This window comes from Heterocephalus glaber, unplaced genomic scaffold (genome assembly GCF_053883595.1).
Source record: "Heterocephalus glaber isolate CG9 unplaced genomic scaffold, H.glaber_assembly_v1.0 deba00001538, whole genome shotgun sequence".
Lineage (NCBI taxonomy): Eukaryota > Metazoa > Chordata > Mammalia > Rodentia > Bathyergidae > Heterocephalus > Heterocephalus glaber.
Window position 1 is genome coordinate 24,973,915 of NW_028258333.1, and position 503,822 is coordinate 25,477,736.

At 37.6% G+C, this 503,822-nt stretch overlaps 3 protein-coding genes, 2 long non-coding RNA genes and 1 pseudogene across 17 annotated transcripts; 3 read left to right on the forward strand and 3 right to left on the reverse strand.

Moving 5' to 3' along the window:
- Positions 1-82,680: 82,680 nt before the first annotated feature.
- On the reverse strand, positions 82,681-264,260 carry LOC110350103 (uncharacterized). Its single transcript, XR_015442248.1, has 3 exons — positions 262,687-264,260; positions 94,385-94,520; positions 82,681-87,445 (listed from the first exon to the last, which is right to left on the reverse strand). It is a non-coding gene; the product is annotated as an uncharacterized LOC110350103 (long non-coding RNA).
- LOC147824518 (uncharacterized) lies at positions 142,337-262,090 on the reverse strand. The gene is made up of 2 exons (XR_015442247.1): positions 242,648-262,090; positions 142,337-206,232 (listed from the first exon to the last, which is right to left on the reverse strand). It is a non-coding gene; the product is annotated as an uncharacterized LOC147824518 (long non-coding RNA).
- LOC110350101 (oncostatin-M-specific receptor subunit beta-like) lies at positions 262,231-310,792 on the forward strand. The gene is given in 8 exon segments (XM_087189324.1): positions 262,231-262,396; positions 279,681-279,766; positions 287,092-287,261; positions 292,257-292,428; positions 295,481-295,747; positions 297,023-297,158; positions 297,695-297,859; positions 297,861-310,792. Coding segments are annotated over 8 exon segments (1,044 nt in total). The 5' UTR covers positions 262,231-262,370; the 3' UTR covers positions 297,883-310,792.
- On the forward strand, positions 279,775-284,705 carry LOC147824519 (lysine-rich coiled-coil protein 1-like; annotated as a pseudogene).
- A 7,463-nt stretch (positions 310,793-318,255) lies between the features above and the next one.
- On the forward strand, positions 318,256-332,175 carry LOC101696496 (oncostatin-M-specific receptor subunit beta). The gene is made up of 12 exons (XM_087189218.1): positions 318,256-318,339; positions 318,868-319,021; positions 323,115-323,191; positions 323,852-323,992; positions 324,577-324,799; positions 325,832-326,011; positions 327,010-327,114; positions 328,273-328,482; positions 329,659-329,826; positions 330,151-330,232; positions 331,113-331,185; positions 331,603-332,175. Exons 1-12 carry the CDS (start codon positions 318,256-318,258, stop codon positions 332,173-332,175), a joined length of 2,070 nt encoding a protein of 689 aa, XP_087045344.1.
- A 9,357-nt stretch (positions 332,176-341,532) lies between these two features.
- On the reverse strand, positions 341,533-474,322 carry Rictor (RPTOR independent companion of MTOR complex 2). 13 transcript variants are annotated; one of them, XM_087189313.1, is made up of 40 exons: positions 474,215-474,322; positions 473,995-474,042; positions 467,184-467,303; positions 432,071-432,168; positions 420,848-420,912; positions 418,507-418,638; positions 413,034-413,097; positions 407,961-408,087; positions 404,580-404,749; positions 401,304-401,371; positions 398,283-398,350; positions 394,735-394,817; positions 393,533-393,620; positions 389,383-389,473; positions 389,202-389,268; positions 388,999-389,079; positions 387,006-387,106; positions 384,919-385,084; positions 384,507-384,608; positions 384,342-384,388; positions 382,980-383,115; positions 382,420-382,619; positions 381,822-381,948; positions 381,269-381,433; positions 381,031-381,107; positions 379,590-379,668; positions 373,683-373,792; positions 373,044-373,131; positions 371,660-371,752; positions 371,188-371,294; positions 370,504-370,733; positions 367,604-368,609; positions 367,250-367,321; positions 365,020-365,197; positions 364,227-364,311; positions 363,005-363,124; positions 354,002-354,157; positions 353,486-353,609; positions 346,048-346,186; positions 341,533-345,965 (listed from the first exon to the last, which is right to left on the reverse strand). In XM_087189313.1, the coding sequence occupies exons 1-40, from the start codon at positions 474,261-474,263 to the stop codon at positions 345,891-345,893; spliced, it is 5,202 nt and encodes a 1,733-aa protein (XP_087045439.1). In that variant the 5' UTR covers positions 474,264-474,322; the 3' UTR covers positions 341,533-345,890. The 13 variants fall into 13 exon arrangements, 12 of the variants coding, with proteins under 12 accessions (XP_087045439.1, XP_087045437.1, XP_087045444.1 ...); XM_087189311.1 differs by having other exon boundaries at positions 363,005-363,238; XM_087189318.1 differs by lacking the exon at positions 467,184-467,303 and adding an exon at positions 433,921-434,041 and having other exon boundaries at positions 363,005-363,238; positions 474,215-474,289.
- Positions 474,323-503,822: the final 29,500 nt, after the last annotated feature.

A 503,822-nucleotide genomic window follows, 5' to 3' on the forward strand; every position in this document is an offset into this window, starting at 1 on the left:
TCTACCTGCCATGGTTATTCCAGAAATGTTCTATGTAGTTTGCTTCTTAGAACCTCAAGGTTAATTGATCAGGTAATTGATTCAACACCTGATAATAAATCAATTTGGAAAAAAGTTTGAGGGGATAAATTTATGTCTTTAGTGTGTAGAATCCTATAACCCACATTATTTCCTCTTCTGTAAACTGAAAATTAAATGAAATAGTGTGTGAGAAGTACTTTATAAAATGTTTGACAATAACAAGTATTCAATAAGGACTGTAGTTATTTTTAATAATAACACATGCTTTCAGATTATAAGAATTAATTTCCTAAATTAAAAGAACTTCAGTTACATGACTATGTGCTATGGTCTAAACATAACTCCAAAAGTTCACACATTGGATGCCTAATGCCCAATGCAATTGCAAATGGAAGGTGGGATTGAATGAGAAGTGATGAGGCCTTGAGGGCTCTACCCTCTTGAATGGCTTCATCTCATAATTATAGGAATGGAGTAGTTATCCACAGAGTGGGTTTGTTAGATAATTGCCTCTCACTTGCTTTGATGGGCTCTTGAGCATGCTCTCTTCCTCTTCTGTCTTTATCTTGGGACACAGCAGCAGGACGTCTGTTGACAGACTCTGATCAAGTGCCAACTAAATGCCTTTCAATTTCCCAGCCACTGGAACAGTGAGAAATACATTTCTTTTCTTTAAAACTCACCCAGTCTCAAGTATTTGGTTATGGGAGCAGAAAACAGAATAAGACAACATGTATAAATTTATAAAATGATAATAACTCCCATATATATGCAAATGAGCCATTCTTCTGGTCTAAGAAAATTGATGAAACAATAATTTGTACTTCAAAAGAGATATTTTGTTCATTTCTTCAGCCGGTTTTCTTCCTTATGTTTGCAATATGAGACATTCTTTTTTTTTTTTTGGTTTTCAAACCTTTGAAGAAAGAAAAGACCACAAAGATTTAAGTATTCAGTCTGAGATTGAATGCTGAGGTGGTCCTGGCCTTGTATTGCACAACCTGGACCTTGCTAAGGTCACTGAAAGATTTGTATAAAAATGGTTTTCAAAGTCGTTTAGGGTGGTTCTGGGAAGACAGTAGTGTGGTGGACAACAGAGAAACTTCCTCTCTGATATTTGGTGTTCAGATGCTGGAATATAGTAATGTGAAAAAGAGAAGAAGGAGAGAAGTGGTCCCTGGGACCTAGTAAGGATCTGAAGTGAGAACTGAAGCCCACAGGGATAGTGAAGAGAGTTTTCAATGGAGAAGGTGGCAAGACACACTTTCTCCCTGAGCCTTAACTCACTGCATGGGAAGGGTGGATCAAACCTGCAGATGTATGGTGAATATTGGAGACCCCAGAGGACTACGTAGAGAAATGCATCTGTGGAACAGAGCAGTGGATGCAGTGGATTGCAGTGGGTGGTGAATTATTCAGGTTCAGATGTCCTCCAGGAAAGGGTGATTGGCTGGTAGCCATCTTGGAAAGGGACTAACTGACCTCAGAAATCAGAGTAACTGCTGGCTTCATCCAGCAGCTCCCAGTGTTAGGGTGAGATAGAACTGAGTTCAAGTCATCAGGAGAGCAAGGAGCCAGGTTCAAGCCAGCAGGAAACACATAGAGTGTTGCAGGTGGAACAAATGAGGTTCACCTTCACAGCCATAAACCAGCCTGAACTTCAGTGAAACTGAAGACACAGGTTTGCTGAGATTATCTACTACCCTGCTGTAAACATATGGCTGGCTTGCTGGGATTAATCACTATGGATCTGGGTGCTGTGTGCTCAATTTGTCTACCAGTGACAGCAGATGGGAGGAGGAAAATGCCTATGATTCTAGTGGCTTTCAATTGTATTTATTTCTTACTTTCTTCTCTTGTTTGTTCTTGTTTTTATATGATCATGAACACCGTTTCTAGTTTTTTGGTTGTTGTTCTGTTCTTGTTTTTATTTCTTCTTTCTCTCTTTCCCTCCTGTCTTCTTAGCCAGTTTCCCAAAGGTTGTGTAATCTTCCTTTGTCCTCCAGCCTTGCTTCTAATTGCTTCCTCTTTTTCTGTTTCTCTATTTTTTCCCCTAACTGCTTTTAAATTTTCTCCTTTGAGAGTAAAATCACCATATTGAGGGCATATTTACTGTATACAATTTTCTGGTTTGTTTTACATTTCGTTATATAACCACAAATATAGTTCATATGGTTAAAGGTGGCAAATCAATAGTTACCAAAGTTTGTCATTTTTTAGGCTATGTTTGATGCTATTGTTATTGTTGATTGTACTACTTTAATCAACATGACATAATTGTTCTAATCAGTTGTTCTTCCTGGTATGCCAAGACTGAGGTTACTTAAGGGTCATAAACAATAGTATAGGACAGTGCCAAATAACCAGAGGCTAGGCCAAATAGGCAGCCACTTCTCATCACCAATAAATTGAAGAGGCAGGATCTTGCAACAGACTCAAAACTCAAAAGCTAGCTATACCTGGAAGATATCTCTGAGAAGTAGCCATTTCCTAAGGGTTCTTACTACTAGCAATAAAGCTATTTGCCATAAGCAATTTACAAGCATCAACCCAGGAATTGAATTGAAAAAAATAGAAAATGAGAAGACACTTACACAAGATGCAACCCTGGACTTCCAGCTCACCAAGGCAAATGCAGAGGCCAGTGAGGTAGAAAAATTTGAAAACACCCACCTGGACATTCTGAAGTAGAAAGAGTGGAAGTAATAAAGCACCTGAATGAGACTCTAGAAAAAAGTCAAATCAGAAATAATTTCTCAGATAATTACAGAGATGGTGACCATAATGAAAGACTTGGTTAATGACTCTAGAGCAGATACAAATTAAAAAAAAATAGTAGATCTTAGGAAAATGACAGAAACCAAGAATGCCCAACATAAGAAAGAAATAGAATCCATGAAACAGATTCAAACAGATATCCAGGAGATTAAAAATTCCACTGAAAGTATATGCAGCAGAATGAGCCAATGTGAGGACAGAATATTAGATAGAGAATTCAGGTGTTTGGTTAGCAATCATGAAAAGGAAAATTTATTAAAAATAGCAAGGAACCACAAAAACAATCCAACATCTGCTAGATGATGTAAAGAACAATAACATAAGATTGATCATAGTCAATAAAAAAGCAGGAAACAGCACAAATGACATTAAAAGCCTGGTCACAGAAGTAATGGCAGAAAACTTCCCAAGCATGGAAAAAAGAATTTGACATACAGATAATTTAACTCCAATTAGCTATGATAAAAATTCTTCACCAAGGCATAGAATAGTCAAGATTTGAGAAATTCAATACAAGAATAGAATATTAAAAGCTGTTGGAGAAAAGAAACTAATCACCTATAAAGCAAAGCCCATCAGAATCACAGCAGATATCTCAACACAAACCCTAAAGTCAAGGAGAGCTTCAAGTGAAGTATTTCAAACCCTAAAAGAAACAACCTCCAACCCAGATTAATGTGTCCCACAAAACTATCTTTCAAAATTGTTAGAGAAATAAGATATTTCTGTGACAAAGAACACCTGAAGAAATTCATGACCAACAAACCAGCACTCCAAAATGCTCTGAAAGACAGTCTAGAAAGAGATAGTGAGGACTACAACTCCATGAATCCCAATAGAATGAATCCACCAAGCAAAGCAAGCAATTAAACAGAGGGAGAAAAAGGGAACCAACAAAAAGAAAATAACATGACAAGGATAAGTCAATATATATTAGTGATGACCATCAATGTAAATGGTCTCAATTCACAAATCAAAAGAAATAAACAGGAAGACTGAATCAAGAAGCAATGTCCAACAATAGGCTGCATACAAGAAACACATTTAATTCAAAAAGAAATTCATAGACTGAAAGTCAAAGATGAAAAACAATATTCCATGAAATAGGAACCCAGAAAAAAATAGGCATACCTATTCTATTTGAACACAAAGTGGATTTCAAGCCAAGACTGATTAAGAGAGACAAAGGTGACTACATCCTTGTTAAGGGAACAAGTCAAGAGGAAGAGATAACAATCATAAATATATATGCACTAAATATAGCATACCCAATTATATAATACAAATACCAAAGGATATGAAAAATCAAATAAACACAAACACAATTGTAATGTGGGACCTCAAAACCCCACTGTCACAAGTTGATCTGTCTAGATCAACTAGACAAAAAATTAACAAAGAAATGTCAGAACTGAACCACACTTTTGAATGAATGCACTTAGTAGATATCTACAGAATGGTCAACCCCACAACATCAGAATGCACATTCTTTTCAGCTGCACATGGATGATCTCCAAAAGAGACCACATCCTATCTCTTATGACATGCTTAAGTAAATGTAAAGGAATTGAAATTATCCCATGCATATAATCTGAGCATAGTGTGATGAAATTGGAAATCAATGGCAAAGGAAATCACAGAAACTTCATAAACACATGGAAACTAAATAACACCCTCCTGAACAACCAATGGGTCACAGATAAAATTACAGAAGAAATTAAATAATTTCTACAATTAAACAATAATGGCAATACAACATACCAGAACTTGTGGGTTACAATGAAAGCAGTCCTATGAGAACAATTTATAACAGTGAATTCTTATATCAGAAAAAGTGAGCTCAATTAAACAACCTAATGTTGAACCTCAAGTTACAAGAAAAAGATGAGCAAGACAAGCCCAAATCTCATATGCAGGATGAAATTATAAAGATCAGAATAGAAATTAGTGCAATGGAGACTAAAAAAACAATAAAAGAATCAATAAATTGAAGCATTGGTTGTTTGAAAGACTCAATAAAATTGACAAACCATTAGGCAACCTTATCAAAAAAAAGGAAAGAAAAGACTCCAGTCCATCCAATTAGGAAATCACAACAGATCCTACAGAAATCCAGAAGATCATTAATACCTACTCCGAGAACCTGTATTCTAATAAGATAGAAAGCACACAAGAAATGGAAAGATTCCTACATACATATAAATTACCAAAGGTGAATCAAGATGATATAAAAATTCTAACTAAACCAATATCAGTTAATAAAATTGAAGGTGTAATGAAAAACCTGCCAACAAACAAACAAACAAACAAACGCCCAGGCCCTGATGGATTCACTGCTGAATTCTACTACAAGAAATGTAGAGACCTGATACTGCAGCTTCTCAAAGTCTTTAATGAAATTGAAAGGGAAGAAATGCTCCCAAATTTATTCCTGGAAGCAAGAATTACCCTAATACAAAACCAGAGAAGTATCCAACCAACAAAGAGAACTACAGGCCCATCTCTCCAATGAACATAGATACAAACATCCTTAATTAGATTCTGGCAAACAGAATGCAATAAATCATCAAGAAGGTTATGCACCACGACCAAGTAGGATTCATCCCAGGGATGCAGGGATGGTTCAACATGTGCGAATCAATGTGTGTAATACAGCATATTAACAGAGCTAAGCACAAGACCCATATGATCATCTCAATAGATGCAGAGAAGCATTTAACAAAGTCCAACACATATTCATGTTACAGAAAATTGGCACAGATGGCCATTATCTCAATCTGATAAAAGCTATCCATGACAAACCAGCGTACTAAATAGACAAAAATGGAAAGCTTTCACTCTAAAATCAAAAACAAGACAAGGATGTCCACTATCACCACTCTTATTCAATATAGTTCTGAAAACATTACCCAGAGCAGAAGAGGAAAAAATAAAAGAAATAAGGATAAGAAAGGAAGAAGTTAAATTATCATTATTTGAAAATGACATGATATTCTATGTAGAAGACATCAAAAAGGCCACCAAAAGACTTCTAGATTTAATAACAAAATTCAGTAGTGTATGTGGATACAAAGTTAACATCAAAATTAATATTTTTCCTGTATACAAATGACAAACTCACTGAGAGAGAAATTAAGGAAACAACACCTTTCACTATAGCATTTAAAAAATGAAACACCTAGAAATCAATCTAGCAAAGGACATAACACATAAAGAAACATGCCATCTTTTTACATAGAAAACTACAGCACTCTGAAAAAAGGAGATCAAAGAGGATATCAGAAAATGGAAAGACATCCCTTCTTCTTGGGTAGGACAAAAAATATAGTGAAAATGGCCATACTTCCAAAATTGTTATACAGATTTAATGCAATCTTGATCATAATACCAATAGTGTATCTGACAGAATTAGAGAAAACAATCCTAAATTGAATTTGCAACCTGAAAAGACCTAGAATAGCAAAAGTAATTCTGGGCAACAAAGGTAAGGTAGGGCGCGTCAGAATCCCTGAGTTGAAATTATACTGCAAAATTACTGTGACAATAACAGCATGATTCTGACCAAAAAAATGACTCAAGGATCAATGGAACATATTAAAAGATGCAAAAACAATTCAGGTACCTTGTCTTTAACAAAAGGACAAATACCTTCACTAGAAGAAAGCCTCTTTAATAAATGGTACTGAAAAAACTGGCTTTCTACATGCAAAAGATTAAAACTAGACCCATATCTTTCACCATGCATTAAACTAAAATCAAAATGGATCATTTATCTAAATATTAAAACAGAAACACAAAATCTGCTGGAAGATAGAATTCTTGAAGACATTGATGTAGGTTTTATAAACAAAACCCAGTGGCACAGAAACTATCACAAAGAATCAATAACTTGGATCTAATCTTACTAAAAAGCTTTTGCACAGCAAGAGAAATCACCAAGAGAGTGAAGAAACAAGCTACAGTGTAGGAAAAACATTTTGCTAGCTGTTCCTCAGACAAAGGACCATTATCTGGAATATATAAAGAACTCCAACTGCCAAATTTAAAGACTCAATCTGAAAATGGGTATCTGAAATGAAGAGACACTTCTCAGATTAAGTAGAAATGACAAATAAATGTATGAAAACATGTTCGACATCACTGATCACATAAGAGATGCAAATTAAAACAATGCTGAGATACCATCTTATTCTCAGAATTGCTATTATCAAGAAATAAACCAATAACAAATGCTAGTGGGGCCGGTGGCGGGGGAGGAACCTTTCTCCATTCCACTGTTGATGGCAGTGTACACTAGTACAACAAGCAGTGGAAATCAGTGTGGAGATTCCTCAAAAAACTAGAACTAGAGGTTCCATTTGACCCAGCTATTCCCCTTCTTGGTATCTTCCTGAAAGAATAACAGCATTGTACCACAGAGATAAACCCATGTTTAAAGCAGCACAGTTTGCAATAGCTAAATCTTGGAAATAGACTAAATGCCCATTAACCGATGAATGAATAAAGAAGATGAATTTTTTCTACCATGGAGTACTACTCTACCATAAAAAGGATAAGCTTGAGACATTTCTAGCTAAATAGATGCACTTTGAGATCATAATATTAAGTGAAATAAATTGGACAAACATGTTTAAGTACTGCATTATTTCTCTGGTGTGAGAAACTGAAAGTATAAATAAGGATGAAAATGTACAATAGATATTGGGAAATGGGAAGAAAATGTTCATATGAGAAGGGGAACAAGGGAGGGGGAAGGGGGAAAGGAAAGAAGGAACAAGAAAAAAAAACGACAGAAGGAAAAAATGGAAACAAAGTTTTTTAAACAAGGACGGGAAGAAAGGTTGAAGGGAGGGGAGGGGGATTGGAAAAAAGAAAAAGCAAGATATATCATGTACAGGTACAAATTCCCTATGATGAATGTCATTATTATGTATATCTTAAATGTAACAATAAAATCAAAGACATTGAGAAGGGTTTCACCAGGACTAAGGACTGATAACCCCCAGCATGTAGTTCAGTTGTTTCATTACTTTTGAAGAGTATATTTAGAAACATATTATTCCTTAATTTATATAAGAAATACCTATTCTGTGTGTCTCATGTATATGTACATCCACTGGATATGGAGGTTTGTGAGTCCTAGAGAACAGTGGATGGAAGGTCTTGCTACTGTTGAAGCCTGTTGTTTTACCAGATATTCAAAACTACACATATCCAGTGCATGTACATATATGTGAGTCACACACAATATGTATTATATAAATTAAGGAACAATATGTTTCTAAATATACTCTTTGAAAGTAATGAAAATTCTGCTTTCTGTGTGAAGCAGAAAAAAAAGCCAGCAGAGTCCTGGTTAGCACAAATTCTCAAACAGGAGGCCAAGTTGGCTATTTGAGGACAGGAAATTTCCTACAGTAGTTAAAACAGTTAATGAAATGGCTCTGGATGGGGCGGGGAGTAGGTAGGGTCTTAGAAAAGCAGCTTTCCTGTTGGTTCCTTTGGGCCCTGATGCTCACCTTAGTGGGCCTCCTCTAGGGAAGGGTTCAGAGAAGAGTATGAAGACAGACAGGGTGAGGAGCTGGAAAAAGTGAGGAGCCAGGCTGAGGGGAGATATCTGGCTCCAGTGGATACCTGAGGAGGACCTTCACCCCACAATTATTTACACCAACCTACTAATCTGCAAGTCAGGCATTGCAAGTTCACTATGAGAATAGAAGTCATTCTTGCTCACCTGGGAACGCATTTGAGTTGGGGAGATAGGCCTTAATAAACAATCTGCCTAGGTATCAAATGACAGGTTATGGCAGGTGATCTGAAGGGGGAGTCCAAGGGTGCCACAAAGAGATATCAAGGAGAGATTTGGTCTAGTCTAGGAATTCAGGGGTCCTCTGAGGAAAAGCCTGCTAGTTGTGAGCTAAAATGTCAGTCTTCATCTTGCATAGCAGAAAGAATGAGTGCTGCAGGCAAATAAAGTGCAGGCATGCAGTGTCACTTTGCAGGGAGAGAGACCAACAGGAGCATGGCCCAACAGGAGACCGAAGATACAGAGACAGCCAGACTAGTGTCTAGTGGGCCATTGTAGGCTTTTTATTTTTCTTCCAGGAGCAACAGGAAGCAGTTGAAGGCCTTCAATGAAGAAAAATGAAATGATGAGGTTTGTCTCATGAAAAGAAATCTTTCTAGCTGCAGAGGGGAGCTGACCAGATACAGGATGCACGTGAAAGCAGGTAGAATAGCTAGGGCAAAAGAGGATGATGATATTGACTAAGGTAAGAGTAGAGGCAATGGAAGGAAGTAGATGAAGTCAAGAAATAGTTGGGAGAAAAATTAAAATGATTTGGCAGTGACTTAGATGTGGGCTAAGATAGGTCTGACTCCTAGTTTTCTGGCATATAATTGTACATCTGGCTGAGTGGAAATCCACATACTGACCTGAAGAATGCTGCAGAAAGACTAGGCTTGGGACTCGGGTAGGAAATGTCCCTTTGGACAGCCAAAAAATATTCAGTTGGTAGCACCCCACTGACCCTAGTTTTTGACACCCAGGGTGAAAAGGTAGCCTTTGGTGCACTCCAATCTTCAAGATGCATTTATGGGACAGAACAGATAGCCTGGAGAAGAGTCCAGGGGCCTGGCCATGAGGGTTTTTTGCAACTCCCGGCCCCTTTCCAAGGTGGTTGGGGCAGCTTTCTCTCCTGGGCACTTCAGTTAGGCTGCTCAAGAATTACTGACACTGAGTAGAGTCCTTGAAAGAAAGCTAACAAAAGATGAGAGGGGGCCTATGGGATTGCTCATGAGTCCTTGACCAAAGGAAGTTCTGAGGCCCAATATTTGTCCTTCATACCAAAGTTTGAGGTACATGCAGTAGATCAAAGCTATTGACCTTCACTGAGATGTGGTTTCCTGGGAACCTCGAAAAGCATTGTGTCCCTGTATATGAACACCATGATGTCCTTGGCTTGTTCTGAGGCTCTCCTGTATGCAGCACAGTCCAGATGGTACTCTTGACAGCTAGGGGACAGAATCAGAAAAAGAAGCTGGTTCTCCTACAAGTCTTCCCTGCAGTGCTGGTGCATGAAGGATCCACAGGGAGGAAAACAAGGCACTGGTTTCCCTAAGATATATAAATTAGCAACAACAAGTCCGACAAGGACTCCAGGAAGTCAAGACTGGGCACAGGTCCAATCAGAAGGGAATAATGGATGCATGTGCCATGGGTCTGTCTGATATCCTTAAATATTGCTAGCAGGTAACCTACTCTTTCACTTGGAGATGAGGACAGGCTTAACTCCTGGTGAGATAAGGCTTTGAAGATGAAGGATCAGCTCTTGTGTCTCTTCTTTGGACATCTATCCACTTGCCAGAAGCATGTATTTTCATTTGGTTAAAAGTTTAATAGCAAAGAACCTGACCCTATGGTCAAGACCTGTAGTTTGCCTGCTTTGCCTTTGTCCAAGTCAGTAAGTTTTATTATCCAGGACAGTTTTAAGAAATTGATTTGCCCTTCCTGCTAAGCCCTGCTTTCTAATATTAACTGTATCAATATGAAGCTGATACAATACATACATTTTTATCTCCATTAACCCAACTTGTGTCTATGTTGAACAGGAACAGAAATGTCATTAGGCTCCTTAAAACACCAACATAAAAAACATAAATTCTTGATAGTTTTTCTATGGCTTGAAAGTGTGAAATAACCTCCCAAGTTAAGAAAATTCATCTGCTTCTGAGAACTGAGCTTAACCTTTTAATTATATTTCTAATCTCATTCAGTGTAAGAATGTAGTAATATTTTTTCCATAAGTGAGAGTGAATTAGTCATACATCAATTACAACACAGGACAGAGGCAAAATAAACAAACAAAGAAAACCTAAATTGTTTTAGTGACCTTCTCTCAACTGATAGAGTGACCTTGCAGGGTAAATTTTCCATTTGTCTGACCAAAAGCATTTCTGCCTTTTTTTATGCTCTTCCCAGAACCCCCAAAAGGTAGTCTGCATTGACTGCTCTGGTGAGCTTCTGTTGGGTTCAGCCATTGAGAGACTGGTAAGAAACTGGAGGAGAGAGGGAACGAGGGAGGGAGAGAGGGAGGGAGGGAGAGAGAGATAGAGAGAGAGAGAGAGAGAGAGAGAGAGAGAGAGAGAGAGAGAGAGAGAGAGGAGAAAGAGAAAGAGAAGAAAGAGAAAGAGAAAGAAAAAGAGAGAAAGAGAAACTGTCAGGTTATTTTGGCCCCTTTCTCCCACTAGGCTGAAATGGCCCTGTTCCTCCATTATGTTCAAACTAGCAGAGGGCTTCTCTCACATGATAACTCTTAATGGTTTCCAATTACTCCAGTTTCTCTTCTTGCCCTTCAAGCCTAGGAGTGATAATAGCTATTCATTGTCATCAGTTCCTTGGTGATTTCATGATCTCTTCTCATTCCATACGTGAGCCCACATCTCTACAAATAATTCCTTTTTAGATAACCTTTTGTTACTATCTTGAATGCACTCTGTTTTTTGTTGAGATCTGAGTCAGAAATATTCAGCATCACTGGTATTTATAACTGAAAAAATCTGAATTTTAGTTCAGTATCTTTGTGTGTTCATACATTTCCTGTACTTGTACTTTGTATACAACAACTAGTTAACACCTAGAAAAATATCTCTTTGAGATGCTCTACTTTTCCAATGCATAACTCCAAAATAGACACAGTTCACTGGCTTGTTCCTATCAAACTATAGATAGGAAGAATATTTCACAATTTTGTGTGTCTGTATTTTAGAAATACCTGCAATTCCACATCCTAAAGAACCTTTGGTATTCTAGAAAGCTTCAATGCTCATTAAGTTTAGAGATGTTAGAAAGGGATTAATGTGATTCTAAACTTATAATGTCTCTTGAATTTTACTCAATAGCAATTGAAAAAAATATTAATTTGTAATGTACTTGAAAAACTAAGAGATTTTTTCTTACCCTATCTCTTTATACAAGAAAAATAATTGAGGAAGAATGACATGGAGTATGCTGAACAATTTTTAGGAAGAATAAGGAAAAAATGTAATGTTTTTGAGGCTTCCTAAACTTGACACTATATTCTTTAGTGCAAATTTAAGATTTAATTGGAAAGTCTTTACTTTTGAGTGTGTGCAAAAAAAAAAAAAAAAGAATTCTTTGGATCAGGCATGATATTCTTTAGTCTTAGTCGATGGGCACCTGATTTGCTTTCATGGTGTTTGTTGAGTACCTTAGAGTTAGGCAAGAATGAGAACTAAGGAATGAATGTCTTTATTGGACATTTTCTTGTTGGTTCCCAAATTGAAAGAGTTTAGCTTTGCAGTCTCTGGAAAATAAAGAATAAGGCACTTATCTACTGTTTATTGAGCACATCTGATGAGGTAAATGTTGTTTTAGGGATTTTATCTATATAACCTCCCAATATTCCACAACAGTAGAAAAGATACTATTGCTCTCATTTAGCAAGTGAAGAAACTGAAGCTCAGAGAGGTAACATCACTTTTCAAAGAACAGAGAGCTTGTAAATATCGGCCAGGATTTAAACTTGGGTTAATAACCCCTAAACCTATAAAATACCTCTTGTTGTCTGCCATTTTGGTCCCTTTTCCTGTGCAAAAATATGATTTGAACTGTGTCACAAACTAGGTATACAAGTTTGGAAAATTTACCTCTCTGAGTTTCATTTTCCTCATTTGTAAAATGAAGAAGCAGGGCTAAAAGAAATTTAAGCTTCAAGATTATTGCATATTAGTGTTTATATAGATAAAACTATTTCTCTGTGTTAGATTGTATCAGTCAGGTTTCAGAAGGCAGTCAAGATATTTAAAGAGAAATAACTCTAATACATGGATGTAGGAGTTTATAGAGGTTGATAGAAAGGCTTTAGGAGAAGGTATGGGGTTAGCCTGCCAGGAATGAGTCCCAAAACAAAAATGTTGGTTAGCAGCCTGGAGTGGGGAACTTCACACAGCAGGAGTGTGTTAAGCAGAATCATGAAAAACTTGAGGTCAAATATACCTGAGTAGCCACTCCAACCTTCTCAATTGGGGAGTCAGGCAACATGTGTGATCTCTCTGATCCTTAATTTATTCAGTTATAAAATCAAATAACAAAAGTAAAAATACCTAAGATGGCATTGAACACATAGAGGTAGTCAATTAAGTTGTTTTCTTCCCACCTCTAGAGATAGATGTATGCTTATTCAAGTATAGATTAAAAAACATATGTAGGCTGGAAGAATCAGAAATAAGGATACAAAAGTAAGGTAGGACAAAAGAATAGAGTTTTCCTTAAAAAAAGAAGCAGGTAAATGAAGTTAAACTTTACAGGCAAATAAGCATCACTAGCAGATAGGGATTTTTGGATAAGAGAATGATGTGAGAGATTTGGTGCTTTGGAAAATAAATGTTGCAGTCGTATTCAAGAAGCAAGTTGTTCTCACAATGGTTAATCAGGGAAGATGACTTTGCCAATCTCTTTAAAAGAATGGTTTTTTTTCTTCCAGTTTTATGGAAAATGCCCTTTGGGAAGCTATTGGAGTAGATTGTAGTCCTCATTTAGAGTAAAATATTTCATTGAAACAATGCCTTTCACAGTTAAGCTTGGAAGTAGATTGTATTCTCTGCATGGATAGAGAATGGCAGGACTGAGACCCACTCCCCTGGAGTCACAGGCAGAAGGACTGGGAAATAGATCTATAAGTTACCGTCAGGCAGAGCTGACCTAACTCCATCGTGATTGTGTCTCCAAAAGGTGCATGCCAGGGATGACAGCCAGAGAACAGGAAAACACATCAACCAAGAAGTCTAGAGTACCTCCAAGCCCTCAACATACAGTTCTCTGAGCACAAAACCAGCACAATTCCTCCAATCTGTTCTGGAATTAGTTTAGCACTGAGAAATCACAAAACCTCTGAGTAACATGGCGACTATAAAATCACTAAGGATAGAAAGTGATTACAATTCATTTGACCTCAGATACAGAAAATAAATTTGTAATATTTTCCTATGTCAAGAAAATGTAGAACTAAGACATAGCTTGGAAGTGCATAATAGTTGATTAAAGTAGGTGCTCAATAAGTCGAATGAATGAATTATCTACAGCAAAGCCCTCATTTTTTCAGTAGATAACTAAAGCCCAGAGGCTTAAGCAATTAGCCCAAGGTTATCAAATAGATAGTGGCAGAGCTAGGTCCAGAACTCAAGTCTCCTTTCAATTTAGTGTTTTATTTCATATTCTATGTTGCTTTTGGCCTCTGTCCTTGAAGGAAGTGGATGTACACACATCGCAATGTTGTATATTGAGAAATATTTGGAGAGTGTATGTTTATAGGATCAAAACACATCATTATAGTTATCTTCCTGTGTTCTCTGAGGTTCTTTTGACCCAGAGATCTCTATAATAACATTTCAGAAGGAAAGCATTACCTCTACAATGCACCTAACAGATCCATACCAAGAACATGCACAGCCAAGCCAAAGGCCAAGCTCCAGGGCAGGATTGCCTCAGTGTGCATGGATTTATTCTGAACCCCAAGGGCTTCTGCAAATATTAGCTATATATTCTATCTTCTTTTGGTTTCAAAACATGACTACCAGAGAGATTAAGTGAGGTCATGAAATTCTATTGCTTTTTTTTGTTTTGTTTTTGGAGACAGGGTTTCACTATGTAGTTTAGGCTCTTCTTGAAATCACTATGTAGCTAAGGCTGGCCTCAAACTCACAATAATCCCATGCCTCAGCCTCCCAAGTGCTGGGGTTACAGGCACGCAGCACTACACCTGACTGTGAAATTCTATTGATAAATCTATAATCATTGAATTTTATTTTAAATCTTTAGATGTAATTTCCTTTAAAGTTATGAATAAGACAAGAATGCCTTGGTGTCATTGCCAGTCTTCAACAAAATATAGGAAGTACTGGCCAATTCATTAAGACCAGGAAGCAAGGGGACCAAATTATTAAGATTTGATGTTACAATCCCAGGATCAAATGCATAGGAAACGGAATCAGTAAATGACTGTGATAGTTAATTGTGGTATCAACTTGAATTAGAAACACCTAACAGATTAATTTAGCACAGTTCTGTGTATGTCTGAATGACTGACTCACTGAAGAGGGAGGCCCCGCCCTTGGTGGGATGGCACAAACCAATAGCCTTGCAATCTGAATGGGAAAAAAAGGAAAGAGGGGAATCGCTCCTTTTGCTTCTTCGGAGGTGCTCCAGTCCTCATTGCCTTTGGGTGTCCTTCTCCAGGCTTTCAGCACAGACTCTTTGGTTTCAGCACCAGACCTTTCAGTTTCTCAGTATGGACTAATGGGATTCTGCAGTGAGCTTCAGGCATTATACTTTTTTTTTTTTCATTGGGAATTGTACCTTTATATAATGCATCTTGGTTCTTATTTTTTCCCCATTCCTAGCCCTCCCTTCATGCCCTCCACCCTTCCCTATTTACAAAGACTTTATTTCCATTTTTTCCATTTCTCATCATTTTTTCCTTTCCCTTCTTTCCTTTCCCCTGCCCCTCCCACTATCCCTACCCCTTTGGACCTTTTCTTCCTATTTTACATTATCGATTATTCATTCTAATCATTGGTACATTTTAGATATACAATATAATGACATTCATCATTGGAAATTTGCACCTTTACATAGTCTCTCTTGGTTCTTATTTTTCACCCTTGCCCAGCCCTCCCTTCAACCCCTCCATTCCTCCCTATGTACAAAGATTTTGTTCCTATTTTTCCATTTTCTCATATTAATCCCATTCCCTTCTATCCTTTCCCCTAGCCCTCCCACTTCCTTCCCCTTTGCCCCTTTTCTTCCTATTTCACATTACCTATTATACATTTAGTCCTTATTTACACTTTCAGTTTCTCATACCAGAGAAACTATTCAGTATTTACACATGTGTGTCCTATTTATTTCACTTAAGAGTATAGGCATTATACTTTTAACTGGACCCTCCAGCTCTCCATTGTGCATTCTTCTACCCCTAACTCTGCAGGTGGCCCTTGTAAGCCTACCTTATAAGTCCTTCATATACCCTGTATTTTTTATATTAAATAGCTTCCTCTAGTGTACCCTAAGTGGGACAATAAATGAAGTTAATAAAAGAGTACAGCAAGTTTGATTTAAAAAGCACATACAAAACTCAAAAGAATATACAAAAGTCAATAGAGTTCCTAAAGCAAGCAACAGCCTAATAGAAAATATGATTCAAAATACAATAACAAAAAGTTATAATGGTATACAAACAGTAAAGAAAACACAATTTTTTTTTTTTGGTACTGGAGATCAAACTCAGGTCCTTTTGCTTGCAAGGCAGGCGGTGAAACCACTGAGCTAAATACCTGGCCCAACACAATATTTTTATAAAGAAAAAATTTAAAATCATTACAGGACATGCCAGAAAAACTAAAGAAATTAAATATTAAATGTGCTGAAAACATGTTTTAATTTCATAGTGTTAATTTTTCCTTGATTAATCCCTAAATTCAATTCAATTATAATCAAAGTCAGCAGGATTTTTAACAAGAAAAAAGGATTCTAAAATTTTTATGAAAAAGTTAATAATCTCAAAGAGTTAAAGTAAAACCCTGAAAGAAGATATATCTGATATTAGGACATATTAGAAATAAAGGAGATTTTTATTGATAAAACTTAATAGAAATGGAACTGGAAGAAGATACAGAGAACAACTAAAAGACACAAGTAATTAGGTTTCAAAATATATAAAGGAAATTTTGTAATTCCGTTAAGCCAATATATATATATATATTATTTTTTAGTACCGGGGATCAAACTCGGGTCCTTGTGCTTGTGAGGAGGGCAGTGGAACCACTGAGCTAAATCCCCGGCCCAATTAAATCAATATTGAAAATGAAGTTCAAAGCAGGAAATGGGGGCGGGGGGATAGTTCCCCATATGAAATAATAAGTTGAATTAGAAAGCTGTAATTATAAAAAACAGGAAACAGAAAAAAATGGGCAAAAGTATGAACAGAAAAATCACAGGAGGAAACCCCAAATGAATTGTCAAAGAATGCTCTCCCTCATCAATCAAACAAATATAAATTGAAGCAAAAATGATAAACCACTTAATACAGTGAAATTGATACAAATTAGGAAGTAAAAAATAAGTACTGTGAGGGTATGGGGAGTCATAATCCTCAAACATCACTGGGAAAGTTTAGGTATGTGCAAGGTTTCTTGAAAACAACCTGGCCATATTTAGTGATGTTAAGAATGTATACACGCAATAGCCTATGGTCATATATATTTATAGATATATAACTTAAAGAAACTCAGAATCAGTAGGTACAAATATATATGAGAGGATTCTTATCCCAGCTTGTTTGTTCTGGCAAAGATTTGGAGGCAATCTAAATGTCTGCTGATAAGGAAACTCAAGAAAGGAAAAATGTAAGACAAATAGAGGAAGTCCTATGTGACTTCTACCACACACAGTGACCAAGATTTCACACAGAAACATGAATGGCTCACAAAATGTAGTGTTGAGTAAAGAAGAAGGGGAAGGAGAAGAAGGAGAAGGAGGAAGAGCAGGAGAAAGAGATTCAAAGCTTGATAGCATTTATGTAAATAAAAAATACTGACACAGAAAGGATGTTGTCAAGGATACAGATGGTCCCTGACTTAGGACTTTAAAACTTTATAGTGTCCAAAATAATACACATTCAGTGGAAACCATGCTTTAAATTTTGCTCTTTTCAGAGGCTAATGATGTGTGGCATGATCTTCTTTTGAGATGGAGGGCAGTGGAAGCGACCGTAGCTCCTGGTCAGTCCATGAGGGAAAACAACCAACGTACTATGACATTCTCTGTGGCTAGGCTGCAAAGTTCAGTAGGATAAGTGTATTAAACACAGTTTCAAATTATATTTTCAACTCAATAATGGATTTATCTGTACATATCCTCATCATAGGTCAAGTGGAACCTCTTTATATAAACAGGAAAGGTGGATTACAAAGACAGATTAAGGAGATTACTGATTGCAAACATGAGAAGGGTATTGATGCAGGAATGAAGGAAAAATACAAAAATAATAAGGGGGGCCTGCCATAGACCAACATTGATAAGGAGTCCTAAAGAGTTTTAATAACACAATTCTACTCACCAGAGGAATAAGAAAGCTAAAGAAAAATATATAGCAGGTGTGTTGAAAGGCTTCTCTAGCTGATTTCTGTCCCTTAGTACAGTATGCTAAAATATGTTTCACTTCTTTAGAAATGAGTCACCCTATTAATTAGAACACAATTAAAGAAAAGATGTCTTCTCTAGACAGTTGTTTAAATAGATGAGTATCACTTTTTTTTTAACCTGTGAATGTTAGTCATCACGTTCCAGGTTGGATGAGACAATTAAAAGAGCTGACACATATTTATCCCAGCACAGTGTCTGGTTCAAAGCAGGTGCTCAGCATTCAGCAGCCACTATTATTTGGAAATGCAACATATTCACACACGACAAAATCCAAGAGGTGAGTGACAAGAGGTTTTATGTGACTTGCCCACAGTATACAGACAAGGAGAAGTGAAGTGAGACCATAACTAAACTCCTTCTTGGCTCAGCTTTGTTCACTACCATTCATTGCCTTTTGGGGCTCAAGAAGACATATACAAACTCATTTTTCTGAGAGTAAAAGGAATTTTGAGTTGTGGCACATTTAAATCCATGTGGCTGTCAACGTTTCTGTCCAATGGAACACTGAAAAAAATTTAAACATAGAAAAGGCTATTTATCCATATCAGCTTTTTTAAAAAAGGCTATAATATTTCCTCCAAATCATGTAAATGTTTTCCCATATTATCAGAAAACGTACTTGCTGATTTAGGAGAGGAAATCGCAAAGCAGATATATCTGAATATATGCGATGGTTAGTTTTATGTGCCAACTTGAATGGACCATAGATCCCCAGATAAGTGGTAAAAGATTTTTATGTTTTTTCAGAAGAGACTCTGCCAAAAGACTTCTAGACTTAATTGACAGATTCAGCCAAGTAGCTGGATGCAAGTTCAACTCTAAAAAATCGATAGCTTTCTTGTATACAAATAACAGACTAACTGAGAGAGAAATTAGGGAAACAATCCCTTTGACAATAGCATCCAAAAAAATGAAATATCTAAGAATCAGTCTAATGAAGGAAGCAAAAGACCTCTACTTGGAGAACTACAACACTCTGAAAAAAGAGATCAAAGAGGATATAAGAAAATAGAGAGACATCCCTTGATCCTGGGTAGGAAGAACCAATATAGTGAAAATGGCCATACTTCCAAAGCTGCTATACAGATTCAATGCAATCCTGATTGAAATCCCAACAGCATATTTCACAGAATTAGAAAAAATAATCCAAAAATTCATTTGGAACAAGAAGAGAACTAGAATAGCAAAAGCAGTTGTAGGCAACAGAGACATGACAAGGGGTATCACAATCCCCAACTTGAAACTATACCACAAAGCCACTGTGATAAAAACAGCATGGTACTGGCAAAGAAACAGACCTGAGGATCCATAGAATAGATTAGACGATGCAGAAACAACTTCAGACATACTCAGCTACCCCATTTTTGACAAAGGAGCCAACCACCCTCATTGGAGGAAAGATAGCCTATTTAATAAATGGTGTTGGAAAAACTGGATTTCAACCTACCAAAGATTAAAACTAGACCTATACCTATCACCATGCACTAAATGAAGATTGAAGTGGATTAAAGATCTAAATATTAAAACAGAAACACTAGACTTGCTGGAAGATAAGTTAGGTAGAACTCTCAAAGACATTGCCATAAGAAAAAACTTTATGAAGAAATCCTCAATAGCATGGGAACTAGCATGAAGAATCAATAACTGGGATCTCATCTTATTAAAAAGCTTCTCCACTGCAAGAGAAACCACCAAACAGAGCTAAGAGACAATCTACAATGTGGGAAAAAAATTTTAGCAGCTGTTCCTCAGACAAAGGACTGCTATCTAGAATATACAAAGAACTAAAAAAAAGTCAGTCCTCCCAAATATAAAGACCCAATTCAAATATGAGCATCTGAAATGAACAGACATTTCTCAAACAAAGAAGTAAAAGCAGCACATAAATATATGAAGAAATGTTCAACATCACTGGTCATTTGAGAGATGCAAATGAAAACAATGCTGAGATTCCACCTCACCCCAGAAAGAATGGCTGCTATCAATAAATCAACCAATAACAAATGCTGGTGGGGTTGTTCGGAGAAAGGAACCCTTCTTTATTGTTGGTGGGAGTGCAGATTGGTGCAACCACTGTGAAAATCAATATGGAGATACCTCAAACAACTAGGATCAGAACCCATTTGACCCAGCTATTCCTCTGCTGGGTATCTTCCCAAAAGAATTAAAAGAATAATACCAAAGTAATATATGTGTACCCATGTTCATAGAAGCACAGTTTGTAATAGCTAATACTTGAAACAGCCCAATTGTCCATCAACTGGAGACTGGATAAAGATGTGTTGTTTTATTTTTTTATATATATAATGGAGTACTACTCAATAATAAAGAACAAGAAACTAGAGACATTTAGAGCTAAGTGGATGCACATTGAGGTGATACTCTTAAGTGAAATAAATAGGACACATGTGTAAACAAAATAGTTTCTCTGGTGTGAAAAACTAAAAGTGTAAATAAGAATCAAAATGTATAATTAATATTGAGATATAGGAAGAAAAGGTCTAAAGGAGTAGGGGAGGTGGGAGGGGTAGGGAAAAGTAAAGAAGGGAAAAGAAAAAAAATGAGAAAAGGAAAAAACTGGTAACAAAGTCTTTGTGAATAGGGAAGGGTGGAGGGGGTGAATGGAGGGCAGGAGAATGGGGAAAAAATAAGAACCAAGATACATCACGTAAATGTACAAGATCCCAATGATGAATGTAACAGTACTGTGTACCTAAAATGTACCAATAAACTTAATGGAAAAAATATATAATAAAAAAGCATTGCCTTGGGGTAAGAACATGGTATTCTGGTTAGGTCTAGGGAAAAGTCATCCAAACAATGAAGAGGTAACAATCCCTCTGGCAGCAGTTTATCAGAAAATCCAGTGTCACCAGGAAAATCATTTAGAACATTCACAGCATGTCTTATCCCAGGGAACCCATCCCCCCCATGTTTGTCTACTTTTTAAATTTATTTTATTTTTTTATTAAATTCTTTTATTGGTACATTGTAGGTATACAACACAATTACATTTCTCATTGGAAATTGTACCTTTACATAACGCATCTTGGTTCTTATTTTTTCCCCATTCCTAGCCCTCCCTTCATGCCCTCCACCCTTCCCTATTTACAAAGACTTTATTTCCATTTTTGCATTTCTCATCATTTTTCCTTTCCCTTCTTTCTTTTTCCCTGCCCCTCCCACTACCCCTACCCCTTTGGACCTTTTCTTCCTATTTTACATTTTCGATTACTCATTCTAATCATTGGTACATTTTAGGTATACAATATAATGACATACATCATTGGAAATTTGCACCTTTACATAGTCTCTCTTGGTTCTTATTTTTCACCCTTGCCCAGTCCTCCCTTCAACCCCTCCATTCCTCCCTATTTACAAAGATTTTGTTCCTATTTTTCCATTTTCTCATATTAATCCCATTCCCTTCTATCCTTTCCCCTAGCCCTCCCACTTCCTTCCCCTTTGCCCCTTTTCTTCCTATTTCACATTACCTATTATACATTTAGTCCTTATTTACACTTTCAGTTTCTCACACCAGAGAAACTATTTGGAATTTATTCATGTGTGTCCTATTGATTTCACTTAAGAGTATGGCCTCAATGTGCACCCACTTAGCTATAAATTTCTCTAATTTCTCATTTTTTATGGCTGAGTAGTACTCCCTTTTATTAAAAAACCATGCACATTTTCTGTATCCAGTTTCCAGTTGATGGGCATTTGGGCTGTTTCCAAGTTTTAGCTATTACAAACTGTGCTGCTATGAACATGGGTGCACATATATCACTGTGGTATGATTCTTTTAATTCTTTGGGGAAGATCCCCAGAAGTGGAAAAGCGGGGTCAAATGGGACTTCCAGTCCTAGTTCTTTGAGGTATCTGAATACTGATTTCCACAGTGCTTGCACCAGTCTACACTCCCACCAGCAGTGGAGCAGGGTTCCTCTTTCCCCACAGCCCCGCCAGCATTTGTTATTGGTTGATTTCATGATAGCAGCTATTCTTTCTGGAGTGAGGTGGAATCTCAGCGTTGTTTTCATTTGCATCTCTCGAATGACCAGTGATGTGGAACATTTTTTCATGTATTTGTTTGCTATTTCTACTTCTTTGTGTGAGAAATGTCTGTTCATTTCAGATGCCCATTTTCCGATTGGGTCTTTAAATTTGGGAGGTCTGATCTTTTTAAGTTCTTTATAGATTTGAGATAGTAGACCTTTGTCTGAGGAAGAGCAGGTGAAGATTTTTTCCCACATTGTGGGTTGTCTCTTCACACTGCTGGTGGTTTCTCTTGCTGTGCAGAAGCTTTTTAATAAGAAGAGATCCCACTTGTTGATTGTTTGTGCTAGTTCACAGGCAACTGAGGTTTTGTTCATAAAATCTTTTCCTACACCGATGTCTTCAAGAGTTCTACCTAACCTCTGTTCCAACTGGTTCAGAGTTTCTATTTTAATATTTAGATCTTTAATCCATTTTGATTTTAGATTAGTGCATGGAGAGAGATATAGGTCTAGTTTTAATCTTTGGCAAGTTGAAACCCAATTTTTCCAGTACCATTTATTAAATAGGCTATCTTTCCTCCAGTGAGGGTGTTTGGCTCCTTTATCGAAGATGAGATGGGTGAGTGTGTCTGGAGTTGTTTCTGCATCTTCTAATCTGTTCCACTGGTCCTTGGGTCTGTTTCTTTGCCAGTACCATGCTGTTTTTATCACAGTAGCTTTGTAGTGTAGTTGTAGGTTGGGGATTGTGATACCCCTGCCATGTCTCTGTTACCTAGAATTGCTTTTGCTATTCTGGGTCTCTTCTTGTTCCAAATGAATTTTTGGATTGTTTTCTCAAGGTCCATGAAATATGCTGCTGGGATCTCAATTGGAATTGCATTAAATCTATATAGCAGTTTTGGAAATATAGCCATTTTCACTACATTAATCCTTCCTACCCAGGAGCAAGGGATGTCTGTCCATTTTCTGATATCATCTTCAATCTCTCTTTTCAGAGTGCCATAGTTTTCAGAGAAGTGGAGTTTGATTTCTTTCTTTAGGGTGATTCCTAGGTATTTCAGTTTTTTGGATGCTATTGTGAAAGGAATAATTTGCCCTATTTCTCTCTCAGTGAGTCTGTCATTTGTGTAGAGGAAAGCTATTGATTTTTGTGTGTTAACCTTGTAACCAGCTACTTGACTGAATTTGGTTATTAAGTCTAGAAGACTTTTGGTGGAGTTCTTGGGGTCTTCTATATAGAGTATCATGTATTACCTATCTTTATTCCTTTCATTTCTTTCTCTTGTCTAATTGCCATGGCTAATATTTCCAGAACTATATTGAACAAGAGTGGTGATAGTGGACATCCTTGTCTTGTTCCTGATTTTAGTGTAAAGAGTTTCAGTTTTTGACCATTTAGTATGATATTGGCTGTTGGTTTTTCATAGATGGCTTCTATCAGTTTGAGGTAGAGACCATCTATTCCAATTTTTTCTAGGGTTTTTATCATAAATGCATGTTGGATTTTGTCAAATGCTTTTTCTGTGTCTATGGAGATAATCATATGGTTTTTGTCCTTGGCTCTACTGATATAGTGTATTACATTGATTGATTTGCATATATTGAACCATCCCTACATCCCTGGTATGAATCCCACTTGATCAGGGTGTATGATCTTCTTGATGATCTTCTGCATTCTGTTTGCCAGTATCTTATTAAGGATTTTTGCATCTATGTTCATTAGTGAGATTGGCCTATAGTTCTCTTTTTCAGTTGGGTCTTTCTCTGCTTTGGGGATCAAGGTGATGCTTGCTTCCGGGAATGAATTTGGGAGTATTGCTTCCCTTTCAATTTCATTGAAGAGTTTAAACAGTAGAGGCAGCAGTTCCTCTCTAAATGTCTTGTAGAATTCAGCAGTGAAGCCATCAGGGCCCAGGCTTTTCTTAGTTAATAAGTTTTTAATTACATTTTCAATTTCATTGGTTGATATTGGGTTGTTCAGAATTTTTAGGTCTTCTTCGTTCAACTTTGGTAATTCATATGTATCTAGGAATCTGTCCATTTCTTCTGTGTTGTCCATCTTATTGGCGTATAGGTTCTGGAAGTAGGTATTGATGATCCTCTGGATTTCTGCTGGGTCTGTTGTCATTTCACCCTTTTCATTGCTAATTGCATGGATTTGGGCCTTTTCTTTCCTTTTTCTGACAAGATTGGCTAAAGGTTTGTCAATTATGTTGATTCTTTCGAAGAACCAACTCTTGGCTTCATTGATTTTTTGTATTGTTCTCTTGGTCTCCATTGCATTGATTTCTCCTCTGATCTTTATAATTTCCTCCCTTGTATGAGCTTTGGGGTTGTCCTGCTCTTCTTTTTCTAGAAGCTGGAGGTTCAGCATCAGATTGTTTAATTGGGCTCATTCTGTTTTCCTAATATGCATATTCACTGCTATGAATTTCCCTCATAAGGCTGCTTTCATTGTGTCCCATAGATTCCGATATGTTGTATTGTCATTGTCATTTAATTGAAGGAACTGTCTGACTTCTTCTTTAATTTCCTCTGTGACCCATTGGTTATTCAGAAGTGTGTTATTCAATTTCCACGTGTTTATGAAATTTTTTGAGTTTCTTTTCCTATGGATCTCCAATTTCATCACACTATGGTCTGATAATATACAGGGGATAACTTCAATTCCTTTGCACTTACTTAAACATGTTCTATGTGTGAGTATGTGGTCTATTTTGGAGAATGACCCATGTGCAGCTGAGAAGAATGTGTATTCTGATTTTGTGGGGTGGAAGACTCTGTAAACATCTGTTAAGTTCATTTGTTCAAGAGTTCGAGTGAGTTCTAGTATTTCATTACTTATTTTTAGTCTAGTTGACCTATCTATTTGTGATAGTGGGGTGTTGAGGTTGCCCACTACAATTGTATTCATGCATATATGACTTTTCATGTCCGTTAGTATTTGTTTTATATAGTTGGGTGCACTAGTGTTTGGTGCATAGATATTTATGATTGTCATCTCTTCCTCTTGGATTCTTCCCTTTACAAGGATGTAGTGTCCTTCTTCGTCTCTCTTAATCAGTGTTGGTTTGAAATCTACTTGACCTGCAAAGAGGATAGCTACTCCTGCTTTTTTTCGGGTTCCTGTTGCATGGAGTATTGTTTTCCACCCTTTAACTTTCAGTCTATGAGTTTCCTTTTGAATTAAGTGTGTTTCTTGTATGCAGCATATTGTTGGATTTTGCTTCTTGACCCATTCTGCCAGTCTATTTCTTTTGATTGGTGAATTGAGACCATTAACATTGATGGTTCTAACTGAAACGTATTGACTTGTCATTGCCATGACTTTTTCTTTTTGTTGGGTTCTCCCCCTTTCCATTTAATTTCTTGTCATGCCAGATGGGTTCATTCTGCTTTGCTTCCTGGGGTTGTGATCCTCAATGTCTGTTCCTAGGATATTGTGTAAAATTCTTTGGAGGGCTGGTTTGGTATTCACAAAGTTCCTAAGGTGCTCTTTGTTATGAAAGTATCTTATTTCTCCATCAATTTTGAAAGATAGTTTTGCAGGGTACATCAATCTGGGTTGGAGGCTGTTTTCTTTTAGGGCTTGGAATATGTCACTCCAAGCTCTTCTTGCCTTGATGGTTTGTATTGAGAAGTCTGCTGTGATTCTGATGGGCTTTCCTTTGTATGTGATTTGTTTCTTTTCTCTGACTGCTTGGAGAAATTTGTTCTTCTGTTGAGTTTCTGGAATCTTAACAATTATATGCCTATGTGTAGATTTTTTTTGATCAAGGCTATTTGGAGTCCTTTATGCCTCACTTATCTGTATGTCAAGCTCTTTTCCCTTGTTTGGGAAGTTTTCTGCCATTATTTCTGTGAAGAGATTTTTTATGTCATCTCCACTCTCTCCTGATTCTTCATTGAGCCCAATCAGTCTTATGTTATTCTTCTTTGCATCATCTAGCAGCTGCTGGATTGATTTCTCTTGTTCCCTTATAATTTTGAAGCAATTTTTCTTTTCCTGGTCACTACTTGCAATCTTATATTCTATATCTGAAATTCTGTCCTCACACTGGCTCATTCTGCTGTGTAGACTTTCAGTGGAGTTTTTCATGTCCTGGAAATCTATTTGCATCTGTTTTATGGATTCCATTTGTTTTTTATGTTGGGATTCTATCATGTTCCTGAGCTCCTCTCTAGATTTATTAATCATGTCTTGCACTAGGGGCACAATTTCTCCTGTTATCTGAGAAATTATTTCTGATTTCATTTTTTCCAGATCCCCTTTTGTTGCCAGTTCAGTGGGTCCAGGTGGTTGAGTATCAGAGTGTTCCATCTCATTTCCCTTTGGGGTTGCTGTAGGTGATCTGGAAGTCTGGTTTTGAGACTTATTCACATGTTTTCTCATTTTGACTTTGGCGGGGGGCTGTTAGTGCCTGCACGGATTACCTCCTCTGAGCTGGGAGAAGTGGAACAGGGGCCAGGAGTAGCAGTAGGGATGGTGACCCAAAAGCCCTTTCCTGTGGGCTGGGAGCAGCGGGAGGGATGGTGGCAGGGAAGCCCCTTCCTCTGGACCAGGAGCCGTGGGATGGCAGCTCAAAAGCCCCTACCTCTGGGCCGGGAGCAGCAGGACTCAGTATCTTGGTCTGGTGGTCTGGTGTCCTCTGCGTCTTTGTAGTGTGGAACCAGGTGGCTGCCTGTCTGCAGCGGGGTTATTTGGCATCTTCTGCAGGACTTGGGACCTCGGTAGGGCGTGGGCAGACCTGCCTGTTTGCAATGGGGTGATTCGGCATCTTCCGTGCGACCCAGGAATGTTACTGATATATGAGTATTTACCTTGAATCTAGCTACACTACCTAATTTGGTTATTAAATCTAGAAGTCTTTTTGTGGCCTTTTTGATGTTCTCTATATAGAGTATTACAACATCTGCAAATAGTGATACTTTTAATTTCTTCCTTTTCTATCCTTATTCTTTTATTTCTTCCTTTTGTCTAGTTGCTCTGGCTAATGTTTCCAGAGCTATACTGAATAAGAGTGGTGATAGTGGTAATCCTTGTCTTGTTCCTGATTTTAGAGTGAAAGATTTCAGTTTTTGTCCATTTAGTATGATGTTGGCTGTTGGTTTGTCATAGATAGCCTTTATCAGATTGAGATAAAGCCCATATTTTTTTTTCTTTGGTGCTAGGAGTCGAACTTGGGACCTTGCAATTTCAAGGCATGTGGTGGAACCACTGAGCTAAATTCCCAGCAGATAAAGGCCATATATTCCAGTTTTCTGTAAGATATTTTTATCATGAATGGGTCGTGGATTTTGTCAAATGCTTTTTCTGCATCTATTGAGTTGATCATGTTTTTTGTGCTGGATCATGTTTTTTTGTACACTGTTAATACAGTGTATTACATTTTTAAAAAATTCATTAGGTTTATTGGTACATTTCAGGTATACAGTATAATGACATTCATTATTGGGACCTCTAATCCTAGCCTTTGGAGGTATCTCCATACTGATTTCTACAGTGGTTGTACCAGTCTACACTCCCACCAACTTTCATTGATTTGTGTCTGTTGAACCATCCTGCACACCTGGAATGGATCCTACTTGGTCATGGTGTATTACCTTCTTGATGATTTGTTTCATTCTGTTTGCCAGTATCTTATTGAGGATTTTTGTGTCTGTGTTCATTAAGGACATGAGCCTGTGGTTCTCTTTTTGGTTGGATCTTTCTCAGGGTAATACTTGCTTCCAGGAATGAATTTGGGAGTATTACTTCCATTTCAATTTCATTAAAGAAGTAGTGGCATTAGTTCTTCTTTAAATTTCTTATAGAACTCAGTAGTGAATCTGTCAGGGCCTGGAATTTTCTTTGTTGGTAGGTTTTTAGTTACATCTTCATTTTTACTGGCTAATATTGGTTTATGTAGAATTTTTATATATTCTTGATTCAGTTTTGGTAATTCATATGTATCTAGGAATCTGTCTATTTCTTGTGTGCTTTCCATTTTATTAAAATACAGGTTCTTGAAGTAGGTATTGATGATCTTTTGGATTGCTGCAGGATCTGTTGTGATTTCACCCATTTCGTTCATAATTGGATGAAGTCTTTTCTGTGTGTGTGTGTGTGTGTGTGTGTGTGCGTGCGTGTGTGATCAGGGATCAAACTCAGGACCTTGCACTTGCCAGGCAGGTGGTGGAACCACTGAATTAAATCCCTAGCCCTAACAGGCATCTTTCAAATTCTCCAGACTGTGATCCATGTAAGAAAATTTACATCAAGACCAGAAACAAAAGTTTTAAAAGAGAGTCCTGACCTTTACTACTCAGAATGTATTTTGTGATATATTTTATTTAAAAAGAGAAGCTGGTTTTAACATTGAATTGACTTTTCATCCCACTAGTTGGTTCATGGCTCCCAATTTGAAAAATATGCACTTAATTAGATAAGGTACATGTGTAGCAGACCTGCGTTAATTCAGCCTATTTCAAGGCTATACATTTACAGCTGTAATTGTAAGTACAGTTTGAGGAATAGCTGAAAACCTTGCAGAGTCTGGTCCTTGACATCAGCCTGTCTCCTGCCCCTGGCCCTTGGCCAGCATCTGGGAGAAGTGCACCTTCACCTAGGCCCCAGCCCTGGGATGAGCAGGGTGTGGAAGGCTAGAGATAAAGCCAAACCAAATGGCAGCTGCATTTAATTGTGGCTTAACAGTTGTATGCTTTCCCCCCCTTTTCCTCATGTGTCCCATTTCCATAGTTTCTTTTCCACTGCTTCCTTGGAAGATGCCTACCCACATTCACCTTACTGCTACAGGCATCCCTGGGGGGTTCCCAAATGTAACCATCAGCAGAGCTGTGAGATCCAGGTTCCAAGAGCACCTTGAGTGAGAGGCTGAAGTTCTTTTCTTTCTGTTTTTGATAAGGTTGGCTAAGGGTTTGTCAATTTTATTTAATATTTCAATCAACCAACTCTTCAATTCATTGATTCTTTATATTGTTTTCTTAGTCGCTATTGCATTAATTTCTATTCTGATCTTTATAATTTCCTCCTGCATATGAGATTTGGGTTGAGATACTCTTCTTTTTCTAGAAGCTTGAGGTTCAACATGAGGTTGTTTAATTGAACTCACTCTGTTTTTCTGATAGAAGAATTCACCATTATAAATTTCCCTCATAGGACTGCTTTCATTGTGTCCCATAAGTTACAGTATGTTGTATTGACATTATTGTTTAATTGAGGAAACTGTCTAATTTGTTCTTTAATTTCACCTGTGATCCATTGGTTGTTCAGTAGGGTGGTAATTTCCATGAAGTTTATGAAGTTCTTGTGGTTTCTTTTGCCACTGATTTCCAATCTCATTGCATTATGGTCACATAGTATGCATGGGATACTTTCTATTCCTTGTGCAGCAATGATTTTAAAGCTTTCCACCAGATCTAATGTCTTTCAATGACCAGTAAATAAGATTCTTCATCAAAAGGGAAAAACTACAATTAATACTCAGATATGTCAATATAGACATCCTGATCTATTCTGATTCCTAAAACTCACAAGATGAGCAATAACCACCAATTCAGAAGGAATAGTTTCAAGTATAGGAGAACATATTTGGCTGGCATCTACCATGGGACAACTCAGCCAGCTAGTAGCCCTTTTTCTTTTCTTTTCTTTTCTTTTTTTTCAGTAGAAAAATTTATTGGGGAATAGGAATGGAGAACAAGAATAGACCCTAGAAGACATGAGAGGTCCTGAATGTGTTGCCAGTGAACCCATTTCTCAAGGAAGTTTTCCACAGCAAAGTCAGGAGGGGTGTGTACAATGTGAGTAAAAACCATAATCAACAAATAAGATTACAAGTATAGTTGCTTAGGTATTATTGACCCAATGGTAACAAGGGTATATGGATGACATCATAGACCTTGGTCAATAATCTGTAGTCTTAGTCTTAAATCTTCTTAGTTTTAGTAGTCTTAGTCTTAGTGGCTAGAGGAGGATGGCCCACCCCCAATGAGATAATGCTCTATCTATACAGGGAAAGCCCAAAAGAGTGGTACTAATAATCTCAAGCTACTGTTCATCCCTTAGGGAAGTATGCAAATCTGGCCATTGTGACTTTAGTCTTCTTCAGACGTGCTTCTAGCTACAGCTTCAATGTGTTCTCATCCTCTGGATTGACTTTGAAGGCCCAGCCCTGTCTGACTTCCTATAATATTTCTACCTAATGTAGCTGTCTATATCATTACCACCTCTGAAGAGGTATCCCTAACTGTGGTTAGGGAAGAAAGGGCATAGTTTCTATTTAACTGCTTTGAGCAGAGAAGGGCCAATGTAGGGAGAACTCAGACAGGACCTCTCTTCAGAGAGCTAATCTAATGGGCCTCCGATTGAAGTCATGTTGTAGGTTAGAAGTTATGAACTTTCTTTACAAAGTTGATTTGGTGGATCCCAGCAAAAGGAGTCTAGCACATTTCTCATTGGTTCTATCATTTGCATAATCACTTAGAGTTTGGCATCTTCTAGGAAAGAATAAGCATTTTCCAAGAAATTAGAGCATATACAATCAAAGCATGAGCACTAGAATGAAAAGGCAGGTTGGGGAAAGAGCTATGTTTAGAAACTGTTCATAAGGGACTAGAATAAAGATTGTAACCCACTGCCTCGTAGACCCCTCTACTGATAGATGTTGTCAGTAAATCTGATATTTTGCCATAAGCCTCTCTAGTTCTATTGGTAAGAAGGTAGAGAGGTTGGTGGTTTTAAAGGACAATTTTAGCTAAGAAATTTTAAAACTATAGGTGAACTTTTATATATTTTACTGTAGTTTTTCCTAATAATCTATAAGAGTGATCAGCTACCAGTGTAGCTGGAAACTAGCAGCTCTTTCTTAGAGATAGCAATACTTATGATAAATGGAGTAATGCCACCTAAAAAAATGTGATGGATTCCTATACAAAGCTTTAATCACACTACTGTGTTAATAGATCCTGACTTGTTTACTATTCACTGGAAGCCAAGAGCTGTAATAAAATGACCAGCCTCAAATGGTACTCATTGTCTCTGTGGCACAATCCTATGGCCATCGTTACTTCCAGGGGGGATAGAAAGATGTACATTGGGATATCCATGGGTCAAAGGCATTAGGATAAAACTATAGATCCACAAGCTAATCTCCCAGTCTTATGGCATTGATAGACCAGATTAGTTTTTCACTGGCATGATCATTTGGCCTCTGTCTTTATTCCCCAAGTAGCACTTGAAGATATGATGTGGTACATTGAATCTCTTAGTAACTATACACAAAGGGCTCTACATGACACTTCAGAGTGTATTTCATTACTAAATTTAGAAATAAAAATGATGAGAAAAGCTATTCTACAGAACGAAATGGCCTTAGATACTCTAACAGTAGGATAAGATGGCACCTGTGCTATTATCAAAACAGAATATTGTGTGTACATTCCTGACAACTCAGCAAATGTGTCTTAACCATTACAAGGTCTATGTTTACAAATCAGTGCAAAGTCAGATTCTGCCTTAAGCTTCAATAACTGGGTGGCATCCTAGTTTTCTGGAACAATGTGGTGGAAAAAAGCTCTTATTTTTCTGTGCGTATGAATTATTTTATGCTTCCTGATCCATTGTTGCTGTGGGCTAATGTTTTTTATGGCCTTGCCCTCTTTTTCAAACTATTGAAAGATGATGTCTCTTCAAAAATTGAACCCAGTATTTCTATGTCTTCTTTAGATCAGTCAGGATGAGATTTTTCAGACCCTGGCTAGGCAAGGTCAATACCCCTTCTCAGCCTACAGCAGTTACATGAAGATGGATCACTGGGTTTTCTATATCCCTTAAGTTAAGAGATCAAAGTCAGGGTGGAAGTAAGGTAGTATAGAAGAAATTTAAAACTACAGGCAGAAGGGAGACAAGAATAATTTTAAAATGAAAGCTGTAGCTTCAGGACACAAGCCCAGTTTAATATTTTTTCTCTTCTCCCAGAACACAATAAGCTTGGACAATTCCCTTTCATTTGCGAAAGGACCCAGCTATTCCCTTTTTCCTTAAAAATGTAACAGACCACCTTTTGTAAATTAAGCTTTTTCCTATGAATCAACCATTATCTTACTATGTGTGAGCTACCCCCCCCACCCACAAAACCAAGTCCATAGATTTCCACAGCCAAAAACACAGAAAGATTCCAAGTTCCAAAGTGTAGTATGTTTCATTTCTCTGAGTGCTTGTGCTCCACTCTTGAGTGCATACTAAAATAATCTCCCTAATAAACTTCCTATGCCTCTTACTGATGCATTCTGAAAATTCTTTTTCTGTGATGACAGTCAACAAACCTCTAAGGATTCTATGCTTAGGATGGGTTAAGTTCTTCATTTCAGCTTTGGGAACCTCTTCAGACCCAGCCCAGTTACACTATGATAGGGTGTTTTTTTCACTATTTTATGTTAAATAGCAAAGCCCCTTTCATGGAAGACACATTATCCTGAAGTACCCTCAATCAATATTAGATTCTGCTGTTTACAAGTAGAATTATGAACGTTAATAAATATTTAATTATTCTTACACTTGAGTGAACACATTACACTTCCAAGGATGGCTGCTAATGTGAGTAAGCTTTTTAATATTATTTTTTAAAGTATTACAGTAAGTGATTGTATTGTGGATGCTGACACCATGAAACTGCAGGAAGAATGAGAAAAAACAACTTCCTTAATGTTATTCTGAGATATGGAATAAAACTGATTATAGAAAAAAGTATGTCTATAGTTGTTACCATATAATAGGTCCTGGGAGAATTCTTTCCAGGTTCTTGGTGTCCTAGATAAAGAATTGGACAAGACACACAGGAAAGGAAGTGGTGATATAGGGTGTATGATATGTGGACCTCCAAATAATATAGAGGCAATATTATAACTCCCAACCTACTATGTTTCCCACATGCTGCGTTCATGTTCTCCAAAATTAAAGAAAGAATTCAGGAACAACAGAGGTTAAGAGTAGGAAGAATTTATTGAAAGATTGCTTCTATCTAAGAGAGACAGAAGGGGGCCCAGAAAGTGGGTACCCACCAACTCCACCTCTCAAGAGTATTTTATTGAGCAAAGCCATGAGGTGAGGCAGGTTCAAGGTAGGACAAAACTATAGTTGACTAATAAGATTAAAAGTATAGTCACTTAGGTAATATTGATCCAATGGGAAATCACAAGGTGGGTATGAGATGGGACAAAACTATGGTCAACCAGTAAGATTACAAGTATAGTTGCTTAGGTAATATTGATTAAATGAGGATCAAATGGGGAAGCAAGTCACGTAGCAAGCATACATGGAGTGAACAAGGATTTCCAGGAAGGGATGGGTCAGGGACCCAGGTGATTCATGACTATTTAGAATATCAGTCACTGCTATTCATCCCTGGCGGAAGTATGTGGATGTAGTCTGTCCTCTTTTTCCTGAAGCCTGGCCTTAAGTGAATGAGCCACAGGCCATAATTGTCTTCTGGGCTGCCTTTCTCTACAGGGTCCATCCCTGCCTAACTGCCTATAATGTATGTAACTGACTTGGCTGACTAAAATATTCCAGCTTCTGAAGAAGTATCCCTAACTTCTGATTAGGGGAGAAGGGGTATAGTTTCCATCTAACTGTTTTGAGCTGAGAAGCCCCAGTTTAGGGAAGACTGCAGTCAGGAGCCCTCTCCAGAGAGCCAATCTAATGGAACTCAGAAATCATGTTGTAGTTTAGCAGTTATGAACTTCCTTTTTTTAAAAATTAATTTTTGGTATATTTTAAGTATACAATATAATGACATTCATCATTGGAAATTTGCACCTTTACATAATCTCTCTTGGTTCTTATTTTTTCCCCATTCCCCTGCTCTCCCTTCAACCCCTCCACCCCACCCTATTTACAGAGACTTTGTTTCTCTTTTTTCATTTTCTCACATAAATTCCATTCCCTTCTTTCCTTTCCCTAATCCCTCCCACTTCCCCTTCCATTTTTGACCTTTTTTTCCTATTTCACAATATCTATTATGCCTTTTGATCCTTACTTACTTTCAGTTTCTCACACCAGAGAAACTATTCAATGTTTACACATGTGTGTCCTATATATTTCACTTAAGAGTATCACCTCAATGTGCATCCATTTAGCTATAAATATCTCTAATTTCTCATTCTTTATGGCTGAGTAATACTCCATTTCATAAAAAATAACACATTTTCTTTATCCAGTCTCCAGTTGATGGGCAATTGGGCTGTTATGAACTTTCTTTACAAGCTCAATCTGGTGGATCCCAGTAAAAAGAGTCTAGCACATCTGTTGTTGGTTCCATCTGCATGATCTCTTGGAGTTTGGCAGCCTCTAGGCAAGAATAAACAAATTTTCCAAGAAATTAGAGCATGTATAATCAAAGCATGAACACTAGAATGGAGAGGCAAATGGAGGAAAGAGCTACATTTAGAAACTGTTTTTAAGGGAAAGGAATAGTGATTTTAACCAGTTGGCCCTTAGACCCCTCTACTGACAGAGGTTATTTTGTCATAAGTCTCTGTAGTTTTAGCTGTAAGAAGGTACAGTTTGGTGGTTTTGAAGGATAATTTTAGTGAAGAAATTTAAAGACTGGTTGGGCTTTCATAGATTCTACTGTAGTTTTTCATAATGACCCATAACAGTAGTCAGCTACTGGTGTAGCTAAAAAAGGCCAGAAGGGGTCAGCAATTAGAGTCCCCTTTCTATTTCTAGCTTTATTACTATGGTCTTGACTTTATATATCTTTTTAAACTAATTTTATTAGTACATTTTAGGCATGCAATATAATGACATTCATCATTGGAAATTTGCACCTTTACATAATCTCTCTTGGTTCTTATTTTTCTCCCTTTCCCTGCCCTCTCTTCAACCCCTCCATCCCTCCCTATTTAAAAAGACTTTGTTTCCATTTTTTTCACTTTCTTATATTAATTCCATTCCTTCTTTCCTTTCCCCCTTTGACACTTTCACACTTCCCCTTCCCCTTTGCCCCTTTTCTTCCTATTTCTCATTATCTATTATACATTAGTCCTTATTAACACTTTGTTTCTCACACTAGAGAAACTATTAGGTATTTACACATGTGTATCTTATTTATTTTGCTTAAGAGTATCACCTCAATGTTCATCCATTTAGCTATAAATATCTCTAATTTCTCATTTCTTATTGCTGAGTAGTAGTCCATTTTATTAAAAAAACCCCACATTTTCTTTATCCAGTCTGAGGTTGATTGTCAATTGTGCTGCTTCCAAGTTTTAGCTATTACAAATTGTGCTGCTATGAACATGACTGAACATATATCGCTGTGGTTTGATACTTATAATTCTTTGGGGAAGATGATACCCAGTAGGGGAATAGCAGGGTCAAATGTGACTTCCAGTCCTAGTTCTTTCAGGTATCTCCACACTGATTTCCAGAGTGGTTGCACCAGTCAACTCTCCCACCAGCAGTGGAGCAGTATTCCTCTTTCCACACAGCCCCGCCAACATTGGTTATTGGTTGATTTCATGATAGCAGCCATTATTTCTGGGGTGAGGTGGAATCTCAGCATTATTTTTATTTGCATCTCTTGAATGACAAGTGATGTTGAACGTTTTTTCATAATTTATTTACTATTTCTACTTCTTTGTCTGAGAAATGTCTGTTCACATCAGATGTCCATTTTTGAACTGGGTCTTTAAATTTGGGAGGTCTGATTTTTTTTTTAAGTTTATTGGTACATTTTAGGTATAAAATACAGTTACATTCATCATTGAGATCTTGTACCATTACATGAGTATCTTGGTTCTTATTTTTTTCCCCATTCCCCTGCCCTCTCTTCACCCCCTCCACCCTTCCCTATTTGTAAAGACTTTGTTTCCATTTTCTTCCTTTTCTCATATTTTTCCTTCTCCCTTTTTTCCTTTCCCCTACCCCTCCCACTTCCCCTGCTCCTTTAGACCTTTTCTTCCTGTTACACAATATCAATTATACATTTTTAAAAATTACAATATCAAGATCTAGGAGACATTACCACAGATTTTACAGAATATAAAAGGATATAGAAAGCATATTACAAAAATCTGTTTTGAAATAAATTTAACAACTTCTAAGAAGTACCTTGGAAGACAAATTAATAAAACTAATTCTGGAGGAAATATAAAATTTGAATAGCACCTATTAAAGAAAGTATATTCCTAGCTTGAAAACCTACCTATATGACAGCAGCAGGCTCATATACATTTTAAATGATAAATTATATCAAACAATTAAAGCAGATAAAAGGAACATTTCTCCCCTCATTTTAGGAACTCAACATTGTGCTAATCCTAAAATGGGATAAAGATAATAGAAGAAAAAAGTATGAACATAGGTAGAAATTTGTTTAACAAAATAAACTATTAGAAGTCAGATCTGGCAGTATGTAGAAGGTGGTTTTGTTATAGGGATGGAAGCGTTGGTTCAGCATTGGAAGATCCACCCCCAAGAGTCATCATTTTAACAGAGGAAAGGAAAAAGCCATATGATCCTGTCACTAGTTGGAGAAAAAGTGTTGGACTAAATTCTACAGCTGTTCATGGTAAAAGCTATCAGGAGACTAGAAGTAGAGCAGAACCTTCTCAACAGATTAAAGACGTGTACTCCATACTTCCAGCGAGAACGCCTTATATGAATGGAGAAGATATAATGCTTTCTTCTTAAGGTGCGGAAGAAGGGTAGATATGCTTACTCTTTACCTGTCCATTAAACTTTGAAACCTAGGCCCCACCAATATAGTCTGGCAATAAAATGACACAATTAGGATAGGATTGACAAGGTAGAAAGCAAAATCTTTATATGTAGATGAAATGATCATCTACAGAGAAAATACTAAGAAATCTCTAGGAGCCCTGAGAACTTGTATTTGAATTTAGCAGGATTAGAAAACACAAGGTATATATAAAAATTCAGGTTTATGTATACTTGCTATAAATGAAGAATTGGATATTGAAATTTAAAAGTTATGTAGGAGTACAAAGGACCTAGAAAGTTAAAAAAAAAACACCAAAAAAACCCCCCAAAAAACAAAAACAGTGTTGGAAGACGTTTAGTGCCTAATTTTAAGAATTCTTCTAAAGATACAGTTATCAAGGCCGTGTTGGTGTAAGGAAAGACATATAGATCATTGGAATAAAACAGAGAATCTAGAAATAGAACCACACATATATGGTCCACTGAGTTTTGAAAGATTATTTAACATTAGCATTTCATAGAATATAAACTCAATTCAAGAGCTGAGGAAGAGATAGTGTTTTCAGCAAACAGCACTAGAACACCTGGTATCCATATATAAAAAATTAACCTCAACCCTTTATTTGCACACATGAAAATAATTTGAAGGGATCTATGAACCTAAATATGAAAATCTATAATTATAAAACTTTAAGAAGAAATTATAAGGGAAAATGTTTATCAATTCAGGGTAGGCAAGAACTACCTAGGCTACAAAAGACATGATGTGTAAAAGAAACAAATTGATAAATGAGATTCCATCAAAATTTAGAACTTTAAATGACATCATTAAAATGAAAAGTAGTCCTTAAACAGACCATATTTACAATGCATATAACCTATGAGCAGAATATATAAAGAATTCTTAGAGCTCATTAATAGACAATCCAATTAAAAAGTAGACATAAGAAGATGATAAATAGCCAGTATAGCACAAGGAAAGGTGTGCAACTCTAGAATTAGAAAAATACTAATCAGTACAATAACAAGACTGAATTATACACTCATTAGGGAGATGAAGTTAGAAGTTTTAAAATCCTTGTCATGACTTTTTTTTTTTTTTTTTGGATTCTCCCACATTGCTTTTAATTTGTCACACCCAATGGATTCATTCTGCTAGGCTGCCTGGGGTGGTGATCCTCATTGTCTTTTCCTAGGGTATTGTCTAAAATTTTTTGGAGTGCTGGTTTGGTATTCATGAAGTTCCTGAGGTGCTCTTTATCATGAAAGTATCTTACTTCTCCGTCAATTTTGAAAGATAGTTTTGTAGGGTACATCAATCTCGGTTGGAGGCTGTTTTCCTTTAGGGCTTGAAATACATCACTCCAAGCTCTTCTTGCTTTGAGGGTTTGCATTGAGAAGTCTGCTGTGATTCTGATGGGCTTTCCTTTGTATGTAATTTGTTTCTTTTCTCTCACTGCTTGTAGAATTTTGTTCTTCTGTTGGATTTCTGGAATCCTAACTATTATATGCCTATGTGTAGATTTTTTTTGATCAAGCCTAGCTGGAGTCCTATATGTCTCACTTATCTGTATGTCAAGTTCTTTTCCCCTCCTTGGGAAGTTTTCTGCCATCACTTCTGTGAAGAGATTTTTTTTATGTCATTTGCACTCTCTCCTCTTTCTTCATTGATTCCAATCAGTCTTATGTTATTCTTCTTTGCATCGTCTAGCAGCTGCTGGATTTATTTCTCGTGTTCCTTTACAATTTTAAAGCAATTTTTCTTTTCCTGGTTACTAATTGCAATCTTATCTTCTATATCTGAAATTCTATCCTCACATTGATTCATTCTGCTGCACAGACTTTCGATGGCGTTTTTAATCTCCTAGAAATCTGTTTGTATCTGTTTTATGGATTCCATTTTTTTCCTATGTTGGGATTCCTTCATGTTCCTCAGATCCTCTCTTTTTTTTATCTGTGTCCTCTCTAGATTTATTAATCATGTCTTGCACCATGAGCACAATCTTTGCTGTTATCTGCATAATTATTTCTGATTTCATATTTCCCAGATCCTCTTTTGTTGCCAGTTCAGAGAGTCCAGGTGGTTGAGTATCAGATTGTTCCATCTCGTTTCCCTTTGGAGTTGCTGTAGGTGATCCAGAAGTCTGTTTTTGAGGCTTGTTTACATGTCTTCTCATTTCCACAGTGTGTGTGTGGGGGGTGCTTCTGGCACCCATGCAGTTCACCTTCTCTGCCCTAGGAACTTGGGATGGTGGCAGGGGAGCTTCCTTCTGGGTTCTGGGACCGGCTCAGCTTCTCTGCCCTACGAGCTTGGGATGGCAGCAGGGGAGCTTCCTACTGGGTGCTGGGACCGGCTCACCTTCTCTGCCCTAGGAGTGTGGGATGGTGGCAGGGGAGCTTCCTTCCTGGTGCTGAGACCGGCTCAGCTTCTCTGCCCTAGGAGCTTGGGATAGTGGTGGGAGAGCTTCATTCCGGGTGCTCGGGAGGTCTGATTTTTTAAGTTCTTTATAGATTCTAGATAGTAGACTGTTGTCTGAGGAACAGCAGGTGAAATTTTTTTCCCATATTGTAGGTTGGCTCTTCACACTGTTGGTGGTTTCTTTTGCTGGGCAGAAGCTTTTCAATATGAAGAGATCCCACTTGTTGATTGTTTGTGCTAGGTCACAGACAACTGAGATTTTGTTCATAAAATTTTTCCCTACATCAATGTCTTCAAGAGTTCTACCTAACCTCTGTTCCAGCTGGTTCATCATTTCTGTTTTAATATTTATATCTTTAATCCATTTGGATGTTAGTTTAGTGCATGGTGAGAGATATAGATCTAGTTTTAATCTTTGACAAGTTGAAGCCCAATTCATTGAAGAGGCTATCTTTTCTCTAGTGAGGGTTTTTGGCTCCTTTGTTAAAGGTGAGGTGGCTGAGTGTGTCTGAAGTTGTTTCTGCATCTTCTAATCTGTTTCACTGGTCCTCAGGTCTGTTTCTTTGCCAGTACCATACTGTTTTTAATCACAGGAGCTTTGTAGTATAGTTTCAAGTTGGGGGTTGTGATACCCCCTGCCATCTCTCTGTTGCCTAGAATTGCTTTTTCTATTCTAGTTTTGGAAGTATGGACATTTTTGCTATGTTGATTCTTCATACCCAAGAGCAAGGGATGTCTTTCCATTTTCTGATAATGTATTCAATCTGTCTTTGCAGAGTGCTATAGTTTTCAGAGAAGAGGTCTTTGCTTTCTTTTGTTAGGTTGATTCCTAGATATTTCAGCTTTTTGGATGCTATTGTGAAGGGAATTGTTTAGCCTATTTCTCTCTCAGAGAGTCTGTTTTTTGTGTAGAGGAAAGCTATGAATTTTTGTGTTGACCTTGTATCCAGCTACTTTCCTGAATTTGGTTATTAAGTCTGGAAGACTTTTGGTGGTATTCTTGGGGTCTTCTATATAGACTATCATGTCATCTGCAAATAATGATAATTAGACTTCTTCATTTCCTATCTGTATTACATTTATTATTTTCTCTTGTCTAATTGCTGTGGCTAGTGTTTCTAAAACTATATTGAACAAGAGTGGTGATAGTGGACATCTTTGTCTTGTACCTGATTTTAGTGTGAAGGATTTAAGTTTTTGACCATTCAGTACAACTTTGGCTGTTGGTTTTTCATAGATGGCTTTTATCAGATTGAGGTAGAGACTGTCTATTCCAATTTTTTGTAGGGTTTTTATCATAAATGCATGTTTGATTTTGTCAAATGTTTTTTCTCCATCTATTGAGATGATCATATAATTTTTGTCCTTGGCTCTATTGATATAGTGTATTACCTTTATTGATTTGCATCCATCCCTTCATCCCTGGGATGAATCCCACTTGGTCAGGGTGTATGATCTTCTTGATGATCTTCTGCATTCTGTTTGCCAGTATCTTATTAAGGATTTTTGCATCTATGTTCATTAGTGAGATTGGCCTATAGTTCTCTTTTTCGGTTGGGTCTTTCTCTGCTTTGGAGATCAAGGTGATGCTTGCTTCCAGGAATGAATTTGGGAGTATTGCTTCCCTTTCAATTTCATTGAAGAGTTTAAACAGTAGTGGCAGTACTTCCTCACTAAATGTCTTATAGAATTCTGCAGTGAAGCCATCAGGACCTGGGCTTTTCTTAGTTGGTAAGTTCTTAATTATATTTTCAATTTCATTGATTGATACTGGGTCATTTAGAATTTTTAGGTCTTCCTTCAACTTTGGTAATTCATACTTATTTAGGAATCTGTCCATTTCTTCTGAGTTTTCCATATTATTGGTGTATAGGTTCTCGAAGTAGGTATTGATGATCCTCTGGATTTCTGCTTTGTCCATTGTAATTTCATCATTTTCATTCCTAATTGCATGGATTTGGTCTTTTCTTTCCTTTTTCTGATAAGGTTGACTAAGGATTTGTCAATTTTGTTTATTCTTTTGAAGAACCAACTCTTAGCTTCATTGAATTTTTGTATCATTCTCCTAGTCTCCATTGCATTGATTTCTGCCCTGATTTTATGATTTCCTCCCTTGTATGAGCTTCGGGTTTTTCTTGTTCTTCTTTTTCTAGAAGCTTGAGTTTCAGCATGAGGTTGTTTAATTGGGATCACTCTGTTTCCTAATATGAGTATTGACTGATATGAATTTACCTTGTAAGACTGCTTTCATTGTGTCCCATAGGTTCCAATATGTTATATTGTCACTGTCATTTAATCATAGGAATTGTCTGATTTCTTCTTTAATTTCCTCTGTGACCCACTGGTTATTCAGAAATGTGTTGTACAATTTCCATGTATTTAAGAAATTCTTGTGGTTTCTTTTGCTATTGATTTCCAATTTCATCACACTATGGTCTGATAATATACAGAGGCTAACTTCCATTCCTTTGCACATACTTCAAGACGTTCTTGAGCGAGTATGTGTTTTATTTTGGAGAACAACCCATGTGCAGCTGAAAAGAATATGTATTCTTATTTTGTGGGGTGGAACAGTCTGTAAATATATTTTAAGTTCATTTGCTCAAGTGTGTGATTGAGTTTTAGTATTTTGTTGTTTATTTTTTGTCTAAGTAATCTATCTATTTCTAACAGTGGGGTATTGAGTTCCCCTGCTACTATCATATTAGTGCTTATTTGATTTTTCATGTCCATTAGTATTTGTTTTATCTAGTTGGGCACACTAGTGTTTGGTGCAATTATATTTATGATTGTCATCTCTTCCTCTTGGATTATTCCCTTTACAAGGATGTAGTGTCCTTCTTTGTATCTCTTAATCAATGTTGGTTTGAAATCCACTTGATCTGCAAAGAGGATTGCTACTGCTGCTTTTTTCCGGTTCCCTTGCAAGGAGTATTGTTTTCCACTCCTTAACTTTCAGTTTATGAGTTTCTTTTTGAATTAAGTGTGTTTCTTATATGTTGTGTATTGTTGGATCTTGCTTCTTGGCCCATTATGTCAGTCTATTTCTTTTGATTGGTGAATTGAGACCATTTACATTGATGGCTATAACTGATACATATTGACTTAGCATTGTCATGACTTTTTTTTTTTGATTCTTCCTCTTTGCATTTAGTTTCTTGTTGTGCCCAATGGATTCATTCTGCTGGGCTTCCTGGGGTTGTGAATCCATTGTCTTTTCTTAGGATATTGTCTAAAATTTTTTTGAATGTTGGTTTGGTATTCATGAAGTTCCTAAGGAGCTCTTATCATGAAATTATCTTATTTCTCCATCAATTTTGAAAGATAGTTTTGCAGGGTACATAAATCTGGGTTGGAGGCTGTTTTCTTTCAGGGCTTGAAATATGTCACTCCAAGCTCTTCTTGCCTTGAGGGTTTGCATTGAGAAGTCTGCTGTGATTCTGATGGGCTTTCCTTTGTATGTGATTTGTTTCTTTTCTCTCACTGCTTGTAGAATTTTGTTCTTCTGTTGGGTTTTTGGAATTTTAACTATTATATGCCTATGTGTAGATTTTTTTTTTTGATCAAGGCTGTTTGGAGTCCTATGTGCCTCACTTATCTGTATGTCAAATTCTTTTCCCCTCCTTGGGAAGTTTTCTGCCATCACTTCTGTGAGCTGTTTATGTCCTCTGCACTCTCTCCTGTTTTTTCATTGACTCCAATCAGTCTTATGTTATTCTTCTTTGCATCAACTAGCAGTTGCTGGATTGATGTCTTGTGGTCCCTTACTGTTTTAAAGAAGTTTTTATTTTCCTGGTCTCTAATTGCAATCTTATTATCTATATCTGAAATTCTGTCCTCACATTGGGTCATTCTGGTGCATAAACTTTCAATGGAGTTTTTAATCTCCTAGAAATCTGTTTGTATCTGTTTTATGGATTCCATTTTTTCCTATGTTGGGATTCCATCATGTTCCTCAGCTCTTCTATTTTTTATCTGTGTCCTCTCTAGATTTCTTAATCATGTCTTGCACTATTGGCACAATCTCTGCTGTTATCTGAGAAATTATTTCTAATTTTATTTTTTTCCAGATTGTCTTTCATTACCAGTTCAGGGAGTTCAGGTGGTTGAGTACCAGATTGCTCCATCTCATTTGCCTCTGGGGTTGCTTTAGATCATCTAGAAGTCTGTTTTTGAGACTTGTTTACATGTCTTCTCATTTCAACAGGGGGTGGGGTGAGCTGTGTGCTGCTGGTGCCTCACCTCCTCAGTGCTGGTGGCAGCTCTCCTCCTCAGCACTTATATGCCTTTAAGTTATTCTTTTCTACTGAGTGTTTAAGACAAAGTTAAAGTGAGACCAGTGTCAATCAAAATTAACTTCTTGCTGTCTATCTAGGTCAGTTAAATCTTCTCTGGCATTATTTTTGGAGCCATGTGTAGAGCCTCTCAGCTCCTTTGTCAGTGTCAGCCATTAGGATGCATCATGGCCTTGTTTAAACATGTTGCTTTCTGTGAAAGCATGGGAGACTTTCTCTCTTTGATGACCCTCCTTAGTCACACTGTACATTTGATGATTCTTGCCCTCTGGGGTCCAGCAATCTCCCTGCTTGGGAGGTTGGGTGACTCACCAAAGTTGTAGAATCCTGTCAAAAATGTTCTCTTTTGTCCTGGATCCTTATTGACCTTGAAAGGAAAGGGCCAAAATATTGGCTGTCTTCTTAGCCCAGTTACCTTTCTGTTTCTGGTCACCCAACTTGAGTTGTTTAATGCCCACAAGAGAAGATCAGTGACATTAGCAGGGGCAGTGAGCTTAATTATTAGTTTCATCTGGATATACTTTGAAATTTAAAATACAGATTGTGACTTATTTCTTATTAACCATGGTTTAGTACTCAAATCCCTGAAGAATGTTAACAGACAACAGTTATTTAGTTTTATAGAGAAAATTTGAGATCAAGAACTACACTTAGTATTTTAGCATGACAATCATGATTACATTACATTTGTAACATACTTAAATGTCCACCTTGGCATAGAATAGTCTTTTTAGTCAAACGTCTCCATCTCATCATGTTATTTAATGACACAAATAAAACTCTCACCTGAGTTGTTATCCTTTAATAGGATGCCATTTAAGGAGAATGTACCAGATTAATTTACCTTGAAAATTTATAATGTGTAATCTCTAGTTTTATTGTGTGACACTGTTTGGACTGTTTGGTGCCTAAGATCCTTAAGTGTAGTGACATGTATAACATATGCATCACATAAGTTTTTTAAGAAAAACTATTATTTGACTGATGTTCTCATGCTAGCTTGACATGTACCTCTTATCACAGGTACCTAGAGCACAAGAGAAAGGCAGATATCTGAGTCTAAAAAAGGTTATCACCATAAATAATCCTAGTTTATATCTTAGAAGACCTGTACACATGGAAAGCATGAATACATTTTACACCATGAAATTAGCAATAATGAGTATCAGAGCTATATGAAAACTTTGTCCCTAATTTTAGTTTTTGTATCAAGAGCATCTTTTAATAAAACATTGTCTTTCCCACAGAAAAGTTAACCTTTTGATGACCAATGTAAATACATTACAATAATATGTTTAGCAATGTTTATTGGGGTGTGTCTCCCATAAAACTATGGAAATAATTGGGGTCTTATTAGTGCACAAAGACTGGAAAAATATTTCTAGGCAGTTGCTCCTTTATTTACCAAGGGGAGTCCTGTCCAGCAGTTACCTTAAGCCTAAGGAGCCCCCATTTAGTCATCTTAAATCTTTTAGATGACCTATAAGAACCAGTTCATAACAATTAACATATTATTTTGACCAAAGAAAAAACTCCTGAGTTGGGCTGGGGATTCAGCTCAGTAGTGCCACCTCCCTCACAAGTACAAGTTCCTGAGTTCGATCCCCAGTTAAAACAAAACAAAACAATACAAAACTCCTGAGTTGTTGTACACAGACAGCAATGTCTATTTTGCTTGTAAAACCAGTCTTGACATCATTTTGATCAGCTGGCAACCTGAGTGTAAGCATGTCTTTAACTCTAATGATATTTATCTATAAGCCAAATTAAGTTACAGGCATATATTTTAAAAATATAAAAAAGCAAAAAGAAAAAAAAAAGGAAAAAAATTGTTGAGCTCAAACAAAACAGTTACAAAATAGATTGGACAGAAAGATGGACAAACACACATAAGAACAATTTCTTTATAAAACCAGAGTGCCCTCAGATGTATTTGGCTAAGTTAAATTATTATAATAACCCTTTTATAGTTTTTAGGTTTGGAACTATAAATAAGACTAGCCAGGACTTTTTAGTCAATTAACAGAGATATGTACTAAGAATCAGAAGGAATAAAAATCTTTTACACTTGTGAAAGCAAAGACAGTTTTTAAGGTGGGCTCTTGGGTGATGGTTTATATTTGATTGGAATATCTAGCTATATTGGCTTCTCATTGTTGCTTTGATAGCCATAGTTGTATAATTTAAATCCTCTTACTTCCCTCCCCCTCAAGTGTGATGCTGACTGGTTTACTGAATGATTTTTTTATAAGATAGATAAATTCATTGATAGAATGAAGCATTTCTAGGGAAGTTTAGCTTTTGTATTTTCTAATAAATGACTCTGAATCAAAGGTTTCTTAAATCCCATCCTGTAAAAGAGATCTATCTCCTCCAGGGACAGGTAACAGTCCAGAAGAAATCTCAACCCTAGGACAAAGAGGTCTTCAGGATATTTTGGATTCTCTATCTAGCTACCTAGGTAATTTTCTCCTGTAGTAGTGCTGACTAAGCTTTATTTAAACTCACTCTGAAAATATATATCCCTGAGTATCTAATATACTTCCTCTGGTACCAGGAGAACTACTATAGCCATAGCTCTAGACACACAAGCTATCCCTTTGCTATAATACCTAATTTATGACTCAAATATCCTACAGGCTGTTGAGCTGGTCTGATCTTGCATAGGTACTCCAAAGACATGTCCCACCTTTTATCAACGTACAACTGAAACAGTGTCCTGTTGGTAGGATCAATGCTTGGGCATATAGAAGTGATAGTTTAAGTTTCTGGAATGTATTTTTGGGAATAAGGTTCCCAGGTTAAAATATGGGCATCTGTCTTTTGGGCTTCTTTTATAAGCTGATAGAGGGGTTCCACAGTCTCACCACACCCTGTTATCCAAAAGTGACAGAAGCCTGTAATTCCTAGGAATCCCCTTACCTATTTTAGAGTCTTGGGCTACGGGAAGGAAAGAAGTGGCTTAATTCTTTCTCCTCCCAGGTCTTTGAGTTCACTTAAATATGATAAGGCTCAAGTATTTTACCTCAAGGCTGCAAAGTTGTGCCTTAGATCTAAAAACTTTATAACCACTGTCAGCTAGAAAATTCAGCAGAGCACAAGTGTCTTGGCTAGAGAGTTCTTCTGAGGGGGCACCTAACAGTGTATTCTCTACATATCGCAAGACCATGACTTGGGAAAAACTATAGTATTTAAACAAGATAAAATATCTCTCCCCAGGGGGGAACTGGACTTATAGGCATAATTAAAAGGAGAGTGTAAAAGGAAACCTGTCCGGGTTATAGCCCAAAGGTTGTGAGAAATAATGAGTTACCTCCTTTCCAGTGACTCCTTTCACTGAGCTGGGGGTCAGTCTTTCATGACAGCTGGGGGTCCTCCATGGAGATGGCAGAGGGAGAAGGCAGAGAGTGTCATGAGTCATTCTACATAATTTTTGGAGAAAAATCATTTCATAATTAAATTATCATTAGGGCTGTCTAAGGCCTTGTCTTCTTGCCTGTGAGCTGGCTATGGCATGCAGAAACATAACTCCATTTTTCCTCTAGTCACAAGTTGAAGCCTCAATGGTCTCATGATACTGTGATGATCCAGGGCAAGATTATATCAGCTGAAGATCCTAGTTCTTTGAGAACTGAGTAGTAATAAAAAAAGAGAAAGGTTTCACCTGGGGAGAGGACAAATTACTTATTAGCCTTAAGACCTTCATCAACCTAATATCCTCATCAACATAGGATTACCACCAACCTCTAAGTCATTCAATACTTCCTCCAATTATTGTGTGCACCCAATAAATAGTGGCTAGCTCAGAGTGTCTTTGTCTTTGCCTACTCTGAGGCACTGACCTCCCAGCCCCCCATATATTATCAAATTTTGTCTTTATTGTCTTTCTTTTTTAGCCCTTGGCACTCCATCTCTCTAGGCAGATTGTAGGATTGATTGGCTTCAGATAAGAGAGTGCCTTTAGTGTTGTTGGACCAGCTGGAAAGATAGGTCTGAGCTCTGAGGCCCCTGCCTCAGAGGACAGTATGACTTCCAGTGGCCATCTTTGCACTCAGGGCATGGCTTAGGGGTCCTCTTATGATTGTCCTTCTTAAGGTGGCCTGGGTTTTGCAGTGGTAGCAGGTGAGGTTAGTAGTCATTAAGCTCTTCTTGAGGGTCCAAGAATCAGACTTAGAATCTGTTCCTTCTAAGGCTGAGATTAAAGCAACCACTTCCTTTTAGTCCCTGTTTTCTCCCTTTAGCCTCCTCCAGCTCTCAATTATCAAATAGCAAGGAGGCAATTTTTACTAAAGTATCAAGTGAGATACTGGAGAAAAGCCATTTTTTATAACTTTTTCCTAGTAGCTGTGACTGACTGGATAATAAATCTGTCTTTAAGAATAGTCTGTCCTTCCATCAAATCAGGAGCTAGGGATGTATACTTCATTAAAGCCTCTTGTAAGTGATCTAAGAAGGCAGAGTGGTTCTCATCTTTCTCCTGATAAATAGATGACACTTTAAAATAACTGATGGGCTTAGTTCTCATTTTCTTAGACCTTGAAGAATATATACCTAAAAGTATCTCTTATTTCAACCTCCTGTCTGGTTGGCAGGCCAGTGGAGATCTTGTATAGGTGTTGCTTGGTCTCCAGTGGGAACTGGATGTTTCCCTGGCTGGCTGTCTTCTGTCCTTCTAAAATTAAGGTAATATTCTTCTTAAAAAGTAGCTGTAGCTTGTAATACTGCTTATCTGTTACTAGAATAGAAGTCAATGTTTGATTTAAGAGTAACATTACATCTTTCCACTCTAGTTCATAGGTCTGAGTAAGTCCTCTAAAGCCCTCAATGCACTTATTGGGGTTGTCTGAAACCTTTTCTAGGTCTCATTTGATCTGCCTTAGGTCTCATAGGACAAGACATATAAACATGAGTAGTTTCATATTTACTACTTACTTCATGTAAGGGATATTGTCTTTGAGATGGTTGAAAAACTTAGCTAAGGATGGATATCACCCTATAAAGGCTTCAATTATGCACCTGAGGGGGTAGAGGGAAAGCCTCAGGCTCAGTAATAGTGGGTGAGGCTTTGATTAAAGTTGCCTTGGAGACCTTATCAATAATTCAGGTTCTAAAGGGCAAGGAAGAATAGCCTCAGGCTCAGTGGTAGTGGATGCCTTAAGGGCCAGGTGTCTGATTCTCTTGTGGCTTACATTTACATTTTGAACACAAGTAAGGATTATTTCTTAATGCAAAGAAAGTCTGAACATAAGATAATTTTGACCATTTTTCCTCTTTCTTACAGTGTGATTCTAGTTGTAAAATAGTATCATAATACTTTCCTCTGCATCTTATTTTGGCTCTAGGTGGTAGACAGGCTATGGACAGGTACAGAAAAATATTGAAACATTCTCCAGTTCTGAAGAATATCTTCCAAATGAGTAAAAAGTATCCCATTTGAAACAAGAGAAAGAAATTGGTATCCCTTTTAATTCCTACTTGCTTTCTATATCCTCAAGGCATCCCTGTGGTGACTCAGATCCAGAGCTGGTGGCTGCCATCTGGAAACCAACCAGAAGATAGGTTGGGATGGAGTAGCCACCAGTTTTTACTGGCACAAAACCCTGTCTTCCTCAGAAACTCATGCTTTTACTCTAATAAGGGTTTCTAAAAGCACTAGTGATGATTTGTAAATCCAAAGAAGGAAGCATTGCTAGCAAAGCCAATAACCAAGAGATCTAAATCACTGCTTTCTAATTCTCTCAAAAAGAGTGAGGAAAATAAATCAACAGGTAAATTAGAGCACTTTTCAGCCTGTAAAAGAGATCACCTCTCAAGACAAATATATGACTCAGAGAGATTCTGCCCTGGGGCCCTAGGGCAGAGAAGCCTCTAAAACATTTCTGTTATCTACCTAGTCACCTAGGCAAACTTTCTTAGGTATTAAGACAAGGCTACACTTTATTCAAGGTCTAATCTAAAATTTCTGTCTCTGGCTCACAGGTTAAACTTATACTCATCTCCTAGCAACCACAATTCACATGCTAGTAAAGGCATATCTATCAGTTTTCTATGTGCCTATGAAGGAAGAGAAAGGCTGAATAAAATCCTTTTTTTAAATTATTATTTTTTTGTACCAGGGATCAAACTCGGGACCTTTCGCTTGCAAGGCAGGTGGGAGAACCACTGAGCAAAATCCTTGGCCCTCTTTTCACTCTTAATAATGCACAAGTATAAGTCTCTAGCTGATTACTAGTCTTCACTATGAAGGACTAACAGTTGTGGCAAGTTGCCCCAGTCTGACTTCCTTGAGGGAGGGGCAATCTGACTACAAGGAGAGTCTAAAGTTAACTCCCTCTGAGTTGAAGAAAAGCTTAGAGGAAGTTCTTAACTTACTAACAGAGAGAAAAAAAAGTCCATATAAAAGCCTAAACCATCTGAAAATCATCACGTGGAATTTTACAGGTTTACAGTAAAAGGTTCAAAGTCTACAACTTATTTGCAAAAGTATTTTTCTACTCCACATACATAAATGATGCAAACCAGACCTAGGAGGGGAGAGAGAAAGAAGGTTGGAATCCTCCCTTAAACTAAATATGTTCCTTATTTAAGATTACTTCCCTGTCTTTGGCATTAACAAACACTCATTTTCTATGGACTCAACTCAAAGGTCCTTGGTTGGAAAGAGTTGAGGCAGCTTTAGAGATCCTTTCTTTCTCTAATTTTACATTCCTTTTTAAATAAAGAAAAACATAAAATGGCAGGGAAAGATCAGAAAGGAGATTCACAAAAGAAAGTCTTCTCATGCTCACAGTGAGTTACAAGACAACTTGCTGAGTCACCACTCTCAGCCTGGAAAGGCAAGAATGGGGAATCTCAAAAGCTAAAATTACATCCCCGCCAGTAGAAGGTTAGACTGGAAAGGAAACTGATATAGAACAGGCTCAACATTTTCTCTAGAATATAGAGAAGGATTGAGCCAGAATGTCCCAGTGAAATCTGTCCTCTATGTCTTAAGAATGGTCACCAACCTATTGTCTTTTAACTGGTGGATGGGGTCCCATGATTCATTAATAGGCATATATATTTCTTAAATATAAACTAGATTTCATTTTTTTAAAACCCATTTTACAAAATTATATATATAAGTCCACTAGGGGACGTTCTAATGCTATTTTCCTAACACCGTTGTCTGAGATAACAAACTGCAGCAATCAAGCCAGTGAAATGGCTCAAACAAGGAAGACCAATAATTTTAGCAACTAGTCCAAATGTAACATAAATTTACCATTATTTTAACAAAAGAGTGCATCATAAGAGAAACAAGCAATTGACAAAAATTTAAGATATAAAGCATAAAATTTAAGACAATTTTGATTACCTGAGCGAGTACTATAAGCCCAAATTTCTGAATTTATGAAGCAAAAACAAATTCTTACCTCTGTCCAATAGTCTTGGTGGGACCTCCAAATTATATAGGGCATATGATATGTGGACCTCCAAATAATATAAAGTGAATATTATAACTTGTAATCTGCTAGGTGTCCCACATGCCAAGTTTGTGTCCTCTAATGCTGAAGAATGAATTCTAGGAACAACAGAGGTTAAGGGTAGAAAAATCTTATTGAGAGAAAGATACCTTCTATCTAAGAGAGACAGAAGGGGACCCAGAAAGTGGGTTACCTGCCAACCCCACTTCTCAAGGGTATTTTATTGAGCAAAGCCTTGAGGTGAGACAAGTTCAAGGTGGGACAAAACTATAGTCAACTAATAAGATTAAGATTAAAAGTATAGTCAGGTAATATTGATCCAATGGGAAATCACAAGTTGGGCATGAGGTGGGACAAAACTATGATCAACCAATAAGATTAAAACAAATATAGTTGCTTATGTAATATTGATTAAATAGGGATCAAATGGGGAATCAAGTCACATAGAAAGCATATATGGACCAAACAAGGATTTCTGTGAACCAATGGGTCAGGGACCTTCCTGGAAGAGATGGGTTAAGATCTTGATCCCTCAACCAGGTGATTGATAGCTATCTAGAATACCAATCACTGCTGTTCATCCCAAGGGGAAGTATGTGGTGTAGTCTGTCCTCTTTTTCTTGAAGCCTGGCCTTCAGTGAATGAGCCTCAGGCCACAGTTGTCTTCTGTGCTGACTTTCTCTCCTGGGCCTGTCCCTGCCTAACTCCTATAATGTGTCTAACTGACTTGGCTATCTATAAAAGTGGGATGTATATTTATTGAAGGTGAGAAAGAAGTGTGCTCTGCAGAATGAGAGCACGTTGGTGAACAGATTCTTAATGGTCATGAGGATAAGGCAAGGGGATCTTTTGTATCTGGAGTTCCTGGTTTGGCTACTCCCTCATTCCAAGAAGGCATTGGGACAGTGGTCCTATCAAAAACTCACTTGACCTGGTGCCAGATTTAAGCTGTCATATTGAAAACTCATTTGATTTTGCACCAGATATAAATGAATATTGAAAATAGTACATTTCTGCTTGGTTCCACTCACAGTGCTTAGGAACTGCAAGTCATCCTGGATTCTGTGTTCTGTGCAAGTTCTCTGGGTCTGCATAACTTTGACAGATTTCATTCAGTTGTTTGACTGGTGTTGCATCAACCCAAATCTCCTACTTCATAGTGATAATCTTTATATGAACTGTAAAATAATATTCCTTTAAAGATTAATGTTCATATATCATTTCATATATATAATTGTTTAAATATGTGTAACTAAATTAATAAATAAAATATTTATAAGTAGATGATTGATGGTTTTAGCTATTTCCATAAACTTTTTGGTGAGAGAAATGGAAAATGGCTTTGGAAAATGGCTTTCTCATAATTGACATTGCCTTGTACTAGTGCATATATGGTAGCTGCATAGACATTAGTTGAATCCTAGCCAAGTTTTCAGGGAGAAAGAACAAGGAACACATTCACAGCAAAGTTCTTCTCTTTTCTCGGTGATAAGCAAGATAGTCTTTGCCTAACAGTCTTTATCTTGATTCCAGATCCTTGGTAAATGATTGTTCTTCTCTATTATGACCATGCTAGTTTGTGATATGAGAAAATGATTTTCTGAAGTGCTATATCAAAAGTAGTCCCTTTGGAAGATTCCATACATTTATTTAAAGAATGTCAGTCCTGGGCCAAAGGTGCTTAGTAAAGCTCTTGGAAGGCTGCCTTCAAGGAATCACCACAGGAGAAACAACAAAGCCAGGCTCCACACTTTGTAAACACCCCCCCCCCACTCTCCTCAGTGGTTATTATACTCACACTATTTACCAGACTGGCCTTTGGATGACTTTTGGCTCTTTCCAGAAATCATTAAATTCAGTCCCTTCTACTGGCTCTCACCCCCGACCCCACCCCAAAGGATCAAGACTTGGCACAGAGCAAGACTCTCAGACAAAATTCTCTACAGGCTCTGATGATCATTCTGCAAAAGAAGTTCCAAATGTTTAGCAAGAAAACAGCAAAATTAGGGTAAGTGTATGGCCTCCCAATGAGAATATGCTGGAAAAAAAAGAGCATTCTGAAGTTCTGGGCAATTTGTTTTAAAACATTGTTTTATATTCCCATGTAATGTTTGAAATTTACAAAACTTGCATTTCATATCAGGTAGGATTTTAGCAAATACTTTCATGAGTTTTCTGTTTTAATTAAAATAGAAAACATTAAGCCCCCCCCACTTCTTTCTTTTTTTTTTTTTTTTGCTCCAAGTCTATATAATAGAAGTAAAATATAAATACAAACCTGCTATGGATATTGGTAAGAATCAATGAAGTAAATTGAATATCCCAACTTGTATATTTTAGCAAAACAGTAATACCATCATCCTAAGTAACAGTGTTCATGTCAGAACAGAGACAAGCACAGATACCTAGGAGCAATGGATAATCATATTCTGTTACTTAGTTGCAGAGCATCTGGACACTACAGCTACAGGGGCTTGCCTTGATTGTAGGCCTGGTCAACACATCTTTCCTCTTAAACTTTCATTCCACTACATTCCATTCTCTTTATATATCATATTCTGATTTTATTCTTTGATTAACAGTTATTTTGTTATGAATTTATGCTTACAAAGTGTTCCAGAACACAGACTATTTGGAAATCAAGCTAGTTTAGAAACTTACTTTAACTCTTTCAACCCACAAGGTGTTTTATTTAGTAAATTCACTGAACCAGTAATTTTCCAAGTAGAAGTAGTTCACTCTTTTAATCATTGTCAAGTAGCCAACTTGTGAGTTGATAGGAAGAGTCTAATAAATGTAGGCATAATGCAACCAAAACTAGTTAAGAAATAAGCTACTTTGGGGATTTAAAAAGAGAAAATGAGTCCAGGGAAATTTGCTAATTTTTTGGATAGACTTTGAAAATTAGGGAATGAAGGCGAACAAATTAGACTTTACATGTTTGGATTTCAGAATAGTATCTGATTTCAAAAACAATTTTCTGGCTAGATTAACTCAAGCTGGGTTGAATATTTGGAGGCTATAATGCCTAATTCTAATATGATACTTGTTAGATTCACATTTGCTGTTATCTCTGGAGAATTGTTCCAAATGCAGATACATACGCAGAATAAATTCTTTCACTGTGCAAAAGTTTAGGAAACTTACTCCAGGAATTTATCTCAGAGGAAAATGCAGCAGAAACAAAACAATTTACATTTGCCCACACTCATGGTTTTCTTTGTATACTGTAAAACATTTTTTATATAGTCTGAAATCAATTTCTCATTCCTGTCTCTGGCATGTCACTGCAACAGTACCAGACATTGATAAAGTGTTTACAATTTTCAAAAGCTTTCTTTGTATATTGTTGGGTCAGATCTGCAGGAGCATTTTGTGGCTTTAAATGTGTTTCCCCACCTGGGTGTAAACTCTCAGAAAGAGGGACTTTATCTAGTGCACTTTGCATCCTTAGAACACAGAGAAGTGAAAAATATTAGCAACCATTTGTTGAATTCTATAGATAAGGAAACCCAGGGACCCAAAGAGGAGTAATACTGATACTTTTGATAACACTCCCCTAGTCTTCAGATAGGACACTACTTTCCTTTTCTATCATAATTACCCATTACACACACACACACACACACACACACACAGTTGTTATTGATTCTTGATTTTATACTTAAGCCTCTTTTTGAGCAATTGTATCTATGAGATGATGAGTTTGGTATGCTAGTTATATTATAATCTTTAATACACATAAAAATAAATGAAATGTTTTAAATATGATTTTAAAAATAGATTAATGTCTTTGGCCAGATACCACCCCAAATCATCTCACACAATTCAGGTTACTATGCTTATTACATTTGGGCTCCAGTACTGTTATATTGGAATCCTGTAATAACGCCATGGGAAAGGCTCCATGAGCTAGGCAGAGTAGGTTAATATCTCCAGTCTACTAGGGAGTAAACTGAGATGAGTAGACACAAAGTCACACAACTAATAAATGGATAAGTTTAGAACTCTGACTCCCAAGTCTCCTCCCTCCTAGTTCAATGTCCTCCACTGTCTTCTTCTCTCCCCTGGCATCCCTAGAGAAATCACAGGTAAGTGGACATCTTCTGGCTCTTAAAGTGGCTGTCTAAACAGAAGTTCTAGCTTAAAGCTGTTTGGGAACAATCTTGCAAGGATGACGTACGGACAGAGAGGTCACCTTAGGTAAGCCTTAAATTTTAATTGTATTCAAGGGAGGAAGCATTTGCTAGAAAAAGGGTTAGTGAAGACTGTGTCTAATTGCTAATAAAGCGCAAAGGGTGGGAAAGGGTAGAAAGTTGAATGGTGAAGGGAAAAAATAGATATTAGCCTAGAAAATCATGTTCCCTGGAAGCTAATTTGTAAGTTAAATGAGACCATGTAAGTCTTGTTTTGCATAATGGTTTTAACAGTAAAGCAGATGAGCATATCTATTATGGACCAGGTGCATGACTGGAATAATCACATCTATTCCTCAAGACAGATAGGTTTCTTGCTCAGAATCATGATATACCTGAGAGGGGGTACAACCAGACTTTGAGCAGGGTTTCTCTTTCTCCTGTATTGCATATTTCCCCCTTCTCTTTCCATTGTTCTGCAGATGTTAGCTTAATAGTGATGAAAGTCTCCCATTAACTTTCAATATATTCCTATGTTTTGATCAGATGACAAATCCAAGTGATGCTGTAAAGCAGTAGGTAAAAACCTATACATGGCCTATGGGCCAGTTAAAATGGAAGCTCTGAAATGTGCTCATGGCCTTGAGGTCCATATTCTTCTAAGATTAAACTTTGAGTGACTGTGAGATAACCACAGGATATGTGATTTCATCATCCTACCTCGATTGAACCTAGGGGGTCCATAAGGAACTGTACTATAAAGTCCTGAAGTTATCTATAGGACCAATGACATCTTTAGGACTTGTCTGGATGAATAAGGTGATCCAAGGTCAGATGGCTAAAGTCCAAAATAGAGCTTTCCAAAACTGCTATAATCTTGATCCACAATTTTTAAAGTGACATGGAATGATCTTGCCTTTGGGTCAAGAAAGGATGACAAGAAGTGCAAAAAGCTGTCCTCCTAGTTATTATTCTACTGGCTGGCAGTGCCCTGTAATTTATATAGCTCTAAGCTCTCCTATCCCATTTGCATTGTGTTCTGACAGAGTGCAGATGTCAGAATATAGCTGGCCTAAAGAATAAAAGTGTTACTTTTTACTATTTCATCTTTCATTTTAACCTTTCAGTAGGCGATGTATTGGAAGATGAAGTAGATATATATTTTTAAAAACAATATATTAAATCAAACAGAACTAAACCTCTAGTTCACATATCTTAGGGTCAGGAAGTCTTGACAAACAAAACTCCTTCGATAGTAGTAGTCTATTGCTGTATTATTAATAAAAAGTAAATATAAAGCTCTCACAATGTGGAATAATCTCACATTTTGAAGTGTCTGAGAAGTTCCACTTGACTACTTGTGGAAAAAATGAAGGAAAGTTAGGGGCTCCAGGATGCACAATAGGCTGGCTTTGTATGGCAAGGAAGAGCGTGACACAACATTTTCATGAACACAGCTAGAGATAAATGAATTTTATATGGAGTCAAGGATGGGGCTGGACCCTTGACCAAAAGTAACACAGTTTTAGAAAGGAAGTCTTGTTGTCTTTATGTGCTGTCATAGTAAAATAGATGGAACTGAGTAATTTGTGATGAACAGAAATTTATTTCTCACAGTTCTGGAGATTGTGAAGTCTAAGATTAAGGAACCAATATGATGAAGGCCTAGTCCCTGCTTCCATAATGGCACTTGGAACATTATGTCCTGACATGGTGGAAGGAATTAAAGGGCAAAAAGTAGCCTAGCTATTTCCCTTAAGCCCTCTCATAAGGTCACTGATTGTACTGATGTTGTTTTCTTGCCATTCAAATCCACCAGCCTCTGTTTGTTCTGGATGCTCTAACCTTCTTTGATTTCTTCTGCAAGAAATCATGGAACTTCTTTGATACTTTAAAATATGTTGTTGTTCCCCATTACAAAAACTTTCTCTTTCATTTGTATAGGTGACAGAGCAGTGGACGGGAATTGCAGAAGAGATTTTGTTTACACTTTTAGGCCTACTCACCTCATAAAGGCCCCGCCTCTTAACAATGATTCATTAGGGTAAATATCAACATGAATTTGGGAGGGACACAAACATTCAAGAAGATAGACTTACATTACAATAAAGAACACCCCAAGAGGAGAGGAAAGGTCCCCTTACATAGCACAATAGGTTTGTTACCAACAGTTCAGAATAGAGAGTCATCAGTGGCAAGAAATCCTATGTCTCTCTGAGGGAGGACTATGAAAGGTTCTGGAATGGTTGGTAGCCATTCTTGCAAGAGTCTGATAGTCATGACAGTATGCTGTGCATGCTTCACTTTTTTTCACCCTGTATGTAAATTATGTAGGTTGGTGGCTTTTACTCTTGATTATGTTTTTCTATTATAGATTAAGTGTCCTAGGTTCAAGTGAGGAACTAATACACATACCTGTTGTAGAATCTTTCATGGCCCATAACAGACTTCTGAATGTCCCATTTGCCTGAGGATGTCATGGATCCCTGGGAAGAACAGTTATGGAGAATTGGAAACTTGAAGGTGAGTAAGAAGGGCTGGATAACTGGACTTGTAGCCTGACATAAGGCAGCAGGTACACAATGGCATACTGATCTCTTAGATAGCACTCAAAGAAAGGCAGTAATTCATCCTGTACTAGAAGAGAGGAAAGGCACCAAGGCACCAAACTGATTGTGGGAGGAGAGCCTCGGAATTTGACCTTTTGTAGAAACTCTCAAATATCAAAGGGAATTTTTTCCAAGAATGCCCCAAAAGGATAGTGGGTTACAAAAAGAATGGAAGATCTAGTTGTCCATTTTGGATACCATAAGAAACTAGAAGGGTTAAACTACAATTTGAAAGTGTAACAAGAGTTGGAACACTGACAGGTAAAAACTGGATGCCTCTTCTATCTTTCCTTCTTTCATTTCCTTCTCCTTTCTCCATATTACCATTCCTTTCAGGAATCCATAAGACCCTCAGGCAAGTAAGACATTCAAAAGTCTATTATGGGCCACAACAGATTTCAAAATAGGTATGTGGATTAATTCCTCACTTCAATCCAGAACCTTTAATCTATAATAGAAAAATATAATCAAGAGTAAAAGCCCCCATTATGCATGTATTACATATACAGTGAAAAGCAATGAAGCATTCCCAGCCTGGCTTTGTCTCAGCCTCTAACTGGTGATTCCAATCTACCTACACAGAAATTGCTTTCTATCCTCAGAAGCCCCCTGATTCTGAATTTATCTTTGTGCGCGTGGTCTGTCATAGCCCTGGTAAACTATTTTGAAGCAAATCCCAGCTGTTTTACAAAATTTCATTCGTAAATAGTTCAGTATATATCTCTAAAGGATAAGATTTCTTTAAAAATTATATTTTAAACATTTAACATTCTTTAATATCGTGAAATACCCAACTAATGTTCAGTTCCCTAGATTGTTTCCTGAAATTGTTTCTATAGTCACTTTGATGAAATCAGGATGCAAAAATTTTACCCCTTGCATTTTGTTGATGTGTCTGGTAACCCACAGCATCCTCCCTCTTTTCTTTTGTCTTTGTAATTGTGGGAAGCACCATGTTATTTTCCTGCAGATTTTCCCACAGTCTGGATTTTGTTAGTTTCATTTCCATGCTGTTAAGTTTTTTCTGCCTCCTTTTTTCTTAGTAGCTTAAAATAAAACAATCATTTTCTTATCATCCCTTTTGGTTTTGGAGGCTGTGCTGTATGGTCTTGCTCAGAGTGTCTCATGTGCTACAGTCAGATGGTGGCTGAGGCTGGCGGTTGTATAAGGTTTCCTTATTGCAAGGGCTTAGAGGAGCTGTTGACCAGAGTGTCTACTTGCCGCTTCTCCAGGTGGCCTAAACTCTCTCATAGCATCATGATCTGGACCCCAGTAGAAAGTGTGCTGAGACAATCAGGTCAAAGTGGATGAACTCTTTATAGAAGTTACATAAAATCACTTCTGAGTCCAATCACTTCATTGATCATGGTAATCACAAAAACCCACTCAGATCCACAGAAGGGCACAGACTCCCAGGTGTCAGAGGAAGAAGTTACAACGTCACATTGCAAAAAGGATGAGCTATATTATGACAGCCATCATACCAAATTTGCTATGGAACTTAGAAGGAAGAGCATACTTGAGTTATGTTTTGAATATATTGCATTTTAAATACCTATAGGACACCAAAATGACAAGATAAATGGGAAATAATAAATCTGTATCTGGTAATCCACAGCTCCCTCTCTTTTCTTTTGTCTTTGTAATTGTGGGAATTTTGGAGTTCAGGAGATTTGAGAGTTTTCAGGGTATCTGTGGTAAAGGAAGTATGGAAGTCATGGAAATTGATAGTATAGATATCAGGGAAGAGAGAGAGGGAGAGAGAGGGAGAGAGAGAAAAAAAAGAGAAATCAAGGGGAAGTGAGGATAAAGCAATGATGGTGAACCTTTTAGAGACTGAGTGCTCAAAGTGCTGGTGATGTCATCATGTGGTGCTGCTGTTCCTTTCTGAGCATGCACTTGGCTCCTATGGGCACTGTTATCAGATGCTCAACGGCTGGGGTGAAGCCGGGTGGTACTGGGATGACTTGGCTCACAGAGTGAGCTGGGGTCACTTGGCCAACAGAGAGGGCTCTGTGTGCCTGCTGTGGCACCCATGCCATAGGATCACCACCATTAGGACAAGGGCCGGGGGTGGGGGTGGGGGGGTGGAGGAAGAAGAAAGGAGGAAAGAAGAGGAGATAGGCGCGGGGTTAAGAGGTGTTAGCTTTCTAGAGCTGCCAAAACAAAGTGCCTCAGAGCAAGGCCCAAGCACTGGAAATGTTCTGTCTCGTGATTCTACAGGCTGGAAGTCTGGAATCAAGACATTGGTAAGGCAATGGTCTCTACCAACTATCTCCTGTCAACGAAAGGTTAGATCTTGAAGTATGATCTAATTCGGTTTCCATTTTTTGTTGAAAATTCTTCATATATGATGTTGTGTGCTTTCTTCAGAAGGTACACCATTGTTGTCTCTCTTTTTGTGATGTTCCTTTATTCTTAAAAACTTAAAAACTATATATGCCTCGAGCCAGGCATGGTGGCACACGCCTGTAATCCCAGCACTCAGGGGATTAAGGCAGGAGGATTGCCATGAGTTCGAGGCCAGCCTGGGTTATATAGTGAATTCAGGGCTAGCCTCAAAAAAACAAAAAAACAAAAACAAAAAAACAAACAAAAAAACCCACTATACCTCAATTTTTCAGATGGCATGACACATTCTAAAATATTCATTAAGGGCACTTCCAAGTTTCATTGTGGTCTTAGCCCAGTTCTATTTCCATTATTTTATAACATTCTCTCTTTAAAGTATCTGATTTGAATATTTCCATCACTTATGCTGTGTAATTTTTGCACAATTGGATGTTACTCTTTTCTTTTTTGGTACTGGGATCGAACTCAGTAACCTTGCTCTTGCAAGGCAGGTGGTGGCACCACTGAGCTAAATCCCCGGCCCTTAGATGTTACTCTTGCCCCCATTTTCCTTGCTCCACCTCCTACCATTCCTCACTTCCCCAGTGAAGGGAATATGAATATCTTGACCGTACACTTGATGTTTTATTGTCTTGTTTTTATGACTATTCCTCTACCTGCCCCAAAGTACCCTATTTCCTCTTCTATTAAACTTGCCTCCCTTTTCTTTCTCATTTTTATATTTGCCTGCACACAATATTTGCAATATATGAATACGTTTTACTTCCTAGCCACTTTCCCATGACTTGGAGATCCTGTCTCCGCTTTCTCTTGTCTGTCTCTGACTTCTTGTGTAATTCATGCAATGTCAACAGCTCCCTCCTCATTGACACTCTCTTCCTCCCCCAGGTACCTACTGGCTTATCTCCTATCTCTCAAATTGCTACATCCTGCTCTTCACAGCTACCTCCTCATCTTCTACCATCAAGACAAGATAATGATGCACAATTCCAGACCTTTAGCCAAGGTTGCTAATACAGGATATCCAACTTTTTATTAGGAATTACTCTCAGAAAATTCTTCCTCAACAGGTATGAACAGAGTCTGTCATTCCTTTTGCTTTTTGCTTAATTTTTTCTATTGTTACATTTTAGGTATACAATACATTTACATTTATCATTGGGTGCTTGTACCTGTACATGATGAATCTTGGTTCTTATTTTTTCCCCATTACCTGTGCACCCTCTACCCCCTCCACCCTTCCCTATTTACACAGACTTTGTTTCCATTGTTTCCTTTTCTCATAATTTTTCCTTTCCCTTCTTTCCTTTCCGCTTCCCCTCCCACTTCCCCTAACACTTTGGAAGTTTTCTTCCTATTTCAAATTATTAATTATTCATTTTAATTATTTTAATACTTATTTATACTTTTGGTTTCTCATACTAGAGAAACTATTCAGTATTTACATATGTGTATCCTATTTATTTCACTTAAGAGTATGGCCTCAATATGCATCCATTTAGCTATAAATATCTCTAGTTTCTCATTTTTTATGGCTGAGTAGTACTCCATTTTATTAAAAAAACACATTTTCTTTATCTAGTCTCTAGTTGATGGGCATTTGGGCTGTTTCCAAGTTTTAGCTATTACAAACTGTGCCACTATAAACATGAATGCACACATATCACTGTGGTATGATTCTTTTAATTCTTTGGGGAAGATACCCAGCAGGGGAATAGCTGGGTCACAAGAACTAGGGCTAGACATCATTCCTTATTTCTAGCCTGTTTCCCCCACCCCAGCACCTCATTCCCTTGTTCTATAAATTATACCATTGCCAACCAATCATCAATCAGAATCTAGGTTTTGCTAGATTCTTTTATCTTCCATCAGGTCTGATCAATCATTTCTCATCCTTACTGCTTCCTATTCAGGCTTTTGTCCCTTTTGCTATTTTTTTTTCTTTTGCTTTTGTTGTTGTTGTTATTGTTTGAGATGGGCTCAGGCTGTTCTCGAACTCCTGAGTTTAAGCAATCCCCCTCCCTCAGCCTCTGGCCCTTTGCCATTCCAGTATCTCATTATTTCCTAGGCATTACTGCATCCAAATCATGCTCTTTCTGGCCATCCTTCACATTGCTGCCAGAATTATATTTCTGAAACAAAACCTTCATTACATCATTTTCCCATAGAAAGTCCACAATCCTCAATTTGAGACTTCGCTCAACTTATGGCTAGGTTTCATACTGGTTTTCCTGACTTCAGTAATTTCTTCCTAGCTCTGATTCTTCACTCACCTCTCTAGCCTGCACTATGCCACACCATATGTTATTAATAATGTTGTGCCTCATTCATGAGATGGCAACTGTGTTCAGTTTCTGACCTCAACATTTGCTCTTTCTTTCATTTTGTAAACCATTTCATGCTGCTGTCTTTGCACATGCTTTGCCATCTGTTTTTGGTCCCTTCTTCTCTGCTTTTGTTGTTGCTGGTTTTTTTTCCCTTGACAGTGCATACCTCTGTATGTGTGTGTGGCCCTGGTAATTGAACCCAGGGCCTTGTGCATGCTAGGCAAGCAAACACACTACCAACAAACTATTCCTTTTATTTTGAGACAATGCTTCACTAAATTGTCCAGGCTAGCCTCAAATTTAAGAGCCTTATGCCTCAGCCTCCCGAGTAGCTGTGATTACAAGTGTGTCCCATCATGCAAGGTACTTACAGTTCCTTCATTACCTCTGTTATGCTCCTATTTTTAGTATTGTTTTACTTCCAGTTTATTTTCATAGACTGGAAATAATGGGTAGGAGGCTTTGGAGTTTAATTTTTGTAGCTCCAGTAACAGGAATGGTGTCTGGCCCATTGTAGGTTTCAATAAAGGGAAAAATTAATGAAGCCCAGTCATTTCTACCTATACACATTCATAGTGAGTTCAGGCCTTCATCTTCTCTACTCAGGCTACCATAGTTACTTCCATGCTGATTTTCCTGATTCAGTCTCTTCCTGTGAACTTATCTTCCAGATCTGATCCTACCTTTTTTCTCATTAAAGGCTCACCATTCCCCAATCCTGCAGTAGATGGCAACTGAAACCTGGGATTGTGGAATTGTGCAGGTCACTGATGTGAGAGCAGAAAATTGGTTGAGAAATACTAGCCTGAGAAATAAAATCCAGATTCCTCAGCCTCTCCCTCCCTCCCTCCCTCCCTCTCTTTCTCTCCCCCTCTCCCTCTCTGTCTCTCCTCTCTCTCTCCTCTCTCTCTCCCTCCCTCCCCCTCCCTCCCTCTCTCTCTCTCCTCTTTCTTTCACACAGGTATTCTCACCTCTCCAGATCCATCTAAAATTCCTCCTCCTCTATGCAAACTTCATTGACTTCTCTTCTGTTGCTCAGCATACTGCCACTTCTGTCACTCCTCCACTCAAAGTCCAAACTTGTATTTTTGTGACTACATTTTATGGTTACTCAACTGTGCATAAAAGAATGAGAGACTCATTAGATCATTAGAGTATAAACTTTTCTCTGCTATGAACAAATATTCCACTCTAATCCCTTATGGAACGATCATCACCGTAGTATGCACAAGACTTCTTTCATCTCATCCCCCTATAGGTTTCAGATCTTCCATCTGTTTCCCTTAAGAGACCAATCAGACCCTGCACACTCAGCCTTTATAGTTTGAGCAGTTAATGCCTCTCTGTTTCTGTCTCCCACCTCTACCCAAACACCTTCATCATCTTTTTTAGACCTTAACTCTAAACATTCTTATCCTCCACCAATTCCCGTGCTATTTTCCCAACACAAGTATGGAAAACAGATTCCTCTTCTCTGATTAAAAAATCTTTGCTTCAGAGAAAGCCTTGGCTCCAGCATTCTTGCCTCCTTCACCGAGACATAAGTGTCATCACTGCCTTTAATCACATTAGTTTTACTGCATCCATAAAGCAATAAAATGTCTCAATCTACACACTATGCAAACAGTTGGCTGTAGCCAGCTATAACTTATAAAGATAAAAGCTGATTCCAGAGCTATTTGATGAGGTGGGGTTCGACCAGAGACATCTATCCAGTGGCTTCCCTTTCCTCCCTCCTTCCTGAAGGTCCCTCTCTTACCTTGACCTTTTTCAATTTGCTTTTGCATTTAGATTCTAATTGAGCCTTCTATCCTCTTTGATTCTCTTTAACTTGGCTTCTGCATGCATCTCTCAGTGTGCACAGGAAAGGTGGTCTCTTCGGTATGTGCTCCCTATACATTTGACGTCCTCTGTGGATTGCTTTGTGTCTGCAGAGGGAGTACAACCAGGAGGGCGAGTCCTGACATGGGCATCTGCCTGCATTTGGATGCTCTGCCCTTTTCCAGTTGTGTGATCCTCCAGGCCAGTGCTTGATGGAACTGCGGTGACCTCAGCCACACTCTCATCCCCCAAAGCTGGCCAAGCCCAGGTGGAGAGCCAAATCTTTTACTTATTTAAATATTACTTATATGCAATATGCAGCACACTGTTCCATGACTGTATATATCAATGTATTTAACTGTCACCACTATACGAGTTGAGAATTTTTATTGTCTCTAGTTTGAAGATGAGATAGTAAGGCACAGAAAGGTTCAATAGCTGGCCCACGTCACACAGCCAGTGAATAGCCCAACTAGGAATCTGTTAATCCTAGCCTAATCTGTCCTTGGTCATCTCCAGTTACATAGAGATAGCAAAGCGTAATTGCTTGCATGCAGCACTGGTTCAGGACCTACAATTCTTCCCAACCTTGCAACTTCTGATTACTAAGGGTCCAGCACAGAGATAGTGATTCTCTCAAGAGGTCAGCAGGCCTGGGTTTACAAGTGGATTTTCCTATGGTCAAAATTCCTGGGGCACATCTTGTCTCTCCCTTTTCGTAGTTCTGTGGCTTCTAATACCTACCACCTACCTACAGAAGCTCATTTTGTAACAAGGCTATTGCCACTTGCTCAGCAACAGACTGAAAATCAAAAGACATGTAAATGAAGCACCTTGAAAATCATAAAGTGAAATGCAAATTAAAGGATGGTAGTCCAGCTAGTTCACCAATAGAGAAAACTCAAAACAGTTATTCCCCAAAGCTCATCTGCCTGAGCACACTCTGCTCTAAACAGGCCTGTTCCTCCTGAGAAGCTCAGAAGCCTGACCCTCTGGAGCCCACATGTGCATCGTGTGGAGCCAGGTCATAATTTGGTCCAATCTGCAGGCCTAAGCTCTGGGGACAGCTGGGGAGGACATCCTGCTGCATGCAGTGAGGAGAGAGGTTTGTGTCTGTGCCTGCTGAGCCTGGTGACAAAACCAAAATTGGTGCCAGTCAGACCCAAGTCTAGTGCCATCTAAGTAACAGATGTTAATAGCTACCTTTCATCCCTGAGAATGCAAACGAATAAGTGTTCTCTAATTTTACCATAAGCAGAGGGCAGGGTGACTCAGCTTATCCTACTGGGTACCAGGCAAGCTCTAGAATGAAACCCAGTGTGAGGGAGCACAGGCCCCTCAGTCAATCCCTGCTTAATTCTACTGACTTCAAAGAATCAGTAAGCCTCTGAATTGGGAACAGTATCCCCATTTCAATGAAAAAAAAATTTAAGAAATAAACAGGTCCCGCTGGCTTAGAGGAATCCCTGTAAGTTTCCAGGAACTAACATTCCCCAGCTCCAGTTCATTTGCAAGCAGGAAGGCTGGCCTGTGTGAAAGAGAGGGAACTTGTTTGAACACCCTCTGGCTTGGGTCCAGTTAGCAGGAGTGGGCCCATTGGGTCACTGAGGGCTACGGACAAACTGTCTGTGGTCAGTGAGGTTCTAGATGCCACCACACATATATTCAAGGAAGAGAAAGTGTGGTTTTCAGAGAAATGCTGAGTCAGCACCATTGAATCCCCAAATATTTTTTATGAGGGGGCGGTGGTGAAAGAGGAAGATGAAGAATTACCCAAACTCCCCACAGGCCCAAACAAAGCCACAGTGTGTTCCCATTTACTGCCAGCCTGATAATCACACCCTTCACCTCTTTTACAGTTAGGCTGTGAGCTCAGTGAGTGGAAGAAGCTTCCTATAAACAAAGGCCAGCGGAGATCCTGTTACCTTCCTCCTCCTCCCCTTCCCCCCTCTGCAAAACCAAGAGGTCAAACAATGGCTTAACCTTCTGTGTTCATTAACATTTTGGCTCCCTTTTGTAGAGTAAGAGCCAGAGATAAGCAATAAATAAATTGGTAATTGGAAGTCATGAAGAGAAGCTTCCAAGCAGGCCTCCTGTGCTGCTCTGTGTCACACTCGCCCACCTCCCAAGCGGAATTTATAAACAGAGGAGGCTGCAGATACTTCACTTTATCTTCTTACCAAGGTCCATGAACACAGCTGCTTAACAGAATGTCTCGCTAACAGCCAATAAGATATGCCTTTGTTATAAAAGTTGAGAATCTTCTCTAAAAAAATGTTAGCTGCTCACGTTCTCTCCCTCTCAAGGCCACTTTTGGATTCTACTGCATCCATGGCTTTCCCTGCTGACAAGCAACCATCTCTCATTTTCCTGTCCACCTCATATCTATTCTGTCTCATCAGTTCCAGCAAGTGTCAGGGGGCTAATGGGGCTTTTCTCTACCTCACCAGCAAATCTATATGAGCTCATCATCTGGTCATTGCTTTACTATTTCTGGCTCCATAAGGTACAGGACTTTGTTGTGATAGCTGTTTTCTGTGTATGGATATAAATATTGTTTCCTTTAGAAGAATGTATGGCAGGGGTTGTCAAACTACAGCATGCACAAAAGATCATTTGGGCATGCATTAGAACATAGATTCCCATCACTACCCACAGAAATATTTAGCAATCAGTGGCTTGGAGTCAGGCTTAGGAACCTGGATTCTCAAGCTACTCTGTGGAGACAGGCTTCAAATCACTTCATAAGACAAAGCTTCTCTAAAAGGATGGCTGCTCCACAAAGACTCATCAGTGATGATTAAATGAGGTAGGGTTCCCATCCACATCAGTCTTTCCTCCACTGCAGAGTTAAAACTCTCACCTGAGTCCCCACGTACAAAAGGACTTCCACAAAATTCATCATCAGGAAAATCCCTCAAATTCCAGACTAATTGATAGAGATTCCAGGGATAGTTAGTAAATACTTCTCTTTTCTCTATTGAGAAACAAGAACAATAGTTTGGCTCCCAGCCCACTTAGCAAATAGCGCTCCACTAGGTTTCTCTGCAACTTTCCAGCCTCCCACTACCATATCTATGAGAATAGAGCTTTTCTAGAATAAAAATTCAAAGACTAGAAAAAGTTTTATGATACTCAGAGGCAGACCATTTACATGTTTTGAGTTAATTTGGTGCAACCAAAAGAATTTTCACACTTGCAAAAATATCAGCATTCGGTTTTGCCTTCCAAAGAGCTGAAATATGGCTCTTTTCAAACTCTAATGAATATGGTATGGACACCATTTCTCATAATCATTTTTTTAAGAATAGGAAATTTAATGAGGGAGAGACAGCTCCTGAGAGGCAGGAGGGTTCTCATAATCATTGTGATGTTTGGGCAACAAAACAAAATGAAGTATAAACTAATGTAAGAACATATTTCAGATGCCAAGCATGATGGTGCATACCTGTGATCCCAGCACTTGGGAGGCTGAGCAGGAGAATCACCTCGAGTTTGAAGCCAGCCTGGGCTACATAGTGAGTTTAAGGCCAGCCTGAATTACAGAGTGAGACCCTGTCTCAAAAAACAAAACAAAACATATTTTAGAATCGCAGAATGCTGGAGTTAAAACAATGTTAGACATTACCTAGTCCAGTTTCAACTTTTAAAAAAGTTGAAGAAGCTTAGTCTTTGTCCTATGATACTAACAAAATAACAATAAAAACCGCAGTTCCTGAAGGCTACTACATTTCAGTCACAAGATTTAGGCAAAATACAAATGAGCAGATATAGAACAACATAACTTTAAGTAATTTTAGTGAGACCAGATGTTCTGTGAGTGCGAGATGTCAAATGGAGTATGAGGAGGCAGAAAGATTCCACCTTAGCTGCGAAGGAACCTCAACATTTTGGGCATGTCATGGTTCTGAGTTTCAGTGTCTTCAACTGCAGAATAGAGATGATACACAGGTTGCTTTAAGAACAAAGAGAATTTTTGTATGTGAAAGTACATTATAAAGTCTCTAATTCCATTGTCTCAGTGATAATAGTGTCATGCATGGAGATTGCATAAAATAGATGGTCTGCCTAAATAGAATGAAATCTTCAAGTCCACTTGTTTCTGCCTAACCACCAAAGTCTAAATCCATTTCTTTTTTTTGTTTGTTTGTTTTGGAGGCATAACCTTCACATTTTATTACACAGTAAATCTCTCTTGATCTTGCTTCTTTATAGTCTTTTTGTCTTATCTGGTCCTACCCTGCTCCAGTGGGCACTCCCTGGTCATGGGACACTCATTTCCAGTCTGGATTCAGGAACAAAATTATGATCCTACTTCTTTCCAGTCAGTCGCTCAACAACTACACAGTTTCCTGATCCATAACAGACCATTTTATCAAATTGTATTTATCACACTGTATTGAAGGGACTAGAACAGAAAGGAAAGGAATCAAAATGAATTTCATAGAGGTGAATTCAGTACTTCTCCTTTTCTACTCTGTTCTTGGTTAAAAGGAAGCTCAACTAGGAGGGTCTCATGTGATGAGATGCAGACAAGAAAGGTGAGATCTACCTATTGCCAGAGGAAAGTGAAATAAGTTTTTGTTTTTGTTTTCGTCTGTTTGGTTTTTTTAGTTAAGCTCTTCCCAAGTCTACTTTCTACTTTGCCCAGTATGAAATGGTCCTTTCTTTTCCAGAAGGAAGTATATAGATCTTCCATGGGGGTGATTGGTACTGATTACCACAAGATTTTTCTTTTTGCAAACTCTTATTATGGGAAACATTATTATTATTTCTCTTTGATATATCTAAAGTTTTTCTAAGAACCATGATAATGAGACTTCTAGAAAAAGAAGACAGTAACTCAGAGGAATTGTTTCTTTGTTTGCTTTTGTTGTCTAGTCTAGAAAGTGTGGCTCTTGCCAGGGTCCTATCTGTAGGTCCAGGTTAACTCTTCCCAAAAAGTGGTTCTCACTTAGGCATCACTATGATAGAAACAGCTCAGCAAAAACCACTCAACATACCTGAGTCAAAGATGCTAAAATAAATATATATATTTGTCATTTATAAAGGTTTATCAGCTTCTCAGGCTTTACTGTGTTAATGACAGCCAGGGCCAAGCGTCAGGATGTGGTCTCTCCTTTGAGGTCTCAAATCTTGACCTCTGTGGCAAACTCCCTCAACATTTTGGAGTGTGTGGAATGTTCTGTATTATGTATGGTGGGATGCCCCGAGTGCTCTCAGCCTTCCTGGTCTCCTTGAGATGAAGTTCCTCCTTTGTTCCTTAGAAGTACCCCTGACACTTTCACCTCTGAGGTAAGAAGGAAGGGAAAAGTGAGTCACCATCTGAAAACACATTAGCACACATTTTTATTTTACTCCAGAGTCAGTTGGGAGCCAGTAGAAAAGAGAATGACATCTGAAGAAGACAGTTTTGGCTACTCTGTGTCACAACCAGAGCCACAAATGTCTTCATAATGGATATTTGCACAGAAATTTAGTTTACAAAAGATTTTTACAAAATACTTTTCACAGGCAGTGTCGTGTTTGAATGTCACACGTGATGATGTAAAGAGATTGTTGTTCTCGTTTTAGAAATGAGAAAATGGAGGCAGGGAGAGGTGCAGTCAGACCCAGTGCTCTTCACCACCACCCCAATCCTCTAGCAATTACAATAGAGCACTAGAGCACTAGCTACCAGGGCAGGAAGTGGATAATGTGGCCAGATGTGGTTATTGCCCAACAACACACCAAAGGATACAGACCCAAAGCACCTTGGTGTTGGGAAAAAGCAAGATAGTTCTTGAACATTTTCAATCCAAATTTGCCCACTCAGTCTTCCAGGGTGCAAACCCAAGCTCCCACACTTATTAGCAGTGTGACCTTTCATGTAAGGCTCAGTTTGTTCCTGAATTTCCACCCAAGTTAAATGAGGATAATTATATATTCTACTTTTAGTGTTATGAGTTTTAAACCCTGTGTTAAATTCACTGTATATTACCTATCATTATCATTGATGTTTCCCCTTATTCTTTCTATGCAGAAAGAATGTTTGCAAAGATTGAGTAGGGATGTAGCTGAGATGGAAACCTATAGTTAATTCCATATATATACATTTTTTGTTTGTTTGTTTGTTTGTTTGTTTTTTGTTGTCCTTTTACTTCCTTACTCTCCTTTTTCTTCCTTACTGTCCTTTTTCTTCCCCCTGGACCTTTCCTCCTTGGCAGGTGGTCCATTGCCCTTCACGGTATTTCTGATACTAGAATGGTTGCATTAAAATTATCTGAGACCTAACCCATATGCACCAAATCAGAATTTCTGGAGCTGAGGCCAAGGAATCTGCATTTTTCATAAGCCACTCAGGTGATTTTTTTTACGTGTTGACCTAGTGCCTTTACCTTCCCATTCACCTAAGAAGTCCCCCAAATCTGTCTTCCTGAATAGCCTCCCTGCCCAGCACCTCCCCCTGACTGCTATTTCATGATAAGAAATACAAGGCAGAGGCCAACTCAAAGCATGGGAATCATCATTCCAAGTCTCTCTCAATGATGGTTTATAGAATTGCTGGCTTATTTTTCTCCATTAGACCAGCTCAAGTCAGAGTAAGGGAGGGGCAAAGAGGGGAAGAGACAGAGGATTGGGAGATATCCATTCTGGGCACAAGTCCCACCATACAAAAAGATGCAAAACTACCCATCTAGAACATCTCAAACTGTACTAGGATCAAGTCTGAAAAACAAACAAGAGTAGAGCAGTCAATGCAAAAGAACAAAAGCCAATCAGATTTGTACTAGAGTTTTGTCTTTAATGTACATGCACAACAGGTTCCTTCTAGAGAGGAAGCTGGTGATATTTTCCATTTGCTTTCACTTAATCCATCTTTGCAAACATTAGTCAACCATCCCCACCTTGATTTAATGAGCCCACCGAAATCTTTTAACAGGTACTGTTTGAGGCCTCTGAGACCAAACTTTAGTATATAAGCTCAAGGCAAGCAACATTTCTGCTTTTCTTATCATGACTTTTTTTTTGGCCCACATTTCTCCTTCAATTGGACTTTATCTCTGGTTATGTAATCAACTGAAGATATCTTAATTCCTGGGAGGGTATTGAAGATTTGGTTTGAGTGGGAAAAGGAGCTGTGGGGGTTGGGAAGAATGAAAGGGAAATAAACATTAATTATTAAACACTCCGAAGATTTTAAAAATCACTACCATTTGGCAATTTTCCTCTCCACAGTGCTCTATTTCCATTAAAGGTAAGGAAAGCCAGCCCCACCTGCCATGGCAAATTTGCTTAATTATGTTTTTGTCTTTCCAGCAGGAAGAGTTTAAAAACAAGCTTGCAATAGGTGGCTACTTTTACTCTGAATGGAAATGCAGTTGCCCCATCTAGGACACTGATTTGATGTGATCTCTTAGTTTACAAAGGGAATTAGGTATCATTTATTAAAAGGCAATATGCAAATGCATGTGAATACTAAGCAAATCAGTTATACAATCCAGAATCCTTAGAATATATTTTTTTCTCCGAATATTTTTATAATAGGACAGAAATACTATTCTCAAATTTGTTTCACTTGCTAGAGCTTGAAGCAAGGCAGAAGTTCCAGGATTGGATGTCAAAGGAGAGAGAGGATAATATAAATAAAGTTTTCATGTGCCTCTCCCTGTGTTTGAATCCTATTTGTGTTGTTGCAACGTAATACCAGAGGCTGGGTAATTTATAAAGAAAAGTTTATTTAGCTCACAGTTGGAAGTTGTAAACCCAAGATCACGTAGGCACATCTGGTGGCCTCTGGTGAGAGGCATGTGGAAGTATGACAACGTGGTGAGTGGTGTCATGGCAGGAGCATGTGTAAGAGGAAGGAGATCATATGGAAGGATAAACAGTGTGTACAGAAGATGGCAAAGGAAGAAGCAAGAGACCAGAGAAATGTCAGGATTGTTCTTTTATAGCAATCCACTCTCTTGGGAACTAACCTAATCATGCGAGAATGAAATTAATCCCTTCCAAAGATAGTGCACTCATGATCTAGGCATCTCTTAAAAGCTCCATTATCTCATATCATCACATAGGGGACCAATGTTTTATCACATGAACATCTGGGGAGCCTGGCCAAACCAAATCAAGTCACAAGGAGTAGAACGAGGGAGTCGAACTTGATATCAACCTATTTTCCCTATCATTGAATTTCTGGAGCAGGTTTGATGTTACTATTACAACATGTTGTTATCCAATGATTCAGATAGGGGGTCTCTGATTTGGGGCCTTGAAATCCAGTCACACAATGGTAGGCGCTGTCCTCAATGCATTCAGATCCCATATGGGGACGGCCCAGGGGAGTCATATCGCACAGCCCCTCCAAGATGCTGGGTAGCCACTCGACATCATAGGCCAAATCATCCTCAGATACCATGTAGTCCAACTTCCTCATTTTACAGATGAAAAAACTGAGGCCCAATAGTCCTGTGTCAGGATGAAATAATGAGTCAGTCACTCAACAGAAATAGGAATTTGAGTCCTGTGACCCTCAGTCCAGGAACTAGCATTTTGCTCTTTAAGAGTTTACAACAAATAAAGAAGACATGAAATACGTTTTCTGAAGTCTTCATAATTTAAAAAAAGATACCAAAAAGATAAAGGTAAATAAGGAAACTATAGTGAATATGGGGGGGAGCAATGATAGGTCTGAGCTCAAGCTCTGGAATGAGATCAGCCACTTTGTTGTTGGATCGATGTGGGAATATACATAACCTCACTAAGCTACAACCCTCACTTTTATAACAGAGATGGTCATAATGCCTACTTCACAGGTTGTATAAGGATTGGGGATAATGCACAGATTCTGGCATAGACAAGGTACTTAATGAATGTTGGCTGTTATTGTAATTCTAGTGCAGACTGCCAGGGATAGATGAGTGAAAGACTGCCAAGAAATCGGTCCTGAGGGGCTTGTCCTTAAGCCAACTTCCTCCCTGCCAGCTGTTCTCTTCTGGTCGGTGCTCCTGTGCTGTCCCAAACCTCCCAACCTCCCCTCCCAAATAGAAAATGATGACAATGTCAGTATCCAACTCCATCCATAGATCTTTCAGCAGAGTAGCTGGGTACTGACTTCCAATGGAATTCCAAAAGGACATAGAGAAAGGGTATTTGTAAGGAAAGGAGAATGAGAAGGGAAAGAGAGCTATGAATGGATTCTTTTCATCTGTTGTCATATGTTGGATCATGCAGCAAAGCCTTTGTAAGTATAGAGAACGTAAAATAAAATCACCAGCACAAATTCTTCCATGAAAGTCCACTGGTAAAAAAATGAATGTCAGTCACTTTTCTCTTACTTGCATAGGTCATTAGACCCCATAGGGTACTACACAAGTTCCCCCTGCAAGACTATTAAAATCCAGCCCCATAAAAGCTGATACCAACTACTTCTCATCACTGACTGCTCTGGTACTGTACAGAAATAATTAATACTTATAAAGATGATTCTGACAAAAAAGAAAGACAAAATATTATTCAATATCATGTTCATGAAAAACATACTGGATCATGTTCTAAGTCTCTGGAAGCTGGCCATATAGCTTTAGTACATAATTAATCAGAACACCCTATTTTCTGGCTATGTTAGAAAACAGAATTCATTCTCTTTTAACTCCAAAGCTGCAATTTTCCTTTAAGGTCTCCATTTATCTCCTTGTGAAATATGTGCCCAAAAGGACAACAGAATACAATTTTCTCAAGACAATATTTGTTTTGCAGAATATAACCCTGATACTGGACACCGCCCAGCAGCTGGAGCCCCGGATGTCAGCTGTCTGAGGTCCTGACATTGCATTTCAAACCCCAAAGCACAGCAGATCTTGAATTTGGTTACAGAGAAGTCATTATTTTTATTTTCTCCCCCCTCTGGACCCTGTGGCTGACCCTCTAAAGCTGACAACAAGCAGAACTTGCTCTGTCTTTCCCAAGACTGCTGGATCAGCATGTATTTTCCACTTAAAGCTTTTAAGTATTTCACTTGCACATTTATGAACACCCCCGGTGGACTGTTAAGGTTTGATTTAATCCCCAAGAAAACTGGCATTAAAATAGACCCTTTCCCAGCAATAATAATCTCATTTACGATAAATTATTCTATTCTCAGTACCTTTGAGACACATGAGAGCTTTTATGTAATAAAGAAGCCATTTGTTTCTGAATATTTTAATGCATGTTTCCATATTTTTCTCATTTTTAATGCAAGGGGCACTGACAGTAACGTAGGAGAATGTCTTTTAAAAGCAAATTTACAGCAAATGTTGCAGGGAAATGGATAGCAGCTGCGTCACTGCAGAGCTCTAGTGCTGCGGGAGCGGAGCGGAGATGCTCTAATACTCATTTATGTGCATAAAAGAGTGACCTCCACAGAAAAAGGCAATGTTATTGGGCAAATTGATAAGATATGGGAGACCTAGATTCACAGTGGGCTCCATTCTTTGATTTGCTATAATTACTTAAGTTATTTCTGTAGCTCATGTGCCACATCTGAAATATGGAATTGGAGGGATAAATGGTGGAGAAATCAAAATGACTATTGGAGGAAAGAAAGTAAATCAGGGCCCTTTGTGTTAACTGAAAAGGGAGGTTGCTTTGAAAGGGCAGAGTAATAAGGAGGAGATAGATTGGCTTTTGTCAGAAGTGTGACTATTTTAATTTTTCTAAACTTCCATTTTCAGAGCTGCTCAGTTAGATGGATGCTTTCTAGGTGAAAAGGCAACAGGACAGTGGTTCCTCACGAGGAAGGGTCTAGAAAGGGGATGGTGTCAGAACCAAAATCCACATGGTCGGTTCTGCAATTTAAAGGTGCTTGACTTTGAGGGCAGAAAACCATATTGGGAAGTCTTTTAGATAGGTAATTCTGATGTGCTTCCTGACTAACAGCTGCTGCATTAATATGAGGCTTTAACCTCAAGTCTATGCACTTCAAAGGGATAAGAAAACGTGAAATTGACAGGAACTCAACAGCACTTTGGGAATAAGATGCCAATGCCTTATGGATATCTGACTAATGCTCTTTTGATACCACTCTCTGTACATTTTGTGGATATTAACTTCTCCATCTGTGAAAGAAAACTCCCTTCTCAGGGAGTCTGGCTGGCTCATATCACCTTCTGGACGGATCATGAAAGGGCTGACTGCAGAAACTGTGATGAGGATCTGCTTTTAGTTCTGGACAGATGAGGTTTTTTGGCCTTGGGGATGGTGTTGAGCCTACTCTACATATGGCATCTAGTTCTGTCAGCTCCCTTCCAAACTTCTGAAAAGGGATAATAAAGATAAGATAAGAGGGGAAAGAGACCTGGTATGAGGGTGAGTTAATGGAAACAAATGTAGAAGGAGACTAGCATGGGCATTGCTATAGCAAATTCTTGTGATAATGGAGACCTCTAAGGGGGAATGAACTAGAAATAAGGGAGTGGATAAAATCAAAAGGGAACCCATGTGCAATTTCTAAACTGTATACAGTGGTTTTACAACCAGTAAAACTAACGTTCACTGCACCCTTACTGAGTGCTTCTTATTTCATCCTGTTTTATATTGATCAGCTTATTTAATCATACTTTAAAAACTCTATTAGATAGGCCTCATTATGATACTGTGGTTGAGATTGAAAATCAAGCCTTAAAAGTTTAAATACCTTGCTGAATTTCCGCATCTGCTAAGCAATGGAGGTAGGGCTCGAAGCTAGTAAGTCTGTGTCTACCTGTGTATTGTGCTTCAAACTACTCAGCAGATCAAAACTCCCCAAGGGCTCTTATCTCAGAGTTTCTGGAGGCCTTGGGAGAAGATAAAGGATTAGGTTGGGTTCAAACCAAATTTCTCAGCCATTTTCAAGATGGACTAGGAGCTAGGCCCACAAAGGAGGCAGATTAAGTCAGGTAGCTGGGTGACTAAGCAAGAAATCCTGATATCATAAAGCTTCTGAGAGTGTGGCCACTGGAAGCCAAATATCTGGGCTCAGATCCCAGCTTGACCATGTCCTAATCGTGAATTCAAGGGCACAGTTTAGCATTAGGATCAGTAGCTGCATTAAAAAGTTGAAAGAATTAAATGACAAATATACAGAAAGTGCTTAATAAGTCTATACAGTGAGCCCAGCAATAAACACTGGCTGTTCATACAGCAGGCCAATTTTAAGACAAAGCTCTGAAGACTGGCTCCCCACTACACTCAAGTAGAGGGAGTTGGTGTGTTTAGAGTCCAAGAATGTATGGGTTGACACGTTCAGAGCCTATGAAATATAGAAGTACTCATGGTACTCATGAGTAATCCATTTTTTGCCCTAAGGGAGAGAGAAGTGTAAAAGAAAAATATTGGACTTGGGCTTTCTTCCTCAAGAGATGAAAGTTGAGATATCTGAAAACATCTTCTGGATGCTCATCAGTGCAAATGTTGGGGTCAGTTTTGCCTTCTTGTTCTCAGAGTAAAGAAAGAGCATCTTTCTAGAGAGGAAGACTCTGCCCAGGATACTGCACTGTGGAAATTGTACCAAAGACCTAGGATAGCTGGGTGGACCAACAATGAACCCAAGAACTGCCTGTCTCCACTGTCAGATGGACTGAACAGCACATAGGGTAGAGGCAGAATCAGAGTTTATGCTCCTAGCAGCCAAGGAGTGACATTAGCACTGCCAGCTACAAAAGGAAAGGGATGTGGGAGCTTTTGGGGCTCCTTAAGTAGAAACTGTTTTATTTACAATTCATCCAGTCTCACTCACCCGGCCTTGGAAAGGATGTTTGGAAGCCAGAGCCACTTGAGGGTGGTTTTTCTAGATGCATCTGCTAAGAAGCTTTCCTCTGTAGGTCAGGACACTAAGACAACCAGTAAGCACATTTTATCATGGGCAGGGGGAGCCAAGGAGCTCTTCAGAATGAGAACATTGGACTATTACATGACATTATAGAAGAGTCAGTTGGGGGTTTTTCTTGTACTGGAACTAAGGAGAAAGGGACTTGGGGCCAGACCCTGAAAAGTGGTGACCCTTTTCTTCCTGTCTCTCAGTCACAGATCATATGTTTCAGATAGCCTGGACTTTGAGACTCCTTGTGGAGGAAAGCAGGCCCCTGGATATTACTATAGCAGGAATTATAATATCCCATAGAGGAAAAGATTTTGTAGCAAAACTGGGAGTCTCAAATTAGTCCAAGGCTTGGAATGCTTTCCTGATAAATGACTTGTAATCAATTATGATGACCTCTCATTGTCTTTTTCCTTTCTCTTTGTTTACTTTGGACTGTGGCTCGGGTCAAGTGTGAAGGTGTTGATCTCATCCCACAGCCCAACATACATGAGCACAGTTGTGGCAAGCAATCAAATGACCAGATGTACAATATGGAGCTAAGTGAACCCAACAGCTAAAGAGACACATCTGGCAACAATCTTTTGCCATTAGAAAGTGATTTTTTACATGAAATTATTTGTTTTTAATTTGGTTGTGCACATTTGGTGATTATTAAAAAAGTGTCATTTAAAAAATACAACATTGCCTATTGAAGCAACTACAACCATCCTATGAGGCTAGTTGGAGAGGTGGTTAACAACACCTCCATATTTTGGCTTTTCTTCTCTTGCCATTTCACTCTCTGCTCTGTAATGCTGCTGCCTAGGAAATCATTCTTAAACTGTCAGCAGGTAAACCTTTGTTTCAGGATTTCCTTTTGGAGGAAACACTAGCTAAGATAGCTCAATTTAGAAACAACCCAATGGTAGAATGAGTGGTGGTAGAATAAATTGTGGAATATGTGTAGAAATAAATGTAGAATTCAACTGTTCAAAATGTGGGTTACTCTCACCCCTACTGTCAAATTAAAGTAGTTAGAAGTTAAAGAATGTATACTCTACATTCCATTTAGATAAAGCTCAAAAGCAAGCAAAGCATAGTCAGAAGAGTGGTTACTTTGGGGAAGAGAAAGGGGATAGTGATTGGAAGAGTTTATGAAGGGGGCTTCTGAATCCACTGTCAATATTTATTTCTTGATCTGTATATTGATAAATCATATTGTCTGTTTAATAATTCCTTGAGTTGAACTTTTCAGTTTTGCACAACCCTGTTAGAGGTAACAGATGTTTTGAATGAATTTAAAAATCAGGAGACTATGACGACTTACTCTTGCCCTTGCTCAACAACAATGTGCACATTTGCTTAAGTGAGACCACCATTTATGAACCCCCATAGTCCATTGTAGGAGATGTCAACTCCAGCTCCTTCCCCAGCCAAGCAGGTAATGTAAATTAATAAATATGGTCCCAGGGATTGTACTTCTCTAAACATAAGTTCTCAGTTCCAGGTGGAGTTATGCTAGTAAACTGGCACTCTAAAAGATAAAAAACAAGTAAGGAGTTGAAAGAGGAAGGTAGGGAAGGAACAAAGGAAAGGTGGAGGGAAGAAGGAAGGAATAAGAAGGAAAGAAGGTGGAGAAATAGGCAGAGAGGTCGAGAAAGAGAATCAAAGAGAAGGGAAAGGAGGGGAAAAGAAAGAGAAACAAAGACTCTGACTTGTAGTGTTTGACAACACCAGTAGTGTAAATAAATCCACTCTGGTCAATTTTATGCTTTCAACAGCTTAATAAGTGGCTCACACCATTTCTGAACATTTTATCACCGGATCTTGTGGGCCAGGGTGTGGCCCAGCACATCACCTGGTCTAGCCAGTAATTGCCATGTGTGAAAATGATTCCGGTATGTTCCACTCTTAGAATTTTTAAAGAGAAGCCCGAAGTCTTGATTTACATGTGAAAATTCTGATTTTTAAATTATATCAACTAGTTCAAATTTTCAAATATCTGAAAAACCAAGGAGGGGGAAATCTGAAAACCAGATTAGGCCAGTAAAATGCCTGTTTTTCACTTCTGCTCTGTGGACTAAATCTTTTAAGAAGGGTCTCTCAGCCTTGCTGATGAAAGTAGCTTTTTGTTTATGGAGAGGGCAGTACTGAAGCTGCATGGCTATAAAATGCAGTGGACTGAATCTTAGCTGGGGTTGGATAAATCAAGCTCTAGTCTTAGTTTATGATAAAAATTACCTTACTAAGCTGGGCCTCCATTTTTCTATTTGTATCAGGGCACCTACTGGAGAAGTTCTCATATCACAACTTCAAGGACTACAGAATGAACATAAAGTAGTGGGGCTAGTCTTGGGGAATGGACAAACTTCAGAGGATAGCAGGGAGAATTCACTGGCTCTGAATCATTGCACAGAGACTCCTTGTCTGAAGTTCATGGCCTTCTGTCCTTCCCTTCTCCACTTACTAAAGAGAATTCCCCAAGTCATAGTTCTAACAATGCCACTGGCCCACTGGGGAAGCCCCATTCTGATGCCTCATGGGCTTCAAACTTGGTGATTTCTGAGGTGAATAGGTTCGCTCTTTTGAAAGGAAGCATGGTATAGCAGGAAGACTTTAGCCCAAACCTGGGCTTGCACTGTGTGGCTCTGCCATTGTTAACTCCTCCCATGTAAGGTCCAACTCACAGGATTGTGACAAGAAGTACTGACAGCCTCTGGCACACAGTGTCAAATGGATGCTAATTATCACTATCCTCACTGTGACTCACCAAGGTATCTAGAGGGGCTGGACAGACATCACCCAGATATTTGTTAAAATTTGATCTTATGTCTCCTTGTATTTAATTTGGCCCCCTTTCTTCTGTTATTTTAGAGATTCAGGCAGAGTTAATATTTCTACAAAATCCAGACAGGTTTGGACATGGAGATTCTGATCTAATCCAAATTGTGGGCTCAGGAATGCTCCCAGAGAGATGCTTCTGTACTCTGCTGGAGAATATTCACATACCAGGGAGAAAAGAGTCAAACTTTGAATATCTGAGCAGGCAATTAGTAGCTTAATCTGTGCTCTTAATTTATTTTAAAATAACATGCATAAGTTCCTCAAAGACAGGACAGATAACTAGATAGCAATCTCAGGCGAAGGGGAAAATCGTAATCCTGATCTTGCTTTTATTTAAAATTTTGCTATTTTGTTCACCATGCAGTTTTGCATTCAACTCGTATTTATCGTGGTAACTGCATTTTTTCAGCAGCCTCTAACTTTTTCCCTGGAGGCCAGCATACCTCACTTACCCCCACCTTGACCTGGCATGTCCAGTCCTATGACTCTAGAGAGCAGCCACTTAATGCATTTCTTGATATTTTTGATAATTTCTAGATGAATTCAACCAAGGTTATGAATCTCAGCACACATCAATATGTTTTTGTGGGTAGAAAAAAACTCTAAACTAGGAGCCTGAAAATCTAGTGTTAGTTTTGATTTGGGTGTATTAAATAGCTTGGTACATTACCACACTTTTCAGAGATTCTGTTTTTATTATTTTAAAATAAGGACAAGCACATTTACTTTTTTTTTTTTTTTTTTTTTGGTAAGGGCTAGATACATATGTTCATTGCTTTTTAAAATGTGACTATAAAATCTTCAATTCAGTTACTGAGTTCTTGGTTGCAAACAACAGTGAGGCCAATTGTATTCCATGAACTATATTGTTTATTTTGCAGAATACATGGTGGAAGCTGTCAGGTAGGCCTGGTAGCCTGATTGTTGACCCAGGAGAGACTCTGCTGTCACCATCCAGCAGAACAGCCACTGGGCCACCACAGCCTCTGGCTCTGCAGAACACATATCTCTGTGACCCTCTCCAGAACTCGGTATTCTGCAGGCTCTTCTCCAAATCAAAGTTGTACACAGTATATCTGAAGAGGCTTGGCTGATGCCTGTGTCCACCTGCAGAGGAATTTTGAAAAGTGAGTTTTGGACTCCTTTCTGGGGTAGTGGGGTTCATAAACTTGGAAATTTAAACTTAGGGAGATGACTGGGAAAGTGGCAGGCAGATGGTGTGACAAATATCCTCTGCAATGTGCTGGCATTGGCAGGCCCAGACAGCATTCACGAGCATGTGAACAAAGACAGACAAAGGACTAGATGTACACTCGGAGAATCACTTCCCTCTTCCCTGAAATCTCACTCATACTTGTAGCCTCCTGTTTCCCCTGCACCTCATGGGAGGGAGGTTGGAAGCAAAAGTGTTTGTGAGAATTCAGGCTGAGATACTCGTTCCTGGTGTCCCCATCACTCACTTAAACCCTTAGTTTTCTCCCATTTCCTTACTGTAATCTGGCAATAACATGACTGCTCTGGCCCATGGGATGTTCTCTGGACTCATTAGGTCTGAAAATGTTTGGGAAATGCATCTGTGAAGGTCTGCAGCTAACTGTCATTATCTTCAGCTTACAGATACTCTCTCAGGTGGCAGCATATTTTCAAGGTCTCAAGTCTTGGCCCTAGCCCATCCTTCATTTCCAGTTTACCTAGCTTGACTAGGGTCTCAGTGGAAGACACAGAAACTCAACATCATTGTTTTGTTTATCTCTTTTTCATAGATTACTAAGGGCCCAGCGATCCAGCACAAGGCAATGTGCTGTGAAATGAGCAGTGAATTCCCTCAGAGCATTTCCTCCTCTGAACTGACCTAGCTTTAACCCACTGAAGCTTTTCTCCTACAGCTTCTGAGAAGGGTGTGCTGGACTGAGATGGCAAAGCTATTTACACTAAATAACATGGACTTCCTGTGCTTTGCTTAGGTTTGCAATTCCTCTCTCGCTCTCTCTCTCTCTCTCTCTCTCTCTCGTATATGCATATGTACAACTTCTCTGTTCCTTCTTTTATAATTATGAATTGATTGACATAGGAGACCAGGATCTATATCTGTCTTCCTCTCAAAAAAAAAGGCGTAGAAGGAGTTAATGAATATTTTTAAAAATAACTTCTATTTTTACGCATTAGGCTTCCTTTGTTCTTTCTTTCCTTCCTTCCTCTCCCCTCCCTTCCCTCTCTCTCATTTATCTCCTCTTTGTTTCCCTTTGTCTCATTCAAACTATTTTCTGTCTCTCCCACCTCTAGAGTTGTGTGACTTTTTTCTTTGAGCTTTTCTCCTTACTGCTTCTGTTTCTATGAGTTGAATCTGAGTCACTAGGATAAGTGTAACACCATTTTCTCTGTAGATTGCACAAGTTTACTGTTCTATAAATGGGAGCATTTTGTAGAAAAACATATGAATCCAATTTTACAGGTAAATTAGTGTAGTCCCCTATACAGTTGTATACAGTGAACATAAGCCCCTGTCAAATGAGCGAGTGGGGACAGAAATCCAGCCCATGCTTCTTTTTTCAAGACATGTCTCCTAGGCCATGGTTGCATCCACTGAAGCAAAAGGCATGTATTATAATTGGTGACTAATCATAGCTTGGTCCTAGCAACCAATCAAGCACATACAAATAGGCACTGCATAATTTGTTACCACAGCATATTACCAGAGGTCATTTAAATATACATTTAAATGCACCTCCAATAGTGCACCTTCCAAAATTCCTATCACAAGCAAGTTGGTGACCTGTAACCATGGTTCTATGAATTCACCCTATCACATTTCTTCATATGGTAGTTGGGGCTTCTACAGAAACAATGTAATAAGAGATGATTATATCCTAAGAGTGATATCATAATAATTATTCAATCAAACTGTTGAAATTTGTTTATTATAAAAGGAAGATATGAAAACCTTTTTTTCTGTACTTAAACAAACATAAAATCAATAATCCCAAGTAAGAGGTTATTTTGGAAGGGTTATGTAACTTGAAGGAGCCTGGTGCTCAAGAATAGCAAGCTGAATTAGAGGAGGAGGAAGCAATGGAATCTTCTCTGGGGATGCTTAGAGGTCTGAAGTCCTGGTAAACTTCAGAAGATGCCCACAATGGTACTTCGCTTAATCTAATTTCATTCTAAACCTCTGGGTAACTAATCCTCTAGAACTATTCGTATGTTTATTAGACTTAATCCAGTTTGGCTCTTGGCTTATAAATGAGACCAAGAGAGGAGAAGGGAGAACAGTTTTCTAATGAGGTAATGGGCAAGTGTTGGAAGAAACCAGCAAGAAGATTAACGTACATGCCTCATCACGTGAGAAGGAAAGTGGCTGGTGTGGAACCAGCTGAGGCAGAAGCAGTGAGTGTGTGCGCCGCTCATCAAGTTCTTAGGTGGGAGATCAGGTAAGGCCTGTAGAACGTGCTAGAATAGGAAAAGGATGGGGAGCAACATCCTGGAGCTTCTATTCTTGAAAGGATCATTCTCTAGATGTTGTCTTTGTCAGAGATCAAGAATAGACTATGACAATGGTCCAAAGTGGTAGCAAATGAAGTGATGAGAAGTGGTCATATTCTGGACTTTTTTTATAGGCAGAATGGTCCAAATTACTGGCACTTTCAGCCTGATGGATTGATTGACCATAGAAGCATCAAAGTTTAAGAGGAAGCTCCTTGGCCTGGGTATATGTATGGGCAATGTAGGGTGCGTCTTTAACTTTGGGGTCTGTTGCTCTCTCAATTCTAGTGAAATAACTGCAGCAGGCCAGACAAAGGAGACAGAGGAGACAACTGGCCTCTGGATCTGGGTAGCCATTGATATGATGGCTGTCGTTAAACAAATACTTGTTATCAAGGCACAATGCTGAGTCTTGAGAAGAACATTTCCCAGCTCATAAAGGTTACAATCTACCAGATCGCTTTCTTGAGATGAGTAGAATTTTCCAACATGGAAAACTTATCTCACTTCCATTCAATTTTTTATAATGTCACCCTCTTGTCAAAAGTTTCCCTTCCTTGAGGACTGTTTGTTTGTTCTATTAGGGAACACAACTAGCCTGTTTAATGCACTTCCATATACGGTACCTGTCTCTTTAATGGTCTGTGTTTCTCTAATCCACTTTCACTTGGGTCCCCAGGCTGTCTTCTTCATGAGGGCTCCTTGGTTTTCCACCTTGGATTTCTAGGCCCTTTACTAAGACAGCTTTTCTGTAATAGCATGGTGCTAGAATATGCTTTCTATATGCCTCACACACCTCACTTACTACACTGCAGATTCCTTGAGTTCGAACCTCACCTGCCCATCTTTACTTTGTCCATGGCACCTAGCACATCATTGATAATCAGGAAGTGACAAAAGGAAGAAAGGATACACTTACCCAAGGGAAAGAAAGCAAAAATACAAGTGCAAGGACCAGGCAGTTCAATAGGTATAGAAAGTAAGAGAATTCAGAGAAAAGATAGAGCAGGAGTAGTGCTGGCATGGAGAGATCAGGCAGAGAAAGAACACGTGTTCATGCAGAGATTGGCAGAGATGCCTGGACAGTGACTCTGCAAGGACAGGGCACCAGCAGCAGAATAGGGCTTTGTGTTAGGAGCCAAGGGCAGTTTGCAGCCCAATTAGCTGCTGTTTCTCTTGGGTGAATTAGTTATCCAAGCCATCACTACTTCTCAGGGCCTCGGGGCAGGGAACAGAAATGGCTCCAGGTTTTACACACTGGCAAGGCTAAAGGAGCAGGCAACAGAGTGCAGCTTTCAAGCCAGACTCTGTCAGTGGCATCCAGAGAGCAGCCTGCTGCTGCTATTGCAATCACCCCCTGTGCTGTCCCTGCTGCTTTGCCTTGCAGGGCAGGAGCTGTGGCCTGTTCTCCCCATAATCACATCTCCTGGCCTTGCTCGGCCAGAAGACAGCTTCTGCTTCTCCTCTGCCCTCCAAATCTCAGGCAAGGGGAGCCCCTCGACCCCCTAAAATTATTATTTTTTTCAATCCTGAAGCAGAGCTCCAGCAGTGATGAGGCCTGCTAGAGCCACTTCCAGCTTTCCAACCTCTCCATGTAGAAAGAGAGAGACAGGGCTGAGCCATGGCATCTCAGTGGCTGCTGAAGGGTGACAGCCCCTCCTGTGTTCCTCCCTACTGGGTAGAGCTGGGTGCACCTGGAGCTGCCACTAAGAATGAACTCCTCCAGGAAGCCTTTCCTGTCTCCCTCCTCAGAAATCTCAGAGCCTATCCCTGCTCCTTTGCAATTCCCTAGCTCTGTTCTTAACTATGCTAGTTGTTACATTATCTTGTGTTTTATGAGAGAATTGAGAATGCATTGCTGTGATTCTCTCTCAGATTGCACATTCCTCAAAACATAAAAAGGGTTGGAATAGGTTGTAGTCACAGAAAGTACTCTATTATTTTTGTTTCAGTTTATCTCTTTGCTAAATCCTAGTGATACTGTGGGTGCTCAATCTCTGCTTAATGAATAGATTCATTTATTTATCTCAATGTTCTGTTTTATTAGGCAGTAACTCCTTCTAGGGTCCACTCCCCAACTGTTCTAGTCTGTTCAAACATCTATAACAAAACATCGTAAACTGGAAGGCTTAAAAACAACAGAAATGTATTTCTCACAGTTCTGGAGGCCCAGGATTAGGGCACTGGCATGATTGGAATCTGGTGCAGGCCCTTTTATGGGTTGCAGACTGCCATTTCCTTGATGCACCCGCATGGAATGAAAAGGGGGTGAAAGAGCTCTCCCGGATCCCTTTTTAAAGTCATTAATCCACCTCACGAGTGCTCCATCTTCAAGTCCTAATCACTGCCCAAAGCCTACCTCTTAATCACATTGGGAGTTAGATTTCAGCATGGAAATTTGAGATGGATACAATGTTTGGCTCATAGCACCAATACATGCACAAACACACACACACACTCTCACATATGTGCACACACATTCACAGACTCCCATGGCATCATTCCTCCTGCCCTCAATTACATGTTTTTGGGGAAATAGGGCAATCTCTATCAACAAAAAAAGTGGAGACATCTGTTTTGGTGAAATTTGATGTTTAATTATCACTAGGTAACCAAAAAGTTATCAGACCACACTATTCCAAGGAATGACTATGTCTAAGACGCCGGGGTTTGGTTCACTGATTAGAATCTACACTCAGCACTGTGCCGTACTCTGTGTTTTGGGGAGTGTTGCTGAGGATTAATGAGGATTGACTGAGCTCAACACCCATTCCTTTGTCTCACAGCAAAACCTGGATTTGGCTGCTATGATTTCTGATTAGTTGCCATTCCACACTTTTATATAACTGCTTTCTTTATCCTTAAATAGGTATGAATACCGTAAGTGGTATGAATAAGGCACGCTCTGAAGGTTCACTTATCTTGGCACAGGCTTTCTTCTCATTATTTTGGGGTGTGGCTTCCTAGGACAGTCTTCAAGTCATCCTCACAGGGTGAGGAAAGCAAAGAGAGGCTGGGAGGAGCAGGATTGCCTTTCTGTTGGGCAAGTCTGTGATCATGGGCTTGTGTGTCAGGACCTTTGCACAGCTGCTTGTCCAGAGGAAGCGGCGTGGGCTCCGTTTGCTTACAAGTATTTTCTCAGTGTGATAAGATGCAATAAAATATCCTGGACACCTGGATTTGGAGGCCAAGCCCAGTCAACTGGATCGTTATCTCTCTGGCCAAGGAATCTGACTTGTCGGTGTGTTAGTTCCAGCTGGAGGCAGGCATCAGCTGTGTTCATGGTCTCCTGATACTGACTCTTTCTGATAATCAACAAGTCTAGAGCAAGATGAGCCTATGGGGAAGGGCTGCTTTGTGGACAAGGCTTGCCTTTGGAAGAGCCTGTGTCCGAGTGGGGAAGGTGGCAGCAGTGAGGTCCAGACAAGTCTCCGGCGTTCCCCAGCAAGCCAAACGCTTTTCCTACCTCTCCTCTTCTCCTCGGTGATACCCTCTCATTTGGCCTCTCATCACAATGCAAATGTCTGGGCAGGGGGGCTTTGGCATCTTCATTCTCTCTTGTTCCCTTCAAGTTTTGAAGTTTCTCCAGGGCCTTTCTGGAGTGAGCATTTACTTCCTTGGCTGAAAAAGAACACAGCTTCCTAGGAGCCAAGTGAGACCCGTGTTAGGGATACTAAGGAGGGCACAAGATGGAGAGAGGGCCTTTCCTTTGAGAACTCAGTCCCATGGCAACCTAGCAGGATGTCTCTGCTCTGAGCTGCCCTTCTCTGGCAGAGCTTCTGTACTTTTTGCTTTGAATTATTCATCAGTTCTTGCAGAGAAGCAAAAGACAGAGTCATTTCAGCTCTTCCAGAACTGACTGTCCTACTCTTTGACCTCAAGAGATCTTAAAATTCACCAGGAGCTCTTTGGAAGGGGGCGGTAAAGGGCTCTATCATCCTTCTTCCCCTTTGAAAATGGCCCAGTCTTGCTGAGTAGGGATCTTTGAGGAATAGACAGTGTCCCAGATGTACCACTGAACAGCCTTTAGAACTTGACAAGTACCAGAGATCAGGTCATAATTCTTGTCATGACCTGGTCCACCTTCAGTATCCAAACTTTCCTTCCTGACAATCTCCACTCTCCTGGTTCTTGGCAGCCCAACTTCACCTAAGAAAAGAAAAATGGAGAAGAAGCAACAAGAATTTTCTCCCCTCACCACTGAACTTAAGCCGCTACTAATCCCACACCACTTTCTTTCAACCCAAGGCCTTGAATCCTACTGTGCCAGGGAAATATAATCCAACAGTGGGAGGCTGTTTTAATCTCACACCCTTGCCTTGCTCTATCTCCCTTCCAGACTCAAGAAATCTTTCCTCTTAAAACATTGCTGTCTCTAAATATGCTTGGATCTTCTCCCTCTGCCTGAAAATGCTGCCCCTTCACTAATATCTCACTGGCTTGTATGCAGTCCTCTTAAAGAGAGACAGTGTGGTGTGGTGGATAAGGAGGAGCAGCCTGGGAATTAATGCAGCTGGTGCCACCCACCATCTGGGTGGCCTGGGCAGTAGTAAAGGGCTGCCCAAGGAGTAGGAGGCATTAGTAACCTCTAGCAATCTGAGATCGAACAGTGCCCAGAAACCTCACTAATAGGTGCACATTACCAAGATAGTGAAACATAAACCAAATTCTGCCAAAAATACAAATATCTATTGGTAAGCAAACACAAGCTATCACTCAGAATCTGTTTTTATAAGCTTGATTTCCCTCCTCTCTGTCATCAAGCATTCCAGAACACACCTTTCATGTAAGAGCCACTTCAAGAAAGATAGAACGATGTAATGGAGTCAGAACCAGTCCAGCCAGACTGGGGAAAAGTGATGGGGTGGCTCCTGTAGGTTGTGGATTCCTGATTGGTAGACTTCAAATGTTAATTACCCACTCCAAGGGCTAAAGTTAAACTATATATATGAAGGTGATGATACTGAGGTTTAAGCCAAAATATCTTAAAGTAAATTAGCATGCAGAATAACAGTAAATGAATTCGCTTCCTTGTGCTTCAGTTTCTTTATTCTAAAAAATTGCAATAATACTGGTCTCTATTTTATAGGGCTGTTGGAAGGATTAAATGAGCTAGTTAATATATAGAAAGCATTTTAAATAGTGGTAGGCACATCATAAACACTTCATAAATTTATTCTTTTTGTTCTCTGAACTTACTCACACCACTCATCTATAGAACTCTTCCTTAGACCTTTCTTAACTTTCCATTGATGTATACCTTCTTTGCTGATAAACTTCAAAGACTACACTTTATGTCTCCACATAAACAACTTGAGTCCAATGTTCTACTTACTACTACATTTTCATCTTAATTTTTCAAACATTTATTAAGTTCTTATAAGAAGTGCTAGCCTCTTGAACTAGGTGCTGGAGAGTCTTTCAGGAAATACATAGATGTCCTCTGATTTCTGATTAAGTTGGTCTCTGATTTCCAAGAGTTTTCTAACTTTACAATGATGTAAAAGCTGATTTGGTAGAAGATGTACTTCAAATTTCTATCTTTGATCTTCCCCAGGCCTGGTGATAGGATATGTGGTCCTAAACATGTATCCTTATTTTTTAAAAATATAGCAAAACAGGCCAGGGATTTAGCTCAGTGTTTCTGCCACCTGTCTCACAAGCGCAAGGAGCTGAGTTCGATCCCCAGTATCAAAAAATAAAAGTTAAAAAAATTTAAAAAATAAAAATATAGCAAAAGATTTATTGGTAAATTTTAGGCATACATAATGGTAACATTCATCATAGGGAATTTTCACTTGTACATGTATCTTTAATAAATTGAATTTTAAACAAACATGGGTTAAAACAGTAAAAAGTAACCCATTGAAAGATTTTGTTTTAATATGAAACTTGCCTTGAATTAGAGCAAACAATGGCTTTATACTCTCACTTTGGAATACCAAGTTCTGCCCTCTGAATCCTTATAATACTGTCTTGGGCATAAATCTTGTTTCTCTAACAAGACTATAGCTCATGTGTGGTATGGAGTGTGTCATTCATTTCTGCTATGTCCCTCAGGGATAGGTGCACAGTAGATAGATCTTTTATCAACTGGGTGTGAGACTTTGGACAGCTCACAGTATCCTTCTTCCTCTGCCATCTGAAAAGGAGTGCTCAAGCCATCTTGGCAGAGAGAAGGACACATATCCATCTTGTCACTGCTACTTTCCCAGGGCCATGTAGCTAGTGTCCTACAAACACCACTGAGGAATAGGCACATGCACTATGTAATCTTAAGGCCCCCATCCTAGATGTGCTGTCACATCCCTCAATGTTTGGAGGGTATTTTTAGTCACAGAAGATTGGGGTCACAATTGCAACCCAGGAGATGAGAGCACTTATTCCTGAATGTTCCTGGTTGGTCACTTTCAGTCTCAATGGAGTCTGCAGCTGGTGCCTCTGCCCCACTCAGCTGTTCCAGCCTCACTTGCTCCTGTCCCTGAGTGACCTGCTCCCAGTTCCAGCCAAGGAACCTGACACTTTCCAGTGTGGAGTACAATATAATTAAAAACCCCTAGGACACACATGCCACAGTAGGCTATTTGTATCATTGAAAGCTCTAAAGATTTGCCATCCCTGCCCTACTGTCTTCCTGTCTTCTCGGCCTCAAAGACTATCCCTGTGCGGGGTGATAGAGAGCCGGGAAGCTGGTGAACAACAGTCCATGCTCTGTCCCGTGTACTTGGGGGGAAGTGATGCATCATGTATTTTCATGGCCATGTCAATAGTCAGTGAGCAAAGGGACCTGGGCAGTGTGGTGCAGCACAGTCTTCCTCCGGCTCTGCCAGCTTTAAATAAGTTTTATTACACTATAGTTCTAATAGTTCTAATTTGAGTATTCTTGCTAATCTCTTACTATGCTTAATTTAAAAATGAAAGTTTACCAGAACTATATATGTATAGGAAAAATCATAATATACAGGGTTTGGTACTACTCAAGGTTTCAGATATCCACTAGAGGGGATCCACTGGATGGATATTTACTGTAGTAGAAATTAAAAGTGAAAAATCTTCAAGGCATGAGAGCATACACGCACACACGTGCACACACACACACACACACTAGCCCTATTTGTCATGTGCTATAGTTTGGGTCTAGACTGTCTCCCCAAGGCACTTGTGTTAAAGGGTTGTCCTCAGTTCAGCACTATTAAAAGGTGATGGAAACCCTTTAGGAAGTGAGGCCTGAAGGGAAGTCTTAGGTCATGGAGGTATGGAGGTGTGCCCTCAAAGGGAATTGTCGGAGACCCTCTCCCTCTCTCTCTCTCTCTCTCTCTCTCTCTCTCTCTCTCTCTCTCTCTCCCTTCCCTAGATGCCACAAGGTGGGCAGCCTTGCTCCACTAAGTGTTCCTGCTATGATGCGCTGTGTTGCCACAGGCCCACTCACCTTTCCTCTAGGCTATCTCAAGCATCTTGTTATAGTAGCACAAAGCTAGCTAACACATGATCCGAGCAAAGACACCATCATATGTCGTAGGATCTCTGCAAAATTCCACAGTGTGCTCACAAGATAATGGCCAATATGGAAAGATAATGGATAATACGTCTTCAAATCATGGAAATACCCTTGACCTGGCTGACCTTAGGCCTTTCCTTGAGGACTGCTGATCTAATGACCTGAAATATACTGTTATTCTTCTGTCAATCAAATGGCTTCAGATTTCATTAAAGAAAAAGCAGACGGAGATGACATTACTGTAATCTCAAGAGGCCTCATCATACTCTCAACTTTCTTTTTGACCTTCAGAACCATGGGGACTCCATGGCTATGGCTGCCTATTTGTTCCCATGTGCCCTGTTTGTTGTTGCCAACAGGGCCTTCCAGACGGCCTCAGACCATCCTCTCACCTGCCCCCTTCCAGCCAGGCCAGCTCTGGAGTCAACATTCAAGGTACACACAGTCCTTGTGAGAGCTAAGCATGACTGAGAAAACAACTTCTGGAGCACCTGGGAAGCTGATGTCCCATGGATGCCTTTCTTCTGACCCAGAGAACTCAAGAGTACTTTTTTGCCCAGCAGAATCTACTGGTCAAGCATCCTAAGCAAGGGGCCAGGAGTTGGGGAGAGGAAAACAAAATGGACCAACCAGGCAGCATTAGCAAGCAGAGGGCTGAGTGGTCTCCACACATGGGGCTTTCAAGATCCAGCATGCCTGGGAGTCTAGGGCATAGAGAATCAGATTCTATGCTCAGTATCTCCTAGCACCCGAGACAATGAAGGACCAGAGGATGACCTGTGTACCCTACATGTTCCAAAATGCTTTGCATAACACTACCTTTTAAACTAAATAGCAGCTTTTCCAAGATTTTAGCATTCCAAAAGTTCTGATTACCCCACCACCATATCCCTGCTCCATCGCCCACTTGTAGGATAAACCACAATGATGTATCATTGCCATCCAATGTAACACTGGTTTGTGCAAATACTGTGCAGAACGAAGGGTTTATACTCAGGGTCCACTTGCTTCATAGTCTCTTAGAATGCCAGGCAAGATGCCCTAACGGCAAGGCAGAGATAGCTCAGAGATAGCAGAACCCCACTAAGACGAGACTGCAGAGAGAGCTGGCACCTCTCTCCCAACACTTTCTTTCTAAACTTCATCTCCCACTTCCTAGTGCTACAAAATGGTTTGTTCTGGGACCTTCTAACATTTTTGGAAAAATAATGCATCCTCACACATTTTTAGATTAACATATATAATTTCTATTGAAATTTTAAATAATTAAAAAGGATATAAATTCTGGCACACTGACATACTCAATTAAATGTATTGAAAACTCCCCCTCATCTATTCGAAAAGCACACAAACAGGCTCTTTTTAACAGCCAAAAAATTTCCATCATTTTTTCTTCTTGAACTCATATTTCCATGCTATATTACCCATAGAATTTTATCTTAATATAAATACTTTTAAGATTGATAATCTTTTGCTGATCATTACATCACAATTCTCAGCAACAAAGTATATACTTCAATTAAAATTTTACATATTTTAATTTTACTAGATTCAATATTTATTATTATTATTAATATAAAATTGAAGAAGTTAAGATTTCCTGTCATAAAAACCTACATGTTAATAAATATTCTGGATGATTTATCATTAAAATTATTATAAGTGTATAACTGGATGAATTAAAATTATAATATAAAAATTTAAATAATCATTAAACATATAAAAGGAAATCAGCCTTCTTCAAAAGATTAGTTGATGTATCATGAATGAATATTGCTCACCCCTGGAATAAAACAACTTTGGGGAGGAGGTTACTGGGGATTGGATCCAGAGCCTTGAGCATGTTAGGCAAATACTCTAACACTGGACCACATCTCCAGGTCTTTTTCTTTTATTTGGAGACAAAGTCTCGCTAGGTTATCCTGACTGGTCTCAAACTTGTGATCCTCTCGCCTTAGCCTCCTGCATATCTGGGATTATAGGCAAGCACCACTGTGCCTGGTTTAGTGTGGTTTTTTGTTTGTTTGTTTGTTCGTTTTTTGAAACGGGGTCTCACTATATAGTTCAGGCTGGCTTTAAACTCACTATGTAGCTCAGACTGGTCTTGAACTTGCAGTGATCCTCCTGCCTTAGGCTCTCAAGTGCTGGCACTATAGGCATGCACCACCATGGCCTGCTCAGGTTTAGGATAAGACAATATTTTGTGAAAATTATCAGCAGAGCTCAGAGAAGCTATTGGGCCACTAAATCTGCAGAATCATTGAAGCAAACAGACTATACCTAAATTTAAAACAACATGTAATAATCACTTGGCAAAAGTTCAAAGAAATATTTTCCCTGTAGTTTGATTAAATGCTTACAAAAGCACTCCCAATTTGAAACTAGTCTTAATCTTTAACCTCTTCCTACTTGAAATCAGTGTCAAATACTTGAGACCTGGGCATTAGTATTTCCAATTAACCATTTATTTGTTTGAGAATCTGAAGAGTTTTTCTCTGGTAGACTTTCTTTTTGAAATCTTTCAGGCCTATTGCAAAATGAAAGATGGAGAATGAAAAGGAACATGATACCCAAGATGTGTCCACAGGGTGACTGGTTTTAGGGAAGGGCACATATGGAAACTAAGATCTGGAATTTGATTATTTTCAAATTAACTACTCTAATATCCATTTCCTTCAAGCTCAAGATGTAAAGCCCAAATCTTAACAAGACAAGTAGAATGGTCTTCTTCCAAGTCCTCATTTATTCTCCTTCCTTTCTCTCCATGCTCGGTCTTCCAGGCACAATGCTCCTTCTCTGGGAGCTCATTCCTGAGTTTCAGATTGCTGCATAATAAGATGTCCATGCTAAAATTCTAAGTCTCGATAAGTCATTTACGAATGAGAAGAAGGCAACTTCTAAAGGCCTTGCCTCTTGCTTGTGGAGTAGGTGAGGATACTCCTATTCACTTACCTCCAGCATCCTTCCTATTTTTTTTTCTCATCTCAAATCTTTTCAATATCTCAAGGTTGCTACGCATAATCAGGTGTAAATGCTTAAATTGCCAACTAGAAAAGTCTCCCAATACAACTTCATTTTTCTAGGCAAAGTAAACCTGGGTCCATAGATCAGAAGACTCTCCAATGCCCAGTTTCTAGAGGGAAAGATAAAGGAACAAAAACGGGGTTTCTTAGGAGTGGTCATGATGATGCTACAGGCCTCAATAGGTGAGCAGTTTAGGTATTTAGGGTTAAGAAATCCTTCTGGTGTTGACCTGCACCCCTTACATTCACTTCTCAATTGTTTCTTCTACTTAAGCATTGTCAGAGCAGAGCAGAAGTAGTAGATTTTAAAAGGGAAAAGGAGGAAGGTAAAATGATTCCTGTCTTCCATTCTATTTCCCATGACAAAGGAACCACCCTACACAATATCTCTAAGCAAGATACTATTTCCCTGACATTTTCATAGCTTTTTGTTCAAACTTCTCCTATCCCATTTCCCCACACTGCTTCTTTCCTCCCTCCCAGTGCAGGAATTTTTAGGTTAAGGGACCTCTTCCATGGGCAAGCTGAGAAGAGAAACACACAACTACCTGGATCCCCTGAGGTTACCTTGACTCAGGAATCCAGGGGTTCCTCCTTCTTCAGGTCTTAGCCTGACAATTCAAGAAGTGTCAAGACCTTTCTGGAAGTGGAGCCAATTGACCCATTTGATCTGGGATGAGTGATCTGTTGAATAATTCCACAGCTGTGAAAGAATGCATTCATTTATAATTGTATCAAGTTGTAGTTTATAGCACACTTAATAAGGTAATTAACTATATTATAGCATATTATTGCTTAACAGAATCTTTAATGACTTCTGTGGACTAACAAGACATGTACTGAGTGTGATGTCAGTATTACTGTCTTCATTTTACACATGAAAAATGCGAAATTTGCCCAAATTAACAGCCTACTAATTGAAAAGTATTATGGTTTAGATCAAAAATGACCCCCAAACTCACGCAATCAGAGGTAGAGCTTTTGGAAAGTGATTGTATTGTGGAGGCACTGTAGCTAACCTGTTGTTAGGAGGTGGGCCTGGTTAGAGGTGGATCCTTGAGGATGTGACTTGGAAGTGTTTATCTTCCTTTTCTCTGTTTCCTGGCAGCCATTGCATGAGCAGCTTTTCATCTACCATGCCCTTCTGCCATGCTATTTTTGCATTGGAACTAGCTGATTATGGCCTGAAACCTCTAAAAACCATGAGCCCAAATAAACCTCTCCTCCTTTAAGCTACAGGTACTGTGTTAGATACTGTATCTTAGCAACAAGGAAAGTGACTAAAACAAAACGTGGCCCTAGGGCAAAGCCCAAGTGTCCTTTGACCCATTCAGGTTGAGTGTGCTTGATCAATCCAGGGCAAGACTTCCTTTTGCTGGAGTTTCTTCTACTTTTCTAACAATTGAAGGAACATTGAAATGATACATACTAACATTTATATTTGAATTTTCTACCTACAAGACTGAAAACTCCTTAGGAGCAGAATCCTGCTCCAATCTGATTCATCTTTAGATCCACCATAATTTCTTTGTGCTGCATAAGTAGCATGAACTTAGTATATATTACACATTTGTGAATAATGTACAATTATCCCCTTTTTAAATAAAAGGCATATGACACCTTGATTGCTGGGCATTATTCCCCAATATTTGACATATTTAATGTGTTCTGACATACAATTTCAAGCTACATGTAACAGCTTTCAGGAATATTCTCTGATTACTCTGGGCTAACTATAAAGCAAATCTATGGATATCAAAAGAAAAGAACAAAGCAAAAATCATGTCATATTACTACATCTCTAGTGCTCATACCTTAGAGTCATACCATTTGTTTATCAAGTAGGAAAACAAAAACTAATAGTGTAAATAAACACTTGATTTTTTTTGAATAAATTACATTCACTGAATAAAATTTTGGATTCCTGACAAACAGGATATCTGAGAGAATCAGAGATTACTAAATTAAGAAAATGTGGAAAGCTACATTGGTAAGGAATGTGGGCCATTGAAAAAATGTAGGGTACAATGACTGCTTTTCTTTCTTTTTTTTTTTTTTCCATTCCTCACAGCACATTTATTTCAGTAATTCCATTATGTCGGTTCTTAGCATGAGCATAGTGTTACACAATTTTCTTACATATAATCACATCCAAAACAAGTTCTAAAATTTAAATTGTAAACATTCTCATCATATGTAGAAATATTTTAATTGGTGTATTAAGTTTTGCTAACTGATAAATGTGGAATATAATATAAATGAGAAAGCCTATTCTAAATTGTGCAGTATCTTTTATTAATTACATTTCTACAATATTAAATAAAGTAAGAGGCAAACCTGTCCTGTAAGGATGTCAAATTTTAGGTAAAACATTAAAAAGAAACAAATCTGTTAACAAAAGGATGTCTTGCAATAAAGAACATTAGATTTTTAAAATCTATTATGATACAAAAATGTAAAGGGTAAATAGCATCTTTGTTGACAAAGTAGGAGGTAGCATGGATGCACTGCTTTATTGCCTGAGAAATGCAATTGGAGTAAAGAATATTTCCTTACCACAAATAATTTCCAGGACTATGTACATATTTCTTTTAGAAATACTTGTTTAAACAAATCCCCCTCCACTTTTTAGTATAAAAAAAACCGTTCCATGTGATTTTAGAAAAACACTTACACATCTAGATAGAATATTACTCTGCCCTATTTGAGTGAACAGTCTCAAACTATGAAGTACATGATATTTAATGCCCTAAGTTGAGTAATTTAGTTAGCAATTCCTGGTATTATACAAAACACTAAATACATACAAACAAAATATATAATATTTTATTTTTCTATGCAAGTCTTATGGGGAATAAACAGAGCCTTGATTCTGGTACAATGCCTGCTTTTCATAAATTTGAAATCTTTTTTGGTCAACTAAAAATGCACAATGATAATTAACAAGACCCATTTTGGTGTCTCAAATCAAATAAGTGTTCCACTAGGTCCTGGTAAGAAAGGATTGCAGATGGTATTGAGATGTGTACTGAGCTTTGAAAAAAATGTTTAGAATTTAGGGAAGGGGAAAAAAGCATATTAAAGAGGGCTTAAATTTAAGTATCTGGGAAGGAATCTAGGAAGAGGGAGAACCTGACTTCACACAGATGCCATTTTCCCACTGCCACACACCCATCCCTTTGCCCCTGTGTGAGTCTTGGCTCTCCTCTCACCTTTACTCGTTATGCTAAATTTTACCATTTTTCTTCCTGTTGCTATTCTTTCTCAGCCTAATGGGAGACAGAAATTAGCTGTCCATGGCAGAGACTTCTGGTCAACATGCTCTTTTTTGTTCTTTCTTAGAAATAAAACTAAATGCTGATCATTAGGGTATAAACAGAAGTGGTGTGCATTTTCTGTAAAATGTCTATAAGGGGAAGTGGCTTATTTCATCCCCACCAAAATCTCCTTTCTGCTAACTAGAATGCATAGCATAAGGTCAAAGGTAGTTGCTGCTGAGAATAATAGAGCTCTTAGATTTACAAAGCAGTAATCTGACAACAGGAGTGCCTGAGAAGGCCTGGACTATCTTCAGACTTCTTTTATGTGAAATAGAGAAAAGCTACTGTTAATTTTTTTCTTTTACAGCTGGATTTAATGATAATTTTACACTCTAGTTCTGGAACCAAATTCACAAAAGGAAAATTAGTTTTGGTAAATTTACAGTAGATTATTGAGGTCCCCTATTATAATTGTGTTAGTGCTTATTTGATTATTGATGTTTGTTAATAGTTGTTTTATATAGTTCAGTGTGCCAATATTTGGTGCATATACATTTATGATTGTTATCTCTTCCTCATAGAATTTTCTCTTAACAATTATGTAGTGACCTTCTTTGTCCCTCTTGATCAATCTCAGCTTGAAGTTCATTTTGTCTGCAAATAGAATAGCTATCCCTGCTTTTATCTGGATTCCTGTTGCATGAAGTATTGTTTTCCATCCTTTGACTTTCAGTCTATGAATTTCTTTTTGAGTTAAATGTGTTTCTTATATGCAGCATATTGTTGGATCTTGTTTCTTGATTCATTCTGCCAATCTGTTTCTTTTGCTTGGTGAATTGAATTTACATTGATGGTTATAACTGATATGTATTGGCTTATCCTTGTCCAATTATTTTCCTGTTGGTTCCCTGTCTTTCTCCTCTATTTAATTGCTTGCCTTGCCTTGTCTTTCTATTCATGCTCTTGGAATTGTTAGTCTTTGTTATCTTTTTCTAAAATATCCTTCAGAATATTTTGGAGAGCTGGTTTGTTGGTCATGAATTTCTTCAGTTGTTTTTTGTCATGGAAGTAACTTATTACAAAAGGAAAAATGATTATGCTACTTAGAAATTTTAAAAATGCAAATAAAAACCACTGCAAATAAAAACTATTTTATGTGCTAAATTCCAAAAGGAAATAAAAATCTGATAAAACTCAATGACAATAAAGCTGAAAAACTGGATGGATGGTAATGTTATAAATTCATGTATTAGTTGATGTAAGTCTTGTATAAAACACTGGCCATTTACTTCAATTGCCTCAAATACATTTCTGCTGATACCAGAAATCTAATTCACAGATTATGAAATATATCATAATTGATAAACTCAAATATAAAAATTTATAAAGATGTAATAGTAAGGTTATTCTAACGGCAGAAAACCAAAACTACTTAAATGTGGCACTATAGGGGAATGATAAATGGTGACCTATTAAACTGATGGGAAATTATGAACTGATTTAAATAATACATGAAAAATACTGTGAAATAACTTGCAAAGATATTCATAAAATAATGTTAAATGTAAAAGCATTTCAGAAAGCTGAATCCAGATTGGGATCATAGCTGTCAAATTCTGACAGTTTTCCCAACCCCCTAATCTCATTTTATCCATCCACACATCAGTGACAATTGATTGTCCTAGGTTAGTTCATTCCTAGTCCATTAATATGTTATTGCTCTTGCAGAAACATTCTCTTGGTATTTCTTTGCTTTTTCTTTTCCTTTCTTTCTTTTCTTTTGAACCTTACTGGTTCTTAAATTTGAAGTTCTGAGTTTCAGAAGGTGGTTCCTATTAGAACATCTCAGGTAGCCCAAAGGGTGTCTAAAAATCTTAAGGTCTTTCAAGATCACACATGCCCAAAAAACAGAGAAATCAGTGTCAGAAAGAATTACACATGTGACTTGGAAGCATGTGGTGGCTTGAGTGAAAATAATAGAAGATCCACATTTTAAAGAGAGTCTTATTGAAAAAAATACCTAGGCAGCATGGTATTAAAAGATCTGAGGTTTCACAATGAAAAATAGCCTTTGGGGTCCTGATTTTGATGATGATGATGATGATGATGATGATGATGATGATGATGATTTTGAGAAGTAGACTCAGAGATCTATTCAGCTACTAACATGAGCTATTTCTTATAGAAGAGGAAACCTGTCTCAGGCAACCTCTTTAGATGGCAAAGCCAAAAGTGGAGTGAGAGAGCTCATAGTGATAGAAAACAGTGGACTGAGGAGCCACCCCAGTGAACAGAGCTATACCTGAGTAGGGAACCTGGCAGCATGTGCCCAGCAGGACTACAGAATTCTTATGAATGCCTAACTGCTGACTGTGCCTTCCTTTAATTGCCTCTTAAAGTAGAAGTATTTATTAATATTCTCCTGTCCCTGACTCACATTGTTGAGCATGTGCAAAGCATACAACTTGTATCTTCAGGGTCTTTGAATCCTGATGAGGTGCAGCCAAAGAATGAGGGCCTCATCTTCTTTGGGACTAGATAGAAATCACAGGGTCCTGAACTTTGAGCCTAATGCTATAATTGAATTTAATGTGTGTGAGTCCTAGAGCTAGTGCATATATTTTTTATATAAAGGTGCCATGAATAATTGGAATTAGAGGGAAGACTGGTCTAATTTTGTAGGGATGGTTGTCACTTACATAAATAAATAAATAAATAATAAATAAAATTGGGAATATATTCAGGCTAAACATTTCTGTACAACAAAAGTATATTCTAGATATTAATCCTCTGTCTGAGGAGAAGCTGGTAAAATTTTTCCCCATTCTGTAGGTTGTCTTTTCACTCCACTTATTGATTCTTCTGTTTTGCAGAAATTTTTAGCCTGATATAATCCCATTTGTTGGTTCTTGTTGCAATTTCTCATGCGATCGAGGTTTTAAGAAAACTTTTCCTACACCTATATCTTCAGGTGTTTTTTTCTATCTTACCTTCCAGAAGGTTTATTGTTTCTGTTTTATGGTTTAGATCTTTGATCCATTTTGATTTTAATTTAGTATATAGTGAGAGATAAAGGTCCAGTTTAGTTCTTTTGCAAAGAGATAACCAGTTTTCCCAATACCATCTATTGAATAGGCTGTCTTTCCTCCAACATATGCTTTTGGCCTCTTTGTCAAAGATCAAATAGTTGAATACATCTGGAGAGGCTTCCAAATTCTCTGTTCTGTTCCACTGATCCATATGTCTGTTTTGGTTCCAATACCATGCCAATTTATTATTTTTTTTGGTACCAGAGACCGAACTCAGGTCCTTGAGCCTGCACAGCAGGCGGCGAAACCACTGAGCTAAATCCCTGCCCTACCATGACATTTTTATCACTGTTGCTTTGTAGTATAGCTTGAGGTCAGGTTTTGCTATGCTACCTGCTTTGCTCTTATTGCCCGAAATTACTTTTACTATTCTGGGTCTCCTCTGGCTCCATATGAATTTTAGGATTGTTTTCTCTGGATCTATAAAGTATGTTGGTATTTTTATTGGGACTCATTGAATTTATGTAACAGTTTTGGAAGTATAGCAATTTTGGCAATATTGGTTCTGCCTATCCAGAAGCAGGGGACATCTTTCCATTTTCTGATGTCCTCTTCGATCTTCTTCTTCAGAATACTGCAGTTTTCTTTGTTGAGATCTTCACCTCCTTGATATTTCATTTTTCTTGGAGATCCTGTGAATGTTGCTATTTTCAGAATTTACTTCTCATTGCGTTCATTCTTGGTATACACAAATGCTAATGATTTTTGTGTGTTGATCATGTATCCTGCTAGTTTGCTGAAGTTGCTTATTAGTTTTCAGAGTTTTTTGGTGGAGTTCTTTGAGTCTTCTATGTAGTGTATCATGTCATCTGCAAAAATATGATAATTTGAATTCTTCCTTTCCTATATGTATCCCTTTTATTTCTTTCTCTTGCAGAATTACTCTGACCAATATTTCAAGTTGTATGTTGAATAGAAGAGGTGATAGTGGACATCCTATCCACAAAGGACATCTTGTTCCTGAATTTAGGGGGAGTGCTTTCAGTTTTTCCCCATTTAGTATATTGCTGACTATTGGTTTGTCATAAATAGCCTTTATCATGTTCAGGCATGGTCCTTCAATAACTATTTTCCTCAGTGTTTTTATCATGAAGAAGTGCTGCATTTTGCCAAAAGCCTTTTCTGTATCTATTAATATGATTGTGTGGCTTTTGACTTTGCTCTTGTTTATATGATGTGTTACATTTATTGACATGTATGTGGAACCATCCTTGCATCTCTGAGATGAAACCTTCTTGATTATGATGTACCATTTTTTGGATAATGTGCTCCAGTCTATTTGCTAATATCTTGTTGAGGATTTTTTCATCTATGCGCATTAGAGAGATTGGTTTATAGTTCTCTTTTTTGGTTGGGTTTTTATCCAGTTTGAGGATGAGGGTGATACTGGTTTTCATAGATAAATTTAGGAGCACTTCTTCCCTTTCAGTTTCTTTGAAGAGCTTGGGTATTGGTGATTGGCAATATGTTGGTATATATGTTTATTAATGTTATTTCTTCTTGTAGTTTTCCCTTATCTAATATGTAGTGACCTTCTTTGTCTCTACTAATCAGTTTTAACTTGAAGTTTAACATTTAGAATTGCTACTTTTGCTTGCTTTCAGTGTCCTGGTTCATTGAAAGTTGTTTTCCACCCTTTAATTTTTAGTCTATGAATATCTTTATGGATTAAACGAGTTTCTTGAATACAACAGATTGTTGGATTCTCTTTTTAAAATCCAGTCTTTTTTGTTTCCCTTAAAAAAAAATAGTAACACCTTGTTATGCAGTTTAGGCTGGGCTTGAACTCACTATGTACCCAGGTTGGCCTTGAACTTGCATTGAACCTCTTGCCTCAGGTTCATAAGTGCTCGAATTATAGGTGTGTGCCAACATGCTCAGCTTTCCATCTATTTTGAAAGACAGCTTTGTTGGCTAAATAGTCTAGGTTGGAAGTTATTTGCTTTTAGGCTTGAAATACTTCATTGCAAGCTCTTCTGGCCTTCAGGTTTTGTGTTGAGAAGTGTGCCATGATATTAATTGGTTGACCTTTATATGTGACTTTTTTGTTTTTTCTCTGGCTGCTTTTCACATTCTGGGTTTTTTGCTGGATATTTTTAAATTTAATAAGGATATGTCTGGTGAACTTCACTTTTCATCATAATTATTTAGTGCTCTACAAGCATCACTTACTTGTATTTTAAATGCTTTTCTTACATTTGAGATATTTTCGTCTGTAATTTCTGTAAGCATGTTAGTGAATCCATCTGTGGTATCTTCTAGTTTTTCTATAACTCTAATTAACCTAAAATTGGTCTTCTTGTTGTCATCTAGTAGCTGCTGAATAGTCTTCTCTTGTTCTTTTATTTTCTTTTTGGCTTCTTTGAGCTTTTATCATAATTCATTATTTTGTCTTCAATATCAGACAATCTGTCTTCACATTTGTCATTTCTGCAGTGTATGAATTCTATACTATTTTTTATTTCAAGCATTCCTGTATGACATCTTTTCAAGGATTCCATATCCTTGATGATTCTGTTATTCAAATTTTTTTTTTTTGGTACCAAGGATCAAACTCAGGTCCTTGTGCTTGTGAGGCAGGCAGTGGAACCACTGAGCTATATCCCAGGCCCTGTTGTTCAAATTTTAAACTGTTTTGATTACCTTGTCCAGTTTTTACCTTATTTCTCTGAAATTCACCATGAGCATGTTGAGTAAAATTACTGTGAACTTTTGGCTCATTTCATCTTTAAATTTAACTATTTTTTTCATCACTTCTGAGAAGTTTTCATAGATTTCTGCTAGTTGGTATTTGTTTTCTTCTCCCTTTCGACTCTTTGCTCTGCCTTGGGAGAGTGGGAGGGTGGTTTAGATACCTTTTATTTCCTGTCTCCCCAGTCTCATACATATATTATTTAAATTATATATGGCCCCTCTTTGTCTCTTTCCTTTTTTGGGGGGGTTGGGGGGAGGGGGTTATTGAAGGTTGAGGACTAGAGAAGTGAGGAGAGTTTGTGGCTTATGTGGAGATCTTTAGTAGGATACTTCTTCCCTATGAAAAATTTTCAGCCTTGTATGTCAGTGCTAGTATATACTCCTTCTGTTATTTGAGTGATTTTGACTCTGTCACTGTTTTGCCAAAGAGTTGCTTCTATTTATAATAACATCCACAGATTCAGTCTTACACCACTTCTATATGATAGTCCTTGCAGTTACTCTTCCCTCCTTTGTCTTTTCTCTTTGCACATTATGACAGTTTATTGTTTGTGTTTGCTTTGCAGTAAGGTAGATGATGTGGGGGTGGGGAGAAGAGGTGGTTGGATGAATAGTGTTAGTCACTAAGGGGGAGGTTTTATGGGAAAAATAATGGTATATGAGAAGAAAAATTGATATGGGTTCTGATTTTATTGGAGTACCTTTAGTTGAGTGAAAGGTTTGGTGTTGAGGGTCTTCAAAGAATATTTTGTGGAGGTAAGAGCGAGATATAGGAGAAAGGGAGTTCACTTTGTGGTCAAGGAAAGTTATGTGATTATCAGAACTTGCTTATAGGGAGGACAATAAGATAGGTGAGATATGGGAAAGCCAAAGGCTTAGGATGGGGAGGGGTGAGGAATTATACTAGTGAAGATAGGAGTGACTGTGAGGGAATTAAGTATGGTGAATTTAAGAACTTAGGAGGAGGAGTTTATATATATATAGAAAAAGAATAAAGAAATATGTTAATAATATTATCTTGGGGGTTTGAGGTGAGGAAGCTAGATAAAACTAGATTAAAAACCTGAGATGAGAACCTAGACACCTATTAAATCAGACTCAATGGACAAAAAAATATACAAGAGCAACAACCTAATAAACACATGAAATCATAAAAGAACATAATATAACCACACATTACAAAATAAATCAAGAGACATACAGAAACTTAGATCAATAAGATGTCTGATGAGAACACAGATTAGACATTTCAATGAGACATTGCAGATGTGATTCCCAAGTAGCTTCTTTGCCAGAGAGTCTAAGGGCTCACGCCCCAATTATTCCTCTGATCCCTCCACTGCAGTACTGAAGTTAACTCAGACTCACGACCTCTTTCTGTCAGGTTGCAGGCATCCTTGCAGAGGATTTGATCGAGTCCAAATTCTTGGGTTAGGAACTCTTGCTGTCCCTCTCCATGTGGAATGGTGGATTCAGTGGACAAGTTCACTGGCAGTCAATTGTCTGCTGATCACGATTATTCCTATGGAATCACTTCAACTACAGCAGTAATAGGCTAATCTGATGCAGTGGAATATATCAGGGCTAGTTAAGAAATAATATAGCATAAGATCCTGTTTTGGGTCTTCTTTAGCTTACAGAAGAAATCCACGTCTATAGTGTAAGCTTTATAACAAAGCAAGTATTGAACCACAGTTAATGTGCACTAAATGCAATGGCTGTGTCTCCTCTACTGGTGAAAAACAGCTTTCAACAGTAGTTTTATAGAATCAGCTATGTAAAGCCCACGGGGACCAGGTAATGCCAGAGGGGATAAGAGAAGAGAAAAGGAAAAAAGATTTTAAATCCTCTTCTCTGTGGTATGGGAAGGAGGAAGTAGGAGAGGGGCCAAAGGTCCTATTGATTTTAAGGGTGTGTTGTTATATATTTAGAAAGCGGAAACAGGGAAAGCTGTGCACAAAATTTGTAGTGGGAAATGGAGATGGGAAAAGATTCTGTGATTGATATAAGTATTACAGAAAAAGTTTAAGGGAGACAACTGAAAAGGTGGAGAGGAGAGAAAAGTAAAATTAAGAATGAATAAAACATAGGAGAATGAAGTCAGGCAAAGAGATATGGGTCAAAGTAGGAGGGAATGTAAGTGAACAGGGTCAAATTCCCTTCTCTCTACAAACTATATTGGGAGAAAAACAGGGCAAGAGTAGACAAAGCTCACATATTCAGACATGCTCATAAAAGAAAAAAGTGTAAAATAATGGGATAAAAGTGTGTGTGTGGGATGTACAGGAGGACTAAAACAGCAAAAAGTAAAATAAAAAACATTAAGTGAAATAAAAATTAAAAATGAAAAAATAATACAATGAAATAAAGAATAGTAAAAGAAAATTTTCTAATGTTTTGGACATGTGGCTCCTTTCCTTAGGCTCATGTTAAGGAGCAGAGCTAAGGGCAAGATATACCTTTGTTCATACTGGAAGTCTAAGGTAACATTCTGCTCCCAGAATGGTGCTGGGTATAGAGATCTGCTTACAGTAGGAACAAGGCACCAGTGTGACCTTCCAGTCCTGTGTAGCTCAGGCTGAAACTGGCTTCTGATGGTGGGAGTTGAGTCTGTGATCACCAGCTCCTGCCTTTCAGGAGGAATCCCCCCAGTCGGCTGTCCAACTGCCAACAGTCTCCCATGACTGTTCTTCCCTCAACCACTCTAGGAACTTGGGCAGTGTGAAGCAGCTGAGGGATTGCTCTGGGACCCAGGCTCAAGTATCCAGGCCTCTCCTACAGTAGCATCCCTGCCAGCTTCTGCTCTATATAGCTGTGTCCTCAGGAACTTGTATTGCAGTCACTCACCAACTGTTGACTCTGGAGGGCCACTTGGGAAGCAGTGTCTCACATTCTTACTGTTGTCTGCAACTGCATAAGATTCTCCTGGCCTCAGCACAAGTCTCCATTTCTCTGTGAGCAGAAAATCTCTCCACTGGCAGCTACCTAGTCTCTGGCTGGGGCACTGGAAGGTCTTCCCTCGGCAGCAGTGGTCTATTTCTTCTGTATCACTTAATCCCATTTTCTTCTCCTCTGTCAGTTTCCTAATGGTTCCTATGTACTCTTCACTCACTTTGGTTCCTATCCAAGCTATTGTTTTCCAGATTCTAAACATTTTGTCTTGGAGAAGCTGAGTTGCTGGCATTCACTGCTCAGCCATTTTCTCTCTGTCTCCATTATTTTATACCTTGATGATAGCCATTCTTTGTGGTATAAAATGAGATCTCAGTATTGTTCTCATTTACATTTTTCTAATAGCCAGAGATGCTGAACATTTTTTTCATGTGTTTATTGGCCATTTGTACTTCTTCTGAAAAGAGTCTATTCATCTCAGTGGGTCTTTTATTTTGGGAGAATCTAATTTTTTCAGTTCTTTATATATTCTTGACATTAGTCCTCTATCTAAGGAATAGCTGCCAAAATTTTATCCCATTCTGTATGTTATCTCTTTAATCAAAGGATTTTTCCTTTGTTGTACAGAAGCTTAATAATGTGGTTTGATCCCACTTTTTAATCTTTATGTTATTCTTCGTGCAGTTGGGGTACTGTTCAGAAAGTACTTGCCTACACTCAAGAGTTTTACCTACTTTATCTTCCAGAAGAATAAGTGTTTCTGTTTTAACATTTAGATCTTTCATCCACTTTGATTTTAGTTTAGTACATGGTTAGAGATACAAGTCTAGATCAGATCTTCTGCATATGAATAGTCAGTTTCCCCAGCATGATTTATTAAAGAGGTTATCTTTCTTCTAGCATATATTTCTGGCCCCTTTGTCAAATAACAGATAGCCAAATGTGCCTGGGATTGTTTCTCCATCCACTGTTCTGTTCCATTGACCCATATGTCTGTTTTGTACCAGTACTATGCTGCTTTATTCACTGAAGCTTTGTAGTATAATTTGAAGTCCAGGATTTTGATGTCTCTTGCTTTGCTCTTATTTCCCAGGATTGCTTTTGCTATTCTGGGTTGAATTTGGTTCCATATGAATTTCAGGATTGTATTCTCTAGTACTGTGAGGAGTCTCTTGGTATGTTTTTAAATTTTATTTTATCAGTACATTATAGGTATACAATATAATGACATTTATCATTGGATTTGCACCTTTACATAATCTCTGTTGGTTCTTATTTTTCCCCCTTCCCCTGCCCTCCCTTCAATCCCTCCATCTCTCCCTATTTACAAAGACTTTGTTTCTATTTTTTCATTTTCTCATATTAATTCCATTCCTTTCTTTCCCTTCCCCCACCCCACGCACTTCCCCTTCCCCTTTGTCACTTTTCTTCCTATTTCATATTATCTATTATACCTTTTAGTCCTTATTTACACTTTCAGTTTCTCACACAAGAGAAACTATTAGGTATTTACACGTGTGTCCTATTTATTTCACTTAAGAATATCACCTCAATGTGCATCCACTTAGCTATAAATGTCTCTAGTTTCTTGTTCTTGATGGCTGAGTAGTACTCCATTTTATAAAAAAACAAAAACCACATCTTTATCCAGTCTCCAGTTGATGGACAGTTGGACTGTTTCCTATTACTAGCTACTACAAACTGTGCTGCTATGAAGGTGGGTGCACATATATCACTGTGGTATGATTCTTTTAATTCTTTGGAGAAGATACCCAGCAGGGGAATAGCTAGGTCAAATGGGACTTCCAGTCCTAGTTCTTTGAGGTATCTCCATACTGATTTCCATAGTGGTTGCACCCGTCTACACTCCCACCAGCAGTAGAGCAGGGTTCCTCTTTCCCCACAGCCCCACCAGCATTTGTTATTGGTTGATTTCATGATAGCAGCCATTCTTTCTGGAGTGAGGTTTAATCCCAGTGTTGTTTTCATTGGCATCTCTCGAATGATCAGTGATTTTGAACATTTTTTCATATGTTTATTTGCGATTTCTACTTCTTTGTGTGAGAAATGTCTGTTCATTTCAGATGCCCATTTTTGGATTGGGTCTTTAAATTTGGGAGGTCTGTTTTTTTATGTTCTTTATAGATTCTAGATAGTACACCTTGGTCTGAGGAACAGCAGGTGAAGATTTTTTCCCACATTGTGGGTTGACTCTTCACCCTGCTGGTGGTTTCTTTTGCTGTGCAGAAGCTTTTTAATAAGAAGAGATCCCACTTGTTGATTGTTTCTGCTGGTTCATGGGAAACTGAGGTTTTGTTCATAAAATCTTTTCCTACACCAATGTCTTCAAGAGTTCTACCTAACCTCTGTTCCAGCCGGTTCAGAGTATTTATTTTAATATTTAGATCTTTAATCCATTTCAATTTTAGTTTAGTGCATGGTGAGAGACATAGGTCTAGTTTTAATCTTTGGCAAGTTGAAACCCAATTTTTCCAGCACCATTTATTACAGAGGCTATCTTTCTTCCAGTGAGGGTGTGTGGCTCCGTTATCAAAGATGAGACGGCTGAATGCGTCTGCAGTTGTTTTGCCATCTTCTGTCTGTTCCACTGGTCCTCAGGTATATTTCTTTGCCAGTACCATGCTCTTTTTATCACAGTAGCTTTGTAGTATAGTTTCAACTTTGGGGTTGTGATACCCCCGTCATGTCTCTGTTATCTAGAATTGCTTTTGCTATTCTGGGTCTCTTATTGTTCCAAATGAATTTTTCGATTATTTTCTCAAGGTCTATGAAGTATGCTGCTGGGATTTCAATTGGGATTGCATTGAATCTATATAGCAGTTTTGGAAGTATGGCCATTTTTGCTATGTTGATTCTTCCTACCCAGGAGCAAGGGATGTCTTTCCATTTTCTGGTTATCATCTTCAATCAATCTTTTCAGAGTGCTATGGTTTTCAGAGAAGGGGTCTTTAATTTCTTTTGTTAGGTTGATTCCTAGGTATTTCAGTTTTTTGGATGCTATTGTGAAGGGAATTGTTTGCCTTATTTCTCTCTCAGTGAGTGTGTTGTCCATGTAGAGGAAAGCTATTGATTTTTGTGTGTTGACCTTATATCCACCTACTCTACTAAAATTGGTTATTAAGTCTAGAAGACTTTTGGTGGAGTTCCTGGGGTCTTCTATATAGAGTACCATGTCATCTTCAAATAATGACAGTTTGACTTCTTCATTTCCTATCTTTATTCCTTTTATTTCTTTCTCTTGTCTAATTGCCATGGCTAGTGTTTACAAAGCTATATTGAATAGGAGTGGTGATAGTGGACATCCTTGCCTTGTTCCTGATTTTAGTATGAAGGACTTCAGTTTTTGACTAATTAGTATGATATTGGCTATTGGTTTTTCATAGATAGCTTTGATCAGATTGAGGTAAAGACCATCTATTCCAATTTTTTGTAGGGTTTTTCCACAAATGCATGTTGGATTTTGTCAAAGGCTTTTTCTTCATATATTGAGATGATCATATGGTTTTTGTCCTTGGCTCTATTTATATAGTGTATTGCATTGATTAATTTGTGTGTGTTGAACCATCCCTGCATCCCTGGGATGAATCCCACTTGGTCAGGGTATATGATCTTCTTGATGATCTTCTGCATTCTGTTTGCCAGTATCTTATTGAGGATTTTTGCATCTATGTTCATTAGTGAGATTAGCCTATAGTTCTCTTTTTCAGTTAGGTCTTTCTCTGCTTTGGGGATCAAGGTGATGCTTGCTTCCAGGAATGAATTCAGGAGTATTGCTTCCCTTTCATTTTAATTGAACAGTTTAAACAGTAGTGGCAGTAGTTCCTCTCTAAATGTCTTATAGAATTCAGTAGTGAAGCCATCAGGACCTGGGCTTTTCTTAGTTGGCAAGTTTTTAATTATGTTTTCAATTTCATTGATTGATATTGGGTCATTTAGAATTTTTATGTCTTCTTTGTTCAACTGTGGTAATTCATACGTATCTAGGAATCTGTCCATTTCTTCTGTGTTTTCCATCTTATTGGTGTATAGGTTCTCGAAGTAGGTATTGATGATTCTGTGGATTTCTGCTGGTTATGTTGTAATTTCACCCTTTTCATTCCTAATTGCATGGATTTGGGCCTTTTCTTTCCTTCTTCTGATAAGGTTGGCTAAGGGTTTGTCCATTTTGTTTATTCTTTCGAAGAACCAACTCTTGGCTTCATTGATTTTTTTGTATCATTCTCTTAGTCTCCATTGCATTGCTTTCTGCTGTGATCATTATAATTTCCTCCCTTGTATGAGCTTTGGGTTTGTCCTGCTCCTCTTTTTCTAGAAACTCAAGGTTCAGCACCAGGTTGTTTAATTGGGCTTGCTCTGTTTTCTGAAAATGAGTATTCACTGCTATGAATTTCCCTCATAAGACAGCTTTCATTGTGTCCCATAGATTCCGATATGTTGTCTTGTCATTGTCATTTAATTGAAGGACCTGTCTAATTTCTTCTTTAATTTCCCCTGTTACCCATTGGTTATTCAGAATTGTGTTGTTCAATTTCCATGTGTTTGTGAAATTTTTGTTGTTCCTTTTGCTATTGATCTCCAGTTTCATCGCACTATGATCTGATAATATACAGGAGATAATTTCAATTCCTTTGCACTTACTTAAACATATTCTATGAGTGAGTATGTGGTCTATTTTGGAGAACAACCTGTGTGCAGCTGAAAAGAATGTTTATTCTGATTTTGTGGGGTGGAACACTCTGTAAACATCTGTTAAGTTCATTTCTTCAAGAGTTTGCTTGAGTTTTAGTGTTTTGTCTAGTTGACTTATCTGTTTTTGACAGTGGGGTATTGAGGCCCCCAACTACTATTGTATTAGTGCTTATTTGATTTTTCATGTCCATTATTATTTCTTTTATATAGTTGGGCACACTAGTGTTTGGTGCATATATGTTTATGATTGTCTTCTCTTCTTTTTGGATTTTCCCTTTACAAGGATATAGTGTCCTGTGGGGGGCCTTGCCCCCCCGCTAGAACTCTTGAGTGCCTTTTACGGACATATCCGGGCCTGCTGCAAATCTACCCGGCAACAAGGAAGTAGCCCCAGTACCCTCCTCTTGCTCCTCCCCTCTAGCCCTACGGTATATATGTTGTAACAGCTTCTGCAATAAACGAGACTTGATCAGAAACCTGTCTTGTCTCCATCTCTCGTGTCCCCTGTCCCCTCTCATCCTCGCTCCCCCTCTAGGGTCTCCGTTGACTTACCCGCGGGCCGGGACAAGTGGCGCCCAACGTGCGGCCAGAGAACGGGGGATCCAGTGAAGGACGCTGCTCAGGGGCCCTAAGATTAAGATTGAGGAACAAAGAGCACACTCGACACGGGAGAGGCTTGCAATTGACGTGGACCTGCCGTCTTTTTGCACCTCGGTAAGTTGAGCAGCGATTATGGGACAGGGCATTAGTCAGCACGAATTGTTTGTGCAAGGTCTCAAGAAGACATTACAGGCACGAGGGGTAAAGGTTACAGTCAAACAGTTGTTAAGATTTTTTGATTATATTAAAGATCTCTGTCCCTGGTTCCCTGCTGAGGGAACCATTGACGAACAGAGATGGAAAAAGGTGGGGGAAGCTCTCCAGGATTATTATGCCACTTGCGGACCCGGGAAGGTCCCTATTGCGGCGTTCTCATATTGGAATTTGATTAATGATATTATTTCTCATAAAGCGAGGGATCCACTGGTGGCGCAGGCTATACAGGCTGGGGAGGTAGCTCTCCGAGATGGTAAGGGGCTGACACCCGCCAGTGATTCTGACGCAGTCTCCCGGGCCAATATGGCGCCGGGGCCCAGGCCCGTTGAGACCACGACTTCTTTGTCAGACAAAGAAGAGGACTTGATGTCCTTTGACAGTGACGACGATCCCGCCCCCGACGGACATGACGTCCCTTCGGACCAACCCCAAACGGCCACGAACCCTGCCAAGCCCTGTAGGGCAGGGCCTCGCCGAACCCCTGCTTCCTTGCTTTCCGCCACCGCCTCTAGGACAGCCCCACCCTCGCGGAAGGTTCCGCCCCTATATCCCTCCCTTCAAGCCTATCGTGGCCCGCCTCCGCCCCCAGATCCGCCCCAAGAGGGCTCCGGGTCGGAGGAGCCCGCGGGGGGAGCATTGTGGGGCGACTCCGGATATCCCCCTCCTTATATCTCTTCAGGCCCCGACACTCCCACTCTGGCATGTCCTGTTGTTGATCCCCAAAAGGAACTCCGGGACAAAATAGAATTTCTAAAAGAACAGATAAGGTTAGAAAAGGAACACCAAGAACTTATTACCCAGCTTGAAGGCTTAAGAACAGGCAAAGCCCATAAAAATGTCCGTAGAGAAGACAAACTTAAGCCACGACCCCCCGTTAGAGGGGCGGCCCCTAGGGTGCCATCCGGGTCGGGAGTATCCCTGAAACTTAAAAATGCGGAAGCCTTTCCCGTAACTAAAACTACTGACGCACAGAGACAGGCGTGAAGACACCACAGTGCTTTTGATTTTAAGGTCATTAAAAAATTTAAAACGGCTGCAGCTCAATATGGGGCCACTGCACCTTACACCATGGCTATTTTAGAATCGGTGGCAGAAAATTGGCTCACCCCAATTGATTGGCAGACTCTGGCCCGCGCCACCCTTACAGGAGGTGATTATTTATTATGGAAATCTAAATATGTTAAAAATTGCCGAGAAACTGCTAGGCGCAATGCTCAGGCGGGGAATGGATGGGTGCTTGACATGCTCCTTGGGGAGGGGGCCTACGCCGCCAACGACCAACAAATACAATTTGATGCGGGGTTATATGCCCAGATTCAGACCGCCGCCACTAGGGCCTGGAAAAAGCTCCCCTCCAAAGGAGACGTGAGTGCCTCCCTCACTAACATTCGGCAGGGCCCAGACGAGCCATTTGCGGACTTTGTCCACCGCCTTCTCACGGCGGCAGGCCGGATTTTTGGGAGCGCGGAGACAGGGACAGATTTTGTTAAACAGCTTGCTTTTGAGAACGCCAATGCCGCCTGTCAGGCCGCTATCCGCCCCTATAAAAAGAAAACTGACCTTTCCGGCTACATTCGCCTTTGTTCTGAGATTGGGGCCGCCTACCAACAGGGCCTTGCCATGGCGGCCGCCATGCAAGGCTTCACAGTCAAACAATTTTTGCAACGCCACGTCGGCAATAAGTGTTTCCGGTGTGGGGCCACCGGCCATTTTGCTAGAGAATGCCCGACCACTAAAATGCAGGGCCCCAATGCTCCGCCCCCCAGGCCCTGCCCCCGATGTAATCGGGGGAGGCATTGGGCGAGTGAGTGCCGATCCAAAACTGATGCCCAGGGCCGACCCCTTCCCCCTCTTAAGGATTCGAATTCGGGAAACGGGAAAGGGGGCCAGCCCCAGGCCCCCAACTCCAAACAAATTTACGGGGCGCTCAATTTTGCTCCAATAAACAGCAATCCATTTCAGACCTCATCAGAGCCACAAAAGGAAGTGCCGGATTGGACCTCAGTGCCACCACCCACACAGTATTGACCCCAGAAATGGGAGTCCAGGCCCTCGCCACAGGAGTCTTTGGACCCTTACCTAGAGAGACTTTTGGCCTCATAATAGGCCGAAGCAGTAGTACCATAAATGGGCTGTTGGTTTACCCAGGAGTGATAGATAATGACTACTCTGGGGAAATTAAAGTTATGGTTTCTTCTCCCAAAGTTATTAATACCATTCAATCAGGCCAAAGATTTGCTCAATTGCTACTCCTTCCCCTTCTCTCTACCTCTAATAAGGCTCTAAACAATGCCCGAGGCAGCCAGGGATTCGGCTCATCTGATGTTTACTGGTCAGAGATACTTTCAGCACAAAAGCCTCTCGTGACCTTGTGGTTAGATGGGAGACAATTTTCTGGGCTGGTTGACACTGGTGCCGATGTAACTATCATAAAGGGAGAGGATTGGCCTCAGGCATGGCCATTAAAAGACACCCTCACCCATCTCGGGGGTATAGGTCAGAGTGAAAATCCTAAACAAAGTGCCAAAGATCTGACCTGGAGAGACCAAGATGGTAATCAGGGCACCATTCAACCTTATATCATTTCAGGGTTACCTATTAATCTATGGGGAAGAGACTTACTATCACAAATGGGGATAATTATTTCCAGCCCCAATGAAATTGTCACTATGCAGATGTTTAAAAATGGGTACATTCCAGGAACGGGACTGGGGAAACACCCTACAAACCTTACTCACCCCATTGAGCCTGTCCCTCGGCCCCCTCGGGCAGGGCTAGGCCATTTTCCATAGGGGCCATTGACACTCCTGCGGCCCATGCTGAAAAGATTACCTGGCTCTCAGATGATCCAGTGTGGGTCGATCAGTGGCCCCTCTCTAAGGAGAAATTGTCAGCAGCTCAACAGTTGGTGCAGGAACAGCTTCATGCTGGCCATATTATTCCTAGCCACTCCCCTTGGAATACTCCCATTTTTGTCATTAAAAAACGGTCGGAAAAATGGAGACTCTTACAAGATCTTAGAGCAGTTAATAAAACCATGGTACTCATGGGAGCTTTACAACCTGGTCTCCCTTCGCCGGTAGCCATTCCCCTTGGGTATTACAAGATTATTATTGATTTAAAGGATTGCTTTTTCACCATTCCCTTACATCCTGCTGATCAAAAACGCTTCGCATTTAGCCTTCCAGCGACCAATTTCTGTACCCCAATGCAGCGCTTTCAGTGGCTGGTTCTGCCCCAAGGCATGGCCAATAGTCCCACCCTGTGCCAGTCATTTGTAGCCGCGGCACTCCAATCCACCCGAGACAATTGGCCTCAAATGTATATTATCCATTACATGGATGATATCCTTGTAGCGGGGCAATTAGGAAGTGAGGTTTTAGCTTGTTATGCTGACCTTCGACGGGCACTTGAATCTCATGGCCTCCAGATTGCCCCTGATAAGGTTCAACTAAAAGACCCTTATAACTACCTTGGATTTCAGATGAAGGGACGTCACATTTCCTCCCAAAAGCTTACCTTGCGGCTGGACGGTCTTAAGACTTTAAATGACTTCCAAAAATTGCTAGGAGACATTAATTGGCTTATGCCCTATTTAAAGCTCACTAAACATGACCTGAAGCCTCTCTATGATACCCTACAAGGTGATAACCACCCTACTTCACCTCGACAGCTCACTGCCGAGGGGCACAAAGCCATCAGTACAGTGGAACAAGCCATTCAAAATCAAACAATTACTTTTATGGATTATAACTCTCCTTTACAGTATATCATCTGCAAAACCTCCCTCTCTCCCACTGCTGTCTTTTGGCAAACCGCTCCCCTTTTGTGGGTTCATCTCCCAGTTTCCCCTAAGCGGGTCTTTTACCCCTATTATGTTGCAGTTGCAGACCTAGTTATCTTGGGCAGAGACCATGGAAAGATGTACTTTGGAAAAGAACCTGATGTCATTATCCAACCCTACCCTAAGGACCAGGTCGATTGGCTTATACAAACCACCGATTCCTGCCCAATTGCTCTTGCTTCTTATTCAGGGTTATTGGACAACCACTATCCTCCCAGCAAACTTATTGACTTTGCCAACAGACATGACTTCATTTTCCCGAAGATCACTTCTTGCTTTCCTCTGCCAGAGGCTCTACCCGTTTTTACAGACGGTTCTTCCACTGGAATGGCTGCCTATGTGTGGGATGATAACATTGTCCAGTTCCAAACCGCCCACTCTTCGGCCCAGTTAACCGAGCTCCAGGCAGTCATAGCGGTCTTTACCGCATTTCCTGCCCGAGCTTTTAATCTCTTTACTGACAGTGCTTACATTGCCCAATCTGTTCCCTTATTAGAAACATGTGGACTGATCAAACTTGCCTCTCAGACTGGTGGTCTTTTCCTCCAATTACAAGATCTAATCAGAAAACGATCCAAATCCTTTTTCATTGGGCACCTTCGCGCCCACTCTAACCTACCCGGCCCACTTGCAGAGGGCAACCGCTTAGCAGACCTAGCCACAAGACCTCAGGCTTTTGCCTATTCAATAAATACTGATGCCCCCAGTCCGATTGACCAAGCACAGAAGGCACACCAATTCCATCATCTTAATGCTCACACGCTTCGCCTTATGTATAAGCTTACTAGAGAACAAGCTAGACAAATTGTTAAGGCCTGCCCTACGTGCACTCTGCACCTTCCTACACCTCATCTGGGAGTTAATCCTCGTGGCTTGATTCCAAATGCCCTATGGCAAATGGACATCACACATTACCCTAAATTTGGAAATCTTAAATATATACATGTCAACATTAATACATATAGTGGATTCATATTTGCCACCCTGCAATCTGGGGAAGCTACTAAACACGTCATTGCTCATCTCCTCACTGCCTTCTCAGTGCTTGGCTGCCCACAACAAATTAAAACAGATAATGGTCCTGGCTATATCAGCTCTGGCTTCTCCAAATTTTACAAACAATTTACAATAACACATATAACGGGAATCCCATATAATCCACAGGGACAAGGCATTATAGAAAGGGCTAATCTCACACTTAAAATTACTTTAGACAAAATAAAAAAGGGGGAATGGTATCCTACTAAGGGGTCTCCTAGAAATCTGATATCACATGCACTATTTATTCTTAACTTCTTAAATTTGGATGCCAAAGGTTTATCTGCAGCCAATCGTTTCTGGCAACCAGAGACGCAACGACAATTTGCCTCGGTGATGTGGAAAGACCCCCTGGACCACTCATGGCACGGGCCGGATCCTGTACTTATCTGGGGCTGAGGATCGGTGTGTATTTACTCCAAGGAAATGAAGTCAGCCAGGTGGCTCCCAGAACGCCTAGTAAAACAAGTTGATAGGTGTGCTGATGATGCCGATGACCTGACGTTGTCCAATCTTAACCAGTTAACAATGGCACCTACAATTACAATCTAATAATCATCAAGAGTATAGTATAATTCAATTTGGCTAGTTATATTTGGGTGCACCCTAATTTTACACACTGTCTTATATGTTTGTCTATTGTCTGTTGTTTGTGTTTGTACAGTTGAGCTCAATATGTTCCTTCCTCTTCAAAGGATATTCGCCTATTGTTAAATTGACTTATAGATAATATTATTAAACTAAAGACATGCTTTTCTTCCCAGGTTGTTAATTGATCAAAGTACCACTGAAATTTATTTTATGAAAGTGACGTGCATTGTTACCCACACGCAACAATCAAATTACAATTAACAGTTATAAAATAAAAAGATATATATTCTTAATTGTTTGTCAAAACGATTATAGATGGGAACTCCCTTTGATGAATATAGAAGTGGCCACCCAGAAAATGATTATTCTGGTCTTAATTCATTAAAGGGACCCCCTAGTAAATTTTATATTATATAATCTTATGGGAGACATATCACAATGAATATTATCTAAATATGTTATAAATTGATTGTATTGGTTGTCCTTGATATTTAAGCACTAAATATGTTGTTACAAAACGTTCATATTGGTTAAGTTCTGAATATGTTATTGTAGCATGTCCACATTGGTTATCTTCAAAAGCTTAATCAGGGTAGCTTAACTCTCTTATTCACAGTCTAGCCTTAAATGAACATTGCTGTTTTTATGCCAACAAATCTGGGATTGTCAGGGGAAAAATTCGCGAACTTCAGGAAGATTTAAACAGATGACGACAAAAATTCACTCAAAATCCCCTCTGGACTGGCCTCAATGGTTTCCTCCCTTATCTCCTCCCTTTGCTGGGACCCTTATTGGGTCTACTCTTGCTCATTTCTTTAGGGCCCGTACTTTATAACAAAATCATGGCCTTTCTTAGAGCCCAGATAGAGGCAATAAAAACAGCGCCCATACAGGTCTACTATAATAGATTGGCAATGGCTGACCAGGACGAATGTCGGACCATCGATTAGGTCCTTGCCGTGGCGAAGTGTTCTCGCCCCACCTGGTGAGTGGGCTGGCAAGCCAATGACGGGCAACTGAGCAAGCGTGCCATGCAATGAGAGAGCCCTCGTGTGCCGCCTAAGACAGGTGCCAGAGCCTTGATTCTCTGGTTAACCGATGACGGGTAAGGTGCACGGTGCAGACACGTGTGTTGCTCTGACCCAAGACAGGCTCAGCCCCCGCAGGCTTGGCTCTCCTGACGCCTTTCTAAAATTATAATTTTAAAGGGAGGACCTGTGGGGGGCCTTGCCCCCCCGCTAGAACTCTTGAGTGCCTTTTACGGACATATCCGGGCCTGCTGCAAATCTACCCGGCAACAAGGAAGTAGCCCCAGTACCCTCCTCTTGCTCCTCCCCTCTAGCCCTACGGTATATATGTTGTAACAGCTTCTGCAATAAACGAGACTTGATCAGAAACCTGTCTTGTCTCCATCTCTCGTGTCCCCTGTCCCCTCTCATCCTCGCTCCCCCTCTAGGGTCTCCGTTGACTTACCCGCGGGCCGGGACAGTGTCCTTTGTCTCTCTTATTCAGTGTTGGTTTGTAATCCACTTGATCTCCAAAGAGGATAGCTTTCCTGCTTTTTTCAGATTTCTGTCTCATGGAATACTGTTTTCCACCCTTTAACTTTCAGGGTGTTTCTTGTATGCAGCATATTGTTGCATCTTGCTTCTTGACCCATTCTGCCAGTCTCTTTCTTTTGATTAGTGAATTGAGACCATTAACATTGATGGTTATAACTGGTACAAATTGATTTATCATTGTCATGATTTTTTCTTTTTGTTGGATTCTCCCCCTTTACACTTAATTTCTTGTTGCTCTCAATGGGTTCATTCTGGTGTGCTTCCTGGGGTTGTGATCCTCATTGTGTTTTCCTAAGATATTGTCTAAAATTTTTTGGAGTGCTGATTTGGTATTCATGAAGTTCCTAAGGTGCTCTTTGTCATGAAAGTATCTTATTTCTCCAACAATTTTGAAAGATAGTTTTGCAGGATGCATCCATCTGGGTTGGAGGATGTTTTCCTTTAGGGTTTGGAATACAGCACTCCAAGCTCTTCTTGCCTTGAGGTTTTGCATTGAGAAATCTGCTGTGATTCTGATGGTCTTTCCTTTGTATCTGATTTATTTCTTTTCTCTAATTGCTTGTAGAACTTTGTTCTTCTGTTGGGTTTCTGGAATCTTAAGAAGTATATGCCTATGTGTACATTTTTTTTTGATCAAGGCTAGTTGGAGTCCTGTATGCCTCACTTATCTGTATGTCAAGTTCTTTCCCCCTCCTTGGGAAGTTTTCTGCCATTACTTCTGTGAACAGCTTTTTTATGTCATCTGCACTCTCTCCTGTTTCTTCATTGACTCTGATCAGTTTTATGTTATTCTTCTTTGCATCATCTAGCAGCTGCTGGATTGATTTCTCATGGTCCCTTACAATTTTGAAGCAATTTTTATTTTCCTGATCACTAATTACAATGTTATCTTCTATATCTGAAATTCTGTCCTCACATTGGCTCATTCTGCTCTGTAGACTTCCAATGGAATTTTTAATCTCCTGGAAATCTGTTGTATCTGTTTTATGGATTCCATTTGTTTCCTATGTTGGGATTCCATCATGTTCCTCAGCTCCTCCCTAGATTTATTAATCATGTCTTGAACTATGGGTACAATCTCTGCTGTTATCTGAGAAGTTATTTCTGATTTCATTTTTTCCAGATCCTCTTTTGTTGCCAGTTCAGGGGGTCCAGGTGGTTGAGTATCAGATTGTTCCATCTCATTTCCTTTTTGGGTTGCTGTAAGTGATCTGGAAGTCTAGGTTTGAGACTTGTTTACATGTCTTCTCATTTTGATGGGGATGGGGGGTTGCTGTTGTGCCCATGCAACTCACCTCCTCTGCACTGGGAGTTGTGGTATAGTGGCCCAGAAGCCCCTTCCTCTGTGCTCGAATCTCTTGGTATTTTGATTGGAACTGTGTTAAATCTGTATTTCAGTTTTGGAAGTGTGGCCATTTTGGCTCTATTGGATTTGCTTATCTAGAATAGAGGATACCTTTCCATTTTCTAATGTCCTTTTCAAGCTCCTTTTTTAGAGTACTGTAGTTTTGATTTGTAGAAGTCTTTCATTTCCTTTGTGCATTGATTTGGTATCCTACTACAGTACTGAATTTTATTATTAATCCTAGGAATCTTTTGGAAAATATTTTGGGTTTTCTATATAGAGAATCATGTTTGCTGTGAATAATGATTTGACTTCTTCCCTATATATATCCCTTTCACTTCTTTCTGTTGCCTGATTGCTCTGGCTAAGTTTTTGAGTACTATATTCAACAGGAATGATGATAATGGGCATCTTGATCTTTTTTTGAAACAATACAAAGAATATGCTTTATCAATCTATTTAAAAGTAAGCTGCCAATCCTATGCTCTATTGCTCCCAAATATGTATTTCTATAAAAACAATGTCCTCCTAAATAATCCAGTATACCTATGAGAATCAGAAAATTAACATGGACAGATTACTACCCTGTAATCCTTAGGTGCTATTTACCTTTTGTTAACTGCCCTAACCATTTTTGTAGACAAAGGATCCTATTTAAAATCATAGATTGCATTTAGTTGACTTCAACACCCAGTCTTTCCTTGACTTTAAAGACTTACTGAAAGGTACGTAGTATTGTATTATTAGACATCCTTCTGTTCCTAATTTTAGAGGGAAAACATTCAGAGTTCTTCCACACTTAATATGATGCTGGCAGTAGATTTGTCACAAATGGATTTTCAGATTGAAAGAAGGTCCTTCTATACCTATTTTCTTCAGGGTTTCATCATGAATGGATGTTGGATTTTATCAAAGGCTTTTTTTGGCATCCATTTGGATGATCATGTGATTTTTATTCTTGTGTTTATATGAAAAATTACATTTTTTGATTTATGTATATTGAAATATCCTTGCACTCAAGGGATGAAGCCTGCTTGGTTATGATATATGATCTTTGATGATTCGTTGTTTTCTGTTTGCCAGCACCTTGTTTAGGATTTTTGCATCTATGTTCATTAACGAGATTGACCTGTACTTTATTTTGTTGTTATTGAATCCCTGTCTCACTTTGGAACTGAGTTAATGCTACCTTCTAGGAATGAATTTCAGAGTATTCCTTCCCTTTTAAATTATTTTAAGAGTTTGAGGAGTATTAACATTAGATCTTTCCTGAAGTTGTAGAATTCAGCAGTGAATCCATCTTGTCCTAGGTTTTTCTTAGTTGCTAGGTTTTTTGTTTTTACTGATTCAATTTCATGCCCCATTATCAGATTATTCAGGGTTTTTGTATCTTCTTGGTTCAATGTATCTAGGAATCTGTCCATTTCTTCTGGATTCTCCAATTTATCAGAGTACAGGGTTTTGGAGTAGTTACTAATGATCTGGATTACATCAGTGTCCATTATGATTGTACTCTTCTCATTTCTAATTGTATTGATTTGAGTCTTTTCTTTCCTTTCTTTGATAAGATTGTTTAGTGGTTTTTCTCCTTTGTTTATTCTTTCAAAGAAGAAAATCTTTGATTCATTGATTCATTTTATTGTTTTTTTAGGCTCCATTTCATTAATTTCTGCTCTGGTCTTTATAATTTCTTCCTCCTACTAGCTTTGGTTTTTCATTGTTCTTGTTTTTCTGGAACTTTATTATATTATTAGATACATTATTAAGTTATTTATTTGGACTCTCTTTTTCTTATGTAGGCATTCATAGCTGTAAGCTTTCCTTTTAGGACTTCTTTCATTCTGTCCCATAAGTTCTGGTTTGTTGTACTGTTACTGTGTTTTATTCTACGAACTGTCTGATTCCTTCTACTTATGACTCATTGATTATTCAACAGTGCATTGTTTAACTTCCATATGTTTGCATAATTTCTGGTTTATTTTGCCACTGATTTCCATTTTCATTGTGCTCTGATCTGATCTGGTAATATGCATGGGATAATTCTTATTCTTTTGAATTTACTTAGGTTTGTACTATGGGCTAATATGTGGTCTATTTTGGAAAAAGTTCTATGTGCTGCTGAGAATAATGTGTATTCTATTGTTGTTGGGTGGAACACTCTATAGACAGGTATTAAATCTATTTGTTCAAAGATACAGTTCAACTCTGATATTTCTTTGTAGATTTTTTTTGTCTAGTTGTGACAGTAGGATATTGAGACCCTCTATTATAATTTTATTGGTGTTTATTTGATCTTTGATGTCTAGTAGTGGTTATGAGGTTAGGTGCACCAGTGTTTTGTGCTTCTCTTCCTATTGAATTGCTCCCTTAACTAATAGGTAGTGTCTATCTTTCCCTCTTCTGAGCAGTTTTGTCTTGAAGTTCACTTTATCTGAAAATAGAATAGCTACTCTTGCTTTGTTTGGGGTTCCTGTTGCATGGAATAATATTGTTTTTCATCCTTTGGCTCTTAATGTATGAATTTCTTTTTGGAATAAATGTATACATTTATATATACATTTTTTTCTCTCTTTCTCTCTCTCTGTCTCTATTGTATACACCATATCATATATATAATATATTGTATATATGCTATATACAATATATTTATATATATATAGTATACAGCATATTATTGAGCTATTTGGTTTATTTTCTTTTCTTTTTTTGATCCATTCTGCCAGTCTATGTCTTTTGGTTGGAGAATTAAGATCATTCTCATTAAGAGTAATTACTGAAAGTTGTTGACTTATTTCTGTCATTGTATTATTCTTCTGGTACTGATTTCCTTTGTTCTCTTGTTAACTGCTCACCCTGACTGGTGAATTCATCCATTCCATTAGACATTTTTACATTGTTGTCTTTATTATCTTTCTAGAACATCTTTGAGAATGTTTTGGAGTGCTGGCTTGGTGGTCATGGATTCCTTAAGGAGCCCTTTTCATGGAACTACCTTATTTCTCCATCAGTTTTGAAAGATAGTTTTGCAAGATATATCAGTCTGTGTTGGAAGCTATTTTTTGGAGGGGGGGCTTGAAACACTTTGCTCCAAGTTTTCTTTAAGGTTTGTATTGAGAAATCTGTTGTAATTCTAGTGAGTTCCTCTTCATAAGTGATTTGTTGTTTTCTCTAACTGATTTTAAGATTCTATCTTTGTGTTGGACTTCTGAGATTTTGACTATATCATGGAGTTTATTTTTGATATTGGCTATTTGGGGTCCTATATGTATCACTTATCAATATGTTAAATTCTTTCCCTACATTTGGAAAGTTTTCTATTATTTGTGTAAACAATTTTATCCCATTTGCACTGTTTTGTGAATTCCAATTAATCTTATATTTGTCTTCTTTGCATCATCTCTCAGGTATTGGATCTATTTTTATGTTTTCATGTTGTTATGAAGGTATCCCTGAGTATGTGATCATTGACATCATCCCTATCTTCTAGTTCCAATGTTCTGTCTTCACATTGGTCACTTCTGCTGCCAATACTTTCAATAGAATTTTTAATCTCCTGGATTTTGGTTTCATTCCTTTTTTATGGACTCTAGTTGTTCATGTTCATGTTTTGCTAGTTGTTCATGTTTTATATCATTTTATTTAGCTTAGCTAGCTTTTTAATATTTTCTGTAAACTTGTTGATTGTGTTGTTCACTAAAATCGATTGCTGTGTATAACTTCTTGAGCTCACCAAGCACCTTATTGATCTGGTTCTTTTATCTTCTCTCATAGGACTTCAAATGGCCACTATCAAAAAAGAACTTCTCTACAACACATGATAGTCAAAATCTCAAAAGTCCAACACAAGGAAAGAACCTTAAAAGCTGTTACAGAAAGGCAAAAAAATCACTTATAAAGGTAAACCCATTAGAATTATAGCAGATTTCTCAATAGAGTGGTGCCTCAACCCATGAACTTAATTCATTTCACAATTCTGGGGAAGATGGCTGGCAGCATTTATGTTCATATGTTGAAGGTGGCTGAAGTCGTGTTCATCATCTGATGCAAAGTTCATGAATGGAAGCAAAATTTGCCAAACGCTTCTGTTTGTGAAATGAATTGTTTGCAAACAAAAGCAGTTGTGAACTGAGGTATTAATGCACAAACCATAAATGCCAAGAAATGTTTCAAGCCTTAAAAGCATACAACTTCTAACCTAGACTGAATTTTGAATAATTAAGCTATGTAGATTTTCATTTCCTTCCCCTTGTTGTTCCATTGATTAGCTCTGGGAGAATTAGGAGTTTTTAGAGGTATTTTGTTGCCCTGTCTTCTCATCTTCTCATGTTTCTATTGGTTGCATATATGTGTGTGCAAGTGTGTGTGTGTGTGTGGGGGGTTGCATGCTGAAGTTTATGAGTCAGTTATGGAAAAGATTTTATTGTGAGTATGGAGATCTCTTCAGTTAGTGTCTCCTTTTCAGTGATGCCCTCTGGGTGTGGCTAACTATAAGCCTTTGCCTCTGTCCTAAGATCTAACCACCATCGTTAATTTGCAAGGGGAGGATAGTGTAATTGACCAAGCACCCAGTTATTCAAGAATGCACTACCATATTTCTAATGAATAAAGTCAATCTAGACATGGACATACAGAGAAAATAAATTAAAAGCAACAACTATGCCACCCTGGCAATAGCAACAAAATCAGTAACAATAGCATCAAAGACAAACTAGATATTGTCATATCATGAGAAACAATAATGTATCACCCTTAACCATACAAAAGGGATAATTGTAGTACGAACACTAAGACAAACCAAATATTGACATACAGTAAATATCTACTAAATGTAACAACTATGTCTCTACTAATACTAGAAAATAATTCAACAGTAATAGTTTAGAGTTAATTATCCAAAGAATAAAAATGCTTTCCTGTTATAGCAGTAAACATAGAGAAGGTAAGGAACAGGAGAATGAAAGAAGTGAAATTTGAAAAACTAATGGAAAATTAGGAGAGTAAAGTGAGATGGAATATTCTATTAAGGAGTGAACAAATTGATAGGATTAGATAAAGGTAACAAAAAGAATAAAAAAGAAAAAGAGGGCAATAAAAAATTAAAAGGAATAAAAAAGAAAAACAGAGAAACCCCAAACCCCAAAACCCAATGAATGGGGAAAAAGAGAAATGAGAAAAAAAATTGTCTTTGTATTTTTGAATGACTGATTTCTTATCAGGGTCTACACTTTTAGAATCCAGTAAGTCACAGTTTTCCTGGCCTAAGCTTATCACTTGTGGATTTTTGAGCTGCTCCCCCTGCTCCAGAGGCCCTTCTGTCTGTACAATCCAGACTGCTACAGCCATCTAAGCCAAGGCATGTCTTTGCTTACAATATAGATGGAGAAAACAATCAGACCACTTGTCTCTCTGCTAGATGTAGCAGACTTCTGGACTTAATGGCAGCACTTTCAGACTCACTGACCTCTGAAAACCACACATACTGGGCCTGGCTGCTCACCATGGAGAGTGGGCCCCTGAGTCCTTCCTGGTCTTAGCTCAAATCTCACAGGAGGTCTATGTCCAGCTCACACATTCTCCATGATTATCACTATGGCCACCTCCCATCCAGTCACTGTGGAAGGGTAGCACTGGAAATCCTGAAGTAAAGTTGCTCTATAGTTGTTCGGTGGCATCTTAATTAACCTCTTCTCAAAATGGGTCATGATTAAACCCTCTCAAATATGGCAGGTGCTGTACTGGGCTTCTCCAACTTTAGCCTGTCCTGTGGAAGGAACCAATTTTGGAGTACAACCCCATGCTGCTTTTGCAGTTTGCAATAATGATGGACTTTTCTTGGGGCTAAAACTGCTGGCTTCATCTGTGTTTTTTCATGGAGTTGCTGACCTTCTGGGATTACCTTATGTCTGTTGACAGGTTCCTCCCCCTGGGAGCTGGGATGAGCTTTTCAGACGGCTTTGTTCCTTTCTTTGCATTGAGCTCTGGTCCCCCAGCTTCTCCATAGTTTCTAGTTTTCCTATAAACTTACTCCCATCCCAGAGATCTACTTCTTTTTTCTCTTCACCAAGGGGTGTTTTTCAGGTGACTCAATTCCAGGTCCAAAAGAGGCTATATTTTGCTGCTGATTGCTATTCTACCATTTTTTTCTCATAAAATAATGTTTTGAATAAGAGAAAGCTGTATTCTCCTTTTTTAAGTGAAGTAGCTAACAGGTAATTAGTGTTTGTGTAGTAGAAATACTGAGTCAAAATTTATGAGGATTTATTTATTTATTTATTTATTTATTTTGTTACTAGGGATTGAACTCAGGACCTGGCACTTGTGAGGCAGGCAGCAGTAGCACTAAGCTAAATCCCCAGCCCAATGAGGATGTGTTCTTAAAGCCTGTGTAATTAACAAGCTCCCTTAAAAATTTTAATGTGTACTTTTTTTAGAGTGACCAACCCTATACATCAAAGTATACTGGGAGGGATAAACTTTCTCAAGTCAGTGAAGTTCCTATATACCCTTTCCCCTAAAGCAATAGATGCTCAATCACCTCCAACATAAAAGAAAGATCAGTGATTTTTCAAACCTAAGTGCACAATAAAATCATCTGGGAAGCCTTTTTAAAAATGCCTTTACCCTACTCTACAGACCCTACACAGAGGGTCTAGGTATTTTAAAAGCTCTCTGGGTGATTAGATTATAGAATGGGACAAGATTCTGGAAGAGATGATACAGTCCCTAAACCAACAGCCAGCCCATCAAGTTTCCATGAAATGAGAAATAAATATAGAAAGACTCTTAATGCCTTCATTTTTATATATTTAGTGATGTCCAATTTTTTTTTTTGGTAAAAGAAGGCAGGCAGTGGAACCACTGGGCTAAATCCCTGGCCCTATATATTTAGTGATTGATATAAACTCCTATCAACCTCAAAGATTATCTTAGGGCTTGGTGACTAATGGCTATTTCTGAGTCAAAAATGAAATAGCACTTATTTTCATGATGTAATAAAAGTTGACTCATGCCCCATGAATCAGCAAATATGATCATCTGAACAGAGCCTAAAGTCAAGTAATCTACGAAAATATATTTTGCCTAAGTTGTCACACAAGATTTGTTAGATATGTTTAAACTTTTTAAAAAGAAAGAAAGAAAAATGTAACTGTTAAATGAGTAATGCCAGCCTGAAATTTGAGCCAATAAAGAATAGTGAGGAGCTAAGAAAATTACATTTATTGGGAGAGGAAAACCTTTGTACCAGGCAAACATTTTAAAACTTGAAGCCTAACTTATTCCATATATTTCCAGTTTTAAAACCTCTGAGTCATATTATAAACCATTATATTAAGAAATAAAAATAAGTACAAAATTACAGTAGATAAAGTGCAAGAAGAGTTTTAAAGAAGATGTGACCATGGATACGTTTCAAAGGCTGAAGATTTTTTGGACATCTTTTAATTTAATTTTGAAAAAATTTTTCATCTTGAAATGAATTCAGAAATATAATACAAAAATAGTGTGGCCGTTCCATGCTCCTAGGGCAGAGGAGCTGAGCCAGTCCCAGCACCCAGAAGGAAGCTCCCCTGCCACCATTCCACTCTCCTAGGGCAGGGAAGGTGAGCTGTGTGGGTGCCAGAAGCACCCCCCCACCCCCGGGGAAATGAGAAGACACATAAACAAGCCTCAAAAACAGACTTCCGGATCACCTACAGCAACCCCAAAGGGAAACAAGATGGAACAATCTGATACTCAACCACCTGGACTCTCTGAACTGGCAACAAAAGAGGATCTGGGAAAAATGAAATCAGAAATAATTACTCAGATAACAGCAAAGATTGTGCCCATAGTGCAAGACATGATTAATAAATCTAGAGAGGACACAGATAAAAAAATAGAGGATCTGAAGAACATGATGGAAGCCCAACATAGGAAACAAATGGATTCTATAAAACAGATGCAAATAGATTTCCAGGAGATAAAAAAACTCCATCAAAAGTCTGCGCAGCAGAATGAACCAATGTAAGGACAGAATTTCAGATATAGAAGATAAGATTGCAATTAGTGACCAGGAAAAGAAAAATTGCTTTAAAATTATAAGGGAACATGAGAAATCAATCCAGCAGCTGCTAGATGATGCAAAGAAGAATAACATAAGACTGATTGGAGTCAATGAAGAAACGGGAGACAGTGCAGATGACAAAAAAACTGTTCACAGAAGTGATGGCAGAAAACTTCCCAAGGAGGGGAAAAGAACTTAACATACAGATAAATGAGGCATATAGGACTCCAGCTAGCCTTGATCAAAAAAAAATATCTACACATAGGCACATAATAGGATTCCAGAAATCCAACAGAAGAAAAAATTCTACAAGCAGTCAGAGAAATGAAACAAATCACATACAAAGGAAAGCCCATCAGAATCACAGCAGACTTCTCAACCCAAACCCTCAAGGCAAGAGCTTGGAGTGATAATAAAAGAATTTAATACAAAAAAAAAAAAAAAAGAGCTTGGAGTGATGTATTTCAAGCCCTGAAGGCAAACAGTCTCCAACCTAGACTGATGTACCCTGCAAAACTATCTTTCAAAATTGATGGAGAAATAAGATACTTTCATGATAAAGAGCACCTCAGGAACTTCGTGAATACCAAATCAGCATTTCAAAAAATTTTAGACAATACCCTAGGAAAAGACAATGAGGATCACAACCCCAGGCAGCCTAACAGAATGAATCCATTGGGCGTGACAAATTAAATGCAAAGGGGGAGAATCCAACAAAAAGAAAGTCATGACAAGGCTCTTAAAACTTTTAACTTCATCTCCCTAATGAGTGTATAATTCAGTCTTGTTATTGTACTGATTAGTATTTTTCTGATTCTAGAGTTGCACACCATTCCTTGTGCTATACTGGCTATTTATCATCTTCTTATGTCTACTTTTTAATTGGGTTGTCTATTAATGAGCTCTAAGAATTCTTTATATATTCTGCTCATAGGTTATATGCATTGTAAATATGGTCTGTTTAAGGACTACTTTTCATTTTAATGATGTCATTTAAAGTTCTAAATTTTGATGGAATCTCATTTATCAATTTTTTTCTTTTATACATCATGTTTTTGTATCCTAAGTAGATCTTGCCTACCCTAAATTCATAAACATTTTCCCTTATAATTTCTTCTTAAAGTTTTATACCTTTTAGGCTTTCATATTTAGGTTCATTGATCCCTTCAAGTTATTTTTATGTATGGAAAGAAAGGGTTGAGGTTAATTTTTTATATACAGATACCAGGTGTTCTAGTGGCATTTGCTGAAAACACTATCTCTTCCTCGGCTCTTGAATTGAGTTTATATTCTATAAAATGCTAATGTTAAATAATCTTTCAAAACTCAGTGGACCATATATGTGTGGTTCTATTTCTAGATTCTCTCTTTTATTCAAATGATCTATATGTCTTTCCTTATACTAACACTGCCTTGATTACTGTACCTTTAGAAGAAGTCTTAAAATTAGGTACTAAACGTCTTCCAACACTGTTGTTTTTTTTTTTTTTTTAACTTTTCTGGGTCCTTTGTACTCTTACATAACTTTTAAATTTCAATATCCAGTTCTTCATTTATAGCAAGTATACATAGACCTGAATTTTTATATATACCTTGTGTTTTCTTATCCTGCTAAATTCAAATACAAGTTCTAGGGGCTCCTAGAGATTTCTTAGTATTTTCTCCATAGATGATCATTTCATCTACCTATAAAGATTTTGCTTCTACCTTGCCAATCCTATCCTAATTGTGTCATTTTATTGCCAGACCATTTTGTTGGGGCCTAGGTTTCAAAGTTTAATGGACAGATAAAGAGTAAGCATATCTGCCCTTGTTCCCCACCTTAGGGAGAAAGCATTGTGTCTTCTCCATTCATATAAGGCGTTCTCACTGGAAGTATGGAGTACATGTCTTTAATCTGTTGAGAAGGTTCTGCTCTACTTCTAGTCTCCTGATAGCTTTTACCATGAACAGCTGTAGAATTTAGTCCAATACTTTTTCTCCAACTAGTGACAGGATCATATGGCTTTTGCCTTTTCTCTGTTAAAATGATGACTTTTGGGGGAGGATCTTCCAAAGCTGAACCACCAGTGCCATCCCTATAACAAAACCACTTTCTACATACTGCCAGATCTGACTTCTAAGAGTTTGTTTTGTTAAACAAATTTCTATCTATGTTCATAAATTTTTCTTCTGTTATCTTTATCCAGTTTTAGGATTGGCACAGTGTTGATTTTTTAAAATGAGGGGAGAAGTGTTCCTTTTTTTTCTGCTTTAAATGTTTGATATAATTTATCAGTTAAAATGTATATGAGCCTATTTTTGTCATGTAGGTAGGTTTTCAAGCTAGGAATATACTTTCTTTAATATGTGCTATTTAAATTTTATATTTCCTCCAGACTTAGTTTCATTAATTTGTCTTCCAAGGTACTTCTTAGAAGTTGTCAAATTTATTTCAAAACAGATTTTTGAAATGTGCTTTCTATATCCTTTTAAATTCTGTAAAATCTGTGGTCATGTCTCCTAGGTCTTGATATTTTAATTTTAGAAATGTGTAATTGGTATTGTGTGATAGGAAGTAAACGTCTAGGGGGGCAGGGGAAGTGAGAAGGGAGGAAGGGAAAGTGGAAAAAAGTGAGAAAGGGAAAAAAAATGGAAATGGGATCTTTGCAAGTGGGGAGGGGTGGAGGGGGTGAGGGGAGGGCAGGGGAAGGGGGAAAAAATAAGAACCAAGATACTCACGTAATGGTACAAGATCCCAATGATGTATGTAAATGTATTTTATACCTTAAATGTACCAATAAACTTAATGGTGGAAAAAAATAGTGTGAATACTTTCTGTATACTCTACTAAAATTCTTCAAATGTTTTATCTAACATGACCTCCAAACAATGATTAAAATCAATACATTTTCTCTGACACAATACATCATCTAATTTATAGGCTTTTATTCAAATATCATCATTTATCCTTTTACTTCAATTCAGGACCTACTCCAGATCACACTTTGCATATGGCTATGTCCCATTAATTTTCTTTAATCTAGAATGGTTTTTGTCATTCATGACTCAAATTTTCAAAGAATGGTGGTCAATTATTTTGTAGAATGGCCTTCAACATGGGTTTGCCTGATGTCTGTTCATGATTTAATCTTGTTACGTGTTTTTGGAGCAAATACCACAAAGTGATGTTGTATGCATCTTAGTACATCATTAACAAAGAGTATGATAATGATTTGGACCATTGTAATTATAATAACTTTAATCACTAAATTAGGGTGGTGCCTGCCATGTTTCTCTATTGCAAGGTTGCTAGTTTTCCTTTGTAATTAACGTGAAATATGTGGATAGAGATTTTAAGATTATGTAGATATCATGTGTCTTAGTTACTTTTCTCATTGCTGATACAAATATCTGACATTCAAAAATAACAGAGTCAAGGTTTATTGTAGTACACAGTTGTAAAGGTTTCAGAGTTGTAGCGTGAAAGTTTCAGTCCATAGTTGGGTGGCTCCAAGGCAGGGTGGCATGCCAGAGGGGCATGTTCAGAGGTGGGAATTTTGGAAGCTTGGATTATGGGAACATTATATTCATCTGTGATGAGTTCATAGATAGATGTGCTACTGGGAGGTAGGACCTTATCAGAGAAAGCTGGTCACTGGGGGCATGACCTGGAAGAGCATATTCTTGTTCCTGGCTCCTCTGTTCTCTTTCTGCTTCCTGGCCACCATGGATTGAGCAACTTTTCTCTCCCATGTCCTTCTACTATGCCACTTCTACCTTGGAGCCAGTTAACCATGGACTGAAACTTTCATGAGCCAAAATAAACCTCTCCTCTTTTAAATTGTGGGTGTGGGGTATTTTGTCCAAGCAATGGGAAATGAATATGATGTCATTGCTTCTAGGCTTTCTCTACAGATGAATCTAGGAAATATAAGTGTGAAGACATATACATATATCTATATCTATATCTATTTCTGTATTTATCTGCATATTAAAAACCACCAGTTCATGTTTATAACTCCAATTTTAATCCAACGTCACAAAATTCATTCTACCTTTACTCCTTTTCTTATTTTTAACTCTTTTCTCTGATCATGAGAAACCTAGTTTTCATTCCCTATAATATGTTAACTTAGTTTTCCAATCTCACACATAAAGTAGAAAATGTACCTTCCTGACTGTTCAACACTGATATATAATTCTCTTCCCCAAAAGTTCATAATTGCATAATTGTACTCACTCTCCCTAAATAACCAAAATATCATCCAATTTCTTCATTTTTATCCCACTAAGGATGTAGCTCTTCATGACTGAGCAAACTGTGACTAAAGCAAATTTATTAATCACGAGGACTTATTAATCACTTAGTATACAACAGAAGAAAAAGAACAGGGATGATAGGAGTAAAGAGAATTTAAATTATAAAGATCAGAAAATTGGAAACACACACACACACACACACACATTGCATGTTAGTATAATCAAAACACAATTGTCCTAGAATGGGTATGTGAATTGAGAATGAGAGTATATTTAAACAGTCCAGTCAGGGTGAAATTGGAGATGCTGACTTGGAAAAACTGACACTGAGGATTCTCTTTCCTTCTGCATCACAGTATGATAAAGCCGACAGGGGAGGGATATATTTGTCAATTAATCTGGCAGCTTCAGGTTTTCTTCTCTGGGAGGCAACTCTGTTCATTGACCTCCATAATCAAATCTGGAAAAGTTATTTCCCTTTCCATGAGCTGTGAGTATGCTTTCAAAGGGCCTGAGATTGCTTTCAATTTAAGCAGTCATGGACCATGGTTATCCAGGACTGAGATTTCTTTAGCAATATAGTTCCTTTTCAAGCTTAGTTATCATCAAGATATTTGACTAGTCACTCATATTTGTTATGAAAGCCTGTCTCCTGAGTTTAAGAATTTCTACTGTTTAACAACAGGACTGCATTGTATTATCATCCCTGAAGGCCTTAGTGTAGTGGTTGGTACTTTTATCTTGGCTTCTGTTTCTGGAAAGTTTCTGACAATAGCTTGGAGCATAATGACTTTCTCCGTCTTCATGCTCCAACACAGCTGCTCTAGTTTGCTTTGTCAGGCAGGACTATTTAGTAGAAACCATTTGGGAGTGTCTGAGGGGTTAGGCTTGTCTTTTGCCCCAGTCATACCTCTTGTTTTTTCTTATATAAATCTAATCTTGGAATAAGGCTTTTGGTGTTTGCAGACTTCTAGAGTCTAGCCATTTCAGGTTACAATCCATACCCAGAAGGACTCTTCCTGAGTAAGGCCATATTTCTTACTTTTCTGCTTTCATACAGGCCATTCCATTTTAACATTGTCCCTATATGGTAAGATCTTCTTGTAAATCTGTAGTACTTGATTTTTTCCTACCATTTTCTCTGATATATCTTGTAGTTATATGGCCTAATGCCTAACAGGTCATTTTTCATCTAGTTATTTCTATTCAGACAAGTCTACATTTTGAAGTTTGTATTTTAGTGCATCCCACTCCTGGAACCAAATTCTGTATCTGTTAGAGAATTCTTTGGTGGCAATAAACAGAAGACCTTATTCAAATTGTCTTAACCAATAAAGAAATGTATTTATTTTTATAACTCAAAGTCAGAAATAAGGAAACTTCAGAGTCACTACTGTGTGTGATTCATCCTTCTCTTTACACCAACTTCATCCTTTAGCTTGCTCTGTCCCACTGTCAAAATGCCTCCAATGGTTTCTGCCTTTACAACATCACTCTCTAACTGTGAGAGGAAGAACAAGAAAAAAAAATTTACTTTTTTTAAAAAATTTTTTTGATACCAACATTACATGCCAGAGTCCTGATGGGACTGTTTATGTTACTTGGCAACTCTAAACTAATGAGAAATAGAGTATCTGTGACTTAGACCAACCAGTAGCCATTCCATGGGTGGTTATTTGGGAATAGTAGACATCAAACTGAGAAGAAAGTACTATTAAAAACAAGAAAGTATATTCTGTTTGGCAACTGGTAATATTCATTACCAATAATTATCAGGCTTTTAAAAATAGCTTCATATCTTCTTTCTAGTAAAATGGTGTTAATTTGTATGTGAAATTATCTTACTTATATGCTTCTCTTTGAAAAATTTGAAACTCCATGAGAACAGGAACCTTATGTACACTATTCATTTCACTTGTAGTAATATGCTTGGCATTCCATAAATATTTGTTTAATGAACCATCAAGAACATAAAAAACAATGAATGTTAGTGAGTATGCAAGGGAACAGGAACTTTCCTCCATGGTGCAAAAATACACATTATGAAAATCAGTATGGAGATTCCTCAAAAGACTAAAAACAGAAATACCATTTGAACCAGCTGTATCTCCCTGGGTATATTCCTAAAGGAATTTAAAACATTATTCTATAATGATATATGCATATCCATGTTTATGGCAGTACAATTCACAATAGCTAAGCTGTGTCAACAGATGGATTGATAAAGAATATTATTCAGCAAAAAAAAAAAAAAAAGAAGAAATTCGGGATCAAGACACAGATAGTGGATATTTTCAGAATCTCCCCAAAAGATTCTAATGGGCATCAAAGGTTGAGGACCACTGCTCAAGCTTTTACAATCTGAACTTTCCATCAATAACAGCAATTATCAGAATGAGACCATGCTGCTAAAGGGGGTGGGGGACATTCCAGGACTTTTCTTCACTAGATCTCCATAGTCACCACTGTGTCCTTTACGAAAAAGGCCAGAGAAGGTAGTGCTACCTTTACTGAACTCCATTTCTATGGAGTTACCAGACACACAAGAATATTCACAAAAGATACCCAGCACTGCTGGAGTGCTTGTGAAGGAGAGTGGTGGGAATCTGGTCTCCCCCGTCCATGTTGGGTTGACAAACCAACAGCATTCTTTACACAAGGAGGAAGGAACATCTTGGGAAATGTCCCAAACAAATGCAGCTGTTTTTTGTTTCAGGAGAGGATGCCAATAACATTTTGTTCCTTGGGGCTCTCAAGAATGAAAATGCGTGCATAGCTATAAAAACAACAAACTCATAAGGATAATTACCGTTATTAATCAATATGTCATATTAGCACTTATTTAAGATCATTAAGTTATAGCATATATTTTGGTCTGCACTCTATCCCAAACTTTATGTTGAGATATTTAACAAAGGGAAGAAGAATTATCACCAGCTGCTGGATGCCTTGTAGCATATTTCAATCACTCAAGGGTCAAGCTTCTGTGACACCTTAAATAGGGATTATTTCAGAAACTCATCCCAAAGACCAATTCACAAAATCTACAGACCCACTCTGTCAGGTGTCACTGTCCTCATTCTACAGAGTTGGAAACTGAGGCTTAAGAAGGTTAAGTAATTTGCTCAAGGACTAAAAAGGCATAACCTACACTCAAGTATATATCTCTGAAACTTAAATTCTTAATTTTTTTGAGTCAGGAAGAAATTATGCTACTCAAGAATATCATAGACTAGAAACCAACCACACCAATGAAATGAAAGCAAACATTCCAATTAAGATATGCGTATTTGGTTCTGATGATTTGTTCCTCATATATTACGGCCTTAGCTGCTTTACTTCCTCTCTGGGATCCAAGAAAAATATACATAAGGCTGGCAGGCAGAATCCTCCACTCAAACTGGATCAGCAGTTCCTCATGATTTGTAGCTCCCAGCCAGGCTCACACAGCAGGCTATGCTGAGCCTTCATGCACCCAGCCTCTGGGACAGGCATTGAGCCCCAATGATGTTTGCTTAGAAAGTGAATAACAAAATGGCCACTTATGAAAGACAGTTGGTGCAGAACCATTTTAGATGGGAAAAGGTTTGTGAATTTTCTGGACCAACACTTTCCATAGTAATATAATGCAAGCTGCCTGTATAATTTTAAATATTTTGGGGCTGGGGATTTAGCTCAGTGATTCTGCCACCTACCTTGCAAGCTCAAGGACCCGAGTTTGATCCCTGGTGCCCCCAAAAAAAGATTTTTAAATATTTTAATGATATATGTTTAACTAGACAAAATATAAAAATTAGTAAAAAGATAATTCCCATTCTTCTTGGTTTTCTTTTTTTTTTGGTTCTATATCTTCAAAATCTGGTGTGCACTTTATACTTAGAGCATATCATAATTGGGACTGTCACACATCAAGTGTTCATTAGCTACATGTTCTTAATACCTTATTGGACACCACAGGTCTAGATCATCTGAACATACATATTAGATGTACTTACTATATACATAAATATATAACATATAAAAATTTCTGATACTTTATCATTATTTGAGCTTCAATTTTCAGTAAGCCAGTCTCTAACTTATCATGAAGAATGTTTCAGTTGGTAAGATAAGAGTTTTTATTGGGTACTATAATTGTGAGATACTGTACTGTGCTTGAATCTAGGACCACAGGGTGATCAAAAATGGAACATGGAGCCTTGAAATCCTCTGATGGAGATATTTAAGAAAAAAGATAATGTTCATCCATTTGAAATCCTGGAAGTACAATTCCAATTCTAAGTTAATGGGGATGTAGGGAGAAATATTAAGTAAATGGAGATCTAGAGTTGAAAATTAATTATTTGAGATCCTCTTATGAATTCCACACTCCTATGTGTTGTAGGCAAAATAAGTTTATAGAATTTTAAAAAATCTATCAGACTTACATATAAAGAAACTGTCTTGGGTTTGGTTCCCTCAAAGTTCCCCACAAGGATTTGAGTTTGAGCCATCTGTTGTATTTGGGAAACAATCTTACGAAACCTAAGAGGATGAAGAAGTGAGAGAGTGAGGGCAAGTAAGAGAAGACAGGAAGCATAAATGGACATGCTTCTGCTGTGAGTGAGTGGAACTTGGCCCCTGTATGGCCACTCGCCTACATGTCTCTATCTGCTGTGTTGTCTGGTTCCCACATACAGGCAAAACCTGAGAGAGGTAGGTACTGTCAGAGCACCCAGAGCCTGGCTTTCCTGCGGGGATCCTCCCTGACCCATGGAGAATCCTCACCCTTACCCATTTCAGGTGGAAATTCCATTTGTTTTCTCTTCAGCTCTCTCTTTTAGCCTTACTGGGTACAGAGGGTTAGGGTGAGGGATAACTCCCTTAGCCTGCCCCCTTGGGAGTTTTGCAAGCCCTGTCCCTTCTCAGCTCTGGAGAACATTTATTGAACTCTTTAATCCCAAAGCAGCCTTGAGTTTCTGCAGTTAAGCACACAACTAGTTGTAGGGTCGGTGAACAAGATGTACATTTATTCCTCCTTCTTGGCTAACACTTCTACAGTCTTTTCCTTCTCCTCTCCCATCATACGCTTGATTTCAGTAGGAAAAGGGGAAGAAGCAGTTTATGTTCAAAGAAATCCCCTTCACCGACTTTCCATAAGCATTGCCACAGCCTTTTATTTATTTATTTTTTTTTTCTTAAATTCTTTTATTGGTACATTTTAGGTAAATAACACATTTACATTTCTCATTGGGAACTTGTACCTTTACATGATGCATCTTGGTTCTTATTTTTTTCCCATTCTTAGCCCTCCCTTCACCCCCTCCACCCTTCCCTATTTACAAAGACTTTGTTTCCATTTTTTCCATTTCTCATCATTTTTCCTTTCCCTTCTTTCCTTTCCCCTGCCCTTCCCACTTCCCCTACCCCTTTGGACCTTTTCTTCCTATTTTGCATTATCAATTATTCATTCTAATCATTGGTACATTTTAGGTATATAATATAATGACATTCATCATTGGAAATTTGCACCTTTACATAGTCTCTCTTGGTTCTTATTTTTCACCCTTGCCTAGCCCTCCCTTCAACCCCTCCATTCCTCCCTATTTACAAAGACTTTGTTTCCATTTTTTCATTTTCTCATATTAATTCCATTCCCTTCTTTCCTTTCCCCTACCCCTCCCACTTCCTTCCCCTTTGCCCCTTTTCTTCCTATTTCACATTACCTATTATACATTTTAGTCCTTATTTACCCTTTCAGTTTCCCACACCAGAGAAACTATTCGGTATTTATACATGTGTGTCCTATTTATTCCACTTAAGAGCATCATCTCAATGTGCATCCACTTAACTATAAATGTCTCTAATTTCTCATTTTTTATGGTTGAGTAGTACTCCATTTTATTTTTTAAAAACCCCACATTTTCTTTATCCAGTCTCCAGTTGATGGGCATTTGGGCTGTGTCTAAGTTTTAGCTATCATGAACTGTGCTGCTATGAACATGGGTGCACATATATCACTGTGGTATGATTCTTTTAATTCTTTGGGGAAGATACCCAGCAGTGGAATAGTGGGGTCGAATGGGACTTTCAGTCCTAGTTCTTTGAGGTATCTCCATACTGATTTCCACAGTGGTTGTACCAGTCTACACTCCCACCAGCAGCAGAGCTGGGTTCCTCTTTCCCCACAGCCCTGCCAGCATTTGTTATTGGTTGATTTCATGATAGCAGCTATTCTTTCTGGAGTGAGGTGGAATCTCAGCATTGTTTTCATTTGCATCTCTCAAATGACCAGTGATGTTGAACATTTTTTCATGTATTTATTTGCTATTTCTACTTCCTTGTCTGAGAAATGTCTGTTCATTTCAGATGCCCATTTTCCGATTGGGTCTTTAAATTTGGGAGGTCTGATCTTTTTAAGTTCTTTATAGATTCGAGATAGTAGATCTTTGTCTGAGGAAAAGCAGGTGAAGATTTTTTCCCACATTGTGGGTTGTCTCTTCACACTGCTGGTGGTTTCTCTTGCTTGCCACAGCCTTCTTGCATGCAGGTGAAGGTGGGTGGTCGCCCATCCCTTACAAAAGTAGTTCTGTCATTTTAGCAAAGCTCTGCTGCTGATCTTACATTTGTTGCCCTTGACTTTGGAGCTTGAATCAAGACCAGCACCAATCCTGTGTGATGTATTGTGATGGAAGTCAGTGGGACAGCCACCTTACAAGGCTGGCAAACACAGCCCTGCCAAGACACACTTGAGAGTCACCACATTTCCTCATGACATCTTCCAACATTTGTTTTCAACTTTCAAAAGCAAACTCTGCTTATTTCCCTCAACCACAGGACAATTCCTAAGTACTTAAAAAGTGGGAAACATACTTTTCTTTCTTTTAGGGTTATGAAATAAAATAACCCAACTGGAACATAGAAAAGACATTCAGTGCCCTTTGCTCCACAATTACACCAGTTATTTAATAATGAGTTTTAACAAGAGTGTGATCAGAACATGAGAACTGGAGAATTGCCTTCTCCTCCTCCTAATAGTGCTTAGCCACAAGAAACTTGAAATGAATTAAATTGAATTACCACACTAAATGATTTCTCTGTCCACCTCTGAGGAGGTGAAGATGCCTCTGAGATGGTAAAGGAGGAAAGTGGCATAAGATTATACTTTTAAATTCCTAGTGAAACTTCAATTCCAAAACAGTATAAATCACTCCTTCTACCTCTCAGATATATAGCAGAGAGATCTATAAGCCACTTTTTCTGTGCCATTTTTTTTCCTTACAGAGAATTTGTATGAATCACAATAGCCATAAAACTATATGACTGAACACTGATAATTACACTACTTTTAACTGAAAGAGAACAATGGCTTTAGTTTCCTGATGGAACTGTCTTACTCAGCCATAGATTTTCTGTCAACATGGGGCCAAGAGGGTCTGTTTCTCTGTCTTTGTGGAAAGTCAGGTCTGGTTGCCAATAATACCCAGAGGGGCAGCTGGCTACAGCTTTCCCAGAATCCCTGCTCAAATCGGGCTGCTGCCTGGGTGAGAAGGTCAGTCCTCTCAGGAGAGGGTACTGCCCAAGCTCGCTCATCCCCAGAGGCTCTGAGCCTTCACAGAGCTGAATCCTTTTGAGCCAGCATAGTGGCAGGACGCCCAGCCATCTAAGGACAAACCTTCTCCCCTTCTGCTCTTACATGACATCAGTAGGCACAACAAGTGCCAAAGTACAAGAGATTGTCTTAATAACTGTGATTTAGTCTTTCCCTTCAACATAAAAGTAATGCGCCTTCAAATTACAGTATGTTCCTTCAAGAGCAGAATATTTATGGAACAGCAAACAGTCCCAGTGGTGGAACCCAGATCAGCATCTTCCTTTCAAATGCTTTTGCATGCACTCAGTGAGCCCCTTGGCAGACATTGAGGGGTACATTGCACTAATATTACCCCCATCAAGGCCATGGAAGTGGAAGCTGCATTGAGTCACATAGCCAGTCACTTTCAGGGTCAGGACCGAATGAAAGTCAGGTTTCCCCATTCTTAGAGAGTTCTGCTGCTTTAAGTGAGGAAAGGAATGCCATGGTGTCATTTTTTAAAGAACTTTTATGATTGCAGAAGTAATTTGTGCTCAACATAGAAAATTGGAAAAATACAGAAAGCATGGGTAAGACCAGAAAAATCACCCATATTCTCAGACTGTCATGACTTGGTGACCTTTGGATTTATAATCTCATATGTACTTGTTGGGTTTTTTTTAATGATGTTTTTCCATCTTCTCAATTATAAAAGTAATACATACTTATTATCATAAAAATCAGGAAACACAATCATGAAGGATATCAAAAGCATCGTATGATCCCACCCACCAAGAAGTAGCAATTAGAAAGCAATTTCATTGAATTTGACATTTAGAAAGTCTCTGAAGTTGCAACATGCCTCTAAGTCAAGGACAAGAAACCAGTGCTCTGCCATTATCCTCATTTAGGATCTGGGCTGATTTGTCTAGAATTTCTCTTTGTTTTGCTTCCCTATTCATAAATACAGGCAAGAGTTTCTAATTAACTTCACAAAATATTTTTGGGATCAATAATATGACATTGGTTGGGAATTTTAAATGTTTTGAAAGAAATCTGTAATCTCCAGGCCATGAACTACATTCATTCAGTTTGGGCTCCTTCCTGCCAGGCCAGACCACAAGGAATTGGGGCCACATGAAAATAGTAGAAGGCGGTTTGGCCAGAGATGCACAATCCAGCTTTATCTAGGCCAGAGCATGAAAAGAGCTGACAAAGCAGAGGGGAGTATGGAAGCTCATCATTCCTCTGTACTGTCAAAATCATCCACGTCATATTTAAGTGCAGGTGCTAAAGGCTTTGGGAAGAGAGAGAGAGCTTTCTTCCAGGGAATTTATACTAGCTATCTTTGGAAATATTTTTTAAAAAATTTTTGCTGTGGCTCTAAAATGCCTTAAAATAGATGAGGGAATGGTCCACCATCTAACTTGGTACCTGTCTTAATGGCATGATTGCACCTGAATCAGTAGAGCAGACACTATGGCTCCATCAGCCAATGAGCAGTAGCATTTTGGAAGATGAAGGTATTTGGATACTATAGAATGTGAGGTTTCAATGGGAACTTAAAAGGAAGGTGGGGTTTTCATCATAGATTCAGTGGTGGCTAGAAGTAAGCATTCAGGTATGGACTACCTAGCTAAATATGAAAACCAATCAAACAGACAGAAATATTAGTGCACTCCTGATGTGACCCAGTCCACTGCTATCTCAGGTTACTCTGTGTGCCATGTGCTTCACAAAGCCTGCCTCTCCTGCACATCCCATGTACACATAGCAAATGACACCTCCATCCACCCAACTACCCCTAAGTCAAATTCTCAGCCTTGTTCTGGACTCTGCCTTCTTTCTCACAACCCATATCTAATCAACTACCAAGTCTTGCTGATTCTACTTCCCAAGTATTTCTCAAATCCTCTACTTTTTTTCCATCCCATTTAACCACCACAGTCCAACCCATAGTCCTCTCTCAGTCAGTCCACTGTTAGATTGCTCATTGCTTTTCTCATTGTTTCTTCTGTTCATTCCCCAGACAGGCTGATCCTTTGAAAATCTGCCTGACAGTGTTAGTCCCCACTAAAACTTCTCCAATCATTTCCCTTAATTCTTTTAATTAAAGAGCAATATCTGTGCAGTATGAACAATTGTTGAATTTAAGCTTATTAATATTTTCACAAACCTACAGTCAGGTAACCACACCACAACATGAAAAATATAAAACAGTGCTTTTGTATGGTTAAAAATAAAACTATTATAAATATTCACATAAAATTTTTTGTGTAAGTGTAAGTTTTCATTTCACTTGAGTAAATACATAAGAGAAATATTTCTGGGTTGTAAGGCAAGTGCAGATTTCACTTTATAAGAAACTGCCTAGTGATTGTCAAAGTAGCTGCACACTTGTAAAAGTTGAGAGGATAAAGTCCTACCTCCTCCTTAATTCTTCTAGTGCCCTCTGCATTTATCTCCCACCTGTGCCTCCATTCATACCCCTCTTCATCAATGGACCTTTCCACACTTTTTGTCAGTTCACCACACTCAACTTCATTCATTCTTGTGAACAAGTTCTTCCTAATTTTCAAGACTTACCACATCCCATGTCTTTTGCCAAAAATACTTTGGTACTCCTCTCCTTTGCCTGAACAAATTTTTCACCTGAGCAACTCACTGGCTTAAACATCTCTGCCAAGAAGGCCACCCTGAATCTCAGTTAGGTACCCCCTGGTATTCCCCACATTCATTCATTCATTCAACAAATGTTTGATGAATAACAACCAGAATATAGGCTCTGTTTCAGGCCCTTGAAATATGGGATTGAACAAAACAGACAAATGTCCAGGGAATTATGAAACTTGCATTTTAATGGAAGAGAAAGACAATCAACAATAGCAAAAAGAAAACAAATATATAATAGAATATCACAAAAAATCATACCACAGTGATATGTGTGCATCCATGTTCACAGCAGCACAATTTGTAATAGCTAAAACTTGGAAACAGCTCAAATGCCCATCAACTGGAGACTGGATAAAGAAAATGTGTTTTTTTTTTTCTAAAATGGAGTACTACTCAGACATAAAAAATGAGAAATTAAAGACATGTATTGCTAAATGGATGCACATTGAGGCGATACTCTTAAGTGAAATAAATAGGACACGCATGTATAAATACCAACTAGTTTCTCTAGTGTGAGAAACTGAAAGTGTAAATAAGGACTAAAAGGTATGATAGATAATGTGAAATAGGAAGAAAAAGGGCAAAGGGGAAGGGCAAGTGGGAGGGGCAGGGGAAAGGAAAGAAAGGAATGAAATTAATATGACAAAATGAAAAGATGGGAACAAAATCTTTGTAAATAGGGAGGAATGGAGGGGTTGAAGGGAGGGCTAGGCAAGGGTGAAAAATAAGAACCAAGAGATTACATAAAGGTGCAAATTTCCAATGATGAATGTCATTATATTATATGCCTAAAATGTACCAATGATTAGAATGAATAATTGATAATGCAAAATAGGAAGAAAAGGTCCAAAGGGGTAGGGGAAGTGGGAAGGGCAGGGGAAAGGAAAGAAAGGAAAGGAAAAATGATGAGAAATGGAAAAAATGGAAATAAAGTCTTTGTAAATAGGGAAGGGTGGAGGGGGTGAAGGGAGGGCTAGGAATGGGGAAAAAATAAGAACCAAGATGCATCATGTAAAGGTACAAGTTCCCAATGAGAAATGTAAATGTGTTGTATACTTAAAATGTGCCAATAAAAGAATTTAAGAAAAAAAAAGAATACCACATGGCAGCAAGTGCTATTTTAAAAAATAAAATAAAGCATAGCAAGATTAGAGTCATGACTAAGACTAGAGAAGGATTTGAGGTTGCTCGTTTACATAGAGGTCACTATAGGAGCAGCCCTGTGAATATCTGAGGAAAGATGATTCCAGGCACAGTGAACAGCAAAGGCAGAGATACTAAAGACAGAAAAGAGGTTGGCATGTGCAGACATAGACTGGAGGTCAGTGTGGCAGGACCTCAGCCAGGGGAGAGATGAGGAAGATATCAGCTAAAGGTAAGAGACCAGATCACAACTGGTTTCTATAGTACTTGCCTCCCTCTTTATAGTTTTTATCGTGCTGCATTGGTATCATCTTCTTCATTGTTTTTCTTTTCTTTTGGAACTGTGTGCTCTTTGAGGCACAGGTCTGTGTTTATTCTGCTCATCACTGATTTCAAGCACTTGGCATGATGTCTGCTACATAATAGATTCTTAATAAATATTTGAATGAATGAGTGAATGAGTGCCTAGAGCAAGTCAACAACACTCTCTTGTTTGAATGACAAAGCCCTGAGAGGATGGTGTGAGCCCATGCATTACCAAGGAGAAAAGGAGGTTCAGATTGCTTAAGTAACTTTCCCGAAGGGAGAAATAAATAATCTGGCTGTTATTCAGCTGCTTCATGATCAAAGCTCTCTCTCACAATACCAGCACTGTCTTTTTTCAACCATGCAAAAGGTAAGGAAATAGACTCAAATGTTGAAACATCTTTCAGCCAATTCTTCCTCTCTATCCCTCTCTTGACCTTGAATTTGAAATAATGTCTGTTCTAGACAGAATAATTATGTTTTCCCAAAATTTATATGTTGAAACCTTATCCCCCAAATGTGATGCTACTAGGACTAGTGCCTTGGGGATGTAATTAAGACTAAATGAGCTCAGGAGGGTGGAGCATTCATGAATGGGGTATCCTCATGGGTCCTGAGATCCTGCTGCTTCCCTTCTGCCATGTGAGGACACAAAGTGAAGTTGTCAGTCTGCAACCAGAAGAGGGCCCTTTTGAGATACCAACCACATTGGCACCCTAATCTCAGACCACCAGCCCCAGAACTGTGAGAAATAAATTGCAGTAGTTTTATCAGCCACCTAGTCTTTGTTATAGCAGCCAGAATGAACTAAGACAATGTCTCTGGGCCATCTTGGGGTCAGTAGTTGGGACAAAAACATTTTTTAAAGCAACCCAGAAGCCCGAAAGATGTTTTTGTTTGTTTGTTTGACTTACAGAATGATTTCGAAAACTAGGAGACATCATCTTTAAACAGTCAAATTGATAGCTTATCTGAAATAACTGAAGATGTGGTAATGTTGGCTCCACAGTGTCTCATGAAAAACCCCCTGAGTTGAAGAGTTACTGTCCCTTTATAGACAGGGACCCTCTCCAATTGCCACATCCCTAAGTACTCTTTGGTGCTTTTCCCAGATCTGCTTTACCAGTTTAGGTCTTGTCTCTGTAGGGTGATAAAGTGTGGCTGCATGTCTGATAACACATGTGCCCAGTGTCCTCAATTTAGGGAATTTCAAGACTGAGATCAGTCCCCTTGGGTGTTTCATTACTCTTTCAAGCACACATAAGAGGTAGAAGTCAGAAGGGAATGATTATCCAGAGTAGCCTTGCAATCAGGAAGTCAGGAAACAGAGGTGATGTCTCAAACACTATGTTCTGCAATGGAGGTTGGAAGAGGAGAGCAGGTAGGACAATAGTGAGGGGTGCACTCCTCCGCTCTGCTCAGGGTTGTCCTGTGTATAAGCCCCACATGGTTCTCAGGCCAGCCAGCTGCGCCTTGCTTCTCCCTTGATGACTAACTCAGAGCCTGGCCCTTACACACACAGATTCCTGTTCTATTCAAGAGTTTGTTTGACATTTGTTTTGTTTTAGTAGTTAGTTTTTTGGTGTTGGAGATGAACCCAAGGCTTTGTGCATGCTAAGCAAGCATTCTGCCACTGAGCTACATCCTTAACCCCTCAAATTGTTTATTGAAGACATCTATACATATCCAGCAATACCGATTGAAGAGAAATCTGGCTTGAGAAATCTCTGAGAGAAAGCTAGAAGAAATTTGCCATGGCAGATTATGTAATCCAAGGTCTACCACAAATCCTGGCACACAGTTGCTCAATAAATACTTCTTGAAAATGAATGAACTTTGAGCAAGTTACTTCTCCTTCATCTATAAACTTAGAGATTTTCATTTAGCTGATCTTTAAGACTCTATAGAGCTCCAAAATTCTGTGGATCTATGGTTTGCTAGGTAGTTACATGCATCGTAGAGGTCAGTGATAAGTACCAGAGGCCCAGCCATTTCCTGGCGAGTGATAAAAGCAGCACAATAAAACAGACCTTAATGATGATAGAAAACAATCAGGAAGGCTCCAGTTTTTCACCACTGAACTGAGATAATGCCATTAGTCATGGCTGTGCTTCTCAGTGTTGATGTTAGAGAGATAGATTGAGAGTCTACATTTTGCACATGAGTGGAGTTTATCTGCCAAAAATGAATTCATCAAAAATTTGCGTACAGGACTCAAAGAACGTGGCTTTTACTGGCATGAAATGCAGGGGAATCACAGCCTGCCACAGAGGGCCAGCCCCACGGACTGCCTGGATGGTGTGATTGAAAGATCATTCACAGACCCCCAGTCATTCTCTTCTGTTAGCCTGTCCTAGTGCTGAAAATTCCTGCCACCAGTCACACCTTTGAGGGAAGGCCCTGAAGGACAGTCTCCACATGCTCTAGTCAGACAAGAAGTATTTTAAGTGAAGGCCATTGCATCATTGCCGTGTTCAGAGAATAACTTTCTCAAACAATAATGATATTTGCAACCATTATTGAGCAGTAACTCTGTGCCAAACACTTTCCATGATGTTGCATGTTTTACTAAATTCATTTAATCCACACAAACATTTCCTCAGCAAGTACTCTATTTCTATTTACAGAGGTCAATACAACCCCAAGTGGATTCAAATTGAGATATGGTGCTTGTTTTACCCATTTTTCTTTTCTTACACATATTTAAAGGAATAATTTATACACATAATGTGAACAATCTTAAATGTACAGCTTGATGAATGTTTGCATATTCCTACCTTCAAACAACCATCACACTGATCAAGGATCAAGAGGTGGATCTTTCCCATCACCACTGGAGACTTCTGCATGTCTCCTCCCAGATGATTCTGCTGCATCCCTTCTCCATAAAAGGAACAACCCCCAATGCTTAACTGTTTGGCTATGCAGAGGAAGACATAGGTCAGGAAAGCTGAGGAGAAAAGAAAATGGTCCAAGACAAAGAATATGGGGAGTGGGCAGCCTGAGGAGGTACAAGGAGGCAGGTTCATCTTAGATGCCACAAAGACCTGTCCTCAGGTGCCACCAGCCTCTGCAACATGCACAAGTAGATGGGACAGTTCTCCAAGCCATTGCATCAATGTGAAGATACGAGACTGCAGAGACCCAGAAGTCAGGTCCTGCATATCAAATAGTGCTGGTCTCTCCCACTGCCGGGAATTCCAGTCTCTAACAAGAAACAGAATGCTGACAAATGGAAAGGAGATGTGTTTGCTGGCACAGAGTCCAGAGTAGGAAGACAGGCCAAGACTGGGATCCCACAGGAAGTTTCAGGCCTACTTTCTGAGTATTAGTTTAGCCATCGTCAACTCTTCCCAGATCCAATGTCCTGCTTTTACTTTGCCGAGTTTAAATAGAGCTTCTTCTATTGTCTTTCCTCCTCTCTTGCTGTTCAGGCTGCTTGTTCAGGATTTTCTAAGCTCCTTCTATACTGCTTTGCACTAATTGGATGTACAACTCCCCTGCAAGCTGGCAAGTGGTGATGGTGGTAGCTTGTGTTTGATTATTTTTATCAGTTCTTCTATCTCCAGATCTGAGGTTCTAAATATTTAGGAGGCACATCTCATTGAATCCCTGAAAGTTAAGTTGCAGGACAACTGCAGGCAAAGATCAAAAGCTGTGGATGTAGATTTCTGCTGATGGGTGAAGAGGGGTGAGCATGATGCAAAGGGAAGGAAGGATAAAAAGAGGGAAGAAAGGGAAAGGGGGATAAGGAGTGGAAGGGATAGAAAGAAGGGAAAGGGAAAGAAATGATAGAAAGAAGTGAAGGAAGAGAAGAGGGAGGAGGATGGGAGGGAAAACAGACAAAGGATGTAATAATGAAAAGTGAGGTGAGAAAGGAAGAAAAATGGAATAAGTCATTCAAAGAAAAAGTGAGGAGATCTCTTGATAGAGAAATCTACAACATGAGAAAAATGGACTTTTGAAAATTTAATTGTCTATATCAATTGTTAAAATAACCAAATAAATGCCAACAAACGTTTGTATCAATAGATGACTATAGAAAACTAGACACCAGTTATTACAGCTATTAAATATTCTGTCCTAGGATGTCAGTGAATACACTTATATGTAGTAGATAATGGATCCTGACTTGATTTTGATTTGTAGTAACTGTGCATATAGGTCCAGAAGTACTTTTGGACTTGCCAGCCATATCCCATTTTGCAGTTGAGGAAACAGAAAGAGGAAAGTTGCAAAATTTACCAAAGGTCGTACAACTAGGATTCACACTCCAGCAACAGGTCAGAGTTCACATTCTTGTCTGCTGTACTAAAATGCCTAGAATATATCAATGAATAAATTAAGAGTTAATAACGAATGAATTTAAGTATTTTACATGTTTTGGGCTCTAGAATCATTAATTGAAATATGAGGATTTTGGACTAGAATTAGTGCTCCTAAAGTTTTCCATACACAGTTTAATACTGTTTAATGTTGTTTAATACTGTTTTAATCATTTTAACCAAATAACCAAATTATCAGCAGGTGCTATTTGTTAGTTAAGAATGTTAGATCTACTAAATAGTTGAGGCTAGTGGTTCATATGCTCTCTACGATGTATTTCTATTTCTTCCAGTTGTGTCATGTTATTCTTTGCTGTGGTTTTTGTTGCTGTTATTTCACAGAAGGTCTTAATACGTAGTCCAGGTTGGCCTGGAATTTGTGAACCTCCTGTCTAAGCCTCTCAGTGCTATGACTACAGGCATGGGCCACCATATCTGGCTTATATTATGTTGTTCTTAAACCTGTGACTGCCTTTTGTATCTATTATAATGATGTGACTTCATTAAACATTTACATATACAGACTATAAATGCAAAGAGAAGTAGAACTATTTCTCTACTGAGAAGGTGGTAGATATCCAAAGGTAGGTTCTTGTCTGTATGTTTATTTTAAAATAGATGGTGGATGTTGAGAAACTAAATTAAGTGCTGTAGAAATGTTTGATTAATGTAAGTCATTAAAATTGCTTCCAATAATAAATGTGAATGAGACAACCAAAAAGGAATTGTAGATCTTTTTTCACACTGATGGCTTTTCTAGTGGCTTTAGTTTTTCACATAAACAATGCACTTAGTGGTATGAACAAGAAAGACAACTTCTCAGAAATCTCACTGGACTGGCATCAAAAGAGAAGAAAGAAATATACATACAGTTGCATACTTTATGATAAAATAAACCTTTCAGGCAAGAATGCATCATTTTATATGATGTCTATTTAACATTTTGGTGTTTGCATGTGAATTGAAAGATACCTCTTTGAAGCCTCATGTTTCATGTTAAATTGATGGACTTTGTAGCCTACTCTATGAAAGAAATTAATACTGTTCACCAAATACTTCCATTTATTCTGAGCACATAGTAATGACATAGGAGATTAGGGTGTGGCAAAACTGGCTGAGGAAGTGAGCATGATCTGTTAATTGCATGATCCCCGAACACATGTGCAGATTAGTTCCCAAAGCTCTGTACGTGAACTTCTCCCGAGAACTCAAGCAGATTTTCAATAGGATGGCCTAGATCTGACATCAGCCTGATGTGTGGGATCCCAGCACTGCCTCTCAGGACCCATATATAGACGTTCTCCAAGGTTTCCTCCATATTTGGATAGTACAAAGGACACAGTCACCAAAAAGAGCTTGCTATCATGGCTTTCTTCACAAAACCCTGCCTGCTTTCTCCAAGGTGTTCTTTTATCCACTTTTTCCTCTTTTACTCAGCCCAAGTTTGCTCTGCAGAGCCAGTTTCTCCCTCATTCTTCACTTTTACTTTTTCAAATAAACTTTAACACTGCTCTTTTCCTTCAATTCTTTGTTCAACACCAGAAGGAGAGGTGAGCAACCCAGTACCCAGTAACGTTTATTTGATGACCCACGTTTAGAAGGAGCTACCTGATAACAGTAGGATTGCCCCTCCTTGGGCCTCTTTGAAGACAGGTGAGGTCTCTACAACAAGCTTTGGCTAATAAAGTATGTGTGGAAATGGAAGTGGTCAATTCTAGGTGGCTGTATTGAGTTCTAGCTCATGGTTTACTACAGCTGTCTTTTCTTCCCCTGAGGCAATAGGCAATGTCCTAGATAAGGATTTCTCCATCAATCTGAACCCTAGAAGGAGGACAGTTTGAAAGCTAGGACCCAGCTGACCCCCATGGATATGCGACATAAAGGAGAAATAACCTATTAAGTCACTAACATTGGGATTTTCTGGTTACCAGAGCATTCATAATCCATATATTTGTACTTGTTTGCATATATAAATGTATCCTTTCTTCCCCTCTCCAAATTTTAGTATATGTGCTGCTGAAGCAAGCACCCTGTCTCCAAATTTAAGATACGTTTAGCAGAAAGCCCTGCCACAATTTTTCTGAGACTTTGCATACAGTCCACGCCTCCTTCCCAATGTGAGAAGCGCAGAACCAGATGTTCTCTAGGACCCCTTCAAATGCTAGGTCATGCTGTGGATGAGATGATGGCATCATGAAAGCTGTACCTATATCACTTATCTAAACCAAATAAAATTAAATTAATTTGATTGAAAAGCTGTTATATCTGATTATAGACCAATTGATTAGATTGCTATAGGGTCAATCTGATTTGGTTATTGTTTCAGTTGTCTTAATGAGGCAGTCGGATTGCACAGTGACCCAACTAGTTGTTTGGATCACTGGCCTACCAGTTGTCAGACATTTGGCCAGAACCACAGTTTGACCTTAGGACAGGATGTGAAATTAATTTGCTTGAATGCTAAATTATTTTTTTCCTATAAGCAATTGGTTATGTATCAAGTACTGTCATATAATAAATAATAGTTATCAGCTGTAAATATTTAAAATTTAGACTCTTCCCTGTAAACATGCCACACCAAGAGGTCTAAATAATGTATGATGCAATAAACTTTGGATCAAGTTTAAATTTTAAGAGTTGTGGGAGACCTCTACTTCCTTAAAGAGCTTCATTCCAACAGTCCTTGAAGTAAAAAATGGATCATTCCGCAGCAGTGATGACAATTGATTCTAATTTCACTATTCAAAATGAAAGTATTTATGCCACAAGGAAGAACAAATTCCAAGCTCCAGGAGAACAGTAATTGGTGTGATCTGCTCATTGTTGTATGAGCTCAGACTCTACCAGGGTTTGTGATAGGTTCTGGGTACCTGTAATACCTGTAGATATTGATGAATAAATAAATGAACAACTAGCTAATGATTGAGGATACCAATATTTCTTTATTTCATCTATTCTCTAGAAGTGAAGGACATACTCTTCTGAACATATAAAGCACTATCAAGTCATGATTGGGTGCTTTTGCTTTGAAGTTATTTGGGTCGGAATTTGATTTCTGACTTTGCTGTTGTTGCAGATTACATTTTCCAATGATGTTCACAGTGCTATTTTCCATTCCATGTTCATACTCTTTCACAATTTCCAGTTACCACTCCCACATATGCATTAGTCAATATTGAATCTGGGTGAATCTTGTGGCCAGTTTGAGAAATATAGTTCAGCAGAAGTGATGATACAGTAGAGATATAGCTTTTAATTGACCTTACAATTTCTGCTTCCTGCCTCTTGGAAGCCAGCCATAGCCAAGCAAAGATCAGATCAATATTTTTGCTACCAAACATCAAGGTTATGGTTAGATTTTACTGGATGGATAATGAAAATGCATATGTTTTGATGCAATATAGAATGGATTCATTATAGAATGTGTTGAATTTGTTTTCCCTTTGGAACATAATTTTAGTAGGGAGTTGGCTATACACATTTGAAACTGAGAAAAACAATATGTGTTGGAGATGTAGATTTGGGAGTCAACAACAAATGGGTGGTAACTGGAGACAAAAACATTATCTAGAGAAAAACACATAGGATGAGAAAGTGGAGCTGGGGATTAAATACAAGGAAAACCATAATACAAGGAAAAAGCAAAAGAGGAAAAATCACAGAAGAAATTAACAAGAAAGGGCCCATGATGGCAGGGGAAACCCAGGAGAGTTCTGTGCCACAAAAGTCAAGGGCGGCCTTCAACAAAGAGGGTGTGGTCAGTGGTGTCAAATGTTGCTGGGAAAGCAAGGAAGTTGGGGATAGGCACAGTAGCCAGATGCAGCCTCGCTTCCAAGAAATGAAACGGGGCTGAGAAAACCCCAGACTCGGCAGACAGTGGTTGCTGCTGGAAGGTAAAAGTCTACCCTTACATTCATGGTATATAAATTACTTCGGACTATTTTTGAGCTTTTCTGCTGTTATAATCAGTGATAACATTAGAAAGAAATCTAGACTTTTCAGTCTTTCTCACTTAATATTTCCACAGCTTTCTTCTGGGAGAGGTAGAAACAGAATAACAATCTTCATTTTTTTTCTTGAATTAAATTTTGGCTAGGTGAAGTTAAAGAATTTCCTAAAGTAATAAGCAGAAGCAATCTTAAGACTGACACAAATTGAGCCAAGCGTGGTGATGCATCCATGTAATCCGAGCTACACGAGAGGCTGAAGTGGGAGGATTGCAAGTTCAAGGCCAGTCTGGGCAACTTAGCTATAACTTGAGAGAAAAGAAAATTTTAAAAAAAGAATAGAGAAGAGAAGAAAAAGCAAAGAAAAGAAAAGTTGGAATGTAGCACAGTGGTAGAGTGCCTGCTTAGCATAAGCAAAGACTTGGGTTCAATTCTCAGCACCACAAAAATAAATGATAAACAGATTGCTAAATAATCCTAAAGATATCTTCCAAATATAGTCACACATTACTTTCTGAGAAGTCTGTTGCTAGTTAGTTTGTCATTGTACAAACATCATAGTGTATGTTACACAAGGCTAAATGGTATAAGCCAATCCGTGTGGCTTTTTGATGTAAATGAGAGACATGGTAAACACAAAGGTGTGTGAGGCTGCTACCCGAGTATCAACATATTGTTTTATAGTTAACTTTTTAATAAGTACAAGCACACTGTAACAATAAGAAGCACACTATAATAAATACATAAACTGGCAACATTGTCATTTATTATAATTATCTGGTATTACACACTATATGATTGTATCTTTAATCTTTTATACCACTGGAGAAGAGTATGTTTACACAAACAAACACCTGAGTAATGTGTTGCTAGAATGTTAGGACCTTAGGGCATCACTAGCAGAAATTTTTCAGCTCCATTATAATCTTACTGGCCCACCCACCATTGTTGATTAAAGTATCAGGATGACTGTGGTGCACCACACAGTTCTGCTTCCTTTCATTCTTGCCATGCTCCATAAGGAAGGCAAGGTAAGCATTCCCTTCTATATCCATGTGCCAGATGAGGAAACTGAGATGCGGGAGTTTGGCCTAACCTGTTCATCTTCTCTCTCCAAGCTTGTTGGTAGATTTTGGAGGTTGAGATTAAGGGGAATAAAGATGGGGCTTGGGTAGTTGTTGAACAATTCATAATTCATAGAAACATGAGAAATCACTAAGAAACACATTCTGGGATAGCCTGAGCTTCAGAGAGAAGAGAAACAGTACCTTTTAAAATCTAACTGTGGAAATAACAGCTAATTCAATGTACTACAAGACACAATATGCATACACTGTACTGTAATTAATGGTTCAATATTGATTATTACCAAATGCTAATTCAAACGACCTAAATTTCTGTGTAACCCAAATTTCCCCGGTCTGGTGGGAGATTGGCTAGGGGGCTGATCACAAGTGTTTAAAAAAGAAAATGGCCACTGCTCTTGTCTATATGTGCACACACACACACACACGGCAACATGGCTATGAAGTGAAGTGTGTGCAGTCATTTTTCATTGCTGTTCCTCTGCCTCTACCAGAGACCAGAGTTTTGGCATCTTTATTGTGTCGTTAATATCCATTATATTCTAAACACAGAGTGAGGAGGTCTTCAAGGCTATGGGTGACTGACAGTGTTTGGACAAGTCCAATTAAATTTCTCATGTTTGGAGAATCTTGGGTAGATAAATAAATCACTGGGACTTTCATTATAAAAACCGCCATTTGGCAGTGGTGACGCTTCTCCTGGGAAAGCGATGAAGATTTATATCAGGAGGGAGGGTAGGGCTCGTTGATCAAACCCTGCCAGGAGGGGTGTTGGAGTCACGAAATGAGCTGGATGAAGGTCCAGCTCAGTGCTCTCTGCACATGTCACTGCTCTTCTTGTTCCCATCATCTTTCACAATCCCCCCTCCTGGGATTAGAATGTGAACTGAAGATGTTTCCTTTCTGTGGGAGTGCAGTGAGAAGGCAGCCAGTTCATGAACATCAGCTGTGTGGTACCCAGGGCCCCTCACCACCCCTGCACTGCCATTGCTGCACCAGGCTCCTCTCAGCATGCCTTCCTTCCCAGGGGCAGCCTGATACAAATGAAAACTCTGGAGATTTTCTGGTTCTTTTGGAAGTCTCACAGAAGTCTATGACCACCCTCCTGTGGCCCTGGTCCCTCTTCCTTCCCTACATCTGAAGAGCATCTGTGAAGGATGTTTATGTCATTAGAGAGACAGAGGAAATTTGTGATCACACTAATTATTAAATAACATTAAGGAGCTGTTGTTAATTTTGTTTGGTCTGTAATGCCATGATAGTTAAATTTCTTTAAAATTCATACAGGCTGAAGGCATACCCTGAGGCATTTAGAGTTGAGAAGTCATAATATGTGAATGGCCTCTTAGAATTCTTCAGAAAAAAAAAAAGGAGAGGAGGAGTAGATCATTTGGTCCTATTAGGAGGCAGTGCTGGTAGGGTTGCAAGATAAAATACCAGACACCCAGTTAAATTGGAATATCAGATAAACAACAAATAATTTGCTAGAACAAGTATGTCTCATGCAGTATTGGGGGCACACTTATAATAGAGGTGCATATTTGAACTGGGGATGTAGCTCAGTGGTGGGGCACTTCCCTAGCCTACGTGAGATCCCAAGTTTGATTCCCAGCACCATCAAAACAAAAACTGAATATTTGTTTATCTGAAATTCTAATTTGACTGGATGTCATGCACTTTTGTTTGCTGAGTCAGACAACCGTACATGTTAATTATTGAGTATGAAAAGGTTGATCTGAGAGTAAGATGGTAATTAACTTGTAGTTTAGTGAGGATGCACAGGCAAATAGGCAATAGCAATGCAATGTAATGAATGCCATGGTAGGATGGGTACAAATGCACTGGTTGCCCAGAAGGACAACTAATTTGTACCTGGGAAGAAAAGACACCTAACTGGGTCCTAGAAATTTAATAACAGTTATCCAGGTAAAAATAGGTTGAGGAGAATGTTGATTCAGGCAAAAGAAACAGATGTGGGAAGACATCAGAGTAAAGAATGTACCTGCAGAGGTCCAAGTCAGTGAGATGCAGACAAGAAAAAGAGTAAAGAGTGTATCAGTCAGTGATACAGTGTTGCTGGACTATATAGTGCCAGATTAGGAGGGCTTAATATGCCATGCTAGGAAACTGAGAATCTCCTGAGGACAAAAGATCCCCCTCATAGAGGGATAATTTGAACAGCCTAATGTTTTAGAAAGAGACCCTTTATAGGACTGTGAAGAATGGATTAAAAAGAAACAAGACTGGGGACAAGGAGAAAAGTCAAGATTCTGAACAATAATCCAACAAAAATGATGGTAATCTGAATTAAAATAAGGCGCTTAGGACCCAGAGAATTGAAGGGCCCCAAAAGATATGAAAGAGGTAGAATTAATAGAATTTTAACATGGATTAGAAATGGAGCAGGGAGAAAAGAAAGTAAGAATGACTCCCACATTCCTTGTTTATGTAGTCAAGTTACTGGCTGATGTCCTCACTCACCAAGAAGGAAAAGTGAAGGAAGATGGTGTTAAATTGGTTTAAGGATATATGAGCTTGAGGATTCTGAGGCCCATCCAAGTGAAGGAATGTAATAAGCAGTTGAGTATATGGTCCTTGAGCTCAGATTTTGAAGGCTCTGGAATGAAAACATAGATTGAGTGATCCTGTAGTCTTCATAATTGTATTTATTTTCAATTGCACAAAGACATATAAGTAAATTAGAGTTGTAACAAGTTTAAGCAGTACATATAAATTAATGTATCTCTTGAATACATTCTCTCATCCTATTCTCTTCCTAAAGATAACTGATATTATCATTTTCATCCATACTCTTCCAGAGCCTTTTCTATACCTTACATACATACATGTACTCTCAGATCTATGTTCTGTTTGTGAATTGTTTGCTTGTTTATGGGTGTTGTGCTTACTTTGATAAGATTATCCAGGAGACAGGACTCTCAGATGTAGATTTATGTGCAGGAGATATAATGAGGAGAATGGATTACTAAAACAACACCTGGAAGGGAGCAAGGGAATCAGAACTAAGCAGAACAAGTTGAACCTTAATAACCTAGAGCTAATGTCTTAGCTACTATCATAGGCACTAGAACTAGGAGAGGCCTTCAGAGCTGACTTGAAGCACAAAAGCTGTATCCTCACATTAACCAGCCAGCGAATGGGAGCTACTTCTGAGGAAGAGGCATGGTTTAGAAAATATGGTTCCCTTCTGCTAAGAGAAGTTCCTATAGAAGGGCTCTGCTGTGTCCTGCAGTTCCTGACAGCTGGAGAGATGAATACGTTGGTTGCTGAAGCAAGAGCCTGGCAGAAACACACAGCATCTGATACAGACTGCACATTGGTGCAGAAGATCCTAAGAATGCATTCTGGAGAACTACCTCTTTTAGTAAAGTGACTGTATTCTGTCCAATGGCGACATAGTACTCCAGAGGATGATGTGCTGCAGCCTTTTTAAATCCCTGTTTTATTTATTACTGCATGTTAGTAATACATAGGAACAGGATTCATTTTGGTATACTGTAACTAACTTCCATATAACATTTGATTACTTGCATTCCCATTATTCCCCTCTCCATTTTATCCTCCTTTCCCTGATCCTTTTCCCCATCTCTAAAAGTCTGCCTTCTTATTTCCTGTTATCACTCCTTTATTTCTTCATTCATTCATTTATTTTAGAATGTGCATATAAGAGAAAACATAAGATATTTAAATGAGTCTGGCTTATCTTGCTTAACATGATGGCCTCCAGGTCCATTCTTTTCCTGCAAATGATTTCATCCTTCTTTAAGGCTGAATAATATTCATATATATATATATATATATATATATACACACACACACACATACACACACACACATATACATACATATATATCATGGTTTTTGTGATATATATATATCATGATACATACATATATATCAAGTTTCTGTGATATATATCACTATATATATATGTACATAAGAAAAACGTGAGATATTCATTCATTTTTTGAAAGGCATCCACTTCCACAGTTTGGCTGTTGTGAATTCCACCACTACAAACACGAGTAGGCATGTATCGCTATAACATGCTGTCTTTAGTTCTTTTGGGAATATACAAAGGACTGCTATAGCTGGGTCAAGTGGAATTTCTATTTTTAGTTACTTGAGGAATGAATATCCAAAATGATTTCCATAGTGGTTGTACTATTTTAAATTCCTATCAACAGTGTGGGACTGTTCTTCCTGCTCATCCTTGCCAGTATTCATTACTTTTTAATTTCTTCATTGTAGTTATCTTGAATGGAGTGAAATGGAATCTCAACATAGTTTTGATTTATATTTCTCTGAAGGCAAAAGACATTGGACTTTTTATATATTATTGGGCATTTGTACTTCCTTTAATATGTGTCTATTGATTTGCCCTTTTATTGCTTGGGTTGTCAGGGGATTAATTTTTTGAGATCTTTATATATTCTATATATTAATTCCCTTTCTCTCATTCTGTAGGTTGTTTCTTTGCTCTGCTGATTGTTTCCTTTGCTGGATCACTTGCTTCTTAATGTACATTCAAGTTGTTTCCAACATTTTACTGTTACAAACAATACTACATGTCAAATGGACTTCTGGCTTTTGGTAATGATGGAGTAAGTCCCTACTAGAGGATCCCCCTCCCTACCAAAACAATGATAAAAACTGGGTATGATACAAAAAACAACTACTTGAAGTTATTGGAGCATAAACAGAAGCAGAGACACCTGTGGGCAGAGAATGTTTGAATAGAGAAGCACTGTGATGTAAGGTCCCCATTTTTGTGACATTCAAGCAGGGATTTATGTGGTCCATTTGTTACTTAGCAATGCCCTCAAGAGTGAGGGCATTAATGGAAAAATCCAGTATTTTTGGTCAGCAACATCAGAAAAGTGAGGCTGAGAAACTGTTACTGAAGAAAGCAGGAGTATGGTGGAAGGGGAGGGAAAAGAAAATAGATGGAGAAGAGGCCCGTAAAACCTGTCCATTCATATCTCAGAGGAAAGCCACTCAGCTAAGAAAATTATTTGGCTCTAGACCAGAACTGCTGCCCAAAGAAACAAAGTTTGCACTTCAAGTCCAGCCAAAAAAACTGCTTGCTAATGCTAAGGAAATAACACCTATTCAAAAAAAAAAGTTAAATCAGAATCTTCATAACCTCATATTCATAATATACAGACTATAACCCAAAACAATTTGACATATGAAGAATAAAGAGAATGGAGCATACACTCCAGAGAAAAGAAAGTCAACCCCATGTGACCCTGAGATAAAGCATATGTTAAAGATGGCACACAAGCATTTTAAGCAGTTATTTTAACTGTCTTCAATAAAGAAAAGGAAAGTGGGATATCCATGAATAAAAATGTAAGAAAACTCAACAGAGATATTCAAACAATAATGAGAAGCAAATGGAAATTCTAGGCCACCATACCACCACACCAAGTGCCATGGAGCAGAGCCACCCCCAGCACAGAGGAGGTGAACTTTCCAGGCTGCCATACCACCAGCTCCAGCACCAAGGTGAGCCACAAAGGGGCCAGCAGCACCCTTCCACACGTTGAAATGATGACATGTAAACAAGTCTCAAAAACAGACAACCAGATCACCTAAAGCAACCCCCAAGGGAAAAGAAATGGAACAATCTGATATCAACCACCTGGACTCCCTGAACGAGGATGAAAGAGGATCTGGAAAAAATGAAATCAGAAATAATTTCTCGGATAACAACAGAGATAGTGGCCATAGTGCAAGACATAATTAATAATTCTAGAGAGGACACAGATAAAAAAATAGAAGAGCTGAGGAGCACGATGGAATCCCAACATAGGAAACAAATGGAAACAGATGCAAACAGATTTCCAGGAGATTAAAAACTCCATTGAAAGTTTATGCAGCTGAATGAGCCAATGTGAGGACAGAATTTCAGATATAGAAGGCAGGATTACAATTAGTGACTAGGAAAAGAAAAATTTCTTAAAAATAGTAAGGGACCACAAGAAATCAATCCAGCAGCTGCTAGATGATGCAAAGAAGAATGACATAAGATTGATCAGAGTTAAGGAAGAAACAGGAGCGAGTGCAGAAGACATAAAAAAGTTCACAGAAGTGTTGGCAGAATACTTCCCAAGCTGGGGAAAAGAAATTGATATACACATAAGTGAGGCATGAAGGATTCCAACTAGCCATGATAAAAAAAAAATCTACACATAGGCATATAATTGTTCAGATTCCAGAAACTCAACAGAAGCACAAAACTGTAAAAGCACTTACAGAAAAGAAACAAATCACATACAAAGGAAAGCCCATCAGAATCATACCAGATTTCTCAATGCAAACCCTTAAGGCAAGAAGAGCTTGGAGTGACCTATCCCAAGCCCTAAAGGAAAACAACCTCCAACCCAGATTGATGTGCCCTGCAAAACTATCTTTCAAAATTGATGGAGAAATAAGATACTTTCATGACAAAGAGCACTTTAGGAACTTCATGAATACCAAATCAGCACTCCAAAAAATTTTAGACAATATCCTAGGAAAAGACAACTAGGATCACAAATCCAGGAAGCCCAGCAGAATGAATCCATCAGGCATGACAAGGAATTAAATGCAAAGGGGGAGAATCCAACAAAAAGAAAAAGTCATGACAATGATAAGCCAATACTTATTAGTTATAACCATCAAGGTTAATGGTATCAATTCATCAATCAAAAGAAACAGACTTGCAGGATGGGTCAAGAAGCAAGATCCAACAATATGATGTATACAAGAAAAACACTTAATTCAAAAAGAAACTCATAGACTGAAAGTTAAATGGTGGAATACAATACTCCTTTCAAGGGAATTGGAAAAAAACAGAAGTAGCTATCCTCTTTGCAGATCAAGGGGATTTCAAAGCAACACTGATTAAGAGAGACAAAGAAGGACACTACATCCTTGTAAAGGGAACAATCCAACAGGAAGAGATGACAATCATAAATATATGCACCAAAAACTAGTTAACCCAACTATATAAAACAAGTACTAAGGGACATGGAAAATCCAATAAGCACTAATATGACAGTTGTGGGGGACCTCAATACCCCACTGTCACAAATAGATAGATCAATTAGACAAAAAACAAGCAATGAAATACTAGATCTCAGTCAAACTCTTGAACAAATGAACTTAACAGATGTTTACGCAGTATTCCACCCCACAAAATCAGAATACACAATCTTTTCAGCTGCACATGGGTTGTTCTCTGAAATAGACCACATACTCACTCATAGAACATGTTTAAGTAAGTGCAAAGGAATTGAAGTCATCCCCTGTATATTGAAGCTATCCCCTGTATATTATCAGACCATAGTGCAATGAAATGATAGCAAAAGAAACTTCAAGAATTTCATAAACACATGGAAATTGAACAACACACTTTGGAATAACCAATGGGTCACAGAGGAAATTAAAGAAGAAATCAGACAGGTCCTACAATTAAATGACAATGACAATACAACATATCGGAATCTATGGGACACAATGAAAGCAGTCTTATGAGAGAAATTCATGTCAGTGAATACTCATATTAGGAAAACAGAGCAAGCCCAATTAAACAAGCCGATGCTGAAACTCAAGCTTCTAGAAAAAGAACAGCAGGACAACCCCAAAGCTCCTACAATTATAAAGGAGGAAATTATAAAGACCACAGCAGAAAACAATTCAATGGAGACTAAGAAAATGATACAAAAAATCAATGAAACCAAGAGTTGGTTCTTCAAAAGAATAAACAAAATTGATAAACCCTTAGCCAACCTTATCAGAAAGAGGAAAGAAAAGGCCCAAATCCATTCAATTAGGAATGAAAAGGATGAAATTAAAATAGACCCAGCAGAAATCCAGAGGACCATCAATACCTACTTCGAGAATTTATATGCCAATAAGATGGAAAACACAGAAGAAATGGACAGATTCTTAGATAAGTATGAATTATCAAAGTTGAACGAAAAAGACCTAAAAATTCTAAACAACCCAATATCAATCAATAAAATTGAAAAAGTAATTAAAAACTTACCAACTAAGAAAAGCCTGGGTCCTGATGGCTTCACTGCTAAATTCTATAATACATTTAGAGAGGAAATACTGCCACTACTGTTTAAACTCTTCAATGAAATTGAAAGAGAAGCAATATTCCTGAATTCATTCCTGGAAGCAAGCATCACCTTGATCCCCAAAGCAGAGAAAGACCCAATCGGAAAAGAGAACTATAGGCCAATCTCACTAATGAAGATGGATGCAAAAATCCTTAATAAGATACTGGCAAATAGAATGCAGAAGATCATCAAGAAGATCTTACTCCCTGACCAAGTGAGATTCATCCCAGGGATGCAGGGATGTGTCAACATATGCAAATCAATCAATGTACTACACTATATCAATAGAGCCAAGGACAAAAATCATATGTTCATCTCAATAGATGCAGATAAAGCATTTGACAAAATCCAACATGCATTTATGATAAAAACCCTACAAAAAATTGGAATAGATGGTCTCTACCTCAAACTGATAGAAGCCATCTATGAAAAACCAACAGCCAATATCATACTAAATGGTCAAAAACTGAAATCCTTCACACTAAAATCAGGAACAAGACAAGGATGTCCACTTCACCACTCCTGTTCAATGTAGTTTTGGAAACATTAGCCTCAGCAATTAGACAAGAGAAAGAAATAAAAGGAATCAAGATAGGAAATGAAGAAGTCAAATTGTCGTTATTTGCAGATGACATGATACTCTATATAGAAGACCCCAGGAACTCCACCAAAAGTCTTCTAGACTTAATAACCAATTTTAGTAGAGTAGGTGGATATAAGGTCAATACACAAAAATCAATAGCTTTCCTCTACACAGACAACACACTCACTGAGAGAGAAATAAGGCAAACAATTCCCTTCACAATAGCATCCAAAAAACTGAAATACCTAGGAATCAACCTAACAAAATAAATCAAAGACCTCTTCTCTGAAAACTATAGCACTCTTCAAAGAGAGATTGAAGATGATATCAGAAAATGGAAAGACATCCCTTGCTCTTGGGTAGGAAGAATCAACATAGCAAAAATGGCCATACTTCCAAAACTGCTATATAGATTCAATGCAATCCCAATTGAAATCCCAGCAGCATACTTCATAGACCTTGAGAAAACAATCCAAAAATTGATTTGGTACAATAAGATACCTAGAATAGCAAAAGCAATTCTAGATAACAGAGACATGGCAAGGGGTATCACAACCCCCAACTTGAAACTATACTACAAAGCTACTGTGATAAAAAGAGCATGGTACTGGCAAAGAAATATACCTGAGGACCAGCGGAACAGACTAGAAGGTGGCAAAACAACTGCAGACACATTCAGCCATCTCATCTTCAATAACAGAGCCAAACACCCTCACTGGAGGAAAGATAGCCTTTTTAATAAATGGTGCTGGAAAAATTGGGTTTCAACTTGCCAAAGATTCAAACTAGACCTATATCTCTCACCATGCATTAAACTAAAATTGAAATGGATTAAATATCTAAATATTAAAACAAAAATGCTGAACAGGCTGGAACAGAGGCTAGGTAGAACTCTTTTTTAAATTTATATATTAATTGGTACACATTTATCATTGGGTGTTTGTCCCTGAACATGATGTATCTTAGTTCTTATTTTTTCCCCATTACCTATGTGCCCTTCACCCCCACCACCCTTGCCTATTTACATAGACTTTGTTTCCATTTTTTTTCCTTTCTCATAATTTTTCCTTTCCTTTCTTCCCTTTCCTCTTCCCTTCCCACCACCCCTCCACCTTTGGACCTTTTCCTATTTCAAATTATCAATTATTCATTTTAATTATTTTCATCCTTATTTACACTTCCAGTTTCTCACACTAGAGGTACTATTCGGTATTTACAAGTGTATGTCCTATTTATTTCACTTCAGAGTATGGCCTCAATATGCATCCATTTAGCTATAAATGACTCTAGTTTCTCGTTCTTTATGGCTGAGGAGTACTCCATTTTATAAAAAAACCCCACATCTTCTTTATCCAGTTTCCAGTTGATGGGCACTTGGGCTGTTTCCAAACCTTAGCTATTATAAATTGTGCTGCTATAAACATAGGTGCACATATATTGCTGTGGTGTGATTCTTTTAATTCTTTGGGGAAGATACCCAGTAGAGGAATAGCTGGGTCAAATGGGACCTCTAGTCCTAGTTCTTTGAGGTATCTCCATGCTGATTTCCACAGTGGTTGCACCAGTCTGCACTCCCACTAACAATGGAGAAGGGTTCCTTTCTCTTCACACCCCCACCAGCATTTGTTATTGGTTGATTTCATGATAGCAGCCATTCTTTGTGGGGTGAGGTGGAATCTCAATGTTGTTTTCAACTGCATTTCTTGAATGACCAGTGATGTTGAACATTTTTTCATATGTTTATTTGCTGTTTTTACTTCTTTGTCTGAGAAATGTCTGTTCATTTCAGATGCCCATTTTTGAACTGGGTCTTTGAATTTGGGGGGTCTGATTTTTTTCAATTCTTTATATATTCTAGATAGTAGACCTTTGTCTGAGGTATAGCTGCTAAAATTTTTTTCCCATATTGTAGGTTGTCTGTTAGCTCTGTTGATAGTTTCTCTTGCAGTGCAGAAGCTTTTTAATAAGATGAAGTCTCAGTTGTTGATTCTTTGTGCTAGTTCCCGTGCTACTGAAGTTTTGTTCATAAAGTCTTTTCCTATGCCAATGTCATCAAGAGTTCTACCTAACTTATCTTCCAGCAAGTTTACTGTTTCTGTCTTGATATTTAGCTTTTAATCCACTTCAATCTTAGTTTAGTCCATGGTGATAGGTATGGGTCTAGTTTTAAGCTTTGTCAGGTTGAAATCCAGTTTTCCAACACCATTTATTGAACAGGTTATCTTTTCTCCAATGAGGGCAATTGGCTCCTTTGTCAAAGATGAGGTGGCTCAGTATGTCTGGAGTTGTTTCTGCATCTTCTAATCTATTCCACTGATCCTCGGGTCTGTTTCTTTGCCAGTACCATGCTGCTTTTATCACAGTAGATTTGTAATATAGTTTTAAGTTGGGGTTTGTGATACTCCCAGCCATGTCTCTGTTGCCCAGAATTGCTTTTGCTATTCTAGGTTTCTTCTGCTTCCAAATGAACTTTTGGATTATTTTCTCTAGTTCTGTGAAGTATGTTGTTGGAATTTCAATTGGTATTCCATTAAATCTACATAGTAGTTTTGGAAGTATGACCATTTCACTATATTGATTCTTCCTAACCAGGAACAAGGGATATCTTTCCATTTTCTTATATCCTCTTCAATCTCCTTCTTCAGAGTGCTATAGTTTTTAGTGTAGAGGTCTTTTGCTTCCTTTGTTAGGTTGATTCCTAGATATTTCATTTTTTTAGATGCTATTGTAAAGGGAATTATTTCCCGAATTTCTCTCTCAGTGGGTCTGCTATTTGCATATAAGAAGGCTATTGTCTTCTGCGTGTTGACCTTATATCCAGCTACTCTACTGAATCTGTCAATTATGTCTAGAAGGCTTTTGACCGAGTTTTTTGGGTCTTCTATGTAAAGTATCATATCATCAGCAAATAATGACAGTTTCACTTCTTCCTTTCCTATCTTTATTCCTTTTATTTCTTTCCCTTGTCTAATTGCTATGGCTAATGTTTCCAGAACAATATTGAACAGGAGTGGTGATAGTGGGCATCCTTGTTTTGTTCCTGATTTTAGCATGAAAGTTTTCAGTTTTTGACCATTTCGTATGATGTTGGTTGTTGGTTTTTCATAAATAGCCTTAATCAGGTTGAGGTAAAGACCTTCTATTCCAATTTTCTGTAGCATTTTTATCATGAATGGGTGCTGCATTTTGTCAAATGCCTTTTCTGCATCTATTGAGATGATCATATGGTTTTTGTCCTTGACTCTGTTAATATAGTGTATTACATTTATTGATTTAAGAATGTTGTACCATCCTTGCATCCCTGGGATAAATCTGACTTAGTCAGGGTGTGCGATCTTCTTGATGACCCTCTATATTCTGTTTGCCAGTATCTTGTTGAGAATTTTTGCATTTTGTTCATTAGGGAGATTGGTCTGTAGTTCTCTTTTAGGGTTGGGTCTTTCCCTGGTTTTGGAATCAAAGCAATACTTGCTTCCAGGAAAGAATTTGGCAGCCTTGCTTCCCTTTCAATTTCCTTGATGAGTTTAAAGAGTAACGGCAATAGTTCTTCTTTAAACACTTTGTAGAATTCAGCAGTGAACCCATCAGGACCTGGGCTTTTCTTTGTTGGTCAATTTTTTGTTACATTTTCAATTTCACTCATTGTTATTGGGATGTTTAGAATTTCTATATCTTCTTCATTTAACTTTGGCAATTTGTATGTATCTAGGAATCTGTCCATTTCTTCTGTGTTTTCCATTTTATTAGAGTACAGGTTCTCAAAGTAGGTATTGATGATCCTCTGAATTTCTACTGGATCTGTTGTGGCTTCAACTTTTTCATTCTTAATTGCATGGATTTGAGCCTTTTCTTTCCCTTTTTTGATAAAGTTGGCTAAAGGTTTTTTTATTTTATTTATTCTTTAAAAAAACCAGCTCTTGGATTCATTGATTTTTTGTATCATTCTCTTAGTCTCCATTGCATTGATTTCTGCTTGGATCTTTATAATTTCCTTTCTTGTATGAGCTTTGGGTTTGTTATGCTCTTCTTTTTCTAGGAGCTTGAGGTTCTGCATTAGGTTATTTAACTGAGTTCCCTCTGTTGTCCTAATATGGGCATTCACTGCTATGAATTTCCCACGTACAACTGCTTTCATTGTGAGCCACAGATTCCTGTATGTTGTACTGGCATTATCATTTACTTGTAGAAACTGTCTAATTTCTTCTTTAATTTCCTCTGTGACCCACTGGTTGTTCAGGAGAGTGTTATTCTAGGTAGAACTCTTCAAGACATTGGTGTAGGAAAAGATTTTATGAACAAAACCTCAGTTTCTCATGAACCAGCACAAACCATCAACAAGTGGGATCTCTTCTTATTAAAAAGCTTCTGCACAGCAAGAATAACCACCAACAGTGTGAAGAGACAACCCACAATGTGGGAAAAGATTTTCACCTGCTGTTCCTCAGACAAAGGTCTACTATCTAGAATCTATAAAGAACATAAAAAATCAGACCTCCCAAATTTAAAGACCTAGTCCAAATATGGGCATCTGAAATGAACAGACATTTCTCAGATAAAGAAGTAGAAATAGCAAATAAACAGATGAAAAAATGTTCAACATCACTGGTCATTCGAGAGATGCAAATGAAAACAATGCTGAGATTCAACCTCACTCCAGAAAGAATGGCTGCTATCATGAAATCAACCAATAACAAATGCTCCCGGGGTTGTGGGGAAAGAGGAACACTGCTCCACTGCTGGTGGGAGTGTCCAATGGTTCAATCACTATGGAAATCAGTATGGAGATACCTTAAAGAACTAGGACTGGAAGTCCCATTTGACCCAGCTATTCCCCTGCTGGGTATCTTCCCCAAAGAATCAAAAGATCATACCACAGCAATATATGTGCACCCATGTTTATAGCAGCACAATTTGTAGTAACTAAAACTTTGAAGCAGCCCAATTGCCTATCAACTGGAGACTGGATAAGGAAAATGTGTTCTTTTTCTAAAATGGAGTACTACTCAGCTATAAAAAATCAGAAATTAGAGACATTGCTAAATGGATGTACATTAAGTTGATACTTTTAAGTGAAATAGGACACACATGCATAAATACTGAATAGTTTCTCTAGTGTGAGAAACTGAAAGTGTAAATAAGGACCAAAAGGCATAATAGATAATGTGAAATAAGAAGAAAAAGGGAAAAGGGGAAGGGGAAGTGGGAGGGGTAGAGGAAAGGAAAGAACAGAATGGAATTAATATGAGAAAATGAAAAAATGGAAACAAAGCCTCTGTAAATAGGGAGGGATGGAGTGGTTAAAGGGAGGGCAAGGGAGAGGGGGAAAAATAAAAAGCAGGAGAGATTATGTAAAGGTGCAAATTTCCAATGATGACTGTCATTATATTGTATACCTAAAATGTACCAATAAAATTAATTTTAAAAAATGGAAATTCTAGAACTAAAAAACGCAATACCTAAAAATTTTAAATTATTGGATGAACTTAGTTATTAAATGGATATATCTGAAAAGAGCGAGAGAATAAACACAATTGAAAATAAATCAGTGAAATTATCTATGGAAATGAACAGAGAGCAAAGTGACTGAGGGACCTCTCATATAATATCAAGTCATTCAATATACAGGTGTCCCAGCAGGAGAAGAGGACAGAAAAGATAATGGCCATACCTTTCCCAAATTTGTTGAAAGAGAAATTTACAGGTTCAAGATGTTTTGTCAATACCAATTAGAATAAATAAACATGAAGGTATTGGGATTATAACACATTTAAATTCAGCTCTTGAGCCAAAAATAAAGAAAAACCCTTGAAAGTAGTGAAAGAATAAAATTAAAATTAGAGCTGGGTGTGTAGTTCAGTGGTAGAGCACTTGCCTAGCATGTGGGAAACCCTGGGTTTGATCCCCAGCACCACAAAACCAGTAAAACAAAACAAAACAACCATCACTAACTGGGGAACAGAATCTGATTAAGAACTAAGTTCTCATCAGAAATCATGAAGGCCAGAAAAATATGAGATAAAAAAGAAAATTGTCAACACAGAATGCTCAAATCCAGGAAAAACAGTCCTTCCAAAATAAAGACAAAATGAAAACAATTCCTGATAAAAGAGAACTAAGAGATTTCATTGCTAGCAGATTTGCACAGTAAAAAAAGGTTAATGAGGAGAGTTCCTCAGGCAGAAGGGAAAAGATTCTTGATGGAAATTTGGATTCTCAGGAAAGAAAGAAGAACTGAAATGGTAAAACTTGCTGAGGAAATGTAAAAGAATTTTTTTCTTTTCCCTCTTAATTTTAAAAATAAATCGTGTAAAGTAAAATTATGACATTGTCATGTGGGATTTTATAATATCAGCATAATACATATAATAGCTATGACACAATGGGGGCCAGTGGTAGGTGTGGTGCTATATGTTTGTGAGTTTTCCACATTTTACTCAAAATGTTAACAATTTCTTCATGGGGAGAAAAGACCCACGGGTTCCTTGGTTTCAGACTTCTATACCGCAGCACTGAAAAAGAATTCATTTTTGTTGGTTTAAACTACTCACTCTGTAATTTTTAATGGTAGCCCTAAGGGACTAATACACAAGGCAAACAAAGATTATCATAGATAAAGAGGGACACGTTCTTATAGTAAAGGGTTCAATTAACTGAAGACATAACAGTCATAATGTGCATGTGACTAATAATAAAAGAGCTTCAAAATGCATGAGGGAAAACAGATGTAACTAAAGGGAGAAATTGACATTTCCACACAACTACAGATTTTAGCAATCTTCTCTCAGCAATTAATACAGTAACTAGACAAAAAATATAGCAGCAAAGACATAGAAGTGTTGGAAAAAAAACACTACCATCCACACAAATACATAAAGGAAAGAACAGTTGTTACTCTTGGAACATTCCTTTCTGCTTTCTGCAATTTTCCTGATGTCCTCAATTATAGTCTTAGTTTTTCTTTTGCTATACAACATATTTGCCCTATTTCCCTCTCAATTTGTGGCTGCAAATGTTTTTAATTTACTTTAAAATATCTCTCATCTTATGTAATTTATGCAATTATCTTTTATTTATTTTTTTACTCTTCTTCATGGCAATCATTTCAAAGTCTTCTTTTCTTACCAATGTATATCTTCCATACATTTCTTCCTTCTTTTCTTTTCTAAATTCATACTTTTATAGAATTTTGGTTTTCTTAAAATAGTAAACATTTCTAAATGCTTTAGATATATTCATTCTTTTATCCATTCACCATATTCCAATGAAGTCTTTGCATTATTCCTGTATGAAAGATGAAGTCACTGAGGCACAGAAAAAACAAGTAATTTGGCCACATTACACAGCCAGTAAATGGCAAAGGCAGATTCTAACAAGGGAACTGGGTTCCAGTGTTTGGGCTCTTTACTATTGGGATACATGCTCTACCTTCTTATATAGTCAAATAAAATATTCTGTTCCTTTTTAAATTTACTTTTTATTTTCTCTTTATCAAATTCCTCATTTTCAAAAGTTTTGATCATTCTATCAGTTATATATTATTTCTCATCAAATTGCTTCTTGCTAACTTTTTTGTCATTATGAATTTTTTCTTTTAAGCCTCCTATGGTAGACTAAAAAATGGCCCCCAAAAGATATATCCTAATTCTTGATACATGAAAATGAGATTTGCTATTGCAAGATTTTGTGTTATCAGGTAGTTAGTTCCTTTTAGAAATGGCTCGGCAATTAAGCATATTCCAGGTGCTTCTTACCTTGAACAAAGAACTAAACAAGACAAGCCAAAAATGGTGGCAAAATTGAAGTGTTGAAATAGCAGAGTCTCATGGGTTGTGGAAACCCATAAGAAGTTCTACATATGGGCTCCAGAACAGCAGTACTGTGTAGATCCTGGGATCTTGCCCTCTCACGCCTCTCTTCCCAACCAGTTTAAGCCACACTTATCTCACTTGCTGATGTGATTGAGTATCTGGAGATGGGAAGATTAGCCTAAATTACCTGAGTGTGCCCTAAATACATCATGCATATCCTTAAGAGAGAGGCAGAGGGTGATCTAATACACACACACACACACACACACACACACACACACACACGCACAAACGGGGAAAGCAATGTGAAGACAGAGCAGAGAGAGATTTGGAGAAGCTGACCTTGAAATTTGGAGTGAATCACCCACAAATTAAGGGAAGCTACCAGAAGAAAGGAACAGATCTTCGCCTAGAGCCTTCTGCTAAAACTGCCTGGTGTTAATTTGTCCAGCAACTCTGATTTGCACTCTTAATGTCCAGAACTATGAGAATATAACCTTCTGATTTTTTTGTTTTTGTTTTTTGATACAGGGTCTTGCTTTGTATTACAAGCTGTCCTTGAACTCACTATGTAGCCCAGGCTGCCCAGGAACTTGCAGTAATCCTCCTGCCTCAGTCTCCAGAGTGCTGGAATTACAGGTGTGCACCACCATGCCTCACTTAGCTTTCTGATCTTTAAAGTCACTGAGTTGGTGACTTTAAAGCCACATAAAAGTAATGCATCCTATCTTTCAGCTACATCTTTTTCTTACCACCTTCTTTACATGTAGAAAAGAGATCATTTTAATCTTTCATTTAAAAATATTGATTATAAACCTACTGTGTTCAAGCCTTGGGGATAAATGGACAATATCTTTACTCTGATACAACTTGAGTGATTAAGGCAGAGCTAAGCAGGGCAATTTCACACAAAATACAATAAAGTACATGTTACAAGACTGAGAAAGGCCATAGGATCATACAGGAGAGTGTGACCTTGAAAGAACCAAGGGTGGCTTCCACAAGAAGGTGACATTTAAGCTGAGACTTGCTCAGAAAGTAAGAGTGAACCAAGCAAAGGAAAATATATGTTAATAGTCTTGTTTTTTCCCCTGCCTTTTCCAAGAGAGAGACAGAGAGAGAGCTCCATGATTGGGTCCAAGTTGTGCACAATTCTTAGCTAATAGGTTCCTTTATTAGACGCTGATCTAATATTTAAAGGTGTTTGTACACTATCTTCATCAAGATCACTGTAATGATGTGATTTGTGTTATATTTAAAAGACCAGCATAAAAATTTTGAGATTGTGTCTTGTGTTTGCTTTGAACTTGCCAAACAACTTTGAAGATCAGAAGAACAGTTTGATGACAAAAAAATCAAGTCAGAATATATTTTTAAATTTTGTTCCCCACTTGAAGGCAGTAGGGAAGGGATACAGAGGCTCAGGAAATGGCTAGCTGTGTAGGCAAGACAGTGTGTTGTTTCAGAGTAGAGCTGAATATATAGAGCAAATCCCATTTCCCTCCCTCATTTAGCAAGCATTTGGTTGGCTGAGTTACACAGCTTCCAGCTCTGCTTCAGAAGATTTGTTTATCTTCACAAGGACAATTAAGTGGCAGGAATGTGTAATATAGTGAAGTACTGCCAAAACAAACAGCTCTCTTAAGACATTATGGAGAAGTGGCTATTGTTGCTGGTCCTTCTACAAGAGTCAGAAACCACTTGCTAATAGGTTAATTCCATTTCTCTGCAGACAGGCTGATCTTATTGCAGAAGATGGACCATGTGGTCTCTTGGTTACAGAGACATCCTGGAAGCCAGAATGGACCCACATTTTACAGCATAGCCGAGCAACTGACTCACTCTATAACCTAGGGTTATATTGCTTAACCTCATGGGGTTGTTGTCCATCCAGCTGGAAAATGTAGTAAAATGTGAAGTTGGACTGAGAACTATTTTTGGTGCCACTGAGTTGCTTTCCACAGGATGCAAAAGGAGACTGACAGTCCTAGTTAAAAAAAAAAAAAAAGGCCCATGAACAGTGCTTGCTAAAGGTAAGCCTTGAAAGATGCTAGAAGTGTTTGTTCATCATAGCAAGAATATTCTGTAAAGGACAGGGTCTCCTCTCTGCTGAACTGAGAGCTAAATACCTATGTCCCCATTTGGTTTCAGTCAATAATCATAGTTCTTTGTAAAATGGATCTTGCTTGGATGAAGATCCCCAACTTACTGTCACATGGTGACTCTTGCCAAGCAGGTCAAGAAATCTGCAGTACCTGATGCCTTTCTTGCTTTAGAACTTAGGGTTAGGCCAGCTCTACTAAGTTGAGGGAAATGAAAAGCAAGTGGCTTCTGTGCCTTAAGGAATAAATGGTTCTCATAGAACATATGCTCCTGAATAGGATAGTCAATGGAACAATTGTAACTTAAAAAAAAAACATTTTGGGCCGGGGATTTAGCTCAGTGGTTTTGCCACCTGCTTCGCAAGCGCAAGGACCCGAGTTCAATCCCCAGTACCAAACAAACAAACAAACAAACAAAAACATTTTGGGCTGGGGATTTAGCTCAGTGGTTCCACTGCCTGCCTCGCAAGTGCAAGGTCCCAAGTTCAATCTCTGGTACCAAATAAATAAATAAATAAATAAAATGTCCAGATTCTGGTTTTGAAAAAAAAAGAAAACATTTTGAGCAAAGAAAGGTTTATCATCACTGGAAATTTACAGCTGTTACTGCCTTTGGGATTTTGAAGACCTAAAATATACTCTAGGATCCAGATCCAGGATCTGGAATTGTTAATATTTCAGTGGTGCAGATTGGCCTTTAAAGGTGAGACTTCTGATAAAACCTACAAATATTCATATAGTCATTTAAACCATGCAATGCATTTCCAAAGATCATGAGAAACTGATAATTGTGATTGAATGAACTATTTTAGTCACAAGGTCTGTAATGTTTGCTTTGTGTTTTAAATATCTTTTTTTCTAGCTCAATGAAAAATAGATCGAAGGAGAATTGTTTGGGGAAAATAAACTATGAGACAGAAAACAGAAATAACAAGTGAACATCTATTGTTCATAGATCTACGGATACCAGCTGATACAGTTGAGCATATTTATCTCTTCACATATCACGGATGACAGCTGTCATAACTGTAAAAGTGGCTAAGAAGACTCTCCATAGCCACACGAAGCCTGTCCTCTGCTTAGTGATTCTGGACAGGTGTTTAGGATCTGGCTCAAGTTGGAAGCCCTTGAGTATTTGGTTTTACCATTACTTCCAAAGAATCAATAGAAAAACATTGTTGGCCTCCTAGGGTGAATGAGATTAATGGTATAATACGAATTAAGAGGAAAAATAAGAGTATAAATTCAGAGTAAGTCTAAGAATAAAACTTTAGTAGTAGTATATTGACCTAACTTCTCTGAATGAAGAGATTGGGATAGTACTAGAGGACTTCCTAAGAACACTGAATTCACAGATTAGTAACCACCTGTCATTCACACATTCATTTAGAAAGCATTCACGTATTGCTATCCACTTGCATGGTACTGCCGTAGGCACTGCACAGGATCTGAAGATGAGGTTCGATGTGGCAAACTGAATTATATAGCACTTGAGCATGTACACAAAATATCTATGATGCATGTTAGTATATACATAGAAGTTAATCATTTAGAGCAATATGCTGTGGCCATTTTGAGTTGTAAAAGAGCATGGGAGGGTCATTTACTTAAATGAAATTTAGTAGAGCAGGATAGAAAGACAATGTATTCATGACAAAAAGAATAGCATTAGAGAGCAGAGGGCTGAGGATGAAGGGTATATTGTATAGAGTGTGGGTTCTATAATATGAGTGGGTCCACTTAGGGGAAAGTAGAATATAGATAGATGTGGAAGAAGCCATAAGTGGCCCTGTAGCATTGAACATATCCAGTGCCCAGATCTTGGTTTTTGACTACTACAATTCTCCACTAAAAAAACAAGATCACTTGGAGTATAGCTGATTTCATGGCCAAGGCAGGAAAAGTACAAGATGAGTCTGGAACATCTTCCTGTGCAATAAATTAAGAAAATTCTTAGAGAATAAGGACACAATGGAAGATTTAAGGATGTTCTACTTTCAAATTTGGTATAATTTGACATCAAAATAAATAGTATTTGTAGATTATCTATTAAATAAAATTGTAATCTGTAAAATTGTAATCTGACATGAATGAATGTTCCCATTATAGAATTACATGAAATGTAGAAGGAATAGAAGTTTTAAAATTTATTTTACAAATATTATAATAAGTGATTCAGCAAGAATCTTCAATAGGTACTAAAACTGATAGGCAAGAGTTGATAAGAGACAGTATACACATCTACATAATCTCAAAATATCTTCTAACAAAAATTTTTTGGGGTTGTTTGTGATACTAGAGATTGAACCCAGGGCCTTAACATCAAGCTACATCTCCAGCCCTTTTTTTATTTGTTATTCTGAGACCGGGTCTCACTAAGTCATTTAGATGCCCAGGCTGACAAAATACATATTAATAACAAAGAGAAATGGTATATTTAAAGAGGAAAATCTGGCAGACACCCCATCATTCGTGTAATGCAATTTAACTTTACCAGTGATGAGACAAATTGATACCATGTGCTTGCAGATGAGCTTTACTATGAGGGACCCATCATGACATCTGTGATGCTCCTGAGAAAGTGCTTCAGCCTATTCTCATCATAGGCAAACATTACAGATCCCTAAGACAGATCATCCCTTGGCACTTCAGTATTTTTCTGTGGACATTTCTAGTACTGTATTTACCATATGAACTATAAATACACATTAATTGGGTCTGCTTCCTCCTGGATTGTGCTTCTCAGAGAAAGGAGAGAATATCTTTTTACACTTCTATGTATATGCCTTCACATGCGTGACTCTATAGTCACTTTTATTACACTGTATTTCAGATACTTATTTGCATGGCTTTATCTCTTGCTTTCATAGAAAAACAAACAGTGGCTTCAACAAGAGAGGCATTGATTACCCTACAGAAAAGTCTCGACATAGACAGCTGCAAAGTTGGATCAGCAGCTCAGTGATGTTGGCACTGGTGATCCTCTCAATAACAGGCCTGTCTCGCAATCTCCAGAAGGCTGCCACTGCTCCACATATCATCGTGGTTTCATACAACAAGGCTCCAAGAAGTAAGATGGTATGTCATCTGTTCCTGCCATTTATCATAAGGAAAATTCATTTCCAAATCCCCAGTATGACTTCCAGTCGAGTGTTATTCACATGCTCACTCCAGACACATTAGAGATCACCCCCTCTGGCTGGACACAGTACTGTCTGAACAAAGCAGAGATTCTGTTAACAAGAAAAATGAGGTGGATCTCTGAACAGGCAGCATGTGTGCCTGCCACACTCCTCTACTAGACTGTAAAGTCTCTATTGGCAAAAACTGACTCTTACTCATTTAGCTTTTTCACATCCAGAGTCTAGCGTAACATTCAGCAATAGGTGCTCGATAAATATTTGTCAGATGAATGAAAATGACAAAACAGGGAATATTTTTAAAATAACAAACACAAGAATGTCATGAAGTTCTAGAATTACCTGGATTCTTACCATTGTAGCCTGGCTGCTGATTCTCAATTCCCTTCACTCAATACAATTGGAAGTGTGAAGTCATTAAGGGTTTTTGTGTTTGGGGTGGCTGATCTAGCATGAGTAAGATGGAAAGTGGGATTCTTATAGGCAAAGACATTGGTGGTTCTATAAGAGAACTTTGTACTTTTGTATTTTGAAATATCAACAATCAAACCTGAACACAGAAAGAATTGCACAGGAGGGAGGGCTCTGGGTGCTACACATGAGGAACGGTCCCTGGAGACTCTGCTGTCACATCCAGAGGAGGCAGAGAAACCAGCTCTTCTGGTTTCTAGAAGCAAGAAAACCATTCCCCCAGGCCCACGGTAAATGTCTCCTCACACTGCCTAGGGCAGTTTTGGGTCACATGCCCTTTCCTAATCAGTGACTGGACAGGAAAGCAAGATCCGTATACCAGTTCAGAGTAACCGGGGTGGATGGATGCTGGGAAGAAAATCTGTCTGGCTATTGGTCCAAGAGTTTTTGCCACATAGTAGGTTAAACGGTTTCAAGGCCCAAACTAATTTTACTGATAATGGCAAAAATAGTTATGAAAATATGACATAAGGGCTATTTTGAAGAAAGAACAATCATTAATTAAATATGGGGGGTCAGGTGAGAGAAAGAAATCAGACAGGGTTTTGAGGTTGAATTTCATTTCCAATCTGATCTATAGCAAGAACAGAAAGATGGGGAGCCTCTCACGGACTGACAAAGCTATTCCCAGACTTAAGGTTCAGTTGTGAGTGATAATGAACAAACAAACACAACTCAAAGTAGCCAGCAGAATGCAGGACTCGGAGCATTTTATGATGTGGTAAGGAAGGGATAAGGGGATAAAGTCAGCTAAGAACAACATATGCAATAAATTCCTCATGGGGCTTACAATCACTTCAGCTTCCAGAAGTCTGAAAAAGTGATAAGGACAACAGTTATTCTGCCCTGGAATTTTAATCAATAGGAATAAACTAGTTAGTTAAGAAAACAGCAACTAGAAAAAAAGTGGCCACTAAAGTTTTTGAGAAAAAGAGGAAAAGCTTCAGCTAAGTTGGACACGGTCTTTCAACACATGGAGCAAGATTTTCAAAGTTCAGGAAAAAAAAGAAGGTTGGGAAACCCCCATGAAGACTGACAATTCTACCTGATGCTGTTGACCCAACACTAGGAGGGAGTGGTGGCCATAAGAAGTTAGGTGGTTGTTTAAGATGTGCTGATGACTCCAAATTTTAATAGGGTGTCCATTAAGAGATGGGAGGAATTATCATGACAGCAAACCAAATCTTGGCTATGGAGTCACAGAAAACTGGTAGCAAATCTATGATTGTTAATAGCTGGGTGGCTTTAGACAAGTTGTGTAACTGCAACTAAACTAAAGTCCCCCTCCACCTTGGTTAAGGAGCAACGATAATATATGGAGAGCATGGTAGCATGATGCCTGGCACAAACTAAGTTCTCCATTTGTTTCTGGGATAGAAACAACAAAAAAGTAGTTAGCATAGCTATTTAAAATATTCTTTAATAAAAGAAGAAATAGGAAAAGCCAGTAGCATTTTTCATAATCCCATTGTCCAGATAATCTCCTTGGCATGCTTACAAAATTCAACCAGGAGAGAAAAATCCCAAAGGAAAATCTGAAATCTGTCCCCAATAAGCCTGCTCCAGCTCCTCTCCCCAAACATGATTGGTCATAAAAGTTTCTTAGGATTATTTCCAGAAAAACATTTTTAAAGTTCTATTTTTTTTAAATGCTAAATGATATGCACCAAAAAAAATTAGAGGTCTATCAAATAGAGTGTTGCTGCAATACAGATTTGATGACAGAATCAAAGGCACACACATTTGATTCTCTTCCCTCTCCTTCTCTCATCCCTCTATCCCCTCCCTCTTCCTCCCTCTTGTCTTTTCTCCCTTTCCCCCCATTTTCTCCTTTGTTTTTCTTTTTTTCCTGCCAAATTGGAAGACAGAAGCTCATTGTCTGGTAAAACTGAAAACCCAGTCCGGAGAGGCCTATATCCCTGGAAAAGCTACAAGACAGTGAGCCTGGGCCATGCTAAATTTTATCTCAGGGAAGTGGGAGGAGAAAGGGATGAATTACCAGAAACACTGTTTCATATTGTGTTTAAGGACTTTAGCAATAGGAGATAAAGGATTCCAATTTTCAAAATGTGGCACAATATGGATACCCAACACAATAGTCACTATATTATGAAGTTGAGCAACGTTTTAGAATGGTTATTAAAGATGTGAGTGACTGGCAGGGAGATTTAGAGAGCCAAGTTGAACCAGGATAACCTCATTCTCTTTTCAGACGGGCATTCTAGAACAGAACTAATTATAATATTGTCAACATCATAGATCTGGACTTCACAAGATAGTTGACCATATTCCTTATGATGTTCCTTTCCCACATAGCCTTTGCAACAAAGTGGGCTATGTCTCTGTGCTTTGAATCTGATGTAGTCTCTTTACAAGCAAACCTTTGCCTCATTCACATAAAATGTGATCAAAATATATAATGAATGTTAAAGTTTTTAAAATGCATTATAGTAGAAGACACATTGCCATTAATCTCACTTCAGGTGCTCTTACCCCATCATTCTTGCCACTTTCTGAAGCAGCTCTGGAAATTCTCTCTGGAATTTTGTGTTCCTTGTATTTCTCAGGAAGCCCCATACCCCAGCCAAAGTGGACAGATGAAGGGTGGGCATCTGACAGCAGACTGAAGTTCAAAGATGGCAATGTGGGTATTGTGAGGGGTCTGGCTTCTGGATGCCTGGAGAGATCCATAGGAAGCTGCTCCTCAGAGAAGTACAGTAATGAATGCTGTTGATTGACAGCTGTGTGCTGGACACAGCTCTGGGTATGCACAAGCCCGCAGGAAACAAAGCTGACAAAATGCCTTTGTTATGAAACCCATATTAAGTAAGGGCTAAGAAACAAAGACAAGCAGAAGAGCATGCACCCTGAGGCTGCCTCTGGGATGTCTTAGAAACCTATGGCTCTCTGTTGCCCTCCCTGCCTTGCTAATGCCCCTGTAGTCAGTTTCTGCTACTTAGAATGCCAACAGTCTTAATTACAACCCTACAAGAAACAGACCGACTTGGTTTCCATTCTCACAGCCCCTTGAAAGTAAGGAACCATGGGGCCTTCTTAAGATCAACAGGTGAAATGCTAGTAGAACAGAGGTGAGAAAATCTTTCTCATCATCATTCCCTATATCACTTCTCTAATTTAGGGTCTCTGGGTTTTTAGTTCCCATAATAAGGAAAACCAAGAGAAGCTGTTTCCCCAGATATTCCAGATGGCAGAGCAAAGGTTACATGATAGGCAGCGTTTTATGTTCTCTACTGCATCCAGGTATTATTATTATTATTGAATATTTCTACATTACTGCCTGATAAGCAAGGAAGTAGAGTACATTCTCCACCCTTACTTAGAATAATAAACAAAATCATTCCAAAACAGGGAGAAAAAAAATAATCTTCTTTCCCCCCAGAGCTCAGAGGAGAGAAGCAAGTGAAACAATACAAGACAGAGATGTGACCTGAGATGAGTCCAGGAAGTTTTCAACAGACCGTGTCACAGAGTGGTCAGGTTTCCAGGGGCTTTCAGCAAAGCGAAGGGAGAGCTTCCAGGATGGGGATGGGGATGGGGTATAGGTCCTTGGGAGAGTGTGTGGCCTGTCCCGAAAGGAACCTCTGTTCCTTTGGCTGGCCGTTGCTTTTGGAATGTGCAACTTATTGAGTAGGGGATAGGAAAGAGCTTTTTTAAAAAAAAAAAAAAAAAAAAAACCCTAACCACTTTGCCAAATTTGCTTTTATTTTAATGACTCCTACTGCTAGATGCAGATCTTCCTTCAATTTTCTACTTGCTGATTAATTTCCTGTTGACCCTGAAGGTAATTGAAAACCTTTTGGAAGAAACAGAAACAGTTTTAATGCAAGTGATTCTTGGTAATGGGATGGAGTCACTTAGGATCAGCTTTTGGGGGCCTTCTCTGAGTTCTGGATGATTGGGGGGGGGGTTGACACTTATTAATTTAAAACATGTTTATTTGTGAATGTTTTTACCTTAAAGTCATTCTTTTCCCTCTCCCTGTGTGTCCTGGGAGGACCTGCCTTGTGTTCTCCTGTGTGTATAACAAACTTTGTGGAATTATTTAGTGCTAATAAAGGATTAGTGAACAACTGGGTCATCCATTTAAGACTGAAGATCAGACATGACCATCTTAAAATTTAGTAACCACAGAAAATTCCAGTCATATAACATTATTTTTTTTTTACTTTTTGGGACACATCCATTCAAGGATCTGTTTCAGCCTGTCTCGAGCTGTTAGGTTCTATTCCCCCAAATTCCTAACCATTATGCTATGTAGGGAAATTCAGTTTTCCACATCCAAGGTTCAACTAGCCTTTGGCTGACTTTACACAACCCTCTGCTCATTTGCTTGCATAAATAGAAAGCCAAGAGCACAGAAAGGGGCATGACAGTTAAGGTTACACTATTCCTTTGTCCTGGTCTCTTTTGCAAGGAAGATGACCTTGCTGGGCCAGGGCTTCCACATGTCTGCTTTGTCTGGTGCTTCTATTCTAGTCTGAAATTAGTTCCTTGATTTAACAACAAATCCATGGCCTAGCAGCACCAGCCCACTTACATGTGATATTTCTTCTAGGTGCTGGTGGGCAGCAGAACTGTATAACATCAGAGCTAGGAGGGGGCCAAGGAAAATTTTCTGCTTGGTGATGAATAAAATCCAGATCAGCCTCATGTCAGCCTGGGGGGTGGGTAGCTCAGGTCTCCTAGGTTCTCATTCCTAACCACAGTGCTATGACCTTGGACAAATTACTTAACTTCTCTATGTTATTATTACTTCTGAGGCTAATCGTAGAACCTGTCTCATCAGGCTGATGGAATAAGTGAACTAATGCATGCAAAGTACTTGGAACAGTACATAGTACGTGCTCAATCTTATTATGAGTCTCACAGCCAGTTATGTTAAAAAGCAGATGGAGAACCCAAGACTTTTGGCTTTTTGTTCCCCGTGCCTCTTACTCTGCCAAATACAAAGGATAATACCCAGGTAAACCCATGAGGAGCTGTGATCTGCTTAGGCAAACAAAACAAATATATGAGAAACAATCTGGAGCAAGCATTAAGGAGCAGGTGAAGGGACAAAGCAGTGTTTCTCAAGCTTGGCTATACATTAGCAGAAGCTGGAGAATTTCTCAGACTCTGATGCCTAGGTCACACCCTAGACTAATTACATGCAAATCACTAGGGGTGGAGCTCAAATGCCAGTACATGCTCAGTCTCCCCAGATCATTCCAGTATCAGCCAAGGAGAAAAATCACTGGCTGGTACAGTCTTAATGGGTAATTTCAGTTCAAAAAGGTACAGCAGTCTGCACCTGACAGTTATAGGCACTTAAGAAAACCAAAGCTTAAATGATTAAAATGAATAATTAGTAATTTGAAATAGGAAGAAAAGGTCCAAAGGGGTAGGGAAAGTGGGAGGGGAAGGGGAAAGGAAAGAAGGGAAAGGAAAAATTATGAGAAAAGGAAAAAATGGAAACAAAGTTTATGTAAATAGGGAAGGATGGAGGGAGTGAAGGGAGGGCAGGGGAACGGGACAAAAATAAGAGCCAAGATACATCATGTACAGGTACAAGCACCCAATGATAAATGTAAATGAAATGTATACCTAAAATTACCAATAAAAGAATTTAAGCAAAAAAACCCCAAAACAAACAAAGCTTGACCAAATCCCATGACTCATCTAATCTATATTTTTTAAAGTTATCATTGATTAAGTGTTCATTATATGTCATGCTCAACACTTCTTATGCATTACCTCATTGATCCAACATAATACTCATATTAATCAATACTATGAGTCCCATTTTATAGGTGCAAAAACTAACTCTGGAGAAATGAAGTCATTGGGCCAAGGTAAAGGTAACCCAGTCAACATGTGTTAGATCTGGAACTCAATACAGGCCTTCTAACCCTGCGCCCAAGGAACCAGATTTGGCACCATCTCACTGCTCTGCTCCCCGAGTATCCTTTCTCTGAAATATGCTTTTCTCCACCCACAATTCAAGGGCAAAAAATTCCTGGGTAAGAGTGACTTAAACAAGAAAGATTATTTCTCTCTCCTGTTCAAGAGGTCTGGGAATAGCCCAGGCAAATCACAGGGGGCAGGGAGCTTCTAGATCTTTATTCTGCTCTGCCATATACAATCTCTATTTCCTGTGAAACTTTATCATTCAAATGGCTGCTGGAGCTGCAGTCATTACGTTTGCCTTCTACTCCATAGGAAGGAAAAAGGAGATAAGAAAACACCTATTTCTCCACTTAAGAACATACTATGGAAGTTTCACACACACACACACACACACACACACACACACACACTCTTCTGCTAACATCCTATACCCCAGAAGCAATCATATAGCCACAACTAGGGCAAGAGGGGCTGGGAAGTATAGTTTTTATTTATAGCTAAATAAAAATCAAGATAAAAATTGAGGCACAGGTGTGGTGGATGTGAAGATGCACCATCTAGCTTCCACCAGAAAGAAGGACTCTTTGCTCCCAATGTCGGGGTGTAGACAGCCTTCAGAGCTGCAGAAAACTACTTGCCCCAGGAATTGTCCTTCTGGTTACTGACAGAGGAGGGGTACTCAGGACCTAAGCTCCAGAACTCCTCTTGGGGTTGGCTGGGTTTGCTACAGGATAACTCCAAAGTTCTACTTCTCCTTTGTCCCAGTTCTGTGTTGGCTCTCTCCTTTCACAGATGTTGACCCCAAGGACACTACCTGTTTGACATCTGTGCCCTAAACTCTGCTTCTCAGGAAGTCCCTGAGAATAACAAGAAGGCTGAGGACTTAGTGACAACTGTAGGGAGTGAAGAGGGAAGAGAATGAATTAGGAAATAAGGGAGTGCTTAAGGAACACCATATTAGTCAGGACTCTCTGGAGAAGCAGTGTGTTGCAGTGAGAAGCAGTGTTATTTATGGTGTGTTGTGGCTGGAGGAAGGCACTCAAATTTTCAGTATGGGCTGCAGGTCCAAGACACAGCTCATGGTATAGATGAAGTCTGAAGGAAGTCTGCTGAGGAATCTCCTGTTGCTTGTGGAGCCCTGTCATTTTGTTCCAGTCTTTTTGTTCCATTTTAGCCCTCAACTTCCATTGTCTGCAGCCTATCCTCATTATAGAGGACAATTTTCTTGCTTTTCATCACTTTTAATGTTAATCTCATCTGGAAGTACCTTCCAAGTTGACAAACAGAATAACGACCACAGGTACCCTCCTAAGATCCAAGCAGTGCCATGTGCAACCTCTGCAAATCACATGTCCAGAAACACACATAACATATGCTCAAACACACATGTGTATGCACACAGGTCCAGGCGGTGGGTGTTTGCACCTAAGGTGGTATAAGAACACAGGAAATGACTTCATTTCATCATCCCCTCTCATGTCTTGTGAAGCTGGCACAGAATCCTTGGGCAAGAAGCCCTTTCAAGGACTACATATGAAATTCAGGAGGGCTGAGAGAGTTTGGGATCCAAAACAAAATAAGAAAGTGTTTACTTTCATCAGGACAGGACATGGCAGCAGCTGTTCATTGGATTCCTGGGCCATCAAGTATATATGTGCAAATAATAACCCTAATGGAAAATATCATTCTTCCCTCCTTTCCATGTTCAGTGAAAGAAACCACCAGCCAGGCTTCATGGCAGAGGCATCTGCCCACCAAACACATCCTCCCAGCTAGGGGCCTGGGCTAGCTCCTATCAACTTTCTTTACCAACATCTTCCATTCTCCAACTATCCTTACAGTACTTGTCCTCTTAAAACTCTTTCTTAGACAGATCTAAATTAGATGCATATTCCAGTTATTTTTGCCTTTTCTGTTAGATTACTGGCAACTTAACTTCAAGGATGATATGTCTACTCTTTAATATGTACTTATCAAGGCCAATGGCTCTGTGTCCACATGGATCCCCAAAGGTCAAAGCCAAGACTGTATCATTAAAAAATTCAGATTATACCAGAAAGCATGTGGGTAATGTCCTTGCCCCCCCAAATACATGTATGCATTTTGTTTCATATCTTTCTTTTTAGTGCATATTGGTTATACAAATTAATGAGTTTCACTTTGGCAGATTCATATATCCAGAAAACATATTTTGATCATTTGCATGCCCCATAGCCTCCACCAACTTATCCTTTCCTTAGTTTTACATTTTGGGGTGCAGGTTCAATGCATATAATGTGTTTTGATCATATTCATCCCCCATTACCCACCCTTACATAATATATATGTGTGTGTGTGTGTATATATATATATGTATGTATATGTATATATATATATATATGTCTGTGTGTGTGTGTGTGTGTGTGTGTGTGTGTGTATATGTATATGCTACAAATGACAGTAAGAGATTTGGGGGGAAAATCAATTATTTGTCTTTCATTTCCTTGTGAGAATATATTTAAACTGTAATAAAAGAAAATGAGAAGACTTGGAAAGTAGTTGAGAGCTGAGTGAGCTTTCAGTGATAAAAAGGCTTAGTCCTCCTGGGAAGCAAAGACTCAGAAAAATAACCTGACTTGTCCATTCCCTGGCAGCTAGTTAGTTGCGGAGCTGGGTTTGAACACAAGTCTTGACTCCTATGACACATTGTAAACATGACTCAACTTTTCTTGGCGTATTACATCCACTCAGTAAAGCCATCATTTTCGTAAAAACAATATCACATGCATATGGGACTTTCCAGTATTTGCTGATAGATTGGCAGAGGGTACTCAGATTATCACCGAAACCTAGTTCTTCTTCTTATCACATCACATGCACAATGGAGTCATCTGTGCCCTTGCCAGGCACACAGCAGGGAAGAGGATTCTGCTGATGCTTCCAGGTTCCTCAGGGCCAGTCAAAATTGCCCCAACCTTTAGGGATTTGCAATTCTGGAAGTTGTATTGAATTACACAACAGTCATTCCTTCCCCTCCTCTGTCCCCCATGAAAATGAAATAAAGCACATCAAAATGACTTTGAAAAGAATTTCAGTATACTTTCTTGAGACAAATAGAGCTATGCTTCTGGTATTACCAACCAACAAAGGGCTTCACCGCCCCTCCTTCCAAGAACATGAATGATACATGAGAATTTTCAGGAATTGCTAGAAGTAGGACACTCATTCTTCCCAGATTTCCTGGAAGAATACTGACTTCTCTCTGACAAATAAGTTCATTAAACATGTAATGAAAATTGGATTTGATTTTTAAACCTCTGAAAATGTTTCTTACTCATCAAATCACTCATGTCAAAAAATAATCCTGTGTTGGATCTTGTGTCTGGCTGGTGTGGGTGGCCCTGCTGGGACTGTCACCTGGTGTAAAGCATGACCCGGGAAAGGAAAAGGCAGCCTGATGATCCCACACTGGCCAGCCTTGGGGTCCCTCAGCCTAGCCCACTCCCCTGGTCACAGATGGCAGGTGTCTACAAATCTACACTCAACTCCAGCAGAAGCAGGGAAGAGGGCAGGCTTTCTCCTCACAAAGCACATTTTATCGCACCTTTGCTGAAGATGAATGTGACTCATTTTCCCCTCCAGGCCTTCTGAGATGCTCTACTATAGGCTGCAGATTCAATTGAGTCATGAACTGAGTCAGTTATACTCACTCAACCTATTTAATAGCCATGACGCATCACAAAAGCAGCTGGACTTCAGACTGCAGCAGCAGCAGAACAGGCTTCACCGCCCTTCCCTGGCCCTTCTCCTCTCACTCCCAGCCCTCCAGCCAGCATCTCCTTCATTCATCCCTTCTTTCCACCTTTCCATCTCCCTGAATTTCCAATCTGGTCAAATATGAGTTTAAATGTACAGCATTATTGACTATCTTTGTGGTTAGTTCACTACTCCAAATATCCGTAGCCAGATCACTCTGCGCTCCCTTTCTTCTGTCACATTCCACTTTATTTCCTGTAAGCTGTGACCCTTTCTTGGGTACATTAATTAATATAATGTGTTTTTATCAGAACTGTAAGAACGTGATATGGGTATGACTCGAGCTTCTGCTGTTTAAACAGTATTCAGTATATTCAAATGAGGCAGATGAGTTTTCCTGGATGCTTACTGTATGAATTTACGATTTTCTCTAACCATTCTGGGAAAGAGAGAGGAAAAAAAGCCCCACACATTAGCACTACTTATTCTTAATGGAGTTTTGTCATATCACTAAAACTCTTGCAGTGAAGACATATGGAATGCAATATGTCTAGATGTTTCCATAACTGTCTTCAGTTAGGAATAAAGCAGATTTCCTTCATGATGCTGTTTTAAGATTAAAGTTAGCATTGCCCTTAGAAATTATTTCCTACCATTCTGCTTGATAGAAGAATGGTTTTACAATATGTACTATATCTATACAAGTGATTTTACGATCTGTACCAGCATGAGCTGTGTTAAGTAAACTATGTAAATTTATGTGGACCAGGGCCTAAATTAATTTGAGTTGAAATAAATCAAACTCCAGCTAGACCATGATTTAATTAAAATTGAAAATATGACTCATGGTACTTAAGTTTACTGATGTTTACTGCAAAGAACGCATCATTGCTGTGACAGAGATAAATGTATGAAGGGCCGGTAAATTCCTCAAGGCTGAAATAGATCATTGAGATGGACATAACCTCACAGAAATTCCTACAATTGCTCGAACAAATGTCTTTGTTTGCAAAGAAGTAAACACATTGTAGACACAAAAATGCACAGATGTATATTTTTATTCTCCCTGTACTTTGGGGGTTTTGTGCTTCTCCTTGTCTTCTTGTGAGTATCTACCTCTGTGTGTGTGTGTGTGTGTGTGTGTGTTTGGCAATTTTTTTTCAAACTTTATCCTCCTTCCCATTTTGATATATATATATTATATATCATATATTATATATTATATATCAAATATATATTTCTTTTGTAAAGTATTTTCTTCTTGGAGTGTGCTCTCTGCCCTGAGATGTTAGTGGCATTCTCTTCTGTCTCTGGCCCTGTGCTCATTTGGATGTTGAGAAGTCTCCATCCTGGAACATATGTAGGTGACCTTTCTTCTGCCTGAGGCTCCCTTTTAGTCCTATGTCCTCAACAAAGACAAAAGTCCACCATCAGGGCTGTCTTCAGACATGAAGTAGATTTCAGGGGAAGGTGGGAAGAGGGAAGAATGTGTCTGAACCCAAACCAGGACACGTAAGCAGACAAACACGTGAGTGCTTACAGATGCACCAGATAACATTTGAATCCAGGATTATCCTGGACACACAGACTTGGCACTCACAGGCTGGCATCTGACTCCAAGGTTCCAAAGAGAAGAGGAAGCCGGTATCCTGCCCAAACACCAAGCAAGGGAAGCAGTTCTCTCTTTCCTACCTGCCTCTTCCTTATCCAGCCATCCAGCCCTGCCAGGACAGGCTCTTTCCTGGAGCTCTCCGAACAGTGCTATTTTGCAATGGGTTTATCCTCCAACTTTTCCAATTAAACCTTTCCCATTACATCTACATTTTAAGGAGAGTCTTTAAAGCTTTAACACAAGTCACTAATTTGGGAACTCTAGGCCTCTGGAAGGGTGGGAAGGGGATTCTTTTAAATCAGTAAGTCCCCGGGCTACTCACTCAGGACCCCCTCCTGCTCTTCAAGAGCTTTCCTATCAATAAATATCTTTTTACTTTTTTAAAAAGAATCAGTAAGTTCCCTGGTGTTCTCCAAGCCACATGGATGCCTGGACCCTGTGCCACTCATTGCTCCAAGCAGACCTTCTGTTCCTCCACACCACTGGCTTGGAATTGCAGGGAGGATGAAGGGTGTCTCATTGGGAGACTTCAAGGGAGGTGGTACAAACCTTCAAATTCCTTTCCTTCTTGGGCTTTCCTCCCCAAATTCTGAACATATCCTGGAAAGACTCAGACAAAGCAAAATACAAGATTTAGGATCAACTTTAAGATCCCCAGAATTTTTCTCAAGAATAACCAAAGCACAGGGCCAAGAACCCCCTTCACTCCCAGCAGTGATCAAAGGACAGACACCAAAAGCAAATGGATCTCACCTCCTGCCCACTGATCTTGTGATTTCCACTCTGGAAGGGAACAGCAAGAGCTGAAGTCTTCTTCCTTCTCATTCCTATCCTCCCACAGACTGCGGCCACCAGGGGAGCAGATGGACCTGTGCATTTGCCTGTGGCGCCACCTAGCAAACCCAGAGTGTACTTAGGAAAAATAGAGGGCAGGTTTGAAGGGTTTGTTTTGCTACCACACCAGAAAAGGGAGTTTCCATTTCATCCACAGGGTTCTGGGAAATGGAATTTGTATAAAACCTTTCTTGCTCATGATGGAAAACATTTATTTGAAACTAATGAGAGAATTTGGCCCAAAGGCAATAATAATGAAAACTTACAAGGAAGAGCATTTAGTTCTCTAAACTTACTTTTCCCCCCAGTAACAGCTGTGACTGTGTAGTTTTTGCTTCAAAAAGAACTTGGTTCTACCTTAAGTTAGTTTGAAACTGACAAAGAGCAGCCATCTCTCTCTCTCTCTCTCTCTCTCTCTCTCTCTCATCTTTTCCTTTATTTTTTTCTTCTGTCTCAGGTCAGATTTATCTCTGGATGATGTCTTACATCCCAAAAGGAACAGAGAATTACTAAGTATAAAAGTCTAGTGACACACTTAGATGGTTGAGTCAGGGACATTCTGATGATTGTATGATATTGCTACATTGCCCATTTTGAGATATGACTTCTCCAGCTCCACAAATCCAGCCTGGAGATGCTCAGCATGCTGACTGCCCCTACAGCACATCCTACACATACTTGGAGGCCCTGCCTAGAGAGCTAGAGACCCTGTCTGTATGGAGTATAGAGATTTCCAGAGACAGCAGACCCAAGTCTACTGTAATCTTCCAGGCAAAAGCTGTTCTGATGGCCACATGGAGAAGAGGCAGTCTTTGCCTTTGAAGAGCTTTGGAGAATTTCAAGGCTGTGGACAGGGGCTCTAAAGCCCGATGTCTAGTGTAAGGCTTGCTTCCCTGTTATTCAAGCACTTGGGAATACAATGAGGAGAATTCTAATACTTACCTTATAATGTTTTTGAGAACATTAAATGAAATTAAACATACAAAGTGTTTAGAATAAGGTCTGGCACATGGCAGGCACACAATAAATGTTCACTGTATTTTCATCATCCTTGAATTTAAAAGGACAAACCCAAATTCCTTTTTTCCTAATAAGTCATTGGTTTTGGTCCCACCTGAAGCACTCTTAGTTAATTAGTGTAGCAAATTGTGTCTGTGTGGTACCCCCTCAATGGCAGTTGATTTTGCTATGTCCATATTGGCAGTAAAAATGGAAGCAGGTATACAGCTTTTAAAAATTATTTTTGGAGAGAGCATACAAAACAGTTTGAAGACCACTGCTCTGGATGCCCATTTAATGAAACTTACTGATTGGCAATCAAGTCTAGCTGACTGAGGTTACTTCTTTTCACTCACCATTACAATCATTCTCAAAACCCTAACACCAGCTCTGGTTGATTCAGTAAACTTTCCTGACTGATCTTATGGCAATAAGCCTTTGTCAATTTTTCATTTATTAGATTTTAAATTTCTTGAGTGAAAGATCCTACCTGTTACTCAATTTCCCCCAAGCAACTAGAAACACTTATGCAATTCTGAATTAACACTGAGTATGAAAAGTGATGCTTTTTGTGAATCATACTAATACAATCAAGAGTCAGCTAGTAATTAGTCAATTGAATTGAAACTATAGTCAAATGAAAAGCCGTCACCATATTTGGAGTATCTATTAAGAGTCAGACTTTGGGACAAGTCAGTGTGGACCAGAGCAGGGGGCTGCAGGCAGGTCCAGCCAGGGACCATGCCACCCCTGGCCACTTGGGCCCACAGGCCCCAGCCAAAGACCCACCTGGAAAACAGCTGCACAAGCAATAGGCAGAGGCCCAAGAAAATACCATTGGTAAGTACATGCAGGCCCTAGCCAAAAGCTGCCCAGACACCAGTGACTGGGATGCAAACTTGGGCCCCAGTCATAACCCCACCCAGATATCAGGACAGTGCAGGGATCCAGAATGCCACCACCATGAACCCAGGAATTGATGCAGTGGTGAGCAGCAGAGAAAAGACAACTTGGTGGCTTGCTGAGAGTTGAAGATCACTGGATGAGCAAAAAGTTGCCTCAAAAAAAGTGTAAGGCTGCATCTGTTGAATTGAGAAGACATGTAAAAACTTTCAAAACCAGACTTCCAGATCACCTAAGGCAACCCTAAAGGCCAAATAGATGGAACAATATGATACTCAACCACCTGGACTCCCTGAACTGGCAATGAAAGAAGATCTCAAAAAAATGAAATCAGAAATAATTTCTCAGAAATTGTGTTCATAGTGCAAGACATGATTAATAAATCTAGAGCAGACACAGATAAAAGAAAATAGAGGAGCTGAGGAACTTGATGGAATCCCAACATAGGAAACAAATGGAATCCATAAAACAGATGTAAGCACATTTCCAGATTAAAAACTCCATTGAAAGTTTATGCAACAGAATGAGCCAATGTGAGGACAGAATTTCAGATATAGAAGACAGGATTGCAATTAGTGACCAGGAAAAGGAAAATTTCTTAAAAATAGTAAGAGACCATGAGAAATCAATCCAGCAGCTGCTAGACAATGCAAAGAAGAATAACATAAGACTGATTTGCAGTCAATGAAGAAACAGGGGAAGAGTGTAAATGACATTAAAAACATGTTCACAAAAGTAATGGCAGAAAACTTCTCAAGCAGGGGAAAAGAACTTAACATACAGATAAGTGAGGCAAAAAGGACTCCAACTAGCCAAGATAAAAAAAAAAAATTCTACACCTAGGCATATAATAATTAAAATTCCAGAAACTGAACAGAAGAACAAAATTCTGCAAGCAGTTAGAGAAAAGAAACAAATCACATACAAAGGAAAGCCCATCAGAATCACAGTAGACTTCTCAATGCAAATTCTCAAGGCAAGAAGAGCTTGGAGTGATGTATTCCAAGCCCTAAAGAAAAATAGCCTCCAACCCAGATTGATGTACCCTGCAAAACTATCTTTCAAAAATGATGGAGAAATAAGATACTTTCATGACAAAGAGCACCTTAGGAACTTCATGAATACCAAACCAGCACTCCATATGATTCTAAACAATATCCTAGGAAAAGACAATGAGGATCACAACCCTAGGAAGCCCAGCAGAATGAATCCATCTGGCATGACAAGAAATTAAATGCAGAGGGGGAGAATCCAACAAAAAGAACAAGTCATGAAAAGATAAGTCAATACATATCAGTTATAACCATCAATGTTAACAACCTTAATTCAACAGTAAAAAAATAGACTGATAGAATGGGTCAAGAAGCAAGATCCAACAACATGCTGCATATAAGAAACACATGTAATTCAAACAGAAACCAATAGTCTGAAAGTTAAAGGGTGAAAAACAATATTCCATGCAACAGAAAACCAAAAAAAGGGCAGGAGTAGCCATTCTCTTTGCAGACCAAGTGGATTTCAAACCAACGCTGATTAAGAAGGGCAAAGAAAGACACTACATCCTTGTAAAGGGAACAATTCAAGAGGAAGAGATGACAATCATAAATACATATGCACCAAGTACTAGTTAACCCAACTATATAAAACAAATACTAATGGACATGAAAAATCAAATAAGCACTAACACAATAGTAGTGGAGGACCTCAATAACCTACTCTCACAAATAGATTAACTAGACAGAAAATAAACAATGAAATACTAGAACTCAAATTCTTGAACAAATGAATGTAACAGATATTTACACAGTGTTCCACCCACAAAAGCAGAATACACATCCATTTTGGCTGCACATGGGTCTTTCTCCAAAGGAGACCACATACTTGATTATAGAAAATGTTTAAGTTAGTGCAAAGGAATTGAAGTTATCCCCTGTATATTATCATGAAATTGGAGATCAATAGAAAAAGAAACCACAAGAATTTAATAAACACATGGAAACTGAACAGCACACTTATGAATAACCAATGGGGCACAGAGCAAATTAAAGAAGAAATCAGACAGTTTCTACAATTAAATGACAATGTCAATACAACATATCAGAATCTACGGGACACAATGAAAGCAGTCTTAAAAGGGAAATTCATAGCAGTAAATTCTCATATTAGGAAAACAGAGTGAGCTCAAATAAACAACTTGATGCAGAATATCAGACTTCTAGAAAAAGAAGAGCAGAACAAAGGTCACACAAAGGAGGAAATTATAAAGATCAGAGCAAAACTCAATGCAACGGTGACTAAGAGAATGATACAAAAAAATTATAAAGCTAAGAGTTTGTTCTTTGAAAGAATAAACAAAATGGACAAACTCTTAGGCAACCTTATCAAAAAAAGGAAAGAAAAGACTCAAATCCATGCAATTAGGAATGAAAAGGGTGGAATTAAAACTGACCCAACAGGGATTTAGCTCAGTGGTTCTGTTGCCAGCCTCGCAAGCACAAGGATCTGAGTTCGATCCCCAGTACCTAAAAACAAAACAAAACAAAACTTGAGCTGCTCATGTAATGGTTCAAGATCCCAATGATGTATGTAAATGTATTTTATACCTAAAATGTACCAATAAACTTAATGGGGAAAAAAACCAAAACCGACCCAGTAGAAATCCAGAGGATCATCAATACTGACTTTGAGAACCTATACGCCAATAAGATGTAAAACACAGAAGAAATAGACAAATTCCTAGATATGTATGAACTACCAAAGTCGAACAAAAAAGACCTAAAAATTCTAAACTACCCAATATCAATCAATGAAATTGAAAATGTAATTAAAAACTTACAAACCAATAAAAGCCCAGGCCCAGATGGCTTCTCTGCTGAATTCTACAAGACATTTAGAGAAGAACTATTCCCACTACTGTTTAAAATTTTCAATGAAATTAAAAGAGAAGCAATATTCTCAAATTCATTCCTGGAAGCAAGCATCACCTTGATCTCCAAAGCAGAGAAAGGCCCAAAGAAAAAAGACAACTATAGGCCAATCTCACTAATGAACATAGATGTAAAAATCCTTAACAAGATACTGGCAAATAGAATGCAGATCATCAAGAAGATCATACACCCTGACCAACTGGGGCTCATCCCAGGGATGCAGGGATGATTCTACATACACAAATCAATAAATGTAATACACTATATTAATAGAGCCAAGGACAAAAACCATATGATCATTTCAATAGATGCAGAGAAAACATTTGACAAAATCCAACATGCATTTATGATAAAAAAAAAACCTACAAAAAAATTGGAATAGATAGTCTCTACCTCAACCTGATAAAAGCCATCTATGAAAAACCAACAGCCAATATCATGCTAAATGGTCAAAACCTGAAATCCTCCACACTAAACTCAGGAGCAAAACAAGGTTGTCCACTATCACTATTCCTGTTCAAAATAGTTTTGGAAACATTAGCCACAGCAATAAGAGAAAGAAATAAAAGGAATAAAGATCGGAAATGAAGAAATCACATTGTCATTATTTGCAGATGACATGATGATACTCTATATAGATGTCAAAAACTCCACCAAAAGTATTCTAGACTTAATAACCAAATTGACTTGAGTAGTTGGCCACAAGGTCAACACATAATTATCAATAGCATTCCTGTAAACAAACAACAGACTCAATGAAAAAGGAACTGACGAAATAACTCCCTTCACAATACCAATTTTTTAAAAAAAGAAATACATAGGAATCAACCTAACAAAAGAAATCAAAGACCTCTACTCTGAAAACTATAGCACTAGAAAGAGATCAAAGAGAATATCAGAAAATGGAAAGACATCCCTCACTCCTGGGTAGGAAGAATCAACATAGTGAAAATGGCCATGCTTCCAAAACTGCTATATAGATTCGATGCAATCCCAGTTGAAATCCCAGCAGCATACTTCACAGACCTTGAGAAAACAATCCAAAAATTCATTTGGAACAAGAAGAGACCTAGAAGAGCAAAAGCAATTCTAAGCAACAAGGCAGGGTAGGGGGTATCACAATCCCTGACTTGAAACTATACTACAAAGCTACTTTAATAAAAATAGCTTGTACTGGCAAAGAAACAGATCCAAACATCAGTAAAACTGATTAGAAGATACAGAAACAACTCCGGACACACTCAGCCACCTTGTCTTCAACAAAGGAGCCAAACACTCTCACTGGAGGAAAGATAGCCTCTTTAATATATGGTGGTGGAAAACTTGGGTTTCAACTTACAAAAGATTAAAACTAGAGCTATATCTCTCATCATGCACTAAACTAAAATTGAAATGGGTTAAAGGTCTAAATATTAAATCAGAAACAGTAAACAGGCTGCAAGAAAGGTTAGGTAGAACTCTTGAAGACATTGGCGAAAAGATTCCATAAACCAAACCTCAGTTGCATGTGAACTAGCACAAAGAATCAATAAGTGGAATCTCTTCTTATTAAAAAGCTTCTGCATAGAAAGAGAAACCAAAAAACGGTATGAAGAGACAACCCACAATGTGGAAAAAATTTTTTACCACCTCTTCCTCAGACAAAGGTCTAATATCTAGAATCTATAAAGAACTTAAAAAAATCAGACCTCCCAAATTTAAAGACCCAATCCAAAAGTGGGCATCTGAAATGAACAGACATTTCTCAGGCAAAGAAGTAGAAATAGCAAATAAACATGTGGGAAGATGTTCAGCATCACTGGTAATTCAAGAAATGCAAATGAAAACAACACTGACCTCACCTCAGAAAGAATGGCTGCTATCATGAAATCAACCAATAACAAATGCTGGTGGGGCTGTGGGGAAAGAGGAATCCTTCTCCACTGTTGGTGGGAGTGTAGACTGGTGCAACTACTGTGGAAATCAGTATGGAGATACCTCAAAAAACTAGGACTGGAAGTCCCATTTGACCCCGCTATTCCACTGCTGGGGATCTTCCCCAAAGAATTAAAAGAATCATACCACAGTGATATATGTGTACCCACCTTCATAGCAGCACAGTTTGTAATACCTAAAACTTGGAAATAGTCCAGTTGCCCACCAACTGAAGACTAGATAATGAAAATATGTTTTTTTTTAATAAAATGGAGTACTACTCAGCCATAAAGAATGAGAAATTAGAGACATTTGTAGCTAAATGGATGCACATTGAGGTCATACTCTTATGTGAAATAAATAGGACACAAGTGTAAATACTGAATAGTTCCTCTTGTGTGAGAAACTGAAAGTGTAAATAAGGACCAAAATGTATAATTGATAAAGTGAAACAGGGAAGAAAATGTGCAAAGGGGAAGGGGAAGTAGTAGGAATAGGGGAAAGGAAAGAAAGAAATGGAATTAACATGAGAAAATGAAAAAATGGAAACAAAATCTTTGTAAATAGAGAGCGTGAAGGGGTTGAAGGGAGGGCAAGGGAATGGGGAAAAAAATAAGAATCAAGATATATTATGTAGCCAGGGATTTAGCTCAGTGCCATGGCACCTGCCTTGCAAGCATAAGATCCTGAGTTCAATCCCTGCTACAAAAAAAAAAAAAAAAAGATGTATTATGTAAAGGTACAATGATGAATGTCTTTATATTATATACCTAAAATGTACCAGTAACATTAGTTTTTTTTAAAAAAAGAGTCAGCCTCTGATCATTGTCCTTGATTCTGATCCATTATTATCTTTGATCAGTGGATAATTACAACAAAACATTAGGAATACCCCTTTTCTTAAAAAGTGTCAAACTGATTGATGCCTTTTCCCACAAGGCAAATGCCTGAAGAATTTACCAGAAAGCCTTTGACATAGTGAATAATGCCAGCAGAGCTGCACTTTATCCTGCAAAGACATATGACACATATCAGTGTGCAAGACTCTTGACATCAGAGCCAAAGTGCAAGAGTTTCTGGAGCTTCCTTGACCAAGACAAATGACACTGTGCTCACACAATGGCCGCGGAAAAATGGCCTGACAAGCTTCATACGTCTAGTGTCTGCAGGCTTCATGTGACATTTTTATTTAGATCTAACTAAACTGTAAAACACTATGAATATTTTTTCCTTAAATTCTTTTACTGGTACATTTTAGGCATACAATATGTTTACATTTATCATTGGGTGCTTGTACCGGTACATGATGTATCTTGGTTTTTATCTTTTTCCCCATTACCTGTGCACCCTTCACCCCCTCCATCCTTCCCTACTTACGAAGACTTTGTTTCCATTTTTTTCCTCATAATTTTTCCTTTCCCTTCTTTCCTTTCCCCTTCCCCTACCATCACCCCTACTCCTTTGGACCTTTTCCTATTTCAAAGTATCAATTATTCGTTATTAATCCCTTTAATCCTTATTTACACTTTCAGTTTCTCACACTAGAGAAGCTATTCAGCATTTACACATGTGTGTCCTATTTATTTCACTTAAGAGTATGGCTTCAATATGCATCCATTTGGCTATAAATGACTAGTTTTTCATTCTTTATGGCTAAGGCATATTCTATTTTATATATATAAAAAAACCCCACATCTTCTTTATCCCATTACCAGTTGATGGGCACTTGGGCTGTTTCCAAGCTTTAGCTATTAAAAACTGTGCCGCTATAAACATGGGTGCACGTATATCGGTGTGGTATGATTCTTTTAATTCTTTTGAGAAGATACCCAGCTGGGGAATAGTTGGGTGAAATGGGACCTCTAGCCCTAATTCTTTGAGGTATCTCCATGCTGACTTCCACAGTGGTTGCACCAGTCTGCACTCTCACCAACAATGGAGAAGGGTTCCTCTCTCCCCACACCCCCACCAGCATTTGTTATTGGTTGATTTCTTGATAGCAGCCATTCTTTGTGGGGTGGGGTGGAATCTCAGTGTTGTTTTCATCTGCATCTCTCAAATGACCAGTGTTGTTGAACATGTTTTCATATATTTATTTGCTGCTTTTACTTGTTTGTCTGAGAAATATCTATTCATTTCAGATGCCCATTTTTGAATTGGGTCTTTGAATTTGAGTGGGTCTGATTTTTTTCAGTTGTTTATATATTCTAGAGAGTAGTCCTTTGTCTAAGCTACAGCTGCTAAAAAAATTTCTCCACATTGTAGGTTGTCTCTTAGCTCTGGTGGTGGTTTCTCTTGCAGTGCAGATTTTTAATAAGATGAGATCCCAGTTGTTGATTCTCTGTGCTACTTCCTGTGCTACTGAGGTTTTGTTCATAAAGTCTTTTCCTATGCCAATGTCTTTAAGAGTTCTACTCAACTTATCTTCCAGGAAGTTTAGTGTTTCTGTCTTAATATTTATATCTTTAATCCACTTTGATCTTAATTTAGTGCATGGTGATACATATGGGTCTAGTTTTAATCTTTGGCAGGTTGAGATCCAGTTTTTCCAACACCATTTATTAAATAGGCTATCTCTCCTCCAATGAGGGTGGTTGCCTCCTTTGTCAAAGATAAAGTGGCTGCGTTTGTCTGGAGTTATTTCTACATCTTCTAATCTATTCCACTGATCCTTGGGTCTGTTTCTTTGCCAGTACCATGCTGTATTTATCACAGTAGCTTTGTAGTATAGTTTCAAGTTGGGGATTGTGATGCCCCCAGCCATGTCTCTGTTGCCTAGGATTGCTTTTGCTATTCTAGGTCTCTTCTGATTCCAAATGAATGTTTGGATAAAACACTATGAATATTAATTTGATCTAAGAGCAATCTACACAATTTTAAATTTTTATTCTCATCCTGTACCAATATCTGTATAATCATACATTCTCATCTGAGGTAGATCAAGAATCCTGGTTCTGAAAAAATTCTTACAAATTCAGGAAGACAAGAATAGATATTCTGAGAATAAAAGGCTTTTATTTAACAGTTATATAATATTCTTGCAGGTCTAGTTACAAGGATTTCTGCTAGACATACACAGAAGCACAATCTTCATGTGTTTATGAATTAATGCATTAATGTATTCATGTAACAGAAATAGCAATCTCTGCAATCTTTTGACTTAAGGAAAAACACTTTGTAAGTGAAAATTCTGTTCATGGCAATTTGAGCACAGAATCTCCTTTGATATCATTGTCAGGTGATGATATACTGAGCCTGGAAAGGACCATTGGCTTCCTGTCCCTCCATAACCAACTTCCTTCCTCTCATATGCAGAATGACCTACTGAAGTGTAGTGCTGAACAAATGATCTGTTTGTCTGCAAAAGGTGATCAAGTATACAAGGGAAAACAAAGATATATGACTTCATGTACTCAGTATAATTTCAATCACAATTCCCGTGGATTTTTAGGGAAACTGGGGAAGTTAATTTAAAATGTGCATGAGAGAAAAAGAGACCAGGAATAAACACTCAAAAAGAAGAATCATATGGCAGAACCTGTCTTCCAGATATTAAAATTGTTCTAGGGCTACAGCAAATAAGATAGGGTAGTGTTGCTGGGAAAATTCACAGATTGATCACCAGAAACAGACCTACAAGTATATAGAAATTTGACTTTTTTCCTAGAGCTGGCATTGCAGATGCTTGGAAGAAAATATGAATGTTTCAACACCCAAATACAAGGAAAAATTTTAACTAAATGTTTAAAAAATTAAATTGGACTTCTCACACCATGTATAAAAGCCAAATTTTGGTAGACATTAAATATTTAAGTGTAAAGTATAGTTATGAAGCTTATGAAAGTTTAATATAGTATAATAAGGACTTCTTTGAAAAATATGCCATAAGTGAAATTATTCTAAAAGGATATCAACCTTTTCAAATTAAATTTATGTTCTTAAATGATACCCTAATGAAAGTAAAAATTGTAAGTTAAATAATGGGAAAAGTAGGGCTGGGGATTTAGCTCAGTGGTTCCAGCACCTGCCTCAAAAGTGCAAGGACCCAAGTTTGAACCCCAGTACCAAAAATAATAATAATAATGACAATAATAATGGGAAAAGATATTTGCAACATAAGGGATCAATCTCCAGTTGAAACAAGGAATGCCATCAATCAATAATGAAGAAAAAGAAAAAAATCCAGCTGAATAATGGGCAAAAATGTCAAATGTATATTTCACAGAAATAGAGAAAACAATGGCTAAAAATACATGGAAATGCTCTACCTTATTAAAATTTAGGTGAAAAACATATTAGAACTGTAATGGTATAGCAAAATACCATTTTATACTCACCATACACACAGAAGTAAGAGTCCTTACAATACCTAATATTGCTGAGAAGCCACTGTAACAGTTATACCACTTCAGAAAATAATTTTGTATGAACTAGTAAATTCAAAATGTTGCTGGGCTCTGTGATCCAGGAATACTAATCTTAGGTAGTGTAGTCCCTGGAGGATCCCTTGCACTGTGCCCTGGGGGGCATCTAGAGGAATATTTATAGTAGCACTGCTTATGATTAAAAAGAATTGACATTGAAAACAAAGCAAATGTTGATGAACAGTAGAACAGATAGGTAAACTATGGTGTATAATAATGAATACATCAATCAATAAATCAAACTCTATACATAATAAGTATGGAATTCAGAAAGGAAGTGTTGAGTGAAAAGGAAAGTTGTAGAAGACTCCATGCAACATGGCTCCAGTTACATAACACTCAAGGTCATGCAAAGCCAAGCCATACATTCCCTGAGGTTGTCAGTGTATGTGGTAAAACTGTATAGAAAAGCAAAAAGATGGTGACTATAAGAATCCAGGTAGCCATTTCCTCTGATGGGAAATGGAGAGGGAAGGGATTGCAAAGGAGTGCTTTGATGATTTCCAGAATAAAGGTAATGCTCTCTCTACAAGAGCAGGTGTTAGAAATGAATGTCTATTGTGTCCTTATTATTTAAATTCCTCACATGTTTTTTAAGCTCTTTCTTTTGAAATAATTTTATATTAACAAACATTTCTCAAAAGAAGCTCAGTGAGTTCCAATGTACCCTCCATCTGGTTTTCCCCAATGATTTCATTTTCTATAAGGAAAATTTTATCATCAAAACCAGGCAATTGACATTGAACTACACTGCAGACCTTATTCAGATATCATTGGTTTGTATCTGTACTATTTGCACATATGTAGTCTATGGCATGTTATCACATGAATAGATTCATGAAACTGTCACCACAATCAGAATTCAGAATGAGTCACTCATCACACAGAAACTTGTCCCTACCCTCTGTGAGTCACACTGTCCCCCAGCCCTAACCCCTGGCAACCATTTATCAGTTATTTTATCACCATCATTTTTTACCCTAGATATATTTCTGAATGTTCCTTAGCATCTATTTAATATAGTTTTATAACAGCTAAGTTTCAGAAGGGAAAAATGCTTACTAAATGCAAAGATGATACTTACATCCACTTTTAGCCCTGCATTGAAGTTTCCCTGGGGTCACTAAACTACAGGGCACATTGTGTTCACCCAGATTATCTCCTGAGCTTCCTCCTAAGGGATGGAGGGTAAAAATGCGTACAATTTTCTCCTCTCTACAAGATCATCTTATAATCATAAGACTATCCTGTCTTCCCTAAACTTTTCCACCCACCCACTTTACCCCTCAGCCTGTGCAATAGAGTAGTAACAACATATAATCTGTATTTCAGAAAGTGAACAAAACTCAGTCTGAGGAATTCCTACCAAACAAATTAGACCCAGGTTTAAAAAAAGAGAGAGACAGGGCAGTGGAGGTGATCCAATCCCAGTGCCCAGGAGGAGGCTCCCCACTGCCATTCCACTACTCCTAGGGCAGAGGAGGTAAGCCAATCTGAGAGCCCAGGAGGAGGCTCCCCACTGCCATTCCACCACTCCAAGGGCAGAGGAGGTGAGCCAATCCCAGCACCCAGGAGGAGGCTCCCCACTGCCATTCCACTACTCCTAAGGCAGAGAAGGTGAACCAATCCCAGAACCCAAGAGGAGGTACCCCACCGCCATTTCACAACTCCAAGGGCAGAGGAGGTGAGCCAATTCTAGTGTCCAGGAGGATCCCAGCCACCTTCCACAACTCCTAAGGCAGAGGAGGTGAGTCACATGGGCTACAGCAGCAGCACCCCGACCACATGGAAATGAGAAGACATGTAAACAAGCCTCGAAAGCAGACTTCCAGATCACCTACAGCAACCCCAAAGGGAAATGAGATGGAACAATCTGATACTCAACCATCTGGACTACCTGAACTGGCAACAAAAGAGGATCTGGAAAAAATAAAATCAGAAATAATTTCTCAGATAACAGCAAAGATTGTGCCCATAGTGCAAGACATGATTAATAAATCTAGAGAGGACACAGATAAAAAAAATAGAGGAGCTGAAGAACATGAAGGAATCCCAACATAGAAAACAAATGGAATCCATAAAACAGATACAAACAGACTTCCAGGAGATTAAAAACTCCACTGAAAGTTTACACAGCACAAGGAGCCAATGTGAGGAGAGAATTTCAAATACAGAACATAAGATTGCAATTAGTGACCAAGAAAAGAAAAATTTCTTTAAAATTGTAAGGGACCACAAGAAATCAGTCCAGCAGCTACAGGATGATGCAAAGAGGAATAACATAAGACTGATTGGAGTCAATGAAGAAACAGGAGAGAATGCAGATGACATAAAAAAACTCTTCACAGAAGTGATGGCAGAAAACTTCCCAAGGAGGGAAAAAGAACTTGACATACAGATAAGTGAGGCATATAGGACTCCAGCTAGCCTTGATCAAAAAAAAAAATCTACACATAGGCACATAATAGGATTCCAGAAATCCAACAGAAGAAAAAAATTCTACAAGCAGTCAGAGAAATGAAACAAATCACATACAAAGGAAAGCCCATTAGAATCACAGCAGACTTCTCAATGCAAACCCTCAAGGCAAGAAGAGCTTGGAGTGATGTATTTCAAGCCCTAAAGGAAAACAGCCTCCAACCCAGACTGATGTACCCTGAAAAACTATCTTTCAATATTGATGGAGAAATAAGATACTTTCATGATAAAGAGCACCTCAGGAACTTCATGAATATCAAACCAGCACTCCCAAAAATTTTAGACAATACCCTAGGAAAAGACAACGAGGATCACAACCCCAGGAAACCCAGCAAAATGAATCCATTGGGCGTGACAAATTAAACACAAAGGGGGAGAATCCAACAAAAAGAAAAAGTCATGACAAGGCTCTTAAAACTTTTAACTTCATCACCCTAATGAGTGTATAATTCAGTCTTGTTACTGTACTGATTAGTATTTTTCTGATTCTAGAGTTGCATATCTTTCCTTGTGCTGAACTGGCTATTTATCATCTTCTTATGTCTACTTTTTAATTGGATTGTCTATTAATGAGCTCTAAGAATTCTTTATATATTTTGATCATAGGTTATATGCATTGTAAATATGGTCTGTTTTAGGACTACTTTTCATTTTAATGATGTCATTTAAAGTTCTAAATTTTGATGGAATCTCATTTATCAAATTTTTTCTTTTATACATCATGTTTTTTGTATCCTAAGTAGTTCTTGCCTACCCTGAATTCATAAACATTTTCCCTTATAATTTCTTCTTCAAGTTTTACAGTTTTAGTCTTTCATATTTAGGTTCATAGATCCCTTCAAGGTATTTTCATGTATGGAAATAAAGGGTTGAGGTTAACTTTTTATATATGGATACCAGGTGTTCTAGTGCCATTTGCTGAAAACACTATCTCTTCCTCAGCTCTTGAATTGAGTTTATATTCTATAAAATGCCAATGTTAAATAATCTTTCAAATCTCAATGGACCATATATGTGTGGTTCTATTTCTAGATTCTCTGTTTTATTCAAATGATCTATATGTCTTTCCTTACACCAATACTGCCTTGATTACTGTAACTTTAGAAGAAGTCTTAAAATTAGGTACTAAACCTCTTCCAACACTGTTTTTGTTTTTTTGGTTTTTTTAACTTTTCTAGGTCCTTTGTACTCCTACATAACTTTTAAATTTCAATATCCAGTTCTTCATTTATAGCAAGTATACACAGACCTGAATTTTTATATATACTTTGTGTTTTCTAATCCTGCTAAATAAAAATCCAAATTCTAGGGGCTCCTAGAGATTTCTTAGTGTTTTCTCTGTAGATGACCATTTCATCTACATATAAAAATTTTGCTTCTACCTTGCCAATCCTATCCTAATTGTGTCATTTTATTGCCAGACTATTTTGGTGGGGCCTAGGTTTCAAAGTTTAATGGACAGATAAAGAGTAACCATATCTGCCCTTGTTCCCCACCTTAAGGAGAAAGCATTGTATCTTCTCCATTCATATAAGGCATTCTTGCTGGAAGTATGGAGTACATGTCTTTAATCTGTTGAGAAGGTTCTGTTCTACTTTTAGTCTCCTGATAGCTTTTACCATGAACAGCTGTAGAATTTAGTCCAATATTTTTTCTCCAACTAGTGACAGGATCATATGGCTTTTTCCTTTCCTCTGTTAAAATGATGACTTTTGGGGGTGGATCTTCCAATGTTGAACCAACACTGCCATTCCTATAACAAAACCACTTTCTACATACTGCCAGATCTGACTTCTAATACTTTGTTTTGTTAAACAAATTTCTACCTATGTTCATACTTTTTTCTTCTATTACCTTTATCCAGTTTTAGGATTAACACAATGTTGAGTTCCTAAAATGAGGGGAGAAGTGTTCCTTCTTATTTCTGCTTTAATTGTTTGATATAATTTATCAGTTAAAATGTTTATGAGCCTGCTATTGTCATATAGGTAAGTTTTCAAGCTAGGAATATACTTTCTTTAATAGGTGCTGTTCAAATTTTATATTTCCTCCAGAGTTAGTTTCATTAATTTGTCTTCCAAGGTGCTTCTTAGAAGTTGTCAAATTTATTTCAAAACAGATTTTTGTAATATGCTTTCTATATCCTTTTGAATTCTGTAAAATCTGTGGTAATGTCTCCTAGGTCTTGATATTGTAATTTTAAAAATGTATAATTGATATTGTGTAATAGGAAGAAAAGGTCTATAGGAGCAGGGAAAGTGGGAGGGGTAGGGAAAAGGAAAAAAAAAGAAAAGAAAAAATATGAGAAAAGAAAAAAAATGGAAACAAAGTCTTTACAAATAGGGAAGGGTGGAAGGGGTGAAGGGAGGGCAAGGGAAGGGGAAAAAATAAGAAGCAAGATACTCGTGCAATGGCACAGAGATCCCAGTGATGCATGTAACTGTATTTTATACCTAAAATGTACCAATAAACTTAATGGGAAAAATAACTATATAAAAAATGAATTTATTAAAGGGTATTGCTCAGGATAGAACCATGTGATCTGAGAAAGGTTTTCTGGACAAATATACGTGAGTGAAAACAGATTTAATAAAGTCAATCTCTCAACTCTGCTGCTGCAAAAAGGCTCACATCATTTTTGTGTAGCCCATACACCTCTTTTTTGTGGGGTGAGAAGAGTTTCTATAGGCAGCATCCAGAGTGCAGGACAGCCACTGAGTCACGGCATGTATATGATAATAGCATACCATTTGTTTACATAGCAAAGTCAAAAGAGCCTAAGGCCCTGTTTTCCAATCCCAACAACAAAACAGGAAGGGAATCTAGGTGCTTACATGCTTCCATTTTCTCTCAGATCCATGCCCCTTCTCACCCTGCCACTTCCCCAGCGGACTCAAGGCAAGGATGAATTTCCTTCCACACTCTTCTCAAGCACTGATTCTAATAAGCCCCTGGTATCCTCCGCAGTGTTGCTTTCCAGAGAACTCAGTGGCAGTAGTCAGATACTCATAGATCTTAGAATTAGCAGCCTCCCCTTCCTTCTCATTTCCAGTGTTCCAGAGGTAATTAGTTTCAACTCCTTTGACATATTCTTCCCAAATTTCTGGATAAAATATTTAATTGCTACCTTTCGATTATTCTGTTTTAGGCAGTCACCATTGACTTTCTTCTGTGGAGACTGAGGAGCACACTTCTCACCCACTCATTATCACGCCTACACACCAATTCTAAAATTCAGCATTGTAATCTGATTGCTTGCTTCCCCTCACATTTTCTTTCCCAGAAATTAATATCTGTCTTGGTTTTCCATATGCTTAGTTTTCTACGTATTTATCACTAATTAATTTCCAAACTATTTCTGTAAATATTTTCTTGATTTTTTCAAACAAATTAAGTTCATCAATCTCACCCGCTTGAAGATGACTCTTCTAGAGGCTTCTGAACTCCAATTATTTGGATAGATTGATTTCTAAGACTGCCTTGTTTGGAATATCTCTTTTCAATAACAGATTTCCTTTAGATTTTTCTTGTATGGATCTGTTTTCCTCTTTCATAGTTTACTTTCCTGTTCTGATGGAGTATATCCTTCAGTAATTTCCTTAGAAAGCATTTAGAGGAGGCAAATTTTTTGAGATGTTGCTTGTCTAAAAAATAAGTTATCTGACTTTTGTACTTAATTCGTTTAGGATGGTCTTTGCCCCTCCCCCAAGCAGATGACTTTGGTGAAACTTCTTTTTATTGTTTTTCTACCTCGTTATAACTCCATAGTAGAAAAATTCTTGCACAGAGACTTCAATTCACAGGGTAAACACATCCTCAGCATTAGAAATGTAGTCACATACCATGGCCAACCACTATTTCAATGTATATAATATGGAGAACTAGATATTTTTAAAGGCCAAGTTCACTTTTATGTCATGTTTTAAGTTCAGATGTATATATTCAACAGTTCTAGTCCTCAGAAAACAATATACTTCATTATATAGATATTATAGAAAGTCTTATAAAAAGTCTTCCCTATTGAAATACAGAGATCTTGGCAATCTTATTTAAAATAGAAAAAAAAGAAAGGCTAAAGAAATGCCAAAATTAAAATTTTCATATTAGAATAAATACACAGAAAAATAGTTGTATCAGCTATTACTACATTTTATTTACATACATACATATATTTGTACATTTGTACATATATAATATATACACACATATAGCTAATGCATCTATATTACTTAAAAATCACAGTTTTAAAAGTATACAGGAAGTTTCTCTTGCCCAGTTTCCTAGCCTATAGAAAATAATTTTTGTGCTTTCTTTTAGAGATATTTAATGCACATATAGCCAATTACCAGAAAATACATTGGATGTGAAATAGGAAGAAAAGGTCCAAAGGGGAAAGGGAAGTAGGAGGGGTAGGGGAAAAGAAAGAAAAGAAAGGAATAAATATGAGAAAAGGAAAAAATTTGGAAACAAAGTCTTTGTAAATAAGGAGGGATGGAGGGGTTGAAGGGAGACCAGGGGAATGGGGAAAAAATAAGAACCAAGATATATTATGTAAAGGTACAAATTCCCAATAATAAATGTCAGCATATTGTAGGCCTAAAATGTACCAATAAAATTAATGAAAAAAAGAAAATACATTCTTAATTTGGAGAGTTTAATAAATAAATTTTTCAAAACAGAAATGAAGTGAACTGGGAAAGCTTCTTGAAGCCAAATGAAGCTGAACATTATTACTTGGCCTAAGCAGGAAAGGTTTTGGAGAGAAATTTCTAGAACCTAGGGAGAGGTTGGTGAGGGTCATCCAACATGAGAAATGGCCCTTGGGAGAGCATTGGAACACAGGCCCAGGAGGAACACTCTTAGGGGATTATCCACCCCAATCCAATCTCCAAGGACGATCACTCATTGGTGGAACCCAAGTGGAAACTAGAGAACAAGAAACTCCTTAGGGAAATGTATTAAGATTAAGCAGAGTTCTCCAAAGAAACTGAATCAATAAAATTGCATGTGATTATGTAAATGTTGGAGGAGAGAGAGGGAGAGAGGGAGAGAGAGAGAGAGAGAGCATTTTAAAAGAATTGACTCATGATTGCATTATTGTGGATAACTACATGAAACTTGTCAGGCAAGTTAGCAGACTGACGATGTGGGTAAGAGTTGATATGATAGTCTTGAGTTCAAAAGGGTGAATACTCAGGTAGAATTTCTCTGTTGCACACTGGATGCAGAATTCTTTCTTTGGAATTTAAAAGCCTTCAACAGATTGAATGATCCTCACTCACCTAGTGGAAGGAAAACTGTTTTACTACAAGTCTACTATTTTAAATGTTAATTGCATCTAAAAATACCTTAGCAGCACCATGTAGGCTGGTGTTTGACTTAGATCAGTTGACATATAAAATTGCCACTACACATAGTACACAAAATTTATCTGCTGAACATATGGTCAGTAGAAAATGGTGAGGAAGGAATCCAGAGAAGTAAATAGAGAATAACCAGCTCTATTTACATTACTTTTCACCTTTTATACATTAATAGTAACATGCACCACATGTTACATTTTATACTTTGCTTTATTCAAGTTTTATATCTTGTTCCTCATTCTTTATTCCATATTGTGGTTGCATGATTTATTTAACTGACCCACTAAATATAAACATCTAAATTTCCTCCCAGTCTTTTGCAATTACAAATTACAATGTAGTGAATACCACTGAACATACATAATTTGTATCAGTGCAAGGATGATAAACTACTCAAAACATACTTCTATAGAAATAAAGGTGAGCATATTGTCAAAATGTTCACCCTATTATCTTCCCAGTTTACAATCCTAATCAAAATACACAAAATGTAGCCCAGAAGAAGGGGATTCTGGGTCAGCATTCCAACACTCAGAGCCCAGAGGAAGGGGCTTCCAGGCTGATGTTCCACCACTCCCAGCTCAGAGGAGGTGAGCCGCACAGGCCCCAACAGCACCAGCACCAGCACCACCACCCCACACCCCCCCGTTGAAATGAGAAGACACATAAACAAGTCTCAAAACCAAACTTCTGGATCACCTACAGCAACTCCAAAGGGAAATGAGATAGAACACTCTGATACTCAACCACCTGGACTCCCTGAACTGGCAAGAAAAGAGGATCTGGAAAAAATGAAATCAGAAATAATTTCTCAGATAACAGCAGAGATTGTGCCCATAGTGCAAGACATGATTAATAAATCTAAAGAGGAGCTGAGGAACATGATGGAATCCCAACATAGGAAACAAATGGAATCCACAAAACAGATGCAAACAGATTTCCAGGAGATAAAAACAACTCCACTGAAAGTCTACACAGCAGAAGGAGAAAATGTGAGGACAGAATTTCAGATATAGAAGATAACATTGCAATTAGTGACTAGGAAAAGAAAAATTGCTTCAAAATAGTTAGGGACCATGAGAAATCAATCCAGCAGCTGCTAGATGATGCAAAGAAGAATAACATAAGACTGACTGGAGTCAATGAAGAAACAAGAGAGAGTTCAGATGACTTAAAAAAACTGTTCATAAAGAAGTGATGACAGAAAACTTCCCAAGCAGGAGAAGAGAACTTGACATACAGATAAGTGAGGCATACAGGACTCCAAATAGCTTTGATCAAAAAAAAATCTACACATAGGTATATAATTGTTAAGATTCCAGAAACCCCACAGAAGAACAAAGTTCTACAAGCAGTTAGAGAAAAGAAACAAATCATATACAAAGGAAAGACCATCAGAATCACAGCAGACTTCTCAACCCAAACCCTCAAGGCAAGAAGAACTTGGAGTGATGTATTCCAAGGCCTAAAGGAAAACAATCTCCAACGCAGATTGATGTACCCTGAAAAACTATCTTTCAAAATTGATGGAGAAATGAGACACTTTCATAACAAAGAGCACCTTAAGAACTTCATGAATACCAAACCAGCACTCCAAAATATTTTAGACAATATCCTAGGAAAGGACGATGAGGATCAAAACCCCAGGAAGCAAAGCAGAATGAATCCATCAGGGGTGACAAGAAATTAAATGTAAAGGGGGAGAATTCAACAAAAAGAAAAAGTCATGGCAATGATAAGTCAATATGTATCACTTATAACCATCAATGTTAATGGTCTCAATTCACCAATCAAAAGAAATAGACTGGCAGAATGGGTCAAGAAGCAAAATCCAACAATATGTTGCATACAAGAAACACACTTAATTCAAAAGGAAACTCATAGACTGAAAGGTAAAGGGTGGAAAACAATACTCCATGTGACAGGAACACACAAAAAAGCAGGAGTAGCTATCCTTTTGGCAGATCAAGTAGATTTCGAACCAAAACTGATTAAGAGATACAAAGAAGGACACTACATCCTTGTAAAGGGAACAATCCAACAGGAAGAGATGGCAATCATAAATATCTATACACCAAACACTAGTGCACCCAACTATATAAAACAAATACTAACAGCCATGGAAAGTCATATATGCACTAAGACAATATTAGTGGAGGACCTCAATACCCCACTGTCACAAATAGATAGATCAACTAGACAAAAAATAAGCAATGAAATACTAAATCTCAATCAAACTCTTGAACAAATGAACTTAACAGATGTTTACAGAAGGTTCCACACCACAGAATCAGAATACACATTCTTTTCAGCTGCAAATGGGTCATTCTCCAAAATAGACCACATACTCACACATACAACATGTTTAAGTAAGTGCAAAGGAATTGAAGTTATCCCTTGTATATTATCAGATCACAGTGTGATGAAATTGGAGACTCATACCAAAAGAAACTCCAATAATTTTGTAAACACATGGAAATTGAACAACACACTTCTGAATAACCAATGGGTCACAGAGGAAATTAAAGAAGAAATCAGACAGGTCCTTCAATTAAATGGCAATGACAACACAACATATTGGAATCTATGGGACAAAATGGAAACAGTCTTGCAAGGAAAATTCATAGCAGTAAATACTCATATTAGGAAATCAGAGCGAGCCCAATTAAACAACCTGATGTTTGTAGGGGGCCCTGCCCCCCCCGCTGGAACTCTTGAGTGCCTTCTACGGACATGCCCGGGCTTGTTGCAGATCTACCCGGCAACAAGGAAGTAGCCCCAGTACACTCCTCTTGCTCCTCCCCTCTCGCCCTACGGTATATATGTTATAGCAGCTTCCGCAATAAACGAGACTTGATCAGAAACCTGTCTTGTCTCCATCTCTCGTGTCCCCTGTCCCCTCTCACCCTCGCTCCCCCTCTAGGGTCTCCGTTGACTTACCCGCGGGCCGGGACAAGTGGCGCCCAACGTGGGGCCAGAGAACGGGGGATCCAGTGAAGGACGCTGCTCAGGGGCCCTAAGATTAAGATTGAGGAACAAAGAGCATACTCGACACAGAAGAGGCTTGCGATTGACGTGGACCTGCCGTCTTTTTGCACCTCGGTAAGTTGAGCAGCGATTATGGGACAGGGCATTAGTCAGCATGAATTGTTTGTGCAAGGTCTCAAGAAGACATTACAGGCACGAGGGGTAAAGGTTACAGTCAAACAATTGCTGAAATTTTTTGATTATATTAAAGATCTCTGTCCCTGGTTCCCTGCTGAGGGAACCATTGACGAAAAGAGATGGAAAAAGGTGGGGGAGGCTCTTCAGGATTATTATGCCACTTGCGGGCCCGGAAAGGTCCCGATCACGGCGTTCTCATATTGGAATTTGATTAATGATATTATTTCCCAAAAAGCGAGGGATCCACTGGTAGCTCAGGCTATACAGGTTGGGGAGGTAGCCCTCCGTAGTGGTGAGGAGCTGACACCCGCTGGTGACTCCGACGCAGTTCCCCGGGACGCCAATATGGCGCCGGGACCCAGGCCAGTTAAGGCCACGCCTTCCTCGCCAGACGAGGAAGAGGACTTGATGTCCTTTGACAGTGATGATGATCCCGCCCCCGACGGACATAACGTTCCCTCGGACCAATCCCAAACGGCCGCGATCCCTGCCAAGTCCTATAAGGTAAAGCCTCGCCGGACCCCCGCTTCCTCTTCCTCCGTCACTGCCTCTAAGGCAGCCCCACCCTCGCAGGAGGTTCCGCCCCTATATCCCTCCCTTCAAGCCTATCGCTGCCTGCCTCCGCCCCCAGATCCACCCCAAAAGGACTCCGGGACTGACTAGTCTGCGGGGGAAGCATTGCGGGGCAGCTCTGGGTGCCCCCCTCCTTATATCCATCCAGGCCCCAGCACTCCCGCTTTGGCCTATCCTGTTGTTGATCCCCAAAAGGAACTCCGGGACAAAATAGACTTTCTAAAAGAACAGATAAGGTTAGCAAAGGAACATCAAGAACTTATTACCCAGCTTGAGGGCTTAAGAACAGGCAAGGCTCATGAAAATGTCCCTAGAGAGGACACCCATAAGCCACGACCCCCCATTAGAGGGGCGACCCCCAGGGTGCCATCCGGATCAAGGGTACCCCTAGAACTTGAACCTGTGGAAGCCTTCCCTGTCACTGAGACTGTTGACGCACAGGGTCAGGCATGGAGACACCATAGCGGCTTTGATTTCAAGGTTATTAAAGAGCTGAAAATGGCTGCGGCTCAATACGGGGCCACTGCACCTTACACCATGGCTATTTTAGAATCGGTGGCAGAAAATTGGCTCACCCCAATTGATTGGCAGACCCTGGCCCGTGCCACCCTCACAGGAGGTGACTACTTATTATGGAAATCTGAGTATGTTGAGAATTGTCGAGAGACCGCTAGACGCAATGCTCAGGCGGGGAATGGTTGGGTGCTTGACATGGGCCTATGCCGCTAACGACCAACAAATGCAATTTGACGCGGGGTTGTATGCCCAGATTCAGACCGCAGCCACTAGGGCCTGGAGAAAATTCCCTTCCAAAGGAGACGTAAGTGCCTCCCTCACTAATATCCGGCAGGGGCCGGACGAGCCGTTTGCGGACTTTGTCCACCGCCTTCTCACGGCGGCAGGCCGGATTTTTGGGAGCGCGGAGACAGGGACGGATTTCGTTAAACAGCTTGCTTTTGAGAACGCCAATGCCGCCTGTCAGGCCGCTATCCGCCCCTATAAAAAGAAAACTGACCTTTCCGGCTACATTCGCCTTTGCTCTGAGATTGGGGCCGCCTACCAACAGGGCCTTGCCATGGCAGCTGCCATGCAAGGCTTCACAGTCAAATAATTCCTACAACGCCACGTCGGCAATAAATGCTTCCGGTGTGGGGCCACCGGCCATTTTGCTAGAGAATGCCCGACCACTAAAATGCAGGGCCCCAACGCTCCGCCCCCAGGGCCCTGCCCCCGATGCAATCGGGGGAGGCATTGGGCGAGTGAGTGCCGATCCAAAACTGATGCCCAGGGCCGACCCCTCCCCCCTCTCCAGGGTTCGAATTCGGGAAACGGGAAAGGGGGCCAGCCCCGGGCCCCCAATTCCAAACAAATTTACGGGGCGCTCAATTTTGCTCCAATAAACAGCAATCCATTTCAGACCTCGTCAGAGCCACAAAAGGAAGTGCCAGATTGGACCTCAGTGCCACCACCCACACAGTATTGACCCCAGAAATGGGAGTTCAGGCCCTTGCTACAGGAGTCTTTGGACCCTTACCTAAGGAGACCTTTGGCCTCGTAATAGGCCGAAGCAGCAGTACCATGAATGGGCTGCTGGTTTACCCAGGAGTGATTGATAGTGACTACTCTGGGGAAATTAAAGTTATGGTTTCTTCCCCCAAAGTTATTAATACCATTCAATCAGGCCAAAGATTTGCTCAATTGTTACTCCTTCCCCTTCTCCCTACTTCTCATAAGGCTCTTAACGACACCCGAGGTAGTCAGGGTTTCGGCTCATCTGATGTCTACTGGTCGGAGGTACTTTCAGCACGAAAGCCTCTCATGACCTTGTGGTTAGATGGGAGACAGTTTTCTGGGTTGGTCGACACTGGTGCCGATGTAACTATCATAAAGGGAGAGGATTGGCCTCAGGCGTGGCCATTGAAGGACACCCTCACCGATCTCAAGGGTATAGGGCAGAGTCAAAATCCTAAACAAAGTGCCAAAGATCTGACCTGGAGGGACCAAGATGGTAATCAGGGCACCATTCAACCTTATATCATCTCAGGGTTACCCATTAATTTATGGGGGAGAGACCTATTATCACAAATGGGGATAATTATTTCCAGCCCCAATGAAATTGTCACTATGCAGATGTTTAAAAATGGGTACATTCCAGGAACAGGGCTGGGAAAACACCCTACTAGCCTTACTCACCCCATTGAGCCTGTCCCTCGGCCCCCTCGAGCAGGGTTGGGCCATTTTCCATAGGGGTCGCTGACACTCCTGCGGTCCATGCTGAAAAGATCACCTGGCTCTCGGATGATCCAGTGTGGGTCGATCAGTGGCCCCTCTCCAAGGAGAAGTTATTAGCAGCTCAACAGCTGGTGCAGGAGCAGCTTCATGCTGGCCATATCATTCCTAGCCATTCCCCTTGGAATACTCCCATTTTTGTCATTAAAAAACGGTCGGGAAAATGGAGGCTCTTGCAAGATCTCAGAGCAGTTAATAAAACCATGGTACTCATGGGAGCTTTACAACCCGGTCTTCCCTCACTGGTAGCCATCCCCCTTGGATATTATAAGGTTATTATTGATTTAAAGGATTGCTTTTTCACCATTCCCTTACATCCTGCTGATCAAAAACGCTTCGCATTTAGCCTCCCGGCCACCAATTTCTGCGCCCCAATGCAGCGCTTTCAATGGCTAGTGCTACCCCAAGGCATGGCCAATAGTTCCACCCTGTGCCAGTCATTTGTAGCCGCAGCACTCCAATCCACCCGAGACAATTGGCCTCAAATGTATATTATCCATTACATGGATGATATCCTCGTGGCGGGACAATTGGGAAGTGAGGTTTTGGCTTGTTATGCTGACCTTCGGCGGGCCCTTGAATCTCGTGGCCTCCAGATTGCCCCTGATAAGGTTCAACTAAAAGACCCTTACAGTTACCTCGGATTTCAGATGAAGGGATGTCATATTTCCTCCCAAAAGCTTACCTTACGGCTGGACGGTCTTGAAACTCTGAATGACTTCCAAAAACTGCTCGGAGACATTAATTGGCTTATGCCCTATTTAAAGCTCACTAAACATGACCTGAAGCCTCTCTATGATACCCTACAAGGTGATAGCCACCCCACTTCACCTCGGGAGCTCACTGCCGAGAGGCGCAAAGCCATTAGCACGGTAGAACAAGCCATCCAAAATCAAACAATTACTTTTACAGATTATAACTCTCCTTTACAGTATATCATCTGCAAAACCTCCCTTTCTCCCACTGCTGTCTTTTGGCAAACCGCCCCCCTTTTGTGGGTTCATCTCCCAGTTTCCCCTAAGCGGGTCTTTTATCCCTATTATGCTGCAGTTGCAGACCTGGTTATTTTAGGCAGAGACCATGGAAAGATGTACTTTGGAAAGGAACCTGATGTCATTATCCAACCCTACCCTAAAGATCAGATCGATTGGCTTATGCAGACTACCGATTCCTGGCCGATTGCTCTCGCTTCTTATTCAGGGTTATTGGACAATCACTATCCTCCCAACAAACTCATTGACTTTGCTAACAGACATGACTTCATTTTCCCAAAGGTCACTTCTCGTTCTCCTCTGCTAGAAGCCCTATCCATTTTTACAGATGGTTCTTCCACCGGGATGGCTGCCTATGTGTGGGACGATAACATTGTCCAATTCCATACTGCTCATTCATCAGCCCAATTGACAGAACTACAGGCAGTCATAGCGGTCTTTTCTGCATTCCCTGCCCGAGCTTTTAATCTTTTTACTGATAGTGCTTATATTGCTCAATCTGTCCCCTTATTAGAAACATGTGGACTGATCAAACTTGCTTCTCAGACTGGTGGTCTCTTCCTCCAATTACAAGATCTAATCAGAAAAAGATCCAAATCCTTTTTCATTGGACACCTTCATGCCCACTCTAACCTACCTGGCCCACTCACAGAGGGCAACCGCTTAGCAGACCTAGCCACAAGACCTCCGGCTTTTGCCTACTCAATAAATACTGATGCCCCCATTCCGACTGACCAGGCACGGAAGGCACACCAATTCCATCATCTTAATGCTCACACGCTTCGCCTTATGTATAAACTTACCAGAGAACAAGCTAGACAAATTGTTAAAGCCTGCCCTACGTGTACTCTGCACCTTCCTACACCTCATCTGGGAGTTAATCCTCGTGGCTTAATTCCAAATGCCCTCTGGCAAATGGATGTCATGCATTACCCTGAATTTGGAAATCTTAAATATATACATGTCAACATTGATACCTATAGTGGATTCATATTTGCCACCCTGCAGTCTGGGGAAGCTACTAAACACGTCATTGCTCATCTCCTCACTGCCTTCTCAGTGCTTGGCTGTCCACAACAAATTAAAACAGACAATGGTCCCAGCTATATCAGCTCTGGCTTCTCCAAATTTTGCAAGCAATTTGAAATAACACGCATAACGGGAATCCCATATAATCCTCAGGGACAAGGCATTATAGAAAGGGCTAATCTCACACTCAAAATTACTTTAGACAAAATAAAAAAGGGGGAATGGTATCCTACCAAGGGGTCTCCTAGAAACCTGATATCACATGCATTATTCATTCTTAACTTCTTAAATTTGGATGCCAAAGGTTTATCTGCAGCCAATCGTTTCTGGCAACCAGAGACACAACGACAATTTGCCTCAGTGATGTGGAAAGACCCCCTGGACCACTCATGGCACGGGCCCGATCCTGTACTTATCTGGGGCCGAGGATCGGTGTGTATTTATTCCAAGGAAATGAAGTCAGCCAGATGGCTCCCAGAACGCCTAGTAAAACAAGTTGATAGGCGTGCTGATGATGCCGATGACCTGACGTTGTCCAATCCTGATCAGTTAACAATGGCGCCCGCAATTTCAATTTAAAATGAGCAAGGATATAATTCAGCTTATCTAGTTATGTTTGGGTGCACCCTGATGTTCTACACCGTCTTACATGTTTGTCTATTATTTGTTGTTTGTGTTCGTGTAATTGAGCTCAAAATGTTCTTTTCTCTTTAAGGGATATTCACCCATTGTTACATTGATGATGTTATTTTATTAAAGATATGCTTTTCTCTTGGATCAAGGTATCACTGGAATTTACTAGATTAAAGTGATCTTTAGATGGGAACTCCCTTTGATGAATATAGAAGTGGCCACCCAGAAAATATTGTTCTGGTCTTAATTCCTCAAAGGGACTCCTTAGTGAAATTTATATCATGTGATCTTAGGGAACATCGTCATCATTTAAAGTTTGGACCTCCGGCGCACAATGACAAGGGAACTCATGAAGGACATCTGGCTGAATGAACGATCCGAAAACAAGAATAGGATGAGCTGGAAATGCCTAGTTCCCCTGATGTTGCTGACCAGGGTATGGGTGGTGTCGCCTTCAGAAGGGTTAGACCACATGAAAAATATATGGATTCAGTTGGCAGGCTCGCTCAACTTATCTGAATTTTGTCTAAGTGCTGATGTAAACTTTCATTATGTGTTGGGAAGTTGCCTCGTTCCTGTATGTACCCCATTGGAATCATTGCGGCCTTATACTCTGTTTAAAGATATTCCAGGAAAAAATCTCACATATGCAGATAGTTACAATTGGGGATCTGCTACTTGTCGCAGGCCCAAGAATGCTGTCAAATTATATTCACCTAAGGTAATTATGTCTAATAAGACCGAATGTGCTGTATACAGAAATTGTACAACTAAATGTCTGCAAGTTAAACGATTGGAAAGCATGTCCTGCCGTGTTGAACAAGAAATTATGTATAGTAATTGCCATGTCTCTTTGCCAATTTGGTTTTACACTTGTGAAAGGGAAACTTTTAATTTCATTCCGGCCAACCTGAGTGACACTCGTTGTTGCTTGAGTCGGTTAGCTGTGATATTACCAAACAGAACTGATTTGGTTGTACCTAATCGAATCAAACGGTGGTCGCCGTATACCGCACCAGGATGTGATGATAATGTGGGTCTATTGACAGATGCAGAAGTGTTAATCATGATAGGGTCTTTCGTTGCCATGCCGTCCATCGGGGTGCATGCGGAAGCGGCAGTACGAAAATTGGCCTGTAAAGTGGTAAAAGGATTAAATGCCACCTCCACCGCCCTGGCTTTGATTAATCAAGAGTTACAGGAACAAAGACAAGCTATTTTGGATAATCGAGCAGCAATAGATTACTTGTTGCTCTTCCATCACCAGGGCTGTGAAAAAATAAAAAATATGTGTTGTTTTAATTTGACTGACAATGGGGAAAAAATCGATGATACAATAAAACAGTTAAAAGACCTGGCTAATAAGGTACACAACGAGGATGGCGGAGACCTGTTTAAATGGTTGACCTCATGGCTACCCAACCTACAATGGGTAAAACAACTGTTTCTTGCCATTGCAATTGTATGTGTTTGTCTGTTACTGTCATGCTGCTGCATACAATGGATACCAATGCTTATACGTAGAAATCGCTTTGATTTTTAGATAAAAGGTTCAGGCCGATATGATTTAAAAGCCTTGTATTCCCCTTTGTATTTTAACCTATGTTAATCTTAGTAACTAAAATGTCTTCGGATAGTTCTGATTTTGTAAGGTTGTGATTTCCCCTGGAGCTATAGTGGAGACCAAGATGTACGTCAAAATCAGCGATAAATTACTGTCAGGATGTTGGCTGGACATACACTACATGGGCTGATTCCATCTCTGCCACGGCGTAAAATTCTCGCCCCGCCTGGTGAGTGGGCTGGCAAGCCAATGACGGGCAACTGGGCAAGCGTGCCATGCAATGAGAGAGCCCTCGTGTGCCGCCTAAGACAGGTGCCAGAGCCTTGATTCTCTGGTTAACCGATGACGGGTAAGGTGCACGGTGCAGACACGTATGTTGCTCTGACCCAAGACAGGCTCAGCCCCCGCAGGCTTGACTCTCCTGACGCTTTTCTAAAAAATAATTTTAAAAGGGAGGACCTGTAGGGGGCCCTGCCCCCCCCCTCTGGAACTCTTGAGTGCCTTCTACAGACATGCCCGGGCTTGTTGCAGATCTACCCGGCAACAAGGAAGTAGCCCCAGTACACTCCTCTTGCTCCTCCCCTCTCGCCCTACGGTATATATGTTGTAGCAGCTTCCGCAATAAACGAGACTTGATCAGAAACCTGTCTTGTCTCCATCTCTCGTGTCCCCTGTCCCCTCTCATCCTCGCTCCCCCTCTAGGGTCTCCGTTGACTTACCCGCGGGCCGGGACAGATGTTGAAGCTCAAGCTTCTAGAAAAAGAAGAACAGGACAACCCCAAAGCTCATACAAGAGAGGAAATTATAAAGATCAGAGGAGAAATCAATTCAATGGAGACTAAGAGAATGATACAAAAAATTAATGAAGCCAAGAGTTGGTTCTTTGAAAGATTAAACAAAATTGACAAAACCTTAGCTAACATTATCAGATAAAGGGAAGAAAAGGCCCAAATCCATGCAATTAGGAATGAAAAGGGTGAAATTACAACAGACCCAGCAGAAATCCAGAGGATCATCAATACTTACTTTGAGAACCTATTCGCCAATAAGATGGAAAACACAGAAGCAATGGACAGATTCCTAGATACATATGACTTATCAAAGTTGGACAAAGAAGACCTAAACATTCTAAACAACCCAATATCAACCAATAAAATTGAAAGCATAATTAAAAACTTATCAACTAAGAAAAGCCCAGGTCCTGATGGCTTCACGGCTGAATTCTGTAAGACATTTAGAGAGGAACTACTGCCACTACTGTTTAAACTCTTCAATGAAATTGAAAGGGAAGCAATACTCCTGAATTCATTCCTGGAAGCAAGCAACACCTTGATTCCCAAAGCAGAGAAAGACCCAAAGAAAAAAGAGAACTATAGGCCAATCTCACTAATGAACATGGATGCAAAAATCCTTAGTAAGATAATGGCAAATGGAATGCAGAAGATCACCAAGAAGATCATACACCCTGACCAAGTGGGATTCATCCCAGGGATGCAGGGATGGTTCAACATACACAAATCAATCAATGTAATACACAATATCAATAGAGCCAAGGACAAAAACCATATGATTATCTCCATAGATGCAGAAAAAGCATTTGACAAAATCCAACATGCATTTATGATAAAAATCCTACAAAAAATTGGAATAGATGGTCTCTACCTCAAACTGATAAAAGCCATCTATGGAAATCCAACAGTCAGTATCATACTGAATGGTCAAAAACTGTAATCCTTCACACTAAAATCAGGAACAATACAAGGATGTCCATTATAACCACTCTTGTTCAACATAGTTTTGGAAACATTAGCCATGGCAATTAGAAAAGAGAAAGCAATAAAAAGAATAAAGATAGGAAATGAAGAAGTCAAATTGTCATTATTTGCAGATGACATGATACTCTATATAGAAGACCCCAAGAATGCCACCAAAAGTCTCCTAGACTTAATAAGAAAATTCAGTACAGTAGCTGGAAACAAGGTCAACACACAAAAATCAATAGCTTTCTTCTACATGAACAACAGACTCACTGAGACAGAAATAGGGCAAACAATTCCTTTCACAAGAGCATCCAAAAAAACTGAAATACCTAGGAATCAACCTAACAAAAGAAATCAAACACCACTTCTCTGAAAACTATAGCACTCTGAAAAAAGGGGATTGAAGACAATATCGGAAAGTGGAAAGACATCACTTGCTCCTGGGTAGGAAGAATCAACATAGCGAAAATGGCCATACTTCCAAAACTGCTGTATAGATTCAATGCAATCCCAATTGAAATCCCAGCAGCATACTTCATGGACCTTGAGAAAACAATCCAAAAATCATTTGGAACAAGAAGAGACCCAGAATAGCAAAAGCAATTCTAGGTAACACAGACATGGCAGGGAGTATCATAATCCCCAACTTGAAGCTATACTACAAAGCTACTGTGATAAAAACAGCATGGTACTGGCAAAGAAATAGACCTGAGGACCAGTGGAACAGATTAGAAGATGCAGAAACAATGCCAGACACACTCAGCCATCTCATCTTTGATAAAGGAGCCAAACACACTCACTGGAGGAAAGATAGCCTCTTTAATAAATGGTACTGGAAAAATTGGGTTTCAACTTGCCAAAGATTCAAATTAGACCTATATCTCTTGTCATGCCCTAAACTAAAATTGAAATGGATTAAAGATCTAAATATTTAAATAGAAATGCTGAACCAGCTGGAACAGTGGTTGCGTAGAACTCTTGAAGACATTGGAGTAGGAAAAGATTTTGTGAACAAAATCTCAGTTTCCCATGAACCAGCAGAAACAATAAAAAAATGGGATCTCTTCTTATTAAACAGCTTCTGCACAGCAAGAGAAACCACCAGCAGGGTGAAGAGACAACCCACAATGGGGGAAAAAATCTTCACCTGCTGTTCCTCAGACAAAGGTCTACTATCTAGAATCTATAAAGAACTTTAAAACATCAGAGCTCCTAAATTTAAAGACACAATCCAGAAATAGGCATCTGAAATGAACAGTCATTTCTCACACAAAGACATAGAAATGGCAAATAAACATATGAAAAACATGTTCAAAATCACTGTTCATTCGAGAGATGCAAATCAAAACAACACTGGGATTAAACCTCACTCCAGAAAAAATGGCTGCTATCATGAAATCAACCAATAACAAATGCTGGTGGGGCTGTGGGGAAAGAGGAACCCTGCTCTACTGCTGGTGGGATTGTAGACTGGTGCAACCACTATGGAAATCAGTATGGAGGTACCTCAAAGAACTAGGACTGGAAGTCCCATTTGACCTAGCTATTCCCCTGCTGGGGATCTTCCCCAAAGAATTAAAAGAATCATACCACAGTGATATACACACACCCATGTTCATAGCAGCGCAGTTTGTAATAGCTAAAACTTGGAAACAGCCCAAATGCCCATCAACTGGAGACTGGATAAAGAAAATGTGAGGTTTTTTTTTAACAAAATGGAGTACTACTTGGCCATAAAAAATGAGAAATTAGAGACATTTATAGCTAAATGGATGCACATTGAGGCAATACTCTTAAGTGAAATAAATAAGACACATGTGTAAATACCGAATAGTTTGTCTAGTGTTAGAAACTGAAAGTGTAAATAAGGACTAAAAGGTATAATGGATAATGTGAAATAAGAAGAAAAGGGGCAAAAGGGAAGGGAAAGTGGCAGGGGTAGGGGAAAGGAAAGAAGGGAATGGAATTAATATGAGAAAATGAAAAAATGGAAACAAAGTCTTTGTAAAGAAGGAGGGATGGAGGCATTGAAGGGAGGGCAGGGGAAGGGGGAAAAATAAGAACCAAGGGAGATTATGTAAAGGTGCAAATTTCTAATGATTAATGCCTTTCTATTGTATACCTAAAATGTACCAATGATTAAAATGAATAATTGATAATGCAGAATAGGAAGAAAAGGTCCAAAGGGGTAAGAGAAGTGGGAGGGGTAGGGGAAAGGAAAGAAGGGATAGGAAAAATGATGAGAAATGGAAAAATGGAAACAAAGTCTTTGTAAATAGGGAAGGGTGGAGGGGGTGAAAGGAGGGCTAGGAATGGGGAAAAAATAAGAACCAAGATGCATCATGTAAAGGTACGAGTTCCCAATGAGAAATGTAAAAGTATTGTATACCTAAAATGTACCAATAAAAGAATTTAAGGGGAAAAAAATACACAAAATGGCCTGCATCTCCACTTCTTTACCAATATAAAATATACAGCATTGAATGATTGGGTCCTTGCAAATCAGATAGGTAAAATGTGTTATTTCATGGTATTGGTGCATTTTTAAGTAATATAAACATAAACTTATTCTGTCAAGAATCTTACAGCAAAAGATTTTGCAATACTTATCTGTGAAATGGGAAGGCAATAGGTTCAAATCTTAGGGCATTTAGAGGGAATTTTTTAACATGAAAAGTGCTTAGCATAATATCTGACACATTGGCAAGCTGTCAATAATTGTTACCTATATGAGTATTTGATACCCCTCAAAATGAAAACAATGATGAATTTGTTCTCAAAAAAGAAACAAAACAAAAATATCAGGTAAAAAAATATGTGGGGTTATCAAGAGTACTACAGGAAATGTTTCTAGAGTATTCACATAAAACATATAAAGAATATTGCTTTGCATTATCTTTTGTGTAAAATAACATACAGTAAAAATGTAACCAGACCCCATCTGTGTGTCAACCCTTATTTGGGTCCTAGCTCTCTCTTTTAGAGGTTCAAAATGTTGCCAGGATTCAGTTGTGGGCAGACTGCCCATTCCCTTCAGAACAAAGAAGCCAAATCACTGGCTCCACCCCATCCTTTGTGTGGCCTGTCTGGGAGGTGTGGGAACCTCTCTCAAGACTTCCTGTCTGGGGGTGGAGGTGAGAAGAGGGAACACAAGAGTGCTGTGGGTAGCAGGGTCCTGGTTACCCCTGGGAAGCAGTGCCTCTCACCTGACCCTCATCTGCCCACATCCCAGGTATCAAGGGGAGGGACCCCTCTCCTTCGTGTCTATTTACATTCTTTAAAGGATATGGGCCAAGTTTCCTCTTTCCATGAGTCATTTCAAATGGCTTTCCATAGAAAGATTTGGCCCACTTGTAACATTTCCATTATATAGGAACTTTTCCCACTTACAGCAGCACTTGCCTAAGAGAATCAAAACTGGGAGTTGTGTTTGAACATGACCAGCTCTAACCAGGTGAAGCTGAGATGGCACCATCAGTTTAACTGGATGGACCTAACTGAAGACATTAATGAACAGCAGGACTTGCTTCAACCAACTTTGCACAAACTGATGGATTCCTTCTGTCTGAAACTCTGTGCTGGCTTCCAGTATTTAATTAGCATTACCAGTGTAAGACTCCTTCCTTCCCTCCATCTGACTCTTAAGGGCAGACTTTTGTCCCAAAGAACTACTCAGAGAATTTCTTCATTGGCAGTTGTGTCCTTCTCTGGTAGGTCAACAAACACAGCTTTGAGATTCTTTAGCTCTGGTGGTCTTTGTTATTCCTTGACACCAAGGTCTCCTGCTCAGCTGATGCCTTGATCACTTCTTCCTCTTCCATAATTTTTCTCTAAAATAGAAATAGCAACTTTCTCTTGTCACGTATACTGGTGTTCCTCATAAAATTTAGTTGCAAAAATGGCTCATCTCATAAACAAAACAAAGCAATCAAACAAACAACAAATCCCAACAATTTGAAAATGATCTACTTTTTAGGTGGAGAAGCTAAGGGTTGGAAACATTGAGACAACCTTAGCAGCAAAGCTGGTTTTCAACAGGGCACAGTTTCTACTACAGGGGCACAGAAATTAAAGGCAGAATAATTTATATGGTTGCAGGATAATATAAAGTAGCATGAAGAATGCAGAGTGGACAGTTGCCAAACATGAAAGTCCTGATAGCACTCTCTGGTCAGCTCATTATTGACAGTCACGTGCTGCCAGGCTTCATGGAGCAGCTGAGAATGCAGGATGAACTCATGACCTTCCTGGGAAATGTAGGAATTGATCTCTTTGGGAAAGCACTTCAATGATGCCAAATGATTCAGGCATGATCAGACATACACTTCACAGGCAACTGCACCTGTTACTCTGTACTACACCCCTTCCCTGCCACCAATACACATTCCTCTCTGCATCTTTCTGGCAAGAAGAGGGGCTTGCTTTGTACATTAGGCATGAGGCAAGTCTGATCCTACCCAGAAAGCTCATTTTGCCTTTTTGGTTGGCCCTTTCAAGTGTGCCCTGCCCTGCTCTCTCTTCTCCCAAGAGAATTGTAAAGCTATAAAAATCTTACTCATCTTTGTACTGTCATCTTTAGAAGGCCTTCTGGGAAAGCTGGAGGATATTCTAAACCTTATTTCTGTCCCAAGACACCCAAGAGACAAGACATACTCCCAAGAATGACACTGGCTTACCAAACTGGGTGCGTTGGGGAATCAGAGTCCTAGAGAGAAATCACATGAGTAGTTAAAAGTCTCCCATAATACTGTGATTGTGATTCCTACTCTTCTCCTTCTCCTCCTCGTTCTCCTCCTTGTCCTCTTCCTCCTCCTCCTTCCTCTCTCTCCCTCCCCAGATCCCCCCATAAACCATAAAACAGGGGAAATGAACACAAGCGGGGAAGAGATGAATTGTAAGATCCAGGGTTCATAACAATATGATTTCAAGATGAGACAGTAATTAATGTTCTTAACTTTTAACCCTTTTGAAATAGCCACAAACTGAAACATTTCAAGTATGGAAGGAAGAATCAAGAATCAATCTCTCTCTCTCTCTCTCTCTCTCCTGTCTTTTTTTTTTCTGGTTGAGTAAATTTCCAATCTGAAGTGTCATCACAACTTAATACTGTAGTATGCTTCCTATAAGCAAGTGCATCCTCCTACACAATCAAATATGACCTCTAAATGGGGTACATCGACAATAGCACATTAATAGCATCTAACCCTCATACCCTATTCAGGTTTCACCAATGGTCCCAGTAATGATCTTCATAATGAAAGGGTCAGTCCAGAAGCAAGTGTGACATTTCCCATGTCACTAGTCTCCTTTATATGTCAAATAATTCATCCATCTTTCCTTAGTTTTCACAACCTTTTTTAAGATTACAAACCAATTATTTTGTAGAATATCCCTCAGTTTTGGTTTATTTGATATTTCCTAACTAGTAGGTTCAGAGTTCATGCCTTTGCCAGGGCTTTCATAGAAGTGACTCTTTACTCTTCTCATTGAATCCTACTGAAGAGCTAGAAAACCATGACTGATATCTGCCAGGTTCCTCCTCTGTGAAGTTACACTTTTATAATTTGCAATTAGTAAGCATTTATTTAAACTATGTGAATACATAATTTCTTATCAAACTTAATATATTCACTTATTTATTTGTATCCATAATTTTCTATTTTATTCTATGAATTATAATCATTATTCATTGTTTTTCAAATGATCTCTGCTTTGGCCAGTAGAAGCCTATTTAGATCTATGTCCCAATTATTGTTTGCTTTATAACTTTTAGGCACAGCAAGATGCTTCAGTTTATCTTCTACCCTCCCTCACCAACCATGGAATTAGTGATTTCTTCCAAGAGTCCTGGTTCCACCTAATGGAAAATGGTATTTAGAAGCCTAGGTGGAGGCACTGGACATGCTCATCGCTATTGGCATTTTATCATTCTTAGACTCAGTGTCCATTCAATCTTGGCCTTTAACCTCCAGGGCCTTGAACCATGACAAAACTCTCTTTACTTAGCCTGTCTCAGGTATTTAATTATAGTGACAGACATCTGACTAATATAGCCAAAAAAGAAGCCTCAAAAAATGTAAGAGCATCAGGCTACCCACTCAGGACCCCTCCTGCCCCTCAGGAGCTTTCCTATCAATAAATATCTTCCTACTTTTAACCTTCATCATTCCTAGGACTCATTCTTTTATTTTGAACTAGAACTCGGCATATCATATAGTTAACAGGTTGGAAGATATAACATTTCATATTTCATATTTCCCATGACATTATTGGAGGTCCCACGAGATAATAATTAATGAGGTAAGAATTTACTGTTATTGATTGCTAAATTATATTAAGTAACCAAAATTGTCCTTCTTGTTTGTCACTGTTTGTGCCTCTTGTAAATGCTTTGTACTTTGAGTTCTTATACATTGTCATTTTGTTAAAATGATGGTGATGTTTCTTTAAAAGGATATTTTACTTTTGTAGACAAGGTTTTATGTTTCTGTTCTATATTGATTGCTTGATTGGCTTGTTAGACAATGCTGAGGAAAAGTAATGTTAGATCATCATCTAACAGCCTTTACCAATAATTACAAGTAAATTAGAAAATGTAGTAAAAATAAGTCTTCTCTGTAAAATCTAGTTTATTGTTGAAAAATATACTTGTCTATTGATAAAATGCAGGACTCCAGCTGTCAATTAATAAGGTACTAGGCCGGCAGCCGCTCTTATGACTTGGGGGACAGGTTTCACTGAGCAGTCTGGCCCAATCCTTCTCTGTACTCTAGAGAAAATGTTGAGCCAGCTCTGCCTGTTTCTTTTCTGGTCTGATCTTCCAATGGTGGGAAGGCAGTCTTAGCTCTTGAGATTCCCCACTCTCACCTTTCCAGGCTGAGAGTGACAACTCAGGGCCAAGTTGTCTCAGTAACTCACTGAGAGCATGAGAAGAAAAGACCTCCTTTCCTGGTCTCATTCCCAATCTCTCCTGCCAATCTTACACTCTCCTTTATAGAGGCATTTAAATCAGAAAGGATCTCTGAAGTACTCAATGTCTTTCTCCTAAGAACCTTTAAGTTAAGTCCTTAGAAAATGAGCATTCTTGTCAATGTTGAAGATAGGGAAGTCATTTTACATCAGGAAACATAACCCATCTTTGGGTTAGATGAGGCACTGAGGTTTTGTCCATCCAGGAGGACACAGAAACGCAATGTCCTCACTTAGTGCTCTGGGCAACAGTCTTTGTCGGGAAACTGCACCTGAGACCCTGTGGAAAGAACCAACTTCTGGGTGAAAACAGAAGGAGTTATTTCCACAAGCACAATGCTTAAGGGACCAAAACACACATAGTTTAAGGGAGAATCTTCTCTCTCTCTGTCTTCATAGGACTGGCTCTTATCATTTATGTATGAGAACACACTGGCTAATAAATTGTAGACTAAATGCTGGCAAGACAGGCAGCTAGATTCCTTTCAGCAGACAGATCTCTGATTTCGTGGAACTAATGAAAACTGGAGTGACAAGTGAGAGGTCATGGCCAGGGCTACTCTCTGGCAGATGCTTGAAGGTCCCCCAGTGGAAACTGGCTCCCGACAGCCCGAATGGGTAATCAGTAGAAAAATGGCTGCATAACTATTGTCCCCTAACTGGACTCCTCAGTGAGGTGAAAGGTAACCCTTCCAGCGATCATCAGCTATCCTCTGTCTTAGAGTGACTTGAAACAATGTTGGTAGGGCCCTTTCTCAAGCCTCCATTAAGAGTTGAGCTACAGGATGGGACTGTTCTCTCTGTGCTAGTAAGATAGACACAAATAGAAAACAGTGACTCAGGAGAGGTTGTTTGACAAATCTTTAATAGGCTAGAAACTCTGAAGCTCTTGGAAATTAACTTTAGAACTCTTTGGCTGCTTTACTACTAGGCTGCACCGAGTGTCTAGGAGGCCTTACATGGAGCAGCTAACAGATAAATGGTTTGCATTTGTGCCTTACTAACTAGGAATAAAAGGGATCCCAACCAGCTTTTCTCTTCTTCTATGTGCTTGTAGAGACCTGATGAATGTGCCTTGTGAACTTTGAACAATGTATGGTCTTTGTCTTGCTGCTGGAGGTTACCTAGGTGATCAGATAGCACAGAGGTCTCGGAGGTTTTCTTCACAGGGGAAGATCCCAAGGCTTTTGTCTGCTTCTGTCTCTAAAAGCAATCTCTTTTGCAGAAAAAAGGTGCAGCCCTTTAATCTATCTGCCTCATTCTATCTCAGAGATTTAGACTGAAATCCATATGGGAGTAAAAACAAGGGTGGCTACTCCAGTCCAATTTTCCTTCTGGGCTCTCTCCAGATGGCAGCCACCTGCCATGGAGTTGTATCCTAGAGGACACTCTAGGAGCATAAGGAATCAATCAGAATCATAGGGATGCCTTATTTCTGTTTGTTTTTTCCAGAATGTGGGAATTCCAAGTCAAAGTCTCTTACTCCTTTGGAATACAGTCTTAAACACTGGCAGAAGTTCTATCCTCACATACTGAGCAGAACAGCCTAACATTCTTGTGTACCCATGCATGGTCTGCCTATCCTCTAGAGCCAGGATGGAATGCAGAAGGACATATTAATTATGATGCCACTTCACAACTAGAATTATACTGTAAAAAAGAGGGAAGATGGTCAGAATTGCCTTATGTTCAGATCTTTTTTTCCATTAAGGGATAATCCTGATTTGTGTTCAAAATTGAATATAAGCTGCAGGAAGACCAGATTCCTTCAGTCCTTCTCACCTGAGGCTTTCCATCCTCACCTTTTGGACCCTGAAGACAAAGTTTCTGAGGCAATTCCAGTAAAAGGTCCACCTACTACCAAACTTGAAGCTTTTTCCACTTGCCCTTTAGAGCCTGAGATCCCTCCCCCTTATCCTTTAAAATCTATGGGTGAAATTCCCAAGTCAGCTGTAATTAAAACCTCTAGAGAACTATATCCACCCATAGCTAATTTTGTTCAAACCCCTCAAAGACAATATCCCTTCCAGAAAGTAAATGGCAAATATGGGACTACCTATGTTCGTGTGTCTTTTTCTCTCCGTGATCTAAGACAGGTCAAATGATATCTAAAATTTTTCAGATGATCCTGATATGTACATTGAGGTCTTTGAAGAACTTACACAGACCTATGGACTAGATTAGAAGGATGTAATGTTGGTCTTAAATCAAATATTGAGAGACAAGTATTATTACAAGCTTCTACTACATATAGAGACAAATACTAGCTTAATTTTGAAAGCTCAAAAGACAGGCAGCCAAGGGAACAACTGGTTCCTACTGGAACACAAGCAGTTTCTAGACAAGCCCCCACTGGCCTGTCAATAAGATAGTTTAAAATAGAAGACATTTTCAGGCACGTATTCTGGAAGATCTAAGAAAGATGAGAACTAAGCCCTTCAATTATTTTAAATTGTCAACTATCAGGAAAAAGATGAGAACATCCCTAGATCCTGATTTGATAAAAGAAAGTACTATAGTTTTTCCCAAGTCACAGTCTTGCAATATGTAGATGGTAGCCAAGACATCTGTTCTGCTGAATTTTCTAAACAGACAGGGGTTATAATATTTCTAGATCTAAGGCACAACTTTGCAGCCTTGAGGTAAAATATTTAGGCCTTATTATATCTAAGGGAACCCAAAGACTGGGGGAAGAAAGAATTAAACCAATTCTCTCCTTTCCACAGCCCAAGACTCTAAAACAGCTAAGGACATTCCTAGAAATTACAGGCTTTTGTCACCTGTAGATAACAGGATATAATGAGATTGTGTGACCCCTCTATTAGCTTATAAAAAATCCCAAAAGATAGCCATATTTTAACCTGGGAACCTGGTTCCCAGACTGCATTCCAGAAGCTCAAACAAGCACTTCTAAGTGCCTGCCTACAGGACACCATTTCAGTTTGTATGTTAATAAAATTTGAGACATGGCTTTGGGGGTGTTTCTACAAGATCAGGGAGCTGCTCAACAGCCTGTAGAGTATTTTAATCATAAATTAGATATTATAGATTCAGAGTAATTCATTAAAAGGGTAAGCCCTAAACAATATAGTTAGGACACCTTTATTATTTTCAAGAGCCAAAAAGCAGGGGCCTAGGGATTTAGCTCAGTGGTTCCGCTGCCTGCCTTGCAAGTGCAAGGTCCCAAGTTTGATCCCCGGTACCAAAAAAATAAGGTAAAAAGCAGCCATTTTGGGTTCTTTGATTATTGGCTTGATTTTTCTGCTTGATAATTCAGTTAGAGTCAATCACAGCTTTTGTCTCTAGAGACATGTTTTGCTAAGGATTGCAGATCCACTCTGGAAAAGCTGATCCTACATGTCCTTCTACACCTGAGATGGTTAAGATTTAGCTCTTGTGCCATACTTAAAGGCATTCTTGTGTCCCTTTTCCACTGCCCTGACCCTGAGATATAACACAGTTCTCAAACCAGTGCCTGGTTCAAGGCACTTCCCTCTTCTGTGGCTGCTGGACTTCAAGACAAATCTTCCGGAATGGTGAGTCTCCCCTCCCTGGAATCCTTCCAGAGTAAAACTGACCTTCACTTATCTTTGGGCCATACAGAAAACTGGTCTGGGTTTAATCCTGAAACTCTCAAGAAATTAATGTAAAAGTTTTAGTCCAGATTTACCTTTCTTTCAACCCTTAGGCAAAATTAGAGAATAGTAAGAACAGGTAACCTGGCTCTGCCTACTTCCTTGTACCTCTAGTCAGCCACCACTGGCACTGGATGAGATAAAGTCTAAGGAACACAGATTGGGCACAGAATAAGAGTGATAGACAGGGATGCCTTCTTTTCCTTTGTTTTTTTCAAAATGGAAAAAACTGTCATAGGTAGACATCTGCAGCACAGTGGGTTGGAGCCTTGGCAGGCTTTCCCTCACTGTTTAGAATTCATACTTAGCTCCAAAGAGTGTCACCTAGTCTCTTCTATACCCAAACCTGGCCTGAGCGCACCCTTCTGGAGATATTTAACAGTTTGTCCCTTTAGAGAAAACAATTACATGTGGCTATCAAACAACTGTGGCTATAAAAACAACACTGAGAAGCCTGTGTAGCTGGGTATTCCAGTCAGATAAACTGCCAGCATGGCTTGTCTTAAAACCGTCTTTGCTTTCACAGGTGTAGAAGATTTTTATTCCTTTTAATTCTTATTGCAAGAGATCTCTGTTAATCTACAAAGTTCTGACTAGTCTTATAGTTATAAACCTAAAAATGATAAAAGTTATTATAATCCAACTTAGCCAAATACATCTGAGTACACTCTTGTTTATAAACAAGTTGTCTTCTGTGTGTGTCTGTCTGCCTGTTCAATTTGTTAAAATGCATACAGCTGTTATGTTTGAGTTTTTTTCTTTTGGCATTTTGCATTTTTTAAGATGTCTGCCTGTAAGTCAAGTTGCCTTATAATTATAAATAAATATAATTAAAGACATACTTCCCCCAGGTTGCGAGATGATCCAAATAATCTCAAATGGTTTTACAAATACAGTACATATTGTTGTCTATGTATAACTTGGGAATCTTTCACTGGACAAAATAATGTGTTAATTGTTATGATCTGGCTCTCACAGGTCATCTAAAAATTTATTTAGATGATTAAATAAAGACTCTTGGGCTTAGGAAAACTACCAGACAGGACTCCCCTTGATAAATAAAGGAGCAGCTGCCTGGACAAATTTATTCCAGCCTTTGTTCACAAAGAGGACCCCAGTAATTTCCATAACCTCAGGGTAAATACATTGCTCAACATATTATTGTGATATGCATACATTGGTCATGATCTAAGTTTTCTGTGGGAAAACAAGATTTTATTTAAAATGTTCTTGGTACAAAGACAAAGGGTTTCATGTAACTGATACTCATTGTTATTGCATGGTATACATCCATGCCTTCTGGCTGTACAGGTCTTCTAAGATATTGTTCACGGTAATGATCTTTTTCGGCTCAGGTATCTGCCTTCCTCTAGCACTCCAGCTACTTGTGATAAGAGGTGCATGTCAAGCCCAAATGAGGTAACCAGTCAAATAATGGTCTTCTTAAAAACATATGTGATGTATGTTGTATGTGTCACCACACTTAAGGATGTTCAGTTGCCAAACAGTTGAAACAACATCACACACTAAAATCAGAGGCTAGACATTATGAACTCCTAAGGTACATTTATAGGTCAATATGTATGTTCTCTTTAGATGGCATCCTACTAAAAGATAACAAATAAGAGTTTTCTTTATGTCATTTAATGTCTTGTGATCAGATGAAGGTGTTTGACTAAAAGGCTATTCCATACTAAGATGGACATGTAAGTGTTACAAAGAAAATGTCATCATGATTGTCATGCTAAAATACTATGTGTAGCTCTTGATCTTAAGTTTCTCTATAATATATAACTGTTGTCTGTTAACATTCTTCAGGGATTCAACTACTAAAACAACCATGGCTGGTAAGAAATAACAGCCCTCTAACTATGCTTTATACTTGAAAAGTATTTGATGTTTTAATTATTATAATAGTTAAGCTCACTGCTCCTACTGAAATACTTATGTCACTGATCTTCTTTTCTGGATGTTCAACAACTAAAGTTTGGAGACCAAAACTAGAAAGGTAACTAGGCTATGAGGACAGCCAATATTTTGGCCCTGGCCCCTCAAGGTCAACAAAAATCCATGACACAAAGGAACGTTTCTTCCAGGATCCTATATCTTTGGTAAGTCACTCAACCTCCTGAGCAGGGAGATTTCTGGACACCAGAGGACAAATGTATTGTGTGCCAAAGGAGGGTCACAAAGAGGGAAAAGTCTCCCATGATTTCACTGAAAGCAACATTGTCAAGCAAGGCCATGACACATCCTGATGGCTGACACCGACAGAGGTGACAAAGGCGCTGAGAGGCTCTATGCATGGTTCCAAAGTATTGCTCGAGGAAACTTAACTGACCTTGATAGACAGTAAGAGGTTCATATTAATCAACACAGGTCTCACTATAACTTGGTTTTAAACACCCAGCAGAAAAAAATAACCAAGAGGTATAACATAATGCCATAGTAATAAAGCTAGATATAAAAAGGGACTCCAGTCACTGATCCCTTCTGGCAGTTTCTAGCTACACCAGTAGCTGACCACAGTTATGGATCATTAGGAAAAAACTATGGTAGAATCTATAAGATCCAGTAGGTTACAATCACTATCTCAATTTCTAAGTGTGACTTTCTTCCCAAACTGCCCTTCCATTCTAGTGTGGTCATGCTTAGATTATACATGCTCTAATTTCTTAAAATTTTTGTTTATTCTTCCCTAGAGGCTGCCATACTCCAGTCATACAAATGGAACCAATGACAAAAGTGCTATAATTCTTTTACCAGGATCCACCAGATGGACCTTGTAAATAACTCGTAACTGCTAAATTACCTTCTATGATGGCTTCTGAAGTTCCCTGGGACTTCTCCTTATCCTCCCTGTGGAAGGCTATTACTAGCTCTTCCTGGTGGAAACATATGTTGGCTAAACTCATAATATTTCTGTTGATCTTATTGTTTGGCCTATGTACACTTAACTCTCTTTCTGTCCTTTTCCCCTCCAGACTCAAAGCTGTATGCCTACCCATGATGGAAATGCATGATGCCTACTGAGGACCTTTAGATAGACCTCTGAAGGGTATCCCTGACTGTCAACCACAACTATGACCTCCTTCAGCCTGAAGTAGCTCGAGTGGTCATTGTCCCCTTGCCCCCTCACAGCAGTTTGGGATACTTCTTCAGAGGGGGGAACATTATAGATAGATGAGTTAGGTAGAAATATTATAGCCAGACAGGGCTAAGTCCTCAAGAAGGCCAGGACAAAGGTGAAACAAACCACAGCACCACATCAATCAGACTTCCTGGCTGTATGCACAGAAAGGGACAGACCAATCTAAGCCAAGGGGATTTTGCTGGAAGCTTATTGGGGGCTCTTGGTGTTATAGATAGCTAAGTTAGTTATAAATATTACAGCTGGTTATACAGGGCTGGGCCTTCAGCACAGACAATTGTGGCCCAAGGCACATTCATTAAAGGTCAGAATTGTAAAAGGAGAGAATCTACACACCCTTGTGTTTCCCCTGGAGATAAATAGCAGTGATTGATATTATAAATAGGCATCAATCACCTGGGTGGGGTAAAAGTCTTAACCCAGCCTCTCCAGGAAATGTCCCTGACCCTCACCCTTATTGAAAATCCTTGTATGCTTGCTACATGACTTGCTTCCCAATTGGACCACATTTACCTGAGTGACTGTACTTGTAACCTTATTGGATGTTCATGGCCATGGCCCACGTTGTACCCATGTGGGTTTCACCCTATAAAAGTTCTCTGTAAAGGGGGATCCTTGGCTACCCACTCAGGACCCCTCCTGCCCCCCAGGAGCTTTCCTATCAATGAATATCTTCCTACTTTAAAAAAAAACAAACAACTTAAGAACATCAAAATCAAAATTACTTCTTGGTATGAGCTATAAATCAAAAATAGGATAAAAACTCACAAGTATGTGGAAATTAAGCCACATGATGAAAAATCACCAATAGGTCAAAGAAGAAATCAAAAATAAAATAAAATCATAAAACAATCTTGAGAAAATGTAAAATGGAAACAACACCTATCAAAATATATGGGATATAGCAAAAGTAGTTCTAAAAGGAGAAATTTATAGCTACATTAATGTCTACATTAAGAAAAAAAGAAAAATCTCAAATAAGCAACCTAATTTCACAAGTCAAGGAGCTTTAAAAAGAAAAACTCCATAAGAAGAAACAGCAAAGGTCAGAGAAGAAACAAATGAAATGAAGACCAAAAATTATAAAGAAGATCAACAAAACTGGGTTTTTCAAAACTTTAAATAAAATTGACTATTCTTTAGAAAGATTTTTACGAAAGAAAAGCAAATATAATTATAAATAAAAAAGGAAATACAATAACTGATACTGTAGAAATACAAAGGATCATATGAGACTATTCTGAACAATTATATGCCAAGAAATTGGATAACCTAGAACTGTAGAAATTTCTGGAAACACACAGCCTCCCAAGACTGAATGATGAAGAATTTAAAAAATGTGATTAAGATGAGTAATAACCTCTCAACAAGGACCACATGGCTTCACTGCTGAATTCTACCAAACATTTAAGGAGAATTAATGCCAAATTCTTCTCAAACTCTTTCCAAAGATTGAAGAGGAGGAAGGAACATTTGTAAACTCATTTTAAGAGATTACTATTACCCTAACACCAAAGACAAATATACTAAAGAAAACCACAGATCAATATTCTTAACATATGGTTGATGCAAAACTCCTCAGTAAAATACAAGTAAACTGAATTCAGCAACACATTAAAGTGATCATATACCATGATCAAGTAGAGTTTTCCATAGGATAATAAAAATGGTTCAATTCATGCAAATTAATAACGGTGACAGACCACATTAACAGAACAAATGTTAAAACGCTGAGTAACTACTTTGAAAATAACAATACAGTCCATTGGTGTGCAGAACACCTTGGAATAAGATGGAACTGTATAACCCTAAGTGTGCTGTAACCCTAAAGTGTGCTGTGACTTTAAGAGTGCTGTAACGTAAGTATAACACAATCATGAGTGATGTGTAACCATAAGATATGAAAGTAATGAAAGTAGAGCCTTAAGTGGTATGGAACTGATAAGGGTGTAGCCCGAACTGGACGGGGCGTACCCCTGAACTGGACAGGGCTTACCCCGAATTGGGCAGAGTATGCCCCAAGCTGGACAGTGTGATAAGTCTGAACCAATACCACGAACTCCCAGCTAGAATAGTGTAAAAGGAGCTGAAGACCCCAAGCAAGTCGACGATCCATCCACCGACCAGTCGGCCAGTCAGTCTGATGATCTGACTACTGACCGAGACATCTGCACACCTGATCCCGCTGGGAGGAGCATCGCCGCCAACCAGATGAGACCAGAGCACGAGGAAAGCGGAGAGGCTGATAGCCTAGCGCCGACTCAACGCCCTTCGTCTACAGATCGGACCCTCTGACCCTGCGGGAGGAAACGTCGCGCTCCCATTAAGGACAGGTACAGGGACGTGGTAATTGGCAGACTTAATATTGTGTGGTAATTGTATTGAAATGAATTAGGATAATATAAAATAAATGTGTGAATTGCCATCCGAGTCCGAGTCCTCTTTACCCACGGTACCTGCTCGCGACAATTGGCTATTGTTATTCTCTTAATATTTTGTTGTGAAATTTTATTTTTCATAAAGTAAGAAAAATCAATCTTCTCAACAGATGCAGAAAAACATTTTAAAAAATTCAATGTCATTTTCTAATGAAAAAAAATACTCTCAATGAATTAAGTATGGAAGGAATGTACCTCAACATAGTAAAGGCAATATATGACAAGCTCACAGTGAAATCATACTCAGTGGTGAAAAGGTGGAACTTTTCCTTAAAGATCAGTAACAAAATTAGGATATCCACTCTTCACTCTCACCATTTCTATTCAACATAGCACTAGAAGTCCTTGTAGAGCAATTGGGCAAGAGAGAAATAAAAGGCATCCAAATTTGAAAAGAGGAAATTAACTTGTCCTATTTTCATGATATGATCTTATACATAAAAGAATCCCTGAAGACTACCAAAAAACTGTTAGAACTAATAAATAAATTCAGTAAAGTTGTAAGTTGAGATGGATTTGATTCATTTTCACAAAATGTTAATTTCCCATCTTCTCCTCCATCCTGAGTATGCTTCCTTACCCCATTGGCTGGGCCTTATTGAGGTACCTGACCAGCTGGCCTGCAGCCTGAAACAGCTCCCCAAACGGCCCTGACTTCTAAGAGGAAAAACTTTAAAAGCTTGTTGCAACCTTCTGACTTTGCTGTGATACTGTGTTGTGAGTGTTTTTTTCCCCTCCAAATTCCTGTGCTGGCTCCTTAATCCTCACTACGACAGTGTTGGAGATGGTGCCTTTGGGGGGAGTTTAGAATTAATGCCCCTATGAAAAAGGCCCCAGGGAGTGCGCTCCCTGCCCCCCTTCTGTCATGTGAGAACAGAATGCTGACACAGCAACAAAATCTTAGAACCAAAGACCATATCTATCCCTGTCTTGACCTTGAATTTCCCAGCCTGCAGAATTGTGAGATATAAATTTTTCTTCTTTATAAATTACTTGTTCTCTGTTATATCAGCACAGGTGTATTAAGATGATCTTTTTATGCATCATTGTGGCATTCATTGCTAACTTATCTAGAAATCATCTGCACACACAGGAAATTGTAACATGAGAGAAGGTGCATTTTCCAGGAAGATTGTAAAAATCAATGACTCAAACTATTTTAGCACTCAGACTATGAACTGTGATGAATTCAGTATTTGATGTTTGTGTCCCCTCAAAATTCATATTGTGAAATCATAACTCCTCAAGTGATGATGTTAGCACATGAGGCCTTTGGAGGTGATTAGGTTCTAACAGTAGAGTCCTCATGGATGGAATTGGTGTGTTTATTAGAGAGAGATTTCCTTCCTTTCTTCCTCCATGTGATAACAAAGTAAGAATACAGCTGTCTACGAGCCCAGAAGTGGTTCCTCACCAGACACCAAATCTACCACTACCTTGAGTTTGGATTCCCCACCTCCAGAGAAATGAATGTTTGCTGTTTAACCCACCCAGCTCATAGTATTTTTATTTGAGCAGCCAGAATGGACTAAAATATGGTCTTTCTTAAGAATCTAATAAATACCTTCATCAGATTCTTTTCCATCCAAAGTGGCATCTTTGCCTCCCTTAAGTCTCTCCCCAGGTTTCAATGTGAGTCTGCCTGATTGGCAGAATCTAAAACGTGCCTGAAACCCTAGATGCAAGGAAGATTGGGTTATGTAACTTTCTAGCTTTTCAGCCTCTGAAACCTAAGAGATGGTTGTGATCAACTTGAATGAGCCAGTCTACTCTTTCTAATATAGTACTGCCTAAATAAAAGAGGAGGGACTCAGGAAGGAAGATGAGAAAATAGGGCCAAAGAAAATTAGGAGACAATGATTTCATACACATAATGGCAAGAAAGAATATGACTGTGAGGCCAATGGCTAATTGAGTTAAAGGACGCAGAGGCTACCAGATAAGAGTGTGAAGTATCTGCTGAAGTGAGCACTAATGATGTTCCTGGAAAACAAAGTAGGAGCTGCTTCATTGCAATGGAGAAGTGATGAGGTGGAGCCAATGACTCCTAGAATACCCTTTCCAGAATTTTGGTTGAGAAAGGACAGGAAGGATGTGGTTACCATCCGCAGCCCTTGTGTAATGGTGAATCACTCCTTGGTGAGAGATTGCTAAACTTTGTTTGCCAGGAACTCACTAGAAATAGATCCAGTCTCTCTCCTCTTTGACATTTCATTATCCTCTCCTCATTCCTCAAACCAAGTGGTCTTCTTCTTGGGTCTCCAAAATCCTCCTAGGAGTCAAAAGAAATGACTCTCAGATTCTCTTTGCATCTTCTTGCTGCTGCACGATCATAGCCTACAGCATGAAAAAGTTCCCTGAAACTGCTGTCTCTGTGCTGCACTTTTCTCCTTGTCCCCTGCAACTTCTATCTCATTACCTCTCGGCTGGGTCTATCTCTCTTGCTCACTTCCTTTGTCTTGTAATTCACGTCAAGTCCCACATTTTACTCACAGTTATTGCGCCTCACAATTGTCTAAGTCAAACCATTCTTGGCTTGATAACTTTGGTAGATACTGCTACTTTTCTCCCAATATCCATCTTTCCTTTACTTTTTGTTTGTTTGGTATCGGGGATCAAACTCTGGACCTTGTGCTTGTGAGGCAGGTGGCGGCACCACTGAGCTAAATCCCTGGCCCTTTCCTTTTCCTTTTGAACAAGGGAACTCCCAAAATTTACCTGATCCCACCTACAGACTAATATCGGCTTCTGTACTCATGCATTTTCTGTTGTTATAACAAAATATCTGAGGCAGGGTAATCTATGAAGAAAAGAGGTTTACTTAGGTCACAGTTTTCAAAGCTGAAAGTCCAAGGTTGGATAGCCCTTTTTGTCCAGCTTCCGGTAAGGGCGTTCTAACTACATCTCAACATGGCAGAGGGCATCATCGTGGGAGGACATGTGAGAAGGAAAGAGTAGTCGTGTGACAAGGTAGGAAGCAAAAGAGATTCAGACTGTTCTCCAAAATGGCTTTTTCTTTTTTGCCTCCCCAGGTTTCAATGTGAGTCTACCTGATTGGTAGAATCTAAAACATGTCTGAACCCTAGATGCAAGGAAGTTTGAGATATGTATCTTCCTAGCTTTTCAGCCTCTGAAATCTGAGAGGTGGCTGTGATCAACTTCAATGAGCTAGTCTATGCTTTCTAACATAGTAAAAGAGGAAGGACTCAGGGAGGAAAATGAGAAGATAGGGCTGAAGAAAAATAAGAGCAAATAATTTCATATATACAATGACAAGAAGGAATATGAGAAAGAAGCTTGCTTTTTTTTATAGCAATCCAATCTCATGAGAACTAACCAGGGTCTGAGAGAACTACTATGTTAAACCCTTCCACAGTGGCACCTATGACCTAATTACTGTGCACAGGCCACGCCTCTTAAAGGTTCCTGCACCTTTCAGTACCGCCACACTGGGGACCAAGTGTCAAGTAAAAACCATTTTGCTGGACATACTCAAACCTCATGCAAACCATGGCAGCTTCTCATATAGCTAGATATGACCTGGCGAAGGTGCTGGATGGCTGAAGCAATCTTGGAAGCCATGTGATGAGAAGGTTGAAGGTGCCCGATCTACACAGATCTCTCACCTCTGGATTATTAAAATAAGAGGGCGATAAATTTGAGATAAATTTGTGGTTTTGGGTAAACCACAGTGGTTTGCTTTAGACTTGAAGGAGATCAGAATATACCATCTCCAAATATGCCACTTTGACATGAAGATTGTTTTCTCCTGCGTTGCTGGTGATACAGTCTTGTAAACACTAGGCCCAAGGATTATTTTGAGCTGAAGGCCATTGAAAATCAACTGATGCAGGAAGAGTTCTTTATTCTCACTTTATCTGCTTTAAAGCAAGGCACAAATTTCTTTTTGTGAAGGTGTCTCCTCTCTTATACCAGGAAAAGGAGAGCCACTGTTATCACCAGACACAGAAGTTGGCACCAACATGAATCCACACAAACAAACCTTATAAAAATAACCCTTATCTTCCACTAGTTTCCCCCATATATTTCCTAGCCACTTCCCCACGATTTGTCAGCCCTCAAAAGGCAACTTTACTTTGTTAAAATGGCATATAAATCTTTGAGTCTAAACACTTTTTTGAGTTTCCATTCTTTTCTGTGAACTTGCATGCATGTATATATATATTTTTTATTCATTAATTTTATTGGAACATTTTAGGTATACAATATGATGACATTCATCATTGGGAATTTGTACCTTTACCTGATATATCTTGGTTTTTTTTTTTTTTTCCCATTCCCCTGTCCTCCCTTCAACCCCTCCACACTCCCTATTTACAAAGACTTTGTTTCCATTTTTTCCTTTATATTAATAAAAAAATTGCATGCCTTTTGTCCTATTGACCTGTCTTTTGTTAAATTTACAGGCCACAAAACACTGAACCTAAGAAGGTAAACAAAAGTTTTTACTCCTTAACAGATTGTTAAATAACACCATGGCCACGAGGCATATTGCTCTTTGGCAAAAATAGCTGTGTGGTTCAGCTGCCACACAACATCCATAACTGGCTTCAAGGTGCCCAATGCATCCTTCTAGTATGACTTCCACAATTTGTTTTCTGCATATTACTAGTGCCATCTGACTAAAACAGCATCTAAAGATGTGTCCCATCTATATCTTATGACATTTGGAGATTTGGGGACAAGAATGAGTAACACCTGGTAGGATGCTCCTGGAAACTTTGACCACTTAGAAACAATATGAATATTCTCCATAAATTGCTGGGATTGGAGTCAGTTAATTTACAACAAATTCAAGGATTACCACTTAACACCAATGCTACTTAACCTTTCTGTGTCTCAGTTATAAAATGAGGCTAATAATTGTATTTATTTCCAAAAGTTGTAATGATAATAGTTTTAAGTGAAATCATTATACAAATTTATATTATTATAATGATATAGCTAAATTATCTTACTTTGGCAAATTTTAGGATAAAAGATGCCCATGTAAACCAATTCTTGGGCCTGTCCTTGAATCATGGGAAAGTCTCTGTGGTTAGCTTCATAGTAAATCCACCTCTGGCTACTTCACACAGTCATTAGAGGATGATATAACATATGCACAGGACAATTTACACTTACTTTGTGCTTATTACACAAAGATGAACCTTCCAGATTGACATGGGACTCAGAGTTTATCCCAAGGAGCAAGACCAGGTTTCAGCCCTCACTCATCCTCTTACTGGGTACCTCTGGCATTGCAAAATCTCAGGGCTGCTAATACAGCAGTGTGGTTGGTATACAACACCAAGGTGATAGAACATGGTAGAAATGAGTGGAAATCAGACTCAAGTCCTCATCTTTGCCAAGTAGTGTTTCTCAAAAGACAGCTGCACACACCCAAGAACAGGGGCTTCCTATGAAGTCTCTGTTTCTCTGCCAAGCCCTGAACCCACTTTTTGTTTATGTGCCCAGAGGCGTCCTCGAGTTGGTGGGTGGCCTGGCACTGGATATCCATGCATGCAGCTGTCCTGACTCCTGGCACAATAAGCACTTTTCAAGTGCAAATGTTCCTTTCTGGACTTCCCCCAACCCTTCTTTCCTATCTGTGTAACAGTCTCCAAATTTGCTCAATCTTACATAACTCAGAGTCATCTAAAAAGTTAATTTGCATATTTTAAGGACATGATTGGAGCCCTAATGGCCTTACCAGTATGTCCTCTGTATTTAAGGGGGAGGCAGGGCTGTTGGTCCACCCAAGACACCATCTGTGAGGATTTTTCAAGGATCTTGGCTGTCTGTATTGCTGCACTGTGAGAAAGATTCTTTGCTTGGCCAAACAGGTTAGGCTCCACAGAGGTCCAAAGGGACAGCAGCAACGCAGGCACTCAGGCCCCAGCCTCAGGCCCACCCAGATACCATCCATAAGGGTGCATTGGCCCCAGCCAGAGGACTGCTGGGACAGCAGCACATCTTGGGGATCCAGAGGCCATCTTTCAGAGCCCAGGAATTGGCACAGTGGTGAGCAGCAGAGAGAAGCCCTCTCCAAGGCTTTTTGAGAACTGAAGCCCACTGGGAGAGCAAAGAGTCACCTCAATAAAGGCACAGCATGCTGCAGCAGTTGGTGAGTTGGGGTCAACACCCACTGCCAGAACTAGACTTGTTTTAGGGGAAGGGCAGCTCGAACCTGCAGTAGAACTGTGCAGAGTTCAAACCCAAAGGAGGTCTGGGAGTTCAACTCCAGCCTCACAGCCAGAAACCAGCCTGAACTTCAATGGACTACGGCTGGCTCCCTGAGATCAGTGGACACAGATCTGTACACTACCCATGTTGTCTGCTGGGGACAACAGAGACACGCCTTGAATGGGACATTTTTTTCTTCTTTTCTTTTCTCCTTCATTTCTCTGTTTTCTTGTCCCTGTTTTTGTCCTGTTTTTCTCAATTGCTCTTATTTTTATAGGAGTGAATACACAGTTTCTGGTTTTTCTGTTGCTGTCAGTTTGTTCTGTTCTTATTCTTGCTCCTTCCTCTCTCTTTTCCTTCTATCTTCACCAGTTTCCCAAAGTTGACGTGATCTTCCTGTATCTTTTAGCCTTATTCCTAACCTTTCCCTTTCCTTCTATTTCTCTACCCCCTCAACTCCTTCTAAATCTCCCCAGAGGACAAATTCACTATACTGAAGGGCTTATTTACTGCAAATATATTTCTGGTTGGTTCTAGATTTTGATATATAACCACAAGTCCAGTTCTTGCGGTCAAAGGTGGTAGATTAACAGTTACCACAGTTTGTCATTTTCTAGTCTGTGTTTGATGCTATTGTTGATGCTGATTGTATTACTTTAGCCATGGTGATGTGATTGTTCTAGTCAGTTGCCCTTCCTGGTATACCAAGACTGAGATTGCCTAAGGGCCATTACAGACTCAAAACCCAGAAGCCAACTAAGCCTGGAAAATAATCCAAGAAGTAGCCATTCCCCAAGGGTTCTAAATTCTGCCAATAAAGATACTCCCAAAATAGTTACCCTCCAGAAACTTCTCCTAGATACATCTGTGCACCACCTTGTAAAATCCAGTTTTAGCAAAACAAACAAGCAAGAACTCTGTAGTTAGTTTAGCAAAATCCCTCCACCCTTGATCTCTGATGGCGTGCCTTACCTTCTGCCATCACCCAGGTGATATCTGATCACCCAGGCCTTTATGCAGCAAGAATTCTGTCAGTTTAGCCACAATCCCTGTAACCACTCATGTTTCCTCTTAGTAATTTTCCATCCTCTGACTCCCCACTCTACATCTTGGTTATAAATTTCCACTTGGCCATGCTGCATTTGGAGCTGAGCCCAATCCCTTCCTAACAAAATCTCATTGCCCACTTATCTATATCTAACTCCGTGGTCTTGAGTAAAGTCCATTTTAACTATACTTTTTCTTTAACAATTGGTTGGAAGGAATTTTGGGTTGTGCTATTTAGGGAATAATCATCTTGGGCAAAGTTAAACAAGAAGCTGTGGTTGGCCAGTCTCAGCCCCTTTCTGTCGGGTGGGGTGTGCCAATATCGTCTGTCAGGCGGGAAGCAGAATCTTAAATGGCCTTTTTTTCTTGAAAGCAGCCGCTAGAGGGCTCTGTAGGGTCTATGTCCCGGCGCCCCTTCTCTCCGACACTTCACTGAGCTACTTTGTTTGTTCCCAAGCAGCATGGTCCTGTCTTCCGTGTTAGGCTACTGTTAGGCTAAGTGCACTTCAGGACAGCAGAGGCCTCCCTTCATGTCCACATGTCTCTTCTGCCTGAGTTAATTGGGGCAAAGAAGCTTCTGAGATGCACAACTTCTCCACTAAAGTAGATACAACCTTAAAATTTTGCTAATACAAAGGCTAATTAATTCATACTCTCACCAAGAGCACTTGAAAATTAACTGTTAATTCACCCTCATCAACACTGAGTGCCATGAATTTTGTACATTTCTAACACGATGGATTAGAAATACATATTGAATTTTTGTTTGTTTTTAATTAGCTGGCTGTATCCTGTCCACATTCTGTCAATATTCTTTGCCCCTTTGGACATTTAAAACAACATTTTTGAATCACAAAATCTCTCTGTACAAAAGAAAAGTGGTTTCGTGTAGTACTTTCTTACCAGAATATCCAACCACATTTGGTCACGTCTTCAATTCTCTTTCAAACAAAACACGGTTATCTTCTTGAGAAGACAGTGTCCATCCTCTGTGGTTCTCTGCAGTGCTTCCATGTTCTGGGACAGAACCTGTCAATATGTTAGTTCTGTGTGCTTTCAGTGAAAATCTCCTGAAATAGCAGACTGGTTTGCTTACTTGCTTTGTTCAGCAAAATATATACTACTCAATAAGTTTTGCTACTGACAAAGGTATATTTAAGCTTTGGTTTCTCCTTTGTAAGAAATCGAATGCATGACTCTGACCACAGCTAATGTATAAAACATGGAATTAGGCTAATAGTTGTGCTACACAGAAAAATCAGCACTAAAGCCAACAGCTGCCCTCTATTGATTCAGAAAACTTACTAGCATAACCTCTCACTTAAAAATGTTTTACTTTTCAGAATTATATAGTTCTATTCAAAGAAATATATGATCACTTATGAAAGTTCAGCAATTATTTAGAAAGTAGAAAAATAAAAATGATTTGTAACCTACCATTTAGAGATAACTGTGAAATATATGAATAACATTTCGTATTTCTTTCTAACCTATATTTATAAGCACACATATACTGTGATTTTTTTCCAAGCTTAGAATCATGAATCTGTATATTACTCTTTTCACCTATCATTGGCATTTTCCTCTCATTGATACTCTTCAAAAACCTAATTTTATTGGCTGATATTCCAATACAATGATATATCATACTTTACTAGCTAGAAAGTCCCTCCATGCCCAGACAAAGTGCTAATTCATTCGTCCTATTGTTTCCTCTTCTTGGGCACAAGAAGAGAATGCTCACATTTCCTAGTCTCCCTCGCAGTTCAGCTGGGATCATGTGACTGAGTTCCAGCCAATGAATGGAATACGAATAACAATGACTGGTCCAGGTCTTAAAAACAAATCATGCCATCCTGTAGCCCTCTATTCTGCTGCAGGGACTTTGGAGACTACATGTTCCAGATGGCATAGCTACAATATGGAAGTAGCCTAGATCCTTGAATCACCACTTGACAGAGGAAAGATCATCCGAATTGCATCAAGTTATGACCTGGGTGAGAAATAAACCTTGGAGGTTCCTGACTTAGCCCAGTGAGGCCTCAAATACATGTACCTCATGTAAGAGCTGCAAGATTTTTACAGCTTTCTGTTATTGTAAGTGAAGAGCAATATTTTGGTTATTTTCAGCTATGTTGCTATAATAAATAAGAAGTGTTTGGGCTAATCTTTTCCTACTTTAAATAAACAGGTAGGTACTATTTTCTTCTTTATATTTTTTGTAATATTTGGTACTTTTCCTCAAAGAGCTATTCTTTAACAAGAAGAAACAAATAAACAAAAATGAAGTTAAGATAGCATGAGGAAAAGAAGACAATTTTCTGCTGAAGCATCCCTGAAGTTTTGGGTAGTGGGTTGACTGGCAACAAAGGCTCCCTCCACATGGGAGGACCTGTGGCCCAAAACATCCCTTATAATGAAAGGCTCTCTTTCCGCCAACTCTGTAATCTAACTTCTAAAATTGCGGCCAGGTCCCAGCAGCCAGCATTCTTAGCCATTGCACAGCCTGTGTCAAAGTCGACTACTTACTGTGTAAGATCTATATTACATGAAGCCCACTCATCGACAAGCATGGCCCATACACTTTAAATCAGACACTCTCTTTGTTAATCATCAGTTATTTTTAATTTTAATTTTTAACTAAGTAATGTTTATATGAATAGAAATTCAAAGAATAGAAAAAGTTAGAATCAAAGTTGTCACCTCTACCATCCAAGGTCTTCTCTGGAGGAAACAAGTTCCTTTCTTCTACCTCCTTAAAGAGATATTTTATTCTTTTCTATGTTCTTTTTTTTTTTCAAAAAAAGTACTATGTTTAATATAAACTATCAAAATTTCATCCATTACCTATAGAATTTTGTGCAAAATCATCAGATGATATTGACTATCTGTCACTGTATCGGCTCCAAACCTTCTTTGGGAAGAATGTTCTATTTCTTTCCAACAGGCACCTTTCTTTGTCAAGCCAGGGAACTGCTTTCCAATAAGCTCCACATTTTCCCTTGGTCAGATCTTTCTCCTATCCCAGAATGTCCAGCATTTTTGCCTATTAATTGGTCAAAAATGTCTGGGTCTTCTCTGGCTCCAAAATGAATTTAGTTCCTACCAGTCTTGAACTAGGAAGGGTTACATCTTCTTCAGCTGGAACTAAATTACACTTCCATGGTGCCATTCCGCACATTCCCTGGAGACATGCAGAGCTGTACAGTACTGACCAAAGGGTTGGAAAAGGAATGTCATTACCAACGACATTCTCTAACAAGCCAAATTGCTGCTCCCTTGAAAAAAATCAGCCTCTCCCTCTGTCGGGACACGATGCTTTTTGGGACACATCCTCTTGTTGATTTCACATAATTCTGTAACTACCCTTATCATCTCCCCTAGGTGCTTAATATCTCATTCTCACAGCTTTCAAAGCCACACCCTATAGCCAGAAGCCATCACTCTTTGGGCCTGATATAAAGTCTATGCCTTTTATTGTCATAATCTACACTTGGACAGTTAACTCATTGAGGATGGGGACCAAGGTTCAAATTGTTCCCTGAATTACCTGAAGGATCCAGTGTGATACCTTATATATAAATGTCTCATAAGCACTTATTGATGATAAATTGAACATAAAAAACAAAAACAAGAAATGAGGTCCTCTTCTAGCAGGACAGTCTTAATTTATACAATTAACATTTTTAAAAAGTAAAACTACCTATGATCAAAATCAAATCTCCACAGATAGGTTTTTAATGAAATGTACCCCCTCATATCCTTTTCTTAGACCCTGCCTGTAAGAATAACCCTAGTTACCAATTTCTTGTCATCCTACCCAGAACATATATAGTGTATGTGTGTGTGTGTGTGTGTGTGTGTGTGTGTGTGTGAGAGGTTTTTTTTTTGGTACCAGTGATTGAACTCAGGATCTTGCACTTGTGAGGCAGGCACCAGAACCACTGAGCTAAATCCCTGGCTTGATACTTGTTTTTATTTACACTAAATTGTATATATACTTCAATAGTAGAATGTACATATAATGTTCTGAAAGGATGAATCACAGATTTCAGTCTTCAATTGGGAGATCTTTAGGTTGTTCAGGTTTTGGGGGTTTTTTTGCTATTACAGATAATGCTCTTCTAGTAATGAGCATCTCTATGTGGTGTATGTATATAATAATTTTGTGAATATGAATATTTATAAGGCTAAATTTCCAATCAAATAGAATATTCTTCACCTTAGCTTTCTTTTTAAGAAAAATGGAGATCTTCAGAAGAAAATTCCTAATGCTTCTTTTCCAAAACATTCACATTTTCATCTTTGGACATTATGTTCCAACAATTTCTAGGAAGACATTCTTATGATTATTTTTGCTATAAGAGCTAAGATAAATGATTGAATAACATTCCTCTTTTTCTTGGGTGTGCCATCTTATTCTCCCTTAGCTTGGTCATTTCATGTTGAATTTGAAAGAACATTTCTCCCTGGCCTATATCTAATGTATTTCCTCTGAGGTATAAGAATTATCTGTGATTATTCCAAAGTGACTAAGTATTGTATAGTAATATTTTATAATAAACAAAATAATTATTGTTGTGTTAGAATTGGATAAAAGAGGCTATATTTTAGAAGCTGGTAAGATTGAATATAAAGATGAGTGACAAGGTAGTTTTCATTTCAATCTAAATGGAATTAATTAATTAGAACACAAATTAATTTAAACACCAAGATAAAGGCATTGCTTGCTATAACTCCCTCAAGTAAATAGCGTTTAATTCTGAAACAAAGTTCAGAGGAAATCCAAGAACAAGTGTAACCATTTCCCTTTTTTGTTTAAAATTTCTTCCATTGATGTACAGTGTTGCTAGTATTTATAAATCTTCATTCTGGAGTGATATTTAGCCATAGTAGATTAACTTTGCATGATTTCAGCAAGTGCTTTGTTTTATTTTGTTTTGTTTGTTTTTCTCAATTTTCAAGTTAAGGTATAAGACTAATGTAGCCCAATCTTTTTTTTTTTAAGTTGGTTATAGCTTGCTGTAGTTTACATCTTAAATGTCCTCAAATTTTGAAAGTTTGATTCCCAGAGTGGTACTACTGGGAGATGGGGCCTGGTAGAAGTTCTTTAAGTCATTGGGGTGTGGTCTTGAAGAAAATCATGGGAGCCCAGCCCCTTTCTCTCTTTGTCTTTTGCTTCCCCTCCATGAGGTGAGTGGTTTTGGCCCACCATATACTCCTGCCATCATGAAGTACTGCCACAGGCCCAAAGTCAACGGAGCCATCTGGTTATGGACTGGAACCTCCAAAACTGTGCACCAAAAAAATAAACCTTTTCTCTTCGAAAGTTGATTATCTCAGGTTTTTATTATAACAGCTAACTAATCTGTCTCCCAAAACTGTTTTATTGGAGAGGAATTTAAGCTAACAAAGTTCATACCTTTTATTCATTTCCTCTGATAACCTAGTATAGATCTAATTACAACTGTAGGGAGCGAGCGACACTTTCTGTCACAGCTGGGTAGTTCCATTAAAGTAACCCTCTTGCACATAACAAAATATGAAACACTAGGGGAAGTATTTGAAAAAGACAATAATCTTAAAAGTAGTAGAGAGTGAGCGCCAGCAGACAGATCAAGGAGGGCAGTCAACACTTGGCCAAAGGGAAAGGCATGAGGTGAGTTTCCCACTCTTAAATCTCTTTACCTGAGATTACCCCAAATTTGTGCTATGTGGAGTATTTAAAACGCTGTTAGAAAATGCACAATATTGCTAGCTTGAAGAACCAGAAGTGAGTTTGGATCAAACACAGACTCTGTAATGTGAGGAGGAAATCAGAGAAAGGAGGAAGCTAGGGACAGGCCTGGATTTTGTGTTTAAACTTTGTACCAATTCCCAGATAATGCCCAAACTGTACTTATGCCAACTCAAACTAACTCAGCTGAGGCTAAAAAACTAAAAGATTCAAGCTGCTACTGACTGTAACCAACATCAAGTTTGCAGTTTGAATCTAACCACACTAACTGCCCATTTAAAGAGAAAATTCAATGATATTGCTAGATAGAAAGCCAAAGCCCAACCCTTCCCTTTTCCCTTTGATGGTCAGAGGGGTTATGATCTCACTGACAGATATTAGGGCCCCCAGCCCTACTGGGCTATGATCAACGCTGCCACCACTCCTGTACACTCATTGAAACTAGCAACATTCTCAAATTGAACTCGGCTCCTTCTTTAGAAATGGTGGGAGCTTATCAAACAGCTGCTTCTCCAACAGTTCAGCCAAGTTTTCCCTAGGATAGCTAAGGCTGTCCTAGATGCCCCACAGCTGCGCAGAGATATTTGCTTTGGCCACAGCAGGCTTCAAACACGGACCTATCTCAGATGACCAGCCCTGCAGCCATCCCAGATAACTCTGCCCCACAATCTCCGTGATGACCACACCCCCTCCACCACTTCTTCAAAAGCCCCAAAATAGGTCCACAAAATGCAGGATACTGTGCGTGCAGTAGCTTAACCATTTTCTAAATAGACAGTATCCCTCATACTCAGTCAGTTGAGAAAAGATCTCTCTTACGAAACCTGCTGTGTTGCAACAAAGACCTCAATAAAAGCCTCCCTTGTGTGATCTTTTGCCTACTCATGATTTGTATCTTGAGTAGAGTGGGCTGAGTGAGTTGCACTAAGAAAGAACTGAGAACACTAGGGTTTGGGGACACTAATTGGCAGCCAGAGGTCTGCTAAAGAGCGTTAGAAAGCAGGAGAGAAACAAAGAGTGAAGACCTGGAAGAAAGTGCCAGAGAGGTGCTACCAAGAGATGCTGGAAGAGTTCTAGAAAGCTGTTGAGGAGCTAAGAGCTCCAACTGCCAAGGAGCTGACAGAGTGAGTGGGAGCTGCTAATAACCAAAGTTTAGAGGTGTAACATTAAGGGCTATAAGATTAAGTGCTAAGAGTCACTGGTGTTTAGAGCTGTAACAACACTCAGGGCTGAGAGCCACTGGCAGTCAAAGTTTGGAGCCACTAAATCAAGGGAGCTATACTTTGTCAATTCTTGATTTCTATCCATGTTAAGTGAAAGAACTCCAGTCAATTGTCGACAAATTGAGGAATAGAACAGAATCCAAAGTGTTTATTATATAATACGTAGAATCTCCAGGCTATTCTTGACACTCCAAAAGTAGATGAATAAATAAACCAAGAAAAAGCGACCCATTCTCATAAGATAAATAGTTAATGAGTCTGATCATAAGATGATCTAAAGGTTGGAATAACAAAAGAAACTTCTAAAAACAATTAGAATGATGACATTAAATGAGTTAAAGGAAAATATGCCCATAAAGATTAAAAGAATAGGGACTATCAGTGGACAAATAGTAAATATATTTTAAAAGAACCAAAACTCTAGAACTGAAATGCACTCTATCTATGACACAAATTTTACCAGATGCTTTTAATAGCAGAATAAAGATGACATAGGAAACAGGAATAAGCATAAAAATAGTCCAACAGAAATTATCCAATCTATAAAGCACAGAGAACATAACAGAGTTTCATGGACACTTAGGACTATACTAAGGACCTAACATATCTGGAGTGTCAAAGAGAGATGAGAAAGATAATGGGGGAAGAAAAGGCTATTGAAAATAAATTGTTTAGAAATTTCTCAAATTTTGTAAAAAGACATAAATTTACAAATTTAAGAAGCTGAAAAAATGCCAGGTAGAATGAAAATAGTAATAATTTTAAAACTTCCAAGTACATCATTGACAAAATATTCCTACCAAAGATGATGAGAAAATATGGAAAGTAATCAGAAAAAAAAATGACATCTTTTATACACAGAAGAAGGAAGATTCAAATTGTGGCTGACTTCTCAGAAACAATGGTATCTAGGAAATTGAAATATCACCTTTAAAGAGTAGAAAGAAAAAGCTATGAAATCAGAATTCTATATCTAGAAAAATAACCCTCAAGGATGAAGTGAAATAAAAACACTGTCATAAAAGAAAACTAAGAGTATGTGTCTCCAACAGACCTGTACTAAACAAATGCTAAAATAAATTCCTTAGGGTCAGGGAAATGGTACAAGATAAAAAATTGGATATTTGACAAGAATTTAAGAACATTGGGAAAGATAAAATATATGGGTAGATATAAAAGACTAGTTTTTCCCTTAATTTCATTAAAATATATATCATTTTGTGGGTTTTAGGATGTCTACAGATATAATACATTTTACAACTATAGGTAAAGGATAGGGTGTGTGGTTAAATGGACTGATGTTATGGTTTAGATCTAAAATATCTCCCAAAAGTCTCATGTGTGCAGAGATGTGGCTTTAGAAGGTGACTGGATCATGTGGGATTAATTCACTGATGAGTTTGTAGCTGAATGTGCTATTCGGGAGTAGAACCTGGTTGGAAGAGGTGGATCATCAGGGTGTAACCGGGAACAGTGTATTCTCATACACAGCTCCTTCCCCCCGCCCACCGCCCCCCTCTGCTTTCTGGCTATCAGGGATGAGCAGTCATCCTCGGTGATGACCTTCCACTATGCCATTTCTGTCTTTGAGCCAGCCAATCATTGTCTGACACTTCTGAAACTATGAGCCAAAATAAATCTCTCTCCTTTTATTTTTTTTATTTTTTATTTTTTCTGGCACTGGGGATCAATCTTGGAACCTTGCACTTGTGAGGCAAGCACTGGAACCACTGAGCTAAATACCAGGCCCTTCTCCTTTTAAATTGTAGGTGTTGGTTATTTTGTTCCAGGGAAGGGAAAGTGATAATCCAACCTATTAAGTGAAACATTATAATATTATCTCAACAGTGAAAATTAAGAATGTATATTATAATCCATACAGAAAACACTAAAACATTACGCAAAGAATAACAAAACACCAAGATGGAAATCAAAATAAAATTGTAAAAATTATTCAAATATCCAATGAAGGAAGAAAAGGAGAAATAGAAAAACAAAACCAAACCAGATATAACGAAAAAAGAAGATATATATATATATATATATATATATATATATATGGTAAAATGGTAGGTGAAACACAAGCATATTAATAATTATCTTATGTGTAAGCATACTAGATAGTCCTTATCAATTAGACTATGGAGAATATAGGATTTTAAAAATTTCCAACCATGGGGGACTTGGCCAGAGGAATGATCAGAATTAAGAAAGCACCTACAGGGCTGGGGATTTAGCTCAGTGGTTCTGCTGCCTGCCTCACAAGTGCAAGGTCCTGAGTTCAATCCCTGGTACCAAAAAAAAAGAAAGCACCTACAGGGCAAAAGTAATGTAAGTCTTGAAAGCAGTGTGCTGAAAATGTGTTTGAAAGCAACATGCTGAAAATAGCAAGGTGTTCAGATTAGAGAAGCACGCTAGGTTTGGCCATTGTCCTTCCCCCTGCCTGATAAATTGCTTAGACTAGCCTAAACAATGTCACGTAGAAGACCTCCTTGTTCCTTCATACAACTGCTCACCCAAGGTGTTTTTCTTCTTGTATTTCCTTGCAGCAAAAGTGACAGAGTTCTCAGTTCCAGACTTCCAGACTGCTCCACTGAGACTCACGCTGGGTGCACCTTCTAGGCCTGTTTGGACCAAGTATCATGACTGAGTAATCTTTTCATCCTCTCTGCCATCATAGTCACACACTGCAATAACCAACTATGCTCCTATAAGAACTGTAGTTTAAATATATACACAATTATAGGCTTTTTGGATCCATTTTAAACAAGTAGTTATCAAAAGTTTCCATATAATCTTCCCCAAAGTACTTCCTTCTTTAGTGTATAAATAATGTTCTACACTTTAGCATCAATTACTACATTCCAATTTATTAAGCCCATAAGCATAGGCCAAGAGAATAAAAGCAACTATCTAAGCAAACACATACTTAAAATTTTTCCTAAGGCTCAAGGGAAGAAAAGTTCTCCTTATTGGCTGGTTTCTGATAATTTATAGAACAAAATATGAACACAATTGCAACCTTTAAGAAAGGGTGAAACATGCAAAATCAATCATTCAATTTTTAAATAATATCTAGTTCATGCAAGGGACTCTTTTAGAATTATTGAATGATATTATCCCTCACTTAAATTCACTTAAGAGATGTTGAAGGAAAAAATGAGAAAGCTCCGTGTGGCTTTCTTAAATTCAGTCTCTTGCCTTCTCATTGCTGATTTCCTGTTTTGGATATTTAGAAGTAATTGATGCCTCTTATCTAAGTTTTATGGCACCTTTTAGATTAGAACAGTTGAGGGAAGGCCTTGCATTTAGTTTTTCACAATAGAAGGATACATTTACAACATAGCATTTTAATTTTCATTAAGCTTTATTTAAAAGTGTCAAGGAGGACGCCGGGTCGGCCCACTGCAGACGGGTGGGTCTGCCCATGCCCTACCGAGGTCCTGAGTTGCACAGAACATGCCTAATCAGCCAGTTGCAGACAGGCAGGTCTGTGCACACCCTGCCGAGGTCTTGAGTGGCACATAACACGCCTAATCAACCCGCTGCAGACAGGCAGGTCTGTGCATGCCCTACCGAGGTCCTGAGTTACGCAGAAGACACCGAATCAGCCTGCTGCAGACAGGCAGCCACCTAGTTCCACACTACAAAGACGCAGAGGACACCAGACCACCAGACCAAGGTACTGAGTCCCGTGGTTCCCGGCCCAGAGGTAGGGGCTTCTGAGCCATCGTCCCACTGCTCCTGGTCCAGAGGATGGGGCTTCCTGGTCACCATCCCTTCCGCTGCTCCCAGCCCAGAGGAAAGGGCTTTTGGGCCACCTTCTGTCCTGCTGCTCCTGGCCCAGAGGAAGGGGCTTCCAGGCCACCATCCCTCCCACAGCTCCCGGCCCAGAGGGAGGGGCTTCTGAGCCACCATCCCACTGCTCCTGGTCCAGAGGAAGGGGCTTCCTGGCCACCATCCCTCTGGCTGCTCCCAGCCCACAGGAAAGGGCTTTTGGGTCACCATCCCTACTGCTGCTCCTGGCCCCTGTCCCACCTCACCCAGCTCAGAGGAGGTAATCCGTACAGGCGCTAACAGCCCCCCGCCCCAGTCAAAATGAGAAAACACATAAATAAGTCTCAAAACCAGACTTCCAGATCACCTACAGCAACCCCAAAGGGAAATGAGATGGAACACTCTGATACTCAACCACCTGGACCCACTCAACTGGCAACAAAAGGGGATCTGGAAAAAATGAAATCAGAAATAATTTCTCAGATAACAGGAGAAAATGTGCCCCTAGTGCAAGACATGATAAATAAATCTAGAGAAGAGCTGAGGAAAATGATGGAATCCCAAAATAAGAAACAAATAGAATCCATAAAACAGATGCAAATAGATTTCCAGGACATGAAAAACTCCATTGAAAGTCTACACAGCACAATGAGCCAATGTGAGGACAGAATTTCAGATATAGAAGATAAGATTGCAATTAATGACCAGGAAAAGAAAAATTGCTTCAAAATTATAAGGGAACATGAGAAATCAATCCAGCAGCTGCTAGATGATGCAAAGAAGAATAACATAAGACTGATTGGGCTCAATGAAGAAACAGGAGAGAGTGGAGATGACATAAAAAAATCTCTTCACAGAAATAATGGCAGAAAACTTCCCAAGCAGGGGGAAAGAGCTTGACATACAGATAAGTGAGGCATATAGGACTCCAAATAGCCTTGATCAAAAAAAATCTACACATAGGCATATAATTGTTAAGATTCCAGAAACTCAACAGAAGAACAAAGTTCTATAAGCAGTCAGAGAAAAGAAACAAATCACATACAAAGGAAAACCCATCAGAATCACAGCAGACTTCTCAACACAAACCATCAAGGCAAGAAGAGCTTGGACTGACATATTCTAAGCCCTAAAAGAAAACAGCCTCCAACCCAGATTGATGTACCCTGCAAAACTATCTTTCAAAATGGATGGAGAAATAAGATATTTTCATGACAAAGAGCACCTTAGGAACTTCATGAATACCAAACCAGCACTCCAAAGAATTTTACACAATAGCCTAGGAACAGACATTGAGGATCACAACCCCAGGAAGCAAAGCAGAATGAACCCATCTGGCATGACAAGAAATTAAATGTAAAGGGGGAGACCCCAACAAAAAGAAAAAGTCATGGCAATGACAAGTCAATACGTTTCAGTTATAACCATCAATGTTAATGGTCTCAATTCACCAATCAAAAGAAATAGACTGGCAGAATGGGTCAAGAAGCAAAATCCAACAATATGCTGCATACAAGAAACACACTTAATTCAAAAGGAAACTCATAGACTGAAAGTTAAAGGGTGGAAAACAATACTCCATGTGACAGGAACCCGAAAAAAAGCAGGAGTAGCTATCCTCTTGGCAGATCAAGTAGATTTCAAACCAACACTGATTAAGAGAGAGGAAGAAGGACACTCCATCCTTGTAAAGGGAAGAATCCAAGAGGAAGAGATGACAATCATAAATATCTATGCACCAAACACTAGTGCACCCAACTATATAAAACAAATACTAATGGACATGAAAAGTCATATATGCACTAATACAATTGCAGCGGGGGACCTCAACACCCCACTGTCACAAATAAATAGATCAACTAGACTAAAAGTAAGTAATGAAATACTAGAACTCAATCGAACTCTAGAACAAATGAACTTAACAGATGTTTACAGAGTCTTCCACCCCACAAAAATCAGAATACACATTCTTCTCAGCTGCACATGGGTCATTCTCAAAAATAGACCACATACTCACACATAGAACATATTTAAGTAAGTGCAAAGGAATTGAAGTTATCCCCTGTATATTGTCAGACCATAGTGTGATGAAATTGGAGATCCATAGCAAAAGAAACTCAAAAACTTTCATAAACATGTGAAAATTGAACAACACACTTCTGAATAACCAATGGGTCACAGAGGAAATTAAAGAAGAAATCAGACAGTTCCTTCAATTAAATGACAATGATAATACAACATATCGGAATCTATGGGACACAATAAAAGGAGTCTTATGAGGGAAATTCATAGCAGTGAATATGCATATTAGGAAAACAAAATGAGCCCAATTAAACAACCTGATGCTGAACCTCAAGCTTCTAGAAAAAGAAGAGCAGGACAACCCCAAAGCTCATACAAGGGAGGAAATTATAAAGATCAGAGGAGAAATCAATGCAATGGAGACTAAGAGAATGATACAAAAAATCAATGAAGCCAAGAATTGGTTCTTCGAAAGAATCAACAAAATTGACAAACCTTTAGCCAACCTTGTCAGAAAAAGGAAAGAAAAGGCCCAAATCCATGCAATTAGGAATGAAAAGGGTGAAATTACACAGACCCAGGAGAAATCCAGAGGATCATCAATACCTACTTTGAGGACCTATACACCAATAAAATGGACAACACAGAAGAAATGAACAGATTCCTAGATGCATATGAATTACCAAAGTTGAATGAAGAAGACCTAAAAATTCTGAACAACCCAATATCAACCAATGAAATTGAAAATGTCATTAAAAACTTATTAACTAAGAAAAGGCTGGGCCCTGATGGCTTCACTGCTGAATTCTACAAGACATTTAGAGAGGTACTGCTGCCACTACTGTTTAAACTCTTCAGTGAAATTGAAAGGGAAGCAATCCTCCCAAATTCATTCCTGGAAGCAAGCATCACCTTGATCCCCAAAGCAGAGAAAGACCCAATCGGAAAAGAGAACTATAGGCCAATCTCACTAATGAACATAGATGCAAAAATCCTTAATAAGATAATGGCAAACAGAATGCAGAAGATCATCAAGAAGATCATACACCCTGATCAAGTGGGATTCATCCCAGGGATGGAGGGATGGTTCAATATATGAAAATCAATCAATTTAATACACTATATCAATAGAGCCAAGGACAAAAACCATAGGATTATCTCCATAGACGCAGGAAAAGCATTTGACAAAATCCAACATGCATTTATGATAAAAACGCTACAAAAAATTGGAATAGATGGTCTCTACCTCAAACTGATAGAAGCCATCTATGAAAAACCAACAGCCAATATCATATTAAATGGTCAAAAACTGAAATCCTTCACACTAAAATCAGAAACAAGACAAGGATGTCCACTTTCACCACTCTTGTTCAATATAGTTCTGGAAATATTAGCCACGACAATTAGACAAGAGAAAGAAGTAAAAGGAATAAAGATAGGTAATGAAGAAGTCAAATTGTCATTATTTGCAGATGACATGATACTCTATATAGAAGACCCCAAGAACTCCACCAAAAGTCTTCTAGACTTAATAACCAAATTCAGTCAAGTAGCTGGTTACAAGGTCAACACACAAAAATCAATAGCTTTCCTCTACACCAATGACAGACTCACTGAGAGAGAAATAGGGCAAATAATTCCTTTCACAATAGTATCCAAAAAACTGAAATACCTAGGAATCAACCTAACAAAAGAAATCAAAGACCTCTTCTCTGAAAATTATGGCACTCTGAAAAGAGAGACTGAAGATGATATCAGAAAATAGACAGACATCCCCCGCTCCTGGGTAGGAAGGATTAATGTAGTGAAAATAGCCATACTTCCAAAACTGCTACATAGATTTAATGCAATTCCAATTGAGATCCCAGCAGAATACTTCATGGACCTTGAGAAAACAAACCAAAAATTCATTTGGAACAAGAAGAGACCCAGAATAGCAAAAGCAATTCTAGGTAACAGAGACATGGCAGGGGGTATCACAATCCCCAACCTGCAACTCTACTACAAAGCTACTGTGATAAAAACAGCATGGTACTGGCAAAGAAACAGACTCGAGGACCAGTGGAACAGATTAGAAGATGCAGACACAACGCCAGACACACTCAGCCATCTCATCTTCGATAAAGGAGCCAAATACCCTCACTGGAGGAAAGATAGCCTCTTTAATAAATGGTGCTGGAAAAATTGGGTTTCAACTTGCCAAAGATTAAAACTAGACCTGTATCTCTCACCATGCACTAAACTAAAATCAAAATGGATTAAAGATCTAAATATTAAAATAGAAACTCTGAACCAGTTGGAACAGAGGTTAGGTAGAACCCTTGAAGACATCAGTGCAGGAAAAGATTTTATGAACAAAACCTCAGTTGCCCGTGAAATAGCACAAACAATCAACAAATGGGATCTCTTCTTATTAAAAGGCTTCTGCACAGCAAGAGAAACCACCAGCAGTGTGAAGAGACAACCCACAATGTGGGAAAAAATCTTCACCTGCTCTTCCTCAGACAAAGGTCTACTATCTCGAATCTATAAAGAACTTAAAAAGATCAGACCTCCCAAATTTAAAGACCCAATCCAAAAATGGGCATCTGAAATGAACAGACATTTCTCAGACAAAGAAGTAGAAATAGCAAATAAATACATGAAAAAATGTTCAACATCACTGGTCATTTGAGAGATGCAAATGAAAACAATCCTGAGATTCCACTTCACTCCGGAAAGAACGGCTGCTATCATGAAATCAACCAATAACAAATGCTGGTGGGGCTGTGGGGAAAGAGGAACCCTGCTCCACTGCTGGTGGGAGTGTAGACTGGTGCAACTACTGTTGAAATCAGTATGAAGACACCTCAAAGAACTAGGACTGGAAGTCCAATTTGACCCCGCCATTCCACTGCTGGGGATCTTCCCCAAAGAATTAAAAGAATCATACCACAGTGATATATGTGCGCCCATGTTCACAGCAGCGCAGTTTGTAATAGCTAAAACTTGGAAACAGCCCAAATGCCCTTCAACTGGAGACTGGATAAAGAAAATGTGTTTTTTTAATAAAATGGAGTACTACTCAGCCATCAAAAATGAGAAATTAGAGACATTCATAGCTAAGTGGATGCACATTGAGGCAATACTCTTAAGTGAAATAAATAGGACACACATGTGTAAATACTGAATAGTTTCTCTGGTGTGAGAAACTGAAAGTGTAAATAAGGACTAAATGTATAATAGGTAATGTGAAATAGGAAGAAAAGGGGCAAAGGGGAAGGAAGTGGGAGGGCTAGGGGAAAGGATAGAAGGGAATGGGATTAATATGAGAAAATGGAAAAATAGGAACAAAATCTTTGTAAATAGGGAGGAATGGAGGGGTTGTAGGGAGGACTAGGCAAGGGTGAAAAATAAGAACCAAGAGAGACTATGTAAAGGTGCAAATTTCCAATGATGAATGTCATTATATTGTATACCTAAAATGTACCAATGATTAGAATGAATAATCGAAAATGTAAAATAGGAAGAAAAGGTCCAAAGGGGTAGAGGTAGTGGGAGGGGCAGGGGAAAGGAAAGAAGGGAAAGGAAAAATGATGAGAAATGGAAAAAATGGAAATAAAGTATTTGTAAATAGGGAAGGGTGGAGAGCGTGAAGGGAGGGCTAGGAATGGGGAAAAAATAAGAACCAAGATGCATTATGTAAAGGTACAATTCCCAATGAGAAATGTAATTGTGTTGTATATCTACAATGTACCAATAAAAGAATTTAATAAAAAAAAAAATAAAAGTGTCAAGATTACCACTGATCACAATAGCAAAAGCCTTCTTTAAAGCCTTAGTGATAATATGTTGACAAGGTAGAGAATTCTGATAGATGATGGTAATTGTAAATTATTACCTACTGCTTAACTGATGAAGCCACTTTCTTCACAAAACTTCCAATTCTCTCAAACTCTATCAGTTTAGTAATCAAATATTGCCCAATATGCAATTACAGATATTTATAGGAATTGAACAAATAGAATTATAGTTGTATTTCACAACTTGCATGGTTGGTTTCATGATGATATATATGATGATTCTGACAGTTCCAGGACTATTTTCCTCTGAGTTGGATGGAGCAGGGGTACATACCTCTCATATCTTCCTGACAATATAGTTAGACATATGAAACTTCTGGATGAAAAGATGCAAGATGAGGGATCTAGTATTCTATAATCCTAGGAATAATCTAGGATCATTTTCAGTTTTCATATTTGCATAATTCCCAGGGTTCTGGCTTCCCTGTCTAAAGGATATCAGATTAAAGCTGGGCCACTAACTTAATAAATGTTAAAGGGTGGGCCATTCACTTAGTATAGGAGAATCAAGTGAAGAAAACTGAAGAGTTTGAAACTGGACATACTGATTTTTGAGGTTCAAATTCACTGGTCTGGAGCTCAGATGATATTATTGAATTACAAAGGAAGATTCAAGGGCCAAGAGTGCACAAGAGATTATTGAAATTACACAAGTGGACACGATCATTCATGAGACTCTGAATTAAGAGAAGAACATCAAGTCTTGATGCCAAGACTCATCAGCATCTTAGGGGCAAGTCAGAAGAAAAAGCCCAAAAAGATGAAATGAAGAAAGTCAGGGACCTGGAGAAAGAGTGGAGAATTTTGCTACTGAAATCAAGAGGAAGAGCAAACATGAAGGGGAAGGGTTAAAAAGAGCAGAATAAATATGTGCTTTCACAATACAACCTTATCAGTGCTAAGCAATCATGGATTTTTTGAGTTTAGCTTAATAAGCCACTGATATTTCTCATCTATTTATTTTCAGCTATGTTCAGACAAATTTTTAAAACCAACCTTTGGAATATAACTTTTTCAGTTTCCTAGGGTGAGTATGCAAGAAATTACCACAAACCTTAAAAGAGTAGAAATTCATTTTCTCACAATTTTTAAGCCCAGAAGTCTGAAAGCAAGCTGTAGTGAGGATTGGTTCCTTCTTAGGAGAATCCATTACATCTCTCTCTTAGATTCTGGTGGCTGTCAGCAATCATTGGCATTCCTTGGCACGACACAGAATAACTTGTTTCCATAATCACATGGTGTTATAGTTTAAATGAAGTGTTCCAAAAAGGCTTATGTATTGAGGGTCTGATTCCCAATGTAGTAATGTTCAAGACGGGTCCTACAGAGGTGACTGGGTCATGAGGGTGCTACCCTCATCAACTGATGAGTTAGTAGCTAACAAGGCTATTAAGAAGTGAGGCCCAGTTGAAGGAATTGGGCCTACCTTTGAAAGGTATATCTTGCTCCTGACCTGACCTCTTTCTCTCTTTCTTTGCTTCCTGGATGCCTTGAGGAGAGCAGCTTTCCTTCATCATGCCCTTCAACCGTGACATTTCTACCTCACCACGGGGCTAAGAAAACTGAGCCAGCTGAATATAGACTGAATCCTCTGAAATAGTGGGCCACAATAAACTCCTTCTTCTTTAAATTGTGCATGACAGGTATTTTGTCCTAGCAAAGGAAAGCTAATAATACACATGGTGTTTTTCCTGAGTGTCTGCATCCTAATATCCCTCTTCTTATAAACACAGTGGTCACTGGATTAACCTAGTATGACCTCATTTAATTTGATTAAATTTGCAAAAACTATTTCCAAACAAGGTTACATTCTGAGGTTTTGGATAGAAATGAAGTTTGGGAAGACACTACCCAACTCAGTACACCCATCCTAGGGACAGGACCATAAATTTACAGATGCTACATCAACTAAAGCCTAGCATAAAGGAATACATTTAAAAATTAGCATAGTGAAAAAGTAGATGAATTTTATGTGAGCACCAATATTTTACTCTTCCATCTTTTTTGACTATATTAAAAGCTCAATAGAAATTCTTCATACTGAACATTTTTAATTCGATATCTCATCTGCTATGAGGCACCCCCTCAACAGTTTCTATAAAGAAATACTCTTTCTTTCTTCTTCCCTTTCTTTCTTTCCTTCCTTCTCAAGGAAATAATAGAATTAGAAAATCTTTCCAACTGTTAAGGGCCTGGCCTGACAGTCTCATAACCATGCAGATGGCTATTCTAATGGATACTTTAAAGCTCTAAGTAATGAGAAGTGTGGTAAAGTACCATACAATAATTCACTAGACAAAAGGTACCTTTTTTTTGTTATCATCAAATATTTACCACACACTACGGTCTTTGTGGCACTGACATAGGAGAAATAAATGTTACTCCCACCCAACCTGCTAGATGTCAGATACGCCAAGTTCGTGTTCCTCAAAATCAAAGAATGAATTCTAAGGAACAATGGAGGTTAAGAGTAGGAAATTTTTATTGAGGGAGATAGCTCCTGAGGGACAGGAGGAGACCCAAAAGTAGGTTACCGCAAGACCCTAAAACAGAGGAAGTTTTATAGAGCAAAATAACAAGGTGGATACAAAATCACAAGATAGGTACAACATGGGTCAAAACTGTGATCAACCAATAAGATTACAAGGGTAGCCCCTTAGGTAATATTGATCCAACACGGAAGCACGTCACATAGCAAGAGTACATGGAAAGAACAAAGACCTTTTTAGGAAGGGATGAATCAGGAGGTCCTGCTCATCCACATGGGTGAATAATGTCTATCTAGACTTTATTAAACCAGGTGATACCGATTACAGTATACTGTTTATCCCTTGGGGAGGTATGTAGGCCTGGTCATTCCCTACTTATTTTGAGGCCTGGCCTCCAACAGATGCACCTCCAGCCACAGTTGTAATGTGTTCTCATCTTCGGCACTGACTCCCTCGAAGCCCTAGCCCTGTCTGACTGCCTAGAGTATTTCTACCTATCTATAACACCATCCTTGATATTAAGTGATTAGGGTCTTTAAAAATTCCCTAAAAGGACATTAGGGAGGGAAAAAATGTGCACAAACAAAATTTTTGTAATAATTCTGACAACGACACACTGACACATCTTGCATCTGTCAATGCAAGAAGTGACTCTAACACATGATTCATGGTGGAGCCTTCTCGATTATTCTTGGTTTCTTCTCAGCTACCTTTCATCTGTGACACTTTCCATGGTGCCCAAATCGACCAAGCCAGGCCTGGCTGACCATAAGGAGGCTTGCGGAGTGCTATGAACCCAGAGCTTGCCAAGCTCTTCTCCAGGCTAAGGCTGCCAGGGAAGGGGCACTATTAGGGTGGTTTTAGGTTTTATACCTGTGTTCTGTCGTATAACTCTGAGGAGATGTCAAATATGTCTGTCCAAGTCCGGGACAGATCGGACAGCACTTCAAAGAGGCAAAGTAAGTCGTGTCTTAGTACACGGAGCTCTGTGGAATGAAGGCTTCAGGACTGTCGCATTAGAAGAAACTGTCCGACAAGGCGTTTCTAGATGGGAGCTGAGCCAGGGAGAATCAAGGATCCTAGAAATCTGTCCAAGCATGCTTGCTTGCTCTGAACGCCAGGTAAAACACGGCCGCGTTTGGTTCAGGGCTCGTCCTCCGCCCGGAGTTTCTTTGGGGCAGGCCCGCTTCGGGAGCGGCGGCGCGGGCCGCGCTGGACTCCACTTCTCCTCCAGCCCCTTCCCGTCTCCGCCGTCCCCGCCCGGCGCCCAGTCCCGAGGGCGCCGCTCCCTCAAGATCCCGCCCGCCTTCCCACCCCACCCCCGGGACCAAAACAGGAGGCTAATTCCTGTGGGTCCCAGGAGAGCCAAGAGCGCAGCGAGACGGGAAATTGCAAAAGTCCTCACCCCTCCGCCCTCCCCCGCGGTTTTCCCGTAACTCCCGCCCTCGGCTCTCGCCCCGCACTGATTCACAGCCCGCGCGCCCGGCACGTCCGCCCCGTCCGCCCCGCGAGCCCCCCGCGCCCCTCGCCGCCAGGATGGGCCGGCCCGCGGCGCCCGCGCGGTGAGTACCCCGGCACGCGCCGCCCCGCCTCTGCGCCCTTCCCGCCGGCGGGCACCCGGCTCCCCGGGCCCCAGCGGTGCTCCGAGAGGTCCCGGCCTGGCCGTCCTGGAGCGCACGCCGCCGCACACCACATTCCCCTGCCGGCTTTCAAGTCCACCGGCCCGGCGCCTCTTCCTCAAGTGGGGGGAAAGTGGGCTGAGTTAAAATTCCCGCTTGGTCCCCTTTCGCCTCTCTGGCAACACACCGTGTCGCCGTCCCAGCCTGTCCTCCTCCGGATCCCTAGCTCCCACCTGACGGGCCGGCCGTCTCTCTGGGAGCCAGCGTCCTCCACCGCCGCGGTCTAGATGCAGAAGCCCTAGGCGCGGCGCTCACGCCCAGGCGGAGAGGGAATTCTGGGACTGCATAGTGGGGAGGTGGACGCAGCTCCGCTCCAGAGGGTTGGAAGGAAGGAGCACCTCTCTGTGGACAAGGGTAGCAGGCGGGGGCGTGGAGGGTCAGTAACCTCTCTGACGCCCTGCTGCTGGCTGTGTGGGGCTGAAATCAGAGCCCGAGGTTGAACTGCAGGGAATCCACCCGCCGAAGAATCCCTCCATCTGTCTGTCCATCCATCCCTGTTACCTGTCCGTCCATCTGTCCTAACCTACTCCATTGTTCCATCCCCTCTGATGTGTGGTGGGAGGTGCACCGCTAGATCCCACTGAGGGCCACACCGTACCCGATCTGCCTGAATCGCTTTGAGAACAAGCTTATTTCCAACTCAAGAGGACGAAAGGGGAGGATGGTGGCGTGTGGTATTTGATTAGATTAATTATGAGGGACCATGGTGGAAGGAAAAGAGGCCAGTGGGTCCCCATCTCAGGTCCAAACTGACTAGGATTTGGCTCACATTTCTTCTTACGTCTGAGTTTGTTTCCTTGATAACGAAATAATAATGATGATTCGTTCACCATTCTAAGTATGCACTTTACATGTTTGTGCATTTAAACTTCATCAGAGAATAAATAAGATACTGCTGTTCTCACCCTCATTTTATCAGTGAGGAAATGGAGGCCCAGATTGCTTAACGATCTTGGTTCTGGTCGTGCAGATAGCAAGTAGCAGAGTTAGGATTTGACTTTGGAGTCTGCTCACCACCACCTGCTGCACCTCAAACTCTAGGGTTTTTGAGAGTGGGCCTAAATGTGAATGTGGTCTCTTCATTCTTGCCCTGCTTTCTCTCTGTCCTGGGTTGCTTTAAGATGATTCTGAGATTCTTGTAGTTGAAGAGCTCCAAAAGGCCACACTGTTCAGGGTTTCCCAAGCTGAGCTGAGCCTGAGAATCATCGTGTGCTGGGGGGGGGGGGGGGGCACTGGTGCTTATTTAGAATCTTCGGGGCATGCTCAGTTCCACACAGCATTTGGCTTCTGTTAAAATGGCCCCAATACCAGAAAGCTCACCACTTCCCCTCTCATTGTCTGACAGAGTTAATTCTCAGTTGTCCTTTGTCTCTTTGCGTCTACATCTTGATCCCAGTCCCCCTTCCTGTTGTCAAAGCTTTCTGTATCAAAGGCATCTTTGAGAGAACCAGGGCACATGTTGGGTGTCAGGTAGAGACTTGAGCCATCTGGGGAGAAACCATGGGGTCCCCCTGTGCTTTCCTTCACCTAAACAGACCGGGACCGTCCAACTGGAGTGATTACAACAGTGCTGGGCCTCTGATGTTTTGCTAATTCTTGTGTCCTGAGAAAGGAACCACATCAGGAAAGCTGTTATGGTCCTGAAAGAGGAGTCAATGATACTGTATTTGACAAGAGGAAGGTATATGTTTTCCTTGTGGGAACTGGGCTGGGTCATTTGTTGGCTCCAGTAGAGAGAAATATTTGTGAGTGTCATCTCACTCACTTACAGGAACAGTAACTTTGGCCCTCCTCTTCCTAGGAGAGGAAGTCTTCCTTGTCTTAAAATAATGTGTGAACTGGAAAAAGCAAAACAAATAGTATATCTTGTCTTCCTAGAGAAAATCTTTCCCTCCAAGCAAGCTTCTTTGAAGTTAGATGCAGTTTCCTTTCCAATAGCTGTGTCCTTGGTTCCACAGCAGACCTTCCCTCCTCATTCTGGTTCTGCTGCTTCCTCAGCATTTACTCTAGGTTCTGTTTGATTTGTACACTTTAAAGGCCCCACAAGTAATGATTGAATACACTTTCCTCCAAACAATACAGAAGAATATGGAGTGAAATACAGACTTGCAATCAGCACCCCGAATACCACACGTAAGGGTGAGGGTTAGCTTTCGTTAATGTCATTCTGAAATGTTTTTTGTTTTTGTTTTGTTTTGTTTTGGTACCAGGGATTGAATTCAGGACCTTGTGCTTTCGAGGCAGGCGGGTGAACCACTGAGCTAAATCCCTGGCTTTCCAAAATGTTTTTGTCTTGTTTAAAGATACACAAAATATGTATGTGCACATAAGTTTTTCAGTGTGGTTATGTATACTTATTATACAGTTTCCTTTTTCATTTACCAAGTCCTAGAGATCTTTCCAGATCTCTACAGGCCTCTTTTGTTAATGGCTCCATGTTACTCTAAAGTAAAAATAGAATAAAATTTATCCATCCTTTCCTTCATTTGTTGACATTTGAATTATTTAAATGTATTCAGTACTAGCAAAAATATTTTAGGAGGATCGTGCATTCATATTTCTGCTCAAGTGTGAGTATTTCTGTGGACAGCTATTCTTAGGTCAGAAGATAGGCCCTTATTTCTACTTCATAGACACAATCCTTTGAGTTGTATCTCTCCCCCCATTGCACTAATTTAAACTCAATACATAATGACTTGTTACTCCCGTCCCTTCTAACATCTGGTGATTGCTTTTTTAATTTCCACAGCTGGAAAATGAGTAAAAACCAAATTTTAATTTAATTTAACTTAATGTAAATTTTAATTTGCATTTTGCTGATCACTACTGCAGTTTTACATCTCTTTATATTTATGGATCACCTATGTTCTTCTGTGAATTACCTATTTGTGTCTTTTAGTCATTTTTCTCTTGAGTTGTTTTTTCTTATCCCTATTTATTATAGAAGGTCTGTGCCTATCTGGATCTTATTGTTTCTTATAAATGATGCAAATATTTCTTTTAGCATACTTCTCTCTCTCTCTCTCTCTCTCTCTCTCTCTCTCTCTCTATATATATATATAGTATTTACCATCTTAACTATTTTTCCATTAACTATATTTACCATTTTTAACTATACAGTTCAATGCTAGTAAATATATTCACACTATTGTGCAACCATTAATACCACCCATCTCTGGAACTTTTTATCTTACAAAACTGAAACTCTGTCCTCATTAAATAATAACTCCTCATCTCCTTCTTCCCTAATCCTCTGTCAGCCACCATTCTACTTTCTGACCTCTGAATTTGACTAATCTAGGCACCTTATACAAGTGACTCATACAGGATTTGTCACTATTTCACTTAGTATACTATTTTCAAGGTTCATCTATATTTTAGCACACACCAGAACTTTTTTCATTTTTTAAGGGCAGGTGATATTCCATTATCTGTGTGTGCTACATTTTGCTTATTCGTTCATAATGCTTTAGCCTTTAACATAAAAGTTTTAAAGATTTGTATATCACAATGACCTTATCATTTAAAGTTTTAGATAGTTTATCCAATACCATTTTTTAAGGTCATCTTTCAAAAATTCATTTGAAATCAGTTTGTATCATTAAAAAATTCCTATTTTTAAAAGGACTCTTTTGGGAATTCATTGTGTTTTATTTATCTTTTATGTCATTACAACTTTGTTAAACACTATAGCTTTAATAGTATGTTTTTATGTCTAGTAATATGTATTTGCAACTTTAAGGGAATTTTTAGAAATGCCTCTCATACAAATTCTTTTTTATATAAACTTTACAACTAATCTGTCAAGTTTAATAAAATTTTGTTGGAATTTCTCTGAGTTTGTAATTTTAAACATTTATTTATTTATTTATTTATTTATTTATTTGTGTGGTGCTGGGGAGTGAACCCAGGACCTTGCTCATGCTAGGCAAGTGCTCTACCACTGAACTATACCCCAGCCCTTACTGTCCATTTTAGTATATGCTCTATACTATATGTGTCATGTAGTAAAGGGTTAGGCTCAGGTAAATGGCTTATGTGGGAGGCCAGGAAATTTGACCCTGAGAGGGTAGTCTGTGAAGCAGTGAGAGTGAAGTTGAAGGTTCAGTAGCAATCCCAGGAAACTGTAGATGCCAGGAATGTGGAACATTTGGCAAGAAAAGCTTTAGGCAGTGAGCAGAGCCAACCCAAGTGAGAGGCCACTTGTGCTGCAACCAGCAAGACCATGAAGTAGGGCTTTTCAAGGCCTTTGGAGCTTGTATCTCACCATAATTTACCCTGGGTGCTGGACATGGAGCAACACGATTTATTTTTGCCCTGTTGGATATTGATGTTGCTTTGGTCTAATTCATTTCTGTCCCCCCTTGTTCCTCCCTTATGGAATTTGAAGGCTTACCCTGTGTCATTGTATGTCACAACTATTTAGCTTCCATTTTTATTTTTACAGGGGTTCACAGAGCTTGCCTTGAGCCTCAGGGGAGACTTGAACTTACATTTTGCAGTAATGCTGAAACTATTAAGACTTTGGCAGCTCTTAGAGATAGACTAAATATATTTGGACATTAGTCTTTTGGGGCCAGGGGTGGAATATGATGGTTTGTATCTAAAATGTTCTCCAAAAGTCTCATGCGTTTTGAAACTGTTTGGATCATGGAATATTATACTCATCAGTGGTGCATCCATTGATGAGTTTCATGGCAGAATGTGCTGTTAGGATGTGGAGGCTTGTTGGATGTGGTCACTGAGGACATGACCTGGAAGAGAGTATTCTTGTCCCTAGATTCTCCCTTCTCCCTCTGTTTCCTGGCTACCAGAGCATGAGCAGCATTTCTCCATCACATTTCTGCCTCAGAGTTAACTGACTAGGGACTTAATGCTCTGAAAACCATGAGCCAAAATAAATCTCTCCTCCTTTAAGTTATGGGTTTCAGGTATTTTGTCCCAGTAATGAGAAGGCTAGTACAGAGATAGATAGGTATATAGATAGGTAGATAGATAGATAGATAGATAGATAGATAGATAATAGATAGATAGATCCTCTTCATAGGATAAAATTCTAGCAATAGAGTTATAGAATAATTTCTAGATCAAAGCAAATGCACACTAAAATACTAATAAATATGGCCAAATAGAGCTGGATAAATTTGTCCTCTTTGATCATTAATGAATAGCAATGCTTATTTCTGCAAACTCTTATCCATGAAAAGTATTAATCCCATTTTAAGCTTTGCCAATTGGATACTACATAGACATAGACACAAACATACAGATGCAAACAATTACTGTTTTAACTTAGATTCCTTTCTCAGTGATCTTGCCTAGTTTTTCATTCATCTTTTTTTTTTTTGGTGTATATATTTCTTTTCATGAATAACATACTCATAATTTTCTACAAAGTTGTTTGCCTTTCTTATTTCTAAGAGTTCTTTGTATCTTAGGGATAGCTGTTTGCCATATATATTAATTGATGCTATCATTTCCAGTTGTAATACTAAAATTTTTAAATATTTATGCAATCAGTGTATTTTTCTTTTTCTTTATTGCTTCTTGGTTTCATATTATGCTTGGAAGATTATAAAAATAGTCACACATGTTTTATGCTGTATCTTTTGTGGTTTCATTTCTTGTGTGTGTCTTTGCTTAGCTGAAATTTATTTTACTGAAGCAAGTAAGGCAATAGCCAAAATAATAAATTTATTATTAATTGAATTAATGGAAATTCTAAGGATGCACTTAATTGTCATGCTCATGCTATAGGGTAGGATTTTTTAAAATTATCATTTACAGGAAAGGAAATTCAGCCTAATGGGGGTTAAATGACTGGTACTTGTTTATATAATTATTAAGTACCAGAGGAAGGATTCAAACCTAATTAATCTTAACTTAGAGCTCATGTACTTAACTATGAGGTGTGATTGAAAAATAAAAATATGGTGTTTAAAATACTCCCCCTTGCTTTGAAAACACTTATCCCATCATTCTTGCACTTTCTGAAGCAGTTCTTAAAGTCTTACTTTGTGAGTGTCTTCTTTAGTTACACCACTGTGGCTGCCTTGATTTTCTGAATCAATTAAAGACATTTACCTTTCATGGTTATTTTGACCTTAGAAAGAGCCATAAGTCAACATGTCACCAGATCTAGTGAATAAGGTAGATGAGCACACACTATAATGTTTTTACAAGCCTGCCATTCTGTTTCAGGACACTGAGCAGCAGCATTCACTATATATTTTTTTTTTATCATACTTTGTAAAGACACTCATGAGGCTCCCCTGCTGCCATTCCACGCTCCTAGGGCAGAGAAGTGAGCCAGTCCCAGCACCCGGAAGGAAGCTCCCCTGCCGCCATCCCAAGCTCCTAGGGCAGAGAAAGTGAGCCGTTCGGGCACCAGAAGCACCCCCCCACACACATGGAAATGAGAAGACACGTAAACAAGCCTCAAAAACAGACTTCCAGATCACCTACAGTAACCCCAAAGGGAAACAAGATGGAACAATCTGATACTCAACCACGTAGACTCCCTGAACTGGCAACAAAAGAGGATCTGGGAAAAATGAAATCAGAAATAATTACTCAGATAACAGCAAAGATTTTGCTCATGGTGCAAGTCATGATTAATAAATCTAGAGAGGACACAGATAAAAAAATAGAGGAGCTGAGGAACATGATGGAATCCTAACATAGGAAACAAATGAAAACCATGAAACAGATGCAAACAGATTTCCAGGAGATTAAAAACTCCATCAAAAGTCTGCGCAGCAGAATGAATCAGTGTGAGAATAGAATTTCAGATATAGAAAAAAAGATTGCAATTAGTGACAAGGAAAAGAAAAATTGGTTTAAAATTGTAAAGGAACATGAGAAATCAATCCAGCAGCTGCTGGACGATGCAAAGAAGAATAACATAAGACTGATTGGAGTCAATGAAGAAACAGGAGAGAGTGCAGATGACATCAAAAAACTGTTCACAGAAGTGATGGCAGAAAACTTCCCAAGGAGGGGAAAAGAACTTGACATACAGATAAGTGAGGCATATAGGACTCCAGCTAGCCTTGATCAAAAAAAAAATCTACACATATAATAGTTAGGATTCCAGAAATCCAACAGAAGAACAAAATTCTATAAGCAGTGAGAGAAAAGAAACAAATCACATTCAAAGGAAAGCCCATCAGAATCACAGCAGACTTCTCAATGCAACCCCTCAAGGCAAGAAGAACTTGGAGTGAGGTATTTCAAGCCCTAAAGGAAAACAGCCTCCAACCCAGACTGATGTACCCTGCAAAACTATCTTTCAAAATTGATGGAGAAATAAGATACTTTCATGATAAAGAACACCTGAGGAACTTCACGAATACCAAACTAGCACTCCAGAAAATTTTATACAATAACACAATGAGGATCAAAACCAAAGGAAGCCCAGCAGAATGAATCCATTGGGTGTGACAAATTAAACGCAAAGCAGGAGAATCCAACAAAAAGAAAAAGTCATGACAAGGCTTTTAAAACTTTTAAATTCATCTCCCTAATGAGAGTATAATTCAATCTTGTTATTGTACTGATTAGTATTTTTCTGATTCTAGAGTTGCACACCTTTCCTTGTGCTATACTGGCTATTTATCATCTTCTTATGGCTACTTTTTAATTGGGTTGTCTATTAATGAGCTCTAAGAATTCTTTATATATTTTGGTCATAGGTTATATGCATTGTAAATATGGTCTGTTTTAGGACTACTTTTCATTTTAATGATGTCATTTAAAGTTCTAAATTTTGATGGAATCTCATTTATCAAATTTTTTTCTTTTATACATCATGTTTTTTGTATACTAGGTAGTTCTTGCCTACCCTGAATTCATAAACATTTTGCCTTATAATTTCTTCTTAAAGTTTTATAATTTTAGATTTTCATATTTAGGTTCATAGATCCCTTCAAATTTGTGCTCGCTTCGGCAGCACATATACTAAAATTGGAATGATCCCTTCAAGTTATTTTCATTTACGGAAATAAAAGATTGAGGTTAATTTTTTATATACAGATACCAGGTGTTCTAGTGCCGTTTGCTGAAAACACTATCTCTTCCTTGGCTCTTGAATTGAGTTTATATTCTATAAAATGCCAATGTTAAATAATCTTTCAAAACACAGTGGACCCTATATGTGTGATTCTATTTCTAGATTCTCTGTTTTATTCAAATGATCTATATGCCTTTCCTTACACCAACACTGCCTTGATTACTGTAGCTTTAGAAGACGTCTTAAAATTAGGTACTAAATGTCTTCCAACACTGTTTCTTGTCTTTTTTTTCTTTTAACTTTTCTAGGTCCTTTGTACTCCTACATAACTTTTAAATTTCAATATCCAGTTCTTCATTTATAGCACATATACACAGACCTGAATTTTTATATATACCTTGTGTTTTCTAATCCTGCTAAATAAAAATCCAAATTCTAGGGGCTCCTAGAGATTTCTTAGTATTTTCTCTGTAGATGATCATTTCATCTACATATAAAGATTTTGCTTCTACCTTGCCAAACCTATCCTAATTGTGTCATTTTATTGCTAGACTATTTTGGTGGGGCCTAGGTTTCAAAGTTTAATGGACAGATAAAGAGTAAGCATATCTGCCCTTGTTCCCCACCTTAAGAAGAAAGCATTGTATCTTCTCCATTCATATAAGGTGTTCTCACTGGAAGTATGGAGTACATGTCTTTAATCTGTTGAGAATGTTCTGCTCTACTTCTAGTCTCCTGATAGCTTTTACCATGAACAGCTGTAGAATTTAGTCCACTACTTTTTCTCCAACTAGTGACAGGATCATATGGCTTTTTCCTTTCCTCTGTTAAAATGATGACTTTTGGGGGTGGATCTTCCAATGCTGAACCAACACTGCCATCCCTATAACAAAACCACTTTCCACATACTGCCAGATCTGACTTCTGAGAGTTTGTTTTTTTAAACAAATTTCTATCTATGTTCATACTTTTTTCTTCTATTATCTTTATCCAGTTTTAGGATTAGCACAATGTTGAGTTCCTAAAATGAGGGGAAAAGTGTTCCTTCTTTTTTCTGCTTTAATTGTTTGATATAATTTATCAGTTAAAATGTATATGAGCCTGCTGTTGTCATATAGGTAGGTTTTCAAGCTAGGAATATACTTTCTTTAATAGGTCCTATTCAAATTTTATATTTCCTCCAGAGTTAGTTTCATTAATTTGTCTTCCAAGGTACTTCTTAGAAGTTGTCAAATTTATTTCAAAAAAGATTTTTGTAATATGCTTTCTATATCCTTTTAAATTCTGTAAAATCTGTGGTAATGTCTCCTAGACATTGATATTGTAATTTAAAAAATGTATAATTGAAAAAAAAAAAGACACTCATGAGAGAAAAATTCCAGAACTGCATCGGAAAGTGAAAAGAATGATGTAAATAAGTGTGTTCAAAGCAAGGGGGTGTATTTGAGGAGGATTAATGACAAATTGTCTTTTACTTAGTAATTTTAAAAAATTTAAACATTCATCATATTTTCAGTCACCCCTTATATTCCAGCTTCTTTTTTGCCAGATGATTGTTCCAGTATCATTTGGGGGAATAATGTACCTTTTCTCAAATGATTTGAAATAACACTTTTAGTGTATCTGAATTCCTTCATTTTTTTTGATTTAAACGATATACTTTGGATTCAGGTTTTCCATTTCTTTCTTTGGCTTCACTCACCACTTAACAGACTCAGCTTTAATCCTAGCTAATGCTACAAATTCCAAAAATCTTGAACTGAAAATTGCTTCTTTTAAAAAAGTCAGATGTGCATGAGCTAATCAATCCATGCATCAGGATTTGCCTTACAAAGTTGATAGAAGAACTTAGCCATTAGCCACTGGAGGGGCTTCAGGTGGGGGATGGGGAGGAGCACTTGAACCTTTCCATGGGCATAGCTCCTGGTGGTGGATCCTTGAGGAGGAAGGAAGTCAGAGTGAAATTGTCAGTAGCCAGTTCTATGCTGTAATGATGGAAGCCCCTTAAAAGGGGGTCCCGAATACAAATGACAGCACTCTTAAAAAAAGAAATAAAGATCACTGGATCTGAGAATGAGGGGAACCTCCAAGAAGTATCATCCACTCTGTATTGCAGCACAGAACTTCTGGTCATTGATTTCTAGTTTTGTTGTATTGTGGTCATAAAATTCTCAATATGATTGCCATTTTTAAAAATTTGTTGAGACTTGTTTTGTGGCCCACCATAGAATCTATCCTGGGAAATATTCAACATACAGTTACAAACAGAGCTCTCTCATAAATGCATGCACCCAGGCATGCGCCCTCCATAACAGCTTCTTTCTTTAAAACAACATTTGAATATGATGTCATTGTGACATAGGGGAAATAATATAACTCCCAGTCTGCTAGATCGTGTTCCCCAAAATCAAAGAAGTAATTTTAAGGAACAATGGATGTTAAGGGTAGGAAAAATTTATTGAGAGAGATAGTTCTTGAGAGACAGGAGGGCACCCAAACATAGGTTGCCAGTGAGCCCTCTTCTCAAAGGAAGTTTTATAGGATAAAATCACAAGGTGGTACAAAATCACAAGATGGGTACAACAGGGGTCAAAACTATGATCAAACAGTAAGATTACAAGTACAGCCACTTAGACAATATTTATTCAGTGGGGAAGCAGGTCACGTAGCAAGTGTACATGGAGAGAGCAAAGACCTTTTTAGGAAGGGATGGATCACGAGGTCCTGCTCACCTACATGGGTGGATGATGGCTATCTGGACTTAATTGAACCATTGAAACCACTTATTTTATCCCTTGGGGAGGTATGTAGGCCCAGTTATTCTATATTTATCTTGAGACCTGGCCTTCAACAGATGCACCTCTAGCCACATTTGTAGTATGTTCTAATCTTCTGCACTGACTCCCTCAAGGGCCTATCCCCATCTGACTGCCTAGCATATTTCTACCTAAGTTAGCTGTCTATAGTATTCCCGCCTCTGAAGAGGTACCTTTAACTGCCATGAAGGGCTGAGGGGCAATGATTGTTCTGGCTACTTCTGGCTGAAAGGGGTTATAGTTGTGATCTGTAGTCAGGGATATTCTACAGAGGGTCTGTCTAAAGATCCTCGATAGATGCTAGGCATTCTTGCCTTGGGTAGGCATATAGCCTTAAGTTTGGATGCGATGAGGCCAAAGAAACAGTTAGTATGCATGGGCTAAATAATAAGATCAACAAGACTATTATATATACAACCAACAAATGTTTCTTCCAGGAAGAACTAGTAATAGCCTCCCACAAAGAGGGTAAGGAGAAGGTCCAGGAAATTTCAGAATTCAACGTGACATTAACCTGTTATTTAATATCTTGAACAGCCATTGAGATATTAGCAGAAGGATCAGGAACGTACACAGCATTCAGCTTTTACAATTGTACAAGTAACCCCTTGTGCTGCTGTTAGTTTATGTAATGGCATCCAATTTTGGAGGACAGCTTGTCTCATTAATTTTACTTCTTCATTTAGGAGAGAGAGTTGAGGTGCTGCTTAAGGCCCCTTGAGTATGGTTGTAGTCCCAGGGGCAAGTGAGAAACTTTCAAATGTCTGATGTAGAATCACTACTGCATACCAAGGCTTTCTTGTCCCATTTTCCAGGAAGGAACTGCCATCACAGAAGAGTTTCAAATCAAGGTCAGTAAGGGATGTGTCTAAAAGTATTTGGCTGCATACATATAGAGAATCTGTTGCAGTCGTGTCTTTCAGCCTCAATTTTTTTCCTTTTCTGGTAGAAAAGTGGCAAGGTCTAAGGAGGAACATGTCTTTATTTGAATAGCTGGTCCTTCTAAAAGTATACCCTGGTATTCAAGAAGTCGGTTGTCTGATAGTCATAGGCTCCCTTTGGAAGAAAGATGTCCTCCCATATTGTGAAGTGTATATACAGTGAGATCTTTGCCTAAAGACAGGTTGGATGCCTCTGGTATCAGGAGACCTATGACAACCACAGCTCTAAGGCATCCCATGATACAATGACTAATTCATTCCTCAGATACCCTAAAGGCTGTTGAGCACTCTCAGAGCCATGCCCCACCTTTCATCAACATATAGACTGAAACAGTGTCCTGTAGGTAGGCCCAGGACTGGGGCATTCAGAAGCACTTGTTGAAGCTTCTGGAATACAGTTTGGAAATCAAGTTCCCAGGTTAAAATATGAGTATCTGCCTTTTGGGGTTCCTTTGTAAGCTAAGAGAATGTGTACATGGAAAGAATAGGGCCTTTTTAGGAAGAGATGAATCAGGAGATCCTGGTCACCCACTTGGGTGAATGACATATGTCTAGACTTTATTGGACCACTTATTTTATCCCTTAGAGAGGTATGTAGGCCTAGTCGTTCCATCTTTATCTTGAGGCCAGACTTTCAACAGTTGCGTCTCCAGCCACAGTTGTAATGTGTTCTCATCCTCTGCACTGACTCCCTCAAGGGCCCTGCCCTATCTGACCGCTTAGAATACTCCTACCTAACTTAGCTATCTATAATAATTGGGTCACCCAGCCAGTTTTCAAGAATCTCACAACACAACTAGTTCTTGGAAAGCAAATGACTATTATGCTGAATCTCATTGGGACTATTTGTGGTGGGAATAAACATTTCAGTCATGGCAGAACAAGAAATGCTGGTTAGGAAGAGCAGACATAGTCTCTTTAAGGTTGTGTTTTATTACCTTTGCAGTATGTACACTGAGCAATGGACATAGGCATCTTCACTGAGAATGAGACTTTGCAAAGAGACAAGGTTTGGATAAGAAGTCTACAAAGTGAGTAGATAATTTTTTTTCTTTCCTTCCTTATTTTTCCCCAGAGAAGGAATGTCTGTGAAAGACTATGAATCAGGCAATATTTGGCCACAGAAAAAGTAGAAAGGCTTGAAAAGGAATCTGCTTTCATTAAAATAAGATTGAAGGCAAAGAAGAAAGAATGAGAGAGAATTGATACCAATTTTCATTCACTTCCCAGATATTTCCTTGGTAGCCGCTATGTTATAAGACTGATAGGCAACGGTGAATAAAATCTGGGCCTGTCCTCCAATAGCTCATAGTCAACTTGGGAATGATGGAGATCTGAGAAATAGAGATAAAGAACAGTAAAGAACAGATTTAGGGAAAGGACTAAGTAGTACAGATAAGGCAGGAAAAGATTTTGCTGCTGTGTTGGGTTTTGTTTCTGAATTCTGCTGCTTCACACCTCCTTGACTTCCTTTCATTGCTGGAAATTGTAAGTAGTGGCACTTGTCCCTGGTAGTTGTGGGCATTGGAAGCCTACTGGATGGCTGTGAGAGCTTGGTGTCCTGTTCCCTGTTAGCAGCAACAAGAATATGCTGAGCAGCTGGCTGCTGTTAATGGAGCTCTTCGGGTAGGGACTGTCTCACCACCCATCTGAACACATGGCCTTCACCCTTCCTTCAGTGTGGCAGGAAAACATAGGTTTATCCTGCACTTTCATTTTGATCCATATGGTGTGGCTGTGGGCCACCCCAGAGCTCTGGGCTTAGACTCTTTCCTACCTTTACTTGGGGCCTTGCCATCATCTGGGTCCTATATACCCATGCACCAAAGATGCCTGAATTGATAACCTCATCCAAGAACTCTCCAAATGTGTATCCTGTTAGAGGTTTGATTTCCACTCTTGGAGAGCAAATAAGCATCTGAAATTTATGTTGCAAATTGAGCTCTTGATATAGACCACTCAATCTGCTCTTCTCATAGTCTTCTGCCTCTCCAGAAATGGCAATTCCATGTTTCAAGGGGCTCAAGCTGAACTTCTTGGAGCTATCCATGCTGTCTAACTTTATTACCACCCCATGTCTGGTCAGCTCTCTCTAAGATCTCCCCCAAATCCCACCAATCCTCACCACCTCCACAGCTCCCACTCTGACCCAAGCCCCCCTTTCTCACATGGACTATCACTCTGATGCCTTAATCTCCTCCTCTCCTTCCATTCTGGACCCTTCTGTCTCTCTTTATTTCAGTGTTTCCTCCACATAAGTCAACCCATGCACTGTCTCTGGGAAATCCTCCTGTAGCTCCCATCTTACTCAGACAAAGCCCCAGCCATGCCAGTCTGGGCCCACTTTGCTCTTACCCCTTCACTCTCTCACAGCCCGAGCTGTTCTTCTGACTCACTCCCCTCCAGCCACACCTGCCTTCTAGTTGTTTCTTCATATTGGCACTCTGCCACTTCAGGGTCTCTGTGTGGCTGCTTTGTCACCTCCAGGTTTTCAAAATTAGATCCCCTGAGGAAAAAGGTGGCACATTCAGAGTATTGTAACTTCAGGGTGATTTGCTGCAACAGATGGTGCTGACTTTGAGGGCTTGTGGTCTCTCTCTCTCTTTCTCTCTCTCTCCCCCTTCCTTCCTTTCATCTTTCTCTCTTTTTCTTATTCTTTTTTTTTTTTTGGTACTGGGGATAGAACTCAGGACCTTGCACTTGCAAGGCAGGCAGCGGCACCACTGAGCTAAATCCCCGGCCCCTCTCCTTTGTTTTTTGAGACAGGGTCTCACTATGTAGCCCAGGCTGGACTGGAACTTGCAGTGATCCTCTTACCTCTGTCTTTTGAGTGCCGGGATTACATCCTATGGTGTTTCTGAGAAATGGTTCCACAGTATCTCTAGCATGTTCTTCCAACTGCCAGCTCCCATTCTACATGTTCTAAGGAATTTCATTGATCTTAACAGGTGCTCAGACAACATCTAGGACTTGCATCCCTTCTGCCCAATGTCCTTAAATTGTATGTGGCCTAAAATGCTGAGGGTGGCATTTGTGCAGTCACACTGCTGGAAATACAATAGCTCCCTCTTATCTCCTAGGACCACATCCCAAGATGCTCAATACCAAAGGTGGTACCAAGCCCTACATATAGCAAGGCTTTTCCTGCACCATACTTATATACCTATGATAAAGTTTAATTTGTAAGTTAAGCACAGTAAGACATTAATAACCATAAGGAAACTGAACAATTACATGATAAGTTATTTAAAACATAAATTATTTATTTCTAGAATTTCCTCTTTCATATCTTCAGACCTTGGTTGATCATAGGTAATCAAAACTAAGAAAAGTAAAAGCTGGGCCGGGGATTTAGCTCAGTGGTTCTGCCACCTGCCTTGCAAGTGAAAGGTCCCAAGTTTGATCCCTGTTACCAAAAAAAAAGGAGTAAAAACTTTGGCTAAAGGGGTCACTCTGCTGTAGTCACTTTGCTTATGTGCAGGCAGTGACCACTGTGTGGGGATTGTCATCTGCTAAAGTACAAAATGGCTCACATGAGAGCAGATGAGGGAAGAAACAGAAAATCTGCATGGCTGCTGGAGCTAATCTCCCAGGATTCACAACCCAGCAGGGATGGGAGGCAGTGGGAAGGTGGTGTCTCTGTTACTTTCCTCATCACTAGGACACAGTACCCAACACCCACAATTTAAAGGAGGAGAGCTTTATTTCGGCTCATATTTTCAGCCCATGGTTGGCTGGCTCCAGGGCAGAAACAACCCTAGTGTAAGGGCCTGATAGAGGAAAGGTGCTCATGTCAAGGTAGCTAAGAGCAGAGAGTGAAGGCGGAGTCAGGGAAGGAGCTCTGCCCTTCCAGGTCACACCCCCAGTTGCCCATGTCTTGTCACCAGACCCCACCTCCCAACAGCACACTCAGCCACTGAACTCACCACTGATGAGTAACAGCCCTCACTATCCAATCACCCTCCAAAAGCCTTGTCTCTCAGTGCGTGGGAGTTTTGTGGGACATTCCAGATCCAAACTGCAATAGATAGGAACTCGACAAGACTACCCTGAGGATTACTGAAGACTCTCTTGTACCCAAGCCATAGTCTTTTGCAAACATGCATATATTTCAGTTTACCTAACAATTTATTCTTTTAATTTCTGCTTACCCTTAAATGGTAGGTGGCTTTTGAGTTTTAGTTTTAAATATTTCTATTTCTGTGACTTGCTTAATTATTTAACATGTAAAATATTTGATTTAATGAGAAAATTCTAAATTTTGGAGAAGAATTTATATAGTCCTATTGTAAAGGACCTTAATTTAGCAACATGCATCACTCTCTGAATCATCCGCATTTGTGAGTTGAGATTTCCTTCCCATTATGGTCCTTGCATCCTGAGATGTGTGAACATGAGGAGGGTTCAACGCTGTACCGTGACCTGGGTCATGGAATTTCTAGCTTTTGATGAAATCCACATGGCTGGACAGAGGTAAAAACTGGCTCTCAATGAATTGTTTTATTGCCAATCTTGGCTGAGTCAGAGTTTGAAGAATATAAGTAAAACTCAATATTTCCTCTGACTAACACATTTATTAGATTAAAACCAGATTCACTTTTTTTAACTCACCCAGGTTCATTCTCTGTGCTCTCCAATTGTCCCATTATCAAGATACCTGATGAATCAGTGGTGCTCCTTGGGCTGTAATTTATAACTCCATTCGAAGGCAAAGAAAACCAGAAATTATGTTGAACAGTGAAAAACTGTCTCCTGACAGAATATGCTAACTTCTAGGTAGAATTTTAGTAAGCGTGTTGGGGAAGAATGAGGATACTCCCCCACCAAGTAATTAGAAGTAGCTCTTTGGAGTGTATGCTGTTTGTTCTCTTTCTAATGAGAGTCCACTTTTCATGTTTAACTCTTGTTTCTCTGCCTGACTCTTCTTTACCAGTATTTCCTTGGTCAAAATGAATCAGTTGGTCTGGTGTCTACAGCCTCCATGCCTCAGTGGCACACAGCAGCAAGCCTTCAGGGCTCTTCCCTCTGTGGTCAGTGACTGTTGGCTGGGGCTGGCCAGCTGCAGGCTGATCTAGGCTGGTTCTGTGCCTGCGTTGCTCATTCTCCCATGGTGCCCTGGGTAGCCCAGAAACGCTCTTTGCATGCCAGAGGTGGAAACAAAAAGAGCAAGCAGAAACGTGCACGATCTCTCGAGGCTTAGGCTCCTAACTGGCACACTATCAATTATGCTTCATTTAGGGAACAAAGAAAGTTTCGTGGCAGGGAAATGTACTCTTCCTCCACAGTCAAATGACAAGAGATGTGAAAACAGGGAGGGGAGAAGAATGTCGTCATCTACCTCAGTTGGCTCCAAGTTAAAATTAAATAAAAATTCCCTTCTTTGTAATTTATCTTTACAGAAATCCAGAACCCATGGCTTTCTTTGCAGTCTTTCGAACAGCATTCCTGTTAGCAGTGCTGTCTTGGAGAACTTGCCAGAGTGAAGGTAAGAAGCAGAAAGAATAAAGAAAAAATCACATAGAGAAAGAGTGAAGTAGTTTATGCTCTGTAGAAAAGTGAAATGATTCTTTTCTTTTTTTTGAGAATTAGTTGGATTTGGCAAATAGCTCATATTAAGAGATATGTGAATCCTTCTAAGTGATAGTTGCCTTAGTCTTGACCTCCTTCATCCTTATGGCGCATTTTAATAAGCCACTCCTTAAGCCTGACTTCCTGGTCAGTTCAGGGTCATCTTCGTAGTTATCAGTAAGCCAAACCACCAGAACTTCCTGATTGATATAGTTTACCGAGGCCATTGCTGAAGGAGGTCCTTCTATACCTTGCTGAGTAAAGATATGAAATATACCAAACTAGTTTTGGCTGCTAGATCAGAACAAGTTGTGATGTCCCTGAGCCACATTTATTGAGAAGCTGTTAGCTTTATAAAGCATGAGTGAAAGAAACAAAACTTTGACAACCAATAGAATCGGTCAGGTCTCTCAGGGTAGTGCTAAAATGTTGTTTATAGTTAAAGAAATAATATTTTTCATTTCGCTACCCTGTGAAGAGGGTAAATTTCATAAATTTTCATGCATTCATCTGTATTTTACAAAGCTTTACATTTTCCTCTTTCTGTGTTTATTCTTTTTTTCTGTGTTTATTCTTTTCTGTACTTGCTTTGTAACAAAGAATATAGATATATGCACTTAGGAATTATCCACAATTTCTGTCCAAAGATTCAGGAAAATAATGTTAGCAAGGAATAGTATTTCTCATTTTTTCCTAAAGCTCCAGGAAAAGGTATTTGGGAAAGGAGGAAATTTGCCTCTGATAATTGCTCAATTCTCTGACTAATATTCTTTAGATCTGGATTTATTTATTTTCTACATAGGGTACCTGGGAAGATTCTATTTCTTATGGCTCTTTCAAAAACCATAGCTTGTTGATTTCTTCCATAATCTGGGGCTGAAAGGTAGCATTTTGCATTAGTTGCATGTATACCTCTCACTCGGTCTGTCCTGTCTGCTGAAATCTGAGCATGCTGCAATTGATCTGAGTGGGTAGCAGGTACAATAAGAACATTCTGTGCTTGGCAACAAAGACAGTGGTGGCTGCAGTGGATATTCCTGCCTTTCTACCATTTCCACTGCCATGTATCCTTCGACCAGCAGCCTTGCCTGGACTGAGACAGAAGGTATAGATCCAGCCCCTGCCTCAGTGAAGATATCATACTGAATTAACAAAGACGGAGCTTCTTACAAATGCTTTTTATAAAAGGCATCTGTGGAATACTCCTACAGTTCAGTAATAAAAGATTTCACATTATGAGGTGAATGGGAGTATAGTATTGTCAAAAATAGACTTTGTGATCTCTGCATCAATATTTTTAGCTTCCTGGTTGTTGCACAGGGAACAAGTCCATGTTGGGGAAAGTCCATGTTGAAAAGCTGAAGCCAGTACTAGATAAGTACCATCAAATTTCTCCACCAAGTTCTCAGCCTGACAAGAAGAATCACTTTGTGTCAACCTAATGTGGCATTCAAAGAAGTTATATGACTCTTTTCAAGATGACCTTGAAGATTATGTTAAAGTGCAGAAAACCAGCGGCTTAGAGCCACAGGCCTATATCTGAAAGATGAGAGGACTATGAGAAGACGCCCATCTGGAACCCTCCAGACCTACCCAAGATTGTGCAATGTTTCACATACAGAAAACCTGTTACCTCAGTGGCTTCCAGCTCATGACAGCAGGCACAGACTGGAGTCTCTGAGTTACTGTTTCTCAGAAAAACCAGTGCCCTTGAACCATATCTAGCAATAATATAATCACAGTTCGTCCAGTATAGAATTGGGAGAGCCGAAGCACCTCTCCTCAGAAACAGGACGAGGGCCCGTCAAGCCAGTCATCGGAAGAGAAAGCAGCACCCAGGAGAAGGCAGGGAAAAACCAAAGGAGGAGTGGCCCAGCCACTAGAGGAGAAGAGTTTCTGAGGAAGTGGATTTAGAGGAACACTAGAGCATTCAAAGAAAGCAAACAGAGGCGGAAACAGACTGCACACCTCAGTACAGAAAAACTTAAGCATCAAAGGGAGAAAAAAAGCTGAGATGTAACCTCTAAGAAAGAGGCCCAAAAGTGTAGAAAGGAGAAAAAGAACCAAGAAAAGAAAGGACAGAGGAAGAAATGCTTGGGACCAGTCTATCCTTGATTTTGAAGCTCTTTAGTGGGTTCTCCTAAAGCTAAATTGAAAAAAAAATAGCTGAGGAGCTCAGTTTTATGATATTTGTGCTCATATCACTTATGTGAATAGGTACTTTAATTTCTAACAAAGGCTAAGTGGACATAAAGTATTTAGTGTGCCTGCTTTCCAACACGGAAATTACTTTCCCTCATTTTCTAAAAGCATTATTACATTTATATTATTTCCCTTTAGGAGAGTAACTCAGGTTTATTCAAATCACTATGATGCTGGAATTATTTTCCCTAGGGAAATAATACATTTTAAATTGGAAGATTAATAGGCTTTTCAGAATCTATTTCTTGATTGGATTCATTTTAGCTTTGAGTCAATTTTTTTTGTTCATTGGTTTTCTCTATGAAGCAATTTAGATATTTTTTCCTCTTGTTAATTTGCAGTGTATTTTCTAGGTTGGAAAGTGGAAAATAAATTATAATAACTTACGTTACATACAGTTTTAAAAGTTTCAGAGTTGGTATAAAATCAGTTTATATTCTGGAAATGTTTTTAAGAAAGTGTTTTACTAATAAAAAAAAATAAAAGAACATCCCAGCCCTGCCAAAGGTCCTGATGCCAACACAAGCCCTCCAGCCCGTCCAGGTTCTCCACCAGGGGTTCCCAACAAGATTTTGCTGCAGCTCCTTCCCTAGTGCAGGCTCATTATCTGATCATGCATTCCATGGTACAGTGCTCTGCTCTCAGACAGACTCTCCTGCTTGCCCTCTCGGCTTCTTTCCTTGAGATCAGACCTGCGTTTCCCTATTTTCCTATCAACCAGTCTTTGTTTCTGCTTTCACCTTTTCTGCTAAGCAAAGCTTCTTTAGTAAGCAATCCTGTCTTTATCTTCACCTGGAGTGCTGCTGTTTGGATTCCTTGTTTTGATTTCTGTTGTATTTGATGGAGTACTTAACTAAAATTTCACTCAGAGTAGGTAGGTTACCACTCAGTCGACCTGCTGGGTTTGGGTCTAAGGATCTGTTTCAAATAACCCGATTTAGCCAATGAGACAGAGCCAAGAGTCTGTTCAGTTAACTCTAGGTACTTGTTTCCATCAGCCAGAAACCACAACTGCAGCATTTTGATGTATCTTCCTTGGTGTGTGTATGTGTGCATGCAAAGTTGCAAATATGTAGTTTTTTCAAAAATAAAAGTTAAATTATACTCTATCCTGTGGATATTTTATGGATGGATGGTTCCCTTCGATATTAAATGTTTTTCTGGAAATGACATTATATTTAAGTGCTGCATAGTATACGGTCTTGCGAATGGACCAAAGTTTATCTCCTCAAACAGTGTTGGGCTTGTCAGAGGACAAGGTTAGAAAAGTGGCAGAAGAGTCTCTGATGAAGCCCATGTCTGCTTCTGGTGCCAGAGCTTCATGGCCACACCACAGAAAGATGACAGAGAAGCTTGTCTGGGAGCCCAGCATCTCTGTGAGCCCTTGGCAAAGTGTCATCCCTTCTTTTAACCTTGCCTCTCTCGTCTGCAAAATAATGAGCCTGGATTTAATCATCATTTTGATCCCTTTTCTCTCACTGCCTTTACCTCGGCATTTTATTGCTTTTGACCAAATTATTTCCAACTAATATTATTCAGTTTACCTGAGTCATTCAACACTTGCTGACAGCATGTGTAAAAGAGCTCCTTTTTTTCCAAAAGCAATGCTTTGTAACTTTCTAGGCATTCTATAAATAAAGTTGATATCAATAGTTGACTCATTCATTCAGCAACCAGTCACAGAACGCTATCCTGCAACCAGTCTGTTATTAGTATTGGTTTTCCTGAGCTGAATTAAGACTTGGTCACACCTCTGTTTATGTCACAAGCCATGGGAGACAAACACAGGAAAAGCCCATTACAGCAGCTGCGGTGAGTGCTCCAAGCAAGTGTGAGGAAAGCCAGAGAGTGATGCATTCTGAATTATGATTAGAGCCTAGTGATCCAGATCTCTTAGAATATTGTTTTTTAAATATAATATATTGTGTGGATCTGAAACTAGCACATATTTCCAAAGAATATTTATCAAATACAGAAAAGTACAAAGAAAATATTAAAAACCACTCAATTGTAACATCCAGAAATAATGACTTAACATCTTTGTTTTACTTTTATAGGTTTTAACAAATAACTTATGTATTTAAAACATAAAATGGGTTGCAAGTTTCAGTATGTTTTTAAAAATCTGTTTGTATTAGTTTATTTTATGTTGCTAAAGCAAAATATCTAAAGCTGGGTACATTTTGAAGAAAAGAGGTTTATTTAGTTCACAGGTTGAAAGCCAAAAGTCCAGAATCAGGCATCCCTATTTGTTTCCCCTCATAGCAGATGGTATCATGGTGGAAATGATGATGATGATGATGATGATGATGATGATGATGATGATGTGTGTGTGTGTGTGTGTGTGTGTGAAGAGAGACAGAGACAGAGAGGTGTAGAGTATCGTTCCATGTACTAGTTGGCCATTTCTGTACCATATCTGGAGAAATGTCCATTCGAGTCATATGCTTATTTTTAAGTTGAATCCTTTGTTTTTCTGTTGCTAATTTATAATGTCCTTTATATAGTCTGGATACCAGAAAATTATCAAATACATGGTTTGCAAAGTTTCTTCCCATTCCATACGTTATCTTTTTACTTTTTTTGAAAATGCTCTCTAGATGCATAGAAGCTTTTACTTTCAATGAAGTTCAATTTATCTTCTGTTGCTCATGTTCTAGGGACATATTTAAGAACTCAGTGCCAAATCCAAGGTCCAGGAGTCCACATGTAGCACTGTCACCCTCCGCAGCATGGGATTTATAAAATATCACGAGGGACATGGGTAAAGTTCTGTGCAGGTAGCTGTCAAAGGCTAATGTCTTTCATTTTACAAATACTTTCATTAATCTCTTCCGTAGAATGAGTTGTCTGAAATTTTCTTCCTCATTCTGAGGGTGATACCTTATCTGAATTTGAAGCCATTTACCATGGAGACCAGTAACACAAAGAACTTCATGCTTATCTTGTATCCTAGACTTATGCGGCTCCATCCACATATCTGTATCCTGATCTTCACAGGACATTATTGAAGCCATGAAAAAACATTTGTCTCAGACATTGAATTCTGTGAGACATTTGACTGGATATCTGTTCCTGTCTTAACATTTAGGGGACAATGATACAAAGAGGAACAAGACTTTAGTATTAAAGAGACCACTATTTACATCTCATACTGTAAATCTTTGTGTACAGCTATTTAACCTCATTGAGCTTCAATTTCTTTACCTATAAAAATTACTGTCTTATAGTTTCATACTGAGTATTGCATGAAACAGCATAAGTAAAGCAGCTACCACTGTGCCTGCTAAATAACTCATGCCTGGTATTTTTCTTGTTGTTTTTACTTCCCTGTGAAAAAAACAAGCTTGTGTCTACCGGCAATGAGAACATTTTTCAGCATTGGAGATTGCTTTCATTTTTGTTGTCAAAAAGATATATTTTCTGACCTTTAAAACTTAGTACCAGAAGGTTTTTAATTGTTAGAGTAAATTTCCAATGAGGTAAAAAAATGAGTGCTCAGGAGATGATATTTGTTATATTATGAGTCATCAGACACCACCCGATTTTATCAATGCATTCTTTATCTTTTACAAACCTTTGCATCATTCTCAGTTTACTTTGGATACCCTCAGTCCAACAATTGAAATTGATGAATCAGTAATACGCAGTTCCTTTCAAATTGTTATGATGTTGCTTACTGCAAAGTGGAAAGTCATGATTTATTCTTCTCTAAGAATCAGCAGTGGCTTCCTCAGCACCAATCTTCTCTCTAATGGCAGAGTATATGGCTTATGGCTTTGTGTCTGGTCACTGGCAGTGATGCCACTGATGGCTTGGAAACAGCCAGCCTGTGCAGTGCAGTGAGATGCTTCTCAGCAGAATTCCGCTGGTATTCAGGAGGATGAGATGGGAGGAACACTTGATTCCAGGACCTCAAGAACAGCGTGGGTAACAGGAAAACCCCACCATGGAAGGAAGGAAGGAAATAAGGGCAGAAGACCTGAGAGCCACTTCCCAAGATTAATGATCTACACAAATCTATTAATGTTTTGCTGTTGTTGTTATTGTTTTGGGCATTTGTTGTTGTTTGTTTTTTGAGACAAAGTCTTATATGTAGTTCAGGCTAACCATGAAGTCACTATATATACCAGGCTGGCCTCGAATTTGCTGCAGTCCTCCTGCCTCATGTTTGAATTCCTATTTTCCAGACTCCATCCCAGCACTAACTACTCTAAACTTGCAATTTCCATTTATTTCATATGAGTTTGTTGTGCCTCTCCAACTGGGTTCCTTCTTTGAGGTAGGAACTTTGTCACAAGTATCTTTGTTTCGCATTAAATGCCTAGTATATTGCTAATTCCACCCAGATTTCAGTAAATTTTCAGAAACCTGAAAGACAAGTGATCATGTCTGGAGAAAAGATATCCCCCCACTACATAGCTTTTTTAAAATTATGAAATATTGCCTGTCATAAAAGAAAATGTTGCCAGGTGTGGTAGCGGACTTTTTTCCTAGCTGCTTGGGAAGCTGAGTCAGGAGATTGCAATTTTGAGGCCAGTTTGGGCAATTTATGAGACCCATCTCAAATAAACATGTTTTTTTTTTACCAAAAGGCTAGGAAGGAGCTCAGTGTTAACTTGCCTACCACACACAAGGTCCTGGATTCAGTTTTAAGTACCATAAAAACAGGGAGGAAATTTCCATTTTTTATTTCTAGAATATGATGTTTATAGCAAAATAACTTCTTTCTTTAGCCCTGTTGTGAATTTTAAACTAATTAGATTTATCAGTAAAAACTCCTCTTCTTTTGTTTGTGTACCAGTTTATTAATTTGCTGTGTATTGTTAAGCAAATCATTTAATTCATGAAGCTTTTAATTTCCTGCTCCACAAAATAATTTCTAAATTTCTTTCCAGCTTTGCAAGTTATCTATTTCTAGGATGTACATATGAGCAATATTTTCCAAAGTTAAACAGTGATGAGATTGAACAGTTTAATGTTCTGTGACTATTCACAGGATCCTGTTAAGTTATTTTACACCTCTTTTCGGTCTTTCAGTCTTGCCTGAGCGTTTACCATTGACTCCTGAATCACTTCACATTTCCATCAATTCTACACTTCAGCATTTGCATTTACAATGGACTGTCCACAAGCTTCCTTACCAGGAATTACAAATGATATTTCAAATAGAGATCAGTAGATTTGAAACATCCAAAGTCATCTGGATGGTAAGATTTTTTTTTTTTGGCTCAATATTAAAAACAAAAAACATAAACCTTTTCTCATGCTGTGATTTGTGTTTTATAAGATCCAAAAAATTCCATTATGCAAACACATTAGAAGCTCAAAACACTTTTTTGAAAGAAGTTTGCTTTTTTTTTTTAACTTCAGGGAATATCCAGGACAATGTAATATGACCACTTTGGAATGATGGAATGTGTAAGAAAACAGACTATTTTCTTAGTTCTTCTCTGTCCTCTAAGAGGGTTTGTGAATATTGAATTCCTGAGATCCACGAAGATCAGCTGTCTCATTCTTTTTCTCGATTTCTTCTCTGTCCACCAGAGATTTTTCTAAATATGTTATAATAATTTGGCAACATTTTTCTTGCCAGCCAAAGTTCCTGTCATTTTCATTACTTCCACTGTGCTGACAGGCAGGGCAGAGTAAGTCCCAGCACTTTATGTTCTAGACAGCAAAGGCTCTCCATGGGTCTGTTGGAAAGTAACTTAGGGCTCTTTTGTTTCCACACAGGTGGGTTTTCTGCCCAAATAATTCAATTATAAAAATCTTTAATATCAATCCTTTTCAATTTGAATGATTTGGAGTGAATTTTCACTCATCTTGCTTCATGGTGGCGTCTCGTGACACTTCCCTTCTGGTGCACTGGGGTATCTTGGGTTTTATACACTACCATTGCTGGTCTAGGGAATAATTCGTACACATAAGGGTGAGTCATTGTCACAGGAAAGTGAAGGACATTGGAATGTTTCTCATTGAAGGGACCTGAGAATTCTTCTGCAGGTAAGAGAGCACAGGACTGTTTCAGGGACTCCGTTAGGACACCTGCCTTCTCTCGGGCAGTGGAGCCCCTGGGCAGAGGGATCTAGCAAGTTACCTCTTTAGTAAAGCCAAAAGGTTACCAATGCTAAATCTTCAGTTGCCTGTCTGTGCATTTCAAATCTGAGCAAAGTGGCGTGTAGGAAATAAAATTTTGATTCCACTTAGGATTCATACGAGGTCTATAATCCAGCTGCTCACAGACAGTTTCCCACAATGAGAACTGTTCAGCATCCTGATTATAAAATAGCAACGCTCATGTGTCGCTGTTCCCTTCCTACCATCAGCACTTTCATCTTTCCGCCATCCCACCTCATGTTAAGCAGGCCAATTTTTCTATTTTTGATGGATAAACTGGTGAGAAATTTGGGCCGAGGAAACCCTAAGAAAAGATCTTATTAAGGCTAAGAATGGCCAGGAAAAAAAAAATTGGGACAAGGGGCTGCTGGAGGAATTTTGCAAAACTAGTACTTAACACCATTAGCAAAGCCAACATCAACCATAGATCAGCTGGATCCTATTCCATATTTTTCTAACAGGCAAATCATATCTGTTTTGATGTTAGAGAAAGTAGTGTTTTCCATTGGCAACATGGATCCCTTTATTGTATCTGTTTTCATATTAGAAGCATGGGATAGCTTCTTTGCAAAGGAAAGCAGTTGTGGAAGTTAGTTCAGTCACTTACCAGGGCTCAAGATCCTTAAGAGTAGAGTTTGCCTGCAACAGAGGAGAAAACCAAGGCACAGAGAGCTTTGCTGTGTGACTTAAGGTGACAGAGGCAGAGCACTAGCATTCTTCACTCCCGTGGTCAGAGGTGCAAGATGACTAGTGCAGCCTCCCCAGGCCAGCGGTGACCACATGTCCACAGCATGGCTGTTCCATGAGAGACCCTTATCTGACCCTCTCAGGTCTGAATTTGAGGAGAGACCAAAGATTCTATCCCACCAGTAGGCTCGTGTTCACAAGGAGTCCCTGGTGGGGCACGTGTGGCAGGACACCTTCACTCCTATTGAGGGCGGTTTCCAGTTCCTGTCTCAGATCGCTGTGTTCTGAAACAAACCAGAGGAAAAGCATTGTGATTCTTGCAGCTGGAGCAGGGCCAACTTATGGACAGTGCTGGCCACACAGAGCTTGGTGAATCTGCCTGTCCCTTCCAGCCATTTGCTGAAGGGTTTTGTCAACAGCAGGGAAGGCAGACAAACAGCTTAATTTGGAAGGAGGCCAGGAGCATGAGTCATTTTAGGCCTAGGAGCTCATGCCTCCGCAATGAATCAGTAACCCCAGTTAGACTTCTATGTTAATGTGTGTGCAAGTTTCCTGTTACTTGCTAGTGTCCATAAGGGCCTAATTAAACTTGCCACTTCAACTATTGAAAATGCCCCAAAGGGAAGGCATTACATTTTTTTCTTTTAAAACTCACTGAATTGATGTATTCAAAGAAACTTTTATCTCTTTCATTTACAAGGCTTTAAAGAGCGAAGGCACAAGATGAGGTTAGACACAATCCACACATAGAGCATCTGGGAGAAACAGCCCACTGCTATTCATGAGTGACTGATCTGAGACTGTGGTCCAGGCTGGCATTGTGCAAGGCGCAGGGAAAGTGCTGAGGGGAAAACACACAAATAGAGTATTCTAAATGAGGATGTGTGTGCAGGTCACTGGCCAGGTGCTGTGTGTTTAGGGTGAGACCCTACACTCACCCACATTTGTATGATGAGTTGTTTGAATCAAAATGTAAAGGAGGACTGGAAGTTAACTTAGCAGGGAAGGTGGAGTAGAGGTGTGGGAGAACCTGTCACGTGTGATAGGGGCCCTGAGGGAGAGTGGTGTGAGCTGCAGGCCTGAAGGAGCATGTTGTATGAGATATCCCAGAATGTGGGGAGAGGCTTGGACAGACAGACATGGGCCAGACCACACAAGGCCATCGGGAGCATGCTCAGGTTTTGCTATTTTTATCTCAAGAGCAGTGAGAAGCAGGGAAGTGGCACAGTCTGATTAGAAGTCTTTGAAATCCCACTCAAGAGCACTCAAGGGAGAGCAGCCAGGAGACCGGGAGCAGCAGAAGTGGCTGCTAGGAAGCTGGCTGTACAGTTGGGTCCAGCAGGGATGGGAGGGACACAGAAGGGGCTGAATTTGAGGGAGATGCAGCAGGAAAATCTAGTCTGTGGTGTGTTGGCATTTGTAGTTCATGATGTAGTTTTAAAATTTTCTTTTTAGTGTGTTTGATATTTGTTTTTAGATAGAAGTATGTCTTGTGACCTAAGAATAAAGTTATACAGTAAGTTGAAATAAAATATAAGCATTTGAAAACATCACATTCTGCATAGGGTGAAAGGGATATGTACAATTAAATGGCACCACACTGGACAGAGGTGTTTTTATTCTAGGTGTCTGTTCATTTTCCATGGACACAATTTAAATTTCAGACTTAAAGCTAGGTGTGGTGGCACATGCCTGTAATCTCAACACTATAGGAGGCTGAGGCAGGAGGATCACAAGTTTGAAACTGTCTGCAGGAACAACTTGGTGACTTAGGGAAACCCTGATTCCAAATAAAAGATAAAATGAGGTTAGGGATGTTGTTCAGTCAGAAGGCCTCAGGATCAATTCTTAGTTATCACCATAAAAAACAAACAAACAGAAAGACAAAATGGGATCTTGCAGGGACAAGGGGAAGGCCTTAAGTTGCCACCTCCAGGAGGTGACATGTGGGTTACACCACCCCCTGACCCCATTCACTGAGAACTTACCACTTGCCCTTGGTTTCCCCTGTGAAAGACTCAATTTCCCCTGGGAAGTGTAAGATGTTTGCGGTCTCCATTTCCATCTCCTAGCTGCAGAAAGCAGGAGGCCTGGAGGAGGCACAAGGAAGAAAATGAGTGCCTGCACCACTGGGAGACATGAAGAAGAGGGACCCCCAGTCTCAGCTCTTTTGAGGACATGGTAGAATAAGATCAATACCAACAACTAAGCACACTATATAGGAGGGCTTCGGGGGAGATGGAGATGGGAGGAGCTCGGGAAAGAGCAAAAGCTGGCACCAGGGCAGTGACCTGCAAGCATGTCCCTCATTTACAATACAGCTGTTTGTGTATTTGCCCATCATGGGTGCATGAGGGCTGGGGATGTAGCTCAGTCTGCATGAAGCTATGGATACCATCCCTAACACAACAAAACCAACAGACAGTTTCATGAAGGAACTGGGGTGTGGTCTGGCATTCAAAGATGGAACAAACTCCCAGTGCAGGGGGAGTTGGGGAATTGAGCCAGGAGTGAAAGTATGAGGCAAATTCTAAATGTGTCAGGTAGACCAGTAGGGCCAGAGAGAAGATTCCTATAAGGGAGAGATTGGAGGAAGCAAATTGTAGTGGGCCTTGAATGGCAAGGTAAGATGTAATGAAGCCATGAGATCCTATTGTATTAGAAAATGGAAATGCCAGTGTCTAACAAAGATGAAGATCAATAGCTATACCAAAAGACCAAATTTCAGTTCCCCCTGGACAGGCTTCCCAAGAAGAGTAAGACATTCTATGTCATTAAGACCTCCAGGACCTATGTTTTGACATACGGAGCTCAAGGGATGGGCATAGTCCATGTGGCTTCCATATCTGAAACAGAAAGAGATAGAAAACCATAAGAGATGTGGAGAGCCTTACGCTGAGTTCTGGAGACTGGAACTCCCACAGTTCCATAAAGGACTGCTTTTTCTCAGGACATGTGGCCAATCTGATCAGACCCTACAATATATTAATATTTTAAATTACCTATCAACCTTCCTTATTTTTTAAAGGATGATTCAATGAAGTCTCTAGCTTTCAGGAATTTTCTGAGCATATTCTCTGTGACTACAACTGTCAACATTTCTGTCCCTGATCGTTTCTCCCAAGACCTCAGTGGCTTCTGTTTACATTTGTTCCACATGAGCCTCCTGGACTTAGAGGACCATGAGGACAAAGACCTTAGTTTTCAAGAAGCAGGAGGCCATAGCTGCCCAACTGTTGAGATATCAGAGAATGGAGGATTGGCTGGTTAGAATGGACTTCACTTGTATGTCTGCTGGATTGCAGTGGGGTTTAAGATTGTGCTTTGGGGTAAGTCAGATTGAGCTAATTTACAGGACAGGATGGCTACATTTTTCCAAATACTTCCTTTACTTTTAGGGTAATTACAGCACCACTGTGAAGAGGAACCAAGTTTTGCAATGGTCCTGGGAATCCGAGCTCCCTTTGGAATGTGCAACACACTTTGTAAGAATGAAGAGTACAGTGGATGATGCCAGGTTCCCTGAGCTGAGTTTCTCAAGCAACTGGAGCCCATGGGAGGAAGTTCATGGTAAGAAATGAAAAGGTTCCTAGAATGAGCAGGTTTAACTATTATTATCAAGGTGTGAGTAGTTACACTGTGGAATTTCTCTCTGAGGAATCTTAGGCAGACAGCTGACATCATTTTCCTTTTGCTCGTGTTGGAACTAAGAAAAAAAAAAGAATGTAAAACTTGTCCCATGGAGATGGATATCTGAGGTTTTCCCTTTGAACCTAGTTATTGAGATAATTACACAGTTCAGACAATTCCTTACTCATTTTCCAAATATGTGCAGTATGTTTATTACACAATGCTCAGGGACCAAGGCAGGCCATAAACCTTATATAACTGTCATGCCAGACAGTGGATATGCAGGGCCAGTGGTGAGGGCATTAAAGGAATTTTTCAGTATTCAAGGAATATGGGAAAGGCAAGAGTTTATTCATATTGGAATACCCTGTTGAACAGGACAGTGGGCACGTTTTCAAGAGAGGAATTGCACTGTGAGGGTGGGAGACTGGTGTCTTCATAAGGGGGAAGACGTGGGGAAAGGGGCCTGGGCAGTGGATATCTCAGAAACGCTTCTTCCAGGACCCTTGATTTCGCTGGCCCTTTAGGAATACGTGTACTGTGCTTAAAGTTGTGTACTAGAGTCACAAAGTGTTAAGTTCTCACTCAGGCTTCACAACAGCCCTTCATACTTAGATAAGAACATAGATAAGGCATGGGTAAGATAAAGACTTAGATAAGATATGCTTTCACATTTTTGAGAAAGAGATGACATTAGCTCTGGTGAGGGAAGGATAATATTTGTATTTACTTCTATTTTGTGCTGTTGTTTGTCCTCATTAGTTCGGTGCCTCATGACTGTCCACTACTTGCTGGGCAGAAGTGTGTTATCAAAGCAGTTTGGGTGCTGAGAATTTAACCCTTTTGTCAACACCCTGTATGTTTTCACTAAAATAATACAAAATGTGTATACATCTGAAGTAGAGATAGGGAATCATTTTCTGTAAAGGTCCCAGAAGCCTCTGTTGTGATTGTGGTGCATACCTCTGCCTTTTGAAAATAGCCATAAACAATATGTAGACAAATAAGAGTGATTGTGTTCCAATAAAACATTATTTACAAATGCAGATGATGGGCTTCAATGGTCCCAGAGGCCATAGTTTACCAGTCCCAAGGCTAGAGAGAAGGACCAGTATAACAAATAAAAGCATTTATAATGAACTTGTTAACAAATATGACTTAAATGTTCCTCATTTTGATAATTTAATTTTGTTGTAATTAAAATTTCAAGTGGGTTTTTCAGTAGCTTCTCAAGCTTTAATTAAGCTATAGGCCCAGTTCTAGAGCAATGGCATGTGTCTGTCTCACTATATGCCCTGCCGGTTTATCTGAAATTCTACCTATAGAATCATTCTTTTTTTAAGCATTTATGTAAATCTAGTAGCTCAAACACTGGTAACCTATTGATGTGAGTAGTTTAGTGTATAAATTAATAACACTGAAGTAACTGAATCCATATTCTACCATTTTAAGCATCAGACATTAATTTCATCCTCCTATCAGCTCTACGAAATATACTTTATTCTTATCTCTACTTCAGCAATGAGGAAATTGAGGCCTAGGAAGGTTAAAGAGCCCATGGAGGTGATCAAGCCAGAATTAGCCCAGAAAATAATGGAGCCAGGATTAGCCTAGAAAACCCAGCCTAGAGGTCAGCCCCTTAACGATTACATCCTACTGCTGAAAGAGGGACACATCTCAAGAAAAAAAAAATAGAGATTAAAAAGATAGTAAGAGAGAAACAACCACATTATAAACAGCTTTGATGAAATGGAGTGCATTGCTGAAAATTATAGCCCCCAAACTAATACAAGAATCAATGGAAACCCTGATTATTCCTAACCTGTCTTGATCACCTTCCTTGTTGCTCAGACGAAATACTCAACATTCACAACTCAGGAAGGAGAGGTTTACTTTGGCTCACATTTTAGGAGGTTCAGCCCTTGCATGGTCAGTGGGCTCCATACAGAGGCTGCATGTTGCAAGGGTTTGGCAGGAGAGAGCTGCTCACATGGTAGCAGTCACGAAGTAGACAGTGAAGGGAGGATCCAGGGAGGGAGACAAACCCAACAGAACCCCCCGACACCAAGTCAGCCATAAAGGGCCTATAATCCAGTCACCTTCGAAACACTTGAGGCTTTGGGGGTTACTTTAAATATAAAGCATAACAAATAATCCCTAAAGCACAGATTCTCACCTAAAATTGCATAACAGCATCATCAGGAACCTTAAAAAGGGTGATAAAAACAGGTGAGGACAGTAATGACAGTTTTCAATGGCCAGGCACATGGGCAGCCAGACTGGGTTGGACTGAGGAGTGAGCAAGTGTGGTGACTGAGCACCAAGCATGGGGAGCTTCTTCATGGAGGCCAGGTAGCAGGAGATGCTGGAGAAGAAGACAAGAAGAGGGTATAGGGAAGATGATGAGTTTCCTTCATAGGGAGAGCCTGCACAGTTTGAAATGCCAGTGAGCCATACAGTAGGAGGGACTGTAGCAGAAGGAAGAAATGAGATTGGAGTGACTGGCATTTCTAGAAGGCATTAAGATGTAATTGACAGGAGAGTGGAGAGATGATGAGGAACATATGGCTCAGGATCTGGGTAGACCTAACAGACCCAAATTTAGCTTTGCCACTGAGTAGCTGGGCAAACAGCCGCAGAGTATCTACTTGTACCGTTCTAAGGACGGACATGAGGTAATGTACACAACCTCTCAACATAGGGCCTCACACATGACCTGGACTCTGTCGACTGGTGCAACCATCTGCAGTGATGCTAGTAATGGTGCTACCTCTGGCAGTAAAGCAACAACAGTGGTATTCATTCTTGTGACAATAGATCTATGTTGGGAAGGATGGCTTTGCCCGCACCAAAGGGTAGAGGTTTGGTGTAGAAATGGAAGCTGCTGCTTGCTCTAGAAGGGAGATAAAGGTTATCTTCAGAGGGAGAAGTGGGGAGGAGGGTTTCCTTCAATTCTGAGTGAGATTCTAACCACGCTTATTTTGTCTGGCAGCCCACACTCCTGAACAGAATACTGACTTGATATTCCCTAGAGATAAGCTGGTGGAAGAAGGCTCCAATGTCACGTTTTGTTACAATTCTGGAATAAATCAAAACATATCCTGCTATTTGGATCGTGAACTGATTCATGGAGAACAACTTTATTTGAATATATTCACATTCAAGTTGAATAATGTTCCTTTCATTAGGGAAGGAGGGACAAATATCTACTGTGCAGTGAATTATACAATTAAGGATGGCACTGTTCTCTTTGTGTCAAGTAAGTGTGCAGCTGTTCTGCCTATCTCTCTTCTTATCTCCTATGGAATATGTTGAATCTCCTTTTCCAGAAAACAAGAAATCATTGCTATGCATGCATTTGATTTTCTGTTTCCCACATCTTCTAGGAAAGATTCTCACGATGATGTCCTGAAGCAATACTTGAGATTTCCTGTTGTTTTCTTGCCCTTACTAACAATTTGATTGCTAGAAAGAATCAATATTAAAGGAGAGAGTTCAGGTCAAGTCCTAGACCACTGAGATAATATTTTGCTTTGCCTCAGCCATGATGGAATTATCTTAAGCCCATGCAGGGAGGGCAGGGGCTGCAGGTCAGCTGACCACAGAAAAGCAGCAAGGATAGTGGCCTGGAAGACCCAGGTTCACATCTTCCCCTAGCTGAGCCATCCTCTTGGCCAAGTTTCCTGGCTTGTCTGAGGTGCCTCCCACCCCTGTGCAATGGGATGATGATGTTGGCTGTGGGCATTAGTGAACAAAAAGAATGCCTGGCCCCTATGTGCTTGCTGCATGCAGTAGAAGTTAGCAAGTGCTGGCCATTAAGTGTGTGGAAAATTAGTTCTATGGGCTGTATCAGTGCAGTGGAAACATGTTGATTTTCCTATGGGTCTCTTTGTGCCTACTAGGGACCCACTGGTTTTGTCTTGAGATTCCTGTTCCCCTAGATGGTGGGGGAATTCCTATTCCTCTAGATGGTAGCTGTCTATGACAGCTCCCTCCCAACTTCCCTTCCAAAGCAAGTATGCCAGCCTCTGGGATGCTTAGTTCATCTGTACCTTTTAGTGTGGCCCTGGGAGAGGCAGTGACTGGTGTCTCTGAGGTGTTTGTATTTGGATCACTCGACTCCCGGCTGCTGAGTTTGGCCAGTTCTCAAAGTCTGACTTTCTGACATCCCCTGGGCTTTCTGCAAGCTGTAACACACAAAATGAAATAGCACCAGGCACCGAGGACATATCCTGGGTCAAAGGGACAGTGCCAACCACTTACACAACATTGACTACCTATCTCACCCATGGTATCCGAGAAGTTACAAGAAAATCAGGAAAGGGAAGGGGCCAAAATGATGAGATGCCTGAAGGGTGACTGTCTGAGGCTATTGACTGGGGGTGGGGGCTTCAACCCCATGGGTCCTTTCAACCAGTGGGTCAGCCTCCCCTTCACTGGCTTCAGACCCAAACAGAGCTTCCCATCTGACTTGTCTCTCGATAAAAGGGCTTAATAGGCCTTACCTCTGTGCCTTTTTTCTCCATATGGGCAGAAGTGCTTGAGGAGCCCAAGGACTTTTCTTGTGAAACTCAGGACTTCAAGACTCTAAGCTGCTCCTGGGATCCTGGGGTGGACACTGGCTTGTTTTTTGATGGACAGCCTTCGCAACACTACACTTTATTTGAATCGTAAGTCAGCTCTGGTAACACTGTTGACAGTCTTCCTTCTTTCTTGTTAATGATGCGTGTGACAACATAAAACTAAACGTAGTTGTTGGAGAAAAGTTATACAAACATTTTTAATCTCCTCTACCACAGAAGAGGTTTAGGTGATGATGTGTGTATAATACTTTCTACCTCAGGTTTTTTTTTTTCAAGTATGTACAATAAAAGTAAGAAAGACAATTAATGGTATATCTATTATGTGTGAAGAGTCTCATCTGGTCATCATGCTTTATCTAACTTTTCTGACTTTTAAAGAATAATTAAAGTAAATTAATTGATTTTCTCACCACTCATGAGGGAGAATCATGAATTCCTTGTTAACCCTTTTAATCACATGTAACAAATTCACTGAAATGAATTTCATTACTAGTATTTGTTGGTACTGGATCAATGTCATTATATGGAATGCAGTTTGAAGGTCACTGAGTGTGCCAAAGACATAACTATTCATGTGCTTTGACAAAAATGTTAACTCCGAAATTGTCATTCTGTTTTTTAAGATTTTCTGGGAAAAAGAAATTTTGTGAACACAACAACCAGTGCAATTGGGAAATCTCTCGAGATTTGCAAGAAACATACAACTTCACACTCACAGCTGAAAATTACTTGAGGAAGAGGAGTGTCAATACAATTTTTAACCTGACGCATCGAGGTGAGGTTAGAGTTGGCAGCTCACTCTGGCCATTGACATACCTTTGACACACCATGCGATCAAGTATAGTGTTGGAGATTTTTACCTATTTAACAGCCTATGTGAAATTTATACTTCATGCCTATAGTTTATGCCATGAATCTTCTTAGATGCACTCATCCCCTATTATTTGTTTGTTTTAGTATCTTAAGCAGCAATGAGCTAAGCAACTTTGAAACCAGTACTCTGACATATATTTATTTACTGTTTTATCTCATAGGCTCCCTAATTTCTCTCATCTAGATTACTATTATTTTAAGTCATGTATAGATGTGCATGTGTGCAGGCTTGTTTCTTATGTACTTAAAAATGTTTTTATTCTGTTTAGTTTTAATATATCAAAAAGACATTAAGCTGTCTGTAATAATCTAGTAATTACTTTCTATATTTTTGAATTGCTATATTATTGAGTGTTGCTGCATTCTATTTTACTACTACATAGTATTTCATGTAAATATACAATATCTTTTTTTTTTTTTTGTACCGGGGATCAAACTCGTGATCTTGTGCTCGCAAGGCAGGCAGTGGAACCACTGAGCTAAATCTCTGGCCCAATACACAATGTCTTATTCATCCGTCTCCTTTTTTGTTGGGTTTATATTTTATTTTATGTTTGTTTGTTTGTTTGTTTTGAGACAGGTCTCACTATGTAATTCAGGCTGGCCTTGAACTCACTATGTAGTCCAGGTGGGCCTCAAACTCATGAAAATCTTCCTGCCTCAGCCTCTTGAGAGCTGGGATTACAGGCATGTGCCACCACACCCAGATTTCATGCATCTCTTTCAGTGGATACAAATTTGTATCAAGATTTTTGCTTTGGATTACAGTTTTAAATTGACATGAGCATTTTTGTATGTGTGTTCAGTATATATCTAACAGTTGTTTTTCTGGAGTACATAGCTAAGAGTGGAATTGGTTCAGACATAGAATAGATACGTTTACCATATGAAATCATATTAAAGTATTTCTCAAATGGTTATCCCAAATTATTTCCCAAAGTGGTTATCCCAAATGTCCTCCCCAATACATGCCCATCCTATGGATTCACATATTTTCTCAAAGTTGGTACTGTCATTCTTAATTATTACCAACTGAATTGATGTTATGATAGCCTTGACCCTTACATCCTTGAGGTTAAATCTCTTTTTCTTACATTTTGAACACATCTGTTTCCTCTTTTATTAAATACAAGTTCATGCTGTTGCCTACTTTTCTATGGCTTGTTCATGATTTTTCCACTGTTAAGAGTTATTTCTATATTCCTGATGCTAATTCTTTGTTATTGATTGCTATATTGCTAATATCTTCTCACACTTTGTAATTCTTCATTTTCTTTTGCATGTCTATTGATAAACAAAAGTTCTCAATTTTAATACAGACAAATATACCAAAATCTTTCAAAGAAATCTTTCAAAATCTTCTGTATCCCAGGATCAGAAAAATAGTCACCAATAATTTTCTACTTAGAATTTTAAAGTTTTGTTTAGAAAGACAATTAAATCTCTATTCCATCTAGGACTACTAAATAAGGTAGAGATATTAGACAGAATTTTTCTTATGAGTAACCATCCTTCCATTTCTATTAATTAAATAGTTCTTCTTTCCCTGCTGATTTAATCTGGCAACTATCACTGTTGTGTGTGCTGAAGTCATAGACTCAACTCTGCTGGCCAGTTTGTCTATTTCTGCACTGGTATCACACTAACTTGATGAGCTCTTTGGTCTCCTGCCAACTACTCTAGATTGGCCTTTGTACTGGCCACACAGAACTTGTAGTTCGCTTCACACCCAGAGGCTTCTAACTATGGCAGAGTCACTGAAAGAATAATATTGGTATGCTCCCTTTTCTTGAATAGAGAAGTGGCTTTTTAGTTAAGCTCTCAAACCCAGCTCTCATTTTAATAGAGACTCCCCTTTTCTGGTTTTATTCTTACCTCTGCAGCTCCTGCTTCCCCACTCTCTTCACAGGCTCATCCTCACTGCCCAGACCAACATTTGCAGTTCCTCAGGCCTTGGCCCTGTGCTTTCTCTCCTACTATTTAGTGATTTTTCTGTGTATGATCTCATGCATGCTTGTGGTTTTAGGAACTTCCTGTACCCACGTGGCAAGGTTCTCTCAGCTATAGATTTGTATATCTGACTATGCCCTTCACCTCTCCACTGAAACACCACAAACTTGTCCAAAACTGACCTCACACTATTGCTCCTTTCTGAGATGTTGTCCTCTTCTGGTGTATCTCATCTCTGTGAAAGGCATGACCTACAATCTTCTTTCTTGTAAGTTAATTATGAAAATCATCCTTTCACTTTTTTCATGTACCACTCCTTCTGCAATTGCTACTTGCTTTTTTCTCTTAAATGTTTTCTTGCACCTACTCACTTCTTTCCATTAGCATAATTACTGCTAGTCCAATGCACTACCCTTCTTACTTGGACCTCAGATATAGCTTTGTACCTTATAGACAAGTATCTTGATATATCACCTCCTGCCTCCCACCTTCAAAACCAACAGAGCATTTTTCTTAAAACACAGATAGTCTTGCACACTGGGACATGTAGAGCCCTGCACAGGTCAGTCACTACCCTCTGCTTTGCTCTTGCTCTGTTAAAGTAAAGTCATGAGCCTTCTATTTCACCTGAATGCACTGCCTCCAGATTCAGTACTAGAGGTTGAACCCAGGACCTCATGTATGCTAGGCATGCACTCTAGCACTGAGCTATAACCAGGCTTTAAAATTTTTATTTTGGGGCCGGGGATTTAGCTCAGTGGTTTTGCCGCCTGCTGCACAAGCGCAAGGACCTGAGTTTGATCCCCGGTACCAAAAAAAAAAAATTTATATTGGAATAGATTTGTTAAATTGCTCAGACCACCCTTGAATTTGCAGTCCTTCTGCTTCAGGCTCCCAAGTAGCTGGGATTATAGGTTGCAACATCATGCTCAGTTTCACAATCCCTTTTGATGCAGAACCTTTATACATGTTGTTCATTTTTTTCTAGGATGCTCTCCCTTCCTCTTTTACCTATTAAACTTGTATAGCGATATTTTGGATTTTAGCTTATTCACCATGTCACCCTCCAATATCGCATGAACAAAACTGAGCAACTGTCCCTAAGGAGCTTATATGCTGAGGTATGTTGAGGGGATAGTTGGAAAAAGTAGTGTAGGAATTTATATAGTAAACACGAAAGCAAGACAATAAAATAATTTAAAAGTAATTTTAAGTCCTATTTAGAAGATAAGATTCAAACAATGGGATGGAGAATGCTTGAAGATGCTTCTTTAGCTAGTATTTTTAGGGAGAATATTGAGGGAATCAAGTCCTAATGGATGACAAGGGGCTAGCAAACATCTAGAAGAGCATTTGACAAATGTGGTTGGTGGATAGAGATCATATTATGAGTGAAATTTGGAAAGGAGTTGATGAGGCTTACATAGAGAAAACATGTGGATTAAAAAGGAAAAAAAATTAGGTTGACTTTTAGCCTAAACAACTGAGTAAATAATTATTGGCAAGTGGCAGCCCAACAAGGTTTTGTTAATTGTAGTTGTAAAATCTTGCCACAGAGTCAGCTGAGTAGAAACAAGGCATGGCTGGACTCTCTCCATGCCAGATCCTCACTTGATAGCCTGGCTTCGGGTTTGGATGGTGGACACTGGCATTGGGAATACTGGTGCAGGATGAAAGGGTTGTTCTGGTCTGTGACACAGAAAGGTCTATGGTGGTACATTTAATGTGTCATGGTTACCCGCAGTGACCATAGCTTGGGAAACCCTAACAAAAGCATTATACTTCCAGGACTCAGCTGCCATGTCCCTGTGGGGAAAGCAGCTTGATAGGTTAGTGCTTTACTCTATCCTCTTCCCAAGATCATAGGTGATCCCTATCAATAGGATAGGGTTTGGGTTGAGTTGGTTTAATGCCCCATTCTGTCTGTCCTGCCCTGAGACTACTGCCTCTGTGGACACCAATTTTCTTTATGGCTTAGCCCAGACCGTTCAGCCTCTGTTTTCCAGTCCAAGAAAGGAGACCATGTCTTGTATAAACTTGACAAGTCCAAAAATATTGCCCATAGAATTGGAAGTATCAGACAATTCCAGTGCCACTAAAGACACTCTTGTACCTTGACACTATTTGGTCATATTCTCTACTTACGTAAGCTTGTATAGGGGGAGCATCACCTCTAGATTAGAGTTGGAGGGTAGGTAACTAGGGTACTATCACAAACCACACCAGGACATGTGCTTTAAAGAGAAATGGGAAAAGCAATGACTAGAATACTAAGATTGGGATTTCACAGTTGCTGTTCAGTCAGGTGGTTGCCTGGCCCACTTCTACCTGCACCAAACATGCATTTCCTAACACACACTGCAATGCCAAGATTCTCCTGCACTAGAGTCAGTATTTACCGCCCTAGTGAGATCGGGTTCTACCCTGTAGGAGCTGACTTGATGTCCTTCCTTAAGTTTTTGTGTGAGATGGCAGCTACCTCTTCCAGTGTCTCCATATGACGGGGTGCGTGGGAAACCCATTGCCTTCCATTTGAGTGTGCCCATTCTTGTATTGTTTGGGCAGTGAAAGATGTTCCTTGATCAAAGTGAAGTCTCATGGGGTATTCAAAAATATGACATTAATTTCTCTCGAGAGAGGGCATGGTAGTTCCTGATCCACATAAATTGACACATATTTATCCTTTTCAGCCAGAAAATTGTTGCCACAGTTTTTGTGTCCATATAGGGATTTTTAATAGTCTATTCTCTCAGTTATATTCTCCTAGCCAGGAGCTAGCCTGTTGGCAACAGGCAGTGAATTGGTGAAAATTCAATGAGTCACAGAGGGAAGAAGGCTGCTGAGGAGGTGATAGCAAGGGTTTTTCCTTTTGTTCTGATCTCTCTGTTAGTCCCTTTTCTCTTTTATTTTTTGACTTTCTTTTCTCTGTATTCTCTTTTTCTCCTCCATCTCAGTTTTTCACCTCCTTGCCTTCCTTCTCCTCCTCTCCACCTTTCATATATGTACCAGGGGCCTGCATAGAATAAGAATTAACCAGTGCTATAACTTAAACAGTAATATTCAAGGCCATGTCAGGGTAATCCTTAACAAAATTGTACTGATAAGAGCCAAACAAACCAACTGCAAATATATTAACAGATTTCAACAATCTCACAGCATCCCTCAATCTCTAAATGTTCTCTGCCAATCCTCATACCCCTTTCCACCTACACAAATATTCTCTCAAACCTCAACACTAGACCTTTACCCAAATTATGAATATAATTCCAGCAGAGTCCAACTTCCTGTCTATTTTTCACCTATTGACATTCCTCTTACCTCCCTTTCTTCCCACTGACATAGCCCTCTTATTTCAGCTTCTTCTTTCCTTCCCCTCACCCTCCAAATCCCAGACAATTGCAAATGGAAATATAATATAGTCTGTAGGGGATATTGATAAAAGGATAAAATTATCAAAAACAGCTGTTAATGTTTGTGACTGATAAGTTATCAAAATAAGTTTTAGTGTTTACAACATGTTGATGCTGTTATATCAGGACCATTCTCTTCTTATAACACAATGACTAGGTCCAACTCAAATAAATTGAACAGGTTGTAGAGGTAGACAATCCCTTTTCACAAAAAAGCTAAGATCACCTCACTGGAAGACAGAACCTAACTAAAGAGATCTTCATGCCAACAAAAAATTCTCTGCACTCTTTTTGACCTCAATTCTCAGCACAAAAAAAGGGAACATGAAAAGGCAAAGCCAAAAAATTCCCCAAAGACTCTGAACTCTCCAAAAGCAGATCCAAGAGGCACCAATGGAGAGGAAATGAAACACAAAATAGCTGAGCTGCATGAAATGATTAAAAAAGAAGCAAAGAAACTCATTGAGCTCAAAGATGCTATAACCCAAAAGATAGTGGAACTAACAAATTGACCGATGTAGTTATTAAAGAAACAAAAGAAACATTAGAAGAGCTGACCAAAACAATTCAAAACATGAATGATAAATTTACAAAAGAAATAGATTCCATGAAAAGGTGCCAACCTAAAATTGCAAAGACGAAGAATTCTATTAAATATATGAACAGTAGAAATGACTAATGTGAGGAGTCTCAGACCTCAAAGACAGAGTGGAAATACATGATGATATACTCAAAGAAACCTTTAAAATAACAAAAGAGCAAATAAAATTCATTCAACAGCTACTAGATAATGCTAAGAAGAATAAGGCTCATTGGAGTTAAAGTGAAATTATATTGAATAAAAATTTGCTTACAGAAATCATAGCAGAAAACTTTCCAAGTATGGGGAAATAACCCAACGTACAAGTAAGTGAAGCTTACAGAATGGCAAAAGTTATGATGAAAAAAGAAGTTCCTCATGACACATCATAGTCAAAATTTCAGAAATCTCACACAAGCACAGAATCTTAAAAGCTGTCAGAGAAAAGAAAAAAAAATTCACTGATAGAAAAGATTAACCCACTAGAATAACAGCAGACTTTTCATCATAAACTTTGAAGGCCAGGAGAAATTAGAATGAAGTATTTCAAGCTCCCAAAAGAAAACAACTTCCAACCTAAGCTAATATATCCTGCAAAACTGTATTTCAAAATCAATAAAGAAATAAGGAAATTCCATGACAAAAATCCTAAACAAATTCATGAACACCAAACCAGCATTCCAAAAAATATTAAAGAATTTCCTAAACAGAAACAACAAAGCTAACAAATACAAAAGTCAGATGGAATAAATACATCAAATAATATGAGTAGTTAAACAAAAAGGAAAAAATAAAGCAGTCAACAAGAGATGAACAATGCAATGACAAGAATAAGTCAATACCTTTCAGTAATAACTCTCAGTGTAAATGGCCTTAAATCCCCAATTAAAAGATACAGACTGGCAGACTGGATTGAAAAAAACCAACTTAATAGTTTGTTACATTTGAGAGACTCATCCAAAACAATTCCTAGACTAAAAATCAAAGAATGGAAAACAATATTCCATGCACTAGGACTGTGACAGCATACAGGGGTAGCAATTTTATTCTCAGACAAAATGGACTTCAAGATAAAACTGATCAAAAAGGGCAAAAAAGGTCACTACATTTAGTTAAGGGAATAACTCAACAGGAAGAGATAACAGTTGTAAATAGATGCACAGCAAATACCAGGTCACCCAAGTCCATAAAACAAATACTGATGGTCATAAAGATCAAATAAACACCAACATAATCATACTGGGAGACCTTAACACCTCACTGTCACAAACAGACAGACCAACTAAACAAAAAATTACTAAAGAAATATCAAAGCTGAACCACCCCTTCAAATAAAAAAAATTAATAGTTATCTATAGAGTGTTCTACCCTACAACAGAGTACACATTCTTTCCAGAAGCAGACCAAAATATTAGTCCAAATATTAGCCCATAAATCCTGCTTAAACTGAGCATGGTGGCACATGGCTATAATCCCAGTATTTGGGGGGCTGGGCCAGGAGTATCACTATGAGTTTGAGGCCAGCCTACGGTACATAGTGAGTTCAAGGGCAGCCTGGACTACATAGCAAGACCCTGTCTCAAAAAAACCCAAAATTAATTAATTAATTAATTAAAAAATAAAAATAAATACATCTTGCTTAAGTAAATACAAAAGAGTCAAAATCATTCCATGTATAATATCAAATTATGGCACACTGAAATCAGGAATCAATTGAAAAAGAAACCACAGAATTTTTTTTTCATATATCCTTTTATTGGTACATTTTAGATGTACAATATAATGACATTCATCATTGGAAACATGCACCTTTACATATTCTCTTGGTTCTTATTTTTCCTCCCTTCTCCTGCCCTCCCTTCAACCCCTCCATCCTTCCCTATTTACAAAGACTTTGTTTCCTTTTTCTCATTTTCTCATATTAATTCCATTCCCTTCTTTCCTTTCCCCTATCCCTCCCACTTCCCCTTCCCCTTTGCCCCTTTTCTTCCTATTTCCCATTATCTATTATACCTTTTAGTCCTTATTTACACTTTCAGTTTCTCACACTAGAGAAACTATTCGATATTTACACATGTGTGTCCTATTTATTTCACTTAAGAGTATCACCTTAATGTGCATCCATGTACCAATAAATGTCTCTAATTTCTCGTTTTTGATAGCTGAATGGTACTCCATTTTATTTAAAAAACATTTTGTTTATTTGGTTTATTTCACTTAAGAGTATTGCCTCAATGTGCATCATTTAGCCATAAATGTCTCTAATTTCTTGTTTTTGATGGCTGAGTAGTACTCCATTTTATTTTTTAAAAACCCCACATTTTCTTGATCTAGTCTCCAGTTGATGGGCATTTGGGCTGTTTCCAAGTTTTAGCTATTACAAACTGTGCTTCTATGAACATGGGTGCACATATATCACTGTGGTATGATTCTTTTAATTCCTTGGGGAAGATCCCCAGCAGTGAAATAGCGGGGTCAAATGGGACATCCAGTCCTAGTTCTTTGAGGTATCTCCATACTGATTTCCGCAGTGGTTGCACCAGTCTACACTCCCACCAGCAGTGGAGCAGGGTTCCTCTTTCCCCACAGCCCCACCAGCATTTGTTATTGGTTGATTTCATGATAGCAGCCATTTTTTCTGGAGTGAGGTTGAATCTCAGTGTTGCTTTCATTTGCATCTCTCGAATGACCAGTGATGTTGAACATTTTTTCATGTATTTATTTGCTATTTCTACTTCTTTGTCTGAGAAATGTCTGTTCATTTCAGATGCCCATTTTTGGACTAGGTCTTTAAATTTGGGAGGTCTGATTTTTTTAAGTTCTTTATAGATTCAAGATAGTAGACTTTGTCTGAGGAAGAGGACATGAAGATTTTTTCCCATATTGTGGGTTGTCTTTTCACACTACTGGTGGTTTCTCTTGCTGTGCAGAAGCTTTTTAATAAGAAGAGATCCCCCTTGTTGACTGTTTGTGCTAGTTCACAGGCAACTGAGGTTTTTTTCACAAAATCTTTTCCTACACCGATGTCTTCAAGAGTTCTACCTAACCTCTGTTCCAGCCAGTTCAGTGTTTCTGTTTTTATATTTAGATCTTTAATCCATTTTGATTTTAGTTTAGTGCATGGTGAAAGATATAGGTCTAGTTTTAGTCTTTGAAACCCAATTTTTCCAGCACCATTTATTAAAGAAGCTATCTTTCCTCCAGCGAGAGTATTTGGCTCCTTTGTCAAAGATGAGGTGGCTGAGTGTGTCTGGAGTTGTTTCTGCATCTTCTAATGTGTTCCACTGGTCCTCAGGTCTGTTTCTTTGCCAGTACCATGCTGTTTTTATCACAGTAGCTTTGTAGTATAGTTGCGGGTTGGGGATTGTCATACCCCCTGCCATGTCTCTGTTACCTGGAATTGCTTTTCCTATTCTGAGTCTCTTCTTGTTCCAAATGAATTTTTGGATTGTTTTCTTAAGGTCCATGAAGTATTCTGCTGGGATCTCAATTGGAATTGCATTAAATCTATGTAGCAGTTTTGGAAGTATGGCCATTTTCACTATATTAATCCTTCCTACCCAGGAGCAGGGGATGTCTGTCCATTTTCTGATATCATCTTCAATCTCTTTTCATAGTGCCATAGTTTTCAGAGAAGAGGTCTTTGATTTCTTTCATTAGGTTAATTCCTAGGTATTTCAGTTTTTTGGATGCTATTGTGAAAAGAATTATTTGATCTATTTCTCTCTCAGTGAGTCTGTCATTTGTGTAGAGGAAAGCTATTGATTTTTGTGTGTTGACCTTGTAACCAGCTACTTGACTGAATTTGGTTATTAAGTCTAGAAGACTTTTGGTGGAGTTCTTGGGGTCTTCTATATAGAGTATCATGTCATCTGCAAATAATGACAATTTGACTTCTTCATTTCTATCTTTATTCTTTTTATTTCTTTCTCTTGTCTAATTGCAATGGCTAATGTTTCCAAACCTATATTAAACAAGAGTGGTGATAGTGGACATCTTTGTCTTGTTCCTGATTTTAGTGTGAAGGATTTCAGTTTTTGACTATTTAGTATGATATTGGCAGTTGGTTTTTCATAGATGGCTTTTATCAGATTGAGGCAGAGACCGTCTATTCCGATTTTTTGTAGGGTTTTTTTATCATAAATGCACGTTGGATTTTGTCAAATGCTTTTTCTGCATCTATGGAGATAATCCTATGGTTTTTGTCCTTGGCTGTATTGATATAGTGTATTACATTGATTGATTTGCATATGTTGAACCATCCCTGCATCCCTGGGATGAATCCCACTTGGTCAGGGTGCATGATGTTCTGGATGATCTTCTGCATTCTATTTGCCAGTATCTTAGTAAGGATTTTTGCATCTATGTTCATTAGTGAGATTGACCTATAGTTCTCCTTTTCGGTTGGGTCTTTCTCTGCTTTGGGGATCAAGATGATGCTTGCTTCCAGGAATGAATTCAGGAGGATTGCTTCCCTTTCAATTTCATTGAAGAATTTAAACAGTAGTCGCAGTAGTTCCTCTCTAAATGTCTTGTAGAATTCATCAGTGAAGCCATCAGGACCCGAGCTTTTATTGGTTGGTAAGTTTTTAGTTATGTTTTCAATTTCATTGATTGATATTTGGTTGTTTAGAATTTTTAGATCTTCTTCATTCAACTTTGGTAATTCATACATATCTAGGAATCTGTCCACTTCTTCTGTGTTTTCCATCTTATTGGCGTCTAGGTTCTCGAAGTAGGTATTGATGATCCTCTGGGTTTCTGCTGGGTCTGTTGTAATTTCACCCTTTTCATTCCTAATTGAATGGATTTGGGCCTTTTCTTTCCTTTTTCTGATAAGGTTGGCTAAGGGTTTGTCAATTTTGTTTATTCTTTTGAAGAACCAATTCTTGGCTTCACTGATTTTTTGTATTGTTTTCTTAGTCTCCATTACATTGATTTCTGCCCTGATCTTTATAATTTCCTCTCTTGTATGAGCTTTGGGTTTGTCCTGCTCTTCTCTTTCTAAGACCATGAGGTTCAGCATCAGGTTTTTTCATTGGCTCGCTCTGTTTTCCTAATATGAGTATTCACTGCTATGAATTTCCCTCATAAGACTGCTTTCATTGTGTCCCATAGATTCCAATATGTTGTTTTGTCATTGTCATTTATTTGAAGGAACTGTCTGATTTCTCCTTTAATTTCCTCTGTGACCCATTAGAAACCACAGAATTTTACAAACACCTGGACATCAAGTGATGCACTCTTGAACACTCAGTAGGTCAAAGAAGTCAAGAAAGAAATTAAACAATTCCTAGAATCAAACAATAATGCCAGTACAACATGTCAGAATCTACAGGACATAAAGCAATCTTACAAGGGAAGTTTATTGCTCTGATACACCCATTAGAAAAAAGAATGTGCTTAAATAAATAATCTAATGATAAACTGGAAGATACTACAAAAAGAATAGTCCAAACCCAGTGCAAAGAAGTAAACCATAAAGGTCAGAGTGGAATTAACAAACTTGAGTCTAACAAAATAGAAAGAATCAATGACTGGAAGAGCAAATTCTTGAAAAAAATAAACAAAGTAGACAACTTCTTAGGCAGTCTTACCAAAGAAGGAAAAACAGAACCATATCAGTATTACTAGGAATGAGTGAAATCACCGTGGGCACCACCAAAATTCAGAAGATTATTAGTAACCACTTTCAAGATCTATTTACCAATAAATTGGAGAATCTAAAAGAGATAGATTCCTAGATACATATGAATTATGAAAACTGAGGCAAGAATATATAAAAACCCTAAAGTCAAAAATAGGCAATCAAATTGAAGCAATAATAAAAAACCTATCAACTAAGAGAAGCCCAGGACCCACTGGATTCACCACTGAATTTACAGGAACTTCAGGGAAGATACAACACCAATACTTCTTAAACTTTTTAATGAAACTGAAAGGGAAGGAGTACTTCCAAATTCATTCCTGTAAGCTAGCATTACCCTGATTTTAAAACCAGACAAGTAAACAACTAATATAGAAAACTACAGGACAGCCCCTTTTAATGAACATAGATGCAAAAATCTTCAACAAGATACTGACAGAATTCAACAATACATCAAAAAGATTGTACATCATGACCAACTAGGCTTCATCCCAGGGATCCAAGGATGGCTCAACTTACACAAATCAATAAATGTAATATGCCACTTAAACAGAAGCAAACATTTTTTTAAAACACAAGATCTTCTCAATACATGCAGAAAAACCCTTTGGGAGAGGAGGGACAACATCCACTGATGTTAAAAAAAAACCTGAAGAAAACAGGTAGAGAAGGACCTTATCTCAGAATGATAAAAGTCATTTATAACAAACCTACTGCCAACATCATATTAAATCAGATAAAGCCGAAAGGTTTCCCTCTAAAAGCAGGTAGAAGATAAGGATGTTCACTATCACTACTCCTGTTCAATATAGTTCTTAAATCATTAGATAGAGCAGTTATTCAAGAGAAAGAAATAAAAGGAAAGGAAGTAAAGGGAAGTTATAGGAAAAGGAGGAGTCAAGTTATCTCTACTTGCAGATGACATAATCCTTTACATAGAAGACCCCAAAAATTCCACCAAAAGACTTCTAGAACAAATAACCAAATTCAGAAGTATAGCATGATATAAAATTAACATACAGGGGCGGGGATTTATCTCAGTGTTTCCATCTCCTGCCTCGCAACTGCAAGGTCCTGAGTTTGATCCCCTGTACCAAAAACAAACAAACAAACTAAAATCAACACACAAAAATCAGTAGTGTTCCTGTACACTCACTGAGGAAAAAAAAATAGGAACACTATGCCATTCACAATAGCATCAAGAAAAATCAAATATTTAGGAATTAACCTAATCTTGAAAGCAAAAAACTTCTATAACAAAACTACAGTTTTCTGAAAAAGGAGATCAAAGAGGGTATCAGAAAACGGGAGGATATCCCCTATTTCTAGATAGACAGAATCACTATTGTCAAAATGGCCATCTTTCCAAAACTGATATGTAGATTTAACACAACCCCAAGTAAACTACCCACAGTATTCCTGAAAGTACTAGAGAAAAGAATCCTAAAATTCATAGGGAAGCAGAAGAAACCCAGAATAACAAAACCAATCCTGGGCAACAAGAATAAAGTAGTGCGAATCACAATCCCAGATTTGAAGTTGTATTAGAAAGCAACAGTGATAAAGACGGCATGGTACTGACACAAAAATAGACATAAGGGTCAGTGGAACAGAATAGATGAAGCAGAAACAACCCCAAGCACATTCAGCTATCTGAACTTAGACAAAGGGGCCAAAAACACATGCGGGAGGAAAGATAGCCTCTTTAATAAATGGTTCTATGAAAACTGGCTATCTGTGTCCAGAAGATTGAACCTAGATCCATATCTCTTGCTAACATCAGAATAGAACAAAGATCAATATATTAAAAAGAGTAACATTTAATTGCTGAAAGATAAAATAGGTAAAATTCTTGAAGTCATAGGTGTAGGCAAGGACCTTATGAACAGAATCTCAGTTGTACAAGAAATAACATCAAGAATCAACAAATGGGATAATATCAAATTAGGAAGCTTCTGCACAGCAAAGGAAACAACCAACAGAGTGGACAGACATCCTACAAAATGGGAAGAAATTTTACCAGCTACACCTTGGACAGAGTACTTATATCTAGAATATATAAAGAACTCAAAATATCTAGACCCCCCAAAAAGAAAAGACCCACTCAAAAACTGGACAAGTAAAATGAATAGAGATTTCACAAAAGAAGTACAAATGGCCAATAAATACATGAAAAACTGTTCAACATCTCTGACCTTTTCAGAAGAGCAAATTAAAGCCTAGATTCTTACTCCAGAAGGAATGGCTATCATCAAGTTATCAAATAATAGCAAATACTGATGAGACTGTGGGGGAAACAGAAGCCTTCTACATTATTGGTAGGAGTGTAATAGTTTACAACCACAATAGAAATCAGTATGGAGATTCCTCAAGAACTAAAAACAGAACTTCTATTTGACCCAGCTATTCCCCTTGTAAATATTTTCCCAAAAGAATTACACTTGAAATTACAATGGTACATGCATATCCGTGCTTATAGCAATACAATTCATAACAGCCAAATCTTGGAAGTGGCCTGTACAGATGAATGGGTAAAGAAAATGTGGTATTTATACACAATGCAGTACTACTATTCTATAAAGAAGGACAAATTTGAGTCATATTTAGGAAAATGAATGCATCTTAAAACTATAATACTAAGTGAAATAAATCAGGCATGCAAACCTAAATAGTGCATGGTTTCCCTTATATGAAAAGCCCAAAGTTTAAATAAAGAGTAAAATAAAAGATAGATAGTAGGAAACTGGGAGATAGATCTTTTGCAGATGGGAAGAGGACCAAGAGATGAAGGGAAAAGGAAGGGACAGGAGGGGAAGGGGATGTAAAAAGTATTAAGGTATGTCTTATATATGTGTACCAATTCCCCATGTAATTATTATGTATTGCAAAAGTATTAATAAAAATGAATTTTTAAATGTAATTAAATATAGTGGTAGAGGTGGCCAGTAGACCATCACTATTGCATGTAATTTGGCCTGTTGGGCAGAACATCCATTTCCAGTCTCAGTCTAAAGATGACCATCCAATGATCCAATGACTATTCTAGCCTCTGTATTCCATCAGCTTTTTGCTTGAACAGCTATCAGTAAACCATCAGCAGGCATGTTTTTGACTCTTGAGCTTCACATAGTCAGGAACCTTATAGGTTTCTTTGTCCTTTCTGTTTAGTTAGCTATTTGTTTATGGAATCTGTTAATCCCTTGGGATACCGGCTAGGCCTGATCTTAATTTCATTTAATTATTCACCTCTGTTGAGCCTGTCCAATTTTATTGCTGGAGTTTATAAGCACTTAAGTAAGAAGGAGATGTTCACATTGTAGTGTTCCATTTGGCACTGTGGCCATAAGATGCTCAGTCTGTGGACAGCGGAGTCCAATAGCAAGCAATGAGTTGCCAATTAAAGAAGTATTTCTGATGACTGCCTCAGGGGATGTACATGTCCAAAATCCAATAGGCTAGCACACCTCCATGGCAGTTTTTTATTGTCACACTGTTATGGCTTGTATCTGGATGTCCCCCCAAAGCCTCATGTGGTCATAGATGCAGCTTTTCAGAGGTAGCTAGATCTAGGGTATGTGATGCTGAGTTAAAGGTGTGATGCTGGAATTAAAGGTGCATGATTACTAAATCAGTCCACTTACTGTTTAAGCACAGTTCTGGGTGTGGATAATGGGAAGGTCCACTCTGGGTGTGGGTGGCACCATCCAAAAGGCAAGTAGCCTGAGAGGGATAAGAGGGAGAGGCAGGCTTCTGCTGCTGCTTCCCCTTCCCTGCCTTCTGCCTGTCATTCCATGAACTGCTTCTCCTCTGCTATGCTCCTCTGCTGTGCTGCTCTGCCTTGGAGCCTGCCAACTATGAACTGAAACTTCATAAACTACAAGCAGAAAAAAACCTTTCTTGCTTTAACTTTGGTGTTGGGTATTGTGTCTCAGCAATGAGAAAAGTAAGACACACACTCCCTAATTACATACGTAGAAGATCTGAACATCTGTGATTCCATCGGGCTAGCATATTCTAAAAGGTACTAAAAGCTGTGGCTGGATAAAAATTGTTGAATGGCTCCCAAGACTTGCTACTGCAAAGGTCCCTGTGTAAAATCAGTGGTGTTGTTGGTTACCTTGACTAAGAGGACCAAAAGGATACCCAGGTTGGATACATGCTGTCTCTATTACCTAAAGATACCTACTAGCAGCTATTGGACCCCCTTGTTATTAGATGCAATCAGGGCCAGCTAATATTGAGCATATCCAGAATATTTCTGGGGCTTTCAGCCCAGATGCCCTTGGCATTTAGCCTGCAGTGGTCCACTGTTGGTCTCCATGCCCAGGACCAGCCAAACTGAGCTGTTACAGGGTTCTTAGCAATATTTTCATCTGCATTAAGTCTTGCCTTAACACAATCATGTCCTGCTCCCTGCTCAGTGTGTAGAGCCCCTTTTGTTAAATAGCCCACTAGAGTTTGGGTAGCTTAGGTGCAGGCAAGAGTGGCTGTGCTACCATTATGGCTCAGATTCTCAGCTGACAGGGGCATAGTCCTCAGATGAGGGTAACAATCTGGGACACAATCAGCCAAACTCTCGGTGTCTATAATGTACTCAGTGGCCAAAAGGTCCCACACATAAGAAGATAACTAGATATGCACCAGGGGTCACTGTGTTGTCCCTAAGCCTCCTATTCCCATCAGTTTAATTTTTCCCATTAGGGGACTGGGAAATATTGTCATGTAACTCCTATATCCAAGAACCCCAGCTAAGTCTGAGCTTTTTACTTTTCCCTTTGATCTTGATAGGAGCTAAGAGGGCCATTAGCCTCCCGTGGGAGTCCAGAAACTTCAATCTCATCTTTAACTGTCCTGTTGAGCCTGAGACACTTGGGTCTTCAGTGCCCCTTTATCAGACACACCAGCTAGACTATAGGAAACTTCCCTAGCTTTTTTTGTCCTAGTCTGTCCTCCTGTCTTCCTTTTGTTTTCCTCTCAGATGCCACAAGAACCATTAGTAGTGAATTTTTTTCTTCCCTCTCAAAACGGCTCAGAGTCCATCTGAATCCTTACTTTCCAAGCCTTCCAGGAATGAGCAATCACATAAATGCCTGTCAAACAGGGAATCATGCACCAAGCTCCCTGTTTCCACATTTTTTCTGTCTCATTCCATGTAGCCAGTTCATTCACATCAGTGTACATGTATATGTGTCTATGTCCCATTTACCATTCGTTTTTGCCTTTATTCTCCAGCTGCATGTCCAGCTCCTGCACCCCCAAGCTGGCATCTGCACCTGGGCCACTTATGAGAAGGACTATTGTTTCTCCCACTTAGCCAATAAGCCATGGCTCCATCAGACTGTTTCCTGCTTGCTTCATTAACAGCTTGTTTGAGTCCAGTGAGACAGAACACACTCATACACAAGTTAGTTACATGAAGAAGATATGTTACATACAAAGAGACAGCAAACAATAACAAAAGTTGAGGACTTACTGCTAACCATGCCCCAAGGGCTCAGGAAAGCTGCCCAGAACCCATAGAATCTCCTCTGTGAGTTCCTCACTTGCACTGCAGCCAAAGGGCCTCAGAAAGTAACCTCTCTTGGGTTTTAGACTCTGGGGACATATGATTCACTGACACAGACATTCTATTTATAGTAGGGAGTGGAAAAATTCCCAGACTGTTACATCCACTCTCCCTCCCAATCTCAGGATGTTGCAACCTAGTACAGTCAACAGTTACTCTTCCTAACTATAGAATGGGATGGACTGGGTCAGTCCCAGTCTATCTGGAAAACTGCCACACATCTCTCAGGTAGCATTTCACTGTTTCATGTAAAATATAGAAGAAGCTGGACAACTATATCAGTTTCTCTGTGTCCTCCCACTGAGGAGGCTTATAGGTACCACACACCTTATCCCTACATACAGTGGAAATTGCACTGGACAATACTATTCTTTTTGCTTTTAACATTCACGCATACCTTACAGAATTTGAGGAGAGAATATAGTCTTGAATTTATCCAAATAGTTACCATTTTTGTTGCTTGTCTATATCCAAATTTACAAGTTTCCTTTTCATATCACTATCATGTCCCTCCAGCCCAAAGAACCTTATTTAGTATTTTTTTAAAGTTCTGCTAGTAAGAAACCTCCAGTTTTGTTTCATCTGATAATTTCATTTTTTTGGTACCAGGGATTGAACTCAGGACCTTGCACTTGCGAGGCAGGCTTGGTGCCATTGAGCTAAATCCTTGGCCCTCATCTGATAATTTCTATTTGCCTTCTTTCCTAAAATAGGTTATCAAATTCTGGATTAAGACTTATTTCAGCACTTTAAAGATGTCCCACTACCTTCTGGCTTCCTTGGTTTCTCACTTAAAATGTAGTTTTAATTACATTTGAATCATTCCTCTGTTATTATAGCCTATTTATGTAGCTGCTTAAAATTTGTTTTGGTTTTCTATAGTCTAATTATGATAGGTCTGGGCATACTTTTCTTTGAATTTATCAATCTCTGGACTTCCTGAATAGATAACTTTATGTAAATCACCAAACTTGTGGCTTTCCACCATTATTTATTCACTTACTACTTTGAAGCTATCTTTCTTCCCTATTTCTTTTTACATTGTTGCTGAGGGTGTAGTTCAGCAGTAGATTAGCATGTTTCCAGCACCAAAAAAGAGAGGAGGGAGGGGAGTAAAGAGAGAGAGAGAGAGAGAGAGAGAGAGAGAGAGAGAGAGAGAGAGAGAGAGAGAGAGAGAGAGGGAGGGACAGAGGAAGGAGAAAAGAAAAAAAGGAAAGACAAGAAAGACATTATTGTATAAGGAACTTGAGGCTCTGTTCCTTTTGTGTGTGTATAATTTTTTCTTGTCTTTGAATTGTATAATTTCTTTTGCTGTATCATCAAGGCTTTCTTGATTATTATTTAGCATAGATTTCTTTGGTTTTATCCCATGTGAGCTTTTTCTCCCTGAACTTCTTGAATCTGTAGATTTATGTCTTTCACCCGAACTGGGAGGGATTTTACAATCTTAATCACACATATTCCTGAGGCTTTGGTCATTTCTTTGAATCTTTTTTCTCCTTGTTGCCCCATGGGTTCATCTCTATTGATCTACTTTCTGGTTCACTGACTCTCATTTGTCATCTCTGTTCTGCTCTTGGTCCTCCCAAGTATGCTTTTTATTTATTTCATTGTATTTTCAAGCCTAAAATTCTTATTTTATCCTTTGTTTTCTGGCTGAGACTTTTTATATTTTCCATTTGTTTTCAGGATATTCAAGATTGCTTGTTGGAACAGCTTCATAATCATTGTTTAAAAGTCTTTGACAAATAATTTCAACCTTTTGTATTGGCATTTTTTGATGCCATTTTCCCATATGAGCTGAGATTTTCCTGGTTATTTCCATGCTGAATTATTGGGTTTTTATCCTGGACATTTTGTATATTATGTTGTGGGATTCTGAGTATACAGATCCTCTTGGGAATATCAGAGTTTTCTTTTGGTTGACAACTGATCTCGTTAGGTTTTCACTGCATTTCAACTTGCCTTTAGTGCTATGTGGTTCCAATGCAAGTTGTTTTCAGTTATTGCAGTGCTTTTTAAATCTGTTCTCTATGTGTGTGTCCCACTATTTTGACTGGTTCCTGGACAGAAGTCTGTTAATTCAGTCCTCAAAGGCTTTGTATGTTGAGTAAGAACAGGTCCAGGTGTGAGCAATTAGAAGGTGGGCACAGGCATTCACAAACAACTTCAAGGAGCCACTTTGTCAAGCACCATTCTCTCCAATATCTCCCTTGTGCTTTTTGGTTCCCTAGAACTCTCCATTTGGAAATTTAATTACCCCACTCTGTCACTTACTTGCACTATAGCTCTCACCCAAGGCCAACTGAGAACTGATTGGTAAACAAAACCAAGGGAAATTCCCTGCCAGTGCAGTAGAACCTGCAAGTCTGGTCCCTGTGCCTTTGTTGCTGTCTTTCTTTCAGAGTTCCCATGTGACACTCTGTGTACTTCATTTGTCTCACAACTCAATCCATCCAGGATTTTTTTTTTTTTAATTTCAGATACTGTGCTTTTCAGTTCTAAAATTTTCATTTGCCTCTTTTTTTAATGTTTTCTTTTTCTCTGCTGAGAACTTTTTTCCTTCTATTAATTTTAGATATGTTTACCTTTACCTCATGGAGCTTTTTTTTTTTTAACAGTTCCCCCATTGGGTCATCTGGAGGTTGTTATCTATTGATTTTCTTTTCCCTTGGTCATTGCTGACATTTTTATGGAATATTCTTATATATTTAGAATTCTGGATTATATCTTTGCCATTATTAATGGTATTTTGGGTAGACTCTGGGTTTTGTTATAATATTCCTTCAATTGCTGTCTTCTTCAGGTTTTAACTCCCCTCTACAACCTGCCTGTATATGTTTAATTTCAAATATCCTTAGGTTGTTTCTTTTTGTATTTTTTCCAAAATATCTAGTGTGATTAATAAAAGAGAAAAGCTGTAGTTGGAATATTATATCTTGTGAGTAATGGTTTAGTTTTCTATTTTCTTAAATACAGACAGAAAATACCTGTTAAACAAATAGAGGAAGAGATGAACTGTCTATTTATCAACGTCCTTTTGGATCTGTGCTTGAATTATTTTTTGTTGTTTTTGTTTGTTCCTTTTTCTTTCCTTAGTTCACCCAAAGGCTCCCGACAGTATCCATTTTAATAATGTAGGTGCCACAAATGCCACAATGACTTGGAAGATGCCTGCCCTTGGGAATTATTCCACACTTCTGTGTCAGATTGAACTCCATGATAAAGAAAATATGAGACAGGTAAAAACACTGCATAGCTAGATATGGTTGCACATGTCTGTAATCCTAGCACTCTGGGAGGCTGAGGCAGGTGGATCAAAAGTCTAGCTCAGGCTAGATAATTTAGTGACTTAGGAAGACCCTTACTCAAAGAGAGGAACTGAACGGGGGCATCTGGGAATAGAACTTAGGCTTAGAACTAAGGCTTTGGGTTTAATCTTCGATACTGAAAAAAAAGATTATTAGATAATTTTCTGTTTTCAAAAATCCTTGGATGTCCTGAACAGACAGATTAAAATCACTTTAAACTTGTTTCTGTGTGGGTTCAGTGACATGCGTGATCTGTTTAAAAGGGGCCGTGAGCTTAACCGTAGACTTTTAGCATTGGGAAGATGGCCTTGGGATTTCCTTTTCTTTGTTTCCAAAGAAGAGCTAATTTTCTCTAGATTGGGATTTGCTATGTTCTGATGTACCTTTGCAATGAGTTGTGTGCACTGATAAGTCCATCTTCATTGTTTTTTCTTGTTTCTTTCATTTCTTTCAATCAAGGAACATAATGTCTCCATCAAGGTGAATGGTGAGTTTCTCTTCAGTGAGCTGATGCCTGACACAGCGTATATGGTCTGCATACGCTGTGCCAATGCCAAACACGTGTGGAAGTGGAGCAAGTGGGTCACTCGGACCCTCATCACAGCTGAAGCTGGTATGTTTGGCTTCCCATCATTCACCCCTAGGAACACCTAAGCCTCAGGAAATGGGTTGGGTTCCCTGAGCACCTTTCATTGTACCAAAAACTAAGCAGGAAATATGAAAACAGAAACAGAATACCATTTTAAAAGATTGGATTAAATGCCTAATGAGTGGGGAGATACCAACTTCAAACATTTGCTGTCAGTGCTATTTCTACTGTACATTTCCTCTCTTACTTTTAATTTTTCCAAAAGTTTGTAAGCTCCTGCTATTGCTGTATTCAGCATATTGTATTCAATATTGCTGTATCCAATTCAGCAATTGGATCTCGGCTACGTAAATTAGTATAGAGGACCTATACTTCAGGACTGGGGACAAATCAAACATTAGAGCCATGGAAGTTGTTGGTCTTACACTAAAGTGAAGCTGTGTTTGCAGATGTAATGATATTTGGACCCTTACTCTTTATTAGTAAGCGGTTTGTTCCCACTGTGGCACACTGGGTGTCTTCTCTGCTGCTCATGGTGGTAGAATTTCTTCAGTACTGACACAGAGTTTCCTTCCATCAACAACTATGTCCCAGGCTCAGGAGAGCCTTGGGAGAGATGGCCTGGCCCTGCCCCCAACTCTTTCCTGTTCAAGATAGTAAGCATTACTGTGCCAGTTTTCCAGATGGGGCAACTTATACCCACAGGCTGAAGTGATTCACCCAGTTTTCGATGTTAATAGGTGGCAGAGATATGATGATAACAACAGCAGCTCACCTTCATTGTGTGCCAGAGAGTGCTCCATGTTCTCACTGTGCTTTTCTCTTCTACCCTTGCTGCATGTGTAGGTAGCATTGTCATCCTCAGTGTATAGATGAGGACCCTGAGGTGCAGGGAAGGGGGGTAGAGCAATGTTGCTGGCTTCTCCAGTCAGTAACTGAGCTGCAACTCAGAGCCGAGCCAGCCTGACCCTAGCTGGCTCCCATGTGATTTCTTCTTTGGAGTTGTTATTACAACTTTGCAATCATGTTGATGCATGCCCTGGCTGTGTTACTGCCAGAGGGGAGATTATAAGTATTTTTTATTCCATCTTGTTGTGGGAGTGAGGGTCAGAGCTCTTGCTGTGGCATTCTCTGAGGGCCCTTTTAAAGCAGTAGCTCTAATTAGGGGTGGCGAAGGCACTTGATCAGAAGCTGTGTTGTATATAGAATGCCATCAGCTGTATCACAGTACTGTTTTATTTTGAGCAGTAATTTACAAAACAGCTGAACATTTTGTGCTAAGTTTGGAATCCAACACTGTACAGGAGTTCTCAATAAAGCATTTATTTTAATACTGACTTTTCCAATGGCTTATTTAGTGAATTGAAATATGGTTCCATAAATTTAAAATAATATAAAGTCACCTTTAAATTAAGTATCCTTTAAGGTCAGTTTTTCTGTTGCTGGGACAAAATCCCCAACACTTGGAACTTAAAGGAGGAGAGGCTTAATTTAATACTAGAGCTTTCAGTGCATGGCTGACTGGCTCCAAGGCAGAAACATCGTGGCAGAAGGGCGTGGTGGAGCAAAGCTGCTCAGTTTGTGGTGGCTAGGAAGCAGAGCAGGGGACAGAGCCCCGAGAGGAAGGGCCCAGAGCAGGTGAGATACAATTACACCTCCATGATTCCTAAGGACACACGCAGAACTGTGCTTCCCCGCTGGACAGCTCCCCAGCCCATCAAGCCAGTAATCCAGCCTATCTGTCACAAGCGTAAAGGGTCAGTAACCAACATGACAATAAGAAGTTACTATGTGTTCATTTCTGAGTATTGTAGACTATAAGATGGAGATAAATCTTTGTGTTACCTTCAAAACAATTCTTTCAAAGAGCTGTTTTGAATCAAATCACAAATTACCTGTTCTTTCATAAAAGAACGTAAAAAAGGTGAAACACCTTGCTGGTTTTGTTAATTTTGTGACGGTTGCTGTTTAACACTTTAAAATTTAATTGCCTTGTTTGTTTATTTATTTATTTATTTATTTACCTATCTTCAGTAGTGGGGATCGAATCCAGGGCATTCTCACTGAGCTACATCTCCAGCCTTTAAAATTTTTTTTTATTTTGTGATAGGGTCACACTAAGTCACTGAGTTGCCCAGGCTGAGCCAGAACTTGCAATCCTCCTGCTTCAGCCTCCCAGAGTGCTAGGATTACAGGCATGTTCCACCATGTCTGGCTTTTAGGCAAAATGTTTAAACCATTTTAAGATGGAGGATTTATATTACAAAACAGAAATCATAAAAGGAAGATGATACAGTTTTATTTTCCATTTAGAAAAGCAGAGGTAAAATTTCTGTACATTCACAAAATGTAGTTGAGTAGAGAGATGTTTTTAAGACTGGATTTGAGAAGGAGGTCTGCTGTGAGGCCCAGCTACAGGATGATGATGATTCCTGTGAGTCTTTTTCCTTTTCTTTTCTTTTCCTTTCCTTTTCTTTTCTTTTCACTTCTCTTCTACTTTCTCTTTCCTTTTTGTCCTTTTTATTATTTTTAGTTATTTTGAGACAGGGTCTCACTGCATAACCCAGGCTTGTCTTGAACTCATGATCCTCTGCTTTAGTCTGAATGCTGGGATTACAGGTGTGCACCACAGTGTGTGGGAATACTTACTTGTCTCTATGGACACACTAGCAGCTAAAGCCAGAGAGTTCTAGTGGCTGAGGAATGTTATAAACATTTCTTTCACTATTTTTCTGTCATCCTATGCTTATCAAAGTATGACCGGGACAAAACCCTGACAGTGGAAAATGTGATTCCCTATAGAATACATATTATTACACAAATACTAAACAAAATGACTTACAAACTGAAAACTATGTACTCATTAGGACTTTAATAGTATTTTTAAATCACTGATGAAGACACGTACTTCTTGAAGAATTTAAAATAAATTATATTGATTTTATTATTTTTTCCATCATCAAGATACTTTTTATGTGCATTTACTTGAACTTTTTATGCAAGCTGAGCCTTCAAGTGACTTCCATTTCCTAGAGGTGCGTAATGTCATGGCTAAGACCCAGACTATCATGGGTTCAAATCTTGGCATTGCTCTTACATCTGAATAATTTTGAGCAATTAATTTAATCTCCTTGGGCCCCAGTTTCCTTATCTAGAGAATAGGATAAATAAAAATATCTACCTCACAGAGCCAGGAGGATTAAATTAGTTGGTATATGGAAAACGGGAGTGACCTGGCATTTAGTAGTCCTTGTGTAAATAATAGCAGTCATTTTGTGTAAATGAAATCCTCCCAAACAGTTTTACATGAAGGCACCCATATATAGCTAACTTGAATTAAAAGACTGATTCCTCCTCATGATAAGTGCATTGAGCAAGGATAAATTCAGTGGAAATCAATCAACCAACCAACCAACCAACCAATCAATCAATAAAAAAAAGTTTGCATGAATTTCTGAGCAAGGAATAAAGACGAGAAGAGAACATTTTGGAGCACTTAAGCAGGTTCTTTTCTAAGTTCTCTCTTAGTTTGTGGATTATTCTAGAATAGTGTAGTAAGACCATTTTAGAGGGGAGGGGGCAGTAGAGCCCTTCGTGTCCACAGGCAGTCAGCTGACCCAGGTTCAGGCAGCAGAGGAGGACAAGGAGGTATTTCTAGTGGATCCAGCAAAGGGCCAGCAGGGGAGTTCGTGAAAGCAGAGCCCCTGCCCTTTCTGCCCCACTGGTAGCTTTTGCAAATGGCACTAAGTGGCACTAGATCACTGCCTAGAAAATAAAAATGTGGGAAATTACCTAACTTACTTTCTAGAACTGATCTGACAGATGTTTCCAGAATTCTTTGTCGGCTTCCAGAAGTTCTAGGACTTGACATTTATAAGGGCTTCTAGTTTGATGTCATTTTCAGGGGCAGCCGATCTTTTCTAAAGCCCCTACTGTGTGCCCCTGAAGAAGCATGAGCAGTGTGGCTGTGGTAAGTGAGTAGAAGTCAGAGTGAAAAGGCGAGAGAGACACAAACCCCGGGGAGGAGACAGGTATCATCACTGTCTTAGAAAGAAGCTGAATGCATATCTTCTGTGCACACATCATATGACCCAAGAACTGTATTTGTTAATTTCAGCTCCCTCCAAGGCTCTTGATGTCTGGAGAAAAGTGAAGCCAGAGAAAGGACTTCATCATGTGACCTTATTTTGGAAGGTAAGTTGCATAGCTTCAAAATGTCTACTGGCTCTCACCTTTTTTTCATAGTGAAACTGGATATTAGTAGTCTCCCCATGGAGAGAGAGTGTAACATTAATCTAATAAAATTGCTTACCCAGTGGAGGAATCCCACTGCACACTAATGTCCTAATTCTTCAGCTATTATTCTCCTCACAGCCCGTGCCACTGATGTCCAATTCTGATTACTACAACCTTCTACTCTGTAAGTTCTACTCAACCCCACTCCAAGCTTTTGCAGGGGCCAGAGCAAGGGTATACATGGACAGCCACATACCATATTTTAATATTGTGAGCTAGGTGCAGTGACACACACTGGCAGTCACAGTTCCCCAGGAGGCTGAGGCAGAAGGATCACAAGTTTGAGGCCAGCCTGGATAACTCAGTGATAGTCTGTCTCAAAATCAAAAGTATAAAGGGCTGAGGATGTAGCTTAGTAGAAGAGTGCCTACCTGGCATGCAAGAGGCCACAGATTCCCCAGTACTATGAAAATTAATTAATTACTCATTTATATTTAAAATGATAAATCAAGCTATAAAATTGTAATATAAAATAACTATTTTCCTTCTGCTCAGCCTAATATCCTTTGTGACAGCCCAGAAGGTCAGCTTGACATTTAGCGCTCTTGGGTTCTCCAGTGTTTCAGACCTAAACGTGGTGATGTGGACAGAGTCGAGCCCCGACCAGAGCCCGCCCTGCTTCCCCCGCGCCCCCCCCCCGCCATTTGGCACCTTCGACAAGGGCTCTGTGTCCACGCCTGTGGTCCCACCAGTCTCAGGGTCAGGTTCTGTCCTCCTCCTGAACGGACAGCCTTTGCCCAGTCTGAGGCCTAGGGGTGCAAACAGCAAGGCACAGTGTCTTAGGGTGGCTCATGAGGGGCTGGACTGTGCAGGCAGGAAATTCCCAGGGACCTGAAGGACCCTTTAGGAAAAGGAAGGTGGGCTCTGGTTGTGAGATGAACACAACCGGATGAGGGGTCAGGCCAGGCCAGGCCCTCCCACAGAGCCTTTGTGTGCAGTTTCTGCCCACGGGTCTCCTCTCCTCAGCCGCCCCCCACATCTTTGTTTTCTTTCCAAGTGAGAGTCTCCTGTCCTCCTGATTCCAAGTCAGCTCTCTCCTCTCTGACAAAGCCTGTCTTGAGCATTGTCCCCAAATGTTCATCTCTCTACTCACTTTGGTTAGATTGGTGTTGATGACTATTTTCATTGTTAAACTGTTTGAATTTGCTGGTATGTGTGTATGTGTTTGTACATGAAGGTGTCACACAGTTAAGGGACAGAAGAGATAAAAAGGTAATTACACAAAACCTAAAATCCTTTCAAGGTAAAATCCATTTTGAAATGATTGTCAATATTTTTTTCAGCCACTATCAAAATTTCATGCCAATGGCAAGATCCTATTCTATAATATAGTCGCAAAAGATCTAGATAAAAAATCTGAGTTAAAGCTCCAGTCTATTCCTGCACCGGCCAATGGCACAGAACTAACTCTCGACCAGGGTTCTTACCAAATCCAAGTCACAGCTAACAACAGTGTGGGTGCTTCCCCTGCCTCAGAGATTGTCATATCTGGAGACTCTGGGAATGGTGAGTTGGTTTGTGGTTGGTTTTGTTTCACTTGAAAAAAATGTTGATGATATTACTGAGTAGTTATGAATAAATTAAGATGACAGTATCTTGGGAAGGTAGCAACCAAGCACTGTTAGTCATTTTCTTTTGGGCCAGGTATTTCAGTAGGACAGTTGCTTCATGGAGGGATGGAGGTTTCAGCCATAGCTCAGGTCATTTCTGTCCTGGAGTTCTTCAACATACTAGGAGAATTATTAAATCCAACCCCACTTACCGAGAATTAGGGTCAGTATTTCAATACTTTGTGGCTTGTGAAATGTGAGTTGCATTTACTGTGTTGTAAAAAATTTTGTCGGTCTTTCCCACCTACAAAGAGCCCATGAACATTTACAGTGGTAGTAAGACCAATTGGCATCATCTTTCAGGAGATGCCTTGACAATGTTGTAGAATAAAAGATGACCCCTGACCAGTCTTAGATGGCAAAAGAATAAGGAAGGTGGAAATGACCTCAACTGCAAAGTCATTAATGATATCAATTTCCTTCTTGGTAAAGCCATAGAAAAGGTTGAGTACAGTAATGCCTCTCAGTTGTGTGCTATGAAATGATGCACATGTGTGCATAAATCAACTGGTAGTTGATACTCTAAGGCTATTTATCCATCTTGCAATGATGTTATCCTTTAGTTTCTGGATCACGGTTTCAGAGGTTTAGTCTATGGTCAGCTGTGGTGAGGCAGCACATCATGGTGGGGAGAGCATGGCGGAGCTCAAGTACTCAACTCAGGTCCAGGAACCAAAGAGGGAGAGAAAGGCACCAGAGTTCCCATATCCCCTTCAAGGGCATGGCCCCCCATAACCTTACTTCCTCCAACTGAGCCCCACTTTGTAAAGGTTGAGAACCAAAGCTTCACCAATTGGCCTTTGGAGGACATTTCAGATTCAAACTACAGCATATATTTTCCATATATACATTTATTTTCTTCTTCAGAACCGTTTAAAGAGTTACAGTTAATTAAATCAGAAGCACTACTCTCTTTGTTTCTGTGCAGAAGAGGTTGAAGAACAAAAAATTAATGGCACCAAAGATGGATTCCTTATTTCTTGGAAACCCCTATCTGAAGACAGGGCAGGATATGTTGTGGACTGGTGTGAGCATCAAAGGAACCTGCACTGTGAATTACAGTGGAAGAATGTAGGTCCCAATACCACAAGTACAGTCATCAGCTCAGGTAAGAACTCCCATATTATCATACCATTGTAGCCACTTTCAGCAAGTTCAGCCAGGATTGCTGGTCTACTTCATAGGCATTTTGTGTTAACCTAATAATTTTGAAATGGCAAATCTAGCCTGGATGCTAAGAGTTTACATTTCACAAAAATATATTCTAAGATTTGAGCTTTAAATACAGTTTTGTAATGTATGTAGACGCAAGGTCTGCATAGATTTTCATGATTCTAATGAGCTTGCTCCTCTAAATTAGTGGTCTGAAGTGAACGCAGAGAGACATTGTAACAGTTGTCCCGACAGCTTTTACAAAAACAGAGTGCCTGTTTTGGAGAGATGTTTACGACAGAGTTGGTGGCATTCAATCATAGAGTCCTTCAGTTTTAGTAAACTTGTAGAACTTAAACCCTTACTTCCTATACTGGATTCATCACTTATAGATTGCTAATTAGCAAAGTCAAAGGAGCCCAGTTTGTTTGTGGTTTAAGTAAGAGATGTGGGTGTCACCATCTACTGGACAGATGTGGGAAGTTTCTGAGTCCAGAGAGTTACTGGGCCTTTTGACTTGTTTCAGTGGCCTGGTGGCCTCTGAGGCAAGATTGCAGAGATGTAGATGTGGGAGGAAGTGAAGAAGTGAAAGCAAACTATTCAAGACCGTGGGCTTTAATGTGAAAAGAGAAACAAGCGACTTTAAGGAGGTTACAGTCACCGAGGGTTTCAAATGGTTTTATGTGGACAAATAAGGGAGTGTTGGAGAGGTCTTGCAGGAGGGGACGCTGCAGAAGACAGTCCCTGCTGGAGAGGACACCTTGCTGGAGGGGACCAAGCCTCTGCAACACGAATAAGGCTTAGTGGAAGGAGAGAAGGTGGTGGAGAAAAATGCTCGAAATCTGAGGATGAAATAACTTAGAGTAACACAAATTCATTTTTCACAGTTTTTCTTTTCAGAACTAAAGAGAATATTATTCTGTTACTGAAAATCTGGTGACTTTTCTCCTCTAGATGCTTTTAGACCGGGGATCCGATACAACTTCAGAATTTATGAACTATCTACAGAAAAGATTGCTTATTTAGTAGAGAACAAAATAGGATATACCCAGGAACTGGGTAAGTTTAAAGCATTTAATCTGTCCCCTGTGAAGACTCCTAGTTTGGGGTTTAAGAAGATTTCATCCCCTTACTTAATTTTCATAGTTCCATTTATCCTGGGAATTGAGTTTTTAAAATTATTTTCCAGTTATACAAATGTAAAACATTTTCATTACAGGCTATTTATAAAATGCTATGCAAAAGGAGAAGGTAAAATCTTTGCTAATTTTAACACTCAAAGGCAAAAGTCCAGAGTTAATATTTTAGATATATCCTAGTAGTCTCCCTTTCCATAAAAATGGAATCTTATTCTACACATTTTGTAAATTGCTTTTTTGATTCATGTCGTTAAATATTATTTATTTATTTAATCATCTAATTTTCCTGACCGAAAAGTGACCCAACATATAGATAGATAGGTAGATATAGATATATAGATATAGATAGAGATACAGATAGGTAGATATGTCAGATCACCTGCTGTTGGACAATTTAGAATTATTATTATCCCAGGCGCCTGCTTACTCTCCTTCTGCTGCATCCAGGGCTTCCCAGCTGTGAGCTGTGCACAGGACCTGAGTTGCTCGCACTCACAGACCAGCTCTCTGGGTGGGTTCACTTGGGAGCTGATCCAGGTTCCAGCTGCTTTCGAACAGGCAGGAAGTGTGCTGCTTCAGTGTGTCCGTGTGTACAGATCAGGTGTGCATGAGCACGTGAGGGGGAAGCAGACCCAGGGAAGCCTTCAGAATAAACATTCCCAGATTTTTTCAGTGACATTTAGATAACTACATCGCCTCCATGTGGGAATTAGAGTTCTTCAAAAATGCTTCCTCGCCCTTTTCAACATAACCCTGCCTCTTTCTCCCATTCATCTTCATTTGAGTACATTCTTTGTGCTTGAATCTTCCCTCAGACATCATTTAGAATTCACCCACAGAATCAAGTGATCCTCTGCAAGTTACTTGGCCACTCTGGTTATCTGTTTCTTCATCTGTGAAAGTCAGTGTCTAAACAAAAAGATGGTTCCACTCTTTCCTAACTTTCACAAACTATATTAAGGCATAAATCCTCCTGGAAAAGAGGTAAAACTCCTTAGCTCAGTATACGCTCTACAGCCTCAGGAGCTGGTTGTGGATATGTGCTCAGTATCCATGAATTTTCCAATACTATCTCCAGATCACGACATTGTCCCGCCCCAACTTCCTCTCCTAGCTCCTTCTGACAGCCCTCAAGTGAAAGCCATTAATGTGACATCCCACTCCTTCACTCTGAGCTGGAAGGATTACGACACTGAGGCCCAGCGTGGTTTCATACAAGGATACCGGGTCTGTCTGAAGTCCAAGGCCACTCAGTGCCATCTAGATTCTGTAGCGGAGCTTCTGCCAGGTGATGTAGCTTTGATTTGTTTGCACTTTCAAGATCTCATTATTCAAGAGCATTGAGAAGACTGCTATCTCTGACTGAGGCCAGCCCAAGTGCCCTTCTTGCAGGGCTTTGTAGTCAGAAGGTTCTCAAACAAATGAGGAAGCTAAGCAAAGAGCGGCGGGCACACTGTTTTAACTTACTTAAAAAACAATGGGGGCCTGGTGATCTGATCCTTAAAATGTCTCATTGCTTATGAAACTTTTTTCTTTGACTTTGCTAAATTTTATTACTATTTGTTTTTGATAGTGCTAGGGGATTAGACCAAGGCTCTGGTGAATGCTAAGCAAGTGTTCTACCACTGAACTACACCTCCAGTCCAACATATTTTAAGTCTCTTCCAAGCCCTTACATTCTCTGGAAGATTTGTATGCTCTACTTGTGTCCCCAGTATCCCTTCTTTTATAATTAATTAATTTATTTATTTATTTATTTTTTTTTGAGGTAGTAGGGATTGAACCAAGGGCCTTCATACTGAGGTATATCCCAAACTTTTTTTAGTTTTTTATTTTGAGACAGACTCTTTCTAAGTCACTAGGTTGCCCAGACTGGGCTAGAACTTTCGATCCTCCCGCCTCAGCTTCCTGGACTGGTAGGATTACCCATGTGGGCTGTCACCCCATCCTCAACATCCCTTCTTTTTTTTTTCTCACAGTCTTATATGTTTTATTTTTTTTTCCCTTAAATTATTTTATTGGTACATTTTAGGTAAACAGTATGTTTACTTTTATCATTGTGTGCTTGTACCTGTACATGATGTATCTTGGTTCTTATTTTTTTCCCCATTACCTGTGTGCCCTTCACCCCTTCCACCCTTCCCTATTTACATAGACTTTGCTTCCATTTATTTTTTCTTTTCTCATAATTTTTCCTTTCCCTTCTTTCCTTTCCCCTTCTCCTCCCACCACCCTTACCCCTTTGGATCTTTTCTTCCTATTTCAAATTATCACTTATTCATCAACATCCCTTCTTTAGTGAATTTTTTTATTATATCCAGGGACCCTAGTTAAAGTTATTTGACTTTTGTTTGATTTAAAAATGTTGACAGTGCCAAGGCAACCAGAATATTAGTGTCCCATTCTCTCACAAGATCTCTTTTCTCTTTTTTCTTTTTTCTTTTGAAATTTAAAAAAATCACAGATAATTCAACATGTTGTGAACATGCCATCAACAACCCAAAACAGAAGATATTCCTTGTGGAAAATCTGCAACCTGAATCTTTCTACGAGTTTTTCGTCTCTTCCTTCACAAGTGCTGGCAAGAGCCCCATTGGAACTTTCACAAAGGTCACAACCCAAGATGAACACTGTGAGTTTTTCCAAATCAAAACACTTTTCTGAGGAGTTGCTGGGAAATTCACAAGAGAAATGTGGCCTTGGGCTTTGTCTAGATCAGGACTTTTCAAATTTTTCTTCCCCAATCACTCCGTCTCTCCCCCTTTCTCTTTCACTTTTTGTTACACACACACACACACATACACACATACACACATTTTTCTGCCTCCTAAGCATGTTGAAGCTTGTATAGATATTTGGAGGACAGACAATAAACATGTAAAATTATTCTCATTCATAAATTTATTTTTTGCAGCAGTAGAAGTAATTATTAAAATCTTCCTTTTTCCTTCTTCAGCCCACATGCTGATGCATATCATACTGCCTATGGTACTCTGTGTTTTGCTCATTGCAGTCATGTGCTACTGGAAGAGCCAGTGGTAAGTATGGGAGGAGGGTTTTATCCAAGAAGTCAGAGAAAATCCTAAAGATGTTTACTAAGATAGAAATGGCTTTGAGTAATATGAAAGAAGTGCTAAAAAGGAAAAAGACACAAGAAACCTAGGTAAGAATATATAATTTGACAATTCTGCTTTCTACGATAATACTGAAGAAAAGCATTTAAGGAGTTTGCAAACATTTTTCAATAGCCACAGCTAATATTTACATATCACTATGTTTTTGGTGGTGTTAGAAATGCTTTCTATAGAATAACGCTGTTATGGCTTGTGTCTAGATGTCCCCCTAAAGCCTCATGTGGTCATAGGTGCGGCTTTTTCAGAGGTGGCTGGATCTAGAGTGTGTGACACTAGGATTGATTCATGGTGCAATGCTAGGGTACTAGGATTAAGAGTGTGAGTGCTGCCCATCCTAAGCAGCCTGGATAAAATATAAGGGACAGAAAGAGCTGCGGTCATCCCTTGCTTGCTCTTGCCTGCCTACTTGCTGTGGACTATTTCTCCTCTGTGATGCCTCTCTGTCATGCCACCCTGCCTTGGAGCTAGCCAACTATGAGCTGAAACCTCTACAAACTGTGAGCTAAACAACCTTTCCTCCTTTAAATTTGGTTATCAGGTATTTTGTCTCAGCAGCAAGAAAAGTACATAACTGAGGCAAACCCACTTAATCCCTGTAACAACACTGTAAGTACTGCACTTTTCTCCCTTTAGCTGATGAAAAAATTAAAGTGCAGAAGAGTTAAGAAACTTGCTCAGTAAGGGATAGAGCAAGGATTAGAAGCCAGAAATCTGACCCTATGAGTCTCATATTCAGTGATTCCACTAAACTATGAAATTCAGTCTCAATTTTACTGTTTCCTAGGGTGAAGGAGAAGTGTTATCCTGACATTCCAGATCCTTACAAGAGCAGCATCCTGTCATTAATAAAGTCCAAGGTAAATGTGGGGAAACTATGTATACCACATACCTATTAAGGACTGAACCAGGTCGGGACTATATTAGTCATTCTTTCTTAGACTTCTTTTGGAAAATCTAATGAATTAGAGGCACCTCTGTTTCTACAGCCATGAAATAGGGGACTGGGGAGACTGAGTGTAGCTCAGTGCTGGAGCACTTCTAGCATGCACGAAGGTCAGGGTTCAACCCCAACACCAAAAATAAATAAATATGTGATCGGAGCTTTGATTTCTCCTGTCAGGAAAACTGTCTGGTTTTTAATGCCAGCTCCAAGTTGACTTGTGATAAGGAAGAAGTGTGAACAAAACTGAAGCTTTAAGTGCACTTTGCATGCTTAATATTTTGCTGCATGCACACACACCTTAATATTTACATATTTTTTGTTTCCTTTACAGGAGAGCCCTCACTTAAGAATAATGAATGTCAAAGACTGCACTCCAGACACTATTGAAGTTGTAAACAAATCAGAAGGAACCAAAACACAGTTCATAGGCATTGAGAAGCCACTCACAGAAAGTGAATTCCCCAAGCCTGCCAACCTTTACCTCCTGCCAGCCCAGGATTTCTGTGTCCCTGGCCCCTGCATCTCTTTTGTGAACCACACCTATAGTGAGTCAGCTTGTGACTCTGGTTCCTGTGCCCATACCCCAGTACCTGATACAGCCCCACCATGTCACCTGGAGCTATTGGCCTCACCTGACAATTTACTAAACACTCTAGAAAAAACACACACAGATTCCCTGGGGGAAATACCAGCTGGAAAAATTAGTTTGAATTATGTGTCCCAGTTGGCTTCCCCCATGTCTGGAGACAAGGACAGTCTTCTAATACATTCACCAGTGCCAGTACTCTGTTCAGAGTATAAAATGCAAATGGCAGTACCCTCATGCCTTGACTCACCTGTCCTTAGTGAAAATGGCAGCCTCTCTTCAATGACTCTTTTAGGTCAAGATAAACACTACCATTAATCAGCACAGACCCAGTTCACATGCTACCCAGATGCCAACGGGAGGATCCAGGCACCATCTCATCTCTGTGTGTCCTGGCCCTTATCCCAGCGAACTATCACTATGCAAGTCTGATCTAGGTAAGGCCACTAGAGTTTGGCTAGAATAAAGGCCAGAAGCTGTGGAACTTAACACTCCTTTGCAGGCTTACTTTAGAAATGGCAGGATCATGGAAACATGCTGACTTTGTTGCTGTTTGTGCTAGGTTAATCTTTTATCATACTAGACCTGAACTTGACATTGAGACCAGCATTAACCACTCACTCCACAGACCCTGTCCACTCAGTACTGTACAGGGTGGGTATAGTCCTAGAAGCTCAGTTTTTAGTGAGAAAATATTTCCAGTAAAATTTACTCTCAGGTTTAATATCTTAAGGGATTAGATTATTTTAAAACAATTAGATTATAGGCTTTTACAAAGACCACAGAAGATTTATTACTAAAGCATAAATGTGAATTTCTTGTGTCACCAAAAAAGATGTTTGAGACTAAAAACTGATTTTAGACTTGCCTTGACATAATAAGAATTTGTAATTCACTGACCAGTAAAATCAGCTCTTTAGGGTACACAAAACTAACCTAAAAGGTAAGATGTTTGAGTAAATCAGTAAGATCTTCCAATTTTTTGTGTAGCTTACTACAGTGAAAAGGATTAGCAGAGAACTCCTGACTTAGGGTCAAGGTAACAGCACACCTGTTCAATAGACATCATTTTCTTCCTTCACTTTTTTCTTTTGTTTTGTGAGATGGGGGTCTCACTACGTAGCTCAGGCTGGCCTTGAACTCATTATGTAGCCCAGGTTGGCCTCAAATTCACAGCAATCCTCCTGCCCCAGTCTTCTGAGTGCTGGGATTACAGGTGTGTGCCACCACACCCAGCCTCTTCCTTCACTTTAGACTACCTCAGAATAGGAAAATTAAAAAAACATCACTGAGTAACCATTCACATTTTATGGTTCCTCTTTTTTTCTTTTAAAAAGAACTACATAAATGTAATATAAATGACCTGTTTCGATTTAGCTTTCCTTTGGATACTGTAATAGGTTGTTTGGGTCAAGAGAATTCTTACTATCTCCTACTATGCTAAAATAAATAAAATGAAACCTTATTCTTGAGTATAATTTAAATATAACTAAGAAGTTCTCTGAGGTGGGAAATTGTGTGTCAGGTCTGGAGCACCTTGTCTCCAGCTGGCCCTCCTCATCTGTGCTGCAGTCTGTATCTGAATATTCAACCAACCACAGACAGAAAGCATTCAGAAAAAATGCATCTGTATTGAATATGTACAGAATATTTTCTTTTTATTAATCAACAACACAGTATAACATTTAGACAGCATTTACAATGTATCAGGTGTTAAGATGACAAAGTATCTTAAGAGAATAGGCATAAATCATGTATAAGCATTTTGTATAAGGGACGTGAGCATCCACAGGTGTCGGTACCTGCAGGATGTTTTGACCAGCGCCCCATGGACACTGATGACTGTGTATGCAATGCATCTGGCACGTACCTGGTAATTCCTTTCTGTTCCTGTCTAACGTGTCATGTCTAAACAAGCACATAAGGGGGGGGGGTTCCTTTTGTATTGTTGGCTGCTGTCAAGGTGGTGGAAATGACCACCTAGGCCCTTGGCTGTGCTACCAAATGTCAACACAATAAAAGTATCTACATCTCAAGTGGCTTCAAAATACACCTACACAAACCAGCGCTGTTCTGTTCAAGATTTTCAACCTTTTCCTTACTTATAACCCAAGGCCTTTGCTGAAAACTTGGTTATGTCCTCACATTTGTAATTGTATTTTTATTTGAAACTTGTACACAGAAATGTTAATGACGTTGCTTTGTAAATATTTTCATGTAGACTGTTTAAATAACCCACAAACCTTGAAGTTGTTTCTGCTGTTCCAATAAGCCTCAATTAAAACATTTCACCTTCACATTATTGGTGTATGTACTTCAATGAAATGAAAGTCTAACAATTACTCATTATAGCCAATAAATCATCTCATGAACTTAAACTAAAAATGTAAATACCTAGGTACACTTCAGGCCTCCTAATTAACTCTGGGGCACAGGACCAGGAATCCAGTCCTGTTCTGTTTAAGCATTCCTCAGTTCCGGGGCATTCAGATTCTCACTAAACTTTGATAGTACTGGCCTAAATCACATAAAATCCCTTTGAAATACACTGATACATCAATAGGAAATGTTTGGAAATACAACTTTGTGCCTACTATGACCTATAATTGCAGCTATAAATATTTTTCTCCAATGTTTGTAATAACCAGATACACTGGCATTTCAATACTGTAGGCTACCTCGAGACATTGCTTTAAGAAGTGCCACTCAGAAGTATCAGAATTGAAAAGAAAACTGGAGAGTTTTAAATATACACAAAAGTAGAATGATGAAAACTTACATGGCATCACGAGCCCAGCCAGCCACTTATGGCTGCTTTAGTCCCACTCATACTCATCCACTTTGCTCCCCCTCACATGCTGAAGTCTTACTCTAAATATTTCTCTAAATGAACTGTACCTGTTTGTGACATAGCCTTAATACCTGTAAAAAATTGTAAGGAAAACTAAATTCGTAGTAATTCCCTAGAACTCTCATTGTAATTAGGTGGCAGACTGGACTGACTGACATTCATGACCTGGTATCATTATATCAGTCTGCAGAAAGATCCTCAGTTGTGTTCAGGGAACCTCAAGGACTTAGGCTGGAAGCAGGGGCCTCTTTTATTTTTTTACACAATAGACCTACAGAAAACTTGCTGACATTCTAACACCTAATCCATATTAATTACAGTCAATCTCATTATCTACTGGAATGTGTACTTATAAGAAAATCAAGTGGAATTAGATTTAGCTAACATTGTTTCCATGAGCTCTGTTAAAAAAAAACAAGCTGGCTTTATCTCAAAGAATTTAGAAAACATGCTAAACACTTTGCATGGATTAGAACATTTAAAATCCTGGGAGAGAGATAATGGAAGAAAGTCCACAGAACTAGCAGTTAAAATGGTAACAACAGCAAAACACCAGGTATATTTAATTTGAAGGACTAAGCAGATGTAACTGGTTTAGTTTTCTGAGATAAACATTAAAAACAAAGCTGAAATACCTGTAATATCGAGCAATACTTTGAGTATTTTATATGCTAGAGTTTTTTGTTAAACAAAACCTTTTAAAGAGATAGCTATGACTTTCTCCAAAAATCAGCTGAATGATGACATTTAGTATGCCTTTTAGTTTATTTGGGGTCAAACTACATTTCTGACCATAGTGGAAGGTCAGGGGAAAAATGATACACACAGAAATATGTGTAAAGGTAAAAATGTATCTGAAATAAATGTTTCCTAAAGACAGACATATTTTTTACCATATTTTATTAACTCTAACAGACCCCTCACTTTGACACTGAATTTTATTCTCCAGAATTGGTAATTCTGCTGGTGGTATTCTCTTTTGCCACTACATGGTTATAGGTTAACCTACTGGTGGTGGATCTATGGCACACGTGAGCCAGTGGGCTGTATCATTGAAAGTTCTAAGAGGGGCCTTACCACCACTCCCACCAGAGGAGGAGGCTTCCAGCTGCCTTATCACCACTCCCAGCACAGAGGAGGAGGCTTCCAGGCCAATGTACCACTGCTCCCAGAGCAGAAGAGGTGAGTCACATGGACTCCAGCAGCACTCCCCCCAACTCCCCTGATGAAATGAGAAGACACATAAACAAGTCTTAAAACCAGACTTCCATATCACCTACAGCAACCCCAAAGGGAAATGAGATGGAACACTCTGATATTCAGTCACCTGGACTCCCTGAACATTCAACAAAAGGGGATCTGGAAAAAATGAAATCAGAAATAATTTCTCAGATGACAGCAGAGATTGTGCCCTTAGTGCAAGACATGATTAATAAATCTAGAGAGGACACAGATAAACAAAAAATAGAGGAGCTGAGGAACATGATGGAATACCAACATAGGAAACAAATGGAATCCATAAAACATATGCAAACAGACTTCCAGGAGATTAAAAACTCCACTGAAAGTTTACACAGCACAAGGAGCCAATGTGAGGACAGAATTTCAAATACAGAACATAAGATTGCAATTAGTGACCAAGAAAAGAAAAATTTCTTTAAAATTGTAAGGGACCACAAGCAATCAATCCAGCAGCTACAGGACGATGCAAAGAAGAATAACATAAGACTGATCGGAGTCAATGAAGAAACAGGAGAGACTGCAGATGACATAAAAAAACTGTTCACAGCAGTGATTGCAGAAAGCTTCCCAAGCAGGGGAAAAGAACTTGGCATACAGATAAGTGAGGCATACAGGACTTCAAATAGCCTTGATCCAAAAAAATCTATACATAGGCATATAATTGTTAAAATTCCAGAAACCCAATAGAAGAACAAAACTCTACAAGCAGTTAAGAGAAAAGAAACAAATCACAAAGCCCATCAGAATTACAGCAGACTTCTCAATGCAAACCCTCAAGGCAAGAAGAGCTTGGAGAGATGTATTCAAAGCCCTAAAGGAAAAGAGCCTCCAACCCAGATTAATGCGCCCTGCAAAACTATCTTTCAAAATTGATGGAGAAATAAGATACTTTCATGACAAAGAGCACCTTGGGAACTTCATGAAAACCAAACCAGTACTCTAACAAATTTTAGACAATAGCCTAGGAAAAGACAAGGAGGATCACAACCCTAGGAATCCCAGCAGAATGAACCTATAGAGCACAAAAAGAAATTAAACGTAAAGGGGGAGAATTCAAAAAAAGAAAAAGTCATGACAATGATAAGTCAATAGGTATCAGTTATAGCCATCAATGTTAATGGTCTCAATTCACCAAGCAAAAGAAAGAGACTGGCAGAATGGGTCAAGAAGCAAGACGCAACAATATGCTGCATACAAGAAACACCCTGAAAGTTAAGGGGTGGAAAACAATATTCCATGAGACAGTAACCAAAAAAAAAGCAGGAATAGCTATCCTCTTTGGAGTTCAAGTGGGTTTCAAAACAACACTGAATAAGAGAGACAAAGGACACTATATCCTTGTAAAGGGAAAATCCAAGAGGAAGAGAAGACAATCATAAACATATATGCACCAAACACCAGTGTCCCCAACTATATAAAAGAAATACTAACAGACATGAAAAATCAAATAAGCACTAATACAATAGTAGTGGGGGACCTCAATACCCCACTGACAAAAATACATAGATCAACTAGACAAAAAATAACCAACAAAACACTAGAACTCAAGCAAATTCTTGAACAAATGAACTTAACAGATGTTTATAGTGTTCCACCCCACAAAATCAGAATACACATTCTTTTCATCGCACATGGGTCGTTCTCCAACATAGACCAAATACTCGCTCAAGAACATGTTGAACTATGTGCAAAGAAACTGAAATTAGCCCCTTTATATTATGAGAGCATAGTGTCATGAAATTGGAGATCAATAGCAAAAGAAACCGCAAAAAATTTTATAAACACATGAAAATTGAACAACACACTTCTGAATAACCAATGGGTCACAGAGGCTATTAAAAGAAATCAGACAGTTCCTTCAATTAAATGACAAAGACAATACAACATATCAGAATCTATGGGACACAATGAAAGCAGTCTTAGGAGGGAAATTCATAGCAGTGAATACTCGTATTAGGAAAACAGAATAAGCCCAATTAAACAACCTGATGCTGAACCTCAAGCTTCTAGAAAAAGAAGAGCAGGACAAACCCAAAGCTCATACAAGGGAGGAAATTATAAAGATCAGAGGAGAAATCAATGCAATGGAGACTAAGAGAACAATACAAAAAAAATCAATGAAGCCAAGAGTTGGTTCTTCGAAAGAATAAACAAAATTGACAAACCCTTAGCCAACCTCATCAGGAAAATGAAAAGGTCCAAATCTATGCAATTAGGAACGAAAAGGATGAAATTACAACGGACCCAGCAGAAATCCAGAAAATCATCAATACCGACTTTGAGGACCTATAGGCCAATAAGATGGACAACACAGAAGAAATGGAAGATTCCTAAATATGTATGAATTACCAAAGTTGAACAAAGACCTAATAATTCTAAATGACTCAATATCAATCAATGAAATTGAAAATGTAATTAAAAACTTACTAAGAAAAGCCCGGGCATGACCCCTGAATTCTACAAGACATTTAGAGAGGAACTACTGCCACTACTGTTTAAACTCTTCAATGAAATTGAAAGGGAAGCAATACTCCTGAATTCATTCCTGGAAGCAAGCATCACCTTGGTCCCCAAAGCAGAGAAAGACTCAACCAAAAAATAGAACTACAGGCCAATCTCACTAACAGACACAGATGCAAAAATCCTCTATAAGATACTGGCAAATAGAATGCAGATGATCATCAAAAAGATCATACACCCTGACCACATGGTATTCATCCCAGGGATGCAGGGATGATTCAACATATGCAAATCAATCAAAGTAATTATCAATAGAGCCAATGACAAAGCCCATATGATCCACTCATAGATGCAGAAAAAGCATTTGAGAAAATCCAACATGCAATTATGACAAAGAACCCTACAAAAAATGGAATAGATGGTCTCTACCTCAATCTGATAAAAGCCATCTATGAAAAACCTACAGCCAATATCATACTAAATGGTCAAAAACTCAAACCCTTCACACTAAAATCAGGAACAAGACAAGGATGTCCACTAACACCACTCTTGTTCAATATAGTCTTGGAAACATTAGCAATGGCAAGTAGACAAAAGAAATAAAAGGAATAAAGATAGGAAATGAAGTCAAATTGTCATTATTTGCAGATGACATGATATTCTATAGAGAGGATCCCAAGAACTCCACCAAAAGTCTCCTAGACTTAATAACCAAATTCAGGAAAGTAACTGTATACAAGGTCAACACACAAAAATCAATAGCTTTCCTCCACATGAACAACATTGAGAGAGAAATAGGGCAAACAATTCCTTTGACAATAGCATCTAAAAAGCTGAAATACATAGGAATCAACCTAACAAAAGAAATCAAAGACCCCTTCTCTGAAAACCATAGCACTCTGAAAAGAGAGATTGAAGATGACATCAGAAAATGGACAGACATCCCCTGCTCCTGGGTAGGAAGGGTCAACATAGTGAAAATGGTCATACTTCAAAAACTGCTATGTAGATTCAATGCAATCCCAATTGAAATCCCAGCAGCATACTGCACAGACCTTGCAAAAACAATCCAAAAATTCATTTGGAAGAAAAGATCTAGAATAGCAAAAGCATTTCTAGGTAACAGAGACATGGCAGGGGATACTACAATCCCCAACCTGAAACTATACTACAAAGCTACTGTGATAAAAACAGCAACGTACTGGCAAAGAAACAGACCCAAAGATCAGTGGAACAGATTAGAAGATGCAGAAACAACTCCAGACACACTCAGCCACCTCATCTTTGACAAAGGAGCCAAACACCTTCACTGAAGGAAAGACAGCGTCTTTAATAAATAAATGGTGCTGGAAAAACTTGATTTCAACTTGCAAAAGGTTAAAACTAGACCTCTATCTCTCACCATGCAATAAACTAAAATCCAAAGGGATTAAAGATCTAAATATTAAAACAGAAACGGGGAACCAGCTGGAACAGATGCTAGGTAGAACTCTTGAAGTCATTGGTGTAGGAAAAGATTTTATGAACAAAACTTCAGTTGCCCGTGAACTAGCACAATCAACAAGTGGGATCTCTTCTACTAAAAAGCTTCTGCACAGCAAAAGAAACCATCAACAGTGTGAAGAGACAACCCATAATGTGGGAAAAAATCTTCACCTGATGTTCCTCAGACAAAGGTCTACTATCTCGAATCTATAAAGAACTTTAAAAAATCAGACCTCCCAAATTTAGAGACACAATCCAAAAATGGGCATCTGAAATGAACAGACATTTCTCAAAGTAGAAATAGCAAATATACATGGAAAAATGTTCATCTCTGGTCATTCGAGAGTTGCAAATGAAAACAATGCTGAGATAACACCTCACCCCTGAAAGAATGACTGCTATCACAAAATCAACCAATAACAAATGCTGGCAGGGCTGTGGGGAAAGAGGAACCCTGCTCCACTGCTGGTGGGAGTGTAGACTGGTGCAACCACTGTGGAAATCAGTATGGAGATACCTCAAAGAACTAGGACTGGACGTCCCATTTGACCCAGTTATCCCCCTGCTGGGTATCTTCCCCAAAGAATTAAAAGAATCATACCACAGTGATATATGTGCACCCATGTTCATAGCAGCAGTTTGTAATAGCTAAAACTTCAAAACTGCCCAAATGCCCATGAACTGGAGACTGGATAAAGAAAATGTATTTTTAATAAAATGGAGTACTACTCAGCCATAAAAAATGAGAAATTAGAGACATTTATAGCTAAATGGATGCACACTGAGGCGATACTCTTAAGTGAAATAAATAGGACACACATGTAAATACCGAATAGTTTCTCTTGTGTGAGAAACTAAAAGTGTAAATAAGGACTAAAAAGTAAAACAGATAATGTGAAATAGGAAGGGGCAAAGGGGAAGTGGGAGGGGTAGGGGGGAAAGAAGGGAATGGAGTATCAGAAAAAGAAAAAACGGAAACAAAGTCTTTGTAAATAGGGAGGGATGGAGGGACTGGAGGGCAGGGCAGGAAAAATAAGAACCGAGAGATTATGTAAAGGTGCAAATTTCCAATTATGAATGTCATTATATTGGATACCTAAAATGTACCAGTAAAACTAAATTTAAAAATAGTTCTAAAAGGTTTGCCATCTCTGATTCAGGCCAGTTTATACAAGATACTGCATTCTTTCCACAAAAGTTGCCATCTTCGTATCATCATCATTTATATATTATTTCCTAAAAAATTCAGAGCTGCTTCTATATAAAGATATTTCCATTTTTCAAGTCCTTTACAATGACCTGAGATTTTAAAACTATAGAAATATTTCATTAAATTATGAAGAATATTTAAGAAAGTAGTGTGTAGGTATTTAAAAATATTTGAAACAGTCACTCTTGTGTTACTGAACTACCCTGTATATGGTACCTACAAGACACTTTTGCTGAGAATCACATGTATCAGCATTAGCAATACATGATTTAAATCAAGGCCATAAGACCATGGATTGATTTAAACATTTAAATAAAAGGCCACAGGGGCCGGGGATTTAGCTCAGTTGTTTCGCCAACTGCTGCGCAAGTGCAAGGACCCGAGTTCGATCCCTGGTACCAATCAATCAATCAAAAATACCATCATCACAATTTTAAGAATTTTAAGTACATTTTATTAACAATGTATCCCTTTGATAAGATTATGCTTCAGGAGGCTTTTAATGCCCTTGACATAAACTGTACACATTATACAAAAACAAGAAAACCACAAAAAAAATTCAAGGTGAGCAAAACCATTTTGGGACAATTCTTATTTAAATTATACACAACTCAATGAAATATTCTTACGGAAAATATATAAATACTTTTTCTTTCTATGTTACAGTTATACAATATAAATCCGATTTCAATGTGTTCAGTGACCTACAAACACCAGAACCTCCAAATATGTAGCAGCGTATTACTAAATTAAAAAAAGAAAATCATGTGGTTAGAGAGCATTGAGTCTGAGATTTTTTTCACAACCCTTTTACCACTCTTCAAAACGAATTTACATCATTTGTTTTATAATGCATCTTTAGGGTTTCTGATAGGCCAGTAATGGAACATTTTTCAACAATCATCCATAAAATGTTTTTCACTTCCCTCTCCACCCTAAGACTTTGCCATTTTGTGCTAAATTAACCTAGTTAAGTGACAAAAGTGTAAGATATGCTTATTTTTGGCATAAATTATATTTTTCAAATTAAGTATTTTATAAAGAATGTCAAACAAAATGTCCAATTTTTGCATGCTATGGCGTATTTACCACCTACATTACAAAAATACTCCAAAGGGGGAGAATTCCACATTCTGTTGAGTCTTATAATATAAACCTTCTATGAATGAGAACTACCCTGGGAACCTGGAACTAAAAGGGAAGGAGAGTGTGCAGGCAGGAGGAATGTTCTAGAAAGATTCTTACAGATTTAATGTTTCTTGATAAGTACTATTAATCTCACTAGTATGCTTTTTAACCAAACTCTTACGATAGTAACACTCTTGAAATTAAAGATGGTAACAATGTATGTATTTTGTAAATACAGAGATAAGGGAGACCTTTCCCAATTTACATTTTGGAAAATCTGAAATGTTCATTCATTCCAGTCTTTTTCTGAATCTCTCAACTAATTCTACCTTTTCTTTTTTCCTGTGTTTTAATGGACTGTGAATCTGAGACAACAACTGGAAGCATAGGACTAAGGGGGGGGGGGTGTCATTACTTCCATAGACCATTTCCCAAAGTAGTTTAAAAGTTGTTCTCACACAAAATTAGCACCTCACTCTAACCGTGCAAAAATAATTTAAGTTATAATTTGAATGACAGACAATTTGGTTTTTATTGCTTAATGATCTGTGCTTTAAAAAGGGGATAAAAGGCATCCTTTGAATGGAATGAAATAAAATTTTATATAAATAGCAGTAGACAAATCTAAGCACTGACATCTCACTCTTGAACACTTTGCCATTGTAACATATTCTGAAAAATTCAGCCTTAATTATCTGAAGCTCTAGACAAAAGAGCTGAAAACCAATAAAGCTACCATTTCTAAAGGACTTGTACGCTTTATAATAATGTATACACTTCCAAAAAGCCTCTTTTAATGTCACTGTCTTACAGAATGTCCTTATGTTGCTAATCTTTATTAGAAAAATTTTAACTAGGGAGAACATACTCCCCTGCCTTCCAATGACCTAAGCACAGACAGGAAATAAAAGTATAAGAAACTTTAGAGCATATTTAATTATGAATACTAAATTTCTAATTTCCTTATTTATCAGTAATTAGTATGTGAAGCTGACATCCATTCTTAAAAAATTCAATTAGAAATGACAATTTACAACTAGAAATTCACAGTTTACAACCAGCATAACAGATCAAATTCCTCCCAATTATTCAATAATTACCAATAGTACAAATTTATATGGACTAAGATTAATTCTAAAATCTTGAAAAACTATAATGGTGACATTATTTTGGTATTCTATCGTCTTAGTAATATCTATTATGTTATTTTTCTCGATTATTTCTATTACCACTGACATCATTCCTAACCTCTGCTGTATAATTTAATATTTTTAAAGATCTAAGTTAATCACTTGGCACTGCATGTATTTTTCGTAAGTCTACTTTTATACAACCAAGTACTCAAAGATAACGTATTCAGTGAAACCATGAATAAACCAAATACCACTATAAATTTAACTGTAGACATTCTTTTTCTTAGCATACTGAAAATCACAAAGCTCTGAGTGTCTTCAAAAGTAAGTGCTCTAAGTGGGTATCATGACATACACATACATGACTTTCAAAGTAACAGCGAGAAAAAGACCTGTTCAGGCTAGTACTAACAGCCTTAATTTCAACTTAGGTGGGGTATAGGGATGGAGATCATTGTATACATGTATGTGACGAAAGATAATCTGTTAACTTTTGGGGGATTAAACCACAGATTTTATACTGTATATTAACTGAGGTAGTGTTTAAAATGAATGTCTAAAATATGTTAATCCCATTCTGGATAAGATTACTACATTACTTCCTTTGAAGTTTTTAACCACTATTTGGTCTAGTATTTCTGACATCTGGTTCTCTGGGAAGGCAGTTTAATTATCCAAGACCAAAGACCAAGGTGACAGAGAACGTTCTTAGAAGCATTGCTAACATTTAAATGAACACTTGGGTTCAGTGGTAAAGTTAAAAAAATTATTTGTTTACCTTCACTAAATTTCATGAGAAAAAATCTGAAGACCCCTTGTTAACATAAGCAGCAGCTTACAGCCCTTATCTGCTTTGTTGCAATGTAAGTTGCTACACAGTGCACAGAAGAACAATTCACTGAAGTGCAGTCAAACAGGTGGTAGGAAATGAGATGAAATGCTTCATCCCAAATGGGAACTCTCAGTGCCAGTTTGAAAAAAAAAAGTATCTCTGTGAGTTATGTTTTCTGGTTCACAGGGTTCTTTACAGAGATTTCAAAGAACAAGCCCATTACAAAAAGGATCTGCAACATGGAAGAATATAACATTAACCAATGGTCTATGACTGTGTCAAAGCTGATGTGTAACTGTAAAAATGGTCTACGCAAATGGATTTAAAAACAGTCCTAATAAATCCAGCTGGATTTTTTTCTATTTTCATTTATATATAGATTTCAAAAAAGATAACCCTGATTTACAGGCATTCTAATGATGGCCATGCTATTTTTATATACAAATTTGCATATATGTCTGATTCCTGTCAAGATTTCCAAATATCTTTATACACACACAAATTAGACAAACAAAATCTTGCCCTCATCAACTTAACTTCACAAATGTGATGAAGGCAATTACTGCACTCTTAAACTCACCTATCACTGCATTCATGTAGTTTGTGCAAAACAAGAACACTGATACAAAAATTAAACCACTGCTTTAAAATTTAGTACTTAAGGCTTTTCACTACAATTTCTAATCTTAATAACAAGTTTCATCAATGATTTTTTTAAAGGAAATATGGCTCTTCTTTTCCCATGGAATGTGTAAATTTCAGGCAAACTTATCTTTTCTTCAGGAGATCCAAAATATTATTTAATGCTTTGCTCTGAGTGTGAAGTAATAGTGCTTGTTCATGTTTCTGTTTAAAATGATGATATGGGAAGGTGATGAACATGGAAGTCCACTGGAAATTCTACAAATGGGAAACTGTACAAATGGCAAATATTTTTAGTTGAACTATAAAATGATTTCAGTTCAATCAGGAACCATAGTGAAAAACCTTAATTGGTTCAAACAGCCTATAAGAACACACTGCAACAAAACTGAAAAGATGGAAAACAAATAAGAATCTTTATGCAGTCTAATAACATAAAAATAATTTATAAGTCCCGGGTTGTTGAGGCTCTTCTTTTGCTTTGAGGTTACCCACCTCTGAAATAGTGTTACAAACATTAAGAAAAGGTGGAAGGGTCAAAGTTCCCTCTCTTAATACCAGCAGTTACAGTACACCCTATTGTAGTAACAGGATGCAGCCTTAGAGACACTAACTCTTGGTTTCCCCAAATTAGTTAACAAACAAGGTGTTTACTGACCCTTAAAAAAAAAAAAAAGAAAAGTAACTGTGTGAAGGGTGCTTCTGCAATATCCTATTATTGTTCCACTGTTATTATGCTTTTAAAATGAAAAAACAGAAAACCTATGAAGGTATTCAGTGCTTGGCTCTTGCATTCGATGGTAATTGAAACTCTTAAAATTGTGGTGATAAAATAGGAACCCTTCAAAGGGCTCAACAGGAAGAGAAGGAAGTTGTTTTGGTTAGGGAAGTCAGCAGTTTCAACTGTTCATGTACCAATAATTGCTGGAACAGTGTGCAGAAGATACTTCTGTCTTTGCTGCCCAGTCAGTCAGTATTTTCTGAGGCTTTTAGAAAATCCACAAATATGAATATATATAGTATTTATCTATACACATCATAAATATGAGGTCAGGATTCAGCAGATTTATCAACTATAGGTTGCTTTGGTGGTACTGCCAACACAGCCTCTGCTTCTTCATGCATCTAGGAAAAGAGTGGTAAATCTTTAACGACTTATAAAAACAGTAAACAATGTTTAATTTGACAAATAACAAATCTTACTTACTTGTAAAAACTGTACATCTTGAAATAATTCTTGTATGAACCTCCGACATGGAAGTCTAAATGTGCAGTGTGACAGCAAATGAGAAACCTCAGAGTAAAGGCATATGTCATCAAATGTTTGAGGATACTTCTCCTTAATTCTAAAATGAAAGGAGACTAGGATGTAATAAAAACTGCAATCATGTTCTATTTTTCTTCCAAAGTATCATTTACTTATAGAATAGTTTTTTCTTCAGATACTGATTAGATGGTGTATTTAGGGTGACACTTTAAGAATATATATCGTATTCTTATCTCACATTGAAATGAGATATCCTGAGTTTCAGGTATTTTTTTAAAGATTACCAAAACTCAAATGCTTCTTGTAAAGTTAGAAATATTTTCTTTCATTAGCATGAGAAAGTACAAAATTTATCAGGCTAGGAGAACTCAAACATCTTTAAAATTAAGCTTTGTAATAGAAATATGTCTTTTGTTAGACTTCAGTTCACACTTTGACTGGACTATCTTGACACTTTAAATTGACTTTTAGCTAGAAGAGCACTTCAGAATGTGAGTTATACACAGGCGAAGGTCCACTCCTACTGCTCTCAGCCCAGAGGTCTGCAGTGGGACCCTGGTGCCTGCATGTTCTTTTAAAAAGTCCTACAGGAGACACTGAGCTGCATTTCTTGTGGGAATCAACTACAATAAACAGTGCAAACATGCTTACAGTCCATCTGAATTTCTTTTCATGCTGCAGTGATTTAAAAAATAATAAAAATTCCGCCACTTTCATTTAGAAAAAAGGAAAAATAGAAAAAAATTAAATCAAGAAAATTATTACTTGTTTTATGGAAGTCTACATTTCTTAAGGTTTTTGGTCTTAGGACTTACCTTTTTTTTTAAGGACTTCCTTACCTTTAAAAAAATTTTTGAAACACTTTTTTTGTGTGTGGACTACAGTTATCAACAATTACCATATCAGAAAGTGAAGTTTAAAATTTTCAAAATATTAGTTCATTTAAAAAATCAATATCTGGAGTCGCGCGGAACACACCTAATCAGCCCACTGCAGACAGGCAGGTCTGCACACGCCCTACCGAGGTCGGTCCCCAGTCTCGTGGAACATGCCGAATCAGCCCACGCCCCGGCAACAATCCACTGGACAAACCCCTCCCCCCGACCCCCGCTCCTCTGTATAGCCACCGGGTTCCACACTACAAAGACACAAAGGACACCGGACCGCCACACCACAGTACTGAGTCCCGCTGCTCCTGGCCCAGAGGTAGGGGCTTCTGAGCCACCATCCCACTGCTCCTGGTCCAGAGGAAGGGGCTTCCTGGCCACCATCCCTCCTGCTCCTCCCAGCCCAGAGGAAAGGGCTTTTGAGCCACCTTCTGTCCCACCGCTCCCAGCCCAGAGGAAAGGGCTTCCGAGCCACCATCCCTCCTGCCGCTCCCGGCCCAGAGGTAGGGGCTTCTGAGCCGCCATCCCACTACTCCTGGTCCAAAGGAAGGGGCTTCGCGGCCACCATTCCTCCTGCTGTTTCTAGTGCAGAGGAAAGGGCTTTTGGGCCAACATCCCTAACCCTGCTCCCGGCCCCTGTCCCACCTCTCCCAGCTCAGAGGAGGTGAGCCACACAGGCACCAACAGCACCCCACCCTCGAAATGAGAAAACACATAAATAAGTCTCAAAACCAGACTTCCAGATCACCTGCAGCAACCCCAAAGGGAAATGAGATGGAACACTCTGATACTCAAACACCTGGACCCACTGAACTGGCAACAAAAAGGGATCTGGAAAAAATGAAATCAGAAATAATTTCTCAGATAACAGAAGAAATTGTGCTCCTACTGCAAGACATGATTAAAAAATCTAGAGAGGAACTGAGGAACATGATGGAATCCCAACATAGGAAACAAATGGAATCCATAAAACAGATGGAAATAATTTACAGGACATGAAAAACTCCACTGAAAGTCTACACAACAGAATGAGCCAATGTGAGGGCAGAATTTCAGATATAAAAAATAAGATTGCAATTAATGACCAGGAAAAGAAAAACGGCTTCAAAACTATAAGGGAACATGAGAAATCAATCCAGCAGCTGCTAGACGATGCAAAGAAGAATAACATAAGACTAACTGGAGTCAATGAAGAAAGAGGAGAGAATGCAGATGACATCAAAAAACTCTTCACAGAAATAATGGCAGAAAACTTCCCAAGCAGGGGAAAAGAGCTTCACATACAGATAAGTGAGGCATATAGGACTCCAACTAGCCTTGATCAAAAAAAGTCTACATATAAGCATATAATAGTTCGGATTCCAGAAACTCAACAGAAGAACAAAGTTCTACAAGCAGTTAGAGAAAAGAAACAAAACACATACAAAGGAAAGCCCATCAGAATCACAGCAGACTTCTCAACACAAACCATCAAGGCAAGAAGAGCTTGGAGTGACATATTCCAAGCCCTAAAAGAAAACAGCCTCCAACCCACACTGATGTACCCTGCAAAACTATCTTTCAAAATGGATGGAGAAATAAGATACTTTCATGACAAAGGGCACCTTAGGAACTTCGTGAACACCAAACCAGCACTCCAAAAATTTTTACACAATATCCTAGGAACAGACATTGAGGAACACAACCCCAGGAAGCAAAGCAGAATGAACCCATCTGGCATGACAAGAAATTAAATATAAAGGGGGAGAACACAACAAAAAGAAAAAGTCATGGCAATGATAAGTCAATATGTTTCAGTTATAACCATCAATGTTAATGGTCTCAATTCACCAATCAAAAGAAATAGACTGGCAGAATGGGTCAAGAAGCAAAATCCAACAATATGCTGCATACAAGAAACACACTTAAATCAAAATGAAACTCATGGGCTGAAAGTTAAAGGGTGGAAAACAATATCCCATGCGACAGGAACCCGAAAAAAAGCAGCAGTAGCTATCCTCTCTGCAGATCAAGTAGATTTCAAACCAACACTGATTAAAAGAGACAAAGAAGGACACTACATCCTTGTAAAGGGAACAATCCAAGAGGAAGAGATGACAATCATAAATATCTATGCACCAAACACTAGTGTGCCCAACTATATAAAACAAATACTAACAGACATGAAAAGTCATATATGCACTAATACAATTGTAGTGGGGGACCTCAACACCCCACTGTCACAAACAGATAGATCAACTAGACTAAAAATAAGTAATGAAATGCTAGAACTCAATCGAACTCTTGAACAAATGAACTTAACAGATGTTTACAGAGTCTTCCACCCCACAAAATCAGAATGCACATTCTTCTCAGTTGCACATTGGTCATTCTCCAAAATAGACAACATACTCACAATAGAACATGTTTAAGTAATTGCAAAGGAACTGAAGTTATCCCCTGTATATTATCAGACCATAGTGTGATGAATTTGGAGATCCATAGCAAAAGAAACTGGAAAAATTTCATGAACACGTGGAAATTGAACAACACACTTCTGAAAAACCAATGGGTCACAGAGGAAATTAAAGAAGAAATCAGACAGTTCCTTCAATTAAATGACAATGACAATACAACATATCGGAATCTATGGGACACAATGAAAGCAGTTTTAGGAGGGAAATTCACAGCAGTGAATACACATATTAGGAAAACAGAGAGAGCCCAATTAAACAACCTGATGCTATACCTCAAGCTTCTAGAAAAAGAAGAGTAGGAGAACCCCAGAGCTCATACAAGGGAGGAAATTATAAAGATCAGAGGAGAAATCAAGGCAATGGAGAGTAAGAGAATGATACAAAAAAATCAATGAAGCCAAGAGTTGGTTCTTCGAAAGAATCAACAAAATTGTCAAACCCTTAGCCAATCTTATCAGAAAAAGGAAAGAAAAGGCCCAAATCTATGCAATTAGGAATGAAAAGGGTGAAATGACAACAGACCCAGCAGAAATCCAGAGGATCATCAATACCTACTTCCAGAACCTATACGCCAATAAAATGGACAACACAGAAGAAATGGACAGATCCCTCAATACATATGAATTACCAAAGTTGAATGAACAAGACCTAAAAATTCTGAACAACCCAATATCTACCAATGAAATTGAAAACGTAATTAAAAACTTATCAACTAAGAAAAGCCCGGGCCCTGATGGCTTCACTGCTGAATTCTACAAGACATTTAGAGAGGAACTGCTGCCACTACTGTTTAAACTCTTCAATGAAATTGAAAGGGAAGCAATACTCCCAAATTCATTCCTGGAAGCAAACATCATCTTGATCCCCAAAGCAGAGAAAGACCCAACGGAAAAGGAGAACTATAGGCCAATCTCACCAATGAACATCAACACAAAAATCCTTAATAAGACACTGGCAAACAGAACGCACAAGATCATCAAGAAGATCATACATCCTGATCAAGTGGGATTCATTACAGGGATGCAGGGATGGTTCAACATTTGCAAATCAATCAATGTAATACACTATATCAATAGAGCCAAGGACAAAAACCAAATGATTTATCTCCATAGATGCAGAAAAAGCATTTGACAAAATCCAACATGCATTTATGATATAAACCCTACAAAAAAATTGGAATAGATGGTCTCTACCTCAAACTGATAAAAGCCATCTATGAAAAACCAACAGCCAAAGTTGTACTGAATGGTCAAAAACTGAAATCCTTCACACTAAAATCAGGAACAAGACAAGGATGTCCACTATCACCACTCTTCTTCAATATAGTACTGGAAACATTAGCCAAAGCAATTAGACAAGAGAAAGAAGTAAAAGGAATAAAGATAGGAAATGAAGAAGTCAAACTGTCATTATTTGCAGATGACAGGTTACTCTATATAGAAGACCCCAAGAACTCCACCAAAAGTCTTCTGGACTTAACCAAATTCAGTCAAGTAGCTGGTTACAAGGTCAACACACAAAAATCAATAGCTTTCCTCTACACCAATGACAGACTCACTGAGGGAGAAATAGGGCAAATAATTCCTTTCACAATAGTATCCAAAAAACTGAAATACCTAGGAATCAACCTAATGAAAGAAATCAAAGACCTCTTCTCTGAAAACTATGGCACTCTGAAAAGGGAGATTGAAGATGACATCAGAAAATGGAAAGACATCCCTTGCTCCTGGGTAGGAAGGATTAATGTAGTGGAAATGGCCATACTTCCAAAACTGCTATATAGATTTAATGCAATTCCAATTGAGATCCCAGCAGAATACTTCATGGACCTTGAGAAAACAATCCAAAAATTCATTTGGAACAAGAAGAGATCCAGAATAACAAAAGCAATTCTAGGTAACAGAGACATGGCAGGGGGTATCACAATCCCCAACCTGCAACTATACTACAAAGCTACTGTGATAAAAACAGCATGGTACTGGTAAAGAAACAGACCTGAGGACCAGTAGAACACATTAGAAGATGCAGAAACAACGCCAGACACACTCAGCCATCTCATCTTCGATAAAGGAGCCAAACAGCCTCACTGGAGGAAAGATAGCCTCTTTAATAAATGGTGCTGGAAAAACTGGGCTTCAACTTGCCAAAGATTAAAACTAGACCTATATCTCTCGCCATGTACTAAACTAAAATCAAAATGGATTAAAGATCTAAATATTAAAATAGAAACTCTGAACCAGTTGGAACAGAGGTTAGGTAGAACCCTTGAAGACATCGGTGTAGGAAAAGATTTTATGAACAAAACCTCAGTTGCCTGTGAACTAGCACAATCAACAAATGGGATCTCTTCTTATTAAAAGGCTTCTGCACAGCAAGAGAAACCACCAGCAGTGTGAAGAGATAACCCACAATGTGGGAAAAAAATCTTCACCTGCTCTTCCTCAGACAAAGGTCTACTATCTCGAATCTATAAAGAACTTAGAAAGATCAGACCTCCCAAATTTAAAGACCCAATCCGAAAATGGGCATCTGAAATGAACAGACATTTCTCAGACAAAGAAGTAGAAATAGCAAATAAATACATGAAAAAATGTTCAACATCACTGGTCATTCAAGAGACGCAAATGAAAACAATGCTGAGATTCCACTTCACTCCAGAAAGAATGGCTGCTACCATGAAATCAACCAATAACAAATGCTGGTGGGGCTGTGGGGAAAGAGGAACCTGCTCCACTGCTGGTGGGAGTGGAGACTGGTGCAAGCACTGTGGAAATCAGTATGGAGATACCTCAAAGAACTAGGACTGGAAGTCTCATTTGACCCTGCTATTCCACTGCTGGGGATCTTCCCCAAAGAATTAAAAGAATCACACCACAGTGATATATGTGTGCCCATGTTCATAGCAGCACAGCTTGTGATAGCTAAAACTTGGAAACAGCCCAAATGCCCATCAACTGGAGACTGGATCAACAAAATGTGGTTTTTTTATAAAATGGAGTACTACTCAGCCATAAAAAATGAGAAATTAGAGACATTTATAGCTAAGTGGATGCACACTGAGGCTATACTCTTAAGTAAAATAAATAGGACACACATGTGTAAATACCGAGTAGTTTCTCTGGTGTGAGAAACTGAAAGTGTAAATAAGGATTAAATTATAATAGGTAATGTGAAATAGGAAGAAAAGGGGCAAAGGGGAAGGAAGTGGGAGGGCTAGGGGAAAGGATAGAAGGGAATGGGATTAATATGAGAAAATGGAAAAATAGGAAGAAATTTTTGTAAATAGGGAGGAATGGAGGGGTTGAAGGGAGGGCTGGACAAGGGTGAAAAATAAGAACTAAGAGAGATTATGTAAAGGTGCAAATTTCCAATGATGAATGTCATTATATTGTATACCTAAAATATACCAATGATTAGAATGAAAAATCGATAATGCAAAATAGGAAGAAAAGGTCCAAAGGGGTAGGGGTAGTGGGAGGGGCAGGGGAAAGGAAAGAAGTGAAAGGAAAAATGATGAGAAATGGAAAAAATGGAAATAAAGTCTTTGTAAATAGGGAAAGGTGGCGGGGGTGAAGGGAGGGCTAGGAATGGGGAAAAAATAAGAACCAAGATACATTATGTAAAGGTACAATTCCCATTGAGAAATGTAATTCTGTTGTATACCTAAAATGTACCAATAAAAGAATTTAACAAAAAATAAACATCTTACATGTTAACATAAATATATAATTTAATTTAAAAACCTAAATTTTTTTAAAAACTTAAGAAAACTGAAAATTGGCATTGTTTTGGGGTAAGTTTTGCATTTTTGCAGCTCTCTTCTAAAGTCTGGCATTAAAAAGCTAGCTGGATCCTTATACTTGCTTTTGTATTCAACCTGCTGACACATGTGATTTAGACTGATGTATGTATAAGACAATCACAGATATACAAAGCAGTTTAGAACTACTGATGTTCATCTAACTTTTGAACTATTTCAAGTATCTTTTCTCATCTTAAAAAGCAAAAAAATATTCATGCACAAAATTTACTTACGTTAAAAGTCCAGTCTCATGACATTTTGTTGAAACTGAACTACTCAAATTAATGACTAATCTTAGAACTTCTTTGCGAAGGAGTATACGGCACATTGGTGTATCATCTGGAATTGTTTTAACACCTGAAAGGAAGATTTCAGTATTCAGTTATTTTACCTTATCACAATGTAAAATGATTTGTCATGACTTTGTTTTTAAACTTTACCTAAACATCTAAAACTGCAACCAACTACACATGATCTGCCAATCATCTGAGACTAAAACTCTAATAAAAGCAAACAGCTATGAGGGTACATGTGAGTGGCACTCACAGGTTCAATATTTAAACGTCTGCTACACTGTTTCACTAAAACTAACTTGCCATAATTTTGAGACAGCTTTATAGTATCTGCTACACTGTTTCACTAAAACTAACTTGCCATAATTTTGAGACAGCTTTATCGTATTTATGAAAAATAAAGCCAAGTAACTATAATTTTATTAGTAATTCTTGGAAATGAATCCAAAAACTCACCTAATAATAATTCTGTGCTTTTGGTGCTGCTAGCTGAGCCTTCTTGAGATACCCCATCACTGCATCCAGAAATCCCAGAAAACTTAGAGGGAACCACTTCTAAGGGATTGTGGATAGTCTGTTCGCACCAATCAGAGTATGTTATATCTTGAAGGTCTGGAGAAAAAAATATGTCAATGAACGCATCATAATGGCTTAATTTCTGTGCTACACTACATACTCTAATACTCTAAAACTACATACTCTAAAATACTCTTTGTAATTTTAGTTTTTAATAACTACTTCCTACGATAAAGATTTTTAAAGTAAATTTAGACTGCACAGATAGCAATTGCTCAGAGAGAGAAATCTGTTAAAATTCTACAGACATTTATAAGAAAGATTCAAATTTACTATACTACTCAGGCACTACTAAGTTAACTATAAGTGGGATTTTGAAGTCAATCAAATAGCTTAGTGAAAATGCTGTTTTGATTTAAAAGTTTCCTGGATACTTACACTGAATGATTAGAATAAATGGAAATTAGGATTTTTTTTTTTTTTCTGTAGTACTAGGGATCAAACTCAGGACCTTGTGCTTGTGAGGCAGATGCGGTGCCACTAAGCTAAATCTCCAGGGCCCAGAAATCTTTAGTTATCCTTTTAGGTAGCAACACAGAGAAACCTATAAATGCTAAAAAATTAGTTAAAACTTTTATCTTACAAAAGAAAACTGATTCAGACAGAGAAGGCACATGCTCAGGTAGACGGTAAGAGCTTTTGAGAGCTACTCCAGTTTCCTTTCCTCAACAATACTGTATTTTGTCAGAGTAGTGGGAAAGGGCTACTACCTCTCCTTCTCCTGGTTTACATAAAATAGACTTATCATTGTCTCATCTTACCTACAACTATACCTTAAGATTACTAATTAATACTCAGGGATACTATTTAATACTGAAAGGAAAAATGCTTCAGCTCCTTCGGGGGAAAGTATCTCTAAATTTAATATTGTTTTACAAATTGGGTTATGAAGGAAATATGTGTATGCCATACAAATAACTGAGACACACTACAAAAATTATACATTGATTTTAAAATAGAACTATTGGGAAAAGATGTAAGAATTCAAGACGTATTTAAAAACAGCCTTTTCATGTAGTGCTCCTCAGTAACAATGAATCCTTGATAAGACTCACTGATGAACAATCAAGGGAATAACAGCAAAATATTCCTGCAAAACTAACAGAAAAGTTTTACTTTGCTCAGTTGATGTGTTTCTAAACTTGCTGGAATAGTACCCGATTTGATCATTCTCATTTTCAAAAAATTAATTTTTGGAGGTAAGCAAGGTTTAAAAATTCTCCTCTGAAGATATGAAGCAGCATCTTTTGTGTAATAACAGAAAGTTCTTGCTGCATATGGCATTTTTGGTGCTTAATCACACAGTAACATTTCAAGTGAAATAATTAATGTGTTAAACGGGAACTTCAGAGAAAATGTGGGCAGAATATGGGTGTTATTTACAAACTGGCAAGACAAAAGAGAACCAAAACTTTGGAACTGTGGAAAGGAACACAGACGGAAGGCAAGATTGTGCATATTTGACTAGGGGTATTTACCTTCAGGGATCTGTATTTCATAGAACCTTAGATAGACTTTTACCCAGAATGTTTTACTTCAAGATTATTTTTAATTTGGATAAAACACTTTGTCCATAAACTGAGTGGACTGATCTAAAAAGGCTGATGTTTAGCTTAACTAGAGCTGTTTGCTTTTATTGTTTCTCTTTGCTTAATACTCTAGAGGTTAGTTCTCTCTTTCACTTAAAAATAAAGAAAGCAGCACAACAGGTCATATCCTGAACAAAACACACTGGTTGCTTTCTTTATTCCAAGTAGCTCAGCACAAAGGTGGATCTAGTTAAATGGCATCATACCTGGGAAAGGATAAACAATTTAAGCAAAACAAAATAAAATTAAACAAATATACAACAGAAAAATCTATCATAAGCTAATTTTTTTTTCTACCAGAATGCTGCAAGTAACAAAATGATGAGAATTATTTCTGGAAAAAATTAAAAATTTTTGTAAGGAGCCCTATCTTGATATTTATAACCACCTAATAACCAATTAGGTAGCAGATGATATAAAAGAAAGTAAGCAAGATTTTCTTTTGGAGTACAACAGTATCACCAAAATTGAACTATCAAAATTTAGGAAAGAGTATTATTTCTAATATAAACAATTTACTGTGTGAGTTACTATTTCCTGAGTACTTACTGAATGCCAATCTCACATTACAAAACACCAAAAGGTGTTACTCCCACTGTAAGTCCTCCCAGACTTAAGCAAAAATAAAAGCTAAAGCTCAATGAGATGAGGTAGACTGCTCAAGATGAAATAACTTGGTGGAATAGCCTAGATTTATTTGAACCTAAGTCTTCTTGATGTCAAAGTTTACTGCTCTGCTGTTCACACCTACCTTCGGTCTTCAGTGTTTGCTAGATGACTAGCATTTTGAGGCCTTCTCAGAAATTAACACTTGGGCAAAGGGAAGGCCAGGTGGATGGGCTCTACCTCATCTTTCCTCTAAAATTCTCATTTGTGTGCACTATTGGTCTTTTGTATAGATTTAATTGAAGCATTTAATCTACAGCCAAAATAATTTGAAAACTACCAGTCCCTCCTCTTCCCCATGTAGTTTTTAACTTACTCTTCACAATGACAAATAACCTAGAATTCAAACTGATTCTCTTGCCATTACCTTGTATAGCTGGTTGAATTTTTTCCAGTGCTGTTTCACATTGATTAATCTAAAACACAAAGTTTCCCACTGTAAGTTGTCTAACCACCTAGAACAAATGTGGCAGTATGAATAAACTAGACCTAACAGAAACATAAAATACTAATTTTGAAAGGCAGCATTTTTATTTGCATACTAGAAAAGTACAATGCATAAACACCTGTGAAGGTGTCAGAACACAGAATAAAATGCATTACTGAGATGCCCATGGGATTTTTGTCCTTGCTTCTGTTTATGTGATGTATTACATTATTAATTTGTGTATGCTGAATTGTTCTTGCATTCCTGGAATGAAACCTACTTGGTCATGATGTATGGCAAAAATTTTTTTCCATTCTATAGGCTCTTTGCTTCTTTTGCTGTGCAGAAGCTTTTTAATGTGATATGATCCCATTTGTTGATTCTTGGTACTATGTCTTATGCAACTCGGATTCTGTTTAGAAAGTCAGTCTATGCCTATCAGTTCAACAGTTTTGCCTATTTTATCTTACTGCAAGTTGTTTCTGTTTTAACATTTAGATCTTTGATCCATTTTGATTTTAGTTTAGTACATGGTGAGATATATAGGTGCAGACTGAATTTTCTGGATGTGGACAGCCAATTTTCCTAGCATGATTTATTAAAGAGGGTATCTTTCCTCCAGTGTATGCTTTTGGCCCCTTTGTCAAAGATTACAAAGTTGAATGTGCCTGGGGTTGTTTCTATATCCTTTATTCTGTTCCACTGATTCACATATCCGCTTCTAAAAGTGCTAGTGCCATGCGGTTTTTATTACTGTAGCTCTTTGTAGCATAGCTTCAAAGTGGTGGGCACTCCTACAATTCTGGCACTTGGGAGGGTAAAACAAGAGGCTGGCTGCAAGCTGAAGGCCAGACTAGACTTCAGAATTCAAGGCCACCCTGGATCACATAGGGAGTGAGACCCCTGTCTCAAAAAAAAAAAAAAAATTCCAGGATTATGATGCCTCCTGCTTCTCTCATTATCCAGGATTTCTTCTGCTATTGTGGGTCTCTTCTGGTTCTATAGGAATTTTAGGATTTTTCTCTAGTTTGTGAGGAATGCTCTTGGCATTTTGATTGGGATAGCATTAAATCTCTGCATCAGTTTTAGAAGTATGGCCATTTTGACCATATTTTGGTTTTGACTATTTTGGTTGCACCTACGGAAGAACAGGGGTTATCTTTTCATTTTGTTCTCTTTTTTTAATCTCCTTTTTAAGATACTGTAGTTTTCATTTTAGAGATAATTCACTTTCTTGGTTAATTCCTAAGTAATTTTTATTGATGCTATTGTGAACAGTAATTTTTTCTAATTTCTTTCTCAGTGAGTTCATTATTGGTGTATAGGAATGCTACTAACTTCTGTTTACTAATTTTATATCCTGCTACATCCCTCAGACAGAGGACTAATATCTACAATATATAAAGAACTGGAAAAAAAAAAAAAGAAATGTTCAACACTGCTGGCCATTTTGAGAAATGCAAATTAAATCAACACTGAGATTCCGTCTTACTTCAGAAAGAAAGGCTATCATCAAGAATCAAATAATAGGGCCGGGGATTTAGCTCAGTGGTTTCGACGCCTGCTATGCAAGCGCAAGGACCCGAGTTCGACCCCCGGTACCAAAAAAACACAAGAATCAAATAATAACAAATGCTGGAAAGACTGCTGGGAAAAAGGAAGGCTTCTATACTATGGAAACCCATATGGAAATTCTTCAAATAACTAAAAATAGAAATTCCATTTGATCCAGCTATTCCCCTACTAGATATTTTCATGAAAGAGTTAGAGACACATTACAGTGATACATGCATACCAATATTTATATCAGCACAGTTCATAACAGCTTAATCTTAGAAATGGCCTACATGGCCAGTAACTGATGAATGGATAAAGAAAATGTGGTATTTACAGACAATGGAGTACTACTCTGTCATAAAGAAAAATAAACTTGAGATATTCGTAGAAAAATAGATGTCCCTTGAGACCATAATATTAAGTAAAATAAATCAGACCCACAAGCTTAAATATTGTATGGTTTCTCTTATGTGAGAAACCTAAAATATAAAGAGCAAAATAAAACAGATAACAGGAAGCAGGAAGATCAATCTTTCTCACATGAGAAGGGGATCAAGAGTTACAGGAAAGAGGGAGAGAGGATGACACAAAAATTAAGATGTGTTATGTACATGTATCAACTCCACACAAGGAATGTATTACGTACCACAAACATGTACTAATAAAAAATTAAAAAATGGAAAAAATTTAATCAGAGAAAAAACAAAATGCATTGCTAATTATCTTAACCCAAGTTCTTTTGAGTTTAACATTTTTAATTACTTTTTAAAATAACAGATAATTGTACGTATTTATTGGATACCATGTGATGTTTAATTGTATATTATATATATATGCAATGTTTGTATCAGGGTAAACATCTATCTCCCTCAGCATTTATCATTTCAACATGGAGAACACATCTAAAATCCTTTCTTCCAGCCTTTTGAAAATACATAGTACATTACTGCTATATAGTTACTCCATTGTTCAATAGAATACCAGAACTTATTTCACCTAACTATAAATGAGTACCCCTTGATCAACTTTTACATATCCCTTCCTCCCCATTTCTCATCCCAGCCTTTCACAACCACTATTTTACTCTCAATTCTCTAAGAGCAACCCCTTTGGATCCCACATGAATGAGATCATACAATATTTGTCTTTGTATATCTGGCTTATTTCATTTAATATAATGATCTCTAAGAGTCTATCCATGTTGTTGCAAATAACAGAATTTTATCCTTTTTATGACTGAAGTGTACTTCACTGTGTGTAAGTACCACATTTTTCTTTTCCAATCACCAGCTGGACATTTAGATTGATTCTAATTCTTGGCTACTGTGAATAGTGCTGCAATTCACATGGAATTCAGATGCCTCTTCAATATACTGATTCCACTGCCATATACCCAGCAATGGTACGGCTAGATCATATGGGTAGTTCTACTTTAAATTTTTGAGAAACCTCCACAGTTTTCCATAATGGCTATACTACTTTATTTACAATACAACATACTGTGTAAGGGTTCCCTTTTCTCCACATCCTCAATAGCATGTTATCCTTTGTCATTTTGATAATGGTCATTCTAACCAATATGAGGTGACAGTTCATTGTGGTTTTGGTTTGCAGCTGGTCCTTTTTATATCTTCATTTGGAAAATACTTATTTAAATCCTTGTCTACTTCAATACGTTGAAGCGTTTTCTGTTTTCTTCTGGTAGTTTCGGGTCTTACATTCTGAACTGATTTTTATAACTGGTGAGGGACAGAGGTCAGTTTCATTCTTCTGAATAGGCAAATCCAACTTTTATTGAAGAGACTCTCTTCTCTTCTGTAAGTCCTTTTGGCCTCTGTCAAATATTGAATGCTGTGTATGCATGGGTTTTACTTCTATGCTCTTTATTCTGTTCCAATGGTCTACGTGGCTGTTTTTATGTCAAAATCATTCTTTTTTGATTACTATAGCTTTGTAGATTTTAAAATCAGGAATTTCTGTTTCCTCCTGCTTTGTTCTTTCTGTTCAAGATAGTTTTGGTTATATAGGGCTTTTTTTGTGTGTTTCCATATGAATTTTAGGATTGCTGGGGATTTACCTCAGTGGTGCCACACCTGCCTCACAAGAGCAAGGTTCCAAGTTTGATCCCAGTACCAAAACACACACATACAATGAATTTTAGGATTGTTTTTCCTAGTTTTGTGCAGAATGTCAATGTTATTTTGGAAGAAACTGCACTGACTCACCAGATCACCCTGGGTAATATGGACATTTTTACAATACTGCCTCTTCCAACACAAACATGGAATGTTTTTCCTTTTCTGTGTGAACTCAATTTTTCATTAATGTTTTATAATTCTGATTGTGGAGATACTTAATCTCTATGATTAAATTTATTATTAGAGTCTGATGTCATTTTGTTAACTTATAAATGAGACTGCCTTCTTAATTTCTTTTTGCAAAAAAATCACTATTGGTGGATAGAAGCACTACTGATTTTTGTATGTTGATTTTATATCCTGCAACTCTGCTGAATTCGTTAGTTTGAATAGCTTTTTATACATATGAGATCATGTTATCTGTAAACAGTGACACTGACTTCTTCTTTTTCAATGTGAATGCCCTTTATTTCTTCCTATTGCCTCACTGCTCTGCCAGAACTGAGGTTTATCATTTTTTATCTACTATGACTATCAGCTTAGAATTTTTGAAGCATGAAATCTCCTCTATTCAGGACCTGACATCCCTTTAAAATAATCATTAGAGAAAAGAATTAGCTTTTAATCTGTCACAGATAATAAAGACGTCTTCTTTCTTACACAAAATCCTTATTAGGACCTGCTGCAGTACTCTCAAACTTTAGTATGCATATCAAATTGATAGTCTTGTGAAAATGCAAATTCTGTTTTTGTAAGCATGAGAAGCTTCAGATCCTGCATTTCTCATACTCTCTCAAGGCAGCACTGATACTGTTAATCCACTGTCCACACTTTGTATAGCAAGGACTCTACTGGGTCTCTACCTACCTATCTTCTTGTACTTGTCTTCTTTTATCTCCTTTCCCCTTGTCTTTTAAGGTCTATTCGCACAGGTGCATTTCGCTTCCATCAAAGAACCTTTGTTCATGTTGTTTCCTCTGTCTGAAGTGTTCTTTATTCCAGTCTTAGCTTCTGCTCATTCTTTAAATCACAGCTCAGCAGTAAATTCTTCAGAAATCTCTTCCTTGATCTATTTAGTTCTATTCTTTAGCTAGTATCATGTATTTAGTGGTACTTGTTATAAATCCAGCATTCTATCTGCAGCATTCATCCATCCATCTATCCGTTTCTTTCCTCATTGGACAAAGCTCAAAAAAAAAATAGCAGCTTTTCTACTGTGCGCAATTCGTCTAACAAATACTTTCTCAAAGCATGGAAAATAACTATAAATAAGTAGTAACAGAACATAATCAAATGCAGAATGCATGTCAGTGCCCTGGCCAGGGATATTCATGGTATGAAGTGCCCAGTCCACTGATTTGTCAAACACATGGAACCATTAGGGGATCAATATCTCAGCATAATTTTATCCTCTCTGTAGCTTATTAGTGTGTTGCAATCCATCAGTTGGGAAGCACTGAATTATCAAAGAGAAATTCGAAAAGCGAAGCAGAGAATTATGGTCATCACTTGGTTTTACTGAGGGTGGCCAAGTGATTTTCACTTCACTAAGTATTTCAAACTACTAAATATGGTGGTATCTCAGTTCATGAACTTAATTTGATTTACAATTTTAGGGAAGATGGCCACAGTTGTGTTTGTCACCCAATGTGGAGTTTGTCAATGGAAGTAAAATTTTTTTGGAGAACTGAACTGTTTGCAAACAGAAGCATTCGTGAACCAAGGTATTACTGTATGTTGATTCATACCTGAAAAAAACTTCAATCAGGGTCCACTTTATTTACTTATTCCCTAAATACAGACTGAGAGTCTATGGTAAAAACTAGCACAAAGTCAGGTATTAGAAATATACAAATGAGAAATGATAGCTCATGCCCTAAAGGAATTACTGAGTGGAAGGGAAAAGAATAACCAAGTAATAATAGCTATCATTATCTTAAGAGATTTATGTACAAAGGCAATGAGAGGAAAAAGGAAAGATTATCAACACCTGACTCAGAGTCAGAAAATGTTGCAGATAAGATACTGTTGACACTTAGGATGAGATGGACCTGCCAGATGGACCATGTAGATCTCTGTGTGAACTTGCATCTTTGTGGCAAAGGGGAGAGATAAAGAAAGAACAGCAGGAAAAACACATTTTTCATGCCTAAAAGTTGTTTAAAACTTCAGGTCATTCAGTAGTAGTATGAGAGGAGAATGATAAAAAAAACAACCCAAAAAACCACTACTAGACAGATCACAAAGAGTCTTATATGTTGGCATAAACAGCCAGTATGGAAAAAACAGATTAATCCTAGGCAATACTTTGAAAAATGAGTTGGAAGGCGATAAAACTAGAGGTTAAAATACTAACGCTTCAATAGGGAGATGCTTAATGATATGAACAAAGTCTGAACTGGTGACAATGGAATAAAAAGGAGTGATCAACAGGGCTGACAGATGACTTTTCATAGTAACAGATTCAAATTTAGAAGGATTAATCTCAAAGAACATAATCACTCACCTGAATGACTACATATTGCACTTAGTTGGTTACTGGGCTGGAAACCCAGAATTTCAATACAAACACAATAAAGGCAGTTATCATCTGTATGCTCTTGCAATCCAGTGTCTTCTGTACTTTCTAAAAATAAAGAAGCATCTGAATGGATTGAATTCATTATTTCAGTAAGACTCATCTGCTGTCGTAGCAAGTGAAAAGAGTTTTTAACAAGACCTCCAGTTCCAGATGGAAGACCTGTGCGTAAGTAAATACAAAACATAATCCAATAAATACTGTATCAATTGATACCTCTTTCAAGGTGCATTAAACTATAAAATTTTAAAGAAAGGAATCTATAGAAGAAAACCAGAACTTTTTTATGACTCAACATCTAACAGGGAAGGAAAAAAAAAAATTTGCTTTAAATTATGAAACTAACTGAAACCTGTACTTTATATTATCTTAATATGGAATTTTAAATATAAAATTTTAAAATGAGATCATTAATATATTATTTCAACTATCCTCAATATTTGCCTCAAGTAGCAAAGTGTGATGGTGCATGCCTATAATCCTAGCACTTAGAAGGCTGAGGCAAGAGGATCACTCAGTTCAAGACCAGCCTGGGCTACATAGTAAATTCAAGGCCATAGGGACACACTGTCTCAAAAAACTTTTGCCTAAAGAAAAGCAATAATTCTAAGTATAAGGAGGTAGTTGTTTAAAAAAATTCAGATTATGAAGCTGTAAAACATGTGGCTCATATGCATGCAAACATTAAAACATAACAGTTCATAACAAAGAAAGACCATGTAATTTATAGGGACATTTTTATATCTCTCCTCACCCTCAAATAGCTATTTCCTATGGACCTATGAGGCCACGTGCAATAAATTTTTCATCACTACTTTTTAGAAAGAGAAACTACTAATCTGATTTATATCTTCTTGAGACTGGGTACTTAGCTAAAAAAAAAACCCTTTAAACCCTTAAAAGAAATGGGGGGAGGATAAAGGGAGGGGAAGGAAAAGTAAAAAGAATTAAGAAGTGCATATGTACTAATAAAATTTTTAAAGCAGTAAAGAAATCATTGTTTAATTTTAAATTGACTCAGTTATTTTGGAATAATTTTTAAATTAACCCAAAGTGGCTGTGTCTGAATTGTTAGTGCCAATCTACTAAAAAGAAGAATTTTATTTTTAATATAAAGAGGAGTCTCATCAGAACAAAGACCACGTATTACCTCCTGTGTCATAGACAAACACTTTTGTACTGTGATCCTCTTGTGGAGGCACGTCTTTTGTCTGAAAATAAGGAATATCCTTTACCTAAAATAGATATAAATCATGGTAAATCATGTTACAAAAAGAAGTCTACTTTATAAATATCAAGAACATAAAGAGAAATATAATTGAAACAATTACTATTGCATATGAGCCTACAATAAAAAATTTACAAAAGGCTAAATTATCAATACTTGAGAAAATAACAACACTAGAAGTCTTTTATTGTATTCTTGGTGAGCTACATAGTCAAGTAACTATTTTAGCATTTATCTAAAATGTCTTTAGATTGCTGAGTAAATGTGTATCCTTTGGTACTACTATATACCATCTAGAGATCTGTAAGTGTCTCATGGGGCTGAGACCACTTTATACAATTGGACATCACCTGTGGCGCATGCTAGATGGGGAAAATAGGATCAAAAACAAGAAGTAAGTCACATGAAACAACAAAACAAGGTAGGGAATCTACTATATTTCTAGAGAATACAGCGATAAATAAACCAAACAAATAGATAACTGAGTAAGGGAAGAGAGAAGATAATGTTCTTGAAATCTGCAGGTACTAAGTAAAAGTATAAAATATCTGAGAAAGGTAAGTTTTCATCTTAAAAATTTCTTTAGATAAAACTGCCTCAAAAAAATTCATCTTCTCCACAGTGCCCTCTGTAGATTATAATTTCTAGTAAACAGTAATAGAATATTAAAAAAGCAAGGAGCTAATTAAGAAGGAAACAAAAGTTATGATGATACCTGGAATATATCATTGATGTCTACAGGAAGAGCAAGGCCAATGTAGTCATCTGAGCCACCATATGTAGCACTGGACACCATTGACCTAACTGAGGAGGATCTCTGCAGGGTATTTTGATTAATGGGACTCAACAAATCTTCTTTATCTAATGATGCATAACTTAAAGCTTTCATGAACCTATAATACCACAATGAAACTTGCATTAGTTTCTTGATTTGTAATATGAACCATATTAAAAAAAAACTTAGATTCCTATCTTCAGAAAAGTGACCAGGGAAATGCTAAGCTGTGTCATCTTGTTTACTGGGAACATATAAACACTTTAAAACATTACCTGCTCTAGATTGATATGTATATTGAAAAGGTTACCAGTAATACTGATTGCTACCAAAAACAACAGGTATGATCTCTCAGGTAAAGATGCAATGGTAGGCAATTACAGTAACCTCAACTTCTATAAATAAATAAACTGACCTAGACAGAGGTACAGTTTGGGAACTATCTTTGCAAACTGGATATGCTGTCATACAAATAAGGATATGTTTATTAACATAATTTAATATTACATTTATGAAAAATAAGATCAATTTCTGATTCTTTGTGTGGTAATTAATGCTTTAACTATCAATGTAAAATTTATGTAACACAGAAGGCATACATAATATAGTAAAATCACACAATTTGTAAGTATTACAAGAGATAGCCTTATATATATATATGTAGCACTGATATGTCTAGTATTTCTATGATTCATTACTTATTTGTGATTCTATAATAAATACCATATACTGACATTTTATAACACTTCTGTCATAAAGATCTTTATTCATGCAATAGATACGTGCAATACTTAATTGGTATCTGCTTTATACAGAGAGAGCTCTATCCAAAGTTCGTATCTTTGGATATGAGTGTCAGAGAGAGACAGAGAAGCTGCCAAAAAATACATAAACACACTTCAGCTGTTCACCTTACCAATAAATGTCCGGCAGCTAATGACCACCACTTTGAGCATCTCTTCTAATTGTAGAGGACAAAGGTCCTCTCATGGTGTCTCAATAAATGTAGTATTGAAGTATACAAGTTTTTCTTTTCCTGATGTATACATTTTTTGTCAGTGTGTGTGTATACATGTATTAATGAAAGAACTATTTCACCAACTAAAATAAATGCTTCAATGATAGTGGCTATTAAGATTAACAAAGAAAAAAAAAATCCTAATTTCCACCAAAAACACCTTAACTGAGTTTCATATTCATAAAATGAAGCTGAAAGTTTCAATTTCATAAAAGAGCCCAGAGGCTTTCAAATTACACTGTTACACTTCTCTGGCTCCATTAACTCATCAAGGGTTATTGAGTAGAGGGAAAGAATTACTGGATTATTCTCTTTCCCAATTCCTATTTTAACCACTGTAGCTCCATTTTTCTGTACTCTACATATTAAGTTTTCATAAAAATCTTTTTGTGAAGAAGTTACTCCATTTAAAAGCAACTATATAGAAGCTTAAAATCACTCATCTAGTTCAGTCTCTACTACATGAGCAAAGTGAGGCCCAGGAATTAAAAATTCATAAACTATATTACATAAACTTATAACCATGAACTGTTGAGATATACCTGGCTTTGCTCTGGAATGATGAGAGTATCAAAGCTAGTGAGTTTCAGTTAAGATATTACATAATTTATTAAATTCTACAAGAGGGGACAAAACCCATTATGTTATCAGCAATCCCTCTATTAAATGTGTCAATGAAACAATGTTTAATGTTTAATGTTATTAAGAATTTAACATAAGAGACAGACAAATTTCATAAAAAAAAACTATCAATGATGACAATGGGGATAATACTAGCTAATGTTTGGGTCTTATTCTAAGGACTTGACGTATGATACTCCATTTAAATAAATATAAGTGAATAATTTAAAACTAAAGAAAGTTTCAACCCAACAACAAAAACATGGGTATGGAAATTTCTGCAACAATCAAATTTAATATGGCACCCCATTTAAAGGTAAGATCTAAATTTTTACAGAGAACAGTTTGATATAATCTAAATAAATATAGAAATTCCTACTGAGTTTTGAGGAACAGTTAATTCATTTAGTGTTTATCTGGTTCCTATTTAATTACATATACTTAAACTGGAAATAATTTAACTGAAATTTTCAGTTATTACAAAAATAATAATAAAAAAAGGTCAACTTTTGGAGCCTTAAATTGACCTACCTGAAAAGGTTGTTTGTTATTGTAGGTCTTAAGCTCCTGATCCCCCCGACATACTTCTTTTTAAAATCGATCCTTGCAGAAGCGAGAAATAAAAAAAGCTTGTGACTTGTGTATTCTTGCAAAGCATGTATGTTTATTTTCAGGACCTAAAGGAGTTTTGCTTTCCCCCCTCGCAGCTGCAAGAATCCATTTCAAATCATATCGGGTAACAAAGAGCTTATAGCCTTACTCTAATAAACAATTATTAATAGATGGGTTCTAAGGCTTATGTAGTGTTAAACCTGACTAATGTTTTATATTTAAATCTGTTAAAATAAAACCATTACTTTCAATTTTAAATATATATTTGCTCACCTGCTTGGTGTTAATCTGGACTCAAAACTGTTGGCCTTCATGGTGATGGTATCAGTAAATAGCACATCTTTTGCTGGTGATGCCAGAGCTTCAGAGTGAGATAAGGATGGATGCATTCTTTGCTGCTGTAATCTTTTCAATGTAGCGTAGCCAAAGGCATCTCTAGAACTTGTGTAACTAAAGTTACAGTCTGCTAGACTTTTAATTGTAGCAATAGAGGGTGCTTTAAGGGACTGTGCTCTTCTAGGAAGTGTGTGAGAAGAACCTGGAGGCACCAGGGACACTGAATTTGATTTGGAGAGAGACAGATGGTTAGACTGTGGTGTCAAATGGTGGCTTGTCTTAACAGTTTTAGTACTTACCACAGTACTCATACTTCCACAGTCTGTGTCAATAATCGTAGCATCTACACCTGTCTCTCGTGAAGGACTTGAGCTCATTGAACTTATGCCACTTGTTGTAGTGTCTGTATTAAAACTTTGGCTACGTATCTTCATATGTGAACTTGTGGAACTTTCTACAACTAACCTTTCTCGGCTTGTGTTTTCTCTGTGATTCTCTGTACCAAAACTTTTGGTGAATTTTAAGTCATTCTCTCCAATACTTGGGGTACTACCGGTGTCTTCAATGTGCTTATTCCCAACAAATGAAGTTTCTAATTGTAATGTTTTCTGTACTGTGGATATAGGTGTGAAATCATCACTATGATCAAAGTCTACGCTGGGCTCCGTAAGTGTTCTAATTCGCCTGTTGTTTGTCTTATTTTCAGATGACAGTTTTCCTCCTTTTGGATCACTGCTGCTACGATGTTTTTTATTAGGCAAAGTAAGTGAATTTAAGATGCGATTCTTCACAAGTTTACTAGAAGCAAAGAAAGGAAATGAATTCTTATCCTTTATAGGCCCAGGTCGGTCAAAAAATGATGGCTCTGCATCTTCACTGATATCAAGGAAAAATGTACTAGTTGAGCTGCTACCAAACCGGTCATCCTCCATTATGAACATACCTGTAATTGAAGGATCATTAATTAAAATACATAAAAAATGAAAAATTCATGACAACTATTAGTGACATCACATTTCAGGAAAATTAAAAAAAAAACTTTAAATAATCATCTGAAGGATAATAATTTAAAAATAAAAGGTCAAACCACTGAGCTATATAAAAAGCAATTCCTTGAGACCTAGAGTTTAGACTTGAATAAAATACAAAATTATGTCATTATGAAGATATCTTGTTATTTCCAAAGAAAAATTATTGACACATTATGGAACAGCTTACATGAAGTTTCTTTTGATTTTTTTCAAATATTCGGGATGAAATTAAAAAGAAAAAGGAGACTTGAGCATAGATGCTCGTTCGGTTGGTACAGATTACTTTACACAGTAATAGCAGAAAAAATTCGTCTTATAAGATGTGAATTCCCAAACTGTAAAATATATAACTGGCCCTTTGTATCTGTGAGTTCTGCCAATATGGACAAACTACCTGTGGGTCAAAAATATTCAGGAAAAATAAGTAATTATACTAAATATATACACATTTTTTGTCATTATTCCTTAAATATGAATATCTTTAAACAACAGAGTATAACACTTATTTACATATTTATTTTGCATTAGGTATAAGTAATGTAAAAGATGATATAAAAAACACAAGAAGCTATCAGTAGGTTATATGCAGAAAGTGTATCCTTTTATATAAGCGACTTGAGTATCTATAGATTTCAGCATCTACAAGGGGTGCTGGATCCCCAGAGATATGGAGGAATGACTATATTTACAGAGAACCAAGTCACAACCCATTTAAAATAATTATGTTTACATTCCATTTTGCATTAAGTACTAAGAAACTTATCTGAATTCACTGCCCAAATCTAATAAATAACTCAGCCTCAGTGTTTAATGACATCTATACAGTTTATTTTAACTTTTCTGTTGAATTATAAACTTCTTCCAATATATTTCTAAAGAAGACAAAGTAAAATCCTAAATGAACTTGTAAATTTGTATTTCTAAATGTTTTCCATTCTAAGATGCCTTTTTGCATTCAGTCTCTCTAAAGTCGAGCTGTACCTTGTTATTGGGGGTATGCATTTAATAGGCATCCTTTTTTTTCTTCTTAGTAGTACATAATGTATCAGTACATCTTATAATTCTTAGATTGGATAAAACATGGTTTAATAAATGTTGCATTATCTTCCTAAAAGAATATCTTAAATTTTGTACACTTAATATCACTTAGCAGAGGGCTTATATATAAACTGCTTATATATAATTGATTTCTGATAGTCTTTTAACAATTCCACTGTTTTTGTTTTTGTGTGTGTGCGTGTGTGTGTGTGTATGTTTGTACTTTGCTGGGAATGAAATTCATGGTAGGCATGCTAGGCATACATGCCAGGCAAGGAGTCTTCTACTTAGATTAATGGTCTAAGACTAATAATCTGTATCCATAAACCCTCCACTATTTTAAAATTTAGTACTGTGCTCAAAAATGAAGACATGATTATAATACCTCTTAGCAAATATATTCTGGATCAACAATCTCTACATCTGAAAAATGAGTAAAAAAGATTAAGCAAATGTAGAAAGTAGACAATAAATGCTTAGATTTGTCTCTTTTTAGGTGACAAAAAGGGAGCTGGTTCCGTTGGCACATTACTTATTATATAGCAAATGTAGGATTTTCTAGAAGCTATTTAGAAAGTAAGGACAGTAAATAATGTAGAATAGTGGCTATACTCTATGTTGTATAAAGATAAGCATTCTCCAGGAGGTAATTTCTGCCAAATTATTATTATAAACATTAGGAATGTAAAAAATATATTTAAGTTTTGAAATTACAAAATTCAAATGTCAACACTGCCTAAATTTATATAAGCTTATTACAATACTTACTTGATGGTGCTGATTCACTTTCACTATTATGTCTAGAGCTGGTTGATTCTGAGTTCAAACTTAGGGTGCTTGGGATTGATGAGAGCTCATTACAGAGTTGTTCTACATCATCTGGAACTACTGGCCACGGATGTTTGCGACTATGCCTCACAGCGTCCCAGTTGTGACATTTTAGAATATCACAGCCTTGTTTGGTTTTGGCTATGAGCCCCAGTACATATACACAGGTCCTATATAGAAAAAACGTAATGACCATTTATAATTCCAAGCTGAGACTTGATTTTTACTTAAAAGCCATTAAAAAACTGTTTATGTAAAACATTATTAAAATTATTTACGAATAAATTAGCAGCAATAAAAATCATGCAAATCTACTTAACGATTACAACAAAATAAAAGAATGTAATGTGATTTTAGCAAAAAAAATACATACATAAGCTTCTCTAATATTAATCTGAATATTTGGGCTATTAAATTATTAGGCTATTTGAACATGCACAATTTCCCTACTTGTAAACTTCAATTTGTAATAAAAATGGAACGCTAATATTAAACAAAGAGTTAAGTTCATGTATTCAAATATCTTATATCATCAGAACAGTTATGAATTATAAAATATGTTTGCTTTACGTCTACTTGTGAATAAAAAATATGGATTAAGAATGTCTGGATTAAATGATATACCCTCTGATGGAAAGAACTTCACACTGTTTTGCAAGTTTTAGGATGTCTGGAATCACATTTTCTTCCTGTAGCAAATTAAGACCCCAATTTGAGGAGCCAATATTTCCCTGAAAGAAAATACATATCAAATAAACTTATATGAGTAAGTCATTCAAGTGATTTGATAAGTTACCGTGAAAAAACTTAAACCCATCTATATGAGAATCAAAAAATGAAAAAAATCCTCAAATAAGGAATGCTCCCAGTAAATTAATGTTTTATATGTCTTAGCAAAAACGCAAGAGCCATGAAAATTAATAGTTTAACCATCTATTTCTACAACATAAAAATATTTAAACTGGCAGGAACAATTCTGGTCTTAGAATATTAATCTAAGAATAAGTTAAAAATAAAATAAATTTATTTAGTATTAAAGGAAAAACGAAAAAAATCTAAAACTTGCAAAGATCTCACATAAATGTTTATTACAAACCAAGGCCCAAAGTGATGCTTTCAATTTTTTAATTTCTTCCCATTTATCCAAATCTGGTGTACGAACGTTGTGACAAAGTTCTGTTATAATATTCTGGAGAAATTAAAAATAAATCATATAAGTAAAAATATATTAAGTGCTTAATGTATTTTTATCCCACCATTAAACATATTTTGAGATTTACTTTTATTCATTTTTGCACATTTAAAATTCTAAAGTAATTTTTTGCAAAATTTCTTAGAGAGTAGCATTAATGCACAGGTTCTGAGTTTATATTATAGTTATTACTATTAGGTGTATGGTCTTGAAAGTTACTTAAAATTCCATGCCTTGATTTCCTAATCTCTAAAATAGGGATAATAATACTATCTGTCTCATGAAGTTTCATACTAGCATCATAAAACGTCATAATTATTTTATCATTTTGTGGTTTTTGTGTATGTGTGATACTGGGGATTGAACCAGGCCTCACACATGCTAGGTAAGTGCTCCACTACTGAGTTAGAGCCCCATCCTTTTTTTAGAGTTTTGTTTTGAGATAGGGTTTCACCAAGTTGCCCAAGCTGTCCTCAAACTTGTGAACCTCCTGTCTCAGTCTCCTAAGTAACTGGGATTACATACACGTGCCATTACACCTGGTTTGGATTTTATCATGCTATGTAGGTAAAGACAACAAGAAGCTCATTTAAATTTTTAGTGAATTTATTATCAAATGTTAACATGAAGCTATCTTGCCAACACTTTTCCATAAATATAAAAACAAAACTGTAAAACATATTTCTATAAAACTTTGGGCTCCTGAGATAAATACTGATAAGAGTCCAAATTGTTAGATTACTATTGTTCATACAAATATTTTTACATTTATTTTTCTGAAAATAGCTAGTTGCATTCATAGCCATAAATGCAGTGTACATACTATATTCAAAGAACAAACTATTCATCTATGACTGGTACATTCCACATAGTAATATACAATGACAGCAAATTACTCACAAGTGGCAGTTTTTTAGTACTTGTTACCCACTGAGGATAACTGAACCTGATACAGGTTCACTTTAATTTTTCAATGAGAGAAAGAAACTTAGTTTTTAAGGAGATTTTGATTTTTCCAACAAACTAGATGGGAAATAACTTAGACCAATATTGGGTGACTCACCCTGTACAACAGTTAGCTATTCATATGGGGAAATGCACACAAGCCAGTGACATTTCTCAGGATTATAAATACAGAATGCCTAATGCAATTACAAGACAGATGACTTCAAAAGCAATTATGCCACTGCTTTTATAGCATTTGAGAAGTATTTACAATAACAATATTTTTGCAACATTAAGATTTTTTAGATATCATAGTGATTTAAAATAAGCAAATTGTTTTTACCTGAACTTCTAGTAAATGGCAGCCGGTTTTGTGGTGTACCAGTTGTCCATAAAGGTGCACAGGCAAGTAGACATGAGGACGCTGTAGTCTAGTGCAATAAAGATGACTCAGATAGTTACTGTGACTCCTTTAAACATGCTAATTAAAAATGACTATTAATAATATACTAAATAAAATTAGATATAATTTCCCAATCTAAATAAAAATACAGAGGAAGGAAAACAGAGATACCCTTGGAAAAATAATAGTGTATCAGTTCTTTTAGTACTGGTAAGGGAATAGGAGCCAAAATGTAGATTAAGGTGAGAGTAGTGCAGACATGAATGCTACCTCAATAAATATATTTAACATGTTAAGAATGCCAATGGAATTTTCCAGCAATTAATGTACAAACATTTTTCCTGCATCATGTATGAGAGTATGTGAACACTCAGAAAACTTTAAAAAGTAATGACTTATTGGGCTAGGGATTTAGCTCAGTGGTTCCTGCGCCTGCCTTGCAAGCACATCCAAGGTCCTGAGTTCGATCTCCGGTACCAAAACCAAACAAACAAACAAAAAAATGACTTATTATTACAAGCTGATTTTAAATTTGATATCTGACGTTTATAATGAATTGCTACAATGACTGGACCATACCTTTGGTTACTCCGGCGAACATAGTTATCACCATCAACAGGCTTCCGATAAGTAGTAAGTGCTTCATTAAGTTGTTCCTCAATCAAGTCAACATATTTTGAATTATATTCCTAGAAGGTAGTACTGTTTTAACTGTATGCAATATCATAATGACTGACATTCACTGAATTTATGTAATGTACTTAGAAAATGTCAGAAGCATAAATGTGAGAAAAATTAAAATAATCTGTTTAGAAATGAACTTTTTGGAAAGGTTAGAGTAAAGGTACTATAAATGCAAATATTCTATCATATCCCAAAGTTTCCCCCTTTTCAACTAATATTCTGGGGTCCAAATAAGTGAGTAAATTTTTTCACCTTATTTAAATCCTCTTTATCATTCAAAATTTATCTTAATATTTAACTCTGAAGATATGCTCTAGAAATTTTAAAATGCAAATTAAGTGAATTCTATCATTTTAGCACTTTTCAGTAAGACATCCTTCCCTGCTGATTTATATAAGGTCAAAGAAAAAAAAAATATAACATCTAAAAACTTCTAGTTAAATACTTTAAACTGAGTCAATCATACTGTCATCTTAATTATGAAAGTTCTCCACTTGAAATTACAAGAAAGAATTGCTGGAAACTCTTTGGGAAGCAATTTGATAGTACTTATTAGAAATTTAAATTCCAATATACTTTTTGCCTATCAATTATACTTCTGGAAATTTATCCAATAACTATACTTCCATAAGCATGCAATAATATATATGGAAGAATAATCAATGAACATTGTTTAAAAAACTAAAAAGTTGGGTACAATCTGAAAGTTCACCAATATAGGACTGATGATATTATGAGGATATTACAAAGAATGAGGTAAATATAATGTATTGCACTCAAAATCTTTATTAGATACATTGCTTAATGAAAATATTTAAATTGAGTTCTATCTATATTTGTACACTGAGTTAATCCATTTACACTTTTTTTTTTTTTGGTTACGAGGATTGAACTCAGGACCCTGCGTTTGCGAGGCAGGCGGTGGAACCACTGAGCTAAATCCCTGGCCCAATCCATCTATGCTTTTAAATAAAGAACATATTTTTACAGATGTATATAATATCTAGCTGAATAAAAAGAAACTGTTTAACAGACATTACCTTCAGAAATGACAGAGTAAGGGGTTAGAGAGATACCTACTCTGTCTCCTTTCTTTCTCTCTCTTTTTTTTTTTTTTTGCATTACTGGGAAATGAACCCAGGGACTGGTGCATTGAGCAGCACCTCCAGGCCTTTTTATTTTTTGAGACAGAGTTTCACTAAATTGGTAAGTTGTTCAGGCTAGACTGCAAATTACAATCCTTCTGCCTCGGCCTCCCGAGTGCTGGAATTGTAAGCATGCATCACAACTCCTGGCTGGCTTTTCATTTTAAACCATTTAGACTGCTCCAATTTGGTGAATTAACACTCAACTTATACAGTATTTAGAAGTTTTTTTCTATTTTTTAAGTTTTATATTTATATAATGAGGTTTGAGTGAAATATTATCACAATATTTTTCTCTGTATATGAAAATCTCAATACAAAAATCTAATTAAGGCATATAAAATTACATGTAATTTTCAGGATTAGTTACATTCATGTGTTATACCAGGTTAATCTTTCAGCCAGTAGCATTTAGAGGAAAAAAAAGTTGGGGGTATGGTTTATGGCTATGAAATGGGTTGAGTTTCTGATAAGGAGAATCTTGAAAATTCTCCCCAAAATGATTCATCTGGAGAGGCAAGGAAACCCCCCATATCCCTGCAACTGAGGATCAACCTCTAGCTATCAGCAGAATTGTAAGCAGGCAGTCAGAAGAGCCACTGCCCTCATGAAGGGACTGTAAATGAGACATAACTAGATGTGAGTGAGGTCTTTGACCCTAAGAAAGTAAGTAGCCTTCAAGTCAAAAACTCAACATAAGAAACTTGATACACTCAGACCTAAAAACCTGACATAACATTTGTAGCAAATGAGCAAGACTATTATTCCTGATCCCTTACTCCTTTCTCTTCCTACCCCATGAAGGAAGATGAGCACCAAGGTGATGAAACCTAACCTCCTCCACTGCAGTTTCTAAGTCTACATTAGGCCTGTGTTTAGTGACAGTGGTGTTAAACAGAATGAGTGGGATTTTATATTATGCTGGCCTCGATGTTTTATTACCTTGAAAAACAAATTGTTTGCTAACTGATAAGAAGAGCTAAGAGATTTGCTCAACATTTCATTCAGGATCAGGGAGGAACAATTACAGAGAACAGCTGACAGACACAGCAGTGAAACAGAAGAGCACTTCTTTATGCTTCAGAGTTCAATTTCTTCCAAATACAGTTAGAGACAGTGAAAATACCAAAGAATTAAAAAAGTAAATATAAAATAAAATGTTTTCCAAAACAATACAACTACTACAGTCATAATGAACAAGAGTTAATGATGTAAACATGAGAGGTAATACCCAATCACCATCATAATTGTGAAGGTGTCAACAATGATTATCTACAATGTTTTGAGTCATGAAGTATTTGGTAATGTATTTATTATAAATCTCTCTCCTCAAAAATCACTATTTATATCTGGAATAGGTAAAGTTTTTCTATAAAAGGCCGCAGAGAATATCAGGTCATATGCCTGTTACCTCTATTTAACTTTGCCATTTTAAAAAGAAAATAGCCAGAGAAATAAATGAAGTGTTTGTGTTTCAACCAAACTTTATGAAAACTGAAATATAAATTTTATCATGTTACAAAATATTTTTCTTTTTTTTTTTTTCCCCTAAATCATTTTAAAATTCAAAAACTGCTTACCAAGTAACACAAAATACGGTGGTATACTGTACTAGCCCTGGAGGTCAGTTTGTACAACTCTGATTTAATATCAATCTTAGATATAAACTATCTCAAAATACTTAATAGTAAACTGCAGGAAGAGAGATATTTGCATTTAACCAAAAAATTTGGAACTGATCAATCTGACAGAAAATACTTTGAAGTGGGTTCCTCTGAACTGTAGAAAAAGAAGACAATCAGTCTTAGACACTCTATTATTGCAGTCACATCAGCATCTACAGGAACCTTGTAAGGGTGGCTGAGAGTACCAGTATCATTTCAGCCCACTCTAACAGCCTAAGAATTTCAGATATCTAAAGTCAGCTCTATGAAAGATGAGCTAAAAGACAGGTGATAAAAGGGAAGTTTCTTCCCTCATCTTCAAACTGACTTGCAGTCCTCTGTGGGATCTTCTACCTTTCTCAGGGGAAGAGCTGTCTTTATGTCTTAACAGACTCATCTCTTCATCTGTGTCCCAGCTCCATCCTCTCCCTTGCCAGGGATCCATTTCACCAACTATCTCCCTCTCCTATTGTTGGTCTCTTTAACCTCTGGTCTTTCCCCTTGCTCAAAATACATTCTCACCTCCTTCCTCCTTCAAACAAAAATATGATTTAAACATTCTACCTACTTCTTGGCATAGCTTCTGGAAGCTAATGAAGGAAATTTAAAGTAGAGAAAAGAAGATGGCCTTTGGGTTCATAAAGAATTTGGTTAGTGACTCTGTTCTGCTATTTTTCAAACTCTGTGACCTAGGATCAGTTAGGTTATTCTTCTCAACATTTTCATTTACAAACAAGAAATAATATATTTTATAGGAGTGCTCCGAGGAATAAATGGAATAATACTTGAAAAGCACTTAAGTCCAATGGTAAGCAATCAATAAATTCCTTTCCCTTTCTCTAATCAGAGATAAATTCCTTTCCCTTTCTCTAATCAGAGTTACTATAGTGTTTATATTTTTACACCTCACTACCTGTAACTACAATTCACATCTTTGCAACTTTTTGCTAAAACCAATCTAGTAAAATTCACAAGTGACTTAATAATCCAGTTTAACTGCCTCTTTTCCAGTGTTCATCTTTTGTGACCGCATTGACCTCTTCTTCCTCAATCATCCTTTAGTAACAGAATACTGATAATTTTTTCCCTCACTGTCCTTGTCCTTTTCTTTCCCTTATTAATCCAGGGTGTTCCAAGGAAAAATTTTCTGTCATCTCTTTTTTGTGTTCTTGACATTTTCTTTAGTGACCTTGTTCACTTCAGGTCTCAACTACTACCGTATGATTGCCACCCTCCACACATACTTCAACTCTAGAGCTATATTTCCTCATATTTCTTGTATACCATTACTTGGTCATCTTATAGCCAACATAGTTCAAGAACCCAAATTCATTAACCTCATGCTGCAAATCACTTTTGTAATCATCTCTTAAGGATAACCCATTATATATTCAGTTATTAAATCAGAAACCTTCTAAGTCAGGTTGGAACCCTCATTCGCTGTATAGAATCAGTTCACAATTTCTTTTTTTTTAACTGCACTGGGGATTGAACCCAGGGCCTTCACACTGAACTGTATGACCTGCCCATTTTTACTTTTATTTTGAGACAGGGTCTCGCTAAAATGCCTAGGCTGAACTCAAACTTGTGATCCTGCTGGCTCAGCCTTCCAAAATGCTGAGATTAGAGGTGTAAGGCATGACCTGTGGCTTCAGTTTACAAATTTTAATTTTGTCCATTTAAAAAAAAATGCCTAGAAAGTGGTTCCTTGCCTATCCATCCTCATGATCACTGAAGTTCAGGCCTTCATCAACTCTGGCTTATAAACCAGTGTCAATATTCCTGTATTTTTCCTTTGATGATCACACTGCCACTCCTACATGGCAGCCTGTCACATTTCTAAAGCAACAGTTCTCACTGTGATATATATAAAATTCCACATCACTCAGTATGATAGTCATTAATGTTGTAAAACTGAATCCCTTAATATGATATATTGTGGCTTGCAGATACTTCTACTGCCTAGCTCTAATTTACCATTCTAGAACCATGTTGCCATTCTCCACTTTGTGCTGCCCCTAGAATGTGGCTTTCTCTAAAAAACTATAAAGTTTCAATGACCCATACAGATTTCTTCTATTCTTCCCTCCTGGAATACTATTTTCACAATTTACTTGCCTACTTACTCCTTGAGACTATTTCAAATATTAATCCTTCACTGAGCCTGTCCATTTCTTTTGGTATTCCCTAATGCAGAATCATTAATTATTGAAAGGATTCATGGCTGAAATTGCATGCTTTGAAGTTTTAGTTTATGTAATAAGAATCTCTAATGAAATATAGTTTAATATAGACAATATAAATAAGTTATAACTAAACGAAGGACAAGAAAGATAAAAAAAAGATCTCAAATGATGGAAATCTAAAAATCATTTATACTGATATACCATCATTCTGACCACGGGTTTCCAAGATGCCTTGACAATTTAAAAATAATGAAGCTACAAGTACAACAAGCTAAAGGAAAGCTAAGAAGTTGTCTATTACCTTCAAACTACTCTTTGCTTAGGTTTTCCTACTATGACAGCAAGTTTGTTCAGAGATTTATATAAAGTAGCATGCTAAAATAAAGCTTAATTAGATAATTATACCTGCTTAAGCACAACTGTTTTCAATCTTCCTTCATTTAAAACATTTAGTTTTAGCATAAAAGGGTGACGCAAAGTTGGAGTCTATATAGTATATATGGGATCCAAGATTAAAAGAAGTAATGGTAACAATAAATTTCACTAGTAGAATACAAAATGAGTTTACTTGTAAAGCAAAATTTCTATACACAAAGTTAACAGTTCCCTATAGGAGAAATAGCTATAGTTTTAAATAATGGATAAATACAAATACTATAGAAAATTATATAGAATTTAAGACTTGACAATATGAATGTTTAAATTAATCTCATTAGTTTTAAAACATCTATGAGAGAAAATTAAATTTTCAATTCTATTTACCAAGATAAAAACATATAAATTAAACCTTATTCAATAGGAAGTTACCTTGTGCCACTTTTCCAGCTGTTTTGCCACATAACCTCTTTCATTCAGGTAGGAAAATCCTTTCGGAATGGAGAGAAATCTGTAAATTAAAACACACCACAGTTTAACATGAAGTCCAACAAAAAATGTTTAAACAGCTAAAATAAAGACAAAATAAGCTCATGGAGCTAAAAGACTTTAGGAATAGTTCCCCTTTAAAATGAAAAGATCTGCGCTGGGGATTTAGCTCAGTGGTTCCACCGCCTGCTTCGCAAGAGCAAGGTCCCAAGTTTGATCCCCAGTACCAAAAAAATAAATAAATAAAATGAAAAGATCATCTATGATTCATCAAATTACAATTATAAATTTCTACAATCTTTCTTTCAAACTCATAAACCAATGACAATAATACACCACAGAAAGCATGAAACAAAGAAATAAAAAATAACCCACATTAAGAAAAAGAGTGAACAATTTCTGTATTAAAAAGATGTCAAAGATTCTAAAATAGTCCTCGAGGTACATCCAATTTCCTACAAATGACTCCAATTTATCCTTCTTTATGGCAGAGCAATATTCCATTGTATATAAATGTCACATTTTCTTTATCCTTTCATCTGCTGATGGACATAAGAGTCTTCTTCCAATATTTAGCTATTATGAGTTGTGCTGCTAGAAACATGAGTGTATGCATGTATCACTGTAATATGTCTTTAACTCCTCATGGAAGATACCTAGAAGGGGAATAACTGTCAAGTGGAATTTCTATGTTTACTTTTTAAAGGAATCACCATACTGATTTCCAGTGACTGCACTAGTTTACATTCCCACTGACAATGCAGAAAAGTTTCTTTTTCCCCACAACCCTGCTAGAACTTGTTATTTTCATTTCTTGATGACAGCCATTCTTTCTGGAGTAAAGCAGAATCTCACTGTTGTTTTAATCTACATTTCTCGAATGGCTAGAGATGTTGAACATTTTTCATGTATTTATTGGCTATTTGTACTTCTCCTGAGACTTGCTTATTCATTTCTGTTGCCCATATTTTACCTGAGTCTTTATCTTGGGGGGGGGTCTAATATCAGATGGTTTCTCTTATATGAGAAACTAAAAATATAAAGAGCAAAATAAAAGACAGATAATAGAAAACAGGGAGATAGCTCTTTTGCAAAAGGGAAGAAGACCAAGAAATGGAGAGACGGAAGAGAGAAGAGAGGGGAAGGGGATGAAAATAAGAATGATGATGTGTTACATACATGTAGCAACTCCCCATGAGGAATGTTATCAACTGCAAATACGCACCAAAAAAAAAAAAGTTAAAGAAAAATAGTCCTATTTCAGAAGTTCAAAGGTACACTCTTGCAGAGTGCTTCTTATTCAGCTCTGAACCCAGCTTTAACATAGACAACAGAAAGAACACAACAGAAATCATACCCAGGAGAAAGTTTACTTAGAATTTACCTCAGGAGAAGAAGCAAACCCTTGTCTCCAAGATGAGATAAAGCTGGCTTCATCTGAATAAGAGCATGAAGATTGGCCTAAAAGAAATAATTATTAGACTAATTAAAAACTGCACAAATACATTCCTTTTTCCAAATTGCCTATACTATATACATTAGTTTCATGTAATCATCAATTAGAAGTGAATATTTTAATAAAAATTCATCACTAAGTATTTCGTTTAAAAAAGGAAGTATACCTTATCTTCACAAGCTTCATCAAGAATATCCAGAGCTTCCGAAGAAACTGTTTTGTTTTTATCATGCAGTTGAGTCACTAGTAACTCAATTCCCCAATTATTAAAGAATTCAACATTAGCTCTCAACAATACCCTTAAATGTTTTGTCGCATACAGCCTGCAGGCCTATAAAGATAAATGAATATATTAAAAAATCAAAAAACAAAAATACCCAAAAAATAGTAACAAAAAAACCTCACTTCACCATGGATAGTCTGTTTTAATTTGTTTTGGGAAACTTCTGGTACTTGAAAGGGATAGAAGAATTGAAATTGAGGGTCTATCCTTTGATATAAATATTTATTTAGTACTAGTAAAATAAAATATTTTCCATCCAATAGCTTCACTGTCTTGACATAAATAAATACCATATGGAGAATAGAAAGTAAAATTTTTAAAGTCCAATTTCCATCCCATATTCTAAAAATTTATAATTTTACTTAGCCTAAAATTTTACAAAGTATTAGATTAATTGGTAACAAAATTACAGTTTTATTTCCTATGTGATACTCACATCAGTAGCTGCTGTTAGGATTTTTGAAAGAATGACTCTAGCTAATCCATCTCTGCTATAGTCCAAGCTAGAAACAGTCAGTTTTAGCAAGTGATCTTGGTTTTTCAATGAGCAAAGATTAAGGAGACTTAAAAAAAATAAATAAATGAAGGTTATTAGAAATTACTGCACTGATTATCATTAGTCCAACAAATCATTTTTTCCAGCATTATTGAGATATAATTCACAAGTGTTATATATTCAAGGTTGGCAACAAGATAAACTGATTAAAGTATATTTTCAGAAATGACTACCACAATGAAATTAATTTACACATCTATCACCACCCACAGTTACCATTTTGTGTGTGTGCAGATGGTAGAGTGGGTATATGAAAAACATTTTAACAAATATTTAAAAATTCCTAATATAAACAAACATTTCTGAAAGAATTTAATGACAAAAAATAAAAAAGTATCAAACATGAAGACAACTTTAACTTTTTCAAAAATAAAATTTAGCAACAGATATCCACAGACTAAAAAGCATAACATATTAACCAACCACACTGAAAAATAAAGTTTAAGTATATATTTTAACAGAATCTAGGGATGCTTACCACTGAAAGACACTACATTTTTCCAGCATTTTGACTCCACGAGGGTGGCAAGAAAGTGTTCCAATAAATAAAAAGTAGTGTTGACTAAGAGTAGTCAATAAACCATTATTTTGAAGACTTCTTTCAGGTTTCATTCCAGAGGAGGCATTGAGCCACTGAACAATATCCTTTACTAGATCTTCTAAGTATCCTTGCCCATCCTGTAATTAGAAAAATCAACTTTAATCAGGTACAAAAAAAAGGAATAGAATTACTGATAACAAGTATCAGTCACTGAGTACCTGCTGTTTTTAATCTTACTCAATACAATGCTACCTAGAGATGGTCTTATTCTCCATTTCACAGAAGGGTAAACCAGATTTTCTTGAGGGCAGGCAATTTGCCCAAAGTATCATAACTAGCCACTCAGGATTCACATCTAGGTTTGGGTTCATTTCCTATGTTTCCAAATACACCCTAAGCCTACTCAGAAATGAAAACAAAACAGATGGTGGTAACAGAGGGAGGAGAAGGAAGACATTTAATTAAAAAAATTTGCTTTGAAAATATTTAGTGCTTACCTCTTCAGACTCAAGAAGAAATTCGGTAAACTGGCAACCAACAACTGTGAGCTGCTTAGACTTGGCAAAATCCAGATCCAGGTTGGCATATAATTTACTGCTGGGCTTGTAAAAATAAAGAAGTCTTCGTACAAATCTATTATCAAAATAAATTAACAATATAAGACACCAATTATTTTAAAATCTTATCCACAGGTTATGACATAATAAGGCTTTGAATATGTTCTGGATCTGAAACATCTGGAGGAGGTGGTAAGAAATTCAGTAACACATATGGTACATCTCACACACACACACAAAGAGAAAAAGGAAAAAGAAAAAAACTTAATTGTAAAGAACATATGGAATAAGAATTTTATAGTTAGATGCTTAAAAGAAAAAGTAGGGCAGAAAGAGGGCAGTAGGAAAAATGAAGACACAACACTCCACAACTAGAATGTAAAGTTGAATAAACAGAATGTAAATTTAGGCAATTGAATTTTATGGACATAATTTATTATAATGTGTTCTAAGCTTCCAATGAATTTAGTTCAATTTAATTTCATAATGAATACTATAGAACATAATTAGTACTATAATCTAATCCAAATACAGGCAGTTAGGTTCAGGTATTAGGAAAACAAATTTGAAAAAGGTATCATCTCTGTTCTCAGGGAGTATGAAAAGTCAGAATATGCTATTATTTTAGTGTAATTTACAAGGTTTGTATATTTCTTAAAACTTGATATTAAGTTACATATCATGAAGAGTTGAGTATAATCAAAATAATTTTAATCACACAAATGTCTCAAATATAAAGAAAGGCTCTCTTATCCAATGAATTCAGTACTGCTAGTTGGTTAGCTGAACCTAAGGAGTAAAAACACATGGGTGTAGTAGAGAACAACACAGTAGCTTGAAGTGGTCTATATGCTCCTGAACATTAGTATGTTTTGTAGACAATGTGTTAAGGAGATTGTTAAGAAGAATGGTTAACTTTCCAAAGTTAGATATGAGTGAAAGTCAAAGTTACATATTAAAAATATAGTTTCTTACTATGTCATCCTCTTATGGTTAAGGTTAGTCCATTACACAGTTGATATTATCTTAATTTAAGAAACATTTATTTCTGTGACTTCATCTGATACAAAACTAAAAGCAGATTACAATTAACTAGAAAAAGAATTAGCTGATGGGTTTTGACACAGAAAAATGTATGTACACACATAAAGATATATAAAAATGTTTGTATCTACTGAATGCTCTTAAACTGAATGTATGTTTTTAATCACTAAAACATCAGTTATTATTTTTAGTAGGCATAAGATATGATAATCCAAATTTAAATTCTTTAAATTTAAATACACAGTAACTTTTACATACCTGTGCAACTGTTCATCTTTATAGTTTCTTAGATTTACATTTGGCCACTGGAATAACAAAATATATTACATTACATATGTATTTATCAACTCCCAAGCATATAACTGTAATAAATCATAATAATAATGTGAAGAGAAGCTGTCACCATGAAGTATTTTGTCATACCTTAAGAATGGTCCCTATAAGATTCCAATTCCACTCAAGATTTTCTTTATGTTGAAGGACTTGGCTATCCCTAAGGTTCATTAAAAGAGCTTCCTCTGTATCCTAAAAAAAAAACACCAGAAAGTAATATGGACAATTAAGGCAAACTATCCTCACATCAGAAAACTAAGCTCAAATTTTAAAAACAGAAGGAAGTTGTTTTCACTTACAGATAGATCATTAAAATTTTTAAATTTTACCATTACAAAAACTCAGCTCTAAATTGTCTAGTCATTACATATCTAAAAAGCTAAGTAAAAATCCATATGCAAGAATAAAGCTACAAAACTCAAACAAGTACATGTATATAAAATCCAGTGGTTAAGAATTAGGAAACTGTATAAATTAAAAATCATGATTTTCATGTTAGTACCTTAAGAACAAATATATCTTTCTGAACTCGAAGGTACTGATCCCGTTTCTGATGTGTGGCAACTGCTTTCTGAATAATGTGATCTAAATGAAGGCTGTAAGGCTTAGGTCCTCGTTTCTTCATTTCATGGAAGCGTTTTAAACAGTTCAGTGCTGCACTGGCTCGACTAGTAAGAAAAAATAATTTTGAAGTGAACATTTTGCTAAGTTATTTAAAGTTTAGATAAATTCAAGGACAGAGATTTTTACTAAAAAAAAGTGAAATATTTTGTGAACCCCGAAAACACAAAAGAAAAAAAATCAAAGTACTGATTTCCATGAAGAAACATTGATTATTCAGACTAAAACATCAATTATAGTAATCTTTCCTTGGTCTTTTCTGTATACTGGCTTTAAGAATTCCTTTCACAAGGTCAAAAATCTAGCTTTTTTTTTTTCCTATAAAATATTTAAAGAGCTGGGGATTTAGCTCAGTGGTGCTGCTGCCTGCAAGCGCAAGGTCCTGAGTGTAATCCATGGTACCAATAAATAAATAAATAAATAAACAAACAAACAAACAAATAAATAAATAAATATTTAGAGCTTTGCTTTTCATATGGAAATCTTAGTACACTGGGACTAATTTTTGTTCATGGTATGAGGCTACAATATAATTTCATTGTTCACCCATAAGATCAATTGAACAGTCTATTTTCGGCATAATCTGTAACTATAAATGATACCTTAAAAAATTTGGCAGCAATCAATTCTGGTAAAAAGAATTTAAAACTTTGAGATCTACTGAGATTGGCAAGTATTTAATATATCAGCAAAGAAGCTTATTGAGCTAAAAAAAAAAAAAAACTGTTTTAAGGAGAGTGTCAGGACTGTTACTTTGAATGTGAATGAATTCTCAATAAACTCAGAAATTGGTGCCCATAATTTGACCCAGAGGTCTGGTCTACCAGGTTTTGAGAAAGACATTTCTCTATCATGAAACTTCTAGTATAAACGCTGAAGGCTACTACAGATGTCAGCCCAGAGTCATAACAGAGATGGTCTCTAATGCACTCAGTTTATAATACAACTGTAGCCTATTAAATAACAGTATTTTCACTGACAGAACCAAAATAATAGACCACTATTTATTTATAGTAAAGCTCATGTAGTTCATATTAAAGCTAAACTTCTGAAGAGTGTATTATAATTGCTAACAAAAATCCATAGTTCTGATAGTTAATAAACTGCATTTTGTTAATATTATCAAAGAAAAAAAAGAAGTGGTCCACATATATAGATTTTTCTCACTATAACAGCAAAAAAAACCCCAAAACAAAAAAGCCACATGTGGTGGCATGTAACTGTTTCTCAGCTGAGACTGAGGCAGGAGGATGGCAAGTTCAAGCCCAGCCTGGGAGACTTTGTGACTTAGGAAGGCCCTGCCTCAAAATACAAAGAGCTGGGTATAGTTCAGTATGAAGACCCAGGCTTCAATCCCCAGTCTACACACACACACACTCCTACTATCACTTCCCATTTAGCTCCCTTCCCTTTTATATAGTTTATTCTTACTAGCAATGAAATTCTAGTAGTGCCACTATTATACTGCCTTATTTTTCCTTATAAATCTACTTGCTTATAAATGTGTGGTATACCTCCTTCAGTTTTAAGAATTCAACTTATGGCTATGCCTATAGTATGGGTTATTAAGTACCAACTTTTTTTAACCGCACAAATGAAAATACACTGGTAGTCTTTCGCTTTTGAAAATTTGAAATTAATTCATGGATTATTTTTAAAAGGGTTTAAATTGCTTCTCAGAATATAAAATAAACCCCAAAACTCTCAACCAGCATTGTTAGAAATACGGTAAAAAGTCTACATCCTTGACCAAACACACAAAAGTAAAAGTGATTATACTCCACTATTGAATATAAATCATGAAATATTTTGAGAATTACTAATTTTTCCTCTTACCTATAAAACTTACCTAAAAGACTTTACAAGCAAAACCTATCCATACTTCTTTTAAAAAAGAAGTGAAAAAGTAATCTAAATGGACATTAAATATACTAAACATAACCTTTCCTGGATCTTTCTGATACTTACAGTCTCTTTTCCTTTGGGATATCAAAAGATGCAGCCATATTCATTAGGGTTGGCAAGCAGTGCAAATGATGGCTATGTGAATGAGGAAGAATTGTATTTGCCTAAAATAAAATGTTAACATTTTATGAGTTTTTGAAAATAGAAATAGTTTACATTATAGATTATCTGTGAATGTAATATTGTAATTAAGACCATTAGAAACTCTTAAGGATTTTCCTGAAATTCACTTATTTTCCACAAGGCATACATACTTATAATTTTATCTATTTTCAATATGCATGAGATGTAACAAATATAAGCATATAAATACAAATTTTAAACCTCTAATTTTTACAGATCTTTTATTATAGTATTAAAATTATGATTTTTAAGCGCTATTCAAATAAAACTCAATTCTTATTAAAATGCTACGGTATCAAAACTTAGAATTGACTTAAATTTTAAACACCACTTCCTCAGCATAGGTTTGTCTCAGATACCAACAGTCTTTAAAAACTTACTAACTTCTGCTTTATAAAGAAAATCTCAATACCAAACTTGCTATCAACTAATAAGAATAGGTAAATTAATCACATGTGGAAAAGAGAAGCTATACTAAGCAATGAACTAGCACCACTTTACTTGAAAATGATCAGATTTTATACATTAAGGGAATCATAGAATTCTGGTGTATAGAACAGGAAAGAGAATAAATTTATGAAAATGATTCTCTCCTATAAAACAATTAATTTTGTATATTGATGTCCTTACAGAAAACGTCGTAGAAAATTTAAATACAAATATAATCAGAACTGAGAGCCTGCAATGCTATTTAATTCTCTTCAAGAGTTGATTGAAAGGGAACAGAGAAACTGGCTGAATAATTTATTGATAAAAATAGTTAACATTAAACTTCACTTATTTACTTCACTCATATACATAGCCCAGCAACTGACAGGTAAGCACTGGGGGAGGTGGAGGAAGAAAGAGGAGAGGAAGTAACAGAAACAACAAAAACAAAAACAAAAATACTCTAAGAATAGCAACTCATAACATAGTTTTAAAAGATTTGCCATAGAATCACTTCTTACTGGCCGGGGATTTAGCTCAGTGGTTTCACTACCTGCTGCCCAAGCATAGGGACCCAAATTCAATCCCCGGTACCAAAAAAAAAAAAAAGAAGAATCTCTTCTTAATGAGTTTAAAGTGGTTCTATTTATTCTTTTGCTAATCTATAAGTGACCTAGAAATAGAAAATCTCTATAATGCAAACTAGCAGAATTGCTTCCTTGCTTGAACTGCTAAATGTAGAGAATGATTAGATGGCTCTTCTTTCTCCTAGTTCCCCCAAATTATTAATTTCATAAAATTACAGTGCCAATTCAAAAGTCCGAAAAGGATTCTCATTCTCTACAAGTTTACAGAAAACAATGATGTTCAAACAAGACAGTTATATTTAGAATTTTTGCACAAAGTTTTCTAAAATTCAGCCAGTAGGGCTGGGGATTTAGCTCAGTGGTTCCACCGCCTGCGTCGCAAGCTCAAGGACTGGAGTTCGATCCCAGGTACCAAAAAAAAATAATAATAAAAAAAAAGTAAAATTCAGCCAGGGACTACAATGTACTGATTCTGTATTACAGAATTACATTCTTAGCTGACTGATTAGTATCTCATTTTACGATTTGGATTTCTTGCTTTTTAGGTAGGAAGTCTTTCTGCAAATCAATATTTATAGGACTGAAATATCCACATCGAAAGTGAGTGTAAACATCAACATTCAGCACTTTGTATTTTCTGTATTTGTTCTACTTATAAAGCAGATGTGATTGAGATCTATCTACCTATCTATCTATCTATCTATATGAGGATATAGGAATTAAAGGCGTTTTGCAATGCAAGGATAAACATTCATTTAAAATGCTAATTTACTTTTTGAGTTGAAATAAAGCAACACTATTAACCCATTTTATAAATTAAAATTATGAAATATATAATTAGAAGTTGCTAAACTTACCATATGTAAAAGCTCTCCTAAAAGGATGGTAGCTCTAACTGAAATATGGTCATCACTGTTTGTTATCACTTCAACCAAACCCTATGAAAATAAACATAACACTGTGTTGCAAAATAATATATATGAACATATTTATGCTCAGATGTTAAAAAATTTTGTTAGAGAAAGTCAAAATAAAATAGAATATAGTTTATAACTCTTACTTCCAAAAGTCCATTACGAATAAATGCAGATAGTATCAGTGCCAAATAATTATCCATGAGGTCTGGCCTAGAAATAAACACAGCACAGAACAATTTAAATAGTATTTCACACGTACTACACAGACTAACATAAAAAACAGTAATGAAAATAAATTGGAACAATTTTAAATTTAAATTCTACCTGGATCTGGCACGATGAGGAAGAATAGTTTTTGCCTCAGCTGCTACAAAGCCATCTGAAATCCTCCAATTGTCTTGGAACCTTCCTGGATCTAAAATAGTTAAAAGTAGTTACTTAAACTCAGAAGACTTTGTCTCAAAAGAAATTTTTAAAAAGAGAAAAGAGGCTGAGATTGCAGTTCTGTTACAGTACTTGTCTAGCATGCACAAGGTTCTAGGTTCAATTCCCAGAAACACACACACACACACACACACACACACAAATACTAAAACACTTCAGGTAAGTGTGGAACCATTAGCTAACCAGGCTATTAAGAACTTCAAAAAGTTATTTAGCTAAGGAACAATATACTCAAAAAGACATACAAAAAACTTGTTATGTTAATGTACACAGATCTAACTTCCTTCATCTTGGAATTCAGAAGTCATCTGGCTAAAATAAAGTACAGCTATTATACAATCTAAGTAGTATAGATTTCTTACCATCTCTTATCACTTCCTTGACCCATCTTTCTGTTCACTGCTCATTTGTAAGAGCAAAGATGATAAAGAAGAAATTAAAATTCTTAGTTTTAGGGATTTACTTGAGGTTTCATTTTTATGTTAAATTTCAAGCCACAATGATGTGATACAAAGAAAATAATGTTCAATATTAGTATTTCACCTGTTAAGAATTTTGTTGCCAGGCTCCTAGGGCCAAGGTGAGCCAATCCCAGCACCCAGAAGGAAGCTCCCCCACCTCCATCCCAGGCTCCTAGGGCAGTGAATCTCAGCCAGTCCCAGCACCTGGAAAGAAGCTCCTGCCTCCATCCCAGGCTCCTAGGGCAGAGAAGCTCAGCGAGTTCCAGCACCCGGAAGGAGGCTCCCCTGCTGCCATCCCAAGCTCCTAGGGCACAGAAGGAGAGCCTCCTGGGAGCCAGAAGCACGCCCCTACCCCGTGGAAATGAGAAGACACATAAACAAGCCTCATAAACAGACTTCCAGATCACCTACAGCAACCCCAAAGGGAAACGAGATGGAACACTCTGATACTCAACCACCTGGACTCTCTGAACTGGCAACAAAAGAGGATCTGGGAAAAATGAAATCAGAAATAATTACTCAGATAACAGAAAAGATTTTGCTCATGGTACAAGACATGATTAATAAATCTAGAGAGGACACAGATAAAAAAATAGAGGAGCTGAGGAACATGATGGAATCCCAACATAGGACACAAATGGAATCCATAAAACAAATACAAACAGATTTCCAAGAGATTAAAAACTCCATCGAAAGTCTGCACAGCAGAATGAACCAATGTGAGGATAAAATTTCACATACAGAAAATAAGATTGCAATTAGTGAGGAGGAAAAGAAAAATTGCTTTAAAATTGTAAGGGAACATGAGAAATCAATCCAGCAGCTGCTAGACGATGCAAAGAAGAATAACATAAGACTGACTGGAGTCAATGAAGAAAGAGGAGAGAACGCAGATGACATCAAAAAATTCTTCACAGAAGTGATGGCAGAAAACTTCCCAAGGAGGGGAAAAGAACTTGACATACAGATAAGTGAGGCATATAGGACTCCAGCTAACCTTAATCAAAAAAAATCTACACATAGGCATATAATAGTTAGGATTCCAGAAATCCAACAGAAGAATAAAATTCTACAAGCAGTGAGAGAAAAGAAACAAATCACATACAAAGGAAAGCCCATCAGAATCACAGCAGACTTCTCAATGCAAACCCTCAAGGCAAGAAGAGCTTGGAGTGAGGTATTTCAAACCCTAAAGGAAAACAGCCTCCAACCGAGATTGATGTACCCTACAAAACTATCTTTCAAAATTGATGGAGAAATAAGATACTTTCATGATAAAGAGCACCTCAGGAATTTCATGAATACCAAATCGACACTCCAAAAAATTTTAGACAATACCCTAGGAAAAGACAATGAGGATCACAACCCCAGGAAACCCAGCAGAATGAATCCATTGGGTGTGACAAATTAAACACAAAGGGGGAGAATCCAACAAAAAGAAAAAGTCATAACAAGGCTTTTAAAACTTTTAACTTCATCTCCCTAACGAGTGTATAATTCAATCTTATTATTGTACTGGTTAGTATTTTTCTGATTCTAGAATTGCACACCATTTCTTGTGCTATACTGGCAATTTACCATCTTCTTATGTCTACATTTTAGTTGGGTTGTCTATTAATGAGCTCTAAGAATTCTTTATATATTCTGCTCATAGGTTATATGCATTGTAAATATGGTCTGTTTAAGGACTTTTCATTTTAATGATGTCATTTAAAGTTCTAAATTTTGATGGAATCTCATCAATTTTTTTTCTTTTATACATCATGGTTTTTGTATCCTAGGTAGTTCTTGCCTACCCTGAATTCATAAATATTTTCCCTTAAAATTTCTTCTTAAAGTTTTATACTTTTAGGCTTTCTTATTTAGGTTCATAGATCCCTTCAAGTTATTTTCATGTATGGAAAAAAAAGGTTGAGGTTAATTTTTTTATATATGGATACCAGGTGTTCTAGTGCCGTTTGCTGAAGACACTATCTCTTCCTCGGCTCTTGAATCGAGTTTATATTCTATAAAATGCTAATGTTAAATAATCTTTCAAAACTCAGTGGACCATATGTGTGGTTCTATTTCTAGATTCTCTCTTTTATTCAAATGATCTATATGTCTTTCCCTACACCAACACTGCCTTGATTACTGTAGCTTTAGAAGAAGTCTTAAAATTGAGTGCTAAAAGTCTTCCAACACTGTTTTTGTTTTTGTTTTTGACTTTTCTGGGTCCTTTGTACTCCTATGTAACTTTTAAATTTCAATATCCAGTTCTTCATTTATAGCACGTACACACAGACCTGAATTTTTATATATACCTTGTGTTTTCTAATCCTGCTAAATTCAAGTACAAGTTCTAGGGGCTCCTAGAGATTTCTTAGCATCTTCTCTGTAGATGATCATTTCATCTACATAGAAAGATTTTGCTTCTGCCGTGCCAGTCCTATCCTAGTTGTGTCATTTTATTGCCAGACTATTTTGGTTTAGACCTATGTTTCAAAGTCTAATGGACAGATGAAGAGTAGGCATATATGCCCTTGTTTCCCACTTTAGGGAGAAAGCATTGTATCATCTCCATTCATAGAAGGAGTTTTTGCTGGAAGTATGGAGTACATGTCTTTGATCTGTTGAGAAGGTTCTGTTCTACTTCTAGTTTCCTGATAGCTTTTACCATGAACAGCTGTAGAATTTAGTTCAATACTCTTTCTCCAACTACTGACAGGATCATATGGCTTTCTCCTTTCCTCTGTTAAAATGATTACTTTTGGGGGTGGATCTTCCAATGCTGAACCAACACTGCCATCCCTATAACAAAACCACTTTCTACATACTGCAAGATCTGCCTTCTAATAGTTTGTTTTGTTAAACAAATTTCTATCTATGTTCATATTTTTTTCTTCTATTATCTTTCTCCAATTTTAGGATTAGCACAATGCTGAGTTCCTAAAATGAGGGGAGAAGTGTTCCTTCTTTTTTCTGCTTTAATTGTTTGATATAATTTATCAGTTAAAATGTTTATGAGCCTGCTGTTGTCATATAGGTAGGTTTTCAAGCTAGGAATATACTTTCTTTAATAGGTGCTATTCAAATTTTATATTTCCTCCAGAGTTAGTTTCATTAATTTGTCTTCTAAGTTACTTCTTAGAAGTTGTCAAATTTATTTCAAAAAAGATTTTTGTAATATGCTTTCTATATCCTTTTAAATTCTGTAAAATCTGTGGTAATGTCTCCTAGATCTTAATATTGTAATTTAAAAAATGTATAACTGATATTGTGTAACAGGAAGAAAAGGTCTAAAAGAGCAGGGGAATTGGGAGGGGTAGGGGAAGGGAAAAAAGGGAAAGGAAAAAATATGAGAAGAGGAAAAAAATGGAAACAAGGTCTTTGCAAATAGGGAAGGGTGGAGGGGGTGAAGGGAGGGCAAGGGAAGGGGAAAAAAAATAAGAACAAAGATACTCATGTAATGGTACAAGATCCCAATGATGAATGCAACTGTATTGTATACCTAAAATGTACCAATAAAGTTAATGGGGAAAAAAAAAAGAATTTTGTTGTAACAGATTCAAACGTTCTTCAATACTTACCTACACTGAGCAGTGCTTCTATGAACTCCTCTGTCACAACAGGTAGAGGAAGACGAAATATATCATAAAGCACTTCAAGCAGACCTCGCTGCAACAGCAAATAAATAGTTTATTTCTTTTATAGAATAAATCTTTAAAGACTTTTTAAATGTTCTATTCACCGACTAGAGAAATGGGCAGAATGGAATCTTGGAAAATTACTATAAAAGCTTATACCAGAGAAGGGATAATTACTGAATGATTATTACCTACATCATATAATCTTTTCCAAAAACTTTCATTATCCCACTGTGTAAATGAAAAAAATAGATCTAATGTTCTTTCACAACTGAAACATAAGAAGTCCAGTGACAGTGCAGGGGTCTGGGTCAGTGGTAGAGCACTGCATAGCACATGCTGGCCCTGGATTTCATCCCAAATAACTCCCCCTCCCCCAAAAAAGCAGTCAACTAAATTACCCCAAGCCTTCTCAGAGATCTTTCCATTTATATCCATATCCTTTCATTTTCATGATCTAAATGCATTTTATTTCACATGTTAAGCAAGGCACATCTGGCTGACATTATCTAATTTTTTGATGCCAGGTTTGGTTCATATAAAGAAGAAACAAGAAAGAGGTAAAAAAGAAGGATTAAAATAAAAAGGAGAACATTATGTAAGAGGAAAGAATCATTTGAGTTAATTCTATTTTTCTTTCTATTCATTTTGTTTTTACCTGGTTAATTAAAAACACCCTACTCACCAATAATTTAGGAATACATTAATACATCAACATATAAACTGAATTTTAATCAAAAACACTATCCTCAAAATAGAAACTCATTAATATAGAAAAAAAATACAAATTAGAAGGCACAGATGCATACATACATTTACTTTTTGCTAGATGCATTTCTGTAGTGTTTGGACCTTTACCTTGAAAATGCCTTTTTGTTTTGCTTGTGTTGTTTTAATGAATAAAGTGGAATTGACATTTTCAACTTGATTTTTTAATATAATCATCATTCCTAACAGCAATATTTCAAGTGATTCATATGCTATTTAAGGGTTACCTAAGTATTAAATATTAAATATATTTTTTAAGTGATCTATGACAAAAATTACCAACTAATGAGGAAGCAAAACCTAAAGTTTTTTTTTTAACAATTTATCTCTTCTGTTAAAAGTCCAGGAATGAAACAAGTCACAAAACTTTTACCTACCCTTATTTCCATATTTGGTATGCAAAGTACTCCAATTAGCGATTGGATCCCAGAGTTTCCAGGTTTACACAAATTAATAATACCTACGAAGGGTAAAAAGAAAAAAAAGTCAGGGACTTAAAGGACAAAAAAATTTTCCTGTAGTAATGTATCATAAAATCTGGCATTACTGCAAGCTAAATTATACAATTTGCTTATCACAACTGATACCATATAAGTGAAGTGCCTTTCAAACATTATCTGTATTTCTCTACTGATTCGAGATTGCCAATAATTTCATCATTTAAATTCTTTGTTCAATTTGTTTCACATGCAGAATATGGGAAAGAATAAGATAATAGTCCATCTCTCCTGCTTAATGCTCCTAAGTCTAAAGTAAAAAACTATGTGCACTCACTTTTTAAAAGTTTAATTCTAAAATTTATTCAATGTACAGAAGAGTGTAAACAGCAGACTTCAAATAAATTATATAAATCACAAATTTAAATTACAGAATTGTGTTACACAACTTTGGACATATTAAACTTGGGTCACAAAAGAAGATATATAAATACCCAATAAAAATATACAAAATGCTCAATATCATTAGTTATCAAGGAAATGCAAATTACATTAATAAAATATCACTGGACATCTACTAAAATGGCTAAAATTAAAGACTGACAACACCAAGTGCTGATGAGGAGCCAAAACAACTGAGATTCACATACACTGATGATGGCGCATTATTTTCATATTTAATAGTTAATGTACATGCTGAAGTATTCAGGAGTAAAGGTGACTTAGACTTGCAATTTTTTTGAGATACAGTATATTAGAATAATTTAGATAGACTAATGAAACTAGAGGAATGGATTGACAGACATGTCCAAATAAACACCACAAAATCCAGGTGGTAGGAGATATGGGTGATTACTGTACATTATTTTCAAGTTCCAAATTTTTTTTTCTTTTGGTTTTTTGAAACAGGGTCTCACTATGTAGTTCAGGCTGGCCTTGAACTATGTACCCAGGCTAGCCTTGAACTCACAGTGATCCTCCTGCCTCAGCCTCCTGAGTCCTCAGGATTACAGGAGTGTGCCACCACACCCAGCTATCAAATTTTTTTAATTGCTACAAAAAACATTTTTTAAAAAATCATATAAATTTATGTTTATACATGCCTTATACACATAGCCTGTTAATTTTACACAGTACTTTTTCTGTACCTGTGTCATCACTGTGACTCATCACCTGAGGTCAGGTGTGGACTTTTCTGTGGTGTCATGTCAGCATTCAACAATTTTTAGGTTTGGGGCCACTTTGAATTTTATATTACAGATGCCCAAACTATGTATATGTATTTAAGAATAATCTCTCCTTTTTTGGATCAAGCATCAAACTTCAAATTAAAATGTAACAAGCAGATTTACTTAAATTATCAAAATAATATTCTGCAAACTTTGATGAGAAATTTGATGGCTGAGGAATCTGAGAAATTAAAGATACAGTGTGTATAGCTCTTATTCTGGTATCAGGGAAAACAGACTGTTCTCATGGAGAAATTGTGCTCTACAATGTCAGTTATCCATCAGTTATTTGGAACTTGAAATACATTAATTCACAGAATAAATTCACTAATTCACCAAAGTTTATTTAATAAATAGTACAATGGATTCTAAACACTTTGGGAAAATATCTGTTATAAAATGTGTTCAGTGTTCTAACTTGTCATACTGATTATTTCTCTTCTTACTTCATAGGAGGGTAGAAGATTCTTAATGTTCTAAGTGTCTCATGATGAATCAGTATACAAGAACTCCAGGAGAAACTGAAGCACTGTACAAAGAATGTATAAAAGCAGTAAGGAGCCAGTTATGATGGCAAATGCCTGTACTCAGCATCCTGGGATCCGGAGGCAGGAGGATCCAAAGGCTGAGCCCAGTCTGGGCAACTTAATGACTCAGTCATACCCTATCTGAAATAAAGAAAAACCAAAAAAGGCTGTACATGTATGGAGTGCAAAGGCCCTGGAATCAACCGTTGATAACAGGGCCAAGAAAAAAAGCAGTAAGTAAAGAGACTGGCAGGGATCAGAGACAGGCAAGTAAAGTCTAGACACAAGAAAAATGAGGAGACAAGTTGACTGGTGGTTAAAGCAAGACAGAATTAAATTTTGAAGACAGAAACCACATTAATGGCAAGGAAACTGAGAGATGATAAAAGATGATGATTTAACTATAGAAAACCAAAGTTATAATGAGTTTTGGAGTAAGGGCAGGTAAGTTTAACAGGATGACTGAGTTGGTTTACATGTTAAAAGAGTATGTGAAGGCTGGTGAAGTATTATCACAGTTTGAATGGGTCCCCTAAAGTTCATGTGTCTCTGCCAAATTCATATACTGACAGAAATTGTAAACAGGGTCTTTGGGAGATAAATAAGATTAAACAAGGTCATGATTGATGCTGGAGCCCCAATGATTGCTTTATAAGGAAAGGAAAAGAGACTTGAGCTAAGGTGCTTACTCTTTGTTTTACCACATAATGCCGATGCCATACTTTTGGACTCCTCAGCCTCCAAAACTGTGAGATAAATAAACGTCTATTTTTTGTAAATTTCCCAATGTTTGGTATTTTGTTATAACAACAGAAAATGGAATAAAACAAGTATTTAAAAATTTGTCTAATAGGTGTTCCCAGAATATGTGGTTATCCATGAGGATAGTGGAAGTAATTATAAAATACAGCAAGCAGGGCTTTTCACTGAGACGATAAGAAGACAAAGAAGTCTCTGGGAAAATACCAGCTAGTGGCAAGTCTATGGCTGAGATAAACATTCGTACAGATTTTGTATTTAGGGGCTATCTAGGTACATAGAAATGCTTAAGTAAATTACCTTGTTCTGTTTACTACTAAATTCTTTTCTATGCTATCCTTTTCATTATTTCATGAAACAAGAAGTAGATAATCATTGAGTAAAAGGTAATCATATTATCTTATAAAAATAAATTTTTGGGCCAGGGATCTAGCTCAATGGTGCAACCACCTGCCTCACAAGCACAAGGTCATGAGTTTGATCCCTGGTACTAAATAAATAAATAAATAAATTTTTGACCTTTATTCCACAGAAAGAGAAAATGTGTATAATCCCTATTCTGAATAGGGACTACTAATGTCATGGCATTACTACCTTATTCTTAAGTAACAAACTTTAGCTACACATACAATTAACACACAAGTTTTGCTTCTATTTTTTATTTTGTATTTTGTTTTTGAGAGGGGAAGTATAGACCATGCTTCATTTTTCTTGAATGGCCATGGTAATCATTAGTACAGTGACTTATAAATAGTTAATAAGTATGTCTATACTGAATTCAGTCCCGGCTGTTTCCTATATACTATTACAAATTTTCTTTAGTACATTATTATAATTTTGTATAAATTCCTTTGGTTCTAAAAATAACACATAAAGAGCAGATTAATATTCAAATTAGATGCTTCAATAGTATACTTGAAAAACACTCAAGTTTTTCCTCTTGTATGTTATTAAGCAACATGGAGTAGCATACCTGCCCATGACCGGAATGTTGCTATGATTCCCATTTTGCTGGCTAGAAACCGTGCTTCTCTGTCTTCTCTGTTGGGAGTGGGAGGGTTATAAAAGACAAAAAAATTAGAATAAAGTGAGTTATTGCTGCTACTATATCAGAAATAGAGCTATAATTAATGTTTAAATATTTACACATGAAATAAAAATGTTAACAGAAATCAGATGTACTCCAAAGTCAATTACCCAAATATAAAATGGACCTCAATTTAAGATGTGAATGTGGGAAGTAATTTTAATCATGTGTAATTGGTCACAAGGCCTCATTTGCAGTAACTATTGGTGCTTTATTTAACAATGCCTTGTTGCTTTGTATGCATTAACATTTGGGTGTAAAGACTGTGTCTATCCAAGAGGGAGCCACAGTATTTAAATTGACCAACCTAATGTTACAACTACTTGGAGGTGACCAAATGTGAACTAAAAGCCTTAATTAAAGTGGTGCAATTTTGTATAACTTAAAAAAAAGATTCACAACAGTTTCAAATAAGTTATAAATTCTGCTTTTCTATTCAGTTCTGTGTTCCCTACTCTTTCTGAAAACTATTCTTAGATGAATTCTAATTAATCATCAGGGAAGAACAGTCTGCTTAATAAGTACCTGTGTTGCAAGGCTGCCCCTTAACAAAGAAAATTACCATCTGCATCCTCTTCAAAATCTTTTCCTCAAATGTATTTGAACATTTCCAATAAGCAAGTTCAATAAGGTAGAGGCAGTGAAATGTTACTAAATAGATACTATTAAAATTACCAGCTACTTTCTTCCTTGAAAATTATGTATCAAACTGTGTCACTTGTTCTTTCTGTAAAATATTATGACCATTAAGCAACAGAACTATTTATATTTGTTAAACATTCTCCATTGTTGATCAATTTCAATGCTTTATAGTAAAATCTGATAACTAATAATTTATAATCTTCTAACCACCAGATTTACCCTAATTAACTGTTAATTTTTTTCCCTCTGCCATAGTTTCTTTTCTTTCCCAAATTCTTAATAACATGTAGAAATTCAAGGAACAAGGGTCAGGGTGTGGGAAAGAGTAGACAAAAACCAAAGTAAGCTGTGTAGCATCAGTCAAAAAAAGAATGCAACAGAAACTATAATGGGGAGTATGATCAGGTACCTGTGTGACTAACTCTTCAGTGTTCCTTCTCTTAAAAATACTGATAACATACTTATATTGACTGCATGGTTAAACATCTCTAACCTATTATGATAAATAAGCAACATTTTTCCAATCACCTACTTCCTTGTTTATAATGTGCCTTTACTTGCCTTGCTCTATATTGGTTCATACTCTAGAAAAATAATGAAAGTAAACTAGAAAATCAAATAGGAAAGAAAGAATTTTGATGGACTGTCCTCTACCTCTCTAATAAATACCTAGGTTCACCTCTTGTTCATCGTGGTATGCTGAAAGGAGCCTTGCTCCAGGATTCCATGCCCTGATCTCCAGATGCTGTAAATACGAGCTATCATTGCCATGGCTGTAATTATGTTTAGGTTATATCACCTAGTAGAGCACAACATAGGGAAATTGTCTGGCAGGCTTGATCTAATTGGAAAGCTTTCTTCAGCTGGTAGCAGAAGAGAGCGTGGAGAGAATCAGAATGCTAGAAGGATTTCAGACACTGCTGCTGCCTGTCAAGATGAAGGGCCCATGAGTCAAGGAACAGGTGACAACAGTCACCAGGTGGTATCAAGGGAAGAGAGGCCTGAATTATTAAATGGAAAGGAACTGAATTGTGCCAGCAATCTGAATGAACTTGGAAATGGATTCTTCACCTGAGCCTTTGCTGAGCCAGACCTGACCTACCAAACTGAGATGCTGCAGTGAAACATGCTTATAGCAATTTGCTGCACAGCAATAGATAAATTCTATGTTCTCTACCAAAAAAGAAAACATCCAAATCTTACACAAAGTCAAAAAAGAGGCTTAAGAATTCTAATTCATAACTGAAGTTAGCAGGAATAAACCTGAAAAGCGCCTAGGGATTTTCCCCTGCCCAATACTAAGGATATAACCCAGGGAACTCTACCACTGAACTACATCCCCCAGCCCTTTTTATGTAAAGACAAGGTCTCATTAATTTGTGCAGTCTGGGCTTGAACTTGACATCCTCCTGCCTCTGCTTCCTGAGTAGTGGTGATTATAGCTATGTGCCACCTCATCCAGTAAGAAGTCTTAAACATTTGTTTTGATTTCTTAACTTAGGTCACGATATGTTAGAGTGTGACAATGAATGCACAGGGTTGGATGTGAAAATAGCAAAAGCATTATTTTTAATTCAGAAAAACAATGAAAAACAACAATCCCAGTGCTCTGAGGGACAAGGCAGGAGGATCACAAATTTGAGCCCAGTCTGGGTAACTTAGCAGGATCCTTCCTCAAAATATAAAAAACTAAATAAATAAAGGGATGGGGATGTACCTCAATGTAAAGGCCATGGATTTAATTCCTAGTACCACCAAAAACAAAACAAAACAAATTTTACATATTATATCATTCTGCTGACACAATGTGTTAAGGCAACTCTTCAATCTACTACCTGTGATTACTTCATTCTTCAATCTCTCAATGAAATTATGCTAAAAATAAATACAAAGGAAAACAAAGACCTAAGTCTCTACTAAAGTATATTACACATATTGAAATATATTCAATACATACATTGAAATAAGAAATTAATCTTACAATTTCTCAAAGCTTTTTCTAAAATTTTTAAACTATAGTTAATTGTGAGAAAAATTTAATTCCATACAATAGAAAATTTAACTAAACTTACAATTTCTCCAGTTCTATACACACTGAGTGCTAGGATTACAGGCATGTCCCCACCACTCAGTTATATGTAAAGTACTGAGAACAGGGATAATAGGAAAATAGATGGGGATATAGTAAAGATTATTTTTTCTAGAAATGCTTCAAGATTAACACATATAACACCTCATAAATTATTAGGAATCGATAACACTTACTTGAGCTGCCCTTCGGCTGTATCTGGACTGTGTCTGTAGTGAAAATCAGTATAAGGTGCTAAAATTCGCTAATTTAAAAAAATGTAAAAAGAATAAGTTTTTATTATTAAAAAGCTTTTTAAAAGCATAAATTCTATTTTTAAACTTTTAAATTGGGTATAACATATTGAAAACAATATATACACCAGAACAAAAATGCTATTTTCTCCAGGTTTGGCTTTCAGCTTTTTTTCTGTCAACTCAAATATTGCTACTTTCCATTATTTCTGTTGGCAGATCAACTGTCAAACTTGTTCCTTTGAAAGTATCTTTTTTTTTTCTTGAGCTGTTCTCAAGATTTTTAATTGTTTGTCCTATTTCTTTTCTTCTCTCTGTGCTTTACTATATATATTTTTATTAACCTTTCTTTCAGTTTACTATCAATATCCTTGTCCCAACTGAACTTTTACTTTCACTAATTTTTGAATTCTAGGCATTATATTTCTCAGAACAAGAATTTCCATTTGATTCTTTTTGCATATCTAATTACACTGTAAAATTCTTTTGTGTCACCCATTGTTTCCTTTTCTGTAAATTAACCATGGATGGTTTTGAAGGGGTTTTGTTTTGTTTTTTCCCCTATCTGGATTACCAGTAAATATGTTTGTATGGAATGTTTCTTTTGGGTTTTCAGACAGATGGTCATGGTCTTTCTGCATAACAAGAAATCTCTGACTGAGTATCAGACACTGTATATTTTATTAAAGTGATTTCTAAGTGATTTTATCTTCCATCAGAGATAGTTTATCCTTTCCTCTCCCAGACAAGTAAAGTGGCTGATAGCCTTATCTTAATGAACAATAGAGTTAAACTGAGGCTACACTGCAATTTTGATAAGATTCAATACACCTATCATTTTCCTGTGTTCCTGTGTCCCTCTAGTGATTTCAACAGACCCTAGAAATCTTCTTCTTAGTAGTAACAAATTGAGATTTAAAAAATATATATATTTTGTAAATTCTGAACTGAGAGTTTTAGCTATCCATTTGGAAACCTAAGAATTTGGTAAATGTCATTAACAGGAAATTAGCTATAAAATATCTAGCTTTGTCATTTTAGTACCACATAATGGCCCTAAGCTCTTCTGATTTTTCTAATTCTGGCAAAAGCCCACCTGGATTTTCAGTGACCAACTATATAATGAATAGCAAGTGGCTCCACGAAAAAGATCTATAAATCATCAGAAACAGATAACAGGGTAAACAAAAAGAATTTTTAAACAATTTAATTCACACAAGCATTTTTAACAAAAGGAAAATTAGGGGCTATCCAGAGAGACAACAGCACTGCAAATAGTTTCTTTACAGAAAAGAAAATCAAAGTATCCATTTGGAATGTAACACTGATAAATTATAATGAATAAAATAAGGACTATCTTCTTAATCTCAGACTTTATGATGAAGATGAAAAAGTAGAAGATAATTATAAACAGCATCAAACGCAACCAGTACTTACTGAATATTTATTATGTTCCAGGTACTAATTTAAAACATGTAGATTAAAGTACAAAAGGTAAAGTACTAAATTACTGAACGCTATCTGCAACTTTTACTGCTACTGTAATCATTATTCATAGCATTTAATCTTCACAACAAGTTTTTAAGGCTGAAAACCAAAAATCTTTGTTTTACCTATGAAAAAACTAGCTCTAAGGAAAACTAAGTGTCTTGCCCAAGGTTAAAAATGTAGCAAGATGATACAGTGAAATATTAAAACATGGTCTGTACTATCTAATGTCTATCTATTCACTCTCTGTACCACTGGGAGGATCTAGTTAGGGAAAATTTTTAATCACATTTTAAGTAAGATGATGTAACCAAAAACAGTAGTGTACTTAATCTACTTAATCTTTGAGGCTTTTTCCCTTAAGGGGCCTGTTAATCTGCTATACAATACACAGGAATAAAAAAGAACCTATTTCTCCCATTTTAATATTATAGTTTTTCTACCTGATAAAGGAGAAAATTAGAACTAAACACACTATAAAATATAAGTAATGACAATTTATTCCTTTAGGACTCCCACAGATAATGAATTTTAAATCACTTATTAAGGAAAATATTGTGATTACATTTGTTAGTTAATGGCATAGGATAATGTCAATTTTATAATCTGAAGTATTTCTAAAACTAGTTCTTAAGCTAGGCACAGTGGAACATGGCTATAATTCCAGCTGCTGGGGAGACTGAGGCAGGAAGACTGCTTCAGCCCAGGAGTTCAAGGCCAGCCTGACCAACATATCAAGACCCCCATCTCACAAACAAAACAGAATAAAATAAAACAAAACAAAACTCAAAATCTAAAAAGACCATAATTATAACATTTAAGACAAGTTTCCTAAAGTGATTATTATAAAGACATTAGGGAAAAATAAGTCTTTTATGCCTTGCATAATTTCATGCCTACATACAAAAAAATTCCTTGATTTAAGCTTACTGTGCATGTTGTCTTCAATGGACAATTTAGTATATTTTGACAAGTAAACTTTTAAGAATTACAGTATGTGATAATTCTGATCCAACCTCCATGCAACCTGTGGCTCATAGGCAGCTTGCCTTTTTTTTTTTTTTTTTTTTTTGATGTCATAATAAAAAATATTTTTAAGAAGGAGGTTCTGCTACTTATATACATTAATTATATATTTTACATGTGGCCCAAGACAAGTTTCTCTTCACTCACTCAAAAGTTTGGATACACAAATGCAAAAATGTACTTAGTAAAATAATGTAAATTGAGGATTTTTTAAAAAGTATATACTTTCGGGCCGGGGATTTAGCTCAGTGGTTTCGCCGCCTGCTGCGCAAGCGCAAGGACCCGAGTTTGATCCCTGGTACCAAAAAAAAAAAAAAAAAAAAAAGTATATACTTTCAAGTATATATGATGCGTGCTAACAAAGTGGTTTCAAATTTAGAAAATTTTAATACGGTTTAATGACTAAATAGTATATATTACCAGGAGATACTTGCAAAACTTATTAACACACTGATGTTCTTAAAAACAAATGATGTTCTTCACCACACAGGTAAATGTAACCTTACTAATCATCCAATTTGCTCAGTAAACTTTTCATGGATAAATGAAAACTTTACTTTGCATGTTGATGAAATATTGAGAATGATATTTTCAATTTATTCCAAACTGAGTAAGTTATAAGGCTAAGAATCTACTTCAAAATTTCAAAGAGTATGCATTTTAAATCATATTTTATAACTTAGAAAAGAATACTGAAGTTCCTACCTCTAATTCTACATCAGCTCGCACATACTGCCGGGTCTTTGGATGATTAAGGAGGTGTAGAATTGTAGTAATGAGGGCCTCATTTATTCGACTTAACTGGCAATCAATCACATTTTTCAAGATGGTATTTAGTCCACCTCTAAGGGCTACCACCTCTGGATTTTGAAGTGCTAAAAGAGAAAAATTTAATGTATTATATTAGGGGTAATAAAAATTAATCTGGAATCTCAGCTTTTACTTTAAAACAATTTGTTCTCTAACTTGAAAATCTTTAATATTATTTAAAAGGACAAATATATGAAGGATATCTAATAAGAATTACTGAATATATTTACGTAATATTTGATTTTTAAAATGTCTCTGAATGGTCTTTTTGTAACTTTTGTCCTTATTTTACTGGATTTTTTTTTTTCATTCCTCTCCACTGCAGGGAGTTCTTTTTATAGCCAAGACAATAGCCTTTATCTGTTTCAATTCTCTTCTAAGTTTTGTAATTTAATTTTGGATCTTGCTTAAAATGGTATATATAATCTCTGTATTTATATAAAACACAAAGCAAGCACACATATACGCATTTTCTCTCTCTCTCAAATTTAAGCTCAGAAACTACTCTTTTATTCCAAAGATCAGGAATTTTCTTTTCTTTTCTTTTTTTTTGGCACAGAGGATGGAACTTGGGACCTTGCACTTGGTGAGGCAGGCGGCGGCACCTCTGAACTAAATCCCCAGCCCAGATCAGGAATTTTCTTTGTATGTTCATGAATAATCATGTGTGTGTTTCAAAGAAGATCATGACTAATATATTTCAGTTTCAATGTGTCGGGAAGCTGAGTTTCATTAAGATGACGAACACAGTTTGCCCAAATGTTTAATCATTATCCCAGCATTTTTTTCTCAAACTGATTTTTACACTTAATGATACACTAAGGTTTTCTATGTATCAGGGTCCGCAATTCTTGATTCTTTTGCAGTTTTTCTCTTAAAAACTCAGGCTTAGGGGCCAGGGATATTAGCTCGGTGGTTCCGCTGCCTGTCTCACAAGCACAAGGTCCCAAGTCAGATCCCCGGTACCAAAAAACAAAACAAAACAAAACTCAGGTTTAAGAGATTTTTAAAAATATAAGAAGAAATTTTCTTTCTCCTCTTTCTGTTCCAAAATGTTTTCATGGTTTGTATTTTCCTGTTCTTGCAAGGTGCATTTTAGAATTAAGTTTCCTCTCTTTCATTTTCCAACATGAGTTGTAATTATATACAACTAAAAGTCTCAGATCTTATTAATAGTTCAGTAAATAGTTAACAATGTCTATACACTTTTAAACAACACTCCACTCAAGATACAGTATTTAATTATCCTAGAAAGTTCCCTCCCATCATTTTCCAACTGGGTCCTCCACTGCACAGGCGACTACTGCTCTCTCATTTTTGTACTTACACAGCAGCTGTGCCTTACTGAGATCAATTTGACAAACTCTATAGTCAAAAGTACCACCTAAGGGCTGGGGATGTGGCTCGGTAGCACCATGCCTGCCTTGCAAGTGCAAGGTCCTGGGTTCAATCCCCAGTGCAGGGGCGGGAGGAGTGGGGGAATACCACCTAAATCCACACCCAGGTCATATACATTTCTTAGGTATTTCATACATCTCTATTTTTATTTTTTGGTACCTGGGATCAAACTCAAGACCCTGCACTTGAGAGGCAGGTGCGGTGTCACTTTCATACATCTTTTATACATTTATTTGTCGCACAGTTTTCTACTTTGGACAATGTATTATTTACTATTATTGAAACATAAATCTGTCAAATCTGTATTTTCACACAATTCTACTGTATTAAAATTACTTAAAATTTTGTATTTTATATCATTCAAAGTTTTCTAGGTACAATGGTACCTCAGCTAACAAACTTAATTTGTTTTATGATTCTGGGGAAGAGGGCTACATTTGTGTTTATGTGGGAAAGATAGCCATGGTTGTTTGTCATCTGATGGGGAGTTTGTGAATGGAGGCAAAATTCTGTTGAACACTTTTGAGAACTAAACTGTTTGCAAGCAAAAGCATTCAGGAACCAAGGTGTTACTGTATAACTACAGTCACACTACTTAATTTCCAATATGTAAACTTCATTTATTATTTTGCCTTATAAATACCATAGTTAAGTTTTTAAACAATACAAGGTATGAGTTAAATGGATGAGCCGGGCATGATGGAATGTGCCTATATTAGCTACTCAAAAAGCTAAGGCTAGAGGATCAAAAGTTCAAGACCACATGGTAAAACCAGAACTCCAAAAGAAAAGGCTTTGAAAGATGTACTGTAGTATTTGTAGAGATCTACTATGGAGAACAACTTCTAGTGATATTATAATATTCTAGAATGATAACAAAATAGCCTTCTAATTATTTTCTCTAATATATATATACAGATGTAAGTATATCAGTGTATACAAAAGAATTATGCACTTGTTCTTTTTTAAACAAAACTACACTAATGAGTCTTTTTGGAGATAACTATTTCATCAATATTTTCAACTACTTCTATGATTTATTGATCTATCATGTTTCCTACTACTTTTGGAAATTAATAATAACCCTCCAAATCCATTGATTTTATTAAGTTTTCAAATATACATTAAATTTATAATTTTTAAAACTCCTAAAATATTCTCTTCTTCATTTATTATCTTTTGTTTTCTAATTTTTGGGTTTTCCACACATTTAAATGTATATTCCATATTTTTCTTTTTCCAACTAACATAGTTTAGGCTGAGTAATCTGGCTTGTTCCCTGATTAGGGCTTTAAATTTTATTGCTGCTTTCTCCTGCTTACCATGTAAATAATATTTTCCCTTTTTCCTATTTCTTCAATTACAGCCATTTACTCACTTTGTGCTTATTTATAAAAGCACTTTATAAATAACATATTAACTATAAGTATAGCTTTCCAGGAATCCCATTGATATGTAGTAAATTTTTTTATGTTCTACATTTCCTTAATCATATTTCTAAATCTGTGTAAAAACCAAAAGATATTGTAGACAGTATTTTAAAATCCTCAGTGGTATGATTTAGTTCTTCTCAGTGTAAATTTCTTTATCATATAATGTGATTAATGTTGAAATGCTAGACTTCAAGAGATTTTATAATAATTATGGATTTTAGACAATTCATACACTAAATTTCATGACGAGTAAAACTTAAGATTTACACAATTCTAATATCATTTTGAAATTATTTGTTAAATAACAATTCTACTTTGCTATCAGAAATATACCTTTTTCTATTTGTGTACTATTTAACTAAAAAAATTATATATTAAAAGCACTAGGAAATATTATATTTTCTTTATAAAACACTATATTTTACTACTTGAAGAAAATTCTGACCTAGTTCACAGATAATGGCAATGCATGCTCGGACCATTCTGTCTCTTTCTTGAAGTCCATCATTTCCAACTGCAATTAACGAGTTGGCCACTGAACTAGGAAATAAGGAAGCATTCACAGTAATCATCTGTAACCGAGAAGGACAAGAAAAGGAAGTTATTTACCTTATAATACAGTGTTTATCTTTATTCTGATTGAGGTACTTTTAAGACCATAGACTATTTATAAATCCAGCCACTATTTACCTTCTGGCTTATTAAGGATATTTCAAAGGATTACTGTAACTAATAATTGTTGGAACAAATGTTAATAATCATTACTATGGAAAAATGTTTTTCAATTTTTTTCTAATAGTCAAGACTATAAATTAGTTTGAAGCTTTTTTTTTTGGTACTGGAGATCGAATTCTGGTCCTTGCGCTTGCACAGCAGGTGGCGAAACCACTGAGCTAAATCCCCGGCCCTAGACTATAAATTAGTTGAAGAAAAAGTTTTAGTGTTTTCATATTCTTAAGTTACTTTAGAATAGGACCTATATCTTTGCATAGTTCTTCAGACTGTACACAAAGTAATTCAGTAGTGACAATAGCAGTCAACATACTACTATACTATTACATACTGATTCTTTCCTCATATACAGTGACCATCAATGTACCAATGTACCTCATGAACATCTTTATTCCTATATCTACCTTCCATTAAATTAACTGATTTAGACCTTTATTCACTCAGTTTGCTGCAACAGACTCCAATAAACTCTAAACTCTACCTACAGCCCCCATCGGTATTATGCCAGTAGGCAAAATTATTAATCATAAATATTGTTATATCACAAGTCATAGGTCATTGAAGGGGTTTACTCCTATAATATCAGCATTTTAGGAGGTTGAGGTAGGAAGGCTACAAATTCAAGGCCAGCTGGGCAACTTATTGAGAACCTGTCTCAAAATAAAATGTAAAAAGGGGAGAGGATGTAGCTCAGTGATAGAGTGCTTGGAAAACATATAATGCCCTGGGTTAAACCACAGTACTGAAAAAAAAATCCTGATGAAAATAGTACATTATCTGGTGATGAAAATTTAAGATCAATTTCACACAGAATAAAAGACCTAACTGGCCACAGAACACAGACAACATACATCTATAATTTGCAAAACAGAAAGCAAATTAAATAGTTAATCATTTCATAATAAAGGCTATTTAATAGACAAAGTATTTCAAAATAACAAGTCCCTACAGTGACAAAAGAAAGTTTTTCTTTATTCAGGTAGTGAGAAAATTAATCTATCCTGGATGTGACAGAAATTATAAGCCTGTTGGAAAAATAAAAACTTATGTAATGAAACAATTACAGAACGCAATATAATTAAATGAAAGATATACTCTACAATTAAGGATTACAGGGGATCAAAGTAAAGATCTATACTGGTTAGAGTAGTTATAGTTTATTTTGTTTAAGCACCATTAAGTGATATTACAAAGTTCAGTTGTAATTATAGCTTATTTTAAGAAGCATTAAGTGATATTACAAAGTTCAGCTGAAATTACAGAATATAATTTCACAACCATAAAATAAATATATTTCTAATCACTATATAATCTAGGCAAGCTTCTATATCTGTTTTTACCTTATTACTGTCCAATAATCACAAAAGGGAGAAATGAAAGGGAGGAGGAGGGGAATGAGATATAGAAAACTGATCTCCCTGAATGAAAAAATTCTAATCTCATATTAATTTGTTTTAATACTTACCAGTCTATTACTGGGCTCGTAAGGAGTCTAGAAGAAAATTTCTTCAAACTTCAGAATGCATGTGAAATATTCTGAAAAGAGTTGCCTAAAAAGCCAAACAATTTGGCTTTGAGAACTAAGTATGCTATTAATAAATTATGTTACCTTCGCCAAATCAATCCTTTGCACCTCAATTTGCTCATTTAGAAAATAAAGATGTGTACAAACCTATGGTTTCTAGAATTTCAAGTACAGTATAAAAGTTCTACCTTAGGAATTTCATGTGTCTACTAACATATAGTATTTAATTATATAGATTGTGCTACGGAACAAATACATAAAATGTGCATTTTCAAAAAATGAAATGATTTCATATTTTCCAAGGTAATATAATATATGCAAAGAACCTCATAATTCTGCATAAATCAGAGAATGCTTTTTTCATAAATCAAGGAATACTCAATAAGGGAGAAGCCATAGAATGCCATCACTGTTGCATGTCATCTCTTCTGGCATAATACGGCAGACAAATACAAGATAAAGATAAGGACTAGGTAATAAATTTATGGAATAATACAAAGGATTACAGAAGTCCTTAGTTCTTTAGGAGGAATTTCTAAAGTTGGAGCTGAGATGGTGAAGATGAATATACTATAACAAGGGGTGAAAATGAAAGGAATTGGAAGGAAGTAACAACTATAGCAGTGATGGTAGTTCACCTACAAGTACAATGGAAATAATAAAGACAGGTCAGACAGAAATAATTGATTAGATCAAGAGTGAGTTCTGAATGTCAAAGTAGGCAGGTTGTCGTTGATACTCATTAGCCAATGTATGTTTGCAAACTGGAGTTTCTCCTCTAGCTTTGCCACTATCTTGCTGTGTATCAAGTGTATGTGATAGCCATCAAAATAAATTCTTAACAACTGTAAAAAAATTGAGGTTATTAATAATGCCTAATATAAATAACAAATTATTAAGTTAAAAAAATAGTGGCTTAAATTAACTGAGTAGTAAGTAAAATTTAAATAGGAAAAAGAAAAGAGGGGCAACAGCTGACCAGTGGGAAAATTATATGAAAAAATCTCTAAAACTGGAAAGGACTGTCTGGATGGAGTGGGAAGGGGGTTAAAAAAAATTAAGACACTGAAAGAAAAAAGCAAACAGACAATCCTCCAAATGAATGAGACAGGTGAAAGAAAGGAAAAGTAACATGAGTTATCATAGAGTAAGTCATCCTAAAGCAGTAAATAATTTTTTTCCTTTATATTAATAATTCAATAGAAAGTTTCAACACTTTTTTGAATGCATAAAATAAAAACAGTAACATTATTTCAATTATCAAACTATTCTTGGAAATAAAGAAATATATACTTCATACGCTAAAAGTACTAATGAAATTATGGTTTCTATGGCCCTTAAAGGTCACTGTTTATTCAGCAAATATACTTTACCTTCAAATTATCCTTTTAGCTAAACCAAAGGAGAAATCCTATGCCAGCTACAACTCCTCCTTTGAGCCTCTATCCTACTGAGTTGGAGCAGCTTTTCTGCTCCTGGATTTAGAAATGTTATCTGACTCAAATTACCAATCATCATAATCAAATATGATACACCAAATATATTTATCAAATATCATAAATGATATTTTTAAGAGTTTGCTTATTTTTTGTTTTGTTTTGTTTTTTGGTACTGGAGATCGAACTCGGGTCCTTGCGCTTGCGAGGCAGGCGGCGGAACCACTGAGCTAAATCTCCACCCCAAAATCTTTTTTTTTTTTTTTTTCCCCCGGTACTGGGGATCGAACTTGGGTCTTTGCGCTTGCACAGCTGGCGGCAAAACCACTGAGCTGAATCCCCAGTCCAAGAGTTTGCTTATTTTTACTGAGCTAGTTTATAAATTAAATTTTAACTTGCACAAAATACTTTAGCAAATCAAAATGAAATATTTACTAAACGATTCAAAGAAGCTAAATTTAATTGTTCAAATCTATCTGAAATTGTCTTTCGAAAGTAATTTTCAGGACAGCAATTCTCAGTGTGAGCCAGAAAATTCTGAAGCTCCGCAAAATTGTAACTCTGCAAAAATTATTTCCATAGTAACAAAGACATTATTCACTTTTTCACTTACTCTCACAGAGAAGTTTTCTAGTGTCTCTATTGCATGTGATAGCACAATTGACTGAATGAGGAAGCAAATACTATAACCACCTTGCTGCTGTTTTCTATCAAGACATACATCAAAGAGAATTCCAAAAATTGGAAACAATGTTTTGGAAAACACTAGTTATTTTCATAATATGTTATTCATGTTTACATATAATAAGTTTATTGTTATTTGTAATATATTAATATATATTTTAGTTCCCCATAGGATAAATATTGGCATATACAACCTAAAAATTCAAAAGCTGCTCTAGGTTCTTTAGAAACAAATTTTGTTTCTTTCTTTTAAACACAGTATTAGGAGGGACTGTATGAATAAATTAAAACTAGAGATCATGAAAAGCCAATCATATCCTGATATAATAGTTTACTTATAACAAGACCTATCTCTAATACTGTTACTAGAGTTTCAAATCTCTTTTAAGACTTAACTCATCCATTTTCTTGTTTTTCACTATGGGCAACTATGAGTACTATGTGTAACCACAAGGTAGCCAAATGGCGAATGGAAGAAAAAGAAAACCAAGGAATCTAATACTATCTCAACAGTCCACCATTCTGGGGCACGCCACAAATTCAAAGGTAGGGAAAGATGAAAAATCTCTACTGAAAATCTCAACTATTGTTCTATTGCTTGGCCGTTGGGGCATTACATTAAACACCAGAATAATTCTGTGAAGGCCTCTCTTGAGAAGCTTTATAGACTGTCTTTAACACCCTTTCTTGAAGAGTTTAAATTCTGATCTTTTATCCTATACAATGCTAATTGTTTATTACAACTGCCCGTGAATTATACATCCAAATTCATCTTTAGAACAAGCTTGTAACTGCTTGTGACAACTATTTAATATTTTTAACTACAAGCATATAATGAGACAATCAGGAGGGGGAGCAAGGAATCTCTTTCCCTAATAATTTATCAAAGCAGAAATTACATTTACATTTCTACTGAAGAAAGAAATATACTTTATAAGAATACTATCCTAACTATCCCCAATCACACAACAGTTACAGGAAATATTTATGCTTATCTCAAACTTTAATAGCTTTACTTAATTCATATTTAGCAAAATAAAAATGTTTAATGAAATTTAGGCTTTATATTTAATAGATTTCATAACAATCTATATTTCACATGAAAACCATAAATTTGCCTTTACTCTTACATAGAGCATACCTTTCTGACTAATCGAAGTGCTTGTGTCCTCTCTACCTCGTTGCTCTGCTGAATGTCAATGCACCTAAACAATACACAAAATATTACTCACTGATAAAATTTTAAAAAACAAGTTCTTGTATAATACCATTATGTCCTTCACAATGTCAATATATTATATTAAAACTTTAATACATGATTTTCTATTACCAGCAAATGTTTAGTTAACCTATACATCTCTAAGTATTTGTTTTTATAAAAACAATTATTTTTTCACTTAAAACTTCAGGAAAATATAGTACTATATGTACACTCAAAATAACATCTATATATCAGAGTATCAGAAATCTACAGACAAAATATAAAATTTTATAGATAAATTCATAGACATTTTATAATAATTATAAAAGGAAAATACCTGAAGCTTGTTGTAGTTTGTGATTTTAACCAAGGGTTAAATTTTATATATCATATTAATTCTCTTATGTAATATCCACAAAAATTCTTCTTTACTAAAATATAACAAGTTCTAAATTCCTTCAAGATTAATACTTGGTCAAATATCACTTAGTAGACATTTCTTTGCAAAATTTTTTTATCTAAGCTGAAAGAATGTTTTATATATATGGCAGGACAATGTTTTATTTCAAATTTCTGTTTAAGTAGTTCAGTATTCTAACACTGAACAGTATTACTATTGAAAACTCATTTTTGTCTAAATGCTATTAATTTAGAGCAACACTATTACAAAGTAAATGGGGGCCTGGGGTGTAGCTCAGGGGCAGAGTGCTTGACTAACATGTACTAAGGGACAGCAGCTACAGTGTGGCAAATAAACAAAAATAAACACAAAGTAAATCAACACAGAATTCCATTTCTGACCATTAACAAAAATGCTTGGATCAGACCAACCCTTCTGGCAAAAGCAACTATAAAACTGGGAAAATTATTTTATAAAACAACTGCTAAAAGGCCAATGGAGAATAACCTCTGAAAAGAAAAAGGGTTAAGGGAGTTCTAACATTCACAGGCTTTATCCCTGGGGCTACTTGTCAATCTCCAGTTTGGGGGACATTCAGTCCTAGCAGAAAGCAAAAGCCAGGCTAGACTAGAAAGACAGAGGTTTAACTTCAGGCAGCCCAAACGGTTGGTTGGGGTTGAGGGGTAAATCTCAAAGACAAGAAAGCACAGGGAAGTGAGGTAAAATCTATGTGCAATGTTCTCTGCAAGACACTTGTTGGATTCTATGTTGTACAAAAGCAGGATAGGACTCCCAAGAAACCAAGCAAAAGAGCTACCCAGAAAAGCAAAGTAACACCACAGTGATGTCAGCCTGTACAGAATAGTCTATAGCTCACGGTTCAATGCTGCCCAAGGTGAAGAAGTTCTGATAAATATCTACACTTTAACTGAGATTCCAAATTGACACTTCTTAGGATCAAAGACAAAAATAAAACCAACTCTAACAGAATCAATGTAATAAATCAACACTCAAGAATAAAATTTCACTTTCTTAAAAGAAAAATAATGATCTGGAGCCAGTAGTTTTAATACCAATGTTCACACTCGATTAGTTGGTATGAGGCATGATTTAAAACAAACAGGCAAAACAAACAAAAGGGCCAGAGACCAAAAATCAAAAAGTGAAAATGACAACAGAAATAAGAATACAAGTAATTCACATAATGGAGATGTCAGAAAGGACTTCAAAATAACTATAGTTGATTAAAAAAAGAAGAAAGCAGAGATCTGAAAAATTTAAAGAATAAAATAAACTGTAAGACAATAATTTAAATGAAGAATTCAAGAGACTGATTTATTATTATTAGCAAGATAGACTGGAATATGATACAGTAAGTAGAAAGTAAGCACCTTGAAGAACCACTGCCATAAAGATGGAAAACTACAGTAAAAACATCAGAGACATAGGGGATAGTGAAAAGACCCAACATGTATAGGTGAACTACCAGAAACCAGGACAGAATATAGCAGATAAAAAACAATCTTTAAAGTAGGAAGGGAATAAAAAGATATCATTTACAAAGTAGAGAAGCTACTGTCCAATAGTAAAAAGGAAATCAAAGTAGAGAAGCTATTATCTAATAGTTAAAAAGGAAATCATGTAAGAAAGCCAAAAGAGGGCCGGGGATTTAGCTCAGTGGTTCCGCTGCCTGCCTCGCAAGCACAAGGACCTGAGTTTGATCCCCGGTACTGGAAAAAAAAAAGCCCAAAGACAATTTATATGCAATGAAAAATGACTGGTGTCAAAAATAGCTTTCAATTATGAAGACAATTTATTTACAGACAAATAGAAGACAAGAAAATCCACCTTTAGTGGGTTTATACTACAAAAAGATGGAAAAAGAAATTCATCAAATAGAAAATAGTGATTCAAGTTGAAAGCTCACAAATAAATACAAAAATGACAAATACCAGAATGGATAAACAACATAAGTAGAGTTGCAACTTCAAATAGTAAATGGACTACTTTGTGGCATTGAAACATATGTAAGAAGTAAATCATAACAATAGATAAAAAGCAGACCAGAGAAGACACAAACTGTGATAGGTTTCTTGCATTGTTCTGATAATAATAAGAGCAGTAGTAGACAACTACTCCAAGATATATTACCAAGATACTAACAGAAAAGGGAAAAAAATTCTTGATTAAAAAAAAAAAGGAAAAATACAAGAACAAAGAAAAGATGTGACAGACTACAAATAGCAAGATAAACTTGTACAATTACATTAGCTCTAGTTCACAAATTATGCACATAGTAAATGACTAAATATAAGTAGTTTAAATATTTCAATTAAAAAATAAAGAAGTTCAAATTAGATACTGAAAATAATCTATGATGTTTTTAGGGAGAGAGTTAAGTGTAAGGACCAATGGGAAAGATGCAAACACTAAGCCAAAGAAAGATAGTGATGCTATATTATTAGATAATATAAATAATCATGTAAGAAGTACTACTAGCAATAAAGAGGGATATTTCATAATTTTAAAAAGATGAGCCCAATATGAAGACTTAATTATAAATATAAATATAATAACAAAGTTTCTAACTATATAAAGCTTAAGCTGATTCAAGAAAAAAGTGACTAGGCTAGGGCTGTGCCACTTGCCTGCTAGCATGCATATTCAGTTCACTACCTAGCGCCACAAAAGAAAAAAAAAAAGGGTATACTATATCTATTAAAAAATTAAGTCTGTAATTTTATTTTATTTTTTCTGGTACCGAGGATCAAACTTGGGACCTTGCACTTGAGAGGCAGGTGCTAGAACCACTGAGCTAAATCCCCAGCCCAAGTCTGTAATTTTAAAATTTCCTAAAAAAGACCAATGGGATTCAGTGGGGAATTCTAGTAATTATGTAGGGAGGGAAAAAAAGAAATATATATATATCATATATATATATATATATCATATATATATATCATATAAAATCTCAAAGAGAACAGAGGACAATACTTTTTAGATGTTTATAAAATATACTCCTGATAAAAAAATCAAAGATATTAGTGTAATGAAAAGAGAACAACAACACCTTTCATGTACATAGGTGCAAAAGTCTGGAAAATATTAGCAAACCAAATTCAGTATACATAAAAAGGACAAGAAACCATGAACAAGTGGTGTTCATTTCAAGAACACAAAGTAAGACTATAAAGAAAATTCACTAAAAGTATAATGATGAAATACTGTACATTTTCCACCTGAGCTTAGAAGCAAAATATTCATCATTTCTATTCAATGGAATATTTTAACAAGTGCAGTAAGGCCAAAAAAAAAAAAAAAAAGAAAAGAAAGAAAAAAAAGATAAAATGATTGGAAAGAAGATATAAACATCTAATAATTGTATACAAAGAAAAATCCAATATAATCTATGAATAATATATAAAATTTTAAGTGAGCCATGCATGGCTGTAATCCCAGCTACTCCAGAGGCTAAGACAGAAGCACTGCAGCAGGAGGACAAGTTCAAGGCCAGCCTGGGCAACTTAGTTAGATTCTGTCTGAAAATAAAAATTTTAAAATGGGCTGGGATGTAGCTCAGTGGTAAAGAGGGATCCTGAGTACTGTAGAAAGAGCAACAAAACTGTAAAGTAAATTTACCTAAGTTGCTAGGTAAGAAATCAATACTTTCCCCTAATTTTTTCTACATATCATTAGCTAAAAACAGCAACAAAAAGTTAGAGCTCTGGTTGAGAAAATTACAAAATCAAGGTTTCCAATAAATTATGTTCAGAAGATTTAATTACAATGTCCATGCATCCTAAATTAATCTAGAAAGTCAATGTAACACCTACTGAAATCCCAGCAAGTTATGTAGAAATGAACAAAGATTCTAAAATTTATATGCAAATGCAGAACCCATAAAAGCCAAGATACTCCTCAAGAAGAAAAGTCAGAGGACTCACATTAATAATAATGAAAATGTATTGAAAAGCTGAGTAATCAAAATAGTAAGAAACTACTGCAAGAATAGACAGACCAACTAAAGAAACGGAGAACACTTTGGATTTCATAAATTAGAACTTTTTTCATTCAAGATCCATTAAGAAAGTAAATGGGAAGGCATACTTGAAGATATTCTCAGTGATATACCTGCAAAGACTCATTTCCAGAAGACATCAAGAATTCCTACATAAGAAGAAAGATAATCCAGTTTACAAATGAGCAAAAGACAAAAAGGATAAATTACTTAATATCATCACTCATCAAGGAAATGAAAATTAAAACCAAAATAAGAACCCACATGAAAACCACACCAGTCAGGTTATAGCTGAAGACTAAAAACAGCAAATGTTGGGGCCGGGGATTTAGCTCAGTGTTTTTGACGCCTGCTGCACAAGCGCAAGGACCTGAGTTCAATCCCCGGTACCGAAGGAAAAAACAAAACAAAACATCAAATGCTGACATGGAGAGACTGGAACTCTCATACATTGCTGGTACTATTATAGATCAGTACAATCACTTGAACAGCTACTTAGCAGTAGCTACTAAAACTAAACACATATAAGCCTACATCCAGGCAATTCCAGTTCTACACATACCTAAGAGAAATGAATGTATGTGTCCACTAACAGACTGATACAAGAATTTTCAGGGCAACTTTATTCAAAATAATATAGCACTAAGATCAATCTAGAAAATCACCAGAATAGTTTAACCATAAAACAAAACACTACACATCCATAAAAAAAATCACAAGTACATCAACATGGATAAATCTCACAGATAATAAAGAAGGAAAAGACTACTGTATATTTCCAACATGATACTCAAAAACTGGAAGAACTAGTTTACAATGAGAAAAATCAGAATAATGTTTACTACTCATTGAAGATACAAGGGAGCTTTACTGGTAGGCTGAAAATGCTTTAAGTCTTACTTGGTTGTATACATAAAATTACCAAGCTTTACACTCCACAGTTTATAAGCTGAAATGCAATACAAAATTTTAAAAACAAACTCTAGAGAAATTACCTTGCTATTAAATAGTCCACTTTCAATTTTAGCACCTTCTGCAGAATACTGGAGTCTTGGATAAGATATCGAAGTGCTCGTAGCCCTGCTGCTCGTACTTCTTTTGCTTCATTCAATAAAGCTAACCGCAAACTGTATGAAAACACAAAGTTTTGTTGCATGAGTTTCAAATACATATAAACTTACTGTACAAGTATCCCATAACCAAAATGTTTAGGATGAAAAGTGTTTCAGATTCTCCTGTTTTTCAGATTTCAGAATACTGTGATACACTGATTCAAGAATTTAATTCTTTTCATGATTCTGGTCACAAACCAAACTGGATGAGAACCAAACCAAATTCAATGGTTAGGTTCAATGCTGACCTTATGGGGAAATTTGATTCAGTTCTCATCCAATTCACTTTGTGACCAGAATCGTGGAAAGAATTAAGTCCATGCCACTGTATTTGCACAGAATGTACCAATCAAACATTTTCAATCTGAAAATCCAAAATCCAAAACTTTTTCAACAGTAACATGACACTAAGAACATTTCAGATTTTGGAACATTTTAGATTTCAGATTTTCTGATTTGATATGCTCCACTCACATCAAATTCTTCCTCAGCCACGATATGCAAAATGTCTAGTCATATATGATTAATTTCATTTAATCACATTTTACATTTATAAAAACCACACAATACAAACCATGGAGACTTCATTTGATGATAAAGTCAGTTTCAATCAGTGCCTCCTTTAGCAAATTCTTGTCAGTCAAGTAAATGTGACTGAATTTTATTCTATCTTCTGTAGTTCATTTCATATAAGCAATGGGAAATGAAGTACGCTTTTGCCAAGTTCTATCATATGCCTCTATTATCTATTCCCCTTTACATGCTTTGCTGCTTCTACCTCTTCCAGAAAAATCACTGGTTTAAAAATAAAATATAAAAATGTAACAACACCAGGCTAAGACTATTGTTATCAATTTTTTTATTTATTAGCACATGCTTGTAGTACACAATGTTTACATTCCTTGTGTGGAGTTGGTACATACACATAGAACATTTAATTCCTTTTTTCATCACCCTTCTCTTCTCCCTATTCCCTCATCCTCCATCTCTCGATCCCTTTCTCATTTCAGAAAATCTATCTCCCTACTTCCTATTATCTATCCTTTACTTTGCTCTTTATTTAAAATTTGGGTTTCTCATATAAGTGAAACAATGATATATTTAAGCTTGTATGTCTGATTTACTTCACTTAACATGGCCTCAAAGTTTATCCATTTTCCTACAAATGACTCAAGTTTGTCTTTCTTTATGGCAGAGTGGTACTCCACTGTGTGTAAATATCACATTTTCTTCATCCATTCATCTGTTGATAGACACAGAAGCTGGTTTTAAGATTTAGTTATTGTGAATGTACTGCTATAATCATGGGTATCCATGTAATGATATCTTTATAACTATTTTGGGAAGATACCTAGAAAGGGACTAGCTGGGTCAAATGAAATTTCTAATTTTAGATTTTTGAGGAATTTCCATGATTTCCATAGTGGTTGGACTAATTTACATTCCCACCAATAATGGAGAAGGGTTCCTTTTGCCCCACAGCCTTGCCAGCATTTGTTATTATTTGATTTCTTGATGATGGTCTTCTTTCTGGGATAAGATGGAACCTTAGTGTTGCTTGAATTAGAATTTCTCTAAGGGTCAGAGATATTGAACATTTCTTCATATACTTATTTATATTTGTTCGTCCATGAAGTGCCTATTCATCTTACCTGCCCATTTTGTGATTGAGTTATTTTGGAGGAGTCTAACTTTTTAAAAATTATTTTTATATTTTAGATATTAGTCCTCTGTCTGAGGAACAGCTCGCAAAAATGTTTTGCCCAGTCTGTTGGTTTTCTTTTCACTCTGTTGGTTGTTTCCTTTGCTGTGCAGAAGCTTTTTGACATTGTATTAATTCTATACCTCAGGCACAACAAGATGTTGTGAAAGTACACTCTAGTAGTGTGCTTGGGCAAATCAAGTTTGTGTAAGTGCATTTTCTATTAGGTAAGACCCACATATATAGGTTCTTCTCATTCTTGGGAAGAACATGCGAAATTCTGTATGAAATTTTCAGATTTAATTTACAAGTTTAATTATAGAAGTCTAGGCACTAGTAATTATATCACATAAGAGTCACAACATAAAACTACTGAAGGTCTTGAATTTTTCTAATTTTCAAGCAGCTGTTTCTACAAAATCAAATATGAGGTGCTGTATTATCTGATTTCACATTTAAAATTGCTAAAATTGAAATACTAAAATCTAGAAGGGACAGGAAAGAGAATTAAATTACACTTACCAAATTATGATATCTTCATAGTTAAAGCCCAGTTTTTCTTCACTGTGGCCAATATCACAAAGAAGCTGTTTTAAAAAAAGTGTAAATTTGTAAGTTGTGAATTAAAATATTTACATGATTATAATTTTAGCCTAGAAAATAAGACATTTTCCTTCAGTAAAATTTTGAAAAAAAAATAAAATTCTACTGTTAAAACACAGCTTTATTCCTATCACCTCACTTTTTATCTGACTAGTGTTAGATTTTTTTTTTAGAAACTGATCATCTTGTTTACTTTTCCACTGCTTTAAAAACTGTTCTTTGACTGGTTATCACAAAGTTTACAACATCCATTGTTGACTTATTAGCCTAAAAGAAATGATTCCTTTAGCATGCCCTCAATAATGGCAGAATTTTATAATATGTTAACTACATTTCCCCCATCACATTCCACTTGTTACCTTTTTTTCTACTTGGATTTAAACCGTGTAAGATCTCACTGTTCATTTTTCCAGCCACTATCTATTGATGTTTGCTCACATATTTATTCTTTTACTACTCTTCAACCTTTTCTTCATTTTAGTGGTTCCATAAAGTAACATTCTTCCTCCTAGCTCAATACATTGACATATTTTGTTGATGGTTTTTCATTTAATTTTAGCCTGGGTTGCTAGTTATAAATCTTCTGGTTTTTGTCTGGAAACGATTTTAACTACTTTCATTTGTGAAGAATATTTTGCTGTAAACATAGCATTTTAGGCTAGCTCCTATTTTCTTCCAACAGTTTCAATTACTGTTAAGAAGTCTACCTCTGTCTTATTGGTTTTTTTCTGAAAGTCATGTCTTTTCTCTCAGGCTGACTTTAAGACACTTTTATCTTTGGTTTTTACAATGTATTCACGGGGTTTCCTTTTCTTAAATCTCTATATTTTATTTAGAACATTGTATGTATTATCTCTTCAGAATTACTTCTACCCAACTCCATTTCCTTTCTGTGGTGATTCAATTATATGTATGTCAGATTTTTTCAAACCACAAATCTCTTAAATTCTCTCTGCTACTTTTTTCTATTTTCTTTTATCTCAGTGTGTTCGTTTAATATTTCCTATTGCATTTTCACTTATGTTCAATTATTTATTACATCCATCTAATGAGATGATTTTTTTTCCTCCAGTAACAGGGCCTTTGCACCAAGGTACATCGCAGCCCTTTATTTTTTTATTTGAGAGAGGTTCTCACTAAGCTGCTAAGATGCCCAGACTGAGCTTGAATTTGCAATCCCACAACCTTGGCCTCCCAAAGTCCTGAGATTACAGGCATGCACCACTACACCTGTCTTTTAATGAGTTAATTTTAGAGGGGTTTTTTTCTTGATTTCTATTTAATTTTTTTAGATATTCCAATATTTTAATGAAAATCTTGATTTTTTAATCTACTTTTTTCATAAGATTCCTCCATTTTATTCACATATTAATCATAGTTGTTAAAAGTGTTTGTCACCTAAATGGATGTGAATGCTGTGGATCATCTCCTGCTCTTTTTTTATTAGCTGTTTTCCTTTTTGTTCTAGTTATATCATCAAACATATCCTTTTGTGACTCCTGTAATCTTCAATTGTGTGCACAACTTGCCAAGATTCCTGATGATATCTTTCTCCATAGAGAGGTGTGCCTTCTCTGTTAGGCTATTGTATAGTCAGTGCTGAGTTCAAGTTAGGAGGCTCTCCTAATTAAGAGTCGTTTTAGTTTTTCCTAGCCCCTAACGTTTCAACTGAAAGCTTGTTGTTAAATGACCAAGTCCAAAAAAAATAACAAATTTAATTTTTAAGACAAAAATACCAAAAGTTCCCCCTCTGATTTTCAAACATTTTTCTGCTCATGTTTTAAGATTCCCATTCTAGACAGCCCTGGGAATCAAAGAAGGTACTTAGGGGCAAATCTTATGTTTGATACACCCTATATGGTGTCACCAAAAACTGCCACTTTTTGTCTTTTCAGCAACAGTCCTCACAGGCATACTGTTTAAACCTCTAGTTTTCTGCAACAGCAGCAAGTATTTCTTGGGCACTGCCTACTGGAAAAGGAAGCTCACCTCTATAAAATTTTCCCTTCTCTGAAACTTTGGCCCCTTCCACTGAGCAATTTCCTGTAGTCTTCAACAGGCTTTCTTAGTTGTCTTCATCAGGAGCACTGTTCTAATACCACTAGCTAACTGAATCATGCATGGATGACTATAGGCATCTTAAATCTACGTGAGGTTTTTGGTTTTTTTTTTAGTATATATATATTTTTTGGTACCGGGAATCGAACTCGGGTCCTTGTGCTTGCGCAGCAGGCAGTGAAACCACTGAGCTAAATCCCTGGCCCTTTTTTTTATATATGTTGTCTCTGCCATACGTTCCTTCTTGTCGCAACAGAATGGCTTGCATTTTTTTTTTTTTAGTTCTTTTATTGGTACATTTTAGGTATACAACTGGTTTACATTTATCATTGGGTGTTTGTACCAAGATATGATATATCTTGGTTCTTATTTTTTTCCTCCATTACTTGTACACTCTTCACCCCCTCCACCCTTCCCTACTTACACAGACTTCATTTCCTTTTTTGTTTGTTTGTTTTCTCATAATTTTTCCTTTCCCCTTCCCCTCCCTTCACTCCTTCGTCTTTGGACCTTTTTTCCTATTTCAAATTATCAATTATTCATTTTAATCATTTTAACCCTTGTTTACACTATCAATTTCTCACACTAGAGAAACTATTCGGTATTTACACATGTGAGTCCTATTTATTTCACTTAAAGAGTATCGCCTCAATATGCATCCATTTAGCTATAAATGACTCTAGTTTTTCATTCTTTATGGCTGAGGAGTACTCCATTTTATTTAAAAAACCACATTTTCTTTATCCAGTTTCCAGTTGATGGGCACTTGGGCTGTTTCCAAGCTTTAGCTATTACAAACTATGCCGCTATGAACATGGGTGCACATATATCACTGTGGCGTGATTCTTTTAATTCTTTTGGGAAGATACCCAGCAAGGGAATAGCTGGGTCAAATGGGACCTTTAGTCCTAGTTCTTTGAGGTATCTCCATACTGACTTCCACAGTGGTTGCACCAGTCTGCACTCCCACCAACAATGGAGAAGGGTTCCTTTCTCCCCACAACCCCGCCAGCATTTGTTATTGGTTGATTTCTTGATAGCAGCCATTCTTTCTGGGGTGAGGTAGAATCTCAGTGTTGTTTTAATCTGCATCTCTTGAATGACGAGTGATGTTGAACATTTTTTCATATATTTGTTTGCTGCTTTCACTTCTTTGAGAAATGTCTGTTCATTTCAGATGTCCATTTTTGAATTGGGTCTTTGAATTTGAGGGGTCTAATTTTTTTCAATTCTTTATATATTCTAGATCATAGTCCTTTGTCTGAGGTACAGCTGCTAAAATTTTTTTCCCATATTGTAGACTGTCTGTCAGCTCTGCTGGTGGTTTCTTTTGAAATTTTTTATGTAAAAGTTATATAAAACTTCCTCTAGTTATATACTTGGACTAAATGAAATGGATTAAAGAGAAGGTAAATCATTTGAGTTTTTCTCTTTAAACAACATTAAAGACTTTAGAAAGGTATCTGAAGTACTATTATTATGGTTGCTTGTTATAAAATTATAAATATGTATCCTAACTATCCAGAAAACAACAACCTGCCACGTGTCATTGTGTGAAAAGAACAAACATTAAGAAAAAGCTAGTAAGTAAAACTTCCTCTCCCAATTCTTCTTTAGAGGCCAAAAACCCAAAAACCAATAATAAGGAAACAAAACAAAACAACAAAAACAACCATATTTTCCAAATAAAACAGGGTAGAGGACAGGAACAGAGTAGATGCTCTCAGTATGAGAGCAGTAAATATAATATTTATAAAATCCATAGAATTCTAAAATATAATAAACAAAGAGGCTTCAGACTTTCAAAAGAATGTCTATTTTTTTCCTGATTTTTATTGTTTCAATGCACACTACAAGTACTTAAAAACTGAAAGGATTAATTTTTATAGATTCATACAGACAAAAGAGTAAGATTTTCTAAGTTTTAAGAGAAGAATAAAAATTTTCTATACCACTAGAAAAGTAATTATATACCCCAAATTGAAAGTAATGTATTACTCAAAAATATTTGCAACACACCTAATAGTAAAATAATATACAAGGGTTATAATAATAAACACCACAAATTAGGTGACTTTTAAAAAATTTACTTTCTCTTCATTCTGGAGGCCTGCAGTCCTAGAACAAGGTGTTGGTGGGGTTTTTGTGTTTTGTTGTTGTTGTTTTGTGTATACTGGGGATTGAACCCAGGGCCTATGCTCTACACTACATCCCAACACCCTTTAAATTTTTTTTTTTAAACAAGGCTTTACTAAGTCTTTATGTTGCCCAGGCTGGGCTCAAACTTGCTATCCATCTGCCTCAGCGTCCCTTGAGATTTCAGGCAAGCAATAGCACTCCAGGCTTGGGGTTGTGTACTTTTGAAAGATTCGGTCCCTGGCACACAGATGGCTATTTTTGGTGTCTTCACATGGTCTTCCCTTGCGTGTGTCTTTGTCATAATCTCCTCTTCTTACAAGGACACCATTCATAATAGATTAGGTTTACCCATATTTTTTCATTGTTATTGACCTTACAAAATATCAGTGTCTTAGTTTCTTCCTTGTTTGGGGACGAAATACGTGATACCCACAAATTAAAGGAGGAGAGGTTTATTTTGGCTCACAGTTTGTAGAGGTTTCAGTCCACAGTCAGGTGGCTCCAAGGCAGGGTGGCATGGGAAGACAAAGAGCTCATGGCAAGGAAGGCAGGCAGGCGGGAAGCAGTAGCAATACACTGATGCACACACACAAACACACCCAGGCCACGCCCACAGTACCCACCTCTGCCCACCAGGCTTCACTTCCCAACATCACACCCAGCTATAAATCCTATCAGGGGACGAATTCAATGATGAGTATCACACGGCCATGATCTAGTCACCTTCCAAAACCCCCACCTATGAGCACATGAGGCTTTGGGGGACATCTAGACATAAACCATAACAATCAGAATTAGCATCGTAACAGCAACCCATAATGCTAAACTACTAGACACTACACTCTTCACAGGAGTTAGCATTTCATATACCATGTGGGTTTTTTTGTTTTGTTTTGTTTTGCTATGAGGGGTATTCTCTCCTTTTTAAGATTGAATGTATTAAATATAATGCATCTTAGTCATATAGAAAGTGTTTATCTGAAGAAAAAAATCAACATAGAAGAAAGTATAACTGAGAAATGAAGAGAAAGAATATAACTGGTAATGGGGCTTTGAGTCTGGCTCTGTAGAAGAGCGTTTGCCTAGTATGTGAAAGGCCTCCAGTTCAATCTCTAGCACCAGGAAAAAAAAAGATGTAACTGACAATTTTTTAACTCCTGGGTTGTTTGCCTAAAACTAGGATCCAACACTTGGCCCTAATTATAGAGGGAAATAACTTTGCACTTTAGTTAAGATGAATTAAGTCTGTTGTTAACTTATACAGCAACTTACATATTGTAAGTATTATGAGAAGTCCACAATTATTTAATGAGTATAACATGCTAAATGAAATCTTTTTTATATAAGCAAAACAAATCTCATTTTTAAATAAGGTTAAGTGCCAGAAATGTTGCTCAGGGGTATAGCACCTTCTAGCATGTACCAGGCCTTAGGTCTGATACCTAGCACCACAAAAATTTTAAAAATAGAGCCAAGAGCGATGGCACAAGCCTGTAATCCCAGCACTCTATGAGGCTGGGATCATGAGTTTGAGCCCAGCCTGTGAGACTTAGTAAGACCTTGTCCCAAAGTAAAAAATGGGCTGGGGATGTAACTCAGAGTAAAGGCCTTGGATTCAACTCCTAGTAAATCAGTAAAATAAAATAATAAATACAACAATGAGACAGTGTTTAATAACATGAACTAGTCTGTTTTACATACATAAATCCATGTTCATCATCAGTGAGTTAATCTGGGTTTTTTTGTTATAATTAATCTATAGGATTTTCTTACACAAATACAAAAGTATTCAAGAGATTCAAATATCAGCATCAGCAATATTATATTCTGAAAAAGTTTAATTAAAACTATAAATCACTTTTAGGTAACTGAAAATTTTCTGTGATGCTTATTAAAATGACTTTTTAAAGGTATAATGATAAGTTAGACTGGGTACTTTTCAATGATATTCCCATTTTACTTATACTGCTTTGAAGGTCCAATGAAAGACTTCTCCTAAATAAACAAGAGATAATAACCCAAACTTTAAAAAATTTTATCACACAGAATTTCACAGCACAAGTTTTCAAAGGAAATTTAAACACATTCACAGCAACTACAAAAAAAGACTGATATATACAAAAAAAGCATCCTATGATATATTAAGATGCACAATAAAAAGGAATATATACATTTAATATACACATACATACTTATATACATTTATATACATACATACATATCAAGTTCTCATCCCAAAAACAGTGTATGCATAACAATAAATGGAAAATAAAACAACACTACATTAAACACTTCATTTTGTTTAGTTCATGTAATTCTCACAACTAAATGAGGCACATACACAGTTACATAAACACTCCTACTTAAAGTTGTAATTATACCAGAAAAAAGGTTAAGTACTTTCTAGTAGTAAGTTACCTCTAGAAAATGGTATTTTTGGATTAGGAAAAAAGGCAGAAATGGTTAGGGAGTACTTTCACTTTCTATTATAAATCCTCTGTCCCTTTAACTTTTTGCATTTAGCTTAGCTCTCTTTTTTAAATTAAAAAAAAAAAACCACAATAAAGTCTCCTACAGAGCATTTACTATATAGAAAAAGAGAACTGTTAGAATGTAAGAGATGAAATATTTTCAACTTTAAAACTTAGGTCTTTAGATTATGAACCTGTTGTTAAGTTTTAAAAACAGAATAGTATGATTATATTCATCAGCAGTCTGCTATACACATTACTTCTGTAAAATGATGTCAGAAGGCAAACATGGTGTGTGATATCCACATGGTTAAAGGATCACATCACTAGCTCTCTCTCTCTTCATACCTTAAAAGGAGGTTTTCAAGTTGAAGTTCACCCTATACAACATTTTAGTGCTCCATCTACTAAGTAAGTTTAACCCCAACAGCTAGGCTTATACTTAATAACAAAACAAATGCTATGAAAATAAAATCTTATATTTAAAATGCAAAATTTCCTCCAATAATACAATTAACACCTATTATGTGGTAAGTTTTGAGGTAGAAACAAATATGAATAAAAAATACAATGTATTTCTTGTGTTTGAGAAACTGGGATGGTAATCCTCAAAGAGACAAAATTTAGTAGACACTCATATAACCTAATGGAAATACAGAAGAGGGTGACTAGCTCCACAGCATCCTGGCAATCATTTTATTTTCTTACTTTATAAAGTTATTCTTAGCTTTATATTCTGTAAGAATTTCTAAATTTTACTCAATAAAGAAACAAACTTACAGATTTTATGGAAATACTAGCTTAATATTTATAAACCCAGCTCTACAACAGAACAAAACTCAGAGATACTTTATATTACAATTAACTTCATTAAGTGTTTTGTGCTAGTATGTAAATAAACTTTATAATGAAATGTAGACATTTATTTATAGTAGTCATTCTTAAATAGGGGCAATTCTGTTCCCCAGGAACATTTGGCAATGTCTGGAAACATTTTTGCTTATCACAACTGGTGGTGGGTGGTGTGTGGGAAGATACCAGGGACATTGCTAAGCACCCTTTAGTGCAAGGGCAGCCTCCCCAAACAGATAATTATCTAGCCCAATATGTGAACACTGCTGACGGTGAAGAACACTGATTTATAGTAATAGCTTACCAACCTACAAATCAAGTTATTAAGCAGACTTACCATCTTAAACTTAAAAACTAGAAAACTGGCAAAAAGTACAAAATAATACAAAACAAACCACAGGTTGAAATGAACTATTACAAAGCATATTTCATGTGTCACACTCTATACTGAGATCTTGCCTCCAAAGGTAGTAATATTACCCAAGTAATGAAATCTTCCCAAGATTGCCTTGCTGGTTAATCAGAGTTTGGCTGCAAGTCTCCATCTATCTAAACAAAAGCTCATCCTTCTTCCGCTACATCACTAAGTAGTCAAAATGATTTTTGTTGAATCTAAAGTTGATGCATTTTATTCCTGGGACAGCTCCTCACACCTTGGCTTAGGGATTAGTCCTTCTTACTATAAACAAATTCTAATGAAATTGGCTATCTGGTTTTTAAACCCACAGATGATTTACAATAGTTAATTATAGCCGGGTGCAGGCCTGTAATCCCAGCACTTGGGAGGCTGAGGCAGGATAATTGCCATGAGTTCAAGGCTGGCCTGGGCTACATAGTTGAGTTTGAGGCCAGCCAATCTGAACTACATAGCAAGACCTTGTCTCAGGAAAAAAAAAACTAAGTACAGTGCTCTGATAAGCTGGTATCAAGGCCAGAGGAAAATTTTTAAAAATACAAAACACAAAGTCAAGGGTTTTCATTACAGAAGTCACTGAATACTCTACAGTAGTATAGGGTTAGGGGTATAGCTCAAGGGGAGAACAGTTGCCTAATTGTGTATGACCCTGGTGTCAATTCTCAGGACTCTAGATAACATACATACAGTGGTACGATGTAGGAAAAGAAAAAAAAGGGTAACTTAGGAAGGAGGAATCAAGGAAGAAAGGAGAAAAGGCACAGGGAAGGGTGAAGAAAGGGGAAAGAGAAGATGAAGGGAGCAATAAAAAAAGGGTAAGAATAATGGAGGAAAGGAAAGAAAAAGGGGCAGAAGTGTTTGAGAACACAAATAAAGCACAGTACTGTGGGAGAAATTCACAAAGAGAAAAATAAGGGAAGAGGAGAAAAGAAGGAGGGGAAACTGACTCTAACTCAAGAAAATCTGGGACTGAGACAGAAATAAATGAAGTTCAGAGAAAGGAGAAAATGAGGTTTCTAACAGATTCCTAGAAATGAAGGTTTAAGCTATTTCCAAAAGTTCCATATCTGCATTGTCCAATATGAGAGGTACCTTCCAGCAACAGGTGCTATAAACACCTGTTTAATGTGAAGCTGTGTCTAGTCTGAATTGAAATATAATATAAATGTAAGCTATACATCTGATTTCAAAGATTTAATATGAAAACGTTAATACTTTAAAATGTTTTATACTAATTATATCAAATGATAATTTTGCATATAACAGATCAGTGAAAAATATTAAAATTAATTTCACAAATTTCCATTTACTTCTATAGTTATTGCATTATATTTCTATTAGACAGCACTGCTTTGTATTTTTAAGACTGTTTTAGGACTCAACTCATGCTGGTGCCAGAGTATAACCACAGAAATCATTGCCATCCTTACAACCATCCCCATCTTTCAGAATGCTAATTGCTAAGAGATGTGTAACTACATATGTAGGTGTTAAAACCTGGTTATGACAGTAACCATGAGCTCTAACAGGATAAAGACCTCTACTAACCTATTTTTAACATTTAAATCTAGGCAAGTGGTGAGGCTTGAGTGAAGACTGGCAAAATAAAACTATGGGATTTAATATAAGGGAATGAAACTAGAAGATGAATTTTGTGACCTTGGAATAACACTGGTTCTTAAGATTTGACATCTGACCACCACAATGAAAAAAGATACTTGAAGATTGCCATTATATTCAAAAAAATAAGAACACACAGAGGCATATTTTTGGAAGCCTCTTCTCTAGACATATGTCGTCACTTTCTGAAAACTGTTCTTTAAAATATTGCTTTATCCTCCCTCATATAAAATAATTTTCCCATATAAAAATAAATGTCAGAGTATTAAGAAAAAATGAAAGTACATGCATACACACACAGAAACACACACACACACACACACACACACACACACACAATTTGCCACCCTAACTATAAGGGAAAAGAAAAAACTTTCAACGTATTTTGTATTTACTGCAGAGTACTACACTGAAAAAAACAATTTTGTTACATACTGACTATATTCCCCTCTCCTCAATTTTATGAAATAAAGCCAACTCTAAGCCACAGCCCAATTACTTAGGAAAAAGTTAAATATTTGGAAGTATTAAAATACTGCTGCTTAAACCTCAGTGTACACACAAATTCACAGAAGGATCTTTATAATTCTACAGATTGTGATTTAGCATGGCTGGAGTGGTACCTAAAGTTATTTTGCAAGTATTTTTCAAACAGTTCCAAGGTGATACCAATGCTGTTAGACCATGGGTTACACTTGGAGTGGCAAAGGGTTAAAACAGAAAATTATTCCTAATTAAAAACAACTTATATTTAGTATTTAAAAAGGGGAAATAACTTTATCCCAAAGGGTCCAAACAGTTTTTTATTTTAAGGCATCATCTAACACAACACATACTTTTAGTGTTCGTCTGAGTTTGTGGACCAGCACTACGAGGCTTAAAAACATAGCAATCCACATGTCAAACTTGAGAATTTATGTCCCTACAATTTACCCTGGGCTCTAATTTAGATATAGGTAATAAGAACACACCGTCAGGATAACTGAAAGCAATTCTAGTATTTCTGTGAGAATTATCATTATGTCTACAAAATGCACCACACGTATTACTTATACACACTATACTGATACTGATAACTATACTGATACACTATAAAGTTTGTAGGCAAAAAATTAAACATATATAAATATGTGAATAAAATAAACTCATCTGACTCTATCATATTTTTTCTCAATATAACATTTTCTACAATAAGTATATAATAATATTGAAATGCATTTTAAATTCAAAAATACATGACAGCCAGACACAGTGAGATGCACCTGTAATCCCAGCAACTCAGAATGCTGAGATTGCCTAAGACCATAAGTTTGAGACCATCATGGGAAATAAGAGACCCTGCCTCAAAAAACAAAATAAAAGCAAAACAAAAACACATGACAATAGGACTAATATTGAGTGAATATACAAAAACTTTTTTAAATGATGATTAAGAAACAATTATTAAGCATTGTAAGGAACAAGAATAACAATTCAGGGCTGGGGATTCAGCTCAGTGGTTCTGGCACCTGCCTTGCAAGCGAAAGGACCTGAGTTCGATCTCCAGTACAAAAAAAAAAAAAAAGAATAACAATTCAAGTTACATACCTTTGTAAAGTTATTCAGATGTCCTAGCTTTCTCATATTTGATACGCCTTGTAATTTGGCCACATTTTGGAGTATCTCTCTTAAGTTATCAGAAGGTTCTAGAAGACAAGACAATTTAACATAATTTTAAGGATGTTTCCCTAATCAAACACATAAAAGACACAGTATTAAAATGTCATAATATTGGCTCTTGGTTTAAGTCTCACCCTCCACCCAAGTCCATTCATTTAGTTGACCTCAAAGTCTACATGGATGACATCCAACTGCCCTTGCATTTGTACTCCACTCATACCTATGCTCCAACTCTGTGTATTACCTGGAATTATTCAAACACAAAAATCACAAATTTCAGCATCTCAACTTTCACTTCTTGTTTTTATGTGGAAAAGGAATCAAATTCCTGTTTGAATCAATCAAAAAGCTGGATAAGATATATTAAATTATAGTTTTCAAGACACTGGCTATCATACAGTAAAGAACAGTGATTCCTGAAAAATGAGAAACACATGTGTGCCCTACAATTTACCAGCTCGTTGCCTTATGAGTTTCCAGGCCTTGTCTCTGGGAGGAAAAACCTTTCTGAGTTGAACAGACACTGCCAAGGAGTCCAGGGAGACCATGGATTACTGAAGAGGATCAGTGTTCAGAAAGAACTCTGGAAATCTAGAAAGGGAGTCCCTCAGGTATTCAGTGAACAATCACCCTTGTATATTTGTGAGGAAATTACCCATGGCCAGGAAAACAATCACTCAAAAGAATTAGAGGGAGAATACCATGCAGTCACCCAGGTCAAGGAATAGTAACTGTTCCTCAAGAGACATATTGAAACACCTCATGGAAATGAGTACTCAGAAAAGCCTTGACTCAGCAGCGGGGAACCAATTAGATATATAAACTAATCATTTCTTTGATACACCTACAAATCTTAAAAGTAAGATTTGAAAGAATCAAAACTGTTTCCAAATAACTAAAGGCCAAAACTAAGATTTTTAGGAATAGAAAACATACATACAAAGCACCTAGCAAGGCAAATTTTACAATGTTTGGTATCCAGTTGAAAATTACAAGCCATGTAAAGAAGTGAGAAAACATGTACCATAATGTACAGAACAATCAATCAATTAAAACTGACCCCAAAACTGGCAGATACTGGAATTACAAAAAAAGGGACATCATAACAGTTTTTATAACTACAGTTCTATGTTCAAAAACAGGCACATGCACAAAAAAATGTAAAGACACTCAAATTTCTATAGCTAAAAGCTTTAATATCTTACATGAAAAATATTTTGGATGGGAAAAACATAATAGTGAACTTGAAAAGGCAATAAACCTAAAATGTAACACAGAAGTACTTCAAGCAGTTTAACATATGTATGTTGTCAAAGTAAAAAGATGCACACAGAACAATTGAAGAATGGATGAAAACTGTGTTACCTGATGAAAACAATAAGCCACTAAATTCAAAAAATTCAAACATCTCCAAGCATAAGGAATGTGAAGAAAACTAAACCAAGAAACATCATTATCAAACTGTTCAAAACCACTGAGAGATAATCTTAAAAGTAGCCAAATTAAAAAGATAAATTACATAGAAAAGAGCAAAAAAAAAAAAATAGGGATGACAGATTTCTTGTGAGAAACAGGTAAGAGTTACTAGAGCAACATCTTTAGAGTAGTGAAAGGAAAAAAAAAAGTTTTGAAAATGTAGTAAACACTGTAGGTTGCTCTGCTACACAGAAACAGGCTACCAGCCAAACAGGTCTCTCTAGGTAGTAGTTTGCTGACCCCTGGAAGAGAAGTGTTGATTTCCACAGGTTGCTATAAACTTTTTTTTTTTTTGAACTCACGGCAATCCTCCTGCCTCAGCCTCCTGAGTGCTGGGATTACAGGTGTGCACCACCATGCCTGGTTTATTCTTGTATTAATATATTCAGCATCCTACTTGTTAAATAAAATGAAAGCACAATCCTAAAACAAAACAAAACAAAAAGCCTTAATATGTTGTTCATATTTTAGTTTAAGAGCCATTATAATTTCCTTTGGATTCTATCTTCACAAATCCAAGGAAATAATTAGAATTAGTATTTTCCTCACCAAATGAAACTGCACTGTTTTATTTTACATTTAGCTTCCATACGGCTACTTTACTCCACTCTGTTTATTGGTAGTTTGGCCATTACAATTTGGTATCAAACTACTAAACACACTGTTTATCTCAGCTATTTCTAATCTCTTTAATGCTGATATCTGTTGAAATCATTCACTTGATTCTACAGTATCCTTCATGAATTTTAGGATATATATACAATACATACATGTAACGGGGGGGGGGGTTTTACTAAGGATTGAACCTTGAATCAGTTATTGCACTGAGCTACATCCCTAGCCCTGTTTTTTTATTTTGTTTTGTTTTTTCATTTTGACACAGGGTCTAGATAACTCATTAAATTGCCCAGGCTGGGCCAGAACTTGTGATCATTCAGTCTTAGCCTCTTAGAGTACTGGATTACAGGCATGCACCACCTTGTCTAGCTAATATATGTTTTCTAACGTGAGTGAAATTCAATTTATCTTAAGTGGCTTAGGATGTATCTTTTTAATTAGTGACTTATGGAGTTATATCAAAAGTGGAATGGTACTTTTTTTTTTGGTACCAGGGATCGAACTCAGGACCTTATGCTTGTGAGGCAGGCATGGTGCCACTAAGCTAAATCCCAGCCCTCAAAAGTGGAATAAAAACCTATCATTGAGTAAGTTCAGATTCCATTAAAAATAATTATAAGATGCCGGGGATTTAGCTCAGTGGTTCCGCAGCCTGCCTCGAAAGCGCAAGGTCCCAAGTTTGATCCCCGGTACAAAAAATAATAATAATAATTATAAGAGGCCATGAATAAATTACTTAGTATTTCTGTTATTATAAATTGAATCTATTTGGAGAGATTGGGGAAGAAAAACTGTAAGTAAACCAATGTATTAAATGATTTAACTATATTCGAGAAGCTTATAATAATCTGTAACTTATTTCCTTAACCTAGAACCCACATCAATTTGCAAAGTCAAGGTCAAGGACTAAAGATAGTTGTGAAACTTAACTACTAAATGCATAACCTAAATATTTTACATCAACTTATCATTAGATTGCATAACTTAAAAATTTTACATCAATTTATCATTAGACTGTCAAGCATTAAACAAAAGCTTTACCAAAGTGACAATATGGTTACTCCTATCAAACGATCCCAGAGGACTAATATTTAAGATGGTTAGCCTGAAAAGATGTATTCCTCACAAAGGTGTATAGATTTTTGCTGCCTATTTTCTAAAGGGACAACTGACTGTAGACATTTTTTAAAAATCTTGATACAAAAATGAAATCTTATATCTGAGTTCATTAACTGAATGCCTGTTGTAATCAGATGCTGTGTAGGTACTGAGAATATAACAATGAACAGGATAGATCTCTCCTTAATGTACTTCACACAGAAGCACAATTATAACTGACAATGAATAACAATAAAAAGGCTATGCACACAACTCTAAAACTGACAGGTGTTAATAATTCAACACTGAAAAACAATAATAATTCAACACTGAGACAAGTGCTTGCCTAATGAATGTCATCATTCCCAACTCAAATCAAAATGAACCAGCTTTCCTACTTTTTTCACCTCTTCCCTCATTTTATTTATATAATTATTGTACCAAGAACCCTAATTAGGGAAGGACTTCAGAACTGCTTCACAACAGCTATTGAAGGAATATATTTCTCCTAAACATTATATTACTTCCCAAACCAATTTAAAATAATTAGGGTTAATTTATATTGAAATACTATCTAAAACTCACCAGCTATAATGTTGCTATGAGGAACTTTAACCTGAAATATCAGATTATAGTTCTGCTGGTAACAAAATGAGAAATTACTGGTTCCTTCCTTACTTGCTAGATTAAAAGTCTGCAAACCTTCTGTAAAGGACCAGATAAAAACCATTTTAGAGAGGCTGAGGCAGGAGGATCAGTCAAGCCCAGGAGCCTGAGGCCAGCTTTGGAAACACAGCAAGACTCCACTGCAAAAAAAAATTATTTTAGTTTACAGGGCACAAACTGCAACTGCTTGATTATTCTGCTGTGTAAGAAATCAAGTACAGAAAATAATACATGAATGAATGTGGCAATGCATACAGTCAATTCAGGGTGCTAAGAAATACCACAGACTGGGTGTCTTACAAACAACAGAAATTTATTTCTCACAGTTCTGGAAGCTGTAAGTCTAAGATGTGAGAATCAGGTCAAGTTCTGGTGAAAGCCGTAGTCCAGAGGTGGTGAACCTATAAGCACATGTATTGTTTGTTCTTCTTTTAAGACAAAAGAAGTTAATGTATGAGTTGTTTTTTCTAAACTAAAACCTCAGTACTCAGGTTTAATTGCAGTGTTGGCACTTTATGATAAATAAGTGGGTTTTGGGTTGCAGTTTGGGGGATTCATCTCTAAAAGGGTTGCCATCACTGGTCCATGGTGCAGACTGTCAATGTGTCAATTTCTCATTTCTTCCTAACGTGGTAGAAAAAGGGGAGGAAAGAAATCTCTAGGGGCCCTTTCATAGAGATTAGAGAGGTTGAAGAAGAATGCCATTCACAAGACTCTCTTTCCTAATATCAACACTTAGGGGTTAGGATTCCAACACATGAAATTTGTAGGGACATAAGCATTTTGTCCATTGCACAAGAGGTATAGTCTGCCAACCCTTAGGCTAAAATAAATAAAATTATATCAGAAAGTGGTAATTTGAGATCAGGGAAATTTTGATACAGGGAGCAGGGAGAATTGATAGGAAGGTAGCAAAAAGAAAAAAAAATTAAGGAGATTTACCTGTCTTTATTTGTGCCTACAGACACAATATTTCCAGTTCAGCTTCTCCAGAGCTGTCTACTGACAATACTACTGTATGAGAAGCATAAAGTACCAATGAGATGACCTATTATGATCATATTCTCTGAAGCCTTTTAGTTTAGAAACCTAAGGCTGCATAATGGAAAAAAAAATGCTTGTGTGTGAGAGCAGCTGGGTAAGATAGCCAACCATTTAAATGTAAGGAAGCAAAATACAAAGGAACTACCAGAATTACAGTGGTTCTTTTTCCTCTTATTGTGTAGCCTGTAAATCCTATGTGTATCTCTCATGAATCTCTAGAAGTAATGTAATATCTGCAGTCAACTCTAAATATCCAGAAACTTAATACTTGGAATGGAAGAGCTAAATACAATTGATTTAAATCATCTTTAATATGATTCCTATCCTTACATCCAGGAGCTGCCCATTTTGCTTGTGTTACCATACATTTTGTTGTTTTACAGAAGAACTGTTAAAAAATATAATGTAGTATTTTCACATACTAGTTACTGTATATAATTAAGAAAAACAAAATACAAATTTTGAAGAGAAATAAAAAATGTGAAGAAATTTATTTTCTTGTCATAATGTCTGCTGTTTTTGGAAATGAACACAGTAACTAAATAGGGAATCAATGTAATGCAATTCAAGGATTCTTAAAAGGATATACACTAAAATATTTTCAGAGAAGTTAATTCCTGGCGGTAAAAACTATGATGATTTATTTTCATTCTTTATATTTTCCAACTTCTCTAAATGAACATAAGAAAGATATAAAATTATGAGTATAACTTTGAAAAAAAATTAATGCAGATACTATGGCTGGGACTAGATTGAAATATCTGCACATCGCTATTGCTTTTTTAAGCAAAAGTGGGGGAAAGTAGTTTAAAATAATTAAATATAACAAACACGTTATATATTTTATGGCATGTGCTACACATAAATAATTTTCTATTGAACAGGCCGGGGATTTAGCTCAGTGGTTTGGGCAACTGCCTCAAAAGGGCAAGGTCCCGAATTCGATCCCCAGTACCAAAAAAATAATAATAATAATTTTCTGAATGGCATGGATATACTAGTCAGTATTACTACCACAAGTTATACATATTTATATTAACATTTATTTTCAGAGTACTTTGAATATAAAAATAATTTTTGTTTAAAATTCTGGAAAATAATAAAAGCCAAAGAAAATATTAAAAATTACTGTGATGGCTAATTTCAGGTGTTAACTGGATTAAGGAATACCTACAAAACTGGTAAAGCATTATTTCTGGGTATGGATGTGAGGATATTTCCACAGGAGACTGACGTGTAAATATGAATGGACTAAGTAGGGAAGATCTGCCCTCCATGTGGGCAGGAACCATCCAGTTGGCTGGGCACCTGGACACAACAAAAACAGAGGAAAGGTGAATTGGTGTCTCTGTCTCTCTCCCTCTCCCCTTTCCCCCTTTTTCTCATGCCTTAGGACATCAGAATATTATAGGCAGCTAAGTTAGATTAAGCTAAGTTATTAATACACAGTCAGAGGGACTGGGCTGTCAAGGAAGTCAGCACAACAATAAAGACATAAGAATTGTGGCTGAAGGCGCATCTGGAGAAGGCCAGGACTTCATGCCTCCCTAAGGGATAAACAATAACTTGAGATTATATTGTAATTAGCACCACCTGGTCCAGTAAGTGCACATAATAAGTTGCCCAGGTGGATGACTAGAGCATCTGGACTCATCCTTTCCCAAAAATGCCTTGCTATGTGACTAGTTTCCCTATTGGATCAGTATTAGCTAAGAGACTATACTTATAATTGTATAGGCTGACTGACCACATTGTACCCATGGTATGACTGCTGGATAAATTTCCTCTGATAAAGGGCCTCAGTGGCCACCCTATTCAGAACCCCTCTTGGAAATCCAGGAGCTATTCTTTTCTCCTTAAAAACTCTCTGAACTTTCTTTGGTTCAATGCCTCTCGACATTATGAGACCATGAACTTGGCATATTTGACATCTAACAGGCTGGCAGTTATATTTTTCCTCCATCAAGAACTTTGAGTTCCTCAGCTATTAAGTACATCAGTGCCTCCCTCCACCACTATCCCTGCTGGCACTATTCCTGAGTATACAGTGTAAACAGACTGTTGTGGGGCTTCTCAACCTCCATAATCATGTGAGCCAATTCTCCTAATAAACTCCTCTCATATATCTCTGCATATATGTCCTACTGGATATGCCTCTCTGAAGAACCCTAATAGTAATGCTTAACCATCCAGAAATAACACTTTTGCATATCAATTTTTAAATCTTTTTAAAAATATATAAAATAGAAACCAATCTTAACTATTCTAAAGTTCATTATCTTACAAGAGTAAGTTATGTCCACACTCAATTGAAATCTACTTTCTAAAACTCACATGCTCAAGTTCACATCCACTGCACAGTATGCACACCAAGAGTCATTTATATCTGTTTCTATATCTACTTATACCAGTTGTATTTCTTACTAAAATGGCATGAAATGATGAACATTAAGTTTTGTAAAAAGTTCTTATACAACTAAGTTGAATTTTTGGAAAGACTTGATAAAAATGAGTTGTTAAAAAGAAAATTGCTGGGCTGGGGATTTAGCTCAGTGGTGCCACCACCTGCCTCGCAAGCGCAAGGTCCAAGGTTCAATCCCCGGTACCTCCCCACCCAAAAAAAATGTTTCCACAGGCCTTGAGATCAATCACCAATAACACACACACACACACACTATATATATATATATATATATATCTTTTTAATTGCTATTGAATTAAGGTAAGACATGTCAGAGACAGGGTGGAGGAACCATTAAAAGCTGGAAGGACTCCATATACACTTCTTTACAAACATCTTTCATTTCACTTGGAATGAAAATTAAAAATCATCAATCAATGAATTCTGAAATATAGACAATTGATCATATGGGGCTCCAATTAATAATCCCACCCTTCAAAGAGTCTTACCATAAAAAATAAACACATAAAAGTTTTAGCTCAAAAAATTTCAAACTTTACATTTTTATAGGTATATCATTATTTATCCCAATGCCGAGTAACTTTTTTTTTCTTGGTACTGGGGATCAAACTCAGCTGAGTAACTTTTTGGTTAACCAATCAACTATCAATCCAGAGTATGCCAGGAAAGAGGGTTTTATACACATACACACACACACACACACACACACACACACACACACACAGTTTTGCAGCCTGATTTCTCCATTTCTCCCCCTTTGGCATCAGTTTTACAGTGATGATTTGTTAAATTTGTATTATATAACACAAAAATATAATAAAATCTCAGCAAGGTATAAAGTAAAATCACAAAAGAAAAAATTTACACATAGTGTCTTACACATCTACTTACAACTTTTCCAACTTTATGATGATGTGAAAGCTAAAAACACTCTGTGGAAACTGAACTTGAAATTTTAATCTTGCTCTGCATTAGCAATAGGTAGTACACTCTCGCACAGTGCTGGGCAGTGACGGTGAGCGACAGATCCTAGGCACCCACCTAATCAAAAAGGCTAAATAATTCATATGCTACAGTATAAAGTACTGTTAAGCTATAATATTTGGCAGGGTAGGCCAGATATATCTTAAGTACATTTTTTTGACAGTACTGGAGATCAAAGTGCTTGCTCGTGCTAGGCAAGTACTCAATCACTGAACAGCTAATACCCAACCCTAAATGCAGTTCTGACATAAGATATTTTCAACTTATGATGAGTTTACAGGACTAAAACTCATCAAAATCTGAAGAGCATCTATATTTGGTTTTATCAAAATGCAAAATATCTGCTCAAGAGTATTAAGAAAATGAGCTGGGTAGAGTGGTGCACACCTGTAATCCAAGCTACTCAGGAGGCTACTGAAGTAGGAAGACAGCAATTTCAAGGCCAGCCTGGGCAACTTAGGAAACCCTGTCTCAAAATAAAATAAAATGGATGGTGACATAACTCAGTGGTAGTGTTTACCTAGCATGCAGAAGGCCCTGGCTTCAAACCCAGAAAGGGAAGGAGGGGAAAAAAAGAAACATAATCCATAATATAGGGGAGTGAGGTAGTCATAATACATATATCTATAAAGACTTTCATAGGGAATATAGAAAGATCATCTAGAAATCAAGAATACAATGATAACCCAGTAAAAAGGGGACAACAATTTTGAATAGAAAAGATGTAAATATGAATGAAATTAAGTATGTGGCCAGTGAGTATAAGATGCCTAACATAATTAAACAGAAAAATATAAAATTAAAACGACATTAACTACCATTACACACTGAAGAGAACGGTTAAAATCAAAAAGACTGACAACACTAAATATTGGAAAGGATATGGAGCATCTAGAATTCTTACACAGGCCAGGGATTTAGCTCAGTGGTGCCACCACCTGCCTCACAAGCGCAAGGTCCCGAGTTCAATCCCCGGTACCAAAAAAAACCCCCACGAAACAAAAAAAACCCTGGAATTCTCACACACTGCTAAAGGAATATTAAATGTTATAATCACCTTAGAGAGTTGTTGACAACATAAACCTATCTAAATTATGATCCAGCAATTCCACCATCAGTTTGAAATATATGCCCACAAATATACTTGTAAAAGAGTATTTATAGGAGCTTAACTTATAATATCCCAAACTGGAAATAACTCAAATGTCCACCAACAGAACTGTGGAGAAACAAATTGCAGTATATATACACACTGAAATAGTAATCAACAAGAAAAAAAACTGACATAACATGGATCAATTTTGAAATTATTAAAAGAAACCAGACAAAATAGTACCTACCATATTATCCCATTTACATGTAATTCAAAGAGAGGTAAAAGTAATCTCTAATGATAGAAATCAGACAGTGGTTGCAGGGAGATAAAATATGAAAATAGAAATAGGTAGAAAGGTTTAGGCAAAGGGATGAAAATCTTTAGCTTGTTTAGAGGTAGTAATTACACGGTGTATAACTATCAAGTGCACACTTAAAGGTATACTTAAAAACGTATATTTTGTTAGTTATAGCTCAACAAAAAGTTGGCATTGTACCAGTAAAGCTCTTTTCACATCCATAAAAAATTACAGATTGAGTATACTATATCTAAAATGCTTAGGACCAATAATATTTCAGATTTTGGAATATCTGCATTTACATAATGAGATATATTGGAGATGGGACCTAAGTGTAAACATGAAATTCATTTGTTTCAGATAAACCTTCTTCACACAGTCTGAAGATACTTTTATACAACACTGGTATGTTAGCAGTGTAAATTTGCATTTTCACTGAGACCTGTATTTGTGTATATCTGTATATACATAAACATTTAATTTTGAAATGGCTTCAATATACACTTCAAATGACTTGCTGCAATCAACTATGTGGCCTCAAACTTGTGGTGATCCTCCTGCCTCAGTCTCCCGAGTGCTGGGATTACAAGAGTGCATCATCACATCTGGTTTTTGGTTTTCTTTTTTTGGTACCGGGGATCAAACTCGGGACCCTGTGCTAGTGAGGCAGGCGGCGGAACCACTGAGCTAAATCCCTGGCCCTACCACATCTGGTTTTGACAATGGTGCTGAAGTAGAAAACCTGAGCTGCAACTGGTAAACTGCTGGAGTCTGGGTGTAGACATCTCAGAGTGAAAGATGGCAAGGGAATCCAGACATTGGGATTGGCCAGGCTCACTTCTGAGTCTTCCCTTTAGGAATCCAATTAACTCTCACAAGGAAAAAAAAAAAATCCCATTGTGCTTCTAGCACAAAGAGAAGAAAAGGAACCATTTTGAAAGAGGGGCAAGCTTTTCTCTGTAACAAGACCTGCCTCAGGAAAAACTGTATAACCAGATCCTAATCTGCTGATATTTTTGAGTAAATCATAAATGACCTGGGGGAAAGGAAATGCTCAACTCATACAAACTTCAGACTTCTATGTGAGAAAAAGAGAAAATCCAACTCTATTCTACTTTAGGCACTCTGCCTCACCTAAGGAAAGAAGATGGTGGGGAATGAGGTCACAGGCTCACTAGAAGAGGAAAATAGAATGCTGCCTCTCCTATAACCTTACCATCACATTACTGAAGCCCTATTTGTAACAGTTCCTATTACAGGCACTATATATCATGTCTGGATATCAAAATACATACATATGTGGGCTATGGTGGCACACATTTGTAATTCCAGCACTTGGAAGGCTGAGGTAAGAGAATCATAGCAAGTTTGAGGCCAGCCTGGGCTACATGACAGCCTTTCTCAATTAAAAAAAAAAGTAAAATACACACACACACACATAAATATAAATAATTACATTACCAGGCACACTAAGAGGCAAAAAACACACAATTTGAAAAGATAGTGCAAGTATCTGAACCAGATAAGGTAGGGACACTGGACTTATCAGAGCAGACCAGGAATGTAAAATAACTGATTAATACAGGCTAAGGGCTCAAGTGAATAAGGCAAACAGCATGTAAGAACAGATGGACAATGTAACAGAGACAGAAATTCTAAGAATGCAAGAAATGGTAGATATCAAAAATACTGTAAGAGTAATAAAGAATGCCTTTGATATCTTATTAGTAGACTGGACATAGCAGAGGAAAGAATCTGAGCTGGAGGATACATCAATAGTAATCACTAAAACTAAAATCAAAGAGAATAAATAAAGACTGCAGAAAAAACAGAGCAGAATATCCAAAGCCTGTTGGACAACTACAAAAGGATCACATATGCATAATCAGAATACCAGATAGAGAGGAAAGGAACAGACGGAACATGCGAAACAATAATGGTAAGAATTTCCCCCAGATTAATGACAGGCATCAAACCACAAATCCAATTAAGAGAACAGCAAGTAGGATAACTACAAAATAATAACAAAAAACAAACTAAAAACCCCAGGGACTACAGAAAATCAATGATACGGGAAAAAATCCTGAAAAAAGTCACAGGGAAAAACAAAGAATAAAATGTACCTATAGAGGAATAAAGAGAAGAATTACATCTGACTTCTACTCAAAAGGAATGCAAATGACAAGAGAATGTAGTGAAATATTTAAAGTGTTGAGAGAGAAAAACCACTAAACTAGAATTGTGTGAAAGTATCCTTCCATAGTAAAGGAGAAATTAAGACTAAAGATAAACGAAAACTGAGAAAAACTTGTTTCCAGTAGAACTGCCCTGCAAATCTCAAAAGATCTTTAAAAGGAAGGTAATAAAAACATGGATTTTCACAAAGAAAAGAACATAAAAAAAGAAAAAAGTGAAAGTAAATTAAGAATGGTGAACCATGAAGCAATTCTTGGGACAGATACATGGACAGCAAAATGTCACTAGGTTCCTTAAATTCGGGACCTGACAAGCTCTTTGTTTCTCTGCCCAATTGAAGGGAAAATCCTTGTTATTGTTTAGAAATCTAGCTCAGACTAGGTGTGCAAAGGTATTTCTCTAACCTACAAACTGCCTTCTCTGTTCCCATGACACATTTTTCATACTTCTGTATAGCACTTATCACATGGTACATATACCTGACTTGGCAGTGTTCCGATTTATACTAACTGCACTATAGTAGTCATAAATACCACCTCCTTTTACTATCAAATGTATACAAAGATGCATTTTAGTAATATGATTACAAATGATGTGATGATCATCACAAGTATAGTTTATAGATAAGCTTCAGCTGTTGCTTGTTTTGCTTACCACTAGATCTGCTCTATTATCTCCTCCCAGAGACTGGAAGAGACTAGTTTATTGGGTTCCTGTACCATTGTCCTCCTCTTATAATGATAATGGTAGGAAGAGGTGTGGCAACTTCTGCAGATCTGTAACATATTAAGATTGTCTTCCCAATGACTCAGGGGTTCAGATCTCTTTTCTACTCCAACTTTAGACTAAAAATTTTACATTTTACAAAAATATAGCATCCTTTTATGATTCCAAAAGATCAATGATTTTAAGTGATTTCAAGGGGTAAAGGGCATTTATCAATGGGGAAAAAAGTCCTTGTTGAAGGTTTATCATTTGTACTTTTGGATAAATTAAGCAACTTGTAGCAGCTCACTGATGAAATTGTTTTAAAATTCTATTAACAAAAGCAATGCCTTTAATTGTTTCATCATGAACATGTTATATATTATAACTATCAAAGTACAGAACATTAAAAATAACTAGAAGCAGTTAATGATTTGTTTGAACAGAAAATCTATTAAAAGCTGTATGAATGCATTATTTTAATAATTAGAAGCTATAATGTATGTTTTCTTTTATTTTGAACATACTATAATATGAATATTCTAAATATTTTAAAATTAAACTTTTAAATGAGAATATTCCTCTCAAAGTTCTAAAGAAAATAAACTATAACACTAGGTTATATTTATCCCTTTTATTATAATGGGGTGGTGCTGGGGATTAAACCCAGGACCTTACATGTTAGGCAAGTGCTGTATTACTAAGTCATCCTCTAGCCTTAATAATTTTTTAAAAATTAAATATATTACATAAAGAACAGTTATGGTCTATCCTGGAAGTAAATCTATGTATCTACATGGGTTTTTAAAATTTCTACGTTTTATTTAGTCAGACATTTCATGTTCATCGTATGCCATACACAGTACTGTCCAAACTGCTAGGTTAGGAAACAATATTAAACATAAGATATGGTCTTGTCTCATTCCTAGAAATAAAAATTAATTGGGGGAAAAAGGAGGGAAATAATAGTAATATAGTAGTGAGGTAGATAGTAAATATGTAGAAACAAAATAAAGATACAAGTGATGATCCTTTACTAGATTTTAAGACAAGTAAAGACAAGAAATCTGTTCACTAAAGCATCCCATGCCTCTGACGTAATGTTAGGAACATGGTAGGTTCTCAGTAAACACTAGATGAAAAAAATGACAGAAAAACTGAGGGAAACAACCATCATTTAGAAGATATTTAACACTGGAGCTTAAGGGGGATGTAGCTCAGGGGCACCTCACCTGCCTCAGAAGCACAAGGTCCTGAGTTTGATCCCCAGTACTGGGGAAAAAAACAAGCAAGTCTTACAGGCATATAAAATGTGAAAACAAAACAAAGCTGCATTCTAAGGACTAAAACATGAAAAGAAATTTAGATATCTTTTGGGAACAGTTAATTATTAAGCAACACATTTATGCAAGTGAATGGTATGAACAGTTCTGTGTTTTATAAAGACAACTTTGGAGAAGTCATACAAGAAGAGAAAAACAAGTTTACACCTTTTAAAAATCTCCATCAGTAATGAATTGGATGTGGTAGGAAATGAATGCACCCCAGATTTGATTGAATAAACAAATATTTGTGGATAGAAAATCACAGAGCAATACATATAGTTTTTGAGGAAATTTTCTATTTTAGTAGTGAGATATACACCAAAAACAAATGTCAAAACTTCACAATATTAGATGTAAAATGATGAACAAAATAATTGGTTATTTGGTTATGTATTGAAAGCAGACTTACACAATCAGTTTTCAAACTTATGCCCTCAAAGAAAATGTTAAGTTATTATTTTAAAAATACCAATTTTAGAATCAAGTATGCCTGGAAAGTGATTCACTGTAATTTGAACTTATAGAAAGTACAACAGCAGTTCTTATAGACACTGAAATTTGAAACATGCTGAAAATTCTACCAAAATGTTATGAAACTATGATAGCTCTCTGGATTGTCTGATCTGAACTCTAGAAGAAATAAAAACCTGTACTATGAAATACTCTTTGGTATCATCTTCAAATACATAAATGAAACAACACACACTGCCACAAAAATCGTAATTACTAACACAAAGCCCAAATCACTGTACTAATGTATTTACATAATATTCTTTTAAAATTCCACCCCAATTAGGTAGAAAATATTGTTATTGTTCTGTTGTTACCAAATGAGATTTAGAAACATTAGTTTTCTACCTAAAGTCACAGAAATCCAAGAAGATGGCAATGAGATTTGAGCCTGTGCAGTATGTTTCTCAAGCCTGTCCTTTATTCCTCAATATACAATATACTACAGACTCCCTCTATATTGTCTTTCATAGGACAGTTACATTTACTTACATGATTATGCGGCAATTACTTCTTACAAGTTTGTTTTAGTTCACCCTAAAATCTGAACAGTGGGAGATGCCTATACTCCCAGCTACTCAGGAAGCTGAGGAAGAAGGATCACTTGAGCGCGAGTTTGAGACCAGCCTGGGCAACAGAATAGGACCTTGCCTCAAAAACAAAACAAACAACGTCCCCCCCACCCCGCCGCCAAAAAAAATGCTAATACCTCAAAAACAATGGTTGGCACACACCAGTGACTCAAAAAATATTTAGTAACTACATAAATATTCTATTTGTAAGTAAATACATAAAAATTTTAAAATATACTAAGTTCTGTTTCTTGGTCTGGCTGCTTTCTTCACAAGTTTGTCAATGTGTAAAGATTCACTGATCAAAACATGATAAATTTACCTCTCTCTAGGTATAACCTGATACACAGTTAAAAAAACATTTTTATATATTGTCAGATATTATAGAATAATATTCTTTTATAATAAGCAGGAATATGTTACTTAAACTTTTCATAATCTGGCATTTATAACAGTCTGGAGGTTAAAACTGTGAATACTAAAATATTAGAATTTATAAAAGGGAAATACTGCCTTGTGATTAGTTATAATAATGATAGTTATAGTACAGATATACATAAAGAGCAGATATAAAAACAGATCATGCTGCCACAAAAGTTATGTCCTAAATTTTGAGAGCCAAAAAGATACAAAATAATCTAATTCCTCCAACCATAACCAAACATTTTTGTACTGCTTTGAAAAGGAATCTCACATCCTAAGAACAAATTTATTTAACATAACTAACAACATAATACAGCTTGTCTACTCATATCTGTCTAATATAAAAACTTTTAAACAGCACTGCCTAGCAACACAAAAAGAAAGAAAAAAGTAGATAGAATTTAAATAATTGGCCTGGTAAGTGGTTAAGGCTATTTACCTTCAGAAAAATCACATTCCTGACCACTGGCTGAATCACTTTCTTAAGCAGTATATTCACATTCATGAAATACTAGAAAGATATGTTCTGGGTAATACAAGTTGAAGAAAGAACTGAATCCAATCACATACTTTGCTTAATTCCCTAATTATTTCATCCTTGTCTATTTTTACATGGTAAGTTACTAATAAACTTATAAAGATTTTTTGGCACAGAGAAGGAGAAAATGGGAAGGAAAAAATAGGTAAGAGCTGCTATGTGGAAAAAATTGCATCAGTACTTTCTTATAGTTCACTTCTTTCATAATAAAACTAGAATAGAATATAGTACTTGGGTTCCTAATACCTATTAAAAGAAAATTTATAGTAGAGAATTGAACCAAATTCACAAAACATTTTTGCTTTAAATAGAAGTATATGCAAAGTATTCATAAAAGCCATACTCTAGGTTACAGACAAATCTGTTGTTCAAGGGCTGGGTAAAGCTCAGTGGTTCTGCCCCCTGCCTATCAAGCGCAAAGTCCTGAATTTGATCCTTTCAAAGAAATCTTTGGAACACACTTGTTTTAATGTTATTTTTCTGCCATTATAAAATATGAAAAGTACAAATTTCAATTAGAACAACCTTTTCTGAAGTGGTAAAAATGACTAAAAGCAATTTTTACTTAGAGATTACAATTACTACGTGTTCTGCTACAATTTCCATATCAATTATTTTATTTTATAAAGATACTTGTAAAATCATTAAGCTCCCTAATTAGGAACCCTTTTTATAAGAGAAAAATTGTTTGTCTTTAAAACAATTCAGTATTTAAATGAATTCTGTGATGAAATGAAAAGACCTGTGCCTAAAGGCTGAGACAAGGATACATACCCAGTCTATTAAAATTAAGTTAGCTGTATATTTTGTATGTACACCTTCTTCCATGTCTGTTTTTCTCTATGAAACAGAAGTGGTTTAGATCACTTGTCTGAAAAGTAATGTCTATAAATGTAGTTAAACGCTTCCCTTTGAAAAACTAATAAGGGAGGTAAAGGTACAAATACACCTTGGCTACAGTATACTTGATTTGAGTATGGATTACAAACCTAATAACTATGTTATTACTATGCTATCTTACAGTCATTCCATTTGAAATTCTGATTCCATGTTTTGTTGTATCATTTCAGTATTTTTTGTTACTCACTCTTCTTATGGATCTTACTCTTCTGTCCAGTTTCCTAGTTTTGAAACATTGCAGTACTACTTTTTATTTTACCAAATATCTCTGAAACGCAATTGAATTTATTTTTACCTCACTATCTCTTTAATTCCATCAACCTGATGTCTAAGTATCAGTCTATTGAAGGTACCCTCAAGTTTCTCATTTGTACAATTCAAACATTTTTACTGTTATTATTTTCCTTTCTTTCCTAACTTTTCAAACTCCTTGACTCTTCCCTTACAGTACTGGCCAGTGCTAACCAAATCCACTTTTTCTCCTATAGCTTCCACACCTACTAAGTCTTGGTCCTTTTTGAACCTAGTTCTCACTGTGCTTCAGCAGAGTTTGTATAACCTCCTCCCATCCCACCCATATCCTTCAACATTAAAGTTTTATCCTTGGCTCCCAAGCTTCTCTTTTCACTGTCTCCATCAACTCTGACATTTGATTTTAATCTTTACGTGAACAACTGTCTCAACTTCAATAAAACTTTATTGTCATTTAAAGTAACACATCTCAGTCTGTAAGTTTTGGGGTGTCTACCTGAAATTTAACATAATTTATAATCAAATTAATTCTGAAAAACAAAACAAAATTCCCAAAATGTCCATCTTTGAACAAAATTCCTAATAGAAATTTTAGACTCGATGGCATTTAAAGACAGCTCGTCACCAACTATCACTGAGACATCTTAGTATATGTATATTAATCACATCTTATACAGACTTAACACAATAATATACCATTTTAATACACTTTAACTGAGTTCTAAATCAGTGCTTTGTAGTGTTTGCTTCAGCAGCACAGATACAGTGGAACCTCTGTTCACAAACTTAATTTGTTCTACGAATTTTGGAAAAGATAGTCATATTAGTGCTGGTATGGGAAAGATGGCTGCAGTCGTGTTTGTCATATGATGCAGTTTACAAACAAAAACAAAATTTTGCCAAATGCTTCTGTTTGCAAACCAAATCACTTGCAAACAAAAGCATTCGTGAACCAAGGTACTGCTGTACTGAATCAGTGCTCTGAAAATATTACATATTTTGTATCCTATTTTTTGTATGTATGGTTTGGTTTTTTTTTGGTACCATGGATCGAACTTGGGTCCTTGCGCTTGCGAGGCAGGCGGCGAAACCACTGAGCTAAATCCCCATCCCCCTATTTTTATATGTAAATATAACCATTAATATACACCAAAGAAGACACAGCAAACCTAAAATTAACAGAATAAAAATTCAGTCTAATCTCAAATCTTATGCATGAAAGGCATCATGAACCGTAAGCTTTTTTCATGAACCCTGGTCAGTGATGGTCTTACCTTAATACAAAATCAGTTTATGTAGTTGGGCAAACAATTTAGGCCAATGAACCAGTAAAACACTATTTACAAATGCAGCAACAAGATCTGAAAGCTATAGGAAAGAAAATTCAAGATTCAAGGAAGCACTAAAAAAAATCTCAGAAAGATCCAAGGAGAATTTCTCTAAATAATAGCGTCATAATTAAAGTAACTTAATAGGAAGCATCAACAGAACAAACAGAGCTAAAGAAAGAATAAACTGAAAGAAATATCTGAAGATAATCTATAGAACTTGGCCCCCTATCCCAGAAAAATGGTAAAGAAACAAATGAGTTTTAAAAGCTAAAAAATTAAAGAGAAGGTTTAACATATATTTAATAGGAATTCCTATGGGAGACACCAAGAGAAAATGGGAAGGCTGCAGTACTCAAAAAAGACAAGCATTGAGAATTTTCTGGAATTATTCAGACTTGAAATAAATCTCAAAGCAGAACAATAACTATCTAAACACATTTAAAATGTTTAATGGTTGGGCGTGGTGGTGCCCACCTGTAATCCCAGCACTTGAGAGACAGGAGGATCCCCACGAGTCTGAGGTCTGAGGTCCATACAGCCTACACAGTGAGCTCAAGGACAGCCTGAACTACATGGTGAGACCCTGTCTCAAAAACCAAAAAAAGGGCCAGGGATTTAGCTCAGTGATTCCACCGCCTGCCTTGGAAGCACAAGGTCCTGAGTTCGATCCCTGGTACCAAAAAAAAAAACCAAAAAAAGAAAAGAAAAAGTTCAACTAGCAAAATAGAAATTGTTAGACAGATTAACCAGAGAGAGAAGCAAGCAATTTGACAGCTTACTTTTAATATATTAAAAAAAAAAAACTAGAAGTATGCTGTTATACAAATCTTAACTCAAGATCTCTGTCAGACAATTGGGAAAATCTGAAAATGATTCGCTGACATAAAAAGAATTTACTGTTAATTTATTTAGTTGCACTAATGGCAAGGTGTTTATGTATTTATAAGTCCTGGTCCCAGGATTTAGCTCAGTGGCACCACGCCTGCCTCACAAGCACCAGGTCTTGAGTTGGATCCCCGGTACCTCCCCCAAAAAAGTCCTTATGCCCTACAGATAAATATTGATATATCTGCAATGAAAATAATAAATACCTGGGATTTGCTTTAAAATTATCATGGGGGGTATATAAATAAGATTGCCTCATGTTTACAGCAGTTGAAGTAGAATAGGTATATATAATCATTTTTTTTACTATTATGTCTGAAATGCTTGCCTAGATTGTGTGAGGTTCTACTCCCAGCACCAGAGGTGCAAAACGGAGAGGCACAAAAGGTACATAAATAATAATTGTGAAATGAAAGAATTTCCTAAATAAGAGAGAAGTGTAAATACCGAATAGTTTCTCTGGTGTGAGAAACTGAAAGTGTAAATAAGGATCAAAAGCCGTAATAGATAATGTGAAACAGGAAGAAAAGGTCCAAAGGGGAAGGGGTAGGTGAGAGGAAAGAAGGGAATGGAATTAATATGAGAAAAGAAAAAAATGGAAACAAAGTCTTTGTAGCTAAGGAGGGGTGGAGGAGTTGAAGGGAGGCAGGAGTATGGGGAAAAAACAAGAACCAAGATATATTATGTATAGGTACAAATTCCCAATGATGAATGTCATTATATTGTATACCTAAGATGAACCAATAAAATTTAAAAAAAAGAAATGAAAGAATTTCCCCCAATTCACCTATAAGCCCTTCTGCTTAAGATCCAAGAAAAAAGTACAGAATGAATACCTTCATGATGGATAGGTAGATGGCAGATTATTACAATTAAATAAAAATATTATCATTAAAGGAAGGCAAATTTTTTTATTCTAGGTTTTTATCCAAAATAAACATTTTTTTAAACATTACTTATTCTTCTATTTTCCCTATGTCACCAAGAATAGTTTCAACAATCTAACGCAGAGCAGCAGCAGCAAAATGGTTCAAATAAACAGAGCCATGGTTTTGTTTTTTTTGGGGGGGGGGTTGCCAAGGATTGAACTCAGGACCTTGCGCTTGAGAGGCAGGCTGTGGCACCACTGAGCTAAATCCCTGGCCCAAGAGCCATGTTTTTATAGAGATTGCCTATGTCAACTTCTTTCAGGGCCTCTTGGCTTGTCAGTCTAGCTTAAGTATTCATTCACAACACATTTGTCTAATGACATGAAACTAACTGAAGTTTAAGAGCAAGGTCTGATCTTGTAACTTCAACCTTGACACTTCAAAGGACCTGGTAAAATACTCTGTCTATGGTATATAGTCATTAATTAACTGAATGAATGAATGAATATGACATTCCCACTCCCAATGAAAAAGAACTTTCATTAAAATTGACAATAGTTATGGTCATAAGAGTTATACATACATAGCTTATAAGGGACATTAATACAACCATCATTTCTACAATGTTTATTTTGCTTTCTCGTTTTGAAAGACACTACTTGAATTTTGCCAGGCATGGTGGCACATCCTTGTAATGCCAGCACTTGGGAGGGTAAGGCAGAAGGATCATTGAAGACTCTGAAGTCAGTGTGGGCTACTTAGTGAGTTCAAGGCCAGTCTGAAGTACATACAAAGACCATGTCTCAAAAAACCAAACACACACACACACACAAATTTCAAATAATCTTCCCTATCATATGACCTTATGAATTAATTCATTCAATCAACGTGGATTTAGTGATATGTGCCATGCAGAGCCTACTCTAAGAGCTATATTCTTCACAGAGTGATCTTTCTAAATTAATCAGATCATATAAATTCCCTCGGCAGTGTACCATCATCTCCAAGTTATAACTTGTTTACCACTCTCTTGGATTTGTATACTCTCCCTCTCATTTATTATGCATAAGCCACAGTGGTTTCTTCCTACCTCTGGGTATTTGTAGTAGTTGTTCCTTCTGCTTGGAAGACTTTTCCTCTATGTATCTTCATATGTTGCCTTCTCATTAGTCTAGTATCAACTCAATATTATGCCCTTAGAGCAGTTTTCTCTTAACAGCCCTCCAAACCATCAATTCTACCTAAACAATTTTATATCAAGACCAATTATTAGTACCTAAATTTTCATGTTCACATGCCTGCTGTTTTCCATTAAAATATAATCTCAAGGTCAAGGACTCAATCTTTTCTCTTTCACAGCTGAGTCACCAGCAAAAGATCAGTATACAATATATATTAAAGGTCAATGAATATTTGTCAACTATGACTAAGAGAAGCAGATGTGAACAAATCGTAGCATAAAGATAATGTATAACATACTACAGAATCCCAAAGGCAGAAAATGGTCAACCCTGCTGAAAAAGCTAAGACTAACTTTTAGGAAGGCTTGTGGGCTACAGAAGAGTACATTAGAATGGGAAAGAATAGAACTTGAATAGGGAGAGTAATTATGAAGACCAAGTATTCCTCTAGTAAAGAAAATGAGGGCTTAAACTAAGATATGCTAAAAGAATTGTAAAAGCAAATTTTACATCTTTCTCTTTTCTAATTGCTGTGGCTAATGTTTCCAGAACTATATTAAACAGGAGTGGTGATAGTGGGCATCCTTGTCTTGTTCCTGATTTTAATGTGAAAGTTTTCACTTTCTGACCATTTAGTATGATGTTGGCTGCTGGTTTTTCATAGACAGCCTTAATCAGGTTGAGATAAAGACCTTCTATTCCAATTGTCTGTAGCATTTTTATCATGAATGGGTGTTGGATTTTGTCAAATGCCTTTTCTGCATCTATTGAGATGATCATATGGTTTTTGTCTTTGACTCTGTTAACATAGTATATTACGTTTATTGATTTACAAATGTTGAACCATCCTTGCATCCCTGGGATAAATCCAACTTGGTCAGGGTGTATGATCTTATGATGACCCTCTGTATTCTGTTTGCCAGTATCTTGTTGAGGATTTTCGCATCTATGTTCATTAGGGAGATTGGTCTGTAGTTCTCTTTTGGGATTGGGTCTTTCCCTGGTTTTGGAATCAAAGTAAAACTTGCTTCCAGGGATGAATTTGGAAGCCTTGCTTCCTTTTCAATTTTCCTTGATGAGTTTAAAGAGTAATGGCAATTGGCGAAGGATTTAGCTCTAGCTCAGTGGTGCTGCTGCCTGCCTCGCAAGCTCAAGGTCCTGAGTTCGATCCCTGGTACAAAAAAAAGTGTAATGGTGATAGTTCTTTAAATGTCTTGTAAAATTCAGCAGAGAAGGCATCAGGACCTGGGCTTTTCTTTGTCGGTAATTTTTTTATCACATTTTCAATTTCACTCATTGTAACTGGGGTGTTTAGAAAAAGAGAAAGAAATAAAAGGAATAAAGATAGGAAAGGAAGAAGTTAAACTGTCATTATTTGCTGATGATAAGATACTTTACATAGAAGACCCAAAAAACTCGGGTCAAAAGTCTTCTAGACCTAATTGACTGATTCAGTAGAGTAGCTGGATATGTCAACACTCAAAAAACAATAGCCTTCTTATACACAAATAGCAGACTCATTGAGAGGGAAATTTGGGAAACAATTCCTTTTACAATAGCATCCCAAAAAATGAAATATCTAGGAATCAACCTAACAAAGGAAGCAAAAGACCTCTACACTGAAAACTACAGCACTCTGAAAAAGGAGATCAAGGATATAAGAAAATGGAAAGACATCCCTTGTTCCTGGGTAGGAAGAACCAATACAATGAAAATGGCCATACTTCCAAAACTACTATACAGATTTAATACAATGCTGATTGAAATTCCAACAATATACTTCACATTACTAGAGAAAACAATCCAAAAATTCATTTGGAACCAGAAGAGACCTACAATAGCAAAAGCAATTCTAGGCAAAGGAGACCTGGCTGGGGGTGTCACAATCCCCAACTTGAAACTATACTACAAAGCTACTGTGATAAAAACAGCATGGTACTGGCAAAGAAACAGACCCAAGGATCAATGAAATAGATTAGAAGATGCAGAATCAGCTCCAGACATACTCAGCCACCTCATCTTTGACAAAGGAGGCAACCACCCTCATTGGAGGAAAGATAGCCTCTTTAATAAATGGTGTTGGAAAAACTGGATTTCAACCTGCCAAAGGTTAAAACTAGACCCATACCTATCACCATGCACTAAATTAAGATCGAAGTGGATTAAAGATCTAAATATTAAGACAGAAACACTAAACTTGCTGAAAGATAAGTTAGGTAGAACTTTTTTTTTTGGTACTAGGGATCGAACTCAGGTCCTTGCGCTTGTGCAGCAGGTGGCGAAACCACTAAGCTAAATCCCTGGCCCTAGGTAGAACTCTTGAAGACACTGGCATAGGAAAAGACTTTATGAACAAAACCTTAGTAGCACAGGAACTAGCACAAAGAATCAACAACTGCGACCTCATCTTATTAAAAAGCTTCTGCACTGCAAGAGAAACCATCAACAAAGCTAAGAGACAACCTACAATGTGGTAACAAATTTTTAGCAGCTGTACCTCAGACAAAAGTCTACTATCTAGAATATATGAAGAATTGAAAAAAATCAGGACTCCTCCCCCCCAAATTCAAAGACCCAATTCAAAAATGGGCATCTGAAATGAACAGACATTTCTCAAAGAAGTAAAAGCAGTAAATAAATATATGAAAAAATGTTCAACATCCCTGGTCATTTGAGAGACGCAGATGAAAACAACACTGAGATTCCACCTCACATCAGAAAGAATGGCTGCTATCAAGAAATCAACAAATAACAAATGCTGGCGGGGGTGTGGGGAGAAAGGAACCCTTCTCCATTGTTAGTAGGAATGTAGATTGGTACAACCACTGTGGAAATCAGTATGGAGATACCTCAAAGAACTAGGACTAGAGGTCCCATTTGACCCAGCTATTCCCCTGCTGGGTATCTTCCCAAAAGAATTAAAAGAATCATACCACAGTGATATATGTGCACCCATGTTTATAGCGGCACAGTTTGTAATAGCTAAAGCTTGGAAACAGCCCATGTGCCCATCAACTGGAAACTGGATAAAGAAGATGTGGTTTTTTTTTTTATAAAATGGAGTACTACTCAGCCATAAAGAATGAGAAACTAGAGACATTTATAGCTAAATGGATGCATATTGAGCCTATACTCTTTAAGTGAAATAAATAGGACTCACATGTGTAAATACCGAATAGTTTCTCTAGTGTGAGAAACTGAAAGTGTAAATAAGGATTAAAATGATTAAAACGAATAACTGATTTGAAATAGGAAAAGGTCCAAAGGTGTAGGGGTGGTGGGAGGGGAAGGGGAGAGGGAAGAAGGGAAAGAACAAATTATGAGAAAAGAAAAAAATGGAAACAAAATCTATGTAAATAGGGAAGGGTGGAGGGGGTGAAGGGCGGACAGGTAATGGGGGAAAAATAAGAACTAAGATACATTATGTACAGGTACAAGCACCCAATGATAAATGTAAACGTACTGTATACCTAAAATGTACCAATAAAAGAATTTTTAAAAATGTAAATTTTATAAGTATTTCAGAGACAAAATCTTTACCATCCAATTGCAAATTTGATGTTTGCAATAAGGACAAGAAATGAGGTTAAGATGTCTCCTAGGTGTCTCATTTGTTCCAATTAAAGTACTGTTCTTAATCAAGATGGAATATTATTCCAGATGGAACACAGAGAAATATTTTTAGAGTAAGATAATTAGAAAGTTTAAAATACTAAATTTGCTGTACTTGCCTACATGTTAAGATGTTGAATAAGCAGTGCAAAATTGGTTTGAAGCTCTTGAGTCACAAAAATTCAACAGTCATCCATTCGGTAAACAAATATTTATTCTGCATGTATAATGTACCAGAGCTGTTTTAGGCACTGAAGATACACTGATGAACAAAATGAAGTACTTGTGCTCACAAAATTTATATTACTGGGAGATAGTAATATACTATAATGTCAGTGATAACAAGGCTATAAAAGAATAACATAAGGACTGGAGATGTAGTACAGTATAGCGCAGTGGTAGAACATTTGCCTAGTATGTGCAAGGAAGGCCTGCCTGGGGTACGATCTTAACACAGCAAGGGTGGGGGAGGCATGACAACAGAGCAACAGGAGAAAGAAACAAAGATATGAAAGAATGGAAAGTGATGGAGATGAGGGCTCCTTTGGATAGGATGATCAGAGAAAGCCTCACAATAAAGGTGACATGAACAAAGTTAAATTAAGGGGGAGTCATACAAATACTGGAGGAAAAAGAATTCAGACAAAATAAACAGAAGTACAAAGATCTTGAAATAAAATATGATCAGGAAAGGAAAAAAGATATGGAAAAAAAGCGTTAGAAAAGGAAAACAGTTGTAGAGGTTCCCAGGGACTAGGTTATTACGACCAAATCATTACATACTGCACAGTGGTAGACTAAGACAAAATTGTCTACCTTGTATATATAACATTCCAGTATTTAACACGGTACTAAGAATAGAATAGGTACTCAGTGTATACGCTCTATGTTAAAGTTTGAATAAATTAATAACTTCCTAGATTTGAGCCCAATTTATTATTATTATTTTTTTTTTTTTTTTGGTACCAGGGATCGAACTCGGGATCTTGCGCTTGTAAGGCAGGCAGTGGAACCACTGAGTTAAATCCCAGGCCAGAGCCCAATTTATTTTTAACCACTCCCTTAACTTCAATTCATCTTCAAAGGACAATCCAAACAGCAATTAAAAAGACACTAAGCTTTAGTAATGTTCAGAAGCAGCATTTTTCAAATGTTTTAAAAAGTGGCAACATCACTGGAACAAGGGGAATGCTTAGAAAGAAACTACTTAGAAGTGTATAACTTCTGGAATGTCTCATTAAGTAACACATCACTTTTGTTAATATTTTATTAAAGTATCATTTTAGAGCAAGTTATGATCATGTTGGACAGTCAGCTCTGTCCTAGGAAAAGTCATGTGAAGCAGTTATAAAAAAAAAAAAAAGATGTACCAGTATATACAAGAGCAAAACATAATTTAATCTAAAATAATACAATCCTGGTTTAAAACAAAGAATTATTGCACTGTGTCATCCTTAATAGAATAAACAAGCAATCATTTAAAATTCATCACTAACAACAATTATTCTTTTGGCAGCTAATAATCTATACTCCATTTGAATCTGCTCAATGAGCCAGTCTATACTCAAGAACAGCAGGGATCACCCTGGGTTATATTAAATGTTCCCATCTACAGGGAATTTCAAACTCACTGTTTTCCACATTTTCAAAGAGTATATGCATAAAAACTTAAACATTTTAAATATTAAAAATAAAATCAATACTAATATCTTAATTATAACATTTAGAAAATATAGTCTCATCAGAAACTTCCGGGGTATTCAGTTTTAAAAAGGTTTTGCTTTTCAATAACAAAATAAGTAAATTTTTCTTTATAAAGCGAAACATAAATTATCATGTTGCTTTCAAGTATTTAATCAATTTCCATGAAATACTATATTTATATTTGGTCTTGATTCTTGTGCACAGGCACCAAGTAATGGACAGTGCACTCTTCTATCACAACACTTAGATCAACCTTCCGGGAATAAAAATTTTTAAATCAATGAAGGATTAATTACATAAAAACAGCAACTTTATTAAAATTTATTTTAAATCAGAGAACATAAAACACTGTTAAGCACAGCAAAAGAAAAATGCATCTGTATACCATGTTTTATTATAGAAGTCACCAGAAGAAAGATTGGAAAATATCAAGACAAACACAAATCAATGAAAGAAGTTGAAAAAAACAAAGCCAAAAAAGAAACAACCACTCAGGGTTTTAAACTATTAGTGAGATCTCAGACACTCTCATTTAGTCTCATAAAGTTCTAACATGTCTATTAAAAAATCAATGACATTATTTCATGATTTTCTTATGTATGAAGCAAAGTGGGATAAAACTGTTATCATGATTCCTTCTGAGTTCTTACAAAAGAAAATTAGGTAAGACATTTAACCATGCATGCTTTTTCAAAGAGAAGCTCTTTATCATGTATTCAAATAACTTTTCAACTTTGATGCATAATTAAATTATAACTATATGTTTTAAATCTAATATATTCATGAATATTATTATTCATATATGAGCATACTATTAAATTTTTCTCTGTAGAAATATTAAATCAATTTCAGTAATCATTCTGCTACAAAGTATCACAAAACTTACTAGATTGGAATTCTAATTTTTTCAAGGTATCTCTGTTTTTCTTTAAAGTCATTCAGAAAAAAAAAGTTTACCTATTGAGAACTTGCTAACTTGCTAAAACCTATTAAATCAAAAGTTTAGGCTAAAAAGGCAAAAGATGAACACAGAAAATGATTTAAAATGTTTAAATTAAGTTGAAATTAGTGTAATTATTTCAAACTCTGCCTACTCATATTAATCTGCCTATCCAAAGGAAAGTATCAACTTACGACATACCTGATACATAGACTAATTTTAATTCTACATACAACATACAACATAATGTTGGGCACATGAAGCTGACACAGAGTGTACATATGATATGATTATGTTATACAAAGCCTAAAAACAGGTTAAAATAATTTACATTATTAGAAGTCAGAATAATGGGTTTGCTGGTGGGGGAAAGAGTACTTGGAAGGAAACACAGAGGGATTTTCTAGAATACTGCAATGTGTTTCTTGGTTTGGACTTAATTACCTATTTGTTCAATTTGTCCAAATTATACATTCACAAAAAGGCTTTTCAGGGATGTCATCTTTCAACAAAAATTTTTTCAAAAAAATAACATTTACTGTTCTTTCCTGTTTAAATGGCCCTCAATAACTTCACCTTATCCTAAATCCAATATAAATACTATCATCTTCATTGGTCCTTTCTCAATACATGTTTCATACCCTTTGCCCTATTTCCTCTTGATTAAACCACATTCTACCCATCCAAAATTGAAACAATGGCCCACTTTCTATGATTCTTTTCCAGTCCACATTGGTCTTTCCCTTCTCTTAAATCTTTTTTTTATTTTACTGACCATATAAGTAAGAACATTAGTATCTATTAATATCTATGTGCCAAACTACAATAGCTATTTTACAAACATTTTTCACTCCTCAAATATTATCACCAATGGAAATGAAGAAACATGCTCAGAAAAGGCCACTTGTCCAAAGTCATGAACCTCTAAGAGGTAGAGACGAGATTCAAGTCCAGATCTGTGTGGCTCCAAATCCATGCATTTAGCTACGATGTTAGACTATCCCCATACTATAAAGTTAGCAATTCATTAAGTGGGTTTTTTTCCATGTAACTCATATTTTTGTACCTTAACACCTATCTTTATATAATCTATCTACATTAACACAAATAAAAAAAGTACCAAGTCATACTTCACCTATTTTTAGTTATGAGGCAATTACCTAAGTGGAAAACATCCAAGATGAAAAGTAAACACTCCAAAATATAACAATAAAAATTTGTTGGAACTCAGAAAGACACCCAAGTTTGCTATTTTTTAAGATAAGAACATTTGGGGAGCAGTAAATACAGGGAAAGACTTTCTCTGAAGCTCTCCTATCAACCTTAAAGGCCTGATCCTCCACAGTATGAAACTATTGTAAATCTCTCTTCTGGGTACCTCTTCAAAAAGACAAAGCCAAAAGATGATACACGTGGCAGGAAGGGAAGACTAAAACTGACACCACACCCAGAATCCAGAGGAAAAACAGCCCAGTGTGTCTTTTCTTCAGACACTCAGCTCCCTAAAAATCATTTACTCTTTCTCTAAAATTGCCTCCATCTCCCACTTTCCTCTCCCCTATGGAGTACATAAACTTCTAAATTTGGCCAGATATTCACACTCCCGTGGTCATAATAAATCCCTATGCTTTTTCTGCTGTTGTCTATCTACTGTTAGTTTATTTTAGCAGACTCAATTACTGAAATGCTGGAGGGAAAAGAAGATTCCTTTGTTCCTGCAAATTCAAAGTAGGTATCATCAAGTGTATTCACTATATGTCAAAAGTATTGACAGTGGCGCCTATTAGTTCTTCACAATCTCAACCTATTTGTCCTTTCTGTCCCTATTTTAGATATAATATTAATATGAGAAGTCCAGTTATACAATTTCCCATTTGACAGCACAAGTTAAAAACAATAAATGATGACTAAATAAAGAACAACAATTGCAATATAAAGTAATAGTTGAAACCAATGAAGCAGCAGATAAGAATAAAATAAACAGGTAGATTTTTACAGAGTAATAATAAATTCTTTCCCCAACGCCCAACACAAAAACAATAAGAAATCAATTATCATCATAACCCCAGCAAAATAGAAAAAGTTAAAATATACTTTGTATATTTTTAAGAAATAAGGAAATTTTAGTAACAGTTCTACAAATAATTTTATCTGAAATATTTAAAATGTACATTTCTGAGCTAAGATAATAGCTGGCTTCCTGAGAATTCCAAATCAATATTCTTCCAGTGATATGACTTATCTTTTATTGTACTTAATGTTTTGGAAAGACTGGAAAAGGTTATGTGTATGCACCAAAAAGAATGAAAAAAATCTCATGTTTCTCTTACTAACTACATGACCTTTGGGAGATTCAGCACTGCCCCACCATTTTCCTCACCAGGTATGCACATAAGTTATTAACACATATCTCCTAGGTCTGAAGGAAGATTCAATTAGATAATTTATGTTTCTAAGAGAATCCTAAACATAATACATGGTTTATTGCTGCCATTTCTCGTAATCAAAGATTATGACTTAAACATTTAGCAACTAGAATGATGCTGGACATATCATATAACCAAAACTCATTAAATACTTAATGACAGGTCTCTGTGACAAGAGGAAAAGAGTAGAAATCTCTCTGTAATTACATACAGCATTGTTTAAACTGATTATACCCAATACCTTTTTCAAATGCTCAGCAAATAAGAATGAAAGAATTGTTTTAAAGGGAAACACTAGGACCAACTGCTTCAAATTACTCTTGTATTAAATTATTTGCTTATATGATGTAAGTTTTATTACCAAACAAAATGCTCAACAAAAAAAAAACAATCCTTGTGAACAGTCTACCCATCACTGGAAGGTTTAAATGATGATGAATGACAACTATCTGGTATTTTAAAGAAGGCTCCTGCTTTGAGTCAGAGGGCTGATAAAATGATTTCCAAAGTAGCTTCCAAGATGCTTAAAAATAAATATTAGCTATACATACATACATAGCTTCCTCAAATCCATGCATATTCCAGTACCTCAGGTGAATATTTTGTGGTAATGCATTATTATCTTAAAAGATAATTAAACTTTTTCTGTGTATTACTTTTACAATATATAGAAACAATTAGTGATGTACCTGAAAAAAATCTTCCTAGGACTCAAAAATCAAGTCTATTTTGTAAAATAAAATGAAGTAATAATCAGAAGAAACAACAACACAGATAACTGCCACAATTTACTCCAATCTTTTTATTTCCTTTTGAAAACCCAGCATCTTTTCAAATAACTTCTTTCATTTTGGTAAGGAAAATAAAAGAATCTGTGTTTTCAAAACAATGTTGAAGTATGTACAGTGTAACACTGAATTCTCTCACTAGAAAAAAGAAAGACAATTTTAAAGTTCTTATTAACATATATAAAGTGATTTAAACATTTTAAAGCTATTCTATCTGTAATTTAGTTTATTAAAAATAGTTATAAAATTTTATGTAAGAATTATTTTTATATATGAAGACTTATGTATTAATCACTTGCTCTGCATCAAGCTGTCATCTAAAATAACACTACAAATCTTAGCCTATAGTAATAAAACCACAATTCATTCTAAATAAACACATAGGGAAACAGCTATTAATATATACTCAAGCATCCCATCATTGCAATTTTACACCAGTATCAGATGCAACAAATACGATTTAAAACTTATCTGCAACATTATGAATAAAGAGTTCTACAATGTTCTACCTGTCACTTGGTTACACTTAAAGAAACTACATATAGCTTAATGTTAGAATTCCTAACACCTCAAAATATTGTACCAAGTGCTGTAATCTCAGTCTGTCCATCTCTGTACCTGTCGGTCTCTGTCTCTCTTTCCCCTCCACAGAGTTTTCTTTTTTGTTTCCTTCAGGGAACAAGGTGATGGTAGTGTGGTAAATGTGAGGTAGTGCATTACAGAATTATGAATGAAAAAAAAACAGGGCAATTAAGTTTTAGTACTATACGAACAATGAACCAAGCATAGAAATACTTAGCTATTTTAAGATAAGTACAAAGTACAAAACCAGATAAAAATATGTATGTGCACATATCTAAACCAGTTAAATACACTTTTATCTGTCAAGCTGTTTCTTCTTAGTAACTAAATTACTTGGCAATCTTTGTTTACAGCTTCTAAGTCTTTTCACTCTTTATTCATTATGAGGAACACACGAAATTACACGAAAGATGGCTATTATAATGGGAAAAAAAAGAAAGAAATTACACTAGTTCAGAGCAAGATTACTAAAATCCCTGCACATGACAATTCAAGTCTTGTTTTGCTGCTCTAATATAACAATAATTTCCCCAAACATTATTTTTCATTTACCTAAATCACTAGAGAGCTGGGTAGGATGTTGGGATTTGGCAAAGAAACATTCTGCATTTTTCAGGATAATCTTAATTTCAAATATTCTACTCTACTACATTGTGAGATCAGAAAATACATTCATTTTAGTGTAGCAAGTAACAAAAACACTGCCCTATATATATGGAAGACAGCATACTCAAAAATAAGTCTGATAACTTACAATGGCCCTTGAACATGCACACTATTCTTTAATATTATATTAATGAAGATGTGCTACAAAAAAATGAAACCCATGCATAAAAAAATCATTTGTACACAATTATGCCTGGTTTTGAGATATATGTAATTACGTACACATAATAACAAGTACATAATTATTTGATGATATGCCTCAAATCTCTCAATGCAGTCCAGCACTACCTTCAAAGTTCAGAAGAACCCAATTTGCAATTTAATTCTTAATGGTTAAGAGATTTATATTAAGAGAAAAACCAACATTATCTTAAAATACTCAGTATTATCTTGAAACACTGAATAAGACCCAGGAATATGTTAGTTTAAACCTCAGTCCAGAGCTCTATTTAAATGATACTTTTTTATATAAAGGTTTTATAAGTGTTACCACGTAATTCTATTAAGGTTTTCCCTAGGGTCATTCCTTATCTGTCTCCCACTTTTATACCTGAATTCTTCTAGTTATAATTCCTTTATAATAACTGGCAAGTTACTTCAAATATTACTGTCTTATATTGTCCATTGATACAGCTATATCCCAACTATAATATAAACTCTTATGGGAAACTTATGCCATCACCAATAACAACAGCACTAACAAACATGATAATATATTCAACAAAAATATACTGGATGGGCCAGGGATTTAGTTCAGTGGTTCTGCTGCCTGCCTCACAAGCACAAGGTCCCGAATTCAATCCCTGGTACCAAAAAACAAACAAACAAAATATATACTGGACAGTAAGAAAATCACTACAGGGCCAGGAATTTAGCTCAGTGGTTCCGCCGCCTGCTTTGCAAGCACAAGGTCCCGAGTTTGATCCCCAATACCAAAAAAAAGAAAAGAAAAGAAAAGAAAATCACTACAAAGCCAAAGTGGGTTAAAAATTTGGAAACCCAACTGATGGAGCCAGATTCTTCAAAATCCTGTAAGTTTAAAAGGTTTTAATATTTCTTATTAATTCAACTGATTCTTTAAAAAGGATATGATTAAGGCATTAGCACATTCTCAATTTTATTATGCTATATAACTTAATCATTACCAGGTACATTGCTCAGTTCATGCAATCTGGACATTAGATGAATAATACAAAGAGTGTCCTTAGGTTTGGATTCTCTTTCAAGCCTATTAAACTGGACATAAGAATGTTATAGTTAGCTAGTTTACATAATCAGTTTCAATTTATTTTGGTATGTGCATAACTTTATAATTAATTTGTTGTAGAGATTTTTGGGGGGAGGGGTGACGGTACAGATCATCAAACTCAGGGTCTTTGCAGTAAACTACAGCCCCAGCCCTTTTTTTATTTTTTTTAAGAGATAGACACTCATTAAGTTGTTAAATTCCCCAAGCAAGACTTGAACTTGTGATCCTCCTGCCTCAGCCTCCCAGAATACTGGGATTACATGTGTGTGTCACCTCACCTGGTTATAGAGATAATTTTAGGAGCATTCAGCTTTAACCTGGTCACACTAAAGGAATAAACACAATGATACAAAACAATGGATGATCCAAAAAGGAATTAACAGTCAACTCTCAATTATTCACATGTAGATTACCTAATACATATTTTAACCTGTAACTTTCTTGTACTGATAGTATTCTCCAGGTAGGAAATAAAATATGATGCCAATAATCCAAATAAAATAGAAAAGATATATCAATCTACTAGAGGAAGGTAAAGAAAACAAATAATCTAAACCTACATATAAATAAAAATACTAAGATTATATATTTAGCAGTCTACCATTATCACCTTTTTGCGCAGGTAACTGAGAGTGGACTGTAATTAGATGAATGATAGCAATATAGACAGACAGGCATGCAAACCATTCACTCACCCCACTGTGCTTTTCACAGCCCTATTTTCAGTAGCCTGAGACCTGGGAGGGGGAGGAGGCAGCAAGTCACAGCAGATGGATCACTTAAAAGGAAATTGAGAGTTGACTGTAATTTACATTTAAAGTGCTATGAAATACCACCACTCCTACATGTATTCATTATTGTTTATGAGAATAAGTCTCACAGTGATTTAACAAGGCTATAAATGCTTTCTTTTTAACTTTTCAATATCCCATGATGATATCTGAGAACCACAATGATGGAAGGCGCAAGTGCTGTTAAAATAGTATACATTTTAGAGGTGAAAACTCTGAAGCCCAGGGAGGTTAAACAGCATGTCAAAATCATCCTCACATTAAGAGTAGAACTGAACTTTGCAGACTGACTTCCACGCTAGTCTCTCAGCCCCTTCAAATCAAAATTGTTGTCTTGTCTTCAGAGATTATAGCCTTCATAATTTTCTTCTGCTGGCTCGGTTCTTACTGATTCCTACTATGACATAAACCCTCATCATCTTATCCTAGAATACTCAAAAATCTTTAACTCTCTGTTTGGGAAGCAGGCATGGGGTGTGCTTATAAGCTCAGTGGTAGAGCTCATGTTTAGCATATGCTAACTCTAGGTCAATCCCCAGCATCAAAACACAAAAACAAGGGCCAGGGATTTAGCTCAATGGTGCTGCTGCCTGCCTCGTAAACTCAGGGTCCCGAGTTCAATGCCTGGTACCCAAAAAACAAAAACAAAAAACCCTCTATTTATGTTCTTCCTTCTCTGAACACTCTATGCAGAGAATACTCAAATCACAAATCAGAACTATTATTATTAACTTTCATTCCAGTATATGATGTTACTATGATGTTACCTCTCTTACACAGCTCTTTCAGGATCAATCACCTGAATTTCTTTTTCTTTGCTTGGCAATACTGAAGATTCAATTCAGGGCCTTGCACATGCCAAGCGAGCATTTTTCCAATAAGCAACACACACACCTTTTTGAGACAAGGTCTTTCGGCTAAATTGCCCAGGCTGGCCCGGAACTTGCAATACTCCTCCCTCAGCCTCCAGTGCAGCTGAGATTACAGGTGGGTGCCACCACAATGGGCAATCATCTGAAATTGAAAGCGTAAAACTAGACTCATTAACATCCCTCTCAAAATGACTTTCCCATTTTATGGCACCATCAAATTGCAAACCTGAACTGTTCTTTAACTCTATTTTCTGCTTTAATACTACACAATCCGCCTTGCCGGTGTATTTTCTCTCTCCCTCCCTCTTCTCTCACTCTGTCTCAGTACTGGGGATTGAACAGCAGGCGGGCCTTTACACTGAGCTCTCTCCCTAGCACTTTTTTAGTTTTTGAGACAAGATCTCACTAAGTGGCTAAATTGCCCAGACTGGACTCAAACTTGTGATTATCCTGCCTAAGCCTTCCTAATTGTTGCAATTACAAGTGTGTGCCACCATACCTGGCTTTTTCTATTAAAAAAGTGCCGGGGGCTAGGGATGTGACTCTGATTGAACTCATGCCCAGCTTGTGCAAATCCCTGAGTCTGATCCCCAGTAGCACCTCCCAAAAAACTGCTTCCGTAATTAGCATATAATTGAGATGGGGGCAGATGAGTTAAAGAGCACCGCTGCTCTCAAGAAGCTTAAAATTTAGTGAAAGAAGTGGACAAAAAACTATAATAAGGTAATGGTAAGTGCTATTCAGAAAGAAATAAAAATGTGGAAAAGTAGAAGAGGAAGTAATAGGTTTCCATGGGGATAAGAAAAGAGTCCCAGAAGTGGCATGGGACCCTGACCTTAGCTAATTAGGATTTCTATAAAGAGTACTGGTAATTTCTAGTCAAAGGAAAACCTATCCAAGGTCAAATAAATATGAAGCTACATGCTATGTTTAAGGAAAAGCAGTCTCCTTTAACTAAGCACTTATTCTCAACCAGGGGTATTGTTTAAAAACAAACAAACAAACAAATGAAAGACTGTGCTTTAGACTAGCAAACTCTCCTTAGACAGCTTTGAGAAGCTGAGTGTAATGAAGGGAAGGAGTATCACACATATTAACTCTGCAGAGGGAGACAGGACTAATATGTTTAAGGCAATACAGAAAAAAACAATATAGGAATAAATGATAAAAGACCTTGAATGCCACTAAGGAATTTGGGCTTTATGTTGCGAGCAAATGGAGCCTCTAATATGTGTATATGGGTGGTTATTTTAATTTAAGGCAAAGACAAGATCAGATCTGGAATATAGGGAAATAATCCTGGTAGTCATACAGCTGCCCAATGAGAAAAGAAGAATTTAGTGTCACCCAAATGATGATGTGAGCTAGACCAAGGACAATGTGAACAGGGGAGACTGAATTCAAAGGTTATTTCAGAGGCAAATGGGGGCATATCATAATAGAACTAAGAGGATGAGTAGTTGGTCTCCAGCTTCAACAGAGGGTGGTGTGATACCTAGAAAGTGAAAAGTGGGTACAAAGTTTTTACACATCAGGACTCTGAGATGAATGCCAGACTTAGTCACTAGCCCTGTGGCCATGGTTCGATTATATTTTTCAGTTTCAGTCTTTTGAAATTTCCAGGCTTTTATTTTCAAGTATGAGATAAGAATTACCTCAAACAGTTGTTGAAGATAAAGTGAAATAATACATTTTAGTGCCTGGCACAGAACCATGAATACAATAGTAATATTAACTGTAGGATATAAAACTTAAAATGCTGAGGAATTTTCCAGCATCCCTTAAGAAACTATTTTCAGTGTAGGAAGAAAGCTGTGCTTACAAAAAACCATAGTGGTTAAAAAATAAAGTTATAAAATCATAATGATTAAGAAATAAAGTTAAACTTTTTGTCTACAGAAAAATAACTATTTTGCAACCTTTGTCTTTATTGCTTCATGTCTCCCACCTAGCTCCCACCTAATACAGTACCCCATGTACAGTATAATTATATGAAGGATGTAACAAATGCTCACTAAATGTGATAAAACTGTGCCAACATGAAGGAAGAAATGAAGTCTAAAAAAAAAAACTTTGTAAAGAATCTGGAGGAAACAGAAATAGACTAGAGATATTTTAATGTTTGATTCAGGAAACATTAAATGTGGGAGATGAGGGAATTCACATCAGACAGACTACCTTTTTAATAAATAAGTAAAATCTGGCTGGGCACACACCTATGGTAGCACACACCTGTGAATCCCACTACTCAAGATACTGGGACAGGAGGATCACAAGTTCCAGGCCAGCCTGAGAAACTTAGTGAGACCATGTCTCAAAAAAATAAAAAGAGGCTAGCCAAAGTGATGGCACATGTCTATATGGAGCATTCTGGAAGGCTGAAGCAGGAGAACTACAAGTCTGAGCTCAGCTGGAGCAACTGAACTACTTAATAAGACCCTGCCTCAAAATAAAAAATAAAGGGCTAGAAATATAACTCAGTGAGAAGGTCCTGGGTTCAATCCCCAGTACTGAAAAAATGGTAATAATAACAACAATAAAATTTCAAAATAAAAACAATTTGAAAAGGGCTTGGAATGTAGTTCAGGGGTAAAGTGACCCTAGGTTAGATCTTCAGTACCACAAAAACAAACAGAAGGGAGAAAGGAAGGGAAGAAATAAAAGTATTCTGCACAGAACAGAGGACTACAAAGCCAATCTGTAATGCAAAGAAAGGAAATTAATTGCTTCTTCCATTCTAACATACACTCAATTTAATTTTTGTAGCCATTATGCGGGTCCATTTATCTATTATTTCTCAGATTATATGAGTATTCCTCTAGGCTACTCCTCCACCTACTCACTTTCCCTTTCCAAAGGTGCCGTATATTTCCTAGAGAGCCCACACACACACTTTGTCCATCACTGTTCTTATCATTCGACCACATTGAGAGTCATCCTGATTCTCTAACCACTAGTTAATTCTTCTCTCCTCTGGCTACTACTGGGCTACTTCTGTTCCTTGTATACCCTGATTAATTCATTGTTCTATACTACATCACTTCTTTATATCTGTTCCAGTAAACTCTGGAAGGGGGTTTCACCTTTGTTTTATTCCCCCAGCATTTAATTCAGCATCTGGTACATAACACACGTTCAGTCAATGTTTGTTTTGTTGAATTAAAGTGCACAATTAAGTAACTTCTCAACTAGAAGCAATCAGGAAAAAGTTATTTTTCAAATTTCTATCATTTCAGATATCCTTGCTACTCTTCAACATAACACCAACAAAGACAGTCAATAATTTTATTAATGGAAAAGTAAAGGTATAAGATAATCAAAAATTATAAAATTAAATAGGTCTTCTAATGTTATAATCTATTAATTACATTTTAATATAAATGTGTCCATGTTCTTGGCATTCAGTTTGAACACTATCCCAGGAGGGGCTTACCCAGGAAGAACACTGTGTCTTTTCAAGTTAGGTCCAGTACCAGGAAAAGATGTACTATTAGACTGATTTAAAAAAGTCTGCTCTTGCTGTGGAAGTGGCTAAGGATCTGGGTTTCAAAATACTGTACATTATGGCATGAAATACAGTTATGTAATTAATAGCAAATATTGGGGACTTCCACAAATTAAAGGGGAGCAGGTATCTGAACAAAACTGAAAGCAACAATTACCATAGTAACTGTAAATCTACTAGAGTGATTTTATAAACTAGGTCAAAATTAATCCATCAAGAACTTTTTCCTTTCTTCATTTTTTTCAGTACTGGGATTGAACCCAAGGCTTTGCACATGCTAGGCAAATGCTCTGCCACTGTGCTAGTCAACCCCTCCCCCTTTTTAAATTCTGAGACAAGGTCTCAAACTTGTGATCTGTCTCAGCCTTCTGAGTAGCTGGAATTACAGGCAGACATCACCACATCTGACTCCACAACAATTCTTCCTTCCTTGCTTCCTTCTGCAGTAGGAAGGATCAAGCCTAGGGCCTTAGCAATGAGCTACATCCCTAGCCTTTACTTTTTATTCTGAAACAGGGTCTTGCCAAATCACCCAAAATGGGCTTAGAATTTGCAGTCTTCTTGCCTCAGCCTCCTAGATGCCAGGATGACAAGCGTGTGTGGCCATGCACCCAGGTAAAAGTTCTATCTTAGAGATACCTGATTAATATAAGTGTCTCAAAGAAGCTTGAAATTCTGATTCCTTGTTAACAAAATTATAGTCAACACATCTGAAATATTTTCAATGTGATTTAAAGAATCCTGATTTCACAATGTAGGATGGCAACTAACATTTAACATCACGCAAAACTATAGGGTCCTATGCTGCATGCTTTAATTTAAAACTACCCCCTTTACCTCTCATATTCTTACTAACTCTGAAATTATCTCTTCTTTTGGAGATGGAGAATGCACAGGTCAAATAACGTGCCCTAACTCATCCAACAATTATTAAGGCCCATAGCTGAGATTACAACTCAAAACTGACTTCACAATCAGCCTCTTTCACTATACACTGATGGCTCCCTTCAGGGAATATAATGATTATAACCTCCAGTTATAAAGAGTTTTGTTGAATACACATGGAGTTTCTCAAAAAATTACAGAAAAACAATTAAAATGAGAGCAAACACTGTTGGTATTAAATATTTTGGTTGCCCAAACTTCTATCTTTTTATATACTGTAATCCAGTCCAAAACAGCTGCCTTTCAGCTGGAACCCAGACTGCCTCACTGTTCTCAAAATATTACTCATACATAATTTCTCATGAACTTCGTATTAGATCCACAAGCCTTCTTTGAACAATGAAATGTGTGTCAGAATAACAGCTTCTGTTAGAGAAAACAATGTCCTCGTATAATGAATAACTCAGATTACGTTTTACTTTAAACTTCTTTAAATTTAGAAACACAATTCTCACATAACTTCTCATTTTTAATTGTGCATTGCTTTTGCACTGAGTTTCAAATGGCTGTCTATTTTATTCTAAACTGAAGTACTACATTTTATAAAGGCAAGTAGAAAGAACATTTTCTGCACTTTCATATGATCCTGGAAAAAAGGTGTTTACTAAACTCTCAGGGAATGCAGCATTTTAAACAGTAAATATAGAAGAATCATCTGTGTTCCTGAGTAAAACCAGAATAAACTAAAGTTAGCAAATTAAACCACTCTAGATAGAAACTCAGCAAAGTACAACTATAATTTATTTCCAGCACCACATTCAAGCAGGTTTCTAATGTAGAAACTCGCCTCCGGCTTACCTAGTGAGTACTCTTTTCATCTCTACCTAAAACACATATGCTTGTATATAAATTACCAATAAACTGTATCTGTCAGAGAACTGAAATACTAAAGTTCAGGTCTGTAGGAATTATCCTTATTTTGTTAGAAAGCTTCACTAGAAAATAATTTTATGTAGACTTTTCATATATGGGCTATGTAAGTTTCCAATCTGCTGCACCAAAGTCAGTAACTTCTCTTTCTACACTAATTCTCAAAAACCATCTTCTGAAAAGTTCCAAATTAGTGAACTAGTGATCTAATTAGTTGCCATTTCCATACTCATGCACTACTACTATATTGTATTTTACAAACTTTCCTGCTTTTAAGAAGACCTGGTTCACCCAAAATCAAGTCCCTGAACTTTTAGAACAAAATATTAAGTCACAAAACTGAATTCCTGTAGCTAAAATCAAAACTGGCCTTTCACTTATACACCAGTAAATTTACATTAGGACATAAAAAATAAAAGAGCATGTACTACGTTTTCAATACAGAGATAAGCCTCAACCAACAAACCCACGTCTAACAAATACTGCATATGTCATAACACTGAGTACAACATGGAGTAAAAAATACGCTGATCTCATACACAGAATGTTTACGACTTAAAAAAAAAACTTCCTAAAATGTTTCACAGATCTTAAAAAGAAACTGTACAGCTGAACCAATTTACTCTACAAGCTAGAGCCAATTTGAGATACAGTATGACTGTCGTAATCAGTAGAACAAATTGTTTATCGTGAAAAAGAAAAGAATCTCGAACATAATTACAATACTAATTCTTCTACGAGATATTGTAGAATAAATTCCAGGACGGTGGCTGATGGAAGAAGTACGGATTAAATAGCAGGATTCAATCCTTAAAAATATAACCCGGGTTTACCCAGCTCCGAAGGTGTAAATAAACCCATCTCCTCTGCAGAAGGTAAACAATGAACCTGCAGCACGGTGAGGGGGCGGTCTTCGGCCAACTACAGACCCAGAGGCTCGGAAAAGGGAAGCAGGAGGGAAGCGTAACCCAGACTCTTAGCAGGAATAACTGGCTCCACGTCTCACTACCGAGTTATCCACGCTGCAAGTTCCCCCGGAACGTGGGCAAAGACAGAAGCAGTCACGCAGTCAACAAGACCCAAGCAGGTCCGGAATCTGCTCCGGGGATGGGGAGGGCAGGATGTGGTAGCTCTTCCCTCAAACATCCTCCAGCAACCTAAATAATAACCCCTACCTCCCTCCGGCCACTCCCAGGATTCGGGTGCTCCAGCTTCGGGATAGGTGTGAGAGGCTCCCCGGGCGGTCGAGGGAACCCACGGGGTCGCCGGCTCCGCCGAGTTCAGCTCGACGCCCCGGATGCCCAGCAGCGACCCAAGGCTGGGGAAGTGGGTCCGGGGAAGGGGCTGGATCCGACGCGGCACCCGGGTCCGACTGTGCTCCGCGGGCCAGCAGGCGAGGCTCGATTTGGCCCCGGAGTCCCCGCCGCTCCCCTGCGCGGCCCGCCCCTGCCTCCAGCCCCCGGCCAACCCCGGTTCCTCCCCAGCAGCGCGCGCCCGCGGCGCCCCGCGTTACCTCGGGTCAGATCCAGCGGGACGTTCTCCTCGCCGCTGTCATTCCGCCCTGTGCGAAACATACACAGCCCCAGTTAGGATTCGCTCTCAGGCCAGCAGCGGCTGCCCTGGCTCCGGCCAGCGCCCCAGCTCGCTTCCCCTACCCAGAGCCAGGAGAAGACAAGTGCCAGGGGTGGCGGGCCCGGGCAGCGGGGAAGGAGCGAGGGCTGCGGCAGGCTTACCTCGTATTCGGAGGTTTTTCAGAGAGCGGCCGCGGCCGATCGCCGCCATATTGACGGGTTTCAGTCACAACACCGGAAACCTCGCCCAATCGCGCGAGAACCCCTTCCCCTCCCCGCGCGCCGCGTCCGCCCCCCGCGGCATCTCCCCCGCCCCCCCGGGCCACGGGCGCGCCGCGATAGCCACGCTGTCCCAGAGTCGCCTGCGCTGCGCGGCGCCGGCCTCCCGGTGCGTGCGGGTGAGGCGATAGGCCCGGAGGCCGCTTCCCACTCAGGGAGGCCCAGGGACGCGGCGCGCGTGCAGGACGCGGCCCTTGGGCGGCGGAGCCCGGGGCGCACACGCAGCGGGGTCGGAGGAGGCCGGGAGGCGTGGGTCGGCCACCTGCTAACACCGTCCTGCCGCACTCGGGGGTTGTGCTCACGCCCGGGAGAGGCGGCCCCCCTTCCTTACTCCTCGTTTAAAACTACTTTTTATTTGTGAAAAAATCGTGCGCGCGGCGTTAGTCTCCCTGAAGTCCCTTCCCAGAATCTCTGTGCGCGGCGCCGACCAAGATACGCGTAACAAAGTTTGTTTTCCGTCCACGCTCTGACCATTGCGCTAAGCAGCCTTGCACTTGATCTTCAGAGCCACAGGCCGCCGGGAGGCTTGTGCAAAATGGAAGTGGTTGGGTGGAGGTTTGTGTCTGACTGCCAAGCGGGAGACGCCGAGGGCACCGGGCGGGCCCTGGAGGCTTCTTGGGGCTGGGTCCTGTTTTCTCTCTGTGGCTTTCACAACAGCGGCTAATGTAGTTAGCGTATATGGATATTTTTAAAAATACGAAACAGTTTTCAACTGGGGATTTAAATTCTAGAACCTGTTATATATATTAATTATCGCTGGCCCGTAACCCAGCAGTTTAGATTTACTTTGAGAGGGTGAGCATTTTGTCGCCTCCGTTTCTCAGCTGCTATTCCAGGAGACTGAAAGTTAATCGAAAGTGGAGATTTTTTGCCTTAACCACTTCTCTTTTTCCCAGTTAATGCAGTGTTCAATAAATATCTGTTGGCGAAGAAGTCCTCTGTCCTCTCTATTCTAATACTCTTCTTAATGTGCTTGAGGAAAAAACAACATGTTATGGCTACTTATTGAAGTTGTTAATAGTGAACAATCGGAAATACTTAAATAACCAAAAGTATTATGCAGATTATGGCAGCCATTTAAAATGACTATGTAAACCTAGTATTAATATAGTTATGATATTAAAACAAATTGCCTATGTAAGTGTTTGAAATACACACGAAACTTCAAATCACATTATACAATATTTTATATGGACATAGGAAGTAGAAAAAAGTCTCGGCTACAGGTCGAAATGTTAGCTGATTTTCTCCCCTCAGTATGAGATTGCAGGTGCATTTTTTTTGTTCCTGTCTCTTATCTTTTAAATATCCTGTAGTTAATGTGTCTTTTGTAAAATAAATAAAAGATTTTTAAAAGAAACATAGCATAATCAGGAAAATAAAAGAGAAACACTTTCCTTAAAGTTCTACCTGCTGTCTATATATTCTAGGTTCTTAACAGGTCTGCTTTCAGATACCTGCTACTACTATTGCGCATAGATTTAAGAATATAACGTAATTACGTTTCATTAAAATAAATGTCTCCTGACACTAGTAGTGGTTTTAAGAACAAACTACAAACTTACTCCCTCTTTTATAGCTTTCAAGACTTGGGGCAAATTATTTATCTTAGTTCCTGCCTAAGACAAAAAACACAAGACTTGGGGTCTGACCAGGAAATTTAAAATTTTATGTTTAATCCCTTCCTGTATCTTACCACATTCCACCATTGCAGAAGAATAGAAATCAATCTAAGGAAATTCTACCAGATTGTTACAATTGTAATTCTCATCCAATCCTTAAACCAAATAAACTTGTTTTTAAAATTAACTACTTCCTAACAATTTAACTTCATTTTCTCATTCAGTCTTTCATGAAAGTTGAGCACAACTGATCCACTTTTACTTGGGGTACTTAAGAGCCTGATTTCAATTAGTCTTTTTTATCTTCATACTGTATGTTCTCATTTAAAGACCATTATTCAATTACTTCATCTCTTCCAGAAGGAAAAAAAAAATTATGTTTTTTCAATCTTACAATGTAATTAGTTTTTCCCTTGTTACTATTTCAGCCTTTTGAGTGGTTAGGTTCTTCACATTTGCTCTTACAGTGAATGGCATTTCTGATAAAAAGAACAAGCTCTTAGAAGTCTGAAATGACACTGAACTAAGAATCAGGAGTTCAGGTAAATTATAGTAAGGAATACATTACACAATGTTGTGTTTGCTTTTTAAAGGATAGCAGTATATCATTGATCCTAGTCAACTTGTTAGTTGCTAAAATCTCTGTTCTCTTGTCTAATACTTGCTGCTATGTAGCTAGTCATTCCTTCTTTTGAAACTTGGTATGTTTCCCTTGCTTGTTTTAGCCCACCCAAATGACTTACTCATTTTGTTTACTTCTTAGTACTTCTCCAATTTGATTTTGATTCTAATCTGGTCATTGAGAATGTGACTTCCTCTTCTTAGTTTTCATTTCCCAAATAAGTTTCGTTTGCTGTGTCAATGATTGTTTTTTTCTGATAGTATTAGTCATTGATCAAAAATGTTATATGTGATGGTGTCCAAGACCACACCTCTAAATGATAACTGATTTTGAATATCCAAGGACTCTATTAATAGACACTGTCAGGGTTCAATTCTCTATCCTGTTGCATGCAATTAATAATTCTCGTCTATAAACCATATTTTATTATTTTTGGACACTGTTGTAATGGTGAACAGAAAGTAAAGCTTTGCCAAAATCTTTCCCTTTAATCTCTCTGCATCCTTACACAGACCACATGAAGATAGGACAAGTTGAAAACCACAAAATTTGGTCAGACTATTTCTTGGTAACTTCTCTTTATAGTTGAACCACATGCTTAAAAATCTAGATAACGGCCACGAAAATGATAAGCAATGGACTTAAGGGAAACAAATGGGATCATCTTACATAGGGCTGGATATGGAGATCCATCCTTGGTAACAACAGAACTTAGTCTTGTAGTCTTATTTCTTTAAACTTCAATATGTACCAAAACCTCATTTAAACTTCATACAAACAATTCCATAAGGTATAAAGGAAACAATTTTAAATGAAGAATGAACTGGCAAAGGAAGATGTAAGTGTGTGCATGCGTGTGTGCATGCATGTGTGTGTGTGTGTGTATAATCTAAAAGTGTGTACACTAAAATTTCAACCATAATTATCCCTGGTGGTTGTTTTTTTTCCCCTTTTTTTTCTCATTTTACATGTGCTAAAACAAATTTTTATTTGTGTAAATTTCTTTAAGAGAAATAGAGAAATTTTGTTGCTTATTTTAAAATTCAATTATAAACAATTACTATAATAATTGGTTAAGGAATGAATCTATCAAAATTGTTTGTGCTTCTCTTCATTAAAAAAAGAACACTTGCACATGTACCCCAGTACACCTATGCTTACTTCTGTATTAAAATTTAAAACATAAAGAAATAAAAATCATTAAAAATTATTTCACTAGTGGCACAAAAGCAGTAGGAGTGAATATATTTCCTTTTAAAAATATTTCTTCTTAAACACTGTAATACAACAATTCAAAATTCTAGTTCTAAGAAGAGTTTGTTTCAATATTGGGATTTAATCACCAAACCTCACAAAATTTAGAGCTAGAACTTGAAACCTGTTCTATTGGTTGTAGTTTCTAATTATAACACTTGTTTACCATTCCATCCATTCTTATACAAAGGTTTTTAAAACACAATTTCACTAATAAATGTCCATCTTCCCTAATGTGTACAGGTTTCCTCAGCAAACTAGAAATTTTCAGCAAGTGGTTGAAAAACAGTTTCAAAACCATTCACCTGAAAGTTATTTAAGCAGGTTAAAAACCTCTTATTTCTGTGATTTTAAAATGTGCAAATATGAAATTTTTATATGTGACATATTTATATTTTCAATTGTTTTCAGAAAAAAATTACAAAGCTGTGAAACATTTTCAACTGTTTTCTAAATACTCTTCTTCTTCTAGCAAGTTTGTGTTTTTTTTTTTTTTGGAAGTAATAATGTTTTTAGTTATTTTTATAGTATTTACCTTGAAGGGAAAGAGTAGATTTAATTTGTAAAAATATATCTGATAAGTAACATGCTGCTGGAAAGAAGCTTGCTACTAAATAAGTATCAAACATCTGCATGATATGAAAGATTCTTATAGTAATTCCTCCTCACCTTTCAAAGTGTATGAAATGAAACTGTTTTAAAAGTCTTATTCATGCAAAATTATCATATGTAGAACTATCTATATTTTTCTTTAAATCTTTTAAATTTCACTTACAGGATCTGTTTCTTCAATTTTCATAAAACATTCCTCATATTAAGGAAGTTGTTTACTAATAAAGATACATGTTCTTTGGTTTTTTCTTTTGTTTTTAGTTTGATGCACAGAAAAATAGTAGTTTTCTGTGTATTTCAGTACTGAACAGAATTTAGGAAACACCATAAGCTGAGATAACTTTAGAGACCTCTGTGCTTCCATCCAACTGCACAGTAAAATTTCCATAATTCCTTTGTTCAGATATCTTGTTATTCAAATCTGCAGCTTTGTTTTTCTTCCCTTTTCTGCCTTGTTTTACCAGTGGAACTGTATTTAGTTTTGTCAACAAATCTTTTTTGTTTTGTTTTTAGCCACTTTTACCATGGCTTGAAATATCACTGTATTCCCACACTGGTATGTGCCTTTTTGTCTATTATTTAAAAGAAGTCTTTCACGTTGGAATGTAATGGATTCAATAGTGGATGACTTCTAACATCAGTGAAAAAATATACTATAGAAAATTATCTTCTCATCCTGAATACATATTTTAAAAATATTTTGCATTAGTTGTTGCTTTATGGTAGCATTAGCTAACACCTCAAGAAGCAATATATCCTTAAAGTTCAATAATAGTTAAGGATAATGTATGTAAATTTATATTTCACATAACATAAAATTTTTGAAAAAATTTGGCTGACATTTTGACACCTAATATTATATCACTGGTTTTTGTTTGTAATGAAGCTGATAAAGTACTAAAATCAGGAGAACTATCAGATCTTTTTGTTGTTGTTGTTGTTTCTGCCTAAAAAGGTCCTATCCAGTTGATAGTATATCCGTTAAATCCACGTCACTGGACATAGTATAGAGCCATTTGTCAAAATGAAGAGTTCCAGTACGAGCGTTGAAAACTCTTCTGAGTTATAGAACTCTGTCTTCCCTCATCATATCTTGGGATAACTCATGCCAAATTAACTTACTGATCAAATGACCGCTCTGTTGTTAGTGTGCATAATAAATATCAACAGGCTTGGGGATTTAGTTCAGTGGCACAGCGCCTGCCTTGGAAGTCCAAGGTTCTGAATTCGATCTCTGGTACCAAAAAAATACATATATATATGTATATATATACATCAACAGTTTAATTTTTTCTTGTTTTGGAAGAAGGAGAGCTAGTGTTCCCAAACTCCTCCTCCAAAACACCTGTAAAAACCAAATAGGGAACTAGGGATGTAGCTGAAAGGTTGAGAGGGTGATTGGCTGCTGTGGATCAATCCCCAACCAAAAAAATCCAAAAAAACAGATAGTGAAATCCAATAGTGAGTAACCAGAAACTGAGAAACGAGCTATTTGGAGAGTAAACACCAATGTCATACCTGATATCAGAAGACCAGGCCATTGCCACAGGTAGAAAGGCAGAACATGAGATTTGCCTTAAACTCAGGATCATGAGGTGGACCAAAGTGGACCCAGGGTGATAGCGCCCCCTGGCTCCCATCAATAGCAATTATAGCAATTACATTTTTTTTTTTTTTTTTTCTGGAGAAAAGCAAGCCCTGTGCTCCAGCTCCTAGGATCTTTCACAAATCAAAAAAATAACAGCTCACATTCAAAGATTATAAAACTTGTAGGAAAAAAATCAGCATGAATAATATTCAGTAGACATAAAAATTGACAGAATTGAATCCTATGGGCTTAAGATACTGATGACCAGAAACACAAGCTAAAGTAACTATTGTATATTAAACAAATTTTCAAATGAAGAATTTATGATTCCATCCATGCTGGAGAAGTGAATATTGGACTTACCTTCCCACCATACATGACTACTAATCTATATAAATATATAAAACAACTTTTTTCCTGTTTGGACTATGAGTAATGTGGCACTACATCCTTGAGATAAAAGAAAATTTTTCTCTGGCTTACTGCCTGGTGAGCTTTTTCAAAATGTAAATAAAATTGTGGAACTCAAAGAGAGGAGCAGTCCTCTTGGAAGGAGGAAAGAATGAAGTTGAGAGATAGTGAAGCAACTGATACTATATTGAGGAGCAGATACCAGAGATGAGAGAGCTGCACAGAGAAAAAACTCCAGAAGCCTGCACAAAGATTCTCCTGCGTATTTAGTTGAATTTAAAGTAAAGAAGCTGAAGAAGCATTAAATAAAGATCTGCAATCCCTGGAAGAGAACAGGCCCTGGGGCTATGAACCAAATGAAAATTCCAGAGATTTCAGAATGTTGAAAACCTTTATTTCCCACCAATAAGTAGAATTTAGGGAACACCTGAGTATCCACTTAAGACCTCAAAAAGGCTATAATTTAGAAGAAAGATTGCACTGAGACCCCAAAAAGAGCATAATTAGGGGAAAGGATACATTAGCCCTAGTACGCAGACTACTGTAGACATTCTTAAACAAAGGCTAAAATCAGTCTTCAATAGGATCAAGTTCATCTGCCAATTATTTAATGAATAAGGAAAAATTTAGACTCATTAAAAAAGAAAGCAACTACATTCCAGCTCTCAAAGTTATAGCATTATAATGTCCTGCATATAATAAAAAGTTTATTCGATGTTCCTTCTCCACATGAGAAAAAAATTGTCAGTGAAAACAGATCTAAGGCGAACATAAACATTGTAATTAGCAGAATTGCAAAAAATCTCAAAAATTTAAAATAAATACTGTATTGGAATAATGAGTGAACAGATAGGGGTCCTCGAAAGAGTTATGTGTTCTATAAAAAAGAACCAGGTGAAATTTTTATTTTATTTTTAAAAGTTTCATCTGTTTAGTTTTTGAGGCAAGGTCTTACTATGTAGCCCCGGCTGACCTTGAACTCACTATGTAGCCCTGGCTGACCTCGAACTCACAGCTACCCTTCCTTCTTAGCCTGTTAAATCTTGGGATTGCATGTATGCACCACCATGCCTGGGCCAAGTGAACATTATAGAAATGGAGAATATAATATTGGAAATGTTGGTATTTCTACTATCAATCAGAAATTCACTAGAGCACAAAAAAGAAAAAGATTGAAGAAAAGAAAAAGAGAGAACCCCAGTGTCTCATAAAAAAAAAATCAAGCAATGTGAAATGTATGCAATTAGAGTGTTAGAAGAAGTAAGAATTTGGGACAGAAAACAACATTTGAACTAACAATGAGATAAATGTTTCAAATATAAGGATCAGTATGCTAGTCTCGGCTATCAATATGCTAATCTAAGAAGCTGAATGAATCATATGCAGAATAAACACAAAGGAAATCAGTTGCAGACATATAATAATAAAGCTGTCAAATATCAAAGATGGAGAGGAAATCTAAAAAGTAATCGGGAAAAAAACAAAAGAAAAATTAATTACAGGGCAACAAGGATTACTGATGACTTCTTGTTGACAACAACACAAACCAGAATTAATTCAATGAAAAATATCCCTAAAATACAAAAGGAAAGAAATATCTACAATCAAGAAATCTATATAAAGTACAAACAATTTTCAAAAATGAAAGTGAAATAAAAGATATTTTTGGGTTTTAAGAAAGTTAAGAGAATTTGTCATGAACAGATGTGTTCTAAAATAAATGTTAAAGGAAGTTCCACACACTAAAGGGAAATAATACCAGATGGAAATTCAGACCTACATGAAGGGACAAAGAGTACAGAAAATGGTTACTATATAAGAAGTTTTTCTTATTTCTTAATAACTTTAAAAGATAATTTCTCATTTAAAACAAAGGCAATAATAAGATATTTAAATTGTAGAAGTAAAATATCTGATAAAATAAAACTGTTCCAAGTGTCTTATACATAAATTGGTACAATATTGGTTCAAGTTATATGATGAATAGCTAAGAAGGTATATTACAGGGCCAGGGATTTAGCTCAGTGGTGCCTGATCCCTGCCTCACAAGCACAAGGTCCTGAGTACCAAAAAACAAAAGAAGACATATTACACAAATAACTACTTGGAAGTTATTTTCTTTCTGCCCTCACATACCAATTAATTATTATGTTTAAAGAAAATGAACTGTACCTTTCCAAATTTCCAAACCACCAAGCACCAGTAGTTAAGACAGGGTGATACTGACATTTATGGTCAATATTAGGTACTTACATTTGTGGTCAATGATTTTCAATAAGAGTTCCAAGGCAATTCAATGGGAGAAAGTCTTCAAAAATGGTCTGAGGACAATTGAATATCCACATGAAAAAAGAATGAAGTTGGACTCCTACCTCTGACCATCTGTAAAATTAATTAAAATGAATCATGGATTTAAATACAAGAGCTGAAACTATAAAACTCTTGTAAGGAAATACAAGAATACAGCTTTGGGGTTAATATGATTTGGGGTTAGGAAATGGTTTCTTACATAGGATACCAATAGCTTAAGTAACAAAAGAAAATATCAAAATTGAACTTCATCAAATTCTAAAAATTTTATTCTTCAAATAACACAATTGGGAAAGTAAAACAGACAGACCTCCAAATGGGAAAAAATAATTTCAGGACATATATCTGATAAAGAACTTGTGTCCAGAATATATTTTAAAATTATATATAACTCAATAATAAAAAGACAACCCAATTTAAAAGTGGGCAAAGGAAAGGAATAGATATTTTTCCTAAAAATGCATACAAATGGTCAATAAGCCCCTGAAATGATGATTAATATCACTAATCATCAGAGAAATGCAAATCAAACCACAATGAGTTACCATTTCACACCTACTAAAGTTAAAGTAATGGATGTCAAAAAACTAGAACCTTCATACATTGATGGTAGGATTGTAAAATGGTGCAACTTCTTTGAAAACAACTGGGGAGTTCCTCCAAAAGTTAAAGAGAGAATTTCCATAGGAAGCAGCAGTTTCACTCCTAGGTATATATCCAAAACTGAAAACACATGTCCACACATAAACTTGTATAATAGACAAGAGTGGAAACAGTGTTAAATGTTAATAGATGAATAAACAAAATGGAATATAGCCATACAAGGGAATATTATTAGCTACTGGGAGGAATGAATCACTGATATATGCTACAACATGTATGAACCTTGAAAATATTATGCTAAGTGGAAGAAGTGGGACACGAACAATATGATATAATTCCATTTACCTAAAATGTGTAGCTAGGCAAATACATAGAGACAAAAATATATTTGTGATTTTCAGGAGCAGAGGGAAAAGGAGAACTGATGTAGAGCTTCTTTTGGGGGTGATAAAAATATTCTAAAATTAGATGATTATGATGGTTGCACAACTCTGTGGATATACTAAATCCACCATATTACACACTTTAAAAGGGTGAAGTTGTGGTATACGAATAATATATTTCAATAAAATTGTTATTTAAGAACAATAGTAAACAATCATTTCCTAAATATTACAGCTTAGTATTATCTATATTCTTCAGGTTACTTATATCTAATGTCTTGGTATATGGGGGGAGGAGTAAATTGCCATGTGAAACATTTTAAGAATATGTTATCTACACGAAACTCCTTTTAAACATATGACATAATTGTTTGTTTGTTATAGTGCTGGAGATAGAATCCAAGGCTTCACACTGAACTACATCCCTGACCCCTTTTAATTTTTTTTTCAGGCTGGGTCTCACTAAGTCCCTAAGTTGCCCAGGTTGGGCTTGAACTTGTGATTCTTTGCCTCAACCTCCAGACTGCTGAGATTACAGGGATAAGCCACCACATCTGGCTGTTGACATAGATTTTTTAAAAAGTTGGCTTGAATATAGAATAGTGATTGCTTGAGGTTAAGGAATGAAGGTGAGGGTAGATAAAGGCTGGATTTGATCAGTGAATGCTTTATGCATGTATTATTACACTGAACCCTATTGATATGCACGATTAACACATATCAATAAAAAATAAATGGAGGGGGAAAGATATACTATGCAAACATGAATCAATTGAAAGGTGATACGGGTATATTAATAATCTGACAAAGTAGAATTCAGAAGAAGGACTATGAGAAGGGGTAAAAAAAAGAAATTACATGATGATTAGGTGGTCAATTTGCCAAAAAGGTGTAAGAATGTATGCAGTAATGAATGAATTTCAAAAACATGAAGCAAAAACTGATAAGATTGTTTAAAAAAATAGAGACAAGTACAAAATTATTGTTGAAATCATCAACTCTCTCAGTTATCAGTAGAACCAACAGGTAATCAGAAAGGGTATAGGAGAACTGAACAAATTATCATTCACTTTACCTAAAACTGACTCAAAACAATCTACCCAAATATCAGCAGAATATACATGTTTTTTTCATTGCACATGGAATGTTCACCAAACAGGCTACAACCTGGGGTAAAAACCAAATTTTAACAAATTTAAATAACTAAATTAATATAATGCATGTGTGTAGATCATAATAAAATAAAATTAAAAATCAATAATACAAAAAGGCCTGGAAAATTACCATCTTGGAAATTCAAAACCAAACAGCACACTTCTAAAAAACTACTAAGATAAAGTAGAATTTGAAAGGTAAGTTAGAACATATTTTGAATTAAATACAAATAAAATACAGCATCAAATATTTGGGGAATGAAGCTAGAGCGGGAAAATGAATTGCACTAAATGCTTATAAAAAAGTGAAAGGTTTCAAATCAATGATTCATATTTCTACTGTAAGAAACTAGGAAAATAACAACAAATTAAAACCAAAGTTGACCAATGTGAACAGAAAACTAAAGGAAAAACAATAAAATCAAAGTCTGTTTCATTGAGGGGCTGAGGACGTAGTGTTACGGTAAAAATGCTTGCTTATCATCTGTGATGTCCTGGGTTTAATTCCCAACCATGGAAGAAAAAAATCTTGTTTCTTTGGAACAACAAGAAAAATTTATGAGCCTCTAGCCAAACTAATCAAGAAAAAAGAGAGAAGCTACAAATTAGAAATATTAGAATTAAAAGGTGGAATATTACAATATAGCCTACATATATAAAGGATAGGAAGGAAATATTAACAACATTTTGCCAAAAAGTTTGACAACTTAGGTAAAATAGATGAAATACTGAAATAAAATAACAACACAAACTCTAAAAGACACTTAACAATCAAAATATACTAAGGTTTACGTGAAAAGGCAAAAGACCTAAAATGGCCAGTACTACACTAAAAAAAAAAAAAAAAAAAATTGGAAAACACACACTGTTTGATTTCAGGACTTATTTTAAAGATCCAGTGAAGAAAGGACAATTTAAAAAAAAAAAAGGATAGACATAGAAATTAATGGAACAAAGAGAAGCTGAGCCAGTCCCAGCACCCGGAAGGTAGCTCCCCTACCACTATCCCAAGCTCCTAGGGCAGAGAAGCTGAGCTGGTCCCAGCACCTGCAAGGAAGCTCCACCACCACCATCCCAAGCTCCTAGGGCAGAGAAGGTGAGCTGCACGGGCGCCAGAAGCACCCCTCCCCCCATCGAAATGAGAAGACACGTAAACAAGCCTCAAAAATAGACTTCTGGATCACCTACAGCAACCCTAAAGGGAAACGAGACGGAACAATCTGATACTCAACCACCTGGACTCTCCGAACTGGCAACAAAAGAGGATCTGGGAAAAATGAAATCAGAAATAATTACTCAGATAACAGCAAAGATTTTGCTCATGTTACAAGACATGATTAATAAATCTAGAGAGGACACAGATTAAAAAAATAGAGGAGCTGAGGAACATGATGGAATCCCAACATAGGAAACAAATGGAATCCATAAAACAGATGCAAACAGATTTCCAGGAGATTTAAAACTCCATCAAAAGTCTGCGCAGCAGAATGAACCAATGTGAGGATAGAATTTAAGATATAGAAGATAAGATTGCAATTAGTGAGGAGGAAAAGAAAAATTGCTTTAAAATTGTAAAGGAACATGAGAAATCAGTCCAGCAGTTGCTAGATGATGCAAAGAAGAATAACATAAGACTAATTGGAGTCAATGAAGAAACAGGAGAGAGTGCAGATGACATCAAAAAACTTTTCACAGAAGTGATGGCAGAAAACTTCCCAAGGAGGGGAAAAGAACTTGACATACAGATAAGTGAGGCATATAGGACTCCAACTAGCCTTGATCAAAAAAAATCTACACATAGGCATATAATAGTTAGGATTCCAGAAATCCAACAGAAGAATAAAATTCTACAAGCAGTGAGAGAAAAGAAACAAATCACATACAAAGGAAAGCTCATCAGAATCACAGCAGACTTCTCAGTGCAAACCCTCAAGGCAAGAAGAGCTTGGAGTGAGGTATTTCAAACCCTAAAGGAAAACAGCCTCCAACCCAGGCTGATGTACCCTGCAAAACTATCTTTCAAAATTGATGGAGAAATAAGATACTTTCATGATAAAGAGCACCTCAGGAACTTCATGAATATCAAACTGGCACTCCAAAAAATCTTAGACAGACAATGAGAATCACAACCCCAGGAAACCCAGCAGAATGAATCCATTGGGTGTGACAAATTAAACACAAAGGGGGAGAATTCAACAAAAAGAAAAAGTCATAACAAGGCTTTTAAAACTTTTAACTTCATCTCCCTAATGAGTGTATAATTCAGTCTTGTTATTGTACTGATTAGTATTTTTCAGATTCTAGAGTTGCACACCTTTCCTTGTCCTATACTGGCTATTTATCATCTTCTTATGTCTACTTTTTAATTGGGTTGTCTATTAATGAGCTCTAAGAATTCTTTATATATTCTGCTCATAGGTTATATGCATTGTAAATATGGTCTGTTTAAGGACTACTTTTCATTTTAATGATGTCATTTAAAGTTCTAAATTTTGATGGAATCTCATTTATCAATTTTTTTCTTTTATACATCATGTTTTTTGTATCCTAGGTAGTTCTTGCCTACCCTGAATTCATAAACATTTTCCCTTATAATTTCTTCTTAAAGTTTTATACTTTTAGGCTTTCTTATTTAGGTTCATAGATCCCTCCAAGTTATTTTCATGTATGGAAAAAAAGGTTGAGCTTAATTTTTTATATACGGATACCAGGTGTTCTAGTGCCGTTTGCTGGAAACACTCTCTCTTGCTCGGCTCTTGAATTGAGTTTATATTCTATGAAATGTTAATGTTAAATAATCTTTCAAAATTCCGTGGACCATATATATGTCATTCTATTTCTAGATTCTCTCTTTTATTCAAATGATCTATATGTCTTTCCTTACACCAACACTGCCTTGATTACTGTAGCTTTAGAAGACGTCTTAAAATTAGGTACTAAACGTCTTCCAACACTGTTTTTGTTTTTTGTTTTTTAACTTTTCTAGGTCCTTTGTACTCCTACATAACTTTTAAATTTCAATATCCAATTGTTCATTTATAGCAAGTATACACAGACCTGAATTTTTATATATACCTTGTGTTTTCTAATCCTGTTAAATTCAAATACAAGTTCTAGGGGCTCCTAGAGATTTCTTAGTATTTTCTCTGTAGATGGTCATTTCATCTACATATAAAGATTTTGCTTTTACCTTGCCAACCCTATCCTAATTGTGTCATTTTATTGCCAGACTATTTTGGTTTGGGCCTAGGTTTCAAAGTTTAATGGACAGATAAAGAGTAAGCATATCTGCCCTTGCTCCCCCACCTTAAAGAGAAAGCATTGTATCTTCTCCATTCATATAAGGTGTTTTTGCTGGAAGTATGGAGTACGTATCTTTGATCTGTTGAGAAGGTTCTGTTCTATTTCTAGTCTCCTGATAGCTTTTACCATGAACAGGTGTAGAATTTAGTCCACTACTTTTTCTCCAACTAGTGACAGGATCATATGGCTTTTTCCTTTCCTCTGTTAAAATGATGACTTTTGAGGGTGGATCTTCCAATGCTGAACCAACACTGCCATCCCTATAACAAAACCACTTTCTACATACAGCCAGATCTGACTTCTAATACTTTGTTTTGTTGAGCAAATTTCTATCTATGTTCATATATTTTTCTTCTATTATCTTTATCCAGTTTTAGGATTAGCACAATGTTGAGTTCCTAAAATGAGGGGAAAAGTGTTCCTTCTTTTTTCTGCTTTAATTATTTGATATAATTTATCAGTTAAAATGGGTATGAGCCTGTTGTTGTCATGGAGGTAGGTTTTCAAGCTAGGAATATTCTTTCTTTAATAGGTGCTATTCAAATTTCATAGTTCCTCCAGAGTTAGTTTCATTAATTTGTCTTCCAAGGTACTTCTTAGAAGTTGTCAAATTTATTTCAAAACAGATTTTTGAAATATGCTTTCTATATCCTTTTAAATTCTGTAAAATCTGTGTTAATGTCTCCCAGATCTTGATATTATAATTTTAAAAATGTATAATTGATATTGTGTAAGAGGAAGAAAAGGTCTAAAGGTGCAAGGGAAGTGGTAGGGGTAAGGGAAAGGAAAGAAGGGAAAAGAAAAAATATGAGAAAAGGAAAACAATGGAAACAAAGTCTTTGCAAATAGGGAAGGGTGGAGGGAATAAAGAGAGGGCAAGGGAAGGGGAAAAAGAAAAGAACCAAGATACTCATGTAATGGTACAAGATCCCAATGATGAATGTAACTGTATTTTATACTGAAAATGTACCAATAAACTTAATGGGGAAAAAAAAGAAATTAATGGAATAGAAGTAAGGAGCTCAGAAAAAAAATATGTGCCAATAATTTTTTACAAAGGTGCAAAGGTAATTCATTGTAGAAAGAATAGTCTTTTCAACAAATATTGTTAACTTAATTTTATTTTCAAATAATAAACCATGACCTATGCCTTAAACTCTACACAAAAATTGACTCAAAATGGACTATAGACCTAAATATAAAGCCTAAAACTCTATGAACATTTAGAGAAAAAAAACCCCAAATTTGTGACCTTGCACTAGGAAAAATTTCTTAGATATGATACCAGAAGCATGATCGATATGAGAAAAAATTCATAGAATGGGTTTCATCAAAAGGAAGAAGTTCTGCTCTGGGAACTTCTGCTTTTAGAAAAATAAAAGGACAAGCTACAGACTGTGAAAAAATGTTTTCAATCACATCTGATAAAGTGATTTTATACAGAGTACTAAAAAACAGTCAATAGCCAGTTTTAAATCATCACAAAACAAAAACAACAAAAAATAGACAAGAACATGCACAGATACTTCATTAAAGAAGATATACCTAGGGAAAACAAACATCTGAAAAGTTACTCAATATGGTTAGTTATAAAAAGAAAACCTAATTATAACCACAATAAGGTATCATTACACACCTATTAGAATTGTTTAAAGCTGGGTGTGTTGACACATACCTGTAACATCAGCTTCGGGAGGCTGAGGCAGGAGGTCACAAGTCTGAGCTCTGCCTGAGCACCTTAGCAACATAGCCAAACTCAGTCTTAAAAATCTAGTGAGGACACAGAACAAGTTGAACTCTCTGACTTGGTCGGTAGGGTGGGAACACAAAATGATTCAGTGACCTGGGGAGGCAGGAGGCACTTTCTTTTGCGGTTACACACATTTTACATACCACTCTGCAATCCTACATCTGATAGATTTCTTTCTCCTTAAAATAGCTGCTACATATAATGGCCACCTTCTCCTTCCCATAATGCCCCACTTCCTGCCACAAGCTCCCCTTTTTCCCACAATCCACTGCATTCCCGCCTAAAACCCAACCCCAAGATGGCTTCCTTCCTGCCAAAACTGGTTTTCTTCTTCCTATGATGCAGTGTTTCCTGCCTAAAGCCTAGCCCTCAAAATGACTTCTCCCACCAACAGACAACCTTCTTCCCAACATGCCCCTCTTCCTACCAAAAGAGGAACCTGATACTCGCTCCCTTCCTGGCATCTAGTGATGTTAGGTGACATGCCTTATAGACCCTACAATCCCTCACCATCATACCTCCCAATCCCCACCCAACCTCTATAAAGGTGCTCCAGCCCCTGCCATGCTGCTGCACTCTTTGTTCAGAGGCAGGCTGGCAGATTGTCCCTTCTCCTTAATAAAGGCTTGTTGTGGTACTGGTCTGGTCTTGGTTTTTGGCACATATCTGGTGCCAAAACCCAGGAGGTAGGTGGTCAATCAAGTGACTATCCCCCACAGGTCGGGGTTGATTGGCCTTTTGGCCATCTCTTCCGGACCACATCTGCCAAGCCAGGACCTTCTTGGGGCTCTCTGCCTTTGCCATTTCCAACATACATCCACACCAGTCACCGACCTCTTGGTGAGTAGGTGGCTCAGCCTCCCTCTCTTGGGTCCTCTCTTTCTCTCTCTGAAATCTTAGCACTAGGTCAGAGAGACCCCTTAGCTACTGGCCCAGGACCATGCCCCTGGGGGATGTCCCATCAGCCTTGCTCCTCTCGCTCTCTCCCTCCAAGGAGACCCCAGAGATTGTCAAAGGGGATGAGGATGCTCCTCCCTTTTGCCCTTCTCCTTGGGGGGTTACCTCCTTTTCACCCGCCCTAACATGGGAGCCCAACAATCCCACCCCCCCAACACCTCTTGGCTGCCTTCTGGCACAACTCCAGCCCCTCAGATTGTTGGGACCAGACTTCAAACCAAAAAACTCATTTTCTTTTGTAATCAAGTCTGGCCACAATACAAATTGGACAATGGGCCTCAATGACCTGAAAATGGTACTTTTGATTTTAATACGGTGCATGACTTACACAATTTCTGTCAATGTAATGGCAAAAGGTCAGAAATCCCCTACATACAAGCCTTCTTCTACCTATGCACTCAGCCCTCTCTCTGTCAAACCTGTTCACCCTCTCAGATACTTCTAGCCCAAACCCTGCCATCTACCCCTCTCAACTCCAACATGTTTGATCCTTCTGATCACTCTCCTTTAACCCCTTCTCCTCCCTACAATCTGGCATCATCATCCTCGGCCCCTTCCAGTACCTCATCATGCTCTGCCTCCCCTTCACTTTCACCACCCCCATTCCTTGTCACCCACCTTCACCCCCACACTCTCCACCCCACACCTGTTCATGCTACCCTACCCTTCCAACATTGACCCTGGCTACACAGAGAGGTCACTGGGACTGAGGGCACTGTTAGAGTACATGTCCCCTTCTCTTTCTCTGATCTTTCTCAGATTGAAAAATGCTTAGGTTCTTTCTTCTCTGATATCGATGTCTTTATTAAAGAATTCCACTACCTTACTCTGTCCTATGATATGACCTGGTGAGAAATCTACATGATTCTCTCCACCACTCTCTCCCTAGAAGAGCATCAGAGGGTCTGGAGGGAAGCCCAGGCAGCAGCAGATGATTTCCATGCCACGGACTCAACTAAGTAGGCATGCAGGCAGTACCAGACACCCAACCTAATTGGACTTACGAGGATGATGACCCAGGCAGGGAAATTCAAGATTATATGATTGTCTGTCTCAAAGAAGGCTTAAAGAGGATTTCCCAAAAGACAGTCAATTTTGACAAAATCAGACAGATAACTCTGGGACCCCAAGAAAACCCAGCACAGTTTCTTTCCTGATTGACTGATGCTCTTTAGAAGTATACCAAGATTGATCCTACATCTCAGGCAGGCATGATTGTTATTAACAGTCATTTCATTTCACAGTCTGCCCCCAACATTAGAAAAAACTTAAAAAGGTTGAGGAGGGCCCCCAGGGGGCCAAACCAAACTCCTCAATGTCACCTTTAAGGTGTTCAATAATCATGAAGAACAGGCAAAACAACAGAAAATGGCCAATTACTAGATGCTGGCAGCAGCCCTACAGGGCAAACTGCCATCCTACAAGAGGACATTCACCCATGAAGGGCCCCCTGGGGCTTGCTTTAAGTGTGATCAAACTGGGCACTGGGCCAAAGACTGCCCCAATCCCAAACCACCACCTGGCCCATGTCCTGACTGCAAACAGATGAGCCACTGGAGGGTTGACTGTCCCCTTCACCAAAAAGGTAAGAGGCCATTCCCTCCTCAAACCCAGGCAGCAGGTACAGAGACATCCCTGTCAGGGTTCATTGGCCTGGCGACAGAGGATTGACGGTGCCCAGGGTCACCCACAGCCCGCATGGCCATCACTTCCAGTGAGCACAGGGTAACTGTCAGTGTCTCAGGTAAGCCTATTTCATTTTTGCTTGACATGGGGGCTACACACTCAGCCTTACCACAATATTCAGGCCCTACTCGTCCCTCCACAGTAACCATTGTGGGGGTTCAAGGGATGCCTTCAAACCCACTAATCACCCCACCCCTAGCCTGTTCCCTGTTAGGCAGCACGTTCTCACACAGTTTTTTAATTATCCCTAGCTGCCCCACCCCCATCCTGGGCAGGGATATCTTTTCCAAATTTAGAGCCTCCCTCATTCTCCATCCCACAAATTTAAACCCCACCAACATTCTGCTGCTCCAGGCTGCCCCCTTGACAGATCTATCCTCCTGCTCCTTTGATATATCCTCTTCCATATGTGTCAATCCCTCAGTATGGGATACCTCTACCCCCTCCTTTGCCAGTCACCACTCTCCTACACTAATCTCCTACAAAGATGCCACTCACTTCCCCAATGTCCCACAATATCCCATAGCACTAAAATATCTAAGAGGGCTCAAACCATTGTCACAGACCTCCTAAACAAGAGACTCCTATGGCCCACCCATTCCCCCATACAATACTCCCATTTTGCCTGTCATAAAGCCCAATGGCTCCTACTGATTGGTCCAAGACATGAGGCCCATCAATGCTGCCATTCTCCCCATACACCCTGTAGTACCTAACCTCTACACTCTGTTGTCCCACATTCCATCTTCCTTTCATTACTTCACCATCTTGGACCTTAAGGATGCCTTCTTTACAATTCCCTTACACCCAACATCCCAAGACCTTTTTGCCTTTACCTGGACAGACCCTGATTCTGGTCATTCCCAACAACTCACCTGGACAGTCCTCCTGAAGGCCCATACCTTTTCAGACAGGCCTTAGCTGCTGATCTTTTGACATTAGATTTATGGCCCTCTAAACTGCTCCAATACATGGATGACTTTCTTCTATGCAGTTCCTCCCTTGAGCTCTCCCAACAACACATAGCCTCAGTCCTTAACTTTTTGTGCCAATAAGGGTACCAGTCTCAAAAAACAAGGCCCAACTTTCCCAATCCACAGTCCAATACCTCGGGGTCAAGATTTCATACCAACAGTGAGAGATCACATTAGACCGCAAACAGCTTATTCGAGACCTCCCAATTCCTTCCTCCAAAGCTGAGATTCTGTCTTTTCTGGGACTCTCGGGCTTTCTTCACCCATGGATAGCCAATTTCAGTCTGCTTGCCAAACCCCTATATGATGCTTCCAAGGGGTGCCCTTTTGAACCTGTAGATAGTGTACCCATCAGTGAACCATTTCATAAACTTCAGGCTGCTATCCTCTCTGCCCTGACATTAGCTCTTCTGGACCTTCAAAAACCATTCACCCTTTATGTCACCAGGTGACCAGGCCTGGCACTGGGGGTCTTGGGACAAAACATTGAGTCACATTTCGCCCCTGTTGCCTACTTATCCAAATAACTTGACCACACTGTTAGGGGCTGGCCCACATGCTTATGTGCCTTGGCAGATGCTTCTCTCTTAGCCCAAGAAAGCTCTAAATTAACTTTTGGCCAACCAATAATAGTGAAGTCACCTCATCACTTACAAGACTTACTCACCATAGCCTCTTGCATCTGTCACCCTCCCAGCTACAGCTTTTCCATGCTACTTTTATAGAAAACTGTTTTCCCTTCAATCCTGCCTGCCTCTTAATCCAGCATCAGTTTTTCCTGAGGCCGCTCAGGTGTTCTCCCACTCTTGCACAGAAGCAATTGAAAATCTACTTCCTTCCCTTCCCAATGTCTCCTCAGAGGCCATCCCCTATCCAGAGTTCACATGGTTTATTGATGGCAGCTCAATTCCCACTCATGCACCAAGCCAAAAGGGGGCAGGATATGCCATAGTCTCTCTCACACAGATCATTGAGTTTAATGCACTCCCACTAAATACCACCAGCCAACAGGCTGAACTGATTGCTCTCACCTGAGCTCTCACTCTGGCTCAGAACAGGCGAGGCAACATCTACACTGACTCCAAAATGCCTACCATATCCTACATTCTCACAACTCTACCTGGAAGGAGAAAGGCTTTATGACCATAAAGGGAACTCCCATTATCAACAGGCACTTAATACACTTAATAGTTTCCTCCAAGTGGCAACTCTTCCAACACAAACAAGTGTCATTCATTGCAAAGGACATCAATCTTTATCTTCTCCCATAGCCCAGGGAAATAATAAGGCTGATCGACCACCCAAGGGATGGTACAGTCCTCCATTCCTCCAAACCAAATGTTGGGGCTGGGGATTTAGCTCAGTGGTTTTGCCACCTGCCTTGCAAGCAAGGACCTGAGTTTGATCCCTGATACCCCCCCAAAAAAACCCCAAATGTTAATTATTCCACCTCTGGAGCCCAGATACACCCCCAAAGAAAAGGTCACTTACATAGAAAAGGGTGCTACACTAAGAGATAACTGGCTCCTGTATAGAGGATGCCATGTCATACCACATGACCAGGTAATACCTCTCCTCACTGATCTCCACAACTCACTTCACATAGGGATCCAACCCCTCCTACACCTTCTTAGGCCTTTTCTATATCATCCATCTCTGACAACACACACACAAGCTATAACTCAGGCCTGTTCCATCTGCTCCACCACCAGCCCCCAAAGAAGTCTCCAGACACGTACGGGAACTCATCAGTCCCAGTGATAGCTACCAGGGAAAGATTGGCAAGTTGATTTTACCCATATTCCCCCCATCAAAAGGATCAAATATCTTCTGACCCTGGTAGACACCTCCACGAGGTGGATAGAGGCATTTCCATGTACATCAGAGGGAGTGGCCACTGTAGTCCATGTACTCCTAACCGAGATCATTTCTCAATTTGGCCTCCCATGCTCCATCCAATCTGATAATGGACCTGTCTTTGTCTCCCAGATCACCTAACAGGTAAGAGAGGTACTCAACATACAATGGAAACTCCACATCCCCTATTGGCCCTAGTCATCAGGCAAGGTTGAATGGGCCAATGGGCTTATTAAGACTCAGTTAACCAAACTTTCCATGGAATTAAAACAAAGCTGGGTCTCTCTCCTCCCTTTGGCTCTCATGTGGCTTTGCTCAACTCCTTGAAAACCATTAAATTTAACCCCCTTTGAGTTAATGTATGGGCAACCCCTCCTATTCTCCAACTTACCTGATCTTTCACCACCTTTCACTGATTACATTCCAATGCTCAACTACACTTGTCATCTCCTTCAAACTCTAGCGGATCAAACTCTTCCTTCTCTAGACTCACTAGGCAATCTACATCCTTCTCTTTCCCCAGATGACTGGGTATATCTCAGGACTCTTTCCTCAAAACCCCTCCAGCCATGCTGGGAAGGACCTTTCAGTCTCCTTAACCACTCCCATAGTGGTAAACTTCAAGAGAAGTTCCCCTGGTTTCACCTCTCAGAATAAAAAGAGCCCCTCTGGCTCTTCAGGTAGACGTCTGAACAGCAACCAAAAACTCCCAGATACTCCTCTCTTTTGATAGGTCCTCTTAGACTCAAACTCTCCCAGATCCCTGCAGAGTCATCTCCTGACTGATGCCCCTGAATGATCTCACCTTGAGCTTCAACACCTTCATACAAACCCTTCAAGCTTACCTCATCTGGCTTGTCACACAGGAGGACCCTGAGGCATGAGAGGTGGCAGTCAAATCCATTTGTGAGTGGGTAACTGACAGCTATTACCAAGGCTCCTTGACTGAATTCAATACAGAGGAGATCTCTCTCTACATTTTCCTCCTAGTGTGCTGGTGGGCAGCCCCTACCCCTCACTTTCGAGATATCTCTTTGGACTAGTTTCCCTCATCCTACACCTCCACTCATGGGATACGGCAATGCTCCACATACAGGTGCTCTCATAGATCTCTTGTCCCTGGCTCTTCTGGTTCTTCTTGGTTCTCTCCTAGGGATAGGACTCACTGCCGTGGCTCCTCCAGGTTGAGCTTCCCACCATAAGGGAGTTTTGATGGTAGGCTATTATAGCACCATCACATTACTATCTGTGCTTATCTGTCTTTAACTAAGGTCCACATCCAACATCCCACATCAGATCAGTCCCCAAATCTACACAAAACCATTGTGTTTGTCTTGCTGTGTGGTCTAAAACAACTTCTTCTTGGGAACAATGGTTCAGAACACCTTGAATTCTGGGCTCAGCTGTTTGGGACTGAGCCACCCATGATTCTTAATATAACCATATGGGATGGCATCACTAAGCTTGTTCACAAAAAGGATGATGCTTGCCTCACCCAAACTAACAGTCCCAGCTTTGACTCCGATTACACAGGGTGCAGAGGCCTGGGCTGGGAATGGGAATACTGCACCAATAACAAATATGTTTGCCTCAAGTGGCATCAACCACTGGGCGGTCAGGGGTGAATGAGCCACTGCAGAGACATCCTTGACTGGTTTTGTCTCTACTGGGATTGTCAGATGGACTATGGGGGCTATCCTAATGCACCCTTAACCCAGCTCCCATCAAAACCAAATTGTGAGAAGGGAAACTGAGACCCAATACGACATTCCATCTCAGACCCACAAAGCATGGAATGGGCAAGTGAGAATAATCCTAGGGTTGATGGCGGAGGAAAAGACCCCAGAATGATCATTAAGATCTTAAAAGTATGGGTCCCTCCCCCAAACATCAGGGTCCCACAACCAAAAACCCAACCCCTGATGCTCCTACCTGTTCCACCATGGCCACAAATTCAGACAACCCGCCATACATCCATCAATCATTCTACTCCTTTTTCACACACAACATCTAGCCCACAAAAGGCCACCGTGCCCCTAATAGACCTAGTTAATGCCACCTGCAAAGTCCTCAGGGCAATAAATTATACAGTGGCTAACAACTGCTGGTTGTGTGCCCCTAACTAGACTTTTCTATCAGGCATTGGGCTTAACCCTTAATCAAACAGTGCTTTCAACTGCCTCTCACACCACCCCTGCTCTATTTCACTATAAAACAGAGGTTGTTTGAGCCATGACCAGTCTCAAAGGTAATGGGACTAAACCCAACACCTCAGCCAACTGCTGTGACACTCAACAGGCTGAGGGGCTCTTGCAGGCACCATATGGAGCCCTCTTAATCTGTTCTGATGGAGTCTACCTTGTGTTTGATCCCACAACCATGGGACTCTGTGCCCTGGGATATGTGATCACCGACATTAACATCTACTCCAGACTCGATGGTCCGACAGCATACCTGTCCTGTCAAAAATGGGACCTCATCATCTTGCCCGTCATGGCAACCATTGCCATAGCTTGCAGCAATACATTGGATACAACAGCCCTTGGTCTCAGTCAAACACAAATCTCAGACCTAGGGAGCCAGATACACACAGAGCTTGACTTGACTCAGCAGGCTCTTGATGCCCTCCAAAACCAAATAGATTCTCTGGTGGAAATTGCCCTATAAAACAGAAGGGCCCTAGACCTCCTCACTGCCCATGAAGGAGGGACGTGCATGTTCCTAAGGGAAGAATGTTGCTTCTATGCCAACAAGTCAGGAGTGGTCAGACATATCATCCAACAAATGAGAAGTAGACTAAGAGAACCCTGGGACTTCTATTCTGAAAGTGACAACTGGTGGAACTTCCTGAGTAATTGGGAAACATGGTTAAACATACTCTTAACCCCCCTCATGGTTTTGCTCACCCTATTGGTGGTAGGGCCCTGTCTGTTTCGCTGTTTTCAAAATTCTTACAGAAACACATGAGGGCATTTACCAACCAGACGTCACAGAGCTCATTATGGCAGGATACCAACCACTGTGACAATGAGACAACACTTCTACCTGCCGTCAGATCCAGGTCTAGCCCCAACCTTCACTCTGCTGTCAGCTTGAAGCAGCTCCAGAAGAAGAGACCTTCGCCCAGCAACCATAAAACACAAGCCTGGAATGATAGATTTCTTTCTCCTTAAAATAGCTGCTGCATATAATGGCCACCTTCTCCTTCCCATAATGCCCCACTTCCCACCATAAGCTCCCCTTCTTCCCACAATCCACTATGTTCCTGCCTAAAGCCCAACCCCAAGATGGCTTCCTTCCTGCCCAAACTGGTTTTCTTCTTCCCATGATGCAGTGTTTCCCACCTAAACCTAGCCCTCAAAATGGCTTCTCCTGCCAACAGACAACCTTCTTTTTCCCAAAATGCCCCTCTTCCTGCCAAAAGAGGAACCTGATACTTGCTCCCTTCCTGGCAACTAGTGATGTCACAAGTTCCTCCAATCCCTTGGTGACATGCCTCATAAACCCTCCAATCCCTCACCATCATACCTCCCAATCCCCACCCAACCTCTATAAAGGTACTCTAGCCCCTGCTGTGCTGCTGCACTCTTTGTTAAGAGGCAGCCTGGCAGATTGTCTCTTCTCCTTAATAAAGACTTGTTGTGGTACTGGTCTGGTCTTGGTTTTTGGCTCTTTTACCTGACAACACCTACTTGTTTATTCAAATGAAATCACTGCACTCATATTTACACAAAAACCTGGATGTGAATATTTGTTGTGACTTTCTTTGTAATTGCAAAACACTAAAAACAATGCTTCATTTGGGGAATGGATAGACAAATTATAGAATATTGACTCAATTGAATCTGATGCAGTGTTAAAAGAGGAACACACAAAAAGGAATCACAAAACAATGTGGACTGATTTCAAATGCATTATGATAGCTGAAAGAAACTGGATTTAAAAGAGTAAGTACATATGACATTATTTGTCATTTGGAAAACACATACCTATTGTGATAGAAAAGACATCAGTGTTTGCCAGAGTTAGGCAGAAGAATCAAGTACATGGTATAGGGTCACTTTTACTAGTGATGGAATGATTCTAATTCTTGTCTGTGGTGGTGGTTATGTGACTGGATGTGTTTATTTAATTTGCAGAACTTTTTTTTAAAGGGTGAATTTATCTGTAAATAATTTATACCTAAATTTTAAAAATACAAATAACAAATGTCATTACTGGAAAAGGTCAAAAAATTTATTGAGCATAGCATGAGAAGATTGAACATACTTTAATGACATTCTCAGAAGGAAATGATTGAAATATTAAGGTAAAGACAATATTTGAAGAAATCATGTCTTACATTTTCTGGGACTTATAAGAAAGACAAAAATTAACAAATGTTGGAAAGATAACATAAGCCAATATGAAGGAATAAAATGAAATTAACCTCTACACTGTATCTACTACAGAACATTAAAGACAAAGAGATCTTAAAAGCATGTGGAGAAGAAAGATAGATAACAGACAGAAACTACAATTAGAATAAATAAAAGATTCCTGGAGAAAATACTGTTAAAATTCTGAACAAAATAATTGTCAATCAAAATTGTTTCACCAAAGATATCTACTTTTAACAAATATGGGGAAAAAAAGGCATTTCTAGATAGTTGAGATATAGAAATGTTTACCACCACAAAGTCAACTCAAGGAACTTTAATATGTGTATTTCAAAAAGAAAAAAACAGCTTTGGAACAATAGTCTTAGATACAAAGCAAAATTATGAGTAAAGAAGTTAGTAAAACACACAGACAAACTTAAAATCAATTTTCATTTAATAATAATTATTTTAATTTTAGAAATTGAAAGGAAAGAATTAAAAGAGAATTAAAAAGGAAAGAAAGAAAATACTGTACAATAACTTCTTATTTAAGAACAGGTAATCTTAAATTGTTCTAAAGCTCTTCTATAGCTTTGAGGAGGGGGTTAAATAGTTGATCAACTTTAGACACTGCAAAATTATACAGAAAAAATATACAAGAATAATATATATAAGAATAATTTTCACTAAAAGAGAAGTAATAATGTGTAGAATTTACACATGTGTGGGCGTTTGGGAGAATGAACTAACAAAACCAGCAAAGAAATAAATCAGTTTCAAGAAAAGACAAAAGGAGATTAAAGGATCATGGAAAGAAATCTGACAAATAGTATGATGTAAGATAGGAAATGAGTCCAAGTATGTGTGTGTGTATATGACAATAAAGAAATTAGATTGTGTGTATGTGTGTGTGTGTGTGTTTCTGGGGATAGAACCCAGGGTCTCACATGGTAGACAAGTGCTCAATCAATAAGCTATATCTTTAGCCCAGATTAATTTAAAAATCCAACTATATTCTATGTACTGGAGAAACACTAAAAAAGTTAAAAATTAAGAGTTGAAAATTGTATATTAGGCAAAAGAAAGCTGGGGTAGCTGTATTAATATCGGAGAAAATAGACCAAGTGAAAAATTAAAATTAAAATTAGGAATTTAAAAGGTCCCAACACATTCAAACAAAGCTCAATTGTAAGGAAGATTTAAAATCATAAATACACATGTGCTTAATAATAATCATATATAAAACAAAAAATGTTAGAAATAGAGGGAGAAATTGACTAGCTGGTCAGCACAGTGGGATGTTCCAAAATCTTTCTTTAGTCTTTGTTTAGGCAGACTCACCTCCTGATGAACATTGTTAAAACTTGCTTTTCTTAGAAAGAGAACCATCAAAAAAGAGCAAGCACAGAGGAGAGTGAACAAAGTTCCCTGGCAAACAGCTTCAAAAGGGTGATTTGCCCAAGTGTTTGCTGACCTTCAGAACAAGCATACCCTCTTAGTCAGGAGAGGGATTCTGGGACTGTGGCTCAGTCAGCTTTAAAAACAACGATTGCAGTATATTAAAGTCAGTGCTTTCAAATGAAGAAAACATCATTACAGGGTCTAGTGGTGCTCAAATCTTACATCAGAAATTTGAAGATCCAGATATAATCTATTTTCATAAGAATCTTTTGCATAAAAAGCTCAATATAAACCGAGTACATTTTTCAGGGTTCGAAGTATCTATTCGATTGTTCTGAGAGTACCGCTTTTCCTGGTGTACCTGGAAAACTGAATTAGAAACTGAAAGGTTGCTTGGTTAACACGGAAGTAGAGAAGCAATAATTTTTGTTTTTTTAAAGAAATTTTTCTCTCTCGTGTTTTCATAAATTGTGCATAATATTCTGCCCTATTACGACTTTATTTTGTAATTTCTAATGTGTTTTCTCTTTCATTTTAAGTCTTTCCTATAGAAATTCTAATAATAGTAATTTTAAAATTTGCTGACATGAAGAGATTTTAGAAATTATTATTGATTGTCTTTGGGTAACATATTCAATATATGTTCAAATAGCAGTGCTCAGCCTGAATATAATGGGAATAAACTTCACTTGAAGTACTAGGAATGAGTATATTTTATGCTTCAATATTTAATAAATGTAAAAAATCTAGTCAAATTTATTGAAAGTATATACTTAACTGTTTTCTTTTTGCTAAAATTATAATATGGATTTAAATATTCTTTACTTTTTAATTTTAATAAGTTTTTTATCAGAACATGTTGGAATACATAATGATTACATTCATCTTGGGGAGCTGGTACATATACATATCATTTTTTAATCCTGTTTACTTCCCTTTCCCCTCTCCTCCTTCACCTTTCCCTTCATATCCAAAGCTCCTTCCTATCTGCAAAAGACTTACTTCCCTGTTTAAAATCATCTACTCTTTAATTTTGCTCTTTAAATTGTTTATACTTTGGATTTTTCATATAAGAAAAACCATGTAATAGCTAACCTTCTGTGTCTGAATCATTGTACTTAATATTATGGTCTCAAGGTGCATCCATTTGTTTCTAACAAATGGCTCAAACTATGGCTGAGTAGTACTCCACTGTGTACATATATCACATTTTCTTTACCAGTTCATCTGTTGGTAGACATATAGGCAATTTCCAAGATTTGGCTACTGTGAGTTGTGCTGCTATATACACATGGATATACATATGCCACTGAAATATGATATCTTTAATTCTTTTGGGAAGATACTCAAAATGGGTATAGCTGGTTGGAATGGATTCTTTCTTAGTTTTTTGAAGAATCTTCACATGGATTTCCATAGTGGTTGTGCTAATTTACATTCTCACCAACATTGTAGAGGGTCCCCCCCCCAATATTGCTAGCATTTGTTGTTTTTTGAGTTCTTGATGATAGCCATTCTTATTAAAATAAAACATAATCTCAGTGTTCTTTTATTTGGATTTCTCTAATGGCCAAAGATGCTGAAATTTTTTTCATGCATTTATTAGCTATTTAAATTTAAATGTCTTCTTCCGTGAAGTGTCTATTCATTTTAAATGGCCATTTTTGATTGGATCTTTTATTTTGGGAGCTCTAATTTTTTTGCATTCCTTATGTACTCCAGATATTTGTCCAAGGAATAGTTGGCAAACATTTTTTCCTATTCTATAGATTGTCTTCTCACTCTGTTGTTTCCTTTGCTGTGCAGAAACTTTTAAAACTGATATTTGTTGATTTTTGGTGTTATTTCTTGTACATTTGGGGTACTGTTCATAAAGTCCTTGCCTATCTCTATGTCTTCAAGAATTGTACCTATTTTGGTAATGTGAAATAGGAAGAAAAGGGACAAAGGGGAAGGAAGTGGGAGGGGTAGGGGAAAGGAAAGAAGGGAATGGAATATGAGAAAATGGAAAAATAGGAACAAAATCTTTGTAAATAGGGAGGAATGGAGGGGTTGAAGGGAGGGCTGGGCAAGGGTGAAAAATAAGAACCAAGATTATGTAAAGGTGCAAATTTCCAATGATGAATGTCATTATATAGTACACCTAAAATGTACCAATGATTAGAATGAATAATCAATAATGCAAAATAAGAAGAAAAGGTCCAAAGGGGTAGGGGTAGTGGGAGGGGGAGGGGAAAGGAAAGAAGGGAAAGGAAAAACAATGAGAAATGGAAAAAATGGAAACAAAGTCTTTGTAAATAGGGAAGGAAGGGTGGAGGGGGTGAAGGGAGGACTAGGAATGGGGAAAAAATAAGGACCAAGATGCATCATGTAAAGGTACAAGTTCCCAATGAGAAATGTAAATGTGTTGTATACCTAAACTGTACCAATAAAAGAATTTAAGAAAAAAAAAAGAATTGTACCTATTTTATCTTCAGTAGATTGCTTCTGTTTTAATATGTAGAACTTAGATCCATTTTTATTTTATTTTAGAACATGGTGAAAGATGTGGGTCTAGATTCATTCTACTGTATCTGGATAACCAGTTTTTCCAGCACCCTTTGTTAAAGAGGATTTTATGAAACGTCTGTTTTTGTTTGTTTG

What these genes read in the sequence shown, in the direction of transcription:
- LOC101696496 (XM_087189218.1), top strand. Translation starts at nt 318,256, where the DNA reads ATGACTTGGAAGATGCCTGCCCTTGGGAATTATTCCACACTTCTGTGT. An exon ending in CCTCATCACAGCTGAAGCTG is followed by an intron (nt 319,022 to 323,114) that starts GTATGTTTGGCT and finishes TGTTAATTTCAG; the next exon opens with CTCCCTCCAAGGCTCTTGAT. An exon ending in ATGTGACCTTATTTTGGAAG is followed by an intron (nt 323,192 to 323,851) that starts GTAAGTTGCATA and finishes TGGGTTCTCCAG; the next exon opens with TGTTTCAGACCTAAACGTGG.
- Rictor (XM_087189311.1), bottom strand. Translation starts at nt 474,263, where the DNA reads ATGGCGGCGATCGGCCGCGGCCGCTCTCTGAAAAACCTCCGAATACGA. An exon ending in CCCGCTGGATCTGACCCGAG is followed by an intron (nt 467,304 to 473,994) that starts GTAACGCGGGGC and finishes TTTCAATTTCAG; the next exon opens with ATGATTGCCCATTGTGGTGG. An exon ending in TACCAAATATGGAAATAAGG is followed by an intron (nt 393,621 to 394,734) that starts GTAGGTAAAAGT and finishes TTGCTGTTGCAG; the next exon opens with CGAGGTCTGCTTGAAGTGCT.